The sequence below is a fragment of the Nilaparvata lugens genome, chromosome 1 (genome assembly GCF_014356525.2).
Source record: "Nilaparvata lugens isolate BPH chromosome 1, ASM1435652v1, whole genome shotgun sequence".
In the NCBI taxonomy this organism is placed as follows: Eukaryota; Metazoa; Arthropoda; class Insecta; order Hemiptera; family Delphacidae; genus Nilaparvata; species Nilaparvata lugens.
The window spans coordinates 48,428,325-49,005,040 of NC_052504.1; the positions used below are offsets into that span (position 1 = coordinate 48,428,325).

A 576,716-nucleotide genomic window follows, 5' to 3' on the forward strand; every position below is an offset into this window, starting at 1 on the left:
AAAAACCGTTCACTAACAGAAATTTACAAGAGACAAAAAAGTAGCAAATTTTATCAAGATTTCAAGGAAACCTTGTTTAATAAGAGTGATCTAAGAATAAGAGATGAATTATTTTTTTTACTGCAATGCATGACCACTTTTACCATTAGACATCAATATTGTTCACAATGTAATCGTAAATAGAGAAAGGCATTGATTTAGGGCTCATTTATTCGACGCTCGTCTATCTCATAGAATCTGAGGGGTCAACGTTCAAGCCAGCCACTGGCCTACCGCTCAGCGTTGCTGCGCATCCTCTCTCCCCTCCCTCTCGGTCACTGAGGGAGGCTCGAGAAAGGCCAGCAAGAGGCAGTCGAGTTCGGAGAGCCAAGTCGAGCGGTCGAGAGAGGTGAGAAGGAAGCAGCGAGCAGCTAGCAACGTCACAGTACACCTGTACTAAGTGAACTCCGATTTCTTCAGCGACCGGGAGTTGTGTCGAGGCTAAAGTCGATTAGCCTCTCACACAGTGAACTCCACTGCTCTACACTCGTTTGGGCGAGTGTTAAACGACATTTAACCTGTTTGGACGACGGGTTGCCAGTTTCGACCAACGACAACACGTCAGGTTTGGTCGAAACCTGACTCCCCATTGGTAGGACACCAGTGGGGCATCGAGGCGAGAGAGGACGTCTAGGAAGGCCAGGAAAAGCCTTTCCCGCAACTCCGCGGACGATCCGGACCCCAGGAGGACAGCTGGTGCCCGGCCAGTAGGACTTAGGAAAGTCCAGAGTGCTGGCCGCCGCAGCGCACTAGTCCAGTGCGGGATCGCAAGAGACGTCTAGGAAGGCCAGGGAAAGCCTTTCCCGCAACTCCGCGGACGATCCGGACCCCAGGAGGACAGCTGGTGCCCGGCCAGTAGGACTTAGGAAAGTCCAGAGTGCTGGCCGCCGCAGCGCACTAGGTCCAGTGCGGGATCGCAAGAGGACGTCTAGGAAGGCCAGGAAAAGCCTTTCCCGCAACTCCGCGGACGATCCGGACCCCAGGAGGACAGCTGGTGCCCGGCCAGTAGGACTTAGGAAAGTCCAGAGTGCTGGCCGCCGCAGCGCACTAGTCCAGTGCGGGATCGCAAGAGGACGTCTAGGAAGGCCAGGAAAAGACTTTCCCGCAACTCCGCGGCCGATCCGGACCCCGGGAGGACAGCTAGTGCCCGGCCAGTAGGACTTAGGAAAGTCCAGAGTGCTGGCCGCCGCAGCGCAGTAGTCCAGTGCGGGATCGCAAGAGACGTCTAGGAAGGCCAGAAAAAGCCTTTCCCGCAACTCCGCGGACGATCCGGACCCCAGGAGGACAGCTGGTGCCCGCCAGTAGGACTTAGGAAAGTCCAGAGTGCTGGCCGCCGCAGCGCACTAGTCCAGTGCGGGATCGCAAGAGGACGTCTAGGAGGCCAGGAAAAGCCTTTCCCGCAACTCCGCGGCCGATCCGGACCCCGGGAGGACAGCTAGTGCCCGGCCAGTAGGACTTGGGAAAGTCCAGAGTACTGGCCGCCGCAGCGCACTAGTCTATTGCGGGATCGCAAGAGGACCTCTGGGAAGGCCAGGGAAAGCCTTTACCAGAGCCCCGCAACCAACCCGGACCCCGGGAAGACACCCGGTGCCCGAGACTAAGACTTAGTCCCGACACGAAGCCCTTTCTCACGACTAACACTGCAAGGTTCCTGTTCCCTTCTTTCCGCGACCAACCCTGTTTGGCAGTGCGAAAGCACGGCCCCTCTTTCCTAAAAGAGGGAAACATTCCTCCAAAGCACTCAAAACCTGTTTCAACCCCCAACCCGAGCGAGGGTGGTTGACGGACGCCCCACCAAGACTCCCGTCCCCTGCCGCGGCCCTCCCCAGTCGCCGACGAGTTTAGCCGGCCCAGAGCGACACTGGGAACTCTGATAGAGACAGGTGTGGGCAAAAATCTACTCAGAAGATTGGCACACGAACGTGGGGCCCAAGGCAGGAGGAGTAAAGCAGCAATGAGTGCAGAAGAGAAATGTAATCGCGCCGGAGAAGACCAGGAGGCGCGAGAGGATAACAGCGATCCAGGAGTGTCCTGGATTTACAAACTCCACCGGAATGAAGCAGTGGATCTAGCAGCATCAGCAGGGCTACCCACAACAGTACCATGGCAGAGCTCAGGAGAGCTCTTGTCGAAAACCACCGGAGGACAATGGTGGAGGCCGCCGGTCTAAACAGGATCGGTGGCGGATCTGGCACAGGTCAGGAAGAGGAAGGAGCTGCAGCGTTGTGGCCACCAGTCGCGGAGGCCACTGCATGTTCCAGACTGGAAGAAATACCCAAGGAGACGTCTCCAGAGTTTGATGGAGACTCCAGCAACTCCTGGGTGTACAGAGTGCACGATCAGGGCTTGATTGATCTAATACTCGACTCAGTGCTGACAGATAGCACAAGTACGAGCCTGAGGAGGGCTCTACTGGAGCAACGACGGCGGATTGTTGCGATGCTCCCCATTCTGGATAATGGGGAGGAGGCGCTTCGTCGAAGAGCGCGAAGGCAAGCACCAGTTAGCGAGGAGGCAGAGCCTGCACTGGTGAGGCCGGAGATGCCGGAGAGGCATGATAACATGCCTAGGCATGTGTTGAGGTCACCTACCAGTCCAGCGGTGCCTGCTACATCCTGTATGGACCCGGGTGCTGTGTGTGACAAGGTTCGAGGGTGGCGGCTCTCATATGATGGGAGTGGAGATGCTCCAAGTTTTATGGAGCGGCTCGAGGAGCTGCAACAAGCATATGGCTTGTCTGGCAGACAGTTATTTCCAGCGCTACCTGAAATGTTAGCGGGGAAATGTTCCTTATGGATGAGGAATAGGAGAGAACAGTGGAGACACTGGGACGATTTCCTGAGAGACTTTCGGTCTCGTTACTATCCACCTACTTATGTGGAGGATCTTGAGAATGAAATTCTCGACAGGCGGCAGAAAGAAGGCGAGCTCATAGATGACTATGTTGAGGAGCTGCTAACGCTGATGAGGAGAAGAGGTGGTTTTTCAGAGAGTAGCCAGGTACAGAGATTGTACAAAAATCTTTTACCACGCTACAAGCTCTACATCAGGGAGGCTGAAGTGACGCCACCGACGACTTGCTACACTTAGCGAGGCAATATGAACGAATTAAATTCGAGGAGAAGAGTGCTCAACAGAGACAACGAGCTGTGAAGCAGGAGGAGGTGAGGAAGCAGACCAAGCCTCGACAGGAGACGACTACTACACAGCGCCGGAGTGAACAGCCTACAGAAGGCCCTTGTGTTGGCAGTGCAAGAAGGTGGGACACTGGAGATCAGAGTGTCCGGAGGTTTCACTCTGCTCAAAGTGCGGGAAGCCACGACCCAATTGTTCCTGTGAGAGAGAGCAGAAGAAGACTTCTGATAAAACAGCTGGGGTTAAAACAAGGCTTCAAATCCAGCTAGAGCCAGAGCTCCAGGATGACAACCGTCTTTTCACTACAGTGGAAATAGGAAGCAGACAGTATAGTGCTCTTCTCGACACAGGAGCAGAGTCCAACTATATTAGCTCTAAAGCTTTTAATAGTTTGGAAGCAGTGGAACGAGAGCCTGTGCAGCGCGGCGCTGTTATGGCTAACGGAGCGGCTGCACGACTGCGAGGTGGTGTTATAACCAACCTGAAAATTGGCAGAATATCCCTATCAACAACACTCACAATAATGGATGGGCTTTCTCCAGATATTCTGCTTGGTATGGAGTTTCTTCGAGAGCACCGGGTGAGAATAGACCCCTATTCCCGGTCAGTGGAATGGGATCCTCATCTCGTCAAAAAGCACATTAGAGACGATATTTCCACTCCAAAGTGGGAAATGGAGCTGTCAACTCGAGGCTGGCTACTGCAACCCAGCCTGACATCTGGAGGTCGAGGAAGCCACCTGTAATTATTCCTGTGAAGAAGCAGGAGAAGGAGAAATTTCCTCAAGTCCAGAAACACGTAGGAGCCGTGTGGAAGACTGGAAAAGAGGAATTTCTTTCTCAGAAAATTTCTCCAGCCCGTGGAAAGTTCATTTGCTGGCACTGTAAACGAGCTGGGCACTGGAGGTTCAACTGTCCGGGAAAGCGGTACCGGAGGCGGAAGAAGGAGGATAATTTTCAGCAAGGAGCTGGAAATAATCTTCGAGCAGTGCAGTCTAGAAGACTGCCGGTGCTGGAAACTACACAGGAAGTAGTTTCTGATATTGGAGACGAGAATTATAATGCCAACCGGTATTATAATTGACAAAGGAGGACAATGAAGGTGAACCCTGGACAGCTAGTCTACAGGAAGGAGTGTCACCTGTCCTCGGGTGCTAACCAGCTTGTCGCGAAGTTAGCACCGGAATTTTCTGGCCCATATGAGGTCGAGGAAATGTTGAGTGCCGGTAAGAGGGTTACTGTGCACGAGAAGGGCACCAAGCTCCAGCCACACCTGCCCGAGGATGAGGAAGAGGATGGTGATGGAGCAGTTGCGGAAAAGGTGGACGGAATTCGAGCGGATGGACAGCAGGAGGCCGAGCGAGTCTATAGAGGGTCGCTGCCTATCCGGAGGATGGGATACCAGAGAGGTGTCACGCGCCGCCAATAAGGAGGTAAGAGGCAAGAAGGGGTGAATATCATAAGAGTTCAATCAAACCACAGCTGTAGAGCTATTTCTGATTCATAAATTATCCCATTTAAAATGAGGAAATTAAATTTTGTTGTCAAAGACAAAATTGCATAGATATTGAAGAAAATTAATTCAGGATTATTAGCACGAATTTATTAGCCGAATTTTGAAAATTAATAGCATTAGCATGATTCCGAAAATAATGAAAATATTAATAGACTGACATAATTTATTGTTGTTGAAAGAAATTTGTCAATGATATATTGAAAGAGAGAGGAGGAAAAAGCATATTCCGTTTTATTTTTCCTATAAAATAGAGTCCTACTTAAACTAAATGGCAACTCAACCATTACAGTTTAATTATTATAATCAGTCATAAGCACTGGCTGAATTAGATGGAAAAAAAATATTATTGTCAAATTAATGCGTTTCTTTTGATCTGATGGCAATCTCAATAATTTCAGCTTGAAATATATTATGATGTGACCAAGCAAGGGTAATCAAGAAAATTTTCTACAGTCTATGACTAGCTAGTAACAGCCAAAGTCGATTCCAACTAGAATAAATTTTCTTGACCGGTATATTACCGATATTGATGTAACCAGGTACAGGTTAAAAAAACAAAACTTGCAGTAGCTTGTTTTCTATTTGCCATAAATAGATGATGGCGAAATGAGTGGATAGAGAATATTAGAAGATATTATAGATCGGTGTGATCCGAATAATATTTTAACCATGAGGTAATGGTTATAATAATTGAAATCATTTAATGAAGCTGGTGGTAATTGCTTTAATCCGTGTAAAGTGTTACGGTGCAGTTAATTAACAGACGTTATTATACTGTGGGATAAAAGTGAATTACGTTGCAATTAATTATTCATGTGGAATGAATAAATTGCGTTTGATTGTGAGTCGAGATGTACTACAATCGGAGGTTATTAGCTTCAGATTCTGATTAAAATTTTCTAATACTTCACTTGAAAATAAAGTCGGAGGACTTACTATAAATTGAAATGAAATAATTATTATTTCAATTGGAATAAATTCTACGTTGGATCGAAAAGTTGTTTGTGCTGAGCTGTACAGATAAGATAAACACTATCTCAACTGGCTAACTGCTATCGCCAAGCTTCTAGTCTGTAGAAGAGAATTACTTTATCCTTTTCAATAACAATTTATAAAATTGAATTCATGAGAATTCTAGTTTTTCCAGATATCCTATTGTTATTGAGTCAGTCTGTGTTTGATCGTGCTATTGTTAGTTTGGAATTAGATCACGTCTCGAGAGTGAATCTAATTTTTTACTCAGCCTACCATCATGAGTTTATTGGCGGTGTATTGATTCATTCAATAATTATTATTTGTGCTAATTGTTGTGATTATTTTTCGGAAAATCAATATTCACTTAGTGTGATTTTTAACAGCTGTTGTGTCATTATACACGCCTTGTGTGAATAATTACTTTGAAAAAGTAAATTAAGATTTATTTCGGGGTGAAATAAGTCTTGAAGTGAGAAAGAGAGATTGAGCAATAAATGTTCACTGTTTGTGAATTAATTAGCAGATGTTATCTGTTATAATAAACACACTGTCATTTATATCCAATGGATGGTTACTTTGCATAAGTAATTCATGTGATTGATTTCATTATTGAATGAACAGTGTGAAGTGGAATATTGAGTTGAAATTTATATTTTCGATTTTATTATTGTGGCATAGTGAGAAGGCTGAGATCCTCATAACAGATCGAAAATGAATTATTATTTCGACCACATTTAATTGTGATATAGAATCGAAATATGTGGTGTAACATCACAACTAGTGGCTTCATGTCAACCATATAATTCAGTATTCCTCATCATATTATCATCTCTCATATTTTATTGTGAACAATAAGTTGCTGATCTAACTAACTGAACTAACTGAACTAACTGAGAGTATCCATCACTCTGACACTTGGTAATTTTCCTGGACTCCAATTCACCTCTATCAACTTCTGCCTCCTGTGAAGTGGTACATTGTTGTGTATCACGTTTCTTCTTGAAGAGGGGGGCTGCAACTTGAGTCTACCTCCTCGACGAGCTCCTGGAATTATTGGAGCTGTATCTCAGCTGACTATTGCTGAGACCACGACGAGTTCCTGGTCGTGTTGGAAATTCATCCCAGCTGTCTGATGCTGGAAAGTTAGGCAGTGTGAAAACACGGCCATGCAGGGCGAAAGCCCGGCGCATGCAGTGCGCAAGGACGGCGAAGCAAGGCAGTGTGAAAACACGGCCATGCAGGGCGAAAGCCCGGCACATGCAGTGCGCAAGCACGGCGAAGCGGGCAGTGTGAAAACACGGCCATGCAGGGCGAAAGCCCGGCGCATGCAGTGCGCAAGCACGGCGAAGCAAGGCAGTGTGAAAACACGGCCATGCAGGGCGAAAGCCCGGCACATGCAGTGCGCAAGCACGGCGAAGCAAGGCAGTGTGAAAACACGGCCATGGCAGGGCGAAAGCCCGGCACATGCAGTGCGCAAGCACGGCGAAGCAAGGCAGTGGGAAAGCACGGCCATGCAGGGCGAAAGCCCGGCACATGCAGTGCGCAAGCACGGCGAAGCAAGGCAGTGTGAAAACACGCCATGCAGGGCGAAAGCCCGGCACATGCAGTGCGCAAGCACGGCGAAGCCGGGCAGTGTGAAAACACGGCCATGCAGGGCGAAAGCCCGGCACATGCAGTGCGCAAGCACGGCGAAGCAAGGCAGTGTGAAAACACGGCCATGCAGGAAGCCCGGCACATGCAGTGCGCAAGCACGGCGAAGCAAGGCAGTGTGAAAACACGGCCATGCAGGCGAAAGCCCGGCACATGCAGTGCGCAAGCACGGCGAAGCAAGGCAGTGTGAAAACACGGCCATGCAGGGCGAAAGCCCGGCACATGCAGTGCGCAAGCACGGCGAAGCAAGGCAGTGTGAAAACACGGCCATGCAGGGCGAAAGCCCAGCACATGCAGTGTGCAAGCACCGCGTCCTTATTTTTGCAGTGCGAGAGCACGGCGACTCATTGCAGTGCGGAAGCACAGCGTTTCCCTTGCAATGTTATTTAGGTTCTCAGAACCTGTCTGAGGTGTTGTTCACCTCGATTTTTTTTGTGTTACCCGCCCCTCCTGGCAGTGCGAGAGCACCGCGATTCTCATCTGCATGCGGAAGCACGGCGTCCCCGGCAGTGTGGAAACACGGCAACTCTGCAGTGCGGGGCACGGCGTCCTTTTCGCGATGCGAAAGCATAGCGTTCCTGGCAGTGTGGAAACACGGCGCCCCAGGCAGTGCGAAAGCACGGCGTTCCTTTTGCAGTGCGCAAGCACCGCGTCCTTATTTTTGCAGTGCGAGAGCACGGCGCTCATTGCAGTGCGGAAGCACGCGTTTCCCTTGCAATGTTATTTGGTTCTCAGAACCTGTCTGAGGTGTTGTTCACCTCGTTTTTTTTTTGTGTTACCCGCCCCTCCTGGCAGTGCGAGAGCCCGCGATTCTCATCTGCAGTGCGGAGCACGGCGTCCCCGGCAGTGTGGAAACACGGCAACTCTGCAGTGCGGGAGCACGGCGTCCTTTTCGCGATGCGAAAGCATAGCGTTCCTGGCAGTGTGGAAACACGGCGCCCCGGGCAGTGCGAAAGCACGGCGTTCCTTTTGCAGTGCGCAAGCACCGCGTCCTTATTTTTGCAGTGCGAAGCACGGCGACTCATTGCAGTGCGGAAGCACGGCGTTTCCCTTGCAATGTTATTTGGGTTCTCAGAACCTGTCTGAGGTGTTTTCACCTCGTTTTTTTTGTGTTACCCGCCCCTCCTGGCAGTGCGAGAGCACCGCGACTCTCATCTGCAGTGCGGAAGCACGGCGTCCCCGGCAGTGTGGAAACACGGCAACTCTGCAGTGCGGGAGCACGGCGTCCTTTTCGCGATGCGAAAGCATAGCGTTCCTGGCAGTGTGGAAACACGGCGCCCCGGGCAGTGCGAAAGCACGGCGTTCCTTTTGCAGTGTGCAAGCACCGCGTCCTTATTTTTGCAGTGCGAAAGCACGGCGCTTCTTGCAGTGCGAAAGCACGGCGTCCCCTATCGCAGTGCGCAAGCACGGCATGCAGGGCGAAAGCCCGGCCCGCAGGGCGAAAGCCCGGCAAAGGTAGTGCGCGAGCTTGACCAAGGCAGTGTGGGAACACGGCAGCCAGATTGCGAGCTCGTCCGAACGTCGTGCGCAAGCATGACACATCGGTCAGTGAGTGTCTGGATTGTCATTACGCGGACGCACACCTTTGCGGGTGGAACACCGCGGCAGTGTGAAAACACGGCACGCAGTGCGCAAGCACGGCCCGCAGAGCGAAAGCCCGGCGATTTGTTCTGTGTTTGTGTGTTTCTGTGTTTTTGTGTTTTTTGTGTTTTTTGTGTTTCTGTGTTTTTGTGTGTTTTGTGTACCCTGTGTTGTCCCTCCTGGCAGTGCGAGAGCACGGCGCTCTTACCTGCAGTGCGACAGCACGGCGTCCTTCTGCAGTGTGAAAACACGGCGACTTGGCAGTGCGAAAGCACGGCGTCCATTTATGTACAGTGCGAAGCACGACACTTCCCGGCAGTGTCCTGTAAGTGTGACACGGCGCTCCCCGGCAGTGCGAAAGCACGGCGCTCTCACCTGCAGTGCGGAAGCACGGCGTCCTGGGCAGTGCGGAAGCACGGCGACTCGGCAGTGCGAAAGCACCGCGTCCTTATTTTTGCAGTGCGAGAGCACGGCGACTCTTTGCAGTGCGGAAGCACGGCGTTTCCCTTGCAATGCTACTTAGGTTCTCAGACCTGTCTGAGGTGTGTTCACCTCGTTTTTTTTTGTGTTATCCGCCCTTCCTGGCAGTGCGAGAGCTCGGCGCTCTCATCTGCAGTGCGGAAGCACGGCGTCCTCGGCAGTGTGGAAACACGGCAACTCTGCAGTGCGGGAGCACGGCGTCCTTTTCGCGATGCGAAAGCATGGTGTTCCTGGCAGTGCGGAAGCACGGCGCCCCGGGCAGTGCGAGAGCACGGCATTCCTTTTGCAGTGCGAAAGCACCGCGTCCTTATTTTTGCAGTGCGAAAGCACGGCGTTTCTTGCAGTGCGAAAGCACGGCGTCCCCCATCGCAGTGCGGAAGCACGGCGGCCTCTTGCAGTGTGCAAACACGGCGTCCCCCATTGCAGTGCGGAAGCACGGCGGTCCTTTGCAGTGCAAAAGCACGGCGTTCCTTGCAGTGCGAAAGCACGGCGTCCCCCATCGCAGTGCGGAAGCACGGCGGCCTCTTGCAGTGTGCAAACACGGCGGTCTCTTGCAGTGTGCGAACACGGCGTCTCAACGCAGTGCGAAAGCACGGCGCAGATCTTCAAGATCTTCTCTGAAGCTAGGCCTAGGATCTGGCCGGGTAGCTTGCTCATTTCTTCGGATGGTGCCGATGCATCACCACCGGTTGGCGAGGAACCAACCTGGCGCCCAGTTTATGTTCGGTCTATGTTGACTGGCGGAGAGGCGGCAGAATGTACTCAGGCATTTGGGACCTTCTGTCTGCCGTTTACCCCTTCCATCCTCACCCCCCCCCTCTCCTCCCCCTCTCTTTTCCCCCCCCCTTCCCTTAGTAGGAACAGTGTGTCACGATGTATATCGTAACTAGAGAAAGGCATTGAATTTAGGGCTCATTTATTCGACGCTCGGCTATCTTTCATAGAATCTGAGGGGTCAACGTTCAAGCCAGCCACTGGCCTACCGCTCAGCGTTGCTGCGCATCCTCTCTCCCCTCCCTCTCGGTCACTGAGGGAGGCTCGAGAAAGGCCAGCAAGAGGCAGTCGAGTTCGGAGAGCCAAGTCGAGCGGTCGAGAGAGGTGAGAAGGAAGCAGCGAGCAGCTAGCAACGTCACAGTACGCCTTGTTTTCAATTTTTTTCAATTTCAATTTATTAAAAACACACAAAAAACAAGACAAAACAAAATTACAAAGATTTACGAAACAAATAAAACACGATAAAATGTTACAAATATAAAAAACCATGGGCTTAATGTTTGGGTGTGTTGGAGAAGAGAAAAAAAAAGAGAGGAAGATACCTAGCCAACTATGGTTTCCCATGTAATAGGCAGGCAAAGAAGAGAAGAGAAGTAATGAGGAAAAAAGGAAGGGAGAAATGGGGGGAAGGAAGAAAAACAGAGGAATAGGTACTTGAAATAAAGGTAAGCGAGTCCACTGAAAAATGAAAAAAAACTAATGAAAAAAAAAAAAAATGCTGGAGCAGAAATCTCGAGTCATATATCTAAATGGAAGAAGAAATTACTGTATGTCCAGTTTTTTATATCCAGTTTAATTTTTCCGCTGATCTTATTGTCCATGAGAAAGTGATTTGGAATGAGGTTTATTATTTTAGTACCTATGTAAATTAATTGCCTCCTTATACATTCAATATTAGTGTTATAGGTTACATATTTGTTAGCAGTGGCCCTTAGATTATAATAATTAAGAGTAGAGTTTATTGTGAGAGGAAAATCGGATCTATATTTTATTAAGTACTCAATTACGGTTTTTATGTATAATTGACGTATAGTCATGACCTCAAAATCACTAAAAACCATATCCGTTGGATAGAGCCTGGGTTTGTTTAATATAGTTTTAATTATCAGTTTTTGTGCTACAAATAATTCAGCAATATGACAGTTGAAACAGCCTCCCCAAACAACTATGCCATACTGCAGAATTGACTTGACTAGAGCATGATACATCATTTTCAGGTGGTTCTTATTAAGAATTCTGTTAACTTGGTAAAATTTAAAGGATAAATATCTAATTTTTCTACATATGTATTTAATATGAACATCCATTTAAGGTTTTCATCAATTATAATTCCCAATACTTAGTATTATTGACTTTTTTAATGGTGGGACAATCACAATTACCCAAGTTTAAATTGCACTGAGAATGGAGTCTCAAATCTTGATTCTCGTTGGGCTGTCCTACTCTATTTGCCGAGAAAGTTATGTAATTCGTTTTTTCAATATTTAAACTTAAGGTATTCTTATCTAACCACTTCTTAATTAAAAGCATATTATTTTCAGCTATAGTATGAACTTCATTCCATGAATTTCCGTGAAAAATAGCTGCAGTATCATCTGCAAAGGATATCACAGTTGAGTTTAGAAGTCTTAAATTTAAAAAGTCATTTACATAGAGTGTGAAAAGGATGGGAGAAAGTACAATACCTTGTGGAAGACCATAAGAAGTTAAGTTAGTACTATAGATTGATCATTCATGGTTAGGGACTGGGTTCTATTACTCAGATAGCTTTTGAACAATTTATTTAACTTCTCTGAAACCATAGGACTCCAGTTTATGGAACAAAGTATTATGAGGTATTGTATCAAAAGCTTTGCGAATATCCAGGAAGACCGCAATAGTTTTCTTATTGGAGTTTATTTTATCAGATAAAGTATTGATGAATTTTATTAGAGCGTCAGATGTACTTTTACCATTTTGGAAACCGAATTGGTTCTTGTTGATTATTTTGTTAAGATTCAAGAAAGAAACAACTGATAAGACTAATCGGTGTATAATTACAGGGATTAGTCGGTCACCTTGTTTGAATAGAGGTTTTATTTTGGCTGATTTGAGGTGCTCGGGAAAATATCCCTCCTCAAAGCATCTATTAAAATGAAAGCGAGAGGTTGAGATATAAAATTGGCTATTTTCTTCAGCGTAATATTACCTAGACCATCAATACCAGGACTGCAGTTGTTCTTTAGATTTTTAATAGTTGCCTCAACTTCAACTGGGCACGTTGGTCTCATAAAAAACGTGTTATCGATCTGTATTGCAGGAAATCGATCACCAGTATTATCAGGGATATTGATAGTTTGAGCTTGTAATTTACCCACATTTGTGAAATAATTGTTGAGGGAGTGAGCATTAAGTTGAGTTGACTTTGTTAGGTTGGCACCAAGTTGAAGATTTAAATGCATTTATCGCGGAAAAATTGATTGGGCACTGCTACTTCAATCCTGGGAATGTTATATTACTAGCAGTGAGGCTCGCTTCGCTCGCCATATCCGTTTAGCCAGCCGTTTAGTCTGGACCCCCGACTGGATTGTCCTAACATTATGATAGAAATGCCCAAATGAAAAATGCAGGCAAGCGAAGCGAGCCTGCTGATCTCATTCTTGGACGATCCAGTCGGAGCCCCCTGGCTAGACGGATATGGCGAGCGAAGCGAGCCTGATGGCTAGTATATTATATAATTGCATTTATCATAATGTGACAAATTACATTCCAAGGTTGAACCAAAAACCGATTCATTTCAGTTCAATCTTACACTGTGCCACTGTGCAGAAGGTACCACTGTGCCAATTCTCTTTGAATAATTATCATGAAATCGACATGTGATCCTGAAACAAGAAATTGAGAAACATCATCCTTTAACAAATAAATTTGAGAAGAATATGAAGAGGACTCTGATATTTTTCAATATTAAAACTACGAAACTCGTAGTTAAAAATACATCTTCAAAAATAGTATTTGAATTTTCATAATATTTTTAGTAATAAATTATAACACTCAAATTTGATGTTTGAAAATTATAAAGGTTGTTGGAGTCATAAATCTGCTCAATTTTAAAAAAATATTTAAATTCCTAGAAGGTAACCTATGCTCTGCAAGGGTCTTATTAAATACTTGCCCTTCTGAAATATTGAAGAATTTAAGGCCAATAATAACCATCCTCGTAAATTGAGAATCCAGTAGTCAGACGTGATGAGTCATTCGTGAATTTCCTATCCCGTACTTGTACAGCCTCTCCTTTATTATACTAGTAGTTCTGTGAACAGTAAACCTCACGCTGTTTTCTCATCCACAATTATCTGATGTCACCTATTCTAGTTGATTCAGTTGAATCACAATTCACAGCTGAATCATAATTTACTCTTGAAAACTGTTATTTGTTTTCTCCAGGATCAAAAACTCAGTGTTAATAAACTAATTTCACGTTTGATTTTGTATCCCATGATGATTCATCCAGTTTCGTGATAATCTTTCCATCTGATAAGAAGATTTCTCAACTATTTTAAAATTAATTTGTTTCAATCAACAATATTATAATTTCTTCGGCATTATTAAGTTCATTTAATTTTTTTTTTTTTATTTTCAATTTCCTATATATATATTTAGCGTATGGCATATTTTTTGTCAATTTTTTTAAAATTTCACACTTTTATAAGTGCACATCAAGGGATGAAATGTACTGTATTGTCTGGGGACTGGCTACAGTAAAGTCGTTAGCCTCGCCCAGGTAGGCACGTCTCTCACACTCAAATATAATGTGGTGCACTGTCTGCTCCATCGCCCCACAGTCACATACTGGGGAGTCTCCAAGTCCCCATTTGAAAAATGACGCATTGCAAATTTTTGGTATATAGTATAGAGAGCGCTTAGTTATTTTGGCAGCCGAACTATCTTAGGATCTCCCGGCTTTATTCATGGACAATTCAATTTCCTATAAAATTTGTTTTTTATATGTGAGAATATTGATACTGATGGGCACGCATCAGTGAAAATATTGAAACCTTACCTTATAGAAATAGACACGGCCAGACATCTGTGTAATGCATGCAATGAATGCATGATTGTCAGCTGATTGATTATGAATAATTCTATAGTCTGATTGATCCTATCTTCTAAGTAGATGATAATATACAGAGTGTTTCAGATGTAGTGTCGAACATTTCAGTGTGTTGTTCCTGGATGAAAGGAGACTACAAATAATGTCGTATTTGAAGTGTGCAAAACTCAGCGGTTATCCTTATAGCTGCCATTTTGTTTTTTTTTTCACTTGAGAATTTTTATCTCAAGAACCAAATGTTGTATTGATCTGAAATTTGGCATGAATATTTATGCTATAAAGACTCAACTTTAAAAAAAAATAAAACATTTTCTATGTAAATTTTCAAAATGGCGGCCATTTTAAATTTTTGATGGCAAATTTCACAAAAACCGTTCACTTAACAGAAAATTTACAAGAGACAAAAAAGTTAGCAAATTTTATCAAGATTTCAAGGAAACCTTGTTTAATAAGATTGATCTAAGAATAAGAGATGAATTATTTTTTTCGTACTGCATGCATGACCACTTTTCACCATTTAGACATCAATATTAAATTTTTTATCCCAATTGCATTTAAGATGAAGCTTTAAAACTCGGTATGGCTCCATATGGCCATACAGCTGATTTAACAATGTTATTCAGATGATCTTTTTTGACTTGTGCATGCATGCAGTACGAAAGTGATTAATTTTTCTGTTATTCTTCGACCAATCTTAATAAATAAGGCATCCTTGAAATCTTGATAACATTTGCCAACTTTTTTGTCTCCTGTAAATTTTCTTTAAAGTGAACAGTTTTTGTGAAATTTGCCATCAAAAATTTAAAATGGCCGCCATTTAAAAATTATTGATGTATTAATATTCATAGCAATGTCAGAAGTGGCTAAATGGAGGGAAATCTCCATGGGTTTCTGCCCTACAGTAAAACCAGTTGCACATACATCGATTTGGACGCACGATTTTTTGCCGTCCTTATGAGTCCTATCAGATTAAATGGAACTTGACACACATCATTTGTTTGACATCATCTATTTAATCTAATAGAACTTACAGGGACGGCAGAAAATCTTGAATCCAAAAATCTATGTATGCGTAACTGACTGAACTGTGAAATTAAATCATAGTCTTGAATAGTTTAAGTGAGCTATTAGTCCAGTCAGAGAAAGGTTATAGAAGGAAATGTTTGAAAGGCAATTTTTGACCCCGTAGATTTGTTTTGGATAGTAAGTTTAGTTTAGTTTAGTATTTTTAGTTTAGGTAGTAAGGAGGTAAACATTTCAATGTCCCCACCCCTACCCACCGAGGGGGAGGGGGTGGATCAGAGGTACCATTTTTTGGTCTCTCACATATAACTCGTAAACTATGCATCTTACAGACATGACTGTTATATATAATATTCTCTGGTCAAATTATAAATTTCAGAAGGTTGCAATTTTAGACAGTTTAGCAACGCTGTAATTTCTTTGGTTGGAGGGCCAAGTCTCAACTTATTTTATACAGACTATAATATTGTATCCAAATACAGTAGTGATGGTAATATTATTGTATTGTTATTAACATTCTTTAGTATTATTATAGTTATTATCATGGGACATTGTAATGGTTATTTTGAGAAATTAATATTCTGGTAATATGCCTATTCTAAAAATCCCTGCTTTTCTTTTTCATTCGTTATTGTTGTACATCATAAACCTTCAACCTAATAACTCGAAAATACTCTCTGAAAACTATGATTGATGAAATTAAAAGGAATCTTTTAAAATCCAATATAGGCTAGTTACAATCTCTAATGGATGATGAATCTGATTTTATGAATAATTAAAAATACTTTAATTTGGACTCAAACATACAATATTATTTATTCACTGCTTGTATTTCCAGAGGTTTTCATTTTAAACTAATACTACAATTTTTCATATGTTTGAACTGAGTGGAATCACTGTAGAATCAGCAAGGAATGATCGATTGCAACGAAAATATAAAATTTATGTTGATGATGTACATAAGAATGCTATTGAGAATTCAACTATACTTCCCATTTGTTTAGAAATAAATAATAAAAAGCGGCTCGCATGTAGTTGAATTCTTTAGAATATTGATGTGAAAAAATCGATACTATCTACTATCAATCCTTCAATAAAATCATTATAATATCTTAAATCTGAGAAGTTTTCAAAATTAATTAGATTATTCATTTTGTTTCATCAATCAACAGTATTGGTTCATTATCACTCTCATTGTAAATTCTAAAAGAACTGATAATTGGGCAACCAGTTCATTGGCTGCATCTGTATTGCAGTTAAATTACATTTTGGATATAGGCTACTATGTGTATAATAATGTTTATTCCACATAATATATCGCACTTATATTATATTCCACATTATATCGTAATTCCACATATAATCATAATCGAAATTCAGATAAGAATCTTCGTTTGATCTTATAATTACATCCATTTTGAAAACTGTAACTTCTGTGTTAAAATTTAGCTCGTGTGGTATAATAATATGTGCAATAATTTATCAACAGTAAATTGTCACAATATTTTACAATAAAAATTGTCCTTGGGCCGATTAATAAGAATTTACAAGTAGGTACTGCGAGGAAATATAGAGGAGCAAGGCTTTCTTACACTTGATATTCATATCATCCCATATAGCGAGATTTTTATGTCTTGTGTGGAAAACTTCTTTCTATAACAAATAACGGAGCTCCTAACATTCTATGAGAAGGCCCCTGGTTAGCAATCTTATTTGTTGAGTACTGAAATAATTGATCATTTCAATTAAACTAATAGAATGATCAAGATATTCAACAACTCGTTTAGGCTCATCACACCAAAAATCTAGATCGCAATAAACCAAGTCCCTGTTAATGCGTAGGATTTTAAATTGAAACAAAAAAAATTGAGTTTAATACTACGAATTTATTTAGTGAAAATGACAAACATGTTTCGTATCAATACTATGGTGTTATCCCCACTGTTATGCTGACACCATAGGTGTCGACGCATGTTTGTGTTTTCTCTGAATAAATTTGCGAAATTAGACAATATCATTGTGTTTTATTATGAATGGATATCACTTAATCTAAAGGTGCGTACAGATTTACGCGCCGCAAACATGAGCAATTCGCTTTTAATCAGCTGATGCCAAGCTTTTTATATTTGTACCTTACCTTTTCTGTAAAAATACTGATATGATCAGCTGATTAAAAGTGAATTGCTCATGTTCGCGGCGCGTATATCTTTACGCACCTTTACACTAACACTGTGTCAGAAGTCATGAGATTTCTCTTTAATTTGCTGAATATAATGTTTGGAAACTTCCATCCGCAAGACAGTTTGCGCAGGGACTTCAATTTTTCCGGATCCGGACTGATTGTATTTGGACCAGATGAGCCTGAAATGCAATGAGACTAGCTTCAAATATGAAATAAAATTTATTCTAATATCAATAAATTACTATTCTATATGTGACGGCGTCAAGGTTGTTTTCTCCAAATTTGCTGGTGCCTCATTCAATTCTATGGTCAGTTGCATGAAAATCCAATTGAATTCAACCATTGTAAATCAAGTCATAAAATCCTCGATAGATTTGATCAATGGTTCCCATAGGTGATAGTTTGTTTCATTAAATAACATCATTATATGATGACTAAATTTTTGTGTAGTTGAGAAGTTGATATTGTGGTAATTATTCATATTGAATGAAAAAGACTAAGAAATTGTCAAAAAACCACAGATTTATAGATACTTAGAGAGACCGGTTTTGGTTATCACACCATTGTCAATCTCTGATAAACCTGGTAAGATATTGGTTTATCAGAGATTGACAATGGTGTAATAACCGAAACCGGTCTTTCTAAGTATCAATAAATCTGTGGTTTCTTGACAATTTCTTAGTCTTTTTCATTCAATATGACTAAATTTAATTGGATTATCATGCAACTGGCATTCTATCAACTACCATATAATAATAATAATAAATAATAATAATAATAATAATAATAGAGGACCTATGTTTTCTCTTCTCTATTTTAGACTACTACTCAACTCCAAGTAGTAATGTTCGAATTCTATAAGAAAAAGCGAGGAGTACAACCACTCATGTCACATTTTCTATGCAATTGTCATAAACTTCTCTCCAGATTCGGAAGAAAACTGCATATGTGGCGCCACTCACCTTTTTTTGGACAAACAGCATGCAATTTGGTCCAGTATGACGTTTAGAGTGAATGTTATTCATCATTTGAAAATATAAGGATATACTTTCAAATTTATACATTTTCCTAGCTGACTCATCAACATTTTCTACCGTATTTTAATATTGATTAAATGAAAACTTTTAACGAAGATATAACATCATGTATTATAAAACTGTTACAATCTATAATTCCAATTCCTGGGAATTCAAATATAGAATTCAATTGATCTAATTCATTTAAAGTTTATTGAGTCTATTCTCATGACCTGATTGGAACTCGATCAGATATTCCCAATTCAAATTCTGGTAATAATCTACCAACAAAATTGATATTTTCTTTGAAAGAACCAACAATAATTCACATATGACATTTGAATTGAAGAAGGAATAAGTTACGTTTGAAATTATTTATTTTCTTCTGTTTTTTAAAGATAATTGTGTTACACTGTATTATCATTGTGGAATTGATGAATCGAAAAAGAAGACGAAAATTAGAATGCACTTAGTAGTTTAATGGAAAATTTAGTGGAATTTTCTAATAACATATCATTGTCGAAATGGCGAATGCATTTACTGTTTGATGGATATAGATCACATTAAGAACGACAAAGGTAGTATTATTGTAATAATATGGTTCAGAGTTGACAGCTTATTGAACGCAAAAATACTGTTATTTACTTGAAAAAACTTCTTTATTTTATGCAATAATAGGAATTTAAGTATCTACAATATTTTGAAACATTCAAACAAATTTTATATTGCTTCTTTGGCACTCTTTCGAATTTCAAATATGAAAAATACAAATCAAAAATCAATTATTCAGCAAAAATATCAACTAAATTGAAAATTTGTTCGGTGGATAAAATAATGAAATGTTGAAGAATAGCCAACAAAGCAATACATTCTTGGAAAATATTTAGATAATAACAATAGGTATTTAAAAACGTTCAAGTTTACAATTTATCTCTCAAATACAGTGAATAAACATCATGAGAAAATTTAACATAACATTGAAAGTTTGAATGAGAACAATACGTAGGATACATTATTTCATGAAAATAGTAGAAATCTTCCATAGAGAATAAATCTATAAGGTGATGGAATTCAAGAACAACTCCAAACTAGCTTAGGTTGAGATCACAATAGTTAAATTTCAAGAGATGTGTCATGTTTTTGTGCCACATTAAAATTCAACAATAGTAATTTATTGATAAAGCTTGAATAGAAAAAGTTATTATCTGATTAAGTTCTAACAATTATTATTATCCAACAAGAAAGTGCCAAATATCATGTTAGATGTTTCATACAATATCCTCATAATAATTATTATGCTTATTATTATCCTCATAATAATTCAAAGTGAAAATTATTCAGTCTTAATTTGGACAAATGAGCTGGTGATTATTTTAATAATTTCCATTGATCGGATATAAAACTGGAATTTCTGACAGTATAATCTGATTTGGAACGTGAAGTGAAATATTTGGAGATTCAGTAAATCTGTGATGCTCACTTATTTTATCAGATGAGAGAAATAAATATAGGTATAATTTATTTTTGATACTCACTATATAATAAAAATAAGGTTCTATTATGTAAATGTCATATTGATTACATTATACACCGGTATAATGTAATCTAATGTGATGTATAATTATAATATAATTAATTGTACCTATTTATTACACCGGTACTTTTCAAGAAACAAGTAACATTTATTTCTCAATGCACAAAATCTACACATGATTACTGACAAAAGATGCAGAAACTGAACTATCATCTGCAATTCGACATTAATTACATCATATCAAATACAGAAATTCAACTTGGATAATGAGTTCGAATGTATTCCGATGCATGTAACAATGTTGAACAATGTCATTTATACTGTACAAGGTACTTCCAATAATAATATTCTTCAAAAAAAAAGATTTTAATGGATTTATAATTGTAAATTCGGATTTGTGATTTCAAATTATAAAAATTAGGACTTTATCTGCATCAACAAATGAAAAACTTTTTTTTGGAAAGACAAGTTCTGAGAACAATATCTCAAGTAAAAAATACAGACAATATTACAATGTGAAAGTGAAACTGTATAGGCTACAGTTCATAAAGTTCATCGGTCACAAATAAAATTGAAATACATTATAAATGTAATTATTGTGATAAAAATGTATACACCTAGTTTTAAAAAATGTTTTTTATCACTAAAGTTAGTATTTTAAGATTTAATTCTTCTATTGAGTCAAGCAATGTTTCTATATGAATGGAATCTGCAATTCCCCTACTAGCAATTCAGTAGAAATGTGCAGGAACTGATATCTGGATCATCAAAAATTTATTGAGTTGCCTCACAATGAATTATCATTCTCGGTTTTAATACTTCTTCATTGCAACTTTCATGTAATTGTAAGTCTGAAGTAAGTTTGATTTTTTATATTAATTTGTGACACAAGTCATTTTATTTTTGCAGAGCAAGATATCGCGAAATAATAAATTTCAATTCCGGTTTTTTATTCAAATTCTGAGCTGTAGATTCCAGAGTTCAAATTAATACGCTCTTATTGAATATAGCACTAGAGATTTCAGATCAAATAGAAACATTACAATGTACTAAAAAGTATTTGAAGTATTCATTCACTAAACAAAATGAACGATTCTCACAGATGCATCAACATTAATTCATGTATTTATAGAAGAAGATCTTGAAAAGTGTAAGATTTGTTCATAGAACTGAGAATGAAATCTATTTTCTCAAAAATATTAAAACAAGTCCATTTGAATAAAGTATTTCAAACCATGAATTTTACATTCAAATTATATAACAGAGTTTGCATGGAGTGCATACTAATTCACTGAATTCAAATTTTTGTTCTTCTAATCTTAATGAAAAACTCTTCAAAACCAGTAACACCCATTCTATCCTTGGAAAGCTATATGTTTTTATACTCATCTTTAATGATTCATATAAATAAAGAACACAAAATGAACTTGAAAAAGCATTACAGCTTGTGCAATGTGCATTTTTGAACAGTAAATCCAATTTATTCAAAAAAATTGAAGAGCTATCAGATTTATGAGTAGATTAATAGGCAGATCACTTTGTTCGAGTTATTATTTGAATTGGTAAAATAGTTTTATGTTGGTTATATTATGCTGGGAATGTGCATCACAGTTTTCTGGCATTGTTCTCTCACATTTATAAGTTTTGGTAGATATTTAAGATCTTTTGAGAAAAATACAAGTTTATCATCACTGAAACAAATTGCATGACGTTCTTAGCTTCCTTATTGTTCAACTCTAAACATTTTAAAATTGTAGATCACATTTACGATAGTTTTCAACTGTTTTATTTACTGGTTGGAAAACGCATTTAGACTTATAATTGGTTTGCATCAATTCACAATTGAATAATTAAATGAGCTTTGATCTATGAACAATAATATTATCACCCTAAAAAAACGTTCCAATACTCCAAAATTGTTTTAACGAACCAATAATTAAATAACAAGAAACTAGTAAATGAACACCATATCTCATAGTATACATTCTTCCAAAATTGGGCATTCAATCGATTATAATAAGGTATCCGCAACTATTCGAAATACGCAGATGATAATAATTATAAAAATCACATTTTTGTATACCTATCAAGACAAACATCTCTCACCCACTTAACGAGTGAAAACATTTCGATAACAAAAATATCTCGACTTACATGAAAAACAAATAACTGTACATACAGAGATTATCTAAATTCTTCAAATATTATTTACAATATTAAGTAACAAAGAGGAACAGAACATTGTACACTTTGCACACCAATCTATACAACCGATTTTCAACTCTCGTCCACAAGCTTGTATCGCACATTACCAAGTCAGCATACATAACTGAAAATACACAACTTTCTACTATTAGCTTGTGAACAGTCTAGACAGTCAAACTCGTACAATATCTCTAAATAAGAGACAAAACATTCCAGAATTCATTATCGAATCACATAAACACTATTTAATAAGAAAATACTTGTATTCCATTGACAAATTGGTTCAAAACATAAGTACAACCGACCTGCACAAAAACAAATCTTTAAATAATCAACAAATTGAGTCACTATATTCGAAACAAAACGCCTGCGCAGTTCGAATATTCAACCGACAAGCACAGTACTCACTTGGTGGTGACAGTAAAGTTATTGTGAGTAAAGCAGAAGCAACTTTTATCCCGACACGTACACACAGATCACATCAAACACTATCAATTAGTCCAGTGCTGAGCTGAGACCTAGGCAGGGTACGTGAGGGGGGCGTGCCATTATTGGCTCTTGTTCTTGAGGCCTTCGATGAGGTGCTCGGTCGACATGAGCGATGGAGTCGGCTGGTGAGCATAGTTCCTGATCTGGTTGAGCGAGATCAAGTTGGGGAAGCTGTTGCCCGAGACTGTTTTGGGCATTTCCATGGCGACCGAAGTCTGCACACTGCCGGGGAGGCCCTGGATCTGGCCGGCGGAGGTCACAACCTTGGTGCCGGGGAAGGCGATGGCGTTGTAGGGTAGATAGGCGGATCGCGGGTCTGAGATCTGGTGGTGGTTGAGGTGGTGGTTGTGGTGATGTGAGGGGATGCCCATCGACTGGATGGGTGTGAATGCTGAGGCGGAGGACGTATTGTTCTTGCCGATCACCGAGTCGTGATAGTTTCCTGGGGAAACTGCGCCCGGAGTGGGTGGTGGTGCGGGAGGCCTTCCGGAGTGTGGATCATCCCCTCCATTACCACCACCGTTCATATCTCGGTGCAGGTGATCATTATTTCCCAACACTCCGTTGTTTTGTTGTTGGAGAGCCTCGTGCTGACTGAACGCGTCGACAAGGTTGTTGGCAGTGTCGGGGGACACCTTGGGCCAATAGTGTGGGTTGTCGAGGGTGACGCGTGGGATGCCGATGATGGGCGGCCGCTTGTCAGTCCTCTCAGCATGCTTCTGCATGTGCTTCGACAGGTAGGTCTCCTGCGTGTAGCTCTTGCCGCAGTACTGGCAGATGTGCGTCTTTAGGTGCTTGGACTCCTTGTGCTTGGGGATGTGCTCGAGCAGGGAGGGCTCGTCGGAGAAGCACTTGTAGCAGGAGTTGCACTTGTAGGGCTTGTCGGTCTGGTGGCAGCGCGAGTGCGACTGCAGGTTGCTGAGCTGCGAGAAGGCCTTGTTGCAGTTGGGATGCCGGCACTTGTAGGGCTTGTCGCCGGTGTGTGTGCGTATGTGCTGCTGCAGGTGTGACAGCTGTGTGAACTTGCGCTGGCAGATCTCGCAGCGGTAGGGTTTGATGCCCAGGTGGATGCGCGTGTGCTGGCTCAGGTACGAGCTGTTGGCGAATGTCTTGCTGCACTGCGTGCACTTGTATGGCTTCACCTCGCGCATGTGCAGCTGAGAATGCATCTGCAATTCCGATTTGGAGCCGAATATCTGCAAAGCAAACAATCAAGACGTTAGTTTCCGACAATCGCTACAACTTCCAACAACAGTATTTTCATACACATATTATTTATTAATTTATACATTGAATTACAATATTTTCAGAATGGATTAAATACAACGAGTTTTTTTTTCAAAATTATGATATACAGATACTGTGGTTGGTTATTCCAGAAGGAACAACTGCAATAGAGAATAAATTCATCAAAACTTACAAATCACAATTAAATATTCAAAGTGAAGCTTATTGTTCTATTTTTTCTTTGATTCATTTTCTCATAATTGAACCAATTGTCAACACAAAAACTGTAATGACGGAACAACAAACATGAACCAGCAAATAATAGATCGAATGCCACTTAGGCTATATGATAATTTATAATATTGTGTCAAACGAGCATGGTTATTAGTAACTCGATAACAAACTAGATGAGTACTATTTATCTGATACATGTTTTATGCTTTCCTAGTGTGTGTAATATCAACTGTATCTATTTTACAAGAAGCCTCCACAATTTTGAACAGGCAATCTTGATAACAGTCAGTTCATTGACATCATTACACATGCTTACGAATTGATGGATCGGCTATAGCTGAATAAAAATAAAAATAAACCGGGCTTTATACAGCTTTATAAATTCTAACAGCGTTAAAAATTACAAAAAAATCACTAAAGCTATACAATAATAAATATTATTGTTCTCTTCACAAAAGTATATTTGGAAATATTCGTAGTGTCATCACTCACTAGTACACTAGTGGATGATTGTGAACAACTTTATTCGTATGTACCACAACAGCAGAATTCCCAAAAACAATATAGCATTATTGATAACTTTATATAGATGAATTCGGTACAGTATGAAACAGGAAAATTAACAGGTAGCAGGTATTCCATTCTCATAAGCATAAGCCAAGCAATCAGATAATTATGCTGAACTCAACATGCAGAAGCAAAGCATTGTATATTAACAGAGAAGACACCAACATAAATTTGGATGCATTAATCTAAATGTAAGGAATAATATTATAAACAGTATGGACATGAAATACATTATTTAGGAGGTTGAAATAATTAATGGTAGATTATTTAAAAATGTTTATGGATCATAGACTATCAAGTATGTATATACGGTCTATAATGAATGGAACTTGAAAATAAGTCGAGTGTTATATACTCAGTCGACCATAAAGTAGCAACAATCGATCAGGTGAAAATAACTCTATAAAAAGTCGAAGAGGAGCATAAAAGATTGAGGTAACCGATGAAGTATTCACAGAGATTCTTGTAAAATGAGAAAAGGCACAAAAATTCTTCATCCATTTGTTTCGCACGTAGCCTAATACTGGAGCGATGAAAATAATTTTAAGGACGGAACCAATCTTAATGCAACAGGGTAATATTTATCTTTTTTTTTCATAAATTCTAGACGGAAACAGGTACTTTGTACAGATTCTAAAAACGTAGAATAAATCTTCTATGAATTTTATCAAAAACAAATAAGCTCAATTCAAAATTCCAATTTTTTATCCATTGTTTTGATGAAAACTCAATCAGAGCAGTAATATATATTCAACTTAATTTATAATCCCCAATCGCTAACTTTTCAAACATAACATTAAGAAACGTAAGACCAAGAACACATCTTGAAAAATATTCTAGTAATGAGATAAAGTTACCAATCAATGACAATTTATTGATTTAATGATATAATCAATAAATTACATAAACTCCCACACTCGTGCACGTTCCATCAATTTAATCACCAACTATTCTAGTGCATGTAGTTAGTAGATTATAGATATAGTCATATATTATAGCAGTTATCGACAGTCTTCACTGGTTCTAGCTTTGTGAATTTCGCAACAAAGTATGGAGCCGTTGAACAAGTTTTCTTGTTACCTCAACTGGGAAAATAATAGACACGCACTTGAACTATTCTTAGTGAATTTAAATTTAGTATTGTTCATTGAACGAATTCATCCCTGTTACAATACAAACAGGAAAACCTACAACTTTTCAGAATAATCTTGATTGAAATTAAGTTATAAATCACGATGTGAGAGCGATCACATTCAATAAGAATCATAATACAATGAGAATCATGATTGAGAAATCTACTTTGTCATTTTTTTTAACCTGAAGGCTTTTATCCAAAGGCTGGACTTCATGGTATGAGAGTTTGGTTAGAGACTTAATTGGAATTTGGATAGAGTACAAATACAGACTTCACGGATGAATGAAAATGAATAAATGAAATTTGTTCATACTTATCAAGAGTAAGGAGTTAACGAGACATTTCGGGACGTAGCAATAAAGTACAGAGGTGACCATACCATGTAAGAAATTGGTAGCACATCGAATTGATACCCTATTGATATTGATAATAGATTATAGATAACAATTTGAAATCGGTCATTATTCATTATTCATATTAAAAATCACAGGATGTAACTTGATGATGAGAAGTTGAATTAGTTGCTCCAATACTTACACCGTGATGGTTAGTTGAAGAATCAAAATAGAGTAGCCTACATGTGTGTTTTCAAAATCGCGTGAAATCAGAATAATAATTTATACGAGTCGCACGATTAAATTAATTGTAAACCAGAGTGTGTTCTAAGAACATTGTTTCTCCATTAATGCTCTAATTTTGAACGCAAATTCCCTCCCCTCATACTTAGTGCGTAAAATGATGCTTACAGCAAGTAGTACAGCAGCCTACAGCCTACAGATCAGCAAGTTCCTTGCTACTGGTTAATGATAATTATGCCGGCTTTATCTAAAACCGATCAGACCGGCATCTGATAATGAGATGTATTTGCATTCGGCCATTTCCTTTTTATCCAGCGTTTTTTTATTCATGTGATTTTATTTTCGAAAAGCGGATACTGGACATGCTATAGGCAACATCAGAACTAGTCCTGGTCGACCTTAGCGCTTAGAACAGATTCATTTTTGTTTTCAAACTGCCTCTCATCAAGGTTAATTTTCCAACGCGAAAATTCAACGTTTGATTTGATGATGCTTTATTTTTACGGTGAGCTGTGATCTCAAAGAAAAACTGAATATTACACGCTTAATCTGACGATGTTTCCAAGATTGATGAGCTCAATACTTCAAATATGAACATAATAAAATTAAAAGTAGAAGAATGAATTCCTTTATTTTATTCTAAAATGAATAAATTACTTTAGCTGATTTATAAGGAGAGGACGTTCATATTAACTCGAATTAATCAATAAGAGTTTTCCATTTTATACATTCTCTTTTTTGGGAAATCCTGCATAGTGCAAACAGCTAACTAGTTAGCTTTTCATTCATTAAGCTTGTATTTTAGCTAAATAGTATTCAAATAAATTGTCCAGTTGAAGTTTTCGTCATATAATTCAATAATTGGTATTGGGTATTGTCTTGTCTCAACTTTCTTATTCCGAATTTGAGAATGAATGGTGAGTAGTCACTTGAAAGAACACGTAGGTCGGAAATAGGAGCCCAATACTCTTAGTTCATTGAGGAAGAATATTATTTAAGACGACCATTTCACGGTCAGCAGTCTCACGAAAAACAGCAGAAGTGTGAAGCCACCCAGCCCATAAAGCCGATCAAGTGCCTCCAATCGCTGCCAATTCACAATATCACAAATAATGTTCCTGAATGAAGTAATAGCACGGCACTACCCGATTGTCTCGACCACAAGTTTGAATGAGGTGGAAGAGGGGAAGGATGAGTAGGGGTAGGAGGACAAGGAGGAGGAGGAGTAGTAGTAGGAGGAGGAGGAAGTTGTTGAATGGACATCAGGCAGATTGCAATCGGCTCGGCAGTACAGCGATTAGAAGATATTATAAATGAGATGCACTGCTCTCGTCCTTCGTCCTTCGGACCACAAAGTAATGACAGTCTTCGCTTCCGGCCGCCGTGTCTGGAGAAGTGGACGGCTTCTCCAGGCTCTCCAGGTCGAAATCTTCTTCTTCAGCATCCAGTTCTGAGTTCCGGTGGACCATCAAAATGCCATTAGAGGGTCTCCACCTAGCCCTTCGGCTCAAACTCGCCTGCTTCGTCTCTCAGATCGACCTCCTTTGTTTCAAGCCGGTCGGTCTCTCTCATCTCTCCCCCGTCTTCTCTCTCCCATTATTTCACACAGCCGTCATATTCATCATCTGCCGACCTTGCCTGCTTTTATTATGTTGTATGGTAGTATGGTAGTATTTTGTATGAGATTTGTATACGTGTATATAGCAGTATATATGTCACATGGTGGTATATGAACACAAAAAATATAAATGTTATATATAGATTTAAGATTTCTTTATATGTATAGTAGTTATGTCGCAGCTCCTCCATTCAAGTCCATCGGTTGTCGGTTACCGCAAAGTACAGCCCTAAATCTTCTTATTATTATCTTCTTCTTTTTCGTTGTTCGTTTTTCGTCTTCTGCTACCCGCCCCGCCCACTCACTAAAATAATAATGAACCAGCCGACTTGTTCATTCAATAACGTCTTGTTTTCAACTTCTCATGCTCCAAAAATACAGATCGGATTAACATCTTCTACATTTCTATGATACTCTATATAGATATGGTTTCATACATAGATTTGAAAATGTACGACTAATGGACTTTCTATAAAAGTATATTTAAGTATATTTGTAGTTTGAAATAATTCGTTCGAAATGAACTTTCGTTCCGTAACATTATTTTCAGTCAATCATTCTTCAATCAAAATCAAATAATTAATCAAAAAAGAATTGAGTTTCATCAATTACAATAATAAGTGTAAAGCCGCGTTTTCACCAAAGTTATTAACAAAACGTTAATAACTCAATCCTTATAGATTCCATTATATTGAAAAAAACTTGACAAACACATAATTATGATTATCATGTGTATTATAAGTTATATTCAATCTAATAGAATCCATAAAGATTAAGTTATTAACATTTTGTTAATAACTTTGGTGTAAATGCAACTTAAGGTTATTTCAACAGCGCGAAGTGTCTAGATAACACTTGAAAAACTCTTGTAACATTGAAAAAATGAGACAAAGTAACAATACGGTATCACAATTTCCAAATCAAGTGATAAAAAAATGAATTGTTGTATTGCTTTGTAATGGTTTAAAAAAGTATGTTAAGCAAAAAATGTCAATTTTTTATTAGTTGCTGAATGTAAGACATGTGTTTTATCAATACTAAGTAGGAAAACTATATCATAGAGAAAGGAAAAGCGTAAGTCAAACTATGTGTTTGTCTCTGATTATATTCACTCATTAGAGCATACTTTCAAAGAGTGTTCTCTCTGCATACTCCAACTATTCAAATTGAAATTTAGAATAAAGTATTTCTGTACAGGTTTGAAAAGGAGTTGAAGTCAATATCATAAATAAGCATTTGAATTTTATCAGTTATCAAAAGTTTGAGGTTACATAAACCACGTGGATTCAAAAATAATGAAAAAATTGAGATTGTTAATTGAAAATTTTCTTAATAATAATGTATAGCATTAGTAATTTGTCACTGACCTGAGTAATATATCCACTTTTTTCATACACATAAAAACTATTAAAGACGATTAAAAAAAAACAGCCAATCTCATGGTACATAGTAGTTGATTTCTATTAACATATGATTTATAGGGAATTATTAATCAAGTATTTCGCAACTCATTCATAAACAGCTGTCTATTATAGATTTCGCGCGAATCCTACCAATATTGTGAATATCACTTTAATGGAAGAAAGAATCAATAGTACTTTCATTATTCCTTCATTATGAAGCGACTCAATAAAAATTGCGTTTTTTTTACTTTTTATTTCATTGAAACTTCTTAGTTATGATATATTAATTTCAATTAATTTGTTAACTTTCTCTCAACTGAAATACCTCAATTTATTCATTTATATTGGTTCATTGATTGAATTGAGCCGTACAATATTCAAAAAAGAAGATACAGGTGTAACTTCAAAACTTCATCGGTTCCAAAATTCAGGCCGAAAAATAATTTCAAAAATCATAATGGAATGTTATCAAGTTTAATTTAAGGTTCTTCATGAAGGCATAATCTATCCTGTAGGTTACCAAAAATATAATAAATGGTATCACAAATACCTGAAGAAATACCTCTCAAGATGTTGTTTCTCATACTAATGAAAAACACACAAATATCATCAAATTTTGAGTGACTCAGTCGGATTCTTATAATAATTGTTGTTAGAAGTATCCTTATCATCAAATCATTTTAGTTACAGGTTACATGCATTTATTATTATAAAGACATTACTTATGAACATGAGATCACTGAATTCAAATAAGATCTCATCTAGACCTACTGAAAAACTTTGCAAAATGCATACAAATATTCTGCACAGAACGTGCATTCAATCAATACTCGAGCTAACTGGATATAAAAGCCAAAGTTATAAGCAGAAAGCATAAAAGCTGCTTGACAGGCACACAAGACAAAACAAAACAGCACAACACAATTATATAATATTTTTAGCGGGCGTGAGATCAGTGCAAGTAGATGCAGATTGATATTTATGGGAGATCAATGCAACCCTAAACTCAAATTAATAAAACATATGTATTGGAACAGCTGAAGCAATTGAAGTATCTTATATGCTGTTACAATACATAGGATTATCGAATCCGATAGTTGATTGTATAACCCTGGTTTATGATGTACTCCAGATCACATAACTTCTAAAGTGGTTTTGTTTTTACTATAGTCGGATTTACTCTAAACTGCCAGCATTGATTAAATTGGAAGCTTTGAAGTTAGTTATAAGCAATGCTGACGGTTTAGAGTGAATCTTACTATTATATTGGTTAGCTATCTGTTTGATGACAATCCAAAGCAGAAGTTATGTGGTCTCGAGTGGGCAGCGGTGTTGTTACCTCGGGGTTTCCATGATCGACTCCCGTCCATCCCAGACCATCCCTTGTCCGGTTGAGGCCACTCTTCCTGCCACGGCCCTGCAAATAACCCTTGCCTTACCACTTGCACTATGCTCTATCAACCCTCCAAAATAAAACTAAGAAACGAAAAGTGGTGGGTGAGCCCACCTGGTATACACCTCCATCCTACGCACAAGTCTTCGTCATTAAGGGCGACTTGCACACCCTTTGTCCGCTTGTCCGCGCCCTGGGGCCCAAGTCCATTTTTCTCCCACCGAAAATTCCACCCCTACTCTATCGTTTCATCTATATGAGAGTGGGTTGATAGGAACATTATTACAGCTCACCCTTTTTTTATTAATCGATTAAAGCCAAGGTACAACCGGACCGACATCTGCTCCAATAACACCTTTTCAGGGTTGCAGGCAACAAAGAACATATCACCAACACCTTTATGGCAGTGCCACACTGCTCAATAAGTGGAGATTATTTTTAACGTGGTGAATTCCACAGTAAAAAAATTGAATCTTTTATTTGATGACAGATTATAGCTCATTGTCAATTTCATTAGATCCTGTTTGAACTGTATAAGAAGTTATTTTTTGTCAATATTTTGTGAGATTCAATTGTTCTCAAATAAAAAGCGTCTGGCCTAAACGATTTTTTCATAAACATATCACAGCATAGATAATGGTAATTAATTACCAATTCAATAGCCTACCACTGGGTCTTAACTATGAATTCTGGATTTGTAGCATGGCTTGGTTTTATTTTCATAGAAGTGTGAAACCCAAAATACGGTAACAGCATAACTGGATAATTCATATGTGCATCATCTATTATATCTATATGATCATGGAAATTAAAAATCGAATTATCATTTACAAAAATATATTTATTTTTCATGTGTTTAAAGCTTCAAAGCCATTTTCGAGTAAAAATGAAGTAGCCTTTTATAATCATTAAGTACTCAGAGGGGTTGAAATCGTACGAAGAATTTTCACAAGTCTTACTTTCAATATCTACATATTTATTGAAAACGATTTTGAATTATAACAAATCCTAGAGAGGTTACCAATATAGTTTAAAATACTACCTATTCATGGTTTTAGTGTGTTTTTTTCTTTTAAAATAAATATTTAATATCTATCGCTGTTCTGATTTCCAATCAAGAGCATATTTTTTATTATCTTCAAATCTTGTGTCTGATTGAACTGGAGTAGGATTCAGTAATAGGATTCCAAGGAAAGTAATGGCCCAACATGAGAAATTCAACTCAGACCAAATGGCCATTTTAAAGGCGCTTCAAAATTACATTCTGAATTGAAAAAATCAAACAAAGAAATTAGAACAGTACAATTAAACCAACTGATGACTTTTAGAAATACCGTAGTAGTTTTCATACGTTATTTCAAAGATATATAAGACGTGCAGTTATATATGAAAATTAAGACTAAGACGCGATTTCTTTAATGTAGATCTACCTTCACCATGAGAATTTCGGCTAGGATCTTCACTTTTTTAGTTCAATGAACCTATCAAATATCCAAACCTAATAACAAATGGAAAATAGTAGACCTAAGCAGTGGAACTCCTCTTCAATGAGAGAATAGTAGCAGAGAGAATTACCTTACAGATTGACTAAATGACCAAAAGCTCACTAAATGCAAATTTCAACCGAACGTAAACAGAATTAGATAGAGGGATGAATTATGCCCGAAAGAAAATTACAAGAACAATTACATTAATCTGTTCATTCCTCTCCAGCAATTGGGAGGTAGACCGGACTGGAGTAAAAAACAATTTCAATTACCCTCGGAAGCTTATACCAATAGGAAAGTTAATCTTTGTCAGATGCACTGTTTCTGATATGACCTGCCTCCAAACCTCCAAAGTTATTACCAAAATGATCATAAGCTTCAGTATACGATATTTACAACCAACAAATAACTTGAAGAATCTCATTCTCAAGAGTTGCGATGCTAATCATAATTACTAAGACACTGAACTGAATTTTCCTCAAATTTATGTTATTTCATCTTTCAAAGAGCTATGAGAATTGAGAGAATCAAAGAAGGAAAATTTAGAAGTTTTTAAACTTAGATTATTCATTATCTGGAGTAGGTAGATCGGAGATAAATGATTAATGATGAACAATTAAGATTAATTGGAATAAATTAAGCTACCAATGGAATAATAATAGTTTTGAAGAGTTGAGAAATTCAAATTCAGTGCTGAAAATGTAAACAATTGTGAATAATTAAATAGTATTGATAATCAATTAAATATGAACTCCACCAATCAAAATCCAAATCAAATAATCCTTTATTGGTCCAAAACTGAATTATTTTCATTTCCATAATAATATTGAGTTGGAATTAAATTATTATGACTGATTTGCACTCACATCAGTTAATCTACCGACACCAATCGCGTAGTTCATCCATTTTCCAGTTTCTAAAGCGTGTTATTGATAAATTTGGAAGTAGTATACAGTTTGTTTGTTTTTAATATGCAAAGCAAACTTGGAAGCGACTGGATTATTAAACGCAGTGGGGTCTTTTTTCGGGAAACGGTTTGGGCTTCACAGAGAAAAGCCGCTACTTTTAATGGAAAGAATACAACAACGTATTTTTACAAAGGTTGAGTAGCTATCAGATCGTGGACTGGAGTGAGAGCGAGGGGGTGTGTAGGGGAAAGAGCGGAATTGAGGGGAAGGCTATAATTTGAAACGCTTTGATAAGACGGGGGAATAATATATCAATTGGAAAATGTTTTCTTCTGGGTCTAATACTGAGAATATTTTAGAACTTAAACTTCCTATTTACTTAAACACTTCATTGTCAGCTTTTACTGTATCAACGATTGGAATATTCTATTATTATCATACTTTTGTTATCTCCAATATATGGATTAAAATGAATATTATCACTTCGAAATTGAACCCAGAAACAAGAACACAGTTTAAACCGGGATGTAGAGATACCGATCAATCAGACTACACTCCTAGTACTTTGACATTCAGACAAAGGAATTCGTACCGAATCTTTTTTTAATTGATCAGACACGTGTCTGAGCTTACAGAGTAACGAGCCAAAATTCTAGGTAGTACTCTGCCAGGAGCATGTCGTCGAATCTGTGGCATAATTTACGTGGCAGAAATGTTTCATTCTTGCCACTCAAAAATAGTAGATAGTAGGAATAGTGTAGAGGAGTTGAAACATAATGGATCGGCTTTGGTAACGCTGGACCAAACTGCTAATTATACTCAACCTTGGAGTTACCCTCAGGATCTTGCCAGGTATTAACATTGACAATGAAAGTTCCATCAGTCATTACATCACACTGAAGCCGCAGTATTGAATTCAGGTTCAATGTTGACTGACAATTCTTCTCAATGAATTATTTGTTCCATGATGAATCCTTAAATACCATCTGAAACCGTGTAACTTGTTCCACTGATGGTCAGTTTTTTCACAAATGAAAATCCATCTAGATTGAATCGTCTTCTTTTTTGAAAGGTTTGAACAGAATAGTTGGAAAACGAGAGTGTTTTTTCTTATCAACATTGTTTTACGTTCCTTACAATGTTAAACGGATTAACAGGATCTGAGCCAAAATCTGTGCACCAGCAATTTGGCAGTTATTAGCCCATTGCACAACTTCTAATTTGAACTGAATGCATACGAGTTGTGTATTGAAAACTGAAAGTTGTTCATGGTCCAAGGTTTTTGTTAGTAATAAATGTCTAGGAACTTCTATTTATTCAATAAACCTTTAGTCAATGTGCTTTAAAAGCATAATATAATAACTAATCTAATTGAGTAAAGTTCCATCTAATTGAGTATAGCTTCATTCTATTTATTGGTATACTCAGGGACGAATAATTCGAATTATTCGTAATTATTTTAATTTTGTATCAATGTAAACCCTTACATCTTTTCTCTAATCCTCTCATTTTAACCCATTTCTCATAGCAATTTCAAACAACTCATTATAGGTCTTTCGATATTGGCAAGATTGGCACATCTTATAATATGGAAAGAATTACACCATTTCGTCACATGAGAAGTTTGGAAAATGATAATACATTTCCATCTACAACAGATAAGTTAGGGTAGGACTAACACACAGCAGACGTCTATTGTTCAGGTAGGCCTGCGCTACGAATGTGTCTGATTTGTGTTTGATGAGTTATTTCGTCTTAATTTGACTTAGAGCGTAAACGCGAACCGAGAATGCCTGCGAAGGTCAATGCCAAGCTAAGGTCGGCAGAGTACCTCAAGTGAGAAAATTGTACCTCTGCTTCCTTGTTTTGGGCAATACGATACACGCCGAGGTCTCCATTAAATTATACAACAGATTATTCGTCGGCTGATATCGTGGTTGAAATAAGATAACGCTGTGAAACAATCGTCCTTGCTCATTCACAGTGTAAATTACCAGCATTATCTCATAATGTGTTGTTCTTCGGACACTGGTGATCATTCTGTGGCAACTAAGTTCCAGATTCATTATTTGAAACAATCCTGACAATTCTAACTGATGGTCGAGAGGGATAATACTGTGATTGGAAACACATGAACCTCAAACACATTTCAAATATTTATCGAATAGGTTTTTTCTTGCTTGAGTAGAGTTTAAAATGTAATATGGCATGATGATTCATGATTCAATCAAATTACAATTATTTGAATATTCTGTATTTGCATTCCAGTTATTTATTTTCTGTTGTGAAACAAATCAGAGATGAAAGAGTTTCTACTTTTATAAGCATATCTCCTCTCCCGCTCACAACACCTATTTTCGTGAAGGTAGCCAAGTTATGACATTTTCATTCTGTTTCTTATTTATTCCAGTTGTCTGTTTGATGAAGTAGGGGCGCAGGGCAGTATTTAGTGAATCGGAACGAAAGTGAATATAGACTACACCAGACTATAGTTAGATTCACTTCCTTAATTCATATATCAAAGAAATTTGGTAACCCAGCATCTAATATCATATCTAATCGCTCAGTAAGATGAGTGACGTGATTTCACCATTTCACTACAACCGTTGGAGGTTTGAAGTGGTACATGCGCTACTAATATTAACGGTTGATAAAAGGCTAAAAGGGCTTCCCAATTATTCAGAACTCACCAAAAATAGTAAATCTATTGATTTATCATTATCTTTCTGTCTAGGGCTCATGTGAAATTCACCTCAGATGAATTCGATAACAAAAATCAAGACACATAACTTGATAGAATTTTACTAGAAAAGATTGAGCAATAGATTGGACTGTACTTTAAGAATATACTGTTAGATTATACTAGGAGAATATTTCATGTCGAGCACGATTAGAAGCACAATACTTTCAAAATTCAAATAAAATCGCTAGATTAAAAAAACAAATGAATCTTATATTATCACTTGTTCTCCAAAGAAATGAAGCTGTAAATATTGTAGTGTAAGTTTTCGCTAACAAAGACCTATTCTAAAGCTGTTACTTAGAACTATAACTCATTTCAGTAGCCTGAACTTCAAACAGAGTTGAAAAAGTAATTATTTCAATATAAATTTCACCAACACCCAACTACTGTATTCCGCAGCTATCATAACTTGAAAAGTTAACGAAACAAAGTAAATTTGACCTACTGAACAATGCAGACAGACGACGACGTCTATAGGAAAAGTTTTGTGGAAGGCAAAAATTAATAAGGCACAGGGAGCGACAGGTGCAGAGCGAGGGTGAGAGGGATAAGGGAGGGATTAATGGGTGGCTCACAGTGGGAGGGGAAGGTAGAGGGAGGCAAGCACAAACCGTCTGGCGTTCGGGAAGAGGGATTTCGAAGTAAAGGGAATAGGAATGGGAACCGTCTTATTCGGGCCAAGACGGGCCAAGTGGAAACAGTTCAACTGCCATGCACACTTACTACCTCTGTCTCACAATTTTATTCTCTCTCTCGCACACGCACGATGAAGTGACTTGACTGAGCGGGAGAGGAACTGACGACCTTGAGACCCGGACCAGCAACAGGACATATGTCTACCTTCTCCTCCTCTTCCTCCTCATCACAATCATCAACCTCCCGAAAACTGAGCGCCGAAACGAACAGCTAAAAGTTCTGCAACTCTTCACACCATAATCAAGTCCTTGTTTCAAATGGGTCAAACTAAAATGTTTGAGTAGTTCAAGATGTTCTGCATAGGGCAGACTAGCATTTTTTTGCAGACGCGTCTGTGAACTGAAGAAACATTCTTGTAATGTTGATGCAGAGCAAAGCACTCATTTTCAATATGTATTGTGGTTACTAATAATTTCGGGGGATACTATGCTAGGCGTTGGCTAGGAGTATATAGGTTCTATATATAGGAAAAGTCTTCATCAATCTGATCGTTCATGATTCATGAATCAGGAAGATGAATTATGAGAAACATTATATTTATCTGATATCTCACTTCATCTTATCCTTAGAGAGGCTCTAAATCGACAGTCAAAAGCTTCAAAGAACACAGTATTCGATAAAAAATCATCACACTGACATATCCTATTCAACTTTAATTCCAGCTCAATTATTCCTTCAATTTTACTTTCCATTCCCTGGTAGTAATTGATGAATCAATTTGAAGACATTTTTCACGCCATAGTAGACCAAATTTCGTTCCATAGTCTTCAAAAACCTATCAGCTAAGGAACTCAAATTAATATATATCATACTAGTTACTACTAGTACTGTCCTGAATACTTCAATGAACTTAATTTCTTGGATTAGAAATTAATAGAAAATGAATATCATGTGAAAGCATCCCAACCACAACTGGCCAACTATCCTACGTGAGTGCGTTAGTCAGCTGGTCCATCATCGGACAAAGAGAGTGATGATTAATTGCTGGCAGTCAGACAGAGTAGGTGAGTACTGGTGAGCCTCCTTCACCTTGGACCGACGTAAGGCCACGGCGTCGATTTAATTGCCGATGAATAGCGTAATTCTTTTTCACGAAAATCTCTGGGAACAATCATAGCGTGACGTCATCACTGCAAATAAACTTCCTGCTATTATATAATTCGAGCCGAGATATTGTTCTTTGAGCAAGGTCAAGATGACTTCGCATTTGTGAATGGCCACCGTAAAGTCCCGCGCCGCACGCCAAACGTGCAAAAAATCGTAAGCAGTGCGCGTGCGCGCGTTCGCGTAAGTTACGTGTTGGAGTGTGTGTAATCAAGCGTTTGTTTACATTGTGCATTCTAAACGCCAGCATTCTTCAGGTCGTTATGTTTCTTGAGCGATTATGAAAACACTCGCAAGTCGAGCGTATTGTTCCACGCCGACGAACATTCCACAATGAAATAGGAGTAGGAATCATAATTCCAAATGAGTAGAGTGAAATACACTAGTGCATTAGTAGTACCTAGTGCTATGTAGCTGGTGATATATTGATACAACCACAATGCTAGCATGATAATGGTAATGATGTACGATAGTTGTAGAGAATAGACATGTTTTTCTAGTAAGATCATAGAATAAACTACTAGGAAACAGTAGGAGTAGGCGAGTTTACTACATGTAGATAATATGACAATACATTTCCAAATCATAGTTGCTGGTTGATTTTAAATTTGAATAACATAATGTATAAACATTTAGTGAATCCGGAATAACATTTTGTGATATATCATACTTTAGAAGCCGACAGTTGATATGTTAACAATGTTGGATTACTAACATTTATCGATGAGCAAGTTTCTTGCAATGATAGAATTCATAACTGATGTAAGGGTCATACTCCTCCATGCAGCAGTGATCCAGTTGGGTCGGATCTGTATAAAGAATGTGGAAAATCACTCCGTTTTCTAGCTTAAAGGAAGTACTGAAACAATATTTTGCAATACAGATACAGTAAAGTACTAAGAATTCATCAAAAAGTACAGTACTCAGAAAATATTTATGATTTGGAAGCTTCTGAACTCAATAGAACATTTAATATTGGGGCAATTCAATAGTATAGGTCAAAATACGCTTCATTAATTTATTGTAGACAGATCAAATTGTAAAGACATTGCACGACTTTACAGTTCAATTGTTTTATAGATAAGAAACATTGTACACGCAATAAAAACAATTTATTAATAATTTTAAAGGAAAGGTTGAAAGGTTATGTGGTTATTATCAATATTACTGACGAGCGTTGAGATGGTGATTGGCCCATGTTTCGCGCTGTCTTATCTATCTGGCCTCTAAAAACGGTCAAACGATCCTTGAAAAACCCACACTAAAAATGCCCGCTCAATACTGTTCAATACTGTGATGTATCATTTTGAACTGTGAATGATATTAATGAGATTCTCTACCTCCACGAAAGTGGAATGTAAGGGTCATAAGACATCAAGTACAAGAGTACTTGTTGTATTAGAGTATCAATCCACTACAACATTTTCTATTAATACAGTATTATGTTATTTAGAAAAAAAAACTGATGCGGAAAAATTTAGGAAAAACATACTATGACAATCACAATATTATAGAAAAAATAAATTAGGGAAAATAAGATTGATTATTGATTGAATTATTATTAATCTCATAATTATTGACTAAAACAATAAATTAAGCAGTATACGGGAAATTCCTAGTTATGATTGAGGAACGAAACATGAGATTACAATTACACAGCTTCAATGAGATTCACTATTAATATAATAACTGATGATTCATGATTCATTAATATAGTGTGTCAGTTGAGGAATGTAATAGTATCCATAGTGGAAAAACTAGGAAAGTCATTAATTTACAATGTTCAAATTGATAAAAAGTCCCTCCAAATTATGATTCAGCAAGCAATGAGAGCATAACTTTTCCTCTTAGAAAGAGGGCAAAAATGTGTATCAAGTTGGAGTGCAACAGGTCATAAGATAATAGTCCCAATAGTACTATCGATTCAGAGTACATTAATATGCTGATATAACAATTTTGGGAAAACCTGCGATGTCAATCTAATAAGATTGGTTATATCATAAATGCCACAAAGTTGAAGGACACCGCCAGAAGACATCAGTTTCGGGAATACCTGAATTCTGAATATGACAGTCCTTGTCAAATAAACTTTCGAAAAAATGAACTGATTGAGCAACTATTCAATTCTGAATCATAAGATACTACACTCCTCTCATAATACACTAGTGACAACTTCCCTGTTTCCATATTTCAGTGATGAGTTCCTAGTTTAACATATTGTCCAAATCTATGGTATATTGCCCTTTAAAGATTATTGTCAAGTTTCTGTATGATTAGTCAACTTCACATGATTGTCCTGTATTGTGTATTAGTAAGATAAAGAAATCCTCTCATAACAGTGTATGAGCGTTTGCAATAGACTCGCTTGAGGGAGCTCAGAGCTTACAATTTATCACATAGATTTTGAGCAATTCATATAAATACGTTCTTTCAATTTTACCATCAATTGAATAAGGATTCACATAAAATCTCTACTGAGTTCATCAGGCTCAATAAATTGTAAAGTGCCTCTACAAATGAACTGATTCTGAACTCCTAGGGCCGGTTTCCGAGTTCGGAATTTAGCCAAGTTCTAGACTTTAAACTGCTGGAGTCAGGAAATTAGCTATCCAAAACGGGGCGTAGTCGCATTTTTTATCACAGTATTCACAGTTTTTATTTTCTCATTTATATAATTGAAAACGTTTTTCCTTGACGATATTATACATTCCTTAGTAATTCAAAATAGCTGAAATTTTGCACTATTTTCTTTCTATTTTATTTTGTGTTCAATTTTCTATTTTTTCGAAATTAAATTCAAACGTGACTATGACAATGACTACGAGTACGCCCCGTTTCGGAGAGCCAATTTTCTGACTCCAGCTGTTCAAAGTCTAGAACCTAGCCAAATCCCGAGCTCTGAAACCTGCCCTTAGTCTCTGTTTCAATTGGGGGTCTAGTGATTTATTCCTGTGTCACTAATCAAATATAAATGTACCGGTTGTTACAACATGCTTCATATTCTGGTTCCACCATCATGCTCCTTTGAATGAACACAATTTCTCCTACAGAAATCCTAAACCTCATAATTACTTTTATAGAAATTCAAAATACTACATCTTCCACAAAGTAATCCAGATCAAAGAGCCTCTCCTGCTCTAATTTGTTTCAGATGAGGACGATAATTACACGTACGCAGCGCGTGTACCAGTAATTATTATCGATCAATTCTCAATTGCGGCGCGGAGTTTCAAGTGAAATTCGAAGGTGCCTGCTCCCTGACCCGTGGCGAAACCGGTGGTGCAAGTCACCCGGGGCCCGGAAATGCGCCCCCCTCACCAACACCCAGCCCTGTTCCGCCCCAGATCATCACACATCACTTCTGGGCGGCGTGCGGTGCCGTCCACAACCAGAGAAGAAGTTCTGGACGTGTTGTGCAGGAGTCTTGAGGATCTGGTTTTCTGCGCTTGTTATCGTCGACGTTTTAATACGGTCGCAAGTGTTTGTTGGTAGGTATGAGAGCAGCAACAGTCAATTACCAAGCGTCTGGTTTGGTTGCGAGTCGGCAGCCAATCAAGCAGAGCCGTCATCGCGAGAGGCTACCGGCCGCGGGAAGTCAGATCCACTTCCATCTTTCAGCATTGGATAAATGAGAAGCATTAATGCTTTAAGTAAGGAAAGCTGACAGTTCTCACTAGAAAGTGAAGCCGCCGCCACCGTGCAAAGATAGATCATAATAGCTGAGACATCCTCCTTCAGCATCTTCAGCATCCTCCCCTCGCATAACAGGGCCCATTCGCGCTTGTAATTACTCTGAACGTATCTGCCAGTTATATACGTGTATCGAACACTTTATTTACTGCTGGAAATTGGAGTTCAAACTCTATCAAGTTTCAAGTATACGGCCGCAGATAATATGCTGCAAGGTGAATCATATTATACATTATAATGCTGCTAGAAATAAAAGTTCACACTCTTCTATAATATGTGTTCTGCCGTAAATTGTAATTATATAGAGAAGAATCGTGTAATTTATATCAGGGAAATATGGGCCTATACAGTAGTAGGCCTACTGACAAACGTAGTAAATATAACTCTTCAAATATAACGTAGTAAAAACTCTTCGATATGCCTTGTTCCACAGATCGTATTAAGTGGAGTATATAGATTTTTGAACATGTGCAACGAATTCAAGTTCCAACACTTCAATTACTTTCCCACACATTGTATCTTCGTCTCGACAATCATTAACCTTTTTTTGTCTTTTCCTTAACTCATTCTGTTTCTTTACCTATTTTTCCTCTCTACTTCCTCCTCCTCCTTCTGTTTTTTTTCTTCTTTTTCTTATTTCCCTGCTTCTTTTTTATCTTCTTTTTCTACACCTCCTATTTCTTTTCTTTCTTGCTTGTCTCCTTCTCCTTCAACAACCCCTATTTCTCCACTTCACTTCCTCATGCTTCATACTTATTTACTCCTTCTTCATCCTCTAAGCACCTATTCTGAGCTTGTGCGGATGGATGGATATTGCATACCCACGTAGTTGTTGGATCTTATCGACCGCCTCTTGATCCATCTTCCACTATTACACAGGATATACTGTAATCATCTACCAGTAGTTGAAACGATTAGTTCGTCAAGAACGAAAAGTGCTACTCCGCCAAGTCATTTGTTAACCTGTTTTATGATAGATACGCGTGTTGTGGATGGCATTTAATCCCGGGAACGATCTACGTCGGAATGGAATCGTTTAAACCGTTATTCTGGTCCTGGAAATATTGTTTGTGATTTGTTTCAAGGTGATATGCGATTTAGTAGATGAATGATTTTTGGCAAATTGAAGTTGGTATTTCAAGTTAATAGAAACCATATTATGTTCCATATTCTGGTTTGCTAATCTATGTGCCCTGATTTTCCCTGTCCGTTTTCCAATAATGTTTTGAACTTTTATCATCTTTTTATCTCTTGAAATTGGATTGTACATGATAATGTGAAGGGTGATGTTAATGCGAGGTTTAAGTAATTCATTTTATGGAAGTCTTTTATTAAAAATACATATTATGCTGTATCATTACATGATATTATATACATTAGTACATGCATTACATTCAGCTTCATAACGATACAATTTAGAACACTCTCCCTCCTTTTCTTGTTTCTTGTTCTCCTCATTAAAACTTCAACATCTCCCATCATTTTTTCTTTACTCCTCTCTTACTTTTTTCTTTTTCTGTTATTCTTATTGACAATTCTTATGATATATATACAAATTATATATGTTATTTTTCATTTGCAATTCAAAATAACTTTAAAGGCTCTCAGTATTGCTCAGTTACTCAATCTCGCTCACATTTTTTTTCTCTACAACGATCTATTTCTTTGAAAGTAATTGAATCCTCAAGATTCTTTCATATCCTAAGACAGCATTCAAACCTCACAACCAAAATCAAGGGAACTAAACATTTTCATGTTTAAATGGAATCAAAGTTGACTATTGAATACTGCTCGTATATCATTAGTACTATGAACAACGAAGTAATGTTGTGTTGAAATGGAAGTGAGCTGAACAGAGACTGGTCAGTGGAACAAGAACGAGAGAATAATTATTTATTGTGAGTTGAGATGTCTGCACTAGTGAGTCTGTGTGTGGTGGCGCTTTGTCTAAAATTTGAGTGGGCCGATTGAGGGTCTGCATTTGTTGTAGGAGTGGCTGGCGACTCACGCACGCGTTGCACAAGCATGCGCCGTCTGCAGATACAGTGCCTTGGAGACAGCACAATTCTGAGCCATGCAAATTTAATTGCCAACAGTCAATAAGTTGATGATCTTGCTCTGTTATGGGGACAATTTCATTTCATTCAAACTCATTTATGTCAAGATACATGATTTAATTTCACATGCATCATTACTTGGTGACTTTGTTCGGAATTTCAAGAATGTTTGATGAATTTGTTGATTAATAGTAAAAAAAGTTGAAATGTTGGACTTAATAGATGAATAATAAAAAAATATAGAGGAGAAATTAGATTCATCAAACTATCACATCAACCTTAAAATAACAATACTTGAATTGTTTTATTTTGAACTAGTAGGTAACCCGTGCTTCGCAAGGGTCTATTTTAAAACTGCAAAATGAAAGCTTGACATAATAAAAATTTCGAAATTTAAAAATAGGCCTATAACCATCCTCGGTTAATGAAGAATCTTTATGCAAAATTTCAAATCAATCAGTCCAGTAGTTCAGACGTGATGATGTGTCAAACATAATTTTCCTACATCACGTACGTGTATGAGCCAGCTCTTTCCATTATTGTAGTAAAGATGATGGATGATTCATTAGTATCTTTGAATGAGAATAACTTTTGAACGGTTTGAGAAATCGGTGCCGTTTTGATGCGACAGAAAATCAGTTATTTTTATTCGAATCCCCAATCATAGGCTACCTATCATCTAGTGACTATTTTTTAAAAAATGTTCAGCTGCTTCTATACAACAACTGGAAGCATGACAAATTGAAAACTTGACGTAATGAAATCTTGAAGTACTGAAAATAGGCATAAATAACCATCCTCGGTTAATTAAGAATCTATATGCAAAATTTCAAATTAATCAGTTGAGTATATTTGAGACGTGATGATGCGTCAAGCAAAATTCCCTATTCCTCACGTGTATAAGCCAGTTCTTTCCTTTATTATAGTATAGAAAACTGAAGAATACATAATACTTGAAAACCACACAGAATCATATTGATTTTTCCAATACATCAATGAATTTTAGTTCGATTAGGATCCTCCTCAATTTGAATCAGGCAGCCTTTTGTTTTCCCAATTCCAAACAAAATACCTAAAATACTCCTTTCACTGGGAATTCGTGTCTGATAGTACATTTTAACTGAAGAATATAAATTATTACTTCCAGGTGTACGAGATTGATATTTTTAGAATCTATGTTCAAAATTTGGAGATCTAAATCATTCCCGTTTTTTCGGTATGCAATCCACAAATTGACATGTTTTGATGCGAACAAACGAACACACGAGCAAACACAACCCTACTCTCTGTTATTATATAGAATATAATTTGTGTGTTATGAGAGCAATAATGAGGTCTCCCTGGTGCTCTCACATATTCTACCTTTTCAATAGATAAATGCTGTCATGATAATTTCAAAAGTATTCATTTTCCTTCCATAAACGTTCAATGGTAGTCTTACATCAGAGATCAAGTATTTCTATAGTATTACTGTATTAGTATTCTTTCCCCTATGCTTCGCCTATATTCAGTGGTAACACCATATCTGACAAACTAGTCACTATGAGCTAATTTTCCAATAGGGTTGTAATGAAGTTTATTATAGATTTTACTATTCTTGGTTAGAGTATTGCTGATGAATAAATTTTGTTTGATTGGGAATCCAAAGAGAAAAATCAAAACCAAAGACAGTTGGTTTGTTGTACGAAAGCATAGAATCAACAATCTATAGAATATAAACAAAAATGAGCCCCAAATAAAAAAAATTCTAGATTGCTTTGAATTCTATGACTCAAGTATTTGAAGTTGAAACCTAAGCCCTGTTCATGTTTATTTTTCGTGCAATGAGTCTTCTCTCATCAGACCTAACACAGGACATAGAGAATCAATCAATCTCCCACTAATAATAAGATTGAACTAATAATAATATAATTTCTCAGGAAGTTGGACGAAACATCCAAGAGTTTATTTATAAATTTATTGTATAATATAGAAAATGGAACTGATAGGAAGTCCAGATTCTCGGTACTCATTCCGTCATTCTAATTCAACTAATAACATATAATTTTCTAACCTTTCACTACACGTTTACATGTACGGAGAAGCGAGAGCAAACAAATGAATATAGAAAACTTATCACAAAAATTACCGCGCCAAAAACTAGAAAACTCCTATTCGCGCTGTCTTTAGGGAGCAGCCAGCGTCCATGCCGCCAGTGACCTTGGCTGAGGCTGAAATCGTACCGAGCAGAGCAGCCGGCAACGGCAAGCATTTGAGTGATTACAATGGATGTTATCAGATGTTTGGCTGGCCCAGTTAGTACCGCACTGCTTCGTATGACCTTGTCCACGCGGCATGAGTCTCTTCTCTCTCGCGATATGATGTGATCAAATTGCTACATCACAAATAACCCCCCAACCACAAACCATCACATCAACCGGGCCATACACAAAAAAATCTCGATTTGCTAATAATCTATTTTTTCGACATCCATCTTCACCCTGGTTATCTACATCTCCGTATTATTTTAGAGTAGCCTGTTGTAATGATACCTGTCGACCATATAGCTTGAACATCTTTCAAGGTCAGCGAATATGTGATTGACGAGTTAATAAGAATATTGAACCTCGTGATCAATATACTATTATTCTTCATTGGTTATTGTTGTTGATTACAAGATTATTACTGGTGCTGTGACTATGAAAAATTATATTTTTTGGGTAGGTTTGGCATGATGTATCTCTGTGAAATTGATTATGATTGTTGGGTAGAACAAACAAAATAATATACGAGAATCATTTTCTGTGCATTCAAAAAGTTGGATAATTAATTCTACTTCTGAATGAAGAATTGGATTAGCAAAAAATATTCACAGGAGTTAAGCATAAATTCATAGGTTCAGCACAAAAACGAATTATAAAATTCATTTTAGTTTTTTTAACATTCAGTAATTATTAGTATTCAGCCGCCTATAAAAGAAAAGATCAGAGTTTATCATCAAGCTTGATACATAATATTGAAAAATGAATGAATTTGTTGGCATCTTTTCAATTGAAAGCGAAAGTTTTGTTCGAAAAAGAGACAACATGCAGTTTGGTTCTTGACAAGGTTGAAAAATTTATTTTTGAAAGACTTGAAGTAGTGTGCTTTCATATGAAAATTCAAGTATCAAGAAATATAAATGTTAATAGTTTGATAGTTTTATTGTGGAAATTATTACTGAATGAATAGACCTATTAGAGAGTTGAGCTTTTGACTTTGAAACTAGAGAATGAACAGATTATGATGTGAGGATTTCACTTGAAGAACATATGAAATGTATCTCACAAACCAAAATATTGTCTACAGAATAAACGATTACTTGCAGAATCAAGACGATTTGTTCTAATCTTATGCGTGGTTGATAGATTAAATATAAGAATAGTAAATTCCCATCTATTATTTCTATGTAGATTCAAACAGATTTATCTACTTTTTATTCTATTGTTTCTATCAACCACACATAAGGTTAGAACACATCGTAATTGTGCAATGAATTGTATATTCTGCAGAAAATATATTGATTTGTAGGATACACTTGATACAAGGTTTCAATCTACTTTGAATGTCCAATTGAAGGCTTAAAAATATGAACTCAAAGACATACACGCCTACACAGTCCATGAATGACAGGTACATTTTATAGGAAGCGTATTTCTCAGTGCAACCAGGTTAATTTAACGCAGATTTATGTCAACAACTTTCAATACGCGAACCGTTTCAATGATTAATTCACAGCGAATGCCAACGACAATCTCGGAAATACTGTCGATGGAGAGCTTGATTGCAACAAGTACGAGACGCGTACTTGATATTATGTATGTGTATCAGGTGGAAGTTGTATTTTTTCGAAGTAGTAAAATGATCTGGGAGCCGCTGATTGTATTTCAGACGAGAATCGCATGGATAAAGAGGAGGAGGACCACCTTGCAACTGGAGACCAGTCGTCAGTCCACCCGTTGCCCTCGATATGAATATATCGACACTTGATACACCAACTGAACTGCTGATGCTGCTGCTGCTGATGATGATGGTAACGTTGCTGCTTCGGCCGAAAGGACGGACCGTGTGTTATTAGTCAAGGTCAAACAACACTTTTCCATATTTCAAAACTACATGCTGGCTACCTATTATTGCCTGTATGATCCTACACGAAATCAAGCCATCGAGAAACTGGTATTTTGAGTTGGAGTTATTAGGTGCTTCTAATTGTCTAAACATGATTTGGTCTAGACTAGATTTTGGAGGATTACTTGAGTTGAAATTGGAAATAGGAGTTTTGCATCAATGAAAATCTTGAGATGAGAGTGAATGGAGAAATATTTTGTAGAGAACAGAGGATGATTAGTATACCGGTACAATAAAGCATACATTTTCTGTTTATGAAGATTGTAAATTCTTATCAATCAATATGGAGTTCATCATCAATCTTGACTTGATCTAGATTGAAACTAAGAAACACCTGTGAATGAATTAATATTTTTTTATTGCAGTGCAGTAGAAGTGAGAGGAACTCACTGAAAGGATGCAGAAAAATGATTTTTGATTTTAGATTTCTTTGTCTGAAGAAGATATCCTTACGAGAGATAAATAATATTATGGATGGATGAATGTTTGAATGATACCATAGAAAAATACAAATATGAGTATCATTTGATAGGTCATTTTATATTTGATTTAGGTCTTTTATCATTTTATAGATAGGTCTTTGATATGTTTGAATAGACGGAACAATTTATGCTATCAGTATTGAGATGAGATACGATAATAGGCAAAGCAATCAAGTTGATTATTCAAATTATCCAATTGAAAGATGGAAAAGGATATTTTTATCAAGTAGATCAAAAGAGACTGCTAGAAACGGTTTCTTCAAAGAAAACCTCACTTGAATTTCAATAGAATTTGAGCCAAATTTAAATTTGTCTGAAAACCATAAGGATTTCAATGACTTGATGATGTTCCAAATAATCAATTTTTCTCATAAAATTGTCAAGTCCATAAACTTGACTCAAAAACCAAGGAAACCTTCGAAAGACATTGAAATCCCGAATTATATATTCATACTAACCAGTAAAATTCAAATGTTTTTATAGCTTCAACATTATGTAGTAGCCTACTCAGGTTTATGACAAACTGACAGAGCAATACGATTTGAGTAGAACTGTGGTGCCAATAACTATACAGATATGTAGATAATGCCTGAACGTATAGATATATAGAAACCGGATAGCCATAAAAACCAAAGATGAAACAAGCTAACTAGAATCCAATCCAATTTGATATTTTCTTCATGAAATTGAAGTGGTGTGCTCAACTTCTGAAGACTGTGCCAAACCAATATTCCATGTACTGTTTCCAGCTAATAAAAACAAACAGTATTCAAGTTCATATAGGATTCGAAGGAGTTATAATGACATGACACAGCCAGTATCATTTCAGTTTTGAGAGTTACAAATGATGATACTGTAGCGGTTCAATCTAATTTGAATGAGGAGTGATTTTGAGATTTTAAAACAACCTCAGCACAACAAATCATCACGGGAAAGAAGTTTGATTGAGGAATAGTTCATCGGCATCCAGCCTGATGCTATTGATTGAAAGGCTTTTTTAAACGTTAGTGGAGGTATAAAACGGATCTTTATCCTTTATCCTATTCCAAATTAGAAACTTGATTTCATCAATGATACCGGTAATGAGCTTCTCAAGTATTTTCCAATAAAAATACGAAACTACTAATTGAAAAAACGTTTTTGAGATCTAATGGAATGAAGTAATGGATTTTGTTATTTGTTAAAAGGGACACCATAAAAGGATAATGATCATTGTACAATGAGTATACTTTCTGATTAGTGGACCACTGTGATAGTTTTATGCTAAGATTCATTGTGTGATTATGCATATTTCTATAGTCAAATCAATGTGATCTATTGAAGTTCAATAATCCAACTCTAGCGTCAAGCAAATTTATCAGTAAATTCTTTATACATTATGTAGTATGATAAGAAATTGAGCATAATATTTGATTAGACATTTTCAATTATTACAATCTCACTTTGACTTGAATCATAACTGAATTTGAATTCATTAATCATGAAGAGAGTCAAAGATGATCGATCGTTTTCCTCATAGAATTTGGAAAATTTTAAAATTCCCCAAAAATGTTAATTAGGTACCATACAGAAAAGTATTTTTACAAAAAAAAATATCAGGGTTTATTGTGAGTCAAAATTGATAAAACTAATTTCCCATAATCTAATGAATCACCCTTAGCCCAGATATTGGAAACATTGAAGCAAGATTGTGTCATCAACAAATAAAATGAATTCAAGTCACAGGAAGCCGTTATTCAATTCAGATAGTTATTTTTGGCAAATTAACTATTGATTTGTATTTTATAGTAGTATTTGATGGTTTCAGTTATTGAGAATCTTGAAATCAAGAAATACGAGATGGCAAAAACTTTCTCATAAACTTTGTAATAATACTGTATATACATACTGAAACTACTATGAACATTCTGAAAATACAATCCACCCGAATCACTCAACCTCATGCAATATCCAAAAATTTCACAGATCAACACACTTTTAAGGTCGACAAAGCTTTTTCAAGCGTATGGTGTTCGTTGGGTAAGGGGGTGTGAAGGTTTTCTGGTGGAATCAGTTAGAATCAGCAGCCGGGCAAAAAGGATCCTAGACAGGCTTTCATTAACAGCTAAGGCAGGGTCTGTCCGTCCCGGGACCTGGGGCTATGTACAGGAAGTGGCGCTGGAAAAGAGCGTGAGAGACCGAAAAGAGAGGATTTTGAAAGTAGAAGAGAGGTTTCTGGAAGAGAAAGAGAGGTTTTGAAACTCAGTACGAAGCCGACCGGCCAGGAGCTCTCTGAAACATTTGAAAAAGGGGAAAAAGCGTAAAGACCAAGCAAGTACACACTTGGGTAAAGTAAACCGGAGAGAGCTAACCGACCTTTCCCCCCCCCCCACCACAAAGGACCTGACGGACGGGGTATCAGTGGTCCGGAAGGGGGAAGTGGGGGAAGATGGGGAAGTTCCATAATAGTCGACATTCTCTCATCTTGTACTCCCCTATTTTTTAAATCACCCCAGCCCGCCGAAACAAGGGTAGCGCGTTGAATGCTGCCCGTGCTGTACTGACATTGCCCTTCTATAGATGGTATGGGCACTCTCCAACTGGCTCTAATCAATGCAAAAGTACATCGTCATATTCGAACACCAGTTCATCGCTCGGGCGATCATTAGTCAATTGAGTTTTCAACATGATTACACGAAATCCATAATCCATAGAACTAACAAAAATAGATTAAGTGGGAGGACCTGTCTCTAGAACATTGGGTTCAATTTTTAGAACATACCTAACAATGTATGAGTAATAACATTGAGTATTTATTATTATTATTAAACGAAAATCCAAATTAAATGCTGTGAGTTAATCACCCTGAAGATGTCTGCTAATGTAAATATTGACAACAGGGTAAACAGCTAGATGGAAATTCGATGAGCGCTACTATTCAAAAATTATTTGTCAGCCCGGGAATTATTTCTTATTCTGCATAGTTTATTTTTATAGATTGAGTTATTAAGTGCAGAGTTTCCTTCTTCTTCCACAGTATTGATTTTAATAAGGTTCATTAGTAATACACTATTTTTTTATTTGATACTAACTACTAGTATACATTATGGTTACATAGGTAATATATTGAGACAATTTCATCTCCTATCGCAATCACAATTCTATCTCCAATCTCAAGTCTAGTGTCTTGAGTGAATGCAGCTTTGAGATTTTTAAAAGTGAATTGATCATTAAATGCACTGGAATTTGGAATTATTCGCCGATTTTTCTTTTAAATTGGTGACAGCGACATCTATCAAGTAATTATTGACAATCGAAAGAGAGTAGGAATGTCTATATTCTCAATCATTTTACTAGTGGAATAAAAGTTCATAACTCAAAGCTATATTGTCACATCCTAGTGATAGAGATTGGATATAATTCCATTGTGAATCATTGACCAATCAGAAAGAGATAGCACATCTATTTTCAAACACCAGACTATTGTAATCCAAATATCAACCCAACTATTGTATCCCAAATATTAAACCAACTATTTTAAAACTATTAACCCAAAGATACTGCAATATAGTGACCGATTTCAGAAATCATTAGGCCTACTATGTTTTTCAAATTGACTAGATTTTTACCATTCTCAAAAGAACTCAATATCAATATAACCCAATATAAACTACAATATCTACTCCCTGGATCAAATTATACTCCCTATAGTGTGAAAATAGATTACAGTATACAACAATTCTTTTTACAAAGGGTACATTCCATAACAAAATTGATCTAATAGCCCATAATACATTAGACATCCTCTCCTCTCGAAACCTCTTATTCTAATGGGAGTTTTGTTCTCTTATCTTTAAAATATGGTTTATTTTTGATGAGGGATGACAGGTTTGAAATCCAATTTCGATTAAAAATATTGGATCAATAATACGTTCAAATTCATTCAAATATTTATGGATTTAGTAATTTTAAAAAACGAATCAAAAACTCCAATTATGAATCGGCTCCCACTTGAATCATTGTCAATTGTCACACCTCAACAAACACACGCCAACTCAATAATGACCTGTTTTGATAATAATTCAGTCTTGTTATCTTTCCTATCCGCTCAGACATACTTACGAGAAAGAGCTATGATGAATTTCTGTCTATTACGTTTCATGAATTATGATAGAAAAAAGACATTTGCTACTGAATCTAAACAGAGTTTATGACATTCTCCAACTACTACTTGACCTATATTCTTGCTATGTTTATATTGAAAATGACAGTAATTTCCACGTCCCCATCATATCATCACTCTTCAATCTACAGTTTTTCCAGAGCCAATTGAATAAAAATATGAGCATTCAGTTTAAATATAATTTATTGAAAAAGCATATTCCATGACTAAGCAAATTAATCGAAATTATAAAATTTCAAGTTTTTAAATTAGAATCAACCCAATAAACTCAATTCCCTAACAAAAGGAAGAAAATGAGAAAATACCTCAGTAAAAATAATATAAAAATTGCAGTTGACTCAAAAAACGGGCATTAGAATTAGGACTCCCCCCCCCTCAAGATAATGTACTGACGAGAAACGAGAGGAGATACATACCACACATTCCTGATATAATTTACTAGATAATAATTTCACTTTTCACCCAAGCATTGACAACCATACGAAGAAATAGTGGTTCGACTGAAGACCTATGGAAAGAAAGGATGAAATTTGGGAAGTAGCTCTGTAACTTAAATAATTAAATAATACTCGGAAGTTGCAGAGTGAGAAATCTATCTCATTATATTCAGTTATAATTTAGATATTTATGACTTGAAAACACCAGTAATATAATTTGAGAAGTCTTGCCCAACTCAATAACTTACTTTTCATTTTTTTATTGGGAATGGGAATCTAAAGTACACAAAAAACTGTTTCAATCAGCATGAATAAATTATGATTACCACATAGAGGGTGAGCTGCCCTCTATCCTAGGGAAGATACAGATATAACTATAGTTATGTACTTTCTTAACTGAGGATCATTTAAATAATATTCCTACTCTCAGGAAGGCTAAGCCTACCATAACGTAGATGATGCACAGATGAATATACCGTACCCTTATTGTGATTACTAAAAACAGATTGAGATCAATCAATGATTTTGATCCTCTTCCCAATGAACTAATGAACCAGTTATGAACTAATTGACCTCGATCTATGAGATTTTCATCGATCTCAAAATGCCCAACACAATTTTAAACTTATCAATTTTCTGATAATATCAAATACACTGCTTATTACCTGTACAATTAGAACAGAAAAACATGCGATCGCCAAAACTACTTCCAATTTCTGGGGTTTGTAACATAAAATCGTATTTGTTTGGAAACCTGAACCTTGAAAATTCATAATAAATAATCCTCCATGCCATCACTCTTTTTTCAAACTATTCGACAGTTTGGAGACAGACGTGTCAAGAAATATTACTCTGATGCGCCTTATATTGTATTGTATTAAATATTAATCATAGACTTCTGGTCAGAGATCACATAAAAATAAATATTTTTGGGATCCTTTTCAGGACTGTTTGAACAGACAATCGCCCAAAACATCTTCAATTCTTAGTTGGCAAAATAGATTAATGATATATCTTTGGGAATCTTATCATGAAAATTGAGCCTCCAATTTATCAAGAAAGTGATTGGAAATATGAATTGATAGTGTTTGAGTACCTTCATGGGAGGCGGCGAAGGTGGAATGCCCATGTGCAGCGGCGTGGGTGGGGTGGACGGATTGCTGTAGCAGGCCTTGATGTCGTCAGAAGGAGGCCGCGGATGGTGGTACTCGGACGGGCCGTTGTGGCACTCGGCCATCGTCGTTCCGCCGAGCGGCGAGTTCTGGTACTCGAGCCCGGTCCGAGCCCGGTACTCGATGATACTGCTTCCTTCCAGCGTGAAGCTGTTGAAGGGACGGATCCGTAGCACGTCAATGGTGGCGGCCGGGGAAAAATGCTCCACGAAAATGCTCCAAGTGTAACTTGTCAAACACTTGTGTGGTTCACTGAGTCCAATCTTGTCACCAAGTCGAGGGTAGTGTCATTTGGATGCTCCACAATCTTCACAACTTCCACAAAGTTCCTTTGGATAGTGCTAGAAGTCTATCAAACACGTAGTCCGTCCAATATATATTGTCACCAAATCAAAACTAGTGTCATCATCTGAAGATATACTACTTTTACAGAAACACTTTCCTACGATTCAAAAAGTCCAATGTCTTGTTGAGATCTCACCAAATCGAATTTATTATTATTGTTGTCATGTGAGGAACTACTCTTCCAAAACTAACATCCAGAGAGTTATGAATCACAATGCCTGATAACATGACATGTGCAAACGTATACAATAATTATAAATACAATGAGACACGTGCGGCGTAAGTTAGGTTAGCTGTGCTGACAACGCGACGCACTCACTAATCACACACGTGCTCTGCTGTTGCTGTTGAGTTTGGGCCGATCTTGAGACGGCGGCGGCTATCTTAAAAACCAAGGTCGCCAGCAGAGACGAACGACTGGCGTGTGTGTATTTTTGGCAGCAGCAAATTTGAAGAAAAAAAGAGCAAAGATGCTCGAGCTCAATGTTCACTCTGTTTATTCCTTCACTCTCACTGGTCTATTTCGGACACTACTAAACAGTCCACGGTAAAAATTGAGCAAAAGTATTCAGTATAATAGAGTCAAATATAAGTTGAAAAATGGATGTAAATAAAAAATAATATTGAGCACAAAATTGTAGTAGAGTGTTGAGACTGTCATCTGTCCCAAGTGCAGCACATGGGTGCTGGTGACGAACAATTTACAGCCATCTAATCACTCAACAATCATTTACCGATCGAAATACGGAGTTAACGCACAGACCGATCAGAACACTTTGGCTAGATAGCCGGGTCCAGTAGACGAGATGAAATGATCGCAGCAAACATAAACACACACGAGAACTGGAAGCCCGATGATGATACGCGGTGCGATGCGATCGTAGGCGTGTGTCGATACTATGAGCACTCCGCAGACGGAAACCTGCCTCTACTGTACGCCGGCTGACGGCTGAGTTCTGGCCTGGCGTGTCTCGGTCGACGCTCACTGCTCACAGCCGAGAAGTGGGAGGGGGTTGAAGAAGTAGGTAGTGGGGAGGTTCTAGAGAAGGCAAGGAGGGGCACCACAAGAAAACAGTCGACGAGTGAGAAGGAGAATGAGCGTCCAAGTGTATTATCATAGCGGAGGGGAGATGTGGTGTCTCTGTCGCACCTAGCCTTCAACACATACACACTCAAAGCAGCAGACGCACGCGTCTCCACCTACCTCTCCCTTATTTTTTAAACGAAGGGAGACAAAAACTCCACCATCCCTCACCAAGGCTGTAGTTCGGATCGCCTCCCTGACCTCCCACTAAAAAACTCTACTACGCGATTCATAAAAAGCGAGTCCGTCTCCACGAAAAAGTGTGGTGCTCTCCTAATCTTTGCTCTCGTACGCGAACACACAACCACCCAAGCCCCACTCCCTTTGTTTTTTACATTGGTGCACACTCGCCCGGCACTTTTTCCTCGCTCGGTTCTCTCCTACAGTGCTTGCAAATACTGTATTAAACAAAAAATGTGTGTAAACATTGCGATCGCTTGCGGTGTAACCCCCCTCTCCATTCCCCACGCATCATTTTAAGCACATGTTCCGCTCACTGATGACGTTTTTTCTTTATCGTTTTTGTTTTTTGCCATCGTAACTTATTCACTTCATTCAACTTTTCCAGTGTGTACGCGCCGTGTACTGTACAGTGTACAACTCACCCTTCAGTTTACACATTTAGCAATGTGTAAACAATATTTTTTATCGCGTTCCTCGTAACTGTTCAACTATGAAATTTAATCCGCGGCTGATGAGCCTTTGATAGGAGCTGATATTTATGCAGTCATTAAACAAAGTGGAAAGTGATTTCATGTTACACCATCATCTTCAAACAAATCACTTGATCTGATTTGAATTTTATTTCATAGAATGTATCCCACATCATGTTGCCTTATGGTAATAATCATGTCATATAATAGTCACAAAAATGCAATAACCATATGAATTAATTTTTATCAAATTACTTGCACTATACAATGAGCTATTCCAATAGGTCTTTGTAGAATTAGTTGGTAGAATACATTACAGGTTTTGACAATATTAGTCTTAATTTAGGACACAAAGATGTTTCAGGCCAACGTCTCTTTCTACTATTGCTGATGATCCCAATCACTTGATAATATTAGTAAAATAAAATAATGAGTAATAACCTGAAGCTGAGCGTGGACTTGAGCGACTTGAAACTAACGCAATAGTGACTTGAATAAAAATGACTTGATTTTATTTAATCACTGTATCATAAATTGAAAGAGGAATAGCCAGATTTGGGCGAAAGCTAGTTTTACCTCCTCTCAAATATCAATTATTGACAAAGATAACTCTATTGAACCGTAAGTCTAGTTGTTTCTACCTATCTCTTAGCTTTTTTCTAGTAACCTATCTCTTAGCTTGTTTAGCTCTGGAAAATCTATTTCGTAGGCGAAAGGCATTGCAACTTATCTCGCACGACAGTTCATGGCGCATTGAGTGTCAATCAGCTCCCTATAATAATGAGGTATAGACCTACTTGACCGTAATTGGCTGAAAACATCAATCAAGGCGCGCAACCATTTGATCACGCACTGTATGTACAATTAAATTTACTCTACAAGGAGATTGTTTCCTTCTTTCAAAAATGCTGCAACTATTTCTGCTCATTTGTGCACATATATATCTACACGATCAATAATAACTTGGTTCTATGAATAGAAGACTATGCTTATGCATACCAGTAATTAGATGTTATATGGACAACTGATGACAAAAGCTACTAATGTAGGAAGATTTTATTATTGATTATCAATACAAGAAAAAATTTATGTCCTATCACCGTTACATGAAGTGCATATTCAGAGTTGGAATTATGTATAATGATGATTTTAAGTCAGCATCTCCAATTTCTTTTTTGAAATCGACTACAAATAATTAAATTTAGAAGAAGAGGAGCTCACTCAATTTTCGATTATCTCTATCACAAATACGTTTTGGACTAATTCGGATGTCATCAGCACAAATTACCACAAATCGTCTTTTTAGTTTCAGTTGAACTGAAGTTAATTAGGCTGAAACTCAGAATTATCAAAAAAATATCATAACAATGGATTTAAAAAAATAATTTGTTCAGAGTGCATCCATACAGCCCGATAAGTACAATGATAATAAGAATGTGGTGCTCATTCTGAAGATCATGATTCAACTCTAGTATTAACACATAATAATATAGCAGAATAAAAGATAAATAGGCCTACAGTACAGATTGTGGAGCATGCATTGTTCGCACATGAAAATGCACATCAACATATGCAAGGAATCACATTTATCTGAATAGAAAGCAGACAGACACTTTGAAGTATGAATATAAAACAATAATTATTGATTTGAAAATAACAATCATTACACAAATCATATTGGATTGATTATCTAAAATTGAGAATGAATATTCAAATGATTCAACATTCACCCTGGATACCAAACATGGACGTGGTTGCTGGATCATAATGCTTTATTTATGAAGGTTTTTTCTACAAATCTATTAAAAATTAAATCAGAGGAATTATTTTGAATGTACATTGAGCAATAGTAGTTTCCATCATGACACATTGTGAACATGGGTTGAGACTTCAGAATGATGCTTCCTTCAAGTATCTTGTCTAAAGAATAATATTTTTTTTCTAAAAATACTATATTATTAGTACGTGAGTTATTTACTATAAAAATACAGAGATTAGATTCAATTGGAATGAACATCCAATATTTATATCAGATTGATCCAGAATAAAGCAAAGCTTTGAAATTATTTCAATGAAACATTGAAATATCGCAAACAATTAGTCAAGTTCTCTTCGACGTTTATATATTTTTTTAGAGTTACCGTTCTTCACATTTCAATTGAATTCTTCTCAACTCATACGATAGAAACTTGTGATTATTACATGGTACATTATTAACAAGTTGTATTTGGAATCCAGTTAGATTTGTCTTCCATTAAGTGTATTCAGAAGATTGCATATTATTATTATCATTAGCTAATAATAGAAGATTGCATAGGACAACGATATTTACAATATTGAGCAAGAAATAATTTTTTGAAATGAGATTTTTAGGATAGGGATAATGTGGATGACATTCATAATAAGCCACATGCAAATGCTGCTGAATGACTCCAACATGAACGAATGCACAGATATAATGAACAGCATCAGGGTTGACAGCAAAGTGGAAGAAGTACAGAGGTTATTATTTCATTGCCCTCTAGAACAGTTCCCTGTTGCGTTCGGGTTGACACTTTATGAATGGTTTTTGCGCTACTCACCTGCTTCTGTCACACAAGGACCGCATGAAAAATAGCAACGCTAATTAAAATGTTGCGAGTCGAAACAAGTAAAAAGGTTGGAAAAACAAAAAAGTCACATTTTCAATGACATTACCCAATTGACCGGTGTAATTGTTCAAAGCAACATTTTTTTCACACGCACACTGACAGACTTTTCTAATTTGAACAAAAGTAATGAGCACAATACTCGAACGAGAACAAGGTTACCTCTGGCATTCGAATATCTCTGGAATCTCTGTTGAATTTCAATAGTAATGCAGTTTTTCTGTTTCCAAGAAGCGATAATTTATCACTGATTTGCCTATCGAGTTTCAAAGTCCTAATGAACCTGCTATCAGTTGGCCATCTAACGAAAAGCTCTCCAATAAATTCACCAAAATAACACAGTCTTTTTTCAAGTAGTATATTGTAAATCCAGTGGACCATATTTTCTGCAATTAGCACGTGAAAGGTCAGCTAATATAATCCTGATGTTTTTTCCCCAACACGAAGTTTGGTTCACATTATATAGGTGCGTAGTTGTTAATTACCCACGAGGAGTGCTCTGGCTACCATTTGAAACCATTGTGAACAAGACATCATCTCATCTCATCACCAGGTAAAATGACTATGGCAGAAGAGACAGTAGAGTCTGTTTTCACAATTTACGATAGTAAAATGGGATACTATCATTACCTCATGATAGATTGATTGTGGTTTGGAAACAGATACAATATTCATTTTACAGTGTCTTCTGACATATTATATTGTACGACTTTTTTATATACCTGTTGGAAAAAAAATTCATGGATATTCAACTATTCATATGAGGTTTTCATATATATCTGTGATTTTTGACAATTTCTTATTATTTTTATCTAATATTAATATGGAATCTCTTTATGTCAGTTATCTTGAAGAAGAAAGCATTGTGACATTTGTTCATTCATCCAGATTATTTCTAGCGGTTTAAGATGGATGCTTGAAAAGAATGTCAACTGATATTTAATTGATTGTATTATGATTTTAACATAAAAAATAACTGCAGAATGGATATACTCGCGAACGTTAAATACTCTATCTATAACTAAAAACCCAGACGAATTTACTTAATCCCTAACTGTTTCAGTCTCCAAGTAAGTCGAAAGATATGCTAGGCATTTAGCTGCTGGATAAATTCTGAAACACTTGAACTGAAATTATACATAACATTTTGAACACAAGTTAGGAGTAAGTGCAGATAACCTTTGAAAGTTGTCTCGAGCTCCTGCATAAATGCAATCTTTGATATCATCGCAGTCTCAGGATAGTTTGCATTCACTTACAGGACAGTTGAAAGAATCATCTGTCAAGTGTCAGACGGAGACTTTTGCAGCGTTGCGATGTGTGCAGTCGATAAAAGTCAAAGATTAGGCGGTTTATTTTCTTTAGAACGATCACCTTCTGACGTCTATGATTTTCAAGTGAACTTAAATGCGAGGAGAATTAGAATCGACAAGGAATCAGCAAAAGCAACTGTTCATTTGATTCCAGAGACACCTGCAGCTGAACAAGTGTCTTAGTTTCCGACATCAGCTCCAACTATGCCTCAATGCTTCGAAGCAGGAATTACCTGAAAAGATAAGCTGGATCACCTAAGCATTCCAAGCGCTGACTGCCTGTCTTGAATGTGAGTGCTGAACGCAAATGGAAGGCCGTGCGATTATTAAGAAATAAATAAGCTTTTACCACATAGCTTTGACTTCTTTCGTGAAACGCCGATAAAAAGAGAGAATGATATCCATTTCGTCTCACACTTACAGCAGCCATATCCATATACCCATTGGCAACTGCTAGCATTGGCGTTAATGATCTTAGATCTAAGTAATTAGACACTTAACTACATTGCAAACCGCGATATACTGAATTGAAAGGTATTAGCCGACACCATGTCTGTGTACCTATACTAATTATCATTAACTTTATGAGTCGAACGCAGAGAAAGTGAATCAAACTAGGTTTCTTGATTTATCATGGCCATTTGGCGGCAGCCTTACCGTTCAATTAGTTCAATATTACCTCGATGGTGCCCATAAAATTATTACGGAATATGCTCACGGAGCTCCAAACAGTGAGTTTGTTCATTTAAAAAATACATAATTATTTTCCATGCAGAAATGGAAAAATTATTGTGTTTGGATTTGATGAGCACCAAATTCGAATCTAATCCTCTTCAGAAGCAACATATTTGAATACTATACTAAGAGTAATTTATTAGAATCAGATAGGCTACTTTCAGAGGCTCCATATGCGATTCAAATTAGAATAAGGAGAGCAGATGAGTTTGGAAAGCAGCTTTTTACCCATATCTCTGATTCATGGATTTTTGATCCTCGTTTGAGCTCAGTCATACAGTCAGTCAATGAACTTCATCAATGAATGTTAGTTATCATTATCAGAGCTGTTGAAAGGTCATGAATTGATCTCAATCGATTGTTGAAAGGTCATTGTCATTGATCGATTTTGATTCAAATACGATTGGCGTTATATGGGAAAACCCAAACCAATAAGATAAGAAGGTAGGAGCTGATATATTCATATTTTTTCAGTTGAAACTGGAAGAAATCTGTTTAGTATTGGGAAGACCCCAAAAGTGAAAAATCTCCCCACTTTATTGAATGAATTATACATATATGGGTCATAGTTGACACTCCTATGCTGTGTTGTACAAGTCACCCCAACATACATCTCCAAGTCATATGCATAACTACAAATTCTGAGTACGTCAAGACGAATGAATAGGAAGAAATGTCAACGAACATTCTCTTTTTTGTTCGTGAGATCATCATTGTTTCATCAACTCACATTTTTCTTCTAAGAACTCCTCCACCTGGAGATTAAGATTCACGCTCCTTTCCAAAAATATTATATTCAAACCTTGTTGGAAATGGTAATAGATTAAGAAACTCATATTTACTCATTCAATAAATAATTACAAATTAGAAATAATATTATTCCCTCATTATCATCTTGGAATGTCAAGATATAAAATAGAAGGTATATCTCCTGGAAATATGAATAGTTGTAATCAAAAGTGGAGGATAGTCTAGAAGCTTTGGTTCAAAATACAACAAAAATCTTACTTAGTACATTGAATGAATTAACAATGCTTTCGGAGATTAAACTCAGGATAACATGACGAATATGAACCCAATGCACAATATAGTGAAGAAGATGGAAGATTCTACGTTTATGATAACAAGTCCTGGATATACTGTATGGAAGAGATTCACAAAATACAGAAGACCAATGTACCTAGAATACCAAGAATATATTCTAGGTACCTTGGAGGAGACTAGACGTGAGTTCAGAACCCTCCTAAAACGTCAAGCTAATTATTATCAACATAGTTTTCAATTCATGAACCATGTACAAGTCCCAGACTCGATCCCATGTCGACAAGATCCCACACAATAAAGCCTCAAATGATAGTTTAACAGCAAATAACAGCACTGAATTAATAGATCGTTTACTGATAGATAGAATTACTGATAGTTTCAATCACCACAGTGCAGCCAGAACATATTTTATTAAAAATAGCAAAAAATACTATCTTCATCGGGACAGAAAAATCCCGAAGTATCAGAAGCTATTGAAAGTCACTGTATATAGAAACTACTGTTTAGAAAAACTAGGAATTAGTTCACAAGAAAGATAACAAACAGTCGCAAAAACTTTCTTGCAGTTGAAAAAGAAAATCAAAGATTGCGGAAGCGCGTGTGGAGCAATCATTAAATTTTGTTGAGACAACAAAAAAACAGACAAGATCGGTTTGAGCACGCGACTCGATCATCCTCACTGAGACAACAAAAAATTTGTTAGTAATAGTGTAATAGTTTGAAAGCAAAAAAGTTGACAAAAAACTTGGTTGTAAAAACGAAAGGTCCATCTGAGATTCGTAATGTTTTACGGGCAATGCTTTGACAGATATTAGATTTTTTCTTAAAAATTGTGAACACTGTTGAGGAACACTGTCTTGGAAGGGCGCTTCGGAGGGAGGTGTTCTCTCCCTGCACCCGCCAACGCTTCCTTTCTCCCCTCCTCGCCTTAGAAATCCACCCTAAGAAAAAAGTCTGAAGTACGCCAGTTCTTTTCCAAACGAAAAGAACGCCAAGAACGCTGCTCTCTACTTTTGTGAGCAAGCCCTGGCTGGCCCCAGCACAGCGATAGATTGGCGTGTTGGGGTGTGGAGGCAGCCGAGAAATTAAGAAAGGGGCTGAAAAAACTTGTCAGTGCACCCCGCAGGCACACACACACACACACACACACACACACACACACACCACACACACACACACACACACACACACCCACTGACTAAAAACTAAACAAGGGAGACTGATTAGACAATGGCGAGGATGAACATCTCTTTTCAACTTGCTCATTCCCAATGCCAAACATTCCTGTTGTCCTGTAAATGATCAATAACTCGATTTTGTAGAGCATTCTCGCAATAATTATGAACAGGAGCAGACTTCACTTAATATCGGTATGGTATTTATCTTCTCATTTATTGCATCTTGAAGAGGGTTCAGAAAATTCCATTTTTAGAATTAATTAAATACGAAGATAAAAGTTGAATCTCATTAATATCACTTAATAAATAGCTCGAATAGGTTAAAGCGTCCGGGCATTGAAAATAGTACTATCAATCTTATCATTATAGCAAGTCACAGCATGATAAAATACCACATAGCTTACGATTTGTTGCACATTCGACATTCTATGTTCATCACTAACTTATTTTTATTGATAATTTATTTATTCATAATTTTTCTCACCTAAACCTAAGAAAACTATTATGCGATTATAAACTATTATGAGATTGTTATATTCTATGCGAGAACGGATCCGATTTCTACCTGCCCAATCTCTATAGCTGCGTTTATTGTTACTACATTGAAAATATTCGTAATATTGACTGTACGAATTATTTTCGATCAATATAATTTCTATTAAGTCTATTTTATATAATTATATTAATATCAATATTCAGTGTTATTGTTTTTAGTTTCAATTAAAAAAACTAATATCAACATTGAAAAAATGTTTTGAAGCTCTTTATTATCGTAGTCAATCTTTCAAGGCACAAAGATGAAGATAGTTTTCTCTTTCAATTATTTTTGGAAAAATTGTAACTATCCTCTGAGAATCTGTAGTTGGTTCGAATCCCTCCTGATCATTTCCAACGAAATGAGATACGTTATTTCTTGTCCATCCATGGTTTGGTGCATAACGATTTTTTTTATTGTGCAAAACTGTATTTTGAATCCAAATCGACCCATTGTGCAAAATAACGTTTTCGGCAACGGTTTTTGCGAATTTATTCACGATTAATAAAACAACTTGTAGGGTAGATTGTCTGACCGATGCCAATGAATGTTGTCAGTTGGAAGCGGGGATGTTTCCAGTCCGCTTGACGGGTCATTCGATGGATTGGATAGAGGACAGACCGTTGTTGGAGAATCTTCTACTGGTTAAAAAGAGAAGAATCGAGGCGAAAGATGACGAAGGCTCGCTGTCTCGCAGACCTCTCTTCTTTGTGCGAAAAAGTCTTTTGTGGAGAAGAAGAGAAATAAAGCAGGAGGGAGAGAAAATCAGAAAAAGATAGATTGATTGAGAGGGATCGAAACACAAGCATTTGATAAAGAGAAAGATAGATCGATTGTTAGAAGAAGAGGGAGCCAATGAGAGACGAGACTGATAAAATAGAAAAAGAAATAAATGAAGAGATAGGACGGAGAAAGAGAAAGAAGGAGTGAGATTGAGTGATAGAAGAGAAAGAGGGAGAGAGTGTTAAAGGACGCGATAGAAAATCGTGCACACATGGCAGAGCTCCTCTCCATGGTTCTTCCTTTTTTTCGTCCAAAAACGAAACGGATCTTGTACGAAAAGTGTATAAAAACCGTAAAAAGGAAATGGGGTCGCCTATAAGGCCAGAAGGATATTTATAAACTAGGAAATGGCAGTTTTTTCAGAATAAAAGCCTGCGAGGGGTGGCGCGGCTTCACGGTGACGGTGTATGTAGAACTACCCTCCTCCAGAAATAGGGAAACGGCAAAATAATCACTGAAGAGAAAAATGAGACGGTGAGAATTTAGTGGTGGTGATTGAAGCAGGATGCCCGGTGGATAAAGAGGAGGGAAGATTTTCGATTATCCGATTGTTGGAAACTTTTTTCTCACGTTTTGGCGAGTAGAACGTCAGGTAGTGAGTGACCTTGACCTGCCCAGTGCAGCAGTTTTGCATTCGATGTCACTCATCCAAACACGGAACTCCTCACTCTCACACGCTCTCTCATTTTATATCTTTCTCTCTCACTCGCCCATCTGCAGGAACCGACAGACGTCTTTCAGCTCCCCGCCGCTGAGCTTTGTGCACGGAAGTGAACGTCCCGCATCACGATACCTACTTCCTTCTTATGTGATTTGCCTATTTCACTGATTTCACACATCTGGCGTTTTGTTTGATTGGATTGTGTTGAGTGATATGCATATCAGAGAATCAATATGCTTACTCTAAGACATTTTTTTTTTTAAACAATAGGTTTTGTTGGAGCTTCATTTCAATTAATTAAACACACAGCCTTGAATTTTTGTAAGAAAATGATCAATTATTAGAATAATTATAATTGTTCATCAACTTATTCAAAGTTGAAGATCGATTCTTCAGGAGGAAACCGGCAAACAAAATTTTACTCAATTTCACACGAGAATCAAGAAAGGTCATGTTGAAGAACTATGACCTATGACCAACCCTTCTACTGACTCCAGTAGGCTCAGTCTTTACTGTTGCCAAAATGTTTTATTATTTTCTATTTTCATGAACCAAGTCTGATTACTATATTAACCTTACATCAACCTGATTACTGTAGAACCTTATGCTATTAAGGGCCGGTTTCCGAGCTCGGCATTTAGCTAGACTTTAGTTCTAGACTTTAAACAGGTGGAGTCAGAAAATTGGCTTTCCGAAACAGGCAGGGCGTAGTCGCAGTCTACGTTTGAATTAAATTTCGAAAAACTAGAAAATCGGACACAGAATAAAATAAAGAGAAAATAGTGTAAAGTTTCAGCTATTTTGAAAATATTTAGGAATGTTTCATTCCGTCAAGGAAAAACGTTTTCAATTATAGAAATGAGAAAATAAAAATCATATTAAAAATTGCGACTACGCCTGGTTTCGGAAAGCCAATTTTGTGACTTCAGCTGTTTTAAGTCTAGAACTTAGCTAAATCCCGATCCTTAATTTGTTTCTTCTCATACAATTGAAGATGAGTTGGACCTAGACTCACTGACTGATGCAAATAAATTCCTTCTATGCCTTCAGTTGAAAAATACTGATTACTACGCTATTCTCTTTCATCAATTTCGCATATCAGACTACAGCTGCTCGAAAAGACTGCAATTTTTCCATCTTTCAGAATGAGTGCCTCTTCATACAGTTGCTAGATGATGTACATATGAGCTTTATGCTTGTGCATGAGTGATTAGACGGATGTATGTACTGTAATAGATTTTGGAACTCCATTCTACTCATTATTTCATCAACTCACTTAAAACATCCTGGCTGTTAAGCTCTTGCACTGTTGATCGATTCCGCAGTCATTTATAGACTACGACCATTGGGGCATGTTCACTAACAAAATGAAAAGCACTTATTCTGTTTGACCAGTAGATGAAACGAGACGCACAGCTACGGATAAACAGCTTCTGGAAAAAACGCCGAAAAAACAGCAATTATCTCCGGCAAGGATTATCACTTCAACTTTAACTGTGTGTGTACGGGTTGGGTGGAAGGGTGTGTTGTGTTGTGTGTTATTTAGTATTGTTCGTCATCGGATAACGTACTTTTTTACTGGCCGGTAGATTGACTAATTCGACTTGATATGGGTTCCGACGAACATATGTCTTTGGTCCGGCACAATCGTACAGTGGTGGAGGGTGGAGGGTGGAGCAGGGCTGGTCGGTTCAGTCCTATTGCGTTTGATCGGTTAGGACCCGATATTTCGCATCATTCGGTTTATCTCGTCACTTGGGATTTTTGACATTTAGCGCAGAGATGGAACGACTGGAGAGTATGTGCTCGCGTGCGTGTGAGCGCGTGCTGCTGCTACTAGGGGAGCACGAAACTGCGAAAAACTCTTACGCAAGCATAAAAAATTACGAGCGGTCAAATAGCTGGCACAAAAGGCAACCCTCAACCCTTCGCGCTCGAAAGGGGTAAGCAGATATTGTGGAGCAATTACGTCGATCAAATTGGCTACTACTCATCTTCTGGATTTATTAACTTGTATAACACACAATGAGGAGAGAAAGGTGTGGAGAGTGCCTAGCGTAGACATCCAGGTACTCACCGAAAAGTCAACCTGGAGGGTTCAGATGGATTTGTCAGGGTCACAATGATGTCACTATTTGGCACTGTATCTTACTCATTTTCTCTAAAAATTGGGGTGACTAGGAAGTACTGTAACAATAACACTGGAGGAGATTTCTTAAACAGGAAGATTCCTGAAATAATACTTTTCACTATATCCAAGTAGTTTTTCAATATTCCTGTTAAATTCCAAGTAGAATTCTCATCACCCTTTCAAACAAGTCAGAAAATTATATAAATGAGTATCAGAGACTTTATAATTGCCAAACCGGGATTTAGGATTCCATCTTCCTCATCACTCCTCAACAATATTATTGATTCCGTCAACCCTTGTTGCAAGCAATAGAGGAAGAAATAATGCCCTCTCTAATATTGCTGGATGGAGTGTGAAGAATAATAAATAATTTCGTGTTGAGAAATCAACTTTTCAAGATTTCTTGTTAATTATTACTGTAGGAATATTATTGTCATCAAATCAAAGAATTTGTCTGCCTGCACCTCATAGTAAGCTACGATAGCTCTGAATCAGTTTCAAGGACGAGAAGGAGGAGACCGTCGAAAGCCAGCATGATATATTGTAATACTATAAAGTGAGTACAAAGAAGACAATGAATTTGATTTCTATCTCAAAGCTTAAACAACAGAGGATCGCTGCTTGCAGAGTGCAAGAATAATATAAAGGCGCGTGGCAGAACCGGCTAAAGCACGTGGATAGAAGGTGGTGAATTAAAAAAGCTACCGTGTTTTTTAGTGTTGTACTTGATACTTGTTATTCTCCTTCCTCTTCATCTCTTGCTTCTTGTTCACTAGGGTCATCACTTTCCTCGTAAATAATAATCGACACCGGCTGTTAACATTTTTACAGAAATTAGGCTATCATGTCACTTTTCCGTGTTCTTCACTGTAATTTGCTTGTTCAGATTTTACTTTCATCGCCAGACTCTCACTTCTAACTGTCAACTCTCATTAGCTGGAGTGAGAATGATTGGATAGTTGTTACTTGAAAAGTTTGAGGTTCTAAGTTGAGTTGATTTGTGTAACTGTATCTTTATGGCCATCAGATAGACCTGATTAAAAATAGATACTCAAACAATTTTTTGTGAGTTACTGTGATTCATTGTCTCTTGTTGATTATTTCAACAAATTTAGAATAAATGCTAGTTCTTCCAAATTCTCCTACTGAACTATGATAATAGTAAACTTAGTAACCAACACAATAATAAACATTATAAATAATGTACCTACATATGAAAATATGATTATTTCACAGATTCAGTGATTAGAATGGATATTTATGTAGAATGTCTTCTAGTATAGGTTATTTATATTCTCAAAAAAAATCAATATAGAGATGCTTTTAAAGATTTCCTATTTGAATATATTATTAAAGAGACTTCATGTGGGATATCAAAATATCAAACTGTTGTGAAGTTGTGAAAACTGTCGTCCTAAATTTTAGATGTGACTTGATTATTATTCGACTAGAGTTAATAACAAGCACTTCAGTTAAGCCGCATATGGTTTGCACTTCCTCATTAATTCCCGGCTTCATCATTTGGGATACTCTATTTTTAAGCATTCAAGCTCTTATTAAACTAGTAGAAGTTGGAATAACAATTGAAATGCTAAGTCTTAATCTGAAAAACTAAAATACTCCATTTTGAATTTTGAACTCAAAACATCACAAACTCACAACTATAACGAAAACTAACTTAAACCCATGTCGATATATCGGATTGGCATAATTCAGACCAGTGGTCTCTAGGCCAGTAAATCTGAAATAGATATCAATAATAGCTCTATCTCTACCACTACCTCGTAGGAGGAAAAATGAATTTTGAAAACTCGTCATACTTGATCTTTTGGGGGCTGCTTCTCTCTGGGTTCTTTAAAGTGGAATCCAGCCCCCGGCATCTGCAATAAGGAAATATCATATGAGATACTAAATGTGAACGAAGACACTAACATTCCTCACGATTTTCTCTTCATAATGTGAATATTTTTTTTTTCGAAATGTGAATTGAATTTCTAAAGGATGTAAGCCACTATTGGTATCTGCTATTTGATAAAATTTTATCAAATGGAAATGAATTGAAATAACTATCATTGTGCATCAGATAAATTATTGGAATCATTGGAAAATTGGAAAACCTATCCTGATATAATTATAGCATCACAGACATTTCAAATCAAAGATTCAAAACTTTGTACTTTGAAATTCACACTCTGCCAATACCGTTGAATATTTGAGAGGGATGGATGTGTTTAGAATTAGATACTGCATTTGCTAAGCTTGTTAAGTGCAAAGATGAGGTCAAGATTAGTCCATGTGAAAATATTATTTCAAATATGTACCCTAGTACTCAATCGCATTATGTCACTGATCGTTTCAATTTTGAGTCCTTGGCGACCTCATCCATTTTTAATCTTCAATATTCATTTTTATAAAAAATCCTACTGAAACAATTATTTTTAGTATATTTTTGTTGTCACCTGCAAATCTCCTATACATTCTGGAAACATTACACACGAGACCACAGAATTATTTTTATTTTTGCAAGTTAGTAACTGCAGATACCAGCACGGCACTCTCACTGATTGTGGTTAGTTGACCAACTGGCTGTCATTCGAAACATGTGTGAATACCGAAACTGGATTTTTACAGCAAGGACACAGTTGGCTATCCATTGAATAGCAAGACTACAGTATTTGCACTACAAGAATCGACATGTGTTTGTATAAGCAGCAAGCTGAAATCCATGGTTTCATGTCGTTCCTTACGGTGACAACTGATTGGATTGTCTCTAGTCGAGTGTTATTGGGTCCAGGGTCCAACAATAGTAGTATATGTGTATACTACATAATATATAATTATATAATACAGTATTACTTTGGTCCAGCAGTGTCTGTCATCCGGTTTGTAAGCCAAGATTGCAGGTGTCGTCTTTCACTCGTTTGCCTAGAATATGGTGTTTCAGTAGTCTAGGTGGTCGGCCGGATCGCACATGGCATACCTTCATAACTCCACAAATTTGTGTAAAGAAGATGCACAAGCAGAATATTGTTTGCAAAAAGTTTATCAAATCTCTTATGATTCATATGGAATCCAGGTGTGTATGCATATGTGCTATTTTATACGTTATTGTACTAGAATGAAGAGAATTTTGTGTCATGTCAGTTCCCAATATTCTTGCATTGTATTGTGGCTCAAATTACAATTCATCAACCTCAAAAATTCGTAATCAATCAGGATATTTTTCACAGAAGGGGTTTTTCTAAGTTTCTCAATTTTCTACCTATATTCAACTACCTTCGTATCGATTATACTTTTTGAACTTCTTGCAGCAAAGTTTCACCAATTTTCTCCCATCAAATTCTTCGCAGCTGAATTTGATCCCTAAGATATAGATTCCACATCGTTTACAAAGATGGTGAACCCAGGATCTCTAGTAGCTCCAGCTCCAGTATGTAGAGGTATTTCTCCCCCTAAGTCTAAACTTCTAGTTCTAGTTTGTCCCTTACAGTCCAAATCTCTCCCAGGCCACTATTTTCGAAATCAAAACGACTATCTCGATATCAAAATTGAATCTTGGCACAAAGCATTTCGGGGGACAATAAAATAATGCAACGTTGATTTTGAATTGGGGATTCGATCCAGATGATAGTCGTGAATAGAAATACGAGGAGAACAGACAGAAGGTGGGTGAAGATGAAGAGGAAAACGAAGAATAAGAAGAACAAGGAGGAGAAGGAGAAGAAGGTGAAGAACTAGAAGATTTTTGAGGGTGGCTCTGTCAACACAGCCGCCAAACTTTTCTGATCTATCTCCTCCTCTCCCACACTCGATCCTCCCTTTCGCCTCACTTCACCCCCTCCTCGTCTAGGACCTGAATTCATCGAGATGCTATCATCAGCATCAGCATCGACATCACCAATCCTGATGAGCTACATGAACTGCGTCATCTCAGCGTCGGTGCCTCGGTCACCTGTGCCCTCAGTCCAGGTAGAACTTGGTGCGAGTGTGTGCGTGCGTGCAGCTTTTGAAAGAGGGCCCAGCAGTCGTGTCTAGCGACTCAACTCGTGTGAACGCGACTTGAAAAAACAGGAATTTTTAAAAAGAATCCCCCCTCACCACCCGCTCCTACACCCCCGAAATACAATCGGACACCCTCTTGGCTGCCAACACACAAACACACCCTCACACGCACGCAAGACAGACCTGCTTGCATGCTTGTTGCGCAAGATCGTTCGTTCTAGTAGAAACGAAATCTGGTATCTCTATGCCTGCCTGCCTAGCTCAGGCCTGCAGCTCTCTCTTCCCTTCTTTGTTGCTATTGTTGTGCGCTGAGACTACCTCACGGTCATTCGATTTGAGGCTTTGCTGCAGCCAGGCAAACAGCATTCGTCTGCAAGAAATTCTAAAGATATAAGCGTCGGTCACTTGTTCAAAACAGAACCCCATACATGTATATGCTTCTGAGTCCAACCATACACATAATATTGTTGCTCTAAACAACAACTGTATATCACATACAGTATTATATACTGTATATACATACTGTTTCATTTTTTTTTTTCAATAAGGAACAACTATAACTATAAAAACTTGTACTATTAAAACACAATGAAAATTATCAAATGCTCTTTATTTTATTGCATCTAGTAGTATTTTAGTAATCGATAGCCCTTAAAAGAATAGTGAATATTGAATAACTTGAACTATAAATGAAGCAAAAAAAATACAATAGTTCTCTGGTTGAAAATAGAAGGTCCGATAGTGACCGAGGACAACCTTGACGAGATACAACATTCAGCAGTTCAGTCAACTAGACAAAAACAGTTCAAAATAAAATGCTGCAGACTGGAAAACGTTATGAAGCTATTTTGGCTGGTGGGATCTCTACCTGTTATGTTATTTTGTCTACAAGTTTTTTTCTAGGAGGAATTTCAAATTTACAGAAAACACATATTGTTTGAGATGTGTTTTTTATACAGACGTTTTTGATTGGTAAGATATAATATGTCGACATTTCACATTTATGTGAATACATCACAGCATACATATTTGACTTCTTAAATTCCTGTTACAAAAAACTAAACTCATAATTATGTAGTTGGCCAATACCTGAATCAATTGAGTAAATTTCCTTATGATTGTTCTCTAAACATTGCCTTGAAGTGCCACTCTGAGGAAAATACAGTAGGCTATTTGTACTAGTATTATTATGAGAGAGGTAGAAGCTGAGCTTGATGCTCCACAATAAATGACCGACAGAAAAATTTGAATTAAGACTAAAAATTAAAATTGAAAATTTGCTCAATCCTACAGGAAAAATTGTACGCGATTGAAAGCAAAAACAAAACAATTCATAATCCAAATCAGTTTAGAAACTTAGATGAAGAGGGGATCACTTCTTGTTTGTTCCTTCTGCAAATATAAAAGGAATATTTTAGTCTACTAAGAAAACCCTTCCACCGACAAGTACAGAGCAAATTGAATATTATCACAGGGATGCACCTGTTCCTGTTGTGAAAGAATCGGAGCCTTCTTGTAACTTCGTAGCTCATTCAAATTACAGCACAATGTATCAGTGAAGATATCAGTACAAGAGCAGCAGACAGCTCAGTAGTCCATGCTGTTTCAATGTTGTTCAAGTTATGTAACACGTGAGCCACTACACGAGTAAGTAATGTTCTTTGTCGTTGTCATCACTATCTCGACTGAAATTACCTCCAGTGGTTGATAGTAAATTCACTCCTAAGTGGAACTTCAGTACAGAGGAGTGAGTGAGAGACAAACAACATCTTTGAGCCGTACCGCGAGATATCTTGAGAGCTACACGTACTTAACCGGTTCTTACCCATAGTATCCCCTATTCAGTGAACACTATTACCATTACCAAGTATTGTAAATAATTCTCTATTACTGCATCTGATTCTATTTGAGACGACTCAAATACATTACCGATGCGTTGATATATTATTATTTCACGCAACATTGTATGTAAAATATATATGTATAATTTTGTATTACCCATATCGCGATCACAGTAGACAGCGTTGATTTTATTGGCTACATGATAAGCGTGAGTGAGATTCTCTTAAAACTGTCGGTACTCCTTGTAAATAACATCAAAGCTTCTAACTCAACCAATACTGGGAGTTCTAAGTGAATCTCACCACATATATGGCCATTGAGCTAACAATAAATAAAGCTTAATCGATAGTTGCAGGATCGATTCACGTAACCTGTGCAGGATCGATTCACGTAACCTGTGCAGTATGCGAGTAGTGGTCTGGCAATTATTTCCTTATTCTCCAACAATGTGATCAAAGTAAGTAATTGTTATCGCCGCAAATGCAATTGAACTGTCTGCCAACAAGTTCAATATCACTGCATACCGCCAGTCTGATGTAATCAAGATTATTATAGTAGTAATGTAGTGTTGAAGGGTTTGGTAAGATTGGATGAATTCTGCATTTGACGGAAGAAAAGTTGATTATCCCTAGGAACTCTCGAGGTTTGGACCTAATACTACTTATTCTTATTTAAGGACAATCAAAATGGTCGGCTCAATGCAAAGTCCATTTATTTATAATTTAGTAAGTCAATAAATTCATTTATTGAAAATCAAACTGCTAGTCGTTCTTTTTAATAGCAAAAAAGTGATTTAATAATAAACAGTTCGTGATGGAAAACAACATTGGAGAATTTATAATTTGTTTAAAAAGTAAAAAATAGATTCATAACAACAACGATTTCCAAAACAACTAATTTATCAAACAATTTCGAATTACTACTATCGTTTGTTACACTGTCATCAATCAGACCTAAACTTAGTGGTTTTGACAATCTCGAGTTGTTTTATCTAATTTGGTTATCTGCCGAAAGTGTTGTTGTATACCTAAAGAATTCAAGATAGTACACATAGCTTTGTTTGGAATTTTCGTTCAATATCGATTGCTCTACGTAATCTGGTATTCAGAATCAATCAAAAAATTCAATGTCAGAATATATGTTTGTAAAACTCATGGAAGCCAGGGCCAGGGCCCCAAGCCCCTTGTCCCACATCAGCTTCACTCTACGATGCACACTCAATTGGAAAAAAGATAGACCTAAACTTTCATATACTGTATTCAATATACAACTCAGAATCTAGTGGCTGGCATGAGTGGAAATGCATGATACACAGTCATGTTCTTCATGCATGTTTTGTCATCAAAGAGAGGCTTCTAACATAATGAACCACTGGGAATTTACAAAGTATAATAATGCAAAAAAATTTTGACCGAGCGAAGTGAGATCTAAGATTCAAGTCGACGGTTTGGCATTTCTCTTTATGTTTAAATGTTTATATGTTGTGCATTTACGGCGAAACGCGGAAATAGATTTTCATGAAATTTGACAGGTATGTTCCTTTTTTGATTGCGCGTCGACGTATATACAAGGTTTTTGGAAATTTTGGATTTCAAGGATAATATAAAAGGAAAAAGGAGCCTCCTTCATACGCCAATATTAGAGTAAAAATCAGACTATAGAATTATTCATCATAAATCAGCTGACAAGTGATTACCCAGATGTGTGGAAAAGCCAGTCTATTGCTGTATTTCCATAAGGTCTATAGTTTCAATAAGGTACTTGTGGATGAGAATAATGGGTGAGGTCTACTGTTCACAGAACTACTAGTTTACCTCAAATAGAACAACGAAGAAGAAATAAACAACAAAAAATCGAAGATACAAAAACCCAACCTCAAAAAATGTTGCTCGAAGCCTTTCGCTGTGATGAAACGACAATGCATGATAACATGTGTATCATGCATTTCCAAACGTTAGTAGCCAGCCTAATGCATTGCTCTAAACTTGTATTAGTAGTGGCACCAGAGTTGGTTGTTCGTACGAGTGAGGGAGTTATTAGCTTTGGCTTTGTGAAACTTGGAGGAGGTGGTGGAGTAGAGGTCTAGGAGGTGGTGGGGTAAGAAGGGAGGGTTGCATAGGAATGCAGGTGGCCAGGGGTTGTGGCTCCAAGTGGCTCAAACTTCGGCTCTCGAGAGACTGATTCACCAAACCAGTAGGGCTGCCAATGTGAGATTCTGGGACGCTCAACATCCAAGACAGTATGCTTGCCTTTTCGTAGCTTCGGCAATCTCCCAATCTCCCAGCCAAACAAGGAACATCTTCCCCATAAAATACGAGTGCATCTTTATCGTATTTGATATCTCCTGCACTCACCGTCCGCAAACCCACAAGATTGGAGAAAAGAATGGAGATATTATCAAAATTCTGTACTTTTTCAGCCGAATCCATTGTTAGCTATCGCATGCTTTATCGCTCATCACTGTGTTTTAGGAACCATTCAACCTAACCAACAACTAAATGCAGCAAGGCAGAAGGGATTGTACAATAGACTAAATTTTTTTATGTAGGAACTGCACCTTTCGACTAGAGTTCAGTATGATTCACTCAAGAACTCGCAATACATCTCATTAAAAATATTGAAAGTAACCTATTATTTGAGCTTGATACTTTTAATAATTATTATACCCTACATGTTCATTTGTAAACTACTAGCAATGCAACTCAATAATGAGTGACCATAAGTTTCAGTAATAATTATCAAGTCATTCATTGACAGCACAGTTTATAAAATATTATTTAGATGTTCAACAGTTTTCTCATAGTTGTTAATTTGGTGATATGAATATAAAAAATTGATTAAGGAGTATAGGAGTATTGATTAGGAGTATGAGCTGATTTAATTATTATTAAATCACTATCTTCTATGATTAAAATGTTTATTGATTATCATTGATTTACCCTATATGACTGGCAGACAACCCGTGCTCCACAAGGGTCTAATTAGAAACTTGACAAACTGAAAACATGACCTACTGAAATCTTCAATAATTTTAAATACCATCCTCGGTAAATCAAGAATCTATATGCAAAATTTCAAATTAATCAGTCCATTTGTTCAGACGTGATGATGCGTTATTCGTGAATTTCCTATCCCGTACGTCCATAAGCCGATTCTTTCCTTTATTATGATTATATATTAGAATTTATAGATATAAATATTATAAAAAGACTGTTTTTCATCAAGCAGAATATATTAAAGGTTGAAGTGAAGAAGCCACTAATGATTATTTAGAAATGGTTGTCTATAAAGTTTTTATATGAATAGAGAAATATATTTTGAGGTTAGGATTAAGTTATAGCTTTGTAAATGTTTTTCTGAACAAGAAAAAAATATTACACTGTTAAAGGAGTAGTTGGAAGTTTAGACACATATAGGGACCACGTATAGGGCACGTATACGGAAAGAGGGCCCTTTTTTCAAAAAAATAGTGGTATAAATATTATGAATACGTTTTTTCCAGTAGAACCCAACTGCACTTCGGCAAACCGGTTTCGATAATATTATATGGGTGAGCTCCCAGATTCAAAAACGGTTTCTATTGAAATTTCATGATCATTGTACCAATTTTGTTCAACGACCAACGACACGAGAAGTATGCAAGGTTTTGGCGCATAAAAACGACAAAAACAACACATCAACGAATGCTAACAGATGAATAGATCACGTGAAATGACTAACAAATCAGGTTCACTTCTAGTCTAGTTTTCTAATCTAGTTATTTAGATTTATAGTCAGTTCTGCAAAAAAATTACACTATTATTACATTTTTATCTATTTTTTTTCAGGAGAGTATATTAGGTAATATTCCTGCCAACGAAATGTTAAAGAGAGCTAGAAATACACAAGAAAAAGTCACTTCAACAAATGAGAATGCTACACATTGAGAATTATACTACGTTCTTCTTAAAAGCTTATGAATAAAGTATAAAACTCACTTGCTCGTCGTTGTGATATCCAGAATCGCTTTCGCCATCACTCATTTTGTAGAGAACTGAGAAATGTGTGCACTAGCTGAAGGAAAGAACAAAACTGAAACTTGTGGTCACTCTAACCTCCTAACCATTCCAAAGAATCAGCCTGTTGAATGGCGCAGAAGCACGTGTATTGGTCTGCAGGCTGCAGGTAGAAAATGGGCAGTTTACTGTTGTGGGAGCTGTTCGAGAACTGCTTATCGCCAAAAATAGCTAGGTATCTGATAATAGGATAGCGGACTGAACCTTCCACAATATTCGACAATTTGTGGAGGGATTACAGAACAAAGGGTTAGCACACCTTTTCAATGGAAGGAATGGCTTTCGTTTCTAATGAATGGGCACAATTCAGCTGATTATTAGAATCGTGGTCTCCAGGAATAATTATTCATAATTTTGTTCTGTATAATGACAGTTTGCATTTGCTTATTGGCATGTCTGTTGTATTCAAGTTCAAGTTGGAAATATACCTTACATGACTAGATTTTGTAATAATTGTCTATTCACCAGTCAAATGAGTAAGATACCATGGAGTAAAGACACTGTTAAAATATCCATTTGTCTCTGGTAATACCGAAATGTGATGCAATGTGAAAATATATTGAAAAAAATAAAATAAATATTTAGTCTAAATTCACATTGCTTTTCAAAATTCTCCATGAATAAACTCTATACTCTTTTGAAAAGACAATTTTCAACCAAATTCATGACTTCAAGCTCAATATATGATAAGCAACAGAGTAAATCATTCATTGATAACGCTTGCTAATTACAGAGGTGTAAATAGGATTCCAATAGTATTCATTTCGTAGAGAAATTAGTTACTACATATTTCAGTTCCGTGATTCTTTTATTTAATGTTTTTTTTCATGACAAGATTTTTTGTGAGAAAGCCAGACCTTTGTGAAGTGAACATCATGATTGATAAGATAATTAATTATTGGTTCAACTCCGATTTCAAGTCGATTATCAGATTGATTACAATAATCATATTTTCTAAACACTAGGAAGTAGGATCTGATCAGAGATTCGATTTCAGCTCTATTATCTATTTACGACTGGCAATTAATCCGCAATCATTATATGGTCAGATAATTCTAGTTATATCTTAGAGAAGAATTTATACTGATTTTCAAATTCTATATTTATTCAGATTGATCATTCTCTAGTTGTCAATGTGAAATCTACAGTGTTGTAGATCCACAGTGAGTGTTAGTATACTCATCTACGTATAAGATAGTTAATAGATGTTTGAAACTTCTAAAAAGCTTATACATTTTTTTGGATATGAAACCAAAGATAGATAAGATAGAACAAATTAAAAATACATAACGAAATGTGATAATCACATATTTACAGTAGTTGTTTTTATCTTATTAATCTTCCCCACATACAGATGTATCTACAGGGTGGGTGAAAAGTCCGAGAACGGCTTAATATCTCACACACAAAGGTGATTTGATGGTGGGTGTGATTGGGGATCCTACTCAAATCGTAAATACTACTTTACTATGACTTCAAAAATCTGGTCTGCCATCTTAGATTCGCCATATTGAAAGGAAATTTATTTTTTTAAATAGGAAGGTGGTTATGCGATGCATGATTTCGATACGAAATTTCAAGAAAAAATGAATGGTGAAAATTAAACATCGATATCTCAAACCGTTCAGAAGATATTCAAATTATTAATCAATATCACTTATGTATTTCATTTCTGATATGCATGATATTGATTAATAATGTGAATATCTTCTGAACGGTTTGAGATATTGATGTTTAATTTTCAGCATTCATTTTCTCTTGAAATTTTGTATCGAAATCATGCATCGCATGACCACCTTCCTATTTAAAAAAATAAAGTTTCATTCAATATGTCTGATCCAAGATGGCGGACCCGATTTTTGAAGCCATAGTAAAGTATTATTTTCAATCTGAGTAGGATCCTCAATCACATCCACCATCAAATAACATTTGTGTATGAGATATTAAGCCATTCTAGGACTTTTCACCCATTCTGTATGTGGAATTAAATGGAACATTCACAATTTTCTTCATGTATATATTTCTTTCATTGTACTGTCTTTGATTTGTAAATGAATTAGTTTGATTGATTGATTTGATTATTTATTATATTAAGGAACGTACAGACTTTTGCACCATGAACACACGCATTTCGCTTTCCATCAGCTGATGCTATGGGCTATCTCACTGTTCCTAAACAAATAGAGATAAAATGAGCTGAACATCAGCTGATTAAAAGCGAAATGCGCGTGTTCGTGACGTTCTAGTCTGTACGCACTTTTATATACACAGTGATGGGATCTGCATTACCGTCTCACGAGACAATTCTACAACATAATAGAATAGCTAATATTAACCTGCTTTTGTGCACTTGTATCGAGAATAGAATCCCGAATCATGGAGTGTATGTATTCTGGACAGCAGTGTTTTGTTGTTCATGGGAATGAAGGAACCTTATTTTAAAAGGACAGACAAGAGATAAGGCAATTCAGCCGGGCAAGCATTGTTGTTTAATTCTAGTGACATAAGTGAACGACGCAGTGAAAGACCCTCTTGTGCCAGGACCAGGCAGGATCAGTGTTGCTTTTTGTCCATTCTTCACGGTCAGTTCCTTTCTTGAAAGAACTGTTTCACCCTCATTTCATAAAAGTGACAGATTTCTAGAAGTGCCACATTTCATAAGTATTTTAGAACTGAATTCTCCTGCTTTGCTGACACGCCTACCGATTAGACTTGAGAAAGTTACTAAATTATGACTGAAAATTGATGTTGAAGATATTATAAAGAGTATGAAATTCAACCAGAGAAATGATATTATAAAATAAATTTTCATCACTATAATACCATTTAATAATAAAGAAAAGAGCTGATATTGATTGAATATAATCTTTGGCAAAAAATAAATTCAGATCTCGGTACTTTAAATTCAAAGTACAATTGCTTGATATGAATATCTGACCATGTAGAGATGCAATTGAATATGAAAATTGTTTCTAAAAGAAAAGTCTTACTACAAATAATTTTAATAAAATCCAATATCATCCAATAATAATATACATAATATCAATATGTATATTATATATTAATATAATAATATAATATGTAGTTAAAGCTGATGCTTGTAAATCTTGTTATTTCTCGATGCAATTTTTTCAGTCGAAAACTGAGAAGGTATCATATTAGATTATTCTCATTTGCAAGTATACGCACATTAGCCCCTGTCAACCTGAAATGTGCATAGGTTTAGGACGGTATTATCAGAGATGAAGAACGTTTATGAGGGTCTCCCAAAACTGAAAACGTTTGTAGATGTAGACTCATCCAACTACTTTACTAAATTAGTTCACTTTTGGCAATCCCACATTCTTAGAAAAACTTAAATCTCGTGAGACATAATGTAAATATTATAATGGAGCTATCTATACAATTTTTGTTGAATATTTCTTATAAAAAAATCCGCAATAACTTCTAAGTCCTACCCGAGTAAACGTGATTAAGATTGATTCAGATACTCTCAAGTTATTCCACAAAGTGACTGCAAAACTAGGCCGTATCTTTGATAAGTTATACAGCTTTTCAACCAGTAATTGGCTAGAAAAGTTGTCAGCCATCATTTAGAAGTGCTTGCATAATTGAATAGATGTGACATTCATTGAAATTATGCCACGAGGATTGAAATTGGTTGTTTTTGAGTGCTGCTGAAAGTCATATTGAGTCTTTTTATCTTTATAAATAATAAAATATGTATAAATAGTGTTTCTCAAAAATCAACGATCTCAATTTGAAAACTTCTGTAAGTTTCATTTTTCCTCATCTGTAGGCCTACTTGAGGCAGTATCTTAATAGATTTGTAATCCTTGCAGCATGAATGCTACATTGGCATAATGTAGACTCAAAATGACAGAAGCTGAATAAATCAAGCCACGTTTTCTCATGACAGATAACATCTTAAATTGAAGGCTGACTGCTTCCTGGAGTCAATTTACTAAATCTCGAAGAAAAATATGAATATCAAGTCTCTTACCCAGTAGGAGCTGAATTACTAAGGTGATTCCAATTAAAAGCAACTTACAAAAAAGTAACATAAAAATTAATGGTGCAAACTGCTCGAATAATAACAATCTAGAAAATCTCATCATAGAATGAGTTCCATAAGCTGTAGACATTATTATTTTTCACTCTACAATTTATGCTACTCCTCAAAATTCATTCTCATAATATTTGTGTTGACATCTTCGAGCATTGTTTCTCATGAGAGGTGATGAATAATCTCAGAAGCTTAACTCTCTTGAAATTTTAGCCTTCAGAGGCCCAGTTACTATTTTCAGTAGTTAGAATCTTTGAGGAAGAAATGTGTTGAAGTTTATACTTATTTCAAAGAGTTTGCTTTTTGGAAATAATAGTTTTAGATTGTGCAATAAACGATTTGTTTTTGATAAAATCATGAGAGTTGCATTCTTGTTCACAGTATTCATTCTAAAAATATATTATAATGTATTTCGACTGTCCTTATATGAGGTATCTGATACGATTACATGCTAGTGAAACTGGTTGAGATAATAAACCTTTAGTTTCGAAAAAGCACTACATGAAAAGCATTTTTAGAATTTTCTACTTTGTGTTCAAGAGAATCAGAAGCTGAAGATAAGTGAGTCGAACATAATCAACTCCACAGAGGTGTGTTTAATCTGCTTATGAAATCAACTTGTCAGGAGCAGACTTTGGTGTTTTCTCATGCCAGGTCGAATCGTGAGACGGGGTGCATGATGCTTGGGCGAATCACATTTGTTAAATAATATTCTAAGCTACCGGATTCTCGCCGACACGTTTTCAGACATTTCCAAAGTTTTTCGACTGTTTATTGTTGATGATGGTGAGGGAGAGGGAGGGGATTATTGAAAAGAACTCTGGATTTTGATAGACTGTTGGTATCTTAAATATGTGACATTTAGAGATTGCCTTTTTAATTGTCGATTCGTCCGTTAGCGAGAGATCCCGTTCTTGATCAGGAGCAAAAAGAAAAGGTGGAATAAGATAACCCAGAAGTGAAGATAAAGTGGGAGCTATGAACAACAAAATAACATTTCGCTCTGCTTTGAGACAGTTTGGTGTTGGACCGGTTATTTGTGTTGATAGCAGGTGCCCTTCTAAATGTCAAAAGATGAGATTGCTTCTTGGCCTGCACTGTAATACCGCTGCTTTACCTCCAGGCCTCTCCTCTCCTCTCGGTCACTTCCTTACTCTATTTTCCACTTAATCTGTTTCAAAGAATAAGCGACCTGCAATTTCCATTCACTTGATAAGAACTGGCAACTCTTAATCATATCTTTCAACTTCTTACGGTATCGCATCAATAACTAAACATAACTATATTTAATTTCTAGATGTTCAGCATCTATCAGTTGGTTAATATCTAGTTGGGCTACTCCATAAATTTTCAATTTTGGTGCTTATTTTTGTCGTAGAAGCTGACCCGCAATTTTTAAACTACCGTATCAAGATATTTTAGATTACTAAATGGAGCTTCATAAGCATAATTATTTTATCCAAGATAATTCATTTGTACTGCACTAGAATTGTGGGAAAACTATGATTTTGAGTGGAGTGGTCTGTCAGATCACCGCGTGCAATGTCTGCAGGCTCCTGTTTGGAATAGATTAGATCAGATTAGTGCTCTTTATTCATGTAAGTTACAACTTGTTTATTCACTAATTGAATGACATTCTAGCTCATTATTCAATGTTACAACGTATGAAAAATTATTCACAATGAAGAAATCGATAATATAATATTGTAATGTAACTCGGCTATTTAATCGTGTTTCAACAAATAATTCATTGTCGACTCTCTGTAAAAGGTATAGAATCAACACACGACAAGAAGGTGGGTTGAAGAAAGTTTGACGAAGAGAATGACAAGTAAGATAACTTGTATAATATAGGAGAATCAGACTTTAGTGTTGCAAATCAGTATATGAAGCGAGGTGTTGAAATTCAATTAATATTCGAACATCGTTTTAGTAATCGGAACATGAGAAACAGTGTTAGCGAAGTGACGGATGAAAACGGATTAGATCGATAAATTCTGCAGATCTGTTCGGAAAATCATAAATGCAGATGAAGACAGAAATTATGAATTGGACAGTAATGTTGTGGAGAAACGTAAAATAATATTCTGTGGAAGTGGTCTTTATTAAAAATCAGGAATAAATTTGAATAAATTTCACAGGAAAACTTGGACAGAAATTGGAATAGATGGAACATGGAATGAACGAGATATGACAGAAATTGTCTAGAAATATCGTTTCAAGAGACTGAATGAATGTTGTTTTCATATCGGTTCGGATCGTGCAGAAGGAAATGGTTTGAGTACGCAAACGAGCGACATAGAGTGCAAGGAGATGGCAGTCAAAGATAAATAGGATTCTGTTTCACTTAAGGCAGTTGTATTCTTAATTAAAGTCAACCGAAAGTCACATAAATATAAAAATACCGTTTTTGAGCATCTTGGTGAGTCTGGGGCTAAAAGAGAAGAAGAAAAGAGTGAGAGAGGATGTGGATGAGAGTGCGCAGATGAGTGGAACAGGGTGAAGTGACTAGAGAGAGTGAGAGAGAAAAGAGAGAGTGAGAGAGAAAAGAGAATTAGGAGACAGCAACCACGACTGCTAAAAAACAGCATAGAGCTGTTTGAGCTTGTAGGACAGTGGCCATGTGCGGATTGTTGAGGGCACCGGGTCGTCTTCTTGAAAAATCCGCTATTCCAGTTGCAATTTTTGGAGAAAATGATACTCCTATCGTTCAATGTGACCCTTTATATTAATTTAAGACATTTTATGCTAATTTGCTACGATTACCAAGTGTCAATCTCCGATAAAATTCTTTGGTTTCAGTTTATGAGACACTCTTATCTAGATAACGTGAAAGAAATATTTAGTGGTTTGAAATAATTGGGATAACTAAAAAGATTTAAACTATATTGCCAGATAAGATTGATGATTTTGGAGAGTTTGCTGATAAAATATTGTGTAGGTATTTCTCTAATTAGAGTTGCAAATAGGCCAGTGCTGTAATATTAGAAATTCGAGTAGGTATTTCAAATACGTGGCTTCAATAAAGAAAAAATACCGTTAGTCTACATCATTATAAGATTACCATTACATTATTCATCTATTGTAATATAAGGTGAAATAGATTAGCCTACTCACTTCGAACATATTGTCATTATGAATACTTATTATAGTCTCATAATGGTAAATCTGAATTGTGACTGTTGTCTTTCACAAACAAGAAATTATTAGAATTGGAATCACAGTAACATTGGGAATGTTTTACAAATTATACCGTTCCGAATTCAGTATAGATTCAAAGGATCTCAGTCAATTGTCAACATTCATCATTATTAGTAGTATTTTGATGTGAGATCAAAAGTGCATTGATGAAAAATAGGGATTTATAAGATACAAGAGAATGAAAAATACAAGAAGGTCAAAAGTCTTGAATTTGATACATTCAATTTCTCAAAGTATTGACCCTGAATGCTAGTCTATTTCTAATAGATCATGGAAGCAAACTCAAAACAAGGAAAGAAAAAATTGAATAGAAAAGGTAACAAATGTCTATTACCAATGGAACATTCGTTCTTCCAGCCACCCCATTTCTCAAGATCTGAAAGTGTATTCAAAAACAATAGGAGAAAGAAATTCTTAGAAAAGGTGGAATAATCTTTACAGAAAATAAAAGACTCAGAACATTTAAAAGAACTCAGCATGGAGAAACTTGCATCATTAAAGAAAATCTTAGATAAAAGAGTATCAATTGTTGAAGGTTTAAGGAACCAAAACAAGGATGTTACACAAAATCGGAACATTGTTGTGGAGCAAAAACTGGTGAAATAGGAAATATTTAGCTAAAACCAACAAGAGGGAAATGTCACGCACTTTATAAGTTCAACAAAAGATCTGTTGAAAATTGGAAGAGTTCATTGGCACAAGTGAAAGGGTTTTTTCAAGGGTTGTTGTTCCGTCAGGAAAGATACAGAACAGAAGAATTCGTCTCAACCCTTTGGAGAATGCATTATAAAGCTCCATAATGGACTCCGGCGTGGAGGTGCAAAAAGTGCTGAACTATTTTCGTGACCGAAAGTCCAGAATAGGCACGGCCTTGCTCATTGTAAACAGGTCTTTTGTTTATGGTGCACGGATACTTCCGCGTCTGTGTAGGAACTCAACTTTTTGTTGGCAACCCTTTTTTCGGGGCTTTTATTGGGGACTGTTGAGCCCTACCTCTGTCGGTGCTGTGACGCAATAAAAACTTGACCGTCCGAGGGACCTGGGGACAAGCTATACAACAAACCCCTTCACCCCCCCAAAACCCCCAACTAGTACTCGGACACTCTGAACCCATAATTACTCAATGGCATTCTCACTCTCACGTCTCGAGCTCTTCTCGAACCCTTTCGGCTCCAATTTTCACTTTCTATTCTTCTTTGTGTCTTCAAAGCTTGCTTTCGTTTTATTTTCTTCAATACAGTTCTTCAAAATGAAGGAAATACAACCGGGAAGTCTTCAGAGCTAGATTTACAGCTGACAGGAATTGAGGATAGAATGCTACAAAAAAGGAGAGTGGACAATGAGGAATTAGCGTATCATTCTATTTCCACAACAGATTCTTCTCACTCTTTTTAGGGTGAATTTTCTTGTACAGACATGTTTGACATGTGTGTGGTGTTATTTTTGAGATTTCAGTCTTCTTTTAAACATTACTTAATAAAATTCCTCCCCAAATTAACTCGTAAAAAATTTATTCTAAGACAAAATTATGTAAAATTGTGCGAGGGAGGAAGAATAAGAGAAAAAGTTATGTGAGTTTGCATCATCGGACTGGTTGAGTATTACAGCTCACAGGTATTGTAATAATTGTACAAATGTCAATAACATGTCTATAATAACTGTTAAAATTGGGCAGGGAGTCTTCCTCAACTCTCTCATGTTTGCTGACGATACAGTGATGGTTCAGGAAAGTGCGTATAAGCTACAGATGTCAATCCATGAGCTTCAAGCTGTAAGTACGGATTTCAATATGATTATCTCAGCTCAGAAATCAAAAGTAATGGCATTTCGGGGCGAGTGGCCCTTGCGTTCCAAAATAGATTTGAATAATATAATAATGGTACAGGTGAGCAACTTTAAATATCTCGGCTGTGATGCATCCTATGACAGAGAATGTGATATATCTCAGAAAATAGCAAAGTTTAACTCAATTTGTGGAGTCATTCACCGAACCTTAGAGGGTAAGGCCAGAAGACAGACAGAGATTAAGTTCTATAGGACAAAAAAGTTCTAATGGCCATCCCTTCAATGACATGGACAAAAACCAAGAATGATGACTCAGGAATTTAGGCATCAGAGATGAGGTTTCTGCGAAGCTTTCAAGGATATTCAAGACGAGACCACATAAGAAATGAAACAATTCGAGTGCAATGTGCAACTACTAACAGAAATCATAAAAAAATACAGATTGAAGTGAACAAATCACCTGCGTCGTATGCCACCAACTCGTCTTTCACTACAAGCTTGGAAGCTGCAGTTGGATGGGAAAAGAGACGTCGGAAGACCGAGGAAGCGGTGGACACCGGAAGAGGCTTTAAAAGCCTAGTCCATGATGGATGATGATGATGATGATGATGATAACTGTTCAAAATTAATTTATCTATTCTATTATGTACTATCACTTGCACAATTAGGAAAATAAACACGGAATGGAAAAAAATATTTTAAGAAGTAAATTGTTAAAGATGTTGCAAAGTATCTGAAGATGAATATTAGAGAAGAAGACATTGATGTTGCACACAGACTTCCTACCACCAAGGGCAAAATTCAGCCGATAATAGTAAGATTCACACGTCGTGACATAAAAAATAATTTGCTTTCAAGTTATAGAAAATGTCTTAAAGAACTGAAGGATAAAGCTAAATTGAATGAGGGAGATGGTGGGGGAAACGCTGGAAATGTGCAGACGCAATTGAGAACTGTAAATGTGAACAAAAACTTACAAGATGGGCCTGTGTATATCAATGAAAATCTCTCACCTTATTATAAAGAAATTCTTTTTCAAGCAAAGTTGTTTGCAAAGAATCATAAATTCAAATTCACATGGATCCGGAATGGAAAAGTATTCGTCAGAGAGAGTGAAGAGACCAGAATAATTCGAATTTCCAGTATGGCTGATCTGGAAAACCTGAATGCGAAATTGTTAAATGTCAACTTGACTTCTGAGAGTGGATAGGACTGGCCCACCGGACATTCAACAGGAGGAAAAGACTTTCTTTTGATTTGTTTTAGTATTTACAAATGGCTGATATAGAAGAAATCTTTAATTTATATGATAGTGAAAATAATTTAACAAAAGAAATAGATGATTATTTTAATTATTTACCCTTTAGTGAAAATAAAGATATAATTTTTTTTAATATTTATGTAATGAATGTACGTAGTTTGAGCAAAAATTTCAATGAATTCCTGTGTCTTCTTCAAAACTGTAAAACTTCTTATGACATAATTATCCTTACAGAGACATGGATAAATGAAAACACTCCTTTTACTTTTAACATACCAGGTTACAGAGTAGTTAATAAAAGTTCTAAACTGAATAAGTGCGATAGTTTGTGTATATATGTAAAAGATTCTTTCGACTTTTCTACATTGAACTGTGAGATTGATGAATGCAATTCAATATCTCTTGATATCAAAACGATTAGTGGTAAAACTCTTAAATTTATTGGTATCTATAGATCTCCTAGTGGTAATGTGCCGAGATTTTTATCTAGTTTAGAAAATTATATAACATCAATTCCAAAAGATATTGACGTCTGTTTTGCAGGCGATATCAACTTGAATATGAGTTTAAGTAATCAGCTTATTATTGAGTATGTTGATATTTTTAGTGGAAACGGGTTTAAATCTTACATAAATGGAAATACGAGAGTAACAGAGACTTCCGTCTCCTGTCTTGATCATATTTTTCTGAGAAACAATGATAAGAAATTAAAATGTAAAATAGGCAATATATTGAAGACTCATATTACGGATCACTTCTCGGTTTCTCTCCACTTGGGGTATGTAGACTGTTTTGTTGGTGACATTATTGCCCCAGTAAACATTAAGAAAATAAATTATGACATTTTAAGGCAGGCTATGGCTGAGGAAAAGTGGAGTGCTATCATGGAGGATGTTGTTGATGATGTTGATGATATGGTTGTATATTTCATAAATACGCTTAATAAACATATTGCGAAATCAACTCAGGTAAAAACGGTTACTCATAAAAATAGACCCCTAAAACCTTGGATAGTTCCCGGATTGATAAAATCGATCAATACCAAAGATAAAATGTATAAAAAAATTAAGAAAGAGCCTTTCAATATAAGATTAAAACAAGATTTGACAAATTTCAGGGTAATATTGAATAAAGTAATTACAACTGCTAAAACACATTATTATAAAAATCAAATTAATAAACACAATAATAACCCAAGAATCTTTGGAAGTGTATAAATGAGATTATTAATGAAAAAACCACAGGCAGAGATAAGATTACCATTGATGCAAACACATTAAATGACCATTTTGCCTCTGTCGGAATGAAACATGCTCAGAATATCAAAATAACTAATGAAAAAATTGAATTGCAGTTTGAAAAATACGATCACCATTTTCAAAATTCTTGGTTCATAAATCCAGTTTGCTCATCTGATATAGAAAAAATAATTAAAAATTTAAAAAGTAGTTCTAGTCCTGGTCTTGATGGCATAAATAACATGACTTTAAAACACATAGCCGAATACATTTCAACACCTCTATCTCATATTATAAATAAGATCTTCATCACAGCAACATTTCCAAATCATTTTAAAATTGCAAATTTAAAACCGTTATTTAAAGGTGGAGACAAAAGCAACCCTAACAACTATAGACCCATTAGTCTTTTGAGTAACATAGCAAAAATCGCAGAAAAATGCATAAAAATGAGTTTATTGAGTTATATTGATAAGTATAACATTATCCAAAAAAATCAATTGGTTTTCAAAAAATAAAAACACGCAAGATGCACTAGCTTATTTTATAAACATTGTCACAAATAATCTTAATAATAATGAAAAACCTTTAGCAGTCTTCTTAGATTTATCGAAAGCATTCGACACGGTTCCACATGATAATTTATTTATTAAACTAGATAAAATGGGTATAAGAGGAATCCCTCTTGATCTAATAAAAAGTTACCTGCAAAACAGATCCCAAATTCTATCTTTAAATTCTCAAGAAAGTTCTGTAACCCTAACATCTTTTGGTTTGCCTCAAGGTACCGTGCTATCTCCAATACTATTTCTGCTTTATGTAAATGATCTTTTAAAACTGAAACTAGACTGTGGTAAACTGGTGTCTTTTGCCGATGACACAGCTATAATTTTTTCACAAAAAAACTGGGAAGATGCTTTCAGGGTTGCTGAAGGTGAAATGTCTAAAATTCAAAAATGGCTTGAACTAAATACATTGAGCTTGAATGTACAGAAAACTAAATATATTTCATTTTCAGCAAATGCAGCTGGAAAGCCTGATAGAAACTTAAAAATAAAACTTCACTTAGAGTGCACAAACAAGGACCTCTGCAGTTGTCCAAGTATTGTAAATGTATGTAATTTAAAGTATTTAGGAATAATTATTGATGAATGCTTGAAGTGGCAGCCCCATACTGCTTTTATAACAAAAAAACTTAAATATATTTCATATAATTTTACCAAATAAATAAAATATCAGAACTGAAAGATTTAAAAACCGTGTATTTTGCATTGGTGCAATCCATTTTGGAATATGGGATAGTAATCTGGGGTGGAGCTTTTGACACTCATGTAAATAATTTATTCATCACCCAAAAATATAAAAATATATTATTAAAACAATATTAAATAAACATAGACTTTATTCAACTAATCTATTATTTCACGAATTTAACGTTTTGACTTTGAGACAACTCTACTTGAAAAATTTAACAAAATATATTATTAAGTATAAAGACAATTTTTTTATGATAGATGAATCTCATTACAATTTTAGGCCAAATACTATCAATAAATACAAAGTTTATTATGCAAAATTTACACTAGTTAAGAGACAGTTGATATATTTAAGCAGCAAGTTTATAAATATATTACCTTTTAATTTAACACATATAACTAGAGATACCAGTAATGATATAAAAAATTGGATAATTGCAAACTATTTCACTTCAATAGAAAACCTTATTTAAATTAAAATTTATTGTATCCCTTATAATTTATTTACTTTTATCTTTTTTTCATTCTCAGAAATGACTAAATGATGAGGATTTTTTTTATTTTAAATATTACTATACTATTTTCGATTTGCAACGGTCACCAGCGGGCAAAGTTTATTCTTTTGCTGGTGATGCCATATATAATAAGTAAATTATATTTACATATGTAAAGAGATATTTATGATTTTGTATTATTATTTTCTTATTTTTAAGTTAATGGAGAAACAGAAGTGTCAATTGATTAGAATCACAATACATTTATGTTTTAATGCCTGTGAACTGTCACTTCATTTTTCAAGATGTCAATACTGGTTTTATTGAAAATGGAGCAAAAGTCATCTCAAAGTATGCTACAGTTGATCAATATTTTTTTTCCTTATAAATATTGTATTCCAGTCATCATTAGAAACCTCACCCTCATTATCCTGTAAGGGAAAGGTGATAATAGCTCCTCTATTGTTCTTGGCAAGTAAAAATGATTCTTCATAATACTTTAAATACCTACCCTATCGAGGAAGTATCCGAACTTTGTTTCACGTTAATCTTGATAAAGATCTACATACTGGATGTAAATCATTAGGATGAGCTATAATGATAGTATTGCTAGTGAGTTCAAACACAGATAAAAATCAATAATTTGAATAGCCCGGGCCGGGTCGAATCAGTTATCCAAACAGGTTGTTCCTGCGTGCGAATTTACAAAATGTAGGCTAATAACAAGCATTCAATCACGGGTGGATCAATCCATCATCAGAGGGACTTGATCAACATGAAGTTGTAAGTCACGAAGAGTCTCTTGTTTTGATTTGGTCATGTTCTAGCGATTGAAGGTCGAGTCATTTTCTTGCATAACAGCTATTCACTAGAATATAATGTATTTACTGTATACCTCCAGCCAGCGTAATCCGGTTTTCGTATTGAAGAATGCTTGGAAACTCGATTCAAAGCATTGTAAGTACGTTCCGTTCACATTACATCAAACATATCCACACCTTTTCATTTATTATTGTGTTGTGTTGATAAGATCTTGCAGACAACATGTTCGAAATGCTTACGTGCCTATTTGAGAATGCTCCGCGCGTACATGATACAAGATAATTATTATCGAGATAATAAATTGACATAACAAAGCTCAAATAATAATAGTTTGAGAATATGGGGATTCAAATATTACATTCATGGTATCTGAGCATACCCAAGATGTCAAGAGTAAATCGTCACCTTGAAAACCTTTTATTATATTTGCGTATGAAAGAGAAATGAGGAGAATATACATTGGAGTTGTCTAATGTAGAAACATCAAGAGAATATATTATTGTCGTAGCTGTGTTTCGGCGCTTGGTTATTTAAATGCATCATATAGACTATGCACAAGACCATCACAATCAGTGCTATATGCCTCATCACTATATGACAGACAGATCATTCTAGTAAAATGTTAGCGAGCACGATGTTCAAGAAACAGCTTTGATAAAAAAAAATTGAAGGAATTATTCAATTTGAAAAATAAAGATGATCTCCCTAAAAAAAATATTGATGTGAAGCCTCAATTTGATTCCATTTCTCTCTTATCACCATCCGCTGTTTATAGCTTGTCTATGCTGATATGCATCCCCATCGGCAAAAATGCCTTTCACGAGTTTCTTGAAAGTTCCAGTTATAAACCTGGATTTTGAGCTCCCTGAAACGCTCCTTTTTGGAGTTCACATTAACGTGGATGTAAGAAGCGACACTCATCCAAGCATTTCAGCTGGCTTTCAATACAAACCCATGTCGCTTCTTACGTGATAGAGTGAGTCGGTAAGGTGACCCAAATTTGTTGGCGAGAAGGTGGCGACTGATGTTGAAGCAAGCTGGAGGTTGGACCACCACCGGAGTGTTCAACATTCGATCATCGGACCGAGAACAGAAATCTGATACGATTCTTGCCACACGCTCCACCAACTTTATTATTGATCAAGCGAGAATGCACCCAGATTGGGGAAGGAAGCCCCCAACCTTTTCGCCAGGTATTCAGCAGAAGACAACCGCCCATAGCATACGGCTGGATATTGATTTTCTTGTATGTTAATGGACGTCATGTATTAGATGACGTTATCGAGTGTTCCATCATCCAGAGAGCTGGGATCCTTGCTTATTAAACTGATTTCTGGACGTTCTACCTTCTTGTATCCTCCTGGTAATCTATCCAACCTCTCCATAGAACTCGATGTTGCTCTAATAGTATGAGCAAGCCGCTAAGATTAAAGATACAGTATAATTAACACTCGATGTTAATAATTATTGAAAACTCATCACTCATATAGAAATCAGCTTGCAATTAATCAGAGAGATCAAACAATATATTCATGGGGAAATTATATTTGGGTATGATTAACGTGATAAAAATGCTAGAGATTCAGTCAATAATGCTTCTTTCCAGATTCAAAATATCACCAATCCAAGACAAATTCATCTGTAGATAAAATTATCCACATCACTTCCGATGAAAACAGCAAATTGAAATTTGTTTTTTGAGCAATTTTTTTCAATTCGAAATTGCTCACAATTCAACTTTCAATAAATTCATGTGTAAATTCAGTATTTAAAAAAAACCTATTTGAAGCTATTGAAATTAGAATGCTCTCTGTGATTGTGTATGTTTGAAAAAGAGTACTGTTTCCTTCATAGAGTTTGAGGAAATGAAGATTCGATTGTAGCTCATCAGAGATGTTGATTTTAACTGCAGCAATACTGTTTATCCTGATAACTGATAAATTATTGGAGAAATGATAACAATGAACTTGCATTTGGAGACCCGCGCAAAATAAATACATATTCCATATATGAATATTGTTAAATACTGGAATTTATTTGAATGGTAATTCTACTTAAATATCACTCGCAACAGTACTGTATATCTACCGTCAATCAGTCCAACCATTTTTCTATTCTTATTTTGAGATATTGATTCTAATAAACTAACTTGAATCCATCCAAAATCCACATTTCAGTCCGTTTAGACTTATTAAAGATGATGAATCGTATAAATTTCTACTATGTTGCAGACACTGTTGAACAAAAATTTTGACCTGTTCTACAAGACGGTGCAATTTTAAAATGAAGCTGATCAAATCAAGCTTATTATACCAATTTTCAGGGAGGAAGACCTACACCAATGACATTTGGATTGATTCTGATTTGTTATTTGTTTATTCATGAATGGCTGCACATAATTCTCCTAAACACCATGTCGAGCATACATTTACCGTTGAGTGGTGTGTAGTACAGGTTCTACTTGAGTGATGGCCTGCAAGAAACTACCCATCCTCTCCTGCTCAATTAAATTAATCGCCGATAATTCCCTATGCAAACTGCTGTGGGCGAAATCCTACCCACGGTGTTTAGCCGCAGGTCTTATGACACAGAAAAACTTCCTGTTTCTGCTACAATCGATGTTCAGCTTATCGATTCTCGAATCGATGATGATGAGTGACTGACCGGCCCAACTCGTTGTGCATCAAATAATCAACTCGTCATTGATTTAATAAATTTATAAATGGCGAAGAGGCGTGACCATACGTCCGCTCAGGCTGTCAACAGATTGGATTTTGAAAAGTAGTGCACTAGTGCTGCTAATCTGTTAGTCTACCAATAGAAATTGATTAGCTTAGAAATAAATATAGTGGTCTACTTGGAAGACCACATTGAATACATTGAATAAATTTCTGATATCAGAAGATGTTCATTGTCATAATATTACATTCTGCTATAAATGATGCTCACATGAGCTTTTTTTACGTTTATGTGGGTAATGGAGTTATGAGGAACAACTTTGGCAAGAACAAAACAACCAAAACCTCAGTGGACTCAAAACCAAGAATCGTCCAACACCAATGAACAAAGGTTCTTAGTATTATATGACTGATAAATAGGAATGCTACAGTTATAATATAAAATTTTATAATATCATTAAACTGGATTTTAATTGAAGTTCAGGTCATATTTTGAATGGCTAAAGTGATTGAAATGTGAAATATTGATCATGATTGTATGAGTAACTACACCACTTCTGGTGAATCTCTGGAATTCTCTAGTTTGATCAATTTCATACACAGTCAATCGAAAAGAAAAAGTTTGAGAACCATGAAAACTTTTTGAAATGCTTGTTATAAATAATTATCCAGTGCTGGTCTGTTTACAGGGTTCGGGCTGTTAATTTAATGAGAACTTGCTTGTAGAACAGCGTATAGAAAAGGAAGTGCATTGACAAAAAAGCCTTAATTGTTAGCGCAACAGGTCCTTGAAGAGCATCGAAAGTTTGAGGTGTTTGAGCCGAAAACACATACGATACGCTTTGACGAAACATTTGTGAATTCTGTTAAAAATGACCTCCCCTTTTTTCAGACTGGAAAAAAGGATCAATAGCGGTGGAAAGCGGCATCCCTTCGCACTAGGGGCAGAGCAACCCTTTTTTGAATAAATACCTCTAAAGAGTCATCCAGAGGCCGACGCTTTTTTCGGCCCCAACTTCGGAGTTTTTTATTGTTCGTGTAGAATGGAACCCTTCCGACACCCGACTAACAACGATTTATCGACGAAATTATCGATTCATAATCGAAATATTGTGCCTTACACGTCTTTGTCTGCCATTGTACGGTTATCGCGAATTTATTTACTGTGTTGACAGGTGCCTTTGCTAAGTGAATTATTCTTTGGGCTCCGTTTGTACACTCTCAAGAAGGGGTTGAAGACTAAGGGATGTCGTCAAGAAAAACCCACCCCTATCTTTTATCGCGAATTGATCAACAGGCTTGCAATGAAAACCTGGCGGCATGCAAAAAATCATCATACATCCCGCAAAATTGCTTTCCAACCTTCTCATCAACCCTTCAACCCATTTCTTTTATAGTGTTTGATAATCGAAGTGGAAACTGACTACACCTTACTCTTTTATTAAGTTGAATTCCCTTTTTTCATTCACTGTGTAACATGAGAAGATTTATGTGGTTGATAGCTACTACTACATGGCGCTTAAAAGACTTACAATGATGGATATCATTGGACACTTCTTGATAAATTGATCAAGGAATATTCATATCTTGCTTACTCTCTCTTCCATTATGATATATATATATATACTCTTGCTCACCCTTCTATTATGGAAGTAATACTTGTGCTCACAAATCTCATACAAAATTACTTCAATAAATCAGTTTCACATCTATTTTACTGGTTGAAACCTATGGGAATTCTTTTGAATGATCAATGATCACCGTTGCATGTTTTCGATAGTAATCAATCAATTTTTTCGGCAGCCTTCAGGAGTAGCTTATATTTGTTCATTTGCTAGACATTTATCTTAGGATGATGAGCATTTTGATTGAATCTGCATGGGAGAAGAGATGATGAGAGTTTAATGTAGTTGAACAGTATTCTCATACACGTTATTCGCATTACACAGAGAACTGATAGCACTGAAGCATTAAACTAAACTAAAGCATTATAGAACAAATTCGCAATTGAGACGTTGTAGGGGAGGTAGAAGAGAAGAGCTTCAGTCAATAACAATACTTCCCAGAGAAACATTCTATTAATGAGTGCTGAAAACGACGAAAATAGAAATTTAGTTTATGAGTACGGAATCATGTAAAATGGTAATATAAATACAGCTGAAATCAAAACCTATAATTTGATGACGCTATCAACTACAACGAAGTTATTGTGAACGCTATAAAAGTTGATAATAGAATGGTGTGATGAAGTCAGTTTCAAAATATTCTATGAGTAATGTCTTCCTCAATCATAAAATATTCATTATTGTTTATTGTGGAATAACCTGTTCATGAGCAACCATCCATCACGACATCAATGCCGGATTATGATTAATACAACATGAAAGTAATTACAATTAAAATATATTCTATGGTATTATATCTTTTGTTTAAGTGTTGGACGTTTGAATATTCAATTACTGAGGCACATTCAAGTCAAAATTCAGTAAGGAGGAACTAAAAACATTTCGATACTTTTTAATAGGCTTGTCTAATCCTTATTGATGATCTACGAATGATTTGTCAGGAATTGAATCTGTTATTTAAAACTATTGGAAATCGAAGAAAAATGGAATTGGAACCTTTAAATCCTAAAAGGATTGCTACATCAGTTGATTAATGTATTGAATTACCCTGGCAGCGAGGGTCTTCAGACATCTAGTTCTTTGATGAGGCTTTGTTAATGAGTTCGTTAAGTTAAGTAAATTAGTTCGTTAATGAGGCTTCACTGCTAATAATTTCTCAAATCCAGCAATATTGTTTTTTTAATTATTTTTTTGTGGAAAAATTATTTCATATTGGAATTGGCTCACTTAGAGCATTGATACAATCCTGAAAGACAACAATCTCGTACATTTACTGTAGATTGAAAATTGAATGTATCTATCAAGCCGTTCTAACGGTATAAAATTGCCTTACTCTATAGAACAATCTCAAAAAATGAGTTCTCCCTCTATGATTCCCAGAGTCCCATCCCACAATAATAACCGGCATATCTCTATCCAATTTATTTTGCCTTCACTGTTGACAATAAGGTGTGGCTGAATGATGGTAAGTTGGTTGATCTGCAAGTTGTTAACTGCAGTCGGGCTGAAGGCATCTCAACTTGAAGCAGATTGGACCTGTCGTCATTTGCCTACCAATTAGCCTCTTTGGTTGGCGCGGCGGCTCGGATGTCCATCACCATCACAGGCGCAATCTTTTGTCTTCACTCAGCTTCGTGGAGAAATGCTGTACCGGTTGCATTCCATACGGCTCCTCCAATCACCTTTCCTAACCAGTATTACAATTACCCAACAAGTAAGTTATAGATAAATGTAGAGAGGCTATATTCAAGTGTAATATGCAGAGTTTCGGATTGTAAAATTGTTCCAACTAAGTAAACAATTTATGAGAATTCATATTTATACTTTCCCATACCGTACTCATAATTATACAAAAATGAGATGAAAAAACTTAATATAATACACTTTTTTTCTATGTATTTTAACACGACATGCAGTCAAATTATTGAGTAAATATTAAAAACTTTTACTTACTGACTGGAGTACTTTCAATGCTTGGCAATCATTTTCAACAGTGTAGACCGGAAATGTTTTGATGGTTAGGAAGATTTGTGGTGTTTATTATGTGATCAAAAAGTTTGTTGGATTTGAAATTCAGCTGTTCATTTAGTATGTTGTTATTGTCTAGGATGGTGGCTTTATAAATTTCAAACTGTTCTGTTGTATTTAATTCATGTCCATTTCTTTTTACTTTCAATATTGTAAGGTTGGTATCTATGTTTGTGTAGGTGTGCCCGGTTCATTTAAATGTGTTGCAAAAGCTGATTCTGTTTTGGTTTTAAGTGCGTTGATGTGTTCTTTAAATCTAAGTTTGAATGATCGTCCACTTCTGCCAATGTAGAATTTTTCACAATCATTACATTTTAACTTATATACCCCAGGGAGGTTGTGTTTGTCGGTGTTGTCGGTGGTTTTGGGGGTGAGGGTGGCTATCAGCTTATTTTGGTTTTGAAAGCCACTTTGTAGCCTGCTTTTTTAAAAATTCTGGCAATTTTATTAGATTGACTATTGATATATGTTAGTGCTATGAAGTGTTTTCTCTCATTTGTTGGATTGGTTTCTTGCTTATATGATTTTGCTTTTGTTTTTTTGTTTAGTTTATCTATTATGTTTGGGTCATATCCATTACTCTGTGCTAGGTATTTTATTGTGTTGAGCTCATTTTTGTAGTTTTCTGGTGATAAGGGTATTTTGTTGAGTCTATAGAGCATGGATCTGAATGCTGCATGTTTGTGCTGTGTTGGGTGGTTGGAGGAGTTGTGGATTAGTGTGTCTGTTGTGGTTGGTTTCCTGTAAATGTTAAAGCTGAGTTTTTGGTCAGGATTTTTTGTGATTGATAGGTCGAGGAAGTTTATAGAGTTGTTTTGTTCATATTCAGAAGTGAATTGTATTTTGTTGTTGAACTTGTTGATGTGTTTACGGAGAACTTCACATTGTCTCTGGTTTCCCTTAAAGAGAATTAAGACATCATCTACGTATCTATACCAGAAAACTATCTTCTTTGATATTTCACTATTGAGGATGTGTTTGTTTTCAAAGTTTTGAATGTATATTTCTGCAAGTAAGCTACTAATTGGTGACCCCATGGGTAAACCTTCATCTTGTAGATAGAACTTATTGTCATAAGTGAAATAGTTTTGTTTGGTTATTGTCTGTAGGATTTCAATAATTTCATCAGTTTTTCTACCCATGGGGTCACCAATTAGTAGCTTACTTGCAGAAATATACATTCAAAACTTTGAAAACAAACACATCCTCAATAGTGAAATATCAAAGAAGATAGTTTTCTGGTATAGATACGTAGATGATGTCTTAATTCTCTTTAAGGGAAACCAGAGACAATGTGAAGTTCTCCGTAAACACATCAACAAGTTCAACAACAAAATACAATTCACTTCTGAATATGAACAAAACAACTCTATAAACTTCCTCGACCTATCAATCACAAAAAATCCTGACCAAAAACTCAGCTTTAACATTTACAGGAAACCAACCACAACAGACACACTAATCCACAACTCCTCCAACCACCCAACACAGCACAAACATGCAGCATTCAGATCCATGCTCTATAGACTCAACAAAATACCCTTATCACCAGAAAACTACAAAAATGAGCTCAACACAATAAAATACCTAGCACAGAGTAATGGATATGACCCAAACATAATAGATAAACTAAACAAAAAAACAAAATCATATAAGCAAGAAACCAATCCAACAAATGAGAGAAAACACTTCATAGCACTAACATATATCAATAGTCAATCTAATAAAATTGCCAGAATTTTTAAAAAAGCAGGCTACAAAGTGGCTTTCAAAACCAAAAATAAGCTGATAGCCACCCTCACCCCCAAAACCACCGACAACACCGACAAGCACAACCTCCCTGGGGTATATAAGTTAAAATGTAATGATTGTGAAAAATTCTACATTGGCAGAAGTGGACGATCATTCAAACTTAGATTTAAAGAACACATCAACGCACTTAAAACCAAAACAGAATCAGCTTTTGCAACACATTTAAATGAAACCGGGCACACCTACACAAACATAGATACCAACCTTACAATATTGAAAGTAAAAAGAAATGGACATGAATTAAATACAACAGAACAGTTTGAAATTTATAAAGCCACCATCCTAGACAATAACAACATACTAAATGAACAGCTGAATTTCAAATCCAACAAACTTTTTGATCACATAATAAACACCACAAATCTTCCTAACCATCAAAACATTTCCGGTCTACACTGTTGAAAATGATTGCCAAGCAATTGAAAGTACTCCAGTCAGTAAGTAAAAGTTTTTAATATTTACTCAATAATTTGACTGCATGTCGTGTTAAAATACATAGAAAAAAGTGTGTTTATACAAAGCAGCTCGGAATGGATCAAGAAATCATCACCTTTAATATAATATAACTCCATGAGGATTGAAATATTTGTTTTGTAGGAAAGTTACTAACCACATATTTAGATGTCCTGAAACTACAGAGTTGTTGAAATTGAAGTATAGAGAGCATTGGGACTCTCATTATTTTGTAGATCTTGTAGTAACTTGAGCTCCATGACTTAAAGGGTATTAATTCTATTTCAATTCGTGCTTTTAGGACTGAAGATTCATTTTCTACTCAGCAATTTGGAGAGTTATTTCAATTCCCCATGTCTAGTGTTCATTATTCTTTTTAAGTGATTTTAATCTATTTAATTTGACAGTTCGAAATTCTGTAGAAATTCTAGTTTTTGAACTTGAAGTTTTCTAATGTTCAGTTTATTTCAATTAGATTTCAATTTTTTGAAGGTAATTCATTCGAGAATTACTCGACAACTCTAGTATTTGTGTTTTTTCTCATAGATTATTGATCTATTATATCATGTTCATGATCCATGCTGTTATTTAATTCATTTGTGTTCCTCTACTGTATATTTCCAGTCTCGTCTTCAGTTCAGGCTTCCTTTTCCCGTCAGTACCCAGTTTCCAGTACTGCATTCAGATTGATTACATCTCATTACCCTATAGAAGGACGGGTTTCCGAAATTTACAATGTAGGTGGCAAGTATTGACAGTGCCTGTTTCAAGACAATAATTATGTAGACGAAGTGCCACGAACAGATGTGCCAAAGACATTCTACAGGCTCGAGCAGTCATACCAACAAAGGCGCGATGAAAAGACAATTTGCATTGTTGCTAATTCAGCTAGAATTTTAATTGTTCTAATTAAGGGAAGCGATCGTCCAGGTTTGGAGGGATGGCGTGACTGGAAAGGGATTGAAAATAAGAGTGGATCTACCAACTACGATGGTTTTGTGGTCAAGATTGTAAGTCACTGTAAGTCATTGTAAGTCACATTGTTGTAAGTCACTCACTCACCAGTTCAAGTGCATGGTAACTAGTTTTTCTACAGTCATTTTTCCGCAAACGATTTACTACGCCTCTTTCGTTATTGCTGATGACCAGCTGATGGATTGTTGAATTGCGGCTGGGATTGATGCTGCAGCACAATTTACAAGCGCAAGGTGAGTAACTAGTTATCAAAAACAAGTTATCTACATGTGGCAGCCGTGCTGTTGCTGTTCTGCTGTATTTAACGGCAATTTTGCGCCAGCCTCGCGATACAATCCTTAATTAATAGTTGGATGGTGAGCGGTGGAGAGGTGAGAGCGAAGATACTTAATGTGGAAGAGAAAGAGAAAAAGAGACACTCGAGAGCGAGAAGTATGCGCGCGGTACTCGTTGAGCAGCGAGTAGACAGTCAGATACACAGACCTTCGCTGCAAATACATCGTGATACCGGTATTCATTTAATAACGGCAGCAACCCAATTTAAAGGGCCAATTACAATATTGAAATTCACCCGCTCGCTCACTCGCCTCCGTATTATGCGAAGCTAGTGTGTGCACCGCTTATAAGGCTAATTCAGCTTCATTTGTGGTTTTAATGGAGGTGTGGCAGCACTGTACTGCTGTATTAAAGCCTACATGAAATCTGTCACCAAGCAGTGATCAAGTGATAAACTGGTGATTGTTGTGTTGGATTCATGTTCTACTAGCCTTATGTAATTATATGTAAACTAGATGAAAATGATAACTTTGACGTTAATATTAGACGTTCAACTCTAACATTCTTATCCCACTCTTTACTTGTACTTCAACTCGGTACTTCTCTTCAAACTTCACTAGGTTAGAAATTTTATTAATATTACATTTGGTACGAAATAATATTAATATTATTTCTTAGTTCCCTCATTCCATAAGTTTGCTTCCTCATCACTCATCCTATACATTAACTTCTTGTTTATGTTTCTTATATTAATCCCAGTGTCTCTTCTATCCGATTTCACTAATGCTCTAATCCATTTTCCAATTTGAAGTTCACTTTCATAATTGAAAATATTCAAATCCTTGAATAAGGAAATTCCCGTTCGATTCTTTCTTTCAAATTTGCCCACATTCTAATTTTTGAAACCCATCAATTATAAAGTCCATTATAGTATATCCCAATCAACCCGCTGTCAAATTCTTCTTTTTTTCTTGGATTATTCTCAAAATATATCCTAGAGTAAATCATAAATTGATAGTCCACCACCCCTGAACGATCAGACGTTACATAATAAGTTCAATTATATTAACTTGAAGAAGTGAAAAAATTACTGTCTATTCTTCCTGATGAAATTATACTACCAGGCTAGGGTATTGTTCTATTGAAAATCTTATCATCAAGCTATTTCAATAACTTGAGAAACTCTAGAGTAAATATCCTAGAGTAAATCATAAATTGATAGTCCACCACCCCTGAACGATCAGACGTTACATAATAAGTTCAATTATATTAACTTGAAGAAGTGAAAAAATTACTGTCTATTCTTCCTGATGAAATTATACTACCAGGCTAGGGTATTGTTCTATTGAAAATCTTATCATCAAGCTATTTCAATAACTTGAGAAACTCTTCATATCTACAAGATCATTTTAAACCAGACTAGTCTCATATCCAATTTGCCATGAATAATAAAATCTACATACGAAAATAAATCAACCAATCATGATATTTTACTTGATTCGAAGATGATAATATTAATAATGAGAATAATCATTATAGGCAGTGGTGGTGTTGTCAAAACAAACACAAGAAAATAATTATCGTCTCAGATAAAAACATGAAAAATACTGAATAATTCCTTGAAATTATTATTGGACTTGGTTGCAATAGTATTTATTCGAATTTATTATAAATTCTGTTTTTCATCAGCTCGTGCTAATTGCTGGTTACAAATTGAATTGTTCTGCTAGTCAATTGATTGAAGAAAACGTTTTCAATCTAAAGTAATGAAATTCAAGAGTTAGTGAATGAATAAATCTAAAAATAGCCTTTCTTTCATCTACAATGGCGAATTGATCAACACAGCCACGATCTGTTGATATTCATCAACATTAATAGGCAGTATGACTGTTGTAAAAAACGAGCTGTGTTGTATTAGAATAGAGATAATGATAGCGTAATCACTGTCAAGACAGGAATACAGCTTCAGCTCAAATTAGTCCTTGAGTGTTGATTCTCCGAGAGGTACAACGTACAAGCCAGTCATTATTGAGGCAGCCTACCTCTATTGACAGAGTAGAGACCTATAGTAAGATTGGCAGCATTTCTTATGAATAACTTTAAGGCGTACCATTCAACTTATTCTGACAGTAGAAAATGAATCATACAGAGAGCGTTCTCGGTGTGTTGAGTATGCATGCGATTAAACAAATTGTTGGTCGACGAATGAAGATTTCGTAGATCCACAGCTTGAGAGAGATGGAAGATGAAGAGCAGAATAATTGAATAAGAGCGGGAAATGTACACAAGGAAGATAGCACGAGGAGATAACCACATGTAGACGATCGAAGGCCACTTAAATTTCAGCGGGAGTCTTGTGGCTTCATTGAAGCAACTGATTTTAGAAGATTCGCTAATGGTTTACATTTCCAGACACTCACAAGTGCATACGAATTGATGCGATTGAGAAGACTGGTATAGATTTTGAGAATAACTAGCATGAAATTAGCTTTCAACGCTCACCGTATTCCTTGCTAATCATTACATATTTCAATAGTACGAAAATGTTAAACATGATTAACAGTTGAAATTCTAATGATCTTTAAGGATTCTGTCTAGCTGTAGGCCATGAATCTAGCTGTAGATGATCTACTGTTTCGTTGTACAGTTACAGACTCACGATGAGTCAATTTAATTTGACTTTTAGTAACTGAACTTGAAATTGATTGATGAATTCTATTTCACGAGTTCAACTCGGAAATCAAAACTCCCAAAAACGTTATTATTATTTTGAATATAGTACTTTATTTATTAATGATAAGAAATGATAATGGATAATCTCCAACTACAGTAAATGTGAAGATTGATTTTTGAACTATTGGATAGGATTGGATTTGGCCTATTCTACCTGGATTGATAAAATTTTCAATCCCATTCCTTATTTGTGGGAATATGTATACAAGGCCCAGACGTCAACTAAATTCAAACCCACTTTCCATATCAGAGAGCCAACTACATACATATACATAACTAAATCCCAAAAGGATGAATCTGTGGAAACAGTGGTCGAACTTGGTAAAGACTTATTGGTGTTCCAATAATTATTGATAGTATCTTTATAGAAGAATCAGGACTGGTTTTGGGATTTGAACAGAGCTTAAATTCCATCAGAACTTGATATTCTTCGAATGCGAAGCTCCCAAACAAAGATCCCACGTATTCCGTATCCGGTATTTCCGGACAGTAACCAACCTCTCTTCCCACGATTCCACTCCACATCCAAGAATCGGTCGCAGACATGGCTTGCTGTCTTTGGCCATTAGGCCAATGCAAACCTGCATCTGCTTCTTAAGCTCCTTCAGGATTATTTATTCTGATAAATAAGGGATAAATAAAATATTCTGATAAATATAATATAAGGGAGCTAAAATATGCATGAACGAAAAGTGAGTATGTGATTATAATTTCAGTGCATACAGCTAATTTATTAGAATAAGAATACTTTTATTCCATAAGGGCAATATACAATGCAATAGAAAACGCCAATAAATATAACAAAAAGTCAATAAACATCAATAAAATTATTACAAGAAAAAATAACAAACATTATAAAAATATGAATTTGGGGATATAAAGCACTATGACAATTAAAAAAGCAGACCTGATAGAAGAGAAATGACATAACAATTATCAAGTCTAAAAATAATCTAACACGGGCATATGAATGAACTCAGAAAATGAATAAATGGGATTCTTCAAATGAGATTCTCCATTTTTTTTTTAAGTGAAGCAAGTGGTATTTCCCTAACAGTGATAGGGAGGATATTGAAAAGTTTCAGCGATAAGTGGCCAGGACTTGTCAATATTTCACTCAATCTTGTATAGGGCACATCTATTCTGATCCTATAAAGCCACCATCCCATAAATAGTCATAATATTTTCACTTATAAATAGTGGCTTACAGTGCTCTAGATAAGCTGCACCAGAAATAATACGCAATGCCTTCTTTTGCAACAGTAGCACCTTTGGAACTTCTGGAGCACAACCCCACAAGACCAATCCATAACTATAGACACTCTGAAAGAATGCAAAGTAACACATTCTCAAGTAGTGCTTTGGTACATAATCTTTCAAGTTCCGTATTATATACATCAGTGAATGTACTGCAGTTTTAATTCAGGGAATCTGGATTTTGAGCTCCTTTATTCAGATTACTCCTTTATAAGATTATTAGTATTCAATATTTGATAAACAATATGCATAGTATAAGTGAATCTTGGTTTTCTATTCTAAATTTGAGGCTTCCTCCATCTGGTTCACAAGAATCTTGTAGATAATTCATACGTCAACATTAATCTTACTTTATTTTTCCTATTGATCGATCAATAGACTCCACTTTCTACTATTAGAACCCACTATTGGATAATTAGAAGACGTATCTTATAATAAAAGAATAATTATTTATCTACAGCATTTATAGATCGGTTGGGAGTCAAATTGACTTGTCAACTTCTGTAGCAGTTAATAGGTAAGAAGTGGTAAGAATGTGCAGGGAAATATAATGCAACTTGGGAACAAATGGGTCAAAATATGCGGAAAGGTGAAGAGTTGAAGATGAACTGAAGGTAAAGAGGTAATAATAATATCGAGTGACCTGGCTGGCTCAGGTCTGGTGACAGAGTTTTCATGTCGCACCTGATTAATTTAAGAGCCTCTGACATGACCTAACGACTTTTTTTAAGGTAAAGAGGTGGATAGATATGTTTCCTAGAAGCCGTCCAGTTATCCTTTATCAAGCCTATTCCAGATCCTTATCACATATTCAAGAATAGCTTGGAATATTAATAAAAGTAATAAAATAGCATATATTATTGTAGAACTCATTCTGAACTGAACTTGGGATTTTTTGGAAATGTTTCAATTGGAGTGTTCAACAACAATACGACAATAATGTTTCAAGAAGAACTCAACATCCGCTAGTTTCAAAGAGTTAGAAGAAACACGATGTTTATCAAGTATGAAAGAAGTTGTTCTCTACAAGTGATAATTTCGGTGAAATTGAGCGTGCGTTGAATATCTTGATAAAAAATGCATGTAATAACCCGAATCATTATAAACAAACTGTAAATTTGTCCCTTGTCTTGTTCGAATCAGGTTTTCCACAGTTAATAAACAAGTTTGTTGAAATTTAGTACCTTCTAAGTGCCAAATATCCGCTGATTCACCAGGTAAAATATAAAGATTCAGAGTTTTTTCACATCTTTAGCACGTGCTAGCTAAGCTTGTTTATTCAGCGAGCTGTTGGTTATAATGAATTTGAATGCTCCTTTAATAACTTCCTCTGGAACTGGACACTGAAAATCAATTTGAATAAAATATCGCTCATTTCAGCTCCCTGTTGTGACATCCACTTGAATAAAAACTAAATACTTCCGTTTAACGGGTTGTAATTGTTTGTATAATAACTTCAACCAGAACAATCTTTTTTGATCAATTAGTTTGGGAAAAACTGGGTCGATCTGTTAACGGGTTTTATCTTGGATATTGTAATTTATGTCTTATTATTTCTAATTTGTCGACTATTCATAAAACCAGAACCAGTAAAAAAGGTCCCCGCAAGTAACAATTTCCGGTAGTAGGTATTGGAATAAGCAGCTAAATGTCCAAATTTTACCAGGGTGCAATAAATATTTAGATGGGGACTGTGAAGGAAATGAATGTTACGGGTGGAGCGATCATTTTGCGTAGAGAGAGAAGAGCAGAGCAGGGCCGCATATAAACTGAAGATTTGTTTCTTCCTCGATCTCCAAATAAATTCGGTCGCCTGATAATCAGCATTCCTTGGCAGAACCTTCCTGTTTTTGGAGTAATTCAGGGGACTCATTATTTGACAAAGGCATGTGAAAGTTTCTTCAGAGTTATTTCTCGTGTGCTTTATTTTAATCCAGTGGATGCATGAGATTCGAGTTGGCAGATTCGACAACCGGTTCCTGCTTTTAATGGGCAGAATGTATTGCTTATAAACAAATCGATCCAATAACTGGACTGGTTTCACCGAGATTTAAGTCAAAATTTGAATAAATGCATACCGGCTTTTGTTATTCGGAGGTTTGCGATTTGACAGTACACTGTCAACCTGTTCTGGGTCAGCTTCCAACATTGTTTTCTTTCAACATTCGATTTCAATTATAATGAAGATTCCAAAATTATTATTTTTGTTGTTTTTTTGAGAAGTGATTCCTTTCCTTCCCACACAAAAATGAATTTTCCAAAATATGTGAATATTTGTTTACATAACCTTCTATGTATTCCATTTTAATTCCAGGTGATGATTTTTATCATTCGATATTTATAGTGATCCATGTAATACTTGAAAATACTTGAAATGTGGTTCCAATTATTATATTTTACTTCTGTCTCCAGTATTAAGTACATATGTATAATACTCTATACTTATAACACATCCGTCATTCGAGAACCAATTCACTTTGAACTGAAATTCAAATTTGATAAGTAGGCTAATTGAACAGAATTATGAAACTTCTGTCGCAACTACCAAATATAATGATTGCCTTATAAGCATTATTATTTCTTAATAAAATGTATCATCACTTAACCAATGAAATATAATTACTAATAGTAATAGTAAAATCATTGATAGATTAAATAAGAACATTTAATTGTTCTCAGTGGATTCCTATGTCCAGCACTGTCTAACTAATGTCAGACAGGTTATTCATTTCTATAGAGAGAAAGAATTGTATACGGTTCACACATTCAATATATCTGGAAATAATAAGGAATCTTCTCAGCGTTGATATAAAAATATGTTGTGCCGGAAAATCAATAAATGAATTTTGGTAGCATTATCTTCAAATTGGCTGGCGTTTACAGACTGGGATAAAAACTGGATTCTTTCTTCCGCGGTGGGAAATTGAATAAACTGGACCTGTCGACGACTGACTGACTGGTTCTTATTTAGTAGCTAGCCAGGAGCCACATTTTAAACCTTTTAAAAGGAAATCTTCATTAACCTAAAATGTAGATACAGTCAAGCCGTTCTTCTCCAATTGATTCTTCTTCCTAATTCGAGCCGAACATAAATATATTATGCAGAATTTTTACTTTTATGGACGGCCACCCTGAATTTGGAGGATTTGTACTGATTACCAACTTTCAAAGTTCACTGGATATTCCACCAAAAAACTGAATGAGCTGTTTGAGAGCTGTTATTAGTCTGAAATCAATCCAACTTTGGCTCATTATGAACTAACTCACATAAATCCCTGATTTCAGCCTAAATTTATAACTATTTTATCGGTTACCAATAGCCAATAATAGCCTACCAAGTGGATTCCAATTAGGCCCCTGTTCACAATAAATCGTCTTCGTTCAAGAGAAATATTTTGTAACTTGAAGATTCAAAGCTTGTTGACCATTAGTGAGTGATACCAGCGTTCCAGTGATTCAAAAACCCAAATAAGGTCATATGCATCAATAAATCGAGAAATGTGAGTGAAATATTTTCTAGTTTTATGTATTTAAATCTTGCTCATTCCGTTCACAGATGAATATTATAAATCTTCTTTTCTATCTAGGGACATAATATTCCGAATACGAATTATTGACAAACATTATCAGCAGTCCTTCTGAGCTAATATGGCAATCAAAGAACAAGATTGAATTTTGTAAAAAAATTACAACATTATGAACCATTAAAACATAAAAAACATTAAGAGCCAAGAGCGCTAAATAATATCATAGAAAATATAAATCTTAATCTGTGTGATGAAGTTAAGAATGATTCAACACAAAATTTTACAGTTCAAAAAAGCATTTTTCATTTACAACGTTGACCATGGAATATGAAAAATCCCAAACAATCAGAAAAAAATGGGAAAATGTTTTTGTAATTGAGTGTCAACCAGATAATATATCTCAAACAACAGATTCATTTTTCTGACAAGTTTTTAGAGTTTAATTGGATCTCTGATGTTTAAATGTTTATTAACCAACCTGAGGCAATGTCTACATTGTAGATTGCTGCAAAAATTGCTTGTAACACATTTGATTGAGCCATATTGTGCAGCAAGCTCACAAGCTTGTAAAATTGAATGGAATATTGCATTCAACTCATTATTCTCATGTTCAATTTTCCCTATCAGACTTTTGCCTCGATATGAATACGATTCTGCTCTTTAATTTTTCAAACATAATTTCACGGTAATATCGTGCTTCCATACTGAGGCTTCCTCATTATTATGTATGCTAGTTATAATTTCTAAATTCCTACTGTAGAAAGATTAAAGTTGAAAGCATTTTAAATCTCTACTAAGAATAATTTGAATAGTGGTACTATTTGTGCTCGTACGTCGTTCAGTTCTTAATTTTAATATAATAATTACAATTTGAATTTAATTATTTGGTTTTTGTGATTTTGGTCGTTTTGATACTTATTCCAACACTACTCGACTGGCGATTTGTTAGCGGATTTCCAATTGCCTCTCCGCGCATTATTGAACCACTTGTTTTTTCATTTAATCAATCCCCATCTCAACTGATATTCAAATTAATAATTGAAAACAAGATTGAATTTATTTTAGCTATTCTAACTGAAAAACGCATGCTTTATTATAACTATCCATTATTATCTACAATTATTAATTGATGAATTAATAAAACAATCATGCTCAAAGGAAATTCTCCTGCATGCAGAGACGAAAAAGTAGCTACTCTATCCATTCAAGCATTCATTACAGAAATAACTGTTATTCAGTGATGAGAAATAATTCCAGTAATATCCTATAATTAGTTATACATAGTGATACATAGTTATACACAGTGATAAGATAAACGGGATGATTTGGACTTGTTCAGTCCTAAATAAAACCTAATTTCTCATTATGAACGTTGCTTGTTACATTTGTAGGTCTTGAATTAGTTGTTAAGTGAGAAGTAGTTCCGACTAAATTATGGAATAAAAATGCGTACTTTCGATTACTGTCAAATCGGCTCAAGTACTAAATTAGGCCTCACAATAAAAAAATACACTTGCGGTTCAGGTACTATTTTTGTGAGAAAAAAAGAAATTCGGGAGTTTTTTCCAAATTTTATTGTGTATAAACAGAATTCAGCTTACCAATGTGTATTGTAGAAATATTTTACTAAATTAAGCGTGTGGTGTGATGTACCATGACGGTGTACCGATGTTCAGTGCATTATACGATGTTCAATATTTCAATGTAATTCACACTTGTAATAGACTTTTGTATTACCAATGTGATATTGATTTCACTCACGATTTGTAACTTCAGAAAACTTTAGTAACTTTTATAAAAGACTAGCAACTTTTGAGCTATTCAGAGCCCTGAAGCTAAACATTCGGATATATCTTGTGAAATAAATAATTGAATCAATTCAGAAGGAAATGTGCAAATTCATTTCATAATTAGAAAAATTTGGTTGAACAATAATTTACATAATCGAAACCACATTTGTGGAGAGAACAGTAGCTCAAAGGAAGCTATTCAAATACATGGATCCAAATGATTTGTAATTTTCAACACACTAAATATATTATTAGTTTTGTTGACTTACCAACGGACACATCTTGCACTGGTACTTCCTGCCGGATCCGTTCTGGGTGACCACATGGTGCTGGTCCTTGGTGTTGGTGAGGGGGTGCGGCACCACCAACATGGCTTGCCCGTGGGGCGGCGACGCCGAACTCGAGCTCGAACTATGGGACCTTCCGCCTCCGTACACCGCCCCTATGCCGCCCCCTCCCGGCACTACACCTTCCATCCGGCCGTCGTCGACTCCTCCTGTGGAGAAAGTGAAAAAATATGGAGTTATAGTATTGTGTAACATGGTTTCAATCATGGTATCTGGAAGAAGTTTCTAGATTCAGAAAGTTCACACAATTTCTCTATAAGTCTGGATTTCAAAACATCAAAATTAGAGACCAATGAAAATATTATTCCCAAGTTCTAGAGAGCTATTCCCACTCAGCTCAACTGAGTCGGGATTAATAGTCCCATTCATAGTTCATCCCAGAGTTCATGGGAAGTATTCGGAGTTGATGACTAATGAGTACAATCAAATAGTGAAACATAATTTGCATCTACAGTTGTTATTATTAAAATATTTTAGAAATATTTTAATTTATACTGGAAATGTGATTTTCCAAGTAACTGAATATTAATGAGCCTTAGCATTTTCGGTTAAATAATACAGTTTGGAAGAATAACAAAGATCTCTGGGAATCAGATAAAAATATAAGGTTCAGATTTGGCGAAGAGAGTGGTTGATAAAGTAGATTGCGTTGAAAGGAAACTTAGCGATGATAGTCCGTGTTATAAATAGGAAGGGTAGATATGAACATTCTTTTCCTCTATTTCAGTGCCTTGGATGTTTGCCTCTTAGATATATGTATGTGTTTAAGGTCCTGTATATGTTCTTTGTAATGTCTGGAAACGGTGGTCATACGTTGCTCAGGGATGTTCCCAGCTATCAAACTAGGAGAGTGACAGCTGATTTCAATTCAATTCAATTCAATTTATTTATTAAAAACACACATAACATGACAAAACACAATTACAAAGAATTTGAAACAAATAAAACACAATAAAATGTTACAAATATAAAAAACCATGGGCTTTGTGGTTGGGTGTGTTGGAGAAGAGAAAAAAAGAGAGGAAGATACCTAGCCAACTATGGTTTCCCATGTAATAGGCAGGCAAAGAAGAGAAGAGAAGAAATGAGGGAAAAAGGTAAAGGAGAAATGGGGGGAAGGAAGAAAACAGAGGAATAGGTACTCAAAATAAAGGTAAGCGAGTCCACTGAAAAATGAAAAAACAATGCTGGAGCAGAAATCTCGAGTCATATATCTAAATGGAAGAAGAAATTACTGTATGTCCAGTTTTTTATATCCAGTTTAATTTTTCCGCTGATCTTATTGTCCATGAGAAAGTGATTTGGAATGAGGTTTATTATTTTCAGCTATGGTATGAACTTCATTCCATGAATTACCGTGAAAAATAGCTGCAGTATCATCTGCAAAGGATATCACAGTTCAGTTTAGAAGTCTTAAATTTAAAAAGTCATTTACATAGAGTATGAAAAGGATGGGAGAAAGTACAGTACCTTGAGGAAGACCATAAGAAGTTAAGTTAGTTACACTAGATTGATCATTTATGGTTAGGGACTGGGTTCTATTACTCAGATAGCTTTTGAACAATTTAAGCGAGACTTCTCTGAAACCATAGGACTCCAGTTTATTGAACAAAGTACTATGATGTATTGTATCAAAAGCTTTGCGTATATCCAGGAAGACTGATTTACTGAGACTTCTCAAATCGTATACCACTTGTTTCCAGAAATCGTTTGTATTTCTTGGCCCCAAGTCTTTTAATAACATCCCAATTGAAATCAAGAGGGTTCAAAATCAACTTGTTTTCGAAAAAAGAATTCTTAGATGGCTCAGAGGTCTTATGCCTGACCATTTAGAATCCTTATTTAATGTTATTTCGTAGTTTAAATGTAATTTTGGTGGCTTGCAATAAGCATTAGTAAGATGAGCTGTTATTGGAAAGTGTGCAAGGTGAGTGAATGTGAGAGTGAATGGTTGCTAGTCTTTTCTTTCTCTTTCCTTTTTCTTTCTCCTTTTATTCATGCATTTAAAATTAGTTGAAGTGATATTCATTCCTGCTTGCAAACGTGGAGTATTGTATACTTCCAGCAGGTAGTATTTTTTATTCCAATTCACAAATTCACCGCATTTCTAATAAAACATACCAGTATTTATTTTATTAATCTTCCATTAATTATTTTTTATCTTACTGAGCTGTGTGTTTTTGTTTTTCTTATTGATTCTGATTGTGAATATTGTGAGTTTGAATAAATAAAATTTGAATTGAATTGAAAGTTGGTATGAATGATATTAGTTACTCCGTAAATAGTCACCACAGTATTTTTTCATTTTAATTATTTCTATCATTTCATTTGTCTTCTGCGGCAGATTATAAAAATGCGACCATCCAATCATTGATTAATTATTGTCGTGATACGCTCACTAGAGGAAATCAGTGAGTTGAGCAAGCTTCGGATCTTTCAATTTAGCAAAGCAGTATGAAGCTATGAACTAGCTACTAGCCAGTCGGTTGAGAACGGTCGGCGGCGCTCGTCTTTGGTAGCGAATCTTTTTTTAAACTTGGCGTTTTTTCAAGGCAGAAGATCTCCGGCATAAATTGACTGACGCCGAGATGCGCAATAAAGAAAAACGTATGCATCACTTTTGTGTATCATCATTTTTTCGAGTTGGAGGTGTTTGTGAGCGCATGTATTGGACAACAGCTCTCGAGATGCCAGATTACATTGTCAACAATGCGTGTAGACCGCGAGCTAAACATTTGGCAGCCAAGAGTGAGACAAGTTCTCAATTCTCTACACCCCTCTCCCTCATCACGCAATGAACTTTCCCCGCAGGGAGTAATTCGTCTTCCCTCCCTATCAACCATCCACCACCCTCCTCTCCACGCAAACCCCTACCCACTCGTTGTTGGTGTCTGAGCTATTTAAATACCTAGATTGCAACCGTGAACTTACTATCGCTGCCTCAAAACAAAACGGAAAGTTATTGATTTGAATTGCACTGGCCCGCATTTAATCTCAAGTTTGCATTTAATCTCATTTCGCGTCAATAGTATGATATTACAGTATTGATAAAATACAAGCAATAATGTTTCTTTTGAATCAGCTATTTTTACTACTGTTTCTATAGTTACAATATTGGATTACGTAATGTAAGCTGCGTAATTGAGCCTGTTTTTTTATTACGATATAGTAATTTTTAATCCAATGAATAAATAAATGAATGTAAAGATGCGTCTCAAACTCAGTTTGTGAAAAATCAATAATCAAATTTATTAAAATTCGAGAACTAAGAACCAAAAAATGTAGCATTTAATTCTTATTGTTCCTCATCTATTTCCTTGAAAATTTATTGCAATCTTCCTAGAGGCATTCATCACTAGTTTTCCTTTCCAAACTGTCCTATCAGAATCTCATAAACTTATTGGAGGGTTGAGCCAACAGCATCAACCGTCAATCTGAATCAGCACTATTATATGTCAATGCTAAGTAATTGTGATCAACTTATATATTGAAGTTTTTCGGTTTATCGTTTGATAGTTTGACATCTTGTGAGACCGGACTCCATGAGTCGAATGAGACGAATGATCCAAGTGCAACCAAAAAGGATGTCTGGTTCACCCGAGACATAGATTGGCTATCTTGAGAAAGGAGCATTATAGTGGAATAATAATATCATAGAGAAACAATAGCGTAAGGGAAAAAATTGGGATAGCGTAAAACAATTATCATAGAGAAACGAGAGCGTAAGTAGATATCCCATTGTTTTACGCTGTCCCAATGTTTTCCCTTACGCTATTGTTTCTCTATGATATTATTATTCCACTATAATGCTCCTTTCTCAAGATAGCCAATCTATGTCTCGGGTGACCCAGACATCCTTTTTGGTTGCACTTGGATCATTCGACTCATGGAGTCCGGTCTCTCAAGATGCTCTAAAGACATGCTCTAAAGACTTACATGCTCTAATGACAATGCTTTGTTTCGAACAATTGTGTTGTCTTTGGTGTTCAGAAGTAATTGATTTTTAGTAAATTATTTATTTTGCTGTTGAAAAATGCCATGATATGAATTAAAGTATTTTGCGGTACAAAGTTCGCCGGGCCAGCTAGTTGAAAATATATTCGATCAACTTTATTCTTTTATGTAATTAAATTGGTTAGGAATTTTTATAATTTGTTCTATGGAGAACAAGTTTATTCAAATAAGAAGCAAGTGTTTGAATCAGGAGATTTTCCTCAAACTCTATTCATCAAATGTCATGGCCCCATTAGAAAAATTCCCATTCTCATCGAAGAGAAATATAGTTAATATTGCAGTCCTTTCAAGATTCCTCAATGATTTCGAAAAACATCATATAACCTTTCACTTGAATATCTCAGATTAGATGATCAAAAAAATAATCTTAAGATTTGGAAACAAGGCTTCGTTTTCCAAATTAGTCACTACTCTAGCATTTGGTTCAATTTGAACCAATTTTCCCAAAGTTTCCTCAAAGGATATCTCTACCCTATCATTGCCGAAGTTATAATTATATGGCTATCTTTTGGGGAGAAAACATTGATAAAGCAAGTGCATACAAATAGTCATTCCTCTATGCCTAATACAAGAACATGGAAGCAGAACTTTTATGTCTTGTCAATTATGTGATAAGCATACAACTATCACACTTCTGATAGACATATTATGATTGAACTTGATTTTCAATCAATACTAGCAGGTATATCACATCTATAGATCTCTAATAACCAGTAATAGCCGACCTTGACTTATAAATACTGGAAATTAGGGTTATAGTTAATATTATAATTATCGCTGAAAATAGAAGTTGTTTTTGTATAACATGTAAATTATCTCCATCGAAAAGTGATCGCACGCATTTTAGAAAACCGGTGTGTAGTGAGTTACTTATTGAGAACAAGGTAAGTGCAGGTCTCGAGCTCGTAATTATAGGCTACTTCGCTCGTCAACTGTTTACTGAGAGAAAAAGTGAAAAAGCATATCAGTGAGAGTGAGAAGGAACGTTTTCAAGAGGGTACTGATAGATGGAGAGAGAAAAGACGGCTTGAAGAGACTGAAATTCGAATATTGCAGGGGAAGTAAAGAATGAGCGAAAAAATGCACTTCTATTCCCAGTGAGGTGTTTTACAGTAGTCAATTAATAAGGAGCAGAAACTCTCATCGCAAACACAGTTGAACATACAATTTGTGGGAAATGGTGAATTGAAAAAACAGAGTGTTCAAGTCTTATCAAATCAAATCAAACAAGTTGCACACTTGGCAAAATTGAATACACGTTGAAGTAAAAAATAAAAATAAAAAATTCAAAACGGCAAATTAGTTCTCATCAATAATTTTAATGCATTCTTGATTCGAATAAGAAACTCCTCTCAGTACTATTGACTTCATTTTCTAATTATTTCAGGAGATTCAACGAACTCCCCTCAAATATTAACATATTTCCAGAATTATTATTATATGAATAGCTCACTAGAAGGATATACATCCTCTGAAGGTTCACTTGAGAGTCATCCATAATACAGTTGTAAGATTCCAAAATCTGGAGGTATATGATATTATAATGACTGGAATATAATACAAATCTACTAAGCTCTAATTTGGCAGTGAGTTCCGGATGAGAAATGAGCCGGGCAATGAAGCGCGGATGATGTCTGAATATTATGACGCTTCAAGGTCACGTTCAAAGTAAAGATTAGCCAAGCAAGGTTGCTTCCCTAATAATGGGCAGTTACAACAATTATTCAATTGATTTTTTCTCAGCTGAGCAAGCCATTGTTAAATCAACGCCCGAATTATACACTTCCAAATTTCCGCAATCGGTCAGTTCCATAAAATAAGATACTTGCTCAAATGAAGCATCAACTGCTGGTCCATATTCGAAGTGAATATTTAAAATTCATAGAATGTTAATAGTTGAATTTTCTTGATACATTTCAAATGAAGAGAGTGATACATCGTTTTCCTACTTGTCCGAAGTCAACCTTATACTCTATTAAAACCAAAACCTCATAATGCAATTCTCTTTTCAATTAAACAAGTTAATCAATTCAAATAATCTTGAAACAATTGATAATTGAATGATGATGAGTTTTATTCATGGATGAGATACGTTGATATGTGAAATATATACAAATATACAGTTAAATGTTTAAGAATTTATTGAAATTGTATGTAGTATTTGGAGAAGGTGTATGTTGTATTCTATATTATTTGAAGCTTAAGTGAGAATGGATGAATTGAACCTTCAGCCACATGGAGAGATTCAGAGAGAAATCTACGCAACTCATAATTTTATCAATTCCTTGCTCATTCCTATAACGAATACCGTATAGATATAGAATCCTTTGCAATAAAAAAAACATACTTAAAATAAAATACTTAAGAAAGAACTTGAAAAAGAAAAAAGAGATCTCCTTCTTATATGTAAGACTGAGATGGGAATCTTGAAATATCAGACGATTTGACAAGTAATGAAAAATTTATCGCGAGCAATCCTCAGCATACTCCTGCACTTAACTACGTTAATTTATTTAAATGCGCAGCGAAAAACGTAGTTATTAAGGAAGAGCACTTGTTGAATAAACTCGTAGGCCTGTTTATGAAACTAGTTGATCTGACATTTAAAACCTACAGAAAATTAATGCTTCTCTCTTTTTCCAGGTTCTGACAAGATTGAAAGGAATATTAATGAACTCGAAATTATTGATATTGGTTGGGTTTCTACCAATTCGATGAAACTACAGAATCAACTAATCAAACAAGAAATCACTGCATAAATTACTGATTAATATTCAAATACAATATTACTCTTGGTATGTACACAAAACATTGATATAGAGTAGTTTTTTATAATGAATCCTTTGCATGGATGAGAAAATTTCAAACAGTAGGGTTTAGGCTACTTATTCAAAGTTATGATGATAATGGGTTTGGAATCTCAATAAGAGACAAACTAGATACATCATGACTTCGTTGCGGTGTAGAAGTTCGTTTGATAATGTATTTCAAATATCTGAATGTGCTGCTTTAAATCATAGCTTTGTCGAGGCTTAAAATTGAGCTGATAATAGATTCCAGCTCTCTGGATGATGAGAAATAAAAAATCTACAACATAACCTGGTCGAGGCGTGGAAATTATGCAAATAAATGCGTGTATTTGTCAAAGGTGGAGACGAAGGCCGAGCTTCAACATAAGTAGTAGTGGAATAGTGAGTCAAGATGCACGTGTCTGATTGGTCATCTAGTACAGCACGTGTGTTCCGCCCATACGTCTTGCCAACAATGCAAACAAATATAAAAAAACCCGCGACGCACAATGTTCAAACCGAAAAAAAGATAGCGTTGATTAATAAGTGTTAACGCAAAAAAGGCGTGGCTGATCAGCTAGGTGCACGCCTTCTTATTGGCTTAGCTACCTTTTAACATTATTTGTACAAACGAGTGTTTCCACGTTTCAACTTGACGAGATTTATTGTTTGTTTAACAGTAGCAGCTTCACGCTGGCAGTTCCAATTGATTCAGACAAGTTTTCACAATCCTTCAAGATTGATAATGATTTATATCAGCTTCTCTTGCTGGTCTGTCTTTTAACCTTGGAAAATATTTATCAATTGGAATCTTCATGTCTCTGTATATTTTTACAAATGTATTTTCCAGAAAAAACCTGATTACACTTTTTATTTCATTTCATTTGATGAATGTTCATTATTCCATCTGTTTGAATATCAATTACTGTTGCTGAACGGCCTTTCAACATCAGTTGATAATAGATTATTTATAGGCATCTTGATGCTCCTATACAACTCCAATCTCCAATGCCCGGTTTCACCCAAGGATAGTATATAGCTATATTATTCTTGGGTATATTTTATATTCTATATACTATTCTTGGGTTTCACCGAGCTCGGAAAAGACATCTGAACTATCTAAGCCGGTTACGCTCAACAATATTGATCAAGGAACAAATTATCGATAGTGACTATCCCCGTAGAGATCATATTGTTCCAGTGCAATAGTTGTGAACCGTATCTAAGTTGACCATGTTGAAATGTCCTGATGAAGCTTGATGGAACCGGGCATAAACATATTTACAATTTACTCCAAACACTTCGATAACGTGATGCACGTGATGATCGAGTTGAAGAATAATAATGAGAATAATAATTCGGGAGATGTAAAGAGAAACAAAAATAATGTAATGAGTTGAATGAAACTGAAATGGCATAAAATTAGACAGCATCATATATAATGGTTCTAAATCTAATCGTTTTACTTGTACAACTAATAGTATTAGATCTTCAGAAACATGATAGTGTTATACGCAATAGTTTATCAATCATCATCTTCAACTCACCAGTGAAATTCCTTCAAGATGAATTCACAAATGAACGGGTGGAAATGCTACATGTGTTGCATACTGCATACCCTTCCCCTGATAGTAAACTTTTCCTCTGTATTCCTACCCTTTTTAACCTATAAATTTAATTTGAATTCATATCCTTCCATGTTAATGATTTCATCAATCGAGTTGATGTGAGCTTGTAAGGATTATCATGTATATCTATCATTCTTATCCTAAGGACAGTATTATGGAAAGATTCATATGTTTGAGAAAATGAAACGGTGAAACGAGAATAATTAATTCCATCAAAACCTGAGACTTTGAACTTTATAAGAACACTTGCAAACTGCCAACCGTGGACACGTTCTCCTTGCTGAGTTTTATAATAAATAATTTATATAAATCAACATTCTAATTGAATTGATTTATTTTACCTAATAGCAATTTATCCTCGTTGAATATTGAGATCAATACTCTGAAGTCATTTGAATTGGTTCCCTACTGTGTCTGCCCGGAGCAGTAGAAATCTAACATTGAAAGCCACAGGTATTTTAAGCAGTCGTTCTAACCAGACACATTTTCAACCTTGAGCAAAATTGATATAAATTGCCATGTGCCTGCTCGTACAAGTAAAACGTTGTTTAATTCCAGAGATTGAATTGATTATTAGTTCAAGAAGCAGGTGAGAGAGGTCTCCCATCGAGCTATTATGTTATTATGGTAATGTTAATAATCGAATGAGGGATTACATTCATGTGCAAAAAGTCCTGAAGACTGGAGCTCGTCATTTCAATCCTGCGATCCAAATTTCATATTTTTAAAATGATCCCCAGATGAATTAATGAGCGAGTTAAGAATTATTGGCGGAAAGTATTTGAGAGACTTTGATTCTTTGTACTTCAACATGACTGTCTGAGACTACAGGATTATACAGTAGAATGGATCAACACTTTTTGTTTGTGATTGCATTCATGACCTCTGTATTGATATTCGATATGTGAAATATTGGGTTGAATTTCATAACACATATAATAATTATAGAATTTCCATCATGATACCAGATTAAGGTTTTGTCTATTCCATCATATGCTAAAATCATTATAAAATAAAACAAACAAATGTAAATTTCCAATATGTCAATGATATATCCTAGTTACCTGTTGAGTAGCTAGGTTTCCAGGGCCCCTTCCAAAAGTGGCGCCCAAACCATCTGTCAGACCCCTCTTCTGAAAAATACCAAAGATGCCAACAATATTTGAATATGTTTATCCTATATGACTATGATTTGAAAAAATATGTTCATAATTCACAAATAAATTCATTGACATTTAACTAGAAAATGTTCCGAAATGAATGGATTCAGCAATTTAAAACTTCTGAATACAAACAGTTGAAATACGTGAATCAATATTTACTTGTCATGAATAAGATACATTGGGAAAGAGAATATATATCTCGAAAAATAATTATGTAGAAGATTATTAACAGTGTAAATGAACTTTCATTTTTCTGAGTAGTTGTGAAGTCTTTCTATTCATTAACTTTCAACTTCTATGTATTCCCGTGAATACATTAGTAAAAAGCAGCAACATAATTCAAATACAGATTTGTTGTACATGACTCTCAAATTAGTACTGTTTATAAGAACAAATTAATAATAATATTGTTTGGGTAAGAGTTTCAGGCTACTTCAACAGGCTACTTCAAGGGGCATCGAAATCACACCCCAAATGTTAAGAGCCCACTTGATAAGCAGTTGTTACTTCTAGTACAAAGTTTTGATGCATTTCATAACTGAGGATATCATTTAGGTAACTTCAATTACCTTAAAATGTCCAATCATCATCATTCTCATCATCCAGGAACAAATCTGGAATCAATCACCCTCAGCCAGTGGTGTAATAGGACATAATTTTTTTTTTGTAGCCTTATCAGCCATATTATATTTTTCATACTGTGGAAACCAAGAAAATATGATATAGGGGGGAGAGAATAGAGTAATGATATTATAGTTATTAAAGCTAGATAATGAGTGGTCTAGTGCGAAGGGACTAAGATAGCACTTCAAACTTTGAAGCTAATTCTGTTACTTTTTACCATCTAGTTGATAATTGTTTATTTAGTTCCATGCATGTAATTGAAAAGTGTGACTGATATAAATAGTAGTTCATAATATTATCTTTGAACAATGCTCTAGCAGGTTTTTCTACAGTACTCCAAAATTTCCAAGCTCTGATCAACGGGCGTGGTTTCCACCTTGAACAGGGAAACACATCCCCCCATATTCAGGAAAATGGTTCCCCCTCCAAAAATATTTGAGCACTCAAGTAAAAATAATGAAAACTTGAAAATAATTGTGAATTCAGTTCAAACGAAGCCTATGATGTTGAAGTTTGTTTAAAAATTGTTTTGGAGCCAAAATAATAGCATGCTAGCATGCATCTAATATCCATGGCTGCCACTAAATTATTATTTTTTTGCAACATTTAATGACTTAGAAATTCTATTCCATTCCATTCTATTTGATGTAAGGGAGAATAATAAGTGGCCTACGGAACACAACACAATGAACTTGAATGGAATATGAGTTTTCAAGTGGTGATTGCATGAAATCGCAGCAATTTGAAGGTATGTTTTCAAAAATTTCCAGACCCTCCTTTGGTGGGGGTTTCTGGATACGCCACTGCCCTCAGCAAAAACGGACAATTATCATACAATCATAAATTACCCTACATCCATTCCCTTCGCGAAATTCCTTCACCATAACTCAGTCCATTGGAACTTCTGATCGATCCGCGTCAACCAATGAGGGCCGGTTGACAATATTTTTGTAATTGAATGGAAACGGCACTAGCTCACAGATTCGGTTCAACGACCCGTCGAATCAGGTTCTTCCCATCGCTGAACGGGAGGCAAATGTTCGGAATCTGTCAGCCAGCAAACAAACGGATGATCAGGCAGGAGCTGTTTCTCTTAATGAGAGCCAAGAAGCAAGAACTGCACGCATTGTGGTAATCGTGTCTCCTTGTCTCCCCCACACTTCAAAAGGCAGCGGCCGATGCATCTGATTGGCCCCGATTCGCCCAGCCAGTTTATAGGACACATCGATCTTCAGTGGCTCACTGGCTTCGGGGCAACTCTCCAACTTCACTCACATTCACTTACAACTGTCAGCATTGTTTCAGTTGCAACCCACTCATGTTAGTCATGAGAATATACTGACAGAAGTAAATCTATCCAACTAAACTGAGATTCAAATCAATCTGTCAGCATTGTCGATATGAGAGGCATTGATGTTATTTACGAGAATTACTGACAGAAGTGAATCTCACTATACAGCCCTCACAGCGACTCACTCTTCTTTCGTTCATTGAAAAAAAAATTGTAATGGCACAATTAATAATGGAAAGTCAAGTGATAAAATATAATTTAGACATGGATCCAAAACATTATAGCTTTTCAAGGATGAAACGACTGTTTGTCTATTTTTACTTGCTTGACCTTGATTTCCTTCCCTTTCAATTCGTAAACCTGTTTTTCTACTTCGTTAAATACATCCGAAGCTCCAATTGATCTGTCAAATTATGATAAACAGAATGAATAGAAATATTATGTAAAACAGATCAATTATTACTGCAGTTTGGCGGAAATACTGCATGACCAGATAACTTATTTATGCACTTGATTGACATTGATATTTCACATACAATCGTTGTGTTATATTCATAGTATTGTTTGAGGTAGGCAAAATAATGGAGTCGCTTTCTCACTTGGATTTATTGAACTCATCCTTTGGTGAATCTGCCATTGCAGTATCCCTTAGGCTGCTCACATAGTTGACTTGCTAATTTTGACATATATTGATTGCTATTTACACATGAGTGAGAAGTGATACCAACTTCCATAAAAAACTCATAATACAATTATGAAATATTCTTATAATGATAGTATTTCATATCTCAATCAGATCTCAATTGTGGAGTATAACATGAATCAGTCTAAGTCTAGTTATAATTATCTTCACATTGGAAAATGCAGATATTGAAGAGTTGGAATGGAGCAACTATTTCAGTGCTTGAATTACATTCCGAATCTTTCTCATTCGAGAATTGATTGATTATTCACAAATCTTTGATCATTGATTTTCATATTGATTCCTGTCCTGAAATACACGGATCACAACCAAGTCGAATAGAACCGACGTGGTCCCATTAGAGAAAGAGAATTTCCAGCGTAAACAGTCCCATATAATACATGTTCACTATTTTTGCTCTGACCAAATACAACACTATATCAAAATCCATTGTGGCCAACAGCTATTGTTGCGGAATAAACAGCCAATTGGGATCTGGTCTGAGGTTTGCAACGTGGGACTCACCAGAATGGTGAGACTGGGGCCATTTACCCAATCACCGACCGGGGAATTCAGGTGGCCTCGGGTCTGCACAACAGTCTCTCAATTCCAGCTATCATGCAGGCTGCGGATAACAGGGATAGGGAAGAGATATAGGAAGGATAGAGGGAATAGGCACAGAAAAGCCGCGCTGCATAGGAAATTAAGCGGCCAGCAAAAACTGCCCACTGGGGCCTAATAACATCCATGGCAACCTCATCATCCTCCGAAAATATGACGCGCAAGGTTTAAAAATACAAAGGCACTGACCGATGCTGAATTGATCTTATGAAGTATATCGACATGTTTGGTTTTTGCGCGTCCAATTGTCCTGTATAAGAGTTCCCTGTTCCCTGTCATTTGTCTCACTGGACACGGCTAATCTAACTCAAACTAAACCAAATAGGTTTAAATGTATTTGACAACCAGCTCAGAGAGATTTTGAGATATAGTATCTGTTGAAGTAATTTGTAGGGTACTATGTAGCTACTATTTGTAATGTTAAATCTCATCGATCTATCTCCTTCTAACTAATTCCTTCTAGTTTGAAGTGACTGATTGCTTTTTTGGAAGAAGCATATTGAGAATGTATTGCCTCCAAGAACTTTGTCAACAATCAACTTACTTTGTATGTTGATGCAATTGTTTCGATTCTTCTTCTTTTTCTTATTCTACTGTTTTTTTTCGGTTTCTAGTTTAAGAATTAAGAATTAGGAGTAGAGCTTTCCTTTCATTTGAGGGTATTCTTGATATGTTATCCAACAAAACTTCCATTTCAGAGTTTATCTTATTACTTCTTTAAGCTTACTATTGTAGGTACTATTTTACTCCACACTCTCACATCACAAGATCACCATCCTATTACCTACTCTAGTCTCAATTTAAGTGGTAGACAGCATTGACATCTTATCAGATTTCGGATCCTGGTTCAAAAGTTCAGATCTTACTTATATTTTTTTCAAAATAAAAACATCATAGACAAGATAATGTCAGCCATCAACAAATTCAGGACCTCCAACCTTCTATTTATTTATTCAGCTGTATTAAAGTCTATTTGGTTATCACAGGGCTTCTCTCTTTACATCCAAAATGCCTCTGAATGTGGTTTGACATTAGAAATCTCACCCACCAAATCATCATAGGTGGGAAAAAGTCAGCAACACCGCCTATTTTTAGTGATTGGGTTGTAGTCAATTCAATTTAGCTAAGAAAAATTCCGACTCCTGAATATGTTCATATAACATACCCTTGATCTCAGTTTAACATTCCAAATCTGAAAGCGATCATAAAATGTCAGCATCAAATATATGCCGGACCAACGCCCTGTATTCCGTTATTCCGCTTCAACATTTGAACGAATGTACATGATGTGAACTGAGAAATGTTTGGGCAGCCGCTTGATAGAGATCTGCAACCGGGACCGCCGCCTCGCCTTGAGGAGATTTGTGTGTCGGGTGTCCAAGTGTCCAATTATTGGGCGATTGTGCAAGGGAGACTCCGGAGCGGCTGGCTCGCCTTCACTCGGTTGTCAGTCGCCTTGGACCATCACCGCGGGGACTGAGTGAGCGCCGGCTGCGTCCCTACAGCACGTCACGCGCTCGGACCTTGACGCGCGGTTTTTCGTTGCCCGCTTCCGCGATGCTCGCTACTGTTACCGCCCACTTCAAATGTCACTTCCTACATGATTAGAGGATCACATGTCAGGTGTTTGGCACGTTTGTTTGGAGATCAAATTCTCACTTGCTCAGTATACCAGATTATAGTAGAATCGAGTGGAGACGAGTAGATAATGATGTATAGTAGAGTAGAGAAGTATGGAATTGAATAGAGTGGAGTTCAGTACATAGTATCATAGAGGAAAGATAGCATGAGAAGATATGTCATAGTATAAGACGTTCATGTTTCAAATTTCAGGCATGCTGATTACTGTCGACTACTGTCTATTATCACTGTTCTGGCCGGGTGAGAATGTAAGAACGACACAGTATGAGATACTCATAGCTTCACGAGAGACCAGCGTCACATAGCTTCACAAAAAAGAACTACTAAGACTATCGGCTAACCATGGTATATCTTCTTATGCTATCTTTTCTCTATGGTAGTATGAAGTAATAGGTAGACTACTAGTATAGGAAATATTTAAAGGGAGAGTACATTAGAGTAAAATAGACTAGAGAAGACTTGAGTAGAGAATAGTACCAGAAAAAATTAGGAGTATTGAGGGGACTAATGATGTGTGACTTTTCTATTTATTGATTTTTGAATTTTTCAAACGAACAATTCACTCAAGATTCTTGACGATGACCATATAACCACATTGAGAGCAAACCCAAACAGAAGATTAAAATAATAACATCAAATTCTAAAACGAAATTCTGATAAAAACATAAATAAATTTAGCATTGACATCTCTAGAAGGTTTTCTAAATCCGGAAACAAGTTTTAAGTCGGTGCTCTGATGAATCATATCTCTGGTTTAATATGATAGATTCATGAAACTGTCACTTCTTGATTGATTGTAATATTATTCAAAGTTCGAGTAACTTAGAACTGACTTGTTCACAATGAATAGATTTGAGAATTAAGATGTTCACAAAGTATACTATAAAAAGGAAAATTTGAAATAACAATGTTATTTTTAAAAATAAATATGAGGTTCTCATATTAAGTTACAATAAATTAGAAAAATCTTCACCGATTTAAATTATTTCAAAGTATCAGTAGATATTACCTTAGACATTGAATAGAGAGAGACCTGTCTTGGACTTGCCATAGTATCTACAGTTATAATAAATATAGATTGATACTATCCCTTACCTCTTCAGTCCTTACCTTAGTTTTAATTGTGTATTCTGAATAAATCATCTCAGTTCAATAAGTTGATGTGTTTCATAACAAAACAAATACAGTAATTAGTATCCGCTTTAATGACTTTATTCTTGATGATAGGTGGGAGATGTAGATATTTCAAGGTCCGTCCCGGTCGTGAATCTCTCCGTCATTTAAGAACGGTTGGTTATATTCATTTCCGTCATGCTTGAGATAGCCAAACGAGTGTCATAAATCGTAATAATAACAAAGACTCGGTGCTGCAAAGAGGGAATTTGATAACAGAGTTTGTGCGCCCAGTTGACATGCATTTAACCAGTTCACTCTCAACTAATTTTACGAGCTCAAGATTGAGATATCCAACTAGCTGACTTCTGACAACTGCTTATGCCTCCCAATCGGTCTAAGAGAATGGTCAGGATTAATAAATGATCAGCTTTCAGCAAGATTTATTAGATGATCATACGTCCAGACTTATTCTCGACTAGTTTTAACAAGCGCTTTTCATTTTGAAAGTTTAACAGACTTGCAAGCTCCAAGATCGTAATGAAGAGATAGGCTGCATTGCCCTAATTTTAGCGGCAATTATGCTAACAAATCATGTCTCTCATGAATTATGGTCGTACAGGTCCGCGATCGCCTTATAAATAAAGCGGAAGTCGCTACATTATCCAGAAAAATGAGGTTTGCTGATTGGAACTTTGTTCTTATTCCGACAGAAATGTCAGTATTGATAGCTCTCAACAAAATGAACTTGAAACATTACTCAAATGTTATGGTTAATTTAGATGCGCAATATCATCAAACTTTCATGCCGATCAAGGAGGTGAAACATTGAATCTAGACTTTCACATTTACTTTTTATCTGAATAATAAAATAAATCAACAATCACTAGCACAAAATAAAGTATTCAACTGGACAATTATTCCCTTTTTATTGAGAAACTTATATGATATTGAATTGTTATTCAGGATAAGTGGAATATATTACCTTCCATCTGTATCGATAAATCGTAAAACAAATCGACATTATTTACTATCTATGTATTCACCTAGACGAAACTCAACAACTGATAATGTGTGTGTTTTTTATAATATCTATCACTTGGAAATTAATATAATACAAGAAAATGTCTTGACAGCACTGAAAAGGGACCATTGGTTGTAGTAGGATCAAGACCAGATAGTATAGTTCTCAGTTCTAGATTCAGTTATCAATGAATATGAATTTCAAATCAGTTTAAGCAGCCTACAGGTATAGCCGTGCCCACAAACTTCCTACAGTTAAAGTGGTTGTGGCTAGACATAATTATTAATATCTATGAAATAAAAATCAGGTCATAGCCTAATACTTCTGAGCGTGTGTGGCTGTTAACTCTGATCTATCATAGATAAATAGATATTTGTATGCAGTCAAGATCTTCACCAATGATCGATATTATCAACTTCTGGCTTCATAGTAAATTTGTATCGGAATAACATTGCAGTCAGCTCGTTGGAGAACAACATTTTCTCCAAATTTCTCATATTATATCCTTTCCCAGTGCCTTATCATTAGGGAGGTCATTTAATGAGGTCATAATCGGATAAATGTTTTGTCTACATTGACTAGATAATTTTTACTATAATCTTCTACTATAGTAATCTTTTACTATATTTCTAGGTTGATCATACTTGAATGTTTCAAGATACAAATCAAGATTCTCGTGCACATATTTTCCCATAAAGTATTCTTCTTAGAAGAAGAGTATGATACTAGGCTACAGAATGTATTATATGGACTCTCTATACTGATACTACAGTATTATGTGGACTCTCAACAACTGTCAAGTAATTCTGTAAGCACCTGACTAAATAAATTTTGATTCTCATTCTATTTATAATCATCATAAATTGAAAAAAGAAAACTATATAAATCACGTGATTGATGATTGAATAGAGAGGATACCAATCACTAGCATATCAAACCTCCAAGCGCGCTCAAATGTACTCCAGGATTGAGGAAATAGAAAGGATGTAGTGCAGAAGTGACTGCGAGTATTTGCAAATAAGTAGGCTCAAACTTAGTTAGCCTCTTCCAGATTCTGTATCAGAAACTGGATGCTCTGCAAAATGTCAGTGTAATTAAAGCGGCCGATGACAGGTCGCCTATGTAGCCGCTTTCAGATGCCAATAAAGCTGTTCTTCAGTTGAGGTAAACATACATGCAATTAAAACCGTTCCCTTCCTTTGCAGTAAGTCATTTATAATCCACAATTCCCGAAGATTATCGAAGAGCAAGCAATCCTTGATGTGGGAAAAATAAGAGTACCGTAGTACTCCCTATATAGGAAACCAGAAATACGTTAGCTTTATCAGAACATTAAAAATACATCTATAATTAATTACGCTATCACCATCAGATAATAAATTTATAGAAACATGTGAAAAGGCAAAGGTAAGATGAAAAATAGAGGATCACGCGAAAGGAGTACCCGTTTGACAGGTTGGCCGCAGCTTAATGGGTGAAAATATTTGTGGGAAAATACAGCGATCTGAGAGAATCTGACAAAATTTTATTGGATTATACTCTTATATTTCTTTTTCTTGACAGATCGAGAGTCTCGTTATCGCGTCCAAAGGAATGGGAGACGAGTAAGAAAAATTCAGCTGAAAAAACATGTTTACACGCTAATTTGGAGCTTTCTCTCCGACAGACGAAAAATAATCAAGCTACTGCGATATTTTCAAAGGATCAGAGACACCTTTTACTGTGGAAAATGCGAAGTGGCGATTGGACGTAAGTGGAGTGGTTGAGTGGACACTGCCATAATAAAAATGTCCCATCTCTGTTTCTGGTTGGTAATCTTCAAATTTCGGGCCGATAAAAGGTTATTATGGTAATTAATCTAGGAAAGGTCGGCCGCTTCAGTTGCCCAATACATTTGAGCGGCGATGATCTGATCGATTAAGAGACAAGGTGCTTAAATTGACGACGTTTCTCAGGCGACCAAACGCATTTTTCCAGCCAACAAATAAAACCAGACGTTTCTCAGTCGACTAATTATGTTCTATCCACTCTTCTCATATCTTGTTTGGGGATAATGGGATGTACATTCGGATCTGGAAAGGCTTAACGGCTTAGTGCGAAAATACTGTCATCCATTCCAAGCATTATTCAAATTTCTCAAAATTGTTTATGAATCTTATTGGATCAACTGCATGAATACGAATATTGGAAGAATACTTCTGTGTTTCTAACACGTCGTATATACTTCAATACGTATTATCCTTCCAAGTACCGTACTGATTGATTTGATTGATTGGTGTACTCACTTGTAGCGTTTGTAATCACATGTACATCTACTTACATCTTTTCACACAGCTTTACGTAAATGCTCTGCAAATACATTTTCCTAATACAGTTCATTTTCATGTTACCGATTGAAAAGCTATGAGAGTTATACTGTAATTACTAAACTCTGTGGAGTGAAAAATTATATCTTATCCACCTAACCTTTACTTAGTCTATCAATAATATAGTAGTAACATAGTTGCTACAACCAATTTGTTGATTACTATGTCATCTTTATCCCTTCCTCTCTCCAAATTAAGTTCTAAATGAAGGCAGCAAATCAATTGATCAATCAATCAATCAATCTCCACAATACAGTATCTGTCACAAATACACAAATTTGTCAAACTTCAAATTGATATCATCATTTTGAGAATGAGTTGAAATTATTTACAAATCGGGAAAGAGTAGGCCTAGTCGTTTCTATTGGGATAAAGTAAACCACTCGACAGTTTCTGCCATCTAGTGGAAGCCTGGAAATAATTACAGTGTAATAATTATTATTGACAATCATGAGAGTTTGAGAAAGTAGGTGTATTTATTTTCTACCATTTTGGTTGATGGAAAAGCCTAGTTATGCTCGTAAAACTGTTGTGAAATAGAATAACAGCATTGAACATCTGTAGCCTATCATTTCCTTAATCTGATGTCATTGAATTGAATTAAGAATTCATTAACATTACAAGAATGTCATTAATATTGAATTTAGAATTATTCAATATCAAACCATGTCATCATCCGCATTTGAAAGAATTATTTCTGATAACAGTGATACAGCAATTGCGTTTTGTTGTTTCTCTCCAACCCGGTGAACGGGAGAAGTCCGCTAGTACAGGGGAACCAGGGACTTAGCAGGACATCGACCGATTTCTTCTTATTTATCTTTCCTTTCTCTTTTTCTTCTCCTTCTGCTCCTCGTCCTTCTTCTTCTTCTTCTTGCGATTTGCTCCCAGAGAAATCTGATAAAAAAGCAGTTTTTCTAGTTTCCTGACTCCTTTTGCACCGGCTAAGACGCGAACTGGACTACCCTTTGGGAGTGAGGCGAGGTCAGACTCCCAGGGCACTTGATGTCCACTCGCATAGGGCAAAGGGCATCTTCTTCAATAAATGATCTTCCCAGCTCTGTCCCTACACTAACTTTTTCAAAGCACTTGTTTGCAATATATTATATCGTCTGCATTTCATGTTTTGTACAAATATTGTTTGATGTATTCAGATTCATACGTCATTATTTTTTTACAAAACGCATGATGAACATGATTAGACAAAATATAAGGTTCACCTAATGTAGAGTTTGTACATAAGAACTATAATTGGTTATAATGCTTGCAAGGAGTATGGTATGCAATAAGCAGTACACGTTGCAGTGTTGAACAAGCAAATATTGTATAATTTTATAATACTGTATAATAAATTATAATATTGTATGTGATGCATTCTTCTTTTCGATGATTTTGGGAAGTGGCTTTTCTCGTAGTAAAACTGTCTCTAAATGTCAGATTGAATAAGTGCCGTGTTATCTTTTTCCCCGCTAACATGCCTTGGAACAAGCCTGAATCCATAGGACCTATTATTTTTGTCATTTGTTTATATGATGATATAACGAATATCTCTTTTTTATAGTTATTGAATTAACAAAATAGAGGAACTCACCTTTGTGAAGGCCTTGGCTGTTTTGCTGGTCTACAGAGTTCATTTTTGACTGGAAAAAAGAGAAATAAATTAGGATATATCAATACTGAATGAGTTTAAGATAGAATTATAGTACCCTTCATCAGTTTAAGATAATAGTGAAGAATATGGGTTCAAGATTATTACATTATTTTTATGCATTGCTGCTAAGTAAAAAAATCAGAGCTAATTCATGCATTTTTTGTAGAAAAACAATTTTGACTGTTAGAGAATTATTTTACTTAGTGATAATGCTCTAGTTTTCAAGAAAAGGCTTGTTTGATCATGCACATGTTTTTAAGATCCAAGTCAGTTTTCATTCTTGATTTCTTGCACGGTGAATATAATACGAATATTGAAGACTATTTATAACAGCATTGACATGAAGAAATATAATTATCAATGGTACTCTCAGTTCATTCAAAAATTGTGCTTCACAAAATAATACTTCACTCTCTGTGTTGTCCAACGATGAAAACAATTCTCCATTGCAATTCATATTATATAAAATCAGTCTAATGGAGTGTAATGGAATTTTAATATTGAATGGATGATATCTTACCTCGTATTCTTGTTTGGCCATCGATTGTCTCGTCCAACTGTATTCGACATCTTTTCCGTGGGCACCACATTGCTGCAACATACAAAAATGGTAAACTTCATTAAAAATAAAGTTCCGAATAGAATTCTATTCATGTAAAAATCCTTATGCACAGCAGAAAATAGTATTTGTAAGTTGGGAAAATATTATCATATCAACAATTTGTTTAGAAACTAGTTTGTCATCATCCAGGCACAATCGTAAATTTTATAAAATTAGATAAGCGCCGTGCAATTGGAAGGATGTCTACTTGGACAGTTCTAGATGTACAAGCACAGTTAGGAGCTTCAAGACCCAGTGTTTCGGAATCCACCTAAAAATGAGGGCTCATTTCATTGAAATGAAGGTGTCATCATCATTCTCCACATTACCCACATTTATCATTTAGTCATCTTAGTTGACAATAAAGGAAAAACACTGTCTAAGGTTAGATGGCAATAGTACCTAATCCTCATAAAAAATTGATTTCTGACTGTCAGCATCTGTGAAGTTAACCGTGGTGGTAATCGAACAAAGAAAACTTTTGATTGAGGGTTGAGAAAGGGTGGCACTTCGATTGATAAGAGCAGAGTGCATAAGATCATGGCGAGGGGGTGATTGTGGGTGGTTTGCTGGAATGGTATGGGGGGGGGGTTGGTAGCGCAGCATGCAATAGTTACGAAGTTGTTGGGTGGGGTGAGTTGGGGGGGCTGTCTGGTTACCATAGCAACCGGGGGCAAGGTCACATAGACGCCCTCCAGACTCAAAACAACATGCGAAAAACTTGGCCAATACTTATTTTCTCTCGATTCATTCGACTGCAGTTTTCCCACACCCCACTCATCGTTCGTCTTTCTCTGGCGTCACGTTTGCAGATTGCACATTCGGAAAGATCTGCATCATTTTCTGTAACGGTATCTGAAGGGTGTGCAGTTTTAAATAAGTATACTTGTGATTCGGAGTTTTTCACTGATGAATTTTACCAATTCCAGCAGGAATGATGGAAACATGGTAACGTGTGAGGAACTATGCAAAACTGGAAAATTTTCAGAAACAAAAAAATCTTCTTGATAGCAAAGATTTATTTAGCAAGAGAGTATTTATCTCTTGAATTCTTCTGAATTACATAACTTTAAGAAAAAATACCGATAAAACAACTATTTAAAAGATTCACGTATGCAACAGTAAAAATATTTGGTCTGACATCTATATTTGCATCTTTCGATATATCTGGTTTCAGTTTAAGAAATCCTAACCAATAGACCATAAATCTTGAAAATATACGAATAAAGAACAATACTTCCGTGTATTGAAAGAATGAAAACAAGTACTGTGTATAAGTAGAGTGCAAGTCAACTTATTGTGCTATTAAAAATTCGACACTGTCAATATTGTAGAGCCGTTGACCTCTATTGTAGAAAATGTGACGTGTGTGGTCACGAAATCATGGTCCTGTACCAAATAAAACTGTGTAGAATTTGACAACATAATTATGTGTGTTTTTATTTCATCATATTGTGCTATTGTTTATGTCATGAGAAATTCTCCAATATATTTGAAAACTGCGTTATACAATCGATCAAAGGAGTTGTAATATATTGTACAATGCATTATTAAGATAGTGAATAGGGCAATTGAATGCTACTGGAATTATTGCTAAACAGTTTCTCATAAACTCTACACCTATGTCTTATGTCGATTTTCATTTCTGGCTCACTTATATAAATTGTTAAAACATTGAGGAGAGACAGCAAATGCTAATAATATACAAATAATCTTTAAGACATTAATATAAGATAGTTATGCATCAATTCATTATTTGATAGAGAGGGGACTAGGTTGATACTAGAACTGCCCGAAATAAACCATAGTATGCAACCAACATGATTTCTCCACAATTTTTATGATTCATTATCAAAATTCACTCATTTTCATTAGTAAAGTTGCAAAATCATTAAGTGATGTCAAAATAGGTATGAAATACCGTCCAATGTGTTTTTAAGGATCAATTCTCAAGCTTGGCGTATCTCAACTGATTCCCTTTAATCCACTTAATAATGGATTAGAGTTAGTCATTGTTCCATGCATCAATTGGTGGGTGAAGATAAAAATTCGGATTATAGCCACTGACATTATGCACCACCCTTTTCCATGACATATTCTCATTTTTGGATTATTATTATCAGATCCATAGTATTTCCTAAATACTGGCCACATTAATTTAATCGGTGGTCTAGGAATCAATTAATGATGTTTATAATATTTATGTTCTAATAATTGAAGTTCATGGGTATTTGCCACTGATATGATTTCTTCACACTTCTTCATGACTTATACTCAAGTTAGACTCATTACAATTAGTTTATTAAAAGCTGGCCAAATTAATAATAATTATACAATGCTTTAATAAGGTGGCTAAGGGTCAAAATTAAAGGATGCATCGTACTTGAATCATTCTGTCCCACTTTATCACCAGTTATTGTCAACTTTTGCTCATTTATATAAGTAGCAAAGAAATTGGCAATTTGGGATCTCCGACGTCGACTTCGTCCTTGGCTGAAGAGAGCGACCTGTCATTCAAGAGCATTAATGAGCATGCGTCAGGCATGCCTCTCCCTCCCCCCTCCACACAGCACCTCGACGGTTCTCCCTCTATTTTTTACAGCCCTTATTGATTTTTTTATTACGCGCCCCACCCCTCCTTGTAGAGAGCTGCATCCTTAATGCCAGGATTACTAGCAAGCCCTGTTCAGAGCATAGCATCCCGGTCGGGTCCCGAAACCAACACTGGCCCGCAGCTCTTTGCCCCCTCACCCGCTTTCTACTTACCCAAACTCTTTGGTTGGGGGGCCCCCCCCTCTTCACTCCTTTGTCAGCCCCCCACCCACCACCGAACGCATCATGTACGCTACTCCGTATAGCAGAGACTCGACCTGAAAAAAAGACTCCCGACATCGTTGGAGCATATTACCTAATCATTGAAAAATTGGGATTCCTTCGGTATGGTCCCAAAATAGATTAAACACAAGTAGAAATGTATTGTCGATTCAAAGTCCAAAAGATCGACTAAGCTTCTAGACTGTAACAGAGGATGGAAAACACATCAAAATCAATAGATATTATTGTTTTTCATAAATTTATTGCACTCGAATCCATTATAAACATTCATTTGAACAGAGCTTTGACTTCCCAGGTTTTGACTTTGACAGAAACTTTAAAGTGTTTCCGATCTCCAGCTTCCTCATTGAAATTAAAAATTCATAAAATACTTTCGGCTCTTCCTGTTCCATAATGCATGGATATGATGAAAAAGAATGAGATGTAGTATCCCTATTATTTATGATGTGATGTTACATTTCACTCAAACTTTACTAGTTGAATGCTTCAATTATTGAGATACCACGTTATAATGGCAGTAGAGAAAGATAGAAGAACAGCGTTGCTGATCCAGTATACATGATTTTTAAGTTACACTCAAACTTTAGTAATAATTAATGCTTTGATTGTAATACTTTCTAAGCATTCGCATAAACATCTTAAGTATTGGAGATATTGGGGATTCAATATCATTTTACATTCGTCTTTTCAAATATTTGGGAAAAAATAGTCCAAGAGTTGATTTTAATAAATTATGATCAATATCATTATAAGTTTTTGACAGCTTTCTCTTTCTTGATTGAAAATTTAAACTTACTTTGAGTTTTTTGTAGCAATAATTATATTAAGTTTATGAAAATCTTGTATTGATGTCAAAATAAATGGTTAATGCCGAGAGGTTTCCTATTGAAAAAGGGTACTTTATTTCCCTAGAGTTCAGAGTTAATACTGTGGATACATGTTTTCAGAGTTAATCATACTCAACTGTTCTAGCTAATATCTTCAATCATGTTTTGAGAAGTGTTATTTAGTCTAGTATGTGGAATTTGTTCAATTTACTTACAATATCTCAGTTAAAATTTGTATTTATTTATTATTGTAACGCTTTGGGGGGGTACTGCCAATTTTTGAATAATACCCCAGATGGTGACGTCACACGTATAACAAATGATTGTATTGGGTCCTCGGTGTTATGGTTTGGAGCTTGGAAATTAATCTCATTGTATTGTATTTTTGGTTATATATAATTTTTATAATCATTTTCAATTTGAAAATTATTTTTGATTCCTTATTTCATTGTTGTCACGAAAGCAGAATGGGTCACCGATCTGCTTCCAAAGTCTTTTGTATGAATGAATAAATAGATAGACCAATTTTCCAAACAAATATCCAAATAGAAAAACACATTTCTTCTAATGTACGTCATACTATGTCACCATTATTTTCTACGATTCGAAAAATATAAATGTATATTATATTATAGCCCTACTTTGCGTTTTAATTACTGTAGTATTCACTGTGAGCTTCAACTGCTTTCACTTTCATTATTGATTTCTTCTTTTGTGACTTTTGTCACATCAATGTTTCAGTCAACTGAAGATTTTTTCTTCCTTTCAAGTCTCCTATTACGAATGTGCCTTTCACATTTATTTTTGTCAGACAATTCTTATTGAAAAAAAAACATTCTCCACCTTTTTCCAATACATTACGTTTGTTTCAGTGTTTTGAGTTCATTTTGGGGAGTAGATGTTATTGTGTATAAAATACACATTCCCCCAAAAAGTCCTGGGCCTTTATAGACTGCAATAAACGATGAAAGACATAATAATTTTGAATAGCTTCGAAACTATTCTCTCTTAATTCTTTACTCAATATGGCGTCACCGTGAACAGATTTTTAAAAGCTTTGTTTGCAACTGAAAGGCGTTTCTTGACAGTGTTGTGAATGACAAAGACGCTTCAGGCTTTGAAATGTTGCGATATGTGTTGTGTTGAGCATGTGCTGTACATTAGCGCCTTCACTCACGATTGTCAGCATTGTTTATATGGGAAGAATTGATGTAATTCACAAGGAGTGCTGAAAGTTTGAAATGAATGTCACGATGGCAGGAACCACGGCCGAATATTTAGACAGGGGAGTCGCCAAAATCTTTTCTTTTTCGAGCGTGTCTAAAGGCCTGCCGCTTTTTTCAAAGGCCGTCTTCGTCTCTGTTCCGAGGGGCGGGTGCCGCGGGGTCTCAGTCAGAGAGAGTTTTTACTTCACAGTATTCAAAAAAATAAAAACACTCCCAGCTCGCGTTTGATCTTTCAATGCAATGAGGCGTCTTTCTGTCATCAGCGTGAGTAAATTGCACCGAACCGACAAGATAGAACGATTAATAAATTAATATGCGAGTAACTGGAGTAATGATTACAGAGGCTCACAAGATTATTATCTGATATCACCCTCAATTAATACTATAGAGGGAGCAAATAATTTCAATAATTATTAATCAGGTGAGATAATTTCAATGAGATGGGTTAAGATTGCTCTCAATATTTTTTTCAAATATGAGAAACCATTAGTGATTACGAACGCCTATCCTGTAGTTGGTACAGTAATTTGAGACATAACAGCTTACGAAGTTAAAAAAAATATAGGCTACTAATCAATCAATAAATCAATTCATTCATTTCATAAACAAACATAATACAAAATGACAAAGAGAATAACAAAAAAAGTGAGATAGAAGTGAACAACCCTAGGCATTAGCCCAAGTGGGCTGTACTGTCCTAATAAAACGAATAAAGTTACTGAGAGGAGTAATGCCGCTCTGCTTAATGTGAAAATGTCCTACTATTATATATAAGACAAGCGTCTTCAATATTGCTAGCATCCAGTAATCTATATTATTGAGCTCTCTAGATCTAAAAATCACATTAATCAAATAATTTCTATCATTCGTTGGGCATGCTTAGACTCATTTCAATAGGTCTTCCCTATCTAGATCCGAATAACTCGGAGTACAATTCATAATCAGCTCGAGAAGGCTCAGATTCGGATTGCACAGTTGCGATATTCAAATACAGTATTTCACTCGTACATAACAATATCGTAAACACATCTATGAATGTGAATTTTCCATAGAATGTCAAATTCTATAAATTTTCCAACTCTCTCGATAGCACTGAGAATTGAGAAAAGTATTCTCTCATAGGCGGAGTTTCTTTAATAGAGGACTCGGGACTCCTCTGTGCCAGCTCTCAGCCTATCATGTTTGTCTCGAGGCACTTCCCAGTCAACGAAGCTCAAAAATGGCAATCCCTTCAGTTCTTAAAACATAATTATTTACGCATTTATTAAGGGAAGGGGAAATTGCAGGGTGCAATGTAAAGAACAACGTCAGAGATGAGAAACATCGGATCTAGCTTGAGGCTGAATACAGAAATTTAAAAGCATGTAGCAGTAGATCTCCGGGGTTAGAAAAGCATCTCTTGAAACCTAGTGCAATGCATCCATGATCGGTTGGCCGCTTAGACACACAGCATGTTTGCTTTCCGCTTCATTCGGAATTCGATTGTCAGCCCCTTCATCCATCATTCTTCTTGGAATAACAATGCGTATTGAACAATACGAAGAGAGCGCACTGGAGAAATAATGCAAAGTATAAATTTTAGTGCGCGACCACTTACTAATGCACAATAATCGTGAGAATTGGAACTAGGCGCTCGCCCCTGGGCAATAAAACCCAACACATAAATGCGCTCGTTGAATATTGAGCAGTGTCATTAAACCGAACTTTCAATAAAATCATTAATATATGTCTGTAAACAAACCTCAGAACTCGTATGCAAATCGAACTATTCCAGGTAGTCTGATCGGAACCCTTCAGGTTTAGATCATCCAGAGCTATTAGTTATCGAGTGAAGTGCTCTTCAGAGAAGGCCTACGTGGGGTCGATCATATTGAATGAGATGCTACCCACTTCTCTACAAAAATATTCAGATAATCTTTCAGTTGTGGAATATGGTTTCGAGTTATGAGAAGATCTGTCATGCCAAACTTAGATTTCAAGTACAAGTGAAATGGAACAATACAATTATGTTGGATTTCCTTGGAAATGTGATTCTTATTGCGATGAATCCATAAAGATATGCCATTCAAAGTTCGACAGTCAGTTGATAATAATTCAGTTCTGTATATGATTTCAAATTATCAGAGTTAATTCCGAGTGATTTGAAACTTATTGTGTAGAATTCAAGACTCTATTACCTATTTCCAGTTGTAAATCTGAGACAAGTTTAATTTTCAGGTTGGTTCAACTTGGAAACATTATCTACTCTGTCTCCAGTGCACTGGAAAACTGTATCTAGACCTCTCTCATCAGTCGAATCAACGATAAGTGTTCAATCTTCAGAGACAGATATTGAGATATTTGATATTGATTCATTAATCAACTCGGTCTTCAATGATATTGGCATTCTCGTCTCAATTCAAATCTGAATTCTCTTGTGCTTCCTTTCAGGAATAAATCAATTTATTCCCTACAGAAGCATTTACTGGGTTTGCTTATCACAAAATGAAAAGATACAAAAGTATCTTTGAGAATAAGATGCTTTATAATGAATAATGAATGGAATGAATAGCGCCAACCTTTCGTAGTGATATATTCAATTTGTTTTATTTTTTATATTTGAAATTATTGTTGTTCAATAAAAGTTTATTTTCTAGGTTTAAAAAAAGTAAAATTTATAAGTTAATTAAGAAATGAAGTTGTTTATTTTTTATCTCTCAAGGCTTTTCTAGATAATAATTTTTTCCCCACACACGGATTAAAGTGGGGAAATATATTTCCTTCATTTGTTTTTGTTTGCAACTATTATTGAATATGTTTATAATTTTTTGTGGAAATAAATTAATTGAACTGATTTGCAAGTAAGATGTCTAAATGTGAGATAAATTAATATATAAGTCTTAATGTTCAATAGAGTGTGAGAATGTACGAGTGAATGTGAATGTAAAATGGAGAGTGTAAATGTAAGATTATTAAAATACATTATCAAAGCAATAGCTTTCCACAAGATTATTAGAAGAATTACCATATTTCTCAGTACCGTAACTGACTAGCTAATAAAACAAAATTCTTCTTCATCAATTTATAAAAATACAACAATTAATTCTATTATCACAAACAAATCATGAATTAAAAAAACATCATAGAACTAAATAATTCTGTTGAGTTTATATCATAATGGTCATACGAGTACAATAATTATAATCATTTATTCATTTATAATAGATACAATGCAGGTAAAAACAGCAGGCATACGCCCAAAACTGCTTTAAACCTTAATTTGGAATACACAGTTTAGAGGTTATGTAAATGATAACTTAATTCACACACTATTTTGAGTCCAAAAAATGTCTGTTACTATCATGTATCATTTATGAGTGAATGTATCAATTATTATAACGAACGCTTCCATTCAAAATAACCAGAGGAAATAATCTGTAAGATCGGAAAAAATATTGGAACGAACAGATACATTACTGTGCTCCAAGCATATTATAGCTTCAAGGACACAAAACGCAATAATGATTGATCTTGAAATAACGGTCGATTCAATTCTGACAGTGAACTTGAAATAAGTAATTCCATGCAGGATTATGCAGTATCGGTTGAGGACTTGGAAGAGCAGAGATCAGTCTGAATGACAATGTGATACAAGTGCTGAGAATGTGATTGAATGTGTTATGTAAGGAAGAGGCCATAGAGAAAAGAAGAGGAGTGAAGAAGAAGGAGAGGAGAAAATAGAAGATCTCTCAGCGGGAGGCCAGTTGGGGACCACGGAGTTTCGTTCTTCATCTCGTTTCCAGAAGACTAGTCAAACTGTCATGTCTGCTCATCCGAGCTTCACTGTGTGAAGAAAAGAATCCACAATGAAGATACATAATGAATGTCAGATAAACTGTCGGATCTCGGTCCGAAATTATCAATTTATTACTTCATGTCATCACCACAGATTCTCATGTATTTCTGTATCATCACATTCATTTATATATTTCCTTCTCTATTATCTTGACTTGTTCCACAAAGATTTTGTTCAAAAATTGAGATGTTTCATCTAACATCGTTATTCCTGAGTTCTAGTTCATTAGAACAAACATATTATTTGAATAAGAATCTACAACTAATTGACTTATTTTAAAGTTGAAGTGACTTTTTGTAAAAAATATCTCTATCACTATGATTCAAGTTTGCTGAACAATGGATTTAAATTATTAAGAATAAAGTACTTGGAATTTGTTCTCGATTCTCACGTATAAATCACTAGGTAAAAATCAATTATCGCGAATTATGTCACATAATTAATAAGTATATTGTATTTTTGGAATTATTTACCCTGAAAAATCAAAGTGTAGTTTTCTACGAGCTATAGGACTACATATTCCTCAATTTTATCTTATTTTTTAAATTTTTAATTGAAGGAGAGTTTGAAATCAAGACTTTAGTTGTTCTTTAAACTTCAATTGAGCATTAACTTTATTTCTTCCTGCTCACTGTACGTTATTTCTGTATTATTCATTTATTCTCATCGAATGGTGATACTAGGACTATTACACCCAATACTGAGATAAGTCAGAATTCCTCATGTATAAGTTCTAAGAATATACCCTAGTGAAAGATCAAACAAAATGTGATGCAAGAGGCATTTTAGTAAGGCAGTACATGGAATAAGGATTCTCTTCGAAGAAGAATGAAAATGGGTTTCTTCCTGTACTTAGTGGGGAATTATTCATAAACTATTTCAAATTTTTGTATCATGTATAGCTCACAAATGTACCGATCTGCTTCAAGCGACATCTATTCCAAAGTTTCAATAATGGAAGAAATGGGTGGAGCTGGATAAAACAAATTTGGAATAAAAATATTTAGTCCGTAGAAGTAATGTGAATAAAGAAGTAATGTTTCAGTGAAAAACAGATACCTTAAAAGCTCCTTGCCAAAAATTTTCTAAAAGCATCAGGTTGTACATGGATTGATGATAAATAATAATTCTTGCTGGATTACTTCCCACCCCCATTCGCAGTCTACAGCCTAATGATCTAGCCTGGTGCTTTGATCATCAAAAAGCGAACAAAAAACTAGATATGCTGGAAGCTGGGAGCTATCTGATCAAACAATTTGTGCAGAGCTATCTGAAAATGCTGCAGTCCACATGTTGGATCCGGTCATTTATTACATAGTCGTGTTTGATTGCTCACACTGAACAATGCACTACTCTAGGAGAACGGCTTGTTACTATGCATAATAGAAAATCACCCACCCTGTTCACTGGTCTATCCTACTTGTCTAACCCTTTTACCGAGTCGAGGGCGTACAAAATCAAAACTAGAGTAGCTAAGTAACAATGGTAGACCACCCTCATCTGTAAAAAGTATTTTTATTTTCCCACGCAACCCTTCCACTATGACCTAGTTCAAGCACTAAAATCTATTACAACTTTTTGATTTTTTGCCTCATTAAAACAACCGTGAATATCTAAAACCTACAGAAAATAAACCCGAATTATCACGGTATCCTCATTCTAATAGGAATTTCCTGTTTGCTTACTAATTTGTAAAGGAATTTCTCTGGTAATTTTTTTGTTTATTCTGTATCACCTGTTCTCTATATTGAATCACTTTATCTACCACCTGACCTTAGAGCACTGACTATCATTCAAAACAGAACTTCCCATGACAAATCAAGTAATCAATTGTGTCTACAATGTAGGATAACTGTTATCCCCCTGAATTTTTATTACCTAAACTACTATCGTGAAGGGATTCTCGTTTGATGAATGATAATTTATGACAATCAAAATTGAATCTAGGACAAGAGCGCTGGAGACCTCGAGGTCTGGCGTCAGATGGGATTTCCATAGGTCCATTTTTTACTCGATTAAATGAAGCGGTTGTGTGTTGGAAGGCAAAGCTTCTCAAATCGCTAATATGGAAGTTTGTGTGAGAAGTCTTACACTTATTCTTTGTATCTTCAATGAGAATATTGTATCATTTCCACAATGAAAATGAAAAAATTGAAATCACGATACGTTCAAAAACTAATTGGTACTTGAATTCTTGAATGCGGAGAAATAATTAAATTGATAGTATATATCCTAAGAAACAATGTGAGGGGAAATAGTAACAGCTCAACTCAAGAACTATGTTTTATTGAAAAATTCACAACAGTAGTAACTCAAAAACTGTTTAATAATAATTCTGAGATATCCGGTATATTGGTAATCTGCTATGAGTCAGGGTGCTATGATTTAACAATTATCTCAACTCAATAATTTTTGGTCATGGAAATATTTTTCAATCCCATGAATTTCATTTTATTGAATGAACTGAATTTCTCACTATCTAAGGCTGGGAAATTCTCAACGTCATTAAAACGTATGAAATTAGTGTTGCCTATGTTTGACAGGCGATTTGTTAATAGGGCCATGATGAATGTGCAGTATGAGTGTTGTATTGAGATCGTGATCTGATTGGAGAAGCGTATATAGTTTGCAGTTGAAAGATCAGAAGAAGACGGTAGCAAATTATGCAGTAGCTGGATGAATGCATATCCCTGTCGTGTCTGGGGAGGAAGGGGCAAAGGAGCCTTGTTTTGCCAGTGTTCCTGCTACGTGATATACGATCCTAATTTGTTTCAGTCTGTTTTACCATAGAATCAACCAGCTGATCGACCGTGCCGATATGTGACGACTGATTAATCGATGAAGCGATCTGTCGATGCTACCCTATGTCTCAATCGAAGACTCCCTCTCTTCCCAGGATGTCCCCTCAACTCAGTCATCAGTCAAACTCATCACGTCCTGCTGAGATCAGCGCAGTTTTTCTCTTGGTTTCAAATATTTAAATATTAAAACGCGAATTTGCATAGGATTTTACGCTTTAAAACGCCTCAAGGCTACAGTTTTGGGCCAACTCTTTTGCTCGTTTATGCCGGCAACCCTTTCTCTTACTCTGCTCTGAAAGCACCTTATGCCCCAACAGCCTTAAGCCGATGATGAGCGTTGAATGCTAATACTCGGCTTCCTATGCTGTCTTCACATTCTCAGCAATGAGATGTTCTCCTTAGATTCCCGAACGTGTTAACTTACACATCGATGCGCTACCACCCGTTGTGAGTAGTCATTTTTCAAAGTGAAAAAATGTACCTCATATTTTAGCATACACTTCAAATTCAGTACAGCACATTACCTAACAGTAGTTGTATGGAGAAATTCGATACTATGCTCATTCCACATGTGGAATCTGGTGCAGGACATTATTTGATCGAATGAGTGAGTCCATTTCCATAATCCAAAGAGATGAGGAAAAAAAGAAGAAAGCTTATCCGATATTCCGTCTGGGTCGATTTCATTAAAATTGAGAATAAATTCTACATAGCTCCACTCTAAACTGAATATTATCAAATAGAGGAAATACCTTTAGTATGTCAAACATTATTCGTTCATGATAATATTTGGAAGGCTGTGAAGGTTATGAGTTATACTGTACAAAGTTGATCAAGAGATCGTTATACAGGGACCGGCATATTAATATGACGATTTTGTAGTAATTGATAATATGTTGACACCACTGTCATTGAAAAGGCGGGAATGGTTGTACAACGACAGGTCTATTCTTGCCATTTCAGTAGCCAGTATGTTGTGGTCAAGTAATCATCGAGCGATTGTGATTGAAGCTTATTTATAAAACTAATGACTCAGTTATTTTAACACAGCGTTCATTTCGCAGACATTTCAATAATTTAAATCGACACGCGCCTGTTCCCAGTACGAATACGAACTTGTTGGAAGAATTTTAGGAAAACGTCGTCTGCTTTAAAAACGAAACCAACAGGACGAAAACGGACTGTGAGAACGCCTGAAAACATTAACGCGGTAAGAGTAGCTGTTACACGGTCTTCACGACGTTCAGCAGCGAAACATGCTGTTGCGCTAGCCATTCTGATCGAAGTATAGGACGAATTCTTCATTCCGACTTGAAATTCCATTGGTATAAGATAATGTTAGTGCAACAGCTTAATGCAAATGATTGGGCACATTGCAAAGCCGCTTGCGAGATCATTCTCGAATATGTCCACCAGGATGCCGTTATTCTTTCAAGTGACGAGGCATATTTTCATTTTTCGGGATTTGTGAATAAACAAAATTACTGTTATTGGGCAGCCAATAATCCACAGAACTGAAGGAAGTCATTTAACGAGAAATTGAAGCAATTCAACAAGTGATGATTGAGCAAGCAATGGCAAATTTTAGAATAATTAAGTTAGTGAGTGTGTGAAAAGTGACGAAAATCATTTGGATGACATAATCTTCAAATAAAAAAATGTGTGAGTAATTTATGTAATTCACTGTAAATTGAAAAATTTGATCTTTAATTTGATAATTGAATGTTTTAATTGTACGAAACAGACTTTAGTTATTATCCCTCAAAAATCGTCAGGTTTTTATTCCGGACTCTGTATAATTATTCACATATCGAGAAAGGTCTTTCTGAGTAGTTGTGATTTTGATATTGTATTAGTTATCCATACCTTATCTAGTAACCCTATCTAATTTTATTTTATTCAGAATTGAGAAAGGAATTGAATTCATCCAAAATGTTCCATCGTTCGAAGAACTTTTTTTAGCAATGTACTGATTATCCATTTCAGAAAATAAGTTCATCTAATGTAATCGAACTTCCAAATAAATGAATTGAATCCTCGAATCATATAATGAGAAATGATTCGAAATAGGAATGGAAACGTACTTTTTTGGAAAAATACATTACATTGACAGGAAAAAAGTTGTCCCAAGCCTTCAAACACTGCATTGAGTATGCAGTGTACTCGTTTTGGATGTTTGTGAATAGATTGACTGAAGAAATTCGAAGCTAATCTCCTGCAATCAATGAAATTACAGCAACTATTGAACGCTTGTGATTCGATGCAGCAGTTTTCACGCTAATTGATTATTTTAGCTACCAGGGATTTAATAACAATTAACAAAAGACGATGGCTCCGGTTTTTCAAACACGTGGAAAAAGTCGACAAGAGTGATGAAATCCGGCAAGTATTTTTTCCGGTCAATCAACTAAAAGCCCCGTGCCGATCGTCTGATTGATTTGAGGACAATAAAAGGCTGGAAAAGTTGAATTGGTTGCAAGGACCACTGCGTGAGGGGAAAGCTGCAGCAAATGATTTTCATTAGCTCTGGAAGGCTCTAATTGGTTAAATGTTTTTCGAGCATGTGATTTGAAAGCAAAATGTTTACAAAGGTTAATTAATTCCATTGTCACTATTACTACTTTCGGTTCGTTTAGATTTGAACGAATGTGATTCCCAAACGAGCGAAGTGAGTGTGTCTCAGAGAGAGAGAGAGAGAGAGAAACAAAAATTGAAAATTTCCCTTTTGATACTGCAAAGAAAATTCATTTGTTGCCGATGGGTTTACACGGAAACGATGGTCGTTGACAACGGTCAATAATTTTTAATTGCATCGGATCACAATAACGTAAGATGACGAACAGTCTCCACAACAACGGCAGGCAATTCCCTATGAGACCCAACGAATAATTATTATTGTTTCATTCTTCCTCATTATAAAAAGACAAGTGAAATGCTGTTTGAAAAACACTGCGGTTTTTTCGGCTAATTGAAAACAATGCTGAAAATTACCAATGAGACTCGAGGGGAAATTTAACCGGCTACCGAATATAGTTTCGACTTCGGCAATGCACGAACAACCACAAATGACAATGCAATCGTTGGTTTGAAAAATCTCATTAACACTGGATGCGAATTGGAGGATTTCTCCTGTTGATTCCAGGAATTTTTATTCGGTTTTATAGCTGCTATAACAGTGGAAGAGAAATTATTGATGAGATTCCAGTAAACTCAGCTTACTTCTTTGTAAATGATCAACAATCGTTCAATAAATTTGAATGTTAATGAAGACTCCCTATATATAGCATATAGTTATTGAAAGAGTCAGATTGAGTGAGAATTCTGTTCAATCTGTTATTCTGAGATTACTCTTTCATTCCATTGAGATGAGGAAATAATAAATTCTATGTTGAGTATTTTTAAGAATATCAAACTTACTTAAATTTGTCAGTAAAGGTACCTCAAATGATATTGAGCTGTTACTCCATTAATCAATTGTGAATAAATAATACTAGAAAACAAATCTTATCAGTTCTAGGCTACTTGGATTGAAATCGGCGTCAGGACAAGAATAATTCTCAATATGCACGCATCCGGTGATAATCTTATTAATTTCCAGGTAATGAAAACAATAAATGAACAAACATTGTATTTGATAATAATGTATATTAATAATAATACTATTAATTGTGATTAATAATATATAACAAATATGAACTACCACTTTATTTTTGTTTTTACTTGAAATTAGACCCGTAGAAATCTTATTTGATCAGATAAGATGCGATGAAGAATTGCTAATATTTATTGGTTTTATAACGGTTTAGGTAAAGAATACAATGTTATAAAGATTTGTCCAAAATCTGCTTTGTCCCAGAATTCAGCCTATAAATAGTCGAAAATAAGATAATATATATTGAATGTAAAGGTGTAAAGGTGCGTATAGGCTTACTATCAATGGAGCTCATGGCAAGTTCGCGCTCTGATTTCGACCAAAGTACATACTTAGCAAATACTTCTTTCAGAAACGCGCGTTTGTCGCGCAGCGCGTAAGTTTGTACGCAACTTAATATAGTAATGCATTGTAAATAGAAAAACTTGCATCATGTCATACAATATGCAATATGGACGACTCTGGCTCACATTTATGGAACAGTTGCACCGGTTTCATAAATGTACCGGTTAAATTCAAGTATTGGATGTATCACTTTACATTCTATACTGCCTTGTTCAATTACGATTGAACACCTGAACATGTTCAATCTGCATTCACATTGAAATATGAGAATGAGCCTGCATGTATTGTAAACAACATTTTTTACATTATTGTAAGAAACCTCACAAAAAATACTTTTTACAAGATTTTTTTGCTCTTTTTTACATCTGCCGATGTTTTTCTATCACCGGTAGCTAGTATGGCACCCAACTAGTAAGCCTATACATTACCGTAAACTCAATAGGAACGGGTTAAACAAAAAAATGGTTGATTTTTTCTGTGTGCTTTTGTTCCAGGAGCAGAAAGAATTAGCATACTAGTGGGTCTTCTTTTTCGGCGGTGATGAGCGACGGTTGTAGCCGTTAAAATAACACCAGGAGAGAGAAAAAACAATTGGTTCCTACTGCGGGAATTTCTCATCCAAGGAGAACTACCGTGGAGAAATAGACAGGAATTGTGACAAAGAAGATATGTGTGTAGAATAGGTGAACCCTGAGGCTTTATAATTAAAACCGGGCATTTATTTATGCAGCTACATGCAAAGTAGGTCATAGAACGTGAGGTAGGGGCTAAGGTTGGCGGGCGATCATCCTCCCAGAGAATCTTCGGCTTTTTATTTACACTTCAACCTTTCAGTCCTACTTTATTAATGAACAGATTCTTTTTTCGACGATCACTGTTTCTTGGGTGCCAGTGTCTCTCAGAGAGCCGGTTGGTTGTGTAATAGGGGTGTAAAAGTAAGAGAGAGTGAGAGTGAGAGGGTTGTTGGGGTGACATCAGGTGGGAGCATCACTCATGTATACCTGTGTCTGGTTGCTCCATTATCTTAGGCCCCAGCCCCAGCCAGCCAAGGTAACCGCAAGGCCCTATGCAAATCTTGATGATGATTTTTTCTCATTCTTTTTTCTTTTCTCTCGACCGGAGACATTGTTTTGTTTTTTAGGGGTGTTTAAGCCGATAGATGTGTCAGCCCTGTCTGTAGTCTTCAACCCTCACTATGTCTACCTGAGGAATACTAAAACAGGATATTCTTCTCATTCTATTTCGAGAGGGTTAAGCATGCAAATTATGTTTTTATTCAGAGTGAAGAGCAGCGCTGTGGGACAGGCTCGGCTCTGGGTCGGGCTGTGTTTTGCCTAATAGCCTGGGGTGTTGTGTCAGCTTCTTTGCATACTTTTTGTCTTTCCTCAGGATTAGCTCTATCCCTCGCCAGTCTCGCTCAGCGGGCAGCGTCTTCTGCTGCAGCCTCTTGTGGGAAAATCACCGGGATTAGTGAGCAGCCGGATGAATCCTTGTAATGTATGTGCGTACGCAGCAGTGCTTGCATTCAACTCCAAGACGAATTGATGATCATCGCAGTCATTATCATCCTCAGCCCCCTCCCTGGTCCCTTCTTCACTCTTAACCGACAAGTGAAACAAAAGCTGTCCCTCAAACTCCACATAATTATCATTCAAACTCTAACCGGTCTGAATGAGAAGTTCTCACATGAGTTCTCACTGTCATCCAAGACCAATCTCACAATAATTCTGAGAATTACGTCTTGATCATGTTAGTCTGATTCTTGGTTATGCATGGTCTTCAACGGAATCTACTGAATAATCTATGAAAACGCAGGCTACGCAAACGAGTTCAGGCGATTATTCCTAAATACGAAGTCTTCATCGAAATTCACGGATTAATCAACAAGTTAGTTCAACAATAGCTCAGTAAGCTCAAAATTTGTCATCGTGTCATCTGAGAGAGCCGTAATATAAGTCTTTTATTATTGCATCTATGCATTGTCTACAATGTATAAATTATGGAATAATAACATTTCTGCTGCTTTGTTAAAACCCTGAGGAAATCCTGACTCTTACATAGAGAGTAAATTCAGAGTTACTTATTAGAGTAACATCACAATGATTCTTGAAAATGAGCATTCAACTTTGCTCTTGAACGGACTTCATGGAATGAATGAACCGAGTAAAAATGAACGGTAAAGAACATTTGTTGTGATTATTTCAACAGGTAGTACACGCCTAATCTACTACAGTATTTGCCTACTGTTAAAGGTTGGAGGAAGGATAAAAAAATTGCGCAAAAACTATTCAGGAGAGAGCTCTGGCCTCCTGGTTTGATAATCAAGTTAGAAGTGGCTGAAGTGGAAATACTATAAAATGCGACTTGTCACATACAAATGTATGAGAAGGCCTGCCTGCCCTTGGGCTATAATTATCAAAATCTAAATCACACAATATTTATATTCAATTAGCATCAATTTTGGAAATCATAAAGGTTTTTCCTTGAAGTTAATTCTATCATTTCATGTTATTATTATTACAAGGAATAGAATATAAAACTTCATAATATTTAATTATTTTAAAATTAAAAATACTCTTACTATTCATAAGAACATAAATCAATGAACTTTAATTTTAATTTTTGATTATTTCTCAATCGAGCTATTGGATTAATCATATTATATCATACTTTCCATCTCGAGAATGTAGAAGACCTGTAATATTAGGGGTACTCCACATCCTCAAGATAAGGAGTAATACTGATTATCTATTATCATCGGCTACAGAGTTAAGCAAACGAATATAATTTTGCAAGTACAACCAATTCCACGTGTTGCATTGAAAAGGATGAAAAGACGTAATATACGGGTATCAGGTTCTAGGCTGTGGCCACACTGTTTGTTATGATAGACGTCGAGTCTTTTGTGCAACCCCTTTTCAATAACCTATAACCTATACAGCATACTCTTACTTATCGATAAAGATTTTATTTACACAAGACCCTTTCTCGGCGCAGCCTGCGAACCCTACCGATGAATTCAACTTGGAAGTGGATTGTTGTATTGATATATCCCATCATTATAGATCGTAATATATACTTTTATTGGTTAGAATATTATGTAGATTAGGTAGGAAATTTTTTAATTCTATTGATTGATTTACCAGAAATCGAATTATTGAATAAAGAACATCCAATTCGAGAAGAGAGGGCCATTAAAATTTCTTCCTAAATTGAATAATTGAAATTCATTTAATTTCATGAAATGTGTAATGCTCATGTTCATTTGTGGAATGCTATTTTTTAATCTGTAGCAGTCAAGCATAGTATTTTTGTGACCACGATTGAATACTCTCATCAATAAGAGGAATTTTATACAATGACAGAGACAAAACGAATGAAAATATGATTGTATAGCCCAACTTATCCCTGTTTCAACTTATATTATGATCGAAACAAATGAAATACTAATAATAATTGGTAATAATAAGAAATTTAAATTAATAATTTATAACTTACATACACTCTTATCTAGTTAGAATTTCTAATAAATTGTCCAATCATCAACTAATTTGGTCAATTTCAACTAATTCAATTTTATTAATGCAGAAAATCGAATAAAAAGCCAACTTTCATGATATTCAAGAATTTCTCAATCAATTTTTTTCAGTTTATAACAGACTAGCCGTCAGGCTCGCTTCGCTCGCCATATCCGTCTGGCCAGGGGGCTCCGCCCCCTGGACCCCCGACTGGATCGTCAGAGAATGAGATCAGCAGGCTCGCTTCGCTCGCCTGCATTTTTCATTTGAGCATTTTATCATATATGTTAGAACAATATAGTCGGGGGTCCAGACTAAACGTCTGGCTAAACGGATATGGAGAGCGAAGCGAGCCTGACGGCTAGTAATATAATATTCCCAGGATTGAAGTAGCAGTGCCCAATCAATTTTTCCGCGATAAATGCATTTAAATCTTCAACTTGGTGCCAACCTAACAAAGTGAACTCAACTTAATGCCAACCTGACAAAATTATTAATTTAGTTGCCAGTTAACAACTGTTTCGAAGAGGTACTCTATCTAGATTATAGTTCAATAGTAACATATGATATGGAAATTTCAATTATAATTAAGAGATTGGGAGAAGAAGAATATACATGCTAAAAGACGAACTTTAAACCCTTAAAAACAACCCTTAGAGTTAAAATATTGCCAAAATATTTCTTAGTGCGCCTCTAAAGGACCAACTGAACATACCTACCAAATTTGAACGTTTTGGTCGGGTAGATTTTTAGTTATGCGAGTGAGTGAGTGAGTGAGTGAGTGAGTGAGTCAGTCAGTGAGTGAGTGCCATTTCGCTTTTATATATATAGATTATTTTGAATGACTGGCAAAATCGCTAAATGAAAAGATTTTATAGGTCTCTAGCAAACAGCTGCTTTGTTATCGCCGGGTGCGATATCAACAAGTTAGAGATTAGATAATAACGGGTATCCTGGCTACAATTCGAACAGCCAAATAGAAAAGAATTTTATTGCTATTTATTGAATTATATAAAATGAGGAATTTTTGAGGTTAGGCTCTATAATACTTACTGGTCGGCAACCTAAATAATCGGTCAAGCCGTATAATTTGAAATTTAGCCAGCCACCTGTGGCAAATTTGAGTTGTAAACAAATATCATTCGACCAGAGGATTTGGTAACCGCATGGCATGTTATTGTAAAAGGAAAAACAATTTAATAAACTTAAAAATATTTATTATGTCAAATGAGCATGTACAAAATATGTAAAGTAAATAAAAATATTAAAGAAGTGTGTATATTCTATAAGGTGCATGGATACATTTATAATTTTGGAATAAGCCAATCAAATTGCAGTGCTTGACTGGCAGTAAAAGCGAGTCGATTCAAAAATAAACCTCATTATTTATATAAATGATAAGAATTTGTAAGTTATCACTACTCAGTTCATGTACCAGATGTAATCTGAGTGATTATAAAATATAACACATAATATTTATGTTATAGCCTAGTAGATTGACACGGACTATTTTGATTATGTTTTGGCATAGTAGTTGAATATTAAAATAATATGCAAATTTGGAATACGGAAGTATGATCATAGAGAATAAGGGAGATGAGAGCCCACTTGCTTGCCAGAGGTCACCAGAAACAGCCACCAATTTTATAGAGCACAAGTCCCTTTTTGTTAATAATTGTATGTTTGAAAAGTTCAAGTTTAAATTCAATATAAATTTCATAAGACTCAGTGAGGTCGTATTAAGACATGAGTCATACAGATATTTTATTATTCCCTTGGAGAGGACGACTTCAGCCACCAGAAAACCCAAGATGACGGAAGAATTTGGATTGCCATCATCATCTTGTGAATTTCGGCACGTGAGTTATAGTTAACAAGAAATATATCTAGGGCGCCATCAGTGCTTCGAATGAAACAAGATCTATAAAGCTAGCTCGTCGAAAGGTTATTTTAAATATTGAAATTAATGTCAAACTTGTGCAAGTCTCAAAACGTAAAAAGGGGATTTCTATTAATCAAGAACGATATATCAGATTTACATGTTTAAGTATGCACAGATGAAATATTTAAATTTTGATGTTATAATTTATATACTCACTCAATCATTCTTTTATTAGTAAATCATAAAGATATAAATATAAATGAAGCTCATGTTCACTGGATAAATTGATTCATCTAATTTCCACCAGAGGCCGAACCTTTAGCCCCTGAGAAATACATATAAATATAATTTCAGATTTACAATTTATTAATTACTTATTTATACTAATTTGGAAAAATGATGTATGAGATTTTATTCAACAAGCAACAGCAAGTCGATAACTGAGCTGCATAATTTGAATGCATATGATTGATGATTTTAAAAAGCATATGGTAATTTTTCGTGCTAAAAGCAAAAAACCAAATAAGTGAGCCATCTGTGATATTTTTTCGATATATATATATATATACTAGCCGTCAGGCTTGCTTCGCTCGCCATATCCATCTAGCCAGGGGGCTCTGCCCCCTGGACCACCGTCTGGATCGTTCAGGAATAAGAACAGCAGGCTCGCTTCGCTCGCCTGCATTTTTCATTTGAGCATTTTTATCATATGTTAGGAGAATCCAGTCGGGGGTCCAGACTAAACGTCTTGCTAAACAGATATGGCGAGCGAAGCGAGCCTGACGGCTAGTAATATAATATTCCCAGGATTGAAGTAGCAGTGCCCAATCAATTTTTCCGCGATAAATGCATTTAAATCTTCAACTTGGTGGCAACCTAACAAAGTGAACTCAACTTAATGCCAACCTGACAAAATTATTAATTTAGTTGCCAGTTAACAACTGTTTCGAAGAGGTACTCTATCTAGATTATAGTTCTATAGTAAAATATGATATGGAAATTCCAATATAATTAAGAGATTGGGAGAAGAAGAATATACATGCTAAAAGACGAACTTCAAACCCTTAAAAACAACCCTTAGAGTTAAAATATTGCCAAAATATTCTTAGTGCGCCTCTAAAGGGCCAACTGAACATACCTACCAAATTTAAACGTTTTTGGTCCTGTAGATTTTTAGTTCTGCGAGTGAGTGAGTGAGTGAGTCAGTCAGTCAGTCAGTCAGTGAGTGAGTGCCATTTCGCTTTTATATAGATATATATTTGTTCTTATTTTATTTTTTATACTTGTTGCTCTATATATTTATTTATTCGTTAATATTTTGTGTCAATATTTGATGGTGTATCCTTTATTTATTTCCCTATCTCCATGCATGACCAATCTCGTTATAATCTATTTAGTTACCAGTATTGAAAAATTATTAAGATTACCAGCCAACTATATTCTTCACCGAATAAGTTGGGGAAAGCAGCGATATACAGCATTGATTATCAAATCTTTGGAAATAATACGTTCCAGAGATTTATATAAATTATCCAGTAACAGCAAATCTGATTTGAAGAATCTCAAAGTCATAGTATCAAATGGCAGCAACGTAAATTCTCGCATCTGCATTTGCGGAATTCCACAAATCAGTCACAGAAATTGTGGACTGTTGGAGTAGCCGACGTCAGTAACCAGCAAGAGCAGAGAATTGCGCGGGAGCTCCTGGGCGAGCCAGTAAGAAATTGGTATTATTATTATTATTCTAGGAACCACAATAAGGGTTATATATCTTATAATTCATGCTCTACCGACTGCAGCCAAGCAGGGCAACTCGTTATTGAAAAAAATAACGTGACAAGTTGTAATTAAATTTTCTTACAATTCCGTCTAGATAAATATTGTAATAGTATTGAAAGTCAACTTCAAATATTGCATCAGGAAAGCCAACTGGAAAAATAGTTTAAAATAAAATGGAGTGTATAACTCTATGCTGAATAGTAGGTTCACGTTAATCAATTGGAAAATGATGTGCTCTTTGTCGGGATTGGGTCAAAACACGTCAAATGCTTTGCTTGGTTCCACATCATCAGCTTGTTGCAGTAGTAGCAGCAGTGTGAGTGGAGTGCAAGCCCTCCGTTGGCTCCATTGGCTCTGACATACTGGTTTGACTAGTGACCAGAAAGGCAGAAAGGAAAAGCGAAATATTTTCACTTACATCACATCTAATTGGCCTATTGTCTATATATATTCCCTAATTAGAACTTCCGTCAGTCTATAAACAAGTTTCTTTTCAATTTCGAATACAGTATGTTTTAATCAAACGCAATTTATAGAAATAGTGGGTCGAGGCTGGAACACAATTGTGCTATGGTCGAATTGACAAAAAATATCTGTGTACTGTCACTTACGGATTGGTTTCATTGTCTTACCTCTTTTTCAGTCATACCAAATAAGTTCAAGAATACCTGTGTTACTGGAGCAGCCCTTGATGTGCATGGGAAGTAATAGATTATTATTGCTATCGATCATAGGAAATGATTGGGTTTACAACAAATGATGGAAAAAACCTCAACCGGTTGAGTTGCCACTTGGAGTTCCCAATCAAATTGTTCATCATAGCTCTACAGATATTGCTTCTAATGATTATTAACTATTTTCACAATGATCAATTTCGTGTGTAGTAATTGCATTTTCAAAAAGCTTCCGAAATTTAATTTTTGGAAATCCTTTTTTTCTCAACAGAATGAATATAGAGAAATATTACCGATGTTTTCTCCATGATTTTACTGACAATTCTAGAAGAAAACCGAAGGAAAGAAAAGTGTGAAGTTTCAATATTGTAATAGTGAATTTTGAAATGATAGCTTTAGAGCTTTTTATCGTTGGTGTTATTCATTTCCTTCTAATCTGTAAAGAAACTACTCAAGATATGAAATTTTTTTGTTTTTTTTAGAATTAAAGTTGATTTGTAAATTGGGAAATATGGGATAAGTTGAAATGCTGCCTTAGATTCAAATCCTTCTAATTTGTAAAGGAACTACTCAAAATATGAAATTTGTTTCGTTTTTTTAGAGTTAAAGTTGATTTGTGAATTGGGAAATATGGGATAATTTGAAATGCAGCCTTAGATTCAAATCCTTCTAATTTGTAAAAGAACTACTCAAAATATGAAATTTGTTTGGTTTTTTTAGAGTTGAAGTTGATTTATGAATTGGGAAATATGGGATAATTTGGAATGCAGCCTTAAATTCCAATGTTTGTAAACCTATTACAAAAGTGAAGAATTCGGACAGAAGCCTGTTGTTGTTGTTATCAAGTAGCGCCATTGTACTAAACATTATACTAGCGTCATTGTAGCGCTATTGTATAAATGAATGAATATTTTTTCTTGTATACAGTACAGGTATAACATAAATGTATTGATTATATGAGAAAATGAAGACGGAAAAAATAAGAATGGTGCCTTATAAGCAAAGGAGAATTCCAATAACATAAAATAAAGCGTAGAGTAGATGAACTTAATGTACAGTATACAGTAATGTAGAATGATTGGTCACATAATACAGCATCAAGTGTAATTATCAATAATGGAATTAAATCAATTGTTAGTGCATATTGTATTCTGTGGATTGGTGTATGTACTTATCAATATTGTACTCACTATGACTGCTAAGAAGTCTGATCAGATATATCGATGATTGCAAGGAGTACGATATGCAAAAAGCAATACACAAGCATCAGGGAGTAGTTGAAATTATCAACAGAGATTTTTGTATTTGCTCAGTGACAATATTCGTCATTCACTTAAGTTACTGTCCCAATAATGGAATTTGAAAAATGAAAAAATCATTTTCAATATTAGATTTTTAAATCGTATATCAGCAATTTGAAAACAGATTAGATGTTCGGTATCATACGATTGGAGATCCACTCCAGGATCAACGTTATGAATCGTAGAAACGTTTTCAATTGACAATGTTGGGATGATCCGTATTTCGACGCTCTGTCTTTTCCGTTTTTTGGAGTTTATTCATTGCAGGAAATTCAGAAGTATAACGAACTGAGTTCCCCGAATCAGGAGCCAGAAGTGCGGGCTTCTGCTTTGACAGAGGCGACTCTAATTCTTGTGGTGAATTGTTTACTTGAGCATATCAACAACACAGACATATTTTCGGCTGGGAAAAAATAAGTCCTCACTTCCTGGAATACAAATTTTGTTTTTTATTTAGGAGAGATGAATGTTTGAAATACAGAGCAGAGAATACGATTCAGCTTATCACTGTAGTCAGCCTTTGCTTCTATTTATTAAAATGTGATGTCTATGAAATGAGCTACATCTTTGATAATGACTAATAGGATTTCTTTGCACTTGCTCACATTTCCATTCATGTTTATGATTTTCATCGATATGTGAAGCATCACAAGCGTCACAATAAAATTATTTTAACATGAGGTATACTTGATTATTTAGAAATGGAATTAATGTAAAATTGAGTATGGAAAGACGTGTTGATTGATAATTAATATTTTTAAAATTATTTATATGTTATCTCTTTTGATATTGTGTAATTCAATCATATTCGAATTCTTCTATTTTATTTCTAGGTAAATAAAAGGTGGAATAATTATAGGTTCTTCAAATTTACCTATATTTCTACTTATACTTGAAATCTGACGTTGGTTGTCTTTGTTAATTGAATTTGATGGCAATAAAATGATGTTCAAAACATAATAAAACTATCAACCCGGCTGACGGCTTGGGCCAAGCCTAAAGAACTTTTTTTACTTTGTCGAAAGAGAAAGTTATTTGAATTATATTTTATAATGTTATTTTGAATTAATTTTTCAAACGAGGTGTTTTTTGTGAATGAGTTTTCTTTTTCTTTTTTTGTATTATCTGAATTATGTAAATAAAGTTCTATTCTATTCTAAAATTTTGTTCTTTTATTCAAAGTATTTTTTCGCATTGCGATTTTTCCGCATAGTATAGTGTTTTTTATATCATCATGAATTAAATTTATTTTTATTAACTTGAACCACGGTTTCCTATCATATGGTAGCTTATAGAAAAATATCAACGATATTATTCATTTGTATTGTAGAAATTTTAGAAAACAATTATCTCATGTGCTCACTGTTTTGTGGATTACAGTTGCAGTATCAACTTTATTAATAAAGATGAAGATTCGAAACTCAATCTGCATAAGCTAGATGCAAGATACACTATTGACAACGAGTTTTATGATCTATTGAAGCTATAAGTTGTTTGCATAGTAGGGACCAAGCTTAGAAATCTCAGGAAACATGAACAGGTTGACAAAAGCTGTAAGCTAATAAATCAAGACGATTCTCCCATGAAAGACGCCCATTCTCATTCAATAATTCCCAATATAATGTAACATTTCCAGTCACAAATTACAGTGACAAAGGAATATTGAATTTCAAACCCTAGTCTTAGAGAGCTGCTGTGGGATGTTAGAAGCGTACTGAATATTCACCAGGGCCGCACCCCAACAAACCCTCCTACCCTTTTCTCCGAGCCAAGGGTGCGTTATTCTTAGATATTTTTAGAAGTTTCAATCGTTCTTCCTTTAGTTGAATAAATATTCTAATTTTTTTCAATTATCATTAGAAATTTGTGGAGATTTGTTCTATCCAAATCCATAGGAAATGTTTTCATTCAACCATATTTTTTAATGAAATACCTCAAATACAATTTTTCCTGCCATTGGTTATAATACATAACTTATCTCACAAACCAATATATGAAACGGATACTATAAAATGAGAACCATTGATGATTATCATGAGTTATCGTAGAATGAGCTTAAACACTTCTTATACTCTATTATTGATATTCTACTACTATTATATTCAAATTCATATTTGAGGCTTGTTCATATTCATCAAACATAATAGTGATTGATAAGTGTATATTTGAAATAGACAGTTGAAATAGAAGAATATTACCGTAACAAAGTTTTATTGGAACGAAAATTTTATGAACAATTCACATTCAGGCCTAATTCTCCTCAGAGCTCCTAGTTCAAAGTTCAAGGATAATACAGTTCAGATATACAGATATGATCAGCAGATATGACAACTCTAACAGTTATGATCAACGAAGCAGCATGCTAGTCCTCGAAAACTCTCATCAATGCAGTTCACGAATGATTACAGTTTTGTATTGGTAGGCTATATCACGGGGTCGAATCTGTCAAATATTGAAATGATATGAACAGTAGTGAACAGTCGTATGAAACATGAGAGTTCTGTCATAACAGTGTGTCCAACCCACAAAATCAGACTCAGAAATTGAGAAATGAACATGATATCAATAGTGGTAAAACAGTGGTAATAAGGCGAAAACAGCAGTTTGTCCAGCCCACAAAATCAGCCTCAGAAGCTCTTGACTTCTGTCAGTTCCCACAGCAGTTGCAATCTCCGCCCTCTGTCCCGGGGCGGCTCTTGACAGGAGAGGACACCGCTGCCCCGGGAGGCGCTGCGCAGATGTGCGTCGACGCGACCCTGACCGTATTTGCCCACTCGGCTCACATCCGAGGCCTTCTGCCCTTAGTCTAGTTTCTCCATCCTGCTCTCCAGAGTCCGACCGGCAATTAGCGGCGCCCGGGAAGTCAGCTGGTAGCATAGAGCTTGACGTGGAGGTAGCTTTGAACTCTATCTATAGGTAGAGTTCCATGAGAGCTGCTGCGTTGGATGGTGCTGCTGCTGCTTTGTTTACAAGACACGCGAACGTCCGACTCCGATTAACAAACCGGGATTAGATAACCGAGGTTTATCCGCGTATAATCAACGCACTGCTTTCACTGCGGCTGCGGTCACCGGCTCCCTTGCGTCTTTTAATTAGGGGCCTCGAGGCCAGAGTGCTGCCCCACTTACTGTAAACGGCACCCAACTGTCTTTACTTTGCACCATCTTGCTAAAACACTGAAAATCTCGAATACAATAATTGCAGTCTTTCCTGCTCCATCATGCTGAAATACTGATATTCTCTTCTATTCTAGACCAAGGTCACTTGGAAGAAAAATCATATACCTGGTTCTGTATAGTTTGTATTCAGTTTTCATAGTCGTCTTCATTCAAGGATTGAGAAAAAAGTCATCTGTCATGACATCAAACATTCATACTCATATTTTCTCATGTGTATCAAAACTTCCCAACATAGAGTAACTATATCTAATCTGTGATTCTAATTATGTAAGCCAGTACTCCTCTGCGAATTCTCCCAATCTCCATTATCTTCATAATTTCTTTACATCTCGACTTAGTATACTATTTGAATGTATCAGGTACATTTTCCTGGCCTTCTCGTGTTGACCAACTGAAATTCTTTCACAAGCCTATTTATACAGAGGATACTATGAAATCTTCCTTTTTCTGAAACCGATCTCTCACTCACTTGTGTCTTAAGACGATTACTAAAGAGGTGACAATAGCCAAATTTTTGAATTGAATAATATTATCTTTGAAACGAAATATATATTAATTATATATTCATGCGAGGTAAAACCTTCTCGCAAGGGACTCCCCACCAACAAAAGCCATACGAATTTACTTATTTACTTTTTTGAAATGAAATTTAGAATTTTTTTCAATAAAAGAAATTTCAATGTTTGGATTTGAATGGATGAAACGGAATACATTTTCCATGGAAACCGGGACTCGAACCAGAAAAAATTTCATTATGCGGATGCCTAATGTCGTTCAACACTTGTAGACTACATCTGGTTAAATTTCTGACCTGAAAGGATAATATATCCATGAAGACGATTACGATGACGATTATTTCAGCTTCGGCAGCCTTCAGAGTAATAAATTGGAAAGAGTCTCTTCTGATCAATTATTCACTGGAAGTTGCAAATTATTGCAAGTAATTGCAACATTTCATGATTTCTCCCATGAAATGCAACATGTTTGCAAATTTCTGAACGCTCGACTCGTCATTTGTTCGTCTTCCACTATACTCTACCAAATGAATTTCATTATTTTACCCGTACTAATCAGCAGAAATCCTGCCAACTAACCAGTGATAAATCCATACAAATGCCTCCTAAATATATTCGCTGGTGAACGTGATCGACAGTAGACAGATTTACACACATTGTGCGGATGTCGTTATCTCCTAAGATGGCAATTCACAAAACTTGACCATGCAAATGAACCCACGACACCTTCAGTGAAATTCATCTTATAATGTCAGAATTCCTAATAAAAAACAATAATATTCCTTCCTCAACCAATGCTGACTGTTTAAAGTGAATCGTACTATATATAGATTTGCATAATAGGAGGATTTGTTGCCATAATATTGATCGCAAGCCGGAAAAGGTTCAGGAGGATGCTTGGAAATATTGCCTTGCTAACTGTATGTAACGTCCAGGTTACTGCTGATGTCTGTGAAGAGTGTTGGGAATATTACTGACTTCGCACTTGTTAATCGTGGGCATGAAATTAGTTAACACCTGTTTCCTCTTTGAAACTGGGCAATGTATTTCATCCTGCAACTAGAGAAATTATCTCCCTCAATTATTATAGATTGAATTAGGAATAGAACCATTTTTGGGATAAGTAACTTTAGAAATTTTTGCACTTGTTACTTTTTGCTATAGCACAAAAGTGCAACATCTTTGCAATTTTTTTCATCAATGAATGGTGTAGTAGTTGGAGCTTCTTTCAAATCTTTGCCACGCTGCCAATTCTACAACATTTTGCTACTGCTTTCCATTATTTTCTCAACGTACAGTATAAAGTACAGTAATTCCCACTTTCTTTTTTTGAGATATGGGATAAACTACTAGATATTCTCTCAAAGTTGTCATCGCTGCTAGTTTTGTTACTGTTTCCTGGGATCTCTGTAACTGTTTTACAACGTGAGTTCATCAAAATATACAGAAATGCATATTATATAAATCCATACACAATACAGTGCAATATAATAGATAACTCAATTAATGATCTTTGTACATCTTTATTACTGGAGTTTTATGAAAGCCAGAGTATAAAAAGTTGAATATAAATTAGGCTACAGTACATAATAATACTGGAGATGTGGAGTAATGAAGTGGTCTCAATCGAATGATAGAAGTCATTGAATAGGTGAGTTTTTTTACCCAACCTGATTTTATATTCATATACTAATGAAATTTTTGAACTTATCTAAAATCCTTAATGTTTGAGTTGTAAGCCGTCAATTATAAGAACAAGAGATTTATCACCAGTTTGGTGTTATTTTTAATTTTTTAAAATTAGAATCATGTAGTGCACTATCTTTCCTCCCTGAATATGATAAGAAGGCGAGCAGTGATTGCCTTAATTGTAATCAACTGGGTCCAGCTAATGAGATACCGAAGATTTTTATCACTTTCAATCTATCAGAAGCATTACTGTGACATAAGCTACTCTTATCAATGTTGTTATCCTTTGTCTCCTAAATGCTGATGGTTGGTATTGCTTCAGTCGAGATATTTTTCATGTTACTATAATTTTCCGTTGCTTCAAATCTGTTGACCAGAAACCTGTTTCATCGAAGCCCCACGGATGTTTTGGTAATTATCGCGATCGGTTTTTTTCAGTCCGCCTAATTCTTCTCATCCAACTCGTTTTAACAGAATTCCCTTTAAATGTCACTGAAATGACATTTTGTATTCTCCTAATTGGGATCCAAATTAAGCTTCACTGATATTTCTCTGGAATAATTACGAAGTATCATCCTGTTTCTGCGACTGTCCTGTTTCTGCCCAGTAGCCTACCACATTTCATGTAGTACGTCTTCAGCTATCTTGATTGACAAATTATTGAAATTTTGTCACATTATCAAAACACTAAGGCCAAAGGCCTGTTTAATTTTAATCATGATTGAATTCCACAATAGCCAATCAGAGAAGAGTTTTCTGAGAAGAAGGCTTCTCTTTGGTTCTCATGGCACTCGAACGTATTTCCATGTAGCACGTCTAAAGCTGACATGATCGATACATTGAATGATTTCACAAAATGTATTTAGAGTAAAAATATTTTTGTTAACAAATTCAAAGAATTTCCGACATGTAAAATTAAAAGTGAGAAAATTCCATTAAAATTCTTTAATTTGGCTCACCCTAGTTCAATTTCAAGAATTCTTTTTGATGAATTATGTGATATGAGGCAGATCTTTACAGATTTTTTCCGTCTTAATTTTTCGTATCCAAGGGATCTAAATTCTGAAGAAAATATTCTACTGATATAATAGTTGAAGGAATGGAATATGAAGATAACAAATTGATTGAAAGGAACACAATTTAAGTAACAGAAATATAAAAATATATGTTAAGCTGGATTTTGAAAATTGAAAATAAAGTGTGGAACTCCAATTATACTCATTCAACTTTACAGATAAGATACAATTACTTTGCAGAGAAGAGCTCCAATCAATTAAAAAAAGTTTGAAGAGAAGAACTAGTGAATGAAATTACCTGGAGAAATGAATGCTATTTGTAGCTAACAAGTGAATTATAACTAGATCTCTAAACGTGGTTAACGTCCAAGGATAGTATATAGCTATATACTATACTTGGTAACGTCCACATAAAAACGTATCACTTTGTTAAAATTCAATTTTGCAGACTTATCTTTTTTCACTTTCGGAGCTAATCAATTGGATTAATTTCCATCATGCATTTGATTTGTGAATAATGTCACTTTAATTCCCTTACTTTCACTCTATTTCCCTACCATTTATCTATGTTCATAGCACATCTCAAGGTTGAGTAGTGAAGAGGACTTGGAAGCCTTAAATCAGCAAGATAAATAACTATTCCATTTCATCTCTATCTGTAGCTTCTGAATATTATATCTTCTTGTTTACTTATTCTTGTCCTTACAATTCTACGATTGCAATCCTTCTGTGTCCACAATTTTCCCAATCACATTCGATCCTTCCAGTTCAATGCCAATCATTCAACAAACTACAATAATGATGTAATCGCAGTTTACAATTTGTGCTATTTAGAGCACTGATAGTAGCTGTTTTCTCACGCACCCAGTTGTCTTCAGTGCTCCAGTGATACTGACACTGGCGATTGGCGTTTCGGTTGAATACTACAGTCACATTATTCACTCTAAACTGTCAGCATTGGTTGAATAGGAGGTATAATTGTTACCTACAAGGATTGCTGATGGTATAAATTGGGTCTCCCTATAGTTAATTAGCCGATTCATGTGACATGTAATGGAGGCGCCCGCCCAGCCCAATGCACGACCAACGTCACATTCACTTCATACTGTCAGCATTGATTAACCAATTTCAGATCAACTACGCCGCCCTGCACTTGTACTGATCGAGAAATATGCATGAAGCAGCAGGAAATCGTGGCTTGTCCATGTGCACGCATTTTGCTGCTTACAGGTGCCACTGGAAGATGCAAATAAATATAATCGAGGAGAGAGGGTTTATTGTGGTGAGTGTGTGAGAGAGGGACGTATACAACAATTATGGTTCACATCACGATAGAGTGCAACAGTGATGGAGGAAAGGAAAGAGTCTGATCTATAAGGTAAAAAGGAATAAATATGATAAAAAGGAGATTATTTGAAGGTTTTAGAATGAGGGGTAGCGAGCGTATCGAGTTAGCATCTAACATATTTGACTCGCGAATAGCGTTGGGGGAAGAGTGCAATGTACACGATTCACAAGTCTACAAGTTACTGGAAAGGAGGGTGAATGAATATGATGGGAAAATCACATAAAAATCAAACTCTTGATGAGTTAGAGTAAGTCCCTCAAAAGGGTGCAATATAGCAGTAGAGGTGAGTCAATTTACCAGTACTTCACTGCAAGTCTTCAAGATATGTAGTGAAATGTGAATAAGAAAATGGAATATAATTCTAATGTGTCTTCTCATATAAGTACAATGATTGAATATATAGTTCAATACATCGTAATGCTGTGCCCACATGATTCTTTGCTATTTCTGTATTGCATGGTTTGTACCCATGTAAGATATTCTAAGTGCATATTCTCCCACCTCCCATATTTTATCTTGGAAAGTAGTTTCGGCAATAGATAGGATTAGATAGATTCAGGATAGATAGGAATCCTAGCTTTAAGATAGGATTTTTTTTAAATAAAAAAAAACACATATTTCTTTTGTTAAGACACTTTTTTTTGTTACATAATTTATTTTGTGCTTATTTTATTTTACTCTTGTTTTATTCTCAGCTTGATGTTTATTTTAAATCTAATTTTTTGAATGAAGAATGTTGTAATGTTTCAAGGAGACATATAAGGGTTTAACCTGTTGTCTCCATGTATGTATTTATGTAAAAATAAATAAAATAAATAAAATAAATAAATAAAATAAATAAAATAAATAAATAAAATAATAAAATAAATAAAATAAATAAAATAAATAAAATAAATAAAATAAATAAAATAAATAAAATAAAATAAAAAAATAAAATAAATAAAATAAATAAAATAAATAAAATAAATAAAATAAATAAAATAAATAAAATAAATAAAATAAATAAAATAATAAAATAAATAAAATAAATAAAATAAATAAAATAATAAAATAAATAAAATAAATAAATAAAAAAATAAATAAAATAAATAAAATAAATAAAATAAATAAAATAAATAAATAGTATCAAGAAGTGAAATATTATCGCAGAGTTTGAGGAAGTATAGATGAGAATTTCAATTTGAATTATTGGAAAGTGTAACAGGGATATAGGAAGCCAATAATGAAATAGTTCATTAGTTCTGATCGAGTTTAGCGTTGGGAAGAGTTGATAGTTCATTTTAATTATAATCTTCTTCAATTCTTTTGAAATTGATAATTATACCTCGAATAATATTTCTTTTCAATCATATTATTTTTCCCCTCCCTCTCAGATCTTGGAAATTCTCATATAACAGACTATTTCCTCTATCACTGTTGAATTCTATCCTAATATGAACACAATTTTCAACAGTTAGCTTAATTTTTTTCAGCAAATCGAATCTGAGATATAAGCCAACATATTTGCAATCTCAAAAAGTAATCCTTTAGAATCTCTTGATAATAACTGAGATTTTGTCGAAAAATTTTACCAAATCTCATCTTTCCTCAAGATAACACGAGTGATAACACCAGTCAAGGTTGCCGATAGCGTGGATAATGCGTGGCAAGAGGCCACAGATCGAAGCTGTTCCAATTTCCAGAACAACGGCAAATTACAGTGTAGAAACGCTCTGATAAATAACGCGTCTGACATTGAAATGTATTGTTGTCGAATATCGGAAAGAATCGTCCTTCCGACTTAATGATAATAAGTGGCCACAAAAAAGTCCACCTTGGACCGACAAGAGTAAGATTCACTTATAACTGTCAGCATTCCTCAAAAGCAATATCAATGCCACCCTTACAGTCAATTCTGACAGTGTAGACCGACTAGGAACTGGATGCTGTGAAAGGTTTTACAGGAATACGGAGATTCTGCTCTGACGAGCTGACCAAATGTATTGATATCCGCCAGTCGTCAATTTACTTGGTTTTGCTTCCGGAATTCAGATTGAGAACAACTATTTCCGTAGAACAGAGAAATGATAGATTTAATAATGATTGTAACTTATGCAACTGGGCTAGAGATGGATTTTTCTCTATGGATTATCTATGTTCAAAAACGGTACTCATGCAATTAGAAATGCTTTCAAACTGCTATAGATGCTCAGTTCAAGAAAAAATATATTTGAAGGAATTACATTCAAGTTGAAATGTAAGAGTAGAATGTCATAATTTGGGTATCGTAGCTATCAGTTCTTCATTAGCCTTGAACCAAAAAGATACATGATACAAAAACGTTTCGTCCCATATTAAAAAAAGGTTTGTGAAAGGTAATTCTAATTTATGTTGTACTCTTTATCCCAAAAACACTTTTTATCAGCAATTGCAATCAAACCAAATACTATTTGAAAACTGATCGAACAAGAATGAAAAACAATCGTCAACATGCATTGGTGCATCTACAAAACCTATCGAGATCCACCCCTGAAAGCTGTTAGTAGGGTTGCCTATCCGCGGCAGCGAAGGGGTGAAGACAGAGGTTGTATGAACAAAAATTTCTCGAATGAAGTTGAGTGAGTAAACGTTTTCACATTTAAAATTATTTCTAATTTCAATTATTTATTTGATAATTGATAAAAAAAACTACAAAGGTAATGTTCATAAACGATATTTTAAATATTTACAGTAAAGCAGGCTTTGATGAGCCAATAAGAACGGTTACAGTAGCTGTTTGTACGTGTGCTATTGGTTCCTGTTATTCTAAAGGCGAAGCTAGCTTGGGATTCATTCATGAATAAAGACCTTAGTATCACTACTTGGATCTGGACTACTCATTGCAATACTTGACTTGCAGTTCCAGAAAGGTATCTAACATTTATATATTTAATTTATTGTTTATCCATTTGTAGGAGGATCATTTTTCAACCTTCGATCATATACAGAGTGAGTCATATGTATGGGAACCATTCAATAAGTTGGAGACTGTTGAAGATATAATACTGCATAATGTGGTTTGAAAAGGTGGTCTATTGAATAGAACAATGAATTCATTGCTGTATCTCGATTCGACGACGTATATTTATCAAATTAGATTTAGTTAGTTTTGTATTTCGTATCAATAGACTGAAATAGTAACTGAAATATGATAGTAATTGAATAGTAATACTGAATGTTATGAAATCAATTGATTCACTAATCTCAATGAATTGGTCCCAATATTTCATTTCAGATTGGAATTGGGTGAATATCATCGATTGCAGGACCCTAGCAATGAAATGCATAAATTCTTTCTTGGATTTCACACTTTTTTGAATTCAGTGGTAGTTACGTGGTACCATAAGGAAAAGATGCAATATTTTCTCTATGATAGTACGTGGTTAGCGATATTGTATCAATTTTCAGCTCTGTATCTGTTGAGCTCGGAATTGGCAAACTAAAAAAAAAACAGACCCCTGGCAATGAAATTCACATAAGCGTATTCTAGGGCACCACCTAAACATCCACTTGAAAAATTGAAAACCCAGGCTATTCCTTGCTACACATTCCACACACTTTTCCAAAATGCTTTTTATCCAGATGAGTCAAAATAGCGGTACTACATATTTTCTCTTTCAATCTCTACACATGAAATTTCATTTTTTTGAATTTATTTGAAATGGTAGTACTCACATCGACTGCCCCGTTCCACATGTAGTGTACGGCAGCGGCGTCGTGGTGGTGAGGCGCCGTACCGGACACGGTGTTCATGTGCTCGGCCATCACCGACATCCAGTGCACCAGCCCTGCACCGCCCTGGCCCTGGCCCCCGCCCCCCTGTCCCCCTGGACCCCCGCTCTTTACCCCAGCCGAGCCCCCTGTGGCGCCCCCGTGTTGTGCTCCGCCTTCGCCCCAAACCAGAGCCGCTTTCTGCAAACACAAAATACACGTTAGTTTCAAATTTTGAGAAATCATAATTATTGAAGAATTGGTAATATATTACGAAAGAAATCCGCTTCCTGGAAACACAAAACATACAGAACATTTTTCCGAGAACTCAATAGTAAGAATTAGATTGAATTATTGGGGAAACTTTCTTGAGAGAGAATGTATTTTGGAGAAGAGAATGTATTTGGGAATGAATTTAAAACTAGAGCCAATACTTGTACATAAAACACACTAGAAATTCATTAGGGGCTACAAATTCAGAAAAAGTGTAATTTGAAAAATTGAAAATAGATTACGAACGGAATCTGCTTCCTAAAAACACAAAACATACAGAACATTTTTGCGAGAATTTAATCTCATTCAATACTAAGAATTAGATGAATTTTCGGAGAAAAATATCTATTTGGAAATGAAATTCAAACCAGAGTGAATTTCTGTAAACAATACACAAGAGCGATGGGCGAATAACGGCCGGAATACACTTGTCATGCAGCGTTTTAATTCAACGCATGTCCGATTTTTCTGTTGAGTTGAGGGGGTTGAATGGAGCTATTTCAACTGTTATTAGATGAATCATACTAAACTGGAAAATTCGCGATGGATTTGTTGACAAAAGTGAAGAAACTTATGTTTCGAGAAAAATGTATTTGAAAGGAGTCGTGTCGTGTTGAAAATCTGAAGAAATTAAGATGTGGCAAGAAAAACCTGAGCATGAAATCTGAAATGAGGGAAGCTTGTTCAACTGATATCAACGAAACTACTAGTGTTTCAAGATAAAATAAAAACAACGCAGGTTATATTTGAAATGAGTTGTGATATTTTGCCTAATTTTTTTATTTACTTGGAATATTCCAGTAATTGTTGATAGTTACTTATAAAATAGAATGAATAATTTTAGAAAAAAAGAAATAGGATGATCTATGAACACTAAAAAGAGAGATTTCTTATGATTAATCTGTAAAGAAGTGAAGTAGTGGAGATATTTCAACTGAAAATGTTTAAGTAGAATTTATTATTGGTTCATATTCTGAAACAGTAGGCTACTATTGAATATCTATAATGCCTGAACCCACGGATACTAGAATACATGTATTCTAGTAGCCGTGCCTGAACCTATATTAAGAAGGAAAATTATGAGATCAGTTAAATCTTTAATTCTGTTTGAATTATAAAAGTTACTTCGAATCTGAGTGATAGACCTGACCACTGAAATTAGTATCATAAGTCTCAGGTTATTCTTATGTCAGGGATCGCTTTTCAAATTATATACTCAACTTGATTAGGAGGCAGTCAAGCATTTGAAGTTAATTATTGTAATGCTCAGCTAGCATTGATTCAGCGCGTGTTGATTGACAACTAACCAGGTAATTAGCTGGTGCAATCAAAAGACTGACTGCCCAAATCAGTTCCAAAAACCCAATCAGTTATAAGGATAGTGCGATGCTAAAAAGAGAATTGGATGATTTTTGAAAAAAGGAGAACTTCATCAGAGGATTCTTGTTGTATATATCTCTAAATACTCCACACTTTTTAATTCTGCTATAAAATGATCTGAGTCTGTCCAAATTTACTAATTATATGCCTCTCATAACAATATAGACCAGGAACAACTCCTCAATACTTTCAATGTAAATTTAATGTAAAAAATATAAATTTGAGTTTCACAGTAGGAATTGGACATTTAATCAATGAAATCGATTTGGTGAAATTGTATTATTCTGCATGGATCATTTTTCATAATGGATATTAAAGTTGTGAATAGCTATAGGGATGGAAAAATTAGAGCAAATCAAAAAGAATATGCAAGCTCTGAAATGCTATAAGAATTACAAATTGAAGCTAATGTGACAATATACCTATGGTACAGAGGATTTAGGTAAGAATTTTATGAATACATCCCGTTTATAGAATGATTGATATAATGTTTTTTGTATTCTACAGTATTTATAGCTATTGTATTTGTCATAATATATAAAAATATAGTTCAGTTTTCTATCAACTGCAATTTGGTAATAGGGAAACTCCAACAACAGACAACCTTGTACTTGAATGTCTCAATCTACTTTCGAAGGTTAATCATTATCAGAATTGATCATTACGTTCTAATCGTTGAATATTCGCAAATTATTTATTGGATATTAGAGCCCCGTTCTAATTTAATCGGGCTACCGTTTTCTGCATTATTCCAATTATTAGTATCAACATTACGCCCGCAGATTAAACTGTTATGCTCTTCTTAATAAGCTATTATATTTTGATAATGGTCTGCCAGGCAACCTTTGAATGCATAGTTATTATAACATTCAAGCTTCATAATAAACAAGAGAAGAGTCCAAGCTATTAATCCAAAATGATTATTGTTAAGGTTTAGCATTTACATAAGCTTAGACTATAATCGTATATGATTCAAGTTGAGGAGTAACCAGTTTTGCAGCTGCAAATGAAAATTGACAGCAGAAAATTGTCGAGTGCCGTTCAAAAATGTACCAGGAGAACATGCGTAGATCTTAGAAATCGTTTTAATAAAAAGTCTTTATTGTGAAAATTATGGCTGGAAGGCAGGCATACGTATGTCATAATATTATCATCCCGTATGCTATTTTTTCAGCTCATTAGTCTATATTTTTTAGCGCACAAGATTAAGATTTCAACACGATAAGATCTCATATTTTATAACCCAAGATCTTTAGAAGTTAACAGTCGCATTTATCACATTTCTGTATGAAACGTGTTGTCGGATTAAAGCTTAATATTTTCATGATATACTCTTACGATCAATAAAGTAATAAATCATATTCTGCAGTATGCTCCAAGGTTCAGCACTTCGCTCTTGAAAACGTTTCACTAGTGACATTATTGAAGTATTTCGAATGTTATACTATCAAGCTACGAAAATGGAACAAATTTTCAAGAAAAACTTTTTTATAGTATTACATTTTTAGAAATGAACTTGAGGGAACATCCATTAGCAAATAAATATATGAAATTTCGAGTATACATTCTCCAAGATATTGTTCATCTCATTGAATAATATTAGATTTCTCAGAATATGTATTCCAGTGAAATTTATTCCATGTCCAAGACTAACCTAATTTGAGTTATTTTTAAAGCTTCAATAAATTTCCCTAAAACTGATAATCGGAGGAATCAGATAAAAATGTCATGAGATTAAATATATTTTGAAGAAAGTATCCTTTTAGTTTCTCGATTTTGTGCTGCAAATTTGGAACTGGATCACTCCCAAGATTTGAACTATAAGCATCCTTCTATCAAAAAGGAGATATGATTTTTTCCTACGAAATTCGTTCTTTTCTGGTACGGTAACGTGGTAGTATCTCAACTGAAATACTTTTGACAATGTCACTAGTAAAATGTTTCCAAAAATAATGCTCGTGCACATCATTTTGTATGGGTGCTTATCCTAGTTACTCTTGAAATTTCTCACAGCTTAAAATATTTATATTTTAGTTTTCTGAAGATATTATTTGAATCCTTCATATTTCTCTGCACTTCACTCTTTTCCAGAATACTTTCTTATGATCCATCCTAAGTCAGATCGATCCTTTTTCTATCAGGTCAATGAGGTCCAATATGACCTCACAATAAGTGGAAAGAATGATATTCACGTTGATTCAACTTTCAGTGAAATTGACAATCAAGTTTAACTAAACTTCAATCCGACATACTTTAGGGTTTTTTATGGAGATAATATAAAAATACGAGCTATATGGTATAATGCATCCTAATGTAGGTAAAATTTTCAGTTTCACTGATAATGAGCACTAGCTTGCTAATTAACAGGAAATAAAATCAATCCAAAGACCATAGGAGATATAAACATTTTGAAAAGAGTATCATAAATAATTATGAATGTGGGTGAATATGACTGTATTTATTTTTACAAATATATTAGGAATCTATAGAAATTATCGATTACTTTCAATTATTGTCAGCTTATTCAATAAACTTATGAAGAAACATGAAAAGCCTTCAGTCAGATCAACAGAATGAATAAGAAACTACTCACATTAAGAAAAATGTTCTCTCACATATTCGTATTTATAATACCCAAAATCACTTTCAATTGTTTCTGGAATTTTTCCAAGTTCACTGCAATCTGCCCACTGTGTAATATTTTCCTTGCTCAATTCCTAATGAATTACATTGAGGAATACAGGTACAATATTATCAATTTGAAGAATACAAGGAAAGTTGGTCTATAATAACCTCAATCTGCATTCAACTTGAAGAATCGAAGATTGCAATGGTTTCAAGATGTCAAGGCTATCCCAAGTGGAATATTGATAGTAAATAAAGTAATAAGTACTCCCTCTAAATGTCTTCTCGAACATTTCATGGATTTCCACCTCAACATTGTCTACTTGAATTTCATCAATATCGAATTCTTCCTCAATTACAGTACATGGACTATCAAGATGAGCCAAAAAAGTGCCACCATTATAGTCTGTCAATTTTAATTGAAGGAATCGATAATCCAGAACCGGTACCCTGGTGCCCCTATTATTCGATCATGCAATGCAACTTGCCCGAGAACAAGTCCCGTTGGCATCAACTTCGCCTCTGATAGGCAGATGTAAAGCGAAATAATAATTAAGTTGAAAGCTCATGAGTCTATAGCCACCACCATCATTGAAGACAGAAACTTTTTGCCTCAATTCAGCCGCCAACACATACAGCGCTTGTTCTACATTTGAATGCACTGAAAGTACAAAAAGCGAAACTTCATTCTAGTAGGCGCAACTTTTATCTGACCAGTCACATTCAAAGACAACTTCCATTATTCAGATTGCTCTTCACATTTGTTGCTTCTTTATATAAAAAAACTGCATCGTTCAGGAAAACTTCTCATTCAAATGTTAATCTGACTATTAACATCGGCTCGCAGTTTTTCAATTAACAAATAATTTATTGCCGTGGCTTACATGGGATTATACAGCCCACATGGATATTTTGTTAGATCTTGTGAAAATAGGTTTGATCAAATGTTATTTTCAATGATTATTGAATAAAATGATATTGGATATAAATCAACCTTTTATAAACAACTGTTTTGACAAGGATTATTGGTTGCTGTTGGTTATTTATTGATTGTACAATACTTAATATCGGGGACCGAGCTTTGTTCTGGAGTACAAAAGCATTAACATTTATCACGGAAGAAGGAACTATAATAACATTCATACAGAAATGTTCTATCTAATCACAGTTAATTGAGATTAATTCCCAGAGGAATGCAAAAATTTCCATCACAAATACCCAGGTGCACAAAAGCTGGTTAAATTTTAATCCTGATTAACTTCACGTGATCCAAATCAGAGAAGACCATTTCAAAAAGATGGATCTACTGGAATTAATAAGGATTGAAAATAAACCGTCTTTTTTGCAACCAGCACTAAGTACCTGATTGAATGTTTACAAAATTTCAACAGCTGAGTCATAATTTTGACACAGTCCCACACACATGAACTCGCTCACTCACTTCCATCAACAACAGACGACGAAATAATTATTATCAGCTGTTTTTCCAAGGATGAATAATAATAATTATCCCTTTAATGTTCCTCACTGAGTTTTCCCAGGGATGAGACCTAGTGCAATCGAATCGTTATATTATAAACCTACTATGTTCTGAATTTCGTGAGAATTGTTAGAGCCGTTTTCGAAATCCCTTGAAATACAAACATATAAACATCTAAACATCTTAACATCTGAACATCCAAACATCTAAACATCTAAACATATAAACAGGAGTTGCTCGCTTAATAGTATAGGATTATTTCTATGCAATGCAAAATGCATGTTATTGTTTTTGTTCTGCTAGGGATTTTGAAAGCCAGTTTAAATTTTGAAACAATCATTTCAGTCACAGGTCAATCTCAAAACTAGCTTGTTATTCTGAGACTATTGATATCAGAATATCTATAGATGAGTTTTCCGATGTAAGCGAGTTCAATTCTTCATTACTTCAAAAGAAATCATAATATTTTGATAAGCCTACTGTATCGTTCTTCTTTCTTCACGTTCTCAACGGGGTTGTTGGAATTTTTCTAGATCAAATCTTCAACATACCCTTTCTACCGGTATGATCTGGAACTATATACATTTCCCAGATCTAAAATCAATCTAGAAATGAATGAATTCTGTGTATTAAGAGCAGTGTTTGTTGAGTGATCAACATCAGTTGACGCAATTATTGAAGATCTATGAAATTTCGTAATCAAACAGATTTAAAAGATCTTCAAGAAGTTTCATTCAACGAGAAAGCATATATTCTTTATATTTATTATTTTGTAAATATGTCTTTTCGATGAGTGAATTTGAATTTGAATTTTCTTAATATGATGTGAGATATTGCTCATAAGCTCATAAGTTGCATTTCTCATACTAGGCGGTTGACTGGAGTTTTGAGAAATAACGCGGGTGGCGTGCGTCTCCGCCGGCTAGAGAGGTGAGGCGAGAGATGAAAAGCCAGGGAAAAATGGGTCGGAAAAAGAGTTGCGAGTCCATGAGTTTGCGCCGCGCCGCGCAGCAAGTCGTGCATGTGTTGAAGAATGTTGGGGAGTTGCTGGGTTTGTCCTACATTCTGGTGTGGCTGCAGATCGATCGGCCCTTGCCAAGGAGCAGTGGCTGAATGCACTGAGGGGTGAACGAACGCTGTCTGCTTGCATCGCGCCGCGCCGCGCCACGTCTTGGGTTGCAAGATGTGGTGCCGAAGCGACCTGTCCTGTCTGCTTGGATAAGTTTAGTGCACTCCTACCATCAAATATTCCACCCAACTTTAACTGCAACCTCACCATGAAATATTCCAAATACCTTTGGCTGCACTCCTCCCCAGTAAGAATAGGAGTTATATTTCTTCTCTAAATGCTTTCAACATAATAATATTCCTGCACCACCAATAACTGAACTGGGTGCTCTACAGAGGATCGATTTGGAGTATGCATAGCCAAAACTAGGAAGAATTTAGTGTAAGATTAATTTGAAGAGAGTTTGATTGGATCAATCTAAAAATTTATTTGAAGGTAATCTAAGGTGCATTCTCTTCTTTTCACACTCCTGATGCCATGCAATTTTCGTCTCATGCAATAAAATACTGAACAAGGAAGCTTTTCAAAGGGTCGGAAGGTGTATTAACTCAGATAGGGAGCAGTTGTGATGGGAGATAGATTTGGAATGACACAATAACTTCAGTTGCACTTCCTCAATGGAATCATTCCTACATCGTCATTAAATAAACTGGATGCTGTGCTAAGATTCTATTTGGAATAGGTAGCACCTCAACTAGGAAGCTGTTGGAATGATTAAATTCTGATTTGAACAATATAGATTCTATGCGTTCCGCGGTAAATTAACATGGTGAGAAATTATTCTTACCATAAATTGTGAACATTTTTAAACATCTTCACTTTCAAGTATGAGTACAGTACTTGTCTCTTACTTTTTCTCAATTAGCTGGGAACAAGAACTTTTTAGTTCACTCCCAAAAAAGACATAAAATACAAAACGTGTACTATGTTTTCTGTTTTTGGATATACCTAAAAGTGTGATGAGACTTTTATAAAATTGAGTTTGTGAAATTTGAATATCATTCATTCATAATTCATTTATTCAGAATTTGGTTTTTGCATTCGGCTAATGGAAATATTGATTTAGTAAGCTTTCCGAATAATTGATTTTAAAATAAGTCGTGCAGTAAAACACAAAGTAGATCATAAGTTCTGTTACTCATTAAAGTATATTCATGGTTTTTAAAAATCAATATATTTTTCAAGTCATCAGATATATTAATAGTGCTTGCTTCATGCTAGCAACTCAACCAGGAACTGTTACGATTGTAAATATGGAGATACCAATTGCATTGAGTGTTGAGTCATCGAGTGAATCATTGAGCCGGCAAATGTAGTAACCCTTCACACTTCACACTATCAACCAATCGCACGCATAGGCTATCAAATAACTTCTAGCGGAAAATTTAACTCAGCAAGAAATGGATGCATTTATATGAGGAGTTTCTTAATGATCTATCAGAAATACTCGTACCACCTGCCAATTCTCCACTGGATAACTTGTCCAGCGTGAGATTAGTTGATGCACTTTTGAGCTGGTACAATAAAAACTATAATCATCGACACTCGCTCTCATAAAACCTGTAATCTACTGTACTGGCTTGGCGTATCTCCTCATAAACGTTTAAACATCACCATCATAATCCATTGACAGCTGGGAGAAAATGTTTTTGCAACGGTGATCTAGAAACATCGTCATTAAATTTGTTTCAAATTAAATTTAATGTGTAACTAACTTTCTTGGCAAATGTTGATGAGGTTGAACGTTACTTCTGGAGTAAAACAAGGTTTCCACAGAATTGAATCGATAAATTATGTTGGTCAAGTGATTAGTGACAATTTAGTATGCAATGTATGAGCGCTTAGTTGTCCTAATACTAGTGTGAGGGTGATTGGTCCATTATATGACTGGTTATTCTGACTTTCAACGAAGTAAGGCATTATAATACCCTATTGTCTTTATCTAATTAAAGATAATGCATTGGAAGTTGTAAATGCTACAGAAAAGGTGATAGCTTGAGGCCAGCTCTACTAACTGACAGTTAGTTATGAGCACAGATTTATTCTTTTCCGTGGTTATGAGCTTCAAATTACTTCTTAGTGGTTCAGAACTTACTTAAAATTATTTTATTTCTCATCATCCATGACCATGTTAATCATTGTTTTGTATTATCCACTCGTGAAGCAGGAGCTTCTATTTGCTTCATCCATAGCGGAAAATGTCTATTGACAGTTCATGATTTCGTGGAGGGGAAGAAATGACGAGAATGATACGGAATAAGGGTTAAATAAAACAAAAGCGTTTATTCATAATAGTACAGAAGAAAATGAAAATAAGATCAAAAATCATTGATAAAATTACTGAATAAATAAGGTGGATGATACAAAATGAAGTTCAAACAAGAACAAGTTTATCCATGAGAATCATACAGGAAAAAAAACGAAACAAGATCAAGCTTTTGATGAAAATGATAAAATAGAAAGATAACTACAACATGCTCAACAATGGGAATCATACAGGGAACATACATTCCAAATAATATTAGGTAAACTAGATAAGATTTGGAACATATGAAGCCTATGCAGTACATATATGCTAAATATAAATATATATGATAATTGGCTGAAAAACTGTAGCTCTTGTGTCACGCATCCTCCTCCTATAACTCAAAGATTGACTCTTCATTTATTCAGTGGAGGTTCCGTGGAGGTTCTGCATGTGAAATAGAGTTTAACAGTTCATAGACTAAGTTGATTCCCAGATGCTGAGTTGCACCAAGTAAGGTTGTTCCTGGAGCACAATATACCCAATATAATCAGATTCAGCTATAAAATTCAAAATAATTCCAGTGTCCAGTTGGTTCAACCCAGAACAAGCCAGATTTTATATAGAATTAATGATGAGTGAATTAATGAGTTACTACTATAATATAGAATAAGACCCGTTAATAGAAACGAAAGAAATATTGTATAGATGAAATGAATTGTTATGAATGAGTAATGAGAAATTTACTATGGTGACCATTTTTTACAGGGCTTTATTATACTGGCGAATTGCTACTGCTGGTGAATACTGAACAGCTGGTAATGATGGACGTTCCTTCAACCATCCTTGCCGCTGCCAAGTGACATAGATACTACAGTTTAGTACCGCCCAAAATCTACAACAATACGTAAATAAAATTTGATAAGTTTGATAATATAAGTAGTCTTCATACTTAGTTTAGATACTGAGAGTATTAGTTTAGATACTGTAAAATAATTATTTAATGTAATGATAGGCACCTCTTCAAACGCATTCTTAGCATAGAGCAGGTTGGCACGTCTGTCTTCTGCAGAACCCTTGCCACCGAGCACGGCGACATTTGCGGCCAACAGCTGTTTGTAGTAGATCTCGGCCGACTGACTCAACAACAGCGCCGGTTGCTTCAGCACGTTGTTGTTCTCCGGCTGCGACCCACCTGTCGTGCCCGTTGACGACAGTGAATCGTCGATGCTGTCGTCGATTGTCGCGGAGTGTGAACGCACATCGACTGCTTCGGTGGCAGCGTGTGAACGTATCTCACTCTCCGTTGCAGCCACAGCTGCAGGCGCAGGTGACAGAATGTTAGCTGACATAGCGACAACTAATCATCAAAGTCGCAAACGCTGCTTGCGGCACTTACTCACGTCACTAACCATTACCGAGAAACGACACTTGTGACATTTGTGGTGACAAGAGACAAATATACTTGAAGGAGGTGCCGCTCGTGTGACACCTCTCTAATCATTACAGACTCGTTGAATATTTTTCTTCTTGATTTTCAATCGTAGGTTTCACCTATGCTTTCATTATAATGACAGATCCTTTCGTTTTCCTCTGTATCTCTAATCTCTACCAATCTTCAACACATACATCAAGGTTTTTTTAGCGATTATTATTGAAGACTTCGGATATGATCTTCGAAAAAAAGAGATCACAATTTGGTGTTAAATCTGTAGGATACACAATACCCTTTACAAATCATTACAGATCAAGTCATGAGCCAACTATTGTGCGTTGAATTCTATATAGCCTGGAAACAATAGACTGATTATTTGGTTCAACTGATTAAATGTAGAAGTATAAATCAATTCAATTGTACTATATCTTCGAAGCCGATTGCGACATGCAAGCTTGCCACTGCACAGAGTCAACTGCGCATGTCTTCCCCTCAACCACCCTGATTGCATCCAAGCAGCAATTAACTAAGTTTTCACAAGTCAGTTGAGTACAAAAAGTTTCTACTGACGGTGATTATGCGTCATTTACTCGTAGTGCACAGACTTTATCAATTGATTTTCATCGATCACCTTATACTCTTCAATCGACTGTGAGCACAAAACTGTAAAGATAATGGTTATCTTTACAGATAACCCTGGCAAGTTGACCAATGAAGATAGTTGACTAATTTTTCACAAGTATATGGATAACAAAAACATTGTATCACTATCGACTTTGTATCTTTATATATTATTATGATCCACGAATCACTCGAAGTAAACTGACTCTATCGATTCATAATGAGGTCGAGTACTCTCACTAGAGTGTAAAGACGATATTTTTTGGGAATTTTCACTAAAATGCCGTCAAAGTATGGAATTTGGTTGAGGAATATCTTGAGGAAAACTGGGGAAATGAACTGGCTTCATCCGATCGATGTAAATGTATTTGGAAATCTATTATAATAATCGTTGATTCGCACAAAACTGTAAACGTGTACTGTAGAACTTGTCAATGATTCTATGAGTGGAAAATGCTGGGTGGTGGGAAACCGAAGTAAACTGACTTTATCGATCTGTGTAAACGTATTCAAAACTAAATACCATTCTAAACATTGCTGATTTGTACAAAACTTTTTAAGAAACTACCGTCACCGGGTGGAAAATCGGTTGAGGAACACCCGGGAAGACGTTGGAGGAAGTAGTGGAGGCGGTGTTGAAGAGAGACCGGGAGCGACGCGAGCGACCAACCAACCTACGAGCTGCCGAATACCCGACTGACTGATATAGTTGCTAGGATACACAGGGGGCAAAAAACACACATGAGATGAACATACAAGAGACAAGAAGAAAAAGGAAAGAAAGCAGGAAGAAGGAGTATGTAGGCTGGGGGATGAGAGACGTCAGGGGGCAATATGCTGTATGAGGGGGTGGCTCGAGGAAGAAAGTAATGTAGAAACGAGAATTTATCCGATATCGGGCAAGGCGAAGCGCAATTGAATAATATTACGCCCCAAACTCCTCAGCAGGTTCTTTCTCTTCTTTTCTTACTCCCTCCTCGCAATTTTCCACCCTCTCACATCACTCGCTCACTCTCGATCCATAACTTTCCCCCCTTCGCCAACCACCCCTAAATGTCTCTCTCCATTCCGTTTACTTTTTTCAAGATATCGTTCTTTTTTCCCGCAAAAAATCCCCTATGTGTCCCATATATGCACACTTCACACACGAACACGTAAGCAAACACAGACTACTCACACAGACTCAAATTTTTTTCCCATTTTCCCTCTTGCGTCTCCACTTGAAGACCTTGCTTGCTTCCATGCATAACCTCCCAAATGCTGGGGAAAGAGGAGAAGAAAAATCGGAAAAGCGGGAGAGAGAAGGTGGAAAAAGCAGTAGCTCGAAGGTGGGGAGAAACATAATAAAAAACGTGAGTTACGAGAGGAAAAATGAATTTGACATGAATTACTTTCAAGAGAATATTAGCTCTCCTTACAATTTTCAAACCAATTTGACGAAGAATGAAACTTTCTTCTGTACTTGTTAAAATGTTCAATTTGAGTATATAATTGAGTATACAATTAGGAAAATTCATGAGATTGACTAGTGCTGGATGTAAAATTACTTTATTATTTTATTTTAGCATTTTTATTTTTATAATCGATGGATGACGATTACATGATTCAAGACACCTATTGATGAGAGAAGTAAGAAAAACAGAATTTGTTTTCACTTAAATATTAATGAGTTCATAAATAACAATGCCTTCAAAATAGTGTGATGCAATAGAGAAACAACAAGAATTACCTCAATAAGAATGTCTATTTAGATGTATTGATCATACTATGGGATTCGCACATAGGCTAGAAAGGTCCGTTGAAGGTTTTCATGACATTTCAATTATGAGAAGAATGGACAAAATCTGGGAAAAATGAGTTGAAGTGAGGAGGAATTCTCTCAAAACAACGGTAGAACTAGAAAATTTGCAGTATGTATGTTGCTATAGAATCCTGCACTATAATCCTTACGAGTCCAAAGAAACACCCATTAATACACATAGAACCGCGATTGTATGACAAATTTAACAAGATGCTTAGAGCAAAACTATCTCTCATTATTTAGTTGAGATCCGCAAAGAATAATTTATCCCAACCATTCGGCAAACCGTAGTGCATTGTTGAGAAGAATGTGATTACGGAGAAATTCAAAGAGAAATATCTCTTGAAGAATGTAAGTTTAGTGAATGCAAGTGTTGAATTACGTTCCTTTTGGGTTGAATCAACTGAATTTTAAGTGGCTAGACACAAACCAAAACCACGCCCCAAAAACACTCTCAACAATGTCTAATGTCATACCAGTTTGTGAGTGCGATTGCTGTGTTTGAGTCGGCACAAAAGAGAGAAACATGCATTATTAGCTAGCTCAACCCATTTCCTGGGTACCCAGCCTTTCACACCTGCCAATTACTCAGACACTACTTGCCTCGATCTCCCCTTTTTAAGTTATTGTGATTGTGATTCACACTCACACTACAGTTGTAATGAAACTGGTTGCATTCAGAAAATGAGGAAAAATATAGGATGAGAAATTCAAAAGTACGTAGTTTCATATTTGTTCATCATTATTATCTCCATCTCAGGTAATCCCTCATCCCCTGTAAAAGGATGAAATATTTGATGAATACACCATTGATAAATAAACAGATAATGCCTCATATTAAAACTCCCATACAAAGTTTCCTAATCGAACAAATTTAATTGAAATTCTGATCAAAATGGCACCTAGACCTAACGAATTTTCCATTATTTCTTCATCAACTCTATGATATTGTAATCTTGAATAATGAGAACTCAATAACAATTTCATTTTTCACTCATTGAACTCGATGTAGTTCAACGAGAAATAGTAAGATATTTCTTATTTTGAATTTAAAGAAGGAAGAAATAGAATTGAAGGTTCGATAGAAAATTGAAGAATTGAATAGAATTGATGTGAAACGTGCACATGAATGATGGAGAAAGCTCAGAAGTGGAGAGAGCATGAAATACGTTGAAAGCTCAGATGAGTGCAGTGTTAGAATAGATACCCTTGTATCCCACCTTCACATAAAATGTGTTATCATTTTAGATGTTTAACACACATACACATACGATGCATAACTCTTGTTCAGCAGAACTGTACATGAATGTAATGTTGAAGGTTCCACTCTGCAGCTATGTTGTTGGTTCGACTACCGCAATTTTAGAGGAAGAGAAATGTTAGGAAGAGAGCGATCTGTACGCGAGCATTTGTACGAGCTGTATTCAATTGAAAGAGCGGAACAACGTAACGGCAAAACAACGTATCAGCGGAACAACTCACAGGCCTGTAACCGCAAATTAATATGCAAATTCTGGTAGGCTGCTGAAGATTGGCAAAGATTGTCAATAAGGCGTAAGGCGTAAAAGGGTAAATAGAAAATTAGTATAACCGCTTTCAATTTTCATCACCAGTAACATCTATTAGTCCCAATTCAATCTTTGCTATGGTAATGATAATTTTAGAATGAGATTGAAAAATAAAAATAATTATGTTCTCATCGTTAAGTTCTATTTATTTATTTTTTAGCCAGGAATAATAAGAGTCATTGTAAGAGTGATAATAATAAATTATATAGAAATTCAATAGGAATAATATTATATTAATAGAATCATAAAATGAATTCAACAACTTATGCCGGAAATGATGAATTTAGTAGACTGTTTAGTGGATCCTAGACATTCAGATTCAAATCTATACATAACAATTGATTCCCCTTTTCATCCAGGATATTTGTGGTTTCTTAAAATTTCGATTTATTGACCGAGCGAAATGAGTTCTAAGATTCAAGTCGACGGCTTTGCATTTCTCTTTATGTTTATATGTTCCGCAATTACGGCGAAACGCAGCAATAGATTACCATGAAATTTGACAGGTATATTTCTTTTTAAATTGTGCCTCGACGTATATACAAGGTTTTTTGAAAATTTTGCATTTTAAGGTTAATACAATAGGTAAAGTCTCCTTCGAACGCCAATATTACAGTAAAAATCAGAATAGAATCATCCATAATAATTCAGCTGTTGAGTGGATTTTTAATTGCATGCAATAACGCATGCAATTAATATATCAATGTAACTTAGTAATAAATCAGCTGTCGTGTTGACTATTCATTGCATGCAATGACGCATGCAATTAATAACGGAAAGAAAACATAGTATTTTCTCTCGACCTTTATCTGCTTTCAACTCGGTCTGACCTGTTGCCAGTAAGTTGAAGGAGATTAGATTTTGATGTGAGCATATTTTTGATACACTAACCCCAACAGCCATTAGCCGTTTTCACACCGACATCTTGCCGACACAACATACAAACAGGATTTACTCTTATGGACAGTATGAGACGAGGCTGTGTTCTATACGTGCGCGAGGTCTACTGTTCATAGAACTACTAGTCCAGGATTAAAATGTTGTTTTACCAAAATGATCAAATATTTAATAATTCGATACAATGATACATGTACAAATGTGAAGCTGACTTGCACCGAGGTAGAATCAATTTAATCTTAAATAATTTGAAATATATTTCAAGTTGTTAGGCTTCATTAATTCATTGAACACCTATTTTATCATTATGTGTTATCAGAACCTATTAGAATTATGTAGATTGCCTTTAATGAATAAATTGAGTTCCATGTAAATTATTATTTCCACCAAACTCCAAAATAACTATTTCAATGTGACTTTTAATTGTTCAGTCAATATAAAATGATTTTGACTCTGCAGTAACTTATACATAAGTGATATCAATGTAAGAAAGAACAGATTATATACTTCTAGATGAATGTAACAATATTGGAAAGATGTTATCCAACGGTATTTGAATACACCCCTGACTGTTACTGTATGGGAGTACCACCAGTAATTTATAAGTTTTCAATTCGTCAAAAGAGTGGTTATAGATAAAATAGTGTACTCAACGGTTATAATCTTCTCCTATCTATATTTTTCTTCTTATTATTGTTCATCTTCTTCCTGCCGCCAAAGTGCAGTACTTTATACCTGGCAATAGAATTTTTAGAAATAGAAGCATTGGTTAACTTTGGTTTTACGCTTCAGTGAACAAAGTCTATGAGCAGGGTAGTTCTACCTGGACACCACCGATGACAAATTGACCGGGCTTTCCAGAAGTACCTAACGGGAACATTTGCTTTGTTTCATGGAAGCAAGGCATTGCAATACTGGATGAGTATTTATAGTTCTATAAAGCAAGGCCTTTTGGTTCTAATACCCGAGACGTCAGTCTGCAGATTGTTGTTATGGAATGCAGAAAACTTCTTTCACCAACCTTAGACAATAAATGCTGTTTCAAAAGATTGAAAAGATAGCATGCCGCTTCCAAAATCTATGGATATGGTTTATGTACTATATATATATATATATATATATATATATATATATATATATATATATATATATATATATATATATATCTGTGAGTGTAGCGTAAGGGACACACTATTATTCCTCACCCACCATATAGCATTTTATAATATATCGAGCTCTGTCACTCCCACTCAACCACATCACTCTCTTACACATACCCTTTCATTCGGGCTCTCACTCTCTCTCTCTCTCTCTCTCCCTCTCTCTCACATGATAATGAATAAAAATAATTTCTGTCTTTGACACTAATATCATGCTTTAGTTAGATCAATAATGTTTCAATTGCCATCTAAATCTAGGTGAACTATTTGTAACACATAAACTAATAATTAAAACCACCCTAAGTAAACCTTGATTAGTCCCAACCGATATGGTTTACAGTAACTTTAAGGACATGACAATAAGACAATAATTGTGGGTTGGAATCGTAATTTTGAATATTTATTATAATAAAATATAATCCCATTTTTCTGGTGCTCCAAACTCGTTATTTAATAATAAACCCACAGTTTAAGAGTCATCACTGATAAATATGTCACTTAGTATAAATACAGAAGAACAAAAATCATAAACCTTATTCCGGGACACTTTCTCATTAATTCTTAATTCTCGTATAGCCTATGTGTGTGATAAACGAAATTTGAATTTGAAATCACAACATTTTTTGAAAAACATACAGTTTTGAATTACGTGCTTATTCTACGAAAATTGAAACCCCTTTCTTAGCTGGCGTCTAGAAATAAGAAATATATTGACCAATAAATACAAACAATTTGGATGTAGATTAGGCAAATAGGCCTTGTCTAAAGGATTCAGCTTATAGTCTGTTATACAATAAATGAGCAATTCAATTCATAACATCTTAGTAGCCATCTTATGAATAGTGTAATCATTCATCAAATCAGTCTTATCAAGTCATAATTATCATCACCCAGTACAATTGAATAAATTAAGTCATACATTGAAAAAAGACATAAACTATTTATAAACTCACAGCACTGAATATCATATTTTCAACAATTTGAAAATTAATTTACAGAACAATAATCATTTTCATTCAGAATTACATCAAGGTTTTTTTAGCGATTATTATTGAAGACTTCGGATATGATCTTCGAAAAAAAGAGATCACAATTTGGTGTTAAATCTGTAGGATACACAATACCCTTTACAAATCATTACAGATCAAGTCATGAGCCAACTATTGTGCGTTGAATTCTATATAGCCTGGAAACAATAGACTGATTATTTGGTTCAACTGATTAAATGTAGAAGTATAAATCAATTCAATTGTACTATATCTTCGAAGCCGATTATGATATGGATTTGCTTATAATATGCTTTTCAAACTTGTGTATGTTTCATAACGATGAAATCATTTGTTGTTACTACGTGCCCTTTTAATTCCGTAAGTCAAATAGTGAACAGTTTATTATACCTTTACTTGGCGTACAGCACTTTGATAATTATGAAAATCATGATTTACCAAATTTACCAGTTCACAAATGAAAACTGATTTCTCATCTAATTCTTTCAAACTTCAACTTGCATAATGTTGTGAAATGTTCCCAGCCTACAAACAATTAAATCGAACTGATTGAATTGATCCAGGTGTGGCTTTGTTAAATTTTCTTCTTAAACAGGATAAATCGGATAAAAAAAATGATCTGGCCTCATGGAAAGTTGGAACTTACAAATGCTTATTTGATCACAAAAGTGATCAAAATTTATCAGATTCTATCTATGATTCCAATATTGGATTGCATTCAGAGATATATACAAATACACAAGATGAGAACTACTGTATTTATTTGATGTTACTAATATTTTATTCATTTGAAATGTGAAATAGGTGTTATCAATACCAAATCAGTAAGCAGTGCAATGAATTTGAAACCAGAAATTTGTAGAGGCCTTTATAACTTCATTGCAAAATACATCCAGTTTCGAACGAGTTTTGCAGTTATCTCTTCGTTTGAAGATCAGCAGACAGTTTCCATTAAAAGCGTCCCGGAAGTATTTATTTACTCGACAGCAAAATTAAGCCGGCGACATGCAAGCTTGCCACTGCACAGAGTCAACTGCGCATGTCTTCCCCTCAACCACCCTGATTGCATCCAAGCAGCAATTAACTAAGTTTTCACAAGTCAGTTGAGTACAAAAAGTTTCTACTGACGGTGATTATGCGTCATTTACTCGTAGTGCACAGACTTTATCAATTGATTTTCATCGATCACCTTATACTCTTCAATCGACTGTGAGCACAAAACTGTAAAGATAATGGTTATCTTTACAGATAACCCTGGCAAGTTGACCAATGAAGATAGTTGACTAATTTTTCACAAGTATATGGATAACAAAAACATTGTATCACTATCGACTTTGTATCTCTATATATTATTATGATCCACGAATCACTCGAAGTAAACTGACTCTATCGATTCATAATGAGGTCGAGTACTCTCACTAGAGTGTAAAGACGATATTTTTTGGGAATTTTCACTAAAATGCCGTCAAAGTATGGAATTTGGTTGAGGAATATCTTGAGGAAAACTGGGGAAATGAACTGGCTTCATCCGATCGATGTAAATGTATTTGGAAATCTATTATAATAATCGTTGATTCGCACAAAACTGTAAACGTGTACTGTAGAACTTGTCAATGATTCTATGAGTGGAAAATGCTGGGTGGTGGGAAACCGAAGTAAACTGACTTTATCGATCTGTGTAAACGTATTCAAAACTAAATACCATTCTAAACATTGCTGATTTGTACAAAACTTTTTAAGAAACTACCGTCACCGGGTGGAAAATCGGTTGAGGAACACCCGGGAAGACGTTGGAGGAAGTAGTGGAGGCGGTGTTGAAGAGAGACCGGGAGCGACGCGAGCGACCAACCAACCTACGAGCTGCCGAATACCCGACTGACTGATATAGTTGCTAGGATACACAGGGGGCAAAAAACACACATGAGATGAACATACAAGAGACAAGAAGAAAAAGGAAAGAAAGCAGGAAGAAGGAGTATGTAGGCTGGGGGATGAGAGACGACAGGGGGCAATATGCTGTATGAGGGGGTGGCTCGAGGAAGAAAGTAATGTAGAAACGAGAATTTATCCGATATCGGGCAAGGCGAAGCGCAATTGAATAATATTACGCCCCAAACTCCTCAGCAGGTTCTTTCTCTTCTTTTCTTACTCCCTCCTCGCAATTTTCCACCCTCTCACATCACTCGCTCACTCTCGATCCATAACTTTCCCCCCTTCGCCAACCACCCCTAAATGTCTCTCTCCATTCCGTTTACTTTTTTCAAGATATCGTTCTTTTTTCCCGCAAAAAATCCCCTATGTGTCCCATATATGCACACTTCACACACGAACACGTAAGCAAACACAGACTACTCACACAGACTCAAATTTTTTTCCCATTTTCCCTCTTGCGTCTCCACTTGAAGACCTTGCTTGCTTCCATGCATAACCTCCCAAATGCTGGGGAAAGAGGAGAAGAAAAATCGGAAAAGCGGGAGAGAGAAGGTGGAAAAAGCAGTAGCTCGAAGGTGGGGAGAAACATAATAAAAAACGTGAGTTACGAGAGGAAAAATGAATTTGACATGAATTACTTTCAAGAGAATATTAGCTCTCCTTACAATTTTCAAACCAATTTGACGAAGAATGAAACTTTCTTCTGTACTTGTTAAAATGTTCAATTTGAGTATATAATTGAGTATACAATTAGGAAAATTCATGAGATTGACTAGTGCTGGATGTAAAATTACTTTATTATTTTATTTTAGCATTTTTATTTTTATAATCGATGGATGACGATTACATGATTCAAGACACCTATTGATGAGAGAAGTAAGAAAAACAGAATTTGTTTTCACTTAAATATTAATGAGTTCATAAATAACAATGCCTTCAAAATAGTGTGATGCAATAGAGAAACAACAAGAATTACCTCAATAAGAATGTCTATTTAGATGTATTGATCATACTATGGGATTCGCACATAGGCTAGAAAGGTCCGTTGAAGGTTTCATGACATTTCAATTATGAGAAGAATGGACAAAATCTGGGAAAAATGAGTTGAAGTGAGGAGGAATTCTCTCAAAACAACGGTAGAACTAGAAAATTTGCAGTATGTATGTTGCTATAGAATCCTGCACTATAATCCTTACGAGTCCAAAGAAACACCCATTAATACACATAGAACCGCGATTGTATGACAAATTTAACAAGATGCTTAGAGCAAAACTATCTCTCATTATTTAGTTGAGATCCGCAAAGAATAATTTATCCCAACCATTCGGCAAACCGTAGTGCATTGTTGAGAAGAATGTGATTACGGAGAAATTCAAAGAGAAATATCTCTTGAAGAATGTAAGTTTAGTGAATGCAAGTGTTGAATTACGTTCCTTTTGGGTTGAATCAACTGAATTTTAAGTGGCTAGACACAAACCAAAACCACGCCCCAAAAACACTCTCAACAATGTCTAATGTCATACCAGTTTGTGAGTGCGATTGCTGTGTTTGAGTCGGCACAAAAGAGAGAAACATGCATTATTAGCTAGCTCAACCCATTTCCTGGGTACCCAGCCTTTCACACCTGCCAATTACTCAGACACTACTTGCCTCGATCTCCCCTTTTTAAGTTATTGTGATTGTGATTCACACTACAGTTGTAATGAAACTGGTTGCATTCAGAAAATGAGGAAAAATATAGGATGAGAAATTCAAAACGGTTCGTAGTTTCATATTTGTTCATCATTATTATCTTTTCATTCATATGAATTTAGATATTTTTCCATGTAATGATAGTTATGATAATATGTGAATGATTGATGATTGGGTTTATTTTCAAGTAATCCCTCATTCCCTCATTTTGTTTGATGAATACACCATTGATAAATAAACAGATAATGCCTCATATTAAAACTCCCATACAAAGTTTCCTAATCGAACAAATTTAATTGAAATTCTGATCAAAATGGCACCTAGACCTAACGAATTTTCCATTATTTCTTCATCAACTCTATGATATTGTAATCTTGAACGTTGAGAACTCAATAACAATTTCATTTTTCACTCATTGAACTCGATGTAGTTCAACGAGAAATAGTAAAATATTTCTTATTTTGAATTTAAAGAAGGAAGAAATAGAATTGAAGGTTCGATAGAAAATTGAAGAATTGAATAGAATTGATGTGAAACGTGCACATGAATGATGGAGAAAGCTCAGAAGTGGAGAGAGCATGAAATACGTTGAAAGCTCAGATGAATGCAGTGTTAGAATAGATACCCTTGTATCCCACCTTCACATAAAATGTGTTATCATTTTAGATGTTTAACACACATACACATACGATGCATAACTCTTGTTCAGCAGAACTGTACATGAATGTAATGTTGAAGGTTCCACTCTGCAGCTATGTTGTTGGTTCGACTACCGCAATTTTAGAGGAAGAGAAATGTTAGGAAGAGAGCGATCTGTACGCGAGCATTTGTACGAGCTGTATTCAATTGAAAGAGCGGAACAACGTAACGGCAAAACAACGTATCAGCGGAACAACTCACAGGCCTGTAACCGCAAATTAATATGCAAATTCTGGTAGGCTGCTGAAGATTGGCAAAGATTGTCAATAAGGCGTAAGGCGTAAAAGGGTAAATAGAAAATTAGTATAACCGCTTTCAATTTTCATCACCAGTAACATCTATTAGACCCAATTCAATCTTTGCTATGGTAATGATAATTTTAGAATGAGATTGAAAAATAAAAATAATTATGTTCTCATCGTTAAGTTCTATTATTTATTTTTTAGCCAGGAATAATAAGAGTCATTGTAAGAGTGATAATAATAAATTATATAGAAATTCAATAGGAATAATATTATATTAATAGAATCATAAAATGAATTCAACAACTTATGCCGGAAATGTTGAATTTTCATAAGACTAGAAGGCTCAACGGGCTTGACTCCTACTCAAAAGAATTAATCTTGAGGAGGGTCATCATCAATTGGATGAAAAAATGTAAAATACAAGAGACAAAGAACAATTTTTGCTAAACTGGAAAAAGAATGAGAGGTAAGATCCGAGGAGAATAGTGGGAAACAAGAGTCGATATAGGAAGTAGACGTTAATACAAGGAAGGAAGAGAGAGAGAACGTTCTTGGACCAGCAATACAGTAGGAAGAGAATAAAAGTTAGAACATTGTGAGGTAGCAAGTAAGTGAAGTGGGAGGCTGGGAGTGATGAAGGATGGTAAAGAGATTGACTGAGATATTTTCGTAGCCAGAGATTGTGGTCTGGTTGTGGAGGGGTGGTTGGTTGGAGGGGGGTCAGACAGGCGCCAGACAGACGCCGTGAAAAAATAAGTCACAAACGTTTTTGAAAGAAGAGAAAGAACTTCGAAGACAAGAAGAGTTGGAAGGGGTGGGGAAGGAGTAGTTTTGAAAAATACAGAGAAGAGTTTTGGAATAGGTGTGGAGAAGGGGAAAGATAAAGCTGTCTGTGCAGTGTGCATCCCTCCAAGTCGGGTTGAAAAGTAAGGGAGGGTGGTGGTCATACAGGAAAACAGTCATGATGTGCGGAGGTCAACTTTATACTCGAGCAAGCTTCTTCCATTCTCATATGAAATACCATATGAGACTTACATACTATGAGACTTATAATGTTTTTTTTTTTTTTATTATTACTTCCATTAAAACTAGTCACTAGGACTAACCATTAATTTTGTTCTCTTATTTCTTATCCTAAAATATCAATTTTTATTGCTAAAGTCTTCCAGTGAAGCCTACAGTTCTAATCTATAATTCTTCTACTTTAAATTCTTTCGCTACACATTTATTTAATTTATACTTTTTTCACTTCACTAGCACTACATCAACTCGAAGGGCTTTGTTCTCTTCAACCTCCTTGTGAGTTCAGTGCTGTCTAGGAGTACTTATAATGTGAAGTGAACTTCTATTAGACTTGTATTAGCCGTCATGGAAATTCATATGCTTATACGTAGTTCTATTATATTATGTAGATTACATTTCACCATAACCCGATCTTCATAAGAAGGATTTGAGTAGTGGTTTAATCAAATATTGTGAATAAGCTAACATATTTTTTCATGTGCAGTTGAAGAAAATAGTGGAAACTTGAAACTCCAACTCCAAAGATGTCTCATCATAGACTAACTATATGTATATCAACTAACTATTAATCCAGTTTCTCCTATACAAGAGTGTGGTCAGAATCAATCACTTTTTCATTTTTATTAGTGATGATTTTCTCAAAAAACGAAGTATTCTTCTCTGAGAATACTACGGTTAATACAGAGAACACTATGACATACCAGGGTGTAAGATCTCATTTCTTCTGATATTCGATTTTAAAGTCAATGCGAAAAAAATTCTATTAGCTTACTTGATGGGTTTTTGAATATTACTTACAAAATAGATAATGTAGTATTAAAATACTGTAAAATACAGTAAAGTAGTATTACGATGCTTCAAAAACAAATTGAAGTGAAAGTTTCTTGAAATTATTATTCTCATGCATACTTATCAAGCTCATCAATCATGCTCATCAATTCTCTGAAATTATTCAGAGTTGAATTTATGGTTGCCGAAGAGATTTCAGGTTTCAGATTCACAGTCATCAATAATTGTAAGAAACATCCGATCGCTCATTGATCAACAAGAGGAAAAATAAAAGTTCAACTTAATTTACGAGTTTTCAAAAGCTTTTGGCTGATTCAGTCATTGAGTTTGATATCAAGGGATAGACAATAACCCACATCCCAGCAGAGCAATTCATTCTCAATTTTGTAGCCAACGTGATTGTATTCAGTAATAAATGAGGACTCCTTGGAGACTTCAGGTATTGTGGATTTTGAAATGAAGATGGATGCAATTTTTGTGATCATTAAGCTGAATATCAGCATCAACTCACATTTATTGATAGCTTTCAAGAATATTCCTATAAGCAATAGCTTGGTTATTTCAATTGGATATTCACTGTAAAATGATTTAGTGGTTTATAATAAAATGTGTGACGTATATACAAATTCAAATTTATTTCCTCAAAACAGCATACACAATCATAATTATATAATATTAAAACATCTAAAAATAATACAAGAAAAATTCTATTAAAATATATAAAAATTCTCAAAACTGCAGTATATTTTTTATGTCCATCTATGTTTAAGGAGTAGCCTACGAGGTAAAACCTGTGCGTAGACCTGAGTCGCAGGATATATTTATTCAATATAAACTAACAATTTACAACCAAATTAAGAACAAAGATAAGTGGAATTTACACACAAAATATTATTCTGTAGATTAGTAGAAAATTATAAAATCAGATAAAATTTAGTAACAATAATAATTATTATTCTATGATAAAAAACAAAACATAAAACAAGAAACAGTAGGTGCCTAGAAGATTTTTTTCTTCACTTTTATTATTTGATCTTATCCATTCTCCAATCTCGCAATTTAGTTTTCCGGCTCATATTGTTATAAATATGTTATATTTATTGAGATCTAATATGTTTAAATCTTTGAATGAAATCCAAATTTATAAGTTGTTTTCAAACACACCGATTGAAAATAATTATTAAAATCTAATCTCCAATGACGGAAACTCTATAAAATAACATTGATCTTCAAAAAAGTCTGCTCACTCATCTGTAAAACCATACACCCAATTTGAAATATTATATTCGTCGAATGAAAAAGTGCTCTATAACAATCAACTTATTAACCGATTTAAGTTATGGACTAATTTAATAATTTTGCAGTGAATTTCCAATCCACATCATCATATATAATTCCTAAAATAATTTCAACGAAAGCTATTCACTTCATTATCACTATTGAATTGAAAGGTAATGCAATACAAGGTGTAAGGTAAATAATACTACTACGGTATAGCAATAACGGTAAGGAAATAATAACCACCATATTGATCATTGATCCAAGATTGCTAAATCTCAACATTCAAATAAATATTCACATTCTGTAGAATATCGAAAAACGTTTGAATGACTAAAAAAAGTGGACTATTCTTTTTCTCTGTGGTAAACAATATTTTGAAGCTTCAATATTGTGTTCTTCGGTCACATACGCGAAACAGTTCGAGTAATTTTGGAAAATTGACTATTCTGATTGAATTTAGTGATCATTCTGACCGACAACCAAAAAAACTTTTGGGAATGAAATATTTTGCAGCTATGCGAAGATGCCAGGAAGAGGAAAATTCAATGATTGGCGATAATTTCGACAAGGTCGAGGCATCAGCACTCAGTAATCTTGCTGCAGCGTGACGAGTGACGACACAAACAGAGACAGAACGAAAGAAAAACGAATTGGAGCAAAGCGAAGAGCAGAGCAGAGCAGAGAGACTGCTTGCCTGGGAAAGGAGGAAGAAAAAGAAGAAGAAGCGGAACGAGACGCAAGCGAAAAGCGAAAGAAAAATACATTTCCCAGTGTAAACATTCGCTATCATCCACCTTTGTTTTTCTTATTCTCGTGTCCGGAAAATGAAAGAAAAACAGACGCCGGACGCCGCCGCTGGAGCGGTTTTACGCTGGAAATCGGTTCCGAATAACGCACCAAATCTATAATCATATTGCTCTCTCTATACTTGCTGCTAGTATTCTATTACCCTCAATAAATTTGTGAGTATAAACTGGAAAGAGGTATTGTAGTATTAAAATTAATGAAAAATTCTCATATTTGACTGGGTAGGAACATTATAGTTGAAAAACCTGGTACATTATCATGTTTTTGTTAGTCGCGGGTGTAAATCGCTATCATAATGGGAAAATTGGGTGAATTTCAACAGGAACATGGACATGAAAATACAGGAGCATGATAAAGGTGTGCGTGTGATTCAGGAACCTCATGATACTTGAAAATTATAATTTTGTTTTCCACATCATAATGAATGATGTAATGGAAATGAATAACTTAGATAGTTTTCATACTGTATTTTGGCAGAGGAAAGGCGTGGTACTGCATTTCTATTCATCCACACTAGCACTAGACTATGAGGAAGGTAGAAGTACAAAAAATAGAGTCTTCCTCAACCCACGGTGAAGCAAAATTTAATATTGTCACCTGCGGTATGCCAAATAAGAAGAATGGTCCCTTTCAATAATTTGTTGTATAAAAACATCATTTCACAAACTCCAATAGTAAGTTCCTTCACAAACGAATACAAATTTATTCAAAAACTTATCCTTCTCATGAGAATTCAATCACTGATCACTTTTGTTGGATGTAAATATCATTCACAGACTCTTACCCAATAATATGTTTTATTCACAAACTAATATAAAATTATTTACAAATTTATTCTGCTTAGGAGAATTCAGTTACTGTTCAATTTGTTAACTTTCAGTTTCCCTTGTTCAACATTGTTGAAATCCATTGAACTGGGATAAATATAAGATGATATCATGAATTGCATAGTTCTTTAAACTCTCGTTGATTGAAGTTTTAATACATAAATATGCCATGAGTACTAATTAGCCAACTAATTAAAAATTGTTCAACAACGTAAACAGGAAAGATTACTTATATGGAATTGAATGTCTCTGTACAATATTTTTTACTCATAAAGGGTGGTAGAGAACCAGGCCAATGCCAAGTTGTTCATTAGCTCACTCATAGTGACTTAAAACGTTAATCATTCAACTAGAAAGAAAAAACGTTGATGTGCGAGAAAGGAATCGACAACATGGTCTACCTATATTTCATACATTGGGTACCGTACTTGCAAGTCTTGACATCTTGTAATTGATTTTTTCACGTTTTCCCATGAACAATTAATTTTAAAATCAGGATAATGTAGTAGTTACGTGGTTATTTGTTTTGCCAATGTCATTAAGTTTCAATGAGCAGGCTTCCCAGTTTCAAGTTGGTATAATAATAATCCTACATCCTGATTTTGTGTTATTCAATCTGAAAAAAAATTTGTTTCAATGTTCGGAGTGGAGTCATTCTACGAGAAATCAGGGAAAAGCAGGAAAATCTGTAATTATGCTTAGGTTACCTCTCTCTATGTTCAAGTGTACAAAAACTTTTGTCTCATTTGAACATGAGCTTATCTCTTGATGTTTGCAATTAGAAATTGAGAACTATAGGAATTAAATTGAAGAGCGTCTGAATCCTTCTCAGAAAACAAAAAAAATTAAGCTTCATCAAAGCGTTATAACTAGTGAGTACAGAATGTAACATTCCATTCTCTCTGGTAATACATGTATTACAAGTATTACCCTTGATTTGAGTTCACATGATTTCATTAATTGTTTCTCATTTTATAAATAAAGTTTTATTTTACGTTGCACTACATACCAGTAAGCTGAAATCTTTAATGAAAAGAGCAAATGAAAATTATATTTCTTCAAATTATATTTTTATTCCAAGAATTCCATGAACATGCATTCCATATCCAGTAATACTGATCCATTACCTTGCTGATTCATAAAATGATTTTATATACAGTTTTTTCAATATTTAGTCCAGGCAACGAATGCTCAAGTGAGGGGGTGTACAGGGAAAAGATTGGAACACAATTTTTTAACCGCAGCTTAATTAAGTACAGTGAGGGGGTAAACATATCAGAAGTCCTCACTCCCACCCCCTATGCTAAGTGTGTGGGGGTGGTTTGAAAGTACCATATTTTGGTTTATTGAATATTGTATCTCGAACAATATCCGTCTATCGAAAATTTTTGTCATAATATACAAAATTAAAGCTTACTTTAAGTATCATCCTATAAGTTTGATACCTAACATTTTTCTACATTTCTCATAGTTTCCCAGATATGAGCACTCAAAGGTGTCATATTTTGAAGAAAAACCCTTCCGGCTCCGATTTTTTCATCTTTTTGGCCACATAACATTTTAACGATTGATTTAAAAATTTTGTGCCAAACATGAGCTAATAGAGCATCATTTTCTCTTCGATTTCATGTACTATTTCATTATTCTACTCATCTCCCTACGATTTTTGCAGCCGTTGTAGTGTTTAGTGTAAAATCTTCAGCTTATTAACAATAGATCAATAGACAGGGAAATTCGGAGTGAATGTTTGGAACACAAAATTTGACCTCGCAGCTTTTTTTGGACTAGTTAGGAGGTAATTATATCAAAAGTCCTCACCCCTACCCCTTGTTTTTCAGGGATGAGGATGGTTTAAAAATTACGTTTTTTAATTTCTGGCTTACACGCATGTATCTTCATCAAGCTTAATGTATCTTAATGTATCACAAAAATGAAGCTGAATGAATTTCTTACAAGTTTTGTCCGTAGAGTTTCGTGATATCTTCCTTAGTTTTCGAGATATTAACTTTTGAAAGTGTAAAATCTTCGAAAAGGCAATTTTTCTTGCAACGTTTTGCACTTTCAGGGCTTATTATATTACTCAACTACAACGCATCGAAAAAAATAAGTTCTAAACGTTGGGTGGTAGGGGATTCAATTCTCTTCAATTTGATGTTTTATTTCACCATTTTATGCTTTCCATCAATTGTTATAGCAGCTTTAGTGTTGAGTGTGGAATTCTCAATAGAGCAACAAGTGTGAAATCATTAGTTTTTAACAATAGATCAATTGACAATGTAATTTGGACTCAATATCTGTGACACAATTTTTGTCTGCAGCTTCATTAGGAGTAGTTTGGGCTAAACATATTGAAAATCCACATCCCTAACCCCTGTACTAAAGGTGTGAGATACCGTCAAGTTGACATTTGTTGCTGTATTGAGAACTCCTCATTCAACACTAAAGCTGCTATAACAATTGATGGAAAGCATAAAATGATGAAATAATACATAAAATTCAAGATAATCTATTGTTCTACATCTCAAGGTTCAGTATTTATTTTTTTGTTGCATTGTTGTTGAGTAATAAGCCCAGAAAGTGCAAACATTTGCAAGAAAAATTGTCTTTTCGAAGATTTTACAGTTTCAAAAGTAAATATATCAAAAATTAAGGAAGATATCACGAAACTCTACGGAACAAACCTTGTAGGAAATTCATTTAGCTTCATTTTTGTTCAGTTAGTCATATCGCTGAAATGCATTGGTCCCAAGATACATGCGTGTAAGCCAAAAATGAAAAAACGCAACTTTTTAACCACCCTCATCCCTTAAGCACATTATTGTTAATAAGCTGAAGATTTTACATCAAACACTATAACGACTGCAATAATCGTAGGGAGATGAGTAAAATAATGAAATAATAGATGAAATTAAAGAAAAATGATGCTCTATTAGCTCATGATTGGCACAAAATTTTAAAATCAATCGTTAGAATGTTATGAGGCCAAAAAGATGAGAAAATTGGAACCGGAAGGGCTTTTCTTCAAAATGTAACACTTTCAAGAGGGGGGTATGAGTAAGGGCTTTTGATATGTTTACCCCCCTACTATCTTTAAAAGAACTGTGGGGTCAAAAATTGTGTTCCAAACTCTCTCTCTCTTATAATCTTTCGTTGACTGGACTAATTATTTTTTTCCAATTTATGCAAAACGATCGATACTGACATGAGAAAGACTGTCCTTTTGAACGATAATATCGATTTCACACGTTCACTCTACAGTGAAAAAACCCTCATTTCTTCACGATCACTTCTGTTGTGAAGACTACAATTTTTCCATTCGAAAATATTTCTTAATCAATTTCATATCCTTGATTACATTGTTGAATCATGCTTCTTCAATCAACATTGTGATTGTATTGTAAATGCATATTCTAAATTCACTCGTAAGATCTCATGCTGCAATATCCTTATACAATGCAGTAAATCCTACAATATCCTGATACCTACAATATCTCATAATATCCTGTTATATCCTACAATATAGTGGAAGGTAGAAGTCGTTGAAGCTTATTCTATTCAATATCTATCAATGAGATTGTGGAGATTTGAATTTGATAGAACATCAATCAATAAAAACCGATACTCATTTTGTCACTTCATCTCAACATTTCCCAAATAGATCGAACTACATCCACATAAAGTCCATCACAGAGCGTCCTATAGATCATGATCGTCTATTCACCGATCATAAGAATGAAATTGAGCTGGCCCATAGATCAAAGCCTTGTACTGTATAATAATAAGATGAAAAAAGATGATAAAATTCCATCTGGAATGTCAGCTCTGGAGAGCAGTAGGCTTTTGTGAATGGTGCCATACAAATGCACATAGTTCTAAAACTATTATATAGTTATAGCTCCAAAACCGTTGCTATAGAACTGTACGTAATTCTCAAACTATACATAGTTATAGCTCGAAGATAGTTGCTGTAGATCTGTGCGAGGTTTTTAAGATATATTTAGTTATAGTTGCAGCTTGTAGGCCTATAGCAGGTGGACGATGGACGTCGTTGATTCTATCGAGCAAAGTGGGAAGAAAAGCTGAATGTGGTGGGAATTCAAAAGACGCGGACTGAACATGTATAGTGGAGTTCACTTCAAACTGCCAGCATTGCTCCATCAAGAAGCTTCAATGTTATCAATAAGGAATGCTGAAGGCCTGAAGAGAATCTCACTGTAGACTGCTTGACGCGCGTTTAATGTGGCCTTGCACGGCCCTTTTCAACGCACGTCCCAACGCACACACACACTCACAGAACTTACACCAACACAAACCCGGGAAATAATCGTCGAGATCGCAAGAAGCCGCGGCATTGAATAGAGGGTTATGCTAATCCTTCAGGAAACTACGGTTAAGGACAAAGTGATGAGGATTTGATGAATTAGTTTTTGTGGATTAAGCTAGTCCATTTAATAGGCAAATATGAATATATTTCAATTGTGGGAATATTCACATACGTCTAATGTCCCATTTATATTATTCTACAGGTTCTGAACAATCAATTGATCCAAAATCACGGAACCCATCTGAAACTATCGATTTGTGAATTTCACATTATGAAAGCTCATGTGCTTGTCATCCCCAGGAAAACAAAGGCATAAAAAACTTGATTACATAATCCAATTGAGAACCAGGTTTTGAATGTCAATTCCATGTCCTATTCTTAAGAAGCGAACAGACTTATGCGCCACGAGCACGCGCATTTCACTTTCCATCAGCTGATGATTTTACCGTATTTGTACAAATACATATATAATTGCTATGCTTATAATATCTGTATTTTACCGCTTCTGTACAAATACAGATAATACAGATATAATAAGCTTATTATCATCTGATGAAAAGTGAACTGCGGGTGTGTTCATGGCGCATAAATCTCTATGCACCTTTCCAGTTTCCCTAGCGCACTGGACTAGAGAAGGACAGTATCAGTTTAATTAATTATTAAGTATTGAAGCTAATTTCGTCAAGATGGATTCCATATTCATTGGAATGAGTGGAATGAGGATAAATTGATTGTACATTGTGAATTCTGAGGTGAAATAGACTGTTCAAACAAGAAAATGACTTGGATGTTCCTTATCAATTATCAGTTTGGCCTTCACAGCATCTTCACCAAATACATTTATCCTATTGTCAATATTGTGCTTGAATGAAACTCTCCTCTTGTATTCAAGAATGAAAATCCATGAAGATTTCTAGTATTAGAACTCGATATTAGGATTCGACAACAATAATCAATTGAGTTACAAATCAACTTTCGAAATTGGAGGAATTTATTTGTCATATTCAAGAATGATTTATTTTTACTTGACGTTCAATCAATAATATGTTTGAAAACAGTTTCTGGAGAATGGAATTATCATTTTTGAATTCATGTGAATCTCTATCAGTATTGAAGGATAATCTATCCTTCTCCAAACATCTCCAGCAGGTGTTGGTGATCAAGCGGCAGCCAACCATTATGTAAGCTGAGAGACGGCCTGTGGAGACCTTCACATTTTTCTGTGAATCACGTATTTTTTCGGGAATAGCAATGAGTGGAAGGGGGAGGAGGAGGAGGAGGAGGAGGAGGAGGAGGTGGTGAAGGAGGAGGAAGAGGCGAAGAAATGCAGGGTAAATCATCATTGTAGACTTCCACGCATGACTCTTAATCACTGGCCGACGTGGGATCTAAATCGGTCTCCCTCTTCTTATTTTTCGTCTCCTTCTCCTTCTTCTTCTTCTTCTTCTTCTTCTTCTTCTTCTTCTTCTTCTTCTTCTTTTTCGTCTTATTCTTCTTCTAATTCTTTCTCTTTTTTCTTCTTCTTTTTCCTCATTTTCTCCTTCATTCGTGGATTATCTCTATCCTTCTTCAGATCAGATTCTGTTTGTTTGCTACGAACGATCTCTCCAAGAAGTATATTTGAAGTCTTCCTTGAATAAACTATAGTATCAAGCAGTATGTATTCGTTTACAAACTGTAATAATTTAATATTAATGATTGAAAGTTCAATTAAAACATTCATGTAGCTTCTTTAGCTTCTAGTTGGATATGGTCGCGAACATGTGAAAATAATTATTCAATTCTGGTTTTTGATCACAGCTCTCGAGGTTGACATATTATGAAGGTTATTAACTAAGTGGTGTTATCAGGTATAAAGCCTATCATGGTTCTAGTATATAAATGGTATCTGAATTGAATTATGTACTTCAAATTCTTAAGAGTTTAATGGTTCTGGATTTTCTTTCAAGATTGATACATCACTTAATTTTTTTATTGCAGATGATGCCCACATGAGGTTTTTGCTTGTGCGTAGACATGGAATGGTTTTTGCATGGAGTGCGTTAGTGAATTTTTGAGATCGGCGGGATTCATACCCACGAACCAGACGGAGCTAGCAAACCGTAGTTTGCAACGCTCCTTACTACTAGACCAACCCGGCCGGTCAATTATTGCCATAGCCAAAAAACAATATTATTGTTTTGAAAATTTCCAACCCGATTGATTGATTCTTTGATGAAGTGAGTGCCGCAAATTTGATTATGGTTTGAGTGGGAAGAACAATCAAACGTTGGGTGGGTCATGGTTAATAGGCAGCTCAAAAGTGCCCCTGGTCAAGGACTTTTGTGCAGTTTCCAAAAGAGAATCCAATTTGAGCTTCAGTTGACAAAAGGCTGTCTAATCAATCAGCGCTGCATTTGGCGAATATAAAAATCAATAGCTTCAATATTGAATTAGTGGCTGTCTGCGGCGGCCCTGTCAATTATTGACAAATGCTAATGCATCCGCAGCTTTTATGGATTTTACTCGCTCACTAAAGCGGTGACATGTTTCCTGTGACATAGTGCAACTTATATGTCGAACGAAGCTCTATGTCATCACTATAGAGTATACTCCTCAATATGTTCATTAGGTATTACTGAAAAATCATAAACAAAATATTCGTCCTATAAATGGGAATGGGTCACAGAAAATGTAGAGATTCTTCAACAATATTCTATTGCAAAAAGAGACGAACACAACAAAGGTACGAATAGAACGAACAGGTCGATATGTAGATTTCAGCTCGATAGCGTTCTTCTATATCTATGTATCTGTTATATCTAAACAAATACTCCAAATGGTTTCATCATTGCACAAATAGTGTCATTGATATTATTTACCATGACTTATTCTGATGCCCCCATTTTACAAAAATTTATGAAGTACATTTCTTGAGTACTGTATTATAATACTGAAGTTACTATTAGATCTTACATTGTTGATATAATAGTGAAATTTGAGTTGATCATATAAATAAATGGTGAATAAGGACTTCAGAAATTTGACAAGGTGGAATTTGATTGCATCAGTAGATAATCTGCACAAATCTCTCTTTGAAAGTGATGTATATGATGGGTGATGGTTGATATGATTTATGATGATGGCTTCAATTGATATTCCTCCCAGAGTTCTCAAAAATCTTCCATGAATCTCACTTTCTACAGAAAATATCAAGAACACAAGAGGAGTTCATTTTGGACATTTCTGATCTCTCAAGATAATTCAGAGCTTTCAAATGAGTTAGAATATTAGATGTAGTTCTGTTTTAGCATTAGTAAAGGTGGAGAGCATTCACCACCAATATTAATCTCCCGATTTTTTCGACCGGTAGAAGAGTATGAAACATGGAAAGCTGTACATGAATAACCCAGGGGGTGGAGTCAGTTAATTATATCCTGGTATGTACGCAAATACGCAGCAAGCCCGATGCGAAGGAAAACATCCCTCCTACCCCTTCAACATTTACTCACTCCCTCACAGGCTTGTGTGATTTTTCATATGGATGAAATTTCAGCGCTCTTATTAAAAACGCATTGATACCATTGCATGCACCAGTAGGTCTTGGGCAATAGAATGATGCTCACTGCCAAACGAAGTCAGCAAAGCTCATGCCACCAATGAAATTGAAATTGTTTTTTTTTCAATCATTGTTCAACACCCAGTCCATTGACGACTTTTACATGTATCACATGCATTGAGTCTGGTTTGGTTGGCTTCATTCTTACAAAGGACGCAGTTTATCAAACGTGATTCTAGGATTATTTCTTCACTATCAATGTTCCTTATTTTTAATTGCTGTTTTTCATAAGAGTTCTTTATGGTTTACAGCTATTTGTTTCCTCACACGGATGAATCATCCAAGCCTATTCGTATAAGAATTAAATAATATACTCTGTTCGTTGTATGTATTGAATGATGGGAATAATTTCAATGTGCATTTTGAATTCCTTGGTATATTTCTCCTCTCTTCATCAAACCTCAAATTATGCCTACACAAGTCTTTAGTGAGAATCACGTTACAAAGTCAGTTGAAGTCATCGAAGTTAAGGAATAAGCATAAGAAAGAAACCAATAATTTAACTTCTTTGGTACAGACTTCGGCAAAATGAATTTTCTTATCACATTCCATGGATCAAATCTGATCATCCCCAATAATTTTTAGATATACGTATATTATTGATAAATTGAAAAGTGTAGGATAGGCAATGAGCTTTGAAGGAATTCTCCAGCACATAGCTTTATCCTGAACATCATAAAAACGTCAATGAATTGAACTTAAATTATATTTACTATAATTCAAATATAACTATATCATCCCATAGCTTGTCATGAAGAAATCGATGATTATCCTGATTATCCTAATAATGCTAAAAGAATCCAATCGAATCTACAATAATTTATTTTATCATTCTTTGCGCTAAAAAAGTACCCCCAACTTGGAGAATTAGGATTCATTGAGAGTGGTAGAATGATTAATTTCAAGTGAGAACAAGCGAACAGTTTTTATAATTTGAAATATTGACTTACCACTACCATTGGTCGAACTAATCAGTGAGGAATGGCTCTAAAGAGTCGCTCATTTACCTGCAAAACGAAAAAAAAAGTTGTAAATACACATTGTAGATAATAATCATTCATTGTTATTCCATGCTCATCTCCAAAAAGACTGAATTTTTCCAAATCTATCTTCAGTGAATTCTACTTACACCTCACGAATAATGTAGGCTATCCTACAGGAGTTCTCGTTTAGTTGAGATATTGTCATCCATCTCATGAATCATAATAATAGTAAGGACTTTTAAATCCTTGAGAAATATATTATTCTTTGTCCAACATAAAAATGTTAATAACAAATCCAATATACCTCTCGAGTAGAGTAAGAAATTTTTTGTTTGGTTGGAGGATGTATCAAAAATCTAAACGATAGTTTGCTAGGCCTCATGCAATCCATTATTGGTTGCGAATAGATTCAAGTTATTACCATAAACAATGACCAATAACAAATGAATGTGATATTATTGTATTTTTCAAGAGATGGTGGACATTATTAAATAATAATGGAAAAAAATGAATCACTAAAATTGGTTGATGAGTTTGGGAGAAGTAGAAAACAGTCAAAATAAGGAGTTAATCGATCTCTTCAGAGCAGGACTAGAAGGATATGTCTGAAGAAGACTTTGATTATCAGAACAGATTCATTCATATTTCTGAGATCTGCAAATCCTTTAATAAGTTCATATTTTACATAACCATAAGAAGAGCAATCTGGATACAATAATTTGGCTTGAATTGATTCACTTAACTGTATGGATTACAAAGCCTCTCGTTGTATTTTAAGAGTATGAGAGTATTCTGTTGAGAAGCTTCAGGAGAAATGCATGAACACATGTCTTTGGTAGCCAACAATAAATTTCTCAGTAAAGCTGTACAGAGACAGGACAAAACTATATTGAATAGTAGAACCAATGAAAGTGTCCTTTATCAAGCTCTAATGCATGATAACGCTTCAACGCCTCAAAAAACAATATCCAGAACCACAAATTTCGAACTATAACAACCTATTCATCTTGTTATTAGCTTTTGGTAATCCTTTCATTCAAAATATTCAATTATCTTTGCAAGGTAGGATGTGGGATCATTCTTTATGGTTTTCAAAATTCATAGATGTACGTCTTCATTTACTTTAAATGACTTTGAATAAGTCATGACTAGATAAATAAGTACAAATAAAATTTCCCTTTTAGCATCAAACTATAGGCGACGTTTTCTTAAAATCTGTATTTTTCCATCCAATTTTTGATTTTTATTCATTTATCATTCCATAATGAAGTTCTTCTTCATTATTATTGAAGGAATTGAAGGCCAAAAATGATTCATAAATCACCAGTTTTGAAATTTCATCTTCAGTTGCCTAACTTAGATTCAAAATAAGAAGCATTTTTAATTACAGTGCTAGCAAAATTATGAAGTCTACTGCTTTCTCATTGTAGTTTACCAAGAATAAGAATAAGAGTAAGAAAAGAAGCTTATAATTCAAAATTATCAGAAGAATAAGTAACAAAATCTTTTCTAATCATCAAAGTTGGCATGGTGGAATCTGGAAGGAGAAGCTTATAATTTTTTCTATACCAAAACCAAATTTTCAAATCTCTCATTTTCAAAGTAAGATTTGGGTGAAGTAGCGTTAAATTTCAAAGTATTAGCAAATTTGGTAGATTCTGTCTTTCTTATTCTCAGTTGCCAATGAATATAATAAGTAATTTGAGATTGTTATTGAGAAAAGCGGTGGCGTGTGTGAGGGTTAGCGACTTGCGGTTTATCCGAGAGAGCGTCGCACTGCCAGCTCGGGGGAGTAGCGACGCAGGTCTGAAGAAATTCCTACAGCCGGCGAGGAGAAACGCGCAAGGAGGGGTGAGAAGCCCATTCATGACGACGCTACACGTAAGACGGCGACGCCAGGGAGGGGGCTGGAGAGGGTAGAGTAGGCGTCGTAGGAGGGGGGTGAGGGAATGTTAGAGCAGCACTCACTCACCTCGTGAGGTTGGACGACAGACGGGAGGCAAGACGCGGCTCATATCACGAGACTCATGCCGTGAGGTAGCCTAACTAACGCGCGACGGGAGATGCGAGCAGCAACAAAACCAACGCACTTGTACTTGCTTGCCGCCGCGTTTCCGACTTGTAAAAAACGCCGCTTTTTTCTCGCAGCCTCCTGCCACAAGAGCTGGCTCCCCCTTCCCCCCTGCCACAGCTTCCTAGCCCAGCCCACAGATAGCGCCCCCGTCCACCAACCCCCCAACCTCACCCCCAGCCTTACCTCCGACACGAAAAAATAGATCGATAAAAAAATTCCTGCGCTGTTTTTTATAAAGCTTGCGCTTCATTTCCCCCTTCCTCCACCCACTCCAACAATCAGCACCCCCTCTGTTGACACTTCCCGCAGTAAAACCCCCTCTAATTCCCCTTAGGACTGCGCTCTCTCACCCCCCCCAACCCAACGGGGGTGCTACTCACTCCTCAAACCCTCCTCCCGAAAATCTGCCATCGCACGTTATTCCATGAGACGCTCCTTCTCCACCCCCCTCCCCCACCAAGCATCACCTGAATTCCAACACCAGTTATACGACGAGGAGAACATCAAAAACACACTTCTATCACAAGTGTTCTCACGACCCCTTTTTCCCCAAAAACAAGTGGTTGCAATGCTTTTCCAAACCTCGCCTCAACCCCTCAGCAAATAAAATGAGCGACAGACAACACTTCCTTAGTGGAGTGGATCATCATCTTTTGTCTCGCTAAATTAAAAAGTGAGCATTTCCATGATGTATTTCGCAAAGCATCCCAAATGGTTCACACGTTAAGCCTTGAGTGAAATTTTGATGTGTGACTTCTATATTTCAATTGAATACAACATTTAATTATCGAATGTGAATTATGCTTTTTACCAGAATAATCAAGAGGATGAATCACACTTATCACAGAACAATAGTTTCATTACAAGAATTTCACCTTTCACTCTACATAACAATTTCCTCTGCCTACCACATTGCAATATGAGGAAAATGCTGCTACTGACAATTTCTTATTGAGAGCTCTCAAAAGATAAATAATAATTCAGTTTTATTCAAGAAATATTTGTCGTTAGATTAACTATCTTTACAAAGGAGCGTTTACATCCCTTCAGATGAAACTGTGAATCAACTCTTTAGTGATTCATTTGTAAGGCTAGATGCATATTGAGTTTCGACGCGAAGTAACATGATGTGACAATATTTATCAATATTCTCAAATGTCAGATTGTCTCTATGTGTTCCATGCTCTAGCTCTGTGCTCATTTGGTCCAACCTCAACCTCTGGCTGGAAGAAAGAATCTATGCTGTTTCATACTCAGATAGGAAAGTTATTCTATTCTATAATTGGAAAGTGTGGTGAACACCTCTGCCAACTTGTAGTATTGACAGTCCTACAAGGTGTCACTTGATCAGTATAATTCTCTACATAGAGCTTCTCAAGTTTTTCTGCAGTTGATATCTTCATATTAATATACATAAATAAATACATACATCTTGAATGTATAACATAAGTATTTGGAGTAGTGTAAAACGAATAACTCGGAAGTATAGCTGGTCTGGCCATATATGCAATAGTTTAAGACATTAATACATATCTTGAATCCGGAAATAAATTCACAGGATCATTGTGAATCAGATGTAGTAGTAAGCTCATGGATGCTAACAACTGAAGGGGCTGAATTCAAAATTTTATTGTTGGCTTTTTGTGTGAATAGATTGATATTTTTTGTAAAAACTCATTCGAAAATCTGCATTTCACCAGGGTAGCAGCTTGCACCTTTCGAACTCCAACACCCATAGCCAAACAAAATCTACTTCTTGTGGTACAGAATCCCAAATCCAGAATGCAGTAATCGATCTCTCATCACCATCATTACTATTAGCCAATGTGGGTGATGGGGACCCACACTGAACTCAATATTATGTCTACATCTGCAGCTTATCTTAAATCTTGACAAAAACCAAGAAAAATGATGATCTATGATTTTTTAAATTAATAAAATTCCTCCGTTTTGAAACTGAATCAATGATGTTTTAAACATTAAAATTCCACCCTTGTTCTCAGCGACTACTATAAACATATTAATTCATCAGACAAAATAATATGTTAGACCAATAGTGAACATGCGAAAGAACACCATATATCCAGAATTTTGAACTATTTTCATGAAAATTAATCAGTTTTTAACAAACATATCGTATTCGCATTGGTTCTAATTAGATAAATTAACATTTCCTCAATTTTAATGTATGTATTTTAGTTAAGTGCAGAAACATATACTTATTTATTTTTTGTAAAGCTTTTTTGTATTTTGTTTCTTCGCAAATTAAATTATTCTTTCATTAATTATAATATAGATATAATATTATAAATATAATATTATTATTTATTGAAATTTCTTAGAGTGAATTCAATATTTTCTACTCATTACAATAAAATATTCACTACTTGCATTTTCATAGAGAACTGCGAAAATTTAGCTGTTGAGTTCAACATCGAGGTCAATATTAAGAATAGAAAAATTCGAACGGTTCTGAATTTTAAGAATACGACGTTATTATGAGGTGGTAGATGTAAAATGGTGATCTTACAAAGGTACTGGGTATTGGTATTCTTCTCATCCGCCGCCAATATTAAGTCAAGCTTGGTCATGTTCATATTTTTCTCAGAATCATTGATGATTGTTCATTCAATAATTCCAACCTTGATAATTGTAGATTCTTGTATAATGGAATATTGTAATATCAGTTAGAGTTTTATCATTTCTGACGGAAATAAGCCAACGTTATTCACTATAGTTCATCAATAATCAATGTCAATGACCTAGACTGTTGTGTTCGAGATTTCTTGTCAGGAGACCATTATTGGTTCATACCACTCATGTCTACTTGCACAATAAACAACTGAAAAATACGCCATACCAGTGATAAGATTTGATTTCTATAATTAATTAGCTAGTTGAGAGAGTCGCATACGCATGATATTGTTATGCAATGCAGTTTTTAATTACTTTACTCTTTTATCAATCACATTTTCCACCAATAACAATTATGTCGATCATCATCACATTTTAGTTGAACTAATTATATCTCATCACTTTAATTGACTAGACAAGTGAATAAAAATAATTTTTCAAGAAAATAGTTGTTTGCACTCTCATTAACGAAATAAAATAGTTGTTGAAATTCATTGAAATCATGATTTCTAGTTTTTGTAAGATGATTTACATCTCAATGACGTTTGAATTATTATAAGGCGAAGATAAATCGATGAAGAAAAATAGTTTTGGGGAAATTGTTAAATTGTCTGGTCTTATTCTCAAATGTTGTATCGTTTGTCTTATTCTGAATAAAATAATTTATTGAGAAATTGATTGGGAGTCTTCCTGCAAAATATTAGTAAGGTTAAAAAAAATCATCAATATCATAAATTTGAGAATGAACATGCTATATGAAGTGATTTAATATTGTAGATCTTCCTTGCACGAGTATAATTTGCTATCATGGTATTTAATTGATTTAAGACCATTTGGATCTCACTATTATAATGACTGATCTCTAGCGACCAATAATAATTACTTATCTTTGAATGTCATATATTATGTTGCTGTGAGAGTTCATAATTCTCTACTTAAATAAGACATAATTACATAAGGATCACCTTATATTAAGGGACAAATTTATATATTATTACTAAAACTGACCCATACATAATGATTGTGTTATTCATTATTTAAGTTCAACGTAATGCATAACATCTTTATAGAATCTTGAACATGGTTCATTCATTTATTTATTCATTGTCACATTACATCAAGTTTTTGAGTTTCACTCATATGACTGGTGACATGTTAGTATTAGTAAATCTAAATTATTATATAATTGCTATACAGTATTGTCAAGTAAAATAATAATAAAAAATGCATGATTATACATATAATACCTTGATGTATACAAAATAATTGTTTATATTGTCTGTATATCTATTCTACTGAATTAAAATTGTGAAATGGAGTACACGGTTTTTTCAATTGGAAATTTTCGGACTGCTTTTTTGAAAAAAATTACCGAATTTATGTCTCTAATGGCTGCTGGTAGTTTATTGTAAAATCTCATTCCGGCGTAAAAGGGAGTTTTTTCCATGAATGTGCGTCTATGAATTGGGTAGGCAATCAGGTTTCTATGACGCGTATTGTACTCATGGTTATTTGTGCACAAGTGATATTGATTAATGTTTAGTTTAACAAAAACATATTACATGTGATATTTTCAATTTTAGTATAATCCTCATGTATGACAATGCTTAGAAAGCCTAGATTAAAGCACATTTTTTAAGAATGAGAGAAATACTGTATGGTAACAAACTATAAAGTATAATGGGGATGATTTCCTTGACTGAAGAGTAGGCCCGCCGCAAAGTAGAACCACACTAATTCACGAAAAGCAACCCACACCGTGGGATGTTTTGTAAACCATTGCTAGGCTTCTCTAAACATCTTTGTAATACATGCGATGAATAATCCACTTGTCAGCCGATTGATTATGAATAACTCTATAGCAATGGCTTACAAAACATCCCACGGCGTGAGTTGCTTTTCTTGGATTAACGTGGGTCTACTTTGCGGTGGGTTATCATAGGTTTCGGTGTGCATTTATTCCAGGTGATATTTAAATTCGTATCATCATAATTTTGGTAGCTTATATTTCAATAGAAAGTACAGGATTTTTTGAGGAACGAGTGTATTACAGTGTAGAATAGCGAGTAGTGAGTGAGAGACGAATATTCTCTTGACATGAGTCTTTGTTGCACATAATATATTTGTCCCATCTACATCAGCATGCTATATATGATTCTAATTTGAAGGACTACAAGGTATACAGAGATAGCCAAGATGCATGACATTTTTGAGGAATGAGAGGAATAGAGTGTAGAATAACTGGTGCTTTTCTTGAGCTTTGAGTTCAAACAAGAACATTCTTCCAGTATTTGTCCGTTCTATCAGTTTGTTCGTTTCTATCTTCACCAGTGATGCAGCTTATTTATGAATCTCATGTAGAGCTTCATAGAGAATCAAAATGTATAGGAATTTTTGGGGAATGGGAGAATAGAGAGTAGAGAACGAGTGTTTTTCTTGACCTGAGGTAAGTTTCGAGTTGGTGGGTAAGGCAGCGCCACTTGGCTAGGGCGCAAGCGTGGCGACGTCTAGTGAGTCCAGCTGAAGGAAAACATGGCCCACTTCCTATCTTTCATCGATTCGACCACCTTACCCGACAAATATCATCTGATTTTGCTTGTTTTTCCCATAAGAAAAGTCTCTCCCTTGCATCCCTCCGACAAACGTTCAATTCAAGCCGTCAAGACGCCTCTACATCGCTCGGAGAGTCATAAAGAACTCACAACGCCAGTGTATGAGTATTGTCTCTGCAGCAGAACATCAAACAGTGACCCAAATTCACGAATTTTCAAGTATTTTTCGATGAAATTTAAACAAAAAAAAAATGTTTTCCCCATCCTAGGAATGGTGTGATGGGAATAACACATCTGAAACCACTCTACTCTCATCACCAGTGGAGGTCATTTTTTATGTCAACTCTCCACCTCTTACGCCGTCATTATCGTTTGAAAAATCACTGTCCAGCAAAAAAATCTCATCGGCAAAGGAAATTTACTCACTTTTCCACACATTCATCAACCTGTTACATCAAGATCTAAGGAAATTTCAGAAAAAATGCACTTTGATTATGGTTGAATGATAAACTCCACAAGTGAAGGACACTTTTTTACAAAAGTAATCGCCATTTTTATCCTCTGTTCGCAATCGTTGTAATTGAATCAAAGAAGGGTGGAAATTATTCCATGGAAGTAATAGATTTTGCTGTCTATTCGCTAAGTTTGATCAGGTGTAAAAAACTAGAAACAATTTTTTCCATGTTTTCTTTTGTAGTTCATTTTTTTGTCATTAGTGGGTTGTTTACGCCTAACAACACCCAGTCACACTAACAATGTTGCTCATTCATGAGTGATTAAACCTATACGGCATGGTGGAGTAAATGTGGAAATTTTTTACATGTGTAAATTGTAACGCTCCTTCAAAATAACCTTGTTATTCGTATCTCTCCAAGCTCAGAAACTCTCAGAGTAATAATTTTTCAATCTATTGTGAATCAGTTTTCTACGAGAACTAACTTCAAGATAGATTTCTCGAATAAAATCATAGATTCTAAAATACTATATTCGACTGGAGGTTCAATTTCAAGGAATAAATAGTATTTTTCCAGTTGCTTGCATGTCATCTGAGTAACAGGCTTCATTTTTGACTGTACTTTCGATCAAAATTTTGAATCGACTCTCAAAATCTGTTTTCTATCAAATTTTTAGCTGCTGCATCCATAATGAATCAGTGATGAACGCAAGGAACATTCATTTTTCCATTTATTATTGGATCGCCTTGACAAATTCTCAATATAAATGTGAGACTTTCAACACACTCAAAGTTCTCATTTCTGATGAATCTGTGTTCAAACTAATATCGTTCCAATCTATCATTGAATATTTCTGTTGTTGATATTCTTAGACTAGGAATAACAGTGCTTACACTAAAAAAATTGTATAAATCAATTAGCTTTTTTTCGAAAATTGAGAGAATCTGTCAGAAACTTGTGAGAGATGTGCCGGAGAGATAGAGGCGATGTGAGAAGAATGTAATCACAACAATAAATTGTGTCAACATTTTATAAGTTTCAAGATCTGGAATTCAAATCAATCATGGGGATGATAATATAACATTGGAATAAATTATTTATCCCTTGTAGATTTACTTGCTTACAAATGCTCTCTGATAACAACGAACCTTGATAAAGCTTGAAAAGTGAATAGGTGACTAATCATTTCAGCACTTCCCAGAGGTTTCCAACAGTAAGTTTTGACGAAAGTCTATTGAATTCAATTTTGTTATTTTCTATGTTCAATTTTGATTGAAATTCATGATTTTTTTGTGAATTCTCATGAAAAGACTCCTCACATTGAATCCAAATCAATAGCTCCACAAATCATTGAGCTGAAAGACCAAGTAGAAAAGCTGTAGAAGGAATGGATATAAAATAATTTAGCTGAATTGATGTTGTTATTCCTTTACCTCTACCCATTTATTTGAATCCAATAAGCATTCTCTAGGAAATTGGCAATATGCTCGCATTCAACTGACATTTTTCTACATCGGTAAAATCATAGAGTAAAGATACTGTTAAATGATTATTCGTCTCTGGTAATACTCTACCAAATAATGCCACTTTGATGTGTGAAGTGTATCTCTAATTTCTAATTTTGAGATTTGAAATTAATTGGGAATCATTCTAGTCATTTATTAGGATACATTCTCCATCCTATAACTTGAATCTTAATTGATTTTACACACATAACTATGTTAGGACAAGGACAGTAATAATTAATAGTAATTAAGAATTAACATAGGAGCTCTCCCGTACGTGTAATAAATTTTTACATAATATTCCACATGAGATTGGAGTAAATACAACCTTACAGAATAATCATTTCAATAGATTTATTTCTTTTAGGATCTCACCTAATTCACGCTAATGATACGCAATCATGGCTTGTCGCTTGAAATTATTGTCACAGCAAATAATTCCAAATGATAAGCGTCTCAAATCAATCGCATTTTCGTAAAGAATTGGAATATTTGATTAACAGTGAAAAGTTGTTAGGCTAATGTGATAACGTCAGCGATAAGATGTGCCCTTGTTTCTCTTGTGTGGCACGAGAATAATAATCGAGTTATCAGTTAACACGTGGAAGAATGTGTTCTCTTTCTCATCATTCACAAATAAATTTCATTCCCCCTCCCAAATAATACAAGGGAATAACTAAGCCTCCCTCTGGCTTTTTTACGGGCAAATTTTTCTCCTTCTCTGCTATCAAATTATACTGAAGTACTTTTAAATTTGCTGTGATTGTAATAATCGAGAAGTATCTGTTCCATTCTGCAAACCTTAAAATTTACTTGTGGATTGAAGCTTTCTCGTGTTGAAGCTTCTCAACAAATGTCTATTATGTATTCTAATAGACAACGAGAAAATCTAATCTACAACTTCAAAATAATTCAAATATATCAACGATAACATTACTGTACTACCTTGAAGAAGAAAAACTGATGGAGTAATATAGTAATGAATCATCAACAACATAACAATTACACATAATTTGAATCCATTATTCTTCATAACTGATGCAAACGCAAAAAAAATCCATTGTGATTAGGTCTTCATATTTTTCGCACAGAATCGGTGATTGTGAAAAGCCCACAAGTAACGTTTTTGAAACTTTTGGGAAACAATTTTGGAAAATGCTGGTTATTTTTCTAAAATTTGATTTATCCATGTTATTAAAGATCAAAAATCGTGACTCTAATTCCAATTTTTCATTAATATTCATGTATTATATCAACCAGGGAAATAAAAAATGTAAGCCTGAACATGTGGTGTTTTTACAGTCAACTTTTTTTCATGATTTAGGAGGAGTAGAGAATGTTAATTCAGATTGATAACGCACTTTTATTGAACTGAAATTGAAGTTTATTCTGCTATTTTGAGATACAAAAATGATTTTTCTTAGAATTTTTGATAAAAAAAGATTTTCACTCATCAGAAATTTCATTTTCAATATCCTTTTGAATATCTTCTCCATTGACGGGCCATTCATAGAGTTCATTGTAGTAATGCTTCACATGTTCAGGAGTATAATGTTTCATTTTCTTTAGATCAATAATTTTCTTAAAATTGATAGGAAGCTTGTTCGTGTAAGAAGATTCTTGAGGAAATTTGAGAGGAAACGCACGTTTGGAGATAATTTTTATGCTGAGTTCTTTGACTTGAGAAACTGTTTTTGGTAAGATGATAAATGATCGGATTCCTTTCTTTCGTAGATCATCTTCAATCTGAATTTTTTTCTGAGATTCATCAGAGCAATCATTTTGAAATGTTTAAGAATTAAAAAGAAAATACGGTAGTGATATGTCTTCAAGAATAATGTTTTCAAGGAAATGTTTCTAAGAATGTCTCTTGGAATAAGAAAATTGTCATTCCTCATTTAATTAAATCATTTGCTCCCGTATCAAAATGCATTACAGAATCATTACATATTTTTCTGCTGGAGAGAGTTAGCAGGATATTATTTCTCATATAATCAGACTGACACTAGACGATATGAATATAATTGTTTTGACTCCTATACTAATATGATCATGAGATATGGTTGAAAAAAGATTTTTCATGTTATTTCTCATTATATGAAGCTCATTTAATATTTTTGGAGGCAGATCCTGCAATGCAAATTAAAAAATCTAATTCACATTCAAACTTCATATCATTATAATATTTTTTCTAAAAACTTTGATGACATTAAGGTTTAAGGAGTGCGTCCGTTCATGAATGGAATTTTCCACACACTACTCTCGTATTGCATAGTACATAGATGTAATGAATTTCGTAAGGAGTGTGTGACATGAGCATGACCAATCAATTCTCGAAAAATGAACAAGGCAAGACCATTTCAAGTCTGAACACTATACTCATCCCAAATTACGCCTTAATCTTACAATTACTAAGCTGTTAATAGATTTGAACTCATGCTCTATTGTCTATTCAATGCTGGAGCTTATTTGAATTGTATGAGCCTCATGCAAGGAAGAGTTTCATATGAGCAATATGAATTATTTAGTGAACATCTTATCATGAAGTGATATCAAGGTCTAGGAACAGCTTAATGACACCAATTTGTTAACGATAAATAATAATTTGTGAACTTCATTTGAATTCCTGCATAATTTAATTTGAATCGTTATATCATAGAGAAAAGATAAGCGTAAGTTTGTCTTGACTCGATTTGTATCTACTTGTTTGTCTCTGGTTAATACAGACGGATTTGGAGTGATCTATGTAACATTGATTTCTGTTGCTGAATTAAAAACGTTCACTCTGTTGTAATATTTTTATTACACTACTGACTAAACTTTCAAATTCCTATACCGCACTTGAAATGACAGTGGATCAGCAAAGTTTTAAAACAACTTGACACAAGTCCAGGAAATGTACATAACGACTTTCATATCACAGCTATTCTCAGTCGAATCACAGAGTTTCAATGAATGGTCTTAAAATTTCACCAGTTATTCAAATATCTGTCACTAAATTTCAATTAAAATTAAGTTTACAGTTGAATATGCTCACAAATTTATAGTATTATATTTTGCTCACTACCCAATTTTTAGGTTCCTTCACATATATTTTTACAGGCTAGTCTTTTTGTGTATGCGATAAAGTTGAAATCTATCAATTCTCAACATTTATGATTTCCAAGAAAGTGTTCAAGTTTCTTTTATCCATAATTTATTCTGAAATATTTCTAGCAGACCAAACCAGATGACAGATATTTGATTAGAAATTGAAGAAAATACTGCAATTCATTTTTCCAGAGTAACCTCCTAATTACCTTCTTACCTAATTACTATTATAGGTAGCTTACAAGTGGGCCTACAGGGTTTAGTTTATTTTCCAATTTCAATTTGTATGAATTCATATAATCTGTTCTTAATTGGACTAGTAGTTCTGTGAACAGTAGACCTCGCGCAGTTATGAACCACAGCCTCCTCCTATACTGTCTGTCCAGCAGATGAATCCTATCTGTATGTCGTGTCGGTGAAAACGGCTAATGGCTGTTGGGGTTGGTTTTTCAAAAATACTAACATCAAAAGCTAATCTCCTTCAAGACATACTTGCAACAAACAGGTCAACCCGAGTTGAAAGCATAGGAAAGGTCGAGAGAAAAATAATACTATGTTACTTTCAGTTATTAATTGCATGCGTCATTGCATGCAATTAATAATCCACACGACAGCTGATTTCCTACTAAGTTACATTGAGATATCAATAGCACGTGTCATTGCATTCAATTAATAATCCACTCGACATCTGATTCATGATGAACATGATGAACGTAATATTGACATTCTTGGGTTACTCCTTTTTCTTTTATAGAGTCCTTAAAATGTAAAATTGCGAAAAACCTTATATATACGTCGACACGAAATTCAAAAAGGAACATACCTGTCAAATTTCAGGAGAATCCGCCGTGAATGCGGAACATAAATTTAATATAGACATATTAAATACAAACATATAAACATGAAGAGAAATGCAAAACCGTCGACTTGAATCTTAGACCTCACTTCGCTCGGGCAATAATTATCATACATACGATGGATCAAAAAATTTAATCAGAAGTCAAATAATAATAATAATAATAAGTTGAATAAAATATTGGCGAAAGGCTTATTACAGGAAACTGTCCTGCTCAGAAGTGGGAATACCAGTAGCGCTGAAGCTCTTGTATGGAGCTGCCACCTTGTGGCGAATCTGTGAACTACTTGTAGCTTGGCGTGCATTCACAGTACCAGCTCAGCCCAACGAAGGACTTGCTACTCAACGTTTCAGCACATTAATCTCATCATTTTCTTACGATAATATTGAGTAAAAACAAATTTTTCAAAAAAATTTTACCTCCCAGTTGATTGAGCTCCATTGTTTTTTTATTAAAAGTTCTCTTGTCCAATGATATCAATCCGATATAATAATATAATGCTGTTTGTATCAAAACATCATTGCTACCTTTCACAATAGATAATATGAATATTACCGAAAATGTTTGTGAATTCTAAAAATACGAAGGTGAGGTGAATTCACTTTGATGATATTTTAATACAATTGGATCAGATTAAAAATTGGAAATTTCGAATTATTACAACACTAGTTTTTCATCAGTCATAATGCAATTGGGTAATCAAATTTTCTTACAATTATTTTATCATAGTATTTAAGAGAATATTTCTCATGAGTATTTTAAAATATTCTGTCTTCTGAACAAGTCTATTTCTTCTTAAAATACATCGATTCCTTGAAGTTCAAGACAAGACTTTTGAAACGCTCAGAGAACTATCAATCACTAGCAGGAACCCGTGCTTCGCAAGGATCTATTTTCAAGCTTGATAATCTGAAAACTTGACGTAATGAAATCTTGGAGAATTGAAAATAGGCCTATAACCAACCTTGGTTAATTTAGAATCTAGCCTATATGCAAAATTTCAAGTTAATTAGTCTTATAGTTCAGACGTGACGATGAGTCAAACATAATTTTCCTATCCCGTACGTTTATAAGCCAACTCTTTATTTTATTATAGATATTGTTAACAACTGCAAGAGATAGTAGGAGTGTGGAACAGAATAGTTGTGAAACTATGATAGCGCCAGAAGGGTCTCAAACACAATAGTAGGTACTACATGAACTTTTTGAAAGTGATTTGAAAACAAAATGTTAAAACAACAGAACTGAAAGTTCTCAACTTTATCATTCTACCTCCATTTAGAGAGGCTTTTGTTTGAGCCGAATGAAATCTTCTATCTTCTATATATATGATTATATAAAAATGAATATGTTTGTGTGTTTGTTCCCTATGACTTGAAAAATACTTGACATAACGGCATGATACTTTGGGAATATGTTGTGTGAATATTGAAGATGGTTTCTGATCAGAAATTTTAATAGGCTGGCTAATAATGATTATTTATCAATCCATTTTACAGACCTATGTTTTCGAGATTATCGGCCTAGCGGCTACCGAAGAACGGAAAGATGATCATGATTCAAGATCATATTGGGATAATAGGATAATTTAGCATCTTAAGTTACCAGCTGTAATAAACACGTCACCCTATGATAAATTGTATAGGCTTCTGGTATTACAACGGCAGTCTGGAGTTGATTGATACCAGCCGTAGATAATGGTTCCTTAGAAGACCTATACAAATAATTATCACTTCCCTATCAATGAGTAACCGAAAAATGTTGGAAAAAATTATTCACCTCATGGAAGAGAGTTGTTCATATTGCATTCATTAATGGCAGAATAATTTACAATTTTTTTAAAATTTAGCCTAGCTTATATTCATCCTAAAATGGAAGATGGAAAGAATATGTAATTCTGTGTGATTCATTGTACATCGCATATTTCCTGGACCATCTATTGACAATCAACAACTATGAAAACATTGAATTCATCTTTGAAACAATGATTTATCCTACCTATTTTTTTTTAATTAAACACTTTACTGTTAGATACTACTACCAATTGATTGAGAAGAATATGTTTTGGCAATAATGAATGTTGCATGACAAAGCACATAGGAAGTCCGTATTCAGATGTAGATGAAAATATTGATTGTCAGATAAATTTCATGATTCTCCAAATAAAGTAAAATGTGACATGAGATACATTTATTTTTTGGCGGTACGAAGTTTGCCAGGTAAGCTAGCTGTAAATGAAGCTTTATCATTAATAGTCAACGCTAAAAAAATTCAGGCTCAATCACCAGGAATACTATAAATTCTATGAAGGACCAGTGAGCCATTAATTTTGAGTAGTTCAATCACTTCCATTATGGACACTGAATACAGTATGGACAATCAATACGTATGAAATTTATTAGCTACAAAATAATAAACTTTGATTGAAGTGACCCCGACTACTACAATATGAATAACCATTTAGATCAAATATAAGAAATTACTCACATCTCTCATCAACTCGTACTTTTTGTTCACAAAATATTAACACAAAAATATAAGTTACAGTATATTGAATGAACTCACGGCTAGTACCGTACTCAAGTTTGTATTTTTCTGGCCGTGCTACAAATAAATAATAATGTAGGTTTATGTTTGACAAATCGTTTTTGTAATCTTGTTGTCTATTAAGAAATTTTTCAATGTGATTTTTGTTTGCAATAATATTTGAATTTGAAAAAATAATTATCAACAAACTTCTAACTAAAGAAAATCTCTGTGCTCTGTTCTAATCGGAATGTAACAATGTAACAAACACATGGCAAGCTTGCGCTTTCGATCCAAAGAAAATTAAATTCGATCAGCTGATTGATATCATTATCTCAAGCTTCCCAATGATTACAACATATGTTAGAATATCATGTGTCAATTTCAATTATCTCAGTTCCATATGGCATTCACCTTACCATGTTCATAACCTAAATAGGATCCTTTTTCATCCTTTGAAACCCTTAGAGGCAAAATATCTCAAAATCCGCTCTTAGTGTGCGTCTAGCATGTTTGAAGAATATTTGTGCAAATTTTTAAGTCTGTAGGACAATTAGTTTGAGCTGTAGTGTGATTTTACATAAAAATTCTTATTTTATACCCCCCTGTGCTCCTGATCGAAATTTTTTTGCATAGATCTAATTTTTTTTTCGTAGCTTAACAAAAAAGTTCTTCATGACTTTGCTGTGCAATGAGCGGTTAAAAAGTACTAAATTTTGGGGGGGCCCCAGCTCCCTCAGGGGGGCAAATTTCTGAAAATCCTTTCTTAGTGGATGTTTTCAGGCTACCATAAACAATTGTGCAAAATTTCAAGTTTTTAGGCTCAGTAGTTTGGGCTGTGGTGTGATTTCAGTCTGTCAGAGCTTAGCCTTTTATAGATATAGAGATTACATGACTTTTTTATTCTTATCATATACTCACTTTTCATCAGAAAAGCTGCAAACAGCTTCAATCGAACAAAATCAATCCTGAATCCTACGGTATTGAAATATGATTGCTACAACCACTTAATAACTTACGTTCCATTACATTAGTAAATAATAAGATTAGTAGGCTACTTCAGAGATATGGATTTTAAAACACTCATGGAGTGAATAATGCACTTACTATCAGTAAGAGTGCAATTACTTCCCCGCAGAAACTTCTCCAGTTACGGTTCAGAACAAGATAATTATCCCCGGGGGTCACTAATGAAACTTGAGATTGTGATAACTCTCAACTCCAAACACCAGATCGAATTAAATTTACTCTCAATCTTTCACAAAGAAATTACATACGATTATCATTATACTGAACTAGAAAAACATTAAGATTCTTCGCTTTGACTCCTCTGAAGCTTGAATCCATTAGTTCTAGTTCCATATACATGTTTTAGTTTCACGTAGAAAAATCAATAGATACCTTAGAATAGAAGAATACAATGAAAAAGAAGTTTCTACCATGAAGATTCACCTCTGTGTCTAGGTAGGCTAGTAGGGATTATTATTGAATAAGTTTTAGTAAGCTCTATGAAACTTGAGTATTACTTACTCATAGATCAATAGAAAGTGTTTTTCATTCACAATTCATAGTTTATAATTTATATGGCGAGTAACGATGGAAACACAGTTGAGTTTCGTGAGTGATGTGATCTTGAGTGACCCGTGTGACACAAGCAGTTGCTGAACGAAGACGGACGATTGAGGCAATAATCCTAAGCATCGCCTCAGATTCACCTCGATACCCCCTCACCCAGATACCTCTACCTCTTCCTCACTCACAGCTGCTGAAGCAGAGTCGATGTTATCTCGAGGGAATCACAAGCTAAAGAAAGCGCTCGTTAATCTTGTCCATCTCACCCAGGGACAATAAGCAGAGTCGTCGCACTCTCTGAGGCAGGCTAAGCCCAGATAGACTTGACTGAGTTTGTAACCTCAAACAACAAGACGTGATCCTTGTCTTCCCGTATCACCTCTAATTCATGCTCTTGAGACTACCTTGCAACCTACATATAGCCTGAGTTCACAAAATTCCAACTTCTGTGGTTTTCAGAAAACCCTAAACTGAAACACGTTTTCGGTAATGTTATATATAATTATCTTCTATTCTTCAGTTGGATAGTTTATTGATACCTCTGCCAGCTGATACCGACGATTGTTAATTTTTTTCTTCTTCTTGTTCTTCTGACTTCCACGGTATAGGCATGATTGCCTGTTCTGGTCTTAGAATTTGGAAATTAAAATTTATCAGAAATATAATCGAAATTTATCTTTGTAATCGTGTCTAGTTTTGAGACCACCCCTTCCTTAGTCTCCCAACGCCTCTCTCACCTGCTAGCATGTAGTTGAGTGCTTTCTTAGGGTTTTAAATCACAAGAAAATGTGAAGGATAAATAAATTAACGTGGATATTGAATATTATCAATATAGCAAGATTCCAGCTCATACTATCAATAATCACTAGAAGCTCCAGAGTTTCCAAGTTATCGGTGGAAATCGTATCACAAAGAAAGTACAAAATTTCAGCTCATGTGAACTAATGAGTGAACTCTTTCTTATGTTCTTCCAAATTGAAGAAAAATGATAGAACAAGATAATAATGCATTCCTGGAGATCCTTATTCGCAAATGAATCTATGAATATGATATCCCAGAGGAAGTCAACATCAAGTGGTGCAAGATTTGTTTGCAAAGTTGAGTGCAGAGGTGTGGCTAGTGAGGACCAGACCAGCGGGCAAGCTGACTTCCGCGCGGAGAATCCTTCTTTAATTTCACGCCGTGTTAGACGAAGAATTAGTTGAGCTCGTGCCACCAGCCCACAAGCAACAACCAACAACACTCCAGTCATCAGACATCAGGCAAAACTCCCACAGTTTCCATTGAACTTAATTATCTTGACTGAACAGTACTGGCTATTGCAATCTCTTAAGAATAGTGGGCTATTCCATTGGGGTAATCGAGAAAGATTGTGAAGCCTTCCACTGTTGAGCTTTATTTGCTTAATTAAAAAAATTGTCTTTTGGAAGTTGATTTCCTCTTATGACCTTCTTACAGAAGTTTTATGAATGATTGTTTTTAGTTCCACTTGCTGGGTGGAAATCCACCTACCTTTATTCTGAAAGTGTTTACTAGTAATGAAAACCAACACCCAAAACCGATGGAAGGGCCGCGAGTGGAACCAAAATCTACAGTACTGAATTTGGATATACTAGAAATTTATCTCATCCAACTCCAGAGGATTTCAATAGTTTTGAAAACTAACACTGATGTTAGTTTTCGAACTAGAATCTGCACTGCCAAATTATTTATGTTAGAAATTGATCACATCCAACTCAGTTTGTTTCACAAGAAATAGTTCTCACGTTTTCCTCTATCACATTATTTGAAAACGCAACCCCCTCATTTGTATGAATTTGCTTCAATTCTCTGCAGAGTAACAATCAACTTGACTTCCATGATATTTTTTCAATATATAAATGTAAGATTTTTTAAACTTTGAATTCAATTATTGCAGTCAAAATTGAGAATTGAAATAATTTTTCACCGAGAGAATAATTTTGATAAGATTCAATGAAATAATTTTTTTAATTCAGAGAATGCAAAGTGCATGGTAAAAAATGTGCGATTTGAAAAGATCATCAAACATAGCTATTTGTAATGGAGCGAAATCAAAATTGATTCTCGCATGATTCTTCTGTCCTCGCATGATAATATTCATGGTGTTCTCCAAATCATAGATGATCATTATTAAAGAACTACATGATTACAAAATTCTTTAATCTAATGAATCTTCATCATCAAAAATCTGAATTTACTTGCTTGCAGATTCAAAGAAACTACATATGAATTATATGGATGAAAATCTTACAAACTGAGTTTTTGGGTCACTCTTTCTAAAAAGTATTCCAATATTTTTCATTCATAGTCATTCAGGAATCTGCTTCTGTTCCTGAATCTGATCCTGGAGAAAGTTCATAGTTGAGATCCCTGTCGTGAGCTCAATAATTGCCTTCTTATAACGAAAATCAATTCCTCTCCCATCATCATTCTACTCATCTGTGTTACTATCTAATATCGGCGCACCGAGCTTTGCTCGTTATTTATTTCTTGATAAACAGAACTCAATTCTTCAAAATGATTCAGGAAGGACTAACAAACACAGCCCAAAACTGAACAGGTACATCCCCGAAATTTGATTTATGAACTATAAATAGTCCAAAAAGTAGGTTATGTTACATACACTTGAATTCAGGTCCAATTTTCAGTCCAAACATTTGAAAACAGAAAATTTCTAATTTAGATTGTTTAAAGACCAAATTGAATAACAAAATAACACTCACTAATCACTTAAACCTGCATAGTAAAATAATAATTAGCTTTGAAAATTAGGATGAATTTGAAAACATCGCGAAAATATATTTCTATTATGAATATGATAAATATTTTTCATTAATTCTATTACATTGAGCGAGCAATTTCTGTATGTCTGTTTATATTTTTATATCTGGTTATCTGGTTATTTATGTTCAACGGATCTCGAAAATTGCTCTAACGATTTCCACGAAATTTGGAATATAGTATGTTTATGATATAAAGATTCGATTGCACTGGGTCTCATCTCATCCCTGGGAAAACTCTCTGAAGGACATGAAAAGGATAATTCATCCTTGGAAAAACAGATGATAATTTCGTCGTCTCTCGATAACAGAAGATGCATGTGCCTGTGTGGGAGAGAGACAGAATTATTTCCAGCTGTGTAATCATAATCAATCAGCGAAAAATGTTATCGAGCTAGACTTGCTCAACATAATCTGATTTGTTGACATGACATGATAATCCTCCTAAACTAGAGTATATCATAATTTTCAAAGTTGATGGATCATTATTTGACAATTTTAAGTGATTAGTGAGTGCTATTTTGTTATTCAATTTGGTTTGTAAATAGTCTAAATTGGAACTTTTTTGTTTTCAAATGTTTGAACAGAAAATTGAACCTGAATTCAAGTGTATGGCATATAACCTACTTTCTGGACTATTTATAGTGTGTTCGGTTTATCAAAAGTCAATAAATAAATAGCGAGCGAAGCTCGGTGCCCCGATATTCATGAATAATTTGACCTTTCAAACCCTCAAGTTTTCTTCATCTCTCAGGTCGTATTTATATTTTACAGCTGGCTATACGTTAGCATATGAATTTCGGGGATGAGATATTTTGATTTTCCACAGACGCACTCGCTTACTCACTTCCATTATCCACAGACGACTGAAGTCTCAGTTGTTTTTCCAAGGATGAATTATCCTTTCAATGTCGTTCAGCGAGTTTTCCTAGGGATGAGACCTAGTGCAATCGAATGTTTATATCATAAAGCTACTATAATGCAAATTTCATCAAAATCGTTAGAGCCGTTTTCGAGATCCGGTGAAATACAAACATATAAATATCAAAACATCTGAACATATAAACAGAAATTGCTCGTTCAATAGTAAAGGATACAAGCCACTTTCTGTACTTGAGAATGATACACACGAGAAGTATTGGGATCACCCTGTGCTGACTGTCCGGACAGTTGTGCACAACCGGCCAGACCTCATGCCCTCATGGACAAGACAGCCAGGGAGACGTACGAAGATGATACAAGTTTGAATAGTTCTAAATGTTCCACCACTTAACTTGAGTGTGAATATATTCTATTCTTTTGTGTTATTACCCATGCAAGTGCTTATGTGAACATCAACCTCAGCAAAAAAGGTTCACTTGATCATCTACAAGAGTAACTCCTGAAAAGGATAATAAACTGTGAAAATACATTTCAAGAGATCTTCAAAACCCATATAGCAATGAACTTCCAATATCAGCAATACTGTAATACAGTAATGAGCTGGTAGCTAGTGTAATACAGTACTTTTCATTGCGCAGATCAGCACTGCAGTACCTAGCAATTTTTCGTGCCTATTGAGAAATAGATTGGAATAGAGTTTGTTGCTTGCTGCTTGACGAGAGCCAAGAATGTGTGCACTAGTATAGTGAAATTCACTACACATCTGTCACAATTACGTACGAATTACACCAACACTTCCCATCCGAACAATGCTGACAGAATTAAGTGGATCTCACCATAGATGCGCGCATTAAATGTTGGTGGTGAAAAATGCCGAGAGAGCTTTATTATTTTCCTTGAGTTCGTTACTGATTTTTATGAGCTTTTTTACGGCTCCTCCGCTTCATATTGATTATTTCGCTCCACGAATAGCCAGCTGCTTTCAGCTCCTTCCAAGCAAAATTTGCGCTCTCCTCTTATTTTGCTGATCACTAAATCACTAATAGCTCCCTGTTAAAGTCATATTACTCCTTCATTTCACACAAAATCCCATCTCTCTTGCACGAGCGCTCTTACTGACTTCTTCACGTTGTGTTCCCATTTCTCACTTGGGTTGGTGAATTCTTTATAGTCACATTGAGTAACTGTTCACTTCTAATACAATAGTTCGCTCCTGGAGGAGATGGCTCTAATAGCACTACAACCTCAATAAAATTTACTGGACAATTGTTGAATTTCAACGTAGTGAAAATGATGATAGAAATAGCGATAATTGCTATTGTGATGGGAAAGAGCTCTACTCACCTAATAATATATGCTGAATCATACCCACCACAGTACTACCTATCTGAGACAAAAAATCTTCAATAGTTGTTTTAGAGATTTCTGAGAATTCTATTTATGAAAGTTAAAAGCTACTTGTAGAAATACTATCTCACCTAAAAATTAATAATCACTCCAAAACACACTGAAATTCTCTCCGACTGACCATTATTATTCAAAATTATTTAAGTGGTATTCTAATTCCATCTGTTCTGAAAAAAAAACAATTGGAGACATTTTATATTTCTCATTAGAGATGAATAATTTGAAATGTGATTTTTCCTACCTCTCAATCTTCCTTTGTTTCGAAAATCACCAATTAATGTGCCATCCTCATGTATGAGTTCAAATATAAGACTCTTCCTTACCTGGAAAAAATCAAAATAAGTTGTAATGTTGTTTGAGAATCATTCAATCTCCATCATGTATATGATACAATTCTATGGAACCGTATCTATGGAACCGTATTCTATGGAACCTTAATTCCCACGTTTAATAATAATAATAATAATAACTTTTTTATTCACTTCATTGTACAATTTTACAAAGCATAATAACATAAAAAATATCAAGTGCACTCCTCATTAGGCGGCCTGCGTCGAGGAGTATAAGAAAAACGATTCAGCTGCTTCAAGTACTATCTCTTCGTTTGATTCAGAACTCTGATTATAATATATCACCTTAGGTCTACTGACAAATGAATAGATTATATCGCTATCATCAATGTGTTGATGCATGCACTTCCCAAATTCAACTTGATTGTGAGTTAACGTTAAACTGGACAGCACAATATTTTTTGAGCTTCAAAGTTTCAATCCGATCTTCATCTCAGAAGCTCAATCTTTGATAATCCCGTTACTTCATTGCTCGATAAATTATTGTTATACTCTGCAATCATACACGAATCACTCACCCACAGATCTGCACTCAAGTTGATCAATCATTTTCAATTAATTCTTGTTAAAAACCTTCGTATTGAAATCGCTGAAGAAAGTTTTATTAATTCGGGTACAGTAGAACAGGTATGATCTCTTCATCATGTCTTAGGGGTCACTACAACCTCACTAATTCAGAAATGATTTGAATTGTTCAACGAAGAACGAATTCATTTTTGAAACTCAGAATAGATAACAGTTTACTAGTTTGGTCTGAAAGCATTCATGTAATCAGCGCGAAGTAGTTGATTGAATGCTAATATGAGGGCTTAACATTTTTCTTATTGAGGGTGAGTAGGGAAAATGGATTTGGAAGACTGATTGAGAGAGATAGAATGCCAGGGTTGCATGTGAGGAGGAGTGAACAAGTTGATCCGAAGTAGGCTTGCTATGATTGCCACTGATGGATTGCCTTGCAAGAGAGGAGGGAACTGTCTCCCTTGGACTGGGAGACAGCCAGGTTAGATTGCTTGCGGATATGGAGTTTTTGTTGCAGAGCCCAGCTTCTGACAAATGAACGGGACTCTAATATAGCTCTAACACCACTCACCACTCTACAACTGCACTGTGCACATACACTGCTTTCTGGTCAGCAATATTCAGCATGTTTATTGCCCCTAACCTTGACTCGTTGAAGAATGTACGTAAGTTATCATATTATGAATAGGTTGAATGTAGATTATCCTCCTGTCAATTTCTTATCATGAATATGTTGAATGTAGATGATCCTCCTAAAAATTTCCGTTATAACGCACTCTGGTGACAAGATGGACTTTACTTTGACTGTTAGTTAGTTACACGGTTAGTTGCAAAAAAGTCAATCAAGAATCATTCCTTTCTCAAAAGAGATACATAGTCTGTATAATAAGTAACCGGACTGACCTCAGGAAATTTTTTATGGGCAAAATATGTATAATTTTTCATTAGATATCTTCTAAGTAGTCCCTATTGGAGTCGATAACACGCTGATACCGGATTTTCAAACCCCTGAACGCTCGATCAGCGATCAGCGATTATCGACTCCAATAGGGACTACTTTGAATATATCTAATTTCCTGAGGTCAGTTCGGTTACTTATTATACAGACCCTGTAGGTCAGAAATCAAACATTGATTGGAATCACATGTACTAACTGGTTGAATAAAGAGTTTTAAAATAATTGTAGATTTTTATTCTTCAGATGGAATACCACAAAACCTCAGAGTGTAAATTTCTCAGGTTTAATTCAATTAACATTCACTCATCAACATCAATTCACTTATTATACTCCAATTCCTCAATAAAGAATGAATCCAATCTTGACTTCAACAAGAATATTATAAATCACCATCATGTAAGTTGAAAGAGATCAACGATCTTACAGGAATGTCCACCTTAATTGTTTAATTCTTTTTCCGAAAGAATTGGGCTCTGGATGTGAAACATTTGGTCATATTATCCTCGGTCAATATTACTATAAACCAACAGCAAATTATTGTGCTTCCAATTTCAACTATTTCAATTCCAGTCCCTCTTCATTCTATAGCTCTACACCAGGGGTTACCAACCCTTTTTATCCAAGGGCCACATTGTTAATTCTAGGGAGGCTTGGAGGGCCAATAACATGGATGTACGTGGAATTTGACTTGTTGAACCATTTGCTAATATCTCGCAATGGTTGATCGCTGCTGGTTTACAGCTAATTCTACACTTATTAAGAGATGGAGTGTCTAGTAAGAGAAGAGTACTGAACAGTTGTTGTCAAAAATGCGTTTAAATATATATTTTTAATCTGTTGCAATAACTCTCGGCGGGCCGGACAAAAGACCTGCTCTACACTATACATTATTTTTTGGATGTTCTGGATACAAACACTATACTATATATCTACACTATACATGATTTTTGTATGTTCGATGGATGGTTCTTACGATCAATATTTCTCAATAAGTTTGCACAACTCTATCACAGGAAACATAAAATGTAATTAGTTATGTTCTACTGATGAACTAATGATCCCGCATAGATTCAGACTTCACTAGCGTCTAACTTCTGAGTAAATGCTCACAGCAGGGGATGAACAGCACCCGCCAACGTAGTAATAGGGGTTGACTGCTATCAAAATACAGCCGAAAAAAGTTGTTTTTAATGTCAAACAGATCCACCTGGAAATCAAAAGTCAGGTGCGTATTATAGCCTATGATAACTCTTCTCATATTATTTTCACTTCATCCACAGGTATTATTACTGCCAATATTACTGCAGCTATGTCAGCTACAGCCATATTGCAAATTGATGTCAATTTTCTGCAGTTTGATACAAATGATATGCTTCACATTCACAATACCTTACGGTTTTAGAGATTTTCCTGTAGTGTAGGCGTTATATTGGGATGATTACGATTCAGCACTGATTTGTACATTCATTTATTTATACTCCACTGCATTGTCTACTATATTGTCATTTAATGGCGAATGAATTGAATTTGAATTTGAATAATTACATTCATTACATTACATTAATTTAATTCTATTAAATTGTAATACAAAACTTGATCATCGTTCGGAATAAATGATGAATTGAGTAGTTAGGTTCATTTTACATGTTCATAGTGCATTGGATCTCGGTAAAAATGATACTGTGTTGCACCTACCGAGATCACTACTTTCAATCAGCTTATCATCATCTATACACAGAATGACAGCTTCATCGTAATCCGGGATTGAAATTTATCTTCTTTGTTGCTCCCCAGCTCTCAGCTTCTAGACTCCTGGAAATCAGTCCAGACCCCAGAGTCAATAAAGATACTGTTAATCCATCCTGAGAGAAATTTTGTGGAAAACTCTTCGCTCTTCCCAAAATTCATAGCTGAATGAATCATTGATCTCCTCACTTCCTCAACATGAGAATTTCCATTGCAAAATTACTCACCAAATTACCTGTTAGGACCTGAAAAAGTCAGAAAACAATTCCTCTGAGATTCATAGTGCAGTTGATGGATAACATGATCTGAGTAGCATGCAGCGAGATTCATTTTGAACTTTCAGCATCCATTTCAGACAACATCTGAGCTTCCCACTTATTTAATGCAGCCAGTATGAAATGAATTCCATCATAGTTAGTTCTATCCATCAACAATAATTTTCCGAGCTGAAATTTCATCCGAGCGAGAAATCCATTGTTGCCGCCTGTTGAGCAGTGCTCAATTGTCGAGTCCTTATACTCAATACTGTCTTCTTGTAAGTGGGTGTGCGTGTTGTGTATACTGCATTTAGTCGCTGTACCACTGTACTAACACTAATAGCGTTACGCTATCCAGCGTGGAGCAATGAATGAGCAGGCCGATGTCTCGTTTAAATCACTTTTTGGGCCAAGAAGACGCGCTTCTTGCCTTTCTAATATCAGTTTTTAGGCGAGATTGTGTTTTGATTGCAGGAAGCTGATTACCCGTCATTACAATCACTAATGCGACGGTGGAGCCATCTAGAGTCCCTGCTTCCGAACTAATTTACGCGCGTTCATTCATGTATTACAAACCTGGCAGATGAATGGGAAGAATACTACTCACATCACATCAGTCCCTACCTGAGAGTATACCTAATCACCACTAAGTACAGTAGGCTACTCTTTGCTTATTGCCGGTCCAACATAGAATGAATAGTTGAATACACCGCAGGCCTACTCTTAAACTATTCTTGGTATTTGTTTCAACTGTAAATATTCTGACGGAGGAATATGTTGCTTACCCAGTTGGAGTTATACTCATATAATCCCCAAAATACATTCACATTAGACGAGTTTATCCAATAGATATGTCAAAATGATAAACTCTCAAATTAACTATTTGTTTCAATCGAACGACTTTTTTTGTCTGATGAACTCATAGCATATTAAGATGATACTCATTCAATCTCCAGTGTTCTATGCCCAGGGATTAATCGATCTGATATTCAGATATCTAAGATTAGTTAACACTTGAATAACTAGTAGTTCTGTGAACAGTAGACCTCGCGCAATTATAAACCACAGCCTCCTCTTAAACTGTCCATCAGAGTAACTTAAATCTTGTCTGTATGTCGCGTCGGCGAGATATCGGTGTGAAAAGGGCTAATGGCTGTTGGAGTTGGTGTATCAAAAATGCTAACATCAAAAGCTAATCTCCTTCAAGAGATACTGGCAACAGAACAGCCCGAGTTCAAAGCAGAGAAAGGTCGAGAGACAATACTATGTTATTTTAGTTATTAATTGCATGCGTAATTGCATGCAATCAATAGTTCATTTAATAGTGGATAAAAATTGCATTCAATGAGGCATGCAATTAATAGTCTACACAGCAGCTAATTTTTCACCAAGTTACATTGAGATATTGAATTGCATGCGTCATGGCATGCAATTTATAATCCACTCGACAGCTGATTTATGATGAATAATTCTATAGTCTGATTTTTACTCTAATATTGGCGTATGAAGGAGGCTCCTTTTCCTTTTATATTATCCTTGAAATTGAAAATTTCCAAAAACCTTGTATACACGTCGACGCGCAATTTAAAAAGGAACATGCCTGTCAAATTTCATTAAAATCTATTGCTGCGTTTCGCCGTAAATGCGCAACATATAAACATTTAAACATAAAGAGATATGCAAAACCGTCGACTTGAATCTTAGACCTCACTTCGCTCGGTCAATGATGGATTTCCATTAGTATCATTACAGATTCACATAAAGGTGAGCTTCATGAAACTGTGCTATCGTGCATCCCTAATCCATTGAAATTATGTATAGTTCAGAATTATCTTAGTATAGATAGACAATAATAATTGGAATGGATAATAGAATATTAGACATAACCAAATGTTAGACATAACTTAAATGAATGAGGTCATAAAATGTTTGACATAACCAGATCCATATTTTAATCCCAGATTCAATTTCAGAAGAAAACATTAAACTCTTGATTATCTACACTGGTGCGTGGATAATAACACTATCAGCTCAACTCATCAATTGAGATCTGAATGGGATTCATCTACATTAAAACATTGTCATAATAAGATCACAGATTTATTGGACAATATTAATGAGGCTAGTAGATAACTAGTTCATTTGAATTGTAATAACAGTCACTTTGTTAGCAGCATTATCACACAATGAATAAGAAGTGACAAGCATTACTAGTTTAATGACAGAATTAACTGTGAAGTATGACATAAAATAATTGACGCCGTACATGATAGTAATGTAGAACCGAACTCGACAGGAATACTGATGAGGCCACACTGGTGTTGGTGTGGTTGGTCTAGGTTGTTGTTGTTGTTGACTGGTGGTGTTCTTGTCTATTGCTTGTGAGGCGAGCTGCTCTACAAACTGTTAATTGCAAAGAGGAAATGAAGCAGTGTGATCAAACAACGAGCCACCATGTAAATCTGGTACAATCTTGCATTGTGTTGTGCACCAATCATAAGAGCTCGAGTAGCCGGATTTCAACTTTTAACTAAGCATGGGGTGAATGGGTTTAATTTTCATTAACAAAAGTCCACTCAATTGATCTGATTGGATAATGTACGCCGGGACAACTACGAGAGAAGTAAATTGGGAATAGTCAAACATTAGCCACTGAATTTCAAGAAGTAAATTTTTCCCACTCGTACAGAAGGCTGTAGTATGTTCTATTTCGTAAAGTTATCAACAGAATGTTGATGACAATAAACGTGACTTCATATTTATTGGACAGAATTTGAAGGAAGATGGAATGAAAATTGTCAATTAGGTGTGAAATAATATCATTAGGAATAGATAAATAATAGTAGTGATATCCATAGACCTGGCTGGCTCAGGTCTGGTGTCAGAGTTTTCAGGTCACAACTGATCAATTTCAGGGTCTTTGACATGACTTAACGATGGCTTTTTAGACAGCCGGGATCGACGGCTTTACGTGTCCATCTGAAACACGAGGAAATGAAGAAGTAGAAAGGAGAGATAATCAAAGACTACCCCGATTTCTCCTCTTATTGGAATCTCTGTGGAAACAAATGGTCCATGTATATTATTGCTGGTTGAAGCCGTTTCAATTAATGTAGACATAGCCGTCACGGATATGTGCTTCTTTCTATTATAAGTAGATGATGGAATGAAATGGAAGTATCCTTTATTAGGCGGAGTTAGGACTTTGAAGCTCTCTCTACCATTCAACCTTGACAAATAACGAATTTTGATGGCCATTGAAGTTCCCTGGTAGCCTGTTCACTATTATGACCAAGTGCAATGTATAAGTGGATGATGAAATGAAATGGAAATATCCTTTATTAAGCGAAGTTAGGATTTCAAAGTACTCTCTATCATTCAACCTTGAGAAATAACGAATTTTGATGGCCATTGAAGTTCCCTGGTTAGCTGTCCATTATTATGACCGAGTGCAATGATGAATGACAGTCAAACATATTAATTCACTTGACATCCAAGTTGGAAGCACAAATTAATTCCCCCACTAACAATCGTCAGTGGATGAGGGGAGAGAGGGGGAGCAGTATAATGACATTGATCGTCGAATGATTAGAATTGTACAAGAAGGGAAGTATAGGTCCAAGTTGAGTTTTTATGGGAACTCATCGTTCAAAAAGGTATGAGAAGAGAGACCGACCGCCGCCTTTGAGCGTTCGCTGTTCTAGGTAAGGAGAAGTGTTTCCCGGCTTCTCCCAGACGTTTTCCTTCTTTTTTCTTCTGCTACTGGAAGAGAAAGAGGGATAGTGAGTGAGAACGAATAAGACGAGTGGGACGAGGTAGAAGAATGTGTAAAGTGGAGAGCGGTATTTTGGTGCCCACATCAAAAGCCGCTCCTAAATGTTGTCATATTGAATTCAGCTCATGACCGTATCGCTTCGGACTGTGCCGGCCCTATAAATTACACAATTACCAATTCAATTTCGTACGGCGAAGACATTTTTAAATACAAATAAATTATTTGCTAACCACTCTACAGCGCGCAGCGCACTTCAAAGACCTTCCTTCGCTTAAGTAAGGCCAGCACCGCTTACCAACTCCCTCTCCCACCCCACCCAACTACACAAAGCCAATTAGAAGCTGCGATTTACCTTTTCATCATCCCCCCCTTCGAAAGCCAACCCCCCCCCATAGAGTAGTAGTCGAGTCTGATCCTTCCTCATCCGTTGCTGCCTCTCTTCTTGTTTCTTCATCAACTACATCAATTTTATTGATGATTACTACCGTCCGAAACCAACAAAGACAAGTTAGTATTCCACGACTCAAAATCCGAACTACAATTCAATTTATTGATCCTGTTCATTTTTTGATGAATTTATTCTTGGACGGCCTCGATTTTGAGTGATTAACTATCCTATGTATGTGAGCAGTTCTGTATGAAATTTACAAAGTTGTGGGTGTACTTGTCTTTCATTTAATTTTCGCTAATTCAATCGATACCTCATCAAATCGATTCTCGTGAATGTTACAAGACTCCAATCAATCGATTTTTAATGATTATCAAACTCAAATTTGAATATTTACCTTGTTATTCCATCATTTTTTAAATCCACACTCTTATTTCATATCCTGAAGAATTTATTATTTATTATTAGGAGTAAAAATAATTAATTATGAGGATTCATACACAACATATTGAAAATATTGTAGGATAGATATGTTTATGGAGTTACTAGTATAGAAGATGAATAATTTATTCAGACACAGAATGAAGTAGGATATGCTCTATTGCTCCATAATCTATAAATTTAATTTAGAATATGCTCTATTGTTCTTTGTACGACTCGGAGAGACATGAACTTGAATTAAATTTTTGAGAAAATTTACTTTAATCTTAGCCTCCTGTCATATCACTCAAATAACTTTGAATCACACTTTGGATTATTTGAAAGGGATTGAAACCAATTTTGGAGGATCAATTGATAGAATAATATATTATAGTTCAAAATCTCAACTATTTTATCGCATTTCACAACTTTCCAACACTGAAAATCTGTTATCAATTAGGATATTTCGACCTCGTTCTTTCCTACTGTTGAAGTTTCTGTCTCAAAGTTGATTAACATGAGGTTTTCTTGCTGGAAACAGGTAACTGCTGCAGATTCATGAGTTCACGGCGCAGACAGGAAGATTTACGAGCGTCGAGCGTATGTCCCGTGGATATAATTATGAGTTATGAGCCAACACGGCCATCGTACAACCTCAGATTCCGCTGCTCTGCTAAAAGCACGTCAGAGTGAATTGTAATAAGACTACTGGAACATTTACCCTGCAAGTGTTCTCTCGATCCATCACTATCAGTTTGGACTTTTTGTATTTTCCATGAGGCTTTCGATTCTTCTGAATATGGTCTAGTTTGGAGTTGCATTAGCACTAGCCGTTGAGAAACGAAACTATATTGGATGGTCTGCAGTTGATGTACTAATTAACTAATTGAATTGAATGTTCACACAAGATATTTATTGAATACTTCAAAAATCAAAGCTCTTATAACTAGTTCTTATTTTCGGAATTCTTCTACATCTTCATCTTCAGACTCAGCATTAATAATGTAAGAAAACGCATCACAGACAAATTACCAACTAATCTAACAATGTGATGTCTCCGATCATAAGCATCATGAAGATTCTCTACTACTTCTACTTCTCAACTCTAGTCCACGCTCATAATGTATAGGATACATTGCAGCACCATAAAATAAGGATTTTTGTTTTCATAGATCATATTAATTTTATCTTTGATCGTAAGTGGACTTGCTTATTTCTGGAATAAAGATGATTCTGATTTGATTTTATGTTGAAGGGAAAACAAGTGGGAAATGCTTAAAACAGATACTCTGCTCTTTAAGATTGGTATAGTACCCTGTAATCAGTAGGAATTGTTCAAATTTGAGAGGAAAGAGGTTTTAAGAAAACCTAGAAAGTCCTCTCATAATGGAAAATGAGGAGCCATAAGTCTTAATTGAGTGGAACATAATTGAGTGGATAGTAATTTATTGTTATTTTGGCTTTCAGCATTAATACAACTTCACCAGTCATTTAGATAACACTTTCCAATTTCTATAGACTCTATTAATTAACATGTATATTTCTTGAAGAACTTGATATTTTTAGTATATTTCAAACTCATTGTGATGGAATATACCTCGTCAATTGAAGATACTTGAAATTTTGTCTGAAAATCCACTTTATTTAAAAAAATTAATATTTTATAGGAGCATGCTCCTTATATTAATTATTATATAAATGTTGTCTAAGAATCCGCTTTATTTCAATAAAAATAATTATTTTACTGGAGCATGCTCCTTATATTAATTATTATATAAATGTTGTCTAAAAATCCACTTTATTTTAATAAAAATTAATATTTTACAGGAGCATGCTCCTTATATTAATTATTATATAAATGTTGTCTAAAAATCCACTTTATTCTAATAAAAATTGACATTTTACAGGAGCATGCTCCTTATATTAATTATTATATAATGTTGTCTAAAAATCCGCTTTATTCAATAAAAATAATTATTTTACTGGAGCATGCTCCTTATATTAATTATTATATGAATGTTGTCTAAAAATCCACTTTATTCTAATTAAAATTAATATTTTACAGGAGCATGCTCCTTATATTAATTTTTATTATAATAAAGTGGATTTTTAGACATTTCAAGTCTCTTCAATTATGGAAAAGTTCCACAACATCAATATTCATGCTACATACCTCGTCAAATTGAACAATAATTAAAATAGGTTAATCTTTGTAAAAATACATAATTATCCTTTCCTCTATCTTCAACTTCATCATCATCTCCACCATTATAATCATAAATAGTTTTGTATCATATAGAATCTACATCTAAAATGGTACATACTACACCATCATCTTCATTGTGATCACAACACACAATATATTTGAAATAATACTGTATAAGGGCGTGACTTCTGCCTTGCTATCCGTCCTTTGATAGAGTCGCCATCCGGCAAGTGGCGGCATCCAATCCAGCCCGAGTCCGCACAGCCCAACTTACAAACTTCTTACCGAATAATAGCGCTCTAATTGCCGGCCTGTCACAAGTTGGACGCATTTAAATCATTATAGCCGCCTCATCCACTGAGAACGACGACTTCCTTCCAACGGAATGCCTTTACTTCAAACTGTCGGCATTGGGCATTGCTTGAATGGAAAGCATTATGAGGAATGCTTACAGCTCAAAGTGAATATCTGCCTTACCTCAGGTTGGCGAGGGAATGTCGTTTCACAAAATCATGCAGACTTCCCTTTCCCTTTTACTGCACTGCTGATATGAGCCGACGTCTCATAAATCAGTAGACTAGCATTCTAAGCAAAGAAAGTAAGTATTCTGGAAGTCGTATCAACTAGTTGTAGATGATGAAGTATTGACTATTAACTAGTACTGACAAACACAGAATTGGTTAACTAAACGACGGTGTATGAAATTCTTTGGCTGCGTGCAGTATTGCCAGTATATATTCAACTGATCTTCATCACCGGGATTATTTACTTCTCATATTCGCTTAGCATTTTTTGTGAAAAGAATTTAAAAATGAACTGATTGGATATTGGAGAGGATGAAAATGATCTTGCATTGAGTATTTAAAGCTTATTTCTGTTCACGTAAACTTTTGTTACGATGCAAAGCAGATGTGGTTCTATATAATTCAAAATAATGTGATATGAGTGTGTATCAAGGTGGACTAAGCAAGTAAGCTTTGCAACATACATCTTCCATTTGATTTATTCATCTATTCCATGACTAGTGGATATAACATGAAAATGAAGATTGAAAAAACACAAAAAAGAAAGATCAATCAGTTTGCTGATATCTAAAAGTAATTAATTTTCGATGAAGATACATTGTCATAATGTTGTAAGTGCCAAATTGGGCAAAATTCGTCTTACAATGAAATTGGGTACTGAGTGCCACGGGTACTGAGATCACCTGTCTACAGAACTTTAAAGTGGTCCAAGTGAACCTAAAGTTGACTTTATTCCAAGTGCATGTCATTGCATGTAGGATGTTGTAGGCTACCATCTACATAATAAGAGAGAGTAGGGTTGTGTTTGTTCGTGTGTTCGTTTGTTTGTTTGTTTGTTTGTTCGCATCAGAACATGTCAACTTGTGAATTGCATACCGGAAAAACGGGAATGATTTAGATCTCCAAATTTTGCACATAGATTCTAAAAATATCAATCTCGTGCACCTGTAAGCCCAAATTTCAATTTTCCTTCTAGATTTTTCAGAATTAATGTTCAAATTCCATTAATGGTACATACGATTTCATAAAAAATCACCAAATCATATGGTCGGAATTAAGAATCGAAATTAGAATGACTGTCAGTCACTGTACAGTCAGTCGAAAATTTTAATATTGGAATGAGGGGTATTTTGGCAAGCTGAGTAAAAAATAAGGTCATATGCACATTTTCATTATATCTTCAAATGAAAAATGAGTTTTGTGGGTGGTCAAAACTACCTCTGAGAGGGAAACTATTCAACTTATTCTATCTTTTAGTAAAATAACAATGATCTATATAATAAAGGAAAGAACTGGATAATACACGTATACAGGTGTAAAGTATAGGAAAATTATGTTTGACGCATCATCACGTCTGAACTACTGTATTGGACTGATTAACTTGAAATTTTGCATATAGATTCTTGCTTAACCGAGGATGGTTATAAACCTATTTTAAATTCTTCAATTTTTGATTACATCTAGTTTTCAGTTTGTCAAGTTTTCAATTATTTGTCATGCTTTCAGTTGTTGTAAGGAAGCAGCAGAACGTTTCTCTTAAAAGGGAAATTAGAACATAGGTATGATTGGGGATCCTTTTCGATTGGTAAAAACAGGTTTTCCGTCGCACCCAAATTTTATCCGCCATTTTGAATCCAACTTCTTTTTTTAATTGAAAAGTGGTCATATGACACATGATTCCGATACAGGATTTCCAGAGAAAAGGTATGGTGAAAACCGCACATCGATATCTCAAACCTTTCAAAATTTATTTTCATTCATTTCCTTTATTAAAGTAAAGAAAATGATATATCCATCTATCTATCATCTTCTATACTATAATAAAGGAAAGAACTGTCCTAAAAACGTGTAGAGGATAGGAAAATTGTGTTTGACGCATCATCACGTCTGAATTACTGGACTGATTTACTTTAAATGCTGCTTATAGATGCTTAATCAACCGAGGATTATTATAGGCCTATTTTCAATTCTTCTAGATTTCATTACGTCAAGTTTTAAATTAGACCCTTGCGAAGCACGGGTTACCTGCTAGTTGTACAATATTTCTCGCCCTCCTGAAGAATGAAATCATATGGAAATTTCATTGAAATGCACGCTTCAAATAATATGAAAGATGAGACATGGAGAAGAACATGAAGAAATCCAGGAGTTAATTTCTGAAAACAATAAGCAATATATTGCTTCAGGAAAGAGCGCATATGCATGCAGTGGATCATAAAATATTTGGATACTTTCTTTCTGATATCAACAGTGATTTCCAATAGAGGAATATCATTAATACATCTTATTGAAGCAAACATGTCGGTTAGCACTCAAACTAAAGTTTTGCTGGTAAAGCCAAATAATTATAATGGATTATAAAAGATTAGAACATTTCCTTTATAGTATCAAGTACTACCTGATAGTATATTAGGTATCAATTTTTGTATTCGATTTTTTTAAAATTTGAAACCTTCATTATATCAGATTTAGAATGAAGATAATTATACTTTATTGGATAGATTGGAAAGCCCAGTTTTGGAGTTCAAATTGAATAATGCCTTCAAATAGCCTGATCATGTTACTCCATTCAAAAGAGTAGGCGTATCCTAAAACACGCAGTACATTCACCAAGACGTGATCTGAAAGTAGGGGGCGTGATAGTTGAAATTTGTAAGATGGACAGCATGTTAGCCATTGTCGTTCATCCCGGTGAGCTGCTGTGATGGAATTAACTCTAAACTTTCAGCATTCCTGAAGAACGCTCCCCATCCAACCAACACTGCCAGCATGAAGAGAATCTCACTGCAGTGATGACCAGCAGATTTCCATTCACTTTGTCGAGTTATTAATGCGGCGCGCATTATTTCGAGGCGTTGCAAGGCAACAGAAACGCTGCGTGGCGTCTGCGTCATGTCACGTCACGTCACGTCGCCGATTTGACGCGCCATGCTCCGTCGAGCAACGCTCGGACGAGTCAACTAGAACTCGTGCATGAACACGCTGGACGCTCGACATTGGCTCGGGGCTGCGTGGAAAATCTCATCCTATCTCACCACAACCTCCTTGCGTCATCAGCTTCCTTCTGCTTCATTTGCTACTCGAATTTGTTTGCCTATCAGTTGCTATTGCCGTGAGACAATACAGGAAGCAGTCTCAATAAGAATCTTATCTTTAATCTCTATAAGAGATGTTACCGTCTCTACAATCTGTGTCTAGTTTAACACTTTAAGGGGCGATGGTTTCATAGAGCACCGATCATGCATCATAAGTTCATAACAAGCATTATTCCGTGATTATTATCATAAATTATATTGGAGACATAGCGTTTTTCATTAATTTGAGCTGTTTGAATAGACCACTGATTACCATGTCATTTATTGGATTATTGAAAGGAAAAATCCATGGATTTGAAGGTTTTAAACTAGAGCAAATATTGCTACAGAGTTTAACTGGAATGCAAACATATTGTTGTATTTGGATTGGGAGTGAATTACACAGTTGAAATTTCTATTTCTCAGCTTTGTGATTCAAATGCATTAATGTACAATTTGTAGTTTTTCTTTGTAGTTCGATTTTATAATGAACATAGCATTTTTACCAAATACTGTACGCCTACTGTTCACTTCAAATATTGTGATCAAATCAGTTCGTGCAAGTGTGCCTGTTAAATATCAAATAAAAATGAAAAAAAAATATGCAGTACACACTACCAACCAGTTTTTAACCCAAATCATTTGAGAAATGATCTATTAATAGAAATCGCAACTATTGAACCCACTTATATTATCAGTTTGTTAGGTCACAGGCTGTCTCAAAACTAATTATTTCAATCAATTCGTCACCAATGCCTCTTATCGGCGTAATCGTACTAGTGGCTCTAGAACATCATTCAGTCTACAATGTGAATTGTCATTTGCAACGATGCTAGACGTAAGTAGAGAGGTCAAAGTGGTGTTATCGGTGCGGCGACTGACACCGGGGCAAGGACCAATTCGTTGCACCCAACTGTCTGCCGCTTTTACGTACACTTCACTGAATTTCTAGCATCCTTTTATTTCGTTTCGATGACTGTTCCGAAGAATGCAATCTCCTGAATCAGGCGGAAGTAGGAGTGAGCTATCCAAGAATGCAAAGTGAACGAGGTGACGTTAGCAATTGGTGTGTGGGAGAAGCTCAGGCTTTGATCATGAACTTCAGACACTTCATCTTGTTTCTCATGCGAGATATAATGAGAATAGTAAGAGATACAATGATATTGTTAGAGATATTGAAAAATGGAAAACATTCTCAAATACAACGAAAATGGATGATGTTTTGAGGAGGTTCACTCTTGAATTTTTAGAGTATTTCAGATGAATGAAACCAGGGGTGTCCACAGCATGTCTTGATGTCGCAAGTTGCGACATGAGGCTGAATTTTCGGGGGGATTTTTGGGAAAAACTTGGGAGAATGGGGGGATTTTTCAATATACAGTTTTTAAGTACCTAAATGGATACCAAATTTTAAGAATTTTGGGGGGGGGAATTTTGCGACATGGACCATTGGGGGGATGGGGACCCCTGAATGAAACGAATCACAACATTCATAAGATGAATAAATGTATACAATATTGTGGCTCATGTCTAATTGTGTAAAAACAATAAACTCTTACTGAAGAACTCTGATATTAGAATTACATAGTTCACAGTTCCACACTTTTTTATCATCGTTTTCCATTAGTCAGTAGGAATTTACTAATCTATTCAATGTTGACATTATCGACACATTAATATTTTTTATTAGAAGAAACACTCGTATTGCAGGTTAAAACTGAATTTAGAACTTGATTGGAACTTAATTAGAACTTATTCATTTTTGAATTGTAGCAAATCGTAGGCCTATACGTTCGAAATGAATGGAATCTACAATATCAACTATGATAGTTGCACTTATAGCTTGAGATCGACAGGGAACTGGATTCCACCCAGACCCTACAAAGAAATCTATCGAAGACACTACCTATATATCTCACCAAGAGTGTATAACATGTTACCCTTAGAATTGAAACAGCTGAATAATATGGTAAGCTTCAAGGTTAAATTGAAAGTCTGGTTATTAGAAACGAATGATGTTGAAGTCTTCTTCAACAAATTAACTTAAATCCTGATAGAAATAATTTTGTTAAAATAACTTTTTTAGACTCCGAAATCTACAGTTGATTCCAATGATGTATAATTTAAGTAAAGGACTGATTCTGAATAATATTATCAACACAAAATTAGTAAGTTGTAGCCCGACCAAGCACCGTCACCACAAAATAACGAATTAAATCAAACATTTAATATTTTAATGTAAATAATACATAAGTTTATCTCAGTTTATTATTATCTTTTTGTTCATCTACAAATTATAAGCGTGTTTCTGGTTTATTTCTTCATGCTGGGACTCCCATATAGGCCTTTGCCTCGGGAGTACCTAATTATTTCCTTTCAGATGTTTGTGTGTGTAGAAGTGATGTTTTGCTTTTTCAGGACATTAGCTATATACAGACTTTGGTATCACTTAACTATTCATACAGTGTAATTAATGTTATTTTATATAATATTGTTTTTTGTTCTTTTGTACACATCTTAATGGAAATAAAAATTATTACTATTATTATTATTATTATTATTATTATTATTATTATTATTGAAAAATATTTTTTGTCTTAATAAATAAGTAGCCGGAGATCAATTCTGATCTCAAGACTAAAATAGTTGCAATTCAAAGCAGAGACTCATTCACTCTTTTCAGATCAGAGGCTTAGAAACTTACGTACAATATTAGTTGTACCAAGGACTGCTGCTTTCTGCATAATTCTCATATGCCAGTTCTCCAACTGCAGTTGTTCCATTTCTTGTCTCCATTCTTTTGTGACCAGTCCATTGGCAGACACTACTATAGGGATTATCACCACCTTCCTTAATTTATACATATCTTTCAGTTCAACTGACAGGGGCTGGTATTTTCTTTTCTTTTCGGCAATGGTACTCACAAGATTCTCATCAAGGGGCACTGCCACATCAATTATGTAAGCCTCTTTATTCTTTCTGTCAAACAAGACGATGTCTGGCCTGTTAGCCTCCACTGCTCTGTCAGTTGTCATACAACAATCCCAAAGAAGTCTTCCCTTTCCACCATTCAAGACCATTTCTGGCTTACACTTGTAATAGGGCACCTCACTCGCTATCAACTCATATCTTTTCGCCATTGCCTGATGAACCACTTTGGCCACATTGTTTTGCCGCTGCAAATACTCTGTATTAGCTAGTACAGAGCAGCCACCACAAATATGATGTATCGATTCTATGGCTTTCCTGCAGAGCCGACAGCTACTATCCACTGTGAGTCCCATCACATATCTTTCGTAAGCTCTAGTGCTGATTACCTGGTCCTGAATGGCAAACATGAAACCTTCAGTCTCACCGAATATTCCACTAGTCTGCAACCATTCAATTGATTCAATTCTGTCAACACAATCAGAATGAAGTGCTGCAGCAAATCTTCCATGCAGCTCTTTCTGCTTCCACGCTTCCAGCCTCTCTTCTACTGTGCTGGCTGTTAGCTGTTGGACTCCATGTGCCAGCTGCAATGGGCTGTACTCCCTGTCTACCAGACAAACGGCCTTTAGCAGACCACTGTTTGCATTCTGGAAGTATTTCCGCAGTCTGTCTTCCTGTTGACGACACATAGTCTCCAGACTCAAGAGGCCTCTTCCACCAACACCTCTAGGCAGGTAGAGCCTCTGGATTGAGCTACGGGGGTGATGAAGTCTATTCTTTGTCAAAGTTGTTCTTACCTTTCTGTCAAACTCTTGCAAAGCTGTATCTGTCCACTTGACTATGCCAAATGTATACATGGCCACAGGGACTGCCCAGGTATTTATAGCAGATATTTTATTCCTAGAGCTAAGCCCTGTTCTGCATACCTTCTCAAGTCTTTGCACAGTCTTCCTTTGAATTTCTCTTCTTATGACAGTATCAGCTCTGCATAAGAGCTGAGCAAGACCCAAATACTTGTATTCATCTGGCCTGCCTAAACTCTGAATAAGCACTTCCTCAGTCAACTGTATAGCTCCATCACCCTCTCCTGATATTTGGCTTCGTTTCACATGCAGCACTTTACACTTTTCCAAACCGAATTCCATACATATTGAATCACTGAAGTTCTTAACAAGCTGGAGCATATTTTTCAACTGGTCTTGGTTGGCAGCATAAACCTTCAGGTCATCCATATGTAAGGAATGTGATACCTTCACCTGAGGATTTCTTTTAAGCACATACCCATAGCCTGAGTCACGGAGCATCCTACTCAATGGGTTTAGAGCCATACAGAACCACAGGGGGCTCAAACTGTCCCCCTGGAATATGCCTCGCCTGATTGGGATACCTTGTGTTCTGTATGATTCACTACCCCATCCCACCTGTAGTGTGGTCGACCATGAGTCATCACACCAGACAAGAAGTTCACAATTCCTGGGCTCACTTTATACAGGCCCAGCACATGCCTCAGCCATGAGTGAGGGACTGAGTCAAAAGCTTCCCTATAGTCCACCCAACCTACAGATACATTGTGGGATCTCTTTCGTACTTGCTGGGAGATTATGCCATCAATCACAAGCAACTCTTTACCCTGAGACCCCTTGCGACAGCCATTCTGTTCAGGTGCTAATAGTTCATTATTTGCTAGATGCTCATGGATTTTCGCAGTCAGGACTGATGTAAGCAACTTGTATATTGTTGGCAGGCAGGTGATTGGGCGATAGTCCTTTGGATCAAGTGAGTCTTTCTTCTTTGGCAGCATGTATGTTATTCCCATTGAGAAACTATCTTTGAGTACATCTGGTTGTTGAATTGCTTCCTGGAACAGATTTGCCAGTACGGGATGTGTACTGGGTAGGTACTTCCACCACACATTGTGGATACCATCTATTCCAGGGGCTTTCCAATTTTGAGTCTTGCTGATGGCCTTTTTTACATCAGCAGCAGTGATCACTACTTCTGCCATTCTTGGCACATCTTGGAGGGCAACATTCTCGTCCTGCAGCCAATAAGATTGGCTATGCTGCTTTGGTACTGACCATATTCCACCCCAGAACTCTTCCATTGACTTTTTATCTGGGAAATGCTGCTGTGTTGACCCTTTGTCTCCCTCCAACCGCCTATACAAATCTCTCTGCCTGGTAGCAAACTCAGTTTCATCTTTCCTTCTTTTTGCTGCCTCATTATACCTCCTAATCCTCGAACCCAGGGCTGCTATCCTCTGTCTCAAGTGCTCATTATTATTATTATTATTATTTTATTAATTATAATTATTATTAATTATTAATATTTGGGAGCAACTTTAAATGTATTCTTTCACTCTAGACTTCACGTTAAATTCAATTTAATTCACTCAAACCTATCTGAAATTTATAACAAAACTGAAGCTTATTCAATTCCTCATGAATTAGAAGTGGCAGTTGGAAAACATTACTCCTAGAATGAACAAATAATGAGTTTAGTAACAAATAATCCAACCAACGAATATTATGCTTTATACCAAAGAACCCAAAAATTTTATGCTTATGCCTCATAACAAGTGATATACTTAATATTAGTTAGCAATAAGCTACTTTCCATCGATCATCATTGATTCAAATACATCCATTCGCCATAAAACAATATTATTACAGGTGATGAAATCAATATTATCAATTATTCTCATATACCATTGATAGTTTTGTTTCAAAATAGTCGAAACAAAATATTCAAACAGGCGTCTGGGACTAATAAAATTTAATTGTTATTTCCTTCTTTTTAGAATACATAAGTTTAATACCTGTAATGAGCTTTTTCCTGATTTCCATCAAAAGATTGATATCTTTCAACTATTAGATTGAGGAAAGTTTATCTGTACTATACTAAAGGAAAGAACTGGCTTATACGTGATAGGAAAATTATGTTTGATGCATCATACCGTCTGAACTACTGGACTGATTAACTTGAAATTTTGCATAAAGATTCTTAATTAACCGAGGATGGTTATAGGCCTATTTTCAATTCATCAAGATTCCATTTCGTCAAGTTGTCAGTTTGGGAAGTTTTAAAGTAGACCCTTGTGGAACGCGAGTTACCTGCTAGTCTAAAATACGGAGTCTAGTCTAAACGGATGGAGACTCGAATTGAGCGTAACTGATAATGCTGACTATCCGAATTATTTCTGCTACAGCACTCACAAATGGTGGACACTGTTTATCAAAGGTCCTAACAGTACCTGGTGCAGATCGCACTAGAAATACGCAACTATTCGTGGTAGAGTGTGAGGTGGATGACCAAAGGGCAGCATTTCAGGCGGAAGTCGTCGGACGTTTTTGTTGCGTCGGCGTTTATCGATGGCCACCTATTATTGCAGGTGAAGAGTCACGATCGAGTGGCTTGGATCCGAGAGAGAAAAAAGTGTCGACCAATGTCCATCCATTAGCTAGGAAAGAGGTCGGACCTGTGGTGTCATTTGGCCACAATTTGTCCAGCCCGTCGAGCGTGGAGAATCGCGCCCACACTGTGACAGCCTCCATTTGTTTGTTTAGCGGAGACAGTCGCGTCGCGTCACCACAGCGGCTGCTGCGGTTTGTTGTGGTGCCTAAACCCAACCAGCCAATCGCGATTGCTCGTTACAATAGGAAAAAGGTTTTCCTCCTTGAAACAGTTTTCACGTGACATCAAATAGAATTGGTGGATGGGATGGAATTTGAAAACATTTCCTTCAGTGTCAAGAATCAAGAACCGAAGTGTCTTTCATGGAGTTTCTTGGTTAAATGAAGGATTCAATCAACAGAAGTCTGGGCTCAAGCTAGTGATGAATGGAGATCATACAAACGAACCAGAATTTTGATGTCTAAAATAGCACATTATATTAGATAATATTTATTTATTTTTCAATTATTTGCGTCCAATTTTTCCATTACTCTGCATATTATGTTGATAAGTAAGTTCACGTTAACATCACTATTGGGTAGTTGGGTAGAAGAGGAATTCGTCTGAATCCATCAAATAACTATAAGCAGAACTCAATACTGCCTTTATTGACAACTAGTAAGGTAGACTAATAACTCTACAAACTGAAAACTTAACGTAATGGAATCTTGAAGAATTTAAAATAGGCTTATAACCATCCTCGGTGAATTAAGAAATCCCAAATTAATCAGTATAGTAGTTAAGACGTGATGCGTCATACGTGAATTCCTTATCCCGTACGTGTATAAGCCAGTTCTTTCCTTTATTATATTATAACTATGAAAAGCGAAATATAACTCAACAATGGTGAAGTTTAGTACAATCCATCAACTATTTGCTATTTTAATATAAATGTTGCATTGTTCTAAAAAAGTTTTGTTACGTTGAAGAAAGTTCCATTCTCATATCAAAGTTAACTTAATGGTTTTTGAAATATTTAGCAGAGGAAATGAATTTCACTTCGAATCATCAACATGTCTCTTATGTAACATCAGTGCATTTCATTTCACAAATGCTGGAGTCTGGAGTCTTAGAATACAGGAGTCTGGAGTTCTAGTCACTAAGCTAAGATTGATCTTTGAGTTAAGATTAGAAATAAATCAATTGAACCAGTTCTTGAGAGCTGTATGTTTCTTTGAATAATTATTTTCTTAGTTTGTTTGTAAATTGATGTATTTAATCAATCTATTGTGGAATATGCAATAGTAACTGAACAACTGGATTGCTCTATTCGGCGACACTCCTTATTTGTAGCGTGTCATATGAATAATGTAATTAACAGCGTCGATTTCATTAAGCCTGACACGCTCCTTTGCATGTGCAACAATAAAATTCCAGGAAAAATACATGAGTCAACAACCCTCTCATATTAATGGAGACCAGAGTAGAGTTTCCGATTCTCATTGTTCACGTTTCCAACAAAGATGAAAGTTTTTATTTTTTAAGTAATATTTTTGTAGTAGTTTTACTATAGTAGTAGTAGTAGGAGTTATCTATAGTAGTAGTGGTAGTACTTTTTTCAGATGTTTTCTTTTCAAGTAGTATTTTGAATTTCTATAAGAGATTTAACAGGCTAGATTTGAACATTCAGTGATGCTTGCTTGTTACAACATTATATTATTGTAAACGTGTGAACTCTTATACTACAATACAACCCCACGATAAAATTCCTTTTTTAATGTCATTTATTCAATTGAACACAATTTACATAAAAGAAATCGAAATACAAAAAATTACAATCAAAAATAAATTTCTAATAAATACAAAAACAGGCTTCATGGTAGGGTGTGCTGAAAAGAAAGAAAGGAGGAAAAATACCTGGGCAACCATGTTTTGTCGTGTAATAGGCAGGTAGAGGGTATAAAAAAAGGAATAATGGGTGAAGAGGAGGAGAAAAAGGGAAGTATTGGAGAAGTAGCAGAAAAGAGAAAAATGTGCAAAAATTGTAAGCGAGTCCACTTTCAACAAATGTATTTGAAAGAAATGACCTTGCAAACAGTAGTTTGAGCAGAAATCTTGAGATTCATACGTCGATATGGAAGAAAAAGTTACTGTAGGTTCATGTTTTTATTCCTAGTTTAGTTTTTTTTCTAATTTTAGAGTCTATGAGGAAGTCGTCCGGAATAAGGTTTATTATTTTAGTGCTTATATAGATCAACTCTTTCCTTCAACATTCAAAATTGGTGTGATATGTGATATATCTCTTTTCAGTGGGCCTTAAATGATAATTATTAACAATTGAATTTAAAGTGCGAGGAAAAAGGGATTTATATTTTATTAAGTATTCAATTACGGTTGTCATACATAATCGTTGTATTGTCATCACCTTAAATTCACTAAAAAACTATCTCGGTAAGATACAATCTAGATTTGTTTAGAGTAATATTAATGATTAGATTTCGCCCAAAAATGATAAAAGAATTTTATTTTTGACCAACTATCAGATGATAGAGAATATTGTATTATCGAATCTCTTATTCATGTAGAATGCATCTCAAGGACACACATCACTCTTACACTCAAGAATACTTTTCACTTACTCTAACCCCTAGTCTGATGCAACGAAAGTTGCGGAAATATAAAAACAATTGAAAATATGATATAGGTTATTCTAATTTTCCATCTAGCACAGATCCACCATCATTCAAGTGTGTTTCATGATTGAGTGATAAGATTGAGTAGTAATTCTAGTCGTCATAAGTTGAAATGACAACCTCTGTTGTTAAGTTGAGAATCAGCGGAATTGAAACCAATATCACTCCCAGCACACTCATCCGTCATGCTTCAAATAGACCGTTCCTGATGACTGTAATACAAAACAATTGAAACTCAACAAGGGTAGCTTGTGGTAGATATGAGTGGGCGAACAGACAGTCTGTGATGAAATTCCTGAGTTCATCTCCAGTAAAGATGAAAAGGATGCGTGGTCTGTGAAGAGGAAAATATGAGGTGAAGTAAAACAAACACTGTGTGAGAGAGAAAATTTGAGAGAGTATGGGGAGAGAGAGAAAGAGTAAGAGAGAGCCACCCCGTGTCGTTGAGAGGTAATGGATTCGCCACAGCCTCATCGGCTGAGTCCCAATCAACAACAATGGACCTCAGAAAAAACTAACAATCGGCTGCGGAAGCCAAGCGGAACGTTTGTTGAACAAAGTGCATGCATGCGGGGCAACACAACACCTTCATTTTGTCATTGTCCACCCTCCGCATCAAGGGGCACAGGGGGGCAGGCCCCTCGTTCCGAAGCTGCCCCCGATAATAGCCCCCCCGCCCCCGCGCGGCAATAAAGGTGAGGCCAAAGGCCAGCCTACCGACTGAGGAAGGACAGTCGACGAGCAATCATTTTCTCAAGAAAGCTGGAAAATCGGCTGGGATGATCAGGATGGTGACAATCGGTGTCCAAACAAACCCTTCAAGGAGCTCATGTTATTGTAGGTGATAAATAATGTACTGTTGAATGGAAACCCTTGTTGCCGGTAATCGATGGCAATCGACATCGGCCGGTAATCGACAGTAAGTATAGAAGAAACAGAAAATCACTTACAATGATTATGAGAGACAAGTAATCTGCTGATGATTCGATATTATTTTTGCTGAGTGATTTCTTCCACGAACAGAATAGTTTTCCATATCACCCTGACTAAAAAATCGATATAAAGATCATCAGGTAATCAAGCCGACTGAAGACAATCAATGATAAATAGAGACCAGAATTGATCTGCTTTTAGAGGAATATCCAATCAAGTTTTGATATCAACGATAGTTTGATAAACTGCTTGGTCAACTGTTTTGCTAACTACAATCACAAGAAACTACTCTCTAAATTGATTGAGTACTTGATTGATTGAGTACTTTATTTATGTAGATTACAATATATACTGTCTTATACACTTATATACAATAGCTTACAATACAGCAAAATTATAGATGAATTTACATGATATAGACTAAGAAAATAATTATTGAACTGTATATGATATGAAAAAGCAATTTGTAATATAATAACTATAGATAATAATTATATTGTTATGCATCTACATAAATTGGCGGAGCTTTGGACATATCAATGTCCATTCTTCGGAAAGAATATTAAAAATATCCTCCCCACTAACTCTCTACCAAAATAGGAGATAATAAGATGGCCTCCAATTTCATATTATTCTATTCATGGAAGCTGTGGTCAATTGAAATTATACGAGAATATATTTTTGAATTTGATGAGTTCAATGGTATTAAATCTATAAATTTAATTAACACTCAAAGATAATAAGCAGTGAGTAACAAGTATTCAATATACTGTAACTGAAAATCGATTATTTCTGGATCGAAATCTGAATTTAACTTTTATTAGTAATGTTATTTTCTATTACAGTTATTGAGGAATGCGATATTCGATTAATAATACTTTCTCATTCGAATCAAAATACTGTTATTGTAAACGTACAAAGTGGGAAAACGGAAATCTTTGAAGAAGAGAAGATCGACGACCTGCTAATTCCGAATCCTGCTAAAAGAAAGCAACATACAATACTACTTGTTGACTCTGTATTCTATTCGTAAGCATCTGATTGGGAGAGAACATCACATCACTTTTATTTCTTGGATATAGCAGGTCATTGTTTACATCATTATTATTATATTTATGTTCATTGCTTCACATCCTACAAATGAGTAACACAAGTTATCTTGGAAACTTCAAAATTTGAAAAAACGTCAAAGTCTATCCAACTTCGAAACTTAAGCAATATGTTACAAACATGTCATGTTTCGTATGAAGGCTATGCATAGTCTCGCCACCTACGGAAACTCAGTCATGGATAAACACTTTGAATTGTGGTCACGGTCAATGAATGTATGAGCGTGAGTGAGAGCGAAAACTGCCTATCCTCTAAGTTAAGCTCTCTTCGTCATGTTCACGGTCGCAGCGATCAGACATGAGCGAGAAATATTCTCGTTGAAGAAGAATAGATTACTTCATGAGCAGGCTGACAAAAGATCTATTTTCGGGCAAGGCCAGCGCAAAGATGAATGGAGAGGAAAACTCCCGGAAAATGGAAAGGCCGCACTCTTTCAATGCAGCCGCTCGACTTCCATTCAGATGGGAAGAAAATAGAGCAGACGAGACGCGTCCAATGTGGCCCTAGAAGCACATGCTCTCTACAGGTTGCGGCCTTGGTGCTATCAAAACATTCTCTTGAACCTTTTCTGTTGAGTTTTGAATATTTTTGTGCTGTAAATTCTGTAGGTAATAAAAGTAGGGTGAAGAAGCTTTGCAAACTGAGATTTTCTGAATGAAGTGTGAGAAAATATTGAATGCTTATAAATCTTGTATGGGGTAATGGGTTAAGTAGTATGTAGGAAATACTACACGTGGCAAGCTAAGATTAAGATTTAGATTGAATTGATTCGGGATTATACATCATAAGATTATATTCATGTATCAAAACATTATCTTGGAAACATACCTCTCATAATTGATCAATTCAAGTTAAATATGCAGCAAATCCATTCATTCGATGGTGAAATAGTAGACTGGATAATTATATCATAACTTATGACTATGAGTTGTAGTGTGAACATGATGGAACAAAGAGAATAGTGTCAACTCACATCTATAATGTGACGATGTTTTCAATTACAAATGGATTATAGTGACAAATATTATTAACACATAATAATATCAATTGAAAGCGAAAAAGTTGAAAATTAGGCTAACTTTCAATGCTTTGGAAAACATTGAAATTTGAAAAGCTCATAAAATTGTTTCATTTATTCAATTTCAATTTATTCACAACACACAAAAATACAATGAGTAAAAGTAATACACAACAAAACAATAACAATAACAGTAACAATGATACTAACACATTAAAAGACAATATTGCTAAAATGATGTGTGCTGGAAGAGAGAGGGGGAAAATACCTTGCCATGGTTTCCCATGTAATAGGCAGGTAAGGTATAACTGAAAGGGAAGAGTGTGTGATAGGAAAGTGAAAGAAGGTAGGTAGATAGGCATGGCTGAGGGAAGGGAAGATAGGATGTGAATTAACGATCCAGGAAACGGTTACAATAATTTAAAGATTGAAAAAATAATTGCTTTCTATCCAATTAATGATTTGCTGCTTCATTTTCTTTGTAAGTTTAGCATTGTTGAGATGATGATCCGGAATTTTATTGATTATTTTAGTACTTAGATGAATAAGTTGCCGTCTAATTGTTTCAATATAAGTATTATATATCAAATACTTATTTGAAGTACCGTAGGTCTCAAGCGGTCTATTTAATGAGTTGTTGGTGCATGGAAAATTGGTTCTATTTTTTTATTAAATATTCAATTACATTTTTAACATATAACTGTCTAACTGTCAAAACCTTGAATTCCTCGAATATAAGGTCAGACGGGAAAAATCTGGGTTTATTCAAAATAGATTTAATTATTAGTTTCTGCATTATGAACAGTTCTTGCAAATGGGAATTATAACACCCTTCCAATGCTGCTACTCCGTATTGCATTATCGACTGTACTATAGCAAAATAAAGCATTTTATAATCAGTGAACATAACATATTCAGTGAAACATAACATAATTTATATTCGACATGAAAATATATTGAAGGACAATTTACATAAAAAATTGAGAGAGGGGCAATTTTGGACTCTTTTTCAATCAATCACATTATTTGTAGATTATTCAATGGAAAATAGAATGAAAATACAATAGAAGTGGAATGAATATTACGTTGTGCGATATTCGACGCATCGGTCGCATGCTGCATTGAAGATTAATTTTGGCGATTTTTTTGGATTCAAATTTTATTGTTAGTAGTAAAATAAACAGTACTAATGCTGGTATGTAAGCTGGTGTTAGAACCTGTTTATTATTGACGAAAAAAAGGAAAGACAGGTCTATGTCGGTATTGATTATTTAAAACTCGGTTGATAATGACGACATATAATACATCAATTCAAAGAGTATTTTTTCCAATTCGTTCTCATAAAGTTCCATCACTTTTTGAAGATCCAATTGACATATAAAAATAATCATTTGCACCATTTTCTGTGTTATTCTTTAAATTCTGGATTAAACTAAGGTGAGATAAAGAAGACTCTGATATAATATTAACAATTGTCATACAGAAGAAGTTGGATCTTGGATAAGAACAGGATTCAATTGTTGGATTAGGAGCTGAATTGTTATGGCAGGGAAGGAACAATGAAAGAGTGTCACGGAGACTCCCTGCGGTATACAAGTGCGAGTGCAGTATGAGGTATGCAATGCCATACAATGCAATGCACGTAGGGGGCGTGGCTCACTTGCCATTGGTTCTGCAATTTTTCTACTCGGTGATTTATTTTTGTTTTTTGTGTCCTTGGTGCACTGTCGCCCATCTCGAGTTGCCATCACCGGCCCAGACAAGCACACATCCTTCAATTGCAGCAGTCAATTGACTTGAAATGAGACAGAATGATGCGAGTGTGTTCTTCTCTTGCTGCTATCCACTTTGACAGGTTAAAGAGGGAAATGGTGAGTGCTGAAGATGAAGTGAAGGAAGGTTATGAGAGAGAATGTGAGAGAATGAGAAAAATAAGAAAGATTGAAGGAGAAGAAAAAGGAAAAGAATGTGAGAGTGAAGAGTATGGAAGGTGAGATGAAGTAAGAGAGGAAAGAGATGAGAAAGTTGATAAATAAGGGAGAGTGGATGAAGAGGGGTATTAGCAGAATAATTAAGAGAATTAAAAAGAGAAAATGGCAAAAAATGTATGTGGAGTTGAAAAGGAAGTGAAAGATAAAGAAAAATGAGAGGGGTGATATAAAATCTAAACAGAGAAGGAGTGGGAGCAAAAAACAGGGAATGGAGATACAAAGACAAAGAAGGAGAGAGAGATGTAGAGAAAATCATCACCAGGGGAAGAAATGAAGGTTTTTTATGAGATGAAATATATTTGAAAATAGGGAAAGATTTGGAACAAGGGAAAGTGATAGAGGATGTTATACGAGAAGAGATCTGAAAAGATGAAAAATGTAACGCATGAGATGTAGATGTGGGAAAAAGAACAAAAGAGAGTAGTGAATAGACTAGTAGAAGAGTTTCAAATGGAAAACGAATTCAAGAACTTGACGATTGTGCGCTTGTAGATTGAGAATCTGTCTTGAAACAATAAATAAGAAGTAAAAGAGGGAAGGAATCGGAAAAATGGAATGGAGAGTGAAACTAAATAGAAAGCAAAAATAAAACGAGGAAATTGGAGTAGATGGATAGAAGAAAGAGAGAGAGAAAGAGGATTTACAAAGGAGAAAGAAGGAGAAGGAGGAGAAGGATTAGGATGAGAAATATGATGATAGAGAGGAGGAGGAAGGAAAATAAAATATGAGTGGACAAAGTTGAGAAGGAAGAAGAACATAATATTCTAAATAAGTCAAAAGTAGAGGAGGACTGAATTAAGATAAACAAAAATATACTTTAATTACAGAATGAGTCTGAAAGTGATAGAAAGGAGAACGAGGATCGGAGGAAGAAGGAAGTAGGGGAAGAGCTGGTAGAAAGAATCATGCACAGGATAAAGATTGGAGAAACTAAGAAGAAAAATACGTAAAACATGAAAATATAGTAAGAGTTGTAAGAGTGAAGCAAAAATAATAGTCCACAGCTCTCTCATAGATTTCTCTTGTTGTTTGTGCCTCTTGACCCTATCTGTCCCGTCTAATGATCTACCTGTCCCTTCGTTCTTCCCTTTAGCTCCTTCCCCACTTTACTGAACCTCAGACCTCTCCTCCAACTATAGTTGCTCACTTAGCGTCTTCCGGTGGAATGCTCACTTAATATCCAACTAACCAGCATTGCAAACGTCAATCCACGGCCTCAAACTCGAATTGGCATCAATGATTTATATTTGCAACGTCCAATTGGAACTTACGTGAGAAAACCTTCTACGCCGATAAATTGTTCACTCCAATTTCTTTCTTTATCACCGATTTTTTTCTGATGTTACATTGCTTTATTGCAACTGACAGTGCCACGTAACTTAGACTGCAGTCATCAATGATGGAATTGATTAATGGAGGTGTCTTAGACACCGTAAATCACCCTAATACAGATCATACCAGAGATATTCAGTAGCTACCGTTGTATAAGTTTCCCACAATTTAATCTGAGTTTTTATACTAACACTCGTTTGTAAATCTCATTTTAAAATCTTACATCTTGATATGTGAACATTCAACTTTAATTTTTATTCCATTTTTCATTATAGAATAAGCACCTGCTGAAGAACCTTATTTGGTTCAGCGGGACCGTATTATTGTAATGTGTTTTCTAAGAATAAAATGATGATTGATTACAAAAAAGACGATTTTTTCATAATATTATTCAGCCATACTTTTGGCAACAAGACAAGGAAATTGTAAGGATGTTGATACTCTACTCCTTCAACCAATCAAATCATTCATTTATAAACTTGATACATTGGTAGCTGAAATTCCACAGCAAGATCGACAAGTGATTGAGAACAGATTCTATCCAGGCACAAGCTCCTAGCTTGTGGATATCATCCTCGGCAGAAAGATCAACGTTTTATACATTCCTGTAGGCTGATATTGTCAATTTTGAAGCAGATTCTCGCTAAAAGTTATTCTTTGTGCTAATTTTCACTATTCAGACCATATGTATTCTATGCTTAGATATATTTGAAGTATAGCTACTACACAACAGTTTAATAGCCAAACCTGAAACAGGGGAGACACACCAACACAGTCTAATAAAATATTAATGTCGACCACTTTGACACATTCTGTAAAATTGCAATTTATGAGTAGCAACTGAGTGAAAGTGTACTAAATAACTAGAATACTAAGAGACATAACTAGGAGGCACTAAAATGATGAGAGGGATATGACATAACAAGAATAAATAGAAGGAAGTTTATTGAAAAAAGTCTCAAACCGATGAACAAGATCATAATGAAGTTTGTAACAGATGGCAGAGAGGCTGGAATAAAAAGAGCGTCTGAAAAAGCAGAGGAATGGAATGACAATCGTCAGTCTCTCCGACGAAAAAAGCCTCCAATCCAACGCAATAGAAGTTCCAGGACTATATATGGATCATAGTCATGGAGTTTCGGCCGATCTGTTGCTAAATGTTGGCTCACATTCTAAAATAAGTCATAAATCAAATAATCCTCCACGATTTTCCCCGTGTGGCTTGAAAAGACTCTCAATGGTCCATACTGTCCACTCTTCAGACTCGATACTCGAATAATAATCCACTATCCAGTCACAATACTTGATATTGATCCAGTCTCCATACTGAAGTATTGATTTAGTACTGTATCAGTATATCAACTTCGAGTATTGATGCACTTCTCCATAGATGAAAAAAATTATTCATTTCTGACAAATTGATAGAGGAGATTTTGAAAAATATATTTTTTATAATAGAATCGGGTGGATAGAATGGAGTAATAGAGGATGACAAAAAATGGGCCCACAGGTTTAGAGTGAATTTTGAATTTCGTAGCCTATACTTACACGAGTTTACAAGAATTTATAACCGAATTTATTAATTCGTCTCCATCACATAACTTAAGCACTCCACATCCAATCACATCCAACGAACATAAGAAGATTAACACTGGCAATACAGAAAATTTACTGTCAATAATTTCAAATTGTTTAAAATTTATGATTCGTTTTGGTTAGCGTTCATGAACTATCACGGTAAGGTATACATCATATTGGGCATACTTTTATATATAACGAGGTGGAAAACACTTCAAGTCTCTCAACCAACTGAAACTAAATGTGATGAGTGAATAATATTCTACAGCTTGAACTCACTCTTCACTCCGGCTTCAAATGAGTAAAGCTCAAATAGACATATTTCATACAGATGATCAAACGTTCATATCTACCGGCGTGATTCGAACCCAGGTAGCGCCTGCTGGCTGAAAGGTGCAACGCCGAAGGGTGCAAAGCCAAGTCGTCTTGGCTTCACATAGGATGCTGTTCGACTGATTTTTTAAATTAATTTCAAATTCGTTTTTGTATTCTAAAAGTGGGTGATTGAAATCTTCATTATTAGTTTTCATGACGAACTGCTTGGTATTTGTATTGAAACAAGCTCTAGTGTTATTGTGAATAGTCAACTTGTTCCTTGGGAAATGGAAATATCAATCTGCACTTATTGAGTAGGAATGGAAATCCTGTTGAGAACTGTATATAGTTGCTAATTGACAGGGCTTGTAAAGGAAGCTATTAGTATGAAGGTTTCCCACTATTCTAGTAAGGAGGCTTCCATGTTATAGCTGGATATTACAATGTCCGCCATTAAATGTTCAACTTCCAACACACTTGAAATTAATTGATAGGTACTTAATCAATAGTTCACATTGTCTACGTTGTACAACTCAAGATTTCCGTCTTGAGACAAGCGATTTCCATAAAAATTATAGAAATCTGGATAAACTACTTTAAAAACAAACGTATAATGATTGCATTCATTGTAGACTTTTCTACGTTTTCTATGTGAGGTAGGTCGGATGGTTTATTCTATGTTGAAAAATGAAATGAATGTTTATATTTCTATGGTACAAAAATATATTGTATTATGGAATATCCAAGAGAAGAAAATAATGATGAGTTATGGCAACTGGTTCAATTTTTGAGTACTGAAGCATATCCATTCAAGGATACAGCAAAATAGGTGAACACCACTATTTAAAACTATGTTAAGAGGTGATTATTGAATAGGATAATTGAACAAGTTCACTGTCTTGAAATTAATTGAACATAATGCATGTAAATAATTGGGTAATATATCAAGAATCAGATGAACGTTCTGTAAGCTAGATAATAAATGAACAAAAGCCATTGATCCCGAAATTGTTATTCATAATGACAGCTCTGTACATAGTAATGAACAAACATAATTATTCTTTAAGATGCCATGAAAAACTACACTTAATTACTCTAGTGAGTACTAGTAGCCCACAGCTATGGACTAATTACGCGTTTTATGGGTTTTAACTTATGCTTTTTATGGACAAGAGAGCGCGAGGGTTTCAAGTAGTTCTTCTATCATCTCGTCAAAAATGATTTATATGAAGTTTTCATTGGAAAATTCAGACGTCGTTGAAAAACTTCATGAATCTTGGATTAGGATTTGCGGAACGCGTAATTGACATAGCATACGGATAATTGTCAATGCATAATTCCATAATTCAATTTTTCCTGAAGAAGTTCACCGCAGTTCAATCCAAATTGATTAGGATAGTATACTGTTTCGAAACAGTATTGTTACAAAAAACTTGTCCCATCATGTATTTCTTGACGACTTCAAATCTTATTGCACTTCTTCGTGTTTTTTCTCAGTGTAGATAATCCACTTTTCACTTCCTTCTCAATTAAAAACAGATGAATTTCTCATATCCAGTTTGTATGTATCTTAAATTGAGATTAAACAACTGCTTGCTTTTAATACACTCTTCTGTTGAGATGCTTGTTCCACCCTTAAAACGTTTTTAGGTATCAAAAACGTTCACGGTCTCTCTGGTAGCTTGAAGTAAAACACACATTGATACTCCATCCGTACAAACAGATTATTGAGTCATTTATGACCAGAATGGAAGATACCTCCATATTGATTGTGGGAAATTTGAAGTCAAGACGATTTTGAACACTTTCCTTTGCTTTTGCGAAAAATCACCTAGATATAATGCAGGAGAAACTAGAATAGGTGTTGTGCTTCAGCGGATATAATGCTTCAGTTGATTGTCAGATTGGACATATATTTTGCTTTTACATAAACTGATGAACGCAAATAAATTTCGGATAGCAAATAAGAAATAATAATTATATAGTATAAATATTTATCTCAAATAGAAATTTTTTAATCACTTACGTTGCTCGTAGAATCAAAAAAATAGTTTAAATCAGCGAGGTGCCTTGTGAAATTTGTTCATACCTGGAACAATAATATGAAAATGTTATTCACAAATAATGAATCAATTAACAATAATCATCAACTATCTATAATAATAAATCTGTACAACGAAACTTAATTCTGAAGATAAATTTGCATAATATATGACTTCGTTTGTTGAAAAATGATTGAAATATCCTGAATCTGATTGATACAAATCTGAAATTAAAATTCAGAACCTACGGTTGGAACAATTGAATACTCTCACTACCCAGTCTAAATAATAGATGTGATACATGACGTGTATATGTCATAACACATTTGTGTCCCTACTAATGAACGCTCATTGGATAGATCAACATTTTAGAGCTGTAGAGCCAATAAGCTCCAATAAATTGAATTAGAGCAGTATTTACAGGATAATGACAGAGAGAAATCTATGATTAATCACAGAGCTCAGTAATGTTTCATGGAAAAGGTGCAAGAAGTAGAAATGTGTAACTTAGCTTACAAATTAGCTTTGAAGTAGAAAAAAAGAAACGCAAATGTACTCTGTTAGACAGAAATAGAGTTAATGGTAACCAAATAGTTGTGTTAGTAGTGAAGTTATCTAAGGACATGTGAAAAAGGATTGACCCTACATGGATTATTTAATAATAGACAGGTATTTATCGTAACGAAGCGAATAATCTAGTTTCAAGCTTCTAAAAGTAAAAGTAACAATTAATTAAGATGGTTCTTGTCTTTGCTAATCTGGTAAAAATGTTGTTTCTTCGTTGCCTCTGTAGGACTTTTAAAAAGTTCCAATTAGACTTCTAAGTAATTGGAATAGGATTAACTACTACTGTATCAGTATTTGATCTGCAACGCAAAAAAATGAGATCGATAGCGCCAAGCTATCAATTGGTTTGTGCTTCAGATCATTAGAATTCTATGATTACATTTATAAGAGCGATGATCCTCCAACAATTTTCGAATATTTTCTTGGAGTTGATTTAATTATTGAAGGTTTTTTAAAAACCTATTGATAACTTTAGATTTTTATTTACCAGATGCAAATTGCAAAATAGTCAACTAGTAGGAGTATCAAATTATTCAGTAAATTTAAATTCATTACGACACAAATTTGAGGAAATATAGAGCATATATAAGAGTATTACATAGAGCATTATAATATGCACGAAGCATCCAGCAAATTTTACAGCATCAGAATAGAGATATAACACTCACATGAACACTACTTCAGCTTCAGATTTACTTTTGAACATGATAAATCTAAAACTAAATGTTCTAACAAAGTATTAGAGGTATAGTTTTATTTTTATTTTTGTTATAATTAGCACCTGAAGCTTTATTGCTCGAGCTATGTACGCACAGTAACAGTATTTAACAGGTTCTTTTTCTTGGGAAAATAAATAATTCTAGTTATTATCGAGAAAATTGAAAGTTATTCCAGAATGAACTTGATATTAGATGAGAATAGCAGAAGATTGTTTAATTATATCAGTCTTCAACATAAATAAAGTTGATCTGAGAATAATACTATTGCAAAAATATATTCTACAGCGTTGTTGATTGATTATACATTTTTTGCTGAGGATGAAGCCTACATAAGCGTTGGTGATATAATTTTTATAGTTTTAGGTGGTTTCCAATTTACCTCGATTGTGAATGACCCAATAACTCTTCAAATTAATTAAGTTGCAACCCACCCTCACCCCATCCACCTGTATACCTTCAAATTAAAAAGCCTGACTGAGGAGACTCTGATCTTGACCGAGAAAATGCAGTCTAGCATAGGAATGCTGAGAATCTTTGGTGGTTCGAAAGGGGGAAAAGACTGGAGGATCAGTGAAGCCATCGAATTGATGAGTCATGCTGCTTGGATGGGTGAATAAGAAGCATCAGCTCCTCTATTGAAATTCACTTTAAACTGTCACCAACAATCTGATAAAAAGCATTAATGTTATGTGTAAGGAACGATGACAGTAAGTAGTGAATCTGACAATAGCTGCTATCCACTTTCCAATGGTTTTATTTTCACCTAAAACTCCATCTCACCTACCAAACTTATTCACTTCAAACTGTCACCATTTCCTATGAATTTTATCAATGCTTTCTGTTCAAACAGTACTGACTATTTGAAGTAAATCTCATCGACTGCAACTTGCAAGATACGTAACTCCAAGTTCTAATCAACTATCTATTGTGATAATGTTTACTTATGAAAAATTTTCCAATTTCTTGTATAAAATCGTTATGGAGAAAAAATGAGAGTTATCCAAGTCGAAAATATTCATTAATCGTCGATTTTACACATAATCGATACTTGTTTTCAGAAATATTAAAAATTTCACGACTCCTTCACTCTGAGAAGGCACTGAGAAGTGCATGTGAAACATTTGATCGACATTTCCTGAATTCTCTAATTTTGGAATAAACGTGACATAGCTCTAATAAGAGAAGACATATTTATAGTAAGTGATTCAAACTCATGCTCAGCTCAGTTCCTAATACCAAATAAAAAAACATAAATTTATCCACTAAATTATGTATTTGTACCTGTTCATTGGGAAGCTTGAAGCATGGAAGTTCCCTAATAAGGAAACTTTGTTCTCTACTAAGAGAGAGGGTCATTTCCACCCAGAGATATTGAATTTCAACCCTCAATCCAAAGCACACTAGGATGTCCAAGACTTATCGAGATTTTGCAATCTTTATCAAGAAATGAAACAAAAATACATTAATTTATCGTTCTGTATACAAAAACAGTTCACTTATGCAAAACTTGAAATTGAGTTTAAAGGATTCAATGCTTATCTATGATAGTCTAATATTTCGTTTTAATTCCGTTTTGGAATTTGATTCGATTCCGATTCGTCATCTCTGATAACAGTGTTGATTTTTTGTATGATTGAATACCTTCCTTTGGTGATCTTTCAATAACAATCCGAAAATAAAGTTAGCTAATCCAGTTGTAAACTTGATTCTTGATATCGAATTTTTAGATTTTCAAAAGGAATAAGTTGAATAGTTTCCCTTTCAGAGTGAGTTTTGACAACCCACAAAACTCATTTTTCATTTGAAGATATAACGGAAAGGTGCATATGACCTTATTTTTTTGCTCAGCTAGCCAAAATACCCCTCATTCCAATATTAAAATTTTCGACTGACTGTACAGTGAGTCAGTCATTCTATCAGGGCTCGAATAATTTTGAAATTTTAATTGAATAAAAATGGAAGAATATAATTTCTTTATGTAAATAACAACGCCTTCATTCAAAGACATATTAACTGCATGCGTTTTCATATTGCCGATACAGCATTCATGAAACTGAAGACGTTTATTTAGCAGTTTGTCTCAAAAATTGTTCTAGCTGAAAAATTAATAATCCATGCCACGTGTAGGCCTAAACATTGCATCAGGAAAACGAAGTTTCAAAACTATGTTTTTCAGATAGAGAGCAATATAGAAACAGATGTTCCTTTTTTAATTTCGACCATATGATTTGGTGTTTTTTAATGAAATCGATTGTACCATTAATGAATTTTGAACATTAATTTTGAAAAATCTAGAAGGAAAATTGAAATTTGGGCTTCCAGGTGCACGAGATTGATATTTTTAGAATCTATGTGCAAAATTTGGAGATCTAAATCATTCCCGTTTTTCCGGTATGCAATCCACAAGTTGACATGTTTTGAAGCGAACAAACGAACACACGAACACACGAACAAACACAACCCTACTCTCTCTTATTATATAGATAAACAGAACATAATTCTCTAAAATGATCGTGTTTATATTTCACAGCTGGCTATTTGTCATCTTATGAATGTCGGGGATGCGATATTTCGATTTTTCACATACTCACTTGCTCACTCACTTTTTCACTATCCACAGCTGTTTCAGCCAAGGATGAATTATCCTTTTAATGTCGTCCAGCGAGTTTTCCCAAGGATGAGACTTAGTGCAATCGAATTTTTATATCATCAACCTACTATGTTCCAAATTTCGTGAAGATCGTTAGAGCCGTTTTCGAGATCCGTTGAACATAAATAACCAGATATAATATATAAAAATAGAGAAATTGCTCGCTTAATATAATAGGATTATATTTGTATCGTTGTTGACTGAATGCTTGCATACATTATGTTCACTTGTGCTCTTATATTAATAAATATGTTTGATATTGCGAATCCAAGTTACATAATGAAATACATAATCACAAAGTACCTTCTTCTTACAGACTTTCGGAGGTTAGTTCAGAAAATTCGTACAAATGAGAGAATTGGCTATTCTATTCCAATCATATTGTTGCCATACAAACAAACGACCATATTCTAACAAATTTTGTACCATGTGATATTTGATCACAGTCCAATTTGACCATGAGCAACATGATTAATTATATTGTAGTACATTCCAATGCCCAACAAAACTCTATCATTTTATTTAAGGATCCCATTATTCACATATTTGAACCTATTTTTCACATAATTTAGCTAGTATATGGGGTATTTGACAAATTTACCAATGTTAAGTCCTCAACTTACGAATAAATTTTAAAAGTTCTAGAGTCTCAGCAAACTTTCGCTTATATTTTGATTTTTGTGTTCAGACTAATCTTCATCCTTGTACTCAGCAACCTCACCCTACTACAATACAACTCTAAAAATATATATATATATATATATATATATATAATATATATATATATTCTCACAATTACATCTAAGGCTATAGCTTAACGCATTGTGCAATCGGGCTTAAAACACGCAATAATCCGCAATTGAATGAGTGTACCGATAAATAATTGCAGAAACAAGTAATTGTGCAGGTTGAGGTAAGGAGCCTTCGCAGCTTTGTTGAACATGAGTTCGGGTGCGTGTGACTGTGCGTGTGTGCATAGGGCGTGGGTAGTATAGTGAGACTCACCTAAAACTATCAGCATTGGTTGAATGTGGAGCATCGACATCATTACATGAGTAACACTGACAGCATTAAGTGAATCCTGTATGTGTGTTTCTATCTGTAGACAACAGAACAGAACAGTTGCTAAAGTACAGATTCACATCCTACTGTCAGAATGCTTTCTAAATAACCCCAATGCTCATAAATTCAACCAATGCCGCCAGTTCAAAGTGAATCACACTATAGCATCCTGTTTTACAACTCCTCATCCAATCCGTTTGCTAATTAACTTTTGTTGACTGCAAATCAAAAGGGAATTCTTAACATTCGATTCGGTTATTTTGCTCACAACAGACGAGTCCCTGTAATTGTTCACTGATCATTCCATGAATTGACCTTAACTATAAAGAATTCGGAAGAGCCTAATTTCTTCTGAAGCTCTTTTCTGATGAGATTACACGGATATTATTAGAAGTATTACTAGCTATTTGTTCAGTTGAGTACTTATTTAAACATCATCTACGAATGTAATAGATATAGATCAATCAGTTACATCAAAATTCAGTAGTATACCATTTCTACTTTGCCTATAGATGATTAGATATTGGAAGCTCTTCTATCTGCACTTATTGTGAGTTGTGATTGTGAATGTGATGCAAAACTTACTTAACATGAAATAAGTAAATGTGCCTATAACACCTTTGTGATGATATTCCTAAACAAATTCCGTCTACACGAATACCAATCAATAGCTCAATTGAATGAAGACTGGCAATTAATTGCTGGTTGTAGGTAATTTTCAAGCAAATGCTAGGATTTAATTAATATTTCAATCTAATTCGTATAGCTAGAGCCGATGACTAGTTTCTAGTCAGTAGATTCTAGGTTTTATTCAATGGAACCATAATTTTCCACATGTGTGTAAATGAAATAAAAAAGTAATTCGACAAATGAAAATGAGTCTCTTTTATGGAAACTTGTAAAATTAAAGGAACTTGAAAAAATATATTAATGAAAATTTCAATAAAAAGAAATGAAAATCTAACTTATTATACAAGTGAGATAAAGGAAAGAATCCAATTTGTTTGGAATGAGTATAGAGACAGAATAATGGAAAAGTAGTTGGCTCCTTGATCCTATAAATTAATCTTATTGCTGAATTTACGAAACACTTCTCCCGTTGATGACCATTGAACCATTAATATGGATGACCATTTGAGCCCGCTCAGGTAACCATCATTTACGAATATCAAAACCGCTTCCCGGTGGTTTAAAACCAACTCAAATTAGTAGGTCATCTCATTTCTTATCATTATTTTTCTCATCACCCATACACAAGCGTGGTTCAACTCAGAAAAGTATAGAAATAGAAACTGTAAATTCAAACGGTAACCTCACTCATAGATATTGTACTATTTAGGTTCCCAATCATGGATCCAAACAGTCCCCCCAATTATTTTAAAGTGAACGTAGATTTTTGGTTAATCGAGAAACTTTATTTCCTGTGAATCTGTTAACCTGTTATTTATTTTTGTGAAAAAACTCAACTGGATTGGCATTCAAAACTCAGTAAAAAGGCGAGAATGTTTCCGTTCTCCAGGTGAAAACTGGATCAAATACTTATTTGCCACCTGATAAACACAACTTTTTCAATTATCTGGATAGGTTCTGATAAAATGTTATATTGAGCGCGTGTCCCGGATGTCCTATAACTTTTTCAATCTGGTAAATTAGATTTCAATTATTTATTCTCCGTTAGGTCTTTTCTTTGTTACTAGAATTGTTTTGGGCGAACTTTCGAGTTGAATTCAGTGTCCTAATCTGTCGAAAGACTAGAACAAGCTAGCCTAATTGTAAAGGTGGTTTTGGAGGAACAACTTGCTCAATACTTTTTGTACTGGTCTTTATAATTAATTGGAATTGCTATTGTAATCGTTGCGGAGATTTCTACATCGGGGAAACTCTGTTATTGCATTTATCATGCACATCCTATCAACATTTTCCACTGATTCTAATCATGTTCAATGTACTTTAGTCACAGGATACACAATTGCCATAGTTGAATCAATACGAAATAAATGATAGAAAAAAAAGCTTTTTTCATCAGTAGATATATTTTATCATAGCTTTTCCTAGGTCCAAAGTTCAAATCAATTAATGAGTTTTCAGGCTGATTTATACAACTTCAATCTATTTGTGTGTATTTAAGCTTGTCTTTTCTCTGCTATGGATCAATTATCATTGTCTCCTGTATATTCATTAGATGACGATAGTTCAGTTCTTTTTCTATTCAATTAATATTTCATCTTCTAATAGCTCACAATAATAGCCTAGCTATCGATTAAAAGAGCATTCTATATTTAAAATTAGAGATTAATCATTGCCTATTTCATCTTGTATACATATAGTTTTGAATTATTTCTGTGGAAACTGAAGTTTGATAATATAAGTGATCCAGACCAGGTTTCATAATTTTGTTGGAAAGAATCAGTGAGAAGCATACAAAAGCTCCAAAAAGATTACAAAATCTCTGTTTTATGTTATCCAAATAGAATTTTATACTTTTAACGTATCGTTAACAATATCATAGACAGTCTGGAATTTTATCACATGTTTGTAATGAGTAGGCCTACTTGCAAAGTGCATGTTCAAAAGTTGTTTAGAGCGAGAAAGAAAGGAAGAGAGTAAGAGAGAGTGAGTGAGAGAGAGTGAGTGTGTAGTAATCGAACGAGGAGAGGAAGGAAGTTGAACACCTGATTGATAAACTTGTGAAAAAACTGGATTCTCACAAGTGCGAGGATAACGCGACAAATAACCTTTTCAGAACTCGTTATTCTCCTGAACGAATTCAGTCCCTTGCGGCGGAATTCATATCGCGTTCATACATTCTAATGTTGATTCTGATTTGAGGGGAATCAGGTGCACTCATCTGCACTGCAGGTCAATGTGTTTAGACGAGTCACATCAAAACCTAATAACGTGCTATCTTCTGCAGGTCGATGTGATGATATTCCAGTTATATAAAAACATAATCATCATAAGTTGTTCGAGTTGGCAACCAATTATTCTGGATTGATAAAGAACAGAAGGAGAACCTGGTGTAATGAGTTCTTGTGATTCACTCCTAAGTTATTGAAAATTATTGCATGAGGAGAAATGACGATTTTTCAAGGATTGGAGAATCCTAATAAACCCAATTGAATTGAAATAGTAATTTGTGATAGAATCCAATAGTTTATTGTATTATAAACTATAAAATGAACAATGGGAATTGTATTACTTGTACAACTTATAACAGATTAGAGAGTAGAAGAAGAGACTTCTTGATATCTTGATAAACTTGAGAATTGGAATTCATAGTTAGATTTACTGTGAAAATTACTCTCTCCAACTGTGTAACGTATAAAAAAAGACCAATTCTTTTATAATGTAGCGCAACATGATGCAAAAAAAAACTTTTTATTCCAGCAATGAAGTTTTATAGAACGATTTGTTATGCTATTAAGTTAAGTAGTTCAAGGATGCTCTCAAAGTAATGCGGAATCTTACAACTTTTATGTAATCCAATAACTCATCTATCTTATTATTCATTTACGTCTCTATCGTCGTATTCCCTATCTTTCTTAATGGGTCATCCTCTACCGTTCGAATGCAAAGCTCTGATTAATTCTCAAATGAGCAAAACAAGAGTCACTAATTGTAACACTATCCTCTAATTGGAAAGTAATTTGGTATTGGAGGAGACAATCAGAAGACATTTATTAGTGGAAAACAGAAAGCAGACAAGATGTACAGTCTGGATAACGTACCGCTCTAGCTGAGCGTTCATTTTTTCATCTTTCCTCCAGCACCACCGACCGGCCACCCTAGTTCTGGATTTGTCAAGTGGATGTTTGCCGAGCTCCGTGCACATGTTTATTGCTAAAGTTGGCTGTGGCTAAACCGTGACTGTAAGTTCGAATGTGTCCGGTGTAATCTCTATTAATATAAATTAGTACTGTTTCTTACACAATGGTTGAGAACAACAACAGAGCGCCACCAAAAAACCATGTCGGAACGGAGGAACAGAGATTCGGTTGGGGGAAAGCTGTGTTAATATCGATCACACTTTTTACTCGACTCCTTCTTCACTTGTTTATCCTTTTTGCTAATTGTATTCCTGTTTTTCCTAGGAATGTGCGTCGGAACAGTATCTGGAATGTGTTTATTTAAAGGTTCCCCTGTGTTGTTTCAGGCGGCCTCGAGAGAAAAAGACGCCGGTCGCCGTCGGTCTCCTTTCATCCGCATGCTAATTTCTTCGAGCACCCCTTTTCCCGTCCACCCAAGGCGTTCGCTACGTCCCGCGTTTTTGTCATCGTCCACCGCACGTGAAATTTGAAACGCAAATCTCTCGAAAAACCCGACGATCCTTATCCACCCCTAAAAATTAACGGTTCTGCAACTTGTTATGACAAGCCGACCAGTGTAAATAAAAATTCGCAAAATTAACAATCCGCACCGTTTATCTTTTAAATCAGGCCGCCTAATAGCGTATCAGTTTCTCCCCTCGCGTCGGCACTCGTGGTTGAAATTGATAAGACAATATTGTTGCAGACGAGTAGGAGAATGCCTCGAGAATAAGAGCCAGTAGCGAATGGAAATTCCGGGAATGGAAATTTAAACGGGAGGATGTCACGATGAGGATGAAGACCATTCTGTGATTGTATGGATGCATGAGAATGAATCTAAAAAACTTCAGGTTGCAGAAAAAAAGCTTCGAACTCATTTCAGATAGTAAATGATTAAAATAATAATCATTAATATCAGTACTAAGTACCCCACTGTTCGTGATAAGGATTGCTATTGTCACGATCATGATTACCATCATAAACCGTATTATATGATATAATTTATTTATTTGCTTGAATACACACATGGATAATGAAATGAGATGAAATCTATTGATTTAATGGGACTATTGATTGAATATTGATATACTGTAGATGGTAAGAAGAGACACAAAGGGGTGAAAACAAAGTACGAAAGGGGTGAAAACAAAGTACGAAAGTGGAAGCGCAGTTACCTGAAATTTGAAAGATTTTGTATAAAATGTTGTGGAGAAAAAAGTGAGAGAGGGAGAGAGATAAAATAATGGACGTAATCCAGCGGCAGAGACGAGAGAAAACAGAAAATCCAACAAATTCGAGAGGCTTATCAATACTCTGATCAAAGAGAATGAACTGTAATTGTCAGAGTGGAAAAGAGTTACTCTCAACCTGTTCCACAGCGTCTTGGTACCATTGGCTGATTGTCGTAAATAAATTAATTGTTGGAATTAATATTACTTCACCATGTAAAGGTTCTGGACATATCAGGATCACATTTAACATTTATTTTATTATACACTGCTTGTAACGATTGATTGAAACAGAGAGGCTGAGCAATAACAGTTTTATTGAAATGAAATAGACATTTTATTGCAGTTGTCTGCTTCCTCTAGTTTATAATATTAGTACCACATCAATAATGAATCGTCTATGGACTAAAAGCCTTCCTCCAATGGATTTTAATGACTACCAGCCAATCAATTATAGTAGGTTATTCATATTATTAACTTGAAGCTTAAAACTTTCCATAAGTTGCCATGACCTCATGTAGTGGTGAGGACTTACTCCATTCACTTAATCCATACTCAAGTTGTTTGCTATCTTCTGTGTAATATGGAGGAAGCTTCGCTGTCATTGAAAATTGACAAGCAATGAAAAATACTTTATACTTTAGGAAACGTATAATAGTCATCGTAAGGGATTGAAGAAGTACCAGTTGTTTGTTATTGATATCATAAATTTTAAGTTTCATTTGATTTCAATTGAATTGAATTTGATGATATCAATAAATTAACTATTTACTCACAGGTCTCCACGGATTTATCAGTATTCATAATCCTCACAAAATCAATAGCAAATTTTATGCGAATTACTATAAATCGTTATTGATTTTCAATAATACTGCTCCATGAAGATAATAATGATGATATTACCACCATAGAGAAAGGATAGCGCAAGCCATCTCAAGCTATCTTTTCTCTATGTTACCACTTCTTGATAATCTTAAATTCTGTTGTATATTAAAGCCTCAATCAACAGTATTCACTACCACGTGGATTGATAAGTTTGTAATCGAGAAAGATTATACAACAAGACTCCAAGATTATACAACAGTTTCAAGACTCCAAGGCAGTTGGAAGGCGAGATTATAATAATAATAATTATAATTCGTTTATTTCACTGCATTTTTACAATTGGTAATACAAATACATACATTAAGCATAATGATTGAACATTACAATTGGTAATACAAATACATACCTTAAGCATAATGATTGAACATAGATAATAATATTGGTTGGCCGCTATGGCTTCGTATAAAATGAGCGCTGCTATCCAGAGATTGTCAGTTTGGTGTAAGGGTAAGCATTCCTGACTAGCAATTGGGAGGTACCGGGTTCGATTCCCGGGCTGGCAACTAATTTTTGGATAGTAGTTCTCATCGAATTTCCATCTAGCTGTTAACCCTGTTGTCAATGTCTGCAGTAGCAGAAGTCTTCGGGGTGATATACAGCATTTATTTAGGATTTTCGTTAAATTATAATTAATAATATTAAGCATGTAACAGAAAAAACCACAGTGCATCCCTCATTAGGCTTAACCTGTGTTGAGGGATGTCTCGCTCTCTAGTTGAGTCAACTTAATTATAATACAATAACAATTTTGAGGTATCAAACAATAAAGTAAATTTTATACAATAATCAGTGTGCTTTTCACAAGATGAGATTATGAATCTTTAACAATAAATTACCCAGAAAAAAATAAGTGAAAAAAATCAAGCCTAGATTTGAATGAAGACAGCAAAACAAAAAAATGTAAATAATATCACACCTCTATTACACGTTTTTCTTCATAGAAGCGATTAAGTCTATTCTTAAACAAATTGTAACTGGGTGCATCTGATATATCTGATTGCAGTTTATTGAAAAGTCGTGGTCCCTTAGCAAAATCATGTAAGGAGGCCACTCTACTTCTTGTGAAGGGTTCTTTTAATTTATTAGCAAGTTTTCGACGAGTGGAATATACATTTTCAATCATAGCTGGAAACTCTGAACGTCTTAAATACATAAACTTCAAAAGATTTATTTCAAATAGGGTATCAACACTAAAAACGCCAAATTCTCTATTCAATACTTCGGTTGGATATCTTATGGGTCTCTTCAAACATATTTTTATTATTCTTTTATAAAGAATTATGAGAGGTTGCAAAATTGAACTCCCACAACTTCCCCAGGATACAATACCATAGCAGATAATTGACTGTATCAGTGCCAAGAATACCATTCTTAATTGATAGATAGGAAGGACATTCCTTAATTGAACGAATTTATAATAATTCAAAGTCTTTTACATTCTGATGAATGATTCAGACTGATGATAATGTACTCCCTCACAGAATTACTCATTTCTTACTAAAACATATTACCTACCTTATATTTCATTCAGTAATATGTTCAGTGAGTGGTAAAAGAAAAACCATTGCTAACTTATTAATTACAGATTATCATTGATGCTAACTTGGAGGTAAATGTAGGATTTTTTCATAATACTCACACTTACTAAATGTAGAACTTCTTACATACTTCAGAAATTTATTAAAAATCCTGTTCAATCTAGTACATCAATCATAAGATCGATATCGTAAAACTTCGTTCAGAATATTATGAACAATATCGCAAATCGTAAGGTTGTAAAAAAGAATGACGATTACCACAAAAATGGGAGAAAATGAACAGAATATCTTAATACCATGTTCATTATAGTAGAACATAGACAGACATTGATACCTTGATCTCTAGTCTATTCCTGAACTTGTCAACAACAGTAATGAGCGTGTTTGTTTAGAAGGTAAGACCTTGCGTTGCCTGCTGGAACTGCATTGTCTTCATACCTGCAGGATCTCCTAGACATGCTGCAAGCTCACTTTCAAAAACCATAGAGCGATTGTGAGCCAGTGTATTTCAAGATGAATTATGCGTCGGCATTCTAAGGGAATGCCAGTTATGAAATGAGAGCCGATTATTATCGTCGCTAGTTTATAGAGTGGAAGGACAACGGATTCCTTGCAAGTGCGCCTACATAAAAAATAATCTAAGGGTTGGGAGAGGTGCAGAGAGGAGCGGAGTGGAGCGGATAGGAAAGGAGTGTACAGAAGAGAGGAGATGCACGATGGTGAAGGTGAGGAGAGGAGACTTCCCGACGGAATTTAGAGGAAGAGGGAAGATAGAGTCGGTCAGGTGTACGAGAGACTGTGAGTGTGTGTGAGGATCTCTTGAGAGGGACAGCTAACTAGTTAATTGGAGACGGCTGAGTCGAGTCAAGAGACGGCTCAGTGACATTAAAAATGTTTGTCCGCGTTTTTACTTCGTTTTGTGCAAAAAGTTCAAACCCGTTTTAATGTCAACATGCGTTTCGCTGCCGGAGCTCACAGCTAGACTCCGCGGATCGCTGACTGTCCACTTCCTCCCCACCCCTTCCGGAGCACCCCCTCCCTGTCATCCCCCTAACATAACACCTCATTTAAATTATCCCACGGCCGATGGATAAATAATTATTCAGTTGAAGACACGGCTGAGCTGTTGCCACTAGACGTTAATCCAGCTCTGTTTATAATTACCGCTAACGAGCCGATCTGCGCTCCACTCAACACATGGACGTCCATTTATCCGTTTAATAGATTCGAATGTTGAGATTCCGGTCTTCAGAGAACATTTGGGATGTACTGTACCTATTTATGGATACAATAGTGATGGGGGAATCGATGGAATATCAAACAAAAGATCTTAAACGGTAAATTATATTATCTTGTACTCATTTTGTCAACACATTATAATGTTGGAGACTGAGGTCCTGGAGAAAATGTTTGGGCAGATTTGGGGTGGATAGAGATGAATTTGGCAACCATGGATGCATAGTTCTATATTTGAATGGAACTAGTATGTGACATACTAGGATGAATGAATGATTAAGTGGGATTATCGATATTGCTGGAATTATGTGACATTATAATAAACCAAGGTAGATTGAATAGATTATTTTATGAATCATGGTATGAACTATCGCAAATCAGCTGGCCATCACCTATTAAGCATCCTGTAGGTCCCAGATCAAATTCAACTCAGAGGGAAAAGTACTGTGGAGAAGGAAATATTGTTACAATGAGAACAGCTAACTGTGTTAGAGAAGCTCCAACCGTGAACTCCCAAAGGTCCTAACGAAAATTAATCTATGAACTAACTAGAAAAGAACTTATGTACTCGGTTGAGAGGATTATGTTCTTGAACTCCAGCGGTTGTATTCCAAAAAACTAATGAACATGATGGATGATGTAGAGTTGAAGTCAATAAAATTTAGAACATTATTTAGGATAATTGAATCTGCTAAAGGCCTATCTACTTCTGATAGATAACTTCTAGAGAAAAATATTCAGCTTCTAGTATATTGGAAAAATAAGTACTATTTGAATCGTTTTCTACTAATTAAACCTGGTCAACTAGAATCCATCCACCAAAACTATTTGACCAACTGCGGTTTCACTGTAAATATTTCTTCTTTTAATTGGTCAGTGGAGTTAGCATCATATTGATTAGAATCGACAGTTTCCTATTTGGAACTCCATAAATTATGTAACAGACTACTGCAGCTGATGGATAGACCATGAAGAATTGAATCTAATTGCAATACAAGTGAATCCGTCGTGCAGACGTGCAAGCGTTTTGGGAAGTGAATTAATTGGCCAGCATTTAGAAGCTTCCATGGGAAACACATATAGCGCCAAATTTCAAACAATTCAAAGAAACTCACATCAGACCTAAAGCGATCTAAAACAAGAAACTCACATCACATCAGATCTAAAGCGTTTCCTTCATTTGAAGTGATTGGAATAGAGACATCCTTTGTTCAACTTGAACTTGGCAGATGAGCTAATAGAGTTGTGAGTGGAATTGTTAAGTAAAAGTTGATTTTTACAGAAAATGTTCGACATATATCCATCTCGGTTGTTTGTTAGCTTGGTCGAATGAAAGTTGGAATTCTTGCTTGTTATAGAATATTATTGAAGTAGAATGTGCACGATATTAACTCTCATCAACCTGATAATAACGCAATTCAATATCAATATTCTTTTGAAAAACTCACTCCTGGAATCGAGTAATGAATTTCTTCCCTTATTATTCAACTCGTAAAAACTGTATTTAAAGTTCAATTGTAATGCCTTCTATTGTGGTTATTCAATCTTAAAGATAGTATTGTGTGTTTTGATCTTTTTATACAACGTGGCTTCCCTCTATCGAACCCACCATGCTATATAGCATAATCCATATGATAGATATCTTTTCTCTATGACTTTTTATGATTTTACTCTCTAGGTCTGGTGTCAGAGTTTTCTGGTCGCACCTGATTCATTTCAGGGCCTCTGACATGACTCAATGACTTTTAACGACTGCTTTTAGCAGCCATGAACAACAACTTAACGTGTCCAACATGGAAGTGGCCCAAAAAGAATATCTTGCCCGGCCCGGGAATCGAACCCGGCCTCCGGTTTACAAAGCCAGCATCTGAACCATTCGACTACAGCCACTCCTTACGATTAGTTGATAAGCCTATATTCTTCTTCTTATTGTGCCTGTCCGCTACGAACGTGGGCGATCAACATGGCGATTTTCACTTTATCCACGGCAATACGAAATATTTCTATGGAGCTTTTTCCACACCAGGATCGGATGTTGTTTAGAAGCCTATAGGGTGTAGTAGGTTATTATAGCGTGTGCATATTTTTGTAAACAATGGATAAAGAAAAAAATGTTCTTCGAATTTGAATAACAAGCCTCCCAATGATATGATGCAATCTTCCAATCTATTGCGTTTAAGATATTTCACCAGTAAATTAAAACTAAAAAATTACATACTCCACTAGCTTTTAGTTGGGAGATTAATTCAATGATTACATAATTAACTGAACCTTCAACTACGAATCAGAATTTGCTGGTATAGTTGTTTTTGAAAGAGATCAAGGAAAACTCTTCAACTTGAAAACATATTAAGCTGAATAGTGAAATCACCGATTTGAGCTGATTTCTAGACAAGATTTGTCAGAATAGCAAGTCTTATCTATACCTGATTTTTGGATAGTTTCTAGTTTTGTAATTACTAGAATATCAAGATCATTAAACACTATCTACGTTATTGTCATCCCTTACTAAGAGATTGCATGATATTTTAGGAGAATTTTATTGATTCTTGAATTAGTTATAGGCCTAAAGCATGAACTTGATTCCAGCAAATACACTGAATCCTTAAAGCTTTCACCTTGACGGTCAAAGTATGATTCCATTAAAGTAATCTCAGAAAAACGACAACTTTTTACACATTCGAAGTAGGCTACAAATCCCTACATGGTGAATTTGTGAGTATGTTAAAACTACTTCCTTATTTGCATCCAGTCAAATCACCTTTACAGTTTACTGATAGAGTAAATTGAAGAGATAAAACACCTTTAAATGCCGTTGCCTTCCAATGTGTAATGATAAAAAATTATGTTCTTCACAACTGGTAAAACGTTTCTCACGCACCAATCGATTAGGCTAATCGATTAGCGGATTAGGTTAGGAATCGATTCTGATTCAAGATTTGGTTTGATTGTAATATAACATATTATATAAGTTGTGTTACGGGCTGGTTGAATTCAACCCTTAATTAAAACACTGTCCTCAATCAACTTGTGTAGGTCATTATCGATACACCATGTCCTAAAAGTCGTCTATTATTTGCGGTAAACTAATGATCCACTCGGCTCATTAATATTCAAGGATTTTGATTAAATACCCGTGGACGTACGGTAGAACTGCACGATGAATGATGAATGATTCTAATAGTCTAGTGATGATACAATAAATGTGCACTAGAAATCTGTTCTTAATTTATAAATCATACAACCTACAATCAAAAGCATCTAGAGACTAGAGGCTAGTAGTGATTGATTCTATGGCCCTATTCGAGATAGAATATCTACTCACAGTAGATCCTAGAATATCTAGTCAGAGTAGAACTTTATTACCAAAAGATTACTAAAAGTTCAATGAATTTCGTCTTCGAAGTACTCTGGACTGACGACACAAATTTCTGAGATTTGTGATTATTTTCCTGCATTTTCAAATTTTATGAAATAAAAGATTACAATTGAGTTGTGTTTTTTATATAATGATGAATAAATCGTAAATAGAAAAATAATCTGTCACTAAAACTCATAAATCATGAAATTTGAGTAGAGCGGGCACACTTGAGTAACAAGGGTACTTCTCCATCCAAAGTTTTAAAAGATTATCATCCTTAATGCAGTCTTTCTTGAGTTGAAAATAGTTAATCTATAATCTGAACAATATCATTCTGTGATCCAATTGGATGAGTTAATCCAATCTTTCAATGATCTAATCTACATTAGTGGTCTGAGGCTATCTATATCATTATTGGAACCTCTGATTTAAGCTAAGCTAGACTCCACTATTCGGGGCTTTTACTAGATATAGTTAGTTACAAGTAACTGATAGCTGTTTCAATAATATTGCGTTGTATGGGATTGAACTGTTGATGCAATTATCTACAGGTCTGTCCATAAATCGAAGCTGCTATCGAATGTAAAACTTTTAGTTCAAGTTCATGAAAAAGTTTTAAATTTTCAATCCCAACTTCTTTCTTTAAACCTAGAATACTTGAATTTTCTTTCAACCATTCTTAACCTTTTCTTTGAACCTTTCAACCTCTTCGTTAAACCAGGAAACATTAAACCTTTCATTTATTCTAAACTTCTTTAAACCTCAAGTACAAAACTTTCATCGTATCAAGCAAATTGAATTAAGATGTATTCATCAAAAACTTATCGTATAAAATTCATTCATTGAATCATAAATAGAATCTTGTGAACAAATTAATGAAAACAGTAAGCAAGCAGTTATTTCACGGAACGCCCTTCTCTAAACTCCAATTCTATTGGTGGAAAACAGTTCTAGCGTCAGCTGGAGGATCTACTATGTTACACAACGTCGACCAATCGCATGCGAGTACACTTTCGTGCATGATGAAAGACCACGACCACAGCTCATATTGGATGAGGACATTTGAATATGATTATAAACTCTATTTGGTTGAGCAATACCGTTCGAATTGATATTATGGAGGTGAAATCCCAATTCATTGAGAGATAGTTTTTGTTTTGTAGGACTACCAGCCCTAATTGTATATTGCTTAAGAGGACTTTTATAAATATAAGCTACAAGAAAAATAATCAAACTTTTGTTTTTTTCTAAATAATCAATGCACCCCCTCTCATGAATATTAAGGAAGTGTCAATTGGAAAGATGATTTCAATTATTTCTGAGTAACTTCAGTACGTCAAGTTTTCAGTTCGTAAAGTTTCTGTGGTTTTTGGAAAATCCAGTGGATACAGTATGATGTTTTAAATTCTAAAATAATTGTAAATTTCTTAATAATACCAGCATATTGTTTTTCCAAGAGCCAAAAAATATAGTTGTGTCTCAGGTCAACCTATTTTATTATTTGGAGAGGAAAGAATCAACAGAACAATAATACCAAAATGTAGAAATGATCTTACTGTGGAATAAAATCACCCTCTGGATAGAAAAGTTGAGCAAAACTCCACTTAAGAAACTGATAGTTTTCGATTCAACATAGAAAAAGTAGTTCAATAATTCCAATTTTTCGATCATACTCCCATTTTGAAGGTTGTATATAGAAATAGACAAAACATGAACTAATTATAGACTCGCACTACTAATTGTTTATGTAATTTCTAATACAATAATACAAAGGAAGTGCAACTATCCTTAAAGTTAATGTATCAAGAATTTCGGTGTAATTGATCGAATAATAATCGATATTTGATAATATGATTGATATAAATGTAATCAAAAGTAAGGATGACTTGAAGAATAGAAGAGGCTTCCAACAATGTGATAGTGATAGATTCATGATGTAGGCTACCTGATAATACTGACAATAAACCATCGAAAGAAAGCATTTATTTCAAGCTGTCAAGTAACAACCACATCACTTCTCATTTGCTGAGTCGGGCGATACAATCATGTGAAGATGTATCGGTAAACGGTAGAATAATGTATTTAATTTGAATATTTGGATATAAATCGGCAACATTTCAATTTGGAATATCGTTATTCACATGGTACATAAGGAAACCAATGTTGAGTCGACAAAGTAGCATCATTGTTTCTCATGAATTACGACAGCTATTTGAATTCAAGGTTCGGGCACACGGCCGAGCGAGATCCGTAGATCTTCGAAATGAAGACTGGAAACAATGAGAATTTTGGAAACACCTGCTTGCTTACAACCGCTGACGATATTTATGACTGACCAGTGTTTTCGTACCCCTATCATCTTCCTAAATGAATATTTAGTACTACACTCAGAGAAGACACATTCAAGGATTCGGAAAGACGAAATAATTTGTACTGCCTCAAGAGGAATACCATTTACTTACTTGTTGCTTTCTTCGTTTTAGTAGAATAACTTACAGCTTGCAGAGTTAAGGTAACTAGAACTTTTATTAGAATCATCAATCGATTTGTCCCCCTATCGAATTTGGATTCATATAAGACATTCAGTTGGATTTATCATTTTAGATTAAAACATTATTTACCAATTGTAGGTCACTGTATTATATATTGAATTATATTATACATGAATCATCATTGTCATTACTAGGTACTTGGTATCAATTCCAAACAACCCATACAAGGACAAGGAGACTGAACGTATCTTTCAACTTAGCCAACGTTTCTGGTGGCTTTAGTAGCCTAGAAACAAAAAACAGAAGCCAACCAAGAGGATTCTATCAACTGGTTGCTAGTCATCCAAGCAATACTTGGCTATGATCGTTCATGAGAATCGTTCACATGGCCTTGAGACATTACAAGACAAATTCACATTTTCAAGTTTTTGATGGAGCAAAAACTCAATTCAACAAATTCTCCCGTTAAAATATATTTTTTTCATTCATGAAACTGACATTCTCATATTTCCAAGAGTCACAGTTTTCGAGAATCGAAGAACATCATGTATACTTTGCTGCTTTTGCGACTTTCATATCTTATATCCACACTACAACTATTGCTCTATCAGATGAGTGGGATGATAAGATAATAACTATGAAATGAATATTCCATTATCTTATTCAATACAGATTACAATATATCTAATGAATGTCTTCAAGCACGTTTTTGAAATACGTATTTTCAAACGAACTCTAATCAGACTCCATCTAGTCTAAAATCTTTAGGATTCAACAATGTTCTATGTGTAATAATTTTCTTTCGAATTTGGAACCCTGATAAGAAATTACAAAAAAGCTAGTACAATACAACACTATTCAAAAGTCTTAGGAAAGATTAGTACGGTACTTTCGTGAAACAGAACCTATGATTTATACTCTACATTGATGTTGTTATATTTTGTTACTGCCAATAAATTTCATGCTAGATCACGTCTCGGTGAGAAGGATTTCTTCACAAATCCAATTCAACAAATTAATCTGAAACTCAGTGAAACTATGTTCAGAGCTAGCATAGCACTCAAATCAATGATAATATGAAATCGATAATATCAAATTTGTTTAACTCTTTAGGCCTCTTTCGCACGGCACAATCCTGGCTCCTGAAGATCATATCACGGAAGATCATATTTCATATTTCGCAGCTCTCATGTGCTTTCACATGGGGATCTTACAAATAAGCCGACAGATCTAACAATATTAAGCCGACGTTTGCTCAAAGTATGACTCATCACTTTTCTCAAAGTCTAACTCCCTTAAAAATATAGATAGAAGATTTCTGATTTCGGATTTGGATTCAGCGACCCCAAATTTTTTAAAGCGTAAGTCCCATTTTAAAAAATACCCGAGAACAAGGAACTTAAAGGCCTTTTATATGATCATTCAAAAACATATTTTTAGTGCATTAGGCACATCAGGCACTTTGTCAACTTGAGTTATCAAATGGAAAAGAGAAAGATCAAATCATATTTTTGAATTACAGCATTAATATTATTTTTGTATTTATGATAGTATGTAGATATCACTGATCATAATTTATTCGTAAATTGTTCGTTCAATCTATAACTGGTAGATTCGTGGATCTGCTTCCGAATAGACTAAGGTAAAAGCTCACGTGGGGTTGAGAGAAGTCATAATTCAGAAACAAATAATAACCTGATAATACTTTCTAGCTATCGTGACTATTTATTATTATTTAAAAAAATGGATCAATAACCATTGTTATGAATGTGGCTCAATATTTATTGGTTTACCTAGTACAATCATGATATAAACAAGCAAACTGAAAACTACCCACATATAGGATATAGGATGGTCAATTAGATGGTGGAGTTTTGGCACGAATTTAGAAGCAAATGCGTCATATCAAGTTCAGGATTAATCTTAATATGATTCTACAATGAGCAGACTTGAGCCAGTATTTGTTCATCAAATAGTCTTCTTGAATTATAAAGCTAACAATTTACCGTTGATGACACATTACCAATTAAACCAGTGGGCTTCATAAATTACATTATTGTATCAATACTATCTGCATTGTGCACCTCATGTACTTATTTTAAATAAATCCTCGATTTCATGGACAAATGGACTTTATTCAACTTTTCTCAAGCTTTATTCAAGCAAAAACGAAGTTTCTTTCTAATGCTATTTCGTGTAATCATAAGAATTATGTAGCCTACAGGTCTACAGAGTGTACAGAGACAGAGAGTGTATAAGGATTGAGGAATGAGGTGCTATTTTGTGACGTGTCAAAGTTTCTGAAAACTGAGTCTCGAGACAATGAAGCCGGAAATTAATCCTGAACACATACACTGATCAAATTCCAAAACTTCTTCATTCTCGATTATTTACTGATCTATTACAATAAAATAGATCGCCAGATTTGTCGGCCTGCGATTTTATTTTTGTGGAGCTATTTCAAATCATAACTTGATCGATAACTCTGCGATTGAGTTGGAAGATATAATTTGGAATGAAATTAACATTATCCCAGTTGAAATATTTCTTCGATTGATGAGGAATCTTCAACACAGATTTCAAGAGCGTTTTTCGTGCAGGAGGAAGCCATCTAAAGTCAGTAATCTTCAAAAACTGACTTGTTATTCAGTTTTAATTTTTCAATAATTGTTATACATAAAATTGTATTTCCCTTTTCTCTTTTGCTTTATCATGCCATTTTCAAATGTTCCGGTTATTCTGGGTCACCCATTACAACCTAATGAAGGCTACTATTTACCTCTGCCATCAAATTATGAATATCCATTCGAAAAAAATACAAATACAAATTTGAAGTTGCAGGATGGACAAATTTGCAAGAATTAAGAACTAGATAGCATATTAGGAACTACGTAGAAGAGAGCGCTTTCAAATGAAAACAATGAAAGCTTTCCGTAATAAGCCTGATTATTTAATTTCTTAATGAATTATTGCCAATAAGAAAATCAACACATCATCCGACACAAACGGTATATAGGCATAGCTGGCATATCACTATATCCTTAAATTCATGCTTAATTTCGAGACTACCTTTTCTTTGTCCTCCAACTTCTCTTGCCTGCTGGTTTGTAATGAAGAGTTTCGTCAGGGATGCTTTACCGGTTTGCATTCTGTCAATGTTTCTTCGATTTGATTCGAATTGTTCCAACTAACCCATTTCACCCTCAACCTCTAAAACTTTTTCCATTTCGGAATAGATCCAATTTTGTGCACCCCTTTTCAAGAAAAAGGCTCACTATGTATTTTAAGTCATATTATGGAGTGGTAGCTTGTGGAGATGGAGGTACCTACTCCTCTATTAAAGCTGCACTTATAAATATATAATCCAAGAAAAATATGAAAATAATAATATTCAATAATGATTTTTCAAGTATATCTATATTGTAGGCCTATTCAATCTGTATTGTATTCAATTGGTACCTGCTGACTGTCCATGATATTCCGAAATATTGGAGATAGGAGATGAAAATTATTATTAGCCCTCAGGTCATTTGAAAAAAAGCTTCTTTAGTCTGATGTATGAATCTAGTACATGAAATTTTGTAAATATTCGAAATCTCATTGATTTTGTTGAACATCCTTTATTGTTCTCAATTTTCACTGATGCCAACCTATGGAAGGGATTGCTAATGGAGTTTTTTACAATTGAAAATTTGTTCATTGATTTATTTATTTTCCATGACGACATGTGCACAGGTCACAGTGATTGCAAAAACGGGCCGAAAGGGGCCGCAACCTTGGGAAATTGTGGTTTTTCGGAGTTCTCAGATGTCCCTAACTTCAGAAAATCCCTGTTGATTAGTTTTCCAAAAATGATTTATGATTGAGAAGTATGGATCCTCTATTGATCACAGAGGAGGCAGACAGTCATTCGCGCCAATAAAAACAAATTCAGTCATTCAAAATAGTTCATTCAATGCATGAGATCAAACTTATTGTTCATTTTAAAGTTAATTCAATCAACATAACCAATTATTGCGAACGTATTTTGTCACAATGGAAAAAAGTATCAAGTTTCAGTTTGAAGACTTCAGTCACTTCCATTCATAGAATTGTTTTGTAGGCCTGCTTTCAGTTCTGTGCTTTCATCTGCAAATTATTATTTTGAAAATAGGAATGTTTGAACACTTCTGTTCCATTCCATGAAGGAAATATGATGTTTTGAACAATAAAATATAAGGTTTCAATTGCTATGGACTATGGAGCCTATTATACAGACCCACTGCTCCGGCCACAGTTAGCGATTTTCTGAGAAATCACATCAGAAATTACATCAGAAATAACAAATAACAATCGGCTCTGTGAAAATAAATTAAGAATACCGTATTCAATATAAATAATGAATATAAAATAAAGACAGCACAAGATGATTTATTACTATTTGCATTAGTATTAATAATATCCATAGTAGTATTTTCATGTGATCCACTACAAATCATCCACGATTAAAAAAATTAGATCTCTTGCTTCGATCCGGCCCCCCTACGGCATTGGTCTCCCGGGAAATAAAGGTTCCATGGCCCTCATGCGGGAGATATGCAGCAAAAAGTATCATAATCACTACTATCTATTACTCATATAAAACTCCAGTTTCTCTCTTAAATTTCGACGCGAATATTCAACTCTAAATTAAGGTACCCAATCCAAAATTTTAGGTATGTGTTATCCTATAGGAGCCATTCTTTAGCCTACTCAACCATCCATCAGTTATGAACATCATAATCACTGTCAGCTGCGGAACTCACGCAAAACTCTAGTTTATCTCTCAAAATTCGACAATAATATCTAACACTATAACTAGACAAATAAATTAATTCAATTAAATCTTTGAGGAATGTGTTCTCAAAATCATTCTGAAGCCTACTCCAGCAACAATCAGTTTATGAGTTCAAATCAAATCAAAAATTCTTTATTGGTTCTTCAACTACAATAAATATACAAAAAACAAAACTTTCAGCAAAAATACAAGAAACCAATCACTTGCAAGGAAAATCCTGTGCGCAGGTGAGAGTTGCTAATACAAATTCAATATGAATCATTAAGAACTTACAAAAGATGAAATAAGAAATTATTTATGATATAATATTTAATAAAAGAAGATGATGAATAAGTGAAATAGGGGTGAAAGAAAGAGAGAAAGAATTAAAAGAGAAAGAAAGAGAGCATCGTAATCTCCATTCGCTTCGGAGCTCAACGTAAAACTTTCGTTTCTCTCTCAAATTTCAACACGAATATCGAACACGAACTCTAAACGATTGTAGTAATCTAATCCAATCTTCGAGAAATGTGTTTAAATTTCTACAAAAACTTATAATTAAACAAGAAATCTTCACGAAAAAATGTGAAGCAATCTTATATAAACTTTGGAGAATGTCTTCTGACTGAAACGAGTACTATTCTAGAAATTGTACTAAAAATATCATATGGGAAAGTGTGGTGACTGACCTTTGACTGAGCGGCGTAGTCGAGCGCTGACAGCATGCAGTCGTTGTAGCCGTTCTCTGTCTTGATAGTGGCGGGCATGGGCATGGGACTGGAGGTGGCTGCCGCTCCGCAGAACTGTTGCACCGATTCGCGGTACCAAGGGTACATACCGGCTGCGGCCGGATCGTCCCTGCGTGCGGTCCACACCTCGCCTACATCACCGACTGCTCCGCCGTAAGTCGCCAGTCTGGACGTTCTCAGGCGATCGCCATCAACCGCACTGCACTAAGTTTCCCACAACGTTCTCAGAAGGTACCCCCAAAACTATCCAAAAGTTTCCCAAATCGTTCACCAACACGATTTTCTGAAAAATCTCCCTGAAACCACTTCTAAAAAGTTCCCCAGAACCTCTCAAACTACTGTCAAATTAATGTTCTCAAGAAGCTCCCACAACACCTCTAACAAATCTCTAAACGTTCCCAAAAAAACTCACAAGGAGTTTTCGAAAACACCTCCCCAACAACTCGAAAGAAAACACTACGCGAACCGCGGACGCTGGAGACAACTTGCCCGCGCTGAAGAGTAAGTTGATGCGGGGGAGCAACGATCACTTGCCAGAAGGTGGACTTGTGGCGAGAAGAGGTTGAGCGTCCGCACTGGGATGTACGAGCAGTGGTCTCCACGCGCCTCAGAGTGTTCGGCTATGTTCGGTCGTCTTCGGTTCTCTCCGCTCCCCAGCGCCCGACGACGCTGACCTAACCTAACACCAGCACCAACCATTCAGCCCCTCGACGAGGCTTCTTTCCGACTCTTCTTATCAGCCGATCGCTGCTCAAAGCTGTGCGAGCCTCTTTCACTTTCGATGAGTGTGTGTTGAGTAGCTACTGATTTTTGTTGTGTCAACATAACTTCTCAATGAGATCTTCTTGTATCACTATGAAACCCCCTTCACAGCAATACTTATTGTAGGCTACTCGACACCGATTACTTAATTTTTTGACACAATTAGATGTATGATTCTATGATTGTGTTAGTATTTGATAACATACACATACTGCTCTGCTTACCTCACTCTCCATAGAATTCCCTTTCACAACGTAGTAATTCTCCTGACAGCAATATTCATTGTAAACTACAAAGTAAAGTTAGTTTTTCAAGTTTCGGTTTTTAGTATAATAATTGGTTTTTAGACGATCACTAGACCCGGTCACTAGACATAATCATGTTTTTCATCTATACTAAGGAATTACCGTCACCCTATGAAAACCTCTTTACAACATAGAACACACCTTTTCTCATACATTCTAAAGCACATTGATCACCACAAAGATAGGTCAATCTTTTGAAACCTAGAGTTTGTTACAATTCCTACTATCTATTTAACAACAGACTCTGATCTGTGATTTTGGATAGCTAATAATATGATAATAATAATATGAGGGTTCTGTTCCCCTCTGTCCACTTTCGATGACCTGCATGTAAGCCGCTAATCGTTCTTGTTTTAATGCTACTTTTATATTTTTTATGATGGAATATTCACTTATAATGAGCATTGTTTCACGGAAATGATTATTTTTCTTTGGGAGAAAAGGTTGGTTGAGTGTATGTTTATTTGATGTTATTATTGATTAAAAAACTTGAAACAATAAGAAATGATAATTATGAACTTTCATTGATAAACGTCATCCTTAAAAAAGTCGCACTGAAATATAATGTGATTGAAGATCAGTCAATTCTTTTTGAAATTCTTGAACTAGATAATAATTACTTTATAATAATTATTTCAAATATCCAATGGAAGCTATATAATATTCCAGCAGTTGTTTAACTGCATTTTCTAATAAAATCTTCCAACTAGATGTTGGTATCTCAATCAGTCGTAATTTTGAGATGTTAAGCAGCATTGGATTAAACTCTAAAATTACAATCCACAGTTATATACAGTTATACATGTAATCCATTTATCTTTACAGTTATAATAACACAAAATCCTCAAAAAGGCCGATCAACATCGACATGTGTTTGTTGAGTCCTTGCACTAGTACTCTATCCAGTTTCTGGTGTTCTCGAATTCTCATATTTTTGGCAACTCTGTAGCCTGATATTCATTTTGGGTAATTATCACCAAAACGAGAACCTTATTTTTCAGCCTTCACAGTGGGCTTGTATTCTAATTCCTTCTATAGGTTGAGTTCAGCAATTCCATTTACATGAATTCCACAATAGAAAGCCACATTTTGATTGTTTGAAAAGTTACACAACTATCAGAGTTTTCCGTGAGAATAAGTACCGCGGATGGATTCAAACCATGATTTCTTCAGATTTCTATCAAATTAAACTCTCCCCAAATCCGCACAGCCTTCTCCAAATGATTGCAAAGATTCACATGATTTATCATCAATCCAGAACACGGTGTCAAGTGCTAAGCCCCTTTAAACGAAATTCCTCTGCAAGGTGGCACTTGGTTGAAGTGAGGGTGCTTTAGCCCACACAGTCGAAGCGCACCTTTCAGATGATAGCACGAGGGGTGAAGACGGACTTCATTTCACCCTCGTTTTCCGCCCCAACTGCAATGCAACGTTATTCTCTTCAAGCTGGAAGATTGCCTTACTTCATTTTTCATCCCTGCAGTTAACGCTTTTATCACAACATAACAAGGCGTACTAGAATAAAAGTCTTTCTAATTTTTATAAAAGTTTTATGATTTATTCTCATTTTCACTCATTTATCACTTATTCCAATTTGTTAATTTTTTTCAGCTATCATAATCTCAGTTTTCGTTTTCACTAATTTATCATAGCCTCAGTTTCGGACAAAGCTTGAGTTAAGATTATGGCATTGGTATGACTATTGAATGCTTGCTAACATCGGACGTCCCGATGTTTTATTCATTAATCAAAATTATTTCAGTAAATCTATCAATGAAGGTTTCATTAAGCAAGCCATACCTAGATCATTAGTTCACATGAGAGAAAAATAATCAGTTAGACTGACAAAGAAGTTGACTGATCGCATGAAACTTCCAACTTCTGCTGTTACTTGTATATCTTAATAGTGATAAGTGATCTGATACTATACTATTCTAACAAAAATTGTGGATTTGATTCTTTTCCATCCCTCGGAATGAGTTAAGATGTTATATTTTTCTAATAATTTCCGTTTCTAAAGTCCTGTAAAGCAAGCAAAAAATGGCCAAATACTACATGAACAAATGAAGTGATGATAAGTCAGTGTAAATAGTACATTTTAGCATGATGTGATTTCCATCACCATTACAGTTGAACCTCCTTGTAGTACACACCGTTATGGTACATTCCACGTTATGGTCATTTTTCTTCTGCAGTCCTTTGAAACGTCCATATAGCTTTTAACCTGGATATAGTTCACCCCGATTTAGTACAGACCTCGTAATAGTTCATTGTTTGAGCAGTCCCTTGAGGTGTACTAAACCGAGCTTCGACTGTACGAAAATTCTTGAATCCCGTTTATAATACACAAAATAGTTTTTGAATAAGGATAATCCCATGATCAGTGACTAACATTCTGAATATTACTTGTGAAATCTTTCTTCAGCCTGCAGAATCAATTTAGTCTGTATTTGTGGTTTCATAATGTTCTAACGCGACAACTCTCAACACGCACCCCATCATTTTCAAGTCATGAGACCTGGCAGGTTTGATGTTAGAATTATTACAAGCTCGATGAGCATTAGATGACAAAAAGACGTTGATAAATGTGACAACTGTCCCTCTCTGTTTCATCTTAATCGCGGTGAACCTGTGATAGCTTGATGACAGACATCTCCGAGGAGTATCAGCTGTCATCAGGAAGCAGGGATGACCTTTGGCACCGCACCACTGTTTTTTCTACTCATCTGGGAAGTTTGGGGTTCTGAGAATGAGAGGAGAGAGAGAAGGAGAGGAGGAAGTTGGGGAGTGGAGAGAAACAAGGAGAGGAGAGAAAATAGGTAAGCAGAGAGACAATTTGGACCAGGCGCCCGAGATTAACCCAGCGGATAAGATCTTCTGATTACAGCAAGAGCCTGATGATTACTCTGAGCGTTCCCCTGCTTCTCGGACGACAACATCTCCCTTCACTTCCATTCATCACAATGTTATTAATTTATGATAAGGATTGCCTATCACGACTTCATTTTGAATGAGAGTTCAATGACAAATGGCTGAACTGCAGTTTTGGGTTTCTGGAACTTTGCGTACTCACTTATGACAAATAATGTTGAGTAATGTTCATTCAATGAGGTCTCAGCTACCAATTCGTCTTGAATTACAACTGAGTGACAAACTGCAAAACTAAAATTGTGAGTTCATAAATCCCAGTGAACTGATTAATACACGAAGTGAAGGTCACCGGATGAAAATATTCTTCGACTATCACTCCATCTTGAGTATCTTTTTATATATTGAATATCACGGTAAAGTATCAACCTATTAAGCCACAGTTTCGATCTTCTGTTATCTCAGAGAACTCACAGTAATAAAAAATTCAATCGTGATATTAATAACGTTAAATTGATTAAAGAATGAAGATTTTTCCTGGGAAGCGATTCTGGATTCAGGAAAATTTTTTAATTACAGATTATACAGATTTAGATTGTACCAATGTACCTGGATTTTTAATAACGTGTACTGTCTGTTCTGTTCTTGGCATTAAAATACATAGTTATTGTACTCATTGGACTGTCTTTTGCTACAAGACAATAAGATCATGTTCTATCGTACTCACCTTGATGAACTTGTTCATTTTCTAGTGGAGCAGCATGATACCTTGTATTTTTGAGCCTCGTACAGACCAGAACTCTTCTCTTACATCTCATATGATCAGTCAGAAGGTATTGATTGCGTGTGGATTATAAAAAGGATTAGAAACCATCCGTTCGTCGGTACACATGATGACATGTTATATATTCTATCATACTTTAAGATGAAAAAAAATAGGATTAGATGAATATACATTATTCAAATAGAAAAATACTTTTTTTCAAATAGAAAAATCACGTTTATTTGGCGAGAGAATATCTTTCCGGGAATAGGGGATGTAAAATATTCATAACGTTAAATTTCTATATCATATCAAGAACATAAGCTTCTTCACTTGGGAAACATTGACATGCTCCACAGTATAAAGTGGACATTTACTTAGTGGTTGACATTTTCGTATCGAATCGATAGAAGTCATTCAGACTTTCTATTTTTCTTTCAATAATTAGTAATTATATTCATTTCTCTCCACAATTTCATTACAAACCCAGAGAAGGTCATCAAATCTCAGCAGCCTCACCTCTTGAATAATATACATAAGTTAATTAAGTAATTAAAAGCTCGTTAAATTGCGCATTTTGCAATTAAACCTGAAATGACCATTCATTTCTTTTTGGATTCCGTTTTCATTATACATTACGGTAAGACAATAATAATGAAGCATCATTAATGAGTGAAGGGAATTGCTTCGCTTCCTCCTTTCACTGGGAGTTTCGCTCTTTCCGCCCTTCAGTGTGTTATTTACCCTTTGTAAACTGTTTCAGCCTCCAATTTTTCACAAGATATTTCTATAATTATTTATAAATGATACTTGATAGTTAATTGATGAATTAATCAATCAATCATTCGTATATAAGAAATTCTCAAATAAAATGTATGTGAACACAATGGCAAATGATACAAACAGAATTTATATCTTTCTGAAGAATTCATAGATATGACAAGTTGAAAAAATGTGAGTATTTACAATATACAATGAACATGTAATCTGTAAAATTCCAAAAATCTGAAATTGAAATTTCAAATGTATATTATTCTTATGAATGTTTGGTGGATTATAATACTGTATCTTGGAGACTGCTTTCTCATCTAACTCAATTCAGTATTTTCAAAAGATTTTCCTTAGACCAGAGTTGCTTAAATATCTAACTCACTCGAATACAGTAGAGCACCGATTATCTGGACTAATTGAAGCATGACAGTGTTCGAATAATTGATAATCCGGATAATCAATTTTAACTCGATTTTACCCTATAGTGGGGTCCACGTTATAATGGCAGTATTTGTCTAACATTGGTGTTCATATCCTTGTCTATCATTCGACAAAGCAGATAGCGCTATGCTTTACTAGCTCCGCAACTTTGCTATATCGGTTTTTAGCAAAATTTCTAATGACATTATTGAAAAATAGTTTCCTCTCCTTCTATCAAGAAATGAGATGATTCTTCAAACTGATACCGGTATTTAAAAAGCGTATTATGAGTTTATTGATATATTACTTCATATTGCTTTGACGCATGAAATTTGAAAAGGCTATTTTGAAAATTGTCTCGCACATTCTACAAATTATTCCTGTTTCTATTTTCTAGGAAAAAGTCATTGTTCGAAATGAGTAGCTGAGAATCAAACAAATTCAGAATCAAGCTGGTGTTAAATAGTGCAGAAAAAACATATATATGCAGTACATATATATAAATCATGAATAATAGAGGAGAAAGTATCTGTGAATGAATATGTCAACTCATCAAATCCATTGATAGTATAGTTTCAAGTAATGATGATTTTATTATTTCCGCTCTTCAAAGTATAGGTATGTTGTTGTTCTATGACAACCAAGTACTTATTATTATATATCAATGGAAATGTCTTTTCATACACCACAAATTCTATTGATGACATTTTTTAGTTAAATGCTTTTATAATTTTTCATAGAATAAGATGGAAGTATGAACAATCGTTAAAATATTATAGTATTTCGGTTTGTACACGGTTAACATGCAAACAGTGGCAGCTATGCTGAAAGGTATATGACTTTAATTTTAGGTGATAATATGAGAAAACCATCGAGATAAATTTATGTTTCAACATTCCCATTAGAACTAGATATATGGAGAATTCGAGTAAGCGCTTGCAATATAAAGACTTGAGACGGCTTAGGCGTGGTATCCAACCAGAGAGTTGGGGGGTCGAGCACGCTCCCGCTCTGCATTCAGCTATGGGGGGCAAGGCAGCTCTATTACATTCTATCATCACTGATTGTAAATTTTTAAACTATAAGAAATCTTACAGAAAAATCGAATCAATAAACTCTTCTCATACAAGAAAGCTATGTAGTTGATATGATCAATATGCATAACAGTCTATAATTCTATTATATTATAAATAAAAATATAAATCTCAGTACCCTTTTGAATTATTTTGTCACAACATGTTCGGACGCTATTATATTACATCAACTCTATTGATTCAAATGACATCACAGTTTTCTGGTTGCATTTTTGTTTGCAGTAGGAGTAGGTTGCGTGCGGATGTAACCCGTCATCAATACACGGGCACCAATAAAAATCATCGGCTTGTGATGAGATGCGGTGGCAGAGATAAGGCTCGCTTCACGATTACTATGGCGTTGTTCGGTTCCCATAATAAAATTGCCCATCAAAGAAAGAGCTGCGGCTGCGGCGTCTGCCATTGATGATGTCGACCATAAATAAGCAGACCGATGCAAAAGAATTAAATTAAGAAGCGCGCCCTCTGATCTGGCACTGGCCTTCACCTATTAGCGGCTGAACAGGCTGACTCAGTTTCGAATCGCACACAATTTTCCTGTCTTTCCTCTTCCTTTTTAGTTTTTTTTGTGTTCCTTGTCTGATCCCCTTCTTTTCTTATTTTTCCTTATTCTTCTTCTACCATTTTTCTCTTGTTTTATCTCTCCATTCTTTTTAATCCCTCATCTCATTTTCCATGCCTCATTTCTGCTACAGTCGTACCTCTCTATAACGAACCTCCACTTAACGAAATCCTCTACACAACGAATTTTTACCAGTCCCATGACATTTTTGAGTTTTGGCTGCTTATTTACCTCTATTTAACGAATCTCGGACCTCTCAACAACAAAGTTTTCTCTTGACTTCAACATACAAAGTGTAGTGTGTATAGGAAGCAGACGGTTATTTTCAAGGAATTGTTTAGTTTCAGCAGAAAAGTCGATAGACTTAAAATAATGGGAATTCAGGTAGGAAGAAGATAGGGTGGTAGACAGTCAATAGAGGGTGAAACACACGTCGGAAATTGAATGCAAGCTACTGGAAATTGAATCAAATCAAATCAAAATTTTATTCACAATTCAAACAGTTGAGGGTCCTGCCAAACCCAAAGGTTTTTCGGCGGGTGCCCAGTTACAGGAAAAAAATGAGTTACAAGAGATAAATAAACTTAGACAAAATAAATATTTCACTTCAAAGATTTTAAGTAAAAAATGAAAGAAAACTGATACAAAATACAAAAATGAAATAAGAAATATACATCAGATTTTGATAGAGAATTAAAAATTCCAAGAACTTGTCATTATTGTAGACCAAGCAGGTGAACGACTGGACTTCCCCATTCTTGCTTTTGTCACACATTTCAATTTCTTTGAACTAACTATGATTATGATAGCTGTGACAAACCTGAGGAGAAGAATCTGTCAGATCAAGAAGTTCTAGAGGCATTCAAAAAGGTTATCAGGCAAGGATTAAAACTGAAAAATGTGAGTCGTTTATCGAACATGATTTTTTATTCAAATGCAAAATTACTCACTTTTCCAAATATAAAACATTAAAAAATAGGAAAGTTGAGCTATTATAGTATTTATAGAGAAGTTATTGACAAAATAACCGTATTTAGCGTTCCATCTAGCAGTGTAAAGAGTTGAAAAATATTGCTACAGAGTGTGTACTTTGATTAAACTCTACTAAGTACAAATCAAGCTTTCTGAAAATAAATTGGTGAGTTTACTTACTTATTACATTCTATAAACATTTAAAAAACATGTTTTTTCAAACAGCATGAATTTTCAAATTTCCATATTAATATTGGCCTAATAGGTACCCTACCTACATTCGCGATGATAATTCTATGTACCATATTCATTTATCTACCGCCGTGATACGATATTATAAGATCCATAGGATCGTGGCAGTTTTCTTGACAGAAACTCTCAATAACGAATACTTCTCTGCAGCGATTTTTTTCTCGGGATAATCGACTTCGTTATACAGAGGTTCGACTATTTCTATTGTCTACAACCTTTTTCTCCTATTTTGTTATCCATTTTCTTTTCTTATTTTTCCTTATTCTTCTTCTACCATTTTTCTCTTGTTTTAAATCTCCATTATTTTCATTCCCTCATCTCATTTTCCATGCCTCATTTCTGCTATTTCTATTGTCTACAACCTTTTCCTCCTATTTTGTTATCCATTTTATTTTCTTATTTTTCCTTATTCTTCTTCTACCATTTTTCTTTAGTTTTATATCTCCATTCTATTTATTCCCTCATCTCATTTTCCATGCCTCATTTCTGCTATTTCTATTCTCTACAACCTTTTCCTCCTATTTTGTTATCCATTTTCTTTCTCTACTATGTAAGCTTTCACTATTACTCTTCTCGATATCTTTGTATTCCCCTTATTATTACTCTATATTTGTCAAATCCTGCTATTCTCCGTCATCTTCTGTTTATCTTTTATCTAAATTGTTTCATCTTTTCATTCTTCTCTTTATTTGATTTATATTTTCTTCCCTATTTAGATTATTTTTCTCAGATTCTTCTTTTGTGTCTAAATACGAACTGAGCGGTATGATACATGTTAAGCTTTCAGTTTAGGTCGCGCTCACTGTCGACCTTAATGTAACACAAACACATCGTAAATCATGCGGAGAAAGGAGTGAACAGTACGGTACAATCTTGATTTCGGCTCGGAACGATGGATGATTTTTAAATACTTTTATTATTAATTTTCCAGATAATTAGTGGCATCAGTCGAGATCTAAAGCTACACCACGACCCACTCGTTCTGCTCCTACCTAATCATAATTATTTTCTCTTTTTATTAATTGATTTAAAATAATATATGGAAGCAAACTGGAAAATCCCCAAAAATTGCTCTCCAATCAAGAAAATCATAATGAACAATAAACACAATACAAAGAAATTGAATTGATGAAGAGAATTTTTTTTCTTTGATTGGATATTTTCTTTTCCTCATCCTCCTCCTCCTCCTCCTACGTTCCTATTCATGCAATGCATGTCCTTATGGCTTTTCCACATATTAACCACCTGTCATTTTCTAATTACTTTATTCCTATATATCACATTTTCTCATCGTCACATTTTCTGTTCTTTGCACATTTTCTTCTCATGTATTATTGCATATTCCATCCTGGAATAATCTTAGATGTTCTGTAATTGAATCTATCAATGTACTATCGTTCCAACTCCCTTCTGTTTCTTTTTCCTGTTTCCTCTCTTCACCCACAGTTCATCACTTCTTCTTTTTACTCTCTACTCATCTTTCTCATCCATTCCGGGTTTCTCTTTCTCCGTTCCTCAACGCCCCCTTCTGAGGCGTTCCTAGTACTTCCCTTTTCTTCCTTGTCAACTTTTCTAAGTTTTCCTTCCTCACCTTCAGCTTCATTTTTAGCTTCTTCCGCAGTTTCATTCTTTCCCTTTACCTCCTTAACCAAACTACAAAATTTTTTTCTTATCATTATAAATAAATAAAATTATCTATATCATTTTTTGTGTCTTATCTTATCATCCACACTTCCACTTCTCATTTCGATGAAGCTCTTCTTGTTTATTATTTGTTTCCAATCTGCTTATTTTTCTACTTGCCCTCTTCTTCTTCTTCTTCTTCTTCTTCTTCTTCTTCTTCTTCTTCTTCTTCTTCTTCTTCTTCTTCTTCCTTTATTTTTGTTTTATTACCCTTGGTCATCCACTACTGTATCATCCTCATCAAAATTTTACTCTCAGCTCAGATCGCGCCTGAAATCTTAAGCATTCTCCTCTCCCGCCATCACCACTTTGTTGTTCACCAAACGAAACCGTTGATAAAAAGCGGAGGCAGCCTTCTCACAGCAATTCGTAGAATTTGTAGCTTCTGTTTTCGGCACCGTGCTCCGTGCACTCTGTGAGCGAGCGATAGAGTGAGAGAGAGTGAGTGAGTGAGTGACAGTGAGAGAGTGTGGCCACTAACATCACTGCTGCCGCTCATCTCAATTTTTCGAGTCAATGAATCTTTAAAATAAATCCAAAACCAGACCCGAATTTTTCGCGAGCAGTTCAAAGGCCCTGCTGATTTCAAAATGAGGAATGCCACAACGGTTGGCAGCAATGTCACCTGCTCTTTTCCTCATCTAATCGAATCTTTTATCATTTAATAGCGTTTTAAAAGTCTCTCTGCTGTTTCAGTATTGTTCAAGAAACATAATTAAACCTGAGTATGATACAGATGCAGTGTAGAACAGTAGCGGCTCCAGGATAGGCCAAGATAGGGGGGTGGAAGCCATTCCATACCCCCCAGCAAGGCGGGAATTGTCAAAATTGTGTAAAATGACACATTTTTAGACCGTTTTTAGCTCATTATTGACCAGACCAGAGTTGGGATTAAATAGAGAATTCATTTATTCAAATGCTTATTAATATATAATTATTATTTAACGAAAATCCTAAATAAATGCTGTAAATCAACCCCGAAGACTTCTGCTACTGCAGACATTGACAACAGGGTTAACAGCTAGATGGAAATTTAATTTGCATGTGCAAATTTTGAGTTATTTCTCTAGGGATTCTAGAGGGAAAATCTCCAGGGATTTTTTGCTTACCAAGACGATAGTCTTGGTTTTATTTTTCAAAATCATTTGAAATTTAATTTCCATCTAGCTGTTAACCCTGTTGTCAATGTCCGCAGTAGCATAAGTCTTCGGGGTTGACTTACAGCATTTATTTAGGATTTTCGTTAAATAATAATTATATGCAAAAAACTATGGTTTGACTCAAGAATATTGACTAAAAATAAGAAAATAGAAGGATTTTGAAGCAATTAGAATTAGAATGTTTTTGCATTAATATAATCATATCTGACCCTTTGACCATAAGAATTTGAGCGTTGAAAGCCTTTTATTTCATGTACCTACGGAAGTACTTTTAGTACTGATATTACCATATTATCTCGTGTAAATTGGATACCCAAGGGGGCTATACCAGGGGGTTATAATTGGATACCAGGGCTATAGCCTCCCCCAACCACTCTTTGAATCCGCCACTGGTGTAGAATACGATAGTTAACTCAAATAAATTATAGAAATACAATGAAAAATCGGAAATTTTTCTAATTTGGATCATTGTGAGGGCCCCATTACACCTTGCATGTTTGTTGATAAGTTTGTCAATGATGTGCCAGCTTACTGATATAAGTCATAAGTGGCTAGCTTTCCATCAAATATGTGTCCAACTGGTCAAAATTTAAGGTTTTGAGGCTTCATTTGGAACATTACACTCTATTTTAAATAATACTTTTTTTTAAATATCCCGCACTCATTATCTTCAAACTACTCACAAATTAAATTAGATACGAATTTCAAATAAAATATTAATATAAATTATGATTGTTTCGAATGTTCAACAGTGAGAGGCGTCAAATTGCATTTCGTATTAGGTTTCTTCTCATATAATAATTAGATGTATCATTATGCAAGTCTTACACAATTTGATCGATAACTCTAGGAATTCAAATTTCGCTAAACTTCTCAAAAACTATTATGATTGGATTCAGCCAGCATTGTACAGTGGAAACTTTTCAACTGTAATGTAAAGTCATTGAAAAAACTTGATTTGATCTGTCAATTTTGACGAGTTAGATTCAACTTTTCAATTTCCCCTGGTTTTTAGGGCTCTCTATGCATAACATAACGTTAGGAACAGTTCAGCACTGTACTCTAATTCGCTCATAAATGTTATCGGTATTTGAGTCTTAACGTTACTCGTTCTCTATCTGGGATTATTCATGATAATTATTCTTATTTAATTACTAGACAAATTCAATTATTCGATCCTCCATCATTAAGAGTAGTATAAATAAGATAAATCTGTGTTCTCCACATTACTGTAGTGCAGTCAATTGGAAACCGGAATCATAAAATTGGTTCAAACCTGACTGTAATAGTTATTTTATTCATCTACCAGTAATGATTATTAATATAGTTATTTGTAATCAAACTGAGAATGTTAGATTGACCAGATCAATTTCCAACGGTGTTTGAATGATATAATCAAAAACACTGTCTATGTCGTCTAGGGAATACAGTAATAACTTTGTTATGAGACGGCAAAACAAAGTTTTCCTCTTTTGTTAGCTAAAGAACAATGAAGGTCAGCAAGATCACAAGTTTCTCTTTCCCAAAGTATAATACCCACATAAGAGGAATGGAATGATGATGGAGCATAGAGGAGTCCAGCAAAGTAATTCATGGACATCAATGTTAGGTTGGCTCTGTGTAGTAATTTCCAAGTTTATGAATGAGTGATAGTGTGTTTCTGGGCCACAACTGAGTCACCTGTCCAAGGAGAGTATCAAGAATTTGTTACTCAACTATTGAGTGAAATCAGATATCAGCCGTTCTACTATAAGATAAACCACCTATTTTCTACATCATTCATTAAGATTTGGGTAAGTTTACGATTGTGCCTGTTTATTTACTTTCCTTGCTCTATTACCATAGGTAAGGAAAGTATTGCTTTCCGAAAAAATAAAGGTACCCCAATTTCTAAATTTCAAGGTCCCCTGAGTCCAAAAAAGTGGTTTTTGGGTCTTTATGTGTGTGTGTGTGTGTGTGTGTGTGTGTGTGTGTGTGTGTGTGTGTGTGTGTGTGTGTGTGTGTGTGTGTGTGTGTGTGTGTGTGTGTGTGTATGAGTGTATTTGCGTCTGTGTACACGATATCTCATCTCCCAATTAACGGAGTGACTTGAAATTTGGAACGTAAGGCCCTTACAATATAAGGATCCGACACGAACAATTACGATCAAACGCGATTCAATATGGCGGCTAAAATGGCGAAAATGTTGTCAAAAACAGGGTTTTTCGCGATTTTCTCGGAAACGGCTCCAATGATTTCAATTAATGTTATACCTGGAATAGTCATCGATAAGCTCTATCAACTGCAACAAGTCCTATATCTGTAAAAATTTCAGGAGCTTCACCCCATCTATGCAAAGTTTGATTTTAGATTCTCAATTATCAGGCTTCAGATACAATTTAAACAAAAAATTTCGAGTGGAAAAGATTCAGCATAAGAATCTCTACAACTAATAATCAGTAACATTTTCACTAAAAATTGAAAATAAGCTCGAAATTCGAGAAAATGTGATTATCCAATTGCAAACTGTTGGCAACTGTTGATTCTATTAAATGATTCACTAAGAAGAGATAGCACACCTCGTGTGTCTTCAGCGTTATTGCCCTGTCACCAGCTGGCTCAAATCTTTGAATAGTAGACTTGAGATGCGCGGGAACACTAGCGTCAAGTTGTGTGAGTGCACCACACCAGATTTTCTATCTAGTATATTGCCATGATATCACATGAATACATTTTTTTTCGAATGAATGAAACTTGGAAAATGAGTGGTCCTTGTTACCATATGTGACCTTGTATATGATATACGAATCCTAGTGAGTGAAAAAAAAATCATAGAAGAATTCTATGATTAGTAATGAATATTTCGGTTCATTAGAAGGGATATTGCAAGTAATAGCTCATTCCAAGAGAAAAGTTCCAATAATCCTGAAAGAGCTGTCCTCTCGACAAAAAATTCATGAACCAACCAGAGAGAATATAAATGTATGAATTCTGTACTCTGTACTCTTCAATTTTGTACATTAGTGAATGAATTAAATTGTATACTATCTGGAACCATGGGATCCTCTATTGTTACACCGAAACTAGCTCTTCATAGACATTACCCATTTAAAGTGTTTGCCAACTGATCTAGACAGCACTGAGATTCATTCTATACTATCAGTATAGATTGAATGAGAAGCATGTTTATTATTTTCAAGAAATGCTGGTAGATCATTGGTGGTGATGGAGCTACATTGAAAACGTGAGTGAATATGGTGTTGTCTCGTGCCTCCCCATTAATTGATGAGCGTCTGCCAGGGCTCTTGATCTGGTCGCTCCAATTGTGGGCATTCTCTGTTGCTCTTCACGGCTGCTGCTTACCTCGGTCAAGTTCACTTTCTTGCCATCAAAACCTACAACAATCGACTGCTATTCTCGATTACTGAGTTCCAGTGGAACTGGCTCAATCTTCCGATTTGGCATTGATCACATTCATCGTAGAATGATTGCTGAAATAAATTTAAAAAATGGTACCTTGATGAAGATTTTAGTTTCTTCAGTTTTTCAAAAATCTTTCAAGAACGTCCGTCCCTGTATGCTACTGAGAACATTTTGAGCTCAAGTTTATTGGAATTTTACAAATTCGGACATCAGTTCTAGCCAAATTTTATTTTTTTTTAAATTAACGCCTTGAATTCATCCTAGCTCATCACTGAATGTCAGGTAGGTTTATTCTAATCAACCCTTACTAGAGCAACAATTCAATCAATAACTTTTGTGAAAATTCTAATGAAAACCTACATTTCTGTTCTACTTGCTGGTTATTCATCTTGTTCTCACTAATATTATTACTATTGTATTTTTATTATATAACTTTAAAAGTGAAAAACACTCACATTCTTTGGTGTGGCGACGAACGTTTCGTGCTGGTGTTGCACATTCTCAAGCCAAACAGAAATTGAAGTATTTACACCCAAATTTGACTTCCACAAATGAATTAGAAACCAGCAACAGCATGTATTTCCTGGATATCACCATCACGAAACAGATCCAATCATTCAATACATTCAAAATATACAGAAAGACCACCACAATCCATCACACTTTAAATCACCCTATCCAACACAAACTAACAGCCTACAACCACATGCAAAACAGATTAAAACATATCCCAATGACGGCCACAGATTACAACACTGAACTGCACAAAATGAAATATATTGCACAACAAAATGGATACAACCCCTCAATGATTGATAAACTACTACATAAAATTTTAAAAAATCCGCAAAACTCTGACAGATACAATTACGACAATCATACAGCATTCATCACTCTCACATACCACAACAAAAAACTTACAAAATAGCAGCAACATTCAAGAAAATGAAATACAAGTTTGCATACAGAACCAAAGACTCACTCAAGAAGCTCTTGTCCCCACACAACTTCCCTCAGCAACAATACAATATACAATACACCACGAGTTTATAAAATAAATTGTAAAGATTGCAGAAAATTTTACAGAGGAAAAACAGCCAGAAATTTCAATATAAGATTTAAAGAACATACAAGAGCCATTACTTCCTCCCATTCCACCTTTGCAAAACACATTATCTCCATTGACCACACACACCCTGACATAAACAATAACCTTGAAATACTCCACTATTCCCACAAAAACAGAAAATTAGATGTACTGGAACAGTTCGAAATATACAAGTACACTAAACAATAAATTATTCTAAATGGCCAAATCAACTTTTCCTCCCACACCCTGTTTAACGAACTCATTTAAATCCTCCTCCATTAACAGCCAAAACTCCCCTCCACCCCTACTCCGACCAAATCCTGATAACCTTAAATACTTCAGTTTCTGTTCAGCTTGAGAATGTGCAACACCAGAACGAAACGGTCGTCGCCACACCAAAGAATGTGAGTGTTTTTTTACTTTAAAGTTACATAAAAAATACAACAGTAATTTCTATTTTGATTCATAAATTCAATGATACTTATAATAATTGGATATATACTTATACTTATACAATAATTTGAATATTTTCGATCGCTATAGCATCATTCTCGTTGTACTGAAAGAAGATTATATTGGATAAGCAATATTTTTTCAACTCCAGGCTATGATAAAGCATTGTATATTGGAATTGAGCACTATAAGCTCACTAGTACCATAGCCACCTCTAATATTGTATTAGAGGTGACTATGCTAGTACTAATTTGCTCAGAGATTCTTAATTGCTATATGGTTAATGTGAATCAACTAGTCCAGTAATATGCTCTTTTTGATTTTCCGGCAATGGATCCAGTGCCGTAGTGGTCGTATTATGGAGATACTGTATCAAGTACCCATGGCATCCTCACTTTCTTCGTCGTTATTCTATCCCTCCAATTCCAACCAACACTAGAACCAACAATGGGTCTTCAAAATGACTTTTGAACACACAAACGAGATTAAAAATGATGAGAAAATTGCAAAAGGGTTGTCATGTGGTGAGAAGCGAGTCGCCCACTGCCTAATCGAGATATAATAGGCGAAAGTAGGGGTGTGCATCTATCTGCCTGCACAAGGTGGGATACCCTTCCATGACACCCTTCTGTCGCGATAAACGAGCCTAATGTGCTTGTAATGCGGTCGGTTACAAAAAGTCGGAACCCGTCCGAGGAAGAGGACTCTCGCCTCTGAAAGACCGCAGGGAAAGATGAAAAGCACTTCCTCTGTCACCGTATCGACAATCGGAACCCGTCCGAGGAAGAGGACTCTCGCCTCTGAAAGACCGCAGGGAAAGATGAAAAGCACTTCCTCTGTCACCGTATCGACAACACCTTCCTTCACTGAAATGACATTCACTTCAAACTGACACCATTGCTTGAATGGATAGCATTGATATCATTCATAAGGAATGCTGACAGTTGGAAGTGAATTCCAGTTTAGCAGGGACAATATCCTGGACAAGAGTGAAACATCAATCACGATCACTTTGGGAACGTATTCAAGGCGATGTAGACTACAATGATAAAATCAAAATGCAATAGTTGTATTGTAAGTACATTGCAGGGTAACAAACGATGGATTATGCTGTGATTCTGTTTCAGAATAACGTAGACTACGAATAATAAAAAAGCAATAGTTTTTTATAAATAAGATATGGGGTAGCAATTTCACCCTATAATGCAATTTTAAAATGTTGGACTACAATGTAGAAGCAATTTTTTTCATTATAACAGTATAGGCTTGCACAAGAATATCCATACACTATTCTTGAGGCTTGCAATCTTGCAATGGTTATCTTGTTCGACAGAGAATATGCTGTTATGATACGATATTGCAATGCATAATGAGAAAACTGTTGTTTTATTAACAAATCAAATGTGATGTGTTTTAAGGCGAACGCATACAGCACCAGACGGAGAAAAATCAAACATCTGCATGCAGACATGAACAGACGGACATCTGTGTGCGTTGCAGCATTCGAACATCTGGAGAAGGATTTCTCCTCAGTTTCCAGACGTCTGCAGTCGTCTCAAGAATACTGTATAGCCCTACACTTTACACTATTCTTTCAGACGTCTGTCCGCTGTTGTATGCGTTCGCCTCTATCTTATACAACAGCCATGTTCAATCTTTCATAAAATAAAAGAAACTGAATGGAATTAATTACCAATTAATTTATTTATAATTTGTATACACTGCATTCGAACACCAACAGTTCCCTGCATACTTTGTTGACCTATGATGCTATTCCGAGACGTTTCAGACAAGAATTCAAAATTGCAATTGAATTCATTCGATATTTCATGAGTACGATGAAGTACTGGAATTGTGGGTTCATTAACTCATTATGATTATGGACTTTCAAGTGAACGTTGGAATAAAGGATTGAGTGACAAAACAATTTGATCAAGAAATAATAAGCTGAGTCTTTGTAAGATCATCCTTGATCGTTAGCAATAAAAATATCTGTATTCGATTTGAATAATGTAAGTCTTTTGCTACAATGGATGTATGATTCAGTAGAGCTTTTAGCCTATTACGATTCAAATATAATTCTTTTAGAGAAATAAACCCCTCCTCCCTAGTTTGAGCTTTGCGCACACCACTCCATTCAAGCACAAAGTTCTCCTCTCCTCTCCATTCACCGTCATGCGATTCGCAGTGGTCTGTGCAAGCCTTTGATGAAACACTATCAATTTATTAATGTGGAAGGAATAATGGAAAACAGGCTTTAATGAATGTGTTTTATTGAATTAAATGAAATTGATTTTCAAGCGAATCAGTATCTGATATCATATTCAATTGGACAAATCTTTGATTAATCATCATAAAGGGGACGTGTTTCGCATCATTTATCAACAGGTACGATTATTTCAATAATAAATGATTGTCTTATATCCTTAAACAATTGGACATCACGATAAATTATGAAAATCTATTGCTTATCTAACATACTATCAGTGGTACTCGATCAGAGACATGGTTTCCATTATGTGAAACTCAGTATCTCACTCATTTTTTTAATTGTATTTCGTTCTGGAAACACTTAATGTTTAAATCTTGATAAAACATTTTGTGATGCAAAATGATTTCCAAGAACTTGACATGTTTTTACACGCGGCTTCAGCTTTTCATTGCGTAGTAAGTAATTCAAGTAGAGGTATTTTTCTCACGTAGCCATTGTCAGGTGGTCGAATGCTTGGAATACCTAATTGCACTTGTAGTCGGATCTTTAAAATGAAGAACCAGTTGGGAATTCAATTTCAATTGTGTTGAAATTTTAATTGCATTAAATGAAATTGAATAAATTTGAAGTTGGTAATTAGGATGCAGCACTATAGATAGGATATCAGCCTTGCGAGATAGGTAGTATCCATGATCATAAAAATATCCTAAATCATAGCTACTAACATTCAATATTTCATATCGATCAATTATATATTTTTCATATAATGTGTTTACAGCTCTTCGTCCTCAAAAATCATATAGTTTTGATTATGATGTTTTTCCACAAACATCTCAACACTGAATTTCGCAAAGTTCCCAAATCCCCATGTTGAGTGATAGAACTTGAGCCTCTCAATCTATAATATTATTGTTACAAGTGCATAAATTATACAATAAATTGGATGAAATGTTCAATTCATAAAATAGCGAAATGAGAATGATTCATTCTCCCACTCACTGATTCATAATCAAAAAAACTAAAAATCTACTGAACCAAATACTTTCGAATTTGGATCAGGAAAATTTCCAAAGATACTCCCAAAATCTGCGTTTTCCAGAGTTTTTCTGCGTTTTCTCAGCTTTTTTAATATCTAATTGACAGGAAATGATAAAATTTGGCATAGTTTCAGATAGTGTCTAGAAAATTTGTCTTGAGAGGACTTTAAAATTACACCAAAGATACGCCCAAAACAGTTGGTTCTACAGCCTTTTCCTAGTGTACTCCAGCGTTTTTTCCGCGGTTCGTCAGATTTTTCAAGAACTTATTGAGAGAAAATTTTATAATTTAATAGATAGACTAAGCTAAGTTTTAAAATGTTCTATAGGATGTTATTGTTGAAGGACTTACGGACTTACTACAAAGATACGCCCAATTTCGGCGTTTTCCTAGCAATTATTTGCAAAACTAACTTCATCAAATGCAATTGGACAGAGAGAGAGAGTTCAATTTTAAGATTTCAGAGTTCAGATTTTCAGCTAGGTTCTAGATTTTTTTTAGAAGAACTTGAAAATTTCGCCGAAGTTACGCTTAAAATCTGCGTTTTACTTATTTTCCAGTTTTATGTGAACTGATTGAAAGAAAAACTTGAAATTTGGTATAGTGGTTCAACCAAAGTGTACAAATGTTGTACTGACAGTGCTTGGGAATGACGCCAAATATTCTTGATTTTCAACTTTTCGAAAACAAATGGTCAGAAAACGTTTAGATTTGTTAGAACAGAGGTTCTACAGAGGCTTAGCTAGAGTTCAGAGAGATTGTGTGGAGAGAGCAGCGAGGTGAGCGAAGCGAATTTTAAACTTTCATTATCATTTTGGGTTCGTTTTATCATAGAATGAGCATACAGGAACTTGAGTATGATTTCTCTAAAGATAAAGTTTAAAATTATTAGGAAATAATTTACATCATTATATTTCCACTATCAATTTTCATAATTTATAAATTAACTGTTATAAATCGAGTTGAAGTCTATTTCACTCTCGAATTCAAAAGAATTCCACCAATATTTTTCAATTACAATGGATATCTTACCAACAAATATAATACAATAACTGTTTCTATAATCGATAATAGCACAATCTACTATGTTCTATGTTGGAAAAATGATGGGAATGGACCTAGAGCCCAAAAACATACAACTCACGAATAATATAATTTATACTTTTTAATCTATATCTATATAGTCTATATCTATATAATCATATAAAAGCGAAGTGGCACTCACTCACTGACTGACTGATACACCCACTCACTCGGCGAACTAGAAATCTACTGGACCAAAAACGTTCAAATTTGGTAGGTATGTTCAGTTGGCCCTTTAGAGGCGCACTAAGAACGGATTTGGGAAAATTTCCAAAGATACGCCCAAAATCTGCGTTTTTCCAGCGTTTTTTAGCGTTTTCTCAGCTTTATCGAGAACAAATGAACAGAAAATGTTCAAATTTAGTACAGAAGCTCAGCTAGGGTGTAATAATGTTTTGTTAGAAGGAACTTGCAATAACGTCAAAGATACGCCCAAAATTAGCCTTTTTCCAGTGTTTTTTGCTTTTTCTCAGATTTATCGAGAACAAATGAACAGAAATTGTTCAAATTTAGTACGGCAGCTAAGCTAGGTTGTAATAATGTTGTGTTAGGAGGAATTTGAAATAACGCCAAAGATACGCCCAAAATCTGCGTTTTCCAGCGTTTTTTGCGCGTTCTCAGCTTTATAATAAAAAAATTGTTGTTTTGTCATTGTTTAACGAGAACTAATGAACAGAAAATGTTCAAATTCACCACAGAAGCTCAGCTGGGGTGAAGTAATGTTGTGTTAGAAGGAATTTGAAATAACGCCAAAATTAGAGTTTTTTTGCGTTTTCTCAGTTCTTTCATCAAGTAATAGACAAAAAATGTTCAAATTCAATACAGAGGTTTAGCTAGGGTCTGAAAATTTTGTGACGAGGTGACTTTAATATTTCATCAAAGATAAGCTCAAAAATCAGCGTTTTTCTCAGCTTTTCTGCGTTTTCTCAGTACTTTGACTATCTGATGGAAGCATGCTCAAATGAAAAATGCAGGCGAGCGAAGCGAGCCCGCTGATCTCATTTTTGAACAATCCATTCGGGGGTCCAGGGTGCGGAGCCCCCTGGCTAGACGGATATGGCGAGCGAAGCGAGCCTGACGGCTAGTAATGTAATATATTAATGTTCATATTGTAATCAAGCAACTTTTTAGTAGGCTAAACATATCAACTCATTACATTTTTTCACAAGCTATGCCAATTTCAAGAAATTTATGAGCTGTTAAATTGTAGACTACATCGATTCTTAAGCACAAATCACACATGCTTAGAGTGATAGCCCAGGTTCGTAATCGTAATTGATTGGTGTAGTCGTAGATTTACACATTATTAACGGTTAAGAGTATCATTAGAACGAGAATATAATACTCTTATGGAACTCAACGTTCATTAACTCTCCTAATAGCATGATCGATAAAAAGTGTAATAACTTTTGTGGAGAGCTATATATAAGAAACATAAAAATATTGAAGACCTTTCGACAAATTATCAAACTTTATGGAAAAGGCCAATAAAATAAGCCATACAAATAGTAAACCCATATTGATTGATTATCAATAAGTGATTGGTAAGTATATCAGAGCTATCAATCGACTGGACGAAAAAAGGACCCTTCGTGAATTAGCCTATAATTATTTGAAGAGGATGCTGGTTTTTAAACTGGAGCACCATGAAGACAAGGACTGTATATAGGCCTACACGTTCAAGGATAATAGAAGTTGACTCTGGAGGTGAGAGCTCTGGAAGTTGGAAACATTTGATATCATGTTCTTTCGACTAAGGTACTGTAATTGAAAAATAATCCTGAATAATTGAAGCTCACATTGGAGAAGAAAACACATCTGATTATAACAAGCAGTATAGAGAGTAGATAAAACAAAAATCAAACTCGATATAAGTTCACAGTTGTACAAAAAATGGGGGTTTCATGAGTTGCTTGATGAATTCTTGAGCGAAAGCTGCTTGACAAACAGTTGCAATTATACTATTATCATCTCAAGAGCAAGCTAGTTTGTGAGGTGTTGTGGAGCATCAAATGAATATAGTTGAGTAGCAAGGTGTTTGCTCTTGAAGTGTTTAGCTGCAAAAAGCGGTGGCTATGAAGAATTGTGTAGCCAGTCTTTAAGAAAGGATTATTATTTTTTGTTGACACCTCCAACTACTATTACTAGCTACTAACAAGAAGATGAAGTGGAGGCAACACATCTGTGGACGTATTTGAGAGAAACGGATAGAAAAAAAAAGTTTGTTTTTATTGGATAGAGAGAAATGGATGATGATGAAGAGTGTGCGCGGGAATTCATAATTGAAAGGTTGCGTAACGAAGGAGCCGGTAGTCGGCCGTAAGTCATGTTACACTGTTTTGAAAAAGTCAAACAACTATTCCGTGTGTGGGTTAGAGTGAGAGGGCACAGTGGCAAGTATCTGGAAAAACATAATCTATGTTCCGGCGAAAAAACTGTGGAAAGACGTCTCGAAAGGCAACCAGCTGTCAGTGACCTTTATTAAAATGAAGGAAGGAAATAAGGGGCAGAATGATGAAAAAGCGAAGAGGAGATAGAAGATGGGTAGGAGGTGGAGGAGGAAGAGGAGAGGATCCGACGTAGCTCCTGAAGCGGAACTCATCAGAGTTTTTGCGGGTCCCCGATTGTTTCAATAGTGGGCGAGTCATCCCATGCCGACCCATGGCCTAGATCCGCTCTCCTCTCTGTTCTCCTCTGTGTTCCCGAGTGGAAAGTCACACCGAAATTCACTTAAAAGGGTCAGCATTGGCTGAATGGGAGCATCCATACTATTGATAATAGATGCTGACAGTTTAGGTGAATAGAGAGCAACTGGGACATCACAAAAACGTCCGTCTTCAGTCCGACACCTATCCCGAAAATCACCTCTACTAAAAGAGGTGAATATCACCTCTTACTAATCTTAGTAAGATTCACTTCAAATTTTCAGCATCAGTTGAATGGGTGGCTTCTATGTTACTTACGAGGAATGCTGACATTTAGATGAGAATCTCACTTGACCTGCTCTCCGCATGCTTCGTTCGGAAGCTATTAATAAAAGTTCAATGCGACGTCAATATTTTGTGCTTCAGAGTACCCCAGGCAAGGGTGAACTTGCTCACAATGCCGCTGATATTAAATCAGTTGTTTTATTTTGTTCCATTGTAGTGGAAATTCGAAAAAATTGTTTATAAAGTATGCATTGTTTTATTGATTGCATACAACTAATAATCTGGACTGTTGAATTGTGATTTGCTATGATAGATTACATCATTTTTTCTTATCCACTTTCCATGTTAATCTATTACATCTTCAAAAAGGAAGTGGCCAATAAACCCAATCAGTATTATAATTCAGAGAATATGTGTTGGAAATTTGAAGTTGATGGATATAAGAATTCTAAAGTTTTCGTCAAACATACGAACAAACCCACAAACAGACCAACAAACTCGAGCCACAAGTCAAAAGTCAACTCGCTACGCTCAATCGAGTAACAAGTAATATTGAGTAGCATAGACTACTTTGAATTATTTTTCTGATAATGCATTTCTAAATTAGGTGGAGTCTTTTAAATTGAGTTAACTCGAAATATCTATAACATTCAAACGAAAAACCTGAAGCCTTAATATCCTGTTGATGTGCTGTAGAAGCCGTACATGTACATGAAGATGACCCTGATGATCGAAAAAATGCTTCAACAGCCAAGCCGATGAGCTAAGTTTCACAATTGGTTGTGGTTTACTGGACATGCCAACTTTAGTTTGGCTACAAATTTCAGATCCACGAATGCGTAGTAGACAGTTTCTTCCTCTTTAGAATATTACTCAGAGACCATCTCCCAGTGCGGCATCTACATAAATATATTAGGATAAGAAGCTAATGATGAATCACTAGCAGATACTGCTGAACATTATTATTCCATTTATACGAATTATTCATAGTTCCAAATGATGAATGCTGCTACACAGATATGTCCGGGCCGGACAAGTATTCTGTACAAAAATCAGAAGTTTGATTCTTCTTCCAGAAAAGTATCTCTGTGTAGTGTAGCCGCATTAACAAACAATTTGAATCGACATTCAATTTCGTTGCCTTTATTCCAATCCATCAGAGTACAGATATGTCCAGCATTTGGCTCAGTGAACTCCCTAGATTCACTTTTAACAGAACAGGTCTTTTCCCATCAGCAAAATACGTTCAACTCCACTTCTATAACAACCTCAATCCTACAATTCTTGCCTCTCTAGCTGCAGCTGCACTTGGGCAAAATCACTTGCAACCAATTTTCAAATTAGCGTTATGACAGTACTGTGAACTAGTTTCTACTGATGATTACCATGATTTAGCAATCAAGTAAAGGTGGTAACAAGTTAAGTAATTGGAGCAGTGATTTCCTTGTCCGTTCACGAATACAGCACATACTACATAGTATTATGTTACTTTATATAGTTATAGATGCTTTCCACAAGTTAGAGATTCTTACTTTGGCTACTGGCTAATGCGCCGGACATCTCGTCCAAGTGATCGAAAATCATAAATGCTCAACTCATAAAAACGTGTTAAATTCTTCTGACGAGGTTGTTACTTAACAATGTTGAATTGCTATTTCGGTTGAACACGATGAGATAATTTATTATTCGTCTCACTCGAACTTCGAGACTGAAAGAAACCATATTCGCTCGTTATTCCTCCGCATAAAGTGCTCCTCACTCACTGTTCTGGTTTTTTCCATCCGGCCCTTTTGTCCGACAAGTTCTAGTTATTCCTTATTCCGGGCGAAATCTTACCATAAATAAACTTTCTTACTAGTGCACACGGCGCGAGTTGGCTGGGGCTCATCCGATTGTTTGACAGTGATGTATTCCCCACGCTTATGTCTGCAACTTTGACCGGTGTCGATCACATTCGATCATAACATTGTAATGTTCAATAAAACAATAAGATGTTTTATGGAACAGGATGATGATGCATGGAATGCTTCGTTGTAAATTTTATTTTGGTTCAACGAGGTCACCTAACTTTTCTGCACAATAATTTTTGGTCGACTGAGAATGAGTTATTCAAACAAAGTGAGATTATAGATTATTTGATAGATTGAACGCTGTTTCAACAAAGTGAGATTATAGATTATTTGATAGATTGAACTTTGATGAAAAACAATTTGTTGTGTCATCTTCTATGCAATGATATGTTGATACCGTGAGACTTGGAACTTGAGTTCTGTATGGATAAAACTGAGTAAGAAAGACAAAATATTTTGTTATTATATCGTAATGTTTATGATTTATGATTACATCAAAGTACTTTTTAATGCATGATATTACAATAGGAAACAAGAAAAATTATCAAGTTCAAGTGTTTCACTATCTGATTGATATAATTTTTCAGGTCAAAAACAATAATTATGAAAACTATAACGATTCTCTACTATTGGAAATGAGGGTTTGATATATTGTCAATTTTTATTTTCGAACCTTAATATGAATGGCCAATATATATAGAAATACAATTTTGGCATTGGAATGATTGAAATGAACTAAACAGTGAACTTAGATAGAGAGGAAAAGTAGAGTCCTATAGTACCGTAATAGGATATGGAAGGAAAGATAAATGATAATATACAGGAAAATGTGGGAAGGTGGAATGAAAGAGGATGCTATGAAACAATAAAAATGCTGCTGAGAATTATTGCGGAAATGAAGGACACCTCTCTTGTACAATAACTTTAAATATTAAACAGGATGATAAGATTGATGAGAGAAAAGAAGTGACATGTGAAATGATGAACTTGCATACAGGCGATCATAATAACGGAATAATTAGATCATTTCAATGAGGAGCCCATTCGGAATTGAAGGGGCTGGTTATGCAAATCTGCAATCAATCAATGCTACTAAACACAGTCCATCACAACATCGACTACTTCTGACTCAATACTTTACTACCTCAGTGCACCCACCCAACCTTCATTCTCTTCCTTGTTTCTTATCTTTCTAAAAAAGAACAATCTCTCCTTGTTCATGTAGAATAAGGGCTCTCAGCTTATCAACTTTTTTCAACATAATTCTTGTAATTCCTTCTTGGCTTTGTTCTATCACTTTGTGGCTGAATAGTACAATGAAATAGATGAGGAATACTAAATACAGTACTGTATAACATAAGTTTGAAAGTAGTATTTGGTAAAATTACAGGTGAAGCTAAGTTCTCTGTAAATAACATTCAACCCTGAACCTTTTAATGAGCTAACATTTCTATTTTAGAATCTTTCATTTAATTCATACAAAAGATTCAGGGTTGTAGGATCGATGTGTAATATGTGACAGTTTTATCTATTCTGAACTAGAATACATGATTGGGCAAGATGATAAAAATATGTAAATAACTCTTTGCAGAGAGGTTTTTTGTGCCGGATGCATCAACCTCCAAATCAGCTTAACTTGCATTTGATTGAATTCATTATCACATTTAAACACAGCTCCTTGTTTTGAGACATACTAGTATTATTGTGTTCTGATATCTGGCAGGTCCATTACCATCAGGTGATATATTTTGAGCATTCATTTTTAAATAGTGAAAAGATTATCACTCCTATTCAAACTCAAGCTTTTCTCTTCCAAAGAATGTTCTGTTCAATGTGATGTTTTACAATCGATTTTAAATTCAAAAATCAAATCGATACAATCGATTTGTGTGGAAAATTCAAACATATTATAAATTTGATTTAGGTATTTCATCAACATATTTCAAGAAAATTCAATCTGTTGAGGAATATCATAGGAAGTTTTCGACAGTTGTCAAAGTACATGTCAATTTTTCAAAATTAGTTTACTTGTACAAAAAATCGATATAGAGAGAGAATTAGAAAAGGAAGATCAAGTATATTTTTCATCTAATATTTTTATTGGAAATATTTTTCAACTAGTGTAGACTACTATTATATAATGTAGTACGGTATCATATTATATACATCCATGATTGGTATTTTACATTTAATGATTAAATATTTTTTTAAATCAGCTCATATCATTTTTTTTAAATCTGTATTTTCCTCAATTTAGTCTAATCAATTTTCATAATTTAGTTTATCGTTTTCAGCGAATTACGTCAGGCCCTCACAAACACAGGCTTAAGCCTACATGTGAGTCTCTCATAACGTAAGGGTACATATAAATGTACTGTAACTGTACTGTATTATTTGTAAATTGTGAGAATAAATTTGATTTGAAATTTGATTTGATGTTCTCCAGGATAGATATGATCTAATATCTAATATAGATCTTGAATTGAGATTGGTGCGTGAAGCTGTGTGTGAGTGACGGAGAAGCCAAGAAGCGAGAAGGGGGATGATGCAGGATGACGAGCGGAGAGTGAGTAGAGTAGAAGCGGGAAGTGGCTGCACGGCGGCGGTGACACTGACGAAAGGTGAAGGAGACGAGGAGGCAAATTATAAATTGCCGGCCAAGAGTCTGTGAAAATGACGATAAACAGATTAAATAAAAATCAATGGCCAGCGACAAAAAGTGGCAGCAGGAAGACCAAGGTCGCTGGACAATGGGCATCTGTCAAACGCTGCCACCGAAAAAACGCTGCTCTGCCGTATGACAAAGCAAATACCGAACCAAGCGCACGCTGAGAAAGAGGGAATGCGTGAGAGGGGTACAGCACTAGCCGCTCGTTTTTGCCGGGGAACAAAAAAGAGCAAAACAACCAATTAGGAGGGACCGGCCAAACGAACCGGCGCCCGCCATTGGTGGAGAGGCTAGGTGCAACAGAAAGTGCACCTTTGCGCACACAAGTGCGCACGTGAAAAGGGGACCGCCCCCCGCCCACTTCCGTCCCCCGGACCCCCCGGCCACTATTTGCATCCCCAGCTCGGGGCACGCCGGGATTCTGCCTGCCACCCCCTGCCAACACACGGGTGGCTCAGCGATTGTAACGCACGAAGGTTGGCTGCTCTGCATTGCTCGGTTCCCTTTCGTTGCCCTGTGCATTTGTGATTTGATTGTATTCGGGGCCTAGAGATAATGATTGCAGATACAAGAGACTATTCCGATTTTGGAACAATAAGTCAATCCATATACTCACTCATACTTCATACACTAAGATAAAAATAAGTAAATAATATTATTGTCAAACATGACAGATAGGCTAAACATGTGAGTACTCATATGAATAGGGACTGAATATCAAATAATAAATCAATATGCCCTTGATACAATCACAAACAATGAAATCATAGTTATGCAAACATGCTTGTAGTTTACAGTACAGAAAGATTATAATACCATTTTCTAGTAAAAAAGCAAAAAATTAAGAGAATGTAATGAATACTCCAAATATTATGAATAAGTGAATTGAGTAGGCTAATATATAGAAACTGCATGATATAATATAACGTGACTAATAAAAGGGGTAACCAAATTATTTTCAACTCCCATTAAATAATAAAAGAGTTTGAACCTATTTCAATCTTGTCAAATTGTATGAATGTGCACCAACTCGATTTTATTCTCTATAAAGCTCATGATCTTCAAATTATGAAGTCTATGATACTCCAATGCGATTTTAAGATTCAATTATTATTAATCTTCACATCACCTCAGAAATGCCTGGGTACAGTTTCTTCACTCTCAGTTTTCTCCAATCGAACTTTAGATTTTTGTTCTCAAATAGCATCAACTTCAAAAACACATTCAGTAATCGAGTAATGAAAATTGGAAAACGTTTTCCTAGACTAGGGACTAGTTTAAAAAGTCACGAGACATTTCTTCAATCATTCACTTTCTTTCAAGTGATCTAAATCCTGTTCAGACTGTATTAATTCATGAATATGAACTCTTAGGTTCTATAAACATATTTGAAGATAAATAATTATCACAGCACTCAGTATCAGCAAGTAAGGGAACCGTTCCATTTATGATTGAGGAATCTGATTTATATTCGGATTTGGTTTTATAAAAACAGCAAACATGAATACAAATAACTTATAGCACGATTATTTCATCTAATAGATTATGAGATCTATTATATGATCACATTTCTCTTTTGCTTGGTGCGGTATACAGGAAAACCATAGCTTTCTTTTAAACCAAAATTAGCCAAAGAACCATTTCACGAGGTCGATAAAGGTTGGTGTTTATCCTTCCCCTCAAGTAAAGTGAAGAAATATCAGTATTCAAGTTCTATCAGAAAAATCGAGCACAGAATGATATCAGAAAAATGTAATAGATGCTGGTTGCACAAAAACTGGTTAAATTTTAATCGTGATTAAATCTATGAGAACCAATCAGAGTAGCCTATTTTTCAAAATAGCCTTCTCTGATTGGTTCTCGTGAAATTAATCACGATCAAAATTTAACCGACTGCCGTGCAACCGGCGCAGCAGTCCGAAGTCCTAGGTCTCTTTGTAAAAAAAATGACAAGCGTGAAAAACGAGATTGAAAAGCTGCCATAGACCTGCTTCTGATGGTCTGTTGGTTGAAGATCTGTAGTCATCCACCCTTTTAGTTTCCCATCCCGTGTACTTTATATAGAATAAAAGTAACAAGTATTTTTCTACTGTATCCTTGTGGATATTTAATTAAAGAAGTTTCGGCTCTTTTGTATCTGAAAATAATTATTTGAATTTCTCATGGTTTTAAATAATAGAAGTAGGATATTCGCAATAAAGGCTTATGGTATAATGTTCCATCTTCCTATGGAATGCTCATGTTTATATATAGTTATGAAATACTTAGGAAGTATTACGTGAATATCAATATGCTCCTATAAATTGAATTATAGTGTAAGAAGATACAATTAGTTAGATACATTAGTTTCCAATCTTTAATCAGTGAAATTCATTTGAAAAGACCCAGCATAAGTTACTAGTACATACCAATTGCTAATGTAAGCAAATTTTCGTTCAGAGCTTTCGGAGTACAGTAGAGAAAAGGTTGGCTGCCAGCAAGACAACGCTCTCCCCATTCTGTTTTGGTGAAAGGGGATGTTTTTTGCAAGAAGGCTTTCACAATGTATGTTAGTGGATAAGTATGTGCTTCTCGTGGGGAAGGCACTTCTTCTTATAACAGGACTAACTGACCCAAAACCGAAATCAATAATCAGTGCTCACTGCTCGGCAACTTAGCGGAACTAAATGTCGCCTTAATTTCGGTTGTAAATATTGTGAGATTCACTGTAAACTGTCAGCATTGTTCAAGTCAATACTTCCGATTCTGCCAATGCTGAAAGCCTGAAGTGGGTTTCACTATACATAAATTTGGCTCCTTGAACATCGACATCTAGAGTGTTTTTCTCTGCTATAAACAATAACTTAGCCCTACTAACAGTGTACGATTTATGGATTTTGTCACGCTTGCAGTCTCCAGAAACTAAGTGATTTCAGATTCGAACAGAATCGAGCCGAAAGCGCTGGAGACATAATTCGTTATAATTTGTTGAACCAGCTATTGTAAAGCAAAAACAAGAATTTATCACTGGAAGCAATTTTCGAAGACATTCGGGCAAGCTAGGTAATGGATTGTGTTGATGTACATTTTATGCTTATTTTTAGTTTGAATTTGATTTTTGTGAATTTCTTTAATTACTTGATTAATTTCTCAATTCATTATTACATGAAAATAGGCTAACAATTAATGATTGAATTAATATTATTTTCATTGATTTATGATTTATAGGATTTAGTTCTCTGTTCAATTATTTACAACCTGGAAACTTGATAATATCAGTATGTTGTTTTCGACCAGTGAATTGAAAATTGATATAGCATAACCCCAGGACTGTTTTCCGAAATAGGGAATAGAAGCTGTTCATCATGCAGTTTGCGCATGAAGCATGTATTAAAAATCAAGGCCGTTGAATCATCCCGCATGTCGTTCACTGCCGATGAATGAATTACTAAAGATCATGACAATATTTAACAAAAAAATTAAGTTCAATTTTGATTTCAACAAAAAATAAAGTAAGATTTCCACTTTCCTCCGATCAAATTAATTTGCCGACTTCTACAGAATAGTCACACTAGACAATTTTTAATAAAATATAGAAGTGGGATATTAGGTACACTTCGCAAACTGTTGAACATAGTGAATTAATGGGCCACATAAATTTATTCTTTCAATAAGATTTCTTTTCTGATGAATTGGAAAAAGCTTCTGTTGTCCCCTTGTATAATAAAGGCAGAAATGAAGAGCCAGGGAACCATCGTCGTATTTTCCTGTGTTCTTTTCTGTCGAACGTAATAGAGAAATGTGCGAAAAGATTTTCCTTTTAAAATATTTCGGAAAATATGGAATAAATATATGAACTTCAATTTGATTTTCATTATCGTGTAAGTACATCTGATACAATGCGGGTACATAACTGAGGAAATAAATTGTAGCATTAGACAAAGGAGAAAAATGTATAGGTGATTTTCTGGACATTCAGGAAACTTTCGATTCAGTAAAAGATGGAATTATTCTGAAGAAAATGGAATATAATAGAATTGGATTAAATGTGTGGTACTTGGCTTTTTTTGAAAGGCAACTCGATTGTAGAAGTCAGAGTTGGTGAGTTTAGCCCAGAATTGGCAATGGGTGTACCCCTGTCTCTAGGGTATAGTATTAGGTCCTATTTTATTTCCTATTTATAATAATGATTTGTTGAATTTGGAGCTGGTGAACAGCTCTTTGTTCTCCTTTGCTGATGATGCTGTGACTGTTTTTCGGGATACATCGTGGACGAAGTTCTTTCTACAGCAAATAAGGGCATAGCAATTATTGAAGACTGCTTGGACTTTAATTTGATTAGTTTGAGCATTAAAAAACGTCAGTTATCATGTTCTCTTTGACCTCTGCAGGATTGCCACCTGGAGATCTCAAAATAGGAGATTAGATAATTAGTAAAATTTTTGTGGAAATTATGGAAATATGTGTCAGTGTCTGACAAAAAACTTCACAGATAGTACAAAATACCAAGGAATAATGAATAATTATCGATAAGCTTATGAAATAGGAGGATCAATTTTTTTACTTATGTACAAGATTAATGAAAACTTAATAAAATACTGAATACGAACTGTTCAACAGTTTAAGATGGTATTCTCAGCACTTGTTCGGGCAACTGTAAAATCTTTCAACCCCATTCACTATTTAGGAAGTTGATTGAATAGGAAATTGATTCGCTGCAGTGGATTGAGTAAAATTGAAATTTTTACACAATAATAACTAAAATATTAAATATAATGAGTTATTTTAGGAGTTTGATACGTTTGGAATCGTCAACTCTTTAATTCGATAGTTCTCTTTTTCCAAGTAAGATTGGTGCGAAAATCAATACTGTTCACTTGAAATTGACACCTCAATTTTAATTGCCAAGTTCAACTTTATTAATGTCCACTTTTCTTTAAAGCTTGAACTATATCAATTTTTGCAATATCAATTGCATATAAATTTTATTATACAGGATTTTGATATTCAGGACTTCTTAAATAGGATATGTACAATACAAGTGGATTAGCCCAAATGTACTCTACAATTTGGAGGAATTCCTTCTCCTATGCCACAATCTATTATAGACCTTTCAGGACTCCACTATCTACATTTCTGAAGCCTCAACGAGGTACTTACACTTCCAAAGTTTTCACTTAACATGAGTAATACTAAATTTTCCAAATGTTGGTTGAAAATCTATTGATGCGATCGATTTCATATTTATGTACATGGGATATAGCCAATACGCTTAGATTAGCATACTTCGATTAGAAGTTTATCACTTTTATAGCACTTGACTGAATGGTTAGGTCGTTTGGCTACCAGCTCAGGTCACGCTCGCGATCGACCTTCATGTGAAGTATGTAGATATATTTACATACTACTTACATTGTAAAACATGGAGGTGAACAGAACGGTTAAGTCTCGATCGCGTCTCAACTTACTTGACATTTGATTATCAGTTGATTATTGGCATCGATCGAAACTGATAGCTGAACCGCGATCCACTCGTTCTGTTCGCTCCTTCGAGTGAACTTAGAAAGTACTCTCCTTTGAGATAAACTAGATTCGATATTTTGTTATGTAGGCTAGATTACAATTATAATGGTTATGCACTATATCATGTGGCCTACACTGAATGCACTAAGAAAGGTTTACTATTAATCAAATCAATTTCACAAAATATGAACTGGGAGTGTTAAATTATTGACCAATATTAATATCGAATGCAATTTCAAATACAATTATATAATATTGGCTATTTATCATGATATCGATCCAACGGAATTTGAAAAGATAACTATCTATTCTTGGAAGACGATATTCAAGAAAATTATCATCATTAACACTCCATTGAAGCTATCAGCTATCTAAGTTATCAGTTCATAACTTATTCAACTTATTCATCTCATAATGACAGTGAACTCCATCAGTTGGCAGTCCTCAAAAAATCGGTAATCAAGAGGTCAGTGTCCTACATTCATGTACACTCATATTGCTCTTATCAAATCAATCTTTATATTAATCTAATATCTAGATTGCTAAGGATGATTCAATATGCCAGATGTAAGCAGATGCGATGGTGAGAAAATGTGCTGGTAGCTGGTGAATAGCTGCTGTGCAATGAATTCAACGTCTTCTGTTAAGGACATCTCTGTGAAAGATACATAAACTGAATGATGAAATATCAATGGATATCATTAAAACCAATGGCATAAAAGTTGTAGTAACATAATAATTTAGATGTCAAAATTGCACTGATTTGCAGGCAGTGAGAGCTCATGCTTGGGGCATTAGAAAACTTTATGAGTAAATTTTTAAAGCATTAAATATGATAAACTCTCTAACTTGATGGGCTGTTGTGGATGTTTTATCGATCTAGATGGAATCACTTTCAAATTACAGTTACATTGGCTTTTAATATCAGAGACACACACAATATTTCGCAAGCATGCTTCTTTGTTTCAATTTAATAGTATGATATACGTTTAGTGATGAGATGGAGGATAGGATGATTTTATGACATTCTTTCTAGCTATGTTTTTTAATTTGACAACTCAGTCATAATGAGAATACTGGAATTTTTGAAATGATCACTACTCACCCAGTTAGAATGTATGTTATCAGTTATTTTAACATAAACAGAATATAGAGCCAATAATCACACATTGCTTGATTGGTGAAGTCTATTGTACTGCACAAAATATTAAACAACAATATATCTCAAGAGGCATTATTAAGTAGCGTGAAGACTCAAAAGTAGTACTGCCAAGACTTAAAAATCTGCTATACAATACAGGAAATAAGGTACAAGTACTGTGTCAGATAAAAATTTGCGATGATTGTAAATTGAAAAACTGGGATTATTTTTGGGATTCACACACTAATTGTATTCTATAATGAATGTAATTCCAAAAACTCAAGTATCAGAGCTTCAGAAAATGAAATGATTGCAAGAGGAAATTGAGTTGAAAGTTTGATCATTTAAGCATTTCGGAAATGTGAACTCAACACTCAATTAAAGGTACGTATTTCACTTTTCATCAACTATGCTACGCTTATTATAGCTGTATTTTACTGTTTCTGTACAAATACAGATATAATAAGAATTACATAGCAAGTGAAATGCGCGTAAGTCAGTACGCAACCTTACATTTTAGGAGAAACAATTATTAGTATTATGCCAATGAACAAAATTGATTATCTATTCAAGGCTCAATTATTATCAATAATAGTATTGTTTACAATATTATAATTGGCGTAATGAATTGCTGTCTGAATGCTTAAAAATTTGGCTATCACGTGAAAGACCTCGGCAAAAATCATGTGAAAGACATCATTAGACTCAATGTACTTCGCCTCTTATCGTGTGAAACAGGCCTTAGCCAACCATCAATATCAAGATACTACGAACTTGGAACCTCAGCTTGAATGGAGATACTATATTACTGTATCACTCACTGTTTTTGGTTTCATTTGAAGCTCTTTAGTTGATAAATCTACTAAAATCGTTGTACAGACTGACTTAGTCGTATAGTCATTAAGTGGATTAAAAATAAATATCTGATGTAATTATGAAATTTTGTCAATTAGCGGTCATTCTTTGTATTCCATGAACATATTATTTATCAGCTTATCATTATTGCCATATTCCATTAATATTCAGGAAGTACCAGATGAACTATGATCATTGAAATCAAAGCACAAAATTCTTCAACTTATAAATGTTACTGTTGTATAGTAAGTTCAATAACAGGTTCACCAAACTTGATAGTAATTATTGTGAATAGCAATGGCCTGAAATGAAAGTTATTTCGCTGTTGTGCTCTATCAAACACATTCATCTCATTCAATCTGAATTCATATGATTCAACGTAGGTGGGAACATTACGTTGCATGAAGAACTAAAATACCACGTTAAGCAAGCAAGCTGGCAAAAAACACACCACTATTATTGCTACCGAGTTCGTTCATGTCCCGCTTTTTCATCCACTCGCCCACAAATAATATTTAATGCTGGTTTGTCTTTGATGGCAGATGATGGAAAAAAGAAATTATCCAAAAAGGCAGCAGCCTATGAATGAAGGAAGCAAAGGAAGACACACTGAGGAATGGACCTGAAGAAATGGGCACGCAAAGGGGAAATTGTGATGAGCCTGGCGCTCCGTTAATGACTCATATCATTCATGTATTAAAGTTTTTTACTTGCCTCGTCGCAATACGGAAGCTGGAAGATGTTATGAATGAAATTTGTGAGTTCACTTGTGGATGGCATTCATCATACTTCAGGTGAGCTGGCTCATCTAATGTTGATGGTAGAGGAAATGTTTCCTTGATCTAGGAAGCCCAGGCTTTATTCATGTCAGTATTCTGAGAAGCATTATGTCTTACTGATAGGAGGTCTAGAGGTATAGAATACAGAGATAATATTCATTGTAAGTGTGAATCAAATGATCAACATTTTCTAAACCTACGTTTCATTAGTTTGAATAATTTTGTATATGAGACATAAACAACAAATAGGAGTAAAATCATTCTGGTTGATGATTGTAATGGTTGGAATATTGTATTATTGTACGTTGCCCTGCTGGCGAAGAATAAACAATAGTATGAAAGTTATCTTTTCTACTGGCTGGCAACTGTTAGTTGTCATCTTCGTTGATTGAACATAATGGGCCATATGAATAAAAACTGACCAAATACTCATGAGCATGAGCATGGAGCATAAGTGTTTGATCATGAGCATTAGGTAGAAGCATAAGCTTTTGCTCATTTTTATATGAATAAGCTTGCTTCTGAACTCTGGAGCAAATACTACGTATTCTAAAGATTTTTCATCAGCTGATTCGTCTTACTTTGTTTTATAGTGGAAGGTTAGGCGCTACTCACCTAAGCGCTAAATATGCAAGTGTAAACACCGCTTGTGTTTACTTTTTTTACCAAACAGTCGTCTGCATATAGTAATATGGGTAATATAGTTACTGTAGTCTGCTCTGTTCTCTATCTTTGAATTGAGTTTTAGGCTAGTTGAGTTATGAATTTTGAAATAATAGCGTAAAAAGTGTCATCTCTATAATCTTCAGAATAATCTTATATCTCAAAAGCCTCTTTATAATAGTCTACACTCTCATCTTCTTTAATGCCTATTTCCTATTCTGTGATGGCAGGAAATAGCAGTAACATGACAACTAGGGCTCTGCTCCATTGTAGATGATCCGATAGGTATCTTTTGCATTTATTCTTTTGTAGGAATAATGGTGATATATGTCATGGTTGAATCTAAAAAGAGTTTTATGGTTCTCAACTATTAGTTGCTATCGTTCTGGTATAGTTTCCTCAAAAGGTGGAAAGCTGCTCTAGACTAGACTCACCTTTTTTGAAGCACTTGCTTCAAAAGTTGAGCAAATGCTCTAGTTTATTCATACAATTTTGAGCATAAGCTTCACTTTTGAGCAAATGCTCAAACTATCTTTTTGATGAGCATGAGTAAGAGGTTTTGCTCACGTTTATTCATAGAAAATGAAGCATTTATGCTCAATATTTTAGAAGTATAAGCAAATGCTCAACTTCATTCATATGGCCCATTGTCTGTTACCGGTATGTAGCCCACTGTCCAACTATATGATTATAATTAGGGATTCGCTCATGGAGTTTCTAATTCAATTGACGTTTATGAAATGAAGGCTTTTGAGGATGTCTGATTGCCCAATTTTACTGTTAAACCTTCATAGTAAAGAAAATGTTGGTTTAGCTGTGTCGTGACTATTCACTCAGATATGAACCAGCTCTCTAGATAGAACTGATGTGACTGTTTGGTAGCCAAGCTGTAATTTATTAGTAGGAGCTTTTTTGTTGATTAGGTTGAAATAAATACAGTAGGCTACTTTCGTCGTCATCATCTTCTTCAAGAATATATATTATATTCTTCATAATATCATCTTCTTTGAGAATATAATTTTGTAGTGAATAATGGATATTTTATTAACCAAAATTCCTTTGGAAACAAACCTCCTTTGGAAACTATTGAAAAAGTTGTTTCATGCTGCCTTTATGGTTACGAACAACTGTATTATCTATATTATTCGAAATCAATCAATCAAATCTTATACTGTATATTGAACAAGTAACATTATGATACTCTTCTCCTATTGAGATTGAACCGTTTCATGATGAAGAAGGATAGTTCAAACTTGGCTCTGATCAAAATTCTCGTTGAAAATCAATTCGATGTTTTTTTCTAGAATTTGAACGAAAACAAATATAAATATTCATCATTCATATGCACGGACTGCAGTCTTACTATTTTCATTTTTTGCAATAATTCACAGCCCCAGAACAAAAATAGACTTTTAAATAAAATTAGCAATTGTGTAGTTTTCCCTGCGTAACAATATTGTAATGCTAATTTGAAATCAGACAGATAAATAATTTATTCAATTGGAATTTTGGTGGGTAATTTGTGTTTTGCTGCGTTTATCGAGCAGTGTTTTTCACCGGGGACGGACAGTATGGAGCAGCTAACACAATCGCAGACTGCAGTTTGCATAAATTTCCATAGCAAAAACCTGTAAAGCGCGCGAATGAGAGCCAGAAACAGTAGTAGGGTATTTGGTAGAGGAGGGAAGAGTGGAAAAGGAGAAAGCAGGAAAGAGAGAAGAGGAAAAAGAAGTGGAATGAGTGTACTACTCGTGTATATTATATCGGTGGAAGAGCCAAACTAGTAACTTTCTCAGCTGCTTCATTGTGTTTCCGAGTTGAATACTTGACAACGATTTACACTGGAATAAGTGATGAAAGATGCTTGAATGATGTAATGAAGACGAACTAGTTTTTAGAACATTTCTATTTTCTAATATCGAAAGAGGAACAGTTTTGAGACATTAGTGTATTAGTGTCTGTAGAGACAGATAGCAATTGATACTTCCTTTACAATTTGACAACTTCAATCATAATTTGAAAAGAGTTCTCGCTCAAAGTCGAACACAGCAGCAGACAGACGGATGAAAAATCAAGCGTCTGCATGCAGACGTGAACAGACATAATGCAGACAGACAGACAATGTGTGCATTACAAAATTCGAACACCTGGGGAGAGATTTATCCTCCGCCTGTCTGCATACGTCTGTCTGCTGCTGTGTGCGTTTGTAGTGTGCGTTTGTGAGTTAGTGAGTTTGTGTGCGTTTAGTAGAGGTTTAGCCAAATCCTTGATGTTTTGGAATCAAACAATCAAAGATCATCAAAGAAGGTCCTTCCAGAACCTTCAAAGAAGAGATCAATGAGATCTGGAATAGGTGTGGTATTCTTCTCTATCAATAAAGAATGCCAGAATATCAAATGGTTATTAAGAATAGGGGCTTTGACCATTACTGAAGGCTTCCACAAGAGAACCCTGAAAAAATTATCAATTTACTCTTTTTTTTCTCTAGTCAATATCCGACAAGAGAGTAGTGGGCCGTTCACTTGTCCAACTCCACAAGACAACTCCAACAAAAACAATGCTGTGGTGGTGAGAATTGGCAATGATGTTGGTGACTAGAACTGGTGCAGGGTGGGTGATGGGGCGTAGATGGAAGAGACAAGAAAGGGCAGCAGAAAGAAGGGAATATGACGGAAGATACTAGGAGGCGATGTAGATAAATATTATCTAAATAAGTTTAAAGTTGAAAGACGGTACAATGAATTTCTCATTCTCATAATTATTCTCATTATAGCGTCTTAAACCGTGTCAACACTGAACAAATGTTAGACAAACATATTTGTGATAAAATTTCGGGCACATTTTATTATGTTTGACAAACAATGTTTGCCCGTGGCCAGTGTGGATGCGTCACCAAACAAAATATTTGTAAGTGGGAAGAACAGGTTTTATGTTTTACAGCTGTCAAAACTGAAAATGTTTGGAAAAACAGTAATTTCTTGTTCGACAAACAATGATTGTCCAAACTTTTAAAAATGTTTGTTCCTGAGCTCCTCAACAAAGATGTTTGCAGAACATGTATGTGTTCAGTGTGGACACGGTTTTAGTGTAACACTATTGGGCAGTATATTTCTAAATTACTCTTATAAAAGTTGAGTGTATCTCTTATAGTTGTACTTTAGTGTCTTATTGTCTCAATGTCTCATTGAGTGCTTAAGTTGTTCTCAACAAATTCAGCAAATTCAGTGTATCTCATTTAGTGCTTTAGTCTCTTATTGTCACAATGTCTCATATAGTGCTCTTGCCCATGAAGAGACAAAAATAGCAGAATGACGAGAGATATAGGTGAAGTATTTCTCATTATAATAAGTTACAAGACCATACAGTGCATTTCTATTTTCTAAACTATTATCATATATCGTCTTAGTGTAAAGTATACTAGAATACTACATAACACACAATATTGAAGTTCTAGACTAGTGTATCGTGCTTAGACAGGAAAGGGATAGAAAAGGAGAGTGGTGGTCAGGGATGTCGAAGAAGAGAATAGGAAGTATCGTGGTTGTAGGAGAGAAGAAAAGCAATGGAGAGGAATGTCAAACAAACATTGAGAGGTTGGAGAAGATACACACTAGACATCTTGATGGAAGTACAAGTATGGAAAAGAGAGTGATAACAGTGATGATTGATTGATTTGCTGCCTTTATTATTTAAATAAATAAATATAATTTTATTGCCGCTCAACATTACATTAGTTATGGACAACGTCAGAAATTATTGTTTAGAAACATAGTCAACCTATATTATAACATGGGGGGTTAATGTAAGAAACACCAGTCAAAACAACATACACGTAAAATATTACATGGAAGAAAAAACAAATAACATGAATACTAGAAAAAATAGTATAAAATAGTTCATCTTAAAGAATAATTTTTTGAAATTCGAAAAACTCTTTCACACTATAAAATGGATTTTCAATAAACCAGCTATGTAGCCTATTTTTGAATAATTTAAATGGGGCTTCTATTCACTCATGTGGTAATTTATTAAACATTCTCATTCCAACAACTTCATAGCTATCATGAGATCTAGTCAGCCTACAGAAAGGTATTTCTATATTTCCGTTACTCCTAGTGTTGTGGGAATGTATATTTCTCCTTAGCAGATTATTAGGCAAGTTATTTTTTGTATATAAGAGACAAGTAAAAATATACAGGTTTATTACTGTCAGTATACCTATTTGAGCGAATAACGGTTTACAATGAGCCAATCTTTCAGAATTTGTGATTATTTTTATAACTTTTTTTTGAATTATCAATATATCTTGAACATGTGGACTATTCCCCCAGAGTAAAAGCCCATACGCGATTATACTCTGGAAAAAAGCAAAGTATGCTGATCTGACATAAGACGTGGGGACACAGCATATCAAATTTCTCAGCAAGTATACCACTCTGGATAATTTGGAAGTAATATATTTAATGTGTGGCTCCCATGAAAGTTTGCTGTCAATAAAAACACCTCGAAACTTGACATTACCCAAACGGCTCTCCATAGGTAAACTCTTCAAGATAAAAATATTTTCTTGAGTTTTATTCTCATTGAGTGAAAAACCATTGGCTCTGAACCACAGGCTTTGAAGCCTCAGACAAACTGTTCTTAGCTTCATTCTGGAGGATTTCGAAATTTGAACTTACATTAAAAAAAGTTGTATCATCCGCATAAATTATAGATTCAGCATTGCTTGTACAGAGTGGCATATCATTAATCATCAGTATGAACAATAATGGTCCCAAAACCGATCCCTGCGGCACCCCACTTTTTATCTCATTAACTTGAGATTTTTCCTTTCCTATGCAAACAATTTGTTTTCGGTCACTGAGGAAAGAGGCGAAAATGTTATTGAATTTGCTACCAACAATGCCATAATGAACCAGTTTACTCAGAAGCACATCGCGATCCACGCAATCGAATCCTTTACTGAGATCGCAAAATGTGGCCAGAGCATATTTTTTATCCTCATAAGTCCTGAGTACCTTTTTAATCATGGAGTCAATAGCATTGATGGTAGACTTGTTCTTTCTGAATCCAAATTGTACATCTGCCAGTATGTCATGTTTACTCAAGTAATCACACACTTGAAGATGGATGATAGATTCTAAAACTTTTGATAGGATCGGTGTGAGAGATATTGGGCGGTAACTTGATGGACACTCTTTCTCACCCTTCTTATAAATGGGCACCACTCTAGATAGTTTTAGCATTTCTGGAAATACCCCCTCTATCAAACATTTATTAATACAATAGGTAAGAGGAATTATTATACTATTTATATTTTTTTTAGCATATTACTTGAAAAGTCATAAATATCTATGCTATCGGAAGATTTCAAACTTTTAACGATATTCAAAACAAGCTCCGGTGTTACTTCAGTGAAAGAAAACTTATCCTTTGGTGGTTCATTCCTACTATGTAAAGTTATAAGCTCTATTGCCGTTTCAGAAGGCCTTACAATACTGTCACAGATCTCATTCACAGATTGAACACAAAAATTATTGAAAACATCTGGAGATATTTTTACAGGCTCCTTCTGTTTGCTTTTTGCAACTGAATTAATCACATTCCATGCTTTTTTGCGTTTATTACTGGAAGATTGGATACTAGAAACGTTATACTCTTTCTTAGCCTCATTTAAAGCAACCCTATAATTTCTCCTGGCTGTAAAGTACCTTGATTCCATCTCATCTGTTTTACACAGTCTATACATTTCTAAATGAAGTTCCAATTCATTTTTCATATTCGATAGATAAGGAGAATACCAGGCTTTTCTCTTATTATATTTCTTGCAATTGTATGTATTGGGATTAATCTTGAACTTATGTTTAGGAATATAAGTTTCAAATATATTCAAGAAAGTATTGAAAAATTTATTGAAAACCACATTTGCTGTTTGATGTGCATTATCAATGAGCAGCCTTTCCCAATTGAAGCTATTGAGTGCATTTTCGAAATTCTGAAATTCACTCTGCGTTATCGGTCTTGTGATGACCACCTTGGGCCCTTTATTATTTTGATTTGATAACTCCGAACATGACCCATCAATCTTCAACCAAACCGAATCATGATCAGAAAATGCAAAAGGTGTCACATCAGAACAAATAACATCTCTATTTAAATTCGTAAATATATTATCAAGACAGGCAGTCTCTCTTGTAGGCTTACAGTTTGTAAAATTATAGTTGAATTGTCTCAATAGATTTTTAAATTCTTTTACACTGCGAATATCTTCTGTTACATCAAAAGCCGCATTGATGTCGCCACCCACTACTATACCAAATTTCTTCCACTGAGGATTGAGAAAGAAGTGGAACAAATCCTCCAATCTTTCTAAGAAGATTTGAGGATCACTATTGGGTGATCTGTAAAGAGCTACGACAGCAATTTTCAAATCTTTGAAATAAACACCCGTTGCTTCAAAATTCAGCTCACTGCACAAGAATGCTAAATCTAATTTAATACTAGTGGCAGTCAATGCTCTCTTAGTATAGATTGCTACACCACCATGAATATGTTGCTCCCTATTGAAACTATTTACAAGCTGAAAGTCATCTAATACATTAAAAGGAATTCGTCATTGCTGCACCAGTGCTCACTCAAGCACAGCAAATCAAACAAGTTATCATTAGCAAATTCATTCAGAACAACATGTTTTCCAACAATACCCTGAATATTAAGATAGCCCACTTTGAATGCTGAGGTTTGACTAATAATAGTATGGCAATGATTAATCCCATTCATAGGCTCACTAACATAATTATTAAGAGATCGATCATTAAATGCAGGCGGACAATCAACATAATTATTCTTAACACACTCAGAACTACGCTTACGTTTCGTCAATCCTCCAATGCATGACTGGTAATCTACTGACAAATTTCTAAAAAAAAGTCCGTATGATACTCAACAGGAATTGGTTGAGATGAATCCTCGTTCTTACAAGCTATATTTTGAACAAATTCTAAGATTTTATCGCAAACATATTTTTTTCCCAAGTAATTGAGATGTAGACCATTGGAAGATGTGGACCATCTTCTTCCTACGTTCGCGATATTTACAAAGGAGACATTTCTAAAATGTTTACATGAATTATAGGTCTCTCTGTTAGCATACGGTACTCTATTTCTTTATTTATAGCGGACCAGTCTGGTAAGTCATATCTGTGAGGTACCGAGAAAACTATCACATTACGCGCACGACGGTTCTGTAGATCTCGTAGTTTATCGCGAAGATAAGAGTTGATTTGCTTCCTTTCATTACAGGCGATATCATTCGTACCGGCTAAGAACACAAGTACATCGTCGTCGTCCAGATGACTGCTCTCTTCTGCTACATCCTTGAAGCGAGCTCCAGGTTTAACCATACTGGAGAACGTATGGCTATCGTCATTGAAGCTCTTGTAGATATCTTGTATATGCTGTCTGCATACAGTCTGATCTTCATCGGCCGTTTTTTAGAAGCTCTAGGATTTGCAGATTTAGGCCTATTTGACTGTGGTGAAGTTGCTGACTCTCTATCTTTGAAAAGAGATATTTGATTTGACATTTCCCGAACACTCTGTTGAAGAGATCGGTTAATCTCCTCAGCACTGCAAAGCTGTTCACGGCAGTTTGAGATGTCTTCTTGAAGATCAAGTATTTCCTTTTGAAGCCTGTCATTATTGATCTTGAAAAATTCAATGGATTTTTTGTGCATAATCGATGAAGAGTAAATAGTTGAAAAGTCGTCAAATTCGGTTTGAGTATGTTTTTCCATGAAACAATCTAACTGCTTCGATATACTTTTGTCTGAATCTATATTTTGGGAGTTTTTACTTCGTTTCAATTTCTCTATTTCCATTCTCAAGGTTTTTATCTCGTCTTCTGCTATTTCCTCACATTGTAATGAATTTTCAAAATCCATTTTACGGTTAGTTTTTTCTGTTTCCAATGACTACATCAGCAACATATTTTCTTCATAAATATTATTGAGACCTAACTTCAAGTCATCATTCACTTTGAGAGCAGCATCGAATTTATTTAATAGTGATGTGACTTCAGGAACTAAATCGATTATGGCATCACTTGAGTACTTATTGCTGATAACGGAAAGGATGCCATGAAAATTAACCGCTGTTTCAGCTACTTCTAGGTTGATTAAATCATTCTTGATATTATCTAGAAGATGCTGTGCATTTTCAGTAGCCTCTCCTTGTTTACTTCTCGTTCTCGTCATCTTTATCCCTCAAAAGAATAAAAAAGAAAAAGTTACAGGAAAGAACAGAAAGGTTTTAGAAAATGCCTAGAGAGCTGTCATGGCAGGAAAAGGGAAGCTCCTGCAGTGAGGAAAAGTGGGTTTAAAGAAGGAATTGGACAGTATCTTTATTATAAAGACGGAATAAGTATAATCAATCTGACGACTCCCATTAGTTCAAGAAACTATAGCAAAATAATAATGCACTCCAAGACAATGATAGTGGAATATCTAGTCTGAATCCTGATAAGCAATAACAGATTACAATAGACAACACCGTAGCAGCCAGAATATAGAAGTCAACACTTTCCGTTTCAAATTGAACGAACTTTCAACGTTCGATAGGCCACGCAGTGCAACTTAACAGGTGGGGGTCACCTTGTATAGCGTCACAAAGAATGAGCTTCCTCGATGCACGAGATCTTAACACACCGTAGAGGAGAGGAGATTCAGTCCTCAATTGGATTGATATTGGAATTGTTACTTCCGACTGTCAAAATTTCGCAGTGATTACGACCGATTTAAACCTAGGAGAGCGTAGTTAGGCTAGGAGGATAAGATAGAGAAGGTGGTAAATGAAGTAAAATCAGATATGAGGAAGAGAGAAGTGCCAAAATACAATATACAGACAGCATTATACAATATATTTCAGAGGAGGGGTTAGAGAAGTAGAAAGGGAGAAAAATCGAAATGACAAAGAGAGCCGTGACATTGAGAGAAGGTGCAGATGACGAGAGGACAAAAATGACAAAGATAGAGTCACCAACAAGCTTGGCTGGCATCAAGTTGTTGCTTTGTATGGCGAGTCTCACTTCAAACAGCCAGCATTGGCTGAATGGGACTCATTGATGTTGTTTACAAGCAATGTTGTCAGTTCAGTGGGGCTGGCATCGATTGCATTTTGAGAAGTAGCCGCGTCGTTGGATCTGGTCGAGTCGAGTTTGCGCTTTTAATTCGCTGTATTTATAATTAATTAATATGACGGCGCGCAGTGAGACAGGCGGACGGAGGAGTTATGAACAAGGCGGTGGTGGTGCAGAGGGACTCTGTAAATAATGAGAAGACAATGCGGCGGCAGCGGGCACGTTTGATCGGCGCTGGGGAATTTGAAGGGTTCGGGGCCCATTAGCGGGCGCAAGGAACCAGTTTCCAAAATAGTTGATCGGTTCGCAGAAGTCGGCCATCAAGCATCTGCGGCATCCCGGGTTCAGGCTGTCGACTCGTCATCGACATGTCAGTGTCACTCACAGCTCACCACGTTCATCTTCAACAAAAAGCATTGAAATCAGTATCATTCAATCTGAAACAACAACACTTCTATGAGGTGGGAATTGAGTGGTATGGAAAAACTGTGTTTTGGAATTAATTATACTGTATATGTGTAATGAACTAATGGAGATGATAACATATCGCACCTCTACCAGAGAGAATAGAATAGGGAATTCTATTCATCTAGTTCTTCTCTGTCCGACTGCTACGCCAAGTTGAATAATAATACATTCCATGAATTGTCATAATAAGGGTTCTTGTTGCTTTCAAAAACAGATGCAGCTGTAATTATTGCTGAACTGTATTGAATTTATAAAGGAGTTTATTCACATGAAATCGTATCAGTACATGATAGAATTGACAAAATCAATATACCTTTTATCAGAATCTTTGATAGATGTATTAAGGGGTATAGACAGAAATGAGTACATGGCAGAAAATCCGAATTGATTGAGTTATGTTAGAGCGACGTTATCGTCAATATCTTCCCACGAAGGTTATTTCTTGATTAGGCCTGTTGTTGAACTTATATGCCTCTACAAAGCCAGTTCAACTTTCACATTCGTGTAAATTTGCATATATGTAAATGCACTTAAACCAAACATATGTGCTTGAAAACAAGCTCCTCGTATTCATCGGAGATAGGAGCAATGGCTTCATGAGCTCTCAGAAATCAGAAGAGATAATAAACTGGAAGCAGATAACGATGAGTACTTCATCAAAATAATTGGATTGGAATTATTCAATTAGTAATAACAATATTTTAATATGAATTTGGCAGCTTGTTGGTTTCAGTTTTCATTTACTGACTTGCTACGATTTCAAATGATCCAATAAATTAATTCTGTACTTCCATTCCTGAAATTCTATTCTGATATCCATATTGTTCAAGTCAGTTTGGTGGTTAGAGTTATAAATTATATTATAATGATTAGATTAAGTCCTAGTCTTATCATATTGTCAGTTAATTATTATATTAAGTTAATTAATATATAATTCAGTTAATTATTATATTCAGTTCTTCTGAAATATGAAGCGCTATTTCCTATGAACACAGCCTACATCTTCAATTGATTAACAAGTATATAGAATGTCATAGAAAATTGGATCATAAACTCAACAGAAATAAAGACCCTGAAGGGCAATACTCATGTAATACATTAATTCATGCGAATCTATTACATGGCTATTCAACAATCCATACCAATCACTAAAACACATTTATTTTATTGTAGAAATAATAAATTTTATACTGAGTTATTCCAAATATGAATCATACAAATACTGTATTTCAATAAATTAAACAGCACTAATATCCATACAAATTCACCATATTGCATTATTCGGGAGATCAGAGAATTATTGGCTTTAAATAAGTCGTTTGATGAAAGGAACACTTGCTTGCAGTGGTTGAAAGTGTAAGCCTACACAGTGCAGATGCCGGATGCGAACATGACAACAAAACCAAGTTGCAATCTAATATAGAAGTAACTCGAGGTGGCTGGGAGAGGAGGAGGGAGGTTAAAGAATAAGAGACAACACAGCAGCAGACAAGCCGAAGGGGTTTGCATAATTTATTTGCCGAAGGGAGAGTCAACTGAATGGAGCTGTTGTGTGGTCCTTGTATTCAAATGGCATGTAGCAAGATTTACCTACCGACTAAGTGACCCATTACTTGCACTTCTCTGTCCCCGGCCCACAACAGCTCTCCCAGTCGTCCACCAATTTACCGTTGAGATGCACTTAACTGTTTGTCTCGCCGATGAATCACTCACTATTGAGACGTTATCGTTGATGTTCTACAGAGCTGATCAAACTCGCATTTCGACCACTGTTAAATGGATGCTACTTGAAGTATCTTTGCATTTCATTTGAACCAGTATGCTAAATAGACGTCTTACTCTTTTTCCTCTTATTTTATTTATTTACTGTCTCATTCTAGTAGTGGTTGAGCACCCATAAGAGTATTGATCTTATTCTTCCTTTTGTCAGCTCTTATTTTATTCCTCTACTTGCCATCGCATTTTAGAAGTAGTTGAGCATCCATAGACGTATTAACTATCGATTCAGAGATATTGCAAGCACTCACCCGATATCTAGTCACTAATGCTGCATTAAAATATTCATTTGCAGAATGATATAAGAGGTTTGATAGTGATTATGTGCTCCTGCAACTGTTTGTTACTATATTATTGAAATATGAGAAAGACACCTCTGTCCAATGCCACTGGAATAGAAGAAATATGGTCATGGACTCACTGACGATACTAAAGTGCATCTCTAATCACCTTTCAAGCGGCCCATACGAGAAAGCATACGCGAGGCTGGATCGGACGGAGCCTTTTATCCACGCTGCCTGGCTGGAAAAAAAATACTACACTATTTACAGAAGGCCTTCGCGTATCAAGCCCACGCACTTCGTAATTAAAATGGAAATATAATCAATAATCAATCGATTCTACTGAATATTATTTTCAAATTAAATACAATTGAAATTATGCTGAATTTAACACTTAATATCGGGGCACCGAGCGTCGCTCGTTATTTATTTATTGATAAACAGAACTCAATTCTATAAAATGATTGGGGAAGGACTAACAGGCACAGCCCAAAACTGTTTCTTCCCCGAATTTTGATTCATACACTATAAATATTCCAAAAAGTAGGTTATGTTCCATACACTTGAATTCAGGTCAAATTTTCAGTCCAAATATTTGAAAACATAAAAGTTCTAATTTAGTTTGTTTACATACCAAATTGAATAACAAAATAGCACTCACTAATCACTTAGAACTGTAAAATAATGATTAACTTTGAATATTATGATAATACCATCTCATGTCAACAAATCAGATTATTTTGATCGAGTCGATTGAAATTTCTAGATTTCTCGCGAGATACGGTAAGCTAATTGATTACACAGCTGATCTCCCACACAGGCACACGCATCTTCTGTTATCGACAGACGACGAAATTATCATCTGTTTTTCCAAGGATGAATTATCCTTTTCATGTCCTTCAGCAAGTTTTCCCAGGGATGAGACCTAGTTCAATAGAATTTCTATATCATAAACCTACTATATTCCAAATTTCGTGAAAATCGTTAGAGCCGTTTTCGAGATCCGTTGAACATAAATAACCAGATATAAAAATATAAACAGACATACAGAATTTGCTCGCTTAATATGAAAGGATACACATTAATTAACACTTTATACAAAAATCAATTGTGAGGCGGAACAGGCAAATATACCTACCTAGTCCTTGAAGGTAAGAAGAAGAAGATTATGCTGAATTCACTTCCTAACAATACATATTTCACTTTATGAATATTCAAAACAATATTGCAATATTATATTTCAAAACATTGTTTTGATAAATCATTGCTTATGATAGGACTTGTAGGCAAAACTCCAATCGAGCAATGAATAAAAAAGAGGAGGTTGAACAGAACAACCGAATTTCATTGTTTGAATATATTGTGTCAAGTGTAAATTCTTCACTGATTACCCCGGCCCCGGTTGTTCCAAAATTCAATTTAGAACTGATTACAATTCAAGTTGTTTCACATGCGGACATGCCTTATCAATAGTGTAAAGTGAGCCTCTGATAAAGCAGATGTTTACAACTGAGCAGGTGCTCACAACTTGGTTAAGCACAAGCCAAACACAATGATTCCTGTATCTTTCCTTGTTACAGAAAGAATAAACAATGTCTAGAATGAAATGTCAATTACGAAAATTATCATCTGCAGGGCTGCAGAGTTTGATGTGTAAAATATCCCGGTATGTTCTACATCTGCAAACTTTGAAATAAAAGAAACACATTGTGATCACCTGCACATAAGGTTGCTTGATAGAAAGAGCCAGGAGGCATTGTGAATGAATTCTCAGTGTGTGCATGTATTTGTGTGATCTGGAAGCCGATTCCAAATGAAGTGGATAAATAAATACTGGTCAAGAACAGAGTACGATTAGCGTTAGTAAACAAGCTCGCAAAATAGTCGAAACACTTCGTGTTTTCCTTTTGCATTCCGAAATACGAGTGTTCGCTGGAGACCTTCCCGTACATCCAATTATGTAGCAAAAGAAGACTTGTTCACATGTACGATTTCCTCGTCTGGGCTGTTACAAAAAGCAATGAAACCTTACTGAATTTTTCTTTAAATTCAAATTCTATCCATCATGTGAACTATTATATTTTTAATGCATGAATCTTGATAGATTCAAGCTATTATATTAAGCCAAAGATTTATTTTATTGTATTGACAAGTCCTTTAAATACAACTTACTTTGTTACATCCTTCTCTGCAAGGATTTATAATTATATTTAAAATTCTATTACTCTTGGTTTCTTTCATTACTATACAGTATTTTTATTTTAGAAACTATTACAACATAAGACCAACCTCCGTATACAGGCCAGGAAAAATTTTGATTTTTATTCTATATCTCACCATTTTCGAAACTACCGAGTGAATTAATGTATTTCATTACTTTATCTTACTTGATTTTCATCTTCATTCCTTTTCAACTGTTCATTTCTTCTTTTTTCTCTTTCTCTCTGATGCTTGCCAATATTATTATTATTCTTGTCCTGCTATTTCTTCCTGCCGCTTACCGCCTTTGCTCCGCCCTGCTGTTCCGTGTCGATCACTCTGTCTGCTCGGCCGGATGATGGCGCGGCTGCGCTGAATGTCGGCGATGTCCTCAAGCAGGCGGTCTCCCCATTCACCGATCAGCTCAAAATCACTCACGTCAACGCCCAATCACTCCTTTGTCACATAGATGAGTTCAGATGCACTTTTGGTGATTGTGTTTCCGACATTATACTTGTTTCTGAGTCTTGGCTTAAGCCTGCCATCCCGAATCGACTTGTTGCACTCGATGACTACATGCTCATTCGTAATGACCGCTTGCACAAAAATGGCGGCGGGGTTGCCGCGTACATTAAACGTGCTCTGCTCCCTGTACATAAACTCTCGTCCGATAATTCTCGTGCATCAAGGCCTGAATATATGTTTTTTGAAATTAAGAGCAATGGCGTCAAAATGTTGATCGCGGTATGCTACAGGCCGCCTCACATTGGCTTCATGTCTGAGTTTGAGGAGGCACTTTTAGAGCTGATGGTGCCCAATAACTCTCTTTAATGACCAGTAAATAAATAATTTTTCGCAATAAAAATTGTAGAGAATTTGATTCTGAAAAGAATTATGTAAGGTGTGTAAACTAAATTTAAATAAAATGTATTCTTATGTAGTACATTACACCACAAAAATTTGCTGTTTTATGAGGATGTCCTAACCGAGTAAGTCCAAGTTCAAGATTTTTGGCCACTATTCATCAACGTCTGTCTGAAACAGATTCTTTGATATCCAAAGAGCACATTTATGCAGGCAGACTCCGATCTACTAGGACTGTTGAGTCAGAAGAACAAGTTATTGATGAAGTTTATGAACATCCAGAGAAGAGCACTAGAGAATTGTCAGTGCAGATTAATGTCAATCAATCTATTATTTGGAGGATACTAAAAGAGCAGGAATTACATCCATACCACCTCCAGAAAGTTCATACTGTATTGCCACGAGACTGTATTCCCCGTGCTGGTATTTGCTGATGGTTTTTAGGAAAACTTGTTAACCCAAACTTTTTAACAACCGTTTCATTTACCTACGAGGCACTCTTTACAAGAACAGCTATCGTTAACGTCCACAACCAACATATTTGGGCAGATGAGAATCATCATGCCATCTATCCTAATCATCCACAACATCATTTTTCAGTAAACATTTGGGCAGGAATCATAGGAGATCATCTACTTCTGTTCGAGCTTCCTCCCAGGCTTATTGGCATGATCTACTTTAACTTTTTTGAGAGAGGAGCTATTTATCGTACTTGAAGATGTACCTCTTCAGTTGCGCCAAAATATTTGGTTTATGCATGATGGAGCTTCAGCACACTTCAGTGTTGCTGTTCGTTATTATTATATCGTATGAGATCGAGTACATCACATCATTTTATTTACAAAGTAAAAGTCACACATTTAAAATCAGTGCGTCAAGCCATTGGATGAAATTTGGTGTTGCTTGATGCACCTCGTCAAGGTTCCCATTAAAGTTGAAAATTGGACATTCTAACATTAAATGATTGATTGTCTGTGTCTCAGCGCCACATTCACATACAGCAGTGTCAGCAAAGCCCCATTTATACATCAGACCTCCACATCTTCCATGGCCAGTGCGCATTCGGTTCAACCGAGTCCATGTTCTTCGTGGCAGTTCAAATCCTGCTGGTCTTATGGTTGGATCCAAATTCCAGGCACTGCCATTCTCAGCAAAATTATGCCAATGTTCTCTCCAGGCATTGGATAAGTCAAAGTTGAAGTCCACGGAATTGCATGGAGCATTCCTGGATTTAAGCCGCTGTCTTGGCATATTTTTAAGGTCTTTATGGATGGGTAGGGTCTGATTTTTATTTATTTCAGCAAACAAGCTTTTAAGAGCTTTATGACGTCTCAGTTGTGGTGGTGGAATATTACTCAACACAGGGAGCCACTCTCTAGGAGTTGACTTGACAGTGCCTGAGATCATCCTCATAGTTGAGTTCAAAGCTGTATCTATCTGCTTGGTGTGAGCACTATTCATCCATACTGGAGAACAGTATTCTGCAACTGAATATACCAGGGCCAAACCAGCTGTTCTCATTGTGTCTGCTGAGGCACCCCAAGATGAGCCAACAAGTTTTTGCAATATCTTGTTTCTTGTATGCAATTTTGCTCTCAGCTTTTGAGTGTGGCATCTGTATGTGAGCGACCTGTCAAGTGTAATTCCTAAGTACTTAGGAGTAAAATTGTGTCTCAGTACTCTCCCATCAAGTGTAATATTCAGAGCAATACCTGCCTCCTTATTATTTAGATGGAAACATGAGGCCTCTGTCTTTGATAAGTTTGGACACAATCTCCATTTTCGAAAGTTTTCCTGCAGATCTGTAAGGTCAGCTGTTAGTTTGTCCTCTGCCGCATTCATACTCTTACTCTGCACAGACGACGAAATTATCATCTGTTTTTCCAAGGATGAATTATCCTTTTCATGTCCTTCAGCAAGTTTTCCCAGGGATGAGACCTAGTGCAATGGAATTTCTATATCATAAACCTACTATATTCCAAATTTCGTGAAAATCGTTAGAGCCGTTTTCGAGATCCGTTGAACATAAATAACCAGATATAAAAATATAAACAGACATACAGAATTTGCTCGCTTAATATGAAAGGATACACATTAATTAACACTTTATACAAAAATCAATTGTGAGGCGGAACAGGCAAATATACCTACCTAGTCCTTGAAGGTAAGAAGAAGAAGATTATGCTGAATTCACTTCCTAACAATACATATTTCACTTTATGAATATTCAAAACAATATTGCAATATTATATTTCAAAACATTGTTTTGATAAATCAGTGCTTATGATAGGACTTGTAGGCAAAACTCCAATCGAGCAATGAATAAAAAAGAGGAGGTTTAACAGAACAACCGAATTTCATTGTTTGAATATATTTGTGTCAAGTGTAAATTCTTCACTGATTACCCCGGCCCCGGTTGTTCCAAAATTCAATTTGGAACTGATTACAATTCAAGTTGTTTCACATGCGGACATGCCTTATCAATAGTGTAAAGTGAGCCTCTGATAAAGCAGATGTTTACAACTGAGCAGGTGCTCACAACTTGGTTAAGCACAAGCCAAACACAATGATTCCTGTATCTTTCCTTGTTACAGAAAGAATAAACAATGTCTAGAATGAAATGTCAATTACGAAAATTATCATCTGCAGGATCTGCAGGGCTGCAGAGTTTGATGTGTAAAATATCCCGGTATGTTCTACATCTACAAACTTTGAAATAAAAGAAACACATTGTGATCACCTGCACATAAGGTTGCTTGATAGAAAGAGCCAGGAGGCATTGTGAATGAATTCTCAGTGTGTGCATGTATTTGTGTGATCTGGAAGCCGATTCCAAATGAAGTGGATAAATAAATACTGGTCAAGAACAGAGTACGATTAGCGTTAGTAAACAAGCTCGCAAAATAGTCGAAACACTTCGTGTTTTCCTTTTGCATTCCGAAATACGAGTGTTCGCTGGAGACCTTCCCGTACATCCAATTATGTAGCAAAAAGAAGACTTGTTCACATGTACGATTTCCTCGTCTGGGCTGTTACAAAAAGCAATGAAACCTTACTGAATTTTTCTTTAAATTCAAATTCTATCCATCATGTGAACTATTATATTTTTAATGCATGAATCTTAATAGATTCAAGCTATTATATTAAGCCAAAGATTTATTTTATTGTATTGACAAGTCCTTTAAATACAACTTACTTTGTTACATCCTTCTCTGCAAGGATTTATAATTATATTTAAAATTCTATTACTCTTGGTTTCTTTCATTACTATACAGTATTTTTTATTTTAGAAACTATTCATAAGACCAACCTCCGTATACAGGCCAGGAAAAATTTTGATTTTTATTCTATATCTCACCATTTTCGAAACTACCGAGTGAATTAATGTATTTCATTACTTTATCTTACTTGATTTTCATCTTCATTCCTTTTCAACTGTTCATTTCTTCTTTTTTCTCTTTCTCTCTGATGCTTGCCAATATTATTATTATTCTTGTCCTGCTATTTCTTCCTGCCGCTTACCGCCTTTGCTCCGCCCTGCTGTTCCGTGTCGATCACTCTGTCTGCTCGGCCGGATGATGGCGCGGCTGCGCTGAATGTCGGCGATGTCCTCAAGCAGGCGGTCTCCCCATTCACCGATCAGCTCAAAATCACTCACGTCAACGCCCAATCACTCCTTTGTCACATAGATGAGTTCAGATGCACTTTTGGTGATTGTGTTTCCGACATTATACTTGTTTCTGAGTCTTGGCTTAAGCCTGCCATCCCGAATCGACTTGTTGCACTCGATGACTACATGCTCATTCGTAATGACCGCTTGCACAAAAATGGCGGCGGGGTTGCCGCGTACATTAAACGTGCTCTGCTCCCTGTACATAAACTCTCGTCCGATAATTCTCGTGCATCAAGGCCTGAATATATGTTTTTTGAAATTAAGAGCAATGGCGTCAAAATGTTGATCGCGGTATGCTACAGGCCGCCTCACATTGGCTTCATGTCTGAGTTTGAGGAGGCACTTTTAGAGCTGATGGTGCCCTATGAACATGTGGCTATCATGGGTGACTTTAATACTGACTTACTTGGACCTGACACTTATGACAAGGTGCAACTGACTACTATGTTCTTTGCGAATGGTATGACCCTGCTGCCTCTCCAAGCTACTCACCATACATCCACCTCGGACACGCTTCTAGATCTCGTAGCCATCGCTGATAAAAAATCCGCTGTGAGCCATGGGCAGATCCCTTCCCCAGGACTTTCCCCAGGACTTTCAGCACATGACTTGATCTACCTTGTTTACAACATTAAGCGACCTAAACCTAAACCGAAAATTATTACCTACAGAGATTACAACAATATTAACCTTCCTAATCTATTTAATGATACATTTGATCTTGATTGGCTGAGCATTTTCAATACTAATGATGTAAATCAAATGTCGAACATAATGAATGACAATATCCTCTTCCTTTATGAAAAACACGTCCCTCTTAAGACCCGCAGAGTAACCAGAGACCCAGCTCCATGGCTCACTGAGGAAATACGTCATTTGATGCGTGATCGTGATTATTGGTGTAAGAAGGCAAGGCAGTCTAAGATTCCTGATGATTTTAATCGTTACAAGCGCTTACGAAACTCGTGTAAGCAAATGATCAGGAACGCAAAGGCTGGCTTCTACCAAAATTATGGCGAGTTCTGAGAGGGATTGGAGCCAGCAAAGAGAGGCAGCCACCGACCGTTGCTCACTCACTTGAAGCTCTCAATGACTTCTCCACTGATATCCCTGTAGGTTTGGACCAAGCCCGTGCTTACTATAATTCCTTACCAGGAATCCAATCAAATGAAGACTTCTACTTTTCTGGAGTTACTGAGCAGGAGGTTTTTCTAGCTATTAGAAGAATTAAAAGTAATGCGGTTGGAGCTGATAGTATCCCTATCAAGTTTTTGAAAATCCTTCTTCCCATGATTCTTCCTTTCCTAACCCATCTAATTAACACCTCACTAATGACTTCAGTTTTTCCTGAAGACTGGAAACGCTCTATTGTTATTCCTCTCAACAAAATTCCTAACCCTCTCACTCCCTCAGATTATAGGCCTATCAGCTTATTGCCTGTCCTGTCAAAGGTACTGGAGATTATTGCTCACTCCCAAATGAGTCTGTACATTCATGACTCTGGTTTGATTAGCGATTTCCAGTCAGGGTTCCGTAGTGGTCACAGTACCACCTCGGCTCTGCTGAGAGTTGCTGATGATATCCGCGGGGCTATGGATGGTAGACAGTTAACTGTTCTAGTATTAACTGATTTTAGTAAGGAATTTGATTCCATTTTTCACCCCACCCTCTTGTATAAACTTCGTAAATTGCGATTTTCAAACACCACTGTAGCATGGGTAGCGTCTTACTTGCAGGGTCGGTGTCAGAGTGTGAGAGTGGAGGGTGTCTCTTCACAGTGGCGCAATGTAGATAGAGGAGTGCCTCAGTGGTTGGTCTTGGGTCCTCTACTGTTCAGCATATACATAAACGACGTGACTATAGTTCTCTACTAGCCACCAGATATCATCTATATGCAGATGACCTGCAAATCTATAAACACTGTAATAAAAAAGATTTCAACACGACAGTAGATGAAATGAATAATGAATTAGTACGTTTACTTGATTGGGCAGGTAATAATGGGCTAAAGGTGAACGAGACAAAGTCAAAGGCAATCGTGGTTGGTTATTCGAGACTACTGAACACACTTGACTTGACAGATGGACCGTATATTACAATCAATGGCGTACAATTAGAGTACAGCTCAGACGTGAAAAACTTGGGACTCACTATGACTAAGACCTTGGACTGGACAAACCATGTGACGTTGACATGCAATAGGGTGATTGCTGGGATCAAGACGTTGAAGAAAATTTCTGACATTATTCCTTTTTCAACAAATGTTATGTTGGTGAAGACCTTGATTTTCCCGGTTTTCAACTATTGCGACATTGTAACTACTGACATGACTGTTCAACTAAAACAGAGGATGCAGCGTGCGCAAAACTACTGTGTCCGCTTCATCTTCAACCTCAGACGTGACGACCATGTGACTGAATACTTTGACCGACTTGGACTCATGAAGCTACATGAATGTAGGTCATTTCATGCGGTTCTCTTTCTGCATAAAGTGTTAAAAACTCAGACACCCAAGTGCATAGCTGAAGACTTTCACTTCTTGTGTGACATTGGTCGGGGTGGTACCCGTCATGGTTCCCATTTACTGGCTGTCCCAATTCATAGGACAGTCATGTTCAACAAGTCCTTTCTTGTGACGGCTTGTGGATTGTGGAACACATTGCCTGTTGAGCTGAGGCTAATTGAGGAACCTCGTCGGTTTGGCGCGGCTGTTTTCAGGTGGATCAGGGGTGGTGTGGGTGGCTGGACCTAGCAAATGGTTTATTGGTCAGTTTTTCTTTATTTCTTCTTTTCCTCAAAACAATTCGATATTTATTATTTCTCTTTCTTCTTCTTCTTCTTCTTCTTCTTTCTTCTTCTTCTTCTTCTTCTTCTTCTTCTTCTTCTTCTTCTTCTTCTTCTTCTTCTTCTTCTTCTTCTTCTTCTTCTTCTTCTTCTTCTTCTTCTTCTTTTTCAACTTCTACTTCTTCTTTTGTTACATTGTATTATTTTTCAGTTTTTATTCTTTAATTTCTATTCATATCTCAATTATAATTTAGGTTTCGTTATTTTTTTTCTCCATTGATTATTATTTTTGAATTTTAATAATATTTATTCACCTTGTTTGTGATATTGTATATATTTTTTTCTGAATTTGATTTGTTTAATCTAGTAATTATTTAGTGTTGTATTGGAGGGTTGAGTGTAAGAGAGGGCCGGCTGCGCCCTAACTCCGCCCTCCTAGGTAAAAATAAAGGCAGCTATTCTATTCTATTCTCCGTACCCCAAGTACTACAAGTGATAACAATGATGGAATAAGTATAAAGTAGAATAGCACATAAACAGAGATGTAAGAAAAAAATTGAATAATATCCTGGAAATAGTCCAGATGGTTATAAAGTAATTGTTTCAATGTCTTTTCTAATATTGATGGATTATGGAGCTAGTCATTAAACAAATTTATTATGCAGGTAAATTTTTCATTCACATAAGAAATTTCATGTGTTTTTATGAATCATGATAATAAATTGCAGTCTGTAAAATGTATTCAATATCATCAATCTTACTCGTGGTAATCTTTATTTGATCGAGAACCCAATCATCAATTTCATAGCCTGCAAAGTTATACAAAAAGAACTATCAGTTTTCTTGATGAATGACTGCCAGTTTAATAACTTGAGCATAAATTTAATGCTATGACACAGTAGAACTTGTGAACTAAGAAATACTAGTTTGGATGTTGTTGATTCTACAAAAAATGGTAGAACCCTGCTCGACCACTCAATTTATTGGAAATTCTATTCTCAATTTTGTCGAGAATGATTTTTCTTGAGAAACTCAAGGTTCACGAGATAAAATAGGAAAATTTAAAAACGTCCGAAATTTTGGGGGTTTTGGGGGGTTTTGGGGGTGAAGCCGCCCTCTGGCGTGTCAGAAAATTTCAGATTCAAATTCAGCGCCCCAAAATACATATAGAACCGTCGAGAAAAATTCTTTCGGGGCTGTTTCCTGAAAAACGACCATTTGACTGGACTATTGTTAGAAGCACGTGTTATGACTTTTAGGATGTTTTGAGCAATGGAGTCAAGATTCATCGACCATCACAGGCATACTTATATTCCTATTACCAACATTCTGATAGCCCAACATCTTTTGATGCTCTTTGCCTACTCGTGAACTTGGTAGTCTACTCGAGTTTACATTGGACGTTTTCTAATCTGTTGTTCACTCAGAACACAACATAGACAGAACAACAGACGTCCGTGCCGCATTAAAATCGTTTCAGCCGTCAAATTGCTTGACAACGGCATTATTCCAAATTACACAGGTAAGGGTGCAAGTGTGCCCTGTGAAGTGTGGTTTCACTTTTTTATGTCACAATAGAAGACAAAATTACTCCTTTGAAATTGTAACTCATGCTCTACATCGGTTATCAAAGTAAGCTGAGTAGTCCAGGCGCTGGCTTACATTGAGCATACATGAGAGAGGCAGAGAATTTGACTTCGGATTATTGTTAGGGGGTCTTTAGTGTATATGAAACTCGATGTCGTCACGTCCCAGGGTGGTCGACAGATTGGGGGGGGAGAGGGGTAAGTTGTAAAAAACGCACGCTTATAAAATCGCCTGTCCTGCAGATACTATTCATAGTACAGCTTTGACTTTTTTCTCAATATTATGTACTTATAACTGGCTTTCAATGTGGTCCTCTACATTTTTGCGATAAACCGCATAGTTTTACCGCAAAAAAATAAAATATCTCGAAAAATGTATTTTTTTATTATGGACTTTTTGTTATTTCTTGAATATTTAAGTCGTTAGCCGACTTAGAGGAAAAGGTTTCCAATAAACGTTGTAGTCCGTTTCTTCCTGAATTCAATGATATATATAGTTTGGGGGTTACGATCATAGATGCGGCGGTGGGAGGGGGATAAGTAGCACTGTTACGCTGCGGCGCGGTCCTCCCCCATGATTAATGCGCATAGTGGCCTGTCTATCGCATCGCTCCTACTATTCTATGCATTCAAATTATGTATTTCAGGAACGCTATCTTTTGTATTTTCGGTCGCTGAACACGATTTTTCAACTCTCAAGCCTCAATAATTGATAATTCTCATCATAATATACAAATTATGGTCAAATTACAAACTTCATCTCTTTATCATTATTTATGATCACATTGTAATGATAAACCATCTTGTTTCTTGTTAGGAATCCTATTTGTGTTTCTCAGTCCATAAAAAACTAATATCTCATAAAGAGAGAATAATTATTCGATTTAGCTCAATGATCACTTTGGAATTGCGAAAGTCAAGAAATGGAGTAAGTTTAACAAATAATATAGGCTACCCCATATAGAGCACCGTGTAACAGGAGTAAATATTTTCTCAATATAAATTTACAATTGAAGCACGAATATCTTATTAATTTATTTATTTATTCCAAGAAAACATAGAAAGGCTCACAGACAAACTCCAGTACGAGCCTTATGACATAGATGATAGTATAACATTACAATTAACATACAAAAAAGAAAAAAAAATATCGCACTTCATAAATCACGATTCAGTATATAACTAATAAAGTCAGAAGAGAACGATTTTTGGGTTAGATTCCGGAAAGTTAGTAAAGGGGTATAGGATGAAAGATACATATAGAAAGAAGAAACATTTGAAGAAAGAGAGAGTTAGTAGAGCTCAAAAATAATAATTTATTCATCAATTGAGCAGCATAATCTTCCACTAGATCTCTTGAATGTATTGTAGCGGTCATAGAAGGGATCAAGGAATGGGTTTAGTCTATTCGTCTATTGTTCCATTTAGGTAGGAATTGAAATGGTGAGCGGTTCTGACAAACGGTATTTGAAATAGCATATTAAGTCTTGGTCTTTTGCATGGAAAATGAAAATTTAACAAATTGATTAAATGTGGCATGAATATATTATTATTTAGAATTTCATATAATAACATTAATGCTCTAATGGATCTTCTGGTTTTCTATTCTTGGACTTTAAATGCTGACCTTGAGGTTTCAGTGGAAAAAGCTATTGGACAAAATATATTGTACTTTTTAAATAGAGATATAATGCCAATTACTCCCATGTGATATGTTTCGTTTTCACCAAATTTATTAAAGAGATGTTAATAACTTAATCTTTATAGATTCTATTTGATTGAACATAATCTATCATACACATGATGAACATGAGTTTTGTCAAGTTCCGTTCAATCTAATAAATATTAAGTTATCAACATTATGTTAATAACTTTGGTGTAAACGCAGCTTTATCAACTGATTTCTGTAACTTATATCTACGAATAGATACGTTTCATCTGGCTGAGTCTTGGGGTGATACTTGAATGGAAGTGGAATGGGAGTTATCTTTGTTGAATCTGAAATATTTGGAGAGAATACTGTTGGAAATCTATTGAGGGGAGATCAGTCTAATTCAGGTGTGAGAGCAAGCAATCAATTCAATGAAACAACTACAAAGAAGGACTCATGAACGGTTCAAATATGAGAAATTGTCAAAGTATATTTGAAAGAAGTCAGGAGCTATTTGTGGAGTTTTTTTTAGAATCACAATGCAAAATCAATGACTAATTGAAATTTATGACTGATTATTGTAACATACTTTAAATTATCTTGAATTGTATTCGTGCTCAAAAGGAAGGAATCTGGTATTGTACATAGAAACTGTACGAGAAAAGACCCATACTTTTTTCATTCAATCACACAAACCATGTTATGGAGTCTGTGTTAAATCTAGAAAAAAAAATACCCACAGAAGTAGAAAATAATTTCCAATAAGGAAACATTAACTTTAGACAGTCAGTGTTTCTCTTTTGAATGTATAAAGAAATAGTTATTCGGTCTTCAACGATTTTTATCTGAACATAGTTGTGGCAAATTGTAAAAGTGTATTCTCACCTATAAAAAGAAACAGAGTTCTGTCATTCTCCACGATGCAATCAAACAAAAAATCCTAGTCTTAGTTCATTCTAGAACAAAAAGATCTGATCTCTGCATTTTTACTAGGTAGCTGTTTAAAGATAATTCAGCATTGAAGTTTTAGTACAGCATGCATTTCTACAATAACCGCAATCTCTGTCAACATCTGATGGATATTTGAAAAAAACGCTTAATCTCACTTGGCCCATGAAATAATTAGTGAAACTAGTTGTGGATTTGACTAGATCCTTAAATAGCGTTGACAAATTCTTTCAATACGCTACAAGATTATGGAAACTTTGTGATGAGAAGAGTTATGAAAATTCTCAATGAAGATGGAGTGATACAGGTGGACATAGTTTTTCATGTCTATAGTCTAAATTCAAATAAAGGTAGTGAACATACTAGAAGCAGAAGAGTAAAAGAATCACTCTAATAATATGCTCTCCAAACCATCGAGACTTGATTTTTAAATCTGTGGCAGAGATTTATTAATGTAACATGCAAGAATCTATAAAGGAATAATCCATACCTGCTAATAATCCATATACCTGCTACGTGCAGGTATACATCCATTCATTCATTTGTGGATTAAATTATAAATCATATAAATATGTTTGGGAAAGAATAACAGGCAAAACTATTCTATTCCCAAATTTTTATACTGAATAACTTGTTACCATTTCAAAACAGTCTGAGCGGGAATACCATAATGGATGGATCAATCAAAAGTTAGTGAAATACCATTATAATAATATAGTTAGAAATAATTTGAATGAATATTTAAATTTTCATTTCATTTTGATTTGACATATATCTATTATTATATTGGATATACTTTCTCGAAAGTTCACGACAAACTGAAGATTCACGAAAGTTTAACATTTTCATATTAAACCTAATTATTATGATAATGAATGGATGATGGATTCCATTTTCACCATAAAGAACTAAGAAATTCCATAAACATTTCTTGGAAATTAACTGACCACTATATCAAGTAAGCGTGGCCAGTGTGTAATTAATAATGTAGCCTGCAGCGCATCACAATAAACTAATTTAAAATAAAAACAATAAAACATAAACACATATAAATATTATTATTTTCTATCTTAATATATTTCTTGAAACCCAAATTTCGTTTATTTCAAACAGTCATTTCTTAGTTTCCTTGCAGAATGAGATGAAGTTTGTAATTTGACCATAATTTGTATATTATGATGAGAATTATCAATTATTGAGGCTTGAGAGTTGAAAAATCGTGTTCAGCGACCGAAAATACATAAGATAGCGTTCCTGAAATACATAATTTGAATGCATAGAATAGTAGGAGCGATGCGATAGACAGGCCACTATGCGCATTAATCATGGGGGAGGACCGCGCCGCAGCGTAACAGTGCTACTTATCCCCCTCCCACCGCCGCATCTATGATCGTAACCCCCAAACTATATATATCATTGAATTCAGGAAGAAACGGACTACAACGTTTATTGGAAACCTTTTCCTCTAAGTCGGCTAACGACTTAAATATTCAAGAAATAACAAAAAGTCCTTAATAAAAAAATACATTTTTCGAGATATTTTATTTTTTTGCGGAAAAACTATGCGGTTTATCGCAAAAATGTAGAGGACCACATTGAAAGCCAGTTATAAGTACATAATATTGAGAAAAAAGTCAAAGCTGTACTATGAATAGTATCTGCAGGACAGGCGATTTTATAAGCGTGCGTTTTTTACAACTTACCCCTATCCCCCCCAATCTGTCGACCACCCTGGGACGTGACGACATCGAGTTTCATATACACTAAAGACCCCCTAACAATAATCCGAAGTCAAATTCTCTGCCTCTCTCATGTATGCTCAATGTAAGCCAGCGCCTGGACTAGAGTACACACTGTCTCAATATGTAGGCATGAATTCATAAACCATCAATAATGATAAAAGTTACAAATCATCATTATTATATTACTTGCAGTTGATGATCATGACTAATTATTTGACATAAATTCTATTTTGAATCAATAGAGCAAGTATAATTCCATTTTTCAATTTACTTCGAGTGTGAATCGTATGCCAATAGCCATAGAGATAACATTGATAAGAATAAGATTAAAAATAAGAATAAGAATACTTTTATCCCATTAAAGCAATAACAATGCAATAGGAACGTCAATAAAATATAACAAGTCGATAAACCTCATTAATACTATTACAAAAAACAAAAAAATGAAATTGGCACTATGAGAATTGATAGAAACAGACCTAATTCATAATAATAATCTTATGCACTATGAGAATTAATAAAAGCAGACCTAAAACGAGAAAAATTAAATAACAAACAAACTTTAGTCTAAAAATAATCTGAAACAGGCAGATGAAGGAGCTCATAAAAATAATATATGAGATTCTTTAAAAGGAGATTCTCCAATTTTTTCCTGAATGAAACAATTGGTAGTTCCCTGACTGTAATAGGGAGGATATTGGAAAATTTTACAGATAAGTGGCCAGGACTAGTCAAAATCTTGCTCAATCTTGTAGAGGGCACGTCTATTCGGATCCTATTCCTTGTATTGTAGCTGTGAATGTCTTCTCTACAATAAGTGTCAATGTTCTTCCTAACGTTCATTAAGAGTTTGAAAACCACCATCCCATGAATGGTCATAATATTTTCATTTATGGATAGAGGCTTCTAGTTCTCCAGATAAGCTGCACCAGAGATGATACGCAATGCCTTCTTTTGTAATAGTAGCACCCTTTGAACTTCTGGAGCACAACCCCACAAGCCCAATCCATAAGTAAGCTCTGAAAGAATGCAAAGTAACACATTCTCAAATAGTGCTTAGGTACACAATCTTTCAAATTCCGAAGTAGGTAAATCACTTTGCTGAGCTTTGAACAAACATTTTCGATGTGGGGGATCCAAGTAAGTCTCTGATCAAGAGTGATACCTAGCAGCTTTGCATTCTTTGCTCCGTCAATGACCTGCCTCAGGCTTAGCACCAACATTTTTGAGTTTTATTTGTGTTCAGGAAGAGGCGGTTTGTCCTGAACCAAGCTGCTGCCTCATCAAAAAAGAGGTAAAGAAGAGGATAAAAAAGAGGTAACGTGGTTCAAGGAGGATGAATGAGTTATAGTTTCTATGCCTTGACATTTCACTATTTTTTTTCATTATGGTATTCATCAAATCTTCAGCAACAATATTCATGTGGTCAATCTGGCTACTGCATTGGTTGTTGAATCAATTTAGTTTGAAGTATAACGTACTGTAGTGAACTATGGCTTATAACTCTTACATGAATTTATTTGAAATCTATTTTGAATCCATCTATAATATTTAAAAATCATTTTAGTATATTATTTTCTGACTGTAAACAGATAGCCTACAATGAATTTTTATTGTGATGAATACATCTGTATGATGAATGTGCTTGTTAAATATTATATTTGAATTCAAGATGTTCCAGTAAATTGTTTTAAAGTCAGAAGAAATGAAGGAGTTTAACTTGAAAAGATTGTTTCAACAAGTTTTGTTTGATAAGATAGATAAACTGAAATACCATATGATTTCCGGAGACGGAAGTTTCACGAAATTACAAATTTCTGTTTGATATTACAAAGGTGGAATCATTTATAATTCAACTATCTTTTACACTTTTACATCCATCTCCACTTCAACTTCAACTTTAGAATGTTAAATCTGAAGGAATGAAAGAAATGTTCCATGCAACTTTTCACTGTTCACAACTAAAACTTCAATACAGCTCTAAACTCCTAGGCTTTTGGGATGAACAAATGGTTCGATCATTTCAATCATTCGCACAGCTAAAGATTGAAGCATTAATTCGTTGAGGACTTGATTTTGAATTTGAATTGTAGCTTAGTTGATTATTTAGTTATCTGTAATAGGATACTATCTCAGTATCAATGAAGTTAATCGCAGTAAGTTTTTTCTCAAGAAGATTGATGGACTGTATTGCAATGTGATTTCAGGATATATAAGTTTCACAAATCAAGAATTATTTGATGGAGATTTCAAGAGTGGAATTTTTGAAGGTAACCTAATATTACTAACTTTAAGCATGATTTTCTTGAACCGGGTTGAGTACTTCCTGAGGTTTCCGTTCAGGTCTTTCCACAACGTTTAACATCCACGTTTAGAAGTTGGTAAATTGTATCACGGGCATAAGTGTATGTAAGCCAATGAATGGTTGGCGTTTTTTCGACTGGTAAAATAGTGAATGAGAATGGAGTCACGTTCAATGAGAACGTAAGATGGTTGGGTGCACAGGCTGACGGTAATTTGTTGTTTTTAGGCGGTGCGGTCTCTCGAGACTCGAGACTGAAAAAACACTTGCGTGGACTGCGGTGTTGCGGACAGATGCTGAAGTGAGATTCACAACAAACTGTCAGCTTTGATTGAATTAGTTGCTTTATTCTTGATCTTTTAAGGAATGCTGACAGCTCAAAGTGTATCTCACTGTAGCGAGTGGAGGAGCATCAACCTCTTCAAAGTCGATAATATGAATGAAGAACGGTCGATGCTGGATGCACCCAACACCTCACTGATCAAAACGCAGAGAGGGAGAAAGAAGCGGAAGAGGAGATGAAAGAAGAGTGAGAATGTCGAGAAGAGGAGCAGGAGAAGAGAGAGGTGTAGGGAACAAACAAGTAACGATAGAGAAGAGGAAAGAAGAGGGAAGAGTAGAGGTGGAGGAGAGAAGAGGTATAGGAAAGAAGAGGTGGAAGAGGAGTAAGAAAGTCCAAAAGAGGAGCATGAGAAGAGAGAGGTGTATAGAATAAGCAAGTAACAATAGAGAAGGAAAGGGTCAAGAGATTAGAAGAAGTAATATAAGTAATAGAGAAAATAATCGAGTACAGGGAACGATAGAGAACAAGTGATGTTCTACTTCAAGTGAAGTAGAAGAGGATACAGAAAGGAAGAGAAGGAAGGAGGTAAGAAGAAATAAAAATAAGGAGAGATGAAAGGCGGGGAGGGAATAGTATTATAGAAGTAGAGTGCGGAACATAAGGAGATAAAAGAGGATAGCAGATAGTCTAAGAGTGAAAGAGGAAAATTGGAAGATAATCCCTGAAATAGGGAGAGCGTGAATGGTATTTAGAGATAGAAGTAAAATATGAGGAGAGAAAAAGGGGAACTGCGGAATGGGGAAGATTTGGGAGGAAGATAGAGAAACATTACAGACAAATGTTTCAATTGTGCAGTTATGAAAGAAAACGAAAAAACATAAAATACACTTTAATAAGAAGAGTTAGTCCACATTATAATGAGAATAAGGGAAACTACAGGAAGATGGAGACTGAATATTGAGAGAGACGAAATGAAGAGGAATAATAAGTAGAGCTTACCGTACATCTTTTGAATGAGAAAATAGTTGAGATAGGAAATAAATGAGAACACCAATCTACAATGGGAAGAGGAAGAAAATGATCAACACCGAGAATAGGAAAACGAGAGGGAGTAATAGAAGATTAAAAGAGAAGAACAAGTAGGATGAGACTGAATCACATTTAACAGTAGAAGAGGAAAAAGGAATATTGAAGAAAATGATGGAAAATTGAAAATGAGAACAGATGCCCTTGAATGAAAGAAGGAATAGAGAATTTTGAGAGTTATTCAAAGGTAAAGAATAGAAGTAGGAGGACAAAGAGGAAATGGAGAAAAGAAAGATTGAAAGAGGAGGAATACGGAGAGAGATGGCTTCAAAAAGAGATAGATGAGAATTGATTGAGAGTGAGAAAGTGTGTGAGAGAGAGGGAAGTGAAGTGGAGGAACAGGGAGATAAGAGAATAGGTCTTTGAGGTCGAGGATTAATCCGTTGGTCAGCCGTTCCAGTCCATTTAATTCTCGGTGCATAATAGGATTGCTGAACTATTGGGAGCCCTGTTATGAATCCCAGCCAACAGCATGGCAACAAATGACTTGTATCCATTGCATGAAATGAGAAATAAATATTGAATGAGTTACATTGAAAGGAAGTACGGTAATATTATAGAACCCCACCACTATAGAAGAACGTTCTAAAGATGCCTAATGACTTTCCAACAACAAAAATTGACATTCAAGTTTAGCATCTGAGAAGGCTTTTGAGTTTGCATAAGAAATTCTAATGTTTGTTATCAGACGTTTGTTAGTGCCCGTGTCCTCTCTTACACTGGAAAATGATAGGTTTCGATGAATCTAAATTAAATATTATAGAACACTCGCATCCTCTTTTTCGCTGGACACACTGTTAATCCTTTTTATCAAATATTCACACACTCTCTTATGCACAATATAGTTGTAGGCGTTTAAATGCAAATTTTAGACTTAAAAGCCAAAAATTATTATCGATTGTTGATGGTTTTCAAACAATTCTGCCCGCTCGTTGGCGCAAATCAGAGCGATAAGCGTTCCAAGCGAATTCGGACATTAAGGTTAGTGAACCTAAGGTTTCCTTTTGCACCGATTTTATAAACGAGTGAATTTCATTCAATTACAGCTACAGTTCAGATGATACAATTATTAATGAGTTCAACAACTATAGTCAATTTTCAGATTCAGATCAGAGTATAGTAATATCCTCTTGAAACTATCATCATTGCTGATCTATAACATCAATGATTGACATTGAACCAATACTGACCGAGCAATAATACTGAGCTGAAAGAGTGTAGTGGAATTTGCTGTAGTGAGATTGGAACAGTCAGCTGTCAGGTATATTCTATTATTGCTAACAAATATCAACAATGCTCTCAATGCTGAGAGTTAGAAGTGAATTTCACTATAGCTGTCACTTGAAACTGTCAGCTTTAGCTAAATAGGAAGCAATGCTGTTATTTTCAAGTAATGCTGTCAACTTGAAGAGAATCAGAGTTCGATGCTGCACCAATTAGCTGGTTTTTCCGTTATTGTGGGCGATCAGACGTGTCCAAGACTGGGACAGGGCAGGGCAGGCTATGGCAGTGAGACTGAGGCCCACATTATTATGACGAGTCATTAGGCTCCCACGCTGCCGCTAAGCGATTTTTTTGCGCCCTCATCGTCTGCTAAGACAATGCACCCGGCTAGTCGCTAGGCTACTTTCTGCCACTCTCTGCGCTCTGCAGCTTCCATTCTGCAAAAATACGCCACCTCGAGGATCGGGCATTCAATCGGTCGGAGTCAATATTGGTTGCTAAAGCATTTGTACTCAATTTTTCCATCGATTTAGGATCAATACAGTGGTGTACTATTACAGGAGCTATCAACGTTTTCAATTTCAATAAATTGATCATTCAATTGTTCATCAACTACCAACTACTAACAGAGAAACCCTATATTACTTGAAACTTGAGATTATTTATTTTGTTACAAAATTTTAATTTAGAAAATTTCTTAAAAAATGTGAGTTTTTCAATGAATGTACTTGTGAACGACTATGTCTCGAAGATTTGAGAATTTTCTATGCATGAATAGTAACAAGCAGAAGGTAACAGTAAGATTGTCATGGAAATAATATGAATATTCAAGTGATTGATAAAGTATCTTTACCACTTACTGTATAAACCAGAGTCTGTGTACATTGAAGTACTATAGGTGGAATAGATGGAATATTATTGATAGTTTTTATAAACCTCTAGTGGATAAATATAGTACATGGGATTGAAAATGTGATTTGAATGATCAAATCATTCACAGTATGATATTATCATACTCAGCCAAACGTAAATCTGTACAGATGCAGGTAAATCTGATATAGTTCGAACTTTTATTACTTATTACTAAGAAGAGATCGACCAGTTATTGTTCAATCGTGGTATAAACTCACTTGGGCATCGTGTTAGTTGACTTACACGGTACAATAGTTGACTTGACTTAAGCAACGACTTACATGGTGACATCCCCAAGTTTACCATGATTCCCAGCTCCCTTGTGAGGATGGTTTCGAGCAGACAGCGATTCAGAAGTGGAATGCCTGCGAAGGGAGCCCAAGGATGAAGAGGAAGAACCAAGGAGGAAGAAGGACGAAGGAAGACCAAGGAGTAAGAACGGGAACCAAGAAGTTGTGGTTGGTTCATTATGAGCGCAGAAGTATGCGTGGACCGCAGCCCATATTAATATAACGTCAGCGGCAGAACGCCAAGACAAATGGTCCAGGTAACCCTGCCCTGCACTGCCCTGCCCGCCCTTGCCACTGCTTATACTGCTCTCCCTCAATCTGCCACCACTTTCCCCTTCAATATAACTCACTCGCTCGCTCTGGGTGACTTAGTAGTCAAATAGGAGAAAATTTTATAGAAGTTCTACGATTTTTCAGCAATTTCAAAAAATTTGTAGTGCATAACTGTTGTTCCCAGCAAGTTTTATTCGAAGATTACAGAGAAAAAAAAGTTATTCTTACTGAGAAAAGAAAGTTATTCTTAACTCACTTTACTCTCCAATAAACTGGAAAAAACTTTCTTCTTCCATAAATTGAATTTTTTATCAATTCAAATTGAAATTATCTATTAATATGGATACTCGCATTCAATAAGGAATTGATTATTGATTGATTGTTGCATGACTTACTTACATTATATTTCTTATTCGTCAAGTGGTGGAGGCTACTTTCAAATCCCAACTTCACATGGTTAATTAAATTCTATTAGAGAATTAAGGTGACTTGTTACATACTTATTACTAGACTTGTTATAAATCTACCGTATGCTAGTAGTTTTAGAATCTTACACAAAAATTGAGACATTGTTAAGGAGTAAGGATATGTACTAACGATATAATTATGTTTTATTTACTTTGGATTTTTATGAACGTCTAATCACCGTTCTCTTCCTTTGCCTTTCTGATTACATAGTATCTTTCCTCCAAGTTCGGGAAATCGCTCTTAAATAAAAATCCAATAAACTTGAACGGTCAATTTTCTATATCTTTAAGCTCATACATTTTCACTTCATTGAGTTTGTCACTTTCCAGAATGGAAAATTTCGAATGCTGAAGAATATTGTTTCCAAACTAAACACTGAAGTTTTATTACTTCGGATATTTTATCCTCAGTGTTTTGTGAAAATGATCGATCTCCAGTTAGAATGGATTGGGAATATTGTACAGATATTGCATTATTTTCTTAGAGAAATCATTATACAAAAACATATTCATCATTGAACAAACATACTAGCATAGGTACCTTATAAGCTATAAAGTACAAAAACACTAATAATATTTTTACTAAAAGTATTCTCGTTCAATTAATTATCTTGAATTATTTGAGCGTTGAAACTAATGCGAATCGATCATGACGAGTTGCTAATCTACCACCGAGGGGGAACAAAGAGCGAGAAAGTACTGTAGGGTACAGCAGAGTGAGAGAAGGGTCTAGTCGTAATGCCGTGGGGTATCCATCATTCTTCGTCGCTCTACAACCCTCACAAACTCTTCTAATGTGAGAATCACTTTGCACCGTCAGCATTTGCCATAGATAATATCAATGCTTCCCATTCGACGATAGCTGACAGAGAATCTCATTGACGGATTCTTCTCGTTGGTCTTCCCATTCTGTTGAGGCCACTCACCCACCCTATTCGGGCGTCTAATCTGAGGCATTCTTACAACTGATACATGTTAGTCAGACACCCTCACATACACAAAAGTAAGATTCACTACAAACGGTCAGCATTTCTTATAAATAACGGCAATGCTTCCCATTCATCAGATGCTGACAGTATGGGTTTGAAGTGAATCTTACTATATAGCCTGGTTTCCGCATATCGATCTGCTGGAAGCTGAATGCTCCCCCCCCCCAACTGGCTAACTCAGCCGTGTTCTTTGCACATTATTAAGATATTCATCACAGCAATTTTTTCAACTATATCAAACTCTCATGAATTATTCAAATAGTTTTGCATTGAAAGTATAAATTTGTAAAAATAAGACTTCATTAAGATTGTAAGTACCTAGGTATTTGAATTTTTCGTTTTCATGTGTGTGTACTGATCAAGTAAGGAATAAATGTAGTGTTAAGTTAGTTTTCTTGTTCTGTGTACAAAAAAAAACGATAATTGAAAATGGAAGTACTCCAATAGTAAATGTAGTACAATTTACATACCGGTACATTGTTAAAAAACTAATTTCGCATTTCTATTTTCTATTTGGTAGGTATGTTCAGTTGACCCTTTAGAGGCGCACTAAGAAATCTTTTGGCAATATTTTAACTCTAAGGGTTGTTTTTAAGGGTTTAAAGTTCGTCTTTTAGCATGTATATTCTTCTTCTCCCAATCTCTTAATTATAATTGAAACTTCCATATCATATGTTACTATAGAACTATAATCTAGATAGAGTACCTCTTCGAAACAGTTGTTAACTGGTAACTAAATTAATAATTTTGTCAGGTTGGCATTAAGTTGAGTTGAATTTGTTAGGTTGGCACAAAGTTGAAGATTTAAATGCATTTATCGCGGAAAAATTGATTGGGCACTGCTACTTCAATCCTGGGAATATTATATTACTAGCCGTCAGGCTCGCTTCGCTCGCCATATCCGTTTAGCCAGACGTTTAGTCTGGATCCCCGACTGGATTGTCCTAACATATGATAGAACTGCTCAAATGAAAAATGCAGGCGAGCGAAGCGAGCCTGCTGATCTCATTCTTGGACGATCCAGTCGGGGGTCCAGGGGGCGGAGCCCCCCCTGGCTAGACGGATATGGCGAGCGAAGCGAGCCTGACGGCTAGTATGTTATAAAAGTGTTATGTGTATTTTGGTATGAACCAATCGTACATCATCGAATGAGAATATTTGGATCATTATCAGTAGACAGTATGTAAAATAGTACTGAGCTTTGATTTTTCGACAGTAGGCCTACCTATTTGAACGAGAATTTTAGGTAACTATACAATTCATTAGTTGCTTTAAAATATAAGAGTTAGATTTTCCTTCAACTGTGTTTATCGTTTTTGTCACGAAGTTTATTACTTTAGTCTCAAGTATTTCAGCTGGAGCAGGTATAAACTACTGATGTATAACGATCACCACAACTACCGAAAGTTATAGCCGCCGTTTTCATAGTGCAAGGCGTTAATCGAGGGAAATAGTTGAATGTAAATATATACGCTGTGAGACAGGATGATTGTACAGTGAGGTCATAGCAAAACATACACATTCCTATGTTTATTATACTATGGTGAGAATCAATTCAGTCAGCATTGGTTGAATGGGGAGAACTAATGTTATTTTCAGGTAATGCTGATAGTTTAAAGTGAATTTCATTCTAGGAGGGGATCCTTTACAGCCCCATCCGGCTCAGGATGGAGGCAGTTATCAATCCACTTTAATTAAGGCGTACCTTCACATTCACGTTAGTTTGCTGATGGACGTCCGCCAGACAGGTCCTGGGTGGTCCCTGTGTCCAATTTATAGGTTATGTTCGATATGTAGGCTACAAACTAGACGTTACAACCAAATGTTAACGAGATGATGATCATATTGATGCAGCAGCCCTTAGCTTTCAAACTAGACCTACGCACGATTGACAAGTTTATCCACAAGTGGGTAGATTTCTTCGAAAAACGTGTGTTTAACTACCAATCTTATGCCGACACTACTCGTTACTACTGCTCCGTAAACGTTCAAATAACACACGGTTTTTTAGTTCCCTCGTAAACGAAAAGGCACGTGGATATAGTGAGACTCAATTTATACTGTCAGCATTGATTGAATGGGAACAATATGTGCTATTGATAAGGGATGCTGTCACTTTGAAGTGAATCTCACAGTATACATCTCTATTTTGTTGTGATTGCTATCATCATACTTCGGCATAAGACTAGAGGGCGTAATAAAAACCAGAGGCACCTGCTCTATCTTTAGAGTATCTAATAAAAGATGTTATCTTTGATCTGATTCAGCTACAACCAAACTAGAGGAGGATCCTAATCATATCATCACTCACTGCATCCATTGATGCAAAGGGTGAAAGGGAGAAGGGTTTTTTGATAGAACAATAATGATAACATTATTGGTTTGAAATTTCTTATTTAAGTGGGTTTTCTCCTTTGGATCCTAGATCGTATTATTCTAGTAATTTCGTTAAGAAAAAGCATGATAAGGAGGTTAAATATTGAAAGTTTGATTGATTGATTTAACAGAATAGGTAACTCATTTCTGATATAGGCCAAATTCAGACATGAGGCTTAGTAAAACAGATTGATTAAAATATTTTTCGTTTTCTCCCGTAATATTCCTGGTTTAATCTAACAGACTATGAGGTCACTTTTGTTCAACTTGTAGTAAAACTGGTATCTGATATAAAAATTGCAATTTTTCTGGTAATAAACGGAATTGAAATAAGAGAGATGAATTTACAGAGGAGAAAAATCATTGTGATATTTGGGACTCTATCATTGGATTTTCCCGGCACCAAACAGCATTGAATAAGAAGAAAACTCACTTAACTTTCAGGAGAGGAGAATCTAGGAGGAAACGTCAATGGATATTATAGGGGTTATAGATGATTCTCATTCATAGTTGTATGAGCTTTATATTGGCAGAGGAAGGAGTAAATAGAATATCTATAAGTTGATTGAATTGATAAAAGCTTATTGTACTTTTTATTAGCTAGAGGGACACATTTCTGCAACGAGAGATTTCTGTGTTTCTTGCAACAGACTTCCCAAAACTGAGTAATATTGCTGAACTGGAGCGTCCCAGCATATTTGTTTAAAATTTTTCAATCAATCAGAACAAAGGCTTTATTAAGTTTTTGCCAGAGTCTGCGACGAGCACCTAATCTGAGCGTTTGACGGCCGGTGTTTCATAAAAAGGGGAGAGACAGAGAGGGTGAAGCAATCACGAACAGCTCATAACAGTTCGTCAGCGACAATATTGCAAGTAACTCGAGTCAACAGATAGCAAGCTGTCGGCAGACGGCAGAGACGTTCCGATGAGTGAAAGGTCAGTCAGATGGCAGAGCAGTAATTTCCTTTTTAAAAAGGCTCGCTCGTTTTCAAAAGTAAATAGCAGCATTGAAAAACAGTTCTTTAAAAGAGGGAATCCCAATAAACGGGAAAGAGGGAGTGTATTATATAGAACGAATTTATCCTAACAATTGCAGATCTTTTAATGAAAAAGAAGCCGACAAAAAATGTTGAGCTTTGTCTGAAAATTCGAGATCAGGAGTCAATTAGGGATGAAATAAAGAGAGGAAGGATATCAGTCGGCACGAATGATAGATGAGTGGAGGAAGACAGGGAAAGGGAGTAATATTATGTAGCCACATGTTCTCTCCCCAAACGCACCCTTTGTGCGATTCTGGAAACTAGGAATTCAGTGGGAAAGTGGAAAGAAAATCGTGCAGCATTCCTTCCTCATTCGGGACTGCCTACTCGCGTGTTTCCCATCTAAAGTAATTAGAATTCCCATATCAAGAACTGTTTGTTTTCACATTGAACGAGCGGAATCAGTGGCAGACTGATGTTCTCAGTGACCGAATGACTGTATTCACCGAAGGTGGTTGTGTTTGAGAATCAGTGAGTGATTAATGGTAAAATTGCAGATATGAAGGGATATTGATTATATAATTATTACAGTAATCGATTGCTATCCAATTCATAGTGATCAATTAGAAGGGAAATGGAATTGATAAGGTCAGCCTTGGTATGTGAAAGTAGAAGACACAGACCACTAGAATGATGACAATTTTCACTAATCTCATTGTTTTAGAAATAGACCAAGAAGCCATTAGAAACTTCTAGACTAACTAGAGTTACTAGAAATAATTTGAATTTCAAGTAATGTTTTATTGTCTGAGTAATATGACTAGAGATTGTAGAAAGAGTGGTGAAACTAAATCGATAATTTGTTTGGAATCCTGACTTGTAACTGGTGATAATCATTTTAATATTATTGCGTTTTATTGATTTTGGTCATAGCCTACTAAGCAGAAACAATTATGTAATTTATCTGGGACTAGGAAATGGTAGGGGGGGGGTAAAGAATTATAAATGGTTGATTTGTTTTTATTCAACTCAACATTTAAAATCCAACTTTAACATAGATCCATGAGAGTTACTAATCAACAGATGACAACTTGATAATCAACAACATACAATTACCTAATTTCTAAACTCACTCGATTTTTATAGAAAAATAATAAATTTGAATGAAAGTGAGTGATACTTCAAAGTTAAAAAAATAGAAAGTTCGAAAAAATATTGAAACATTTCATGTCGATTATACATTGTTAGACAGACAAATAATAATGATTCAATGGGCTTAAACTAACAATAAATAACTAATAATAAATAATTGAAAAAACACAGTTTTATTTCTGTCACATCCACATTTATTAGACTTTTACACAGAACTGCAGTTTCGTGTTGAAACCACCACATCTTCTTGATTTTAACATTAATTGGTTTCAACACGAAACTGAATCCCTGTGTGAAAGTCTAATAAATGTGGATGTGACAAAAAACTGTGTTTTTTCAGTTATGGAAATAAACAATATACAAAAATATCACATCTCATTCAACAAATTTCATTAATATAGAATAGTTTGAAAATTGTTTGATAAGATCCTTTTAAGGCCCCATTTGTTGTATGTTTTCCTTCGTAGAAAATATAATATTAGAGTATTCATAGTTACACTTACAAGCTTTGAAAACTTAGTCAAGTCTTCTAGACATGAATTTGAAACATAATCCTTATATTTTGGCAGAATATCCAAATATAATGTGCAAGAACAAACTGTGAATTGTTCAGTGAGCAGAAAGCTGTATAGAAGAGTTTCCAGTTCAAATGGTCATCTTTTAGGAAACAGTCCCCAAAAGAATTTTACTGGTCGGTCCCATTGCGGCGTTTAATTCGAAACTGAAATTTGCTGACAGGTCAGACGGCGGCTTCACCCCTAAAAACCCCCATCTTGGAGCTTTTTTTAAATTTTCTTATTTTTTTCTAGAAAAAGCATTCTCTACACAATTAAAGAGAATAGATTTTTTTAAATTGAGTGGTCGCGCAGGATTCCTGATTTTGGAGCTACAGATTTTCAAAAAAAAAAAAACGGGTATTTTTAAAATTCTGGAAACTCAATACTATCACTCTATACAAGACATACAACTTGGAATATTATAAAGTAATCATGAAGAAACGCATTTCATATAAAAATACAATTAATTCTCAACAAGATTCTTCAGGAATTTAGTATAGGATGGACAGGGAAAACTCGAAAAACAGAAAACTAAAGTAAAAATTTTTCATTGCAATAAATTTCGAAGGTCTACGTAACCTGTCAAATCAATAGCTTGAATCATATTGTTATACAAGGGTTATGTTCTAAGAGAATCAGCCATTACATGCACTTAATTCCAGGATTTGTAGTGAGGAAAACTACCACTTAATTTATTAGAAATGCTATTCTCTTCAATTTTGAAGAGAATGGGTTTTCTCGAAAAACACAGAATAAAATGAAAAAAGGTTCAGAATTTGTGGGTTTTCAAGTTGTCGTCTGGCGTCAGCAAATTTCAGTTTCGAATTCAGCGCCGCGAAATACATATTGAACCAACGAGGAAAACTCTTTTGGGGCTGTTTCCTGGAAAATGACCATTTGACTGGACTGATAATATTATTTGAAATAGGAATCATTACTCAGGTTATCCAAATTGAACAATACTGTACGTACCCCAATAAATTTTATTTCAAGTTTTCTATTCAATTTTAGATAAAAGTCAAGCAATTGTTAATTTTTCATCACAGTTGTGATCAATTGTGAAACAGATTGTTACACTGCGAAGCTCAGCTCAGTACGAGGTTCGCGGAGAATGAAAAAAGTAAATAACAAAATTTCCCCATCACTCCACTTATAAATTAAGAATCAATTTAATTATCTTACTTTGGCACTTTTTGTAGTTTTTGTGACTGGACTGCCGGATTTGCAGTCAACTCACAGAGGCAAGATTAATAGTACATTGCTGTATGTTTCTTTAACTGTCTTTAAAATATCAAGGTTACAATAATTATATTTATTCTGTGAATTTTTCATTCAACATGAATATCGTAAATGGTAAACCAAAGAACAATGACGATCGATATCTCCTTTATGGATATTGTGACTAGAGAGCAAAGTTAATAGCATTTGGAAAGTGGCGAACTATAATAATTAAACAAAATTATATTAAAGTTCATTAATGTAGCTTTGCAAGAGGGTCTTGGGAGAAGTAATATACTTTACAATTTTCATCAAGATTTGTATAGTTTTTATAGTAATGTTTTGAAATGAAGCTACTGTTTTGATATCATGAAGTTCCATGATCCGTGGTCCCTTGATAACAATGAATTAAAAGAGAATGCGATGATTTGTAAGACAATGATTTGTTATAAGGATACAACAATTCACTAAAATGAGCTAGAAATTACTAGAATCAAAACGCTCAAAATATGTGTAACAAGAATAATTTTTCAACTCATACCGATAAAAAGTAATAGATATTTTTCAAATTATCAAGAATAGTTAAATAAATAATAGCTAATTAAATTGATAAGAGGCTTAAATACTACAAAAGCAAATTTTTTACACGAATGAGCGAACTTTGTACACAAGATTCAATTTAGAATTACAAAACAATCAGTTCATTTATATTGGTCATTCCTCAAATTAATTTCAAGCCGCAAAAAGTAATATTAATGTGGAAAAATGAAAAATAAATAATATATGAAAATTCATTCAAGTCCTTGTTTATTAAAATGGAGGGCAGGCAAATAATAGTAATAGATATACTAGTATTGTACAGGGCACAGTAGAAATAATGGATTGTTTTGAAATAGTTATAAGAAGCCAAAAGTAAAAAACAATATTTTCTTGACGGACTTGAAATTATGTGACTCGAGTGATGTCGCATATATATATATATTTATATCGGAAGCATTATTTTAATCGTGTTATCAGAGGTGATCTTGCTTGACCTGCTCCGAATTGAGATGATTACTTTTTCTTTTATGGGTTTTGTAATCAAAAGCATAATTATGTTGTAGGCCCTCAAAAAACTGACGATTTCAAGCTAGCAATCTGTAATGAAATATTAAAAATGAAAGATGATACTTCCGAGGTATGATTTAAAACTACCAAGTAGGGCTCGTAATCGTCACTTGAATCACATAAGCTTTTAAACAGGAGAATAACCTGAAATTCAGAGTAATTACGATGGAAATAGCCAGAATACAATGTTTTACCACCTAATACATATCTGAAACAAATCATTCCGTTTGGTCATTCCGTTGGTAATTATTACAAAACAATTCAGTTTTCCACCAATATCCCAATTCTACCATAATCTGTAATATCATTGGTATTACAATCCATTATCAAGTAGTATAAATACGAAAATCAACTCTTAAAATTACACTTATAGATCTACTTAGGTCTCTCAGAGATGTGAAATACATAGTGACTATTATTTAGAATGTTATTTTAAATTTACAAAATGAGTCGATCGTGTAGACTACTCTCAATCTTCAATTCGACGTTGTTCTCCTGCTTTTCCCTTTGATGGCTAGCCACTATTCGGCTATTCCTGGCCTTTTTATTAGGCCTACTATCCAGAGTTTTCTTCGGCTATGAAGCGAGAAGAGTTCTTCACGAAAAGAGTTTTGTTCCTGAAAAAGAAGAGGACATAAAGATGAGTCAGAAATTATTGATTTATTGGTGTAACTGCATCTAGTTGCAGTTAATAGATTTTTATTTCTTTTTGATAACAGTTCTATCATCATCATTGTTGGAAATTACACTCTATCTTGTTTTGTACAATTCATATAAGAAAATTTAGGAAATGAAGATGTTCAAGTTGAAAGCAGGAGTTCGTCATTGGAAGGTTTTATAGAACACGAAATATTTCAAGTATATCCTTCTTTATTAGAGTTCATAATGTTCAAATGATAGGAGCTGTTATTTGGTAGTTTTACCCTGGTATATTAAGCATTATGAAATTACTGGATTTTGAACCCAGAAGATTTGATCAAATCGAGAAATATTTCGGACGAAACCACACATGGCGACATTATGCATCCCAACTACCAAAACTCATCACTGTAATAGCCAAATGGAAGAGAGAGCGAGCGAGCGAGAGAAAGAATGAGAGAGAGAGAGTGAGTGAGTGAGTGAGTGTGTGAGAATGATATTGAAAGAAAGAGATAGAGCGGGTAGGTCGTCATTTGTTAGGAGTCCATCCAAGGGAGTCAGTCCACCCCCTAGTGGCGCGCTTTTTGCTGAATTCGCTATGGTTGGATTCACTTGGAACTGTCAGCAATTCTTATATATAACACGAATATTTCCCGTTCAACCAATGCTGACAGAATGAATTGAATGTCTCACAATAGCATTGCCGCTTTGTCATAGCACTGCTATTCCCCCCATCCACCCCCACTCACTCTCCTTGACAGGCATTGAGCCCCTTTTACACTAGCCCCCCCCCACGCTTAGGACACCCAAATACAAGCCACATCTTATAAGTTTCCGCTGTTTCCCCCAGTTACAACTTTCCCGCAGAACAACTTCTAATAATCGAACGCTAAATATCTCGTAATGTGCAGAACTGACGATACAAGAAGTTAATGCTATGAAAAAGAAAGTATAAATTCAAAGTATTGTGCTCACTATAACCTTATGTCCAGTTTCCCATTAGGGAAATTTGGACTATATACGGCGAGTTGGATCCATCCTTTGGTCTCCCCACCACTAAAAGCCATTGATACGTTAATAATAATAATGCTATGAAACATCGTGAAGACTTACATAACTGTTAATATTGACAAGAGAATTTGTTAATAGGTGATCCTTTTTAGTGGATGAACGCAGCTTGAACAAGTATTCGCGGGAATCCGCGGTACCCTCTAATTGCCAGTCAGGTGACTTGCTCTTTTTTCTATCAATTAAACATGATAAACTAAATGATTCCCACACTATCTAATGCAAACATTATACAATAAGTTCAACTGCTTTTGCCATTGATGAAGCACATTTTTACCTTTTTCTGTAAGGGCTACTCTTAATATTATCGAGAAATAAAAATAAGAAATCTGAGTACACTTTTTTTAAAGTTTTGGAAAAAAGGGTACTTGAAGTTTTTATTTTCATTTCTTCACACAGTATGAATTGTGAATTCGGAATAAAAACGTGACTCAAGTACCATCAAGGTGAACTGAAGCCGAACCAAAACAAAATATATTGAGAAAAAACTAAACTCCTTGGGATTCCATTAATCAGCAATCCAAATGTCATCAGATCATAGGGATGGAGTACTAATAGGTGCAATATGATAAACGGTAGAATTTGACAATATACTGTATGTGTGTTTTTATTTCATTATTGAATGGAGTACCTTTCAACTTGGAATTATAGAGCTTGAAATACAAAATTTCCATCAAGTCCAATGAATCTAATAACAAGATTGTATCTGAAGCGGTGGTGATCACTAAATTTCATATAATAAGCTGAAAAACATAATTCAAATCGAAAAGGGTGAACTTGATTATCACACACTGGTTTCTCAATATAAGCAATTCTGATGTTTTAAATTAGTTTTCCAATTAAGGTCGGCCGTCCACTAGAACCGTTTTCGTCCAAACTAGCATCGGCCGAAAACTACGGAATGCGACCGAACGATCTCCCAACAAAGAAAGGAATAGATGCTTGTCATTGCAACAGGTTCATACGGCAGTGTATGGCCGTCTGCAGCCGATCAATTTTTCGATCAGATTTGAATGGGATTTTGCGGCTCTATTCGGCCGAACTAGCTAGTCGAGCTGAGAGAACAAAGTGTTCCTATCTAAAATTGTTTCACAGTCTTCTTTGTTTTTTGAAGTTGTTATGTTTTATAGAGTTGTAACTATGGACAATGAAAAGTTGTTAAGTTTGGTTCAAGAGCAAGTTCCATTGTGGGATATGCGAGACAAAAGATATCATCGTCGTGATGTTCAAAAGAATCTGTGGGCAAAGATTGCTGAACAAATAGGATCTGAAGACAAGATTATTGTAATGAATAACTAATTTAGTGGATACTTGTTTATTCAATTTTCAAAATCTCATAATCATTGTTTATGAAAAATTTTGGTGGCTATGATAGTAGTTAATTCAATAATTGGCAACCAGCCAACTACTGAACTAGACTGACGTAAACGGTTCCAATGTACGACCATATTCGGTCGGATTAACGGCCAGCTGATTCGTCCGATCCAACGGCCGAACGGATCGGTTGAATACGGTTCCAGTGGACGGTTACCCTAGAAGTTCAAGTCAACAGCTCAAGTTTTAAGACTTTCTAGGTTCTAGTTTTTTTTTTTTGAAGTCAGATACATAATTTAATAATACATCATTTAAACTCATAGAAGTGTATAAAAGAGCACATGAAATGCAAATTCTTCAAATGCATGCAAGAGTTGAGCTTGATTCGACTTCGCAACAATCACAGACAGTACCAAAAAGCAAACCAATGCTCTGCACGAGTTGAGGAGGTTCGGTACGTGAAGATAGTTTAGGTTCAGTCTAAGATAGACTGGTTCAGCATGTGGTGAGCTGAACGATATTAAAAAGTTAAACAGTGATCGGGAAGCATCCAGTGATTTACGTGCATCCGGTCTCGACCACCAGCTTACGTGTCCCGAGATGAGTTGCTGCTTCACCAAGACATGATCACTACCAGAATTGACACGAATTTGTATGGACATCTAACTGATATTGCAGGATACGTGTCGATTCATACATACAGAGACACCAGTTGGTTGTAGTCAGAACCAGACTGCTTGGCTAGGTATCACCTTCGTATATCAACCATTGTTGATTATCGATAGAGATCTATCACCAATAATGGAATATTATATATATATATATATATATAGATACAGGATTATCATAGGATAAAGACTGTACAATGACTGTACTGAAGCGTCCATAGATAAACAACCATGCAGGCTATCGAAGGATGATAAAAAATATGAATATGAATGAGTATTTTGTAGGTTTGATTCATTTATATTTTTTCTTGAGACAGAAATTGGCCAAGAAGTTACATGATATCTAGTTTCTAACAATAAATTTGAACTCAAATGCAGTGTTTCGACCTCTGTGAAAATGAGCAAATACTAATCAATGAAATCAAGATTCCTTGATATTGAGTGGACTTAAAAAGCAGTGATTGACCTGATCGCAAGTATCTAATAGCTCAGATTTAAGATCAAATCAAAGATGAGTGATGGTTAGCATGATGTACGCTTGAAGCCAGTTCCAAATGTTATTTGTTTCAAAATCATTTCCCAGTGGTCCACCTGTGCACTAGCCTAGAAGAATTTTCAACATTATCCACATATAACAAAAAAGGAAATTAAAAAATTCGAGAATGGCGAATGAGTCGCCAATATGAGTATCATGAACTCTTGAATTCAAACACTCTGAGCCAACGGGAGAGTAGAGATTAGATCCCATTTTTATGACAATACTCAACAAATATGAAGAAAAATTTGAAATCTTGAATACAAATTAGTATAAGTGCTTCATCAATACTTTTCTGGTTTGATATGTTGAAATTCATGAAAAAATTGTCAGAGTAACACCCTGAGTTGACTCATAAACCATGGTTTTAGTTACACAAATAATGTTAACTGTTATGTGTGAGAAAATGAATAATTTTAAAAGGGAGAAACAATAACAAGACACAGGTGCACTCCCTGAATTCTATTTTTGATGGTCGTTGGAGCTTCAGTAGCAAGTGTATTAACTAGGCGTCAGTTATAATATCAACTATAAAGGGAATTCGAGACATAAGAAGAATATTGAGTAACATCTGGAGTGTGACTTCTTCCCCTTTTTATTTCTCTTAGCTTACAAGAATATGAAGCGAACTTCTTACCATAAGCAAACATGAGGTTATCTATTGACATAAAATACGTTCTCAACACTTTGAAATCATAAATAAAGTCTATGTATCTCAACATTGAAAATTTCTATAGAAAGACAAGATAGTGAGTTGAAATGTTTTTAATTTCGATACATAGCAACTTAAATAAGGAGAAAAATCTTATTATTTGTATATTGAATATCATTATCACAGAAATTATTCTAAAATCATTTCTATGACGAATGACAACAATCACACAATCAGTGACAATCAGTCCCATAAACTCACATTCAAACTTGATCTAGCATTAATCACCAGCAAAAAATATTGATTATGCATGCGATTTACGTCAAACTATGCTTAGACATGATTTGTTATGTTAGAGAAGAATCTTTACATCGGTGAAACACATTGAAAACAAAAACGAACAAATCGTATACGATTCAAGAGAGAATGAACCACGATGCATTACATCAATCTCAGATGAACCAAACTACATTTCAAAGGCTTACTACTTCAGTACAGTAAAATAGTAGAAAATCGAAATATTGGTTATTTGTAGGCTCTAGAATAATTATTCATCTACTCAGATTAATTCAATCTAATTTTGTAGAATTTTAAATTCAAATTATTTTTTTATTTATTGTTAATTTTTCAATAATTACATACAAAACGTAGAGTTCAATGTTATGAAAATTGGCAAATTGGCAGAAAACTTCAGCAAATTATATTTTCTGAAGTAATCAATCATTTGTGAAGCATTGGCCGTTACAAATAATAAAAGTAATACCTTTGACCAAACATGGTGGTAATAATTTGTTCTATAAATCCATTTTTTTCAGAACCACGCAAGCTGAACTGAAGCTTTATATCTGGATGTCAGATGATTAATAGCTAGCGGGGAATCAATTAAATAACGAAACTAGTATTTTGCATAAACAGCCACCACCTCCACCACCACTGTGAACAGCAATTTTTTTGCAGAGTTAGATGCGAGTGTGTGAAATTGCAGTTGCACTTAGCGCCATTGCACTGTGACCAACCAAGCCTGCATTTGATTTTTTTCTAGCGCTTCTGTTCTAGCGACTTGAACAGGTGTCGCCCACTATCGTTCAGGCCTATTATCTAAATGCGTGTCTTCCTCCATCCTTTGCTAGGTAAATTTTAAAATGCCGAGAAAAAATTGAAATTGGTCAACAGCTGATGATCGGTCCCGTATCCGACTCGTGTTCTCGAGCCCTTCAACGACGCACTTTTTCTGCTATCTGTAAATGTGCATATAATGTAGGTTATGATAAAGGTGTAGTCCCGGTTTTTTGCATTCCACAAAAAACTGGTAACGGCTAACCCTTGCGCTCTAATAACATCCTTGACCTGCCCCAACATCAGACAGCTGTGGATCAAGTGCCGGTTGCGAGTTGCTGAGAAAACGCCCGCTTATTCAAAAGCCTAACCAACTTGTCAGTCACTTCAATGGATTCTATATCTTTGTGTTTTGAATGTTGGCTGATTCAACTTAGTTACCATTTAATGACAAACAAAAATGCTGTCCTTAGTTTACTGAAATGATAGGTTATATTCCGCTGATGAGACCACTCATCCACCTATTCAAGATTACTAACTTGTCCATCACATAAAATGTATCCCAAAATAAAACATTGACTAATTGAACATTGTGCACTGCTGCCCTTGAATCTCCGCTGACAGTAATTGCAAAATCTTCTTTCCTCGAGTTTAATCAGAAAAATGCATGGGCTTTTCAAAGCAAGTTGAATCTTAAAATAAGGTTGATGGTTCTCAATACGAAATTTAGAGGAAATTCTCAACTGCAAACATTAGGGTTACCGGATACCATACTCATAATTTGAATTTTTCACTGCTTTTATTATTATTATTATTAACATGAAACATGGCAGAGTTCCACATCATAAGTTAACATCATTGTATCATAAGTTATAAGTGTTTGAAATTTTGATCCTTGAGGTGTCCTTTAAGCGCGCCTCTCCACTTGGAAATACTGAAATGAAGTGCATCTAACGGGTGATTCTCATAGAACATAATCTCATGAACCTATGTCATTGTGCGAAATATCAATGTGAGGACAATGTAGTTGGTGATAATGGTTGAAGCTGAAAATTAGGTGTTTTTTCACAATACAAAGAGCATTGTTGTCAGGTGTACCTGGAAATCTATGAGATGGAGCGCTCTACCTGATCTCAGATTGTAGAGCACAAAAATACGCCCAGAGGGATTTTGAATCATACATCTAAATGGTAACAATCAGTTGATCAAAATTGATCCAATTGTTGATCAAAAACTAAAATTATTTTATCGAAATTGATTTTTTCTTCAAATTTCACTCATTTTTGAAAAATCATAACTCAGTACTCATTGGAGATAGAGAGTTCCGAATGATCTAATTTTATTCAGAAGTTTATGATCTAAAAAAAAGGCAGGAGCAAATTTTTCTGTCCGATTACGATATTTGGCAGAAATAGCTGAAAACTGGAAAATGAGCCGAAAATATGAGGTTTTTGGACCACTCTGTATCTAGCACAAGGGAATTTTGCATGAAGAAATTGGTTCTGGACTTCTCTTATTTACCTAAATAATATATTAGAAAATCAGAACTACAATATAAATTGCAAGCACACCCCCTTTTTTATGTCTATATTGACTGGACTATAAAGGCACTCCTTGTCTTCCTTGGATGAATGATGGTACGTTATTTTTCAAAAGCATTTACTATAAATCACAAATTCATCATCTCTTCTATTATGATCTAAGACACAGTGAGCAGAGAATTGATAAAATTCCTGTCAACTTATTGCTCTTGACAGAGCCCTTTTGAATGTTATTTTCAGTTGAAACATTTCTCAATCCGTTTACAACACTAGGCAGCAACTCTAGACAAAAATGATTGAGTAGTCGCCGTGAGCCGTTATGTTGCAGTCTAAACTACAGCTAAAAAATTGTCTTCACTTCTAATTGAAAACGACTGTTGATCCCGAAATCATTACGTCTACAGAGGACCGAATTACGTCAAAATCTGTTCTATGACGTCATTTTGAATGCTCCATGGCTGATGGTAGTTCGCTGGATAAGATAGAAGCAGTTTGGAGGGAATCCTTCACATTAGACGAGGGCAAGACACATTTTTCGTCGAGTGGTGTAACACATGTGATGCCACTGTTTTTTCTCTTTTTCTCGTTCTATATAAATCTAAAGAAGCTTCGACCGGGGATATTATTAATGTTCTTTGTTGCCCACCCCGATTGTCATCTGATACGCTTATCCCACTCCCTACGTACTAGGCACGCACTATCTATGTACTCAACACATGGACAACTGTTCAGTAGTTTATTGAGTGAATCCTTGATACTTTGTCTTGATTACAAATTACTACAGTTTATTTTGAAGAAATTTATGAACTTGGTTGGGTATTGTGTATCACATGTATCTGCGAAAGTAACGATTATCTTCGAGCTTGGTAAAGATGAAACACTGAACCATCTTACTGTACCTTACCAAATGATAGGGGAACAATACTGTACATTTTCAAATGATGGGGGAACCACAGATTGAGTTTTAAAATACATATTTCATCATTGGTGATTAACAAAAATGTAGCCTTGTTGATTAGAGATGGGACATTATGTTATTCATTGAGAAATACTGATTTGTACTGAACTATTATTTACTTTACAAAAAGAATGCAATGCTTTTATAATAAATAACATTATTTATTCATCAATTTCAAATCATTAAAATCTTTTGTCGTTTCAATTGATTACAAGAAGTTTGATTTTCACAAACTAACTACTATATACTTGAAGCTACCAAACATCCAGACGCAAGAATGGATGCAGCTAGTTTGTATGAATGAAAGGGTGCGGAAGATTCGCGCGTGTACCTGTACGAACGATTGAATAGGATTCAAGTATCTCCGCTCTACTACATTCAACCTCTGTAGTAGGCTACACACACACACACACACACACACACACACACATATATATATATATATATATAGAACTAACCAAAGATTCGAGTCCGTAACCGAGAAATTTAAGCTCTTTAGCATAAATATAAGACTATAGGAACTATAGAGTTTAGCTGTAGAATGAAGAGTACATATAGAGTAGCAGTATATAGTGAAGTATTTATTGTAGATTACATGGCTCTGGTTGTGGTGGCTAGGTAGTTCTCCCGTGTAGCCGAGCAATAATAAACAAATAGCCGAGGAAAAGATGATGATGAGCGTGTAGAGTGTTGTTTGGTGTTGGTTCACGGCCGAGTTGAGTTAGTGGAGTGGAGTCTTGGAACGAACAGGGAACAGGGAACGACCAGCACGTAATATTGTGCGGTCATCTTCCTCAGGAGCAGGAGCAGGAGCAGCGAGGTGGAGAGTCAACACCCAACCGTCCAACCACAACATGACATTCAGATTATCACCCCCCCTTCCCCATCAACCCATCAAGGGTCACCCCCTCACCCGTTCCGCTCAAGTGATGCGACCGCCGACACTTCCCGAAACACCGTCCGTCATCCAGCCGCTCCACCTAAACCTGATAAACCGTTTCATTCTGGCTGGTATTTAGTTGAGCTTGTACGTCTGCGATGGCTTGAGAGTCACTATCTTATTTCTGTTCCCTCAATCATTGGAAAGTCGATTTTTCAGTGTCTCATCTTCGGGCTACGGGTTCATTAATTATTGGAATATGCAGTACATTACAAATTCTATTCCAATTTTGAGTTTGGTAATTTTCCAAAATTACCCAATATCTTTCAAAGTTATTCTAAAGTTTATATTTTATAGTTATACAATAGTCAATATTTTTCAAGTTATGATTTTAATTAAGTTTTAAGGGAACTTAGAACCAGTACCAGATCCACACTTGAATTAGAAATTTTTAGTGCAAAAAAAATTGGACTGATTGGATGATTGGACTGAATTAATTGTAAATACTTTTTGAAAAACGAATTCTTGATGAACGCATATTTGAAGTAAAACGTATTTGTACACTGTTTTCACTAATAAATTTGTTGTTGCTTCTAGCTTGTTAAAATTTTCGTCAACTCTGGACAAAATATATAAATTGAATGAGAATACTTGAATTTTGTCGTTGATAGTCACCTCCACATACATTTTCGAATAAAAAGAGAACAGCGTCGATTTAGCGAATATTTTCAATGCAAGAGAAGATTATCAATCACTATTAAGCTGAAGATTGTGGTTTGAATACTAGAATATTATAAACGTTAAATATAGCTACAAGGTTTGGCGTACTGGAAGCTGTATAAAGACTTTAAAGATCTGATGCCAAATAAGTCTCTCGTTATTTTAATGAACAAGTGTTTGAGATATAGAAAATTTTCTTTTAATATCGATATCTTCTAATATACCACCAACTTTACCGCTAGCAAAGAAAAAAAAGTTGGGAGTTGCGAACGACCAAGGTTCGAGTGGAGAAGAAAATTCAAAATTTCACATTCAAAATCATTATTCCCAAATGACTAATAATGATTTTTAGTCATCAGCAATGAATGGATAATAAACTGGAGATGGAAAGCACCTGATTATTCAGGAAACATATTGATCAAATCCGAGACAAATACGTTATTCTAATTGGAGTAGTAGGCCATCTATTATGGGGGTCGGAATCATGAGCCCTCGGGCTGAAGGAGCTGGGTAGATCTAAGAGGAATTTCTGAGGAGACGCGATTCTTGGAGCCTTGCTGTGGGCGAGGTGGGTTGAAGGGGGATTGCATTGACGGATGGATGGTGACGGGGGCAATTTTGGCGAGTGGCACTCATAACTCACACCATTGTCACGTTCAGACGACATCGCAGATTACACATCGACCACCACCCAATGCAATCTGACGCCTCTCTGCAACCACCTCCCCCCCCCCTACCAAGCCTCATATCTTACTGCCGGATATTCGAATAATTCCGAGTCTTCTCCTACATGTGCCTGCCTCGTGATGCTTACAACATGGGCTACAAATTGTTTAAAAGCTGCGTATTGTCCGAAATGTCAAATTGTACCATCAACTATCAAATTTATCCATTTGATAGGAAAGAATACTAATGAAATAGAATAAAAATTAAAAGCGATGAATGCCCACACAAATCAAAGATGACATTTTAAGTATGACTTCTATATTTCTCCTGAGTTTAGTATTTAACTGAGTAGTTGATTTAAATCACTTATTACGGCACTTGCGAAATTGAAATTGTACTTGTATGGATTATAGGATAGCACTATAATCTTTCTCGTTCAATGTATAATCTGAGAAAAGTTAATGCGAAGAAAATCGATACTATAAAATGATGGATTCCATCTGAGGAGGGAACGATCTTTACAATGAAGAAAGAAGTTGGCAGTTGTAAAATTTACTGTTGACATTGGATATAAACGACCGATGAAAATAGCATATGAATTTGATGTATTATAGAGCCCAATATGTCAAAATATAATTTAAAAAATATATATAAGTAATAATAATATTCAGATCATACAGGGATTTCAAGAGCATGGGAGAATAACGTATCAACTTACATCCCACCCACGACATACTCTATCATACCTGCATACTTTATTCCATTCCTCATACTCGATGTTTGAACTTTTTAATAAAAAATTGATGAAAATCCAGATGCATCTTAATCTATTGATAAGACGGACAGTAAACAAAGTAGATTGGTTGACGAAGGGTGCCAACACCAGAGTACTGGTCAGACTAAGCTTCTCGAAATTATCTTCTGTTAGCTTAGGTTTTGAGTCAAGGTGATACATTTTTAATCTGCAGAGGGCGTGAAAACGTGCCTGAGCAGCCGGCCAAGGATTAAACCCGCCGGGACGGACGTATGCTCAGCCTCGGTAAACCCGGCAAGACACGGCGAGGAGGCTCACTTCCCCCGGGAGCAAGCCCCGATCGACTCTTGCGTTAAACCCCACACCGACCGCAAAACCTACAAAGCAAATAGGAATTACAATGCAAACAGTCCTCCTTTGCACGCATTCCTCCAACTTCACCTCATTAATTTACCCCAACTTATTCTCTTGCGAAGTAACTTACAGTAGAAGTACAGAATAATACGGTTATTTGAGAAACACAGCATAAGATAATATTCTGGATCATCATTAGACAATGATCGTATAATCTAGTATCTATGTTATGCGTATAATATTTAATATTTTTTATTACACCTCACGTTTTTCCTGTACTTGTGAACTTTCTATATTACGTATAATTGGATTTCAATGACCGGAATGTTCAAAATATTGGTTTGTTTGTATTATGATATATTAGGATGAATAATGATGAGAAGCACCTAATAATTGTGAATATAACGAGGCCAAGTTATTCCAAGGAGAAATTATACTAACTGATAATAAGAAGTTGACACAGATTATCAACAGAACACGAAAAAAAAATTCTATCAAAGAAATTGAATTTCGTTCGTCCCGTCTAATCCAGACATGCATGGGAGTGTCAGTAGGAGTGAAAATGAATATAGGGCGATATTAAATAACAATTATTAATATTAGTGATAAATTAAGAGTAATAAGAACTATTTTTATCATACACAATATAGGTCTAGAGCACAATTATCATTTAAATCAGCCAGAAATGAATAATATATTACATAAAGTAAATAAGTGAAGAATTATGTTTGAATTATCGAACAAAGCATCTATATAACAAAGGATTAAAGTGAGGAGATTTTCTATTTTGATCGAGCAGGAGATATAGTTTTTATAAAAGTGGGGGAGGAGAAATCAATTTTACAAAAAAACATTAATGGTTTCAATTTCCTGAATTTTCAGATCACGAGGATGAAATTGTTTTTTCTTTAACATAATAATTCCTAACCCTTTAAACACAGCCCACAGAAGAATACTGATTGTAGTACCCTAGGTCATCTATGAGTTTTACAAGTAGCTACTTGACATATTACATCTATGACATAATAACAACTATGTACAAACGAATTCAACTGATAAGATTTATTGGTAGGTACGCCTTTAAGGAATTAATTGCAGACCTCTTCATTTGAATAAGGTAGCTGGACCAAGTTCACCCTGAATTTTCACTATAGACTGTGTAGTGGGTATTTTGAGATTGATCAACCGATAGCTTTATGGTAATCATTGACCATGCAACCATGCAGTAGCAATAGGGTTCCTGATATTATTGATGATAGCTTATTATGACTGTCTACAGTTGTTGGCTACTAAATCAAAAGCATAATGAATGGGATAATATTATTGGAAGGACCTTGGTTTTAAGATAATAACAACCCAAGTTTTTTAATGCCGTTTCAGGAGCTAGTTAGGTGTCGACCATCGCTCCAAAACATTTTCAATTCAATTAGAGAGTATGAGGTATTGTACGGATGTACCTGAAAATGAAAGATGTTATGACAAAAAGATACAATCTGGAAAGAAATGATAATTTGGATCAAATTCGATTCTGGATATTCATTTAGAGATTCTTGAGACGCAGTCAAGAAAATATGAAAGCATCATGAAATAATTCAAAGAGTTTTATGTAGTTTATTATTCTATTTGATCACAATGTGAGTAATTGAGAAGATGATATTGTACGAACTGTACTAGAAGATTGCAAGATAGCAACATACATATCATAAACATGTGGGTTCAGAACGAATGATGTATTTAATATGGGCATTCAGCAAAAACTTTGTTTATCTAAAAGAGGTATGTTTTCTGACAATACATTCACAACAGGCAAATAAAGTCGTCTATAGTAGACAGATCACTTCAACAGGAGCTACTTGTAACTGTCAATTGCTCACTAGGAAATTTATAGGGGTGCTCATTAGAATTGATCCGCATTCTTGAAATACTACCACACAAGAGTATAGGGGATAAATTACCTTGGAAGTTTAAATTGCTCAATGCTTAATATTGGTCTAGAACTATCAACCAGCGGGAATTATTGTGAATCTTGAAAGGTATGGCTATCAATATAAATGACAATTTGGATGATATGTACAGTGTTTAGATGGATATTCTTAGAAGCTTCATTCTATTTTATTCCAATGAGGACTTATGAATCGTATTGTATTGTACAGACTTTTATTACAAAACTATTTTCAATTTGATTCTTATTCCAGTTTACTACTCAACCAATGAAGGCATACACATATGACATACACAAGACATACACATATGAAGGCAATTTTTCATGAGTTATAGATAGTAAAGTTAGCATCAAGCTGTATTAAAAAAAATGTTATCAAGATATTGTCACAGGAAACTCTAATCATATTGATTTAGAAAAACTGCTTTTTGAATGATATAAAGAAAATCAAGCGTTGAGTAAAATTATAAGTTGCAACCAATTCACCATCTATGGACACAATTACTATTTCTTCCCGTACATGATACAATATCTCAGAATACAAATACTGTATATCACACTCCTAGTAAGAAGTTGTGGAGAAAATTTGGTCATCGTAAAAAAATCTGGTGTGGCGCACTCACAAAACTTTCCTTGCCGTTATGAAAATTGATCACCTGACGCTAGTGTTCACGCGCATCTCAAGTCTACTCATAAACAAAGATCTGAGCCAGCTGGTGACAGGACAATAACGCTGGAGACATACGAGGTCTGCTATCTCTTCATAGTGAATCATTTAATAGAATGACGTAGTTGCCAACACTTTGCAATTGGATAATCACATTTTCTCGAATTTCGAGCTTATTTTCAATTTTAGGTGGAAATGTTACTGAAAATTAATTGTAGAGATTTTCATGCTCAAACATTTTCACTCTTTCTATCTGAAGCCTGATAATTCGGAATCTAAAATCATACTTTGCATAGATGGGGCGGAGCTCCTGAAATTTTTACAGATATGGGACTGGTGGCAGTTGATAGAGCTCATCAATGAATATTCTAGGTATAAATTTAATCAAAATAGTTGGATCCGTTTTCGAGAAAATCGCGAAAACCCCTGTTTTCGACAACATTTTCGCCATTTTAGCCGCCATCTTGAATTGAATTTGATCGAAATTGTTCGTGTCGGATCCTTATATTGCAAGGACATTAAGTTCCAAATTTCAAGTCATTCCGTTAATTGGGAGATGAGATATCGTGTACACAGACGCACTTACACTCATACACACACACACACACACACACACACACAAAAAACACACACACATACAGATCAATACCCAAAAAACACTTTTTTGGACTCAGGGGACCTTAAAACGTATAGAAATTTGGGTACCTCAATTTTTTTCGGAAAGCAATTTACTTCCTTACCTATGGTAATAGGGCAGGGAAAGTAAAAACATTTGTCGATTGTTACAAATCATACCAACTATAGACCACATGATATTATTCATCATACATAGTTATTCAAGTCTTTCAATTTCAATTGAATAGTTTTTTGAACCCATAGTAGAGTTCAGGGTCGTCGATTTAGTACACATAACGTCGATGTAACTTTTAAGCAGAAGCCCCTCACTGCCAAAGCGCACAGCACCAGAGGACAATTCTCGAGGGGGAACTGTATACGTTGCAACGGATTCCAGACGCCACATATGGTTCTCCACACACATGATGCAGAAATTCTGACATATCTATAATGTTGACTCGTATTAAATGCACAACAGAGCAGATGTTCCAGAGTTATTCCAAAAATATAAATGTTTGAGATTCGCGAATAAAATTATTGAAACAAATAAAATAAAATTATGAAAATAGTTCATTTGAGTTTTTGATTAAAAGGTGTTTAGCATTAAAATGATGACTCAATTTTTTATATTGAACTTTTTCAACTCCAAAGAACGTTTTTATTGACACATTAATATTTTTGTTCACTTGGAATGTGAGAAATTAGAATTCAAAGAAAGATGTAGGCCCTATGTATGGAAGATGTAATAAGATGTATGGACTCCTTACCTTTGAAGCCAGCTTCTGGTTCACGCTTAGCGCCATTAAATGAAGGCTCCTGTGCGTCTTCGCCAATATCCTCTTCCACCTAAAAATCAAGATAGTTTATGTGAATCCATGAGACTAACTCTCATTGATAAAGCAATAATTACTAAAATTTAAAAATTGATTCTGGTATCAGAGTCAGTGCATAATATTAGTGTATTTACAACTCAAAATACAACTGATGACGACGTTGAAAGTATTGGAAGTTACATTCTGTAGAAATTAATCAATCCAGGTAAAAATATTTAGTGTGTTTTTACGCAATGAAAAACATTTATTATTGACAGTTCGTTATCTTTGAGGTGGCAATTTTTCTTGTGAGGTATGCAGAGTTCAAATAAATTGCCACCCCTGGAAATAAGAGTTACGCATGAAGACATACACATGTGAAGGCAATTTTTCAACAAGGGGCTGCATTTTTTACCAGCCGAAATGAAAGCGACTTACGACTCCAAGGGTTCAGGGTGGTGTACCATCACTTAGGGAGAAAGAAACGGGTAGGATAAGATGGAGGCTAATTGGAGAAAGACGTGATAAATGAAAGAGAAGATAGGAACAAGAAGAAGATGAAGGAAGAGAAGGAAAATAGTAAGTGAGAAAGCTTATTAAGAAAAAGAAAAATAGAAGGACAAGAGGTGGAGGGAAAAGAAAGGTGAGGAGGAAAAGGAGCTGGAAAAGCCGTGAAAGATGAAGAAGACGTATATAGGCAATAAAGGAATGGGGAAAGAATAACAATGCCAGAATTGAGAAAAGCGAGAAAAATCAAGTTAGATAATGGCAAGTAGATGAAGAAGAAGTTGAAGAAAAACAATAAGACGGATAAGAGGAGAGTGGGAGAAAAATAGAAGGGATACGAAAGTGGAAAGGGATACAAGATTTAGAATATCATACACCAGAGTGGAGAAAAGAAAATGATGAAAGTAGAATGAGAAGAGAAATTATGAGAGGAAAATTGAGAAAACAAAAAAGAAAAATAGGGATGAAGGGTGAGAGAAAGCGGCCGACGGCAAGGATTAGACGGGGTAATCGTGTGCCTTGACCCTTGAGGGATGAGCAGAGAGGGAGAGAGCGTGCGTGAGAGAGAAGAGAAACCTGAAGGGTTGGCAAGACAGATCACAGCTCATAATCCCGTTCACCCTGAAACAGGCTCATTAAGCTCATTAAGAACATGCCAACCATTTTCCCCCTCTTCACACGCCATTGAAACTGAATTATTAACAAAATGCGCGACGAAAAAACTCCATGAATACGAGCACTTGAACTCAAACTATAGTAGTGGCGTTGCTCCCATTACTATTCGACACATGTAGTACAAGCTGCTGCTGCTGCTGCTGCTGCTCCAATCCTACGTGTTAAGACAATCAATCATAATCCATCAACTCCGTAGTAATTAAGTCACTCATTGCCAACATCATCCATTTGTGAGAAAAAAGTATCCTACTAGAAGAGGTCCTACCGAAAACAGGTTGTGCAGGGTGGATTTGAGATTTGAAAAAAAATCTAGTGATAGACTGTTTCTTAGTACTGTCCTATAAACATTTGACTAGTATATAGAGAAATAGTTTTAATACGATAACAATGGAATGTAAAAATAAAAAAGAGCTACCAGCTAATAGAGAGCTCTTAAACTTGAGCTTTATAAAAAATTACGCGACCAGAAAACTTTCATAATTATTTTCTTTTGCAAGAAAAGTTATCCGGCTAAGTTTCTAATCAAAATTCAAATGACCAATAATTGACTTGATAACAAGATTAACATTTTAACTTTGCAATCTGGAGATGATCTCAATTCGGAAAGTCCCTTATTCGGAAATGGCTCTCAAGATCTCAAATCTGAAAGTCCATATCCTCATATTTACGATGTCTCTAAACTTGTAATCTGAAGAAAGCTCTCAACTTCGCAATTCACCCAGTAACAAGTTCAACTTTTCAATGTCAGAAACTTCAAGCACTCGTAAGTTAGAACAAATATAAGAACATCGTCAACGCATCTCTGCAACGCAGTCTAATTGAACATATTGCACGATGGTTTGTTCAGTTGTCCGATACAGGAGTGAAAGAAAGAAAGAGAAAATAATCGGGATAAGGCGCCGAAAGAATTAATGAAAGGGAGCACAGCAAGAAGACAGACGTAACGAGTATTTATGGAATGGCAAGATGGATGGGACAGTTGTGGTGGGGGGGGGGGGGTTGAGGGGGTGGCAAGAACTAGCAAGTGTAGTAAGTCGATACAGACTTCTGTGAAAGGGTTAGGATGTTCCACACTGCACATGTGTGATTAGGTTCCCACGGATGGTGCTTGGTGCTTCTACTGATTCCATGTCATAGCCACTGCCACTGCTACTGCTGCTACTGTCATACAGTGAGTTTCACGTCATACTGTCAGCATTGGTTGAGTTACAAGCATTGATGTTATCTGTGAGAAGTGCTGACATTTTATCGAGGCAAGACTGGACCGATGTCTTTCCACAGCTGGAGCTGCGCGTTTGCCAGCACATGTGCGTGTGGCAGCCTATCAAAATAAACCTAAACAACGCGCTGAAAGTGAACATGGGTTGGGCGGAGGGGTGGAGGAGGGTTCATTCTCAACCGTCTTCAATGAGCGGATTAACAGATGTTCGGACGATCCGAGATTCTCAATGGCAAAGCTCGATTTAGTTCCGTAAAAGGACTCGGGTACATGGGCGATGCTGAACGGTAAAATCGATTTCATTGTGAAGTGGAGCGATTTAGCAATATCAAAGGTCTTTAAATTAGTTCAAATCAGGGATTTGAATATGGGACAGTGAATTAGGACTTTAGTACGAAATAAGGACTTAAAAATTTAAACAAGGATGATTCTCTGCTAATTTGGCAGAGAAGTGCTTCATCCCTACTCTTCAAAAAATGTACTGTAATTGAAATTGATAAACTTCTCATACTTGTTCTTCATTCAAGCATCGCATTTTTCATAGAATGTTGATAATATTATAGTCTTTCAATCCCATTAAGTCGATTATCAGAAGTGATGTGCTAGTGTAGATAGAATTTCAATGAATATCATACTTGTTAATTCTTAATTATTCCCAACGTTTCAACTTTCTCCGTGATTTTTTTTAAACTGCGTGGTTCCCTGAAATCAATTTTCTTCAATTGAATTAAATAGATAATAATATCGAGTCACCTGGCTGGCTCAGGTCTGGTGTCACGGTTTTCAGGTCGCAACTGATCGATTTCAGGGCCTCTGACATGACCTAACGACTGCTTTTAAGGCAGCCGGGACCGACGATTCGTGTCCATTGTAACACGGTAGTGGTCCGAGAAATATATCTTGCCCGGGTCGGAATTTGAACCCGGGCCTCTGAATTATACAGCCAGCATCTAATCCACTCGACTACGGCCACTCCGTTATTGAACAGATTGAATTGATTTCAATGAAAATATAATAACTTTTGGAAATAATAATTGCGAGTCAATCATTATTGTTAACTAGCTGTGAAGTTTGTTAATACAGTATCTGACAATACCTTGAAAGATCAGCCCCCTAACCGAGTATTGGGATTTTTGACATTTTCACTCATATTTAATTGCTTGAAATACAAACCATTATATAAAATCTCATTTGGAATGTGTGACTGCTTGAGGCCGACACTATTTACTCACAGTTATATTTTCGAAATCACTTCTCAGAGGTTTGAAATCCACCTAAATTGATTTCTAAATCGTTATTAATTCTATGATTTGTCGAATGCTTCATGTAAGAATTACGTATATTTTTCAATTATTATAGTCTACAAGAAGAGCAGAAATAATGATCTTTGATCGATCTAAGCGGATCAATACCAGCCAATCATCGACGCTTGATTAGTACAGAATAGTATTAGTAGTCTACAGTCGTCTTTTTATTCATTCCAATTTGAATAACGCTAGGAAGTCTGCTGATTAAAGCATTTTAATGAGACGTTTGTCGATGAAAGTACAGGAGAAGGGTTATTGGAAGAATGAGAAGGAGGAGGAAGGCGATATTGATAGTGTGTGATCAAGGCTTAGTTAGCGATGTAAAACAAATTAAAGACATTAAAATTTTAATGAAACGGAATTGGATGATCGATTTAAAAGCGTTGCGCGTCTATAAAACAGTGAATGGCCGACCAGATTCATGAACAGAACACGTCCTCTGATGTGCTTTATTGCTGGTAGCCGAACAGCAGAGCAGGCAGGCATTTGCATCATTATTATGGGCGCCCTTCTCTGGGGAGGTGAGCACTCACAACAAAAAGAACACTGAGAAGACGAGAAAAGAAGTAGGAAAAGAGTGAGTAAAAGAGAATGTTGAACAGGAGGGGGAAAGGATAGAGAAGGAGAAGGACGTATAGAAAAAGAAGTGGAAGAAGGAGAAGAATGATGATGATGATGATGATGAAGACGAAACTGGGTGAATACTGAGAAGTGGGAAAGAAGGAGTATTGATGAAAAATTAGAAGTCGATTGGAAAGAAGAAGCGGGCGGGGGAGGCAGCAGAATAGGATAAATAGAATTGACAAGACAATGTGAAGTAGAAGTGAACAAGAAGAGAAATAAGGAATGGGGCAGATCTATGGAAAAAATTGAGAGGCAGAAGAACAACATCAAAAAAGAAGTAATTGGAAGAGAATGAAAGAAAATAGTAGGAATATTGAAATGTCAACGAATAAGGACAAGAATTAGTAGGAGATGAGATAGATGAAGGAAAATATAAATGAAAACGTGAGGTAAGACCAAGAATATGAAGATGGCGACGATAGAGCTTGAGAAGAACACTTAAGGAAACAGGATAGAAGAAGGTCAACTACTAAAGGAATAAAATGAAGGAAAATATAGCATCGAGTTGGAAATAAGAAGGCAGAAATAAAATGAAATGGGAAATATGAGGAAAATTGCAGAGTGAAGGAGTAAGAAGATTAGGAACAGGATGTCGACGAACAAATGTAGTGACTAGGAGAGAAGCAAAAGACTTGGAAACTTATGGAATTGGAGAATACATGATGAAGAAGAATATGATCACCCAAAAAGAATACAGAAGAAAAAGATACGGAAGAGAAAGAAGAAGAAGGAGTTAAGGGTAAGCTAGTGAGGTGAGCAGTAAAGTAATGAAGTCATAAATGCTGCTCGCTTCAGCCGGTTGCTTGGATTTCATTTCGTTTTGGAAGCATAAAATATTCTCATTACCGTCGGCGCAATGCAACGCAATGCGCTAAATAACAAAAAATAACTCTGCCGCCAATAATAATAACAACAACAGGTACCGTAATTAACGCAAGGAGAGAAGCTGCTCTCTTCAACTTACAGCTTCCAATATTGACTCTCTTCTTTCTCTATCACTCTCTCTCATCAACTCTTCCCAACGCATCACTCTCCGCTCTCTCAATATGCTTGATCGATTGGTAGCTTGGAAGAATGCTTCCAGTATCAAACTAAGCATTAGTTAACTAAGATTTATAGTGTAATGCAGTAAAACTAGAGGAGTTGAAGTTTTATTATTGAAGATTATAATTGGAGCGATTGGGTTTAAAATGAACATCGAATCACCTACTAAAAATTGAAGAGCTGGAGTTTTATTATTTATGATGGTAGTTTAACTGATTGGTTTTGGATAAGCCTTGATTTATAAATTTTTAACCTGTAGAGCTACAGTTTAATTATAATTGAACTGATTGCTTCCGTATAAACACAAATTTAAGTATAGCATGGAGTGAATGTGTTGAATAACGTTGCCATTTAAAATCTCCAGCCATTTTCGGAATACGATACATTTACTAACTCATTAATCAAATAATGAGACAAATACTAAATATTTACTGAACACTGGTTCGTTTCTTAATGACTTCTTCGGACATTCATTGAGATTCTAGATTATATATTTTCTTTGGAATTCACTATTGTATATATAGTCCAGTCAATACAGACATAAAAAAGGGGGTGTGCTTGCAATTTATATTGTATTTCTGATTTTTTTATATATTATTTGGGTACATAAGAGAAGTCCAGAACCAATTTCTTCATGCAAAATTTCCTTGTGCTAGATACAGAGTGGCCCAAAAACCTCGTATTTTCGGCTCATTTTCCAGTTTTCAGCTATTTCTGCCAAATCTCGTAATCGGACAGAAAAATTTGCTCTCGCCTTTTTTCTAGAATATGAAAGTCTGAATAAAATGAGATCATTCGGATCTATCTCCAATGAGTACTGAGTTATGATTTTTCAAAAATGAGTGAAAATTTGAAGAGAAAATCAATTTTCGATGAATTTTAGATTTTGATCAACAATATCTTCCGATTGTTACCATTTAGATGTATAATTCAAAATCCCTCTGGGGTATTTTTGTGCTCTACAATCTGAGATCAGGTAGAGCGCTCTATCTCATACAGTTTTTTCCAGATACACCCGACAACAATGCTCCTTGTATTGTGAAAAACACCTAATTTTCAGCTTCAACCATCATCACCAACTACATAGTCTTCAAATTGATATTTCGCACAATGACATAAGTTCATGAGATTATGTTCTATGAGAATCACCCGTTAGATGCACTTCATTTCAGTATTTCCTAGCGGAGAGGCGCGCTTATGGACACATCAAGGATCAAAATTTCAAACACTTCTGACACAATGCTTAGATTTCATCGTACTACATTCCATTCTTCTCGGCTCGTCAAGGTGGTCCAAAATCATGCATCATAAGTCAAATTCGGTAGAAAAGTGGAAAATTTATTGTTGAGTGTACTTAAGCCCATATTCCAATACACAAAAAATGGCCAATTTCTATATTCAAAGCTGCATGTCTTTTGAAATACTTCTGATAAAATTTCCAAGTCTAGTGAGGATGTGAAAATTGTCCCCCTCTACCCACTCCAATGTATAATACTTTCAATTCCAATACCATTCGAAAGTTACAGAAGATTTGAAAAAATGACGATTACAGTTTTTACATTTTTCGGTGATTTTACTGTTGATCAAGAGTTTCTAAAACGAGTCTGATACATCATAGAAACTCTCGATTGATTCCAAATTGTGGATAAATTCAACCTCTACGACCTCTACGTACTGCCAAAACCGTCAATATGATAAAAATATCTACAATTTCCGGATTTTTCCAACAATCAAATCTCACTCTACGAAAATATTTTTCTATAAATCGTTTACAGCATGTGAAAGAGGAAATAATATTGTAAATTTCAAGATCACGTAATGATTTTTATAGTAAGGGGTTACCGAAATAAATAGCTTTGAATATAGAAAATGGCTATTTTTTAAGTAAAAAATTGGCTTTTATTTTTTATAATAGAACTTGTGCCGCTCTAAAATGTGCTGTATTTATCAATATTGTAGAAAACGTCTCACTAGACTACACAATTTTTTTCCTTTTCAACACAAAATTTACCTTTTTCGTAGACGAATAGTTTCTGGAAAACTATTAGCCTTTGTTTTTCATTTTAGTATGAGATCAGAAATGTTGTGAGAAAGTTGTGAGCATTTAACATTCTGCATAGCATTAAACAAGCCATAAAATTAAAACCACTTTTCATTAAAACCATCATTAGCAACCTCCTGTTATTGACACCAGCAAACCAATCTTATTTAGAATCATTTTCTGTCTCACTATCGTCTGTGAGACGTATTGTCTAAAATAATTATTCCAGTTAACATAGACATAAAAAAGTGTGCTTGCAATTTATATTTTAGTTACGATTTTTTAACATATTATTTGGGTACATGAGAGAAGTCCGGAACCAATTTCTTCATGTTAAATTTCCTTGTGCTAGATACAGAATGGCCCAAAAACCTCGTATTTTCGGCTCATTTTCCAGTTTTCAGCTATTTCTGCAAAATCTCGTAATCGGACAGAAAAATTTGCTCGCGCCTTTTTTCTAGAATATGAAATTCTGAATAAAATGAGATCATTCGGAACTCTCTATCTCCAATGAGTACTGAGTTCTGATTTTTCAAAAATGAGTGAAATTTGAAGAGAAAATCAATTTTCGATGGATTTTAGATTTTGATCAACAATATCTTCCGATTGTTACCATTTAGATGTATAATTCAAAATCCCTCTGGGCGTATTTCTGTGCTCTACAATCTGAGATCAGGTAGAGCGCTCTATCTCATATAGATTTAAAGGTACACCTGACAACAATGCTCCTTGTATTGTGAAAAACAACTAATTTTCAGCTTCAACCAACATCACCAACTACATAGTCTTCACATTGATATTTCGCGCAATGACATAAGTTAAGTTCATAAGATTATGTTCTATAAGAATCACCCGATAGATGCACTTCATTTCAGTATTTCCTAGTGGAGAGGCGCGCAGGACATCTCAAGGTTCAAAATTTCAAACACTTATATCTTCTGACACAATGCTCAGATTTCAACGTGCTACACTTCATTCTTCTCGGCTAGTCAAGGCGGTCCAAAATCATTCATCATAAGTCAAATTCGGTCGAAAAGTGGAAAATTTATTGTTGCTTGTACTTAAGCCCTTATTCCAACACACATAAAATGACCAATAATTTATATATTCAAAGCTATGTATTTCGGTAACCCCTTATTATAAAAATCATTACTTCATCTAGAAATGTACAATATAATTTCCCCTTTCACCTGCTGTCAATGATTTATGAAAAAAATATTTTCGTAGAGTGAGATTTGATTGTTGAAAAAATCTGGAAATTGTAGATATTTTTATCATATTAACGGTTTTGGCAGTACTATGATAGGGAAAAGTGATTCATGATGGATTTTAGACAACTGAGCTCGTAGAGGATGAACTCCTGATCAACAGTGAAATCTCGGAAAAATGTAAGAACTGAAATCGCCATTTTTCAAATCTGTAACTTTCGAATGGTATTGGAATTGAAATTATTATTTATTGGAGTGAGTAGAAGGGGACAGTTTTTACATCCTCACTAGATTTGGAAATTTTTTTAGAAGTATTTCAAAATACATGTAGCTTTGAATATAGAAATTGGCCATTTTTTGTGTATTGGAATATGGGCTTAAGTACACTCAACAATAAATTTTCCATTTTCGACCGAATATGACTTATGATGCATGATTTTGGACCGCCTTGACGAGCCGAGAAGAATGAAGTGTAGTACGATGAAATCTGAGCACTGTTTCAGAAGTTATAAGTGTTTGAAATTTTGAACCTTGAGATGTCCTGCGCGCCTCTCCACTAGGAAATACTGAAATGAAGTGCATCTATCGGGTGATTCTTATAGAACATAATCTTATGAACTTAACTTATGTCATTGCGCGAAATATCAATGTGAAGACTATGTAGTTGGTGATGTTGGTTGAAGCTGAAAATTAGTTGTTTTTCACAATACAAGGAGCATTGTTGTCAGGTGTACCTGGAAATCTGTATGAGATAGAGCGCTCTACCTGATCTCAGATTGTAGAGCACAAAAATACCCCCAGAGGGATTTTGAATTATACATCTAAATGGAAACAATCGGAAGATATTGTTGATCAAAATCTAAAATTCATCAAAAATTGATTTTATCTTCAAATTTCACTCATTTTTGAAAAATCATAACTCAGTACTCATTGGAGATAGAGAGATCCGAATGATCTCATTTTATTCAGAATTTCATATTCTAGAAAAAAAGCTAGAGCAAATTTTTCTGTCCGATTACGAGATTTGGCAGAAATAGCTGAAAACTGGAAAATGAGCCGAAAATACGAGGTTTTTGGGCCACTCTGTATCTAGCACAAGGAAATTTTGCATGAAGAAATTGGTTCTGGACTTCTCTTATGTACCCAAATAATATATAAAAAAATCAGAAATACAATATAAATTGCATGCACCAATGTATATAGTCACTGGACTAATATTACATTCAAGTAAAATCAACTCTATATTTCGATCCGGTTCTACTTCTGCCATTAGTGTCAATCTATGGGTGCGTACAGACTTGAGCGCCATGAACACGAGCATTTCATTTTTCATCAGCTGATGGTTAGCTCATTATATGTTTTTGTACAGAAACAGTAAGATCATAGCTTCAGCTGATGAAAAGTGATGAGTGTTCGTGGCACTTAAGTCTGTACGCAACTTAATATTATTATTTCTGATTTTCGATTAACTTTAATGATCTGTGGTCTTGATTGTAGCGAATTAAGATTCATAGATTTTTAAATCATTGAAGTCTCACAATCTTAGATGGCATTGATCATCTGCTCGAGGATGTCTTTCTCGATCACGTGTAGCCATACCTCACACACTGATTATTGATCAGGAGGTGGCGAAAGTGGGTGGTAGAGAGGGGGCAGTGAATTATGCCTGCCACCGGGGGCGTGACGTTTAATATTAAATACAATGCAAGTTATACGCGGCGGCGGTCTAGAGAGGAGGTGGAGGCGGCAGAGGCCGGCTCCAAGATTAAGACGACGAAATTGGGGGCGGCAACTGAAAAAGCGCCGGCGAACAGAGACAATAGCAACTTATCGGAGTTATGAATAATGTTCGACCGCTGCTCCGATTGCATACACAATAACAGTTATAAATAATTGGCCCGAATTTAACTTCATGAATAATAGTTTGACGACAGTGTCGTCGCCCAAGTGAGACAGACAATATACGGAGAACGGTAATTAAGTCGACTCCAACCTAGTGGTGCTCGGGCACCGAGGCATTCCTAAGAAAGGGCTGCTGCTACTGTACTCTTCTGCCTCTTCCCCGTTTTGATTAATGTCTCCTAGCCCTGCCCTGACGCTGGGCTGGCAAATTGCGCCGCAATCCTCTTTCGCTGGTATCCTTCCAATCTAACTCCTTCCCCTCCCCCCATCAAACACCCTCAACATCTCTTAAGATCGCTTGAGATAATGTAGATCATCCACTGAAGTTGGCGAGGAGAGGTTGACAATAATGAGACAGATTTTGATTTAAGATGACAAAACAAATCAATGTCATAATTATATGTTGATATATTTAGGCCTACATATATCCAGCAAATCAAGCCCTCCCCCAACTACATCACCAAACAGGTAATATACCTTTGAAGTTTATACAGGATAATAGAATTATTTGAAAATTTTTCATGTTATGTAAACTTTTTGAACAATAAAAAAGTTTCAAAATCAAAAAATCAATCATTCAATATCTCTAGACTTAGATCAGATAGATATCGAAATAATATCGAATGACCTGGCTGGCTTAGGTCTGGTGTTAAAGAGTTTTCAGGTCGCACCTGATCAATCTCAGACCCTCTGACAAGATATGAATGCTTTTAGGCAGCCAGGACCGACCGACAAAGAATGTGTGCATCCGAAACACCGAAGGGACAAAATATCGGAAAAATATCTTGCTCCAGCCGGGATTCAGTCAGGTTGATGAAGTTCAACCACTATAGCTTGCTTGGTAGATTCAATGACGATTAAACGCATGGTAAATATGCGACATAAGGGATGATATTTTCAGATGTGAAAGAAATTAGTTCATTTTATTGAAGTAATTCAACTGAGTACTAACTTGATGTGTTTTTTTAAATACGAGCTCTATTATACTAATATGTTTTACTCTCCGCTGTGACATGAAAGAATGATTTTTTCTTGATTAAAAGATATGATGTGATTTCATTGATTTGTTTCAAATGGAGTTCTCAATCATTTATGCCGACCGTTCTCAACAGATTACCTCAAGCGAATGAAGAATAGCAGTGAAGCATTTGCGAGGTCTGAGGGACATGAAGGAGAAGGTAGAAATGAAAAGCAGAGGCTGATGAATGGAGGACGACACTGGCTGTCATGCGGAAGTCGCCTAATGTAATTTAAGGACTAGATGCACGGTCTAGCAAGATGGTCTCTCATCTAGACCTGCGCTGGAGGTTGCTTCTTGCTCCTTCATTCCTTTACTTCTTCTTGATCTCCTTCCTCCCCCATCGTCTTCGATCATGCAATTCTTCTGCGGCAGTAAATAAGAACGGCGAACCGAACGACACTAGGCTGCCCAGTCGTGATTCATTTTAATTTATCGGATTTTTTCCCACACGTCGATCTCTTGATTTATCCCAGACTCACCCTTCCTCGTAGATTCTATCCAGCGATTCAGTTACAGGATTCCTAGATGCAAGCAAATAATTCTTATTCCCACAGAAAGTCAATGCACGTCGAACCGGCTACAGCAGCAATGATAATTTTTTGTTTGTAATTACAAAATTAAATAATACTGATTTAACTATCTTATTCGCTGAGGGATATGAATGAGGAGAAAGTTCTGGTAAAGAATATCTATCCTGTGCAATTTGAATACTGTATGTTTGTCCAGATTGTGTGAATATGCGCACCCATGATTTAGCCCAGTATGATTCACGTTATTGAAGCGATGGCACAATGATTTTCCTATCGATAAGCACATAATCACACACACACACACACACTAATATCTGTCGTGAAAGATCATTGTGTTTGTTGACCGAAGCGAAGCTGAGGTCTTAGTTTCGACTCGATCGGCTTTTGTCTGTTTGTTTGTTTGTTTGTACCGCAGTTACAGTAGCAGTTATTGTCCGATTTGGATGAAATTTGTTATGCAAGTTCTTTGAAACAAGGCGCAGAAACGTATGTGTAACGATTTTCGAAGACATCCGGTTTTTTGTAATTTAAAAACCGTAGACTAACCTCAAAAGTTACCTCTAGTTTTCGAGATATCCGTTCTTGAAAGTGTGACATTTTTGAAAAAACACGTTTGCCACCAATTTTTTTTCTATTTTTGCTCTTATAACTTTTCAAAAATCGATGGGAAAAATCCATGTTGATTATGAGCTTATAGAGCATTGAATTCTCTTCAATTTGATGTATAATTTTACACTTTTAAGAATTTCCCTACACCTTTTGCAGCAGCTTCAGTGTTGAGTGTGAAATTTACATTTTTGCAAAAATAGACCTGTCGACAAAGGAATTTGGAGGGAATGTTCTAAATAAAATTTTTAACTTAGCAGCTTTGTTGAGACTAGTTAGGAGGAGAACATATCAAAAGTCCCCGTTACTAACTCATGTGCTAAGGGGATAAGGGAGGTTTAAAAGTTGCATTTTTCAGCGTTTTGCTTCCACGCTCATATCTTGAGAACAATGCGTTCAACCGACATAATTTACTATTCAAAAATGAAATTTTCATTGCAGCAACAATTGGTCGTTTGACACTGACATTTGACACAATTTTTGACTTTGCAGCTTGATTTGGACTAGTCAGTAGGTGAACGTAGCAAAAGTGCGCATCTTTATCCCCTTTATTGAAGATGTGGAACCGCTGAGTTGACACTTATTGCTGCAATTAAAATTTCACCCCCTACATTGAAGCTGCTATAACAATGAAAGGAAAACTTGAAATAGTGAAATAATACATCATTCCAAAGAGAATTCAATTCTATACAAACCTAAGGTAAGCATCAGTTTTTATTACGCATTGTTGAAGAGTTATAAGCCCTGAAAAAGCAAAACATTGGATAAAAACCTGTTATTTTAGCAATTACACACCTTCAAGAGAGAATATCTCGGGAACTGTTGGGAATATCACAAATTTCTACTGAACAAAAAGTGTAGAGAATTTATCAAGCTTCATTTTTGAAAAGTAAATTATGTCGGTTGAACACCTTGTTCTGATATGATTACCTCCTTACTACACTAAACAGAACTGCGGGGTCAAAAATTGTCTTCCAAACATTTCCCTCTATACCCTTTTTTGAGCATTCAATGCCTGGACTATATCTTATAATTAATTATTGAAAAAGTAGTAATAAAGGTTAATATTGTAAATATGGGGACATTGTGGAGATACTTCCTCGAAAGATATTTATAAGTCCGATGTCCCTGGAAACATTGTCACTAGCATTTTCAATTGAAAAAATAATAGATGACATTGCTAGATGTTCACAATATACTCTACTTTCATAATGGCCCTTCTCATTAATTTGAAAGGTTTCGAAAACTGTATTTTAAAGTTTGTGATTCAACCTCATTAAGGAATATTAGAAAAAATGTGTATCATTTCAATAGTTTTAACACTTTTGAATGGAAAGACTTGAAATTGTTTCACATAAAACACTCGCAAATTGAAACAATCATGAACCAGTAATTGTCTTGTGATTTTTATAAATTAGTAGTTATGATTATTTCAAGGCATCGAAATAAAATTTTACTAAAATATCTACACAAATACTGAACAGGAAAAGTTTGATTTGGTGCCAGTTACACTTACAATACAAAAGTCCGAAACTCAACCCTTCCCACTTCCTCCTCTCCCACCTTTCAGCTAATAGAGTGCAAGCGGCAGTTAAACAGTTTAATTAACATACCATGGAGGCAGTGCGACCGACCAGAACAAAGACTGAAAGAGTGGAGTTAATGAAAGCAATAATAGCGGCAATGGCAATCACATTCACGTTAATGTACTACCTGGCTGCTATTAGTCGGGCTGCGCCTCACAATCAACAATAAAAATTTCTGTCGAGTTTGTAAGACAACGATCCTGGTTCAATATTATTGTAACGAGAGATTTGGAAAATTCCAAGGGTTTGATCAATTGAGTACATAGTTGCTGGGGCCTATAACATAGCGTTTTGACTTCCACAGATTTATGTTCAATTTGAAATTGAAATATTAGAAACGTTGAGTAATCATGTATTTGAAATGGTTTTGTTTTGAAAATTTGGTTTTACTTTTTATGGTTGCATTAGTTCCCAAGTACGTTCTGAGTATGTTTTCAACTTTTCATATACAAAAAGTCATAATTGGTGGTTGACATATCAGACTGAAAGTCTGCCATTAGACAAGGCAAGACACGTCCACTGTGGGTGATGCATTCAAATTACAATATTGCCAGATAGGAACAAACGACAGAAGTTATGAAATCACTAAGTAACAAAACTGATGAAACTCAAACTTATTTGTGAATGAATTAGTTACTTCATTGAAATTAGCCACAAGGTTAAACAACAAAAACGAATGGAAATTAGAAATAATTGGGATTAAGTCACTATCAAATTCGGAAGAGGGAGATAAAATTCAAATATGGACTATTCACATTTTCAACTTGGATTTGAGATGATGTCGAGAGATGAAGATGGTGTTTCGTTGTGTTTCAACCATCTCGAAATGATTTACAAGAACACAGCTGATAATTGGTGGTTCTGGCCATGAGCAGTCTCCCGTCCAGTTCCAAGTGGCGTATCTGCCGTATCGTAACGCTATTCCACGCTATCTGCTATTCCACGTAACGTATCTAATCCAAGTTACTAGATAGCATTGCGACAAGTGATATTTTCTCAATCTAATTTACATGACATGATTGACTATTTTGATCGAATTAACAATTACATAGTTCAAAAATCGCTTAATTTCATTAAATGTTGTATGTTAGTCTATTTGAAATGTAATTTGATTTCTAATATATGATTCACATGGCAATTAAATTTCAATTCCATTAGAAATTTTATAGAGCTAAAGCATTCCATAAAGACTTGAAACGTAAATCCAAATAAAACTAGCCAACTTCATTCTGAATAATAAACAGTTGGCTACCATCTCGATAGTATAACAATAATAATTATTTACTTAGTTTACTAAGATTATTAATTATAAGTCGGATCAATTATGAATTAAATTTATGGAGGTGTAATAATAGGCCTAGGTGGTTAGAGAATGGTGAGGGAGTTAGTCGCCCCACAGCTATGCGTCTACCGAGAGTGTGATGACCACTTAGCATGTGTAATTAATACAGTGAGATTCACTTGAAGCTGTCAGCATTGGTTGAATGGGGAGCGATGGTGTTATTTATGAGAAATGCTGTCAGTTTGAACTGAATCTCACTGCATAACAAGAGGCAAACAAGGGGCGTATCGACAGATTATCCCCGAGACACGTCTGCGGTTCCTACCAATGAAATACACCGTTTATCACACGTGGCGTGAAAATAAAAATCTTTTTTCCACCGGTGATTTTTTCGTCTTGTTTGACAGGTGAAAAAACGCTGCTACTGTTTGAATGATACTAACTCAACGAAATACCTAAGACCCTAGTTATGGATGCAAGATGAGGATTGAAAGTTTTTTTAATTCGCTACTGGAGAAGTTCTTCCTCCACCGTACTCGAGGATCGTGAATATAATTTACATTGTGTACAGTTGAAAGTTATGATCCATAGCAGATGTTCTCATTTGTTCATTAATGTATTGATCCAATGAAAATCCTAGTCAGAAAAGGAGAAACATGCATTGGTCCGAAGCATCTTTATACAAATTGAAGTGAATAGATGAGTTTTTCTGAAGTTTAACGATAGCGAAATAAGACAGAACAAAATGGATTACTCTATGTTTTGGAGAGAAGAATAATCGTGAAGATGTTTTGTGGAAGACAGAGGAAACATTTTTCTAACTTCACTATTAAATTTGTTTTCAAGTGGATACTGTTTAACTTACGATTATGAATGGAGGTAAAAGGTTATACCAACATTATATTGTGTTTTAATAGTCAATAGTCAACTGACCAACAATCAGGTATCGCCGATTTAGATAATTCCTAAATTACATAGCACTCTAGGGATGATGGAGAATTATGCCCTATAATGAAGCATACGAAAAATAGTCATCCTTCCAGGAGAGGATTGTCTTGAAATTGTCGTCTATTCTAATCAATAGATGCTCGCGATCAAAATTAAGGGATTCAGTGATATTCCCAATAAGAATTTAGGGATTCAACTGAATATATTGGAAATTTAATTTGAGATATTGAATCTCTGATAATTTAAGAATGTTAACAGTATAAATTCAAGTTGCTTCCTGGTATTTATAGATTTCCTCAGTTTCAGTCTGGTAATCTTATACTCTTTTTGAAGAGTTATAATATTACAGGAATGAAGGGTGTGATTTGAGTGGAAAGGGTGGATCTTAAAAAAATCAAAGTTAGCAGAAAATACGAGACCAAGAGGCGTCATCAATAAAATTGTGGTAAAATTCAGCCTACGCCACTGGAACAAACTTCCAAAATACTTCTGCAAGATTTGGCAAGTTGAAGGCAAGAAGCAAAGCACCTGTTACTCGGAATGCGGTTGCCAAAGTCATCGAAGGAAGGCAAGAAACGGGTGTTGGGTGTTGAGAGCTGACTATGAGGTAGGCAAGCCAATGCCCAAATGAGACGGCCGAGTTGCTTCTAAGCCGTTTTCGGTTAGGTAGGCTGTAGGTTGCCTAAGTAGGTTGAAGATACCTACTGTCTCCAGAAGGAAGTTATTTAATAACTCAAAGTCTTGCGACCGCAGATGCTTTAGTGAAGCGAACTCTATACTAGCCCGACTTTCCACCCTAAGGGCTGCTTCCCTTATTCTTGTCGTAATTCATCTTAGCAGTGCTATTCTTCAGGAAAAGCCTTGTGTTCTTAGAGCGAGAGAGAAGACAATCAACGACATGCCCTCATAATTAATGGCGCAGATCTGTTGATGCTACTCGATTCAAAATGAATAAATGAATTGAACACAAAAGACATCACAATTCATAATTCACGTCTTTATTTGCTTTCAAGACCAAGAGTGATTTATCACTAGAGGACGGAGCATCACAATATTGTTGCCGAGTTACTTAATTTATTATTGTGGAGCTTCACTGAGGAAAATGGGAAGATTGGAAATGAGTCTGCACATGAACACGTCACAAAAGCCCCAAGTGAAACTGGGACCCTTCAAAAAATTATACTGAAATTGATAATGCATTAAAAACATTTATGGTACTACAAAAGTAGATCATTCATTTCAAATCATTTCATATGAACTTATATGTTTTCTACTCGTAACTTAAATAATCAATTTAGATATTACATCTTGTATATAATATTTTCTGATTTCTGCTTCACCTTCCTATCCTGCTTTCTGTACAATTTGAATTTTACCATTTGTTCGTACATTACAATAATACAATTCTCATAACGATCGAATAGTGTAGGATTTACAAATCATTATAAAGATTGACATTCTATGTCATATAGTAGCTCCTCTCTCATAAACCAGTTCACAGTTTTGTAGTGTTTTCAACAATTGATTCAAGAAAATCAATACTTAAAGTCCATCATTATTAGGCCCACATTGATTCTCATTGTTCCTTTTTCATGATAGATGTTCAACCATGATACCATGTTATACTTTCAAGCATTTCCAAAAGTTAAACTACAATGGAGCAGATTTTTTCACATCTTATCTCATCACTTTTGCTCCAGCAGACAACGTGCCAAATTTTGTGGCGAAAAAACAAGCCAAGATGGGGGACTAGGGAGGTGAGGGGGCTGTGGAGTTAGCTTTGAATTTTGAAGAGGTCTCCGTAGGGTGCAGAGGGGGTGGTTTCAGGGTGGGGAGAAGGGGTCGATCAAATATTTATTGGTGCGCCATGGTCAGAGCAGCTGGCGACTGCTGACGTGATAGCCATTTCATTAGCGCACACTTCCACGCTACAAGTCCAACTTATTCTTTTTAATCTTCCCATTCTTCTTCTACCTCTTTCTTCTCTTCTTTTCCGTTTCTTGATCTTGTTCTACTTCTATATTTTCTTTCTTTTGCTTTGTCCTTCTCTTATTCTTATGAAACTTATATAATAAGTTTCTTTCCCTCCATCGACTCCTTTTTCCATCACCTTCTCCTTTCTCTCAGTCTTTCTGTTTTTGTGCCATTTCTTTTTCTCCTGTACTGTTTCTTCATAGTCTTCCTTCTGCTCAATCTCATCTACGTTTTTGATTGTTCTCATCTCAACTTCAAGATCTGTTTCTTCTATTTCTTAAATTTTTTCCAAAAAATATTTTCTCCGTTTCATTCTTTTACTTTATACTTTATTCTCACCATATTTCTTCTTCCTCCGCTCCCCTTTCGCTCATTCTCATACTACTTCTTCATCAATTCATTTTATTCTACTTTTTTTACTAATATTGTTATCCACATAATATGATAAAAAGAAATATTTTTTCTTCGTCTTCTCATTCTTAATTGTTTTCATTTCTCTTCTTTTTAATATACCTCTGCTTCTTTATCCTTCTCATCTTCTTCTGAGTTCATCTGCAGTATTCCATCTATCTTATGTTCTTGCGCCACTAATTTTCTCATTGCACGTATTGTAATACTTTTTCAAAAACTTTATCCATGGAATATTCAGTCATCTTTTTTGTATTGTTTAACTTTTTGTCTTTCTCCTTTCACCATATTTCTTTCATCTCATTTTCCTCAGTTTTCTTCTTCTTCCTCTTATCTGGCATTGCCAATTCCTTACTTGTTTTCGTTCCCTGGGAGCTATCTCACATTCTTCTCCCCCGCCTCACACACCTTCCGAAACTCTCTTGGTCAAAGATTATGAAAAAACCTCAACACGCGGAGAGTGTTCTCTCTCTTCCTCTCTCTCGCACTCCCCCTGTTATCTCCTTTCTTCTCTCCTTGCCACTTCTTGTCTTTTGGCTGTTTCAGCTTGCTACACTGCCGCCACAGCTGTTACTTATAAATGCGATTTGTCCCCGAATATATTGGTTGTTCCCCCCTCTTCTCACAACCCGTCACCCTATGCTTCCATCAACAGAGACATTGCAACCAGGTGGACATCGTATAAAAAGATCAACATTCACTTCTTGAGATAGTTTAGTGAAATAGTGTCTAGAGACAGAATGTTTGCTCAAGTCTCAATCTTGAGAAATAACAATTATACGATGGAGTAATATGTAAAATGAGAATGTTCTGGCCGGTAACGTTATAAATGAAAATATATCATAACATTATGATTTTAATAGAAGAATGAAATCTTCTTCTAAAAGTCAAAAAATGCTTGCTTGAGTCGAGAAAGTTATTTCGATTAAAATGATCAGCTTTAATAATTTTGTCCAGTTGAAATAATCCATTCAATCAAACGATATTTTTGGACTAAAATTCTTGAAAGTGGAATGTAATCATCTTTTGGAAATGTTATTGTTTTTGACATTTGAGAGAAGAACAGTTTTTGGCTGCGTATGTTGCTCTCTCCCAGTCATAACTATATAATTAGCAATAATTGTAGGCCTATAAGTGAGGAGTATACACAAATATTATTATATTGGAATTAATTGAGACAGGGATCCTAGCTACCAAACTGAACAATTGACTTCTGTCAGTTACATAGCAGTCAAATGTTGGTAGATTGAATTCAGAGGGTATCAATTTGAAATTGAGTCACAGTTCTGAACTACCCGTATCTTCCTGAACAGTTCAGTTGGGTTTCATAGCAGTCAAATGCCGTTTGATGATAGTTTTGGTGCGAAGGGTGTGGTTTGAAAGGGTGTGGGAGGGTGGAGAAGGTTGGCAATGTTCAAGGGTTTGTCCCCCGGGAGGAATAAGGTGCGAAAGCCGTGCTGAGGGATTGGGTTTAAACGATGGAGTGGCGTCATTCCTGTGGCAATTTTGGGAGATAACCTTGTCGGAGGTTAGTCTATAAAGCAGCCGGTTCACACGTTCAGGCATCTAATATTCACACCGCGTTTCTACAAGCAACGCGCTAAATTATCGCTGCTATAGGACACCACATCAATCTTGTCATTGAATCAATTTTATTCACAATTGAACCATGGGCACAGTATATTTTACAAAATTGATTTTTTGTAGGCAGTCTTATTGATTAACCATACATTTTTCTGTTATTCCTTATTAACTAGAAATCATCAGACCTTTATTACTCAAGTCATCCAGATATGATTTATCTCTATTCAATAATTTCACTCACTAGGCTTTATCAATTGATCAATTACTCTGTAGAGCTATCATATAAAAATGTGTAACTTGTTTTTTAAAGATGTAAGCCTTTTTGAGCGCTTTAAAATTAATATTTTCTAGTTCATCTTGTCCAGTACTCTTATCCAGCTGGAAGAAAAATACAATATTCTAATTTTCAGAATCGTATATTCTACTTGGAGAATAGTGAATAGCCTATACTTGAATACATAGTGTATATACACATACATGTATTCATACTTGTATACATAGTGGATAATATACTTGAACATAATTATATTCACACTTGAATATAAGAGTCAATACTATTCATAAATTGCTTCCGAATGTTTTTAAGGACTCAGAATTTTGGAGCGTTGACAGTTGTTCTATCTGAATCTGAATCCTAGTTTCCTATAAACTATAATGGAATTAAATTTCCTCCATTAATTGGTTTCAATTTTAGAAGTTAAGTAAATGGTCTATTCAGAATTATGAAAAACAATCTGGATTAGGATTGTTTACATAAAGTGAAAAGGCAAATGTTTTGGCTGAAAACCTTTTGTAAGAACAAGAGTTGTACGTAATTGAATAAATAGAATGAGTTATTAGAGTTGAAAATTATAAAGCAAATAACTCAATTTTGAAAAGAATATTATTTAATTAATCCTTCCATTAATTGAATGAAATACAATAAAACCAAGATGGATTCTAGTTTGATTTCTATCAGTTTTCGACTCCTTTTTGGGCTGATTAACAGTAGGAAATACATGACATCACTCTTTTAACAATTGGCCGGAAAAAGTCTGCATTGCACATCCTGTTGTTCCCGAGTCGGACTTTGAAAAACTGGTGGATTAATAATAATGAACTGTATGAATAATACATGCCTGGCCATCAGATATAATCTTGTCGATGATTATTTGTTATTCCGTTTTTTCAACTGCTTATTATGTGCTCCACCTATTATAATCGCAAAGTATGGGAAAGGTCATTTTGAGTAATTCAGTGTGTGGATTGCGATACATTTCCAAATCGATTAGAATAAAACACTCGAAAAAACACAAAAATTCAAATTCGCAGAATTGGAACACATACATTTTCAGCCCAAAATCAAGTACTTCACACATCTCTCAACTACGTATTTTTTTCAAATTAAAATGTAAATAACATACTATTTATATGAGAACGGTTTCATAAAATTTAAAACAAAAAACAGCGATCATTGTAAATGCATGGTGTGAATTCACTTACCTTGAGAAAAATAGTGGATTCAGGATAGATTTCCATTTGACGGAATGTAGCTGTGTTGTCTTTCAGCACTTTGCCACATTCTGTAACCAAGTGCTGATCAAAGGTAGCCACTTTGAATGATTGCATCACCTGCAACAATAAATTGAAAAATAATTAGATTTACATATCCTCAGTGAACAAGACGAACGTCCTTATTGAAACGTGATAATCTGATACCTTCATTAATTAAATTTCATCAAATATGGTCAAATAATTCATTTTTCCAGAAATCATATATAAATACATTAAATACATATTTGATACATTTTTAAATTCTGTGAAAAGTAATGGAAAATACAAAAACGCAAGTCTGAGCAATCTTGCAGTTTAATTTGCAGTCTTTTGAGAATCTATAGGGATACTTTTTATAAGTCAAGTATTTACTTTTCTTCTGAATCGGAAAGTCCTTCCGATGAAGTACATAACAGTTAAATTTGAGAATCGTATCATACTTTCAACAAATAAAGAAGTTTGAATTTGTGCATGAGCTTGTCTTCAAACTCCCATAAAGAATTAAAATATTGATGATAACCTTGATGCCATGTGCATTGAAGCATGTGTATTGTTTAAATAGAACCATCTAAAAACAAAATGTATCGAGTTAACAATTTATGTATCACCTCTCAACACAGTGATGCATTGTTGGAAATTTGTCTTCTTGCATTCTATGAAGAATGAGACATTGATGTTTGCAGATATTGAATATGGTCGGATACCTCAACATCTCTCAGCATACAATCAAATTATTGCATTTTTTTCAAACAAAGTAAAATTACAAACTGGCACAGATAAAATTTCTGAAACGTGATAAATCCTCAAATTTTCAGTTCACAGATTTCAGGTTAGGAGCTTACGACTTAGAGTAGGCATGTGTGTGGGTAGGAAAAGCGAGCGCATTGTTTCCCAGTGCTGCTGTCCTAAAAAAGAAAACTGACAGCCCCAACAAAAGAGGATGATTGTGCAAAGTTGCAAGAGTGCAAGGGGGTTGAGCGGAGAAGAAATGAAGAATACGAGGATATTTTGAAGAGGGGTGTTCGTGAAGCAAGATCTGTTGTTTCATTAGGCAAGGGAGTGTATGCCCGCACGCGTGTGAGAGTCGCGAAGCGTCATTAGTGAGTGTGTCCGCGTTTTTGCCGGCTAATCGCCCTGCAGTCTTAACTTATCTGAATGTCCGGCTAATTTAGCCAGGCGGCCAACTAATACCGCACCCGTTAATCAGGGTTTTGTCCGGCTGAGTTATGTAGGGAATATGCCTCCACCTCCACCTCTTCTACTGCCTCCAAGATGACGTGCCGCCCCCGGGGGTGGCAGCAGTCACTCGTCCGTCTTCCAGCCAAAAGTGTTTTTGCCGGACGGTTTTGTGTTGCCTTAACACCCCCCCCCATAACCACTAACAACTCCTGACGCTCACGTCTAATTGTTGCTTATCAACCTGGAGGTTGCTTTCTGCATTTGTCACCAACCTATTTGTCTCTCAGTAAGCAAGCGGCTACTCTGAGATTTTTTACTTAGAGCACCCCTTTACTTAGACTGGGACACACGTCTCTTTATTCATATCATTTTTGATGATGGAGGAGACGGCGGTCAGTGAGAGACACGGCTGCTGTCTCCTGCACAACTCTTTGCTAAGTGGCCAACATAAAAAGCGCACGGCAAACTTTAAACAGAGCCTTTTCTTCTAATGCATCTGACGGTCTTTTATCTTACGCGCTTCAGTATTTTATAACTTGAAATAATAGAACAATCCAAATCAATTGTTACTTGTTCATTCACAGAAACTTACTTGTTACTTGTTCATTCATTTTTTCAGGATGATGTCTAAAGAAGATTTCGATTCAGCGGAAGTGGATTGATGAGATAAAAAAAGTTTGAAATGACATGACATTGACATAATCAGACAAATATATGCTTGGCAGGATTCGAACCCACAACTGTTTTGCATCAATCTATCAGGGGTCAATAGTGACTTATGGGCCTAATCTATCGCAGTCCGTGATAAACAATTAATCTAATCGAACTGGTATTATAATAAGACTTAAGTCTCATTAATAAGGGCTTTACAAATATTCTTGAATCGCTTTCTCTTCAACAAATACTCATATACATTATTATGAAAATAGCCAACTTGAAATAATTTTTATTTTAATAATGAAGATTCATATAATTTAGAAACCACAATTTTTATTCATATTTTGATTACTAACCCGACAAGCAATGTGACATTTTAATACAACAAATCCCTCATTTATTTTTTGTAATGACATAAATTTGTTATTAAAGAAACGTAGGTACTCTGAAAAATTCACAACTGGAGGGAATTAGCAACGGTCGAACAAAACTTGGAAAAATGTTAGTAAAGCAATGGATTCTACTTTCAAGGTAATAAGATTTTCTATGAGTTTTCCCCAGATTTTGTGAACATTTCTGCAATGTCCACTCAACAATTCACAACCGAAGTAAGCAACGCCAGAATCGGTAACGGCCGAGGAGAAAACCGAATCACAGAAAAATCTCGACAAAGCAGTGGATTCGACTTTTACGAGCTTCTAATGCGGATAATTGTCGAAAGCAGCCGAGGGAATGCACAGTCAGATAACGAGCGGAATATCGACGCAGTAAACAAACATTGACATTTACAGGGCACAGCGAACAGGCTTACAAGAAAATAAAAATAAGGTCTACGAATATATATGTATTGGGACTGGACTGAAGTCTGTTGCCAGGGGCGCACTTGCAATAAATATATATAAATAATATAGCGATGTGAGTTGGAGCGGATATTGTTTACTCGCCGGAGAGGCGCTATTTAAAACTATTAGCCGCGGGAGGATGCAGCCGCCAACCTGTGATTAGTGCATTGTTCTCCTGGGCAACTATTACCGGCCAATATTATTATAGAATTTGAAGCAGTTGTTGGGGCTCCAGGTTTACGAGTTCTCCCCACCCCCTCCTAACCAGTTGCAGGAGGAGAGGAGGGGAGGAGTCGCGCAATTGAAATGTTAGCCGCTCTTCAGTTTTACGACGCTCTAACCATCGCTCTTCGCTCGACGCGCGAGTTCAATGTCTTCATTTTCAGACGGAAATTCTGCAGTCAACCTCTCAACAAGCCATGAATCTGAGTGAGGCTGCTGCTTCAACCAGACAACAGCGCCTAATCTACGATGACTTGTCCTGACTGGAGAGTAGTGGACTTATTCAATGAGTAAGACTACAGGAAAATTTGGTTGTATTATTTACAAAGTCAGGTAGGAGATGAGAGGGAAGTTTTGGTATTGGCCTTTATCAATAATTTGATGGAATATCTTATTAAAATGTATTAATTCAGGGCTACTTTCTTTTATTTATAAAATAGAATTATAGTACCCTTTGAAATTAATAAAATAACATATTAAGGATACAAATTATAACAAATAGTTCTAGTTTTCACACCTTCGTCAGGTTTCAAATTTAATATTTGGGATTTATTTTTAAAACCTGACGATGTTGTAAACACTGAAACTAGTTGTTATAATTTATATTCTTGATCTATTATTTTATTAATTTCAAAGAGTACTATAATTCTATTTTATAAATTTCTGGAATATGTTTTGTTGCTTCAGCATTCTAATCCAGTAGCGAAGATAAGTCTACAAAATAAAAGATTGATTATTTAATGGATGAAAAATCAACTGGATAATTTAATTTGGACTGTTTATCGAAATCATGGAAAAAAGAAGTTTTGGAATCGGTCCTACTTGCTGTTGCTGTGATTTGAGTCATAAAAACATTGCACGCCGGCACTTTGTCAATGGGATATTGGGCTTCTCGAACATTAATTTGGATTAATGATCGAAATCAGAGAGTTTAATTGTCTTCTAATTTTTCTCGTTTTCTATTGTGCCTATTCAGTGATGATTTTAATGAAACTTTGAATACCAACAATTAGAATGATGAATCCTTCAAACTGGAGAATGAGATTTCTGACACCAGGATAATGTTTAGTGAATGAGGTACCGGTACACTATTGGTTCTCTGTAGCCAGAGATAAAATAGCTAGTTTTAATGTAAATAATGAGAAAGGAACTGATATCTACTTCGAGAAAAACTAAGCTGTAGAATGGAGAATGGTTTTGGAAAAAGTGAATATAAAAAATCGAAATTGAAATTGAAAGGAAAAATTGAAATTTTACATTTTCCAGTAAAAACTAACCTGATATTGAATTCATTGGCAGGAGTTTGACCATATTTACTTATCAAATTTTCAGAAATTACAAGTGAAAACAAGAAAAATCAAACACTTCATTTCTTCCTGATTGGAATTCCAAATCTTATCGTCATCACTGGATAGTTCATATTGATCAATCAATTGTCCCCAAACAAATTCGTGTTCATTATTATTTTCCGGAATTGATCTTCAATATTATTGAATTCTATGAATAATGTCATAATTTTTTTCTAGAATTATTATTAAGTTCAGTAATGTTAATACTTCATCAATAAAATTTGTTTCAATCAACACTTACAGCAACTTTGAAATCTCTGATGAGAGTGCTTGACGAAACTGGGATGGCCTTTTCGCCTCTCACTTTTTTACGTCTGGAGCTGCGTCGCACAAAAGAATTCGACTTCTGAATGATCATCTGCAGCTGGGCTTCAGGTTCAAGCTTCATCTTTTTACCCTAAAAAAACAAAAAAGAATTCAGATATATTTTCATACAATCACAAAATTCTAGAGCTTTGGAACTATTCAAATGAAATAACAAAAATAATCAAATAGGTACATCAGTACAAAATAGAATAATTTTCAAATTTGTGTTCACTAGAGGATATTCTGCGAGGGAATACGTTATTGAATAAAACATTTTTGCAAATGTTGTTTTATGGTTTACTGTTTATTTGGAAAATATTCACAATTTAACATTAATAGTGTACAGTATCGCGTAATCTCGTTATCTTATGTTATGTTAATTGGAAAGATTTAAATTATTAGCATTCAATAGGGAAAGACTTGTCTATCTGCTACTGAGATTATCAATATTAAGTTCAATGCTTGAACTTTCATAATTCTGTATTAACTTTTCAAAATTTATGGTAGCCCAATGTATAATAAAAATGTAAAGCACAAAGAAAATTGTTCCAGTATAATTAAAAAAAGAGAATTATATTCTTCTATATACTTTCAATGCTTAATTAGAATGTTTTTTTCTCTACAATCCTCAAAAGCAATGACCATAGATGAGTTATTTCTATGATTTTTATGGGAAACCATAGTTGGCTAGGTATTTTTCCTCCTTTCTTCCTTTTCAGCACACCCCATCATAAAGCCTGTTTTTGTAAAATTTGTTAAATTTATACTTTTTGAGTTGTTTTGTATATTGATTAATTTTGTGTATCTCGTGTTGATTTGCATGAAAATTGATTGATTGATTTCATTCCAGACTTGATTGTGGGGACACTCAACACACTTTACAATTCATTGACCTCAGAACAGTCATGTTTCTTTGTATTGTGTATCGAATCGTTATGTTTAAATATCACCTTTTGAAACGAAGAGTATAAATGAATGAAATGGAAAGAACAGAATGTGATATCCACATAATATAATATTACACTGGCTTCGTACTCAATGACAGCGAAATACGAAAACCGCAAACAATTCAAGCTCACATGAACATATCGCCTCGAGACTTGTGTGTTTGAGTATTCTTGTATGTAATTATTGTTAGTGCAATTCCCAAAAAGAAGCAGATTCCTTATCAAGCGACGGGTGTCTGAGAAAGGCTACCATTGGCTATAGTGAGATTCATAACATACTTTCAGCATTCCTTACGAATAAAACGAACGGTTCCCATTCATGCGATGCTGACTGTTCAAAGTGGAACCCACTGTAGAGAAGACTATGTTACTAGTAGATGCTGCTGAGCCCCAAGGCAAGAAAGGACTAAGGAATGGTGATTGTCGATGGATAGAAGGAGAGAGAGTGGAATAAGAGAAGATGCTGAACTGAGCCAAAAGTAGATACAGCCACCAGATAAAATCCGTAGCAGCGCCGGCTACTGAAGCAATTACCCGAGGCAGGTGTTAATTTTCAATAATAAATCGATTTTATTCGTCGATGACAATAGGAGCGCCGTTTTTCGGGATGTGTTATTTGGAATGTAAACCGTGACTGGTCTAATTTAAATACATCCGTTGCATATTCATCGCACCAGGTATGGCATTACCCTTTCACCGGCCTTATCGCTGCGATTGTCGCTTATTTATGGGCGGATATCTTCGGAGGAGCGAGACATGATTTCAATCTCGTGAATGTGGCCGTGAAATACAGCAGCAGTCATCCCTTTTCGTTGACCGCGGGCGAGATAACCGCACCAATTAACTGCTGATTATTGTTTTTAAACGCGTACCTTCAGCCTCCTCCACTATTCACGGCCAACAATTAAAACCGGGAGTCTCTCTACTTGTCAATGGAAGGCCGAAACAAGAGTGCCTTCGACACACAAAGAAAAACAACCAAGCTGTAAGCACACATTCTGCTGACGAAAATTATGGTAGTCGGACATGGTAAGAGTGAGAACCAATGAAGAATTTTTCAAAATGAAAGGTAGAGAGTGAGAGACAAAAATATGGAAAGAGTGAGAGTATGAAAAAGGTAGTCTATAGGAAAGAGAGAAAAGTGATAGAAAGAGAACAGATAGAGACCGCATAAAATAAATGCGTTTGAGGAAGAGAGTGACAATAAGGGATGAGAAAATATGTGTGTAACAAAGAGAAAGAGGTTATAATTTATTCAATTGATAGAAATACAGTTTTGTCTGTCTCATCTATTAAAACATTTAGTGAACGTTTTGTTGAAGTGTTACATCAAATAATATTCTTTTTTAAATGATCATATTAGATTAGAATATAATATGCTAATTAAATACTATTTCATCTCAACTAAAAGTATGATTAACTTTCAATGAGTTTTAGAGATATGAAAAAGAAAACAATTTGAACAATGATAATATTGTGTGACCATTAGTTCTTGGAAAAGATATCCAAAGATGGACAAGATATTTTCCATTAATATTCCACCGGAGTCAAGAGTATGAGTACAAATTAGATGAGTTTATTTATGCAGATCACAATATATTATATGCTGGATGGTACACTTAAATCATAAACTTATACACTAAAATAAAATTTCTATATAATACTATCACATATTGTTTTATCTTTTATAAAGAAATGGAGAGGGAAAGTATGTGTGTAAGAGAAAAAGAATGTAAGAGAAAAGGAAGGAGAGAGTAATTGCAAGATTTAAAAGAGAGTATAAAATACGTGATGAAGAGAACAATAAAAATATATGTGTGAGAGATAAAAGTGTGTGTAGAAGAGAATGAAGAAAAGAAGGAGTTAGTTTGTGAGACAGAGAGCCAGATAAGAAAAAAGAGAGAGAGAGATTGAGAAAGAGCCAAATAGCTACTGGGTGCTTCACCAGAATCCACACTCAGTAATCACACAGCCTCCCCCCCCCTTGTCGCTCACTATACAATTATACATTCAATATTTATTATCAGATAGATAACAGTCGAACGAAACGTTTCTACATTATAAACGACTGTCTTATCGCCTTTCGATGTTGGTTTCATCGGCGTATTTAACCAAAATTATTAATGAGATCGGCGCTGTTGAAAAATAATCACCCTCTACCGGTTGCTGTGTTGTGCGCAGAAGCACTGCGCATCCAGTGAATGATAATTGTCAGCGATAAATAATCATCGGCCAAACATTGTTTTTATCAGTGTGGTTTTATTCATTCATGTCCCACCACATAATGGATTCTTATATTTTTCCTTCTAATTACTGCATGATCGAAGATGGCATGATCGCACCTGGCTATTGAAATCAACTAAGACTATTTGACGGAGATTATCTCTGTGATATAAGTGATGCAAAGATGTTTCAGTAATCAAAATTAGTAGTTATATTAAAATATATGAAAAATGGAACATATATAACTGAAGTTTTTTTTCAAGTGATTTTTTGTGAGACAAGAGCCAATAATTTATTTTAACTGGATAAGTTGATTATTTGAAGCATTTCAATTTCATTGGCTCTAGTGTTACTGTAGTAGATCGACAGATCGATCAATGAATAAATCAAATAAATAATAATAATAATTGAACAACTCAATTGATTGAATATATATCTTCGAATCGAACGCAATTGATTGAACCAATCAGCCATAGAATCGATCAATTGATTGAATCAATCAATCAATCAGTCCAGTGGTACAGTAACCCCAACAGTAATATTAATTAAGTGGATAGCAGACTAGAGAAAATTGAAGCATCAGACGTTTTTACTTGTACTTTTGAAAGTAATAACTTCAAAATCATAGATCCTGAAAATTATAACATATTTACGAAAATTGAGTAACATGTAATGGCAACAAGCGGCTTTTCGCTGGGTAGAAGAGTCAGAAAGTAGTGGAGCATGGAATGATGATGAAAGTAATATACCATCTCTATCTCACAGACCTTAGTACCTAGAAACTATAATATTCACAAAAATTGGACTCGCATAATATGACAAGATATAATTTCGCTGGGTGAAGGACTCAAGAATGGAAAGAATAGAGAAGCTTGGAATGAGTTCTTTTCCTGTTGGAAGGGGTGGGATGAAAACTGGCGAAGGAAGGGGGTGGGGGCGAAGAACAATAGTGACAGACAAGAGGGGATGACTTGGAGAGTATGTTCAGGAAGCTGGGCGTGTATCATGAAGAAAAGAAAACTTTGTCATTTTTCAAGCTCACGCACACACGCACGCTCACTGGCAAGGGTTCCTCCTTCTACTTTCCTTCTCTTTCTCCTCCTCATCCTCCACGGCTTTTCGTCGCCAATCCACCCCATTTATATAGAATACATGTCCGGCATGTGACAAAATTTCCTCCCACTCTAAATTCAGCACCCCGGACCACAACATAATATATCAGTGAAATTCTGTTGCAGCTTGCTCCGTCCACTGTTACGTTCGCCCAATTTATTTATTACCGCAGCCTCTCCCAAAACGTCAAAATTAATCTTGTGCATTGGGTCGAAAAAACATTCTACTAAATAAGTAGTGCGCTTGTTATTCGGTTTGTTTGATTGATGATAACGCGCAATGCTGCAATTGAAATTAATTTGTAATTTGATTTAGCAATAACTACTCAATTGCTAGAAAGTTTGTGAATTGAATATGGCTATCAATACTTTCATGATTTACTTTATTTGATTCTAATGTGTAGAAGTAAAATATGTTGCAGCATTCAACTTCACATGCATAAATGTAATTCCACACTATAAGTATATTGTGAGTGATGACAATCAGTGATTGAATTGCTTACAGTGTGTTAATGCGGCTTCGATTCAAAAAGTTGACATGATTTGAAATGTGCAAAAGGAATGAGTTGAGGGATAATACAATAAATGCTATACGAAATAGCAATGGACTGGTGCAGGAACGGTAAACGAAGTTGCTAGCCTCGACTAGCCTAATAGAATTAATTAATCAGTTCTTTTATAAATGACCTCCCTCATCAAACGATATAACGTAATTTGAACGATTTAAAGAATGAGTTGATATTTTGTAATTTATGTAACATCTTCCAACGCAACCTTTAACTGAATATGATAAAATGTTACAGTATGGCTGCCATATTAGATTTCCATCTTATCTCCATAGTACAGTATTAAATAAGAATAATGTTCAGTAGAAGATACAACATAATTCATAATTATTATGTTTTATTCCATGATTCATAATTTTAATGAATTGTGTTTTGAGTAGCATTGAATAAATAAATAAATGTATCAAAAAATAAATGAATGAATAGATAGGTGGATAAATAAATACCTTGGGCTCATCCACTTCCTCAGCTACTGCAGGCAGATTGATGGAGTTCACCTTCTGAACGTACACATTGGCTGATTCGAAGTTCAACCTGGCTTTTTCCTCTTCTTCATGTCGTTCCAACAGACAAGGATAACAGATCTCTGAAAAATACAATTCGCATCAAACATAATAGAAATTTCTTTTGCCTAGTATATTTGAGAATTTTGCTCAAATTTTGAACGTTCGATGAGATTGTGAATTCAATGAGCTCAATGTTTCAAAGAATAAGCAATTTATTCTTGTGGACTGAGATTCAGGACCAACAAAAATATAATCTACAAACACTCTTCGTGTTCACCTTGGAAATAAATCAAATACTAAATAACTGACAACTGCAATGCGATTATTTTAATGTAGCAAAAATTGAATTGCTCACCTCAAAGAGTTGTCTACTTGAAAAATTAACCCACACGAATCACAAAGCGAAACAATATCATATACTCAAGACAAAAATCTTATATTCAACTACCGTATATTCTTTTGCTCAGTCATTCTCGATGTGGAATGTACTTTCAACATTATTTCAGAATAAAGACGCAGTACGCATTCACATAATGATGTTAATACATACAATTATGAATAAACTATCAATAAATGATGATCTATCTATTACAAATATTTATCAAATGAGCATTGTGCACAATAGAATACAATGAATAGACAATAATTTTTTTTTGGAAAATAATTAAGAATTGTTAAAAGTTGACTTCATGAAATAGAAGCTAAATATAAATTCATGCATCCTCAAATACTTGGAGCACACAAAGGCCCTGTTACAAGAACACGTATTGAATCTATCTACTGGACTATTTAAATCTACAGTATAAATCTATAGATTAAATAAGTGTCCGGCCGAAGAGTTTCATTGAATAGTTGCAGTCAAAGACAGTGATCTCCAGAGAAAAAGAGGATGGTTGCAATGGAAGAGTCTGTTAGGTGATAACTTAATACAGGATTCTTCAGTGTTGAGCTGTGGGGTAGGGGGTAGGTGTAGGGAGGAGGATGGCAGCATTGGGCAATTTGCTACAGCGCTAGCTCAAATTAGATAAGAGAAATGCCAAGACACCCTCACCCACCCTTAAATCGCCCAAGTCGGGGCTACCCACGTGCACATTAGCGCCCTCTCATCACAGCAACCCCCCCCCATAATAACCCCCGTACCCCTTGCCACAAAACTGGACAGCTCACTCCTTAGAAACCTCCCACCCCTTCCACCCTAGCCAACTGAACGGTTCCGCATCGCTTGATGGTTTATTGGTAAAGTGATTAAGGGTTAAATAATTTCTTTCCCGTTTTCCCAGCACCCTGGACCGAGTCCCATATCTTTCTCTGCCCGTCTAAACCCAAACTTTATCGCTGCTACCATGAAAAACTATCATTATCATCTTTATATTTTGAAAGTTTTCTATCATGAACATTGTTTCAATGTGCAGAAAGATGCACAGTAGAAAGAATTATTAATATGGATTTATTGCTTTGCAAAGAATATAAGAACCTTATTCACCATCTTAGAGTACATTATTTTAAATCATGTTCTACTAATTATAGAAAAATAAAATGTGATAATGCAAAATAGGAATAATTTCCAATTCAAATTGTTAATGTGGGACTAACTTCAATCATATTTAATAGTGAGTTCTAAGTGGAAAGTAATTCTTTGATCATAGTAAACAAACTTAGGCTATTTGTTGAATATTATTTCAGCCATAGGATATTCAAGAAAAAGTTTATTTGTTTGATGATCAATGTTTGATGATCAAATACAAAGCATTTTCAATGTTATAGATGTGTTGAAAAAAGCACTTTCAACTTTCCAGACTTCTTTATTTATTTATTCATTTATACAAAAAGTACATCATCAAAATTATAGGAAGAGGAAAAATAAGGTAACATTGTGCTATTCCTCTCCCAAATTTAGATAACATATAGTCTGAAATAGGTTTGAAGTTCTTCAATTTAAAAAATTTTCAGTCCTCAAATATTTTCACAAAGTAGATTTTCAAATTTAGATGCTTCAAAACTAAACATAGAAAAAATATTTCACATTATTATAACTAAATAGGAAATATTCACATATTAAAAATATAATTTTTAAGAATTACCGGAAAGCAGATTATGTTATTAATTGATTATTCAGCAACTATGACAAATGTCATGAAGTCAAGTCAACTGCAAACTTCAAATAAAAATCATGGGGGTTTTCAATGTAACTTTAATCGTTGTTATTGAAGCCCCTAACTATGTATGAATATCACAATAGTAAGGTCAAGGGAAACCAGAGTATTTCACAAACGCTACATCCCCAAAATTTATCAGCTTTTGTCCAGTGCCTACACTTACTACACTTACACGCTTTCCCTTATAAACGTCGAGTGTTTCCACTCAAGGTATGACTTGTCGAGAAGAGCAAGCAGCCCTACGTGACAAGAGGTCCAGTACCGGAAGATATCCAATTAGAGACTGAAGGGAAGGAATATGGGGGAAAGGGGGGCGAAAGAGGGGATCAGAAGTGGAAGTAGGCCAGATCTTGACCGCCGACTGGCCAACTTGTCCCCAACATTTAATCTTTGTCGGGTTAGGAGAAGGGGGAAAGGGGAAGGATCTCATCGCGTGTGATTAATCCCCGTTCGCCAGAGTTTGTCTTCTTAGGGGATGATGAAATGGCGCGCGAAAAAAAAGCGGGGAGAGGAGTGGGTTCTCATCCCTCTAGCTTGCCGGTAATTGGTTTTTACAAAATGCCTCACCATCGCCGCAGAGAGCCTCAGCTGCGTGGCATCACCTGACGACTCACAACGGGTGCCTTGGGCCCTCAACTAATATACAAGACAGCAATGCTTGGGAACTGTTCACTAAATCACACTATTTACAATTTTTAAAGAATTTTGATAAAAAGACACTCTGGTCAGAGGATCTGATTGCAATGAATGAAAATCTGATGAAAAAATGCCACATTTTGTCTTAGTCTAAACAGTTTTATACTGTTGTAAACCTGCTCAAGTTCTAATGCTTAAGAAAAGTTCACTAGTTTTGTTGAATAAATTAAACTGTAGTAGAGTTTGAGAATATTATTGCTTCAACTTGATAAACATTGTAAATTGAGTTGAGCCTATGTTTAATTCTAAAAAATGCAACAATATGACTATTTCACTAGATGTGTTGAGTAAATCGAGTTGTAGGTTGTAATGATGTTTAGACTATATTATTGAAAATGGTAACTTGGAGTTATTGATCGAGCGAAGTGAGGTATAAGATTCAAGTCGACGGTTTTGCATTTCTCTTTATATGTGTTTTGTTTATATTTATGTTCCGCATTTACAGTGAAACGCAGCAATAGATTTTCATGAAATCTGACCGGTATGTTCCTTTTTTAATTTCGCGTCGACATACACATAAGGTTTTTTGAAATTTTGCATTTTAAGGATAATTCAAAAGGAAAAGGAGTCTCCTTTAAACGCCAATATTACCATGAAAATCAGACTACAGAATTATTCATCATAAATCAGCTGTCGAGAGGTTTATAAATTGCATGCAATGACGCATACAATTTATATCTCAATGTAACTTGTTAAAAAATCGAGTTGTATTGTCGTATTGACTATTAATTGCAAGCGATGAGGCATGCAATTGATAACTCGCAGTAGTATTAATAATAAATTTTCTCCCAACTTTAATCTGCTTTAAACTCGGTAGCATAGTTGTTTACAAAGAATTATTGTCGATACAACAGCCCAAACAGCCATTAATTGCTTACAAACCGATATGCCATCAAGCACTGCCGTTAATGATTTGGAAATTATTCAAAATAAGCTATTGAGGTATCTTTATTTCAAAAAGTATAATACAGTTTGTCCAATAGTTTTTTCCACTGAAACTTCGACGTCAAAAAATTTTAGTCCAAAAATTAAAAACCAGAAGATCCATTAGAGTATTAATGTTATATGAAATTCTAAATAATATCTCGTATATTCAGGCCAAATTCCATCAATTTGTAAAATTTCTATGTTCCATGGAATAGGATAAGACTTAATAAGCTATTTCAAATACCGTTTGTCACAAGGTCTATAAATACAGGTCATGACACAGTCCCGTGATCCATTGCAAAATCGCCATTTTATGGTGTTCTAGTTCACCAATTTTCTAATTTATTAGCTGTTATCATATTATAGATTGAACAACATGATGTGTTATTTTTTTATATTGTTCAAGGAATATTGCTTGGCTTTGAATTGTAAAATAAATTCTTCCGACAGAATAATATTTAGATTCCAACTAGGAACTGAATTGTTGATTTTCAGATTTAATTAATTGGGAACTTTAAACTATTTTTGAGGTTAGCCTTTTGTCCCAATGCCTTGTGAATCATAACAAGTTACAAGAATAAGAACACTTTTTAATAAAAAAAATGAATTATTGAGCCATTTATTATTGAAATTTCATTATTAAAAATCGATAACCTGAATTTACATATCATCTGAACAAGAATATTGTTTTTAAAAAGCATAATGCATGATTTTGTTATGAGCAGATTGGAATTTCAAATGTACCGCCATTAAGACCCCACATAATGGCCGCTCCATAAGGAACACGAGTGTCATGACCTGTATTTAAAGACCTTGGTTTGTCAGAACCGCTATCGATTACATCTATGTTAAATCTAAGGTTTTGATTGAAAAAGACACCCACATCCTGTAGCAAGAATCCATAAAGATTCAATACTCAATGAAGATTCAATAATTTTTGACCTCAAATTACAGGTTATATCGGAATAAAATTGTGTCTGAATGTCTTTATCCATTTACAGGCAACAAACACACATTTTTCGTTTTGCACCCCAATTGCAGAGAGCAATGTAAGGCGGCCGGCTATATTTAATATTCCCTGTGCGATTTCTGTTTACATTAAAGGAATGGCCGTTTGTAGGGTGAAAGTGGGTCGGGTCGGTTACAATGCTCAAAAGACCCTCTCTGTTACCTTTGGAGGATTAAACGCCGCAACGCCCGAGGGGAATGACTTTTTGTTGTTGGCAGTATCGCTTCGCTCGCCGGCTGCGGTCGTTGGTCGCCCGTCTTGTGTCGTGCCGAGCAATACTATGAATTTCAATCCCAAATTAATTTCGTCCAATGCTTGCTTGGGTAGGAGGGGTGGGGAAGAAACCCCTCGCGACGTAGGAGTGGATTGTTGCAAGAAGCGCGGTAAGAAAATTTGGTTGGTTTGAGAAGGGGTTGGACAACAAGACGACGTCTGTAGGAGACCTTCTCCTCCTCATATTAATACGTTTGGTTGTCAAGTCACGTGACCAAACTGGATTAACTTTTGATAAAACGGTGAACAGCGGCCAGTAGATACCCCGTAGGGGGGAAGGGTGGAGGGGGGACCAACATGGTGGCGCTAAATCATCACACATTATTCGCCGCGCACGTTGCTCATAATTCGTGCCTAATGGAGAGTTCGGTGCCCGTTCATTAGTCAATGGTAAATTCAATTAGAGATAACCCAACCTTAGTGTTACTCTTCGTCTTCTCCATTTCCACGACCATGTCTTTCTTTCCACCCACTTCACCCACTACATAATTAAAAGCTCTAACCTCCCCACCCTTCTCAACAGGGGTATCTTTTGAATTATTGTCTTGGACAACAACCCTCGGCTGTCTTGTGACCGTTGGTCACTTTACTGACCGCAGCAAATGCCGAGATCCCCTGCAGACAAGCGGTTTACGAGCCGTCATTGCTTGTTATAGTGATTGTTGTGTTCCCCCGAGCGTTCAAGCGCTCATTCCACTCGCAAATATTCTGTGATTTAATCTGACAAGGTTAATAGGGCACTTACGCTAACTAACTATCAGAAGCTCTCGGCTTCTCGCTTACCAGCAAAGTTAGAGATTGAATTGTAGATAACTTCACGATTGAATATAAGTCATAACTACTATAGCTTATCAGTTCAAAAGTTGGTTTTAAAAAATCGCTTGAACTTTTGAATTAATGAAACTATTCAATGAAATTTTAAGATAAAAAATTCATAGAAATCTACAAACGACACTTATTAGTTATAACTATTTAAAAAGTTGAACGAAAAAAGTATTGAACTTAGAACAGTAGAGAATTGATAAGACATTGAATTGGGCATCTATGATTTGTTATCAGTTTTTGTATTTGTGAAAAAAGTATTTACGAACACAGAATAGAATTTTTATACTATCCTTCTTTGTGCTATGAACAAAGACAGCTTGAGTCCAAACAAAAGATGACAAAAGCTAAATATTGTAAGTCGATAAACTGACAAACAATTAGTTGACCAAGTACTATGTGAGATAACCTATTTAAAAAACAGATGAGTAATTTTTGTACGTAAAATCAAGAAGTGCTTTTGGAAAGGTAATAAATTACAAAATCTCAGTAAAAAATATCAATCGAGAAAAAATTGAAGTAAACATTGGAATTTATGCCAGTGTAATAAATAATTAAAATCTAATTGTAAGCAGTATAGGTAAATTATTTAATTCTAGAATAAATTAGCACTTCTCGTATGAGAAGTGGTATGCTTTGGATGCGGCATCTATCTTCAGAGCAGTGGCCACACAACTTTCTTCCCACTTGTTGGGGGAAAAGGAGGAAAAGCTGAGCTTGTTTATAAGACGAATAGTGCATTTTATAATACGGCACAAGGAAATGGGATAGAAGAGCGAAAGGGGACTGGAACAATTTGTCCAATAAGAAGGCATTTGTATACAGAAGTTGGGAGTTCGTCTCTTTTATTGTTGTTGCTGATGGAATGGCACTTAAGGGTCCAATCACACCACATTTCTACGATTGTTGTTCGACACTTTCGGCCCCCAACTGCCATCTAAAAACCCAACACACTTCACACCACACTCTGTACAAGTCACATCCATCGACACCATCTCACAATTCACAGATTATAAACTTATAAGGCACTCACACACTCCGTCCGTAACCAAACTCTCTGGTAAACAAATCATTCCTAAGGGACCATATCAGCGAGAATTCATCACTTGACAGGAGATTCTTATCTGTGCTACAAGGAAATTATAAGCTACCAGCTCAAGCTACAAGGAAACCTGAATGTCAATAAATGCATTGAAAGAGTTATGGATTAGGGTAAAAGTTATGATGGGAGTGTCATCATGCACGATACTACCAGATAAGAGTTGAATTGAATAATTGCCTTTATTAAGGGCGGAGTTGGTACTCCTTAGTTGAGTAGAGTTTTCTATAATAGGCAGCAAGCATATGGAGGTGAGTTATAGTAAATCTATGTCAATAGGATCAGAAACCCCCAATCAATAAATCAATGAGAGAGTAATATACTTGGGTATCAATAATTGATACCATTTTATCATTGATTATCATTTTCATTGGATTCGTGTCTTTAATTATTATATTTAATCGATTATCAAATCTATTCCTGAAAAAACAACTCCTTGAAGTTGTTTGACCAAGTTATTAGGAGCAGAATGGGATTCTAAGCAACTACAGTAATTCAAAAAATTAAATAATAAATTAGTCTGGTGTACTATCTTAACTGGCAGTTTGAAGATAATTGAGCATGCTACGAAACAGTCACTCGACAATGACAAAAGATAACTCTCCTAGAGGATGAAGCAGGAAGCATTACTCTTAGAGAATGAGCAGCTCCCAGGGATGCTCACAAATTATGCGGACAAAGCACGTTAGTGCATGATTTGGATAAACGATGCGCCGATTAATTCAAAAGCGTGATGGTTTTGGTAGGTACTATTGTGAGATTCACTGTCAGTATTCCCTATAAGTAATAATTACGTTCCCCATGCAACCTATGCTGGCGGTTTAAAGTGAATCTTGCTACAGTAGAGTACAGTGTGATTTTGTCAGAATTTCTGCTGTATAACATCCATGCTCCCAATGCTGACGGTTTGAAGTGAATGTGAGGCTAGCACCTTGGGCCGTGGACAATTTGATCCGTCAAGCCAAGGTGTCGCCTGTTAATGAAGGAGCATTAGTCTGAGAGGCTCGATTTGCATGAGAATAACATTTAAAACAGAAACCGCCGCCAGAAAAGGGCGGAGAAAGAGGGAGAATGAGGAAGAGGAAGGAAGGAAGGAGGCAAAAAGCTGAGGACGCCTCCAGACGCCCTTTTGTCTCCCTTCACTCAGGGCACTGCACCTGACTGCACTTCTTGCATCTAACAGCCCATTCAAAAATCTGTGGACAATCCTAAAACAGCACACTACCATCCTTCGGATTTTATCGGTAATTTAAACCTGAGATGTAACACAATTATAATAAATGCATGTAAATCAACTACACTTAATAGTAGATTACTGTTAAACTCAGACTGTACATGTGACCCTTTGTTTATATGTTGATCGTGATTTAGATGGAAGGATAACAATATATTATTAATAACAAAATGAACTTACCAGGATCTGTTTCAAATTTTCCATCTCCGTTTGGCCTATACTCAATAGTCGCATCGTGAGAATAAAAGTTTTTGAGAGTATCCCACTCATTCTCTTTCAAAATGCATAACCTGAAACAGAAAAATATATCTATTATTCAATGTTTATTGTGAACGCCGAGTTCAATAAAAATTTATTATAAGATAAATCTAAATCAAATCAACAAAAAAAATCAGTTACGGACTCGTCTGGGAGAATTTGTCAGAATTCAGTGTAATTTGCCATTTCAAATGGTTCGATCTGCATTAAAATTGTTGAAGCCATGACAGAGCACCCGGGAAAATTCGGCAATAAACGCTCGGAGAACAATTAGCGTAAATCATTGAACTGGATAAGGAATAACGGTCATTATTTATCCTCCCATTTTTGTCGGTTTATCCAAAACTACAATAGTCAAAAGTCGTTCAACAACATGAACTAGAAGGATGTTGACTTGGAAGAGCTGTGGTTTTCTTTGTAATGGTTCACTAAAAAATCATTTTTCACAGAAATAATGACATTTTTTAATTATAGAAGATTTCAAATTGAATTATTAAAACAGTTTTTTGAGGATGAACACCTCTAGTGGTGTTGAGATCAGAGTTATAAACTAATAAAAATATTTCAATAGTTATGATAATTTTAGATATGATTAATGTGGTATGGTTGGAAAAACAATTTATAATTCAATAATCTTTATAATATAATTGAATTCATGTTTATCTATGATATATATTTAAGATTGTTAAATATAATATATATTCTAAGAATTATCAGCAGAAACGTTTAGCTAGTCAATAAACTTAAATGATATGATTTTCCAGTTCAATGATTTTTTATTATTGAACTAGACAGTATAATTCAAAATAATGACATGGCTATCGATAATAGATTAAACGGTCTTTGCCCAACACGTCTTGTCGAGGACTGAATCGATTAATGATTAATTCATACAGTATATCGTACATTGATGACTGATTCGCCAATCATCCTACATTCGGAAATAGGATTATAGAAAATGATTCTTTAAACAGAATGTATGGTTATTTTGAATCATCGATGATACGTTAAAACACCCCTAAACACATCATTCAATAATTAATCTTTATTGAACATGGAAATAAAAACAGTGGTTGGTAGGCTTGTAAATTCTGTAGCTGTAGATCGAACATGGAACACAGGGTCGACAATTTTTATTTACACTCGAAAAAATGAAGTTTTTCTTGTCGAACTGCATGTAGGTGTATAGAAGAGCAGCTGTTGTAGGTTCAACATGGCGGGGAGAGAATTGGTTGTGTCGTGTAATTGAACTCGCCAACATCGGTCAAAATTGATTACTGCGAAGTTTGGGTGGGAGAGTTGAGGCTTCACTGTCAGCATAGGTTGAAAGGGAATCATTGGTGTTCTGTATAAGAAATACTGGCAGTTGAAAGTGAATCTTACCATAGTATATTTGTGCTGATCGTTATTTCGGATTAGTCGGAATTAAGAATGGGAAGAGATCGGGCAATTCTGTGGCGAATGTCGAGTGTAGCGCGTGCGTGCCTTATTAGCATCTCGCTAATAGCTTATTAATTGTCAATATGGCGCTGGGGGCGGTGAGAGAGGGAGAGAGAGAGACAATCGCGCTCGTTGGTCCGAGGTGACAAAAAGCGTACACTCGAGCCGCGACAAGTACCGATCTGCATAATGACTACCCCTGTACACGCAGTAAATCACTTTTAATAAGATGTACCACACCTAATTACCATATCGTTCAATGGCATCCTCCCCTTAACCACCCCCCTCCCCAGCGACAATCCAAGAAGTGAGCAATATTTATTCAAAAAGAGAACAGCACATCCCTCCAAGATTCACTTTTAATATTTCTGCGTCTCTTAAACACCACTCTGTTGTCGCTCTCTATCGCTCACATCATCACTCTCTCTCACACACAAACACTCTCTCTCACTATCTGTCCTTTTATCTAACTCTGTCTCTCTGGGTTACTCTCACTTGAATTCTTGTGCATTGCTCTCGCCGTTTTCTGTAGTTGATAATGCTCGTTCACTCACTCCAATCCTCACTACTTATGCATTATTCAAAATTATCCAAGACCCCCCTGAAGTACTCATCTTAAGATAGGAACTACGACGCACCTTCATCTTCACCTTCAATTACCAGCAAGCATCCCACTTTGCTGTTCATGATTGCCCTATTATTATTCTCAGACATCATTGATTGTAATGATACTAGTGCGGGCCAAAATATATGGTTAATTTGGAACAGGACCTGGTGATCTCTTATTCTATACGGTTGTGATCTGATTGTAATTTGACTTAATTGACAGCTGAAAATTCAAGTGATCTATGAATTATAAAAGAATATTTGATGATGACCAATATTGTTTTGTACTATTCCGAAATCCGAACAACGCAGATGAAGTACTAGTGATCTAGTGAGTGTTACAACATCTTTATAAAACATTAGAATTCAGATGATTCTGGCAGTCCTTCACTAGTAGTCCTTTACCAGTAGCACAGAACAGCATGCTCTTTCATCTGGGCCAGAAGACTTTCAATTAGATTACCTCATAATTTCTGTAGACAACATTTCCAATAAACCATCCTACTACCTTTTTATAAATATTCTAAGATGTCATACAAGTGAACCAATCACAGTATAGTCCCAAGTATTAAGACAAGAACCTTCTTAAAACAAGGTTCTTAAGACAAGAACCTTCCGCGGGGAAGTCGAATGAAACTGAAAATAATAGAATGCTTGAAATTCAAGACGTAACACCAGAGACAACTGATACAAGCTATATTTTCTTACTGATACGCTATATTTTCTCTATAGTAACATGCACATTGAAAACTTTAAGTTTATGCAATTTAGTTTTCTAAGCAATTATGAGTCATAATTGTTGTAAATAGAATAAATGGATAGAATGTTGCTGTAATATAACAGGCCAACAGGTCAGCACACGCGGCAAAGTGGTTATCTATTCTAGAGTATGATATAGCGGTATAATACATCTATTGAAAAATGAAATGATTGATTGAGTGTTTTATTTATGTAGATTACAATATATACTGGCTTATACACTTGTATACAATAGCTTACAATGCAGCAAAGTTTTAGATATAATTCAATTTTAGATATATTAGAGTTTTCATAATATAATGTAAAATAATAATTATTGAACTGTACATGATATGAAAAAAGAAACAATTTGGAATTACTGTAGATAATAAGTATAAATAGTATAGTAAGTATCGATAAGAGAGTAGCCTATGTCTATTCTGAATCTGCAGTGTGGGAAACTACTGTTACTGATCGAAGCTAATTTATATTTGATCAAGGTATGTTACATAGCATTTGATGAATGATTTGTGTACATTTATATACATAAATAAACGAAATGAAAATTTGGTACTTATAAATCGAATAATTCATGATCTGAAGTTTGTTTCCAAACAATTTCTAGCAGGCTGCACACTGCAAATGAAGAATGAATAAAAAAGCAAGTGTTACACAGACGATAAGTGGGAGGAGCCACAGTGGGATTTACAGACAGTCATCATTGCTTACAGCACCAACGTCTCCTATTCACCCAATGCTGACTGTTTCAAGTGAATCTGGTCATAGAGCCGATCCGACAACACGATAACATCTCGTTGAGCTTCTTCAGCAGCTTACAGCAGTATTTCATTTCAACGATAAATAAATCCTTTCCACCCACTTCCTGGTGGCTCAGACTTCACAGCTCCTTCCTCTCTGTCGGCTTTCTCATTCTCTTTCTCTCGTTTTTACTGTCTTTCTCCTTTCCTCAGACTTTTATTTCACTACCTCTCAACAATTAACATTGACTTACAAGCGTATTAATAGGAAGAGCATTTAGCATAGTACTATAGAATAAAAAGAAAATAGAAATCTAAGTACTCTTTTTAAAATTGTTCAGTCACAACATGTTTCCGCTATATGATGCTATTCATATTATAGAATAATGTTACTTAGATCCAACCAGGAGTATAACAAATATATATATTCGGTACATATTTGATTTGATTGTATTGTAAAATTAAAATCATTGTAATGTTTTTATGTAATGTTATTTTGGTAAATATATTATTGACCGAGGTCTAAGATTCAAGTCGACGGTTTGGCATTTCTCTTAATGTTTAAATGTTTATATGTTGCGCATTTACGGCGAAACGCGGTAATAGATTTTCATGAAATTTGAAAGGTATGTTCCTTTTTAAATTGCGCGTCGACGTATATACAAGGTTTTTGGAAATTTTGCATTTCAAGGATAATATAAAAGGAAAAAGGAGCCTCCTTCAAACGCCAATATTAGAGTAAAAATCAGACTATAGAATTATTCATCATAAATCAGCTGTCTAGTGGACTATAATACTACCCGTTCAAAAACATCGAACATCTTGAAAATGTATATTTCCATCAACGTTGTAGACAGGTGCAGCCAGACCTGATAACAGCGCTCACACTCACATTCCGGGACGACACGTCACGGTACGATAGAACAAAAAGCACTATGTTTATTTAGGATTTTTTCTACACATTTCAAATTGATAAATTATTTATCAATTTTTGAGAAAACATAGCAACAGGTCAATGTAACTTACTGAGCGCGAGGTCTACTGTTCACAGAACTACTAGTAAATTGCATGCCATGACACATGCGATTCAATATCTCAATGTAACTTGGTAAAAAATCAACTGCTGTGTAGACTATAAATGAAATTGGATGCCTCATTGAATGCAATTTTTACTTTCCTTGCCCTATTACCATAGGTAAGGAAAGTATTGCTTTCCGAAAAAAGGTACCCCAATTTCTAAATTTCTATACGTGTCAAGGAAGGTCCCCTGAGTCCAAAAAAGTGGGTTTTGGGTATTGGTGTGTGTGTGTGTGTGTGTGTGTGTGTGTGTGTGTGTGTGTGTGTGTGTGTGTGTGTGTGTGTGTGTGTGTGTGTGTGTATGTGCGTCTGTGTACTCGATATCTCTTGTCCGAATTAATGGAATGACTTGAAATTTGGAACTTAAGATCCTTACAATAGGAGGATCCGACACGAACAATTTCGATCTAATGCAATTCAAGATGGCGAATAAAATAGCGAAAATGTTGTCAAAAACAAGCTTTTTCGCGATTTTCTCGAAAACGGCTCCAACGATTTTGATCAAATTTATACCTAAAATAGTCATTGATAAGTTCTATCAGCTGCCACAAGTCCCATATCTGTAAAAATTCCAGATGCTCCGCCCCATCTACGCAAAGCTTGATTTTAGATTCCAAATTACCAGCCTTCATATACAATTTAAACAAAAAATTTCAGGTGGAAAAGATTTAGAATGAAAATCTCTACAATTAATGTCCAGTAGCATTTTCACGTAAAATTGAAAATAAGCTGGAAATTTGAGAAATTGTGATTATTCAGTTGCAAACTGTTGGCAACTTTTGATTCTATTAAATCATTTACTATGAAGAGATAGCAGACCTCGTGTGTCTCCAGCGTTATTGTCCTGTCACCAGCTGGCTTGGATCTTTGAATAGTATACTTGAGATACGCGTGAACACTAGCGTCAGGTGATAAATTTTCATAACGGCAAGAAAAGTTGTGTGAGTGCGCCACACCAGATTTTTATTCACTAATATTTTTAATAACGCATGCAATTAATAACTAAAATAACATAGTACTGTATTGTCTCTCGAACTTTCCCTGCTTTGAACTCGGGCTGTCCTATTGCTAGTATGTCTTGAAGGAGATTCGCTTTTGATACACTAACCCGAACAGCCATTAGCCGTTTTCACACCGATATCTCGCCGACACGACATACAGACAGGATTTACTCTGATGGACAGTATAAGAGGAGGCTGCGGTTTATAACTGCGCGAGGTCTACTGTTCACAGAACTACTAGTATTTTTAGTTTATAGGTGATATTATGATTTTGAAAACATTGAATATCATATATGAAGTTTCGAGGAAACTAACAGCGATTATTGGGATGTCAAATACTGCAATTTTTTATATAATAAAGGAAAGAATTGGCTTATAAACTTACGGGATACAAAATTCACGAATGACTCTTCATTACGTCTGAAGTACTTGACTGATTAAATTGAAATTTTGCATATAGATTCTTAATTTACCGAGGATGGTTATGAATCTATTTTTAACTCAAGTTTTCAGTTTGTCAAGTTTTTAAATAGACCCTTGCGGAGCACGGGTTACTTGCTAATAATAGATAACTTGTTACTTGCAACTAGTTCTGTCTGCCGGCTCATTTTAAAACAAAAATTACAAAAAAATACCATGTTAATGTCAAATGGTTTAAAACCCTGCATGGCTATCAAAATGAATACATAGGAAAATATTTCAACAGCAATTAACTTGAAAATAGTTTCATGTACACGCCATGGGACAATAATACTACAATAAGAGAGGTCTGCTTTCTTTTTCTATTGATTATGGATGCTCGGATGAAAAAAGATCACAATAAAGTGGGATTGGCTATTAGTAAGCACGCATGTTTACTGGCGCCGGTTTACTATGCTACCGGTTGATAATGAAGTCGTGAAAAAGGTGCACAGAAGATGAATTTTAAAATTTGCTGAGAGAGTAAAGCACGCCTAATCAACACCACGCATCAACTCATTAAAACCAAAGTTTAATACAGTTCTATGTTGAGATTCACTCTATATTGACAGCATTCTTAATAGATAACATCAATGCTTCACATCCAACAAATGCTGAAAGTTTTAAATGAATCTCGCGATAGTTCATGAACGAAGAATGATCTAGATGCAGGCGCAAAGAACGAGCAATAAACTTTTTAATGAGTCTGTTAAAGCGAAGCAATAAATATAAGTAATGAAATAGCCGCCAACTCCAGTCGATGACGACTAGCAAGTGCTAATCCTGACAAAGTGAGTCGAGAAAATCGGCTGATTGACGAGAAGAAGACAGAAACGAGAAGCACAAGGAGCAGATCGTGGGATAAAGAGTAGCCTAAACATACTGATTTAAGAAAAGTAACACAAGACAAAAATAGGCTACAGATATACAGAGCATAATTTATTACAAGCATTTGTAATGTAAACAAGAACAAATCACGTAAAGCACAAGAGAATTATTCGTGGGGTGAAGAGTAAATCGCTGAAAAACGAGAGTTAACGTTGAATGTGCAAAAAAACTGGAATGAGTTAAATTGGGGTTACTTGAAACGTATCATCTTTAAATTTTATTTTATTATTCTTCAAGCATTAGTTTTCCAAAAAGCCATCAGTAATTTGCATTCGAGCCAACAAGAAAATTCAAAACTTAATCTTAAAAATCGTAGAAAATCTTAGTAAGTACTGACAACAAACTATGCTAGAACCACTGTGAGAAGCTACAGAACTCTAACGTTTTTAGCTTATATCTTTGTCGCTTAGTAATTCAAATTCAATTTTATTATTTTGCCAATATTATAATAAATATTGATACAATAAATGACAATATTGTCAAAATTTGATCAAAATTATTAAATTTCTTTATATACACATAAATGGAATTTTGTTAACCCAATTTTAACAAAATGATGCCTACAATGCTATCTTTACTATAATTCTGAGCATATTTGGGGCTTGAAAATCACTGTTTTCGGCAGTTATTTGAACATCCCTTATTTGAAAAAATGACTGAGTAGAGGAATAAAAAAAGCAGAGGGGAGGATTGAAAACTAGAAAACTAAAACACGTGTTATATTCCTGTGCATACTTGGCGCTTAAAAATCCTTGTTTTCGGAAGTTATTGCATGTAGCTAACACAATCCAGTCTTCAAAAATATGTGTGAGAAGAGAGAAAGGAGAAGAGTAGAGAAAACAATAATTTAGAAAACAGAACACGGGTCGAAACTAATGGGAGTTGTATGGAGGTAGAAAAAGATAAAAATCATGGGGAAAAAAGACAAGGATAGCAAACAGAAGAGCAAAGTTGTAAATCGCGTCCGTTCGCTAATAACCAATCGGCGCGAAGTTAATTTGCAAGTTAAACAAGTGCCAGGCATTTTGTCACACTTGTGAGATCTGCGGCATTCGATACGATAAGTTATTATCGTCCATGCACTCATTAGAAGGCTGCAGAACACATGAGAAGACTGGAGCTGGAGCCTGGAGCCTGAGTACAGTTCACAGCATACCTTTCTGCACAAATGCGTACCAAGCCATCAGGTCTGGAATTCTGCATCACGTCTGGAAGGCGAGCCACCTGATTAAACTCAAAATGAATCGCCCCCCATTAATTAACTTTGCAACTTTCAAGTAATTAAAACAAAGCGCCCTTTTCCACTACATGCCACTCACTACACTGACATTCACTTCAAACTGTCAGCATTGGGTGAATGGAAAGCGTTGGTAAAATATGAAAGGAATGCTGATAGTAAAAAGTGACTGCCACTACAATTCACAAGGACCAACCACATTGATAAGTTATCGAAGCGCGAGCAGCGAGCAGCGAGCAGAGATCGGTGGAGCGACACCGTTTTTGCAACATCACTTTCACACAAAAAGCCCACACACCAACACTGTTTGTTCGTTCACGAAGAGACACTGTACAGTCAACAGCTAATGCTAATCAAACTTACAATACACTGAAGAGAAAATTGTCAATGTACTAGTGAAGGTGATATTGTTCAACTTATTACAGTCTACCAGTGTACAGTGTCAACCAGAGATCAATGAGTAGATTTATGAAATAACTAAAGAGTGTAACAACCGAGACCAGGACCTCGATATTTTAAAATGTGTGGTTGTAACAACTTAGTTCTATAACAAAGTCTTGTTATTCGATACATATGTCCTGAGTTTCTACAAATCGAGAATAATTCTACTAATGGTGATATCCTACATCTTGAATTTTTCAACTGCCTGAGTACAGTGTGAAAGTCAAGCTTTTATTTGAGGTAGATATCCTTACTGAATAGAATTACTTGAATGTTAACAGCCAATTATTTATCAAATAATATCAGAAAGCTAATTTTTTATATATATTCTCATTACGTAAAATAAGGTTTGTTTTGAAAAATAAAATGGAATAATTTCAACCTGATTAAGTGCCCAATGTGTCGTAGCATAAGAGTAATACCTGGATGAATTCATCACAAATATAATTTCAGAGGTCGACGTGGAATTACAATATTCATTATTATAATATGATTTACGTCTTTATTTTAAAAAATTCTACTCACCTTTCACTATCAATTTCTGGGTGATACAACAGCTTTTTATGTGGACACAACAGCATAGAAGTCATGAGGCTGTTAATTACATTTTCATCATCCGGTTTCCTAGAAGAAAAATCTACAATTAGAACAATGCGCTTTTTTTGAAAAGAAACTTCAGAAGTATAAAAATAGATTTTGAAGAAAAATATCCCAATTCATCATGGATGATTTACAATAGAACTGACTAAAGATAACATGATATCGCAATAAAGAAGTGTAAAGGTGAAATTCTTTCAAATATTTTATTCATGTATCATCTATTTCAATTATGAATACTTGGGAAATTAATTAATATTTTTACTATTTTTCAACACAACCAGTGGACGAAATTCGAGTGCACAATGTGCAAACTGAAGACGAGTGCAAAGATTAGTGGCAGAGCAGAGTATAGCATAGCAGAGGGAGTTGAGTTGAGGATGGATGAAGGGGTGTGTTTCGGAGACGAAGAATAACGGAGGTGAGTGAGACCTCTGGCCGGGGGCTTGTGTTGTGTCTTGGGTCTGGGCTCGTTTTGAAAAATGATTTCCCCCGCAGAGCTCATCAGTGGCGCGGTGTCATTAGGCACGATCCATCTCCTGGTTAAAACCATCATTATCCCCACGTCTTCTTCCTTTTCCCTGTCTGCTGCTTCCCGGCATCCTTAGCTTTCCCAAGTCCCAACACACAATGCCCGAAGAAAACAATCTATAGCATGTAATTAACACACACCTGAGACCTGGTGCAGTGCAAGTATTACGTGCGATATATTTCCAGATCGAATATGAATTTTATTCATATTATATAGATTCTTGGTTTTTGACGAAATATATTTTAAGTTTGAAAAGAGCTGATTTTTTCAAAAACTAAAAACTTATTTGCTGATTTACAGATGTTGTGAAGAAAAATAAATATTTATAAAAGGATACTCATGAATCTCATGATACACAGAGAAAATATCTACTTATTTTTCATTATTCATCATTCATTTTTGATACACGTTTTTGTTTTATTCATTCATATAATAGACCCTTATCATTATGCTAAATCATTATGTAGAAAGTTCTATGTTACGATGATAAGAGACTGATTTTTCTGTTATTGTACTATTCTCTGAATGAATAAAATCTTTTTCTTTTCATTTCATAATAAAATAGATAAATGTACAGTTTAAACTGAGTTCTTTTACTCAAGATATTTTAAATGATTGAATATTCAAATCTCCCGAATTTTCAAAGACATTCCGTTATAATATTGGTAATGGTTGAAATATTTCCATTTTTAAGGTAGCCTACCTATATTGATTTTAAAATATGATTTTATCATATTTATGAGACATATTTAGAGATAACGGATGTTGATTCATTGACGATTCAATAGTCTAACAATAAATATGCACTGGGGAAGAGTTGGTTTTAACTTGTTAAACAAAAACAACACTCTTGAATAGACAACAATAGTTACTATTGAATTTGAATGTAGGTGATGCGAAGAGTAGATAATTATTGCTATGTGAATTATTACTATCGAAGAATGGAGAGCTAAGTGCGTACAAATTCATCCATTTATTCTTTGAAACTTTCAATGAGTTTTGAACTGATAATTTCGTAGAAGAAGAACAAATACGGTACGGTATATTAATACCATCAACATTAATTACATGTATTGATAATTATTTGGGAAGGTGATAATTCAGATTTAAATTAATTACTATGGATAAGTGAAGTAGAATGAAGAGGTGAGTGCGGCAAGTGATGGATGGCAGCACATAATACGGCTGAGTGCCAAGTCGAGTCAGGCTTTTCCCGTCACTCGCTGCATGTGACGACGATCTGCTCCAGTCACATTCACTTCAAATTGTCAGCATTGTTTGAATATAAACCATTCGAGCTACGTAGAAGAGACAGTTGCCAGTCCGCAAGTGAATCCTACTATAGAGTTTTGTAGTGAGATCCACTTCAACCTGTCAGTATCAGTTGAATGGGAAGCATTGGTGTAATTCATAGGGATTGCTGACAGTAGAGATGTGATCGCAGCCTCACACCACTGGGCCCCTTCCCTTCTTTATTCTAATGGATAAGCTGCAAGATGTGGACTTATTCGAATCGCTTAGCCTTCCATTTTTCATCAGCTCACAGATGCCATCGCGCCAATCCTTCAAACAATTACGATCGTTTTTCGAACAATTTAAACAATTGCAGATCGGGGAATTTTCAAACTACTTTCCACATTCAAATTTTCCAAGGATATCATTTAATTATTTGACGGCCAGTCTTCTCCCAATCGACTTGCCAATTCATACCTTCTAACCAACAAATTATGAGATTTAGAGAAATGTTGCTTGTCAAAATTGATGTATTATCATTCAATTTCTTCTCCCACTCCACTTCTGACCAACAAATTAGTCACTTCATAACTTCTAAACAGAAAATTATGAGATTCAAAAAGATGTGTCTTGTCAAACTTTCAGGAAATCATCACAATTTCACATTGGCCACATGTACGAGTAGTGGGCAATTAATTATTATTTTTGACTACATCTTTGTGTTTTCATTTTTTTTTCAAATTCCAGATGACGCCTGGTGCCTACATAAGCGGTTTGCTTGTGCGAGGTAATGGAAAGTGCGAAGATGATTGGATGAAATGATCAAACGTCCATCCCTACCGGTGGGATTCGAACCCACAACCAGGTAGTGCAAAGCCTTAGTCGTCTCGGCAATCCTATTTAATTATATGACTTTTTACGGGTTTTTATGAAAAATTATCAAATTTGAAACAACCAGCGGTGAAACTGGAATATGTGCATATTAAAAACCGCGGAAAAGACTAATTTAAAGGGATTATTCTCTTAGTGGTAACGCTCATTTACCTACATTTTATTAGCCTACTTTCCTACCCATTCAATCACGGGAAATGTATAAAGGTTTTAAACTTGCAAAGGATACCAAATTTGGTTCTTCTAAATTACAGTTCGACCAATTTTCTAAGATTTTCGCGTTTGTAATAAAATACAGTATCATGCAGAACCTACATAACCAAGTCGTCAGAGTTTGGAAAGCTCTCCAATAGAAATAACGAGCTTCATAGAAAATACTGAGAGAGTATTTGACTTTCTTGAAGAACTGCGGCATTTACGGCTGAAATGTGCTGAAAAGGTCGCCGAAGTCACCCAGAAGCGTGTCAAAGAGAATAACTCTTCTTCACACGCGAGTCGGCCACTACGATTAACTGAGAAAGCGTAATTTATAAAGAATCAAAACAATTATCACCGCATTTCTTTGGAGGCACTTCTTATAGAAGTATAGAGCGATTCACTTGAAATTGTCAGCATTGGTTAAATGGGAAACATTGATGTTATTGATGAGGAATGATGACAGATTGAAGGTAATCTCACTTCAGCTAGTTTATCTACGCTGCTTGAGAAAAAGTTGGGTATGCAGCTGAAGTAGTGCACCGTTTAAATGTGAATGTCTTAATACGAGCTTGAAAGTCCATGACTTGAGTTGAGGCAAGTCGGCAAGTTTGTCCAACAATTTATAGTTCAGAGGATAACTCAATGTGAATACGTATGATTAAAGATCCAATTCTATTATTTTATTAATAGGCCTATTCATATTTATTTGTTTGTTCATTGATTTATACACAAGTCAGAGTAAACCCGACAGACCTTCAATCAAAAACAGTTCTTTGCTTTATTTGAAAATATAAGTTCGAATTGAAGTTGAGTATTCCGGAGATATTCTACCAAAGGTTTATATTTCAAATAAAATATTGTATCAATGATTCGAAGTATATAGATAGATCAATCAGATTAGGCGCGAAACATTTTTGATAATTGCCGGAAAAATCGAGAATACGTATATTGCGAGACACATACATTACTGATTATGTCCTCATCTTATCTCTTATTATTTAGAATGAAGTTATTCAAGGTGAACTTGGCTACATTGTTTCGATTTATTTATTTAGAAGTTAGAACGCACTATCAACCTCGGCTCACGGCAGAATACCATGCCTAAAAATGAACTATTTATAGTGTTTATTGCCATTAAATACAAATAAATTAAATTTTCCCTATTAAAAATATATTTTTTGTTTGTTGCTAATCAGTCCAAAGAGTTCATTCATCTTTATTATTGTTCACTATTCTTGACAGTATTCACAGTTGTCACTATTCTAATCAGTATTCTTCATTGCAAGAAATAGCCAAATTCTAAAAGATGCCTTCAAACAGCTCGATGACGGATCAACAGACATAGGTCTCTCAATTAATGAGAGTAAAACAAAGCAGCAGAGCCCGGCAGATTGGTAACACATTCATAGAGTGCAATTATTACAAATGTCGGAAGAGTGGAAAACTTCAAATATCTTGGTTCTGATATTTATTTATCACATTGTGTACAAATACTTGACATGAGGAAAGGCACAACAGGCTCATGCCCAAAACTGTCCCATTTCCAATTTATACTATACTGTCCAAATCAAAATGTTGCTTATGTCACTTTCACTTTTCAAAATACAATTTACACTCTTCAATACTCAGATGAACAAGCAAATTTTGAATCAAATAGATACTATTAGAGTCTAGAATCAAAAATCTAGAACAGTAACTTAACCGTATTCAAAAAGTCTAAATTTTCAATTAAACTAGAAATTTTTGAGCTAAAACTTCACACTTTTACAGAAGATAACGATGTTGAAGTTAATATAAAAGCAAAAATAGCTGCAGGGAATCGATGTTATTATGCACTTAGCCAATACTTAAGATCCAGAACACTGTCAATGAAAATAAAACTGCAAATCTATGAAAATGTTACAAAGCCAGTTGGGTTGTATGGAGCAGAAACCTGGGTTTTAAAAAAAGATGAAGACCTACTGAGTATATGGGAACGAAATATTCTGAGAATATACAGTCCATTATGTATTGATGGAGAGTTTTGTACATGAGATAAAAGTGAGACGCTTGAGCTGGTTAGGTCATGTAGAAACAATGAGCGATTCAAGAGTCGTTAAAAAAGACTTCAGAGAAAACCCAGGTGGAAGAAGGCTGAAAGGACGTCCACTTAAGCGCTGGCTTAGCAGATGTAGCAGATGATCTTCGGAAAATAGGCGTTAGGGGATGGAGACGCAAGGCTGCCGACAGAGAGGAGTGGAGAGGCATTCTGGAGGAGGCCAAGGCCCTGGATGGGCTGTTGCGCCATGGAGTAAGTAAGTATTGTTGACTTTATTCTGAATTCTTTATTCTTTGGCTGAATTCATATCTTATTCTTTATTTCTAAATTAAGCAACAGTGAAGAACTTGGCATCATCCAAAAGAAAATGAATTCAGCATGATTAGAATGTGAGTAAAGAGGAAGCAAAATATTGATGACTTCAGAAATCTTGAGTATTAAAAGTGAATTGCAGTCTAAACACTGGCAAAACACATGAAAACTGGAAATTACACATAATTCAACCGAAGGAAGTTCCTCCAAACTTAATAATTTTGAGGAATACTAATTTTCATAATAGTAGCCTATAGATCAATAGATGTGAATCATCTCAAATGTTGGCCTGATGATGGATGCCACTTTACATAGACGTTGGGGTGATAGGAAGGGTGCCTGGAAGGGACTGGTCAGATGCATCGGTCAGACATTAATAGATGACAGCCGTTAATCTAACGCCGGTTAAGTGACGGAGGGAGGACGACACCTTATCTGCACGACGAATTAGTAAAGAACAACGAAGAGGTTTGCAATGGTGAGGCCTTAGGGAGTAGTAAGTCGCACTCACTCATTAGCGAGGTTGGTCGCATATACGCGGTTACTGCTTGCCTCCTGGGAAGGAGACCTTAATTGGGTCCTGTCATGCGCGCTCTCTTTTCTGACCGCGAGTTTTTTCACTTAGACTCGGGCCTGCCGTTAAGGGAAGGCTTATTTGTTTTTCGACGTCTCTGTCGAAATTTGTCGGGGGATTTCTCGACACTGACACCACAAGTAGCCACTTTTTAAGCCGCGCGTAATTAAGGAGTCTTACGGCTGAGAAGGCTACGTGTCAACACACCCTCACATGGTCCCCCCCACATTTACATTTTTCAACATTTCTCAACAACGCTTAAGCCGACCGAACAAGCAGCTAATCCAAACAGGCACAATTCTTACCACTGACGCCCACAGTAACCTTCTGATACCGTGTCCTTTAGTCCCTTTCGCCAAGATTTGTAATTGGGAGCGGATCTCAAAAAAACGTGACATCTCCACTTGCGTGATGGTAAACTGCGTGGAGCTTTAGAGAAGCTTCAACACTTAAGGGAAAATATTGTTTGGATAGAAATTCAACAGTTAAGCAATGTTGACAAGTGAAATTATCCTATTCATACAATCTATAACAAATTTGTTAAATCTGAAATAATACAGATACAAATAAATAAATTGGACATTGCAGTCAATTTGAATTTTCGGTTTATAATTACTAGTAGTTCTGTGAACAGTAGACCTCACGCAGTATTCTCATCCACAAGTACCTGATTGAAACTATAGACCTTATGGAAATACAGCAATATCTCCACAAATCTGTGTAATCACTTGGCAGCTGATTTATGATGAATAATTCTATAGTCTGATTTTTACTCTAATATTGGCGTATGAAGGAGACTCCTTTTTCCTTTTATATTATCCTTGAAATGCAAAATTTCCAAAAACCTTGTATATACGTCGACGCGCAATTAAAAAAGGAACATACCTGTCAAATTCCATGAAAATCTATTACAGCGTTTCGCCGTAAATGCGCAACATATAAACATTCGAACATTTAAACATTCAAAAATTAAAACATTAGAACATTTAATCATTTGAACATTTAAACATTTAAACATTAAGAGACATGCCAAACCGTCGACTTGAATCTTAGACCTCACTTCGCTCGGTCAATAATCTAAATCGATACTTTTCCTACTATTTTGAAATCCATATTTAAGTATACAGTAGAATTGTTATAGAAGAGATACATTGCCACTTTTGAATGGATTGTATTTAAAGATTTGCGATTATTATCTCAAAAGTTTTTGTAACTTCATGAAAATGAGCATAAAATTCGAAGAGATAATATAAATTACTTTAGAACACATATATTGAGAATCAAATCAAGATTTGGATTTAGAATACTTTTTTACTTTATGTATATTTGAATCAAATCTCAAGATATATAAAATTTATTCAGAATCCATATCAAACTGAAAAGAATAATTGAAAATAATATCAAATTGTTGCTAGAACGAAAGTCATGGTGTCGCTGACAACGCCTATACGATAATACTTGGGAGATACTTATTTCATGTACAAAATATTGTTATGTTTTTATTGAATAAATATAGAACATTTTCATATACTCTCAAAATAAAATTGTAATTATGATCTAGAAATTCTTTTAGTTATTAAAAAAAATGTAATCTTAATGTTGTAAATGAGCTTTATAACAAATTTCAATAGAATATCTATCTATATACTGTATCGTATCGATAACCCTTGTTTAATAACCATGTTGAATTAGTATATGGCAAATAAATTTCAATTTGAGAGAAAATGATATACAATATATGGGTTAGAAGAAATAAAATATTCCATCACTTGACAGATCGAATGTTAACGATTTGATGCTATAAATTAAAGTGTGAGGACTACGATCGAAGATGATTTTTTAAACGCCGATAAGAAAAAATGCGACCAAAGCCGCAAGTGCGGCTGTTGCTGGTCCGCACTAATCCCGAAGGGGAGCGCAATGACGTCGGAGTGAGCGAGAGAGAAACAGAAAGAGGAGAGGCTCGAGAAGCCAGCAGCTCATAACGTCCCCGAAACGAACAGAAAGGAGAACCGCTGTGGAATTAAAACGTCATTTGCGACATAATTAAAAGCACATTTTCATGCAAGGACAAAGATATGAACGTTCTCTTATTTTGAATACAGCATGTCGGAAAGCTTACAGCCGGCGTCTCACAGTGATACTGTCACAGCACTGTCACACCAAAGCCCTTCTTCGTCCGATCGCTCGCAAATAACCCTTCATTTTCAAATGCAAATGTCTTCCGTCACTAAATGAGCAATTGATTGATGAGAAAATCATCAACAAAATATGAACACTGCTGTTCGCAGCTGTATTGAAGTACTTCTCCTACACTTGAAATTTTTTGGACGTTTTAATATTGTAATAATATTAGATGTTATTAAGAAGGGGAATACCACTATAACTGCTGGGATTTTCTGGGCAAATATTTTCGAATATCGATTATAAATGAATTGAAGTAATAAAACTATCGATTATGAATAAGAATGAAGTGTAAAGTAATAAAACTATTATTTGGTTGCATTAATTCGATTCAGATAATTAAAAACCTATGTACTTCCAAACTTAGTTTAGAAAATTTCAACACAATAAATTGAGAATACAAAATGATTTGGGTAGACCAGGTTGGCCAATATTAAGATTTTGTTTGAATCAGGCAAACACAATAATTATAAGGAACTGAAGGAACATGTATCTGCCCAGAGCTATTTCAGAATTTGACAATAAAAATGTCAAAAAGCACATATGAATATTAAATGAGTAGATTATTTTCAATTGTGAGGCTCATTTTTGTGAAAATTGCCCCAAAAATACTTCTATTTATTATTCTTCTGACTTTTGTTATTTATCATTATTTGTATTCATGTTCGAATAATTTCAAGAGCATAATCTTTGAATGCAGCAGACAAATTGCTGCTAGTACTAGTATAAATTCGAAACAAAGAGCTTGCATATATTTTTTTGAATTTTTCAAAGGCAAGATATAATTCATTCAATTTTTTTCGTTATTAATAATTTTAAAATTACTACAGTCAAAATCGATGAACATTGTTTACTGCTGAGTAATCATGAGTCTCAAAACCATTCTGAAGCATAACAATTATGTAATCCTGGAAATAAGAAGAAATTAATCTCCTCTCTTCTCGTAATTCTATGGAATTCTTGCACAGGCGATTATCGAGGGTCTCCCTGCACACCACACCACGTAACAACAATCGCTAATTGCAAAATCGGCACAAAAGAGTCAAGAAAAACTGTCCAAACACTGTGAAAAAGGTTATGCAATTTTTGTAGGCGAAAAAATATAAGATGTGACAAGGTTGGAAAGGGATCTAATAACACTTGGGGACATCAATAACACTGCAGACATCAACAAGCACAACAATGAGAGGAGAGAGAAAGAGGAAGAGAGAGGAAGAACTCAAACTTGTAGAGGCAGCCAAGAAGCAAGAGAAAGATGATGACTTCAGGTCATACGGATTTAAGGGTAGGGGGTATTTAGGGGTACGTTTTGGGAGAAAGGGGTGTGACTCTACAGTGAGATTCACTCCAAACTATCAGTATCCCTCATAAATAACACAAACGCCTCCTATTATACCCATTACTGACAGCTGAATGTGAATCTCAATATAGCATCCCTTACACAAAGCAGGGCCTGCCCATTCTCCGGTTCAAATTAGCTGTAAATTATTAATTACATAAGGGCAGCACACTCAAAATGGATGACTTTCCGAAAACTTGGACTAGAACGACAACAACAACCGACAACACTTCTCCGGCGGCGTAAGCATGATTAATTAGTTTTCGACATATTGTTTGCCGGTCATAGGCCACAAAAGGCAAGCCAGCCACAGAGTGGTGTGTTCTCCAACATGCAAATTCTACTCCATGATGGAGCGCATTCTTTCATAATAGTATTATCGGAATAGGTTTCAATTATCAATTGAGAATTAATAAGGATTTTTATTTGGCTTAGATTCGATTGAAACATAATATATCAGAAATGAAAATTAGGATTTTATTTGACTTTGATTCTATTGAAACATAATATATCAGAAATGAAAATTGTTATCCAGAGGTGCTAAATATGAAATAGTAAATCCATCATTCAATAACAGTTGAGTTAATTTGATCTCAAGGTTAAAAAAATCTATGTGTTGAAAATTAGTGAATATACAAGTGATACATATACTAAGTATGATACATATATATAATAATGAATGATATAGACGTGTTCACTAAGTAAATGAATTTTGACGTATATTATTGCAAGTACCAATATATTACTGAATATCGATTAATATACAGTTAAATTTTAGTTTAAAGATTCATGCATACTACCCCACACAGGCTAGGCCTCGGGGCGTTTTTTTTTAATTGTTCAATAAAATGAAAGATCCTTATAAAGATGCTCAATCATTATATTACTGTAAAAAGTTTTATTTTTAAATGATAAGAGACTGATTTTTCAGATATCTTACTATTCTTTGGATGAATAAAATATTTTTCATTTCAAACATCATTTTATAAAGGTTAAAATTTGTTGAATAAGAATTTATATTGTAGAATTTCTCCATAACTGAGAAACACAGTTTTATCAATGTCACATGTCACATCTGCATCTATGTACGAATCTAATAAATGTGGATTGAGTAATAATATACATTATTCTGACTCTGCTACAGAAATCTGTAACATACATTGCAGAATTTGAACTGATTGAGTAGAGAAATAAACAATAATTATTGTATACTTTTAGGCTTGAATAACTTGAAAGGATTTGCATCAAAAGATGCAAACAGAAAAATATATTGAAAACGTTGAATAACCGTAAATTATTAAGGGAGTCTTAAATAATCTATTATAAGTATATTATAATACTATTTCAAGTCTTGAAGGTCTTTGTTATCAAAATTACTAGCAGGTAACAAGGGTCTATTTTAAAACTTGACGTAATGAAATCTAGAAGAATTAAAAATAGGCCTATATGAGTCCTCGGTTGATTAAGAATTTATAAGCAGCATTTCAACAGTTCAGACGTGATGATGCGTCAAACATAATTTCCCTATCCTCTACACTTGTATACGTCTTTAAGCCAGTTCTTTCCTCTACTATAGTATAGAAGATGATAGATAGATGGATATATCATCCATTTATCTATCATCTTCTATACTATAATAAAGGAAATGAATGAGAATAAATTGTGTGTGTGTGTGTGTGTGTGTGTGTGTGTGTGTGTGTGTGTGTGTGTGTGTGTGTGTGTTGTGTGTGTGTGTGTGTGTAGGTGCGTCTGTGTACACGATATCTCATCTCCCAATTAACGGAATGACTTGAAATTCGGAACTTAAGGTCCTTACACTATAAGGATCCGACACGAAAATTTTCGATCAAATGCAATTCAAGATGGCGGCTAAAATGGCGAATATGTTGTCAAAAACAGGGTTTCTCGCGATTTTCTCGAAAACGGCTCCAACGATTTTGATCAAATTCATACCTAGAAAAGTCATTGATAAGCTCTATTAACTGCCACAAGTCTCATATCTGTAAAAATTTCAGGAGCACTGCACCATCTATGCAAAGTTTGGTTTTAGATTCCCAATTATCAGGCTTCAGATACAATTTAAACAAAAAAAATCAAGTGGAAAAGATCGAGCATAAAAATCTCTACAATTAATGTTCAGTAACATTTTCACCTAGAATTGAAAATAAGCTCGAAATTAAAGAAAATAAGATTATTCAATTGCAAACTGTTGGCAACTGTTGATTCTATTAAATCATTCACTATGAAGAGATAGCAGACTTCGTGTGTCTGCAGCGCTATTGTCCTGTCACCAGCTGACTCAGATCTTAGAAAAGTAGACTTGAGATGTGCGGGAACACTAACGTTAGTTGATAAATTTTCATAACGGCAAGTTGTGTGAGTGCACCACACCAGATTTTTACTCTAATATTGGCGTATGAAGGAGGCTCCTTTTTCCTCTTATATTATCCTTGAAATGCAAAATTTCCAAGAATCTTGTATATACGTTGACGCGCAATTAAAAAGGGAACATACCTGTCAAATTTCATGAAAATCTATTTCCGCGTTTCGCCGTAAATGCGCAACATATAAACATTTAAACATTTAAAGATTAAGAGAAATGCCAAACCGTCGACTTGAATCTTGGACCTCACTTCGCTCGGTCAATCAACTACAATTATTGTGTTTAACTTGTTAGAATTTTCTATAATAATCATCATCATCATCTTCCCATCATATTGTGGAGATAGTTACCTGCCACAGAGGTGAGATATTTTCCCAGTCTCGTTCCTTATAATACACATGGAAATTGCTTAGTTTCTACCAGGTGACTCGCAGTTAATCAGAGAGCGCACATGACATTGACACATGTTACTATGAGACGACTGATTTCTGGACTTGACCATTGACGTCGTTGGGGGGGGGAAGGTAGGGGTGTCAGCATCTTTCATCTCCATCGCGGCGCTTGATAAATGTTGCAGCAGGACTTGGACTTGGGCTCGCCTCGCCTCGCCTCGCCGGGGACTTGAAGAAAGGATGTTAACGGGGTCATTTTGAGTTATGGCCACCCGACCGACCCTCCGCGGTATCCCAGAACGCACACGTCTTCACGACCGACTTTTCGCCCTTGCGATTTAGTCCAATAAATCATGCTCCCCGAAACCACCCCCACCCCACAACTGCCAAAACCATTTTATTTGATCTGCGATTCCTCCAAGTGGTACGGGATGGAGGAAGGGGGGTAGTCCATCTATTATCTCCGCGTTTTAGAATAATTATGCTATCGTTCTTGTTGCCCCACCCCTTCACCACAGCGTCCAACATGACAACACTGATTGTCTTCGTTGCTCACTGGCTATTCTTTATGTATAATTTGTATTACTAGTTTGTTATGATGTAATGAAGAAATTAATAAACGAACTGGTTGTTCATTTGAATAAGAAAACATACCTAACAAAATCAGAAGTGAGAAGCCTAACTTGGAAAGAATTACATCGCAATCGGTAGTGATGAGCAGAAAGCACAGCTCACTACTTGATCATGTTATGAATATGACTTGTGAAGCATTGAATATAAAAGAATGCATGTGAATACATCTCCATAAATATATTGAAAACGTTGAATAACCGTAAATTATTAAGGGAGTCTTAAATAATCTATTATAAGTATATTATAATACTATTTCAAGTCTTGAAGGTCTTTGTTATCAAAATTACTAGCAGGTAACAAGGGTCTATTTTAAAACTTGACGTAATGAAATCTAGAAGAATTAAAAATAGGCCTATATGAGTCCTCGGTTGATTAAGAATTTATAAGCAGCATTTCAACAGTTCAGACGTGATGATGCGTCAAACATAATTTCCCTATCCTCTACACTTGTATACGTCTTTAAGCCAGTTCTTTCCTCTACTATAGTATAGAAGATGATAGATAGATGGATATATCATCCATTTATCTATCATCTTCTATACTATAATAAAGGAAATGAATGAGAATAAATTGTGTGTGTGTGTGTGTGTGTGTGTGTGGTGTGTGTGTGTGTGTGTGTGTGTGTGTGTGTGTGTGTGTGTGTGTGTGTGTGTGTAGGTGCGTCTGTGTACACGATATCTCATCTCCCAATTAACGGAATGACTTGAAATTCGGAACTTAAGGTCCTTACACTATAAGGATCCGACACGAAAATTTTCGATCAAATGCAATTCAAGATGGCGGCTAAAATGGCGAATATGTTGTCAAAAACAGGGTTTCTCGCGATTTTCTCGAAAACGGCTCCAACGATTTTGATCAAATTCATACCTAGAAAAGTCATTGATAAGCTCTATTAACTGCCACAAGTCTCATATCTGTAAAAATTTCAGGAGCACTGCACCATCTATGCAAAGTTTGGTTTTAGATTCCCAATTATCAGGCTTCAGATACAATTTAAACAGAAAAATCAAGTGGAAAAGATCGAGCATAAAAATCTCTACAATTAATGTTCAGTAACATTTTCACCTAGAATTGAAAATAAGCTCGAAATTAAAGAAAATAAGATTATTCAATTGCAAACTGTTGGCAACTGTTGATTCTATTAAATCATTCACTATGAAGAGATAGCAGACTTCGTGTGTCTGTAGCGCTATTGTCCTGTCACCAGCTGACTCAGATCTTAGAAAAGTAGACTTGAGATGTGCGGGAACACTAACGTTAGTTGATAAATTTTCATAACGGCAAGTTGTGTGAGTGCACCACACCAGATTTTTACTCTAATATTGGCGTATGAAGGAGGCTCCTTTTTCCTCTTATATTATCCTTGAAATGCAAAATTTCCAAGAATCTTGTATATACGTTGACGCGCAATTGAAAAGGGAACATACCTGTCAAATTTCATGAAAATCTATTTCCGCGTTTCGCCGTAAATGCGCAACATATAAACATATAAACATTTAAACATTTAAAGATTAAGAGAAATGCCAAACCGTCGACTTGAATCTTGGACCTCACTTCGCTCGGTCAATCAACTACAATTATTGTGTTTAACTTGTTAGAATTTTCTATAATAATCATCATCATCATCATCTTAAACATTTAAAGATTAAGAGAAATGCCAAACCGTCGACTTGAATCTTGGACCTCACTTCGCTCGGTCAATCAACTACAATTATTGTGTTTAACTTGTTAGAATTTTCTATAATAATCATCATCATCATCTTCCCATCATATTGTGGAAATAGTTACCTGCCACAGAGGTGAGATATTTTCCCAGTCTCGTTCCTTATAATACACATGGAAATTGCTTAGTTTCTACCAGGTGACTCGCAGTTAATCAGAGAGCGCACATGACATTGACACATGTTACTATGAGACGACTGATTTCTGGACTTGACCATTGACGTCGTTGGGGGGGGGGGAAGGTAGGGGGTGTCAGCATCTTTCATCTCCATCGCGGCGCTTGATAAATGTTGCAGCAGGACTTGGACTTGGGCTCGCCTCGCCTCGCCGGGGACTTGAAGAAAGGATGTTAACGGGGTCATTTTGAGTTATGGCCACCCGACCGACCCTCCGCGGTATCCCAGAACGCACACGTCTTCACGACCGACTTTTCGCCCTTGCGATTTAGTCCAATAAATCATGCTCCCCGAAACCACCCCCACCCCACAACTGCCAAAACCATTTTATTTGATCTGCGATTCCTCCAAGTGGTACGGGATGGAGGAAGGGGGGTAGTCCATCTATTATCTCCGCGTTTTAGAATAATTATGCTATCGTTCTTGTTGCCCCACCCCTTCACCACAGCGTCCAACATGACAACACTGATTGTCTTCGTTGCTCACTGGCTATTCTTTATGTATAATTTGTATTACTAGTTTGTTATGATGTAATGAAGAAATTAATAAACGAACTGGTTGTTCATTTGAATAAGAAAACATACCTAACAAAATCAGAAGTGAGAAGCCTAACTTGGAAAGAATTACATCGCAATCGGTAGTGATGAGCAGAAAGCACAGCTCACTACTTGATCATGTTATGAATATGACTTGTGAAGCATTGAATATAAAAGAATGCATGTGAATACATCTCCATAAATATATATAATAATAATAATAAAAATTAAATTAAGAAATTTCAAAGTCAAGATCACTAATATATTTCAACCTCAAAGTGTTTTATTGTGTATTGGGTGTTGAGTGGATTTTTAATTCTCAATTTGAAGCTCAGTTTTGCAGGCCGGACACAGCAATGTCTCCCGGCTACAAAAGCAAAAAAATATTGACTATCTTTGAATGTTTCTAATTTTTTGTTGTTGTTCCTTGAGTGCATATGCATAGTAATTGTATTACACTATTAAACATTACGAAGTCTGGATGTAAGGAGCTCCTCGCCAATAAAACTTCAAACAAATATTTATAAATTACAGTAATTGTGAATTTCATTCATAAAACATTATAAATAAATAATTTTCAGTGTTGTCGAATTTCAATTTGTTCTCATTCTACATTACATCACCACTAGTTCTCTGTTGCGAGAACGTTGATCTAATTACTTGAACGTTTAAAATAGATTAGAACACACGAAATTGACACATATATCATCCTAATAGACAAAAAGAGTGTCTAATTTGATTTAGTGTTCACTTTATTTCGATTTCATTAGTTAATATTTTCATATGATTCAGTTCAGTAATAATGAAATCTAACTTAGTAAATTGCAAAATTAAGTATCGAAATTTGGTTCATGATCGCCTTTTCAGTGAATAAGTATTTCAATTCATTCAGCATAGAACTTTTGTTGAGTGATTCGAGTCAGCAATGATTTAATTGCAGTATAAAAAGTGTAAAGTTTACAGAAATTGTAAATTCGGTTTTTAAAATATCGTAATATAAAGTAATTAATTCTCTTGATGTTTTTTTCTATTATTATTGATGCCCACATGAGCTTTTAGCTTGTGCATGGGTACTTTGATGTGGTGATCAAATGTCCATACCTACAGGATTCGAACCACAATCCGGTAGCGTTAACAGACTGAAGGGTAAACATTGACTATTAATACACAGAATGGTCAATGCGAGTCATGTTTCCTATTGGCTGATAGCTTTGGCGGCCATCTTGTATCCCGATTTCAATCTTTTCCCAATACTATAGCATTGGAGCAAGATTTATTTCATTCATAAATCGAAATATTTTCTAGAAATTTTTCCACTCAATTGATTATTGAAATGATAAAATGATTATAATGAATGCTTATAATAAACTAGACTCCTCCAAAGATAATTTATCCTAAAAATAAACATTTGGATACTCTTTAGTATAAAACTATTAAAACTGCAGAAATAAAAAAATCCACTCAAATTTTCATTAAATATGAAATTAAAGTATCTCAGCCAAAAAAACCGAAAATCAAGAGAAAATTTGATTTGATTAAATTTTCTTCCTGGAGACTCGTCAAGGACTATTTGTCAAAAATAAAAGAATACATATAAACATATATATTATATACATCACATTCCACAATGTACATTGCAATTCAATCCTCCCAAAAGCCTCATTCTCCATCCATAAATTCTTGAATACTGTAGTAAACCCCGTTTGCTAAATATTTTTACTTTCCTTGCCCTATTACCATAGGTAAGGAAAGTATTGCTTTCCAAAAAAAATTAAGGTACCCTAATTTCAAGTTTTCTATACGTTTCAAGGTCCCCTGAGTTCAAAAACATGATTTTTGGGTGTTGGTTTGTGTGTTAAAAATTAAACTATACAGTGTGTGTATATATATATATAATAAATTATAATAAATTACAAAAAATTAAACTATACAGTGTGTGTGTGTGTGTGTGTGTGTGTGTGTGTGTGTGTGTGTGTGTGTGTGTGTGTGTGTGTGTGTGTGTGTGTGTGTGTATGTCTGTGAACACGATAACTCCATTCCTAATCAACCGATTGACTTGAAATTTTAAACTTGAGGTCCTTATACCATGAGGATCCGACAATAAGAAATATTCAATAAAATTCAATTCAAGATGGCGGAAAAAATGGCGGATAATTACTAAAAAACCATGTTTTTCACGGTTTTCTCGAAAACGGCTCTAACGATTTTCTTCAAATTTATACCATGGATAGCTATTTATAAGCCCTATCAATTGACATGAGTCTCATATCTGGGAAAATTGCAGGAGCTCGTAATATTCTTGAGAAAAATGGCGAATAATCACTAAAAAAACATGTTTTTCAAGGTTTTTTCGAAAACGGCTCCAACAATTTTCTTCAAATTTATACCATGGATAGCTATTCATAAGCCCTATCGACTGACATGAGTCTCATTTCTGGGAAAATTGCAGGAGCTCCGTAATATTCTTGAGAAAAATGGCGAATAATTACTAAAAAACCATGTTTTTCACGATTTTCTCAAAAATGACTTGACCGATTTTTTTCAAATTCATACTCTGTATAGTTATTTATCAGCTCTATTAACTGGCATGAGTCTTCTTCCTGGGAAACTAATGGGGGTTCCACCCCATCCTTGAGAAATGGACTTTGTTACCTCCTTCCCGTGCATGAGGTAGGTTGGTAGAGCAGTTCATAAAAAGAACACATAGTCGAGATATTTCATCTGTAGAACAGCTGTTTTGACGACTTTTAAAAAATATATCATCGAATTTCACAATTTACACAAAGGAAAAAGTACTCTGAGAACAATTATATATACACATATACAGTAGTCTGATCGTAGTTTTAAATATGTTGCTGCCAATCGTCATTATCTTATTCCCCTAAATTATTCTCCTTTAAGAATGGGGCTTACAGTTCAATGAGCAAGAAAAGTTGTGTGAGTGCGCCACACCAGATTTTTTCAATAGCTTTTTGAAAATATCCTTATTCTCATTTTCTGTCAAAGCTGACGGCAGTTTACTCATAAATTTCATACCCATATAGGAAGGCTTATTTTCATACTGAGCTGTCCTGTGAGTAGTATTGTGCAGAAAATTTACTCTTATTTCTAGTGTCATAATTATGTATGTCACAGTTTCTTATAAATTTGTTATATCTTATATACAAAATCACTTCGAAAATGTACAGTGCAGGTACAGTTAGTAGTCCTAGATCTTTAAAATACTCTCTGCAGGACTCTAATGGCTTAAGACCTTTTATCGCTCTCACAGCTCTCTTTTGCATTCTAAAGATTCTATCTAAATGTTTGAGACTGGAGCCTCCCAAACCAATATTGCACACCGAATATGCGACATTATGAGGGCATGATATAGTACTGTACATGTTCCAGTACTTAATCTTTAAATCTGCCTGAGTGCAAACACTCCAGATGATATTTTACAGCACAAATGGTCAATATAGTTATCCCAAAACAAGTTCTGGTCCAGCAAGTCACCTAGAATTTTCACAGACAGAGGTTGTTCAACATTCACTCCATTTATTTGAACGTTTATTTCTTCAAGATCTCTATAATTACTTCTATGTTTGAACTGCAAGAACTGCGTTTTAGCTTCGTTCACTTTGAGGTTATGTTGACTGAGGAATTGGGCTATGGCATGTACATTGACAAAAGTATCTAATTTTAATTTTTCTGCATCCTTTTATAAATACTACAAAAAGATTCTGCCAGCGGCGAGATTCGTACACAAATTGAATAGCTAACTGACAATGAATTATTCTAAAAAATTATTAATCAACATTTCAATCCAGCAAGTAATTAACAGAACAAGTTGATGTATCAGTTTTAGGGGTTTAATATCTGTTTGAGTGCAAATATAAAGGAAACAAGTTTCAGCTCCCATATAAACCAATGTATTGGAGATCAATGTATTGGTTGGAACCATTAATGTGGCGGTCAGCTGGATGTCCACTCTGTGATTATATAATCTCTGTAGAAGGGTGCAACGCCTTAATGTGGGTTTTGATTTGTGCGTAAATGCCGTCGTCGGAGAAGAATTAGATCGGCTGGATTTCAATTGTCTAAAGGTTTAGTGGTAGGGAGCGATACATACTTCAGCCTGCTACCACTGCCTGGTTCGTGGGTTCGAATCCTGCCAGTAGGAATAGACATTATTTGATCATCTCATCAAATCACCAACTAACTTCCCATTACCCACCCACAAGCAAAAAGCTCATGTGGGCATCATCAGCAATAGAAACAAAATCTGGTGTGGTACACTCACACAACTTTCCTTGCTCATTGAACTATAAGCCTCATTCTTAAAGGAGAATGATTTAGGGGAATAACATAATGATGATTGGCGGCAACAAATTTGAAACTACGATCAGACTTCTGTATATGTGCATAATTGTTTTCAGAGTACTTTTTCCTTTGTGTAAATTGTGGAATTCGATATTTTTTAAAAGTCGTCAAAGCAGCTGTTCTACAGATGAAATATCTCGACTATGTGTTCTTTTTATGAACTGCTCTACCCACCTACCTCATGCACGAGAAGGAGGCTACAAAGTCCATTTCTCAAGGATAGGGTGGACCCCACATTAGTTTTCCAGAAATGAGACTAATTCCAGTTAATAGAGCAGATAAATGACTATACAGGATATGAATTTGAAAATAATCGTTGGAGCCGTTTTCGAGAAAACCGTGAAAAACATGGTTTTTTAGTGATTATCCGCCATTTTTCTCAATAATATTACGGAGCTCCTGAAATTTTCACAGACAGAGGTTGTTCAACATTCACTCCATTTATTTGAACGTTTATTTCTTCAAGATCTCTATAATTATTTCTATGTTTGAACTGCAAGAGCTGCGTTTTAGTTTCGTTCACTTTGAGGTTATGTTGACTGAGGAATTGGGCTATGGCATGTACATTGACAAAAGTATCTAATTCTAATTTTTCTGCATCCTTTTATAAATACTACAAAAAGAATCTGCCAGCGGCGAGATTCGTACACAAATTGAATAGCTAACTGACAATGAATTATTCTAAGAAATTATTAATCAACATTTCAATCCAGCAAGTAATTAACAGAACAAGTTGATGTATCAGTTTTAGGGGTTTAATATCTGTTTGAGTGCAAATATAAAGGAAACAAGTTTCAGCTCCCATATAAACCAATGTATTGGAGATCAATGTATTGGTTGGAACCATTAATGTGGCGGTTAGCTGGATGTCCACTCTGTGATTATATAATCTCTGTAGAAGGGTGCAACGCCTTAATGTGGGTTTTGATTTGTGCGTAAATGCCGTCGTCGGAGAAGAATTAGATCGGCTGGATTTCAATTTGTCTAAAGGTCTAGTGGTAGGGAGCGATACATACTTCAGCCTGCTACCACTGCCTGGTTCGTGGGTTCGAATCCTGCCAGTAGGAATAGACATTATTTGATCATCTCATCAAATCACCAACTAACTTCCCATTACCCACGCACAAGCAAAAAGCTCATGTGGGCATCATCAGCAATAGAAAAATAACAATTATGTTTTAAAGAACGTGGTTAGTTTTTTACTTTACTTCAAATGGCTGTAAGGCCCGCCGCAAAGTAGAGCCACGCTAATCCACGAAAATCATCAGCTCATGTGGGCATCATCAGCAATAGAAAAATAAAAATTATGTTTTAAAGAACGTGGTTAGTTTTTTACTTTACTTCAGATGGCTGTAAGGCCCGCCGCAAAGTAGAGCCACGCTAATCCACGAAAATCATCCACGAACATCATTATTTATCAGCTCTATTAACTGGCATGAGTCTTCTTCCTGGGAAACTAATGGGGGTTCCACCCCATCCTTGAGAAATGGACTTTGTTACCTCCTTCCCGTGCATGAGGTAGGTTGGTAGAGCAGTTCATAAAAAGAACACATAGTCGAGATATTTCATCTGTAGAACAGCTGTTTTGACGACTTTTAAAAAATATATCATCGAATTTCACAATTTACACAAAGGAAAAAGTACTCTGAGAACAATTATATATACACATATACAGTAGTCTGATCGTAGTTTTAAATATGTTGCTGCCAATTGTCATTATCTTATTCCCCTAAATTATTCTCCTTTAAGAATGGGGCTTACAGTTCAATGAGCAAGAAAAGTTGTGTGAGTGCGCCACAACAGATTTTTTCAATAGCTTTTTGAAAATATCTTTATTCTCATTTTCTGTCAAAGCTGACGGCAGTTTACTCATAAATTTCATACCCATATAGGAAGGCTTATTTTCATACTGAGCTGTCCTGTGGTATTGTGCAGAAAATTTACTCTTATTTCTAGTGTCATAATTATGTATGTCACAGTTTCTTATAAATTTGTTATATCTTATATACAAAATCACTTCGAAAATGTACAGTGCAGGTACAGTTAGTAGTCCTAGATCTTTAAAATACTCTCTGCAGGACTCTAATGGCTTAAGACCTTTTATCGCTCTCACAGCTCTCTTTTGCATTCTAAAGATTCTATCTAAATTTTTTAGACTGGAGCCTCCCCAAACCAATATTGCACACCGAATATGCGACATTATGAGGGCATGATATAGTACTGTACATGTTAAGATAGTCTTTCCAGTACTTAATCTTTAAATCTGCCTGAGTGCAAACACTCCAGATGATATTTTACAGCACAAATGGTCAATATAGTTATCCCAAAACAAGTTCTGGTCCAGCAAGTCACCTAGAATTTTCACAGACAGAGGTTGTTCAACATTCACTCCATTTATTTGAACGTTTATTTCTTCAAGATCTCTATAATTATTTCTATGTTTGAACTGCAAGAACTGCGTTTTAGTTTCGTTCACTTTGAGGTTATGTTGACTGAGGAATTGGGCTATGGCATGTACATTGACAAAAGTATCTAATTCTAATTTTTCTGCATCCTTTTATAAATACTACAAAAAGAATCTGCCAGCGGCGAGATTCGTACACAAATTGAATAGCTAACTGACAATGAATTATTCTAAGAAATTATTAATCAACATTTCAATCCAGCAAGTAATTAACAGAACAAGTTGATGTATAGTTTTAGGGGTTTAATATCTGTTTGAGTGCAAATATTAAGGAAACAAGTTTCAGCTCCCATATAAACCAATGTATTGGAGATCAATGTATTGGTTGGAACCATTAATGTGGCGGTCAGCTGGATGTCCACTCTGTGATTATATAATCTCTGTAGAAGGGTGCAACGCCTTAATGTGGGTTTTGATTTGTGCGTAAATGCCGTCGTCGGAGAAGAATTAGATCGGCTGGATTTCAATTTGTCTAAAGGTCTAGTGGTAGGGAGCGATACATACTTCAGCCTGCTACCACTGCCTGGTTCGTGGGTTCGAATCCTGCCAGTAAGAATAGACATTATTTGATCATCTCATCAAATCACCAACTAACTTCCCATTACCCACGCACAAGCAAAAAGCTCATGTGGGCATCATCAGCAATAGAAAAATAAAAATTATGTTTTAAAGAGCGTGGTTAGTTTTTTACTTTACTTCAGATGGCTGTAAGGCCCGCCGCAAAGTAGAGCCACGCTAATCCACGAAAATCATCCACGAACATCATTATTCATTACATGTATTACACAGATGTCTGGAAAAGCCTAGCAATGGTTTACAAAACTTCCCACGGAGTGGGTTGTTTTTCGTGGATTAGCGTGGGTCTACTTTGCCGCGTGCCTAAATGGTTACGTTTTGACTTTAAAAAGACAATAAGTGGATACGTTTTTACTTTATTTGGGAATAGTGTTGAGTTTTCACTCTAAAATGACAATAAATGTTGGTATTATTAGAAATGTTTTGATGATAATTATCATCTATAATCTATGATACAATAAAGGAAAGAATTGGCTTTTACACGTCTGAACTATAAGACTGATTAGCTTGAAATTTCGCATATAGATTCATTTACCGAAGATAGCTATAGTCCTATTTTAAATTCTTCAAGATTTCAGTACGTCAAGTATTCAGTTTGTCAAGTTTTTAATTAGATCCTTGCGGAGCACAGGTTACCTGCTAGTTGATAATAAACATAAATAACGAAAAGTTATTTGATCAGATGTTTTTAGTAAACTTGAACAATATGAGTTCACCCGACAAGAATGCCTGTCGTGGTCGACGTCAGCAGTTTACGCAAAAACGAAAACCCACCTTTAGTCGTCTTGGCTAACCTGACGACAGGCCAATGCTGACAAACTAAAAATGAGGAAACGAAGTCACATTTCAGACACAAAAATAAGGGCGGTCGGTTGGATCACCTACAGTCACATTCACTCCAAGCTGTCAGCATTCCTTATATATTAGGCCTACATCAACGCTTCTTAATCAGTCAATAAAGTGAATGTCATTGCAATAGTGCAATTCATTCCAAACTGACAGAATTCTATATGAATTACATCAACGCTTCTGATACAACCTATGTTGACAGTTTCAAGAGAATCTCACTGTACCACCTACAACATTCATGATACGCCAGCTATCTCATAACTGCACTGACCTATAAGCAGCAGCAGCAGCAGCACAGACCAGAAGGGAGCCAACCATCGTAAATCACACAGAAACGGGGAAAAAATAAGCGGACAAAAAGTCGACATAAGAATCGAAGACTTGCAACGACTAGACGCGAGAGAGGCAACTAGCAAAAAAAGTAAATCTGGCCGAGGGAAGCCCAACGCTGGAAATGAATGTTTGGCAACCGATAAAGAACAGAAATCGACCAGCTGATGCATCAAACCCACTGCCCCCCTCCCCACTCACTGCATTAGTAGCTACTAAAGTGAAATTCACTTCAATCTGTCAGCATTGGTTCAATGTGAAGCATCGGTATTATACATGTGAGAGATTGAGGTGAATTTCACTAAAGATCTTCACCGCTTGTTCACGAGCATCACTAGTAAAGCCTCATTTTCCAATAGGCTATAGCTGTTTTGTGTATAATTGCATACATAACATGCACCGTAAGTCACAAAGTATACATGGGTCAAGAATACATAAGTGCCTGATTTATGAAGAATTTCAAAGATAGACTTGAATGAGAACGACTTTGTTGCCCATAAGTACGATTCTAGTACTTGATTTTGCTACATCAGTAGTGAGCTAGAATCAGCTAAGTTTAAATGTTGGATTTTATCTAACCAATAGTTCACGAATTGATATATAGTTAGAATATATATAGTTAGTTATAAGTTAGAATATATATAGTTATCCACGAAGCCACACTCCATTTCATGTTTCCATTAATGTATATTTCAGAATAATGTGTATTATTGTATATTATGAACTGTATGTATTGTCCAGTCGCTATATACATTGGTGCATGCAATTTATATTGTAGTTCTGATTTTTTATATATTATTTGGGTACATGAGAGAAGTCCAGAACCAATTTCTTCATGCAAAATTTCCTTGTGCTAGATACAGAATGGCCCAAAAACCTCGTATTTTCGGCTCATTTTCCAGTTTTTAGCTATTTCTGCCAAATTATTTTTCATGTTTCCATTAATGTATATTTCAGAATAATGTGTATTATTGTATATTATGAACTGTATGTATTGTCCAGTCGCTATATACATTGGTGCATGCAATTTATATTGTAGTTCTGATTTTTTATATATTATTTGGGTACATGAGAGAAGTCCAGAACCAATTTCTTCATGCAAAATTTCCTTGTGCTAGATACAGAATGGCCCAAAAACCTCGTATTTTCGGCTCATTTTCCAGTTTTCAGCTATTTCTGCCAAATCTTGTAATCGGACAGAAAAATTTGCTCTAGCCTTTTGTTTAGATTATAAAATTCTGAATAAAATGAGATCATTCAGAACTCTCTATCTTCAATGAGTACTGAGTTATGATTTTTCAAAAATGAGTGAAATTCTAAGGAAAAATCAAATTTGATGAATTTTAGTTTTTGATCAACAATATCTGCCGATTGTTAACATTTAGATGTATAATTCAAAATCCCTCTGGGCGTATTTTTGTGCTCTACAATCTGAGATCACGGAGAGCGCTCTATCTCAAATAGATTTCCAGGTACACCTGACAACAATGCTCCTTGTATTGTGAAAAACACCTAATTTTCAGCTTCAACCATCATCACCAACTACATTGTCCTCACATTGATATTTCGCACAATGACATGAGTTCATGAGATCATGTTCTATGAGAATCACTCGTTAGATGCACTTCATTTCAGTATTTCCTAGTGGAGTGGCGCGCTTAAGGACACCTCAAGGATCAAAATTTCAAACACTTATAACTTTTGACACAATGCTCAAATTTCATCGTACTACACTCCATTCTTCTCGGCTCGTCAAGCTGGTCCAAAATCATGCATCATAAGTTAAATTCGGTCGAAAGATGAAAAATTTATTGTTGAGTGTACTTAAGCCCATATTCCAATACACAAAAAATGGCCAATTTCTATTCCAATGAGTCCAATGTACTGTGACTGTTTATTGTAGTGTTTTATTGACCAATTGTATTGTGTTGAATGGCCTATATGTCAAATTGTGATGTACTATTGAGGATAATAAATATATTCTATTCTATTCCCTAACACGAATTCAAATTCATTTTTTTTAATGAGTAGGTGATCATGTGATACATGATTTCGATACAGAGTTCCAGAAGAAAATGAATAGCGAAATCCGCACATTGATATCTCAAACAGTTTCAGTTTGTTGATGTAAAAGTTGTAAATTATGTTGTATATTTTCAGCTGAAATCGTGTGTTAGCGCATGAAGGTCTGTCTGTGTGATAAACTTCCAAATAGCCTCAGCTGAATGAATGAATGGGAAAACTGTTGTAATTGCATGAAATGAATTCTTCAGCTGACTAAATGATAAATCACAATATTTTTTTCGTATGCACTTTCTATGATATTTGTATATCCTGAAAAAGGACGAAGGAGTCGTCCAACTAAAATTTTTTTTGTCCAACGAACTTGATCTGTAAAAAGGGTCGAAGAATATGTTTTCACAATTTGAAGCTGATTGATGAAATCTTTCAAAGGTTATTGTCAAACAAACACAGAGACGGACAAATACAAAAGTAATGAGTCAAAAATAAGAACTAGCTCATAAAATATTGAGCGCTCGTTCAATAAAGGAATACAAATTGAGAAACTATCTTGAAGTGAGCATGATGATCTTCCTGTTGAAAATTACTGCGTGACGGGACTAAATCAATTTATTATATTTCAAGAAAGTTAACTAGATCACTCACCTCAGATATATTCTCCAGGGTTCAACAAAATGGTCTTTGGACACTATATAGTACACGCCAGGCACCAACTGTCTACTGCGTCCAATGAACAGGTCTTTGAGCTGCTCCTTTTGTGCAAGAGCTGCTTGTCTTTGCCGACCCTTCACAGCTTCATCTGCATTCGCCAAACTCTGTAAAAAATTATCAACAATGAATACAATATACTATTCTTGAAACCAATGCTGTAATATAAAAATGTCAAATCTGTATGATAGTTATAAGTATAAAACATGGATGAGTACTTCAAAACCACAAAAAATGTATGTTTACTTTTTCTGTAAAAATTGTGCGAATATTTATTTAAGAATTTATATAGTTTTAGAGGTTGGAGTCATTCAATTTCAATGTTAGACATTTTTAAGTGACAAAAATAAGGATAAATTATCATCCTAATTGAGACGTTTTTTGCTGGAACTATCAAGCTACAAAAATTAAGATTCCTACTATGGTGAGGTCCACGTTATAATGGCAGTGGAGAAAGATAGGAGAACAGCGTTGCCGATAGTGGACAGCCGATGACGGTATATCTGATGTAATATCAACTGTTCATTCTTATTTGAAATTAGGCTTCAACAAATGTTGTTGTTTAAATTATGAATTGTCTTTTGCAGCTTTAATATAATAAGATTTATTCGTCAATAAAATATATTTCTCAATGATTAAGTAATAAATTTTCATAATTGAGATTCAATATTTTGTCGATTAATTGTATTTATATCTTAACTTTATTTCTACCTTGTTTCTGGCAACGACCGTGGAGCTAGAAAAGGATAGCGCTATCTGCTTTTTCGAATGATGGACAATGATAATCAAATAATGGACTTATAATGATTGACTAATGTTAATCAAATACTGCCATTATAACGTGGACCTCACTATAAGAATTAATATTCAATTCAATTCAAAAAGTTCTTTATTCTTCATAAAAAACAAAACAATATGATTCACAATCTGCTGTCAGTTCTACATACTCTTACAAGAACACATACATAAGAATAATATTTTCGTACAATAAAAAACTCAAACAAAATAGTAGAAATTAAATCAAATAGAAAGTGATCCTCAAAAAATCCTAATCCTAGTTTTGATCATGATTGAGATTCGTAACTAATCAGGAATGAATTCATCTGGGAGGAGTCGTGAACCGACAGTGCTTTTATTCAAGAATGATCTTCACATCGACCTGAGGTCTGAGTATGAAGACTAGTTCTTCGGATTGTCAATACGTTTGGAAGATTCCGAGGAATGATTCAGATTTTTGTAAGTTAAACATTCACGTGAATAAGGATTGACTTTTTTTAAATAGGTAATACAGTAAATGTGAGGGGTATTGACTAATTATTGATATTATACTAGATATTAAAAATAGCAACAGTTACAGTAATATGATGATGATTGTGTTTGATAGCACAATGTCATAGGATATTGGTACGCAGACCTGTTGTCTGGATGACGATGACTGATTCACAAAGAACAGACGTGGGTCCCAACAGATTGACCAATTTGGGATATTGTAATGGTCTCCAGTTGTATGATAATAATAATAATAATAATATAATGTGAAGAATGAGTAAATTAGAAAAGTAATATGTAGTAAAATGTGAAAAATAATGTAAAACATTTATAAAACACGTAAATTCGGAGGATTAGCCAGAGGGTGTCCCCAGAACCATGCTCGGGTTCTCATTCATCAGGTTAAAAAATATAATAATAAAAATAATAGTCAATTTAAAGAAATTTTATCAGAGCGAGAATATATTAAAATTAGCTAAATAGATATTAAAAATAATAATGTCAATGAGATTTAATTAATTTCAGGTTCAATTATTTGATGTTCATTTCGGTTACCTAAATGCTGACATTATTAATCCTTCAGAGTTTTCTGACCCTATAATTGATAGCAAAAGGCGTGTTTTCTTCTTGAATGTACCTATTGAGAGAGACTCGAATAGGTTCCAACTGGTAAAGCTACTACATATGTTTCTATAGAGAATTTGTGAAATATATGAAGGATTGGTTGTGGAATAGGACTTATAAAGATGGGAAGATAAAATTTCGATGTTTTGTGAATAGCGAGTATTATGTTGATGCGTGATTGTGGAGAAAATAGTGGTTTGATGCTTAAAAATATGAGTAAGGAGTGTTTTTATGAATAGTTGCCTAATTGTAAGAATAGCTGTTTCCTGAAAAAATGCAGTAGATGGGTGAAGTCAAGGTTTCTTGAATGCTGTTTTAATAATCTCTCCTCTTTGGACCACTGCGAGGGGTTCAAGCACTGTTTTAAACGCTCCTCCTTCCCCAAGCAATGATGCCAAAGGAGAGGAGATACTGAATAAAAGCATATTAGGCCATTTTCATTTCGATCTCATGGAGAATGTCAGTCAGCATGCGAAAAGCATATATAAATTTGTGAACCCTACACTTCAGGCAGTTAATGTGCTCTGACCATCTCATTCGGCAGTCAAAATAAACTCCTACATACTTGTATGAGTGCACTTTCTCTATGCTTTCCCACGTACATAGGTTTCTCAGTGGATTATCACACTTACGTATTTGTATGTTCTGAAGGTTGTAGTCTGTTATGGGGCGCAGATATATTGGCATATACTTTGTTTTTGATATATTAAGGGAAAGGGTGTTCTGGACCAGCCATTTCTTCACCTGGAAAAGGTCCTATGAATCCTTGTTACGGACATGATCTTGATCATGATGTGGTTCTACCATTATTTATTGCTTGTAAAGCATGATTTTTTCAACAGGATATGAGTTAACATTTTGATGGGAATTTCAATACAATAGAGATTTATAGAAAATATTTCAAAGTTTGCTGTTCATGACTAATAATGCGGATATCTGTAATGTTCCATCCACTAGCATTGATGAATAATTTTTACAATGAATGTTGAATATAAATCACATTCAAACAGTAGAACACACAAATGTTCGAGATTGATAGTGATATTTTAAATATAAAAGATCACAACATTATTTCAGAGTTTCAAATTTGAGAGAACAATAGAGGTAGAATAAGAAGAAATTTGGAGAATGTGGAGATAAGAGTTATTCCATGAGAATATCAGTAAAATTTTCTCAAATGGAACAGAATTGATGATGTAACAGTTGTCTCTTAGTTTTCATTTAATTTTATGTTAGACCTGTGACTTTATTTGTGAATACGACTTTCAAGTAGCAGCTATTTAGGTAATAGTTACAAGATAACATGGAAAACTTGGAGAATGGAATTTGTTTCTCTGGAACATACCTGACACTTTTGGCAAGGAATAGTATCATGAGCGAATGTCCTGCAGTTTGGGAAGTATTTTATTAAAATTTCCCAAACTTTAACAGGAACAAGTCGACGGATTGATTCATCAGCACTGAGATTACCTGCGAACAAATATTGGCATTATCATTTCAGGTGTCGAGTCATAAATCAAAAGGATTTGTATAGTACATCAACTATTTTTTGAACATTTTCAGAAAAACACACTTTGGTGAAACAATCAGACTGATTCTACACCTTTTCTAATTGAATTTAAGTATCGATTTGATTTGAAAAGATATCAATTACATTTGTAATTGAAAAAACACCAGATAATGAAAAAGTAAATTTTATTTGAGAAGTAATATTATATACTATTGTATAATTCAGTTTCAGTACAGTGAGTTGTAATTGAGAAACAGTGAATGAGAATTCCTTAACTTATCAGCAGGATTCATTTTATAGTCAGCCGCACGAAAATGGTCCGATTTAAATTGGAACCAATTCCCCACTTCACCTATAGACGTTGCCAATTTGTCAGGTGTATCATAAAAATATTAATCAATTCCCATTTATAATCAAATAGAACCATTCCATAGAAATTTTAAGATAGCATTTCTTGCTTATTGTGGACTATTTATTAGAATATCTTACAACAAAATAACGTTAACAACATTTTAAAAACTCACCATGACCGCAAACAAGTCGCTCATTGAAGGGTAAATCATCGTCGTCACCATCATTATCATCAACATCATTATCGCCATCTTCACCGACTTCACCGTCACCGTCACCTTCACTCTTTATACTACTCTTCTTACATTCGTCTAATTTTTCACTGTCATTCACTTTCTGGTCTGTCAAGTCAAGTACCGCATGTGTGTTCTCACTATTTAAATTCCCAGCAACATTTCTTACGCTATCCTTTGTAGGACTAGAGCAGCCTTTACTCACGTTACAGCTTGTATCAATTTCTACATTCCTAATTTTTCTGGGAGAAGTTTTAGGGCTAGAATTGAGCACAGACTTGTCTAACTTAACAGGGGCTTCATTATTGCGATTGTTAGCATCGGTACAAATCGTAGTTTGATCAGAGTTTGTGATATTCTTCTTCAAGATTGAGTAAACCGAGTTTAGTAGTATCCAATCCCGTTTCACGTCGCATAATAGATCAGAGTCTTCAGTTTTGATTTTGTTTAGAGCAATGTTTAGACGGCTTAGAATTGCATCAATTGTGGTAAAAGTTTCTGAATGATTTTTTGTCGACTGATCAACACAGGAAATATCACCATTGGTCACTTGTTCAAGTCTTTGTTTCAGTGATACTTGTGTAAGTGAGCGTTCATCTGCGTCATTTGCGTCTTTTTCATCTATAACATCGTTGTTATCTGGTTCGCATTTTTGTCTCTTCCTGAAATTGCGCAATGCACTTAACGTGAGAGACCTTTTGTTCAAGCCGTTATTCGTGAGCTTCTCAACAGGTTTTGGCGATTTTTTAACTTTGGACGGGGATTCTTTTTTAACTGGTGAACAAATTTCAGAATTTGAGTTTTGAAAATTGGATTCCTTCTCGGTGGCACTGGCCGGATCAGATACTTGTTGAGGAGACGGAGTTGATGAGTCGCTTTCTTTCTTCTCGTCATCTACTTCGCGATTTGAGTTGACTTCGGCATCATTCCTCTCCAATTCAACTCGGGATTTCCAATTTTTTAAACATTCCTTATCAACCCAGAAGCCTGGATCACCGCTGGAAAAAACATAATCTATATCAGCAGTTGGGTAAATCTTAATAGCAATAAGATTTAGTTTCATCAAATGCATTATATTATTGAATAACATTTTTACATTAAACTGTGTTTTCATTTTTAATCTGACAAAAATTCCTGATAACCTGATGACATGATTATCATTAAATAACCTTCCGTATTTCGTAATAATTAGACTTTTTCAAACTAATCGTTATATAAATATTAATTACATATTTTTCATCTGAGTAAAAACTTTTTTAAAATTGCTTATATAGAATAATATCAATAATAATGAGAATAATAATATAGAATAAATATCAGTTATTATCTATTGGAAAAACTGAGACTATTTTCGGTTGTAACGTTATTATCAATCATTAGTGAACTGAATATGTCTCTTTCTGTGACCTCAGTCTTGCATTCCATTGTGTGTTACATGATAATTATCCTCCTGGCAAAATTGAAACACCTTCATGTTGAGGGACCTGCTCTTGAGCTATTTTCTTCCTATTTGCAAGGCAGAGTGCAGTACGTCTCCGTGAATGGTGACAACTCTTGCGTTTTGCCTGTGGAGTGTGTGCCTCAGGGGTCTGTATTGGGTCCAGTGCTTTTTCTGACCATGATTGACGATCTAAGCATAAACGTTCCAACAGAAATCTCCATGCATGCCGATGATACCACAGTTCTTAATAAACATACAGATGATGCACAAGCTGTTGCACTGTCGGAGAGGAATCTGGAGTCGGTGCAGACTTGGTTGAATGCCAACGAACTGTTCCTCAGCAAAGCCAAAACCACAACTGTCACTTTTAGGCTCAAAAAGGATCAGCAACAAATGATACTGGTACGGAACAGAAATTCTTAGGAATAATTATTGACCCTACTCTAAGTTGGGCACAACACATTGTAGGTTGAGCAGCAGTATGTTTGCCCTTATGTGGGCAGCTGGACCAACATGGACTAAGCCACGCTTATTTTGGTATTTTTCAACCACATATTTCATATGGCTTGATAGTATGGGGCTGTTCTTCACAAGCACAAGACATTTTAATCATGCAGAAAAGGGTTGTCAGAGTCATCGCCAGGGCGCGTAATCGGGAACATTGTAGAGATATTTACAAGTTATTCGCATTCTAACTCTGTATTCATTATATATAATGCAATGCTTACTATTTCTGAAAACGAATCCGGAGAAAATGGAGTTGAGAAATGTAATTCATTCTTATAATACAAAATCCAATCAGACGCTCAATTTAACTAGAAGCAGACTGCATAAAGCTGACCAAAGTCCCTCAAATGTTGCAATTAAATTGATGAATAGGCTTCCAATTGAGGTGAGGCAACTTCATAACAGGAGGTTCAAACAGATTTTAGAGACATTTATCTTGAAAAACTCCTTCTACTCAGTTGAAGAGTTTATAGACATGAAAATGAATGTAGAAGATTTCAACATCTAGAATTTTATAATATTACCGGATTATTATAATATACCGTAGGTATATGTTTTTATTGTAGACTTTGTATTGTTTTTTATTGACAGTATTATTGTATTGACTGAGTGTTGTTTTGTTATTATTGACTGGCCTGTATATGAAATTGTGTCATCCTGTTTTTTGGGCTAGTGAATTTATTCTATTCTATTACCCTTCTATTCTGTGTTCGATACATGAGTGGTTTTGACTTCAGTGCATTACCTTCTCTACTACTACAAAAACACACACACACACACACACACACACACACACACACAACTACACAAAAATACTTCCTTTTTTATTTTACCAATTTATTGAAAACTTGTTGAAACAGTTCATCCACTTCTAGTGATCCAATGATATCTATATGGCTGCAAAATTGCATTTGTAAAAAGCTATCTTTCAAACATCATCATTTTTTTCTGATTTGACATACCTTACATGTATGTTATGTTTCTAGATCTCTGAATATATTCGGAAGATATAATTTATATTCCAATGAAAATCTCGAACCCACATGAGCTCATTATCAAACAATCAATAATAAAAATCATATACATTAACTATTTATTATGAGATAACATGAATCTATAGCAAACCGATGAGTGTAATAGAATCACATGAATCAATTATCAAGTCAGGAATGATAAATTGTAGGATTACAATACTTACTCTTCCATTTTCGACTTGAGAAGATTAATTATCTCCTTGGCATCATCGGTTAGCTTATTTTTTAAAAATAATAGTCTATTCCTTGAATTGGCGCACAAATAATTATAAACACAAAAACAAAAATGGCTGATTTGATGGAGGATTTGGATTTATTAGACATTGAGGACTTTTCGATTCCAAATTCACAAGATGTCAACAATACAATCCAACCTTTCAACTTGAAAATCATCAATTTCAACATCAGAAGCTACAATAAAAATTTTGAAGAATTTCTTATTCAACTGGAAGACCTGAACGTGGATTTCGACGTGATAGTCTTAACGGAATGCTGGATGCTGGTGGTGTTTCCTTGAAATCAATTAATAATTATACCTGCTACAAAACAGAAAACAATATCCTACAGAATGATGGAGTAATAATTTATGTCAAATCCGACTATTTTGTCGAAATAAAAGAAATTGCAGTTAGGCAAGCCAACTGTTTGAATATGCATTTAAAAATTGGGAAAGATACTTTTGTTATAACAGCGGTATATAGATCTCCATCACACTTGGACTTAACAGAATTTCTCATTGATTGAGGCAGATTTTGAATGATAATGGAAAGTATTTTCACATCGTTCTAGGAGATTTGAACATCAACACAAAAGAACCAAATCAGCACAGGCAACTGGAAGACTATGATAATCTACTCAGTGAATATGGATTTCTACATTGTATAAAGCAGGCAACTCGTATTGGAAATAATAGCGCTTCATGTATAGATCATATTCTGATAAACTTTAAAAAATATAATACCAATAGTTTTCCCAAATTCTATTACAGATCATTTTATAACTATTCTGGGAATTAAATATGATGCGGTGGAACACAATCACAACAGAAGAAAACCCTACTATGAAAGTATTGATTATAATAAACTTTCATTAGCACTAACAAATGAGACCTGGAATTCCGTGTACCTGCAGGAATGCGCTGATAGTGCTTGAAGAAAATGATAGAAATACTGAAGAAATACACAGAAGAATGTAAAGTTATTAATAGAGTATCGCACACAAAAAGAAAAATTAAGCCTTGGATTACAAATGGATTAATTACATCAATAAGGAAGAGAGATAAATTACACAGACAAAGCAAGAATAATACAGCGAATCTACAGCTTAGAGAGTATTATAGAAGGTACAGTAATCTACTAACAACTGTAATAGAAAATGCTAAGAAACAATACTTTTCAAGGCGATTTGAAACTTCCAGCAACTCCAAGCAAACATGGGAAGTAATAAGAGAAATAACCGAAGTGCAACGGCCAAGAACACAAATCCACCAAATCAACTTGGAAGGGAGAGAATTGAAATTGGGAGATGATGATAAAGATATGGCAAATTCTTTCAATGAATTTTTTATTAGTATTGGATCAAAACTGGCCCAGGACATTCTAAATAGCGATTGTAATGGCGCAGATGAGCATGCGGCAGCTGATCAGATAGTCTGCCGGTCATTATTCTTTACACCTGTCAGTGAGGACGAAATGATAAAAATCATTAATAGTCTTAAAGATAATAGTGCACCTGGACTCGATAATTTAAAACCAGATTTTTTCAAACAGAATAATACGATACTTGCCAAGCCTTTAACACATATTGCAAACAGAATTTTTGAGGAAGGTGTTTTTCCACAGTGTCTTAAGGAAGCTGTCATTTGTCCAATCTTCAAAACAGGAGATAAGAAAGATATGAATTGCTACAGACCCATATCATTACTAAGTACATTATCAAAAATTTTTGAAAAGAGTATCAAAACAAGACTGATCAGCTTTCTTGAAAAAAATAATCTTCTATCGCCAAACCAATATGGTTTTAGATCTAGTCGCAGTACAAATGATGCTATCCACTATGTGACCACTCAGATTGCCGATAAAATAAACACTGAAGAGAAACCATTGGCAGTATTCTTAGATTTAAAGAAGGCTTTTGATACGGTGTCACATGACATTCTTCTTTCAAGGCTTGATAACTATGGAATAAGAGGAGTCGCATGGAATCTTTTCAGAGCTACCTATCAAACCGAACACAATGTGTCAGAGTCAATGGATGTATAAGCAACAAGCTGACTGTAAAGTTTGGAGTGCCACAAGGAACAGTACTAGGACCAATTCTTTTTCTTCTCTACATAAACCCATTATGCAACATGGAAATTAATGGATCAATCACCACCTTTGCAGATGATACTGTTCTACTGTTCTCTGAACCGACCTGGGAGATGACCTGGAGAGAAGCCGAGACTGGACTTCAGAGGGTGTCTCGCTGGTTGAGTGAAAATCTGCTAACATTGAACCACGAGAAAACCTTCTTTCTGACCTTTTCGGCGACTCAACATGGACAGCCAACAGGAGATGAGATAGTAATCAAGAATCAACGGAATAACACTTCATATACAGTTCGCAGGAAACAGTCACAGAAATACCTGGAGTTACAATGGACTCTTTTCTGCGCTGGGATCATCATCTCAATGAATTATGCGGGAGACTGAGGAAGACTATCTGCAGATTCAGGATTCTGAGGACACTGGTCGACAAGGGATGTCTAAGAGTTATCTACTTCTCTCTAGCTCAGTCCCTCATGCTGTATGGGATTGTGGGATGGGGAGGTGCAAGCTTCTTGCACATCGAACCGCTCCTCAGGGTACAGAAGCTGATCATGAGGGTCATCAACCAGAAGCCTCCACGCTATTCATCAGACCAGCTATTCAATGAGTTGACGTGATGGATCCAAGAAAGCTTTACTCCAAGGAGATACTATGCAGATTACACAAGAACCCAACAACATTTCAAACCAGAAACCACAACCACAACACCAGATACAGGAATCTTCTCATCACTAGTGTTGCAAGGAAGGCACTATACCAGAGACATTTCAATCATTTAGCACCAAAATTATATAATCTACTTCCTGCAACTTTAAACAGATTAATCATCCTAGAAGGTTCAAAACAATAGTACACAATTGGTTGATGAGCAAAGGAAGACAGAACATAGAAAACATTATTTCAAACAACAACTAACCACCTAATGACTTACTAAACACTAACTAATTAATAATACGCACAAAAAAAAACAACAATACCTACTCTAGAACATGGTACGCCATAGTGGAGTAGGTCAATTTCCACACAGAAAAAACTAAACAAGTAGAGGACACATTATAAGAATTTTTGTAACTAACTATTGTATGTAATATTGTAATTTATCTAATATTTTGTGTAATTGATGTTGTAGTTTTAGTTTTTTTTTGGGAAATAAACATTTATTTATTTATTATTATTTATTTATTTATAAAGGTCTTCGAATTCTAACTCTATATTCATTATATATATTGCAATGCTTACTATTCCTGAAAGCAAATCCAGAGAAAATGGAGTTGAGAAACCAACATACCACATATTTCATATGGCTTGATAGTATGGGGCTATTCTTCACAAGCACAATACATTTTCATCATGCAGAATAGATTCGACTGAGTCATTGTCAATATTGTAGAACCGTTCCATAATTGAATAAAAACACAAATCTGTCTGTCAGAAACACAAAACAGTGTAGAACTTGACAACAGATTTGTGTTTTTATTCAATTATGCAGAAAAGAGTTGTCAGAGCCATCGCCAGTGCGCGTATTCGGGAACATCGTAGAGATATTTACAAAGTTCTTCGCATTCTAATTCTGTATTCAGTATACCTATATAATACAATGCTTACTATTTCTGAAAACGAATCCGGATAAAATGGAGTTGAGAAATGTAATTCATTCTTATAATACAATATCCAATCAGGCGCTCAATGTTAACTAGAAGCAGACTGCATAAAGCTGTCCAAAGTCCCTCAAATGTTGCAATTAAATTTGATGAATATGCTTCCTAGTCCAGTCACTATATACATTGGTGCATGCAATTTATATTGTAGTTCTGATTTTTTAATATATTTTTTGGGTACAAAAGAGAAGTCCAGATCATTTCAGTATTTACTTGTGGAGAGGCGCGCTTAGGGACACCTCAAGGATCAAAATTTCAAACACTTATAACTTCTGACACAATGCTCAGATTTCATCGTGCTACACTTCATTCTTCTCGACTCGTCAAGGCGGTCCAAAATCATGTATCATAAGTAAAATTCGGTCGAAAAGTGGAAGATTTATTGTTGAGTGTACCTAAGCCCATATTCCAATACACAAAAAATGGCCAATTTCTATAATCAAGGCTGCATGTCTTTTGAAATACTTCTGATAAAATTTCCAAATCTAGTGAGGATTTGGAAATTGCCCCCCCTCTACTCTCTCCAATAAATAATACTTTCAATACCAATACCATTCGAAAGTTACAGAAGATTTCAAAAATGGCGATTTCAGTTTTTACATTTTTTCCGTGATTTTACTGTTGATCAAAAGTTTCTAAAACGAGTCTGATACATCATAGAAACTCTCGATTGAATCCAAATTGTAGATAAATTCATCCTCTACGAGCTCAGTTGTCTAAAATCACTTTTCCCTATCACAGTACTGCCAAAACCGTTAATATGATAAAAATATCTACAATTTCCGGATTTTTTTCAAAAATCTAATCTCACTCTACAAACATATTTTTTCATAAATCGTTCACGGCAGGTGAAAGGGAAATTATAAGGGGTTACCGAGATACATAGCTTTCTTTAAAAATAGAAATTGACAATTTTTTGTGTATTGGAATATGGGCTTTAGTACACTCAACAATAAATTTTCCACCTTTCGACCGAATTTTACTTATGATGCATGATTTTGGACCGCCTTGACGAGCCGAGAAGAATGAAGTGTAGCACAATGAAATCTGAGCATTGTGTCAGAAGTTATAAGTGTTTGAAATTTTGATCCTTGAGGTGTCCTTAAGCGCGACTCTCCACTAGGAAATACTGAAATGAAGTGCATCTATCATAGAACATAATCTTATGTCTTTTCATTGTGCGAAATATCAATGTGAAGACTATGTAGTTGGTGATGATGGTTGAAGCTGAAAATTAGGTGTTTTTCACAATACAAGGAGCATTGCTGTCAGGTGTACCTAGAAATCTATATGAGATAGAGCGCTCTACCTAGTCTCAGATTCTAGAGCACAAAAATACGCCCAGAGGGATTTTGAATTATACATCTAAATGGTAACAATCGGAAGATATTGTTGATCAAAAACTAAAATTTATCAAAATTGATTTTTCCTTCAAATTTCACTCATTTTTGAAAAATCATAACTCAGTACTGATTGGAGATAGAGAGTTCCGAATGATCTCATTTTATTTAGAATTTCATATTCTAGAAAAAAGGCGAGAGCAAATTTTTCTGTCTGATTACGAGATTTGGCAGAAATAGCTGAAAACTGGAAAATGAGCCGAAAATACGAGGTTTTTGGGCCACTCTGTATCTAGCACATGGAAATTTTGAATGAAGAAATTTGATCTGGACTTCTCTTATGTACCCAAATAATATATTAAAAAATCAGAACTACAATATAAATTGCAAGCACACCCCCTTTTTTATGTCTATATTGACTGGAGTATCCTATTGATGTGAGGCAACTTAATAACAGGAAGTTCAAACAGATTTTAGAAACATTTCTCTTGAAAAACTCCTTCTACTCAGTTGAAGAGTTTATAGACATGAAAATGAATGTAGAAGATTTCAATATCTAGAATTTAATAATATTACCGTTATATGAATAGGATTGATATACCGTAGGTATATGTTTTTATTGTAGACTTTGTATTGTTTTTTATTGACAGTATTATTGTATTGACTGAGTGTTGTTTTGTTATTATTAACTGGCCTGTATATGAAATTGTGTCATCCTGTTTTTCGGGCTAGTAAATTCATTCTATTCTATTACCCTTCTATTCTGTGTTCCATACATGAGTGGCTTTGACTTCAGTGCATTACCTTCTCTACTACACACACACACAACTATACAACACTACTTCCTTTTTTATTTAACCAATTTATTGAAAACTGTTGAAGCAGTTCATCCACTTCTAGTGATCCAATTATATCTATATGGCTGCAAAATTGCATTTGTAAAAAGCTATTTTTCAAACATCATAATTTTTTTTCTGATTTGACATACCTTACATGTATGTTATATTTCTAGATCTCTGAATAATTCGACAAATATAATTTATATTCCAATGAAAATCTCAAATCCACATAAGCTCATTATTAAACAATCGATAATAAAAATCATATACATTAACTATTTATTATGAGATAACATGAATCTATAACAAACCGATGAGTGTAATAGAATCACATGAATCAATTATCAAGTCAGGAATGATAAATTGTAGGATTACAATACTTACTCTTCCATTTTCGACTTGAGAAGATTACTTATCTCCTTGGCATCATCGGTTAGCTTATTTTTTAAAAATAATAGTCTATTCCTTGAATTAGTGCACTCTTTGCAACAAATGGACTCTCCTTTGATTCTTGGTCCACCGCTATACTTCTTGTACAACTCATCTGCCTGTAAAAGCAAATGAATTCCAAATTACCCAATGGAAATAATTTATATAAATATATGTATGCGGAATGGCACTGATTTATTCACTCACTCATTCACTGTTTTATAATCAACAGACCTGAAAATCTACTGGATCAAATACGTTCAAATTTGACAGGTATGTTCAGTTGGCCTTCTAGAGGCGCACTAAGAACGGATTTCAGAAAAGTTCCAAAGATACACCCAAAATTTGCGTTTATTCAACGTTTTTATGAGTTTTCACATAATTTTTCACGAACTAATTCATAAAAAATGTTCAAATTTGGTACACAGGCTCAACTGAGGTCTAAAAATTTTGCATTGAAAGAATTTGGAATAACGCCAAAGATCCACCCAAAATCGGCCGTTTTTAGTGTTTTTTACATAGAAGATGTTTAAATTTGGTACATAGGTTCAGCTAAGGTGAACAATGTTGTACGAGTATATAAGGTGATGTTGTATAAGGACGTGAAAATTATGCCAAAAATACGCCCAAAATCAGCGTTCTTTTGCGTTTCGCAGCTTTTTCAAGAGTAAATGAACAGAAAATGTTTAAATATGGTACACATTTTGAGCTAGGTTCTAGAAATTTTGTGTTAGGAATGCTTCAAAATTTCGCCGAAGATACGCTAGGAATCCGCGTTTTTCTAATTTTTCCAAGTTTTATGAAATGTGATAAGTGATAAAGTGATAGTCAGAATAGTTTTAAATTTGGTACAGTGGTTCCATCAAGGTGTACAAATAATGTTGTATTGAGAGCGCTTGGGAATGATTGGGAACACAAAAGATAATCGTCGTTTTTCAAGCGTTTTCGAGAAAAAAAATGAACCAAAAATATGTAGATCTGTTACAGAGGTTCTGCTAGAGTCTAGAGAGGTTGTGTAGAGAGGTTTTCAAGGGTTTTTACGACTGAACTTGAAAGTTTAAACTCGATACAAAGGTTTCGTTTTGTTAATGGAAGTACTTATTTAGAGGGTTCTCTTTCCACAGTTTATCAATGCATATTTCTAGATTTTCAAAGTACACTAGATTGGGACTTACTTGGAAAGTACTAATATGAATGTTTTTACTTCTATTTTTTGTAGAATGTTATATCTGCATATTATTTAAATAAGACGTTGAATAAACTAAAAAAATGGCATGTATGAATAAATAAGTATGAAACTTACCGCCGGTGTATGTACATATTTGACATTGGTAACTTGGTCTGGATTGAGACATCCGTGGGAACAGACGTATTTGCTGTTATCGATGGGTTCAGTCTTATTAGCGCACGATTTGAGCCAATGCGTGATCCAGTTAGTAGATATCGCATCAATCACTGACCAGTCAGCGTTCTCAGGAATGGCCAGTGAGTTGTACAACGTCTTCATCTGCTCTGTGAATTCGAGTCCACTTTCAACACAGCTAGCCTGAAATGGAAGTTGTTTTCGACGATTTTATACGTATCCTTAATGATATACAAAGTTCAGAGATCAGGAGTCAACGCTGAAACGATATTTTGTAAGAAGAGTCCATTGATTATTTGAAACCCAGATTTCTAATGTTTGAGTGCATTTTAGGCAATTTGAGATATTCCTTCAGAACTGAACTATCTACAATACCAATATTAGAAAACATTGGAATTCAACAGAAAGATCCATGTTTACAACAGATGGATCCAAGCTATTCACAGGAAAATTTATTCTCTTTCTGATTGAGCTCGTTTACCGAGGCAACAACATATTTTGTTGCATGTAGTTGCATATTTTGTTGCCACCGATATCACTTGTAAACAAGACAAGCTTACAGCTGCAACGCCACACCTCCAAATGGGCACCTCCCGTGAGTTGGGACGCGCTTGCTACTATTCAACGGCACTGTTAAGTCGGTAGGCAAGTATCATAGAGGAGTTGCAGTGCAGTGGAACCACCCTCAGATCATCTAGTCATCTCGGACATATCCTCCAACTTGTCTAAAGGCCTGGGAAAATACTCGTAATCCCCAATTTCATACTTCTCCAAGGTGGGCGCTTGTACGTACACCGAACAGGCGCCCAAAAGGGAACACGAGCGTTTCGGAAAGAGAGATCAATGGGGAGATTTTTCGACATTCTATGATTCTATTTCCAGAGACGGAGGTGCTACCCATCAATTCCACAGTCTGCATTATTTAACATGCCTGCTACTTTACTTCCAGAGATGGGGATACCCTACTCGTAAAAAAGACACCAATTATTACAGATATGCTTAAATATTTTCAAAATTTAGGTTTTAGAAGAAATAAAAATGTCAAGAACATATTAAACTAACGCTTAGGCGACATTTGCTGCTATTAATCTAGCAAGTCATGTCGCGAGAGACATCTACAAAATTGTCAACGTTGTCATATTGCTCTAGTGGGCGATATAAGCTGGAATTAAATGGAGAATATACTAGTAATATTGTTGCTCATTACTTATTGTTGTTGCTTGAGTGCGGGCCAACTTATCTTCTAATATTCTATTAGAATGTGAGGATTGTGAGGAATGTGAGGATCATTAATAGATCAAACAGTCTAATTATTAATGGACTCCACTAATACTATGACAAACAAAATCATCACAACGAATTCATAAATTATTATTAAACTATAATTATAATTATTATTATTCATATGTATTATCAAACTTTAAACGAATCCAACTTACTCTCAAACGAGTAGTTTCTTCAATCCAGTTATCGAACTCCTTGTTATGTCGAATTATATATTCTTGCAATCTATCAGAGAGCGCGCTTATTTCAAATTTATTTTGCGACTTGTCAGAACTTTGATTATCCGCAGAGACCCTCCTGTAGACCAACATGTATGCTTTGGTTGAAGACAGAAACCCTTTTGGAACTCTGCTATTCGTGCCATTCTTTTTGCCAAATTCTGAAACAGAAACATGTTGTTTACGGTTGTGAACATGTAACCGAATTTATTTCAACACATTCAATAACAATATCGAAATAAAAATATTGAAGTTATTTACCTAATTTTATAACTAGTTGAGAGTCTCTTGTACAATAAAAGTTCAATATCCATATCAAAGCTGAGGAAAATTGGAAAGAATAAAAAAAAATTATATATTTTATTACCAAAGCATTATAAACCATGTACAGATCTTGACTTCTCAACTATATATTAACTTTTTTGTGAATTGGAAAAAAGACAGATTTGGACAGAAGCCTATTGTATTTTCCATGAAATATCTGTATAAACTCAATAGTATTAAATAATTACGTACTTTTTCTTTTTTATGTATTGAAAGTTTAGGTAAATTGTAACTCAGTATGCATTATGAGGTCAATAATGGGATTGAGTTCCTGATGCCTTCAGATATGTATATTTTCAAATAAATAGTATATTACTAAAAAACCATGAAATTGAATTACAATATTGTGCAATATACAATATAGGTTGTAATTAGATATAAGAAGTGGATTGTAAACTTAATATAGATTGGATCTGATTAATGCATAATACTAAAGCTTCAAGAAACTTTTGTAATTGGAGTCATGAATCGGGCGAAATTAATTTCATTCTCTGCAACTTTTATAGTGCATTTATCTTGTAATTTTGTGGGATGAGACTGCCTTCCTGACTGGACTAACCATGTTAGTTAGAAGGTTATTCAGGAATTGGCAATGAAAATCCTCATGAAAAAATGTCTAAGCTTTCTGTTAAATTATAAATTCTAATCATTGAACATTAACTAATTTCAGGACATGAGGATGCGTTCTTGACTGGGCTGATACATTATTATAGAAACTTACTAAATAACATGAAAAAATTAATAACGCTAATAAAAGTTGCCACGACTTTCTGTTGCACCATTATATTTGTATTAAAATAATCATTGGCACACTTACCGTCATCTTCATCCAATTTGAGTTTCAGTCTTTTTCCGTCAGTATTTTTCTCAACACTTTCATCATTGAAAGTGTACCAGTCACCTGATTCATTATCCTGGATGTAGGCTGAAACATTACAATATTATTATCAATTAACTAGCTTACCCGGCGAACTTCGTACCGCCAAATAGTCAATGTCACTCATGTCACACACTTGACTTTGTTTGGTGAATCATGAAATTTATCTGACAATCAATATTTTCACTTGCATCTCATTCTCAATACGGACTTCCTACGTGCTTAGTCATGCAGCATTTATTATTCCGAAAACATATTTTTCTGAATCAATTGTTAGTGATATCTATCAGTAAAGTGTTGAATTAAAAAAAAAAATAGATACCGGTAGGTTAAATCAGTATTTCAAAGATGAATTTAATGTTTTCATAGTTATTGATTGTCAATAGATGGTCCAGGAAATAATTACACAGAATTTCATATTCTTTCCATCTTCCATTTTAGGATGAATATATGCTAAGCTAGATTCAAAAAAATTAATTTAGTCTATCATTCTTCAGTAATTAATGAATGCAATAGGATTAACTCTCTTTCATGAGATGAATAATTTTTTCCCAACATTTTCCAGTTTCTCAATGATAGGGGAGTGATAATTATTTGTATAGTTCTTCTAAGGAACGATTATCTACAGCTGGTACCAAACAACTACACTAACTTCAACTCCAAACTACCGTTAATACCAGTACACAATTTATCACAGGGTGACGTGTTTATTATACAGCTGGTAACTTTAGATGCTAAATTTTAGGTAGCCGTACGGCCGAAAATTTCGAAAAAATAGGTCTGTAAAATGGATTAATAAATAATTATTATTAGCCCCCCTATTAAAATTTCTGGTCAAAATCCATCCCCAATATTCACACAACATATTCCCAAAGTTTCATGCCGTTCTGTCAAGAAGTTTTCGAGTCTATAGGGAACAAACAAACTAACAAAAAAACTAACAAACAAACTTACAAACAAACAAACTAACACACAAACAGACATTCATTTTTATATAATATAGATTGAATTAATCGTAAATTATCGTAATTATTATACCTAGATGATTCATAGGTAATAGACTGAGCAAGCGACTCCTGAATTCATTTAAACTTCAATGTAAACTTGAATATCTAATATTAATCTTAGACATTAAGATATAAATTATTGTAATTAATCTGGACAGGTGGATTTAGCTTTGAGACTAAAGAGCAATTGTAGTGGATTTTTGCCTATGGGTGAAAATTAGCAGACCATTAGCTTTATGCCAAAATCAGGTAGGGATAAGTGAATGATTTCATAATTTTTTTAGAATTAGACCCAACACAATTTCCAATTTAAAATAATAGAGTTTTTAATAACTCAAATGATAAAGCATTATAATCACAGCAAGATTCAAGTACTATTTAGATAGTACAATAAGCCTGAACAGAACTCTATAGAATATTGAACATTTTTTGTTAAAGATGTGTCATTTAGCTATTTTTATCCTTAATAAGGATTTGAACCAGTATTAACAGGGATTTTACTCATGCTTATTCATCTTTGGAATCATGAACACTATTGGAACTATTGGTAATATCATGCTGAAGATGATGTTTATTAAAAATCTTACACATATGGTTAAATGAAATCTTAACCAATTTATTAGCCATAGTAATTTGGTTAAGATTAATATCTGTATGGTACAAGAAAGGTTATAGAGAATTTTTTTGGCGTTTCATCTATCATCTATTAGCAATAACATAGATTGCTCAACAATTAACATAATTGGTATTATATGTTACAAATTATTATATTCAAAATTAGGTTAATTGGCATTATAGGTTGAAAAAAATTGGTAGAGTAAAATACAAACCAATATAATGTCCAGAGTTGGCACTGAGACCTCTGTGAGCTAATACAGCAGTCAGTTGATACATGTTTTGGCCTTCTTCGACATCTTTCACGTACTTCTTCATGTCCAGAACCTCTGGGAATTGGATGGGAGTGTTCAACTTTTTCTTGTCTCCTTTTTGCCTGTTGTAGAAGAAAAAATTAATGAAACCACTGAAAATTATCATGAATGAATATTTGTCATTAGACTTCAGAAGCAACGGACAACGTCACAATAAAAATGTAAATTCTATGTAAAGGAGCGTCCAAGAATTTATTCAATGAATTTGACCCTTGCACAGAAACAGTATACCATTGGTTCTTACAGGGGTGTTAACACATTGGCAGACTCCCATTCCTAACACAAACAACAATAGTGTTTTCCCCCAGCAGAGTAGGCATTCATTACATTGGAGTGCAGAGTGCAGGGCTTCAAGGCTGCGCACCACGCTTTTGGATACTTTTTACTGGTAATATTTTTTCAAGTATTCCGATTTAGTTACCAAAATGAAACAAATTTCTGAGAAAAAACTTTTCTATTATTTCTAATTTTTGAAATATGAGCACCTGAAGTTGAAATTTTGGGGGAGATCCATTTCGGAATTTCTTAGCAAATAAATTCATGAAATTTCAATGATATATTCTTCAGGATATTTTTTATCTAATGACATATTTGGTTTCTCAGAAAATCAATTCTTTGAAAATGTATTTCAGTTTCAAAAAATAACTCAAATTGGGCAATTTTTTTCAAAATGGACTAAATATTCTTAGAATTGATATTCTAAGAAATCAAATATGTCATGAGATAAATTCTTCTTCTTTGCCTCTTCCCAGTGTACCTTTAAAGCGTTGGTGTAGCCTCAGTCCATTTCTTCCATAAGTCCCTATCCATCGCCATTCTCTTCATCTTTGGAACAGTCTTTCCTCTTCTCCGTCCTATCTCCTCAATCCGATCCTCCTTGGAAGTCCCACTGCTCTCCTTCCTTGCACTCTCACATTCACATACTGTTTTTTTCTTTTTTGCAATCATCCCCCATTCGCTGCACATGTGCATAGCCCAACTGCATCATTTCTATCCTTTCGCTGACATCACTCATGCTTACTTCTTCCCTTATTCTAGCATTCCTTACTATATCCCTTCTTGTATTTCCTATGGCTCTTCATTTCCACTGTCCTTGTTTTCATGATATGATTTCATTGGCCAGCTTCCACTTCCAAACAGCAAGATAGGTTCAATAACTGTCCGATATATTTTATTCTCAATATTTTATCAAGTTCTGTTTTTTCCAAATATAAAAAGCAGCAGCTCTCTTTCTCGCTCTGCTGAGCACCTCCCTATCTATTTTCCCATCCTCTAAAACACTGTACCAAGGTATTCATATTTCGCTACCTGTTCCATCTCCTCCCCATCCACCATAACTTGCACATTATCTCTCATTCCCTTTGACACAACCATGACCTTACTTTTCTTTACATTGAGAATCATTGCCTCAATTTCAACTCCTCTGCCCATTCAGTTACAGACTGCTGTAATTTTCTCTTGTGTCGCAAATAATGACAATATTATCAGCATACAGGAGAGCTCTTGTGCCATATTGGCCTCATATTCCAGTATCTCACCAGCATATTTTGTGTCCTTCTATTGCATATTTTGCCTTGAGATGAATAACATCTTAAAGAATATATCCTCAAAAGTTTATGAATTTATTCGTTACCAATTCGGAAAATCTCCCCCAAGATCTCAACTCTAGGCGCTCAATATGAGCCTCATATCTAGAAAGAAAAGTGATAACATTAAAAACATTTTTATCAGAAATTTGTTCTATTTTGGTGACGTGATATTTTCGAAATATTCTGTGGGAGTGGGAATAATAATATCCCGTGGGAGTTGCTGGTCTCCTATTGGCGCCTCCCCAGGTGGCGGATAGGGGAATGCCTCCTAGATATAGGGGCTACCGAGGAAAGCGAATACTCGGGGTGGACCAAAATCAGCAATAAAACTGCTGCCTTGCAGATGGAGTTCAATAAAACTTCAAAGGCGAAGGGAAGAAAACCCTAACAGGACGTTGACTGCTGCCTTGTAGTTCGGCATTGGTTTGTCAAAGGCTAGGGAAAAAATCCCGAAAAAATTACCTGGTCCTCCAGGTTGGGGGTTTGGCGAGGGGCTAACAACCCCTCCCTATAAAAAATCACACGTTGAGAATAACATAACACAGCCTCGGATTGAACCGGAAAAACGGAAACAAAAGAAAAGGAAAATGCACCTAAAGGAAAAAGCATATGGATTTTATTTTAGCAGCTTGGAACGTTAGAACACTTGAAAGACCAGGAACACAACATGTATTGAAACGACAGTTGGAACTTTACAGGGTTGAAATTGCTGCAATTCAGGAGATGAGATGGCCAGGGAACGGAATTTTAGAGAGGGGAGACTGGACCGTGTTCTTTAATGGTAGTAATGATGGAAAAGAAATGTCTGGTACTGGATTTCTGGTGAATAGGAAAAGGGAAGAAGCAGTAATCGGTTTCAAACCAGTGAATGAAAGAATCAGCAGTCTAAGATTAAGGTATCAATTCTTCAACATCACATTAGTTTGCGTGTATACTACAACAGAGGATGCTGATGAAGAGGAGAAGGAGAGATTCTATGGGAAGTTGATGTAATATTGAAGAATATCAATGTGGTTACCGGCCAGGAAGATCAACGATCGACCATATCGTCAATATCAGGCAAATTATGGAAAAATATTATGAGTTTGATGTCAACGTGCAACAGATATATATTGATTTCCAACAGGCATATGATACTATCAGTAGGGTGAAGGTGTGTGACGCACTTAGAGAGTTAAATGTCCCCACAAAGCTGATCCGTCTCTTAAGTATGACAATGAAAGGAAGAAGAGCTGTGGTCAAGATTGATGGAAGTGTAACAAATGATTTTGAAGTAAGAAGGGGACTGAGGCAAGGAGATGTGCTGTCAACCATGTTATTCAATGCTGTGTTGGAAAATGCTATTAGAAAAGTGACCAGCAACGACCCCGGGGGCACACTCTTCAACCGGATGTGTCAAATAATGGCTTATGCAGATGACGTGACCAACTAGCAAGAAATAGGAGGGACCTGGCAGAGATATATGAAAAGCTGGAACATGAGGCAAGAGAAGTAGGCCTGGAAATTAATATGCAGAAAACTAAAGTGATGGTTATGTCAAGGAGGCCAGTGAATGATGGAGCACAGATACAGTTATCAGGTAGAACCTTTGAGAAAGTGAAATCATTCAAGTATTTGGGCACCCTAATAACAGAAGAAAATAATGTGGCTGAAGTGGATGCTTCTGGAAGAAGTGGAAGTTTCTGGATAATGTCCAGGAATAGGGTCTATCTAACCCTGCAGAATACCCTCAAGTCCAAGAATGTGTCAAAAAAAACAACATAAAAATTTACACAACCATTTCAAGACCAATAGTGACATATGGCGCCGAAGCTTGGAATTAATTAACTAGAACAGACCGACAGGTCCATGTGAGTACAGTTTCAATTATTTTGTAAAATAGTTTAAACATAGATATAATTTTCTTTAAATTAGTACATTTACTTATGTTTTATAAGTCTTTTTTTGTGAAGCAATAGATCAATTCAATTCAATTCAGAAGAGAAGAAGGTCTGCTACAGAGACGGAAAGGAAGATTTTAAGAATTTTTGGATCAATCAAGGAAAATGAAATATGGAGGATAAGAACAAACGAGGAAATAGGAAGATTGTTGGATGAGACCAGTATTTTATCTGTTGTGAAAAGTATGAGGCTGAGATGGGCTGGTCATGTGCACAGAATGCCAGAAGGGAGGGTGCCAAAAATGGTGCTGGAAGGCAAACCCGAAGGAAGAAGATTACAAGGAAGACCATGAAAGAGGTGGGTTGACGATGTGGTGGAGGATTTGCAAAGTCTGGATGTAAGAAGATGAAGAAGAGCAGCAGAATTTCGAGAGGGATGGAAGGATGTGGTTGTGAAGGCTAAGGCTCTGCATCGGCTGTAGTGCCAATAATGATGATGATAGAGAATGTACCCTCAAAAGTTGATGAATTTATTCGCTACCAATTCGGAAAATGATCTCCCCCAAGATTACAACACTAGGCGCTCATATCTATAAAAGTGAAAACATGAGGAACGTTTTTATCAGAAATTTGTTAAATTTTGGTGACATGATAATATCGAAATATTTTTTAAAATGTCACCGTGAAATGTTTCCAAAAGCGTGGTGCAGTCAGTACATTGACAGCCACCAAAATTGTGAATATTTCAACGGTGTCCTCTTTTCAACAGAGTAGAAATGCATTGGAAAGCTGAGCTTGAACGATGATCTTCTTTATAGTCCAGAACACTACTGTATATACATTGGTGCTTGCATTTAATATTATAGTTATGATTTTTCAATATTTTGTTTGGATACATAAGATGAGTCCAGAACCAATTTTTTCATGCGAAAATTCCTTGTGCTAGATACAGAGTGGCCGAAAAACCTCGTATTTTTTGTTCATTTTCCAGTTTTTAGCTATTTGACATATGATGCATAATTTTGAACTGCCTCGACGAGCCGAGAAGAATTAACTGTAGTACAATGAGATCCGATGATTGTATCAAAAGTTATGAGTGTTTAAAATGTTTATGAGAAAGAAATAATTATTATAGTCATACTAAACTGGACTGAACTGGCTCATACACGTACGGGATAGGAAAATTATGTTTGACGCATCATCAAGTCTGAACTACTGGACTAATTGACTTGAAATTTTGCCTATAGATTTTTATTAACCGAGGATGGTTATAGGGATATTTTCAATTCTTCAAGATTTCATGACATCAAGTTTTCAATTTGTCATGTTTCCAGTTTATGTTTTGCTAACTTTGATTGAGAGTGGTCATAGAATGATAAAAAGCGTATTCATTCCATTTTCTATCTTATCATTCTTCTTCTATCTATATCCTTTTTTTCCATATCCAGGCCTTCACTATACAGAGTGGGTGGAAAGTCCGAGAACGGCTTAATATCTCATAAACAAAGGTGATTTGACGGTGGGTGTTATCGGAGATCCTACTCAAATTGAAAAAACTACTTTACTATGACTTAAAAAATTTGGTCCGCCATCTTGGATCCGCCATTTTTAAAGCAACTTCATTTTTTTTAAATAGGGAGGTGGCCATGCGATACAGAATTTCAAGAAAGAATGAATGGTGAAACCCGCATATGAATGAATAATGAATGAATAATTTATATGCCAAAAAAACAAAATACAAAAACTTTACAAAAAATAAATAAGTATATTCTACTGCACTTAACTAAAATACATAAATGTTAATTTATTTAATTTTCAATTAAACATAAATCTCAATTTACAATTTGCATATCGATATCTCAAACCGTTTTACCTGTATACAGAGTTGGTGGAAAGTATGGAAACAACTGAATATTTATTTTAAAAAGGAAATTCCAAGATTGGTCTGATTCGGGATCCTATTCGAATAAAAATCACTGATTATCTGTTACAACAAAATTTTGGTCCGTCATCTTGGAATCGCCATTTTAAAACCCTGATTTCAAGTTTTCTATACGTTTCAAGGTCCCCTGAGTTCAAAACCATGATTTTTGAGTGTTGGTCTGTGTGTATGTGTATGTGTATGTGTGTGTGTGTGTGTGTGTGTGTGTGTGTGTGTGGTGTGTGTGTGTGTGTGTGTGTGTGTGTGTGTGTGTGTGTGTCTGTGTCCCCGATAACTCCATTCCTAATTAACCGATTGACTTGAAATTTTAAACTTAAGGTCCGTATACCATGAGGATCCGACAACAGGAAATTCAATAAAATTTAATTCGAGATGGCGGAAAAAGACTAAAAAAACATGTTTTTCACGGTTTTCTCAAAAACGGCTCTCACGATTTCCTTCAAACTTATACCCTGGATAGCTATTTATAAATCCTATCAACTGACATAACATAAGTCTCATTTCTGCAAAACTTGCAGGAGCACCATAATATTCTTGAGAAAAATGAATTTTGTTAAATTTCTATCACAATTTTCTCGAAAATGACTTGACCGATTATTTTCAAATTCATACCCTGTTTAGTTATTTATCAGCTCTATCAACTGGCATGAGTCTCCTTCCTGGGAAACTAGCATGGGGTCCACCCCATCCTTGAGAAATGGACCTTATAACCTCCTTCTCGTGCATGAGGTAGGTAGGTAGAACAGTTTATTCAAAATAACACGTCATATTCAAGATATTTTACCTGTAGAACAGCTGTTTTCACGACTTTTTAAAAATCATCAAATTTCACAATGTACACAAGGAAAAATGTACTCTGAAAACAATACATACAATAGTTTGATCATATAGTTTTAAATTTGTAGCCGCCAATCGTCATCAAGTTATTCCCCTAAATTATTCTCGTTTAAGAATGAGGCTTACAGTTCAATGAGCAAGGAAAGTTGTGTGAGTGTACCACACCATTTTTTTAAATTGGAAGGTGGTCATATTATGATACATGATTTCGATACAGAATTTCAAGAGAAAATGAGTGGTGAAAACCGCACAACGATATCTCAAACCATTCAAAAGATATTCTCATTCAAAGATACTGATAAATCATGCATAAGCTTATATCATCTACAGTCTTGATATTATAATGAAGGAAAGAACTGGCTTATACACGTACGGGATAGGAAAATTATGTTTGACGCATCATCACGTCTGAACTATTGGACTGAATAACTTGAAATTTTGCATATAGATTCTTGATTGACCGAGCATGGTTATAGGTCTATTTTCAATTCTTTAAGGTTTCATTACGTCAAGTTTTCATTTCTTCAAGTTTCAAAAAAGACCTCCGACACATCGGAGCACGGGTTACCTGCTAGTATAAATTACAAAAAGTAAATATTGAGGAAAAAAAGGATTAACTTCAAGATTAATGGTCGGTACGATTGAGTTTCATCAGTTTGTCTATTTCTTCCCATGGGAATAATCTGATAAAAGTATAAATAAAATAGTTGTCAGTTACCTGGTGAACAATATATTTTTGGATACCATGAACAATTATTTATTTATTTCTGTGGTCAGTAGGCCTACTTCTCGACCGTTTGGTTTACTTAACTCTTCCAAAATGTACTGCATAAAGTAATTTTTAGTTCTACATTTAGAGAAACAAGTTTAATGAAACAAATGGAAATAATCAATAAATTAATTGCTTAATCTGAAATGATGATTATCTACAACATTATAAGTAGAACTAAGTGATTTGAAAATGAATACTAAACTGCAAATACATAAATCTCTCTCAGAACAATGTGGGTATTTCATCCATGAATTTAATCATAAATTTTAAAAGGTGGAATGACTGTCATCAAAAGCTATTATTCAGTGTTTTCTACCAGCACTTGCTGGGTGAATTTTTGAAGTCATCTATTTATAGTTCTAATGTATGGTCATTTATAAAGTCATCATTCACTCTAGATCAAGATGGACAGTTGAGAAGAGTGTTTTAAAAACAATTTTAACATCAAATTATTGATGTAATGTTATCACATTATTAGATAATGTTACATAAATTATTTCTTTATGGAAGGAATCCCAAATATTATGAATAACTCTATTCCCTGAATGATAAGTGAATACATTGTTTTTTAAGCACTCTTCTCAACTGTCCATCTTGATCTCATGTGGTTTCATGTAGTTTCGAAATATTAAGATTTCCTGTAAGCTATTAATGATTTCAAAATTCAGTCAGTTTTTCTATTATTTTAGTCACGTACCATAGTTAAATCTTACTATTTGAATATCTACCATCAAATCGATAATAAAACATTGAAGTGGATAAACCTTTTTAAAAAATGGGAAACTGTATAAAATGACATCGCCTATATAAAGTTTAAAAATGAGTGGAATTTTATCTTACCTAACTAACTTATTCTAACTATAGGTTCCAAAGAATTGTTCCATCCTGGTCAACAAAAAAGAATTCATATGCATTTCCTATGAGCACATTCTCTTCAATATTTTGTTTGTAAATGGTACCTGAAAAAAGAAACATAATCTTTCAGCATATTCATTTTGGAGATAATGTGAAGTTAATCATCAATGATAAGACATAGTTTGGACTTTAAATAAATTAGAAGTGAACTGGGCCTCAATAAACTATTTACATTAGATATAAATACTATAAGTATATACTTACATTCATAGCACATAACAAAAAACACTTTAAAGTTTTATAATATAAATTAAAACAGGTGACACACGACATAGGCCTAGATAGATTAAAAACACTGAAAAACTTACATTACACTCTCTGCTAGGTTGAGAAAGGGGACACAGTTCCTTAAAAATTTCCGATTATAATGTAAGTTTTTCAGTGTTTTTAATCTATCTATGTTGTGTGTCTCCTGTTTTAATTTATACTATTCACATTGATATACCTGGCATCACGCAATATATCGATCAATAGAGCATGAATAAGTTTTTCAAATACATTACTATTGTAGTTTTAAATGAGTTTGGTAGCAATGGTCAACCAGAAAAATAGTACCTATTTTATATTTTTCCAATGGCAGTCTTTCAATATTCAATTACACTGACTCTGATCAAGTTATTACTATAACAATCTATTTAATATTGTTTCCAAGTGATTTTGAATTATAAATTAAGAGAAGATTAATTCATAGATAGGTACCAAAGACAAAGTAAATGTTCTAATAGTCAGGTTAGTTTTGTTATTATATTGATAAACTATGGGTTTACAATATTTTGAGGTGCAACAAGGATAATGGAAGTTTAGGACTTAGAATGTAATGAAATACTTCTAAGTCAAATTATGATGTTATTTTTAATAAATCTGTTTGTGAAAACTAATAGCTACATTATAAAAAATGTATTTTGTGATTAGGCCAACTTACTGAAAGTGTAAAAGATTGTTAGCATGAAATGCTAAATGTTATCTTGGTTGAATAATGTTTTGAATCTGATTATTTAATGTTAATCTAATCAATCAATCTTGAATGAGTTTAAATCTAATCAGTCGATTAGATTTCTCTCTTTCTTGTGATAATTCTCTACCATACACAAACTAGCTAGACAAGGATTTACATTATTATTAAATACTACAAATTAAACATTAAAAAAAGAAATAAATAAACTTTTGTCAACTTCTAACCTCTTGAAAAATGAAAAAGATAGCAATTTAGACCTAGAGACTAGGTTATTAAAGGCCTACTACAGTGGGCTACCTGAATAAAAATTGTAAACATGCTAGTAGGCTACTCATAAAATTTATATCAAATAATTGTGTACGGTAGATCTAGCCTACTTTATTATGAGAAATTTAAGTGTACTTACTTGAATCCTCTATTACATCAGCAATTTCTAACCATATTCTATTTTTCAAATAGGTAATTCGTTGTGCAGGTCTGGAAAGTACAAAACTTTGAACTTCGAAAATTTCACGCCTTTCTGTTGTAAATCCATTTTCAATTTCTCTTGTAAAAATTATAAGAATAAAGAAACCAATAGAAATATTTTATACCTCGATTTTCCACTGCAAATTAATTTCACAGTATAATAGTAGCAATCCGAAATCTGACAACCAATATCAAAACAAACCATCCAACAATTAAAGATTGAGGTTAAAAAGAACATGGCGTCTGATCCACAGAAAGATTATTCTGCCGGTGTCACGTGATCAGAGCAGAAAAGTGATTCGAAGCTGTCTGTTCTCGTCGACAGAATCCCGAAATTAGTTCTTTTTCGACAAAACGGTTCACGAGCAGTGATCGGTCGAAGCAAAATAGCATTGTGTTGATAGGCCTTATAAAGAACGGCAAGATGAACGACAGTTCGTCTCTGATTTGAACAGTTCTTTTTTTCTGCTCAACTTTCTGCCGATGGGTGAATACTCCCATAAGAACCAATGTTAATTTAAAGTGAATTCTGTCGTCTGCCCGTTACGAAAACACACCTTAACTCCATTCCTAATTAACCGATTGACTTGAAATTTTAAACTTAAGGTCCGTATACCATGAGGATCCGACAACAGGAAATTCAATAAAATTTAATTCGAGATGGCGGAAAAAGACTAAAAAAACATGTTTTTCACGGTTTTCTCAAAAACGGCTCTCACGATTTCCTTCAAACTTATACCCTGGATAGCTATTTATAAATCCTATCAACTGACATAACATAAGTCTCATTTCTGCAAAACTTGCAGGAGCACCATAATATTCTTGAGAGAATGAATTTTGTTAAATTTCTATCACAATTTTCTCGAAAATGACTTGACCGATTATTTTCAAATTCATACCCTGTTTAGTTATTTATCAGCTCTATCAACTGGCATGAGTCTCCTTCCTGGGAAACTAGCATGGGGTCCACCCCATCCTTGAGAAATGGACCTTATAACCTCCTTCTCGTGCATGAGGTAGGTAGGTAGAACAGTTTATTAAAAATAACACGTCATATTCAAGATATTTTACCTGTAGAACAGCTGTTTTCACGACTTTTTAAAAATCATCAAATTTCACAATGTACACAAGGAAAAATGTACTCTGAAAACAATACATACAATAGTTTGATCATATAGTTTTAAATTTGTAGCCGCCAATCGTCATCAAGTTATTCCCCTAAATTATTCTCGTTTAAGAATGAGGCTTACAGTTCAATGAGCAAGGAAAGTTGTGTGAGTGTACCACACCATTTTTTTTAAATTGGAAGGTGGTCATATTATGATACATGATTTCGATACAGAATTTCAAGAGAAAATGAGTGGTGAAAACCGCACAACGATATCTCAAACCATTCAAAAGATATTCTCATTCAAAGATACTGATAAATCATGCATAAGCTTATATCATCTACAGTCTTGATATTATAATGAAGGAAAGAACTGGCTTATACACGTACGGGATAGGAAAATTATGTTTGACGCATCATCACGTCTGAACTATTGGACTGAATAACTTGAAATTTTGCATATAGATTCTTGATTGACCGAGCATGGTTATAGGTCTATTTTCAATTCTTTAAGGTTTCATTACGTCAAGTTTTCATTTCTTCAAGTTTCAAAAAAGACCTCCGACACATCGGAGCACGGGTTACCTGCTAGTATAAATTACAAAAAGTAAATATTGAGGAAAAAAAGGATTAACTTCAAGATTAATGGTCGGTACGATTGAGTTTCATCAGTTTGTCTATTTCTTCCCATGGGAATAATCTGATAAAAGTATAAATAAAATAGTTGTCAGTTACCTGTCATACACGAATCTCATCAACTGGAAATTAAGGATTGGAGGCAATCTTTTGATGTCTATGAATCGGGCAGCTTCTTGCTTCTGATTGCAGACAGCGCAACTGTAGCAGTTGGCTCCATCCAGTTTTTCTTCTTTCAAAAACTCAGACAGACTCTCGTCCAAGTTCTTATTGCCCTTCACATTCAGCTCCAACTCGAAGAACTGAGATGGATTGATGGATTTTGTTTTACACTTGGAGCATCTGAAAGATTTTTGTAAATATATTAGGATAACAACTACAGTATGCAGATAATCACAATACAATAATATTTCAGTGAGCTTGCCTCCTTCCAATACAAGAATATTATCTCGTGTTGCATTAATGAAGAATCGCATGCCTTAACCGAGAAGGACTATCTTGAATCAGCTATAGTGAGATTAGCATAACATATAGTTTTAACGTTAAGTACGGTATCTTCTAGGGCTAACTAATATTTTTTCAATAAATCAACTATTACTCTTATATTTGTCCATTTATTATAACGACATGTTTCGACAGAGGTTAGGGTATCTACATATTAGATACGATACCCTAGCCTAAAATAAGTCAAAACACGCCGTGTTAATAAAAAGACAGATATAATAGATATACTCTCATATTTGCAAATAGTAATTTTCTAAAATCAAAACTTCGCACCAGGAATACAAAAATGAAATAATATACATTACTCTTATATGACCAGCTGTCACATTTGGCTACAAAACATGGACAATTCTGTAAGAAGACAGGATGGTCATTGAAAGGAAGATAGTAAGGAGGATATATGGTCCAGTCAATGAGAATGGTACATGGAAACTGAGGAAAAACTGGAAATAGAAATAATTCTGCAAGGTAAGAATATTCTTCTATTCATAAAGGCTAGAAGGATAAGCTGGCTGGGACACGTGGAAAGAATGAATGAGAACAGGATGCAAAAAGTCATGTTAAGTGAAAAATTAGATGCAACCAGACGAGGAAGGCCAAGAGTACGATGGATGCAGGATGTGCAGAAGGACCTGAAGACGATGAGAGTAAGGGGCTGGAGGAGGAAGGCGGAAGACAGAGATAGTTGGAGGATGATTATGAAAAAAGCCACATAGTAAAGCCAGGATAAGTAAAGTAAGTACGGTTATTTTCAATGTCCAAATGATTAATATATTCAAGAGCTTTATTTTGACACTTGAGATGTCGAAACATGTTTTGTTGATAAAAAGACAAATAGAAGGGAACTATAGGACTACAGACTATATAGGGCTTTCATTTACCTAACAGAGAATAATAATTTCAAGATATTAAACACTTTTCAAGATATTAAACAAATGTCACCTGCTCAAAATATTTATTACTCATAAATTTATCGCCAATAATTTAAATAAAATACTGCAATTTTTTCCTGGTTTGGATGTCATATTCAGGAAATTAGGTACACTTTCAATACTGCATTATTCATAGAATTTAATGATGAAATCCTTACACTCACCTGGTTACATAAGAATATTCTCCTTTGTAGTTATCAGAGACTAAATTCTTTACATGAAGCAACGATTGACTTTCCAATTTTGTTTCCAAAAGGTTCAAAAAAAGTTTCGAAAATTCCTGCAAGTAAGAATGGAGCCAAACATAACATAATCATAAAATATGTTGACATTTACAATCAAAATAACTAAGATTCAGATTTTAAATCTGACATAAGGAAAACAAAATACTAAACCTAGCTTCAGAGAATTTTCTAGGGCAAAAACACACAAACGACTAATGTTTGATAAACATTGTTATAATATCGAAATTTTGTTCTATACTAGACCTATATGATTGAATGGAGTGCGATGTATTTCTTTTGTTTTCCTTTTTTGTGTAGACTTAATGATAATAGGAATGTCAATAAGACCCTTAATGGATTACATGTCGGTGACTTTTTCTATTCCGAATAGGTTCTATTGAAATGGACGAAAAATAGTATATTGGAAGATTTTTTAAATAAATGTATTAGATTGAAACTCTCAAGATAAATAGCTCTTTTTATAACTTGTAGATTAAATGATGACTAATATTTATGGAAAAAAGAGAATAGATGAGTTTTTGTTAATACGTATTCCACAAATAGTTCTAGAACTACAATATTCTACTGGAAATGCTATTATAAGGAATTCATGGTGGAAGAGTACTATATTAAAAAGAAATTCAATCAAAGTTGATGAATAATTAATAATTGCAATACCTGGAAATACTTTATCTACAAAATTATCGTTCCAAGAGATCAATAATATTCATTAAATACAATAGGAATAGTCAAAATAATCTTCATTACATAATTTTCAATGACAGTAAGGCGGGGTTCATAGCGGTGCGTTATTTCCAAGGGTATGAATTTCCAAGGAAATATCGACAAGATAAATCGCACGGGGGTTCATACAGCAAGCGATTAATCGACACGAAAGGAATGTGAAGAGGAACAATGAGTTATCATTTCTGAACTCTTAACAGGTTTGTGACTCAGTCACAAGTATGAGCTCAAGTCAGCATTCGTTGAATGAGGAGCATGGATGCTATTTATAGATCATGCTTACAGTTTGCTTACAGTTTATGATGAACCTGGAAAAACTTGAGGGCAATTTATGGCGGAACCGACAGCAAGCAGCATTCGAGGTTATTTTTCCTGTTCTGATACGCTGAAAATCGCGTTGGTGTGAAAAATTTTCATCACCCCCCCCCCTTTACAAGTCCTATGTCTGTGCGTATCGCGCGGGTGATATCGCCAGGTAAAAATTGCCTGGGAAAAATCACTACGGTGTGAAACCCGCCTATGACGCTTAAGACGGTGTGACCCATTTTTATGGCCATTTAATCGGTTATGCTATTCACAATCAAAATGTGTATTAAATAAAATATCAGGTTCCGCAATAAAAATCTGAGAACATCTTACTGAAATAGCGTACTGGGAAATCAATATTGTAAACAACGAACTGGGTTGATGAAGCAACTTGACATTTGATTACTGTAGTCATTTTATTGAAGTGGAACGATGAATGTTAAAATACGTAGGCTAAAGAATTACTGTCAAGAAATAAAGTTACATTACAATTTTCATAATTTATTATAAAAAATCATTAGTGTAGTCAATAAAATGATAATTTTCTAACCTGAGCATCTTGTTGGGTGGATGTATCCAATCCAAGCGATTGAATGAACTCGGTGGGATTCAAGTTGCATCGCTTCGAACAGCTCATCAAGGAGAACAGAACCTGCAGTTGACCTATCTGAGAGATTGGGTGGTAGAGACTGTAGTCCACTACTGAAGGATTGCTCAGTTCGCAGGCATCTTCCAAAGGGTCCCAATCGAAAATTGCTCTCCTGAAATGAGTTCACCATATAAATGCTTGACAGGTGAATATTAACTAAACACCGAGCTTATAAACGATTTTTGGAATCTTAATTGGCAAAGTATACTTGGATGAATAAATCAGAACAGCTTTGGTGTAATAAACTTTACTTGCAGCATCTCTAAAAAATAATATAACTGCTTGCCATTTAACCAGTGCTGATAATTCAAAGTGAATCTCACTATGGTGATGTTCAATGATTCTGATTGAAACATTTTACTGGATGCTGGGCTACCAAGTGTGCTTCGCTGAGAACGCTACCAAAAATAGTTAATAAGTGCGACTCTAAGACTAATTCAACATAGATGAAGGGCGAGAATTATACTGAAATTGATAGTAGAGAAGTGTCAATTTATAAATTGGATTGGAGTTCTTCATTTATGTATGTTACAATATTTTACTGGCTTATACACTAATTTATATTAAATGACGGTATTGATAATTATTCAACCAAATTTACTATTAAATGACGGTATTGATAATTATTCAACCAAATTTACTAAGTATAAAAAATTAATTAAAGAGAATTTAGTGATTGAATACAATTGGAATAACGATAATATAATATTGTATTGTAACGTCATAAATCAGCGGTGTTTCAACAAATTGAAATTGAAATTTTTATTTGCCAAGTAATTTACATACATTTCTAATCACAAAATAATAACAATAATAAAGTTAACAAAAGTACAAAATTTTAGAAGTATATAGTACAATATAATTAACAAGATCATGTGATAATATTAAGCAAACGAATAATAAAATGTTGGCTCTACTGGCAAAAGTAACACTTGAGCGCCAATAGTGAGCTCAATTAAAAAGTAATTATACAGGGTGTTTCAGAAGTAGTGTCGAACATTTTAGGGTATTGTTCCTGAATGATAGGAGACTACAAATGTCTTATTTTAAGTGTCCAAAACTGAGCGGTTATCCTTATAGCTGCCATTTTGTTTTTTTCACTTGGGAATTTTCATTTCAAGAACGAAATGATGTATTGATCTGAAATTTGGCATGAATCGTTATGCTATAAAGACTCAACTTTGAAAAATAAAATACAGAAATTTCAATGTTTTTCAATGTAAAATTCAACGGCAAATTTCACAAAAACCGTTCACTTTACAGAAAATTTACAAGAGACAAAAAAGTTAGCAAATTTTATCAAGATTTCAAGGATACCTCATTTATAAAGATTGGTCAGAGAAATTAATTATTTTTGTACTGCATGCATGATCATGAACAAACAAGATCATCTGAAAAACATTGTAAAATGTTCTGGATGGCCATATGAAGCCATATCGAGTTCAAAGCTTCATCTCAAATACAATTGGAATTGAAAATTTAATATTGATGTTTAAATGGTAAAAGTGGTCACGCATGCAATACGAAAAGAATTAATTTCTCTGTTATTCTCTGACCAATCTTTATAAATAAGGTATCCTTGAAATCTTGATAAAATTTTCTAATTTTTCATCTCTTTTTCTAAATTTTCTGTTAAGTGAACGGCTTACGTGAAATTTGCCGTCAAAAATATAAAATGGCCGCCATTTTGAAAATTTACATCGATTTTTTTTTATTTTATTTTTTAAAGTTGAGTCTTTATATCATAACTATTCATGACAAATTTCAGATCAATACATCATTTCGTTCTTGAGATAAAAATTCCTAAGTGAAAAAAAAATGGCAGCTATAAGGATTTCCGCTGAGATTTGGACACTTCAAATACGACATTTGCAGTCTCCTATCATCCAGGAACAATACCCTAAAATGTTCGACACTACTTCTGAAACACCCTGTATAATATTGTGTACATTTACAAGAACAAAAAAGTACAAGTTGAAATGTTATTTTGTTATTGAACAAAATTTACAGAAATAGAATAAAAATAAAATAATTGTCGATTCTCTGAAATGGATATAAAATAATATCCTTCCCATCAACACACGGCCGGGAAGATTACAGACAATTCAATAATTAAAGTGAGGTCCCCGTTATAAAGTCAGCATTTGATTAACATTGGTGTTCCTATCCTTGTCTATCATTCGACAAAGCACTAAGTCCCGGTTGTAAAAAAGCCTGTTGAAATTTGACCTTGATTAAATCCGCGAGAGCCAATTAGAGAAGGTTTTTTTGAAAAGGAGGCTTCTCTGATTGGTTGTCGAGGAATTTAATCACAGTTAAAATTCAACATTCTTTTATGTTTATACAACCGGGCCTAAGCCCCTAGGCTATAGTGAGATGAATTTTAACTTGAATCTCTTTATTATTAACTTAAACGCTTCACATACAACCAATTCTGATAGTCTAAAATGAATCTCAGATTACATTGGATATAGATATTATATCACCAGATAACAGATGATTACGATTTAGGACAGAGGAAAACTTAAACTATGACAACAAATTACTCAATGTCTGAAAAAGAAAGATATTTATGTGAATGAGAGTACAGGCAGGATCCTCACTTATTTCAATTGGGAGATAAATTTAATAAAACATTTTTAGTATAATGCATATTTGAACTGTAAATTTTTGTGAATTCTATAATAAGTGTCTACATTATTTGGACTATTTTTATCAAAATTAGGGAAACAGTTTTGGGTTTATCCTGTTGATTCCCTCCCAATCATTAATTTGATTTTGTGATTGAGGAAATAAATGTATAATTATAAGCTTTAAGCACACTATAAATTTGTTATCCCTCCAATGCTGCAGTAGGCCTACTATGTTTCGGGTATTGCGTATGAACCCCTTGGTTCCTAGTATTGTATCAATGATAATATGATTCTCCCTCATCATCCCATTTTTCTTCATCACACTAACAATTTCAATGAAATAAAATGCTACAAATGTGACTACTCCATATTTTTGAACGAGTATTTACACGACTCCCATTACTGCAAGTTGTCAATAATTCTGAGGACATACTTATGCTTCTTAAAAATCAAATTGATGTGTTTTTCCACTTTTCCAAAACATAATACTGTATTGAATGGGGCCTATATATATTAAATGACATATACAACTCTCAATAGTGTTTCAGTTCCGATAAAATTGATTTCATTTACAAATATGCCGGTATGTAAGACTAGCAGCTAACCCGTGCTCTGCAAGGGTCTAATTAAAAACTTGACTGAAAACTTGACCTACTGAAACATTGTAGAATTTTAGGCCTATAACCATCATCGGTGAATTAGAAATCAGTAGTTTAGACGTGATGATGCGTCATTCGTAAATTTCCTATCCCGTACGTGAATAAGCCAATTCTTTCCATTATTACATTATTACATTATAGATTATTTACTGGCTACTAAGTCGGATCACTGACAAACAACCACGAACATGTTACGCATTCGCGAGCGCTTGCAAATGCGCGTATGCGCAGCGTGTCTAGTGTAACGCTAGCAAATCTATTAATTGTCCACAACAGTGTTCCACATGAATAATCAAAGCAATTAATTATAACAACTATCATCTAATACTTTACCTAAACTGAGGTGTATGAAACCAAAGTTGTAGTAAACTATTAACATAGCATGTCGCTCCAAGATTTTCCAAGCCAACATGAGCTCCAGGAGTCCGCACTTGGTCCTTGGGATCCTCAAACGTTTCCAACTCAGTTTTATTTTTCAGCCACTGCGCCTCTCCAAGTCCCGACAAGCAACGAGGACTCGACTTGCAATTCCGCCTGAAATAACAGCATACAACGTTCAACTATTCAGTAGGCTATCGCAATTTACATTCCATTGTTTATTCACTTGTCACACTATTTAAAACAATTATTATTATAAAACTTTCTAAGAGGTCCAAAATAGTTCCACAAAATGGTTCCAATTCCAAGCTCAAATGTCAATTGTATTATTCAGAGAATAGAAGAGGTATTAAATAAATTAACCCCAACCAGGTTACAAATTTTCATTTAATATCATAATCATACATACATTAAAAATCAAAATTTTCTGCGAAAATTATATTTAGAAATTTTTTTTTTTTTTTTTAATCACATTACTATTGCTATCTAGTCTTGAGACTAATGAGCAAATTTTATCAAACCTAATTTACTAATTGTATATAATATGGACTACAGTGAAACTCTCTTTAGAATTTCTTACTGCTACCTACTAATAATTATTATGTACATCTATTAACTGTACTACTTAAGCTAGATTTCACTCAATCACTGCTCTGCTTTTTCACTAGACACCACTTTCACTGCACACCAATTCAAATGGTTTCCTTCTTTTCAGTCTCCGCACCAACCCTCCGTTGTCTAGCAGCTGGATTGCTTCGACGTTCGTGTGTTGGTGGAGCCGTTCTTCATGACTTTCTGCATACCTTTGAATCTCACAGGATACCATGTTGACTCCCAGGTCCCTATGGATGTCGCTGTTCCGCACATACCAGGGAGCATCAACGATGTTTCGGAGCACCTTGTTCTGGAATCTTTGTATGATGGTGACGTTGCTCTGTTTGGTGCAGCCCCATAGTTGTATTCCATAGGTCCAAACAGGTTTGAAGATCTGCTTGTAGAGGAGCAATTTGTTTGGTATTGAAAGTGATGAGTTTCTTCCAATAAGCCAGTAGAATTTCTTGTATTTTATGTTCAGTTCTTCTTTTTTCTTTTTGACATGCTCTTTCCAGCGAAGCTTAGCATCAAGAGTCATACCTAGGTATTTAGCTTGATTTTCATGTGGTATATTAATTCCATTGATGTTGATTGGAAGGTACACAGCTCTCTTGTTGGTGAAGTTAACATGAATCGACTTTTCCTCATTGAGCTTCATTCTCCACTTTTTGGTCCAGTCTTGTATCTTGTTGACAGATCTCTGAAGCTTCGCTGTTGCAATACCAACATCACTGTCTACTGCTAGTAGGGCGGTGTCATCTGCGAACGTGGCTGTGGTATTCTCCTCCAAATTAGGGATATCACTAGTGAAGAGAAGATAAAGGACTGGTCCTAAAACACTTCCTTGCGGAACTCCTGCTTTTATCTCTCTTAGATCAGAATATGAATCTTCATATTTGACTCTAAAGTACCTTCCTGTCAAATATGATTGCAATATTTCTGTAAATTGCTTAGGAAGCATTTTCTTCAGTTTATAAAGAAGTCCCTCATGCCATACTTTGTCAAAAGCTTGCCCTATGTCGAGAAAAACTGCTGAACAAACCTTTTTTTCTTCCAAGCTCTTCTCTATTATATTAACTATCCTATGTACTTGATCAATTGTGGAGTGTTTTTTTCTGAAACCAAATTGATGATTAGGAATTAATTGCTTTCTCTCAATTATTGGCTTGAGTCTACTCAATAATATCCTCTCAAACAACTTTGATAACACAGGTAACAATGAAATTGGTCTGTATGAAGCTACTTCATGTGGTTCTTTTCCTGGCTTGAGTAACATTATAACTTCAGCTACTTTCCAGACTCCTGGTACAAATCTGAGTCTGAATGAAGCATTCAGGATGTTTGTTAGCTTGATGAGTGCTTTCCTTGGTAGATGCTTCAGGACTAAGCCAGTTATCAGGTCAAATCCTGGAGTTTTCTTAGCATTCATAAGTTTTATTTCCTTTCTCACTTCTTCTACTGAGACATTCATTAGTTCTTGATTTTCCTGCATGATGTTACCTTCAATTTCTAGATCTTCTTGAGCTGCAACGTTTGGCTGGAAGACATTCACAAGATGATCAGCAAATGCCTGTGCCTTTTCTTCATTATTCTTGGCCCATTGTCTATTCAGTTTCCTAATAGGGGGAACTTGTTGGATGGGTGTTTTTATTTTCTTAGAAGCCTTCCATAGTGAGTAATCAGTGTTGCCTTGTCCTGTCAAATTACTCAAGTAACTGTTGATTGATTCATTTTTAATAAACTGTATCTCTCTTTTCAGTTCCTGTGTGAGAGTATTCAGTAATCTTTTATCTTGAGGAGAACGTGAATGCTGCCACCTCCTTCTAGCTCTTCTTTTCTCTGCAATCATTTCTCTTATTTCCAATGGATAATTATTTCCTACTGTTCTTCGTTTCCTAGTCTGCGGAGTATTACACCAGGCTGCCTGTTGTATATCAGTAACAAATTTTTCCAGCTCCTCATCTATTTGATCTGCAGTTGTTAATGGTGAATTCAGGTTAATTCTTTCCTCCAACACTTGCTGAAAGCCATCCCAATCTGTATACTTATTAACTAGTGTGGGATAATTATTTTGTTTTTGTAAAATAGTGTCACTCAACTTCAGAATAATTGGAGAGTGGTCTGAATTGAGATCAAAACTTTCCTCTACTTGCAAATAGTTTACTGAAATGTTTTTGATTATGAAAAAGTCTATGAGATCAGGTATCTTACTTGTATCTGTAGGCCAATAAGTTGGTTTTCCAGTTGAAAGAGATTCACATCTTGACTCTCTTACAGCTTCGTAAAGTACCTTGCCCTTATGAGTTGTTAATCGTGATCCCCAATGAATGTGTTTTGAATTGAAGTCACCGCCAAGGATAAATCTCGTTCCCAACATATCAAACATTGATAGATGATCTTCTTTTCTGAATGAATATCGAGGAGGACAGTAGACAGCTGCAACTACAAATCGATAATTAACTGCTTCCACACATACTCCTATCAATTGAATTCGTTCAGTTTCTAATTTAACGTGTTCATTATGCTGAATGCTCTCTTTGATTATGATTGAACTCCCCCCTCTCGCAACATTGTTGGGATGTAAGGCGTGGTAGGTCCTGTAACCTTTAAATTTTATGTAGGACTGTTTTGTAAAGTGAGACTCAGAAATGAGACAAATATCTACATTATCTATGTTTAGAACTGCTTCCAATTCCAGTTGTCGTTGTAAGAGTCCATTTGCGTTCCATTCCATTATGTTTAGTGAACGAATCATTTTGGTTTTTGTTGTCTATTATTGTCTAATTTCTCGATGCGAGATTGAAGGGATGAAATTATTTTCTCTTGTTTATCAAGTTTAGATAAGATGAGCTGTAGGATTTGTGAGGTGTCTTTTACTTCTTCATTTTTCTTCATCTGCGATTTATTTTCTTTGGATACGATTTCGGCGAAAGTCATTCTCTTTTCTGTGGGCCTACTTTGATGTTGAGTGGGCCTACTTTGAGAATTAGCCACATTCCGAGCCTGAGAATCGACAACATTTTTTGATGTTATATTCTTACTGGCTACCCTACTCGAGTTACGTATTTTTTGTAACTCAATTGCTACAGAGCAACCACGGTAGCTTGCAGGATGAGCTTCACCACAATGAATGCATTTCGGTAGTGCTTCACTAGGTTTCGTACACTCCTTTGATGCATGTTTTCCAGCGCACTTCACACATCTGGCCTCCTTGTTGCAATAAGCCTGAGTGTGGTTGAAAGCCTGGCAACGCTTACATTGAGGTATTAGATTAACTTTCTTCAATGCTTCAACTTCTACTCTGCAACCCAGAATATGTTTAAGTTCAAAAACCTTCTTAACATTCTCTTCTGCGCTGAACGAAACCATGAACATGTCTAATGGTTCTTTAGTTTTCCACTTCAACTTATTCACTACATCTACCACTAGCAATCCCTTAGCCTTTAAGTCCTCCATTATGGATTCTATACTACAGGAGTGATGAAGTTTTTTTATCATCACTCTTATGGGTCTCACCTGTTTGTTTTCATACGAGTGCCAGTTGAAACCATCGTTGATTAATTCTTTTGTAATATTTCTGTACGTTTCTGAATCTACTGAATTTACTTTGAAAGTCTCTCTACTCAAGAGCTTTATTCTAAATTTTTCATCTGAAGTCACTTTTTTCAAACTTTTATGAAGAGACTCCAGGCTCTTTATACCATCCACTATGATTGGTGGCGGTGGCGTTTCTTTCTTCTTGTTCTTTACTTCCTCACCTTTATTCTTCTGCAATGAGGTGATTTTGTTCAACTGACGATGGTTACCAGTAGGCTCATTCTTTGGTTCAGGAGACAAAGTACTATTTAGTTTCCTCTTCTTTGTAGTACGTTTGTTACGGGCCCTGATCCACTCAGTCTCTTTTGCCAACTCCTCCTCATTAGTTGAGTAGTTTTCAGCAACTGCTGGACTGCATGGTTGTTGAATGTTCTGTTCTATTTTTTGAAATCGCAATTCTAAGTCTTCAATTCTCCGCTGAAGTTCTACGTTGCTCTTCTCTAGCTGCTTTCTCTTCTCATCCGACTCCTTCCAGGCGATGAAGAGTGCATGCTCGGCGGCTGAATGGAGCTTATTTGATTTAATATAACGATCCGGTGAACACTGGATCTCTGATGGTTTGGTGGTGTCCATGTTCTCGATGTTGCTTTCCTCGTCTTCTTGCTCTTCAAACTCCGGGGCAAGAAAACTGGGTAGTTTCAACAATTTTCCACTTAAATACCGTGAACAATCAACTGCTGACTCACTACTTCTACTGCACTACACTACGAGTACGTCTGCACTGTATGAGAGCTAACGCGATATTTAGAAATGATAGTTTTTTTATTTGACAATCGTTTGTGAAAGTAAATAGTATCAGCGCACGGAATGCTGGGTAGTCGCAAAGCATTATTCTGTACAATAATGACTACCGGTATTTGTTTAGGACTATACTCATTGACAAATACCTAGAATCAATTTAGGGAATTCATTAAACTGATCATCATGGTTACAAGCTATTTTTAGATCGTTGAACTTTGTGGTTACTAATAAAATTATGTCAGTTGTCTACTGGAAAGCGTAGTGCCAACACATAGCTCTTCTATACCGTAGTGTTTTTGTTTCAACGCAATGCAGTATTATTATTATTATTGACGATTGCTAGTATTTTTCATTGATGACTGTTAATATTAATCATGCCAGTTAATGAAGTAAGCCTAATCAATCAATCAATCAATCAATCAATCAATCAATCTCTTTATTCAAAACATACATCAAAATGTACATGAATGCGTCTTTCTTTATTATTTTCAAAATAAATAGAAGTAAAAAACAAAATACATCAACAATAGGTAGTCTAAATACATAATGAGTTGGCACTATAAAATTCTTCATAACTGTATAATTCTAATTCCACGATATACTTTTTCAGTTTGTTTTTAAACCTTGTAATATCTTTTTCATGATGAAGGTTTTTCATTTCTTAGTAGGAAGGTAAGTGATGAATTTGATGCCCATATAGGTCGGGCTTTGTTTGTACTTCTCTTTACTATGTTCTTTGATAATAAAGTTGTTCCTATTTCTTGTATTATAGTCATGCACACTGTTTTGCCTGGGGAATTTGTCTTCATTATTTTTTACGTGTAATATTGTTTTATAAATATAAAGTCTATACACAGTCATTAATTCTAACTTTTTAAAAAATGTCCTGCACGACTCTTGTCTATTTAAATTAAATATTTTTCTTACTGCTTCTTTTTGGAGTTTTAATATCCTATTCAAGTTAAATGCACTAGTCCCACCATAAATCTCAATGCCATATGAAATATGAGAGTGGACAGTGGCATAATACACGGATCTCAAAGTTAATAAATTACAAATGGGTGCCAGCCTTCTTAGTGCAAATATTCCTGTACTTACTTTTTTACATACTCTTGATACATGCTCTTCCCAATTGAGTTTGTTATCTAGATCTACGCCTAAAAATTTTATGTTATTTAGGTTATTTAGCTTCAGTGTACTTTTTCTTTTGGGATTTCTACAGGTGAAATGTACAAATTTCGTTTTATCATTATTTAATAAAAGGTTCATTTTACTTAAAACGTTTTTTAAAAGCAATATTGTGTCATTACATTTTTCTTCGATTATATCCAAATCTTTGTCGAATATGCTTAAACTAATGTCATCAGCGTACATACAAAATTTAGTACTTTCAATTACATCTTTCGCATATTTTGGTAATCCCCCCCAAATAGCAAAGGAACAAAAATGGCCCCAAAACAGATCCCTGCGGAACAGAGTAGTTCATGCACCTTAAACTAGATTTAATATCACTTACTTTATTTTTATCATAATACTTTATATTTACATATTGACTTCGACCCACCAAATATGATTCCATCCAGTTGAGCTCTTTTCCACAAATTCCATAAGTTTCTAGTTTTTTTAATAATATTCTGTGATCTACAGAGTCAAATGCTTTTGTTAAATCTAGGAAGGTGCCAACAACGCTGTACCCTTTGTCCAATTTCTCTAAAATATTTTCAATAAACTCTATCAAGGCAGTCGTTGTAGACCTGTTTTTTCTGTAACCATGTTGTTCCGTGTCTAGTAATTTGTTTGTTTCAAAATAATTAATAAGCTGTATTAGCATACTTTTTTCAAATATTTTTGCTATTGAAGGTTGAATTGCTAAAGGTCTATAATTTAAAGGATCGTAAGGATCTCCTTTTTTGAACACTGGTATCACTTTTGATACTTTTAGTTCATCTGGATACTTACCAAGTATGAGAAACGCGTTAATTACATGTAGCAGAGGCTTAATTAGGAATGATTTAGCTTCTTTTATAATTCTCATGGGAATTTCATCATACCCTGCTGACCACTTTGGTTTAATTGAATCGATGATATTGGACAATTTCTCTTCATCAATTGTTTTGGAGATAAACTTGAAATCTGTGATATATAGCTCTTTATCATTTATTGGTGTGCCAGATTTGCTTAGATATACATTCTAATATACATTCTTATTATCAAGTGAGTTCAGCGTTTATTCTGTGTAATGTGCGTGATTGAAATTGTTTGATGGTAGGTTTCGAGCTTCATTTTCAGTATTTGTTTTATATAATAGTTGTTTATAATGCCAGGAGAGAGGTGTGTATTAGTTAAACTTATTAATAAGTTTATTTCATTAACCTTCTAGTCGTAACCCTAAATTTCTCTGGTGTTTCTCGTGAACCTGGGTCCTGAAGACCCACTTTTTCCATTAATTATTTAAAAGCAGAATGTTATTTTTGATTTCAATGTGTTACATCATTTCAATGGATACTTAATTTTTATGGCAAAAGACATTGTTAGTATTGTATCAAAGTAGTAGTTAGTATTGTATCTTAGGGCAGAACACTTGCGTAAAACAAGAATAGATTAAATATTCTTTAACTAACTATAAACTTAAATACCATTGCTAGTTTCTCATAAAATGTTACAACTACCTCACAGTATGGTAGTGAAATGCAATCTATTTCTTGATGAAATAACAAAATTGAAAATAAAAATCTATAGGCATAATGTTTAAATGATGAATTCTTAGGGCAGATTTGGATTGGTTATTTTTGTGATAATGTTAGGAAACCGTTGATGGATTTGCATTGTTGTTGTTGATAAAATTACGTTAATATCATCAGAGAAATATCCTGAAATTCCCGAAGAAGTTGTTAGATCTATCCACAAACAAAGGACCTTCATGAGGAAGAAATTTCTTTTTTTTTTTTAGAGAATCTAAATAAGAGGAAGAACTACAAGGACGCGAGAAAAAGTAAGAGAAAGTACAAAAAAACTCATTTGAAATAGTATGTATTGAATCGAATCATGTACTCAAACGATTTGTTTAGACTCGTCAGTAACATTTATAGGATTTTTATTGAAAATTTGTTTTGATATAGTTTCAAAGAGGATAAAATGCTGAACATTTTGATGCTATTCACTTCTATGTAGTGTTGATTTGCTATAAGGGCTCAAAGTTAGGCAATTTTACGTTAAAATACATGTTAAGCCTGGCTGAGAGGTCGCAGCATGACGTCACACCATAGCCGGCTGCGTTCTCCACGCGTCTTATGGGATCAAGGCAACCTTCTATACACTATTCTTGATTTCAACCTACAATTTTCTTTTTTTACATTTTTACACTGAAGATGATACCATAGGTGTCGAAACATTCAATAAATTCTTGATATTATAAGACAATATTATACTGTAATAATTTCATTATGAACTACGTTTAACATCATATTATGCTGTTTAAACAAAAAAACATCATATTATGCCGTTTAACATAATATTAAGTGAATTCTTTAAAATATCAATAGCGTACGGTAACAAAATAATTGAGACAGTCAAAGATTGAATATTAGCATATAAATGCATATTAGTTAAAACAAATATAAATGCATATTAGCTAAAACCCAGCTAGCCTATTGGTAGATTTAGCATATTGGAGGATATTCTGTGTGTCGAGACGATGGATGTAGAGCACTCACAATGTAGTTCTGACAATAAATGAGTCTAGTTTCACTAATAATTTTATGACAATTTTGCCTGGGTTAGTTAGGTTAGGAATCTGAACTGATCAACACAAACCCCATACTCTGCACTCTCATAGAGTTTTCTCGGACATGATTATTTAATTTAATTCATTTAAATTAATTAATTTAATGTGTCCACGTAGGCCTAAAAAACATTCTATTGGTGGCACTCTAAAATAAAAGCCACGGAATCCAGCATTGTGAGTTGTGACACGACATTTATCAACATGCACAGACGAGAAAGATTTGATTGAGTTACCAAATACTCACCGACATGGTGCATTCTTACAAAGTTTAGTCAATCTATACAATGTGTCTAGATCTTCAGGAATAAATTCCAAATTTACGGGTACATCTTTTGCTGCATTTTTTGAATTTTCTTTTTTGAATTTTCCCATGATGAATAATTTATCATCACTTGAAACCGTAAAATATCTGACCGGGAAACTAGGAATTTTCAAGTACCGTAAATTAATTCACACCACAAGCATACTGTTTCAAATAAGCAAAAGCCTACTATAATAACATTGTATAGCACCAAATGATTATTTCCATGAACTGATTAACAAGAAATATAGCGTAACCGTTGGTTTTTACTTATAAATATGACGTTTTTATAATACACAATACACGACCCACATCAAAAGCTCATGAAAACATCATCAAATTTTGCTTGGTGCTTGGCTTCCAAACGAAACCAGTGGGATTGAGGTTATATATGAATAAAACAGTGTTGCCAATGGCAATGAAAAAAGTTACCCAAAATTTTCCCTGGAATCAGTCCCAAAAACCCGGAATTTTAAACTGAAATCCCCGGGAATAAGATGATGATTTTTCTGAATATAAAATAGTTAATAAATAGAAAAGTAGTTGAGATTGAAGCATTTGAACACTAAAAGGAGACCGTTTCTAAGCCTACTGCTACAACACTTTTTTCAAAGTGAAAATTTCTCGTGAAGAGAGCAGCCATTTTTCGAATTTGTCGAGGAGCGTACATGAAATGTGAGTTATTCTTGTTGGATTTCTGGTTGATGCAGCTCAAAATCTCTTCGAGACTGAATATTGATACTTTTAATTGAATGATTACTGCTACAAACACAACTATCTAGCTAAGGTCTGTGGATAATGATGTTTTGTGACATCAGTGGTTTGCCTATAGTGAGGTCCACGTTATAATGGCAGTGGATAAAGATAGAAGAATAGCGATGCCGATTCTCTGCATTAATTAATTATATTTCTACACTGTCAAGAACATAATTGGAACATCGTTGTGGATCTAGAAAAGGATAGTACCACCGGCTATGTCAAATGATAGACAAGGATAGCAAAACCAAAGTTGATCAAATACTGTCATTATAACGTGGACCTTACTATAGTCTGACAATCGATCCTCAACTTCTTATCAAACTAGACAAAAAAAACTATCTTTTAGTATTTCTCATGTGTGCTTTCTGCCGCTCAGATCCAAATTAATGAGTTGTAATGGATATTATCCAGTACCCTACCCTTTGATATTTTATCATGTATAACAAACATGTTTCAACTCATGAAAACAAATTTTAAATGTCATAGCTCTCATGTCCTCATTCTAAAATGGCTCTCATGAATAGAAACATTTATGCACCAATAAAATATATAATGGTACTGATATTTTCATTTATTTCAACTTATGAATTAAAATTGAAGGCTACAAATACTCATAGTATTTACTGAATTATATAAGTTGGCAATGGATATATAAGTCTTCAATTGAGCTTATCCTTTACCTGGTTGCTGAGAATTAAAACCTTTTAAACTAAGACAAAATTGCAAATCAAACTTGAAACCCCTCCAATATGAGTCCCATATAGATTTATATGAATAATTATTGATCAGGCTTACCAGCTTAGTTAGATTCTTTCTCCTGTGATTGAATTTGATATGAAACATGATATTTGCTAAGTGATCCTACTGAATCGAATATGCAATGATATGTCATCTTTAAATTCACATAGAAACCCCACTCTTGAACTTGAATAGAGGAATGAATAGATTATTCTAGAGACCAAATGTCAGTTTTTCTAGTTCCTCAGTGAGTCTGCAATGAAGTAACAAACAAAAGAGCTAAAATGCAAATGTACAAAATTGCTTACAAACGGCTATTATAAAGCTTCAAAAAAAGGATTGCTGGAGGGTAGTTATCATTTTTGGTATTTCTAGCCACTTTTGGATTTTGAAACAGAGGAATATATGAGCAATAATGCATTGTAATACAAATGAACAGTTTCCTTATTTCTTGGAGGTTTAACTCTTTTGTTTTCGTTTACTTTGTTTATTATCTGAAATAATCGAAATTTTTCAGATACCAGCACTTACATCCATATTTAGGGCTGTGCAAAGGCTAAAAATAAACTTTCTACTGGTGATATTTTTTAAAGTTTTTCGATTTGTATACTATCAAGTTATCAAAATGAAAAAGTTTTCTCATGAAAACATTTTTTCCGATCGTTACTTTCTGAGATTTGTGCGCCTAAATTTTCGGGACAGAACATTTCAAATTCGGTAAGAGATAAATCCATGAAATTTAGAGGATAGATTCTTCATGGTATTGTTGATCTAGTGAGACAAAACTTTTATGAAAATATCAGTTTTTGAGAAAGTTATTCAATTTACCAAAAATGACCGAAAATAACTCAACTAAAAGTTATTTTTGTTCATTTTCAGTAAATCGAATAACTTTCTCAGAAATTGATATTTTCAAAAAAAAAAATGTTTTATTAGATCAACAATACCATGAAAAATCTATCCTCCAAATCTCATGGATCTATCTCTTACCGAACTTGGAATGTTCTGTCCCCAAAATTTAGGCGATCAAAAGTAATCATCAGAAAAAAATGTTTTTCTGAGAAAACTTTTTCATTTTGATAGCTTGATAGCATACCAATCGAAAAAATTTGAAAAATATCACCAGTAGAAAGTTTATTTTTAGCCTTTGCACAGCCTTAAAAGCAAAATCCCATTCTCTTCATTCACTCTTTCGCCTTGAAAACATCAATAAACATTCCCTTCAAAGTTATGCTAACATTTCTCATCCTATTATATTAAGCGAGCAATTTCTGTGTATAAGTATATGATTATGTGGTTATATGGGTATATATCTATGTTCAACGGATCTCGAAAACGGCTCTAATGATTTTCACCAAATTTGGAACATAGGAGGTTTATGATATAAAAAAAATCGATTGCACTAGGTCTCATCCTTGGGAAAACTCGCTGAACGACATTAAAAGGATAATTCATCCTTGGCTGAAACAGCTGTGGATAGTAAAAAAGAGAGTGAGCGAGTGAGGATATGAAAAATCAAAATATCGCATCCCCGAAATACATAAGATGACATATAGCCAGCTGTGAAATATAAACATTTCAGAGAAATATAATCATTTTAGAGACTTGTGTTCTGTTTACTGTTAGAGAATTCCGTTGTACAGTCATACGAAATCACAAAGAAACTGGCATTTCACATCTATCAAGCTACATAACTCAACACCTGACCACTTGGAAGTAGGCTACTCACTTGCACATGATTTGAAAAAATATTGAAAGCAGTGTTAATTGATGAATGTCTGTACAACGTACATGACTATTTTAGAATAGATTGGCATCTTCTTCTTCTTCCTTCTTATTTGGCATTAAAACCCAGCGCAGGTCACAGCCTCCCTCAATTTTCGCCTCCAAGCATCCCCGCTGCACTTTTCCATCTTCGCACCCCAATTACTGCTGCATCCTTATCCACTACGTCTATCCATCTTGTTCTGGGTCGCCCTTTCCTTCGACGGCCATATATTTTCCCTTCCATTGCCATCTTTGGGGGTTAGGCATCGTCAGCTCGTACCAGGTGTCCTGCCCACCTCAGCCTGCAAACTTGCATCACAGTGGCTATATCTGCATACTGGTACAGCCTATAAAGTTCGTCATTATGCCTCCTACGCCAGACTCCTGCTTCCTGTATGCCTCCAAACACTCTTCTCAGGATCTTTCTTTCAAAGACGCCCAGCATTCTTTCATCCGCCACTGTAGTTGCTCATGTTTCACTACCATACAGTAAGACAGGCATGATGATTGTTCTGTATAGCAGCAGCTTGGTCTTTCTACTGAGAGTACGTTTTTTCATCAGAATTGATAGTGCATAATAGCATCTATTGGCTAGCATAACCCTTTGCCTTACTTCTCTACTTGAATCGTTTCTGGAGTTTATAGAATATCCCAGGTATACAAACTCTTCTATGATTTCGAAGTTTTTCCCCTGGATCTCTATGCTTTGGCCATGCTCTCGCCCTTCTCCAGAGTTGGAGGCCACCATAACTTTGGATTTATTCTCATTTACTATCAGACCGATTCTTTTTGCAGCTTCCTCCAACTGTGTGTAGGCGTCCTTCGTAGCTGCTGGCAATCTACATGCAATGTCCACATCATCTGCATACGCTAATATCTGAGTCAGTCTATTGTACAGTGATCCTCTAGTATTAATTTGCGAGTCCCTGATTACTTTTTCTAGAGCAAGGTTGAAAAGCAAACATGAAAGGGCATCCCCCTGCCTTAGACCATTTTCCACTTCAATGGGCTCCGATAAGCTACTTCCAATCCTTACATAACATACCACCTCCTTCATTGTCATCTGCACCAGTCTCACAAGCTTCCTTGGCATATTCATCTCCACCATAGCCTCTTACAATTTACTCCTAATGATACTATCATAAGCTGCCTTAAAGTCTATAAAAAGGTGATGGGTTTTAATATCGAATTCAAGTGTCTTTTCCAGGATTTGCCGGAGCACATATATTATTTGGTCTATAGTGGAGCACCCTTCTCGAAATCCAGCTTGATACCCTCCTACCACTCTATCTGTATACACTCTCAATTTCCCATATAGGAGATTTGAAAAAATTTATAACCTATATTCACTAGTGTAATACCCCTGTAGCTCTCACAATTCGGTCTATCTCCTTTCTTGTGTATTGGAACTATTACACCTTTGGTCCACTCATCTGGCATTTCCTCACTGCTCCATATCTTGCATACTAATCTATGCATCTCTTCTTTGAGAGTGTTACCACCAAGCTTAAACAATTCTGTAGCTAGCCCATCTAGGCCTGGAGCTTTATTATTCCTCAATTTCTTTATTGAGTTCTCCACTTCCTCCAGCGTGGGTGGGTCTTCCTCCATCTCATCCCCATGCATCACTACCACTGTCACTTCTGTATTCAACTCAAAATTCTTATTAAGTATTTCTATAAAATACTCTCTTCATCTATCCAGTGCCTGCGATCTTTCTGCAATAATTGCTCTATCCTTTCCTTTGCATATAATTACTTTAGGGGCAGATCCTCTATGCTGATTACTTACAAAGCTGTAGAACTTCCTCATCTCATTTTGCTCCTGGAATTTTTCGATCTCTTCAAGTTTTTGTGCTTTGGCACTTCTTTTCTTCCTTCTGTGCAGCTTTTTTTCCTCCTTCCTCAATTCTCTGTATCTTTCTACTGCGTGCCTCATGCTGCCAGCCAGGTGCTTGTTGTAGCACCTGGTATGCTTCATTCTTCTCCCTTGTAGCCTCTCGACACTCCTCATCAAACCAACTCCTATTCTTTTCCTTCCTTTGATCCCCTAGTACTCTCTGAGATGTTTCTGCTATAGCTTTCGAGCATTTCTTCCATTTCTCCGACACTGCTTGCTCGTCATGCTCAGCCTCCTCCAACAACTTGTTTGTTAAAATCTCCCGGAATTCTTCCACTTTTTGGGGATTTTGGAGCGCCCTCAATTCATACCTTTTGTGGTGCGGTATATTTGATATATACAGGAGCAGTTGTTAAGATCCCTAGCTTGCAAATAAATTTGCAAAAAGTTAAGGCCGTCCGGCTCGCAAATATGCTGGGTTCAGACCACAGCTCTAACTCAGTAGTAGATGCATGAATACTCCCAATATAATGAATCACCATAGGTTTCAATAACTGGTGATCAATAATTCTTACCGCTGCTTTCGTGAAGTTATTGAAGAATACCAATAAGGAAGTCAAAAAGATAGTTGGTGACTGATTATCAGCAACCATATATTCAATCGAGAATAATGAAAACCAACTATGGTTTTTCTAGTTGATCCTCAAAACGCTCATCATGAATACAGGTATGCACCAATTTATCCTTTCGAAATTCCTTGAAACTTACAATGCCAGTTCTTGAAGTTCTCTGGATCCTTATATGATATACTGTGGACTTATTAATATAAATATCAGTAAGATTTTGCTGGCTGAATAGTATTACTATCATCAAAGGATGATAAGTAATAAATGCTCTGAATAAGATCAATATCAATTGATTCACTAATTATATATGCTGCAGAATAATATTGCTTGGTACCAAGACAGCTCAAACTGTATATCACGAGATGAATTAGGAAAATAATAAAAACTTCTATGATCTTGTATGCTGACATAGAACATAAAATATATTCCCATAAAATAATATATATAAAATATTTCTTGATAATCACAATTTTCTTTGGATAAATAAATTCTCTAATATTCTAATAATTATCACAGGATTCATTAGCATTCACAGTGTTGTGAGCTGTAAAAATATATATATTATTAATACTGATATAAATATAATTGTTTTCAGAGTACTTTTTCCTTAGTGTAAATTGTGAAATCCGATGATTTTTTTTTAGTCGTCATTTTTTTAAAGTCATCAAAACAGCTGTTCTACAGATGAAATATCTCGACTATGTGTTCTTTTTATGAACTGCGCTACCTACCTACCTCATGCTCGAGAAGGAGGTTACTAAGTCCATTTCTCAATGATGGGGTGGACCCCCCATTAGTTTCCCAGAAAGGAGACTCATGCCAGTTGATAGAGCTGATAAATAAATATACAGGGTATGAATTTGAAAAAAATCGGTCAAGCTATTTTTGAGAAAATCGTGAAAAACATGGTTTTTTAGTAATTATCCGCCATTTTTCTCAAGAATATTACGGAGCTCCTGAAATTTTCCCAGAAATGAGACTCATGTCAGTTGATAGGGCTTATAAATAGCTATCCATGGTATGAATTTGAAGAAAATCGTTAGAGCCGTTTCCGAGAAAACCGTGAAAAACATGGTTTTTTAGTAATTATCCGCCATTTTTCTCAAGAATATTACGGAGCTCCTGAAATTTTCCCAGAAATGAGACTCATGTCAGTTGATAAGGCTTATAAATAGCTATTCATGGTATGAATTTGAAGAAAATCGTTAGAGCCGTTTTCGAGAAAACCGTGAAAAACATGGTTTTTTAGTAATTATCTGCCATTTTTTCCGCCATTTTGAATTCAATTTTATTGAATTTCTTATTGTCGGATCCTCATGGTATAAGGAACTTAAGTTTAAAATTTCATGTCAATCGGTTAATTAGGAATGGAGTTATCGTGTTCACAGACATACACACACACACACATACACACACACACACACATACACACACACAGACCAATACCCAAAAATCATGTTTTTGGACTCAGGGGACCTTGAAACGTATAGAAAACTTGAAATTAGGGTACCTTAATTTTTTTTGGAAAGCAATACTTTCCTTACCTATGGTAATAGGGCAAGGAAAGTAATAAAGTTGTCAATTTAGATAGAAATTAAATTGAGTTACATGTTAGTTTACATCCAAATTTTCTTCTTCAATCCTTTGGTTCAAGCTAAGATCAAAGAAAAATCATATAATGGTAGTTAATAAACAAAGTGATTGAATAAACTCTATTCAGATTTATGCAAATTCACATTAAATTGATCCCACTTAAATATTTATGATAGTAAAGTTTAGGACATGAGAAATCAGCCACAATAAATGTTATACTAACTATTATGAATGGACTCTTATGTATGAATGGACTTTCATGTAAGAAAGAATCAGTGGATTGGCTGCTTTTACACTTTTGGATAAGTGAAACGAAAAGTAAGCGACAGACTATGCCAAAAATTCCAGAATAAGCAAGAGATCCAGTATACCAGAGTCATCAAATTCCGAATCAACTTAATTTGGAATTTATTCTTCAATTGCATCAAGCAAAAACAAGAATAACATGATCACTGCTAATTTGATAACTGTCAACGGGAAATATTAATTTCCAATGAATAAAGTCAAGGTCGACTCTTAAGCCCCGCCCAATATTCTACAAAATTCGCTGCAATTAGACTAATCTTCTACAGAGACTTCCAACACATTTAATAATTACTCGAATGATTTGAATCAATCATTTTCATGCCAAGTTGTGGCGTAATCTCAAAAACAATTATAACAATTTTGGTAGGATTTAGATTATAAATGTTTCACAAAAATAATTTCATCTTTTAATTCCCGTAGCGAAGCACGGGTGCCCTGCTAGTAACACCATAAAGTTCTTCTGGACTGATCGGCTGTAGCTTGAATACAGACTGAGTAGCATGATCAGCATCATCAACCTCGGCAGGTCCTACTGGGTTCAGAGCCTCTGTCAGTTGTTTTCCCACACAGGAGAAATATTCGTTAAAAGAATCGCTTAAAGTTTCGAGCACTGTGGCAGCCGAATAACCAGTTTTGTGCCCAAAAGCCCCGACTGGAAATACCTCCTTGCAACTGGATGCCCTGAAATCTCATTTACGATTTTCCAGAATTTTCTTGGATCGCAAGCTGTGGAATCTATTTTCTTTTTATAAAAGTTATTTTTAGCTTTTTTTATTGAAGAGTGAAGCGAGTTCCTGTACCTAATATATCTTTGTTTTAGATCGAGATTAAAAGGTTGGGCCCGCACTTTTTTGCTAAGTTTATTGCGCATTCCAAAAGATATTACTAATCCTGACGTAATCCATGTTTTTATCTTTTTATTCTTTGAAGTTATTGGGGTACTGCTTGAATTAGACTCTAAAGTTGTTTTCAAGATACTGAGAAATGAATCTGTAGCTTTGTCAACAACATCATTTGTATTTAAAACTTTATCCCAGCACTGAAATTGCAAACAATGTTTAACGCTGCTCCAACATACTTTTGAATGAAATTGATTACTATTGTTATTGTTATTATTATTACAATTACTACTACCGGTATTATGAATTATGTTTAAGCAGATAGGATAGTGATCGGTTATTTCGGATTTTAAGATAAAAGATGATACTTTTGTTCTGTTGGGTATTTTTGCAAAAATATGATCGATACAAGTATTACCGATAAGTATCATCAGGATACTGATAAGTATTACCGATAAGTATGATCGATAAGTATCAGGCCGGGTTACTTTATCAATAGGTACATGAAATTAAGCCATTTGCATACATCACCTCCATGTAGCGATCTAATTGCATATTTGGGGTTGGATTAAGTATGTCACAGTTAATATCGCCAATCACTGCCGAAAGGCCAGCGTTATCAAAGTTCTTGCCACAAAAATCATTCAAGGCATTTGTGAACAGTATCTGATTAGAATTTGGACTGCGATAAACAGCTAGGAGATTGCAAGGCAGACCAAACCAGTCGAAAACAAGATTCAGGCAGGTGGCAACCCCTCCCGAACACAGCTCAGTACATGAAACAGACAAGGCACTCAATGTAGATAACAATACCATCATTAGTATTGATACTATTGAATGATCTAAGCACATTGAATCCATCAATGTGTATTAAATCAGTATCGTAATTAAGCCATTCTTCAGTTAGAATAATGCAGTTGAATTTTAATTTGAGATCTTCAATCAATACTAAGAATTCGTCAAAATTGCGATTATAGCTCCGGATATTCTGGTGGATAATTTTGAACGATTGAGTATTATCTATCTTATCTTCCTGGCTAGCCTGATTGAAAGTACCTGTATCTTCACAGTATAAGCACTCTACAAACTGGTAATCGAAAATAATTAGATTCTGTTCAATCATAAAAATCAATCCGAATGAATCCGCTTCCAGAAAGCTGCTAAAAAATATAAATATAATTATAAGAGGTCTGACGTTATTTTTTATAATGAATAACGATTCGCCTCGGCTTGGCGTCAATCGGTAGAGCATGAGAATTAAAAACTATAAAATCTGGTCGTGGTTTTCTAGGATACAATTTCGTTAAAAATCTTGATATGCTCATACAGGAGCTTTCGCAATAGTTTAATACTGATTATTAACAAATATATATATATATATATATATATATATATATATATATATATATAAAATTTATACTCTATGGTATTGGGGAGTAAAAATGAATGGTACACCATAAAAAATTTGATACATATATTAGATGAATAATTTTAAAAGGTCAATATAGAAAATATATAGAGCAACAAAATATACAATGAAACAAGAACGAAATCAAATAAAATATCACAGATCAGTACTATTTTTCAGTTCTATAGCACGAAACTTCACCATGTGCTTTTCACTTCATTAATCATTATATGCATTTATTTGCATGTAGCTTTGGCATCAAATTGCTGTTGCTTGTCGATTTGGATAATCCTACTTTATATATTACTTCCCAAATCAGAGCATGATAAATTGACAAATCAGTAATTAAATATATGTTAATTTCTATAGCCTCCAATAAATTTCTCTATAATAAATACATTTATCTCAGGTTGTAAAATTCGGCACCTGATGGAATTAGATAAATCAATTTATCCAAAGAACCAGAGCTACATTATATTATTACAAATTGTATTAAAATCAATGATTGGGTGAATGTTGGCATTACAAGCTTAGATTTCAGCCGTTTGGGAGAATATAGCGTTTCGGTCGTTTGGGATTCTGTCAATTGGGACCCTACGACTTGCTCTATCTACTCCACTTTGTTCATATTCCACTGTTGCCAATTTCCGGGGAATTCGAACTCATTCCGTTATTTTTCTATTTATTTAAATTTTCCTAGGATTTTTGGGAAAATTGTCTTTTTCCGTCGAAATTACGCCTATGTGGGGAAAGTGCATTTGTTAGTGAAGGCTATACTGTGTGGTTAAGGCTCAAGGAGGATCAAGGAGGATCGTGGAGTAGGCAAAATGAAGTTTGGCTGTCTCTGAGCATTCTGGCCTGCGCATCTTTTTGGCCATCTTGGTTTGACCAAAACATTGCACTTGCACTGTGCATTAAAATCTGTCATAGCATTAAAATCTGTGCTAATGTGTTCATTTAATTGACTTTTAATGAAAACATAAAAGTTTTGATCAAAATGGTAAACTATTGTGCATTTGGATGCACAAACAGAAGTTCAAAGAAGACTCCAGGAGTGACTTTTCACAGATAATAATTAATAAATTAAAAAATTTGTTTACTCTTGTTAAGGTTAACCTGTTGATAGATAGATAGATAGGCCTAGATAAATGCCTTCAATTCACACTTAGATCGATAGATGAATAATTTTATTGTTCAGTTCAAGCATACAATACAAATTAAATACAATAAATAGAAGTTCCATCCAAATAATTCAAAAGTAACACGATAAAAAATTCTTAGGCATGGCCTAAGAGTTGATACTTATTATCTTAGGGTGAAAACATCTTAATCTTATTGTAGGCACTTGTCGAAAAGATTAAAAATTATGATCACAAATTCCATTCCCGAAAAAAAGTTCAGTAAGGAACACTAACTAAGTTTAGAAAGGAACACTAATATACTTTTATCTAGAATATTCTGCAAAAAATTGAATGTCCATAACAATTGTTATCTGTTGTTCAATATACAGAAATATATTCATGTAATTGAATAAATATTGTATAGCAAAACTTATCTACTATTATATTTATCCCATTAACAAATATCAAGTTCAGTGTCACAGTATTGATATTTATTTATTTATTTTATTTATTTTGAATTCATTCAATATGAATAATTACCACAATATCAACTTCTCAACTACACAAAAAGTGAAAAAAAAATTTATTTATTTATTTATTTATTAGAACAGTCACAAACATGATATTTGGAAAGAGAATTTGGACAGGCAATTGCCCAAAACTTCTTCAATTCCTTGATTTTGGCACATAAATAGTCCAAAGTGAGGTTAAATTTAAAATTTCTGTTTTCACCAAAGATTAACACTCAGAGAATATGTATTCGAGATATGACTGATGAATTTTGAATTTCGAAGGGTTAATAAGAGCCGGAAATAACACTAAACAATCTGAAAGTTTCAATAATATTGAAATAAACTTGAAAATTTTGAGCAGAAAAATTAAAACTACTATCACTGCAACTATCAGCTGATTTAATATTATGCCCAGTTGCCCCGCAGGGGGGGCAGAATTTCTTCTGTCCTGGGGCTTGGCGACCCCCCGGTTTCCCGAGCAAGTGGTTGATGTAGACTTGTTGGCACTAACATCGTTGCGTCCCAGGTAATTAGTGTATTCAGGTAGGCAAATGAGCACATGAAGCATCAACCGCGCCAACAAGACCATGGTCCTCCAGATTGGAGGTTGGGCGTTGGGCCGACACCCCATCCCTATAAAAGACTCTGGTTATGGAACCGCACAATAATTTGCCTCAGATTGGACTGGATTTAAGAAAACGGCTTGCACTGAAACGAATTAGGAAAATGGATTTGAGATTATGTACCTGGAATGTGAGGATACTATACGGAAGTGGAGCATGACAGCAGCTGGTGGAGGTACTTGAGAAGTATAGGGCTGGTATTACAGCAATCCAAGAGATCAGGTGGCTTGGCAATGGAATGTTTCATGAAGGAAACTGCAATGTCCACTATAGCTGCCATGAGACACAACACGTATTTGGGACTGGTTTTGTAGTGTAACATATTTAATTTGGATTGATAAATGAAAATCCCTAGCTGAAATATTTATAGGTCTAAGTGAAGTAATTGGCTAATATCACCAAAGAGATAATGTAAAGATTAGATAATATCAGACGTCCTGGCTAAACTGTACAACAGCCTAAGAGGAATGGAAATAAATTTTGCTAATATATAGTATTATATAAAATATTGAAAATTGAGGTTAGGCATAAATATTTACTGATCGGCGACCTAACGATCGACCGAGACATACAACGTAGAATCTGATCAAACACCTTGGCAGAAATTTATTGTGGCAAAACAGTATGCAATTTGAGGAACTAAAGGTCTCACGTGGCTAATTATTGTGATGTATGAAACAACTAATAACCTATAAAAAATTACTTAGCATGTAAAGAGCATATTTAAAAACCCCAACAAAAATAATTAAATGTATTAAGGAAGTAGGAGGTTACTGGGCGCATGAATACTGTAATGATTTGCATGCACCAATCAAATAGTGGCAATTGATAGGCGGCAATAGTGAGCCAATTCAAAAATATTTGTATATATTTCTACAAATAAATAGAATTTATAAAAAATTGTTGTATAGTCTATGTTTTGGATATGGCCCGAAGGCAAAGAAATTATTAAATATATAACATAAGTAATAATTTAATATTATAATATGGTCTATTTGAGCCTTGAATGGCAGAGGACTAGAATATTCAAATTTTATGCAAATTTATAAATCGGAAATGAAAATTGTAAAATTGAGAAACGAGAACCACACTCGCCTGCCAACTGCCACCATGAGAGGTCACCAAAAATTATAGAGCATAATACCTTGCTATATCTTGTAATAATTTAAAGTTAAATTGAATTAGGTACTAAATTTCTTATAAGACTTTGTGATGCTCTTATAAAGCAGAAGTCATTTTTAAAATAATTTTGTAACCCCTTGGAAGAGACGACTCCAGCTACAATAATCCAGGACCACCAGGAGTAGGATCGACCTCAGCAGCTCATAGAAAATTCCGGCATGTGAGTGAAAAATATTGAAATAGTGATAGGGCGCCCTCAGTGCTTCGAAATTAAATGAGAATCAAAGCTGGCTCGTCGAAAGGGTTTTCTTATAAATTAAGAATTTGGTAAAAAATACTTGCACAAGTAAATGTAGTATTAAAGGTATTTTATTAGAAAGTAACGAATCAATCCACATATCAGAAGATCTATCAATCAAAGAAGTATAAAATCTAGGCTGTTAATATATATTCATATGATCATTAATTTCTGCAATATAATTTGTGATAGTTTATTGTAGCCCTGATTCACTAGATGAATATTGCTCTATTTATTCCTTCAGGTGCCAAATCTCGCACCCTGAGATAAAAAAAAATTATTACAGAGAAATCTATTAGAAACTATAGAATTTAATATATATATTTGGATTACTAGTTTGTCAATTTATCATGCTGACCTAAAAATCTATTCAAAATAGAATTGCCCAAGTCGACAGGTATTGGCAAGCTGATATCGCAGCTACATGCAAATAAATGCATATGATCATAAAAATAAAAGCACATGGTAACGTTTTGTGCTATAAAATTTAAAGAATAGTATTTAGCCTGTGATATTTTATTGATTTCGATTATTGTTATCTTATATTATATATTTTTTTGTCGCTCTATATATTTTTTGCAATATTTGTTAATATATGTATCAAATTGTTTATGGTGTGCAATTTATTTTTATTCCTCAATACTATAGGATAAGTACCATATATATATATATATATATATATATATATATATATATATATTTTTTTTTTTAATAAATTATCAGCATTATTTTTATAAGCTCCTGTATGAGCCCATTAATGTATGATGACAAGAACATGTCGTACTAAAGTGAGACTGTATCCTATAAAAAACCACGACCTAATTTTTATAATTATTAAAATATTTCATGCTCTACCGACTGATGCCAAGCAGGAGGCTAATCGTTATTTAACTATAAAGAATAACTTGACAGTAGTTAACGGAAAATATAGAGAATTCGTTATTGGTTTCACCCCAATCAATCATAGAATATGTGTTATCCGTATAAAGGGTAAATTTTTCAACACAAGCATTATAAATGTACATGCACCAACAGAAGAGAGGGCAGTTGAGGAAGGAGAGGACTTTTATGAAGAGCTGGAAAAAGTCTATGATAATTGTCCAGGCCATGATGTGAAGATTATAGTTGGTGATTTTAATGCTAAGGTTGGTAAAGAGGAATGCTTTAGGCAATATGTTGGCAAGCATAGTCTGCATTCTGAGTCAAGTGATAATGGAGTGAGTCTGGTCAATTTTGCAGCAGCAAGGAGCTTGGTGGTAGGGAGCACAATGTTCCAGTGAAAAGATATCCATAAAGCTACATGGCATTCACCTGATTGAGTCACAAACAATCAGATCGACCACCTGCTGATAGATTCGCGCCATTACTCTAATCTCATGAGTATCAGGAGCTATAGAGGCGCCAATGTTGACTCTGACCATTATCTGGTGGGGGCGGTGATAAGAGCAAGAATAGCAAACTCAAGGAAATCGCAACCTGGTAATTTAAAAAGTATGATGTTGTGTCTTAGCACCATAAAATAATTATGAAGTAAATAACTAAGCTTTAGTAGAATTGTGAAATTGAAAGAATAGATAGCCTAGTCAAGGTATCACTCAAATAAAATCGAATATTATTTATGATAAAGAGTAATCATTTATTATCTAAAGCAATAAGAGAACCATGCAAAATTGTAATTAAACAATAATAAGAATTCTTTGGCAGAAAATAAAATTATAAAGCGGCTTGTTTATTATTGGCAGATTATAAAAAAAAGATTGCTTGTACAATTTGAGGTTAGAATCCTTTGTTTTGATTTAATACATCAATCGATCTTAGATCAATCAACAATTTATTGAATTGATATCGAATAAATCAGCTGATTGCTCAATCAACTAATATGAATTAAATTATAATTTTTACTCACAAAATGTATATACTATATATTAGGGAAGGTTTATGTAATAAGATAACAACGACTATTATTGTTACTGAAATATTTATTGAAATCTAAAAAAGTATGAAAACCAAGAGTACACAAAGCTCACATAAAAAATTAAATGTATATCGCATTATAGCTTCATATATCGAGATTTATTTATTGGAATGCTCTCAGGCTATTATCTAATTTATTCATTTATAAACTTTTATTTATCTTTGTATAACAAAGTTGGAGAAACCCTGAATCTCAAGTAACCAGTTACATCACATCTTACTAAGATTAGAAAGCGAATCAGAGGAAAGCTTATAAATCGTTTAAGGAAGAGATGAAATTTTTCTGAGAATTGCTCTCTCTGGCTTGTGATCTCGACCTATGCAGAACACATGGAGAATAGGGCCTTTTTCCAATTAATTTTCAAAAGCATCAAGCCAATCCCTTCTTTAAATGTCAAGTATATGTAATTAATGTTTGATTATTTGTGAACTCAGTGTTTGTTAAAGAGTTCTTAACTGTAACTTATTCCCGTAAATATATCTTTAATACTGATAGAAACTTGTGAGAAATCTGGACCATACACGAGCCCTGCAGAGACAAAAGGATCCAGCTAATTAATTATTGGAAATAATTAATTATTCTACAAGAACTTCAGAATGTCATTATAGTGAGTGTGCTAGTTATTCTAATGAGCTCATTAGCAGGCCTTTATCAGTGAATTGGGGAATTAATCAAAGTGCTATATACATTTTTATTCAAATTTAAGAAATTTGCAACATGTCGAACACTATCATATAGTTTATAAGAAATCTTTTTATAAATTTATTTGATATGTAGGAAGCTTATTTCCATGCATGGCACGAATCCACAAACCCTGAGATTTCAAATTATTACTTTTATTAAGTATTATTCATTGATCAAAGTATGTTCTATTAAATTTATAGGCTGAACAGGTGCCAAATTGTTAAATCCTGAACCAACTTGTAGTCCATATTATATATACATATACAGATCGTAGTTTCAAATATGAGCAAGGAAAGTTGTATGAGTGTACCACACCAGATTTTTTTTTACTTGTGATCTATTATCAATAGATTTGTCATGTGTCATGTAATGACATCATGAAAAGAAATAGGAGCAGCTGATGGAATATCATGTTTTTTTCGATTTAGTTTTTAGCTGAAACACGAATATATCAAGCCCATTAGCACAAAGCCTGTTCAATTTCACAATTCCAATCAGAATTAAATTTCATGAGAATTAATTAGAACAGGGTTTTTTCTAATAGAAGGCTTCTCTGATTGGTTCTTGTGGTATTTAGTCCGGATTATGAATTAGCAGACAGTGCAACTGGCTCTCTCAAGGCCATGGCTGCATACAAACATGGATCAACAGAGGAACCAATACAACAGAAGCTGAAAAAATTAGTGGCATTTCTATCACCTCACAATGAACATTACATTCAACTAACATTTATGTTTGTAAAGATCGATTTTAAATTTCTTTTGCTATCATCCAATCACTTTCTGAACCTATTCTTCCAGATGTTCCATGAATACTGCAATGTTTTAAAATAAGGTCACCAAATTTGGTAACTCAACTACAGCTATTATGATCTTTTTCACTTGCTCACACACTCTTACGTTTTCAACAGACTATGGACAACTTTTTACTTCCCTTGCCCTATTACCATAGGTACGGTAAGGAAAGTATTGCTTTCCGAAAAAAAAATAAAGTACTGTACCCCAATTTCCAAATTTTCAAGGTCCCCTGAGTCCAAAAAAATGGTTTTTGGCGCATCAGTGGCGCTGAGACGAACTAGCTTCACTGCTGTGTTAGACCCGACAATCACTTTAATTATTTCACTTATTTTAAATGTTGGTTTGTTGACACTTTGTGATTGGTTAGATTTTACAGTGTTGCCATTACTCTTCCATTGCATAGAAAGCCACAGAGAAGAAAGTGTCATAATATACAATGAAACTGGACATTATTCTACTGAATGCTAAAAAGATAATGGCTCTTATTATAAGTTTATAAGAGAAATTCATGGAATTTTCAAATTAATCCCTCTTCCACAATCTCCTGCTCGTTGGCTCACCTACCGGCATTTAAAGTTGATATGCGAAATTACAACTTTCCACTTTGTCTCGTCATGTCCATTATATCATTTTCCTGGAGGGTTGCCTAGATTGCACCTGGCGGATGAGGAGGCTGTGCTCTGGCTGAGAGAGTTGAACGGCATTTGATGTTAATCCAAAAAAACTGATTGTTAGTTGTTAGTTTCATGTATATTAATTAATATTTTATGTTATGACAAATCCAAATTGGTAGGCTCTATTTTTTATTCTTTTTTTTTACTCTTGACTTTTGTTGCCCTAACCACTGCGACACCATACGCTTATATATAGAACTTTCCACTGGGTACAGTCCATGAAAAAGGTTAACAATCTTCGGCTATTCAATGAAAAAAAGTAACTGAAACAATATTATTGTTAATGAGCAACTGACATAATTTTTATAATCATTTTAGAACAATAATAGAAGAATATAATACTGCATTACACAGCACCTCAAGAACATGTCATAGTTAAGATTATTCCATGCTTTTTCTCAATTTTCAAGTTCAAAATTGCAATTGTGGATTAAATTAGATAGATTTAAATTTTTCAATTGAAGTAAATAATGTAATAAAGTTTGGATTATGCTACATTTTTATAAAGGACAATACTTTATCTGACCACTGATTCACTTCTTATTGTTTTCTTTTTCTAGTTGATTACAAATAATAAAAATTAATCCACTTTGTCATTGGAGATGCAGCACTCATGCGATCTGGAGAGTTGAGAGTAGCAAGTGATTAGAATAAGAATAAAGCATGTCCAGTCTATGTATTATTAGCAAAACAATGACAATGACATGCAGGCCTCAAGCCTCATGATGCTGCCAGCACATTGTTTTGCTGGGGGGAGAGAGGGATGTGAACTGGTTTGTTGGAGAGGGAAGTGTAGGATGCCAATGACTCCCCACTACGTCCCCCTTCTACAGCACTAATCCAGCTCAGACAGAAATCGTCATTTGCGTATACAAGCGCTTTCTACCGGTATACGATGATACTGCACATTAGGCGAAACAATAACCGGTAAAAATGTTCTCTCTGATTCCTTCTACTTCGTGAGTAGAACAAGATCTATTGATCCGGATCAGTAAAGTGATCCGAACCTTCCATCAATACTATTACAATGCGAAACTTTCTAACAAGATGGCGGATTTTTGTGCCAGGGTACTAGCCGAGTTTCCATACTGTATGTATGTATACTGTGACCTTAGACCCAGTTATAGAATAGACATTTAGCCTATTGTCAACGAGCTAAAATATAGTAAACCATAGAGCGGCTGTTGGTGTGCTTTTAGCGCTCTCAATGTCTCAATGTGTTACATGGCGACACTGAACTGTATACTAACAGTATACTAGTATAGAGGTCACTGCATGGCGAACTGAGGGCAGCCATGACAGAGAGAGGCAAGAAGAGCCTCTGCCACTGCAGGAATAGACTGTGTGTTTTTGTATATGAGTTATATGACTAATCATTACAATTATGATGGTATTGCAAACTTGAATGGACTGAATTATAGTGATCAGCTTATATTATATGATCATGTTAGAACGGTATTAGATGATAATAGTATTAGACGGTAACATGAAAATATGATTTTGTACAGCTTATTTCATATGATCTGCATATGACAGGAATATTACCGTCTAATACCGGCCTTAGTTTGTTATTTTTTTGACTATCATACTTTGTCTTCTTGTTTTGAACTTAGAGATAATGTAGATAAGTACTGTAAGCTGGTATGAAAGAGACGTCTTCATAAACTAGTTTTTTCGAATTCCCAACTCAAAATAGCAAAAAATAATCCAATTTCTAAAATCATAATTTTGCAGTTACGGTATGGCATTTCAACTTAGTAGAGCACTTGTACGGCTAAGCAGTATTAACACTGTAACTTGGGCTACATTGATTTCACCAAGGCTTCAAGTAAAGCAATTCAAACAATTAATTTTATGGATGCATAACAACTTAATACATATATTAATAATGCTTAATGAAAATTCAATGTAGTATTTATTAAATATAACTGATTTGCACCTTGTCTTTTATGCAAGTTTCAATTATATAAATAGGGCCATTCAAATTTTCCGCCGCTTCTTGCCTCTCTCTGTCATGGCTGCCCATGTTCAATTTCTAACAGGAACAGCGGCCACTCAGCCACTCTATAGTTTACTATATTTTAGCTCGTTGGCCTATTGTATACCTACTGAAAGTCGATGAAGCCAACATCTACTGCCAAACCTCCATATCGTAACGTCAGCATCAGACAGAAAACTTTTCTGTAGAGTTTGTTCACATTGTTTTCCATAGCAGATTGTATCTATTTCAGCGGGAGCGCAGCTGGAGTTCACCATTTTAATGAATAATAATTTACAACCTTCTGAAATAGACACAATCTGAAAGTTTTCTTTTCGATGATGACGTCACGATTTGGAGATATGGCAGTAGATGTTGGCTTCAGAGGCTAGACTTCCCAACGTGTCTATTCTAAAACTGGTCTAATGGCACAGACAATGGGCACAAATGGAGAAGTGAGAAGTAAATCCTTATAATTTGATGGTGATTAGGCTAAATTTTATTGTTACAAATTCAAATTTTAGTATTAATAAATTTCTGGATCATCAATTTGATTCTAATAATTCTCATCAATAATGAGTGATTCGGTAAGTAATTTAGGATTACACAATACACAAATCCTTCTCGAAACAAACATTTTAAAACTTAACCTCAATCATCAATATTATTTATAATATTTTGAATGTCTACCTTAGATAGTTACAGTAGTTAGTTTCTCTATGAATTACAAAACTTAGAACCGGAACATGATTGAAATTGTTTTTTTATTTTTCCAAACGTGTGTTGTCACCCCACACCTCGTGTGTTGTTTATGTTTTCAGTAATGTTTATTTATGTTTTCCGCGGTGTCTTTCCTGATAATTTCGAAAACTTCACTGCAAAAGACTTTGTTGTAGTTCAGGCCGGCTCGAATGATATTAGTAGGAATGAAGGTGAAGATGTTCTGGTGGCATTGCGGGACGTTTGGCGGCTCTATATAAAACAAAAATGTTTGTGTTTTTTCAATCCCACATCGCTACGATTTGGCGGAATGGTCCTGTGTGAATACTGCGATAAAAGAGACTAACAAAAATTTTAAAAATTTGTAAGAGATATTCATCTGTGCATTTCATAAACATCAATGACATAGGTCAAAGATTCTTCACAACTCATGGGATGCATTTGAATAGATTCGGCAAGGCATACATCGGTGATAGGATTGTCAGGTGTGTAGAGGAGTATGTTTCATAATAGAATTCAATTCCACCCATCCCTCTTCAACATGCTTCTTTTTTAGAACAGTAGATAGACTCACTTCTAATTCGAATTGCGTAACTGAGAGTACAGATTTGTTTATTGATGTTGACATTACAGATAGTGGGCTTTTTAATGCTAATGATTCACATAATGTCCCAGTTTATAGGAAAAGTAGCAGTAAAAGTACATTAGGTGGATCAAAGTTGATGTTTCTACTTATAAATATTCAATCAATTACAAACAAACAAAATAGGTTTGATTGAGACTGAGCTTGTTGACAGACCAGTCGACGTTCTTTGCATCTGTGAACATTGGTGTGTGAGAGATGGAATAAACCTTTATGTGCAATCCAATTATAAGCTTGCGAGTTGCTATTGTAGAGAGCCACCAAAGTCACGTGGAGGTTCATGTATATATTTTGTGTTGATTTTCCATGTGAGGCATCAGCTATCAAATTAGTGGAGCATTCTATTATTGTTATCAATGTTCATAGGACCCCTGACTCTGATGTGCATGCTTTCCTTTGGTTATCTCGAAGATATTTTGAACTTTATTCTTACAAAAAGTTATAAGTCTATCACATTGACGGGAGACTTCAATGTGAATATCTTGAATACTAATAGTTTGGCTTGTCATGATTTTTTAAATATTCTTAGATTGATTAATGTATATTGTACAAATAAGTTACCTACTAGAGACCAAGCATGCTTGGATTATATTGCCAAGGATATCAGATCTGAATTATGTAAGGTATCATTATTGGGCGAAGGGAGGTTATCATATCATGCAGGAGTGTGGCTGGAGGTTCTAGTGGACAAGCGGGGGACGAAGTTTGGTACAAAGATGGTAACTAAATGATTGATATTCAACCAATGTCAAGCGGCATGGAAAATAATCAAAACTGAATCAGAAAATGTGAGACATGAGAAGCAGGAACCACCCATTTCTGTGAATGCTTTGAACGAATACTTTGTAAGTGTATCAATTCCTATTAATACTAGCAGTAGAACTCATGCAAATAATCCAGTTTTATGAAACAACTTCAATATGCCTGTGAACTTTGAATGTAACAGCTTCAAATGGAAAAAGGTTGAACCAAAGTTGGTCCTTGACATTGTTATGTGATGGTGATGATATTGAAATAAATAGATTAATTATGGGTTTGTGTTTTCATAGAGATAAAATTTAGTATGGGTTCATTCGAAAAGTGTAGAATTAGGACTTCAACAATGAGACTTTAGTGATCTTGTAGCTGAATTTTGTGTGTAAATTTTTATCATGAGAAATTTATTTTTCTGTTAAAAAATAATTATCTCACATTAAGATTTTGCTAACTTGCGTCCGGGAAGACTCTAATTTTATGCAGGGTTGAGGTATTCTCACAGAACTGTATTTCAGTTAGCGATGGAAAATACAAGAGTATTTGGGAATACTTCAAACTTGCATTATTTTCCTTACCCACGGAATTATGCTTGTCTCCACGTGGATCGTTGTCTCGTTGGTGGAAGGGGAACATAATTTGCATGGAATAGTTCAGTTCCAATCAAGCTGCGGCCGAATTCACATTTAAAATCCAGAGGTAGCCTCGGGCCTCGAGGGCTCAAAATTAACATGTGTGTTGAATTTGTTTGCTGTTTGAGTTTGTTAATATGTAATATTTTTTGCCATAAGTTAAGTTGAAGTAGTTTATCAATTATTTGACATGAATATGTCAATGTTTGTTTCAATTAGTAAGTTATCCAGGAGTAATCAGTGTAGTGAAAATTTCTAAATAGTAATGAATTTATAAATTGATTGATTGTTAGTGCCATTATATTTTCTAGCTCATGCTAAAAACCCTTGAATGACCAAGTCCCTATTATCATGAATTTGTAATTGAGAAATGAGTAAAGTCCACGCTACCTTCGTGAACAGTTAGAATCCAAATAAGCAAATAGCAAAATCTTACATGCAGTCATCTTGAATTTTTAGAATGTGCAATGAACCGATATAGATTATTTTTTTTATAGTCCAAATCCAAATTAGTTTAATTCATTTAATAAAATTTTACAAGTTTAATAGAATGCTAAAGTTTGTTGTTTATTAATAAAGTCCCATGACTTGCCCTTTAGAACTTATAGATCTCTTAATTCTACCCCCATTCTGGGTCGCTCACAAAACTGGTGGCTTAGCGGTGGGATAGACTGCAAGAATGTCTATCGAATCATTTGGTTTTTTGCTGTTGAAATTCTACATGTTTTAACATGAGTTTGATATTTTTATCTTTGTTGATCAATTGAGTAGTCATGGGACAAGATTTTATGTTAAAAATTCGTTATATTCCGAATATGATCCATTTTATAATTAACAAATGCTTTGGTAATAGGAATTAGAAGAATTCAAATGATATGAAATATCAGTTTGAGAAATTTCATAATTTTTATCTTAGAAGTTGAGAAGATGTTATTGAAAATTGAAATGAAAAAAGTGAGAAAAGTTGTATAAGCCTAGCAGATATCAAATTACGAGTGCACCTAGCAGTAACAATGCAATGAAAGTGCATTGTTTTGAATCTCATCTCTAATGGCTAAGCATATTTTATAAAACTTGTCATATTGTATGAGATAAAATTTAGAAAAATTATTTAGAAAAGAGAAATTCAAGTGTTGTATGGAAATGAGAAAGTGTAAGAGTAATTGTAGTCCATGGAACTTGTTGATCAATGCCAACAGATTTAGAACAGAGAAATAAGAAAATCAAGATCAGGATTGTTGAGAGTTATGATAAGTTGTGAATAAGAGTTGTGATGAGAAATAAGTGTATTGATGATTGTGAATAATGAAGACATGAATTTGATGAAAATCTGTACTAACTGTTTTGATGACAGTAATTACGGTTGGATTGAGTAGATCATATTTTATTGAGAAGTCAGATCAGCTTAGTGCAGATGAGATTTAGTTTAGTTTGCCATGAGCCTGGCAGTGAACAGCTCAACAAAAAGGAAAAGATGGACTTCAGACATGAACCATTATCCTTGTCCGCGGGACTCTAAACTGAAGCTTATAATGAAAGTATTGGTAAGAGATTTGAGCTGATAATGTGAATTTCAGCGGTATAATACATTGAGGTATTATGAAGACATGGATGGGTGATATCCATGTAGGAATCCGGAGGGATTTGCACTGATAACATGAATCTCAGTGGATAATACAGTGAGGTATTATCAGGTTATGGATTAGGGAATCCGTGTAGTGTAGTTGTTCTTTGTGTTGTTGTTTTTTTTTCTCTTCGAGGTAGTAACTATTTCTATGCTGGCCTCAAAATTGTAGTCCTGAATAGTGTACTTACCTACGATAGGAGAATGTGATAGAGAGAATATTTGTAATGAATGTAAAGTGTGAAAGAGAAACAGTTTTTGATTTATATAGTGATGTTCAAGATGGAATGCCTTGGACTACTACTTTACTGGTTTTAACAATGGAATCAAGTCAGCAGAAATGAATAACTGTAGAACTGTGGCAGTATAAAATTATTTTAAATGTATTATGAAAAACGAAAGTGATCAATGAAATGGGATAGAGATAATAGAGAGAGTGAGAGAACAGAAAAAAATGAAAACTGTAGTCATAGATCTGTAGCGCTACTATTTTATTGACCTTGTGCTGAATGTAAACAAAGGTGAACTTTAGTGATTCATTCAATATTATGATCCAGCTTGAGAATTCCTACCTACTGTTGAATGCGAGACAATGGAAGATATTATTGAAATGCAAACGAATACTAAGTTGGCTTATGTTATTTTCTATTATGAGTTGGAAGATAAATACTATAATAATAATAATACTGAGGGTGAAGCCCACATAAGCTCTTAGGCTTGTGCGTGGGTAATGAGTGAGAGGGATGATGATGATGAGAGTTGATGACTACTTCTCAGGTAGTCAGGACCGACAGCTTATTGTCTCCTCCAAAAGATGGGGTGGCCATATCTATGTGATTGTGCTGCGGTCAAAAACTCTTGCCCCGGTCGAGATTCAAACTCGAGTTCTCTTGATTATCAGACCAGCGCGTATCACTTACTCCAACGAGCCCAGTTAAAAACTTGAGTTCCTCTACAGCAGGCGATGTTTATGACCTGAGTAATGCTATTGTCAAAGGCTTTATTGTGGGTGTACTGATACCTCTTACATTTCTTATTAATCAGGTGAGTTTGATGAGTGGAGAATTTCCAGAATGCTTGAAGCTTGATAAAATTAGTCGTATTTACAAAAAAGGTGATAAGATGCAGGCTAACAGCTATCGACCAATAGCATTAGTACCTATTATTGGTAAAATTATCGAAGCCTGCATGTTTGTACAGTTATATGATTACTTCAACTCCAATAACTTACTCTACTCACATCATTATGGATATAGACCTAAACATTCCAACATAACTGTAGTCGAGACCATTGTAAATAAGATATTGGAATCTTTCGAAAAAAGTTCATAACAGGTGTTTGCCTAATAGATTTACACAACGCATTTGACTGCATTTCATACACTATACTGGAGAATAAATTGCGCTATGATGGTGTATTAGGTAGCGAGATGAAAGTAATCATGTCATATTCAGAAAATAGGAAACGAATCGTAGTAATCAACAATAAGAAGTCAGAAGCTCTAAATGTAGTGGCAAGAGTACCACAGGGATCAATATTAGGACCTTTTTTTTCTTGATATTCATGAACGATTATCATTTTAGTGTTATTCCTAATTGTCTTCACATTTTATATGCAGATGACACAACTCTAATGTGCTTCCAAAAAAAGTGGGACGATGTTGTGTCAATGTTATTGTAAAGTATACACTTATCCACAGCCTGGTTTGAATCAAATAAATTAGCAATTAACAATGATAAAACTGGATACCTTATATATATTTTTCACTAGTTAATGATATTTGTGAGAATAGAGCAGTGAAGCTATTGGGATTGTATATAGATACTAAGTTAACCTGGAGGGAAAACGTTGAATTTGTATGTAGTAAAGTCACCAGAGTTGAATTTCTTATAAGAAAACTTGAATATTGTGTGAGTACACAAACCTTAATAACTTATTTTGGCTTGTTCCACTCTCTGATTAGCTATGGGGTTATGCTTTGGGGCAACAGCAGTAACTCAAAAAAGGTTCTTATTCAACAAAAAAAAGTTATTATAATTATTGCTGACCTTCAGCAAAGATTCCTGTAGAGAGAGTTTCATAAAATTTGGAATAATGACAGTACCTTCATTGTATATTTAACCTAATTTGCTACAGGTTAAGAACAAATTAAACAGTTTTTCTCGAAACAGTGATAGTCATGAATTTAATACCAGAATAAACACTGACCTCCAAACTCCTTACGTAAGACTGTCCAAGACACATAAAAGCCATATGTATCAAATATATGTATTATTCAATAAGCTTTCTCTTAGAATAAGAAATTTGCATGATAAATGCTCTAAGACAGTAATTAACAATTGGCTTAGAAAAAATCCACTTTATAATATTAAAGAGTTCATGGACCGTGATACTAGTGCCCTTATTGTAGCTTGAATACCGATATTATAATTACTTTTCATGTTTTATGTGATATATGTTTAACTATATATCTATGTATTATGTTAATTAACAAAGCCTATTACATCTATGTTTGTTTAATGGCCAATAGAGATTCTTATTCTTTATTCGAACAGTGCACAGAACCGTGCATTCCGCCATACATTGCGTCGTTCAGCAAACATGAGCAAATGTTTCATAATGTTGAAAATCAGCTGTTAAACATTTGATGTGCCATTCTCTGAACCGTTCGCCGTGCCACTTGCTGCTCTTTTCAGCCAATCAGAGCCCTCGATTACAATTTGCTGTGCTGCTCACTGTACAATTTTGGCTATTCCATCACAAGTGAAAAACATGCGAACACATTTGCAAACATAAATACAGAAGTATACGCTTCTTCTTGTTTGATTAAATTCATGTTTTGAACAATTATTCATTGCCATAAATTGATAAGATCGGATAAATAATTTTTAATCCAAATAGAATATCTTCTGAAAAAATTATGAATGGCCCAAGTTACAATACTAAAATATTGTCTACCAAAAACTCAGTACCCTGACAGTTTATCCAATTCAACTATTCCATTCAAAATTTATAAACATCTTAGGCAATTATTTTTTACTAATAATCAATTTCATTGACTAATCATAAATTGACTGGAATAGATCTAGTAAATTTCATATTCTCATTAATTTATTATAATTAATTCTACAGTATATTCAAACTCACAAAGAGGGTACATCTTTGAAAAATAGAACATCAAGGGCCGGCTTCCGAGCTCGGGATTTTGCCAAGTTCTAGACTAAACAGCTGGAATCAGAAAATTGGCTTTCCAAAACGGGATGTAGTCGTAGTTTTTATGATATACTTAATTTTTTCAGTTTTATGAAACATTTTTCCCTGACACAATGAAATATTCCTAAATAATTCACAAGTGAAAAACATGCGAACACGTTCGCAAACATAAATACAGAAGTATGGTATGCGCTTCTTGTTTGATTAAATTCATGTTTTGAACTATTATTCATTGTCATGAATAATAAATTGATAAGATATGATAAATAATTTGTAATGTGTAAGTTGTGCCAACTGGTGCTCTATAGGTTATAATTAGTCGGGGTGGCACCAGCGTGCAAGGTGTCATGTAGACGTGAGCCATCCCTGTCTACTTGTCTCCTTTCTAAGGAGTCGACAACTAGTCGGAGGGACACCCTGACATGAGGGTTTGAGGTGTCAAGTTGTCGTTTATGGTCATGACTAGTCGGCACCTTTGGTCCAGTAGGTCAAGTAGTTGGGGGACAACTTGATGGCAGTGGTATACTTTTACAAGGGTACAAGTAGTCCCCTATGGCCAAAATGACCAGGTGTCAAGTAGTCAGGGTGACAACTAGACGGCAACCCTCTGACAAGAGTCATCGATAGTGATACTCAGTCCAAAATTGTAGTCTTCTCTACAGCTAACATCAACACTTCCAATTCAATCAATACTGATAGTCCAGGTTGAAGCTCACTATATCTTATCCAAAAATTCACCAAATGTATTCCAGTTAGTGCTCATTAAAAATAGTTGTTTGTGGTTTTTGAATCTTTCCCTAGCTGTAAATAAAGTTATCAGACAAGACCAATCTTGTCCTCTGTCTACAGATCAAGAGAGAGAAACAAGGAGATGGATTTGCAGAACTTCAATTGACAACAAATAACATCAAACATGAGCCAACCTTAGAGGAAGCGCCAACTACTACTGAGGTATGTAACAACTAATTATTGTTATTTATTTATTGTCATTGTTTCTGATTGCATCTAAAGCTTCACTGACAATACATAATACACAAAAGTAATCAAAAAGTGTTACATATACAAACTATGTATGAAATCAGTAGGTAGTAAAAATGCAGTTTTAATATTAAACCAACAGGCAGTGTATTATAGAGATAACAATACGTTGTATTGTGAGCAATATTATGATGTTTCTATAGGCTATCAATATTGAAGTGATATAGCCAGGTGGTAAATCAATGATAGCAGGGTGAATTGGATGGTGAATGTGGTCATTGATTCTTTATCAGGTTATAATAGACTCTTCTTTATTTTCTTTCAATGTTTTGCTCCAGTAGAGAAAATTGAAAATGTTGGTTTCACATTGTATAAGCTTTAAAGGTAACTCTGTTGCATATCCATACTTTTTCACTGTTAAAATTAAACTTGAATTAAAAAAAAAAACACTTTTGGAGTGAAATGCACTTACTTTTGTAGTGACGATCGTTTCGACCTGTTGTTGGTCATCATCAGACTGTGGGAATTTACTCAGATGCCAAGGTTATGTGTGGTAAGGGATGAAGGTGGAGGAATAGGTTGTGGTGGGAGTTGGTGGATACTTAGTGGGACGGTAATTTTGAACTGTGGACTATTTTGTCAAAGAGTGTGACAAAATAGTCCACACTATAATAATATAACTATCCACACTATAAAACACTCTTTGACAAAATAGTCCACAGTTCAAAATTACTGCCCCACTAAGTATCGACCAACCCCCACCACAACCTATTCCTCCACCTTCATCCCTTACCACACATAACCTTGGCATCTGAGTAAATTCCCACAGTCTGATGATGACCAACAACAGTTCGAAACGATCGTCACTACAAAAGTAAGTGCATTTCACTCCAAAAGTGTTTTTTTTTTTAATTCAAGTTTAAAGGTAAGGTAATATGAATTTGATAAGTACAGTATTTAATTAATGGATGTTGTTTTCATTTTATCACTTTGTATCAATGTTACATGCACTGTTTGCAATTCATCACTATTCTCTCAAGAATTAGTTTTTTATGAACTTCATGATATGAAGATTCAAATTAAAGATTTAATTTAAATGCTATTTGGGTGATGTTCACATTCCATTGGTTTTTTACAATAATGTTATATTGAAGAGTCAAGCAATTTAATCCATTTGGAAGTAAAAGGAAATCACAGTGCAATTTGAACAGTGGATAGTCACTTTGGAATTCAGTTGCTCAATTCATTTCGGCTTGATACTAGTATTTTTTGATTTGAGTTGATCAGAAATATGCATTATATTGTTTTCGCCACACTTGGATGTAATGAGCTGGTTTATGTGCATCATATGGAGGCCGAAAGTGATTGTTTTCTGACCAGGCCAGTAAAGCTTTATGGCCCTAGGGCTGTAAAATGACCTTGAATAACAGCTGATTGTGTCCGATCTCACAAATCATAGAGAGATAATCTTATAATGACTGTAATAATCTATATAATTATGTATTGTGAATTGCGGTATTATGTCTATAATATATTTTATAAATTACTGTTTCATAATTCAATATTTATTATTGTGTTTTTGATATCAAACAATAGAATATGATGATATCTCCATAGCCTCAACAATATAATGTTGGCTGCATTGTCCATTGTCAGAAAGGTACGTATTGCAAGTATCTAAAAGTGAAGAATCAAATTTGAAATCAAAGTACAATAATTGTATCAATATTTAAAAGTGAGGTAGAGTAATAATTGTTTCTTTTTTATGATCAAATTCCACTTCTTAATGCAATACAATCAACAATAATAATAAGAAAATACAGCAGAGTACTGAAGTTTAAGGTAAGCCTACTGGTGAAACTCAGCCTTGATTGAAAAATTCATAGTAATTTTTCCGTAATTCATTATTAAAACTTTTAGAAAATTATTCTTCAATATTAAACCATATAGAGAAAACATTAGGCCCACTCAAGATTGAATCTTCGAATGTTTCCCCTATGATTTAACTATTTTCAGAGCAATATTTTGTTGTGAAAATGCCAGCAAACCAGCTTCAAATTTGCCGCTATACACTATATTATAGTAGCCTACATATGTTACCTGACTTAATTCAGAGTGAAAATTTTATTGTGAGACAGATAATATATTAATTTTAATAATATAAGTCATGAGCCAAAGTCTGTTGTACACTTTTTAGGAGTGAAGTGAACTTTTTTAGAAGTCTAGTTTACAGTACAGTATTACGTGTGTGCTGTGTTATGAGTCAGGCCCCAACATTCAACAATATGCAATGGCTGAGAGCGTAAAGGCATAATACATCAGTACTCAAAATTCGGTGGTTAACAAACATGATCAAGGTTCGAATCTTGGTCAATGACATTTTTTTTTGTCGATGGATTTTGACTTTTATTAGCTATTTTTTATATTAGTTACCATAATTTAAATTTCAATCAATTTTTTAGATATATTTAGAGACAATGGTGAAACATGCAATTATATAAATTTTTTTCATCACATTATTTCAAAATAGTAATGAAAATTCTATTCATCCATCTATCCATGAGATATTGCACTGTGCGCAAAGCACGAGCTATGAAAATTCAAACAATTATTCAAAATATTAATAGTATAAATTAATATAGTCACTATTGTAAATTATTAATTAGTAATATTGAAATTAATTGACAGTAAAAGTTGTCATAACCAAGATTCAAACTATCAAAATAGGCTGTTTAAATTCTATTTATTTTTCAATTTCTATTTGACCTACCATTTTTCAAAAATAATATAGTGTCTAAAATGAAAATACTTGAATGTAAAAGCACTGTCTGCAACAAATTTTGAAGGTAATTTACTATGTAGGATCTTTTGTATCGGTATGCCTATACTAACTTTTGGTCTCAATTTCAGAAATGGAGAAGATGAGTGAGTCGATGAAGAGAAGAGCGAATGAAATTACAGAAGACCTATTACCAACCAAATCGAGGAAAAGATATGACGATGCTTACAAAAAATTTGTTCAATGGCTGAATGAAGATGATATTAAAGACAATGGTAGTTTTATCGTAGTTTTCCTTGAAGAAGGAAAAACTCATTCGAAGAGAAGCTTCACAATAACTGATGAAGATTGCCCTTTCAGCCCTTGTGAATTGATCCGCAAATACATATCACTTCATCCATGAACTATGATAAGTAAAAGATTATTTATAAAGTACAACCAGGGAAAGTGTTCATCTCAGCACATAGGTAAAAATACTATAGCTGCTGTGCCAAAGAAAGTAGCTCAGTACCTTGGACTTGATAAGCCTGAAAGTTATACCATCCATGCACTACAACGAACATCAGCTTCAATGTTAGTTGAAGGTGGGGGCGATTTGCTCACTCTAAAATGACATGGAGGCTGGAAATCATCTTCAGTTGCTGAGGGCTATATTGGAGATTCAATTGCAAGGAAGGTTGAAGTGTCAAAAAAGCTCTTCAATAATCTTGACCGACACACTACCAGTTCGACTATAACATCAAATTCTGAGTCACGTGCCCTAGACCAAGATGTCAATATTGTCGAGGAGAACAAAAATGCAGAGAATGAGGAAGAAAATGGAGACAGTTTTTTTACTCTGGATAATATTTTTGGAAACAAAAATCAAAGCACAAGTAGTACTGGTACAGCTGAGACTGTAAATACAAACAATTTGAATGTACATTTGACCTCTCAGAAAAAAGTAGTAGAATCTGCTAGAGAATTCATGTTCACAAACAATCATAACTGCACATTCAACTTTTATTTGAATAATAAAGAATAAAATAAAATAGATTTGTTGTATAAAAAGTATAATGATTGTATAATTTATTTTATGTGAAAAACAAAGAATTAACTGTCAAGAATAACTATAGGTTTTTAAACTGTCAATAAATGATCATTTCTATAACATAATATGAATTATTTTGTAGTTTTGATACCAAACAGTAGAATACGATGATACTATCATAACCTCAATAACATTGTATGATTTATAGTAGCATAACCTTGAAATTTTGCTTTCAATTTTTTTTTTTGGTGTGCAAAAAATAGCATTTGCAACATGGGCAAAAATGTTTTTCTGGCTCTCGAACACTTCAAGTTCTTGACTTCGTCTCGAACTTGAAAACCGCGATCTTGAGCCGGAAAACGTACATTTTTGACCCTAGGTGCGAAATATACTATTATATTTTAGTTTTACTAATCTCTTATCACAGTCTCTTTAATTATTTGAAATAATTTAAAAAGGGTTCTCAGATTTATATTTTTATTTATATTCAAAAGTAGCCCTAAAGAAAAAAAAGTCAATTTGTGGCCTTTTTCTTTGTTGCCTTCTTTATGTAATGGTCTAACACATGGCTCTTTCATAGCATTTGGGAAAATTCATTTTGACAGACTTAAATTAAATATCTGAATTAATGGTTTTACAATTACATTTTTTATCGAATTCAATGTTCTATTATTAATTCCATCAAATCCTGGAGCACTGTCATTTTGCAAACTACTAATAGCTTCAGGAAGCTCATCTTCATTTACTAGGTGAAAGTAGGTGGAGTGCAAAATTCTTGTAACAGTTTATATTGTGATATGATTGTGGTTTTCTCAAGGGATTTATTATTGTCTCCGACATTTCTTCACCTAGCTACATTTGTAAAAAGTTATCCATGTGGTTGAGCAAAGTTTTTGGATTTTCCTTTAGATTGAAAATCCTATTATTTATTTTAATAGCATTCAATTTCATGTTTGTTTTTGGATTAGTCAGTAGCATCTCTATTACTCTCCACATTTTTTATTATTCTCTCCAGCTTCATAGAATAGAATAGAAATCTTTATTTGTCATAAGGGCCATGCCCTTTACAAAGAGTTGCACACGAACATCAATAACAAGTAAATGAATTACAAAAACAGAGCAGACTAGAAAGAAAAATTGATAATCACAGAAGCACAATTTGTAACATCAACACAATAAAGACTAGGTATAACAAACAGAATAAATAATCCAGGATCAATAGCATCATCAGGTGATGATGCTACTTGTACACTAAAAAAAAATGGCACATTGTAAATTCATCAATTATGGCACACTACAGCATATCCTCTTCTATTTAATGATTTCACAGTGTATGAATAAATATACAATATTTTTTTCCTTGAGAAATTTGAAAGTAAAACTATAATCTTATCTTTATTGTCCACAATATTATATACATACGTCACAATGTACTGTTCTCTTACATCCTGATATACTCCACAGCTCAATAGAAAATGGTTCAAAGACTCATTCTGAGTATTGCAAGATGGGCAGGCTTTATTAATGTCAAGTAAATATCAGGCCTGGCCCCAGGGGTGGGCGGACCGGGCGGCCGCCCAGGGTGGCAGGTTTTGGGGGCGGCAAATTTAAAGGAATGGAAAATTTTAAAATACAGATAAATAATAAATTCATAATATCAAATGTGAATGGAAAAAAATATAAGAAGCTTTTCAACCTCGAGCTAATGAAGACTATTCTAAGATCAACAATGTCCCAGGAACGTCTGAGTGGTCTAGCAAACATAAAATAGTTCAGTCCCCTGATCTTGAAGAATTGGTGAAGAAATTTCCCCATGCAAAGGTCAGACGAGTTCTAGTTAATTAAACAGGTGTGTTAAACAAACTTGTAGAAATTGTAGTTCTAATTACTTAGCAAGTTAAGTAGGCCTAATACTATGTTGCAGTCTTCGTCTTAAGGCTGTGCAAAGGCTAAAATAAACTTTCTTGTACTGGTGATATTTTTCAAAGTTTTTCGATTTTTATATATCAAAATGAAAAGTTTTCTTAGGAAAACATTTTTTTCCGATCATTACTTTTTGAGATATGAGCGCCTAAAGTTTAAATTTTTGGGACAGAACATTTCAAATTCGGTACAAGATAAATTCTTCATGGTATTGTTGATTGGATAAAACAAGAAAATTTTGAAACATTTTCTGAAAATATCAATTTTTGAGAAAGTTATTCAATTTACAAAAAAAACTCAACTAAAAGCTATTTTTGGTCATTTTTAGTAAATTGAATAACTTTCTCAAAAATTGATATTTTCAGAAAATGTTTGTTTTATTAAACCAAAAATACCATGAAGAATTTATCCTTCGAATTTTATGTATTTATCTCGTACCGAATTTGAAATGTTCAGTCCCAAAAATTTAAACTTTGGGCGCTCATGTTTCAAAAAGTAATGATTGAAAAAAAATGTTTTCCTAAGAAAACTTTTTCATTTTGATAGCTTGATCCTTAAGCAATCCTTGATCATGTCCTTAAGCACACCTCTCCACTAGGAAATACTGAAATAAAGTGCATCTAACGGGTGATTCCCATAGAACAAAATCTCATGAATTTATGTCATTGTGCGAAATATCACTGTGAGGACAATTTAGTTGGTGATGGTTGAAGCTGAAAAGTACGTGTTTTCCACAATATGTGAAGAATTGTTGTCAGGTGTACCTGGAAATCTATATGAGATAGAGTGCTCTACCTAGTCTCAGATTGTGGAGCATAAAATTACCCCCAGAGGGATTTTGAATTTCACATCTAGATTGTAATCGGGATATATATTGTTGATCAAATACTAAATATGATCAAAATTGATTTTTTCTTTTAAAATATCACTCATATTTGAAAAATCATAACTCAGTACTCATTGGAGATAGAGAGTTCCGAATGATCTCATTTCATTCAGAATTTTATAATCTTAAAAAAAGGCGAGAGCAAATGATTTTGCCCAATCACTGATTTTGCCGGAAATAGCTGAAAACTGGAAAATGAACCTAAAAAACGAGTTTTTTGAGTCACTCTGTATATAGCACAAGGGAATTTTTCATGGAGAATTTGGTTCTGAACCTCCCTCATGTATCCAAATAAAATATAAAAAAATCAGAACTTTGATATAAATTGCAAGCACACCCCCTTTTTTATGTCTATATTGACTGGACTTTACTGTTCCCCAATATTTATATTTGTCAAATATTTGTTTAAATGTCAATAAATATTATTAAACATAATTTTTTAGAGTTTACTGAGACTCTGTGGTGTAAATGGCGCGATCGCATCACAGCGGAGACACAATAGTAATGCTGGTTACACACTGGGTGGTTTCTGCTGCAGTGGCGAATCTGCTGTTGCCGCATTGAAAAAAAGTCGAGCTTACACATTCAGCAGCAAAAATACCGCCAAACATTGAGCGGCAAAACTACCGCCACGTATGATCAGTAGCCAAAATAATTCTTGTAGTTCTTCATCGCAAATGTGTTGTGACTTCTCTGTTTCCTGAGTGTTCAGTTAATTGTATTCTGCACATTTTTTCAAAGTATATTATTAAATGTTTAACTCAAAATGGAAAGGCAACAACTTTTATCACTTTTGTTGTACCGTCGAAGGAAAAGAAGACAGCAGAGAAATCGCCTTGTTTGGATACATTGAAATGAACGTTTTTATTAAATCGACAGTGATATACAACATATTACAGTTTTTTCCTTGTCATCCAGAGTTTCAAAATCCCCCTAATCTCCATACACACTTCCTTCCACGCATTCCTTGTTGCATCTCGATCCTTAAATATGTCGAGGTTTTTGCCCTACAAAACTGGCCTCTGCTCTACAAATGATATTAACAACTCATTGTCTATTAACTTACTCATTTTCTCACACTCGTCAACCACAAACACTTGAAACAATAAATAAATGTTATAAACAATTCACAAACTTTACAACAAGACACAAATTAAAAGGCTGATTTTCAAAGACCTCTGACTTGGAGCAACTGGGAAAGACCACTGATCAGTGGCGATGGTAGACAACCGCCAAATGTGTTAACGCCCATTTGGTCACATACGCCACTGCGTAGACAAGAGTGGCAAAAACACCACCAGCTGCAGTGGCAGTATAGCAGCCCGGCGTTTCTGCCGCCCAGTGTGTGAGCTTCCATTCAAGTCCATAGACTACTGCTTGAACGGTGGTAACGGCAAAATTACTGCCCTGGCAGAAACCGCCCAATGTGTAACCGGCGTTAGGCGATCGCTCAAGGAAGGGTTGGAACCCAGGATTAGCAATTAAAGACAGGTTACTTGCGGGGGGGGGGCGGTGGTTGTCGATCTCGCCCAGGGCGGCAAAGTCCCTAGGGCCGTGCCTGGTAAATATCTTCTACTACCAAAGTTGAGTATGGTTCCCAAGACAGTAGGAATTCTGAGCTGAGTCATGCATCTTGAAACATTAATCGGAATCCTACATGACAACAATTCTGACATTTCTGAATTAGGGTTTATTCTCCAATACATGCCACAGCTCTGTGATGCAAACACATGTTGGGCATCTTCATTCCTAATATGTGTCCTATAATCATCCAATAAACGCTTGTAGTTGTTTGTGAGATCAACCCTACAAAAACCATCATTTCCCCAGACTTGACCAAAGTTCAATGTGTGAAGCCAAGATTTCACATGGATAACCCAATTTCATTCCCCAAACTCAGCTTCCAGAAGAACTCTATAACAAATGTATGGGTACCTAAACTCACACATATTTAGAATTTTCATGAGCCATAATAGAGTCAACTTGAATATATCGAATTTTAAATGAGGTCGACCAATTTCCAACCTAACTGCCCATCCTGGTGAAGCCCACCCCAGTAACAGTACTCTTCTATAAAAGAACAGAGTTGAGTTGGAGGCGGCAACCAGGATGGACATATTTTTTGAAGCTCCGTTATCTAATCGATAATCTGTGCAAAGTGTAGGCCCATAGTGAATTTCGACAATCGTTTCCTGCATATTGTTCAAACTTGGTTAAACATCTTCAAAATTCAAACATTCTAGTGCTTTTTGATGAATGCAGAGAAATATTAAAAGCTATTGTTTGCGTTCAGGTTGGGAGAAACGTGAGAGGTCCAAAAGTTTACCAGAAGCTGTTGTTCAGGACTTTAAAAAACATACAGCAGGCCAGAAAAACATGGATGGAACGGAAGTTGAACAATTTTTCACGGAATTTACAACAAAATTGACAACAATGAAGGGCAAACTCTCCAGTGTCGCAACAAAGGGTGACATTGCATCCCTTAGTGCATTGATTAGTTTGGTACTAGAAGAAAATAAAATAGTAAAAGGTGATATTAATGTTTTGAAAGACCAAAATAAGGCCCTCATGAAGCATGTGATTGGCTTGGAGGATCGGAGCAGACACAATAATTTGATTTTTAAAGGGCTACAGTACAATCCAAGAACCACTAACTGGGTTAATATTGTCAGAGGTTTTTGTGTGGACTACTTGGGAGCAAGGGCTGACTTATGGGTGAGCGCATCCTCTTGGACCCATTAAGAGTGGGGGACATATACCTATGGAAAGTCACTTGCAGTACATTCTAGCAGATAAAAAGAAGCTGAAGGGTTCGAACTATTTTGTTTGTGCATAAAGACCATTCCCCTAAAACTAGGAATGCTAGGCCTAAGCTTTTAAAAGTTAAACAAGAAATACTTAAGCTCACACCAAGCGAGTGTGTACTTATGGCACATGACAGACTTATTGTGAAAGGACTAGCATTCAAATGGGATGACGAGGACGGGCTGCAGTGCGGCGTTAAACCAGGCGGGAATGAGTTGCGGGGGATCATTGGAGACCAAGTCGACGATCTACTCAAGAGTTTGGAGGAACGTGACAGAGAGCAATGGGGTGATGATGCAGAGCAGTGATGTGTATCTGTCAGCCGGACTGTACAAAATTACTGTGAATTAGGTATTATAGTTTACAATGTGGCAGGTTTGCGAGGTAAGCCATATAATGATTCATTTAATTTTTTAAAGAGATTTGACTGTTTTGTACTCTTAGAAACGTTTGTAGAGGAGGATGGCCAGAGAGAATTTGAGGCATATGTGAAAGGTTTCAAAGTTCATTGGGATTTCACAACCAGGTTGTGACGGTATGGTAGAGCCAAAAAAGGAAAGTTGATATGTTTATGAGAAAACTGTGACTTCATGGCTTTGAGAAAAGAGGGTAACACAGAAATCATATAAATAAATAATAATGATAGGAAAATATTTATTGCATCTGTATACTTGAGTGGAGGGTCGGAAGAGGAATGGGGGAGGAATTACAATTCACTGTGGGATTTCCTTGTAGCATGGGAGGATACCAGTAATCTGATAGTAATGGGAGATTTGAATGGGAGGATAGGTAGATCCCAGTCTATCCTACTGAAAGTCCTCCAAAATGAAAATAAATCCAAATTACTTATATTAAGTAATCATAAAGGAGAAAAAATCATAGAATTATGTGAGGAATTCAATTTTGCTATCCTGAATGGCAGGGCTCCAGGTGACTCACAGGGGGAATTTACTTATATAAGTAGTAGAGGGGCTTCAGTAATTGATTTATGCTGTATCTCAGTAGCGTGCTTGGATTCAGTTAAAAAGTTTAGTGTTATATCTGAATGCTTCTCCGATCATATGCCCATCTGTCTCATACTAAATAATTTCAAAATAATTGAGAATTACAATGATTTTGCACTACTACCGAAATTACACTGGAGGGAGTCAAAGGAACGCGAGTATAAGTTATGATTAGCGGCGAATTGCTCGCAGCTGAATATTTTGCCATGAGAGCCCGAAAACGTGATGACTGTACTGAACAATCTTATCTACAAATCAACAAGTCAAAATCCAGCAAATACATATAAGGCTAAACAATTCAAAAAACAAGTTTGGTTCGATAAGGATTGTGAGAAAAGCAGATCAAACATGTTTTCTCTGCTGAATATATTCAGGAGGACTGGGTCTTGTCAAGTAAGAATAAGTCATAGACTATGAATTGCCGTGCTACCAATTTTTCCTTAAACGGTTGGAATAGCATATAACACCTATCACACTAAGGAAAGTTGTCGGCTCCAATAAAATAGATACTTGATAAACTGTGAATGGATCTATTGCCTATGAATGAGAAATCCAGTTTTCAGAGCAAATTAACTTATAATCTTCAGATGAAAATTTTGGCAAAAACACAGAAATATAAAACGAACAATAACTTACAAGCCTAATGATTTCAGAGTTATTACGAACTAAAAAAAATACTTATCTAGTTTACAGTTGAAACACAGTGGCTATTGGCTTTACTATACAAACAGCAAATTATGCACAAAAATTTATATAAAACTCAATCTAAAACATTAATAAATTCATTTAAACAGACAATAATTCAGAGCACAAAATTATACAAGCAACAGCCAGCCATTAGTTTCAGAAGAAGAGAGATCCAACAGGAAAAAGACACAAGTTGCCAGTCACGAAAGACAACGCCCTCTTCAATATCGATCTTTACAGACACGTCAACACAAAATTATAACTTATAAATTTAGAATTCACATTCTACATCTGTTCTCAATAAAACTTTATTTTAAAAATGTTATTTTAAATTTTTATACATATATTCTATTCAAATAAACGATTTATTTAGTAATTTGTTAACCCTGCCTCGGTGACATTATGGAACAATGCAACAAACATTTACGATAATAAATTCTCCATCAAAAAGTTTATCCATCTATTGATAACTCTGACATTTACTATAAAGTTCCATAGATCTCGAATTGAAGATTCGATTCAAATGTGAGAAGAAAAATGTAATATTACAAATACCCCCCTCTTGACATAAAAAAATTTTACTGTTTGAAAATTCAAAGAAAAAATTTACATTGACCCTAATGAAAATTGTTGAAATTTAAATTTGAGAACAGTAACAATTTTTTCTAGAAAAACATTACATGTCATCCAAAAATATTGAAAATTATTATAAAAATTCATCAATAGCGTTTGTTATATGTTTCCAAACAATATCTCAAAATATAGAATATCAATATTACTTTTGATTTAGATTTATAATTTAAAGAAAAATATCTCAACAGAAAGTTTAATATGTAAAGAATAGTTTTTTTGAAATTGCACATAAATTTAATAGATAGAAAAATTCAATTTTTATTGCATAAAAAAATTTAGTATGTTGAATAAAAAATTATTATTATTATTATTATTTTTTTTTTAATGAATTGATGAATTGTTACATTTAATTTTCACATAAAATTTCAATAAATCAAAAAATGTTCATTTCTTTCACTACTGATGCGGTTGATTTTATTGATGCACATTTTGGAAAACAGTCTGTTAAGGCACTCAGTATGATTTTCAGTTAAGTGTGACTCCAATGTGATGACGTTAAGTGTTGGGCTGATCTGGATGCACGAAGTGTTGGGCTGATACTTGTAGTCAACTGCTGCATACCAAACTTGATACCGGTGACATCTCAGTTAGCATTGCTTCATGTTTGTAGTAGACGGCTGCATTCCAAATTCAATACAGAGTCACATAAATTTTGTATCATATTTGTAATTATACAATGTACATTTCAGGCTTGAAATGACAATGTAATTCGTTTTTTGGAAAAGAGATAGACGCTGCATACAGGATTAATTTAGGTGAGGATTAATTTAGGTAAGGTTTGGTTTTTTGATATTTTCAGCTTTCAAGGTTTAGAGTTCTGCATACAGGAATAATTTAGGAGAGGATTTTTTGAATCAATTCTTTCATGATACTGTGACTGTTCTTCTGAATTCAAAGTTGTGAATGTGAACATGGATGGCAATTACCTCCAGGTAATGCAGTAGTGTTGAAGTTTGAGATACAGAGTCAGCAATAAGCATTGGCATTGCTATTGGCGTATGCTTTGGTGTCGGCTGTGGCATCGGCGTTGATATGGCATTGGCGCAGGCATTGGCATTGGCGCAGGCATTGACATCAGCACAGGCATCGGCGTTGATTTTGGTGTTGGCATCAGCATTGGCGCAGGCATTGGCGTAGCTATTGGCATTGATTTTTGTTGTTGGCATTGGCGCAGATTTTGGCATCAGCATTGGCGCAGGCATTGACATCAGCACAGGCATCGGCGTTGATTTTGGTGTTGGCATCAGCATTGGCGCAGGCATTGGCGTAGCTATTTGCATTGATTTTTGTTGTTGGCATTGGCGCAGATTTTGGCATTGGCGTAGCTATTGGCATTGGCGCAGGCATTGGCATTGATTTTTGTTGTTGGCATCAGCATTGGCGCAGATTTTGGCATTGGCGCAGGCATTGGCGTAGCTATTGGCATTGGCGCAGGCATCGGCATTGATTTTTGTTGTGGCATCAGCATTGGCGCAGATTTTTTGGCTTTGATTTTTGTTGTTGGCATCAGCATTGGCGCAGATTTTGGCATCAGCATTGGCGCAGATATTGGCTTCGGCGCAGGCATCGGCGTTGACATCAGCACTGGCATCGGCGTAGATTTTGGCGTAGTTATTGGTGTAGGCCGCAACGTTGATTTAGGCGTAGATATTGGCATAGTTATGTCACACTAGTTTGAAAATCACCCAAATGTTCTTAACACTCTTCATGGCGTTCACTTGTTACTGATTTCGAGATTCACATGATAACTATTTCAATGTTAATGTCTGTGCTGTACCTGTTATCTTAAAATGCTTATAAACTAAGAAGAAAAACTTGATTAGGCTATCAATACAATCTAATACACATAAAAATTATTTTAAGTATCTATGAAATTGAAATTTGTTAACATCTTATTATACAGTCAGCAATACATAAATTGTGAAATATGGACATATCAATGATAAAATTAAAAAAAAATCATTCATTTTCATCTATTCACTGTTCAAATATCAACATTTTAATCCATTCTTCAAAATAGAAATATAATTTCATAACACCCTGTATCATTATCAAAATTGTAAAAAACAAACATCATAACAACACAACAAAAATTTAATTTCAATACATATTTCAATAATTTCAGACATTTGGTCTTCTATTCAATCATTTCATAATATATTTGCATTTCATTATTATTTAATATAACATTTCATTTATAGCATGTTCATTTCACATTTATGATTTATCATTCAGGGTTTCAAAATTATTTAGTTTTAATTTTGTTCAAAAATTGTATAAAAAGCAAATTATCTAATATTGTTAATCATCGTTTGTTGGATACTACAGTTTATTTCGACTCTTCAATGTTCTAAACACAAACTACATTTCATGACAAAACTTTACTATCAAACATTAAACAAGAAACCATTCAAAACATCAATAATATTCTGCTTCAAAGGCAAACAATATTCATAAGTAATCATCATTTTGCATCTATGGCAATCAACATTATTAATCATTAATTTGCATCTATGGCAATCAACATAAGTAATCAACACAAAAATATTATCTCATTACTGCCTCTCTAAGTCATAACCTCTGTTATTCCTTCTTTAGGCAATAATGGGTTTCCATCTCAAAAAAAAAAACAATCACATACCAGCAAAATTCTAATCAACAAACCCCACTAAAAATTCTACATACACTCCAGCATCCATTTCAAACGATAATCAATCATATCAAAATTTATAGAACAAACAGTTTTAAAATTTAAAAAAAAATATCAATTACAAAACACTTTAGAAAAATTTTAGCCTTTAACTCATTTCAATTGATAATATAACACAACGTTTTAAATTAAACCAATTATTTTTTAAAATAATTTAAAATTTAAAGTCTGTATAATAAGTATAAACATTTCAAGATTATGATACAAAAATGATCAAGATGAATACTGGGTAAATAAGTTCCCTAAAAAATACAAAAAGGAGAAATAGAAAACTGGGTAAATAAATTCCCTAAAACAATACACACAAAATAGATACACTTCACATAAGTGATACATGATGAAAAAATATGCCACAAGCAAACAATTATTTACACTAAAATGGATAGATTTTAGAAAAGTTAAGTTTTATCAACAATTTAAAGATTAGGAAAATAAGCTACTATTTCAACTTCTAATATTATTTCAGAAAAAATACAAATTTAAATGACTATGGACAAGATTGGTTAAGATATGCTTCATAGAAGAAATTTACTGAATATTACACAAAGACAGGAAAGAATTGAAATTTGAAAAGATCAAGGGCCAAGAAAAATAGGCTATAGGAAAGAAAAAAGATACAATTATGGACTCTTACCATACGTAGTATTTACGGTCATTGCTATTCTGAATCCCGGCATGACACAGGATTCCTAATCATTGTGTGTTGGGGAATACCCTTTCATCATGTGATTCATTGTCATCATCTTGTAAATAAGCAACTTGAAACAACCTTTGAATAATAACACATCAATGGAGACTTTGCGTTTTGTTTTCTTCAATAGCATGATTTTATTCATGGGTTCATTTATTTCAACCAAGCAGTTTTGCCTACAAAAGTTCGTCATGGTCACTTGAGAATGCATAGCATACATCTTTTCAATTCTCAGTTGAAAGTTGAACTCATCAACTTGACTCAAAGCAACATTCATTTTGTTGACATTATTCCTAACCTCCACAGAAACCTGTCTCATGTAATCATTCACTTTGTTTACAATCTTCCTAACTTTTGATGTAGTAATCTGATCCATAGAAACATACGATTTGTTTACTGTTTTCCTAACCTTCAATGTAGCAATAGTACTTTCTTGATAGTTGACTTTCAATGAAGACAACTCCCTACCTACTTCTTTACTCAATTCTACTATCTCACTATGGTTGACTTTTTCAACAACAGTAACTAGGCCTACATTTTCAGAAACTTGAATGAGTTGATCCTGTATCTTAACACTACTATTATCATGCTTCAATTTGTTTTCATCTTCATGACTATCTTTCAATGTTTCATGTGCATTTTTCAATAGAAGGTTTATACTAACCTGCTCTAGTCTAATGCTAGCAAATTCTTGCTTCATCTCATCAAACCTAGCATTAAACTTAGCATTTTGCTCATCAAACCTAGCATTTTGCTCATCAAACTTTTGTGTTAAGAATGCTATAAGATTCAGATCATTTTTAATGTTTGCCATTTTGTAATATGCACTGATTCATTAAAACTTGATCTCTCTTGAACCGACTTCCCACTCAGCAACAAACCATTCATAACCTATCAAGATATCTATCCACTAATAATTTCTATAACCAGGGATTTCATGGTGTACCATTTGGGACATATTTATTTTGTAATTCTGTCCCACCACAGGGGTAACATTTGCCGTGGTATCAATTTTTCCTTAAACGGTTGGAATAGCATATAACACCTATCACACTAAGGAAAGTTGTCGGCTCCAATAAAATAGATACTTGATAAACTGTGAATGGATCTATTGCCTATGAATGAGAAATCCAGTTTTCAGAGCAAATTAACTTATAATCTTCAGATGAAAATTTTGGCAAAAACACAGAAATATAAAACGAACAATAACTTACAAGCCTAATGATTTCAGAGTTATTACGAACTAAAAAAATACTTATCTAGTTTACAGTTGAAACACAGTGGCTATTGGCTTTACTATACAAACAGCAAATTATGCACAAAAATTTATATAAAACTCAATCTAAAACATTAATAAATTCATTTAAACAGACAATAACTCAGAGCACAAAATTATACAAGCAACAGCCAGCCATTAGTTTCAGAAGAAGAGAGATCCAACAGGAAAAAGACACAAGTTGCCAGTCACGAAAGACAACGCCCTCTTCAATATCGATCTTTACAGACACGTCAACACAAAATTATAACTTATAAATTTAGAATTCACATTCTACATCTGTTCTCAATAAAACTTTATTTTGAAAATGTTATTTTAAATTTTTATACATATATTCTATTCAAATAAACGATTTATTTAGTAATTTGTTAACCCTGCCTCGGTGACATTATGGAACAATGCAACAAACATTTACGATAATAAATTCTCCATCAAAAAGTTTATCCATCTATTGATAACTCTGACATTTACTATAAAGTTCCATAGATCTCGAATTGAAGATTCGATTCAAATGTGAGAAGAAAAATGTAATATTACAGAATGCATCCAAAGAATATAAATTATTATGCAGAAAGAAGAGGATTGAACACATGAAGTACTTAGAAAAGAAACTAAAATCGGTTAGAGTCTCAAAAACATTTTGGGAACTAATTAATCATTTTGGAGGTAAGCACTCAGCAAATAATGATTCTGGTATCGAAGCAGAGATTTGGGTTAGGTATTTTCAACTATTGTATTCACCCATTAGTAGTTCTGAGCAATAGGCACTAGGAAATGAGGCACCTGGATACGACAGAATACCGGCAGAATTTTATGAAAATTCGCCTACTGAGTACAGGGAACTACTACTAACCTTTTTCAACAATATCTTAGACAGCGAATCAGTGCCTACAGCTTTTGTTAGATCAATTATATTTCCACTACACAAAGGTGACAACATGGACGTTGCTAACTACAGAGCGATTTCATTTGTCAACTCAGCAGCTAAGATTTTTTCAGAAATATTTTTGAGAAGAATGGAAAAATGGGTAGAAGGTGGGAATGTATTGGAGGAGAATCAGGCGGGTTTCAGGAGGGGCTATTCGAATGTAGATAATGTGTTTGTTCTGCATAGTATAATTCATCATAAGCTGAGCGTTGAAAAGAAAAAAACTTACTGCTTCTTTATCGATTACAAATCCGCATTTGATCTTGTGGATAGAGAGGCTCTATTCTATAAACTACACGGTTTGGGTCTTTCAAATAAATGCGTTCGTTTGATAAGAAACTTGTATAATGATACAAATGCAGTAATTTGGTGTAATAGAGGTATAAAACGTGGTTTTAATATCGAGAGTGGCTTAAAACAGGGCTGTCTGTTATCTCCTTTATTATTCCTGCTGTTTATTCATGACATATGTGAGTCTATAGGGGGAGGCTTGACAATAGATGGATTCAGAATCAATAGTCTACTATATGCAGATGACTTGGTAATATTCTCAGACTGTGCTACAATGCTACAAATAATGATAAATGAGCTGCGGAACTACTGAATACACTTGAATCTTATGCTGAATATGGCAAAATCTAAGGTAATGGTGTTTCGAAAAGGTGGAAGATTGGGTAGAAATGAGAAGTGGTATCATGGAGAAGACAAATTATTAGAAGTAGTAACCAAATATAAGTTCCTTGGAATAACATTTACCTCTGCCCTGTCTATGCATTTGCATTTCAAAAATAAGGTGACTGCAGCCAAATATGGTATTAACAGTGTTTGGCGACAGCTTATTTTAAATGACAAGGTACTGATTTCATCGAAGTGGCATGTCTTTAATGCGGCAAGTAGAGCTGTTGTCACATATGCCGTGGAGATGTGGGGGTATATTGAATCGGAGGAACTTGAATGTTTTGGACGGTTTTTCATAGAAAGATTGCTCCCCCTGCCAAGGAATACTCCTGACTATGTGTTATACTTGGAATCAGGGGTGGATAAAATGTGGTTGACTACCTTATGCCAGCATTTTAATTATATATTGAAAACTTTGGCTATGCCTGCCGAAAGATTACCACAAATTATTTTGGAAATTTTTATTAGAAAGAAATGTGGCTGGTATAAGCATTGGCTAGAGTTGTGTCGGGAGTATGAGGTAGATTGGCCGGATTCATTGGAACAAAGAGATAGGTGGGTTGAGATAGGTCAGCTCCTGATTGATAAGATACGGGAAAGATTTAGTAGCGAATGGATAGGCAGACTGGCTTGGCTCACTTCCACTCAGTGTACGCAACTTTAAATAAAGATGAGACTTTAATAAGAGATTACATCAATGATAGTAATAAACGGCACTTCATTAGTATTATTTTCAAAACTATAGAGGAGCCCTATTACCACTCAACTTCAGGCTGGAAAGACAGGTAGGCACTTATAGATGCTCCATGTGTAATAGTAATGAATACGAGGATATATTTAATTGCAGGTACAAGTAAAATTTTGGCAGAAATAAGAAAAAATGGTTCAATCAATGGATATTGGAAAGGACAGATGTAATAGAGTATTTAAATGGTAAAAGTTTGAGGAATCTAGTGGGATATGTGAAAGCTGCATTAAAGTACAGAGGGGAAAAAATAAATGAGTTCAATTACTGATTTATACCTGAAAAATAAGTTGTAGAATTGTGAATATCAATTCAGAATAGGAAATTAGGTATTATTTCGATTTAATATCAATACTGCTATAATATTGTCTTGTAAATAAAGTTATTTTCTTTCTTTCTTTCTATAAAAGAACAATTGAGCATTCTCTAATGCTTCTTCCATGCCCTGCGCCCAAATTTCAGCTCCATAGAGCATAGCTGGAATCACGATAGATTCGTATAACTTTGTCTTAGTCTCCCAAGTATCAGATTTGAGCTTTGATAAGTGCAGCGGTCTCTACTTTAGATTTATTTAACACTCTACAACACATATTTTTGAAACCACCTGATGACTGAAAAACTACTCCCAGATAATTATATTCCTTGCAAAAATCAATTTTCCCCCCCTGACATGCAATACTCCCCATTTTATTAAGACATCCCTTGTGAAATGGCATTACTTTTATCTTAGTTTATCTTTAGCCCCAGTGATGCGCTAAATTCGAACAAACAAAGAACTTTATTTCTTGTATCTGGAATACTGTCTGCAAAAATGACAATATCGTCTGCATATTGCAGCATTGAAATATCATGATCCCTTCCAAGACATAGGCCCCTCAATCCCCTCTGTCTAAAAAACGATTCCATGTCCGATATGTACAATCCAAATAAGAGTGGGCTCAAAGAGTCCCCCTGCAAAACCCCCTTTGTCACCTGTATGGGTTGTGATTGCACTTTACAATGATCCTCTTCCTGAACTTCAATACTAAAGCAAGCTTTCGAATATAATTCTTGTAAGACTCTCAAAATATTTCTACTCACACCTAATGATCCCAGCTTATTCCATAGCCCTATATGAGGAACAGAGTCAAACACGGACTCATAATCCATGTAAACGGCAAAAAACTTTTTGCTTCTATTCATTAAATAATACTTAATAAGAGTGTCCATTACGAAAATGTTGTCTAAGCAGCTTTGATTTTTTCTGAACCCAGACTGGCTCTCTTCCAGTATGCCACAGAAATCAACCCAATGAGTCAGTCTTCTACATAATAATTTAGTTAAAATGTTCAAAATGCTATTTATAATTGCAATAGTTCTATAATTTTTTGGATTCGATAAACTACCTTTTTTGTGCAATAGAAACATTTTCACAAACGCCCATGACCCCAGAACCGTTCCTGTGTCCAGTATACGATTGAAAATGTAGGTAATGAAATCTTTCCATTTATTGGGCAAAAACCTGAAACATTCATAAGGAATACCGTCGGGACCCGGAGATTTACCCTTTGTTGTGTTTTTCAGAATCAGCAGGAGAGAAAATTCTTTCCGACAAAAGAAATAAAAGAAAAGTATACTCTGCTTTAACGCTATCTTCCCAACGAAAACACTTATTATCTTTAATCTCTCTCACACTGATTAACGGCACTGAGCTTCTCAACTGTATATTTGATAAAACAATAATAGGCAGATGATCTGACGTTAATACAAAATCAGAGATAAACATATCTGTTACCTTTTCTAATCCTTCCACATTCGTCCATATCATGTCTACAAGGCTGTTCCCGTTTGCACCATGGAATGTCAACTTAGCTGGCGAATCACTGATAGACCTACCATTCAGAACACAGAGGCCGTTATTCTCCATTAATGAAACTAAACTGTATGATGCTTCGAAATAATGAGATCCAATGTAATGCGATCCGCTTTGAAAGCCCTGATTTAAATCTCCTATCCTGACATTAAAATCCCCTCCAAAAACTACAGGGAAAGAGAGAAACAAGTCCTCGTATTTGAAAAAACAATCTTGCAACATTAAGAGGGAACTCTCAATTGTTTGAGGCCTTAAATACACAAAACAAATTATAAGCTCAACCTTATTAATAACTATTTTTACAATCATAACACTATCATTGGCTTCAATTAGAGTAGATTGAAATTTATTTTTAATAAACATTGCCATACCACCACTAGGCCTACCCCTATTATTTATTTTCTTGCTAGTTGAAAAAGCATCCATAATCATTTAAATAATTTAAGTTCGATTCCAAGCTAGTAACCCATGTTTCACATAAACAAATAACAGAAAAATTTCTCACAAACCTCAACTGTGAAGAGTCCAACTCACAAAAGTTTTTTATTCCATGCACATTCCAGAACATTGCATTAAAACAGTTCACTGCTCCGTCCTCTGCTGGCAATTTTGCTCTACCTCTCTCCAATAGCTATGGTTTATGGGCTTGTCTTCCAGCAACTCTGGCGCTCTGACGCATTGAACCAGTCTGCAGCCATCCTAGTACTCCCGGTCCCGGTGATCCTCTCCCATGTGTGTTTCTTCCTCTTCCTGGTGTGAAATTCTCCTTTGTTATCGCCTTCGTCATCATCCCCGAAGTCATAGTCATATGAAGCCAGCCTCTCTGGAAGTCATACTGATTTTTTGGAGTAGCTACTGCCTCTCTGCGTACTTGCACTTTACGTGAATTCCATCATTTACTGCCTTAGTGTTCACACCCTTATTAGCACCCGTTGAACTGGAGTTGTCCTGATTCACATCTGAGCTGTTCCGCTGTTCATTTTCCATCAGAAAACTTGGAATTTCATCGACGTTTTCCTAAGCAGATTGTGACGAGGTTTTCGGTGAACAATCCACCCCTTCAGAGTTGGGGTTTTCCACATTTAGTTCGTCAGAAGTCAAAAGCGAATGTTTTCAGATTCATTTGCTACACTTGGATCTTCCTCTAGCTTATCATCGTTTTTTAAATCACTCAGTGTATAGACTTTAGTCTACCATTAACAACCAATTTATCATATCGAAGAAATGCCCTATGCCCTTCTTCTTAGCCTCTATTAGGAAAATTCTAAGTTCTGATCTAATTTTCCTCACTCGTACTGAAATCTTCATCTATTCTAACATTTGTCTTTTTCAACTTTTTTGTAGATGATAAAACGTCCATTTTCTTTTTGAAATTGAGAAATTTTACAACTATCGGTCTAATGGTGTCTTTTCTTTTACCCAAACGGTGAGCTCTATCAATGTCTGCCGAAGCTATTTCTAACTGCATTACATCACAAATAAACCCGATGACAATGTGTTCAGTGTTTTCCCAACTCTCACTGTTCCTTAACTCCTCAATATTGTAGAAAATTAGGTTATAATGCCAGCTCCTATTTTCCAAATCATCGATCTTGTCTCTTAAGGCTACATTTTCTGCTTTTAATGAATTCACCTCCTCCGAAACTTTGTTCAGTCCTACCTTGATAGTTGTTATTCCTTAATTTACGGAATCAAAATAGTTTTTCAAAGCGTTTGTAGATTCTAGAATGTTTTGCTCTATCACAACCATTTTGTTCCACAAATCCTCCATACTAAGATTTTTTCCATCAGGTCCCGTATTTGGTTTCGATACCTTCAATGAGTAAAAGCACGAGTATCACACTTAACACATTTCCGAATAAACAATTAAAAACACTACCAAAATTAAAGTGGCCAGACTTGCCAAGTTTAAGCCGGCCGGCAATATGGCTCTTTCATAGCTTTTGGGAAATTCATTTTGACAGACTTAAATTTAATATGTGAATTAATGGTTTTACAATTACATTTTTTATCGAATTCAATGTTCTATTATCAATTCCATCAAATCCTGGAGCACTGTCATTTTGCAAACTACTAATAGCTTCAAGAAGCTCATCTTCATTTACTGGGTGAAAGTAGAGGGAGTGCAAAGTTCTTGTAACAGTTTATATTGTGATATGATTTGGTCTAGTGGTTTTCTCAATGAATTTATTATTGTCTCCGACATTTCATCACCTAGCTACATTTGTAAAAAGTTATCTATGTGGTTGAGCACAGTTTTTGGATTTTCCTTCAGTTTGAAAATCCTATTATTTATTTTAATAACATTCAATATCATGTTTCTTTTTGGTTTAGTCAGTAGCATCTTTGTTTACTCTCCACATTTTTTTATTTTTCTCTCCAGCTTCATATAATTTCTCTCCAGTAATATCATAAAGAAAAGAGTATAAGAAGATATTCCATGGTATAGGTCGTTTATGTTCCAAATATAATTTTGGTTTTGTTAACTCAAGCCAACTACAGTCGACTACTATCTATTATTACTGTTTTGGCCTTGTGAGAGAGTAAATATACGTCAGCACATGCCGAACTGAACCTCAAACAGTGCGGTGAACCGTGCATTTCGCCCTACATCGCGCCGTTCAGCGAACATGAGCATATGTTTCATAATGTTGAAAATCAGCTGTTAAACATTCGCCGTGCCATTCTCTGAACTGTTTGCCATGCCGCTTGCCGCTCTTTTAATTGTTCACCTGAACTTTTCAGCCAATCAGAGCCCTCGATTACAATTTGCGTGCCGCTCACTGTACAATTTTGGCTATTCCATCACAAGTGAAAAACATGCGAACACATCTGCAAACATAAATACAGAAGTATGCGCTTCTTCTTGTTTGATTAAATTCATGTTTTGAACAATTATTCATTGCCATAAATTGATAAGATCGGATAAATAATTTTTAATCCAAATAGAATATCTTCTGAAAAAATTATGAATGGCCCAAGCTACAATACTAAAATATTGTCTAACAAAAACTCAGTACCCTGACAGTTTATCCAATTCAACTATTCCATTCAAAATTTATAAACATCTTAGGCAATTATTTTTTACTAATAATCAATTTCATTGACTAATCATAAATTGACTGGTATGGATCTAGTAAATTTCATATTCTCATTAATTTATTATAATTAATTCTACAGTATATTCAAACTCACAAAGAGGGTACATCTTTGAAAAATAGAACATCAAGGGCCGGCTTCCGAGCTCGGGATTTTGCCAAGTTCTAGACTAAACAGCTGGAATCAGAAAATTGGCTTTCCAAAACAGGATGTAGTCGTAGTTTTCATGATATACTTAATTTTTTCAGTTTTATGAAACATTTTTCCTTGACACAATGAAATATTCCTAAATGATTCAAAATAGCTGAAACTTTACACTATTTTCTCTTTATTCTATTTTGTGTTCAATTTTCTAATTTTTCAATATTTAATTCAAATGTGGACTACTTCTATTTTGTGTTCAATTTTCTAATTTTTCAATATTTAATTTGAATGTGGACTACGACTATGCCCTGTTTTGTGAAGCCAATTTTCTGACTCCAACTGTTTAGATTCTAGAACCTAGCTAAATCTCAAGCTCGGAAACCAACCCAAGTCGTTGTCCATGTTTAAATTAAATTTCGAAAAACTAGAAAATTGAAAACAAAATAAAATAAAGAGAAAATAGTGTAAAGTTTTGAAACAAAACAAAGTGCATAAACAAAAAATCTGGTGTGGGGCACTCACACAACTTTGCTTGCTGTTATTAAAATTGATCACCTGACACTAGTGTTCTCACACATCTCTCAAGTCTACTATTCAAAGATCTGAGCCAGCTGGTGACAGGACAATAATGCTGGAGACACACGACGTCTGCTATCTCTCCATAGTGAATGATTTAATAGAATCAACAGTGGTCAACAGTTTGCAATTGAATAATCACATTTTCTCAAATTTTGAGCTTATTTTCAATTTTAGGTGAAAATGTTACTGAACATTAATATTGTAAAGATTTTCATGCTCAATCTTTTCTACTTGAATTTTTTTGTTTAAATTGTATCTGAAGCCTGATAATTGGGAATCTAAAATCAAACTTTGCCCCATTCATGCAAAGTTTGATTTCAGATCCTGAAAGTTTTGCAGGTATAGGAGTTGTTGTGGCAGTTGATAGAGCTTATCAATGACAATTTTAGGTATAAATTTGATCAAAATCGTTGGAGCCGTTTTCGAGGAAATGCCCTTACCTATGGTAATAGGGCAAGGAAAGTAAAAATTACCTTGAAATATAAATTCACTTGACAGATGATCCATTAATGAAATTGGAAAATATCCACCATGTGACTGCATTTCACTGTGTTTAAATTCACTGTGTGGTTTGCTGCATGGCGCGATGCATGGCCAAATGAATGGTTCGCTGCACTGTTTCAGGTTCGGTTCGGCATGTGTGGACATGCCTCGAGAATGGCATATTATGAGAGACTACAAGTGTCACATAGTTTCACAAACAATAACTACTAGAACTATTGAGTTAACAGTGAAATTTGGAACATACATGCCCTTTACCATTGGATATCTTCTGATGCACTGTGGTAATAATCTGACAAAAGTAATTGATAGTGATATTCACTCCAAAACTGTAGTATTCTCCACAGCTAACATCAACACTTCCAACTCAATCAATACTGATAGTCCATATTGAAGCTCACTATATCTTATCCAATAATTCATCAAATGTATTCCAGTTAGTGCTCAGCAAAAATAGTTGTTTGTGGTTATTGAATCTTTCCTTAGCTGTCAATCAAGTTATCAGACAAGACCAATCTTGTCCTCTGTCTACAGATCAAGAGAGAGAAACAAGGAGATGGATTTGCAGAACTTCAATTGACAACAAATAACATCAAACAGGAGCCAACCTTAGAGGAAGCCCCAACTACTACTGAGGTATGTAACAACTAATTATTGTTATTTATTTCTTATCATTGTTTCTGATTGCATCTAAAGCTTCACTGACAATACATAATACACAAAAGTAATCAAAAAGTGTAACATATACCATCTATACATGAAATCAGTAGGTAGTAAAAATGCAGTTTTAATATTAAACCAACAGGCAGTGTATTAAAGAGATAACAACACGTTGTATTGTGAGCAATATTATGATAATCCTAAATAAGTTGATTACCTTAAGGATATAGCTTATCTTACATTGAACAATGTACAATACAAACAATTTTCAATAAATTACCATTATGATGATCATTGGAATTTCTGCCTGTGATTGAGAAAAAGTCATTTTGAGAGCCTTGAAATTCGTATCTAGAAAAAGTTGCAATCTTACTAGAAATTTTGTTATTTGTAATATTTATTATAGGTACTGTACATTTTTTTGTGAATATAGACATCAACTACTTTATTTTTAATCATGATAAGAATAACTTGGAAAATTGTGAGATGGGGATAACATCCATAGTTAGATGTACATAGCATCAATCTGGAAGATCTGATAATATTGATTGTGAATGGAACTGCAGTTCTGGCTTGGTATCGCTTCTTCATGTTCGATGAGAATAGAAAGCTTCAGAATAATTTGTTCTCAGTTCATGTGATAATATTGAAAATATTATAAAAATTCATCAATAGCATTTGTTATATGTTTCCAAACAATATTTCAGAGTATAGAATATCATATTACTTTTGATTTAGCTTTATAATTTAAAGGAAAATATCTCAACAGAAAGTTTAATATGTAAAAAGAATAGTTTTTTGAATTGCACATAAATTTAATAGATAGAAAAATTCAATTTTCATTGCATAAAAAAAATTTAGTATGTTGAATAAAAAATTTATTATTATTATATTTTTTTTTTTTTTTTTTATGATTGATGAATTGTTACATTTAATTTTCACATAAAATTTCAATAAATCAAAAAATGTTCATTTCTTTCACTATTGACGCGGTTGATTTTATCAATGCACATTTTGGAAAACAGTCCGTTAAGGCACTCAGTATGATTTTCAGTTAAGTGTGACTCCAGTGTGATGACATCAGTGTTGGGCTGATCTGGATGCATGTAGTGTGGGCTGATACTTGTAGTTGACTGATGCATATCAAACTCGATACAGGTGACATCTCAGTTAGCATTGCCTCATGCTTGTAGTAGACGGCTGCATACCAAACTCGATACAGAGTCACGTAAATTTTGTATCATATTTGTAATTATACAATGTACATTTCAGGCTTGAAATGACAATGTAATTCGTTTTTTGGAAAAGAGATAGACGCTGCATACAGGATTAATTAGGTGAGGATTAATTTAGGTAAGGTTTGGTTTTTTGATACTTCAGGTTCAAGGTTTAGAGTTCTGCATACAGGAATAATTTAGGAGAGGATTTTTTTTGAATCAATTCTTTCATGATACTGTGACTGTTATTCTGAATTCAAAGTTGCGAACGTGAACATGGATGACAATTACCTCCAGGTAATGTAGTAGTGTTGAAGTTTCAGATACAAAGTCAGCAATAAGCGTTGGCATTGTTATTAGCGTATGTTTTGGTGTCGGCATTGGCATCGGCTTAGATATTGGCATTTGGCATCAGCATTGGCGCAGGCATTGGCATTGGCACAGGCATCGGCATAGATTTTGGCGTAGTATTGGTGTTGAATTGGAGTAGTTATTAGTGTAGGCATCAGCGTAGATTTTGGCATTGGTGCAGGCATCGCATAGATTTTGGCGTAGTTATCAGCACAGGCATCGGCGTAGATATTGGCGTTGGCATCAGCATTGGCGCAGGCATTGGCATCTGCGCAGGCATCGGCGTAGATATTGGCGTTGGCATCAGCACAGGCATCGGCGTAGATTTTGGCGTGGTTATTGGTGTTGATATTGGCGTAGTTATTGGTGTAGGCAGCAGCGTAGATTTTGGCGTAGTTATTGATGTTGATATTGGCGTAGTTATTAGTGTAGGCCGCAGCGTAGATGAGTCACACTAGTTCGAAAATCACCCAAATGTTCTTAACACTCTTCATGGCGTTCACTTGTTGCCGATTTCGAGATTCACATGATAATTATTTCAATGTTAATGTCTGTGCTGTACCTGTTATCTTAAAATGCTTATAAACTAAGAAGAAAATCTTGATTAGGCTATCAATACAATCTAATACACATGATAATTATTTTTAAGTATATAGTCAATAAAAATTGAAATTTGTTAACATCTTATTATACAGTCAGCAATACATAAATTGTAAAATATGGAGATATCAATTACAAATTTTCACTAAAAAAAATTTCATTTCCATCTATTCACTGTTCAAATATCAAAATTTAATCCATTCTTCAAAACAGAAATAGAATTTCATAACACCCTGTATCATTATCAAAATTGTAAAAAACATCAGATCATCACAACAAAAATAATTTCAATACATATTTCAATAATTTCAGACAATTGGTCTTCCTATTCACAATCATTTCATATATATCTGCATTTCATTATCATTTAGTATAACATTTCATTTATAGCAAGTTCATTTCACATTTATGATTTATCATTCAGGGTTTCAAAATTATTTAGTTTTAATTTTGTTCAAAAATTGTATAAAAAGCAATTATTTAATATTATAATCATCGTTTGTCGGATACTATAGTTTATTTCGACTTTTCAATGTTCTGAACACAAGCTACATTTCATGACAAAACTTTACTATCAATCATTAAACAAGAAATCATTCAAAACATCAATAATATTTTGCTTCAAAGGCTTTCAATATTCATAATTAATCATCTTTGCATCTATGGCAATCAACATTATTAATCATTATTTTGCATCTATGGCATCAACATAAGTAATCAACACAAAAAATATTATCTCATTACTGCCTCTCTAAGTCATAACCTCTGTTATTCCTTCTTTAGGCAATAATGGGTTTCCATCTCAAAAAACAATCACATACCAGCAAAATTCTAATCAACAAACCCCACTAAAAATTCTACATACACTCCAGCATCCATTTCAAACGATAATCAATCATATCAAATTTATAGAACAAACAGTTTTAAAATTTTGAAAAAGATATCAATTACAAAACACTTTAGAAAAATTTTAGCCTTTAACTCATTCCAATTGATAATAAACACAACATTTTTATTCAATGAAACATTATTATTCAAGTTAACTTTCATTAATACATCACATATATATGGCTACAGAATTCATTAATACTTTCAAATTTTGAAGTTTATTATTATAACAAAAGAATTTATAATTTAAAGACTGTATAATAAGTACAAACATTTCAAGATTATAATACAAAGATGATCAAGATGAATAATGGGTAAATAAGTTCCCTAAAAAATACAAAAAAGAGAAAAAGAAAACTGGGTAAATAAATTTCCTAAAACAATATACACAAAATTGATACACTTCACATAAGTGATACATGATAAAAAAATATATCACAAGCACACAATTATTTACACTACAATGGATAGATTTTAGAAAAGTTAGTTTTATCAACAATTTAAAGATTAGGAAAATAAGCTACTATTTCAACTTCTAATATTATTTCAGAAGAATACAAATTTAAATGACTATGGACAAGATTGGTTAAGATATGCATCATAGAAGAAATTTACTGAACATACACAAAGACAGGAAAGAATGAAATTTGAAAAGATTGAGGGCCAAGAAAAATAGGCTACAGGAAAGTAAAAATTACCTTGAAATATAAATTCACTTGACAGATGATCCATTAATGAAATTGGAAAATATCCACCATGTGACTGCATTTCACTGTGTTTAAATTCACTGTGTGGTTTGCTGCATGGCGCGATGCATGGCCAAATGAATGGTTCGCTGCACTGTTTCAGGTTCGGTTCGGCATGTGTGGACATGCCTCGAGAATGGCATATTATGAGAGACTACAAGTGTCACATAGTTTCACAAACAATAACTACTAGAACTATTGAGTTAACAGTGAAATTTGGAACATACATGCCCTTTACCATTGGATATCTTCTGATGCACTGTGGTAATAATCTGACAAAAGTAATTGATAGTGATATTCACTCCAAAACTGTAGTATTCTCCACAGCTAACATCAACACTTCCAACTCAATCAATACTGATAGTCCATATTGAAGCTCACTATATCTTATCCAATAATTCATCAAATGTATTCCAGTTAGTGCTCAGCAAAAATAGTTGTTTGTGGTTATTGAATCTTTCCTTAGCTGTCAATCAAGTTATCAGACAAGACCAATCTTGTCCTCTGTCTACAGATCAAGAGAGAGAAACAAGGAGATGGATTTGCAGAACTTCAATTGACAACAAATAACATCAAACAGGAGCCAACCTTAGAGGAAGCCCCAACTACTACTGAGGTATGTAACAACTAATTATTGTTATTTATTTCTTATCATTGTTTCTGATTGCATCTAAAGCTTCACTGACAATACATAATACACAAAAGTAATCAAAAGTGTAACATATACCATCTATACATGAAATCAGTAGGTAGTAAAAATGCAGTTTTAATATTAAACCAACAGGCAGTGTATTAAAGAGATAACAACACGTTGTATTGTGAGCAATATTATGATAATCCTAAATAAGTTGATTACCTTAAGGATATAGCTTATCTTACATTGAACAATGTACAATACAAACAATTTTCAATAAATTACCATTATGATGATCATTGGAATTTCTGCCTGTGATTGAGAAAAAGTCATTTTGAGAGCCTTGAAATTCGTATCTAGAAAAAGTTGCAATCTTACTAGAAATTTTGTTATTTGTAATATTTATTATAGGTACTGTACATTTTTTTGTGAATATAGACATCAACTACTTTATTTTTAATCATGATAAGAATAACTTGGAAAATTGTGAGATGGGGATAACATCCATAGTTAGATGTACATAGCATCAATCTGGAAGATCTGATAATATTGATTGTGAATGGAACTGCAGTTCTGGCTTGGTATCGCTTCTTCATGTTCGATGAGAATAGAAAGCTTCAGAATAATTTGTTCTCAGTTCATGTGATAATATTGTTAATATTTAGTAACATTTGTTAATATTCAAACCGAATGAGCAACAAATTAATCTACTTTTAGCTTGAAAATTTTCAACTTATCAGGAGTACAGTGTTATCATATAGTATCACAGGTAGGCCTACCCTTTTATTTTCTTTGATCACCTGATCTGATGAAATTCATTCCATTATCAGGGGTTAAAATTATGAAGAGTAATCAAACAAGAAAAAACACAAAAAAGGTATGAACAGAAATTTTGAATCTTCATTTTCACAAAATAAGGATAAAATGAAGGAGCCAGACACATAATATATCATCAAACAATATTTGAACCTAGAGTTATCAAGAATTATGTGGAACGTTGAAAAACTTGAGAATGAAGAAATTGAGGCAGACTTCAAAGAAGCTGTGCAAGCGGGATTAGCTGAAGAACTTGATAATATTGTGCAAAATAGAAATATTAATGAAGCCTGTAATAAAATAAAGAACGTAATGATAGGAGTCACGGAGGAAAAACTAGGAAAAAAGAAGCAAGAAAGAAATAGTGAATGGTTTGATGATGAATGTAGAGAAGCTATTAGAATGAAAAATGAAGCCAGAGAGTTTATGAGGAACAGAGACACGCGGCAGAGAAGAGAAAGGTATAGTGAACTGAGAAAGTGTGCAAGTAAGACATGCAGGAAGAAGAAAAGGCAATACCAAAAACAATACATTGAAAAAATCGAGGAATTGAGCATGCAAAATGAGGTGCGAAAATTCTATGGTAGGGTGTCTGTAATAAGGAAAGGCTTTAAACCGAAATTAAACCTATGCAAAGAAGGCAAAAACATCATAGGAGAACAAGAGAAAATCCTTGAGAGATGGGCTGAATACTTCCATGAAAACATGAACAAAGGAGACAAAGAAAACAATGAAGGCAATGACAAAGTTGAAATCATTTCAACAGTTCAACAATTGATAGAACAACCTAGTTTCCTAGAAATACAAGAGGCAATAAATAAGATGAAGAACCTAAAAGCTCCTGGAAGTGATTGCTTACCTGCAGAGGTTTCTAAATGCAGAGGACAAAGCTAACACAGAAGACTGCATGAGCTGATTTGCTGGATTTGGGAGAAAGAAGAAATGCCTGAAGAATGGAAGATGAGAGTGATTTGCCCAGTTTTTAAAAAAGGTGACAAATTAACGTGTGATAATTATCGTGGAATCACACTGCTCAATATTGCCAGCAAAATTTTTTCCACTGTGGTATTGAAAAGTATCAGTATATTATGAGGAGGTAATGTGTGAAGCGCAGTGTGGATTTCGTAGTAACAGAGGAACCATGGATCAAATTTTTGTAATGAGACAAATGATGGAAAAGTGCTACGAATATAGTGTTGATCTACATTGCATGTTTGTAGACTTCCGGCAAGCCTTTGATTCTATCAATAGAAATATACTGCCAAAAATTCTCATGAAAGTCAGAATACCACACAAACTGATAAAGTTAATTCTTATTACAATGGATGGTGTTCATTCCTGTGTCAAGATAGAGAACAGATGTAGTAGACCCCTTGCTGTAACAAGCGGTGTGAGACAAGGAGATGCCTTGTCAGCAGTGTTATTTGATCTGGTGTTGAATATGGTTCTCCAAGCTCCAAAGATAAATGGCAACATTACATTTAAATCGGACCAAGTATGTGCCTATGCAGATGATGTTGTACTCATTTCACGGTCGAAACAAAACCTACTGGATATGTTGGGAGTATTAAAAGAAGAAGGAAAGAAAATAGGCCTGGATATTAACACAGAAAAATCTAAATACCTCAAAATGATGGCAGAAGATAGACGCAGACAGATAACTGACATTACAAGTCTGGGTCAACAGCTAGATGGTGTGAGGGAATTTAAATATCTAGGCACTATAATCAATAATGAGAACAGGATACAAGAGGATATTCATAGCAGAATCTTAGCTGGAAATAGAGCATATTTCACCAACTTAAGACTAATGAAGTCCAAGATCCTTTCTCGAGGAATGAAATTGAAAATATACAAAACTCTTATTAGACCAGTAGTGACTTATGGCACAGAGGCATGGACATTATATGTTAAAGAAATAAATGCGCTGTGCATCTTCGAAAGGAAGATTATAAGAAGAGTTTTGGGACCGGTGAGAACAGCGGAAGGTTGGCGAGCAAGGAGTAATGCAGAGGTGAACATGTTCCTGAATGAAGAAGATATTGTGTGGTTCATCAAAGCGCAAAGCATAAGGTGGCTTGGTCACGTGGCAATAATGGGAATAGACAGGTTACCCAACAACTTGATGAACGCACAAATGATGGGGATTAGAAAGCGTGGAAGACCAAGGAAGAGGTGGCTACGGGATGTGGAAGAGGACTTGCATATCATGGGAGTGCGGTCGTGGAGGAGAAAGGCAGGAGACGGAGAAGCATGGAGGCAAATCGTGAGGGAGGCCAAGGTCCACACTGGACTATAGAGCCAGCAAAAGTAAAGTAAAGTAAAGTTAGTAGAGTTATCAAATTTTGATACCTCTGAATCATATTGAGAAGGCACACTTCATACTAATAAATTCTGTGAGCAGGCAACGAAATCCTAATTTTTTTCATGAGCTTGGTTAAATCAACAAAATTGTAATATTTTTTTGGAGAATTGAAAAGTGAAAATCTAGATTCAGCGCATGTAAAAGTAATTGTTTCGAGCGCCATAGTGTGAATGAGATGCAATGTAGAAAGCAGTACTATTACTGTTTACTATGATGAAGGGAGTCAGCTGCATTTCCCCTTCCACAACATCAAATTGAATCGCAAATACAAAACAATATACATCAATGAATTCACAATGAAAGTGGCTACATTAATTATTTGGCTCATTCTTCTTTAAAATTACTTGATTCAAAGTTAATCAGAGAAAACAAAAAAAAAATCAAAAAGAAAAACCCCTAAATTTTTACATATATATTATTTTATCAAGGAAACTGTTAGTTTTATTGATAAAATGAATACGACTAATATTTTAGTCCATAATGTAATGAATCAAATGACATAAGATTTGTTTTCCTGTTTACAAATGGTTATAGAGATAATAATTATTTTCCTGTTTACTTTTTACTATGGCGAAGTTCCCCCTTCCACAGCATCAAATCGAATCGCAAATACATAACAATATACATTAATGGATTTGCAATGAGAGTGGCTACATTAATTATTTGGTTCATTTTTCTTTAAAATTACTTGCTTCAAAGTTAATAGAAGAAAACCAAAAAATCAAATCGCAAACCACCTAAATTTTTACATTCATATTATTTTATCAAAAAAAAATTTTGTTTTATTGAAAAAATGAATGAAACTATAATTGTTGTCCATAATGTAGGAAATATAATATACATATAATAGAACTCTTTCCAATCAATGCTTATAGAGATAATTGATTTCCTTAATTACCTGCATTTTCCAACTTTGAGGGTGGCTAGGGGGGAAAGCTCCAAGGGGATTTATTGGGCCTTTCGAGATGATGACTCTCTTTTATTTAACTTTAATGACTCGCTTTTATTTAATTTTCGGACCAAAAAAATCTTTATTGACTGGGCTAGTATGTGTTTCATTCATTAAATAAATCTTTTTAAAAAGTGAGTCATGTGTTCGTTCATCTTATCTTCAGATTGTAGAGCACAAAATTTCGCCAAGAGGGATTTTGAATTGAACATTTGAATGGTAACAATCAGAAGATATTGTTCATCAAAAACTAAAACTAAAAATAGCATCAATTGAGCAGTCTTCAGCCTCTTTCACACGGCAGAATCCTGGCTCCTGAAGATCATATTACAGAAGATCATATTGCATATTTCCCAGCTCTCCTGTGCTTTCACATGGGGATCTTACAAATAAGCTGATGGATCTAACAATTACACCGATGTTTGCTCAAAGTATGACTCATCACTTTTTCTAAAAGTCTAAATTCCTTAAAAATATATATAGAAGATTTCGGATTTAGATTCAGTGACCCCAAATTCTATAAAGCTTAAGTCCCATTTTCAAAAATACCCGAAAACAAGGGAGTTATAGCTGTTTTTAATATAGCTTTCCATTATCATATGATTATATAGTAAACGTACAAAGATAACAATACTCCTGCCTCACGAACAAAGAGACAGGCAAAGGTTTTAAAAAGTTTTCAAACACCTAAAAAGTTTAAACATGGCCATTTTTAATTTTTAAAAGTTCAAAAAAATTAAACTTTGAAAAGATGAATCCAAATATAAACTCATAAATCATCAACCACTCATCACCCAATAAAGTACGAGGAAAAGGACACTGAGTTTCAATTGTCATTCAACAATCTAATTTATCAGGTTCAAATAGTTGAATATAACTCCAAAATACCAGTAAATATTTCTTTGCAACAATCAGAAAAATCTATTATGAACATATACAGTATAAACATTGTGGTGATCTAAATCGATCTATGGTAATAATAGGAACTGGAAGAATAAAAAAATGTCATTCCATTCCAACTAAAACGAAACTGATGTCTGTGTTTGTATTAGAACTGCTGAGTGAACTACTGAGCTTATAATACATACTGAGAAAGTCATGAATAGTCCAGACCAGCCTGGCGACTTTGATTCTTTTGACACCGGAATCTCATTTATTTTTATTAAAGTATGAAAACCATGTATCATAGTAAAAAGCAGTTCTATACTTAGTATTATTATATGAGTAGTGATTAACATAATCATGGCTTGTCGATTTTAGTTGCTGAGCTGAATCCTCAGTTGTAGAACTATGGACCAAGCACGAGCTTTTGCTTTCTATGTCATATACCGTTGACACAAACTTCAGCTTTTTTGTTGTTTGATTTTTGCCGTTCTTATGAATTCTGTTGAATCAAAAACATAATGATATTTAACTAGTTGCACTGAACCTGGTAGAATTCATAGGAACGGTAAAGCTTGATAGCTTGAATAGTGATCTGATATTTGTTACACGTTTTAGTCTAAGACATAATATGTCTTAGATTAATTTTCATCTGTTTTGTCAATAGGCAGGAAAACTTTGGTTTTTCAAAGTTATCTTACTCCCTTATTTTTGGGTAATTCCAGAAATCAAGATAAATATCCCACCAAATTTCCTACATGAATACAGAGTAAGTTGTATTATAATAGCTACAGTACATATGTACTGTATAGTACAGTACCTGTTCGTTTTTACCATATAATTATATGATAATAGAAAGCTTAAAACAGCCATAACTTCCTTGTTTTCTGATATTTTCGAAAACGGTACTTACACTGTAAAGAATTTTGGGTCGCTGAATCTAAATCCGAAATCAGAATCTTTCTATCTTCATTTTCAAGAAAGATAGATTTTGAGAAAAATTGAGGACCGGAGAGACATAGAATCACCATGTGAAAGCGGCGATTTGTCCGCTAGTATCTCAATCCAAACGGGTTTCTGCTTGCCTCGAGGGGAAAAGACGTGACAAAAGGCAGACGTTTCTGCCTCGGGATCACCATGTGAAAGACACAATTGGACTCAATGTACTTCGACAAAAAAACGTGAACACTGTTCAGTGTTCAAGTTGCACGTCTCCTATCATGTGAAAGAGGCCTTAGCGAGCAGACATAGTTTTTTTTTTTATTTTAGTGAGAGTAGTTGAGATGGTGTATGCAATAGGTAGAGTGCTGAGTTCAGTGTTTTAATTGTTGTGCGCGAGTTCAGTGTCCTGCGCTAAAAAACAGATCATTGCTGAATTATCATCTATTCTGGCTGAGGAATGTAAGGAATGTGAGGAATGTCGGCTCCCAAAAGACTGCCGACCATACTACTTCCAGAGTTGGAAGAAGAGGGGGAAACAGATGACGACACAACTATGAGTCAACTAACACCAGCTAGGAGTGTTGAATCAGTGTCAATGACAGGAAACTTCAACACTTCCCTAAGAATGGTTTCTAAAAACGAACCAACTGGAAAGTGCAAAGGAGCAGTTTTTGTACAATGCATGGAAAGAAGTCACTTACCAACAGAGTGAAGAGAGAGAAAGAATACATAAGCTGGAAAAGGAGTTGGAGCGAGCACGGTTGGAGATCAATCAGCTGAAAGAGATATTTCACCAGTATCTATAATGACACAGAAGCTTCAGTCATCAGCTTCAAATACCATGCAACCAGCATCTTCTAGAAGTAACAATAAATGTCATTCACCACCGAATCGGGAGGAAGAAGAGAAATGGTAGCATAAGAGACTGCATAAATTCTCCCTAAACAAAAGAAGAGAAAAATCCGTGACTCACCAGAAAAAAATGAGACGTGCAACTGAGTCTACAAGTATGAAACTGACAGAAAGGAAAAACAAGCCACCACCAGTCATATTAAGCAAAGTTCAAGAGTATTCTAAAATTAAAGAGGCATTGAAATCGAAAAATCTTAATTTCAGTGCCAACATGATGAACAAAAACCAGCTAAAATTGAATGTTAAAACTGAACAAGAATAAAGAGATTTAACTAAGATGTTGAATGAAGCTAAATAGAAATGGCACTCGTACAAAAACAAACAAACTTGTCCAATTAGTGTCATGGCTGAAGAGATTCATTTATCATGCGATACAGAGGATATAAAGAACAATCTTCTGAGCAGAGGCTTTAAAATAATCTGTGCTGTCAACAAAATTAAAAAAGTGAAGAAGGATGGAAAAGAACTTCGAAATCAGACTTCCAATGTCCGATTGAATTATCGAATGTCTGAATTATCATCTATTCTGGCTGAGGAATGTAAGGAATGATAGGAATGTCGACTCCCAAAAGACTGCCGACCTTCCTACTTCCAGAGTTGGAAGAAGAGGGGGAAACAGATGACGACACAACTATGAGTCAACTAACATCGGCTAGGAGTGTTAAACATAAAGACTCACTTAAACATTACTTAAACAAGAAGCTTCTGTGTCATTATAGATGCTGGTGAAATATCTCTTTCAGCTGATTGATCTCCAAACTCATTAAACATACAGACTCACTTCAAAATCAATGGATATAATGTTTACAAAACTATTCATCCTCAAAATCAAGAGGTGGAAGTGCTGTAATAGTGAAGGAGAGTATCAAACACCATGAAGAATTCAGTATTCAAAGTTATGAAATACAGCTAGTTGGAATACAGTCTACCAAAAAAAAAGAAATCAGACTTCCAATGTTCATGTTAACATTCAAGAATACCGAAGATACAAAAAATATTTATGAAATTAAACATATTTGCTACATGAAAGTGAAAATTGAATCAATTAGAAGCAATAAAATGATTCTGCAGTGTAAACGTTCTCAGCGGTTTGGTCATACTCAGACATACTGTTAACATGAACCTGTGTGTGTGAAGTGTGCTGGAAAACTGGACTATTTCATGTACCAAGGCCAAAGATACCCCAGTCAAATGTTTCAATTGTGCTGAGGCTCACCCAGCTAACTACAGAGGCTGTCTCATCGCTAAAGAACTTCAGAGAAGAACTGAATAAGAAAACATAGTTGAAAGAAGTAGCAGAGTATCACATAGGCTACAATCCAACAGAGAAACTTCACTTCAAAAAAGTACACTGGAGAAATATCCTATTCCCAAGTAACGAAACCCACTCCAAGCCTACAACAGGAGAGTCAACCAAAGCAGCAACAGCAGCAACAACAACCGGTTGATGTCAATAAGGTTTTGCAGGAAATTTTTAACAGTTTAAATATTCGTTCTGGACAACTTGACAGCTTGGAAGGGAAAAGTAAGAGTATCGAGAAGAAAACTAGAAAATGAATACTGTGAGCCAACAAGATATTAAGATTGCTTCCTGGAATGCCAATGAAATAAATAATATCAATAATAATATAAAACAAGAAATAGTAATATTTCTAAAGACACGAAATATAGATGTTTTTATCATCTCTGAAACCCATTCAACTGAGCAGACTCACTTCAAAATCAATGGATATAATGTTTACAAAACTATTCATCCTCAAAATCAAGAGGTGGAAGTGCTGTAATAGTAAGTATCAAACACTATGAAGACTTCAGTATTCAAAGTTATGAAATACAGCTAGTTGGAATACAGTCTATCAACCAGAAAATACTTGTTGGAGCTGCATATTTTCCACCATGTTACAATTTAAAGAAAAATGATTATACGAATATCCTTCTTCAGCTTGGAGATAGATTCATAGTGGGTGGAGGTTTTAATGCCAAGTATAAGGATTGGGGTTCAAGACAACTACCAGAAGAAAAGAACTCAGAGAGGCTATCCAGGAACTGGGCTGTGAATTCCCCTCCAATTAGAAAACCAGATGCTACTTGGTCATGAAATAACAGAGAAAAGGCAGATATATTTGCTAATCATCTAGAAGAAATCTTTCAACCAAACAACATTCAATCTGAAATTAATCCTGAAGAAGATATAATAGATGACTTAGATACAGAGATTGATCTAGTTTATATAAATGAGGTTCAAGAAGAAATAAAATATAATCTGAATACCAAAAACGTACCTGGGTTTGATCTGATTACAGGTGAAATCTTGAGAAACTTCCAAGGAAAGGTATTGTCATGCTAACATATTTATTTAATGCTTCACTTCGATTACAGCATTTTTCTACCATTTGGAAGGTGGCAGAAGTCTTTATGTTGCAAATGCCTGGGAAATGTCCTCAAGATCAAAAACATACCATCCAATATATCTTCTACCAGTAATTTTGAAGCTTTTTGAGAAATTGCTAATGAAGAGATTGACTCCCATCATAAGTAGCAGGAATCTGATACCAGCCCATCAATTCGGTTTCAGGCAGAAGCACTCAACCCTGGATCAAGTACATTGAATCACCAATGTAATAGAGAATTCATTAGAGAAAAAAATCGATATGCTCTGCAATTTCCCTTGATGTGGCACAGGCAATTGACAAAGTGTGGCATCAAGGACTGATCATCAAACTTCATAAAATTCTTCCCATTCAACTTGTAAAACTTTTAAAATCATACATCTCCAACAGATTATTCAGAGTAAAACAAGGAGACAACGTCTCCGAATTGGAGGAAATAAGTAAGGGCTGGAGCTGCACAAGGTAGTGTTCTTGGACCAGTTCTCTATGTGCTGTACACAAATGATTTTGATCCTCCTGAATTGGATGCAGTGACAATTGCTACTTTTGCTGATGATACTGCATTACTGACAGAAGGGGAAACAGTACCAGAGGCAGACACAAAACTACAGAATGCTAGCAACAGATTCAGTGACTGGACCAAAAAATGCAGAATTCGATTGAATGAGATGAAGTCCATTCATATCAACGTCACAAACAAAAATATCAATGATCCGATTTGAATAAATCTGAATGGGAATGTAGTACCACACAGCAACACAGCAAAATACCTTGGAATAACTCTTGACGCCAAGTTAAAATGGAAAGAGCATATCAAGATGGAAAGGAGAGAGCTAGGACTCAAATAAAAATCTATTGGCTGTTGGGCCCTCAATCACAACTCTCATTGGACAACAAATTCTAAAACCTGTCTGGACGTATGGAATTCAGCTTTAGGGCTGCTCTAGAACTTCTAACATCAATCAGATTCAAACATTCCAAAACAAAGTACTGCGGAACATGGTGAATGCGCCCTGGTACATAAGGAACAGCGATTTGCACTGAGATCTGCACATCCCCTATGTGACCAGTAAGATAAGACGATTGGCAGCCCATCATGAGTCACGTCTTCTTCATCAAGACAACACCGAAGTAATCCAACTACTAGACAATACTGAACTCACAAGGAGGTTGAAGAGAACAAAGCCCTTCAAGTTGGCGTAGTGCTGGTGAAGTGAAAAAATTATATTGAATAAAAGTGTAGTGAAAGAATATTTAAATTGGTGGGATTATAGATTGGTACTGTAGGCTTCACTGCAATAAAAATCAATTTAGGATAAGAAATAAGACAACAAAATGAATGGTTAGTCCTAGTGACTAGTTTTAATAGAAATAATAAAAAATATATAAAAAATTATCAATTCTACTATTTTACTATTTGAAATTTCACTATTTAAAAAAAAATCATAACTCAGTACTGATTGAAGACAGAGAGTACTTATTGAATTCCGAATTATCTTATTTTATTCAGAATTTTATAATCTAAAAAAATACGAATGAAATTTTCTGCCCGATTACTGAAAACTGGAAAATGTACTGAAAATATGAGGTTTTTGGGCCAACCTGTATCTAGTTCAAGGAAATTTTGCATGAAAAAATTGGTTCTGGACTTATTTTATTGGACTGGAATATTATTCATTATTCATATTTTTGAATTACACATTGAATCAATTTCAACCACTTGACATTTAGCAGTCAGATTCTACAATCAGTTCCTACAATTCGGTCAATATCATATGTCTTATGTCACATTATGAAAAGTGTTTGTAGTGGGAAGTGTAGTGATTTAGTATTAGGAGAAATTTCCATTTTGTGATCAGAAAAATAATAATTGTTCTAATTATTAGGGCAGTTGCCCTGTTGTGAAAATGGAATCCAATGTAAAATATCTAGGGGTGCTTCTAGATCATAACTTGAATTGGAAGTCCCACATTAAGTCCCTCAAGAAATCTCTTCAGTTCTACCTTAGAACAATATTTAAATTAAAGCAGATGTGCAATAAAAGTACCCTGAAAGAGATTTATTACGCATTTGCCCATTCAAGAATAAGTTATGGATTGAGTTGTTGGGAAGTACATATTATTCCATTTGGATCCCATTATAAAGCTACAGAAGTCTTTTATCCGAATAATTGCTGGTGTAGGATACAGGGATAGCACTTTACCACTATTTCAAGAATTCGAGATACTCCCTCTGAGACACATGTATATCCACAAGGTACTTAATATTTTCTACCTGCTGAGTGGGAATGATGGTGTAATAGTAAGCTATTGTGAGGTGGTGGAGGGCTCTCATTTGACGCGAGGAGTACTGAATCGCCATCTCCGAGGATTGAGACCTAACTGTACCCTTTTCAAAAAATCTTTATGTTCCTCACCCCAAAATTTTTCAATCTTTTACCTATACACATCAAGATTAATTTTGGGTCCCAAAATAATAAGTATTACATCAAAACTAGCATAAAAAGATGGCTACTAAACTGCGATAGGGTTGGGGTGGAAATGATGTACAACTCCGTAATATAGTTCCAAAGGCTGTTCATTTATTTCCTTGTACACTGCGTATTACAGTCCCAAAGGATCCAATGGTAATTGAATTGATTATTCTAAATGATATTTGAGTACTGTTTAATTAAAAAAAAAATATATATATATATATATATATATATATATATATATATATATATATATATATATATATATATATTATATATTATGTATTATGTATTATATATTTATTATTATTCTACGAGCCATTTTATATATGGTTGTTGTTGTATTATGTATGTTGTGGTTTCGGTATTCTAAATTTTTCAAACCCTTACCTTATTGTGCTTGCTAATTTTGACTTTTGTCTGAGATTTGCGTATCATGTCTTATCTTGAGCTTGTTGTTATTTTATTTTATGCATAGAATTTTCCACTCTTGCTGATTTATGTATTTCTGTCTTTATCAATTCATCTCAAATCAATTAATTTATTATTCTTATTGTATTTTTTCATTTAAAGAAAATAGGTATTGTATACACTATTTTAGATAGTTCTTAGTTTTATTTAGTTATATATTTTCTCTCTTTCGTTTTCGTTTCAATAAATATTGTTTTTTTCTGTCTCTCTGATGCTCCTCCATGCGGACGTGACTTAGTCACTTGCATGGTAGAATATTTCTGTATATTATGTGAAATTTCTGCAAGTGCAATTTTGTAATTATTTTGTTTTTTTTTATACGGAAATAAAGATTATTATAAAGAAGATTATTATAATTAATAAAAACAATATAAAAACTTGTAGTACCCTTTATTAAAAACTTTTAAATATTGTAACTAAAAAATAAAACTGTTGAAATATTTAAAAGTTTTTAATAAAGGGTACTACAAGTTTTTATATTGTTTTTATTAATTTGAACAAAAGTAGCCCCTATAAGTGAAGTGATTTTATAATTATTATAAACTATTTAATCAACATGTATTTTCAGAGCTATAGATTTCTGAGTTTGTACATTGTTTAGCAATCATTTGTTTGTACCCAAATTCTGCTCTCATTTGATCATAGTACTACTGTTTGTGTATGGACAGTGTTTTGATGTGAATATATTTGCAGATGGCGACAGTTGCAGTAGATAGTAGCCAAGAACCAGTGCCAGAGTGCAGCACTGTATTTTCCCCAACCGATGATGACTTCAGCCAACAACATTATTTGATCCCTGGCTACAATCTAATATTCATCAAAGAAGAAGGTAAGATATAAGTGTGTCTTGTTAGTCATATAAGAAAAATTCATTTGAAAACACATACTTGAATCAAATCATGCTTGCTGTCTCTTTTTCTCAAATTAATGTATTTTCTTTATTCTTGTAGTTCTCCAAGATGGAGAAGAAATTTCAGAAGACGTGGACTTTGGCATAGTGCAGAGTGAAGCAGATATGTGGCCTTCTATCAGCGGCACTGCCAATGCAATAGAAGTGACTGGACTGAATGCACATTCAATCTCTCCAGTGGAAAAGTGCACTGAGCCAACTGTGACTGGCAAAGAGACCAAGCTCTACAACTGTGCTGACTGCAGCTATAAAACTCCATTGATTGCTACTTTGGAGAGACACTGGATTAGAAAACATTCTGGGGAAAAGCCTTTTAGTTGTGAGAACTGTGACTATAAATGTGCTACTTCAGACTATTTGAGAAAACATATCAGAACACATACAGGTGAAAAACCATTCAGTTGTGAATTATGTGACTTTAAATCTGCTTCTTCAAGCCATTTGAATTATCATATCAGAACACATTCAGGTGAAAAACCATTCAGTTGCGAATTATGTGACTTTAAATCTGCTTCTTCAAGCCATTTGAATTATCATATCAGAACACATTCAGGTGAAAAACCATTTACTTGTAACTTTTGTGACTACAAATGTACTCATCCAACAAGTTTGGAAGTTCATATCAGAATGCATACAGGTGAAAAACCATTCAGTTGCGAATTATGCGACTTTAAATCTGCTTCTTCAAGCCATTTAAATAATCATATCAAAACACATTCAGGTGAAAAACCATTTACTTGTAACTTCTGTGACTACAAAAGTGCTAATTCTGGCCATTTGAAGAGACACATCAGTACACACACTGGAGAAAAGCCTTTTTGTTGTGAGATGTGTGACTATAAATGCAGTCAGAAATATAGCTTGAAATTACATCTCAGAACTCATACAGGTGAAAAACTATTCAGTTGCGAATTTTGTGACTTCAAATTTGCCAAAGCCACCCATTTGAAAGTACATCTCAGAACACATACAGGTGAAAAACCATTCAGTTGTAACTTTTGTAACTACAAAAGTGCTACTTCAGGAAACTTGAAAAAACATATTAGAACACATACAGGTGAAAAACCATTCAGTTGTGAATTATGTGACCATAAATGCAGTCAGAAATCTAACTTGAAATTACATCTAAGAACACATACAGGTGAATAACCATTCAGTTACAAATGTTATGGCTTTGAATGTGCCGAATCAAGCCATTTGAAAGTACATCTCAGAACACATACATTTCTAAAACCATTTAGTTGTAATTTTTGTGACTACAAAAATGTGCTAATTCAGATGATTTGAAGAGGTACATCAGATCAAGTACAGTTCAAAATTCTTTTAGTTGCAAATTCTGTTACCATAAATGTTCTTGTTTAAATTATTTGTAGAAACACTTTGTAGGCCTAATAACAATAATTTTTGGGTATTTACCAAAAACTTATATTGAAAGAAATTGTTAGGTCTCAGCACAAGAAGCTGGAAAATGTTATCACCAGTTACGGTATCAATTGACTAGAGATACGATAATAACGGTTCTCAAGGCTATGATTATTAACAGCCAAATGAAAATAAAAGTCTTATTGTAATTATTCAAATAATATAATAAAAATAATGTTTGAGGTTAGGTTCTTTGACATTAGCTTGTCGGCGACCTTAGTAATCGGTTGAGCCATATATTTGAAAATTAGCCAGACACCTTGTAGCAAATTAATTACGTCTAGGCAGCATTTGCTAAGACTAGGATAAGAGGGTTTAGAAACTAAGCATGCCAAATAGATGTCATCAAAAATGATTAAGAAAACACAAAAATATTTATTATATCATTGAAGCATAAACATAAATAATAAAAAACAAAACAAAGAGATAAAGGAAATGGGATTTAATTTTATTGAGCGCATTAATACATGTTGCAGTCTAGGGATGTACCAATCATAATGCAGTATTTGATTGGCGCTAGAAATGATTCAATTCAAAATCTCCACGTGGTCTTTATAAAAATTTGAAATTGTTATAGAATGTACGAAATTATGTTGTTAAGATAAAGACTAAAATATTCAATCAAAGGATAGTAATATGCTGTTATTTTATGAACTATTGGACAGTACTAAATTATGTCATTGCGGAGTATTTAAAATCTGCCAATGGAAGAGGATATTTAAATTTTATGCAAATTAAAAAGTTGGAAGTATCATTGAGAAAGAATAGGGGAAGACCCATAGCCACTTGCTTGCCAGAGGTCACCAGGGACACCCACCAATTATGAGAGCATTAGAATGAATTGGGTCGATGTCAAATGAGGCAAACGACAGAAGAGTCCTGCGACAGTCAATACCAGCGATGAAAGAGACCTGCTACATTCGAGGCCAGTGATGGTAGAGGACTCCTGAAAAAGAGGCCTCAAATGTTGCCTGCGTTAGGCAACAGTTGAGGCCTCTCTAATTTTTGTACAGCCCCGACAGT

At 35.1% G+C, this 576,716-nt stretch overlaps 3 protein-coding genes across 13 annotated transcripts; 1 reads left to right on the forward strand and 2 right to left on the reverse strand.

Annotated features, from left to right (window-relative positions):
- Window positions 1-18,921: 18,921 nt before the first annotated feature.
- On the reverse strand, window positions 18,922-285,236 carry LOC111054079 (zinc finger protein rotund). 9 transcript variants are annotated; one of them, XM_039435481.1, is made up of 9 exons: window positions 178,014-178,695; window positions 167,887-168,123; window positions 131,691-131,762; window positions 131,111-131,159; window positions 120,059-120,127; window positions 110,486-110,712; window positions 68,861-68,920; window positions 30,793-30,870; window positions 18,922-23,887 (listed from the first exon to the last, which is right to left on the reverse strand). In XM_039435481.1, exons 1-9 carry the CDS (start codon window positions 178,344-178,346, stop codon window positions 22,751-22,753), a joined length of 2,262 nt encoding a protein of 753 aa, XP_039291415.1. In that variant the 5' UTR covers window positions 178,347-178,695; the 3' UTR covers window positions 18,922-22,750. The 9 variants fall into 9 exon arrangements, with proteins under 9 accessions (XP_039291415.1, XP_039291458.1, XP_039291467.1 ...); XM_039435524.1 differs by lacking the exon at window positions 178,014-178,695 and adding an exon at window positions 284,621-285,236 and having other exon boundaries at window positions 19,104-23,887; XM_039435533.1 differs by lacking the exon at window positions 178,014-178,695 and adding an exon at window positions 203,651-203,674 and having other exon boundaries at window positions 19,104-23,887.
- A 76,014-nt stretch (window positions 285,237-361,250) lies between these two features.
- Window positions 361,251-503,272, reverse strand: LOC111058345 (ubiquitin carboxyl-terminal hydrolase 48). Its single transcript, XM_039435540.1, has 20 exons — window positions 502,836-503,272; window positions 493,831-494,031; window positions 490,107-490,317; window positions 488,447-488,562; window positions 486,946-487,188; window positions 475,646-475,806; window positions 473,749-473,856; window positions 472,545-472,768; window positions 471,046-471,288; window positions 469,698-469,861; window positions 460,127-461,184; window positions 459,438-459,562; window positions 456,137-456,306; window positions 429,674-429,772; window positions 420,426-420,535; window positions 411,970-412,109; window positions 406,611-406,766; window positions 402,070-402,198; window positions 380,077-380,155; window positions 361,251-364,897 (listed from the first exon to the last, which is right to left on the reverse strand). The coding sequence occupies exons 1-20, from the start codon at window positions 502,961-502,963 to the stop codon at window positions 364,878-364,880; spliced, it is 3,885 nt and encodes a 1,294-aa protein (XP_039291474.1). The 5' UTR covers window positions 502,964-503,272; the 3' UTR covers window positions 361,251-364,877.
- Window positions 503,273-522,984: 19,712 nt separating this feature from the next.
- Window positions 522,985-575,761, forward strand: LOC111049378 (gastrula zinc finger protein XlCGF57.1). 3 transcript variants are annotated; one of them, XM_039435552.1, is made up of 6 exons: window positions 522,985-523,138; window positions 530,987-531,088; window positions 556,600-556,701; window positions 561,042-561,143; window positions 574,055-574,190; window positions 574,312-575,761. In XM_039435552.1, the coding sequence occupies exons 1-6, from the start codon at window positions 523,127-523,129 to the stop codon at window positions 575,418-575,420; spliced, it is 1,563 nt and encodes a 520-aa protein (XP_039291486.1). In that variant the 5' UTR covers window positions 522,985-523,126; the 3' UTR covers window positions 575,421-575,761. The 3 variants fall into 3 exon arrangements, 2 of the variants coding, with proteins under 2 accessions (XP_039291486.1, XP_039291490.1); XM_039435556.1 differs by lacking the exon at window positions 530,987-531,088; XR_002606544.2 differs by lacking the exons at window positions 556,600-556,701; window positions 561,042-561,143; window positions 574,055-574,190; window positions 574,312-575,761 and adding an exon at window positions 534,026-534,547.
- The last annotated feature ends 955 nt before the right edge of the window (window positions 575,762-576,716 follow it).

Bases quoted from the DNA above. Each gene is read 5' to 3' on its own strand.
- LOC111049378 (XM_039435552.1), top strand. The intron at 531,089-556,599 runs GTATGTAACAAC...CTCTGTCTACAG, and splicing joins AAGCGCCAACTACTACTGAG to ATCAAGAGAGAGAAACAAGG. The intron at 561,144-574,054 runs GTATGTAACAAC...ATATATTTGCAG, and splicing joins AAGCCCCAACTACTACTGAG to ATGGCGACAGTTGCAGTAGA.
- LOC111054079 (XM_039435481.1), bottom strand. From the start codon at position 178,346: ATGTCAGCTAACATTCTGTCACCTGCGCCTGCAGCTGTGGCTGCAACG. The intron at 68,921-110,485 runs GTAAGTCAACAA...TCCTTATTGCAG, and splicing joins AGTGCAAGATGTGTCCGTTG to ATGCCGGGGGCTGGATTCCA. The intron at 23,888-30,792 runs GTAACAACACCG...TTTGCTTTGCAG, and splicing joins TCGATCATGGAAACCCCGAG to ATATTCGGCTCCAAATCGGA.
- LOC111058345 (XM_039435540.1), bottom strand. From the start codon at position 502,963: ATGGGAAAATTCAAAAAAGAAAATTCAAAAAATGCAGCAAAAGATGTA. The intron at 402,199-406,610 runs GTAAGTGTTGAT...TTATTGTTGCAG, and splicing joins TCAGAGATTTCAAAGTTGCT to GTGATGCAATCATTCAAAGT. The intron at 380,156-402,069 runs GTAAGTGAATTC...CTTGATTTTTAG, and splicing joins AATCCACTATTTTTCTCAAG to GTGGAAGAGGATATTGGCGA.